The sequence below is a fragment of the Trachurus japonicus genome, chromosome 19, assembly GCF_045865225.1.
Source record: "Trachurus japonicus isolate A0001 chromosome 19, Traja_1.0".
Lineage (NCBI taxonomy): Eukaryota > Metazoa > Chordata > Actinopteri > Carangiformes > Carangidae > Trachurus > Trachurus japonicus.
The window spans coordinates 8699155-9275870 of NC_140925.1; the positions used below are offsets into that span (position 1 = coordinate 8699155).

General features: G+C 42.5%; 16 protein-coding genes and 2 long non-coding RNA genes across 27 annotated transcripts; 7 read left to right on the plus strand and 11 right to left on the minus strand.

The window, feature by feature from the left end:
* Nucleotides 1-84380: 84380 nt before the first annotated feature.
* mmp21 (matrix metallopeptidase 21) lies at nt 84381-90460 on the minus strand. Of its 2 annotated transcripts, XR_015034428.1 has the most exons (8): nt 90150-90460; nt 89149-90052; nt 88731-88870; nt 88496-88637; nt 88126-88383; nt 87852-88024; nt 86634-86998; nt 84381-84565 (listed from the first exon to the last, which is right to left on the minus strand). XR_015034428.1 is itself a non-coding variant. In XM_085762117.1 (7 exons), exons 1-7 carry the CDS (start codon nt 90300-90302, stop codon nt 86693-86695), a joined length of 2076 nt encoding a protein of 691 aa, XP_085618243.1. In that variant the 5' UTR covers nt 90303-90460; the 3' UTR covers nt 86528-86692. The 2 variants fall into 2 exon arrangements, 1 of the variants encoding a protein (XP_085618243.1); XM_085762117.1 differs by lacking the exon at nt 84381-84565 and having other exon boundaries at nt 86528-86998.
* A 250-nt stretch (nt 90461-90710) lies between these two features.
* Nucleotides 90711-93486, minus strand: uros (uroporphyrinogen III synthase). Of its 2 annotated transcripts, XM_085762119.1 has the most exons (10): nt 93422-93486; nt 92870-92953; nt 92660-92743; nt 92480-92576; nt 92238-92312; nt 91792-91866; nt 91603-91686; nt 91375-91460; nt 91192-91290; nt 90711-91091 (listed from the first exon to the last, which is right to left on the minus strand). In XM_085762119.1, exons 2-10 carry the CDS (start codon nt 92930-92932, stop codon nt 90969-90971), a joined length of 786 nt encoding a protein of 261 aa, XP_085618245.1. In that variant the 5' UTR covers nt 92933-92953; nt 93422-93486; the 3' UTR covers nt 90711-90968. The 2 variants fall into 2 exon arrangements, with proteins under 2 accessions (XP_085618245.1, XP_085618246.1); XM_085762120.1 differs by lacking the exon at nt 93422-93486 and having other exon boundaries at nt 92870-93029.
* A 335-nt stretch (nt 93487-93821) lies between these two features.
* On the plus strand, nt 93822-96096 carry bccip (BRCA2 and CDKN1A interacting protein). Its single transcript, XM_085762118.1, has 7 exons — nt 93822-93993; nt 94286-94360; nt 94655-94735; nt 94837-94923; nt 95021-95208; nt 95611-95779; nt 95887-96096. The coding sequence occupies exons 1-7, from the start codon at nt 93850-93852 to the stop codon at nt 96055-96057; spliced, it is 915 nt and encodes a 304-aa protein (XP_085618244.1). The 5' UTR covers nt 93822-93849; the 3' UTR covers nt 96058-96096.
* A 507-nt stretch (nt 96097-96603) lies between these two features.
* dhx32a (DEAH (Asp-Glu-Ala-His) box polypeptide 32a) lies at nt 96604-102635 on the minus strand. The gene is made up of 11 exons (XM_085762116.1): nt 102145-102635; nt 101264-101457; nt 100760-101132; nt 100421-100660; nt 100235-100328; nt 99888-100037; nt 98890-99081; nt 98443-98583; nt 97875-98065; nt 97593-97783; nt 96604-97467 (listed from the first exon to the last, which is right to left on the minus strand). Exons 1-11 carry the CDS (start codon nt 102403-102405, stop codon nt 97269-97271), a joined length of 2226 nt encoding a protein of 741 aa, XP_085618242.1. The 5' UTR covers nt 102406-102635; the 3' UTR covers nt 96604-97268.
* Nucleotides 102636-103923: 1288 nt separating this feature from the next.
* Nucleotides 103924-174505, minus strand: adam12a (ADAM metallopeptidase domain 12a). The gene is made up of 23 exons (XM_085760643.1): nt 173946-174505; nt 163465-163586; nt 161146-161219; nt 139536-139614; nt 135654-135730; nt 133821-134007; nt 129727-129792; nt 129035-129106; nt 128470-128639; nt 127493-127577; nt 125345-125493; nt 118204-118381; nt 115571-115660; nt 115175-115370; nt 114970-115078; nt 114147-114345; nt 112596-112673; nt 110829-110937; nt 110418-110553; nt 110059-110176; nt 108621-108881; nt 105874-106040; nt 103924-105780 (listed from the first exon to the last, which is right to left on the minus strand). The coding sequence occupies exons 1-23, from the start codon at nt 174049-174051 to the stop codon at nt 105711-105713; spliced, it is 2898 nt and encodes a 965-aa protein (XP_085616769.1). The 5' UTR covers nt 174052-174505; the 3' UTR covers nt 103924-105710.
* A 3998-nt stretch (nt 174506-178503) lies between these two features.
* c19h10orf90 (chromosome 19 C10orf90 homolog) lies at nt 178504-195598 on the minus strand. The gene is made up of 11 exons (XM_085760738.1): nt 194534-195598; nt 193660-194437; nt 192473-192536; nt 190063-190154; nt 185440-186784; nt 183721-183873; nt 183277-183401; nt 182798-182972; nt 181623-181686; nt 181095-181194; nt 178504-179032 (listed from the first exon to the last, which is right to left on the minus strand). Exons 2-11 carry the CDS (start codon nt 194251-194253, stop codon nt 178994-178996), a joined length of 2751 nt encoding a protein of 916 aa, XP_085616864.1. The 5' UTR covers nt 194254-194437; nt 194534-195598; the 3' UTR covers nt 178504-178993.
* Nucleotides 195599-196890: 1292 nt separating this feature from the next.
* dock1 (dedicator of cytokinesis 1) lies at nt 196891-378427 on the plus strand. 2 transcript variants are annotated; one of them, XM_085760739.1, is made up of 52 exons: nt 196891-197093; nt 216801-216884; nt 217160-217200; nt 217333-217388; nt 218044-218140; nt 218858-219006; nt 219573-219708; nt 220084-220241; nt 221058-221139; nt 221621-221756; nt 223050-223122; nt 225233-225372; nt 227440-227565; nt 227871-227995; nt 231600-231698; nt 232082-232154; nt 236356-236459; nt 237012-237195; nt 244093-244190; nt 246821-246910; nt 248412-248512; nt 248613-248741; nt 250645-250753; nt 253949-254019; nt 258611-258717; nt 264374-264501; nt 266610-266705; nt 318327-318428; nt 320478-320572; nt 335096-335174; nt 336268-336368; nt 342011-342069; nt 342655-342803; nt 344006-344091; nt 344480-344636; nt 345279-345319; nt 345683-345773; nt 348385-348504; nt 349772-349861; nt 350565-350669; nt 355564-355705; nt 356168-356249; nt 358390-358474; nt 360067-360153; nt 361785-361961; nt 363309-363392; nt 369670-369807; nt 371870-372012; nt 372418-372616; nt 374967-375147; nt 376239-376390; nt 377494-378427. In XM_085760739.1, the coding sequence occupies exons 1-52, from the start codon at nt 197051-197053 to the stop codon at nt 377587-377589; spliced, it is 5676 nt and encodes a 1891-aa protein (XP_085616865.1). In that variant the 5' UTR covers nt 196891-197050; the 3' UTR covers nt 377590-378427. The 2 variants fall into 2 exon arrangements, with proteins under 2 accessions (XP_085616865.1, XP_085616866.1); XM_085760740.1 differs by having other exon boundaries at nt 225293-225372.
* On the minus strand, nt 274380-305778 carry insyn2a (inhibitory synaptic factor 2A). The gene is made up of 4 exons (XM_085760741.1): nt 305525-305778; nt 294377-295613; nt 286623-286694; nt 274380-274761 (listed from the first exon to the last, which is right to left on the minus strand). The coding sequence occupies exons 2-4, from the start codon at nt 295606-295608 to the stop codon at nt 274578-274580; spliced, it is 1488 nt and encodes a 495-aa protein (XP_085616867.1). The 5' UTR covers nt 295609-295613; nt 305525-305778; the 3' UTR covers nt 274380-274577.
* A 12873-nt stretch (nt 378428-391300) lies between the features above and the next one.
* On the plus strand, nt 391301-393325 carry foxi1 (forkhead box i1). The gene is made up of 2 exons (XM_085761680.1): nt 391301-391993; nt 392244-393325. The coding sequence occupies exons 1-2, from the start codon at nt 391396-391398 to the stop codon at nt 392795-392797; spliced, it is 1152 nt and encodes a 383-aa protein (XP_085617806.1). The 5' UTR covers nt 391301-391395; the 3' UTR covers nt 392798-393325.
* Nucleotides 393326-411328: 18003 nt separating this feature from the next.
* Nucleotides 411329-412254, plus strand: LOC146967366 (uncharacterized). The gene is made up of 3 exons (XR_015034419.1): nt 411329-411459; nt 411722-411992; nt 412099-412254. It is a non-coding gene; the product is annotated as an uncharacterized LOC146967366 (long non-coding RNA).
* A 1196-nt stretch (nt 412255-413450) lies between these two features.
* clrn3 (clarin 3) lies at nt 413451-415098 on the minus strand. Its single transcript, XM_085761768.1, has 3 exons — nt 414743-415098; nt 414351-414536; nt 413451-414182 (listed from the first exon to the last, which is right to left on the minus strand). The coding sequence occupies exons 1-3, from the start codon at nt 414972-414974 to the stop codon at nt 413911-413913; spliced, it is 690 nt and encodes a 229-aa protein (XP_085617894.1). The 5' UTR covers nt 414975-415098; the 3' UTR covers nt 413451-413910.
* Nucleotides 415099-416157: 1059 nt separating this feature from the next.
* On the plus strand, nt 416158-469554 carry ptprea (protein tyrosine phosphatase receptor type Ea). 6 transcript variants are annotated; one of them, XM_085761762.1, is made up of 22 exons: nt 416295-416376; nt 442403-442703; nt 456011-456088; nt 456702-456798; nt 457350-457423; nt 458354-458398; nt 459104-459240; nt 460238-460328; nt 461464-461540; nt 461855-461891; nt 461991-462088; nt 462784-462903; nt 463095-463258; nt 463544-463679; nt 463852-464001; nt 464934-465027; nt 465180-465256; nt 465393-465527; nt 465765-465890; nt 466794-466945; nt 467065-467200; nt 467715-469554. In XM_085761762.1, exons 3-22 carry the CDS (start codon nt 456016-456018, stop codon nt 467787-467789), a joined length of 2094 nt encoding a protein of 697 aa, XP_085617888.1. In that variant the 5' UTR covers nt 416295-416376; nt 442403-442703; nt 456011-456015; the 3' UTR covers nt 467790-469554. The 6 variants fall into 6 exon arrangements, with proteins under 6 accessions (XP_085617890.1, XP_085617891.1, XP_085617888.1 ...); XM_085761764.1 differs by lacking the exon at nt 458354-458398 and having other exon boundaries at nt 416158-416376; XM_085761765.1 differs by lacking the exon at nt 458354-458398 and having other exon boundaries at nt 416167-416376; nt 456705-456798.
* A 9317-nt stretch (nt 469555-478871) lies between these two features.
* entpd1 (ectonucleoside triphosphate diphosphohydrolase 1) lies at nt 478872-497479 on the plus strand. 2 transcript variants are annotated; one of them, XM_085760725.1, is made up of 10 exons: nt 478872-479099; nt 489058-489185; nt 489775-489892; nt 492140-492290; nt 492596-492755; nt 492864-493067; nt 493208-493465; nt 493954-494067; nt 494183-494320; nt 496794-497479. In XM_085760725.1, the coding sequence occupies exons 1-10, from the start codon at nt 479084-479086 to the stop codon at nt 497007-497009; spliced, it is 1503 nt and encodes a 500-aa protein (XP_085616851.1). In that variant the 5' UTR covers nt 478872-479083; the 3' UTR covers nt 497010-497479. The 2 variants fall into 2 exon arrangements, with proteins under 2 accessions (XP_085616851.1, XP_085616849.1); XM_085760723.1 differs by lacking the exon at nt 478872-479099 and adding an exon at nt 487445-487710.
* Nucleotides 497473-502395, minus strand: LOC146967370 (potassium channel subfamily K member 1-like). Its single transcript, XM_085760726.1, has 3 exons — nt 501783-502395; nt 499714-500118; nt 497473-498869 (listed from the first exon to the last, which is right to left on the minus strand). The coding sequence occupies exons 1-3, from the start codon at nt 502132-502134 to the stop codon at nt 498577-498579; spliced, it is 1050 nt and encodes a 349-aa protein (XP_085616852.1). The 5' UTR covers nt 502135-502395; the 3' UTR covers nt 497473-498576.
* Nucleotides 502396-503639: 1244 nt separating this feature from the next.
* LOC146967371 (thrombospondin-2-like) lies at nt 503640-514386 on the minus strand. The gene is made up of 18 exons (XM_085761953.1): nt 514176-514386; nt 512541-512634; nt 512284-512445; nt 511805-511981; nt 511538-511711; nt 511124-511254; nt 510414-510548; nt 510082-510300; nt 509870-509977; nt 509620-509779; nt 509141-509259; nt 508579-508813; nt 507927-508154; nt 507696-507826; nt 507023-507163; nt 506763-506860; nt 504524-504663; nt 503640-504015 (listed from the first exon to the last, which is right to left on the minus strand). Exons 1-18 carry the CDS (start codon nt 514245-514247, stop codon nt 504008-504010), a joined length of 2532 nt encoding a protein of 843 aa, XP_085618079.1. The 5' UTR covers nt 514248-514386; the 3' UTR covers nt 503640-504007.
* Nucleotides 514387-517203: 2817 nt separating this feature from the next.
* Nucleotides 517204-520090, minus strand: LOC146967372 (uncharacterized). Its single transcript, XR_015034418.1, has 3 exons — nt 519953-520090; nt 517659-517714; nt 517204-517249 (listed from the first exon to the last, which is right to left on the minus strand). It is a non-coding gene; the product is annotated as an uncharacterized LOC146967372 (long non-coding RNA).
* On the plus strand, nt 518738-560298 carry LOC146967373 (proteasome activator complex subunit 4B-like). The gene is made up of 47 exons (XM_085761951.1): nt 518738-519248; nt 519960-520100; nt 523430-523546; nt 525461-525505; nt 525733-525882; nt 526676-526739; nt 527228-527302; nt 527413-527535; nt 527641-527733; nt 528023-528201; nt 530364-530450; nt 531136-531322; nt 531705-531794; nt 532131-532195; nt 532417-532567; nt 533941-534039; nt 534449-534518; nt 535303-535370; nt 535852-536055; nt 538065-538222; nt 538559-538654; nt 538790-538845; nt 539007-539063; nt 539179-539234; nt 539348-539446; nt 539555-539617; nt 539727-539822; nt 540069-540200; nt 541492-541701; nt 541806-541942; nt 542156-542209; nt 542510-542639; nt 543965-544046; nt 544311-544464; nt 544902-544968; nt 545068-545193; nt 545472-545624; nt 545777-545881; nt 546879-546970; nt 547193-547324; nt 547596-547798; nt 549235-549320; nt 549504-549632; nt 552598-552753; nt 553660-553798; nt 554041-554174; nt 557911-560298. The coding sequence occupies exons 1-47, from the start codon at nt 519055-519057 to the stop codon at nt 558043-558045; spliced, it is 5439 nt and encodes a 1812-aa protein (XP_085618077.1). The 5' UTR covers nt 518738-519054; the 3' UTR covers nt 558046-560298.
* chac2 (ChaC, cation transport regulator homolog 2 (E. coli)) lies at nt 560230-563178 on the minus strand. Its single transcript, XM_085761954.1, has 3 exons — nt 562782-563178; nt 561938-561973; nt 560230-560844 (listed from the first exon to the last, which is right to left on the minus strand). Exons 1-3 carry the CDS (start codon nt 562914-562916, stop codon nt 560449-560451), a joined length of 567 nt encoding a protein of 188 aa, XP_085618080.1. The 5' UTR covers nt 562917-563178; the 3' UTR covers nt 560230-560448.
* Between the last annotated feature and the right edge of the window lie 13538 nt (nt 563179-576716).

Below are 576716 nucleotides of genomic sequence, written 5' to 3' on the forward strand. Positions count from 1 at the left end.
AGGTTTCATGCTTGTGCTGAGCAGCAGCACGCTTATTCCCAACCAAGACCGAGAGAGTAAAGAAATTGGGCCGAAAACTCATGCTGGACAATGACAACAGAATGGAGGAGGGGACGAGACGCACTAATCCAATGGGGTTGATGCACGCCATTGGCAGGGACCGTCCCCTCGTCCACAGCGTTTGCCACAAGGGGATTAGCGTCAAACTAAAACCTGCTTAAATCCACTGCCCCCTGTGACATCACTTGAACCAGATAGTGTACATAGGCAGCACGCTGCTGAGGCCCCTGGATGTGTTCACACAGTGCAGAGCTACACAGTGTTTATGGTGCTCAGTGGTTACTACTAACCCCTCCACTGGCCTGCAGCCGGCATCCCTCTGGGCATGAATGGATATTCCCAGAGGGATCGGGTGGAGGTTGGGGACCGACATGCTCGCTCTAGTCTGTCCCGTGAGAGAAGGGGGGTGGGGAGGGGGGATGGGGGGTCGGTTGCAAAGGCCAGACGCGTATAAGTACCAGTGGGGGTCAGATGCAATCCAGTCTCCAATAGAAGGCAAGCCAGGAGATGCTCCGCTTTAACCATGAAGACTGCACAGCCTCCTCTACTGGGCAGTCACAGTCACATAATGTGAATACACACAAACTGATACCCAGTGATATGAAGCACACAGAGAGGACAGCAATCAGTCATCATGTTATATACTGTCTGAGTCATTCAGAATCACAGAGTTCATTGTATACTAGACCTAAAGCACATAAAAAATGTTTAAAATCAAACAGTTTCATACAGAAAGCATCAAAAATTAGAGAAAAAAAAAAATCCCAAATGATGAGATCTCAAATTGCTTGACCTACAGTCCGGAAATGTTTGGTTTATTTTGAGAAAGACAGGACAATATAATATTTGAGATGTCATGTCACTATCATGATGAGTCCATGCTTCAAATGCTTCCAAAAATATCCATTCACAAAATGAATCAGCATCAATGGAGTCTTACTTCCCCTTTTGCACTTTGCACCTACACACACACACACACACACACACACACACACACACAACAGATGAACAAGAGAGCAGATGTGGCCTTATCTGAGATGGTGCCATGAGAGATAACTGCCGGTGTTTACCTGCCATGACAAGAGCAATGTAAACAAAAAGAAAAAGAAAGAAAAAAACGGTGGCAGGAGGAGAAGAGAGAAAGGAGCTTTGATAAGAGTGTGATGGTGGAGAGAGAAAAAAGAGCCGATAAGACAGGAGACTGCCAGCTTCAACTTCACCTCCAAGACGAGACAGGGTGGGATAGGACGAGGCATGAGGGGAAGGGGGGATATGATTGGACTGCACTGGACCGTAACAACTAGATGGCTGCAAGCCTGTTTCTATTCTGTGCTTTATTTCTGTTTGAAATAGGCAACAGGGGTTTTAAAGGAAGAGTTTTCTCGGTGTTCTCCTGAAGCTGAGACACAGAGACAGCGTGACTGAGATGGGCTAAATTTATTACAGTTTAGGAGTGACAGGGAACTGCTATAGTACTGGGTCTCTTTATGGTGTCCCACTACCTGTCAAGCCGCCGAGGGAAACGCTATAACCAGCTTGTTTTTCATTTTAGAGCTTAAGTGATGCAATAATGATTTAAGAGCGAAGAGGAAAAAAAAAACAAAAAAAACAGATTGTTTCATTATGGAACATCCAAATTGGAGAACATTAAGTAGGTCAAAACAAAAAAAGAAATCAGAACAGTTTCTTTTTTCCCCTGTGGCCCTGAACAGTCCAGGATGATGCACATCTGAAGGATGGATTCTTTCATCGGAGGTAAAGCATACCTAGCAATTTCCTCGCAGTGATTTCTGAGCGCTGTCCTCCCAGGTCTGAGTCTCCCCGTGCTTTTTTGTCAGCTGTAAAACACACCATTAATCACTGTGTTGTATCTCTCTACGGCAATCGCCGACAATAACTTCTTTTAATAAGCCCCTTCCAGGGCCGTGTGTCACTCAGATCCCCGCTTCCCGACAAAATATTAATAACAATAATAAACATCTCAAGTAGAGCCGGGCTAGCGTTGCTAAAACTGAAACAAGGATATGGCATATCATATCTCCTGCCATGCAAATTGCTGCATTTCCCACAATTCATAAGCAACAGAGGCTGGGGTACCATATTCATCTTGTCTACATCCTCTGATATGCCTCTCATGAGAGCTGCTCCATAATTAAGTGAGCATGCTATATTACACTCATCAAGCAACAGGGATCTGTACTTGCTTGCATGAATAATATAATAGAGGAAAAGACAACCCTCAAAACTTACACAGTGGATGTTTGCAACAGAATCGATGCCAACGCTCGGCTGGGCTCGCTCACAGCCAATCCTACAGCTCTGTGAAAGACCTCTAGGTACAATGTGTTGAACAGACGTCCAGCAACAGTCATGCCTTTGGAGCAATCTGGCCATCTTTCTAGGGCACAGGACGCTAACGGCAGGACTTGGCAGGCAGGGTAGGGAGAGATAGCTGCAGAATGATTTACATAGCTGCGACTCTACAACTGCTGATCCATTAAACTTTCATAGGGACTTCATAAATTAAAACCATGACTGGAAGAACTTGAAAATTCTACTCAATTACTGTGATTGTACAGTATATTAAAGTTTTAACGAGCCTCTGGGCCTTTTTCTTGCTCTAACACAAGCGCGGGGAAGGAGGGGAGGGGCGACGAGGAAAGAAAAACACATGGTACCAATTCTGGTCCGATGGCTTTCGTAGGATTCACATCTGCTGTGTTATCAAGACACTGTCCTCCGCCTCTTTACCACCTCACAGCTCTGTGGTGCGTGACACAGCATGTCACACATTTGTACGGGTGGGAGGACTGTGGGACAGAGCGAGAGCCGCTACTCCCAGCCCCGTGTCGCCAGGGCGAGACCTGTGGTAGACTTGGTGAGGAGGAGACTAATTTGAGTTGTTTGTTGTTGGGTTTTTTTTTTCTTCCTTTTTCTTCCATTTTAAAAAACGGTGTTTGATTTGTTCCCTTCTTCGCCTCGTGCGCAGCCCCGCGCTCCGCCTGCCTATCATTATCAAGCCAGTGGCCCATACTGCATCACAGATGGGGCAGACAGAAGGGAGAGACGACAGCCCGCTTGCTTTTTGGAGAGACGAGGAGTGTGCAGCTGAGTGAGAGAAGAGGGAGGGAAGGAGAGCGAGAGAGAGAAAGACAGAGGAGAAAGGATGGAACAGAAATTGCATCCACGTCAGTGATGAAGAAAGACTTTGAAATAACACTTTTCACAACATGTTCAGCCAAGCAGAAGTAAAGTAGCAGAGGGTAAACACACTAAGAAAAGACCGATATGCATTACCGACGCTGGTGTCAAAAGAATGAAAATTAAAATAACCAAAGAGTCTCATCAGAGTTTAATGTCATCTCTTCACCCAAGCAGCAGTTACAGACCCTAACACCACCCTCAGAAAACTCTGAGTTTTGGCACTAAGCCTTTACGCTCCGAGCATGGACGCTCGCACTTGGCACCAAAATAAACAAACTGGGATAAGAAGACAAAGGCATCTGCACAATAATGGACACCTGACTATAGGTGAAAGGACCTATATCATATAACCACCTTAGCATGTAGCCATCAGACCATATGTTATTTTACACGACAACGCTAATTACATTAATATATATGTGGTTGTAAAGACGTATGATCAACACTGGAAAGAACAATTGTCTGCTGAGCCACTTTTGTGTTTTTGTTCAGCAGCTAATATGGATAAATTATATTCTAATTCTAATTACGCAACCGTAAAGCGCCATCATGTAACCCGACATTAATAAAATGCAGATGTTGATTAAAACATTATCTGACTAGATTAGAGCAGCTCTAATCTAACCCAGAGGGGAAACACTATTGCAGCCGACAAGCAAAAAAAAAAAAAAAGACAACAGTCTTAGCAAAAAGGGAGTGGGGGGAAAAAATGTAAATAAAAAAATAAAAGCAGATCAGGAGCAGAACTGTCCTCCCTCCCAGCCACACAGCCCAGTTGCTGCAGAATGATAAACATTGGTTCAGCTCAAATTAAGCTGAGAACATGAAAGGACCTGAGGCTGGGAGGAACATGGGCCATGGCAGATCACTCCTCATCTCTTCAGATGACAGAAATGAATCTCTTCACCCCTGAGAGAGAAAGAGAGGGGGAGAGAGAGAGAGAGAGAGAGAGAACGGGAGAAAGAGAAAGAGAGAGAAGGCTCCTCTCTCTATTCCTCATAACCCTGAATTAAAGCTGATGCTTCCCAGCAGTTGCTTTGATTGAGCTAACTAGCAGCTTTTGATAAAAACAGTTGCAACCAGCTCCCTGCCTCCTTATTTGCAGACAGGCCAGATTATGCTAAATACATATCAAGGACTTAAATGGCTTAATCAGCCTTGTCATCTCGCCACCGGGTTTCCTTAGATACCGCAGTTCTGATCCCTCTGCCATAGATGCAGATGTAAATATGTGAGAATAAACCATTTCAGATGTGGTATAATATACATTAAAAAAAACAAGTTACACCTTGCATTGGAAACCGTCTTGGATAATGAGAGTTGTTGTTCTTTTTTTTTCCCATTAGTGTCGGGGAAAATCAGTATAGAAACAAAGGCGGGGGGCTCTGTTGGACAGTGCAGAGAAAGTGTGGTCTCAGCAGACGTTTTTCAAAAAGAACGCTCCAGATTTCCGCTTGAAAGAGATTGAGGAGAGACAGCACGAATCACGGCTTCAGCTGCTCTGTATCTGTTTGCCAACTGCGGGCCTGGCTGCAGCGTGAACCTGGACTAAGATGAGTTACTCCCCGGCAGTAGCCAAAAGAAGCCCTGTGAGGATTTTTTTTTTTACCTGCGTTTGCGAAAAACAAAAAAGCGAAAAGAGCCCTCGCTTCATGTGTGTTCTCTCCTTAACGCGGAGACAATCACCATGGCAGCCTTATCACGCCGCTACACGCAATCAGTGGGACAACTTTGCCTGGTCATTGGCTCATGAACAAATCACAAGCTGTTTTTTTTCTCCCTTTCTTTCTTTTTTTTTTTTTTAAAGCCCTCACAATGGCCGCCAGAGGACTGATTCACTGATCCTGTATGATGGCCATCTGGAGAGCTCTTGTGTGTGTGTGTGTATGTACATCGAGTGTGTGAGCGAGAGAGAAAGAACATCGACAGGTATGCTCACCATGAAGTAACTCCGCATGCATCACAGCAACACCTGTTACCGTCTCTCTGAGCGTCTCTGCTGGGCTTTGAGCACATGCCCAGCAGAGCAGACTAACTGTTGTTCCCTCAGGAACCACTAACTACCTCAGATGTCTGATTCGCATGGACGCAACAGCTGGACGGCCGGCCGACCGACCGACCGACCGACGCCCCAAATCAGGAAGGATTTCCACCAATGAAGGATCCACCTGTGCTGTGAAATATTATATGACTCTTTGTGGCCGAGCCCATTTCTCAACAGCGGCGGTGGAGTCATATCGCTAACTGATAACATGAATCTCACAAAAGCAGCAGTTCCCAACCTTTTCCGTAAGTTGAATATCTCCAAAAAAATGTTGGCAGCCCACATCTAAACCAAACTAAAAACAGTACGGAGGCTAAATGATGTGTTCTCATGGTACTTTTAGATGATAAGGATGAAACAGGATTGAACCAAGCAGGAGGAACATGTAGGAAGCTCAGTTTTTTCCTTTTTGTATGTTGGGGCAGATCACGCCTTGATTCACCATCTGTCTCCTGACTCTCTCTCCTTTTAACTCTTCCTGTTGCTAACCAGCAATTCATTTGGATTCTGGATGCAGTTTTTCATCTTAGATGTGCTTCCTAATGAGCAATCAGACTGAGATGGCAGTGAAGTAAATAATGTGATCCAGCTGAGCAACAAGACAGTTAACACAAAGAGGATAAGCAAATCAATTTTCCTCTGTTTTTCCTTTTACTAATTCGACACCTGATTTTGCATACATCTGCCAAAGCCTGATATAATATAATTATAATAATTCTATACATATGTATATCTATGAGACATTAGATTACATAATTCTTCATACACATGTATAACTATGCTAATTTCAGGGGGTCTAATAAGAGGATGAGTTGTGTAATTCAACAAATACACAACAGGGTGGACTCCCACTTAACTCTGATTATTCTTTGGCCAAATTGGCCGGAGAAAGTACAAGAAAAAATAAAACTGCTTTCAAGAAGGAAATATTATCTTTATAAAATGTAATTACATGAATAATGTGATGTCACGTCCTCTCCTCCTCATGTGGGTTAACAGGCTAATAACTCTGGGTTCATCAGTGTTTGGGATCTATAATACTAGGATTGGGTTTCTTGGACGCAACTATATGGGCTCATGCAGGATGCGCAACATATGTCCCTCATTTCAAGCGCACGACGCCGAGGTGCTTACATCATGCTGCAAAACAAATACGCTGGCAGTGGGGGTAATGGTGCGTCTAGCTTCATTTTCCAGCACTGCAGTCATGTCTGCCTCTCCCCGCGCTGGCTCCAGGAGGGCCCAGCGGCTTAACAAGCCTCTCGGGGACCCAGACAGCAGAGAGGAGATGATTTTACCTCAGGACACAGTCTGACAGCCACACACACACACAAATATACACACACACACACACACACTGGGTAAAGTCAAACAAGTGGGTTTAAAAATGCGCATCCACAAGGCTTCAGACACAGTTTATACACCCACACAAAGACTCATATTCCTTGTTGCCTAGGCTGACTTTGTAGCTATGTGCACAGCAGGGGGCTCCTATTCTGCGCTCAGGCCCCTTCAATGCAACACCACCGGCTCTCTAATCCACAACCTTAAGCCTAATAATCACCACAGTTCATGGTGTAAAATTGGCTACTTCCAAACAGCCGTGACAGGATAGCAACCGCTCAATCCCCTGCGGTAATCTAACTTGAGTTCAGATGTTTAGAGATTCTCCATAACCACAAGTCACATAACAGACACTCCTACACAAACAAACAGCCGCTCGGATAGAGAGAGAGACAGAAAGAGACAGAGAGAGGCTAGAGTAAAGCGGTAATCTCATTTACATCCACCAGATGACTGTTGGCTGCTGAGGTCAACATTTATACACTGGTTACTGTAGAATCTGACATGTGCTGTGTGCCAGGAGAAAATTACAGCAATCAATGGGTATTGATCACCGATATGTCTTGGGTTGTGCTAATAACAATAAGGATGGTTGGCTCGGGGATGTACAGCTCTGTCAGTGAGGGAACAAAGCTCTTTCTTCAGCTACAGGTGGATTTTTTTCCCTTATGTATAAATCTGTTGTAGCTTTCCTTGTGCAAATGAGCAAATTAACGCTTATTAAATTATAGCTAAAATGATAATCAGAATTATTCTGCTCGACACTGAGCAGAATTATTTTGCAGATTCCTGGGCATTTGCAAACCTTAGCATCCGTCTTCACAGCAACAATACAGATTACTGCTTCGATTCATAATAATCCTACAGTTTAGTATCAGATAATTTAGCACTTGACTTGATGCACTGGAGCTGCAAAGTACAAAAGAGTCAATATCACACTCAGATTAGGTTTAATTAACTGTGAAATGTAAAAATCGTGATTGTAAATCAGAGGAATGAGACAGAATAAGTGTACAAGTGTGTAAAGAGAAGGTATAAAAAAGTTGTAAAGGAAGACACATACTCTTGACTTTACCTTCACAGATCCGGTCCAGCCGCTGTCTCTTCACTTTGTGTTTGTCAGTCAGGGACATGGCGTCAAACACAGCTCGGCACAGGACGGCACGGCTCGGCACGGCTCGGCACGGCACAGCACGGCACAGGGAACGACCCCCCTCCTCCTCCTCAGCCGCAAATACTGACAAAAAGGTTCAGACTCCTAGTGCACTGTCAGCACTATTCCCCGGGGCATACCGCCTCGGCACATACACCTGGAACGGGGGAAAAAAAGAAGAGACACAGAAAAAATTGGTTAAACACAACACCGATCCACATAAATACACATACACACAATATAGTATACTGTATATACACACACACAATATTGATGTACAAGTGTGTGGGGAAAAAAACAACTCTGTGACACAGGGAGGCATTAAAGAGTCCTTGACTACAAAGTCACACAGCCTCTTGCACACAAAGAGCAGAGGAAGCTGCAGGCAATAAATATACAGAAAATCAGTGAATCACACACCTTCTCACACACACACACACACACACACACACTTAGATACTGTTGGTGACAAAGTGCCCCATTTGCTCTAAAAATGACAAAGCTTCCAGGCTCTAAAAGCTCCACTTTTCTGCTGTTTGAGGTGTGTTTTCTTTTACTGACAAACACTCATCTGAAGATCCATCCACAGCGACACTGTGTCACTCGTCACATTCCTTATTGATTGCGGTGACATTTGAGGTATCTCAACTTAAGACACATAACAATCTACTTTCTCTCTCTCCCTTTTTTTTTACCCTCAAAGCCATTCCAAACAAAAGTGAGCACACAGATACTTATTCATCTGACAAATGTTGATCTAAGGGAAGTGTGAGCGAAGCCGTTAGAACTTGTGAAGGCAGATTTATCATCTGACAAAAAAAATAAAAAGCAGCTCTCGAGCCGAGGTGCTGCTCCTGAAGGTTGACAGACTGTCGTGTAATGACACATTCAGGCCAACAGAGGGTAGTTAAAATCTACTCAGAGAGGAGAACACTGTCTCAGTTACATCTCGACACTATATAGTGTCAATGCATCATATCTTTATTTCGCTCAGACTTTAAGAATTTATTTCAAATACAAAAAGGAACTGCTCCGCTTCAAATCCTCGTACTCATCTTACTCCTTCTCTAAACTTCAATACACCTCTTTTTGACCAAAACCTAGACTGGAAATCATGTCATCAATCATCTTATTCCAGAGTAAGTCAGTTTTTAGGGAAGTTAAGATAATTAAAAAGTGACTCAACAAAGGGCTTTCAGTTCAGTGCCACGGGCAGACATGAGGGCAATCATTTATTCGCACAAATGAGTCTTTGTAAGAGACAAAACAGACGAGTGTGCATTTCTTCGCTGGCAGTTACAGAAAGAGTGCAGCCAGCATCAGCATCTTGGCAAATAAGAGGAAAATGAGTGCAGCACAGGAGGGATTATATGTTGCAAACGCCACATCATGCTTGTCCGTGGGCCGGGAGCCAGGAGCACCTCTGCTCTTTTAGAAAAGTGCTGAGAGCCCCCGAAAACAGCTCGGCGTGCCAGAAAGCATCGGGGCAAAGTCATTACTTAAAGTCTTCATCGGTGCTTTGTAGTCAGGATTTTAGAATGAGGAGAAAGGGAAAGGAGGTGAGACGGAGGTAAAGAGTTCAAATGGAAAACAGCACACTCTGTCTATAGCAGTGAGAAGCCGTGTTAGTCTCAGTCATCAGTGTAATTTGTCAGAATTGGCTGGTCAGGACTGGAGCTCAGGGTGATGGTGGTGGTGGGTGGGTGGTGGTTGTGAAATGTGACATTATCAGGACGTGTCCACACATATGGGACCCGTGCACACTGGGAAAATACATGGAGCAGTTCGCAACACCTCGTAAATATGTCAGCAGACACTTCTAAATATGTCTGAGGGGGATGAAGACATCATCAGGTCAGATTTCTCTCATTTGCTCTTCAGTAAAGGATTTCAATACATTTCCCAGGATGCTTTTTTGACAACAACAAAGAAAGGACAGACGCATTACAGCTTTTCAGTGACAGGTGGGTGTATATATACACATGCACTCAGCTTTTGAGTAAAGCAGAGTGTGCACTATTCAACCTGAGAACAAATGTATTTGTCCAGACAAGCAGAGATTTCAAAGAGACAAAATGTTACAGCATCTGACGCTAAAATCCTGAGATTTAACCATCTCAGTTTTTATGTCTCTACCCCAATTAGCAACAGCACTAAGATAATTCATTTACCAAGCTGAAAAAGCTTCATGAGACTGCTAATTTATTTACTTAAGACTTTAAAAGGCACCCTGCAGAGAAATTGCACAACTTTAGAGCTTTGAGAGAGAAATGAATAATCTAATCAAATCAGAGTCAATTGATGGAAAAATTAACCTGCCAACTGTTTTGATAACTGATTGATTCTCCTCAAGCAAAAAAATTTTGTTTTGCAGATTATGGAAATGGAGTATTGGTTCAACAAAACGAGATGGGAGAGATTTTCCAGCGGCACATTTCAGTTTTTTCGACGGCCAAAAGAAAAAAAAACGGAGCTGTCGATCAAAAAACCTATCAGCCAGTCAACCGATCGAATGTATGAAATGTCTCTGGGGAGAAACACAAGATGTGAAGAAAACGCCAGAGAGCTGAAGCGCTCTTTCACCAGAGAGATCTCGCTCCGCCTGCATTTTCTCGGCGGTCAGAGAAGAGAAAGTGTGACCACACAGAGCGGGTCACTCTCCAACCAGGCAGCAGTCTGGCACCAGTGTGTTAACGGGCTGCTGGAAGGCCTCACCCTGTTACTTGATTCATTTCACTTCTCCTCTCGGTCCGTCCTCTTTTCTTTTCATCTGTCCATCTCTCTGTAGTGCTGCTGCCTCTGAGGTCTCTCACACAGAGTCATCAATCCCTGGGCTCTCTTCCAGGGCCAGTGTGAGTGTGTGTGTGACAGAAAGAGTGAGAGTGACAGAAAGGGAGGGAAGCAGAGGAAAAGAGAGCCCACAGAGGCTAACGAGACCTACACAGTGGCCAAACGATTCCTATCCCCTCTTTCTCTTCCTCCTCTTTGCTGCTGTACTCATTTCCTGTGGCCTCAAAACTCCCCTCAATGACTTTCTTCAAATACAGCCAAGCATGACCTCCATGCTCACATAAAAACTGATGAAATTGGGCAAAAAGAAAAACTGAAACAAAGCCAGCGGGGCGTAAAAGGGTATTTAGGCAGGGATTCTGTACTCGCAATCCAAACACAAAAAGGTCATATACATGAATCTTAATATTTAAGAGGCATTAAAAAGTCAGATGATCGATAAAAACTCCCAGCCCGTGGGGGCCGCAGCTCATTGAAAGAGAAACATTTGTGCGTGAGAGGCTGAGACGTTAGATGTATGAATCCATATCTGTGTCGGGCTCCCAAGGACGGCTCGGCTGTGAGCGCGATCACACACTCCACAAACTCGCCTCAATGTCGGCGGCACACAGAGGCCACTGTCCGTCGACTGTCCACAGAGGTGGGGGGAAGGGCGGTCAGTCAGTGAGGGGGGGGGCTGAATACGGCACAACAGACAGACATAAACACACACAAAGGAGGGGTTTCACTTGAAAAAAGACACCACTGTAAATCCTTTTTTTTTTTTCCCAGTTTTACATGGCTCCATGTTGAATTCTTATGGGTTTTGAAATGTTTAAGTTCCACAAATACTTGAGTGAAACTGTTGAATGTGACTCTACCTGTGACCTAGAATTAACTGACTCTTCAATCAACATAAAATCAATTGATGAAGTTACCTTAAATTGACACATTTCAGTGATTACACCTCATTAATCATGAGGAGTTGCTGTTTTTCTGTTTCCTATTGAATTGAAGAACTGAATCATTGGTTATAAAAGCTTGGTGCTAACAGTGTTAAAGAATTCATCGATGCGATTATTAATAAATAATAAAAAAAATGAATAAAAAAAACAATCAGGAGCAGTCCTAGTTTCAGTCTCAATCACAACTTTAACCACGAGAGAATATGAAAAGTGAAAGAGTCAAACCAAATTAATTTGTGACAGCATCGGCTTCTAATGTGATGAAATTTAATGATGACACCGCTGTCGTTGCAATCCATCTTCCTATTGAGAGGCAAACACTAACAGAATTGTCTCTGTTGTGATTAATTGACTTTGCCAAAATGAGGAATTAATTTGGTTTGGTAAACAGATACAAGCACTGCCCCTGACAGACTGTCATTAAAAAGCAGTGAATACGTACTTTATTATTAGACTCTTTTTTTGAGGGGGGATGGGTGTGTGTGTAGTGTATGTGTGTTGACACAGAGGAGTGTGAGCCTTAAGAAGAGGAGAGAAGACGTTTCCTTTTTGTTCGAGACGGACAGAATCGTTTGGACCGAAGTGAGTGCGTTCAGTGGGAGAGAGAAAGAGAACGAGTGTCTGTGGTTGAGTTTGAGAGATTGAATAATTAAAAAGGTCAGGCTACCTGCCTGCTGTGTGTCGCCTCACACATGCTGCCACACACTCACACACTCACACACACATACAGATAGTTCTGAGAGAGGCACAATGCACACTGAGGCAAAGAGTGAACAGACAAGTCATTTGGGGGAATGATCATTTTCCCTTGAACACAGTGTAGTTTGTGAACTAATTGGGTGAATCCATAATTAATTTACTGACATTAAGCCTTGGGGTCTGCTCCACTAAGACTCCACTACTTTCTAAGGATGTTAAGTAGTACTAGTGAAGCCTCGGGCTCACTGCTGAAGGGGGAGATTCTTGTTCTGATGCTTCACGCCACACTCTCTGACATTTAGGGGGGAGAGATCTCTAACATGTGCCAGTTAAACTCCCCGATACTGAAGGGATTAGTTTAACGCAGGCCTCGATTTCCTCAATGAAACATCTGAGTGATGGATAAATCTAGAAAATCCATACTCCGACATGTATAGGTGATATTTCTTACCCGCCTCTCCTGTCCTCGGGGAGGGAGAAACATTGATGCCGAGGCATATTAAGAGAGAATTTCCTGGCCTTATTAAAAGCAGAGTGACCCCACAGTATCTGCAGACGTTTGCAGCCGAGACACACATGGGTCACGACTGGATTCCACTTTAATTTCAACAACAGCTCTTTCTTTTTTTTGAGGTTAGGTGTGACTGGAAGCTAGAACACAACACAGACGACAAAAAGTGGGACACTAAGTGAGTTTTCTTCTGCTGCAGACTGTTTTTAGCAACAATGCATGTACAATATTTGCTATATTGCTTCTGTTTATTGATAATAATCTCAACCCAAGATGATGAGCTGGAGTTTTCTTCGTCTGTCCGTTTCTTACTTTGCATTTTTTTGTCAAAATGTAACAGACTTCAGTGAAAATTCTGGCACAAGTTTTGGCCGATGACCAAACAAATAGTGATTATGTTTTGATGAATCTCCATGATTCATTTTATCCAAGAAACAATTGTTATTTTTTCATCAGCTGCAGCGCTTACTTAAGTGAAAGAATAAATGATCTTGGCGCATGTATTTTCCCAGTTTATCGCTGTTTATTCTGATGCAGATCCAGATTACAAGATTGTGAGCATTTGTAACATAAACACAAATGCATGGGGATTGTGGAGGCTCAGCAGAGGCATGTGCACTTTCTAGTTTCAGAATTAATTTGAAGATTTGTTCGATAATTATGATGAAAAGTCTCCTACAGCTGCTGCGCTTCTTTTTTTCTCTCTCTTTCTCTCTCTCTGTTATAATATGATTCATAGTTTAAAAAAAAGTTCAGCAGATTAAAATGAGGTAGGATTAGATTAGATGGGAATGGAGTTTTGATTTAGATTTGTTTGAATTGTATTACATAACCATAAATCCTAATACTGTACTACAATCTTTTACAGCCAATCTGACCGCATTTTCAGTATGTGGCAAAAACACCGAAACCACAGGGATTTTATCAATCATCAGATGGAATGAACTCCAAAAAAATATTTGGACAGTGTTGCATCTTTTTTTTTTTTTTTTTGGAGATGATACAGTGCTTTGACTTGTTGATGAAATGCTGTTGTTGTTTTATTCTTTGTTCAAGTCCAGGCAGGTGGAGAGAGAGTATTTTTTATCTGTAATAGATGGACAGTTAGAAAGATTAAGATTATCTAACTAGTTATTTTTAGTAAACTGCCAAATTATTTTTCATTCGAGGGGGGGGGGGGGCTTTAGATGAAATCTTTCAATGAGTTGTCAAACGCACTGCAGCTCTGGAGTCTGTATTTATCTTTCCCAGCTGATGCTACAACCTCTTTGAATTTCAATGTAACGTCTCAATGTGAGTTCTGTGGTAATCCTTGCCAAGGCTGTAAAAACACGAAGCACTTGCTTTAAGATAGAGTTGGATAACTTCAGCGGTTACTTCTCCTGACTTAATTTCCCGGCGGAGGTTTGACAGGAAAATTGTGAGGAGAGACAACTGTTAAAGCTATCTGACAGTGTGCAGCAGGAAGGAGAAGGGGGAAAAAAGCACAGCAATATCCATCCCTCTTACAGCTGATTCCTATCAAAAGCCGAAGCTAAGCAAGCCTCTTCAGAGACTCAGAGATGAGAACCTCCTCAAAGCAAGTAAAACTTCTCACTAAGACTTAACTGCTTTCACCCAAAGAGGCACGCTGGAAAAAAAACACCTCTATCCTCTCAATTTCCTTTAGAAATAACAAACACGCGTCTCAGTGATGAGGTTGTTTATACTATTGATATTACAATCCATTATTACCCGCTTGTTATTTTCTTCCAAAAAAGAAAAAAAAGGCTCTGTTTTCTTTCCACTAGAGCCCCATTTGAACAATGGAGGCCATTTTTCCCTTTCAGATTCTGGAGTTCCTCCAGAGGTAAATCTGTCAGCGCTGGGCCAAAACAAAGAAAGAGAAAACAGGAAGGTGCGGACACCCTGCAGCACCAGCCTGACTCTACTATTAATATCAACTTACATGCCTATATCCTCAGCACCTCAGGCAGGGGAGAGTGTGATTTCCATGAACTAAACGAGGCCTGTGACAGCGTAGGCAGGTGACAGCTTGACACAATTATATTTAGCTTGGCAAGCATGCCAAACTGAATGTCTTCAAACTGCTAGAAGTGTTGAACCAGAAGCATCAGTAATGAAAATTTAGTCTTGAAATATACAAACAAGGCAGCGCTTGAAATGCGAGCTGCTGTAGCCCACCTTGTGCTATTTACATCCGATCAATAAAATCTTGTTTCTCAAAAGTTCCACGGGCTGAGGTTATCAGTGCAGGCCACAGCCGCAGCCAAAGCTGAAAACACTTCCCAGCACAGGAAAACGCCTGCGGCGTGCCAACCTGGTGAGCAGAGGGAAGGCGTGGCCTGACTTTTGTGAAGGGGTGAGGTAAGAACTCGCCCAACGCCACCAGCTTGGTGTCAGCGAGAGGCCAAGCTCCAGCTCAGACAGCCTGCCTGAGTCCAGCAGGCTCGGCCCGGTTCCCTCTGGGTCCTTCCAGGAAGAGCCAGCGTGATTCACAGCTTCCTGGTCCAGGAGAATGAGGTGCCCACAAACACACACATGTACACACACACACACACACATTACACACACATACATCACTCAGCCTTCTCCCTGTGGACGGTGAGACAGCCAACTCCGTGCTGTACTTGGGCTTACATTGGGAGAAGGCCAAGTCAAACAATGTGTTGATAAAGTCCAGAGCAGAGTGGTGAGAGGAACATAGAGAGAGAGCATGAGGGCTGAGCTGCAGCACACGAGGACGGGGGGATTCACACAGCCAGGAACACTTAGAATATAATTCCACTTTGTCTAATTTTCGTAGTTTTGGCTATCAGTCCTGGTGGAGTAATAACACTGTGCTCACCGAGTTAATCGCTACGGTCTGGGAACACGGCTCACTAATTTGGGAGAACAAATGGAGGTGAATGGTAAAATTATTCCCCGACATTACAACTGCTGGTGGTAAACATCCATCACACTTTTACAGCATCATCATCACGCTTCAACTCTGACCCATTACTAAACAACATTTTAGATGTCACACACTTTAAAGTGGCTCATCGTTGGCTTGTTGTGCTTGTTTGGTTTCTTGTCCAGGAGCAACGTTAGGTAATTACATGCAAAATCATAAGTGATACAAATGATGGACCAGACTACAAAAAAAAAAGAGAAAGAAAAAAAGAGAGATCTGCATTGATACGACACAGAGTTTTACTTTAAATGCAGCATCAGCTGTGTGGTTTGTCTGCTCCCTAAGCACAGTTTAACTGGACACATTTTGGAGAGCCGGAGCCAATAACTGACTTTACAGGAGCTTTTTATTCAAGCTCCCTCAGATGGGCTCACAACACAAGGTTGCCCCTCTCTCCCTCTCTCTCTCTCTCTCCCCCGCTCTTTACCACATCCTATCATCTCAGGCTCTACTAATGCACCATGCTTCAAGGGACCAGGGATGACAAACGTACGTACGCGCAGACACACACACACGCACGCACACAAAACGCACGCACAGCTCAGTCAATTAGTCCTGGCCCAACCTTGCAGCTGAGAGATAAATGGTGTAGAGTCTCAGCAGGCTTTTGCGCGAAGCTGTGCTCCTTGTCCGCCGTATGTAGAACAGGTCTCTGGAGGGACGGCTAGCCCCTCCACCGCGAGGAGACGTGGTGAGCGCGGCGCGGGTGCTGAGGAGGGGCTCAAAGTGCTCAGGCATGTATTAAAATATGACCACGAGGACCTCGAACTCCCTAATCAGAGCCGTTTCTGAGAGGCGAGGAGGAGGAGGAGGAGAAGGAAGAGAGAAAGAGAGGCAGGGAGGGTCTGCTGGGGTGTAAAGCTGCGTACAAGATTTCAGGTCATTCCACTTACACCTCGTTAACCATTTGTTTGTGCAGTGGAGCTGTAACCTGTCTGCTGCAAGAGATCTCATGCAGGCTGCCCAGTGCATCCTGGGAAGCAAAACTCAATGTTGTCACTCACACACTGCTTCTACACTCACCCGGCTGCAGTGTTTCCCATGCATTGATTTATTTGTGGTCCTCTACAATATCAACATTGACCACCACATGTATTGATTTTCTATATATAATTTTTTTTATCATTTCAAACAGCTCTCTGTCTCTCTGTCTCAAACGTACGCGCCAAAGATGGACATGTCTGTCATAGTGGAAATCAGGAGTATTGTCCATTTGTCTCATTACCATTACCACTTTATATGTGTGCCTGTCATCCACACTAAAAACACCCGCAGTGCATTCACTACTTTAGTCACGACACTATTATTGCAATTTTAAACATTTTGCAATATCCTGACTACAGCAATAATAACAATTTATTGCCTTTTCACAACTGCAAATTATGTCCTGAAAGGAATTTTTTTTTGCCAACATCTGTTTCACCTAATATTTTTTCTCTAGTCCATCTCATTAATTCATTTTTTATTCTTGAAAAATGGGATTGTCAAGCAAAAAGAATGACCTACACAGTCATAAAAAGTGCTCTTGTGCCAAAAACGTCAATTTATATTTGCAATTGACATAATAAAAGATACTTGTTGTCAGTGCTAGGCTTTAGCCCGACTCTAAGTTATAGCCAACATCTGGTAAGAAGTGGGACCTCAGCAGGTTTAGTTATGTTTCTCATTTACACGTTTTTTTTTCACCCTTCTGTAGTGAGACAACTTAATGACTGTGATGCGATTGTGCAAGAGTTACCAAACCCCTGCTCAGCTTGGGACATGTCAATCAGACAGGCTATTTTATGAATGAACAGCCACAGTGTGCGTTATTGTTTTCCAAAAGCTCACCCTTTCCCAACCTCGCTGAAACATGAGGCCACAAATTTCAAGATGATCCCCTCTGCTGCGCGTGTGGAAAAAACACCACTAGTTTAATGTGGCCAGAAGGGAAACGGAGGCAAAGATGCATTGGAGGTGGTCCCAGCAGAGAGCCTCACCTCCGCTCCGCCGTCGTAGTAAATCACGTAGCTAAGCTGCATTATCTGCAACAACATGACAATCCTTTTAACACCTGACACAACCTGGTAACAAGCAACCCCCCCCCTCTCCCTCCTCTTCCTGTTCTATGTTATATATGACCCCCTCTCCTCGCTAACTTTTCACGACATGTCAATCCTATCAGCACCACACCTTTAAATCAGCCTCCGAAGCCAGCAGGGGGGCGGGGGCGGGGCAGATGCAGGTGTTTGTGTTTGTATGAGCGAGAGAGCCTTCTCCATTGACAGCAAGAGACGTAAACACACACACACAGAATCGCAAACACACAACTACAATCACACAGCAAGGTGAAAAATGACAGTGGGGGAAGTGTGCGTGGCCTGGCGGATTAACTGCGGAATAAAAAGTGCTGATGGGCAACAAAAGAGAAAAAACAGCTATTCATCACCCTGGCACAGGATCAAACTCACACACTTCTCAAATGCCCTCCTTGAGTTATTGTGCAGTGCGGTTCTGCTGGCAGCTCCGCAGATAATGCCGCCCTACCTGAATTGATTAGAGCGGGGATGTATCCTCTCTTCCCCAAAGATGGAGAGCATCCCCTGCAAGCAGCGCAAGTGGAAGGAATCTATCTGTTAATATGTTTTTTTTTTCCAGCAACTACACTGAGTTTTTTTCCTTTTTTACTCTGCGTGAGTGGGTTTGGGAGAGCATCAAGCATGCAGGCGTGGTGTATAGTGTGGTCATTTTCTCAAACAAATGCAATCCCCTGCACCATCGCTGTGTTTCTGCTGTTCCAGCATTTCTCCGAAGCCTGGTGGGGGGGGGGAAACAAACTGGGGGGCATCCGCGTGAAACTTAAATCACTTTATACTGTATTAGCTCAACACTGTGCTGTTGTACTTTATATTCTGGCACACACACATTAGGTTTTTGGATGTTATTGAGTCAGATGGGTGATGAGTGCATTTCCCACCTTGACATCACGGTATAAAATAAAGCTAAAAGGGCACGCACTGCATTTTTAATAGGCATAAACTGCTTTATTATATCATGCGGTATTCCTGCACTATAGGCATTTCTCTCTACACTCATTTATTCAAGCTTTTAATTCATAACTTTGATGAGTCACCTGTCTGTAGGTCAAAAGCTCCCGCCATCTGCTTCCTTCTTCATGATTGACATGGACTACAGCTGCAACTAAAGCAGTTTTTCATTAGTGGTTAATCTATCAATTATTTTCATGCTAATCAAATAATCATAATCCAAGGTGACGTCCTCAAATGGTTCGCTCCGTTTCACCAACCATAAACTCTAAAATCTAGCAGCATATTAAGACGCCAGGACCAGAGAGAACACTTTTTTTTTTTTTTTTTTGCTCGGCCACTGATTAATTGATCATCAGTCTGGTTAATCAACTTATCTTTGGAAGCACCAACGTGCACTGAACAGGGTAAGCGCTGCAATCTTTGCTTGACAAGCTGCCATCTGTTAGAGTTTAGTGTCTCCTCTCAAAGACCGTTTTTATCAGCGATCTGAACATCAAAAGGAGGCTAATAAAAACCATTAATATGAATATAATGTCATCGGCTTTATCGACAAACTGCTGTGAGTGCTGCATAATATCTGTGCTCCACTAGATAGGCCGTTTAAATGCATCAAGTCCATGGTCATGTGTGAAAAGGGGGTGAATTAAAACTATCTCCTCCCAGGCCCTGACACTACACACTACACAGCCTGACACAATAGAAAGGGGGGGAAATGCCATGAAAAAGGATGGATCATGGGATTGTATCCACACCGAAGACAAACTGACCACCTCAGGGTTTAGGTCTGAGTGGCAGCGACCAACGCCAAACATTTTAACACTTTCCATAAATCCGATTTTTTTTCCTTCTTTCCTTTTTTAAACTGTTGTTGTTGTTTTCAATCATGACATAGTTGCTGTGACTGTCAGAGGTTTTTTTTTTATTATTATTCACCCTCAATCAGGGCATGAGAGTCGGCAGTGGCCTCCATTTCAACTCGGCGGGTCACGGGGGTCGCCACGCCTTTTTAAAAAGAGAAAAGCCCTTGTCACAGCGCTAGGTCTCTCTCCTGCCTGCCACAAAATGTCTCCTGACACAAAGCCCTCGCGCTCCTATCAGCGCACTCCCACAGCACTGCCAACAAATCTGACCTCGTGTTTTCCTCCCACTGCTAAAATAAAAGAGAGAGAAAAAAAAAAACTTTACTCACCTCTACCTTGCCAACTGAAATAAAATAAATAAATGAAAACAATGTGCTCTGCAACTCTGCCAGACCACGAACAGAAGTAATATTTTCTCTCTCTCTCTCTCTCTCTCTCTCTCTCACTCTGTACCAACTTCTGCTTGAGAAAGTTTCCGTGTTGCAGTTAAGGTGACGGCTTCAACTTTATACTGAGTTGTGTTCAAGGCCTGGGGGGGAAAATGCTTTTCACTGTTTATCTTTGGCTGGATGGTCTGAGCCAAGGCCTCTGAAACTCTGCAGAAAGCCGGCGCTGCCACCGCTCGCTCGCACACACACACACGAGGAAGAGGAAAAACAGCAGAGCTTGCAAAGTGATGCCGTGTCTTTGAACACTTTTAAGTTGCAAAATGTGCAAAAATGGGAGCATTTTTGTAGCAGATTGAGGTTAATTAGACCTTTCAGCCTCAGCTGCACTTGTAATTCCAAAAAGACTTGATTAAATGGTAAAGAGCCAAATGGCTGTAACTAACTAACTAACTAACTCACACTTCCAAACACAAATTGGTCCCAGTTTCTCAAATTTGTTTTGATCACCTTGAGCTCTGCAAACATGTTGGATATATTTGACTTTCAATAGACCGAACGATCAATCAGGACAGAAACCGGGCAGACTAATCAATAATGTAAATAATTGTTGGTTGCGGCCCCTTGATTTCAGCCGCCTCTGTGTACACTGTGTGGTAATATCCTAACAGAACTCATAATGTCTTCTGAGGTGTGACCCCCATCCATCTGCTCCCGCAAGCAAACACACACACACACACACACACACACACACACATATATACACCACCCCCACTCACCACACACAGAGGTCTGCCCGGATTAAATCAAGTGCATGGAGAGCAGAGCCCCATTACCCTGCAGAAGCTACTTCACTGGTTGCTTTACTAGCCAGCGTCCCCCTCCCTCCCCAATTATAAAGCCACAAGGCTTAGGTCAGCGGGGGAGGCTGAGGGAGGGGTGGAGGGAGGGGTGGAGGACTCCTCATGGGGGTGACCTTACTGAACTTGGGAATGGGGGTGAGGGCAGGACATCACCCCAGGGCCAGAAGGTGAGAGTCCGGTTTAGAGTTGGGAGACAGAGGAGGATTTTACCGGCGTTGAGCGTTTTGTTTGGTTTTCCTCTTTTTGAAGAAAAGCTGAAACTTGATGCTGCAGTAAAAAAAAAGAAAAAGAAGGGAGTGGACACCACTTTTAGGCAAATTAACTTCCAGGGGGAATGGAAAAAAAAATACAAGCGGGTGGTGAAGGAGGAGGGAGGAGGGAGGAGGAGGATGGGGGGTGGGGACCAGTGTAGAGTGTGTGGTAGGTGACGGGCGGGAAAGAGGTGTGGGTATACGTAAAGTGTGCGTGCGGGAGGGAGGGAGGGAGGTTGCAATCTCTGCATAGAAAATTAACAATTCCACCCCGGCGCTGCGTCTGCACGACATTAAACGCATGAAACGCCTGAATTATAGCACAGAGAGCGCTGAATTAACTCTATATATCAAGCCCAGTCCAAATAGTTCAGGGGTGAGGGGGCTGTGTGTGTGTGTGCCTCAGCTGACTGAGGGGGGGAAGGGGGGTGGGGTGGGATGGGATGGGATGAGTGTGTGTGTGGGGGCCGAAGATGGGAAAAATAAAGTAACTCAACATTTCTATCTCCTCCCATTAAAGTTAACCACTTCTCTCTCTCCACAGCCATAAAGCTGTCAAACAGACCTCTGATTTATTCTGCCCTTGCCCAGGCTGCTGTCCTAACTATCGCATGCCTCCAATTAATTTTTTTTGTTGCTCTCCATCACTTCCCTGTAAATGTAATGAGATTGCAGCACCGAAAACTGCTGACTCCCGTTAATGCACAATTCCTTAATAATGCCGAAAAGCTGGCCGCAAAAAGCAGAGGAGGGGAGGAGAGGAGAGGAGGGGGGAAAAAAGAAAAGAAAGAAAAGCATGCTCGCCCCAATAATGGCATTTTAAAGGTGCAGAGTTTTGTCAGAGATGTAATTAGCATGATTCATTGCAACATTTTTCACATTTGCACATCGCACACACTGACCAAAAAAAGCCCCAAAACCCGGCTTAGGCAAAAACACTAGGACCAGCAGTCTATGAGACACCGCTTTGTGACGAACACAATCCTCAGATGCGATCGACGCTGCATCCATTTGTCCACCTACTCTTCACCCACTCAGCCGGTCCTTTTCAACAGCGACAGAAGTTCTTTTGACAAAAGATGTGTGTTGCCGCTGTGAAGAGGAGAGGAAGTCGAGGAAAAGCACTTTTTTTTTTCCCCCTCCTGTATTTACAACGGCGTGAGGCGCGAGCCAGCAGCTGAAGCGAGCAAGATGAGGAGATCAGATATGAAGAAAATGGCTGCGGTAATTGCGTTTTGGCCTAAGATACAGCATCCTAACCTGCAAACAAGGTCAACAATGCAGGGGCTAATTGAGTCAGGATTTTAATTACCCCAATCATAACTTCCAGGAGCCTCCAGGAGACGGAGAGAGATAGTGTCTATTGGCTGATAGTGGGATTGAGTTGTGCGCTGACCGTTACGGGTGGGCTGCAGGTGCACAGCGGGAGGTATTAAATAGACGGTTTTGGTCAAAGCTGAACGCAGCTGGCAGGTGTTGGTGTGAAGGGACTTTATTACCCTATAAACTATCAGAGACAATTCACTCACAGCGTCTTCTGCGGGCAGAGAAAAAGCCCGCCCCCGATTCAATTACTGCTCAAACTCCACACGGAGGGAACCCGTAGCAGAGCGGCGGGGTTCGACTTATTGTTCTTCATGTCACCTTCCTAATCAGAGAAAGAGAGAGAGAGAGAGTGGCGGTGAATGTTCTCTCACAGCGCTAGAAGCAAAAATGAAAAACCCCTAGCTCTGCCCATTATAGATGTAACCCAATACACCAGTGTAATCCCAAGATTGATATGTTCACATGGGCGACTAATAACTCTTTTGTCTGTAGGAAGAAGTGGATTCACGCAAGCCGCAGTGATTGATTGACATGTTTGGGACAATTAGAAGCGCAAAGAAGCAAGTGTTTCCTGCTTGTTTTGTTTTGTCCTTTGTTTGTGTACATGGAGAAGATTCATTAGGCCTCTGCATGGAGGATTTGAGGTCTGCGGAGCGAGAGGGACCCAGCCCAAGTGAAGCATGTCAAATTAGGAGTGGGAAAAAAAAAAATCAAACCGCTGCTACTGGGACTCATTAGAACCTCAACAAACACAACATTTTGTTGCGTTGTTACGTGTGCGTCTGCCTCGGCGTGCGCGCGTGTGCGTGCGTGCGCTAATAAAACAAGGGGAGCAGCGTCGGCTCGTGTGGTTTTTAAGTTATTTTCATCATGGCAGTTTGTTTTATGAGGCACCGAAGCCGAGACACTCTCCAAACAACTTTAATGAAACTGAGGATCCAGTGGCCTCATGGGAACTGAAGTGCTAAGCCGACGCTCCAACGGAATAACCGACATGCTGCAAAATTAAAAGTATCAGGTGACTTCAGTAAAATACCCAAGTTTCCCAGCTGGAAAAAAAAAAACAGCAGCAACAACAACAACAAGGACAAACACTGTCATTGATGCAAAGCAGCTCTCTAAGGATCTGATGAGCGGGACTTTTTGGAGAAACGTTACTCACTGAGTAATAAAGGTTCGTGTAGATGAGATAATAAAAGCCAATCCGTGTTTAAACGTGATACCTGTTATCCTTGTTTTTAATACCACTGCTGTCCTGGATGTGGCTGCCGGCCATTTAGCACAGCTATAATTAGATAAATCACAAATTTGTTAAAAATTTCTGCATAATACCATGATATTATCACAGCAAGTTACAATACTTCATTTCTCTCTCTCACACACACAGCTAAACAGAGTGTCTTTATCTCTGTAATGTGATGCATCTCAGGCAAACAGAAACAAAACACATGGGCAGGTACACTTCAGAGGCGGATTTAAATCAAATCTTTCACATTTGAATGGATTGCTCAAAAGTGAGGATGGATTTATTTAAGTTATGGAGAAGCAGAGGACTGTGGGCTATTCCCTCATTCATTAAGTTGAAAGTAGGAAATGAATAAATAAGACTGCAAGATCTAAACAACCACAGAGACACACTACTGTGCTATCATTCTGCTGTAGCTATTACAAGCCGGGGGCTAACTGGTGAGCGCTGTTTTAAACGGACTATTAGGCCAGTTGTCTCAAATCATATACGATTGAACAGGAACACCATCGGCTTCGCTGCTGTGGTGCATTCCTACATTATCGGTGGACACTGTTGCACAGTGCGCACACAATCGATGGCAGCGAATGAACATCACGCATCTGTGCAATTGTCTCAACAGGAATGTCCTTGCTGATGGTGAATGCCAGTACATTTTTGAGAAGGTGTGTAGAAGTCACATGGCCTAGCGAGTTTCTGGATCTGAAGTGAATTACGCTGGGGTTTAAAACAAACAAAAGCTCGCCTGTGTAAGCCTACCAAATTTACCACATAATGCCACTGTGACTAGTCATTGAACACAGCTGTGGAAATAAAGACAACCAAAATCGCTGTAAGGAGGGGAGGAGGGGAGGAGGGGGGGCAACGACACTGAAATATCCAAGAGAAAGAGCTTTCTCGCCTCAGCCAGCAACATGCTCTTTACATGGGCCACCGAGCATGGCAGAGCCAGTAAGATACGGGATTTACATCCAGCAGTAGTTCATCCACCCTGCAATGAGAAGAGGGGAAGCCCAATTTGCTATTGTAGCGGCGGGCAGGCGACATCTGCCGCCCCATTGATCTCCGGGGGGTTAAGGGGAAGCTAATCTATCCCCAGACATCCCCACAGCCAGGCCTTCACCTCACAGCCGCCGCTGCACCTCCGATTTCATACATAAGCTTAACTCGGCACGCAACCGCCCCACCCCAGCCCTCGTCTCTGCATGTGTACCTGTGATGTATCCCCTCAACAGGCAGGCAGGCAGGAGTGGGTAGATGGGGGTTGGTGGGTGGGGGGGCGTGGCATTTCCTGTCCCTGTCTTTCTTACTTCCCCATGCCCCTCCCTCACATCCCTCTTTCTCTCATTCCTCAGATCATTTCAAAGGGCCCCAGAGATCAAAGCTGACCCTTCTTTCAAAATGGACAGGAATGGTGGTGGTGGTGGTTGGGTGTGTGTGTGTGGGGGGGTGTATTTAGTTAATCATTTATTTGAAAGAAAAAAAAAAAAAAAAGACCCCACCCCTCCTCTCGACTCCACTCCACTCCAGTTTCTATCTCACCACTTGTCTTTTTTCCCCAGCTATTCCCGTCCTCCTGAGGCCCTGCCTGTCACCTCTTAAGGCAATTTTTAATATGCAGAGAAAATAAGCTGGTCGTCCACTTCAGGCAATGGATGGATGGGAAAGGCCTGGGGAATACGGCTCAGCTACACAGGAACGCTTGCTTTTTTTTTTTTTTCTGATGGATTAACCCCTCGTGTACCGGCGGGCGTGGAGTGGAGTGGCGCCTGAACAGATAGCTCCACTAGACTTGATTTAGGTTGTTTGGCGAGATATGCCTGGGAAGCTTTACTTCCTGTTTTTTACTGCTCGGCGGCAGAGCAAACAATGAATCCATCTTCTTGATCTGTGCATTCTCTATGAAAGATACTGCAACTACAGACAATGGAGCAGTGCAAATCATGTATATGGAGCGATTACACTATACGCAACATCTCGTATCCTACGCTACATCATGATTAGTGTCAAATACATTTTCCGAGTGTGAGGTGAATACTCCCTCTCTCTCTCTTTCATCTCACTCACACACACACACCTCTCAGCTGACCGGCCTGCAGCAGGAGGGGTGACCCTGTGAAAAGGCTCCGTCACACTCCCTGCCCAGCAAATGGACTGAGGCCTGAGAGAGCTAATGGCATAATGAGCCCACGGCCGCCTGGACTGACATTTGTGGTCAGGGAGGGTGTGAGGAAGGCCCAAGATGGAGACAACACATCATGAACACATACACACACACACACAAAGCACGATGATGATGATGATGATGTGTCCGCGCTGTCCATCATCCTGACACCGTCTCCTAGTTACCCATCGATGTGTGCGAGCTCAGTCTGAGCTGCCTGCTAATGCCAGGTCCAGGCGCTGAGTTTTAGAGATGAAAGCAGAATGTTAACCTTTAATCCAAATACTCAAGTTTAAAAATATTTTTAATGAAACCTTTCTTCTAAAGAAAAAATCCAAACCCCTAAATACATCACTGTTTTGCCTTAGAATGGATAGTTCAACATTTTGGCAAACTCCCCCTTTGCTATAATCCCTATTAGGGGTGTAACGGTATTTGTATTCGTCCCGTGGCCGTCATGGTACGGGCGTCACGGTTCAGTGCACACAGACATACTGTACGACGAATACGTTTGAGTGAGTATTAAAAAAAAAAATGTTGAGTCTTCACTCCAATCCAGGTGGCGGTAATGAGCCTAAAAGCTGCCAGCAACCGTCATTACAGACGAACAAGAAAGGTGATGGGAGTGTACAGTTAGAGGAGCCTCATTTATGCCTCATTTGCTTTCTCTGTGAAACACGACGGCGACGGTGGTCGACCGTACAAAGGCCGTCAGCGATGTTTCACGGATGTTGTTGGAAACGCATCAAACATGTTAATGTATATAAAACGGCAGCATCCCCGCTGCTTTTAAGCAGCCACTTGACATGAACACAGACAGGACCAAAAACATCACCAAAGCAGTTGGCATACAGCCTACATATACATTAACTGTGTAAAACAACATTGATCTTAGTTTCTTATTTTTTATAATAGTTGCCAGTTGGCAAGTGCTGCAGGGTGTTTTTTCCCCTCTAGAATGAATGAATGGTATCAACACTCCTAATGCACTTGTTTTTTTGTTTTATTTTTTAATTTTTATAACAGAAGATGGTTTTTAGTTTTACATTCAATTGGCATCTGTTCAAAATAAATCAAAAAAGCTATATATAATGTCTAATTATGTAACATTATGACACATGAAGCAAATACTATTGAAATCACTCTGCCCAGCAGCCATGTCTGAATGTACAGTAGTTCCAGCTATGCATTTGCCTTGAAAAACAACTCTGTCTCATGTTACATTATTATTTCACAGTGTGGTGAATGTGCAGGTCACAACTTGTCCACCAGAGCATTTTGGAGTAGTTTGATTGTGCATTGATGAGTTTGATGAGGGACAGGGGACCTGTACCATTCACCTCCATTGTGTTCGCTGAGCAGCTCGCGTCTCTGCCCCGCGGATCTCAAAACAACATGCACCGATAATTAAAGGTAATGAACCTCCATCTATGACTATAGGGATTATGGCAATAGGTGAATTTGCCAAAATGCTGAACTATCCCTTTTAAGGAATATTTCTACAGTCTTGATATTCAGATGAGATGGTCGTCACATGGCTCGTGTGTGTAGGATGAGTAGAGAACATACAGCCAGGACGCTGTCGAACTGCAACTGTGCACAAAAAACAATCACAATGTTCATTAGAGAGCCTCAGTGGTGCAGGTAGGTGGATTCTGGACAGCCAGTCTCATTCTGCTACGCTACGCTTACCAACAGCTATAGCCATATATTTAATGGACAGTTCGTAAGAGTGGTGTTGCTCCTCTATTGCTTGCCAGGAAAGTAAATGAGCCTTTTTTCCTCAAATGTCGAACTGCTCCTTTAACACGCGCAGAACTGCCAAAGATCTATTCATACATTAGATTGAAGCTGAACTGACTCATAAATAAAATGATGGGAGCATGCGTAAACATGATGATATCCAGTCTGATTAAATCACTTCCAACATTCAGGAAGCCAGAGCCGGTCTCGCACAACAAATTTTCGCTCTGCTCAGTCTCCAGCAACCACCAGCTTCCCTCCCTCTCAGCTCCTCCGCTCCACAGCAAATGATTGACAAGAGTTCTCCCTCGCTCAGACGCCGACATGAACCCTTCCTACACCTGATCGGATGAACACGCCTCTCGCTGAGCGCCGGCGTCGGTGCAGCCTTCAAACTGTCAAACTGGAAAACCAAAAGGAGGTTTTCTCAATAAATGTGAGGCAAGAAATGCAGCGGATAACGCAATCCTACATACAGTGTTTGTTTGACCTTTTTTTTTTTTAAAAAAAGAGATGTCTTCAGTATTTTTAGAGTAACAGCAATGATGTGAAAAATGTGACGGTTAAGTGAGCGTTGTCAACTTTACATATTTTGTCGTTTGGCGTGATACTTCTCTGTTTTTCGTTCACTTATTTTCTCATTTTCTGCTGCAAAAGCTCAGCAGCAAACGGCATATAGACACAGCTAGTGACTCGCTGGTAAAACAACCACACATTTCAAGAGTTCAAGAGCCATATCTTTCCATTAGGAGCTGGTAGGAACCAAAAAGCAAGAAAAATGCAACAACTTTTGAGGGGGAAAGTCTCTGCACTGCTGCCAGACTCTTCAATGAGTTCAGATCACAGGCACCTTTGACAGCACCTCTCCACATTAACATATGCTTTGGAGCATATTCCAAGTAAAAAAAAAGTTACATACTGTAGCTTTAAAAAGGTGATAATGTGTCAACGCCGCCGACATTGGACGACGGTGTGTATTTTCTCAAGTGCTCTTGAAGCTGTTGCAGTTTTCATCTGTGGCAGTAACTACAAGCTTCAACATCAGTCAGCGATCTGATGCGTCTTCTCTGATGCTCGTTTGAAGCCTAAAGGTGGTCCTGCTTCTTCCATGGCCAGGGTTCAAATTGATAATGGCCTCCATGTTCAAGTCAGCGCCTATACCATCGAGTGTTATAAATCCTGTTTCTCATCCCGCTTGTATTCTCTGGCTAGAATTCTAGTATATGCGCTGTCTCTCCTTGGCTTTGCATTTTATTTTTTCTTTATGCAACAGACCTTGTTGTAAAACGGCGCTACATAAATAACCCGATGATGATGATAGGTAAGTGTGAACGCAGCCAAAAACAAAAGGCTGAAAGGGCGGACCACCTCCCTCCATGTCAACCTTAATGTATCATCTGTGTCTGTGTTTTAGTTATGGATGAGGTGGGGAGACCATATCATCCAGCACAGGTCTCAGAGCCCCTGCAGCCTGTGGAAACAGAGCTGCCATGATGTAGACTAAAGGTTCCCCCTTCTTCCCTTTTTCGCTCTCTGACCTAGATGTATGTGTGTGTGTGTGTGTGTGTGTGTGAATGTGCACTGGGGTGGTCCTGTCTGATTCGTCGTGTAAGCGCTGGCTGCGAGCCAACACCTTCTGCCCGATCCACCTGGGACGTTCTACATCTTTGCAAAGCTTTTGGTCGTTCTGTTCTATATGTCAAGGAGAGACTTGAGAACTGGACCCCACACGGGGAAGAGAAGAGAGAGAAAGAGAAAGAGAGAGAGAGAGTGCAAATTAAACACAAAGGGACAAGAGGGAAGAGCACAGATGAGCTGTGGAGTCTAGTCGGTCAGGCAGAAGTGGGCCAAGCTGGTGTTGCACTCAGGAGATGACACACATACAGGATACTCCAACTGACTGGAGACGAGCCTCGCAGCCTCTCCCTTTCTCTCTCCCTCCCTTTCCCACTCTCCCACACACACACACACACACACATAGAGAATCCAAGTCCCCTGGGTGCTGCATGCTGATGTTGTGAAAAACACAGCTCAAACAACGCGCTGACTAAACAAGAAGGAGATGGCTTCATTTCCACGAGATGAGTGGAGGTGGGTCATGAGAGTGGTGCCATGAAATGACAATGTCCTTACCTGACAAATCTAACCTGGCTTTGGTTGCAACTCAAGTTCAACATGATGAAGTCAACCCTCGTGTGTAAAGATGCCGCACGGCTCTTCTCCATCAGTTAAGCCATGTAGTGATTAGAGCTCATGAATTTTCATTATCAATTAGTTTTTGATTAAATGTTGCAACATTTTGAAAACTCTTCATTATAACTACGCAGTGACTATTTCAAACACTGGGGTTAGGGTCTATGATCTATAATGCATTTGGGGCTGGAAAAATGCAAGCAAAAAGACGATTAACAAAAAAAAAAATGAAGTAAATAACTGACAAATAATTTTGTGTCAATGGAGAAGTCAATTAATTATTTAATCCCTGGTGGTAATTGAAAAAGAAATGGCCTTGATGTCACCAACAGTTATTATCTAGTATCATCGAAAGAAGGAAACCAGGTGGGTGTGTTTCACCTGTCAGCCATTGCAGCTCCTGGTAAGAAAATAAAATATACATGAGGGGCATTTCGACTATAAGAACTTCGGGGTCATTTTACAAAGGACTATGTCACAGAACTTTTGCGGGGCCAATGAGTCCTTGAGGGCTCGAAGTTTACTCAGTGCTGATTTGGCATCCTCAAAGCGGGATGTGACGCCAAGAGAAAGCCCCAAAATAAGCGTCATTTTTAAAACCCAGCATTATTTTTATTTTCTAAGTATATTTTGGGGGCTTTTCTCCTTTATTTTATAGTACAGTGGAGATCGGGCCACCCGATGCGGGATCCGAACCGGGTCGGTCTGCAGCGAGGGCTGTAGCCTCTGCATATGGGGCGCCTGCTCAACACACCGAGTTATATGGCCCCAAAACCCAGCAGTATTTTAAAAATCGCCTACACGGCTGGAAAAAGAGAAAAGACGGTAAAAAACAAGATGTAGCCTATGATAAATGGACAGACAATTATGCAATCATGCAATTACGCAACAATCAAAACATCTTTTTTAAAACCAAGTCTTTTTGGAAAGCGTCTATTTTTAGTGCCACACGGTGGAAATGCAGCTATGGAGGTATTTTGGTCACTTAGCACAGGTCACAGGAGCCAGAGGTCCAGGCTAATGAAGTCTTTCAGGGGTCTCCCATTTTGGGCCTCACCAGGTTAATTACAGAGCAACATACTGACAGGTGGCAGAGCTGATTTTATGCAAAGCAGACAGGTAAGAAAACTTGCACCATGTTGGTAGTAACCTCCACATCTCCACTGAAGGAGCTGCATCCATCCTCCACCCTGGCTCGTAACCTTTGACAGCAGATTTCATCTGTGCATTTCTGCCTCTGGCGTCGACTGCGTTGAGGTTGACGGCTGCTATCTCTACGGGTCGTCTCGTCTCACTCTGATAAACAGAATGCCAATTTGGCCCGGGCGACACTAACTGCACCCTTTGTATTTGTCCTTATCGTTACAGGAGCTGACATTTATCCATTTTTTTTGTCAACAGGGTCTTGCTTGTATATTCGACAAAGGGTGAAAAAAAATCTATTTCCCAGCGGTAAATTGCTGAGGAGAAACAATAACAGCCTGAAAAATACAGACTTGAAGGATGAGAGGATTAATTACAGATGCACTGGGAAGCTGAAGAGGAATGACTCACTTAGCATGTCCATGTCAGACACTCACAACTGGTCCCCACGTGACTAATGGCAAAAAAGTCGGACCATAAACTGAACAAACACAAACACACACACACAAACTCACAAACTAATCCCTTTTAATATCATTGTCAGAGTTACAAAATCTTTCTCGAACATAAGAATTGTTTCAGACAACATCAGAACTTGGATTGTGTTTCTGGAGCAGTCAGATAAACTCTATCTCCCTCATCTAAAGTCCACTTCACAGTCCTTCAAAGCTGCTGGATTTGGCTGCAGTGGCATGTAAGGGAAAGGGGGGGGGGGGGTCACATGATGGCTTAAAGTGATATTTTACTAAAAATAAATCTTTTGCAGAAATCTTACACGCACCCCGGGTGGACATGAAAGGTGGCTTGGAGAGAGAGAGAGAAAAAAGCCGGTTTCTCAGAGCGGTTACAATGGACTCCAACAGCGTACCAGTCTCTGGCCAAAAAAAACCCCCATCAAATCCTCCACATATATTTCCTGAATCACTTCTACACAATCCACTTCCCCTACATCCACCCATAGGCTCCACATATACCTAACACTCACACTGTCTGCCTTAATATGTTTTAATTCTCAACATATAATCCTCCACAAGCAATCAGGTGCATTGTACATTAGAGTGCCTGCCTCCAGCTCTTCCAAAGATGTCTCATCATGACTCACATAATGACTCAGTGAACAATGGACATTTATTAAGAGTCTTAGTTTGAAAGTAAAAGACAAGTCCAAATGTGAATGTGAAATATTCCCCTCATACTCCTAATAACGCTGCACTGAGGCGATTACACTATCCACCGTTATCTAATCCATGAAGTGTGTTCCATGTACATTGTAAGCTTGACCAAGAGCCTGGTAAACACGGCTGTGACACTACAACAACAAAGCAGCGTGGCCACATTCCCAGCAGTTGTACAACAGGTCAATCAGATGCTGCTTGCTCTGACCAATCCCTGGAGATCGACTCCTGGGTGGCACACGGCTCGGGGATTGGTCTCCGACGGGCACCACGGTCCATGCAGGCCCAAATGGGGCTGACTGATCACATTTCACAACGGGGCCAGCGCAGCCAGCAGAGCAGAACAAGACAGAGCTGGTGGCCCAGGGCCCAGAGGCCCACCATAGAGACCAAAGCACGCTGTGATGTCGGCAGCGAGGAGAGCGAGGAGGAGGAGGGGGGGCTGGGGAGGCGTTGCTGCACATAAACCTCTTTCAGACACAGAGGGTAGTAGCTTCAAGTACCTGTTAAAGTAATAGCTCCTGGGCTTTCAAACACAAGTCTCTGTCAGAGAAATGCTCCGTAATAACTCTGCTTTAAACACAACATGACTGACATGCAACACTTTGGATCAGGGGCAGAGGAAGAAGAGGTAAAGTCTCTTTTCCTCTTCACCACAGCGGAAGAACTAGTGTAGAATCTGTACCGTAAGAAGCCTGTGTGAGGGAAAGTTACACATTTAAAGGGATAGTTCAACATTTTGGCAAATAGGCCCATTGCCATAATCGCTATAGCCATAGCAGTAGGTTCGTTACCTTTAATTGTCGGTGCAAGCTATTTTTAGAACGGCGGAGCAGAGCCGCAAGCTGCTCAGAGCTACGCTACGGAGGCTCATGGGATTTCTTGGTTTCCCTCATCAAACTCATCAAATACACAATCCAACAACTCCACAACGCTCTGGTGGACAAGTTGTGACCTGCACATTCACCACACTATGAGATGATAACAGAATGTTACGAGATGGAGTTGTTTTCGAGGCAACTTCATGCAAAACCGTTGATGCACGTTCGCTGTCGGGGGCAGTTTTTCGGCAAGCAGTCTCTGCATTTGCCTTGAAAAACTCCGTCTTGTCACGTTCCATTATTATCACATAGCGTGGTGAATGTGTCACAACTTGTCCTCAAAAGCGTTTTGGAGTTGTTGGATTGTGTATTTGATGACCGAGAAATCCCATGAGCCTCTGTAGCGTAGCTCTGAGCAGCTCGCAGCTCTGCTCCGCTGTTCTAAAAATAGCTTGCACCGACAATTAAAGGTAACGAAGCTACTGCTATGACTATAGGGATTATGGCAATGGGCCAATTTGCCAAAATGTTGAACTATCCCTTTAAGGACAGAGAGTGAAAGCCTTATTATCAATGGGATATTAATGTTTTGTTTTTTTCATCTTTGTTCAACCTGCACTGTCAGGAGGAAAGCAGAAATCAATGAAAACAGGTTTTTATAGACTGTTCTGACATGAGAAGAATCTCTAGGACAACTTATATGGATAATAATCACAATATTTTGTGCTCCTGAGGAGACAGAATAAGATGCCCATTTAATATCTCCCTGACTGCATGTTCAACCTTGTGCGTGCTGTACTTTCTTATTTAATGTGATGCCATTCAATTTAGACTTTGTCAGACGAGCATTGTGACTTTTTTTCTTTTTTTTTTAAACAGAAAAACGGCTCTGGGACTCAAATGAAAATGAAGCCCAAATGTAGATTTTGTAATAAAAGTGCATATTTGAAAGGGGCTGCTGCACACAGGAACACACACAAAGAAAATAAGAAAATAGCCAGCAGATGCTTGGATGGACTCCTGTACAGTACATACACATTCGCACACACACACACACACACAGCAACACATCTCATCATAAAAACAGTTTTTTCCTCTTTGCAATTCTCACCAAGGTAATAAACAGAGCATGCAGGCACAACCTGGAGAGGAGTCATGCTTTTCCACCACTTGTAAACTTTCACTGCTTTATTTGAAACTAAATCTTGTTGTTGTTTTTTTTTGCTTTTCACTGGTAGAAACTGTTTCCCGTAAAATGCACTAACAAAATTAATTTACACGCTTTAAATGCTGAAATGATTTCCACCCTCCTCCTCCTCCTCCTCCTCCCTTCATTCACCAGGTAGCAAACACCACTCTTCCTCTCTGACAAAAGCAGACAACCACTGTTACCTTGAGAAAGCACAGAGAGAGACTTCACACTACAGGCACAAGACAATTTTCTATCAGAGATAAGCAGATAAGTGTCCTCAGCTGGAAGTTTGGATTCTAGCTGGTTTGTTTACCTAAGAAAATGGTCTCACATGCTGAACTTCAAATGAACCAGATCTAATGCGGACACATCTGCAGCGGCGGCGGCGGCGGCGGGCTTAGAACAGACACTCTGTGCGGGAAAATAATGGACGTCAATCATCCTGGCCAAGGAGGTGCAGCGCAAATTACGAATTTAAAGACATTATTGTTGCATGCAGCTGAGCTAAGGGGAGGAAAAAAAACACAGATTCCTATATGTAACGCCACGTAAATCCTCCTGAGAAACACATTTATTCTTGTTCGTGGAACTAGGGCATGAAGACATCATTTTGTAAACACAAGCCCAATTAAAACTTGTTTTTGCAATTAACTCCTGTTCTCCAGAGATACCGTATAAACATTCATGAATTCACACAATGTACAGCGGAGTCCTGTTTTCATCAGTTATTTCTCATCAAACAAGATAAACTCTGATGGTGCCTGTGACAGGTGGTAATAAAGTCTGAGGTGTTAGGTGACAACAGCAACCGCCATCTGTCTCGGTGCATAAAGAAACGAAAGGGACACTATATGATCTACATATAATACTAGGTAAAGCTAATGCTCGCTCTTTAATCTTCCACGTCACTGCTTGTACATACATATAAAAAGGGTCGAAAGGCCGTAAAACCAATGAGAACTTTTAATATCCCTCCACAACTCCGGACCACGTCAACCTGTGGCAGCAAATGACAATATAATAGGAGGATACTGCAGCTGCCTGCTAATGTCTTTTGCCGATATTTTTTCCTGAGGTCAGCTCGGCGCGTCAGGCCCGAGGTGTAAGGGGAACAGAGGAAAACTCAACTAATCAACAGATCTCTGAGCTACTCGGGTCTGATTTGGAACAAAGGGAATCTGCAGCGTATGGAAAAATAAAAAAGATGGAGCCTGAGGGACCCCCGAGCCCCCGAGACGGGTTTAAACTATGTCAGATATCCTTGTTTTAGTGTTTCTCACACACAAGCAATGACCGTTCTACAACATCTGACATGAAGTAGCAGCACACTGACTCTTACTCATGTGCAGGAATTTCAAGGAAAAATATCTTGGCTTGGGGTGAATGTGATGATACTGTAACATACTTGACTGGCAGTAACCGCCGGTGGTGCCAGAATTATCACAACTGTCACATACACATGTCAGACAGAAGCATTTAATTTAATATTTAATGAATAAAAACATCGACCGTGACACCCTCTTATATCAGCACCTGCAGCGAGCTGCATCTTGTTTATTGTGTAACCTGAGATTATTTGAAATCATGTGGGACAATATACACTGACACCTACAGGTTACTGTGTTTTAGGTATCTGCTATTTACACAGCTCCACAGCATATTCCACTTCTCCATCCATCCACATAGGCTATACTTTACTATATTTTCTGCAAACAATGGCTAAATATGTTGTTTCAGTCTTTATGTGAAGCTTTTACACTGTTGTATCATCAGTCATTTAAGTAACTAAGTAACAATGCAGTACATTCAGGCATGCAGGGGGTCTAATGTGAAATGAGAATGTGGTTTCACTCGTACTATTATTATCATGCTTGTGTAACGGCTTCTGATTTTCAGTTGAACAGTTTAAGTTAGTGACATATCCATTTACACAGGTGAGAAAATTACTTTTCTTCCGCTCACTTTCTATTCAACAACATGAGGTGGGAGCAGTGCAGTGAAGTTTTTTTTTTTCTTTTTTCTTTTTTAGATACAGCATCAATTTCACTCCAGCAAGAATATGGTTATGGTCTGTTATGGCCTTGTTTGAAGTGAGATTACGCAACTTCTAGAAAAGAGAAATAACACGTTCTTCCTCTCTTTACAGAAGTTGAATTCATAACCAATAAACAGGCTATTATTAGCGTTTACTGGTTTCCTGCATTTGCCATTCGTGGCCACTGTTGAGTGAAAGTTGGTGCGAACGTGTCAGTGCGAGCCCTCAGGACTTCTGAGGAACATTTCTCACAAAGATTATTCACCGACTGGAAAATTAATTAATGGATCAATCATTGATCAAATGAATCATTAGTTGCAACCTTGATGTTTACTCCAAAACAAACGATTTGCATTCTCAGACTGCTCCGAGGCTATTTCTAGACATGTGCTTCACAACATCATCTTAGCAAACAGACACCAATGTAAACAAGGAATTATTGCTTTACCGCTAGTCACGATTTTGGCCGAGGAGATTATTACAGAGCTCAGACGCCAACTGTCACCCCTTTATGTTGTGTTTTACCTTCTTAGTCGCATACTTTATGTTCCCATCAGAAAATTACACAAAACACCAAGCCAGATTTGCTGTGCCTTTAGCGTTTCATTGCAGGAGACCCTCAAATCAACGGCATCCAGTCGCCGTGAGAACAGTGGGGGACGTTTCTTTCTACAACAGGAAGCAATGACCCGTGATGGTGGAACTGCAGCTCTCTCCGTAGGAAGTCACACGTTTCTTTTTCCTGCTTAGCCTCACCTCCCTGTGATTAGAGGAACATCTGCAAACACCGACAAGTCCCCTCCACTTCGCTTTTCATATTTTACACAAGCAAACTCCAGGAATCATTACCCAACATGAGCTCATCATTAGCACATTCATAATTCAGTGTAATGGATTATGTAATTGCTCCATTAATCAGGGGAGCCACCCCAGCATACTCTCCTATGCATTAGTTTAATTATGGGAAAATGCCTCTGTTAAAATAGATGCACTGTTTGCAGTAGCAGAGTTTAAACATCTCCATTTGGCACTGTGGGAACTTGTGCGGGTTGCAAGTTTTAGAGGCAGCTTGGCATTGTATAGCCCCCGGTCCTTGTGGTACGATCGCAGACAGCTCTTCAATAAAATGTGTCACAGCAGTAGGGAAAAAAATGAAAAAGTAGGCAAAAGGGCAAATGCCTTTCAGGGAAGCAGTTGTCAAGCTCAGGCCTCACTTAAGTCACATTATTTATTGACATTCGCAGGCAACGTCTGCGTGATGAATATTCCAGTTATATATATGAAACTGGAAGCGTCTGAAACAGATTAAGACACGTCGACATGGAGGTACTTGTCATCCGATTCCAGCAGCTGGCATGACTTGTGAGAAACTAATCCAACAGTGTCATCAGCTATTTGTCAAGGAAAAGAGATGGAGGGCTCTACACCGCCGCCGCCTCCTCCTTACTATTGTTGGAAGCCGAGCATGAGAGTCTGACTGCAGTCCTTTAGTTTGACTGACATTTGACTATCACCACCGAGGGACACGTAGTGTATTTTGGTCTTCTCGTCATTGTTAAAAAGGTCAGTGACAGACGGAGCCCTTCGTGCGCTCCTAAGTGCGCGGAGAGTGCCGACGAGAAATACCAGCTCTTTGTAAGAAAGAAAAAACTGTTACTGTTATTCCATAAGAGAAATCACTCAGGCTATACAGAAATTGCAGCACACTTATCAGTCATTTTCCTTGTCTGCTTTCCTCCCCCAGATTGTACCTAAAGCGATTTTTTCCCTTTACTTTTGCCTTGTTTCTGCACTTGGAGGGAGAGTGGGAGAGCCTGAAAATTAATATGTATTTTATACCGCAGCATACATAGTTCAGCATAAACCACAAATCCAAATAGGACCCGAGTGATTGGTCCTTCAGTCACTACCTACACAAAACAAACAACTAAATGGTTTGTGGTTACTGTCAAGATGCTGGCAAAGCTTCACAAGGCTTAAAGCCTGCTGCCAATAACACAGGCTGAGCCAAACAGAGAGACAGGCACAGACACACACAGAATAAAAGATGGCAAAAAAAAAAAACGTTTTTTTTTTTTCCCCATTGTGAGAAATGCACATGTAATGCTTGGGAAAGAAAAAAAAAGACAAGGAGGAAGAAGAAGAAGACGATGGAGAGCTTATGCATTCACCTCGTTGAAGTGACATTTAAATAAGCAGGAGCCATTTTCTTCTACAATCCCTCCGTCCCTCCCCTTTCTCCCGTTCCCTCTGTGCCACTGTAATTTGAAGCTGTCACAAACAAATCCTCCTCGCAGACCTTTCCAAATGTCAGGTTTCGTCAAGTGGGGATGACTGCCTCCCAAAAAAAGAAAAAAATCAGGCCCTTGGAAACTTTTGTCAAGCGCACATACCGTTGTTTATGGGCGTTCGCCATTCTCCTCCTCGCGCCACCGTGGATGGAGGAGATGAGAGATGCGAAATTTACTAACTGTTCCTCAAGAGTCACGACACGCGTTTGTTTTTTCCACTGAATAATTCACTTCAATTAGTTCCGTTCTCACGAGGCAGGTGGGGACAGCGATGAGTCCACACCTGGTTCATCTCTTATCTCCTCTGCCCAATACTGTCTGAACATGCAGTGCCATCAGTCAAACCTGTTCTGCCACCGTTTGTCTCCTAATCCTGCGGGGAGAAATTCCGTTCAACAAAGTGTAAAAGACACAAACTGATTGCTACATGCCATGACGGCTTCCTGAGAAAGAAACAACAACAACAACAACAACCCCAAGATGACACTATTGATTTCTACAACATTATCTTAACAATTTTGAATAATTGCAATCATGGACTCAAAAAGGTCAGATGTACTACCAGCGATTTGACTCTAAAGCTCAATAAACGAAAAGTCTTCATGGCAAAAAGGGTAAAAAGCCAAAAAATGGACACACTAAAAGTCATAAATAAGAATAAAACATCATATTTATAACATTGATGCCACATTCTGGCCTTTTAGACTGAAAGCAGCTTGTTCAGGGTCAAAAACATTTAGTGGACAGAAAAAAAAAAATAGTCTTAATGCATATTTCATCCATGAGCTGAAGAGAAAGCCCGGCACAGGTCAGAGACAACAATTCAGAGAGTATACGTTCAAATTTTACATAATCTTAATAACCTCTGGCACAAAGAAAGTTATTGAGAAACTGTTAGCAGAGTGTGCAATCTCAAGAGTCATTTTACTGCCCCGAGAGCGCGGGAATGAGATGAGGGGAGAGCAAGAGAGAGCTAATCAACTCTTACTCATCAGTGGCATTTCATGCACTGTCTGCCATGTGCACAAAGGGCACCGAGCATCAATAAGTCAACACACCACTGTAGCAGGAGTGGATCTAGACTCCTCAGCCATGAAAAACCACAGACATGTCTCTATAGCGAGTGCAAAAATTAAATTAATGTTGTAGAGAGGAACTGCTTGAGGGATGTGTCTAAAATTAACATGGTAAGTGTAAAGAAAAGTTTAATGTGAAAAAGGGGGAAAATCTGGTATAGACAGAGATGCTAAAATTGCATTTTCTTAAGCCGCAGCTCATGAGGACAAAAAAAAAAGGAAAGAAAAAAGCTGTCCGCTCGCTGCACCTTGTATAAGATGCTGATCCAATAGAGGTGGTGGGCGGGGAGAGGGAGGAAGAGAGGTTAGAGAAAAAAGAGACAGAGAGAGAAAGAGATAAAGCTTCTTTTCTGCCTTTTTCATTTTGAAGAAGTTTGTAGTGCCATCTTCTAATCTGTGCAATCACAGCTGCACATTGTGTCACCATGTCCAGAAGGCCAGAATGGGCTATTTTTTTTTTTAGTTGTTGGTTTTTTTTTTTCTTTTTTCCTTTTTTTTTCTATGTGTGTATGTCCCCTCTCCTCTCGTCCTCGATGCCTTGCATCAGGCACAGGATCTGAGACTTTAATATGGCTGCCAATGGCAACAGCCATTTAATAACAATGCAATAGTTCCTCACAGCGGTAGTTCAGTGTCGCTCATACACCCCGCCGTGTGCAGATGGTACATTGTGGTTTCCGAAAACATTCTTCTCTCCGAGATGTTTTTCCTTTCTCCCTGAAAAACACACACACGCACGCACACACACACACACACACACACACTCTGCCGTTTTTAGTCAGCAATATTTAACTCTATTCCCGCGTACAATTGCTCGACAGCCGATATAGTCTTATTTCGTAACAGGTCAGCTGAGGTGCCCCTCCCCTCTTCTCCCTGCTCCCCCTCCCGAGAGGTGATCCGGGTGTGTGTGTGTGTGTGTATGTTTGTGTGTTTGTGTCAGTGCGGTTGGCGGTAAGCCTCTCGCATGTGCCTCACAGCCTCCTGCAGTGGGGGACATCTGGAGGAGGCGTTACCGTGTACACAGAGAAAAGAAAGAAGAGTTCAGGCCTGAAATATCATCCTCCAAGGACATAACTGGCTTTCATTAACATACAAAGGGGGGAAATGGCGCTGGAGATTTATTCAAATCAACACGGCTAATGTTGCCATAAGCCAGTCACCTTGCCAAGTTACCCTAAAACTCATTCTCCCTCTCTACGAGTGGCCCTTCCCCCGACTTGCCGCTGAGAGCAATTAAGGCGCGTTTTGATGAAAATGACCGGTAATTCAGTGTAAGGAAAAAGCTTCAGAACAACCATTTCGCAAGGTAGATGTTCATTATGTGCCAGCAGGGAAGAGCCTCCTCTTAATAGAGTGCCAGCCATAAACATCCCTCATCATCACCGGGCCTGCCATTTGATCTCACCTCTGGGGTTTCTGCGCCCGGGCATCTTCATTCATTTCTTCAGCGTTTCACTGTCTGTTTACTCAGTAATGGACTCTGCCCAGAGAGTTGTTAAAGGGGGGGGGGACAAAGTGAAAGTGCCCGGCTCTCTGTTGTGGCGGTGATTAACGACTGAATTAGAAAACAACTCCAGGTCACCTTCCTTAACATCGTGATGGATGATCTAACGCTAGAATCTGATAGCCTTTGTTATAGGTGAGCTACAAGCTGGATCACAGGTGGGGCGACATTTACTGCACGTATTAACTTCTCTATGAATAAACACTGTTCTAAACAACCCATAGATAAATAAATAACAATATGAAAAAGAACCAAACTGAGATGCGCTACGGCTTTGATAATAAGCACCTCACTGATGAGTGTGCATGCAACTGTGTCCACCACTGTGTGTAAAGCCTTAGTTAGAGTTGCCCCGGTTCAACTGTGTATGTGCCATCTCTCCTGTCACAGGCAGTTTACAAGACTGGGAACGAGGGTTGCCATCTGTCTCACCTCAATGGGGCGCACAGAGGGACGTTTTGCACAGTTTTGGCATGCCTGACTTCCCCTAATGCTGCACAAATGTTTAGAGACATTACATAAGCAATGAGACCTTCACTAAGGCGGAGGGGGGAATGGAGACGAGTACGTGCAGAAGAGGAGGAGAAAGAGAGATCAGGAGGCGTATGAGAGAAAGCTGGGGCCTTTTAATTTTCCAGACTGACTGCACGTTCAGGGCTGACAATAGCGCTATAGGGCTGCATCACTGCTGCTATAGGGTACAGGTGGTTTTCATACCTTCAGGGCAGGATTGTTGAATCTGGAAACTTTTCACAGCATAAGCAATTTTTATCTTATATCTAAATCTGAAAGGTGTTGGGTTTTGATAGAGGATGCTGTTGCAAAAAAGCAGCCAGGAAAAAAAACTTTTCTTTTCCATAGTATCCTATCTTGTAGATAATTGCATCAAAACTTTAACGTTTAGAAATATTACATTGCAACAAAGAGACCATTTCATAATGGTTTTGATGATACCAACGCAGCTGTCTCACTGAGCCTCAAGCTATATATATATATATTTTTTTAAAACAGCCACAGTGGGAAGTCAGTAAGAGGTGGATCAAACCTAACTTCTGCTCTGCACTCAACTGCAGCAGCACAAGGAGAGAAGGCAATCCAAAAACAAAACAAAAAAGAGAGTTCACTCTCTTACAAAGACAGGGTAGTACTGGGATCAATGAAATATAGCCTCTGCTGGAGGAAGAGGAATATCAGCTTGATGCACAGAGCACCAGTGCAGCACAGCCAAACTAAAGACATGTATTGTGCACAGTGAATGTCCAGAGAGAGTTTTTTTTTTTCTTAAAGCAAAAGTGCTAACTTCCAAGGACACTTTAACGTCTTTTCATACAATAGAGAGAGAGTTTAATGACAAAGCTTTTTCAGAAAACTCTGAAACACTTCTCATCTGAAATACACCCAGTGAGAGCTTCAGTACATCCTCTGCACTTCAGACAAGTCTAATTTCGGTGAAAGATAACTGAAGGCTGCATCTAAGTCTGAACTCGTCACCTCATTGTCCTTCCCCCCACATGACCACCTTGTTCCTCCGGGTCTCTTAAAATAAATGACTACAGGTAGTGTCTTTGTTCTTTAACTGACTGACACACATCTCTGCATAAGACACTTTCTCTTTGAAGTCATTGCCACTGTTGTTTTTGGTGTATGAATTATGACTGCAGGTCAGTTAATGCAAGATTTTTACCTTAATCAAACAGCTTCAGAGTAATTGTGATACTTAAATGAGAATGGAGGCGCTCTAGACTGAAAACCAACCTTGCAAGATTGGCTTCGGACCCGGTGTCCCAGATCTTATCTTGGAGAAACATGGACTGCTTTATGGCACTACGACACAAACATGGCCAGTAATCCACCACCTCGGTATACAATCGCTCCACGGATCGCCTTCTCATTGGCTACATTGAAAATAAATGCACATGGCCGAGCGGGCGGGAGCAGGGAGTTTTTACGACAGTGAAAATATGCACTCCGAAACTCTAGAGAGAGAAAAAAAAACGGCAAAAAAGTGACCGACCCTGCATAGTTCCCCTTTAATTCTGCCCAGATGTACAGGTAGGCTTATTGTCACAAATACAAAGACCAGGTATGCAGCTACAACTAATAGCAGTCGGTTGTACGCTCTTACAGGCATATTTTCATAGGCAGAAAAATGAGGAGGAATCACGTCTCTGCTCCCACAGGTCAGGTCAGGCTGCATGCACAGCAGTTGCTTGCATCCTGCAGGATTGCATGTGCCTCAGTGTGACTCCCCTTCTCCATCAGGTGAAAAGACATGGCTGTCACATGGTCGTCTACACAGGGAGCAGGAACAACAGTGGCTGTAATGGGGGAACTAGCCATACCAAATTGAAGACAAAAAAGGAGGGGGCTTGGGGGGATAAAGGGAAAACGACTTGGACAGGATTAGCTACGGTTTAAGTCACAAGACCATATAGTAATGGTAAGACATAAAACAGGCCTGGGCAAGAAGGCCACTTCACTGACATGTCACTGTGTCGGTGTTACCTCACCTGGGATCAAACTGGAACAGCAACATGTGAAAGTAGCTGCAAATTATCTCTTTCTCTGTCTTTTTTTTTCTTAATTTGCACTTTCACTTGAGTTTACAGCTGTTTTAAACTGCAGGTCAGACTGAGAAAATGTGTGGTTGGAATTTACTGTGAGCAGCGTAACTAAACTGTATCAATGCCACATGATGTTGTCAAATGTTCTGAGAAATTCGGTCCTCAAATGTAACACATCCACGGAAATGTATCCGTCTCCGTGTGCTACATATTCAGTCAAATGAAATTATTGTTTAATTCTTGATCGTTAAAATGCCTGTTCCATTCAGGAGTTTGCAAGTTTCCTATTAAATGATGATCTCAGTACATATATAGCCTATGTATCTCAAGTCATAATGTAGTTGCTTGATCTCAGCAGTGCTGGTGGACATCTAATTGGTTTCCATCAGTGTTGATACACAGTATGTCAGAAGAGGTTACCTGAATGTGGCGATTTAAAATGACAGTGAGGAAATGCTTAAAGTGCCCCCTCCCTGCACAAACAGCCAAAGCCCACCTACCTATTCTGACCTCAATCACCGATCTTATCACTTCCGCACATCGCACACACATACTGTGCGGTTTCCTCGTGCTTGTTCAAATTTATCTATGTTAATGGAGCTGTATACAAAAAAACACACGCTTATCTAGAAAGACATTTGTGTTGCCTAGAATTTGCCGAGAAAACGAGACACAACGCAACAGCTTCATTGGCCGGGGCTGATATGCAGATACGCGAGGATAAGCTGCAGATGCTGTGTGATAAAGGAGTTGAAGTACAGCGGGGGCTTCTCAGGGCCGAGCGTGCAGCGAGGGGATCTTACTGCTGCTGCTAACGCGGTGGTCCCCTCTCTCCCCCTCTCTTTCAAAAGCCTGCCCTGTAATTAATGACACACAGTGATCTTCCTGGAACCACCCCAACCCCATCCCCTCGACTTGTGTTGGTGCGTTTGTATGTATTTATGTATGTGAGTGCGTTTTCAGCGTATGTATGAGAGACAGCTAATTTTCTCCACTGCGCGCCAGAAGGATAACCACTGAATTTGTATTCAGTAATGAGACCGGGGTCTGGGAATGATGGTGAATTTGTAAGCATGCACCATCTCTCCCATAATTCCATTTAGTGGTCCTGTACACACTTATACATGCAGGTGGTAGTTACGGCGGCCCCCCCCCCCACCCTCCTCTTGTGCCCTCAGCTCTCATCAGGCTCACACATCTCCAAAGAAACCAAGGGCAGGAGAGGAGGAGATATTGCAAATCACATTATAGGACATGAAATTAATCCACCCTCCCCAAACATTTGGCCTTCACACAGTTTAACCTTGAAACTGCTTTTTACTCCCTTGCATGAGTACTTCATAAAAACCACCCCACCCTCCCTCCATCACATCCAAAAGAACGAGTCTGACATTACAACAATGGCTCCGCCGAGGTAATTATTCAATAGGATCCTTCACCGTGCCGATGATACGTTGTAATTTCATTTCACTTACGTCTGTTTCATAATGTAATACACAATTGAGCAGGGGCACTTTACGTCCCAAAAGACCACTTCCTCCTTAAGATAATAAAAGCCTTTTGTGCTTGCCTTTGAGAAATCCTTGGTGGATTATGTGAGTGCGGATTCAGGAGCACATCAATTAATATGCATTAAATGAAAGAGTATTAAGTTGTAAGAAAATAATTAATAACTCTAATTGCTGTGCTGCTGCTTTGCCCGACGACATCATACCTTAATGCTAACAGGACTGTCTGACATCGTCTACCGGGGCCAAAAGTACAAGCGTCACTTGACCTTTTACATGGCTGAAAGACACCGCACTTCCACTTTACTACATGGCCACCTCACTTTCCCCCTGATACTAATGTAGAGTGAGTACAAGATAAAAGCCCAGAGTGACTGTTAACATCCAAACCAATAGCAGCAGAAAACTTCCTATCTGCTAGCCGGCACGGAAACCCACGAGGGGGTTCGGCTTTTACGAGTTTCGTGCAGCATAAAATACATCTGTTTGTGTTAGAGAATACTGTAGATCTCTTATGCTAGCCCTATCGCTGGATCTCGTCCCTTTTGTGCGACGCAGAGAATGGCTCTGGCACAGGGTTCCACTCTCCCCCAACGTTACCATGAAAAAGACATCCACGGCTCCAATTATCCTTTACCCCTGTGTAGCTCCACAAAACACAATCGCTGCCACTGTCAATGAAATTACAGCGATGGGAGAGTAAGAGATGACAGAGAGGGGGAAAGGGAAAAAAAAAAAAAAAACATACCAGCCCTCCCCTCCAACCCTCACAAGTACACACATACACACTGACTCTATCTACCATGAGTGGAGGAAAAACAAAGATGCAGAACGCCTCAGGTGAAAAGAAAGCAAAGAAATGGGAATGACAAGCAAAATGTTTCTTTGAGATATCTCTCCAATATACCATTTCTAAAGGTTAGGGGAGTTTTGAAGCCATGAGAGAGCAGCTCCGGCTGACTGATGACGCCCTCAGTTGCTGTGAGTGGTGAGGATACTGAGTAGTTTCCACTGCGGCGCTCTGTTTTAAACTTATCCGCTTTGACCGAGAGCGATCCGCGTCAGGAATTACTGTCTTGATCAGTTTACAGTTCTACCTCCGTGGTTTTTTTTTTTTTTCTCTCTTTTCAAAAAAAAAAATTACCCTGGCTTTCAGCTAAATCAATCTTGCCTTTGGTTGGAGATAATGAGCATGTTCACCAGGCTTCAAATGAACACCGTTGCTCCGGGGCTCCTCAGCTCAACACAGTCACATCATGCAGACACTTTTGAGGAAGGCAGAAAAGAGAAGAGAAGTCTCAGCCTTCAGAGACCAATTAAAAGCACATATTCAAATTGACCTAAAAGAAGCACAGCGAGGCATTCATTTACAGCGCTGCCCCACGTCCCCGCAGCTTCACTCGCTATACCAGGTTCATCCCAATTGTTTTCAACTCTGACAAACAAACAATCTCAACAGAGTGGAAAGACTTGGAAAGAAATATATAATCTGTCTCATCTCTGCAGGATCAAAGACTATATCAAGAGGTAGTGAGCACACAGAGATATACTAATTTTCACACACAACATGCACTCACTTTCATTCAAAGGACGTGAGGCAGGATTTACCAGCGCTGTAGCACGGTACGCATACATTAAAATGATCCTTATTAAAGACGGTGGTTGAATATTAGATCATTATCTTTACTACCTCTTCCACTAGAAAAGACTTGCTTCAAGGGAAATAACTGCACACAAAACACATACTGTAGAGATATTTGCTTTCATGATGCTGTCAATATTGGAACTGACCAAAAGTATCCAATTTGCAACAATATAAAAAAAATACAAAATCCTCAAATTTGAGCAAGTTGGAACAGGCAAATGTTTGGCATTTTAGTTTGGTAAATAGTCAATTACCAAAGTGGTGGATCCGCTCTCAGCCAGTTGACTAATTTGAGCAACAATAAAATAAATAAATAAATAAAAAAAGACAAAAGTTGCAAATGAAAAGAGACGTTCAGGCAGCGCTCCACCAGCACAGCACCAGTCAGAATTTCATCCATGACATATCTGGTACCACAGGCCAGCGGGGAAGGGTATATACGCGGTGACTCTCTCTCGCTTCCGCAGCACTTCCAGGGAAGCTGCTCCCATAAATCCCCCTCTAATGGTCGGCTGGCGAGGGGAACTTTTTAACACAGAACTTAGCAGCCACTGTTATTCACCCGTAGAGCGAGAGGCTCGGGATGATGGATGGTAATAAATATTGCACGGGGCTAACAGAGGTCCCCTCAGAGACGTTCAATTGCCTTGAGTGATAGGGTGCTGCTCGGCAACACGGGAGAGGATGGCAGAGGGCAGGCTCTTCACGGGGTCGACTAACTGAGTCTGTTCAATTTCCTCTCTGGAAACAGTGACAGTCCCCATTCTAAATTATAACTGTCTCACAATGGGGGGAAGGTAAGTGGGGGAAAAAAGGGAGTGTTTCCTCGAAAAAGAAAAAAAAACTATCACTATCTTAACTTATGTATAGCAAGTTTGTTGGTTATGAATGAAGAATTGATTGTCTGCAGGAGAAAGAGGAGAAAAAAACACACAGTGCTGTGACCAGTAATGATTGTGAATGTACCTGGCATGTGAGGAGAAAGAACACTGCTCAGTGTTGTGACCACTTCCCTGCTGCACTTGTGACTGGAGCAGTTTAATGGAGCTTTCTGACAAGGGAGCTCTGTTGTCGCCGAGCTGCCCACCATCTTAACTGCTTCCTTGACAATGGCCGACAACAGAGCAGATGTACAAGCTGCACACATCTGTAGTGGCCTTATATTCCTTCAGGCACACACACATGCACACACACACACACACACCCCTCTCAGCCCTTTCACCCCTCCCTCAGCCAATACATACAAATGGGCACCCATAAGACAGACAAAGAGCTGCTTTACCAAGGTCATCACCTATTCAGCTCGCTGGAATCAAATTAAATATCTCGCTGTTGACTTTGCTGTGTTGTGACTAAAAGTGACATAAAACAATTCAACTTCTTAGATAAGATTGTGTTTTTATTCGGCTGCACTGGGAGGACAGAAATCATCTGAGTTAACGAGTGCAAATGAGTGACACTGACAGCGATGTTTTTAATAAGAAATTAAGATAACTCCGGTTCTTCATTAATCCAACAAGTGTGCTGTTGTCATATTTTCACAGTAATCAGTGAATTAATTAGCCCAATAATGTATAAGAATACTTTAGAGTGTGTAATTAACAAGTTAACACAAGGCAATTAGCAGCTCATTCATACACTGTCGGCACCTACCACTGGCTGTAAACATAAGATGCACTTTCCTGACTCATTTTTTAAGTTAACACAGCTGAGCATGTGGTGCTAAATACACCGCTGTAAATATCAGCTCTGTGACGATAAACAAGATAAATCCACTGGGGTAAGAAAATGCTGCAAAGTGTCCAGGGGTGAGAACTATACAGAAAGTAGTCCATTATTTCCCCTCCAGTGGTTTCCCATAAAAAGTCACTTCCTGGAGCCTCCAGAGGGATCACAGTAGGGAGGAGGGAGGAGGGGGGAGGGTGGGGGTATCCCCAGAAACACATGAGGACTGGGTCTGTTTTAAACTTGCATTTTCGCTCACAATTACAACCAGAGGAGTGTATAGGAGGATCGACTACTTCTCCAACTCCACACTGTACTGTAGCAGTGTTTGCCCCCCCCCACCACCACCTGCAGATCTGCATCTCCACACTACGCCACAAAATCCTTTGAGGTGGGATTCCTCGGGGGGCAAAATGTCATCACATGCACACGGTGTTTGATCCACTGGCTTTTATCATTTATGTCCAATGTGATGACAGAAAGTTTAAGGAGCCTCTTGAAAAAAAAAACTCCTCTAGAGGAGTCTAGAAATTGTGCTACAGGATATAAATGTCAAAAAAAAAAAAAAAGGTCAGTGACTTTGTGATGCAGCTAGGACAGCAGATGTGCTCCATTGTAATGACTTGTGTTTTGGAAAGGGAGGGAGGGGGGGGGGCACTGATGCACACACAGGCTAAGCAGCGAGCAGCGCTTAAGATTACACGGGATGACGTCTTTCACAACACTATTTTGTCTCCAAAAAAACTCTGTCAGCCGGGTCAAGTGTGAGGTATTAGAGGATTTCTGCGCAAATAGCCTGACTGGAAAGCACAACACACACATACACACACACACACACAGCGCCTACAGGGGCTACAACTCCACGACCACACAACACACACTCTAATAATGCACTTCCTATTTTCTTTTAACCGACACAGACACTCTGTCTCTCCGTGCGGGGGTCTCGCTGCCTGCGTGCAAAAAAACAATATAGTCCCCCGTCTTCTTCAACCGAATACCCTTGCAAACAGAAAGGTGAGGGACACTAATGGCAGCACTGGAGGGAAACGCGGGCTTATTCGTGCCCCACATTTGACAGTTAGACCAGGGTTTAACGTGGTCACAAATAACGTCCCTGTGTGTTAGGCTACTGTGTGTGTATGTGCATGTGTGTGTTGTGTGTAGGCTACAGCCCACCACGACCATTCCCCCCATCTTCATGGCGCAGTAAGGTGGACACACATGGTCAGAGCCGTGTATGCGGACCTGAAACCCGACGGTGAGCCAGTCCCTGCTAACTCCCGTTCGAAGCCCACAAACTGGATAGAAACGCGGAAAAAAAAAGCGGCGTTGTTGCTGCTGTGCTCGCTTCTGTAATACAAAAAAAATTGCAGTCTTACCTGGATGAATGATGTCAAATCGCAAGTTGAGAAGCCGACTTTTTTCTTTTTCTTTTTCTTTTCTTTTTTTAGGCGCAAGTCGGCGGCGGCGGCAGCATCATCCGCTTCGGCGAGAAATGTTTCATGGGAAGATTTGGAGTAAATTCTGATTCCACCTTATTAATCCTCCGCGCGCGCGCGCGCTACAAAAGCGGCTTCTTCTCTTGCTTTTCTTTCTTTCCTTCTCTCTTTTTTTCTTTGAAGAACCGACTGGATACAGAGGAGTGATAGGCGACCAAGGGGTAGAGGCTACAATGTGTTGATACGCGTCCTTGTTTATTTAAAATACGGCCGAGTGTAAACGCCGAGTAGGTGTCTGTCTAACTGTTTCACTGCTTTATTTTTTTCCCTCCCTCCCTCTCTCTCTCTCTCTCTCTCTCTCTTTGGCTGTAGTCACACTGTCTAACTCTCCTTTTTTATCAAGGCGGGGTCTTGGGTCGTTTAAACCAATGACATAAACCAAGAAGACGAAGGAGCCCGCCCCCCTCCGCACCTCCTCCTCCTCCTCCTCCTCCACCACACACACACACACACACACACACACACACACACACACACACACATGCACTCACACACTCATATACACACACCTTCTGCTCACATGTTTTGCAAAAAGATATGCTCAAATTGGTTTTATACTTTATGCAGGAAAATCATCTTAAAGGGTCAGTTCACCCAAATCACCTCCTATTTTTTTTCTGACCTAACCCCATTTCATGTTTCAAAGCTTTTTGCTGGCAACACAAGAAAATAGAGGTGAATGGATTTTCATTTACAGTATTCACAACACTGAAGGACAGGAGTTTTTTTTTTTTTTTCAATAACATGGTCCCAATAGAAACTGTTGGCAATGATCTCTTTAGATTAGTTAGAGATGTCAGGGCACTAAAAGACATGTCGATGTTGAGTTTTTTCAAATGTGACCTCTCAGCACCAATCAGTTTAAAAAATTTTTTTTTTTTTTAAATAGCCAGATGACAATGTGTAATGTGTTTTTTTTTGTGGTGGGAGAATTTTAGTGTCTTTGAGCTCATTGTTTTGGTTTTAGCCCGCTGTTTTGTCTCTTTTAAAATACCATTTTTTATGCTTTTTGTCCTTGTCAGCCCAGGAATGTTGTAGTCACAGTATATGTTATGTTTCTGAATCTCTTGACCTTTTTTTTTTGTTTTTTTTTTCTTCATTCTCACAGCTCTTATCAGCAACTTTTTTCAGCTCAAAACCTCTGATAAAACCACTGCAGGCCTTAAAAACTGGGCCAAGGCCAAGCCAAGGTAGCATCTGGCTTGCAAACGCACACAAAAAAACATTTAATGCAGATTTAATTGGTATAAACACATCATTTCTTTCACATCCATTGTATTGGGATGTCATTGGAAACCTGAAATGGCTTTTAAAACTTTGGCCACATAAAACTAAAATTGTCATAGCCTACTATACCTCTAAGGCAACTGGGAAATATGCCATTTGGTAATATGCAAGAATAAAAACTTACCTCAATCCATATCACAAAAACTCACAAGTCTGACAAACTGAACAAAAAAAAACTGTTTACACAAGCAGATAAGTGTATGGGGTTAAGTGTGTGTGATCGGTTTAAACAGACACTTTAATAGGCTTATAATGTCCCCACATGGAATTATGCCCATGTCATTGGCACTCAGGTCCACAGTGAATCTATAATTTATGGTATAGTTTTAATGTAACACTCAGATGTTATAGGACTTCATATAAGCCGGTGATATTTGCATTTCAGTCCTTTAAATCGCACATGTAATTAATGGTCCTCCTCTGACTGGATCACAGCAGGATGCTGCTGAATGGAAGCTCGTAAAAAATAACACAGCCAAGTGAGTAAAAGGTGAGTGGGAGCCGTGTTGCTGTAAGGAGATATGTATACTCACATTTTCCTTTCATTTGGCAACTTCATGTACAGGGAGCCGTCTTCTCAGAACATGGTTGGTACGAGCCTGATATCGATTATGTCAGGAGTTCCTTTGATTTCCCCATGGTGATTATTCTGTGAGTAGAGCTGTAGCTTCTGTAAGGGCAGATAGTTAAATTTAGTAGTACTGAATACAGTTGTTTGTATAAGTTTGGGAACAGAACTTCATGCACACATTAGATCGGAATTAACCCATCAAGGCTTGTAAGGCGGGTCAAGGATCGTCATTAAGACTCTGTTAGTGTCAGATGACACTAACAGTTCACGGCTTTTAAATGGTCTGACTCTTCAAACCTTGTGGTAACACTCAACAACCACGGGCTGCTCTAACTGACTAAGTGACCTGAAGGATCTGAAAATGAAGCTAATCGATGCCTTCAAGGCAATGCAGGCTATAAATAGACATCAAAGCACCTAGAGGTCCACTATCCAAACTATCATTTAAAATATGGGGTTAGAGTTCAAATCAAAACAAGATCTTGGGGACTACAGAAACTTTTGGATTGAAACTGCACATCCATTGAGCAGACGGGCAAAGCGGCTAGACTGCAAAGGATTGGATAGAAGGTTTAGCGGACAAAGGAGCCGTGTTGGCATCACTGTACTGTACATAAACAGTGAATACATGGAGGACTCATCAGAGGTTTAAGGGTCACCTTACCTGCCTGGGACTGCATCACATCACCACTGAGTTGTTCTGGAAACAAACTGGAGCTCTAAGCTTCAAATTGAGCTCTCTGGACGCCATCATGAAAGGTGTGCATGGAGGGAAAAAATGAGCAGTATTTAATGAAAAGATCAACTTACCAACTGGGGTGGAGATATTCCGCTGTTGCATGGGAAACACTGCAAGGACAGAGGGAAGAATGGCTTCTATTAAATCTAAGCAAATACAGTGTGACACTTTGATGTTTTTACTGCAGGAATCTGCCCAGGGGTGCCCAGATGTTTGCATACAACTGTGTAGTGTTACTGTGCTGCATATGCCAGACTCACCCATGTACCATTGATTTGACAGGACAAAGCATGTGACTCCCCCCCTCTAAGTGTTTTGTGAATGCATGGGGTCATGGATGACATCACATGCCTGGTTTTACTGTCTCTTTTAGAAACTTGTTGCACAAAGAACAAGCATTGATCTTTATCATTACATTAATCCATGAAGGATTTGCCGCTTATATACATTTGGAAGAAACCCCCACCCACCCACCAACCTCACGTCCGACCCCTCCCCTCTCCACTGCTTCAGTTTCAAGCAGCCACAGCGGCTCTCTACATTTCATTTTCAATCTCATTTTTGCACTTTGCGTGGCGACTCCGTGAGGTCTCGTAAATGGCAGAAGATTGTGTGAAGTGGCGGTCAGGGTGCTCAGTGAGCTCAATTATCTATATCCCATTTTCCACTTTTCATTTCTGTATTCTGCCTGGCCTCCATATGCTCCATTTATTGATCTGCCCATCAGCTATTGTCCACCTCTGGTCAGAGCACTGCTTAGATGTGGGGGGTGTCCTGCCTACAGAACAAAAAGACAAACCAGCCCCTCAGTGGGGTAATTATGCAGAAAATGGACGTGGTGAAAATTGTGCTCTTGAATCTCACCACCATGATTTTATTGATGTTTGGGACTGATTGTATATTGTTTACAAAGGTTGGTGATTTGAGACACTCTGCCTTCACATAAGAAGCCCTGATCAAGTGAGTAAAGATAGCTCTTATGTGAGGGCAACAACATTTAGATGACATTTAAAGCGCCCTCTTCTTATGCATTGTAAAAACTGCGCACGTGTTCAGAAACACAAAAGCAGCTAATGCAATCCATGTGAAGAAAAAAGAGGGCATCACTTTCATTCCCACTGCTCATAATGCTCTCTGAGAATATTCTGTTTTCTCAGGGTCTGGAGTTAAATCAAAGCTGGGAATAATACTTTATTCTCTTATAATTTTTAACTAAAGAGTCAACCTTTTCACCTGTTTTACTTAAGTCCCTATATCACAGAATTGATAAACGCAAAGAAGTCTTTTTAAACAACTCTGTCAGCAAACTAGAAAGTGCTTTATTTTCATTATTAACATGCAAAACCATAGTTGGATGTGCCCCGCAGTCCACATTCAATCCACTGCTGCATCAACATAAAACATCTCAGTGGAGACGGGGAGGACTCTTGAGTGTCGGAGGGATTTGTGCCATCCTATTAGAAGAGGAGGTATGGGTTCAATGTAACGCCGTATCAGACCTTCTCATTTTGAACTCTGACCCTGATCTCCATACTCACAAATTCACAGGCAGGAGATAGAGCAAGTCTCTGCGGAGAGCTGAGCAACATACTCTCCATGCTATAGTCTCTGAAGACACACATCTATCAATCTCCAGATGAATTATTGAAGCCACACCACCTCCTCCATGTTTGTTACATGGGCTGGAATTAGTGGCTGCTCCGGAGTACAAGGACCGAGTTGCATTAGAATTCGAGGGGCGAGTTTGTTCAGATTTTGATGTTTTGCTCATGCTGTGCAGCCAAGTCGTTTTTCTATTTGTCAGTTCCCCTCTCATACCTCAGCTGTGTTCCCTTGGCACCACACTCCCACCCTGCAGAATCTTATCAAAACCATTTCCCCCCACATGCAGTCTGCTCAGACACAGTTTTTTTTTTGAAATATGTTTATTGATTCTCAATATAGAAAAATGACATATGTAGAACACAGCACATCGAGCATTACAACTACATTTCATGGTCATTGTAAGATGAGTATCTAGAAAACATATAAGAGCAGAGAAAATAAATTAAGTTGGTAGACATACACTTGTTTGCACTGAGGTTTTGTACAATAGCCAGTGTGGGCTCACAGTACTGGGTCCCATGTTTTATCAAACTTATCTTCATTGTAGAATCTCAGTTTCTCCAGATGTAAAGTGTTTGACAATTCTCCCAACCATGAATCAGGCTATATGTACAGTAGGCACAGAGTCCGTTTTCCACACTCGTAAAATCGCAGTCACCATCCCAAATTGAATTGTTCTTCTTTCAAATTTATTAACAGAAGAAAGGACACTTGTGGCCCCTAGAATGGCAACCAGGGGGTTGGGCGCCAGATTCTTACCAAAAGCCTCAGAAAAACACTGAAAATACACTTCCAATATGAATTAAGTTAACCACATGCCCAGAATAAATGTGCTATAGGGTACCTATCGTGAATTTACATCGGTTACATGTTGGTGGGACATCAGGATTACATTTGTGTAGCTTTACCTGCAAGTAATGGAGTCTGTGGAGCGCTTTAAACTGTATTAGGTTGTGCCTTTAACACTTTTGTACCTTTCATAGAAATTCTTCCCAAATGTCATCAATTATTTCTATATTCAACTCCTCTGCCAATGCTATTTTATATACGGTATCTCTGAATGGAGCTCTATCATGAAGCATTTGATAGAAAACGGAGATTGCCTCACGACTATTAATAGTCTCGAGAGTAGTATGTTTATTCAAAACTTCAAAGTTTGGTACATTTTTCTCTAATCTGTAAATACCTGAGAAAACTTCCCCCGTACACACATCATTTATGTTATTAATGGCTTTCTGTTTCCAAGCAGAGAAAGTAAGGTATGAAAGCCAGGTATGAAAGCGTGATTTTCACAGATTGGAGTATCAATATATACACTTGGGGCCTTAATATGAAGTTTTATCTGCTCCCATGTGTGTATATACTGTGACTTCCTGATTTTGGTGGGGCTGTTGAGCAATGCAAGGACGTCTTGTTACATAATAATTGTTCTAAGCATAGCCAGGCAGGGCAGGAATATGAAGAGGAGGGGGGGCTCAGACACTATTTTCATGTGTCAGCTTATAGCTACACTTTTGCATTTCTTGGTAACAATAATACTTGCCTTTCTGGTTGTATTAGTGAAAAATAAAAAATAAACACAACATTATAGGGCACAGAAACATGTTTCTCCTGAACCACTCCTCTTCATCGATGTCACAGCATGCCCCAGTAATGCCCCCCCGCCTTTGCCCCTCCTACCCGCCACCCCCCACTATGGTGCAGCATTCGAGGTTGTTGCAGAGGTCAGTGTGCCACAATGACTTCATCTCCCCTGCTCGGAGACTGAAACATGCCCAGCATGCATGAAGGCTACACACACACACATACACACAGTGTCTACTCTTTTTTGCTAATGAGGAGGCTGGGCCTCACGGTGCAGGGATAAAGAGGGGGCGAACGGCTCAGACCCCCAATGGGTCCGCTTGAACTTGTGAAATAGGATTGACACCACACTCAAAATGAGCTCCCACCATGTCGGAACAGCAGACTGAAGCCCCCCAGGAGGCTAAGTTGAATCAATTCTCCTAATGATGTTTGTAATTTAGGAGGCTAATGACATGCACTATGAACTGGAAGATTATGTCGTGGAGATGCCTCTCAGAGTCAAGTGTAAGAATAAATGCCTCAGAGGATCACAAACATACACAGAAGGTGGAGTATTCAAATATTCAAATCCTGCATGTAAGGACATTGATTTAATATGCAAGACATTTCTGAATGTATCATAATGCAAAATGTAAGCAGAGTCACTGGGTTAAAAGCGCTCAAAGCAAGATGCAAGTCTGCAGGTCACTTCATGCATTTTCTTTTGAAAGCTGTTGGTGTCGGCTTTGTATGTTGCTGAAATCTATTCATTACAGTTCATAGATTTGTCTAAGGGTTTCTTTGGGGTCCTGTCTTGAGTGCTTTCAAGTGTCAAATCAATTACACTCTTTAACAGGTCCTGGTTTCTCTGACTTGAAATAGTAATCATTCAGCGCTTTACTTTTTATAGTGTTGGAGCAATTGTGAGAGGTAGTTTTGAAAAAGAGTGATCAAACTTGATATAGCAGTGGCTGGAACAGGACAACTTTTAGACTTTAAAATTGGTCATGCTCCAAAAAAATCGCTGTTCTCTGACACTTGCCATCCTGCAACTAAAAAGCTTTCTCCCTGGATCTCACTCAGGTTATTTTCCTCAGAGTTCCCTCTGTGACCCTCCAGTAAACTATACATTACACATCTGTTTTCACAAGTCTCCATGACAAGTAAATCAACTGACTATTGGTACAGCTTCCATTTATGTGTGACTCTCCAGTCCATAATTGTTGCATTGCAGCGATTTAGCTGGCAGGTTAGGGTAGCAGCACTGTGTTTTTTTAAAGGTTATGAGGAAGTAAATACTGTGGGATTTCACAGATGTTTTGTATCCCCTCTAGATTTGGCCCAGAGTACTCTTGAGCTGCTAATTTTGTTTCTACCCTTTGGGCGTACTGAAGCCTGCTTCCTGTGGGATGAGGATGTCTCTCATTGTACACGATGTTAAGTGCTGTGTGTATGTGGTTTTCATGGATGAGCAAGTGTACATGGGCACACACGTGTCCCTGCATGTATGTGTGCAAATCGGACTTGTGTGTGTGTATGGCAACAATGCCAAATATTTACGCAAGAGCAGCCACATAGGAGGCATGGCGACAGTACACAGCATGATATGCATACGCAACATGTTGATATGATTACTCCGCGGGCTGCTCCCTGTGTTTTAGGCTGGTCATTAACAACCTATTTGAAGACTTTGTCAATAGGTGCCAAGACAACAAGAAGCAACATCGCCCCCTCCGTGCTCGACACCCCCCCTCCTCCTCCCTCCCATCCACTTGCCTTTCTTTCTCTCATTAATATGGAAATGAGTCGCTCATTGTTGTTAGTAGGGAAGAAAGCTGTCATGTCTTTGGTGACAGGCTCAATGGATGTGTTTGGATTGCAGGGCTTGCTGTTTTCCGAGAGCATGTCTTATCTTTGTTTAGGCAGCAAATCAAAAATGTAAACATCACTTCATTAGCATCTGTCAGGAAGCTTAACGCTATGATTTTTAATACATGGCTAAACCCTCTGAATAGGCAAACAGGCCTCGTTATTCTGTCTCTTCTTTTATCTCCACTTTGTGTAGTAGTTAATTTCTCAAAGGGAAACTTACTTAATCCTCTGCATTTGCTGGTGAAAGCCGTGTTGCGGAGCTCTGCTTCCCCCTCTGCTAGAAAACTATTTACCAGTTACTTTATTGTACTTTTCCTGATGGTAGGTGGTTACTTAAATACGTTTTCTGATTGCAATCCAAAAAAATGTTTCTTTAGTCAGATGAAAAGCAGCGCAAAAAGAAGATTTTGCTTTGGAAAAAGTCAGAAAATGAATAAAACATGAATTTTTGCACTATCCTTAACCTTTAAGAGGGATCAAAGAGGCTTGTGTTCTCCCCAATCACTGGTGTTATCAGAATTACACTTCAATGACTTCATCAACGCTTTCTCCTCACCCAGCATTTACTTCAAGTGTACCTGCACATTGTGGAGTGATATTATAATTACCGTGACATGACCAAAAGCAGCTAAGATTAGGTAAATGCAGCTACTTTTCTCAATTAAGTGTTTTGTTTATACCCAGGTATTGCCTGTTGCAGGGGTACATAAGCATCAGACCTCAATGGAGTCATATTCCCTGCTTCTCAGAAGGGATTTCAGCTCCTCGTGGGCTCTGTAGGCGTCATCAGTGGGCTGTTTTTGCAGCTGCGATCTCCTGGAGTTCACCACCAAGCTGGAGCACCCTTCATACTGGGTCATATTTGAAGATAAATATAAGCTACAGGCCAAAGTTTTCCCAAAAAAAAACAACAAAAAAACAGAGACAGAGACAGAGACAGAGACAGAGACAGAGACAGAGATGCAGTGACAGCTAGACACACCGCGGATTACTGAGAGGATGTCATTGACTTAAATGTCAGCAGCTCCTCAGGGAGATGTGTGGGATAATAGGCTGTGATTTGAGCTATATACTCTTGTGTCAAAGCATTAGGTCAGTCTGTGAGTTTATCTTGAGCAAAGGTGTAAAAGATGAATGATTACATGCTTTTTGGGTGAGTGATAAAATGAAGTTTCAGTGCTGTCATTGTTGAGAGAAGTTTGGATCATAAAGATACACGAAAAAGACAGGTAAACAGAAATATGTTGACATCACTGAACAATTCACTTGTGGTGACCACAGTAGTTATGAAATCTCTTATGGTCAGGCACTCAGAGAGCTCGGTTAAGGTTAGAGAAAGATTGTGCTTTAGCACTGAAAAGGTTCAGAGTAATTTCAGACACAACATGTTTATGTGTTACTAAAACCACAGTCTTTCCTTAACTTTAGCCAAAGTGCTTTCATTGCCTCAAAATAACCACAGACAGGACGTGCCTTGTACGCCCACCGCCCACCATAACTGCCGTTAAAGGGGCTATTTCTAGGTTTTCTCTGCTGCTGAATGTGGTTTCTTCCTGGGAGCAGGTGGGGGCGATTGCTGCTTGACAATAGCTGCAGCCATCGTCAAATTTACAAGACAACAGAGTTATAAGACACACTATGATACACAACGCATTGCTTCAAGATTGGATAGGTACTGGCCTGAGTTAGTACCAGAAAATGACAGTGGCGGTTAGGGTGCTAATTTCAGTCAAAGGAAATACTTTATAGAGACAACAGTTAAATGAAACATAGGTTAGGGTGCTAATTTCAGTCAAAGGAAATACTTTATAGAGACAACAGTTAAATGAGACAAATTATGCCTCATTTCCACAAATTAAAATAGTTCCCAAGACATGTCTGTGACATATTTCGGTCAAAATACCCCAAGGATCAAACATCACAGCTCTTTTCATCCTCTCAAAACAGCCCTGTTCAGAACGGAAGAAAAACACTAGAATAAAGAAGGGAAAATTGATGCTGAACTCACAACATTTTGTCTAGGCTGGCACGTACAACTGCTAATGCTAACGTTAGCTATGTAGCAATAGCAGAACTTACAAATAACCCATTAAGTTATTCATTTAAAGTGAAAAATAATCTTACCTCTGAACATCTGGTGAGCAGTTGCCTCCTAATTGGAAAGAAAAATAGAATATTTACATAATGTTTTTGTAAGAGGTGGAGGTGATGGATGTCACAATTTTCATAACAGGAGTGTTTTCCTGATATCAGGGTTACTTACCGCAGGCAACTGTATTCGATTGGACAGCCATTTCTCTTTAAGTTTCACTCTTGATCATCCATTTCAACACGGAGAGTAATGCCGTGTTCCAGGCAAGGTTTTGAACTTGTAAGTTACGACTTCAAGTCACAACTTACGAGTTTGTAGCGTTCCAGGCAGCAAAATTTTCTTTCCAACTATGGCCACGCCAAGACCTGCCTTACTAGGCCTCTGATTGGCTTATCACGATGCCCTCTACTCTGCCGGTTGGGTTTAGGTATGAAGAAGGGAGTGGTTAAGGTTAGGGTAACATGCAGGTACAGGCATAGCCTTGCAGAGCTCAGCCAATCAGAGGCGGAGTAAGGCGGGTCTTGGCGTGGCCATACTGGGAAAAAAAATATGGCTTCCAGGCAACCCGTAACTTGCTTTTTTTCGACCTGTTAAGGCCCCCACATACTCAGGCATACTTGACTCCGCGAGTGTGAGTGTGACCAACCAACTGGTCGGGAGGAATACAACTTGTAGCTAACCCCTTTAACCTTTGGCAATATAACAACTTTAACAAGCACTGTTGCTATTATGGATAGCCTACCCCAACCTTATAACTTTCAAAGAACTTTTTCAGATTTTCAGATAAAATTCACAGCACAGACCAACATATTCTCCACAGAACAAAGGTGAAGGATTATGGACATTGCTGTATTTAGCACCATTTAGCCTTGTGGAAATAACTGGGGAGAAATAATTTCTGACATGAAGATGAAATCCTTAAAACTGTCAGATGCAACAGGAACATAGGATGATGATCCATAACACTCCCATGGTTCCTGATACACATTAATAACCTCTGTAACTATAGCACCATACCTCTATGTCTCTCTGACTGCCTGTTTGTTGGTGACTTGTACAAATTTAACTGACAGCTGCTATAGTCAGTCAGAAACAAATATTCCGCATGGCCAGCACGTTTGCACAAAACCAGGTGATAAATATATTGTCACAGTAATCAGAAATCTATGGCTTTGTCACACATTAACAGAGAATCGACAACCTGGTCCACATTGATTAGCTGGAGCTGCCATCCTGTGAAAAGAATACAACACAGATGTAATTATGTACAAGAGTCCTCTCAGATAGATTTTGTTCCCCTTTTAAAATCACTACAGATTTTGTTTCATTCCTAATTGTCTATTCAGAAGTTGTTCCAGTTGCTGAAGTGCCTTTATGTGAAACAGAGGAGAGGAGGGGATGGGGTGAATGCGAGCGTAAGGTTTTTGCATTTGTATTCCTCTATCTATTTCCCTTTTTGTCAGAACAGTTTCATTTCCATGTCAGTGATTTATGTAGGGAGATAGAAAGAGGCTGTTAATGAGATATTTCTTTTGCACTCCTCATGAACAACAACATGTCAAAATAAAGATAAAAAACAAACCCAAATGCTTGCCAGAGGAACAAATTAGGTCTTGTGGCAATATTGCAAAAAAGAAAAGAAAAAAAGAAAAGAAAAAGAAAACCTTTTCCATCACGCCACTCTAAACTCATAAACATCCCCGCATCTTGGATTTGATGTACATCTTCTCATTTAAAAACACTAGGCTGTAATTGAAACTTATGCCTTTTCAAACCAGAATATTTTACCTTGAAGACACGCTGAACCATTTCTGCTGAAGATGAAACAACAAACCATAATAGAAAACAGAGTTATTTTGGGATATTGCCAATAAGCAATATTGCTGCATGAAATGCAATACACATCTTATGTTGTCAAATTTTCATCTTAGAGAAAACAAGTTACCGGTAGCCTACTTGCAAAGGTCAATTTTCTTTAAGGTCCTAAATTATACAACTCTTATTTCCTTCTTTGGCTAAAATGACATATGTCTTAAAATAGGTCAAAACATATTTTAAAATAGTTTAACATCTGTTTTGTGATATTTTTCCTTCAATGTTTTTCTTTATGTGCATGTTTTTTTGTTTTTTTTATCTTTGTGGAAATAGTCATAAATCATTAAGTCACAAGTTTTCACCACCATTCACATTATATTTCATGTCGGGTTTTTTTTTCCTTTGTATTTTTGGAATATTGGAAAACAGAGGCTAAAGTTCTCTCAGGCAGTGATATATCTTTTTTGGGTAGTGTGTGTTTATTTTGGATGAAGAGAGAGAAACCAGCCACTGCTTCCCCCAGTCTGATTGACTGTGAAGCTGCCATCTTTTTTTTCTGCAGTTTTCCTGGAGGTGGAGTGAAGTGCCTCGGATGCTTGCGGGTGGCGCTGACAGAATCTGAAGTGGGTCGTCCACTAACCTCAGCCCCCTGGAGTACGGTGGGTCTGGGCCAGAGCGGAAGGGAGCGGTGTCCTGCTGAGACGCCGAGTCTGGTCTGGAGGTAATGGGCAGAAGGGAAAAAGAGCCTTGCCTGTGGCGTGGCACAAAATGAATTACTGCCATCTTTCTGCTCCTCTGCCTCACAGTGAGAGTAGAGTCTGGAGGGGCAGATAACAAGGGCACAGAACCACAAACTAAAGCAAAATGGAGAACTGCCCAAGAAAAAAAAAAAGCTGTCTGGCAGAGTTAATATCATGTCATTTATGATGATTTGGCTGAACGTATGATGAGGTCATTCTCATTTCTGTGTTAATGTCAGCCCAGACAGTGGCGCAGGGTGGTAGCAATGACTGGAACATTTTATTGTATTTCTTAGCTCCCCCTCTTCTCATTTAGGGTAACAAAACATGGTATGAGTCTTTTTTTCCACGGGTGTGTTACAACACTTTTGGACCACAGTGATAAGACTGTCATAGGCTAAAATTGCTCTATAAAGCAGACAGAGCTGAATGCAGGCTGATAGAATATCATACAAATTTCAAATCTAGATTGCATGCGTGTAACAAAAGGTAAATGAATAAATAAAAAACCCTGTGTTAACCTCTATTTATGTATCCAAGGTTTGGAAAAACAGACATTGACACACACTTTGTTATCCTTTTACTGCAGAAGTGTAGAGAATAAATCAGTGACCTCTAGTACAACATGTCACCTGCATATTATAGAACAGATCCAATATTTCACATTCATTGCCGTGCATATTCAACTATGCTTGTGCACATGTTCATCTCGGTAGTTCAGCGCCTATGGGGTGATCGAAGTAATTTCCCATAAACATGATTTAAATTTCCTCAGGGATCAATACACCACCATCATGAATCTTGTGCTCTTTGATGCTCATTTGGTCTAAACCGGTGTGGTCTCCCGCCCACCGGGTTTGCATGTTGTGGTGGTTACCGTGGTCAGGATGAGGATGTAAGGCGATATGTCCAACCCCTAAAAGCATCCTGATGAGGAAGTGCTCACTAATCCTGCAGATCAATAGAAGAAAAGGTTCATCTCGTCTTCGCTCGACTTATGGTTCAGTGTTTGATCTTCTTTTTTTTTTCTTTTTACCACCCATTGAATCTTCCAGTAAATTCAATTGAAGTCAGCAAAACTACAGTGAATCAGCAGAGATTTTTTTTTTTCATCAAAACCAATCCTGAATATGCTTGAATGGGATATGAGTAGCCGACAAGGAAAAAAAAGGAGGCAGGAAAATGGGTGCATAATTAGGTCAATGCATTAGGAAACTGTTGAGTTGCATTTTGATTCATCTCGCCTTGCCCCGTTTGAACATGTCACCTGCATGCAAATGATTCTCTTTCTTGTCTACCCGAGAGGAAGGGGAAAAAAAACTACTTGAATTCATTGATGCCATTGTCTGGTATTAGATACAATCAATCTGGTGAGTGGGTGGGGAAGCGGTATGAGGGGTCCGCGGAGATTAAACAGAAGCCTCACCATGGTTGTTCCAAAAACAAAATAAATCCATTCATCCAATTAGGAGCTGAGGAATATTCCAAAAAAAAAAAAAGAGTTGGATGTTGGCTTCACTGCTAATTTACACTCTGCTTCCATCTGAATATCCTAATAGACTGGACAAGATTACAGGCCACATCAAAGTCTGCAGGACTTAAAAACAAATAAGCCAGAGTGACTGGGTGGCACAGCGTTCTTACAGCGAGGCTGAAAATATGCTAAACTGGGTACACAGAATCAGCTCCGCTTGCATAATGAATTCTCACAACTTGAACCAGAGTTCATTTAAGAAAACTGGCAGAATTTTCCCACATTTTTGCTTGCGATTATTCATTTTTTTTCTCTCCACATCTTTAGACTTGTATGTTACATTACCTAACCACCTACACCATTTTGTTAACCAAAACATTTCAAGATAGAATACATGGTCAGCTCTATTCCTCCCCTTCACTCCTTTGGTCTCCTACTCAAATAAAATGAGTTTAGCTCTACAGCTTTGATTAACACCCAACGTTCCACATCCTGCTGAGCAACTCCGTCTGTTTGATGAATCTGGCCCTGTTTGTTTCCATGCTGCTCCTGGTGTGTGATGCATGACAGCACTGCCCTCTTCAAAATGCAGTTTTATTCCACACAGGGGGAAAAGGAAGAAGAAAAAGAAGAAAGAAAAAAAAAGTGAGGCAAAGAAGACAGCATCGTCTCAACCTCCTTTTCACAGAGCACCTCAAAACCTTGTGGAAGAGAAAAGAAGGTGCAGAGACAAGTGTTTTTTTTTTTTTTTTGCAGAGGGAAGAAAGTGGTTCGAAGCGGCTATCAAGCACCAAAGTGATGCATGTAGGAAAGTAAACAAGAGAGGCATGTGTGTTGTGTCTTGGTGCTCTGGGTAATCTCTTAACCCTGCAGGTGAATTGCATTTGGTGGCCTCACGGGCACACGGTGTCACACAATATTACACTCCCCACTTTGTTTTCATGTGAGCCATTTGATTTTTTTTTCACCCACGGTCGACATATCCACTGTTTACCAGCCTGTCAAGGTGGTAACAGAGAGCGCCTTTGGATAAGCATTTGTTTAGGCAGGAGAAACCTACCGAGACCTTTGTTTAATTTACAGCAGTTTTATGTTCATTGATGTTTTAAATTAACTGATGAAAGTGCACAACGATGAGATGAATTAATACTTTGATGGGTGATAAGGTTAGTTGTACTTAGGGGATCTAGAATTGATGAAAAATGGAGACTGAGAAGAGGCCAGTCACAGCTGATGTAGATGTGTCAAGCAAGACTAGACTGTATTTGGAAGTTGTTTCAGGTATCATAGAGAGAAGCAATGAAATTCATACAGTGTATAACAATGAGACTGGCCTTCTACCCAGAGAGCTGACTGGAGGGGGTTAGTGGTGTGTGTGTGTGTGTGTGTGTGTGTGAGGATGGGGGGTCTGGGTGAGCCCTCTGATGTCATGCTGCTGGTAATTTGTTCTGAAACAAGAGGAGAAATATTGCTGCGCTGTCACTGCAGTGTCAAGCCTCACACTGCGGGACAGATTTCGCTGACACTTCGTATCCTTTGGAAAAACTCGCAACTCAGTGCTATTCCCAACGGGACTCAGACATGGCCGGGGAAACAGGGAGAACACACTTACTGTACGTTGGAGTAACAGCCATTAACTTTTAACTCTCTGACACGGGCGCTTGCTGCATAAGCTGCCACAGAGAATACAATAAGGCAATAAGGCAATGAGAATAAGCTGCGCTGTGCGTCTCTCCAATGAGTAACCTCCCCTTCTCCCCTGTAAAGGAGCCAAACAGAGCCACCATCCAGAAATCAATGAAGCACTCCTCATAAAGGGATTGTCAAATTCAAGTCTGTGCAATTTGTTTTGTGATAACTCTGCAGGCTCATGCATAGAATCAATAGGAGAGCCTGTGGCAAAAAAAAAAAAAAAAAAACAGAGGAGAGGGGCTTGAATGTGTATTGATTCGTACTCACTAGCATTAAAAGTACAAAATTTGGAAGTCCTATAACCTTTGATTGTGTTGTGTGTCTATGGTTTAGATCAGTTGTTAAGTATATTTCACACTGAAGTGGAGGGTAAATGCCCTCACATTTCCTGATTCACCATCAATATCCCTATAGCATCTCATGCATGACGGCAAAGGTGTTGTTTTTTTTCCCATTGCTATCACATTTTTATATTTTTGTTGCTGTGCTAATGTTGAAGTCTGATATAGGAAGTGTTGCTTCATACCACCTGTCATAACAAATCATCTTTTTCATGTGCACATGGAATGCCAGTTGTGAAATATACTATAAGTCAATTAACCCATCGAGCAGCAGTTTTGCCCCCTCCTCCTCTTGTCACTCCATTAAAAAAAAAAAAAAAAACGCGGCAGTGAGGAATAGCTTGCAGCCCCTCCCTATGGTAGAAAATCATTACACAATCTGAGCGAGAATAGAATATTCTGTGCCCAGGCTTGCCTCCTGTTATTGCACCATTAATAACTTTTGCAGCTGCCAACTAAACAACACCAAGCTTGGTTGGAGAGGAGCTGACTAATGCAGTCAGTAAATTAAAACCATCGGTGTTCGTCTTCATAAGACAGACCGATCCCTGTTGTCAGAGGTTGGGCTTGCACCCCCCCCCCCCCCCCTCTCAAACCACCACCACCATTCCTCTCCTCCTCCTACCTAGCACATATCTATTTGTGTTGTACTTTTCGAGAGAATGGCTGCATTCCTCATTTCCCATTGAGTAAACAAACCCTTATAACTACCACACATCAAGCTATTGTATGTTCACTCTGCTGACTCTAAAACTGAATGCAGGAATAAGGCAAGTTTTCTGTGGAGAGGTAGGAGAGATTATAAAAAGGGGGGGACTATCTAACAACCCTCTTCTTTTTGAAATTTAATTACCATTAAGCAAACAATAATAAAAAAAAACAAATACACATTTACGTCAGGAATTACAATGAGATGGAAAACTAAAGCCTCAAGACAGTTAATCTTGCCAATCATCTCCACATACTCATTAATTGCTGTTCCGTGGATTGATCAAAGAACCTTTTTAAAAAGTTTTAACTTTGTAATTAAAAGCAAATGCCACATAAGGCCTATATCCCATTAGCTCAGTATGCACATTCGTGCAATTTAATTATGTAGAATCTCTAGCTTCATTATGATGTATGGTTGTTATAGAAACTAGACTTGCTGCAACAAGGTCTCCAGAATGAAATAAACCCGGCTTATACAAAATATAAGCAATATGAATGTGGCCTTCATGAAAATTAGGGCACTGATTCAAGGGAGGGAAGGTTAGGTTAAGAAAGTATGCATATAAATCATATTAAATACATCATATCTTACTTTAGTTATGTGCTTCCTCTGTGTTGGAGCAAAAAAATATATAAAGATAAAGAAACATCAGGAATATAACCAAGCTAAATTTTGCACAGACCACAACTCCTAATCTGTGAAATTGGATGAATTTAAGTTGCCTACCAAATGGGATTAAATTGTATTGGCTGCAGTTTGCTGAGAGGGGGGCATGTGTGAAAGGAATGGATACGGATGTTACAGTATTAAAGAGCCCCCCATATATTTCACCCAGGAAACACAGTGGAGAGCATCCAGTGGGAGTCAATGGGCTCAGGGAGGCTGAAGTGCCAGCTCAAGAGAGAAGGCTTAACAAAGGCTGTGTGGGAGGGCTTCTGTGCAGTGTGTGCTCATGAAGTGGAGCATTGTCTCAAGTTTTCCCCCAACTGCCAACCCACACGTGTAGTCACAAACCTACCACCCTAGATACACCTAATCACCATGAAATGGTCTGCCTCCCCTGCACGTCCGTAAACTGTGTAATTTTGCACATGCAGACAGTAAAACAATGTGAACTTAACCTCACTAGTGCAAGAGGGCCTGAACTGAAGCACTTAGAGGCACACTTTAAAGAGCACAAAGCAGTAGTAATGTCTACAGTACATTACCCTTGCCATTTGAGCTGCAGTACCTTGTGCGTTAGCGGAAGGAGAAGGACTGGGGGTGGGCAGAGGGGGTTGGGGGGTTGGTGGCTTCAGATCTTGATAAACATAACATTTATGATGTAAAAATGCTAAAGGCTATTGGTTAAGGCACAAACCTCACATATGGTTATATGTGAGGTTTGGTTTAAAATGATCAACATGCAGCTAAAGGAGCTAATTGTAAGTTTTGCTATTGCTACATAGCATTAACTGCAGTTCAGGCCTACTTAAGAAGCGTTGTGAAGATGTAACACTGCTCAGAGTTACGTATATGGCATGGCTTGATGTTTTTAAGTCCAATGTTTTGTCGATCCTACAGATTACGCAGGTTTACAACATGCACCTGAATTCCTCCTTTGTTCTCATCAGCACTCGCAGCTTTGTTGATTGAACAGTTGAATGCTTTGAGGCAATTAGCTGAAAACACTGATGGTTCACATGACCATTATGATAAAGTGCTTCAGATATACTCAATCAACCTGTGGGGTCTATTTTTATTTATTTTTTTCATATTTCATAACCCAACACTACAGGTGTAGGGCACTGTTGATCCAATTGGTTCAATGCAACTGCTTCGCGAGGTATCTGCCTCTGACATTCTTTTGCACATGACAGGTGAAGAGAATCCCATTTGTGCTGCTAAAATTACATTGTAGAAACTCAATAGCTGTGTGCATTTCCAGAAACAATATCACAGTTCGTTCGGATGTCAGCAGTTTTCACAGTGACTATTTATTTATTTATTATCAAAAGACATTGTACTGGAAACTATTTACTGTGATGTCCAGCACTATTTCTGTCAGCTCCCCCTCAAAAAACTAACCAAAATCAGACTACGGATGGGTAGAGATACAACAAGCTACATGGAATTGATTCATTTGGGTGAACTGGCTCTATAATCAATCCAAAACACACAATCTGAAATATCTGACAAGTGCATAAAAAAAATCTCATATTTGATGTGTTTTCCAAAAGCTCATTCACTTCCAAACACTGAAATGATTCAGGCTTTCATTCAGAGAGTAAGCAGCAGCTAATCCGAGCATCATAATTTGTAACACTCCATGCTTATTATGTGGTATCTCAGGCATTATGGGCTGAAGTAATTAACTCGAGCCACCCAAGGGTAAAGGTGTTCATGGTACATATGAGGGCTAAGCCAGTCAAACTGGGGCTAATAATGAAATCAGATACAGTCCCTGTGGTGGGTCACGTGCTGCTCAGCCTGGTCATGGCTTGCATGAAATGCCCTGCTGTCAATTAAAATGTCGCATCAAATATAAAATAACCCACCAGTAATTACTCTGTAGTCTTTAATGACACATACTGCATCGGATCATGAAAAGGATCATTCTGTGTAGTTAATTCTTGGAGCTGAAAAGTGAAAATATATAAATCATATTTTCATCAGTGTAATTTTAAGATGATTATTCTCACAATTAGCTAATGGTATTAAGAGATTCAAATCTCGACAAATGGACTTTGTCTGTTCCCCTCTTGTGTTGTGTCAAAAAGAACACCGGCATGGGCATTGACTTCCAAAAATAATGAGTTTCTCTCCTGACTTGATAATTGAAGATATAATGAGGGAGAGAGAAAAGACAGAGATGAAGAGAGAAAAGAAGTGCGTGTGTGTGTGTGTCTGCGTGTCAGTGAGTGAGTGTGTGTGAAAGAGTGCCCCATATTTTTTGTCATAGCCCTGGGGGCTGGGCACATACACCCCCAGCATTGCAACCTACTTTTTACACCCCTCCCTGGAAAAAAAAAAAGAGGCCCAAAGTGTCCTGAGCCCAAATCCAATCTGCTTCTTGTGACACCATTGTCATTTCCACGCTGTGCCAGCTCTGAAAACAGCTCTGCCACCTAAATGTGCTGTGCTGCGCTGTTTGTCTTCATGTACTAATGCTGACTGAGAGTACATAAATTACTGCTAAGTAAACATGTAGACATGAAGCAAATAGCAGATAAACAAATCATGAAACAAGGGAAGCGCGGTCGTACAGTAGATGCATTTGAAATTTCCTTATCTCCGAGCACTGTTAGAAATGATTATTTTATGCCTCCACATGTATTCTTTAATAATGTACTTGCTGATGCCGAATGGCTTTTTGTTTAATATGAATGTTTTATCAGCTCAATTCATATGAGGGACATATAAAAGTAAAATGATTTTGCTTATTTTTATTTTTTCCCCCTCCTTCTCCATCTTGGGATGAACCTCCGTCACACTTATCGCTTCTGCATCTGCATTGTAAATTAAACTGAACAAGGGCAAAACATTAGGATGCAAATTAAAGACCTTCAAAAAAGCATTCAAATAATGATAGGGGGTAGAAAACCAAGGGGGCGTTTAGAAAAGTATTGAAGTTTTGCTTGGCTGCCTTTACGAGGGCCTCATAACCATATTCTAGGACTTCTGTCAACATTGATAAAATGATAAAATGTATTAGTCTCATTTACAAATGTCGTCTTCTGAGAGAAGGTGTTTGTTCCAAGTAAATATTGACTCATTTGAAATAATTGTTTGCACCACAAATTGCTAAATTTAATCCACCGGTACACATCAACCGCTCCTGCCGCAAATGATTTTCTGCCATTTCCTTTTTTTCTTTCTTTCTCACAGAATGACACTTCCTACAGTCTTCATTTCAGAGACGATATAAAAACATATATATCACCTCGCATCTTGGGTGATGTTTCTCATTTGTCTAAACGACGGCGCATCTGCCTACCTCTCCATTTGCTTTCCACTCTGGCATTAACAAAGTGTTCCTCACGTGTAGACATCAAACTGTGAAGACATTTTCGTTCGCAGACGTAATGTTGTCATTCTCTTACTGTGTTTGCACCGTGAAAGTCACTGCATATCCTTTACCGCTCTGCACAAATATTGAGATACTACACCTTTAAATTTGAGCTTAGGCAGTGTTGAGATAATAGGTATGATGATGATGTAATCTTGATATATAATTAAAAATCCCCATGCAAATACGAATCCAGAGCTCATTAGAAACAATAAAGTGGTGTTGATGAACAGCTTCAAACAGTCCCAGGCAGAATACATTCCTTTAGTAACCTTATAATGTATTTCTAAATCGCTCTTTATGACAGAGCAGACATAGATTGCATCACGAGGGATCCAAAGTTAATCCAATTCAAATGAGGTTCAAGGCAGCATGCTTTTTTTTTTTTCGAATTGTGATTTATTGTTTTCAAAAACCCATTCCATGCTCATCTCTCTGTGTGCATGCAGCACCTTTTGTTTACCGCAGCTATCATGTCTCTGTCAATCACGCTAGAGCCATGTTACTTTGAGAAAACACAATAAGCTTGAAAGACGGAGAGAGAGTGAGAGAGAGAGCGGGAGAGTCAGCAAGAAAGAGACTGAAACCATTTTCTTCTTTCATCTGTTTTCTGTCTCCATCCATACCTCTCGGCATGATGGTAATTGCTGCCAGCAGGTAACACATTCAATTAAACACCTTATTCCCGGATACAAGCAAAACATGTTTATTTCTAGATAGCGCAGATAGAATGTGATGCATTTGAATACTCTGAAAGGCAGCATCCTGCATGGTTTAAAACCAGCATAAGAGCATTCAAACAACATTCAATCCAAGGTTTTTCTCGCCCTCCTCCCCCCTCCACATCCTCTTTTTTTTCTGCAGGATTCATGTACTGCTTTAACAGTCAAGAGAAGCAATTAAAAGCTGGCAGAGGGTTAACTAACACCCAGTGGAGCAAAATCGATGAGCGGCATCCTGCTCGAACTAATCACAGTACTGAGGGTGAAGCCAGCCAGCAGACATGAAAAGTACAGGAAGCAATGACAGGGCTAATGGTTTGGAAAATGCTGCTGATGAATGAGGAGAAAAGGTTGTGACTCTACTTTACCCTCTTTTATTTACCTTGCTTCTGGGCACTATTATGACTTGAATCTGATACCGAAGCATTTTTGGGGGGAATAACATAATAACATGGCTTGAAGGATGGTGAGATGGGTGGATAGATGGAGTTGAGATGCCCATATGAACGTTAGATACTTTCACTTTAGGCACGCATTCGTAGAAATACTTTGCCAGATAGTGAAGCAATCCGGCAGCAGCTTTCGTAGATATTAAGCCCAACTGTCATTTAGACAAAATGGCTCCATACCATTTTCTTTAATCTCCTCTGTGTAAATTACTGCTTAGAGCCTGTGAATCACTTTTATTTCTCACTCATCCCACAGAGCCAGCATCAGCTATCATTTTGCGAGCAACGAGCAGGCTAATGAAACCTCTCAGCATTTACAAATAGGAACGGTGAGGAATTTTCTATTTGCATCAGGTCATTGTTTGATCCGTGTAAGAAAGGGGAAAAAAAAGATGAAGGTGCGGGAAAAGAAAAAAGTCTTTCTTTCCCTATTGAAGACAGCAGTCTTGGCAAAAGAGTAAACAATGCAGCTCCGCATACAGCTTGGAGACTTAATGGAGCCATTGCCATGGCAACCCCATTTTCTAGTCATATCTTTAATGAAAAGGTAATGAGAGAAACATAACAGTCCCAACTTCATTACCGGAGTAAGATTCAGCAATAAAAACTAAATCAGAGTGTCTGTCATTTGAAGCAGCAGCAGCAGCAGCAGCAGCAGCAGCAGCAGCAACAGGTCTGTGGTAGCTATACAACAGTTATAAAAACAGATGTTAGTTATTGAGCACAAGAAGACATATGCCTGGTCAGCTGCTGTCTGTTTTATTAACCTCATGCTCCTAAATCTTAGCCTCTAAAAATTTCATATTTTGCTGTTTGCTCACAAATACACTGTCCATGATTTACAGCAACAGTCAATAGAGTCTGCAGTGCACTATTTGGTTTTTACATTTAGTTTTATTTTCTTAATTTCAAAGGGGAATATCATATGTCTTTATAAAGTTATGTTTCTCTGACAGCTATAGTTGCTTTTATATTTCCTACTCCACTACGCAGATGCTACACTTAAATGCATCAGTAATGACAACCCAGTAGTATTCTGTACACACCATGGTGGTAAACAAAACAGTGACATATTGTCACCTTTTAAGTCAAAGCTTATTTACACATTCAGCAGAGACAGGGCGACACCAGCAGACATTTGGTGTCATGTGTCTGGTTACCGGGTAGAGTCTGGTGATAAATGTCTAAATGTCTGTATTTGTCTATAAGTGAGCCTTTCGCATCATATGTGAATAGGCTAATCAAGGGTTTCATCATAAACTGCTTTTCATACAATTAAAAAAAAAGAAAAGAAGCGGTAAACACCATAGCAGCATGTTTCTACACAAATGATTTTCTCAACAAATGATTTTAGAGAGCTAGAGTTTCATATGTCACAAACCTAAGCAGCCAATCCTGTGGTGGGTGGAGCAAGAAGCCTTGTTAGTATAGAGAGCAAACGTTTTCGTAGTACAACCATTAACACAGCATCATAGCCGCTGCCAGTTACGAGCTAACAAGCAACAACAACAAAACACATAAAGATGCTAATTACACTAACTGATGCATCTGTTGCTGTCAACCAAGTGCAAGCATCGATAATGGGCGGGGCCAAAGGTTTGATCCAGAATTGCTCAGTGTGGTACGTGTAGAAGTGCTTCTGGCACATTTCTCTCTCTCTTTTTTACTTTTTATATGGGAAAATCATGTTAAACAAAATATTAATCACAGCAGACTATTTTTACATACTTTAAAAACGTATCTGGAGGGAAACATAAACACGTTGATTAATGCATCTTAAATTAAGAATCTGACTCGCTCTTACACCGCTGTATAATCTATGGTAATATAATTGTAAGTAGTGTGAGTTTGGAGCTTTGAATAAAATGTGTTGCTTAAACATTTCATGTTTAAGTCATACAGTCAGTGAACAAACACCCTTCATCATTAAACTATTAGTCGAGATCACACATATTTCAGTATTGAATGTTCACCAAATGCACGGCTGCTGTGTGCAACAGGAAGACATGCATTTTCACAGGGCAGCGTGCGTTTGCTCTCTTTACAGTCCCATTACATACATATTTGACAAAGATTATATTACATGCGTGTGGGGGGAGGGAGGGGGAGTGGAGGTGAATTTCAAATGATCAAATCCTCTCGGACGGTCTTTGCATTTTTACACAGGGCTGGGGATCACCTCTTTGCATTTTACACAACCGCGAGAATCCAACATTCATCTTGTTTTTTTTAATTGGATGTGAGCTCTGGAAAGGGTTGCCCTCCAGAAAATGAGATGTGGCCCCTTTACCAGGCCTGTAAGGTAAATATGCGTCACATTTGAATCCGCGTCTCGCTGCAGCAGTTTACCTTGTCGTCCTCTCCTCATTATCACAGTAACCTTGTGATCTGGCCAATTTTTCAGCCGTAATGATGCATGATTTTCTGAAAGTAATTTTAATATGGACTGGGGAGATCCAGCTGCCAGGTACCAAAGTAGTCTTTGGCTGCCTTCAGCCGCGCACTCAAGCCACACAAAGTCCACCACTAGCCAGCCTTCTCACCTCCTCCCCCTCCAGCCCTCAGACATCTTCCATGCATAATTAGGTAGAGTCCATTGAGAATAGTAGAGATGTATTTTTTTTTCACTACTAAGATGAGGGTTTAAAAAAAAAAAAAAAAAAAAAAAAAGCACAGATGAATGTTGTACTATTGTTTCAAGGAGAAGTGGGCTTTGTTTGTGCTGAGCATTAAGGGAGCCCTGACTGATCTCTGTCATAAGATCGCACAGATTTGGCAGTGTTGAAATGTATTCTTATACTCTGCTGCAATTTAATTTTAACAATCTCTCTCTTTGAGTGCAAGCAAACGGGGTGACAGACTCAATGTTGTGGTATCAGAGCCAGTCGAATGATAAGTAATGGCCAAAATAAGAAGAAAAAAAAGAATGGTAAGAATGATGCCCTGGGCTGCATCCCAGATCTGCTATGAATACATTGAAGGATAATTGTGTGGAGTGACTGGACTACTGTGTTTACAAAGGCGCATTAACGCCAAAGCCAAGACAGTCCGGGAAGGAAGAATGTACAGCAGAGCAGTGGAGGGGTCTGTCTGTTTTGAATACATTCTTTCCTCATTGTCCTCTCAGACAGGAGGATTATTACTGGCTGGACACACGCTCTGGCAGCACCAGCCTTCATTATTATGCAGCAGTCGACACAGGTTTAACAAAGAGAAATTTGTCTAGCATTTGTTTATCTGGAAGAGCAGGGTCTGGCACGGCAACGCTGGCAGCAACAGCGGCAGGCTAAGGTGGATAGACACTCAAGTAAGTTGGCGGTCGCTCATAAACCCCACCACCACTCCCCTCCCTCTCTTTCTCTCTCTCCCCTCCCCCTTCTCACTGTCCCCTCTCTACCACCATCACCCTCTCATGCTCCCCACAGGTGCACAGATTTTCTACCTCCCACATCAAAGAGACGGCGGTGGAGTGAGATACTGAAGTGCAGAGTGACACAGAGTTTCATCTTCAATTGTATCCTGTATTCAAAAGAAGAAGCTATATTATTAATTTCTTTTTTTATATTAGGATTTTTATTCATAGCTGAAGCTGTTGGATTTTGAAGGCCATGCGCTGTCTGCCTAAAACAAAATTCAGCCAGCGGAAGTCGAGATTAGAATTCTCTCAAGAAAAGATTCGACATAGTTACAGGGTCAATGCAAAGATCTTGAAAGTGAAGTGAGGGAAGTTTATGCCGACCCACAAAATCACCAAGGTAAAGCTAATTATCTGACTTTCCCCCCGCTGAGGAGTAGGTGTGGCAGCTCCAAGTTATTGACAGTTCTTTTTTTTTTCTTTCTCATAAGCTTTGTTGCGGGAAGAGGGTGGGGCATTTGTCTCCTCCTTGACCTTCCTCTGAACCGAATACATCAGGAGTCTGTTGCTGAGGAGATTAAAATCATGCAACAATGGGACGCCACAGGAGCAAGGAGGGCCCGGGCTTCCTAAATATATGCAACACAAATCTAAAGCTGCCTGACAGTTTTGTCTGCGCACAGTGGTGGTTTAATCTTTGCCTGCACCTAATAGGCAGAATACGCCTCTGTTGTGACACATTTCCTTGTTCGGATTCTTGCTAGGGCAACAAAGAGGGTCAGTGATGAGTCAGAGTTTTTTTTTTTTCTTCTCTTCTTTGGAGGATTTATAGACTCAGGAGGAGATAAGAGATGTGAGTGCACTGTATGTCTTTGAGGCATCATTGCAATCAGTGCCATCCCGTCAGACATCCAGGGAGTGCTGTGAGTGCCGCAACCTCGTCTTATTACAGACAGCAGGTGCAGATGGTTAAAGGCAGGTGTTTGGTGAGAAAAAAAAGGAAGGGAAGAAGAAGGAAGGCGAAAAAAAAGAGAACAAGCACCTGGTCCCTCTGTTGTAGCAGTCTGGGGCTGCTCTCACCATGATTAGCTTTGTTTCTCCAACAGAGCGCAGCAAGGAACAAGACCTACAACTTAATTAGGGCGGAGCACAGCAACCCCTTCTTTTGGCTTTGTCCTACACTTGACTGCTCTGAGTTAGAGGAAGACGGGGTGTCGTGTCTGTGAAGATCAGCTTTGTATTAAGAGCCACGGCACAAGAAGACAGCCGTAATCTGATGCATGTTAGTTCTAGCAAGTCGTGACGAGCATTCGCCTGATTTAAACGTAGACCTACGCTGAAAGAAAGACCCTCAGAGGTGACCTGACAAGCAGCAATAAGTTCACTCCTACAAGTGTTTGGCTTTGGATTGCAGTGCAGCTTTGTGCAGCCCTCCCCCCCTCCCTCCTAACTTTGTTTTTTAAAAGCTTGCATGTGCAGGTACTAGTGAATGCGAGAGCGCTGCTGCCCGGGCAAACCCGCATAATCACCAAACCCCTCCGCTCCATCTCCAGGATACTGTGGTGTATCTTCAAGGATGTGCAGAGGAAATGAGTGCTAATAGTGTGTTTGTATTGTCAGAGCTCATATGCCCACAGATTTGCTTTATTCATGGCCTCACTTCATCTGCCAGCCAACCATTGAATAATTGAAGGAATTATCAGGCCAGGAGATCCAAAGCCCCTCAGAAATGTGTCATGCCCCTGAGCAAAGCCTGCAGAAAAGGAAAAAGAGAGAGAGAGAGAGAAAGAAGGGCCTCCTAATTCAGTGCTGCGTGTGTGCAGCCTCACAACACAGCCCAGTAATGTTCCACCTACATACAAAGACAACACACATACAAAGTTAAAACACAGAGGTTGATGATGCCACAAATGGCAAGCTTTGACTGGCAGAATATCAATAGCTCATAACAGCAGGAGCCCATGCATGTCAGATAAATTTATGATTCCCTCCAAACGCTGCTCTCCTATTTTCCTCTACATCAGAATGGATGTTTTTGATGTAGCTAGATTTCACCATGCAGTTTGGCTAGTGTCCCTCATACAAAGAATGTGACTGACGCAACATTAATCTCCAAACAAAGAGACTGGCACAACTACTCCGCACAATTTCAGGGCTATGAGGTGGCAATGTCAGTCTCAATTTCTCACTGCTCCTTCACAAGCTGTTCCACTTTCTCCAAATTCTCATTTAGATCAAACAAAACACTCCAGAAAGGAGGTGAAACGGTACCGTTTAAATCCGTGACACACATGCACACAGGGGACCTCCTTCTCATTTTCTAAACAGAGAGTCATGGCAAGAACTTTTAAATTTGCCATAATAAGGTGTGACCTACATGGGAGGGAGCCAAAGCCCAGACTCCAGCTCCCAGCGAGATTCCTGCCTATAGAGTATTCCAAAATGTAATGCATGAACACTAAGGAGGAGAGAGCTTCTCGTCTAAAGAAGTAATTCTCTCATGGCTGACACACACTTCCTGGAGCATAGGTTAGAATAGAAACCACATCCTTCAAGGTGAAAAGCATGTAATATTTATTTTACTGATACACTGTTTGGTATATTAAAAAATGTTACCAACACCAGCCAGGGGTTGTAACATAATATAATCTCTCTGACGCTGACATATGAAATGCATTCCTTCGTTGACATTCATGAATAATGGCAGCTGTTTGGAGAAGAACAACTCTGAGATCTATTTTCAAATAGGTTTCAGCTGCAGTGCTGCAAAAACAACTATCCTGCTGTTTGTGTTGAATGGAAATGCATCTTGCATGAGGACAGGATACTGTAATATGTATCTTTAAGAAAAATATATGAACAACAGGAAGGAAGGGAGGAAGGAAGGCAAAGATTTTTTGATTATCATTACACAACACACCTCATGACAAATAAAGAAATGGACACTTGAGGGTTTTGTCGTGTGTTGCAGGATGAAAACGTGTTGCGTGATATTTTCATCGCCGCAGCCCAACAACGTGTCAAAATTTGCCTGAGAATAGAAACTCGGGGTGAGGGTGGCAGTCATTCACTGTATCCAGTGTGAGTGCGAAAGGGTGGCCTATTCTCTGTGTGGGCTGGGGGCCTTGTTAAGGGTGCATGCATGCAAGCATGGGGAGAGCTCCTGCAGGCTGTTCAGAGACAGCTGAAGCCCTCACAAGACCAAGTGAGGCCAACATACCAACCCTTTCCACGCTACCGTAAGGCATAGTTGTTGTTGCTGTTATTTTTCTTCTCTTTTCTTTTTGTTTAAACACTGTTTACACCAAGGTAACCGAAGGAACATGAACATAAAGGAGATGATCAGACAGGTTGTAAAAAGGGCCTTTTCCACCACCGACGTTTTGACTGGTCACAGTAAGAAAAGCACAGGTGTTACTAATAACATTAACAATGGCTCTGTTCTATTCAAGCATCCCAGTAAGACATGACAGCGTGACAGTGAGCCAGCGTGAACAATACCAGGTCTCTGGCAGGGAAGCAGCTAAATGGAATTCAGCCATCATTCATTTTGTTATTTACAACTGTGCCTTTCCTACTGTGACATGTCAAAATGTTGTTAGCAAAAAAAAGGAGGCCTTGCAAGTGCTGAGTTTAGCCCAATGAGATTTTCAAATGAAAAGACAAAATGCACTGTTTGTATCTGGAACAACAAATATGAACATTTTCTGATCTGACTCCCGACTTGTCGTTTGTCAGTTGCTTCATAAACTAGTACAAATCACAGCTGGAAAAATCACACAGTTTTGTGATGTGACACTGCTGTGGTATAAGTTTTGTAAAAAATTTAGGCTAAAACACAACTTTGGCAGGAAGAGTTGAAGATTTGATTGAAAAAAAAAAGGAGGGTTGGGAAAGTGTCTTGATTTGGTCTAAAATTACTATCTCATTGAAGTTTTATTGAAGATCTGTTCTTGTCACCAGACTTCCTCAATTGTTCCCTTTGGATAAGAGTCATTCTGATGTACCGATGAGGCTTTGTCACTTTAATTTTACCAAATAACATCTGGCCATTCTGGCTTAAATCACTGTAGGCTAGTTGGAGGTAAAACCAAAATTGAATGGCCTAGCAGAAATGCTTTCACTGTCTCCTCTATAAGCCGTAGAGTTTGTTTAAAGGGACATTATTGTAAGTTTTGTTGGGAATAGGTGGTCATCACTTTTGCATTAAGACAACAGGTAATAATCTGCCCTCTGAGCTGTGCTACGTCTTCAGGGCAGATTGGAAGCTACTACAGTGAGTCGCTATCGGAAAACGACGCACCTGGAGCTAGCTTGTTAACATGCTAACATCCATAGAGAAGACATGATAGAGACAAGAGTTAACATTGGTGTCGCTCCTGAAATCTAGTGAGTGAGTACTAAAGAAAACTTTGGTGCTGAACTGGCAACATTTCTAACAGAGGGTAGCGGGTGTTGCTGCAGGAACAAACATTGAGTCCAGAAACAAAAACTAATGAATATGCTGCAGTGACAGAAAGAGGTAAATTACGAAGAAAACATCTCAACAGCTCAAGAAAAAGAGGCCAGGAGGTGGAAGTTGCTTGATTTCTCAAATTTGCTCTGGGGTCTGGCTGCAGCATCCTGCATGACTGATAAAGCGAGCAGTTATCAGTTGTTCAGATCTAAAAAGAAATAATGCATGTCTTGGTCATGTGCTAAGCCAAATTTTTGGTGATTATTTTTCTTGACATATCGTATGTCCCTGCAGTCCAAAAAAAAGCCTCATAAAAAATGTCCTCCAGCACCGATTTAGGCTAAAAGTGAAACCTTGACACACACACACACACACACACACACACACACACACACACACACACACACACACACACACACACACACACACACACACACACACACACACACAGATTGGCATGTAGCACAAAGTGTGACACCCTTCCCCCCAGTTAAGTCAGGGACTGTTCAAACCCAACCATCACCCCCCTCCACCCTTTTAGATTCAACTCCATCTGTTCCTCTGGTCGAAAAAGCGAACAGAGAGGGAGGACGGAGGAGAGACAGAGGGAAGGGGAGGAGGGTGCTGAGGTGAGGATAAAATCGAGGTTGGATCTGGAGACAGTGGCAAGAGAGAGATGGAAGCGAGGGAGAGTCGATGATGGCGGTGGTGGGCTATAGAGGAGGAGGGAGGAGGGGAGACCAGCGCTGGGCCACTTGACAAATTCCTTGTTCGGTGTTCTTGAATGTTAAACTATAATCTTATAAGCAGGTGTGTGTCTGTGGCATCGAGGAGAATAAAAGCTCCGCTCAGATGTAGACAATTTTGTTGACAGGTGGTAACGGCTCCCTGCCGTACTGTGGGAGTGCATGATTTGGGGATTTTGTGATCACTGCAAAAGAAAACACGCAGAAAGAAAACATGCAGACACTCGAAGGTAAATAAAAAAAGAGTCTATTACTGTACAGCTGCTGAACGAGTTAATCAAAGGGCTTGTAGTGACAACGCTGGTCCACGACTTCTCTCAGACTAATTAAAAGGCTGGTTCACATAAATTACAAAACCAAAAACAGATTTTCTCACTTACTGGAAGTGTTAGTCAGCCTCGCACAGATTGGGAGTTTTGAGATTTCAGAGATTTTTGCCTACACTGCAAGACAATGGAGGTAAACTGGATTTCATTTGCTGTCTAACAGCAGGGAGTCTTTGAAGAAAAAAAAAAGTCCTCCTTGCTCTGACTAATCCACAGCATAACTCTGTCAACACTTTTCAGAGGAACTTCTTTCTGCCAAAGAAATAGGCCCTGTGAAACTGTCTGTGCACATTTTTTTGGTATGTGTGTGTGTGTGTGTGTGTAGGAGGGGGGATGTCTGACTAGTTTTAAGCGTTAGATGTTTTTATCTGCCAGTCCAAAGTCCTGACTTCTTCCTTCTCTCTGACAAAGCCACGTACGTTTCCTGTCACTTTCCCAGGCTTGAAATGAAATGGAGGTGGCGGGCCGGGCAGTCACTTCTGTGTGGCCATGCGTGGGACAGCCCCCCCCACCCCGCCCTGCTGCCTCCCCTCCCACCGTTGACCTGCAGCTGCCACTCAGACTGACATCACCAGAAAGACCCTTGTTTTGTCTCTAAAAAACTCCTCCTTAGCCACAGGTCAAGGTTCAGCCTGTGGCGGGTGGGAGAGATTCCTTTGCCGCATATGGAGGCGAATTAGGAGGCAGGCTGCGTTTACGGGGCGGATCGCTTGCGGTATGACAAACATATCCTCCTCCACACCCACACTATTTGTTTATCAGGTATTTAGTCAATACCTAAATGCTGCATTATGCATGAGGCTGCACAATGCTTAATTACACTTGCATGATTTGGATTCCTCATTCAAATTAGTCTGTTTGATGAATGGACTATTCTCAGGAGAAGATATGTAATTACTGTACTATTTCCATTTGGCATAGAGGCTCCTGCTTACATGTGTAACTGAGGAGGGATATAAAGTCAAAGATACTTGTTCTGTTGTCTAGAAAAAACTGCTTTTACTTCAGACTTACACAGTTTTCTGTCACACAAAGAGAGTTTCTTCTTCACGGTATAATGACTGCATGAAAGCTTGGGTTTGTGAATTCCAAATCCTATTTACCTCTCTCAACATTAAAGATCCTTAGTGAGGAGCTCTTTGCTTGAAACTATTTGATGATAAAGCTTTTGAAATATTGATTTGAATGTGAAATTGAGAGGCATCAGTCAGTGTGTTTTTTCTCTCTCTTTTAATCCCAACTTCTTTATCTGGGGGGCAAGACGAGAACGAGGAGGAGAGGTAGAGAGGCAGGGGGAAAATGTGCGGGGGAACATCTGTGTGTATGTGATTCCTAGTGAGGGCGCACATGTGTATGCATTTATGAGAGTGTGTGTTTGTGAGCGTGGTTGCAGTCTTGTGTGTATTCCTGTGTGTGTGTCTCTTGCTGAGTGAGGTGAGAGACGGCTTGATTTTTTTTTTTTTTTGAACCACTGTAAACAAGCAACAACAACAAGGCTTGTTAACGATGCCACTCAGAGTTAATACGCAAAACAACTTTCAACTCGAAATCCGCTTTTCAAGAAAAGTCTGAATTCCGCGCTTATTACTGCGGAATAAATGCTGATCCGTACTCTGCCTCGGTGTAGCTGTGGCAGCAGCAGCAGCAGCTACAAATTCCCTTTCAAATACAAGGAAACATAGTGGAACACATTCACACACATGGAGTGTATGAATGCATTTCTATGACCTGTCATTTCAAACAGAAAACACACACACATGTCAGCATTTCCACAGTAGGCCTTTTCAGTAGGGGGACATGCAGTTAAAAAAAAAATCCCCCTTTCTTATTCGCTCACCTGGCACACAAACAGACATCTCAGATAATAATAATGAAATAGAACTAACCCAATACACTTGAACTGCATTCATACCCCATTTCCAAATCTCAAAATTTAAAAATATGTCATATTCCTCATTGCACAATTCAAGAAATGAACACAGATTCATTTAGCGTTTCGTTTTCCTTCCTTCCTTTTAATCCTAATGCCTGACATGTTTCTATAGGTGAAATAAAAATGCAATTGTTTAACAGGGGAAACCTCTTTTGGGATCCATCACACACTAACTCAGCAGCATCACAATGCGCCCAGTACATAAATCACACACCAACCTTTACAAAACCTGCCTTGGATCACATGTTGAATGTGACGATACCAGTGTGAGATAAGAAGAGACTGACATAGCAGTCCTGAAGAGCAGCTGCAGCTACTGTGTGTTGAGATTGCCCCCTACTGGCACCTTTCCCTCCGAAGCATGAAAGATGAGCTAACCCACCTGAAGGCACAATATTATGCCCCTGGATTTACATTTTAATACAGCAGTTATACAAGACTTCACAGTGGGTATGGATGCTAATCTACGGCCTGTCAAAGATGTTGTTTTTGTTTGATGAAGATAAAGTGCAGATGTGTGTAAAATATGGATGGAAGTAATTACTTAGAAGAGTTCACAAAGGGGTATGAAGATGTAGAACTGTAATATGGTATTCAGCCTTTAGGATAGCGTGGGTTTCTTTTATTAATATTTGTTTGTTCTTCTATTAAGGATAACGTTTCTATATTATACACTGAAGACTTTCTGTGTTTACTTGTTGGGTATTGAATATAAATAATGTATGGAATATGGAAAGGAGCACTAGAACAGTTGTGTGTCCTTCATTGGTCAGAGAAAAAAAACCTGAGCCATGTCAGCAAGGTTATCTTATTTATAAAAAAATAAATCCTGCCTTAAAAAGAAGAGAGGCATTGAGTTTGACAGGAATGGTCTAATAAAAAGAAGCTTTTCAAGATGCATTATGGGAATTGTAGGATACAGTCAGGATATCTCCGAACCTTGTTGGAGAAAAACACAAAATTACTAAGAAAATGCTTAATCAATAACCTGTTTGTTGTGATAATGCACTGCCAACATGTTATAAGAGAATGTTGAATGGAGAGCTAATAAAGGATTTTGTCCATTTTGTTATTCTGTCTAAGAATTCATGATGTGATTCAAGGTCAAAACAGTCAAAATGCAAAAGTCAAGATGAGATTTAACCGTCTGATGCCATTTAACGCAGATTCATGAACTGTGCTATGTCCCACCAGAAAAAAAATGGATTTGAATTTCAGTTGGTTGGGTCATATTGAGTGATGGGCAAGGAAATATTTAGGTACACCAGAGCGGGGGTAAGGGAATAGGAAGCAGGAAGCTGTTCCATCCTCATGAGTCGTCTCCATGGTCACTGATCAATACTCTTCAAGAAATGAAATTTTTTTGTTTTTTTAACCACTTCACTTTGCTCTATTTCTGCAGATTTTCACAGTGCTGTGTGAATATTACGACATGTACAAAGGATAAAGTGTACAGTAAATTCACACCATTCAATATCTTTCCCACAAAGTGTGACTAACAAAACAGAATGCCACAGTTTCTATCACAGAGGAAAAACTGGAGGTGTTTATAAATCTAAATGAACAGACTGAAAATGATATTGTCCTTGAACCTCAACCCCACAGACGGACACAGAAGGAGACCACTCGCAGTCAAGAATATTGAGGATACATTTAGATGCAATGCACCATCTTCATGCAGCGGTTTGTTGAAATAATCCCACGGCACGCGCAAAGACACATTACAATATGACACTCATTGGAAATGATACTGGAAATGATTTATTCCTGTGTTTTTTCGACACCGCTTTAAGACAGAAAATGAGGCAACACCACTGCAAGTTATCTCCATGCCTTGGCAGAGTTTTAGGGGGGGATTTTTTTTTGTGATATGAATGTGCTGCAGGGTTTTTTGTCCCATTCTCCTGTTTCTGAAGTGCCTCCCATGTGGATTCCTGTGCCATGACACAGGTTTTTGTATCTCTCTGGGGCTGCTGCAGCTCGGGCTCTATCAGCATGACTGATCTCATTTATCCCAGTCGCATCCAAAGAGGCCCGCGGTGTGGGGAAGGGAGCTTCAATAGCAGCACTGTTACTGCACAAAAAAACAAAAAAAGAAAAGCACAGATCATTGAGCTGTGCAGTACGGCAGCCGGGGACTCGCATGTGTGAACAACAGTTTGTATTTAGGGTTTCTCTGTATGGGAAACTCCGGGGTGCGTGAGATGTATGGCGCCTCATAATGGGATAAACAAACAGATCACAAGCCCCCACAGCACTGCATTATCCTCTGTGCTGCATTCTGTATTAGTCTATCTGTACTTCTTGCTGAGATGTCAACCACACAGCAACAAGCATATGGCATATTAGATTCAAACAAATGTGACTTTAGTCTGATTTACAAAATGTTAATTAGCTGTTTTGAGGTGGTGACACGCCTGCAAATATTGTAAAAATCTTAAATATCTCATTTCTAAAGACCAATTTGCTGAACAGTGAGGTTAGTAATGATGCCAACACATATTTATTCACCGAAAGCCTCAGATATGATATTATAAAAATGACAAGGAATCACTGAATATTAGCTCAAGAAAACAAGCACACATCTTCAGCCGAGAAATATGAACAAGGACATTTATTTGTATGCTGTTAATGCCCTCACAGAGAGAGAAGCTCATTCTGTTAATGTGTGAGCAAACTCATCATCTCATAACATCCATCTCTGTAGCTCCACTTACCATGACATTTTGTTGCTTTGCTTGTAATTGATTTCTACTTCAATTTATTAATATAGCCTATGGAGTGCCTGGAGCACAACGCTAGTTATCTGGAGCCCACCAGGAGCTTAATCTCCTAAGATGAGCTGCATTAATAAGAGTGTTCAAGTAACATATTGATTACAGAATCAATGACTGTTTCTTTGCACCACGCTCAAATGATTGCTATAAAATGGAACAGCATTAAGTAATGAGACGAGTCCCCCTTTTCAATCATTTTGCTTCAATCTAAATTTCAATAGGCTCCTTTTTTTCGATTGATTGCATGTAAATCTTTAACCCAACCTTTCATAACTAGGAAAACTGGATCGCTGTATTTCTGTTTTTTTCCACCACCTCTAGGTTTTTATTGATAAAGCTCATATTGTTTTATTCCCAAGTGAACCCAGAACGTGCACTGTGAGGAATGAATCATAACTAAATACTAAAAGAGTCTCTGTATCGTGGTTTCCAGGTCACACAGTATTTCTTTCCTGCCTGCGGGGCAGCAAGTGAATCTCGGTTTCTGCAGGTGTTTCAGAGGGAAGTGGTAGTTTCATACATTTAGATTGGACAGGAAGGCCATGGGAACCACGAACCAGTATATCTACACTTCCATCATCATCATCATCATCATCACAGGGCAGCAAGTGGCTCTGGTAATTATTCTATATCCTTCACAGTTACATAGTGGGCAAACAGAAACAGTCCAGATGTTGTTAATCACACTGCGCAATATATCCGATGATATACATTATATATCATTACATGCCATTTCGTTCTCTGCACCACTGTTAAAAGACCACATCTCGAAGTTTACCCAGAGACCACTCTCAGTCTTCTGAATACATTTCCATTTTTATCCATGCATTATAACAGAAATACTTTTATGCATGTTTCTTCAAAAGATATAGGTCCTCCATATTTGCCATGAGAAGTCACTCCACAGTTCATAATATGCACATTGTGAGCTTTGACATTGCTTCATTAGTTTCTGCATAATCCACACACACACACGCACACACACACCATTTCTTTGTAAATGTGCTGTTTGAAAGCAGCACTGCACTGAAGCACGAGCTTGATAGGTCTCCACTACATTATATGTATCTGTAAGTAAAGCCATGTCTGTATAAAGACTGAGTAAACACTCTATAAATAAATGTCTTCGCGCTAATGTTCAAAGTATCTTAATCATACGAGGTCCCGCAGGATTGTTTTCATGCTAGATTGCATTTGGCGCCTCTATGTGAGAGACACAGCAGCTGTTAGATATATTAATAACACACCTCAGTGAAAATTAGCCAACAAGATACTTGTGTCTTGTTTTTGTCTTCAGTTGGAATATACAATAAGCATCAAGTATACAGTGGTCTTCTTTGCACATATGACAACATTCATACTTACAACAGGTAAATCTGGAAGACACACCACCGGTGGTTTATTACATCTCTGCTTCAACGCCCTCAGTGGGTTAGTTTGAGTGCGGTGGGATGAACGTTGCAGATGTCGAACCAGTGCTGATCCACCTCCTTGTGTGGCAGCAGGCCATTCCGTGGCAGAAAGAGCCAGCGCCAGCGATCACGGCTGCCCACCACCTGCCAGAAGCGCGTGCCCTTGAGTAGAAAGATGGCATTGTGGGTGTAGGAGAAGTAGGCAGCGTCTATGTTGCCATCTGGATGGTCTCCGCTCACCACTGGAGGGAAAACATCTCTGATGTTTTTGGGGAAGCCTCTTGCCAAGCTGTTGGCTTCCACGTCGAATGCATACACCTGTTTGAACACATAATTGTTTTCCCTCTTATATAGCAATCAATTCAATTACAGTTCGCAAACAAAATCACAGAGGAAGCGTGGCAGGTTTGTTTGCATGAATATATTCCTTCATAATGCTGAGGAACAATTAAATTAGCTTGGGCTTTAGACTCCTCAAGACTTACTATTGTATACACACTTGCTCTACAAACTAGTATTGTTAGATTACAAATCACATAAGGAAACTGTGGTTGTAATGACAAGTAAGTCAGGGAGGGATTAAAATTTTAGACAGCCCTGGGGCAAATATGAGCTGTTGGCCCCCTGTTGAGACACCCCCCACCAGGGTACATACATAATGCCCTCTGTGCTTTACATATGTACCCTGCTGCCTCCTCATTTCCTTTAAATACAGAGCAGATTATACATGGCAACATCATTATATGCCAAGTAACCAAACAGTAGTCCTGTACATTGATAATAGGCTCCAGGTTCCCTGTATGACAGTTATTTTGTGGTAATTTGATGGATTTATTTATACAAAATGATTAATGTTGAGGTAATAAGGCAGGACTTGCCTTAAGTTAATATTTCCTGACATTTATGCAGTTAATCAAATGACCAAAATTTGATAGACAGCTCCAGGGGGCTTTTCTAGTGCCTGAGCATCTTTGAAAAGTAGCTCCTCACTTCCCAGGGTTGGCAGTCAAGCCTTGATTGAACCCCGGCTGTGATGGCACTTGGCTTATCTTGCATGATCCCCAAATCTACTGTTGTTTCTAACGTAACTATTCTTACAATTCCAGTGTGTTCTCCTTTGTACCTCGGCATTTGTCATGGGTGAAAGAGAAGATAAGGGTGTTGTTCTTACCAGCCTGTTTTTGAAGAAGTAGATGTGGGAATCCCTCCTGTCATAAAAGGCTGTGTTGATAGGACCGGACACCCCGGGGAAACCTTCAGAGATTAACCTCGGATAGCGGTGACCTTCTGGGTCCTGTGTGAATACCTTGTCATTCTCGCTGTCATACCTCCAAAACTGAGTACCTGTACACACAAGCAACACTTTCTCAGCACCTCTGTCAGCTCTCCTCATCCTGCCGGCAAGTGTAACATCTGTATGTATTTACACATTTACTATTATGTACCTTTAAAGAAGTAAATAGCATCTCTTTTTCTGGACCACACATGCACATATGCATCAATTCCGTCCAAAGGAAGTCCACGCCAGCCGATCTGCAGGGCAACTGGATCACCGAAGCGCGTTCGGTTATTTCTGTTCTCATACAACCAATACCAGCCGTCTCTCATGAAATAGGTGTTAAATCGGATGACCACCTCTCCATAGGGTGTCTTCTCCTTTCTGATCCAATCGAACACTGTGTTGAAGCGACCCTTACAGCCCCCTGGGGAAGGAAAATAGGGTTTTATTGTGTCAGTCTGAGAAATGAGCCTTAATCATCTCTGAATCTTTATGTGGTTGTATCCACTAGATGGTGCTGTAGCCATGTACTGTACCATAGAGGTGCTGTATGGCTTTCCTGTCCATCCAGTCCATCTCAAAACCAGACTCCTGTGGAAGATAGCTGGGCTGCATGATGGACCCAGGTCTGTACATGTGGGGAAGACCCAAGACGTGACCGATCTCATGAACTGCCACCTAAAACAGAAAAAATTAAGATGTTGTAGAGTAAGCTTAAAATAATTACTAATGATTCTTACACACTTGCAGTGTGTGTCGTAGTATTCTTACTTTGAGAAGGCTGATCCCGCTGCCTGCATTGGGAGCAGTGAAATGTTCATCATCGTCAAAGTGAATATCTCCCAGGAACCAGGCGTGGGCAAACTCTTGACCAGTGCCATCAAACCTTTGATTGCATCCAAGATGTCTTCCTGAGTGGGACAAGGAAATAAGAGATATTAAAAGGATGCATTGTCCTGTTTATTCAACTAAAACATGATTTACATTCAGTTGCCCAGCTGTTAAAAGTGTATTTTCTGTGAATTTTTGAGACATTAAAAAACACAGTACTGCATATTGTGCCATGAAAATTTACTCAATGTGCCATAAGGGTAATTTAAGTAATTTGAGGTCAGTTAAGTTGTAATATTTCACACATTTCTTCAAAAAATATGATGTATTGAGTTTTACTTCATTAGGTGAGACTCACCTGTACCAAAGCCCAGCCTGATATCAATGTCCTCCAGTGGTGAGCGTGTGTCCTCCACAAACTCCAGCGGAGACACCTCACTCCACATCCTGAAGGCCAGTCTGAAGATGTACCTCTGCTCTTCAATAGTCAGCTGACTGCTGTAGCCTTCTCCTATAAGCCTCCATTTCAACACTTGCTTAGAAAAAGCCATGTAGCCAGTCTCACTCAGATCTCTCTTGTGCCTGCTTTTGGATACAAGAGTGGCAAGGTGACGTTTCCTGCGTCGCACTGCTTCGCTCTGATGTACATTCACACTGATATTTACCTTCTCACTGTCCACAATGACACCTTGTGAGCTGTTATGAGAAGTGTCATCAGAAACAAGGTGAAACTCTTCAGTGTAATTCATGCTGGTGTCATTGCCTGTGAGGACACTTTCTGTGTCATTAAAACTGAATAAATCATCACCGGAAGAGTTCATAGCACCAAAATAAGTGTCACTAATTGTATCAGTCACTGTGCTGTTATTATCAGTCTCATTAAAAGTGTCCTTGGGGCTACTTTCAATATCTGAGGAACTATTGTTCTCAGCTGCTGCTGAGGTGAGCAGGTCAATCTCCTTGTCAGGGACCCCGCACCTTGGTTTGTTCATTGCCAGCTTGGTGGCCTCATCAAACACACCTGTGACAGGAAGGCCAGATATCTTCTGAAACTCTTGAAGTGCTGAAATAAATGCTTTGTTCTCCGCTGGTGTCTTATAGTTGTCTTGAGGAGCATCCCTTGAATGAGACACAGAGGTCCCCTCCTGGATTGTGGTTTGAAGATCATCCAGGAAGTCATCACTGAAACTGGTGTGTGAATCTTCAAACTGGATCTCCTCCCAGTTCACTGGATTCATGAATCCATATCTAGAGAGGAATAACTACAACAAGACATGGGTTAAATCACGTTTCGGTAAATTGTATCGTTAAATGAGTGATCTAATAGATGTGAAAGCTTAAAAGACTGTATGCATTTACCTCTGCTGTGTACTTGTTTGTAATAACCTCAGCTTGGTGAGAGCTCAGAGGTTGCACATCAGAATGATCGCGATTGTGGAAAAGTTTCTCTGCATCAGCTGGGCTGATGTTGGTCCAAAAAAGCAAAACTATCAGCTGGATAGAAGTCAGCATCGTGGCGTTGGTTTACTCCTGGGATTATATACAAGTGAGATGATGGCTGAAGTCTGAAGCCACAGTGCTTTATAGGCAAATCCATGAGTTGCTCCACGCCCATCTAAAGGTGCGATCCTCAGGAGGCATCCCACTTTTCACACCCTTGTGTGGAAAGTAAACCTGTCTTTACTGTCAGCAACTGCTCACTTTGACCGGTTTGTGTGGATGTGTTATACACGCTCCACTGGTTTGAAATGGACTGTTGTTGACCTGTTGAATGAAGTGAAAACTTTTGCTTTCATGTGGACAATGACAGTGTTTTAGGGCAAGCGTGACCTCAACCAACACCTGTTCTCAAAAGGAGACACATACACACACACATCGAGTGTTTTACAGTGAATAACCACCATTGACCAACTTTCCATGTCAAAACACTTGACCAACATTTATTTTCAAAAATATACATAAACTTTCTTGTGCAAGCTCAACATAAATAGGATTATAATTATTTTCACTCACATTTTTGTGGCCTTTTCTCAGTGCAAAATAGTCTAAATATGCTGTATATATACATAATTGACAAGACGGGCAGTTAAAACAAGCAGACAAGTGATAATAAATTTAAATAAAACAGAATAGACATTGAAGCAGTAAAGTGGATGGATTTCCAGTGGTGTTTGCAGGTTACTTTAGAGCTTTGGCTATCGCTGCTGCCAGGTGTTCGGCTGTTGGCTTTTCTGCAGCACAGCTGACACACAGGCCTTCTGCTGTCATTGCGTCTTGTGTAGTAGGGCCTATGGCTGCAAACTGGAAACAAAGAAGTTTAAGAGACTGTCAGAGGCACCGAGGATCCAATACATGCTGCACACTCATGCATTTATTATGTGTGGATATGTGTCAGCTCTACCTTTATTTGAGGCAGTTGTTCACCTGACAACCTCCGCACGACTTCTAGACAAAACTTCACTCCCGATGGACTGAAGAAAGCTATGCTGGCCGGAGTGCCCTGTGATCGTAGACAAATAAGTACTGTCGACATGTAAGGTCTTCTCTAAAATGTAGAAGTGTGTGAGGAGGTGGGGGGATTTACCTGCTCTGTGAAGTAGTTCTTCAGATTTTTCTCCAGATCTGGATGTTCAGCTGTTTGATAGACAGTCAGCGTCTCCAGTGGCACTCCTAGAAACAAAGAAACAGATCCCCGCAGTGATAAAGGTAGTGCAATTACTATTTTATAATTAGTCTAACCCCAGTGGGGCTTTTCACTCTGACTTATCACCTTGAGCTTTAATCGTGAGGCACAGCGGGGGGAAATGCTTACCATTTTCCCTTAGAGCCGTGGGCAAGACTTCCCTTTTGATTGAGCCACAGGGGAAAAAAAGTGGTGGAATATTTGTGTCCTCTCCTATGATTAGAATTAAGTAAAAGGTCATATTAATTATAAGAACAGTCACAATTTTTCAATTAAAATGATCTGTGAAAAATGTGCAAGGATAAACTTGTATCTTACGTTCAATGATAACACGTGATAACACATCTGCTGTCCCTGTGTCTTCACCCAAAGGGTTTAGACCCAGATTTCGAACTGTGGATAAAACACAAAAAGGATCAACAAGATGTGTAATAGTATTATCATGTCATGGCAGAGAACTATAATATAGGCAAAAACTGACAACAGAAAGATCCTACAGTTGAAATTTGCTATGAACAAAGAAGGTTAAACACACATCAGGGAGTTGCTGCACCTGTATCACAGCAAACTGTCACTTGTGCACAGCCTATTTCCAAATGACTTAGGGTAGTATAACATCACTTGACACAACCCTGTGAGCACCAGGTGCATGTCACTCTCTGCTACACTTAGCAATAAGATAGCAAAGGTTTATAAAGTATAGTGCACAAAAATCGAAATATATATATATTTTTTAAGTCTTTTCAGATGTTACAACAACTCACCTAATGCAGCAGTTGCTTTCCCAACCACATAGATGGACTTGGCGTTCCATTTGTCTTTCACAGAGCTGTTCCACTCTGAATTAATAATCAGGAAATGAGGTCATTTGATCCATATGGGGTGAAATTGGTTCAAAACTCATTTAGCAATGCATGAACATAGTAAACAGAACCAAACGAATTCAGATCATTATATAAATGAAGCACAGGGCTTGTTGAAATATATATTCTCTGTACTCTCTCACCTTCCCTTCTTTCCTCCGCTTCTAAGCACATCTTCACAGCCTCCACTGCTCTTGGACTGGTAAATATAAGACCTCCATGTTTTTCTGGTTGGAAAAGCTGGGGAATAATAACATCTTTAACAACCGAGAATGCAAAGAGATTATTAAAAACAACTTGCAGATGTTCAAAATATAATTTACCTTATCTGACAAGGTGTTCAATGAGACAAATTTAAAAGACAGCACAGGAATTAAGGTGGCTTTGTGACCATATGATGCCAGCTCCTGGGGAATTGAAATGATAGATTCAAAATGTCAACAATTCAACAAATGTCAAACAAATGCACAAGACTGTATTGCACAATTTGACCACTGCCATGTCTGAATAAAATATGGAGAAGGTGTCCCTACCTTGATGTAAGGATCAGGTCCAGAGTCTCCATCTCTTGGCTCTTTTAGCAGCAGTATATGCATTGTGATGATGACCTTAAAACACTGGAGCAATGACAAAGGTACAACTCAGGGTGAAATAGGAACTCGTCTGACAAAAATGCAGCCAAAGTCGTTAGCTAAATTGCACAAACACCGAGGGCTCTGGGTGTGAATGCATAACAAGCTAAGCTACACCCTTAAACTGTCGCATGCAACCTGCTGATAACAAAGGTGTTGAGTCACGATTTTTGGATCGAACATGGGGTGCAATTAAAAAGGCAACAATGCCCCACTTTCAGGTTGTAACCATTGCATTCAGCTAAAACGTGGATTATGTCTTCTTCCGTGTTATTGTTTACATTAGCAAAACACACTGGGTGACAGTTTAGCTGCAGTAACCGTCCTTTTCATATAACCTGTCCGTGATGCCAAGTGATAATAGCTGATTTATGTACCTTGCCCTTGCTGTACGGTGATATATTATACAACAGATAGTCACAGAAGACGAAATATCACGGAAAATGAATATACCTTGAGTTATCCATACAGCTGGACGCACACCGACTACAGCAACATGAAGACGGGGGGACGTAACAGTGGATATTTAAACAACCTCTACAAAAAATAAAACGTATATATAGAAACAATGTCATTCATTACAATGGTTAAGTGTAAAGTATCATAATTAATGACCCAATCATCGGTTAATAATAGCAATGTAATAGTTGTTGCATAGTCTAAAGAACGACTCACCTCTTTTGTATAATGGTTTATTCCATTTTACCAACGAGAAACAAGGCGGCATTCCGGCTCCGAAGGTGGCAGCGGCTAACGTAACGTCCTTACGTTTAGAGCCGTAATGGCGGCTTCACTTATGTCACTTTCCTGGAGCGCTGTGGCGGAAGTGTAAACATTATCCCCGCCCACTCTGGTTGACACGCGTGTTACCTTTTCGCAGCATGGCTTCATCAGCTAAGAGGAGAGCAGTAGGTTTGGGTGAAAATCCCGGTGAAAATGACAGCAGCTCCGAGGAGAACCTGGAGGAGGAGGACGACGACTCCGGGGAAGAGGACAGCGAAGCATCGGAGGAAGAGATCAATGAGGTGAAATAACGCAACAGTTGTTTGGCCTTGATAGCTAGCTAGCTAGCTAGCTAGCTGCTTAGCCAGCTAACCCATGGATGTGCTAACCCAGCTGTCGGCATGAGCTGTTAGCCAGGTTTGAAATAAGTACATGAGATAATGTTCTTATGTGAGTGTTGTTTTGTAATAGGCTAACAGCTGCTCTATTATAGCAACAGAACTACTTGTAAATACCAGTACACACTTTCCACACCGACAGGGCTTCGCTGTGGGTAAAATAAATCACTGTGCTTTGTTGTTGTTTCTTATTCAGGAGGTGATTGTGGACTTCGAAGCCCACAGCATTTCACACAACGACTTCAATGGCATCAAAAAACTACTGCAACAGGTATGAAACAATATGCACACCAACTAAGCATTTAATTAGGAACACCGTAGAAATACTGGCTTTGCTGTCAAAGCAGATCACAGATATCATATTTTCCAAATACTCATGTTTGCTGTGAACATTAAATGAAATTATTTCTGCGCTGTATCTGCCAGATATTATAATTTGCAGTGCCACTACATGATTGGCTGATTGCATAAAAAGTATTTCGTATAAGGTGCTTGGCTATGGTATTATTGCTTGGAAACTGAAACGTGTCTTCACTGATGTCACTGCCGTTATGTTTGTATGCAGCTCTTCCTGAAGGCTCATGTAAACACATCAGAGATGACAGACATCATCATTCAACAGAATCACATTGGAAGTGTCATCAAGGTGAGTTTCTCAATAGTCTGATGTCATCTCACATTTTCCAGGTGACCTTTCTGCATCGTCAGCTCTAACATGTGTTCATCTGTCCCTTCCTTCTGCTCCAGCAAGCCGACGTGCCAGAGGACAGTGACGACGACGACCCAGATGAAGTGTTTGGATTCATCACCATGCTCAACCTAACGGAGAGGAAGGTAACACCAGACACGCACTTCACAGACTGTTTAGCTCTTGTTTGCTGCATGTGACCATTTATTTTAAGTTTACACTGTGTGTGTGTGATGCTGGCAGGGTGTGCAGTGTGTGGAGGAGGTGAAGGAGCTGATCCTGGAGCAGTGTGAGAAGAGCGCCACCCACAGCGTGACAGAGCAACTAGAGCAGATCCTCAGTGATACCAGCAAGCCTGTGGGGCTGATGGTGAGCGAGCGCTTCATCAACGTACCTCCACAGATCGCCCTGCCACTGCACAAACAGCTCCAGTGAGTTCCACTTAAAGTCATTTCAACCTTTTTTGCACTTTATTGCAGTTTTGCTTCATGCATCTTTTTTTGTGGTTTAAAAACCCGTTTGCTTTTATCACATCGTTGCATCCTGGATGTGACACTGTGGATGAACCTTTCTAATCAGGACAATTTGTGCCAACTGCTTTTACCTCTGTACTTTGTATGAACCTAGAATTATGGTTAAAGCTCTGTTGTTAAGATAGCTGATTGACTTTACGCTGCCTTGTGAAAGATAAATAAACTTTGAAGCTGCTTTTTTGAATACATTTAAATTATGATTCTGAGAGAGTATCTGTCATGTCTTTGCGCTTTGAATAAGTCAGCCCTTTGAAAGTGGAGTGCTCAGGAAAATAAATGGGATGTAACTTTGTCCCTCAGAGAAGAAATCACTGAAGCTCAGAGGACGAACAAGCCCAGTGGGAAGTGTCACTATTGTCTGATGATCAGCAAGACCTGCAAAGAGGCAACCAAGACTATCCCAGCCAGAGGGGGCGCCCCCAAAGAGGAATACATGTTTGTCAATGCAGAGGAGGAATTCTTCTATGAGGTAAAGTCAATCAAAGGTTGTAAAAGATTATAGGGAGTGCTTGTTTCTATCTTGTATGTGTAAAAGTAAAAGCAAGTGAATTAAAACATTTTATATTCTCATTACAGCAAGCCGTCATGAAGTTCCACTACTCGGTCCAGGAGGAGGCCGACTCCTGTTTGAGTGGCAGGTGGTCGTTTGACGATGTCCCCATGAAACCGTTCAGGACAGTGATGCTGATACCAGCGGACAGAATGCCTGCCATCATGGACAAACTCAAAGAATATCTAACCGTGTGAACCTCACAATAAACCCTGTACACCTGTTTGTGTGCTCCCCTGAGGACTTTCAGGCTCATGGAAATGGTTTACTACTTTCTTTAAGGGACTATAGTGGTTCGGTACCATCAGTGACAGTGGTGCCAGTGTTGTGAGCCTGACACTTCAGTCTTTTTTCAGCAATTGTAGATGCAAAGTTTTTTGTACAAACTCCTGGTTCAGTTAAGAAACAAAACAATGCAGAAAGAACTCCTCACATACCCTGCTTATACCGAAGAAATATTGAACTGTTATATCATGAAACTTTTTGTTTTGTTAATAAGAAGATTATATACCATGGTAAGTAAACATGAGAAAAGTTAATGACACTGAAGCTAAAATTGGTGAGTCTAGTTTCAGCAGATGGAGGAGGATGGGATGTGTCTTTTGCCACTAAGTTAAATTAGTGAATAGTAAAGCTGTATCAATTTATCAAATCGAGATAAGTACCAGAATTCCTTCAATGACAAATTAATAGAAAGTTGACAATAACCAGTTTGATTTGGTTGACTTTGGTGGCATTAAACCTTTTTTTTTCCTTTCCTACAAACGGTTTTGGAATTAAACATTTTGGTAGCTCTCTTGACAGTTAATAAATGTCTTATATCTGCTGTCTTGACAATCATTTTTTCTTAATTTGAAAGCATGTCAACTCAGACATGTTGAAAAACCACACCCCTACACACCATGTCAACCCTGAAGAGAAAAGGTGCACCAACACAGATGTGCTTTAGAAATAAGGGACAAATGACTCTTCCAGCATCTTAAATGTGCATCAACGTGCAGGACCATGCCTTTGAGTCTGCATCTTCCCTGGTTGTTTGTGCAGGATGTGGGATGGGATGATTTATCTGTTGAAAGAGCAGCAACAGATCTGCAGCCCCTCTGCTGCTCATTAACGCCCAAACATCTGAACAGCTCGGAATAACTGGTGTTTCTAGACTCAGTGCTGGTGAAGAGTGCAGGAAAACTTATTACTAAGTTCTCAAAGGAAAAAAAGGTTACACATTTCTTTACACTGCAACTGATAAAGGTTGCCATGATGTGTTTACTTTTTTTACACAATTGTTAGGCATTGAAACAGAGCAAAAAAAAATTACAGTTTGGATTGACGATAAATATTTAACATGTATATTTGCATTTGGTGATAAGATGATAATAAAAACCAAGACTGTTATATGTAGGATTTCAGGTCATTGAATCACACATCTGTCATAAGTCTGCGGCATCACAGCACATCCACCGCTGGCATCATCGGCAACAGCTGCAGCTTTTTGTTTCTCATCTTTACATTTTCGAGATGCATCAGGGTCCAACATGTCTTGCAGTATGTCTTTGCTTTCACTAGGGGGCAGATTGTAGAAGAAATACAATGGTGCCATTTGAATGTACCTAAAAAGAATGCAAGACAGAAATTCAGTTACTTGGTGATCAAATAGCAACTGAAACATTAGTCATGAGAGATGAGAGCTAAGCTGCTTGTGCACATGGGAGATCTGCTAAAGGGTTCGACTTACACTTGAGGGGAAATTTCTGAGACCGTCCTCATGCAGTTGTTCTCTGACAGAGTATACTCGTGGAAAACAACCCACTCTGGCAGTCCAAGCTTCTGCGACTGAGCCCCGTAGCTGGAGAGCGGGTGCATCTGCGCCATGTGCTTGTGTGTCAAAATGAAGTAGTTTCCTGATCCGTCCACATCACGAGCAATCTATGAAAAAGGAAAAAAGGTATTTAGACATGAATACAGATTCATTACTGGAGGCAGTTCGTCAGCATTGGCATTTATTTCCCATATATACCTGCATGAAGAAGCCAGCCAGCAGAGCTCTTTTGACGTTGAGTGTGTTGGTCTTGGTTCCAAAGGAGGGGTCCGAGATGGGAAGCTCGATCCTGTTCAAAGTGTCTGTCAACTCTGATCTGACGGCCTCGGCTGTCTTCAGGGCCGAGTGATCCAGGAAATAGTCCTGGCACCACTTTTCTGCAGTAAAATCTGGGGGGAAACATGCAATATATCACATTACATACAGTATAGTGAGGCAGAGATTCAACTTCAAAATGAGGTTGTAGACACAGAAATGTAGACTTAAGCCTTAATAATATCAACTGTTAGTGTCAAGTTTTCAATTCTTATAATTGTACATGTTCTAAGATTTATTCCAATAATTTCTTTCATATAAATATGTTAGGGCTTAAAATAGTTTCTCATGTAACAGTATCCTCTGTTCTTTCTCAATAAACAGGCCTTGATGTAACCTGACACTTTACTATAGTAAAGATGAATCTCGGTCGGTGTGTGTCATGTTATATTGCAGCATGTTAATGGTAATATTTTATTTGAGTTGACTGGTTCTGTTGTGTTCTTCTCACATTGTTCTCTCTGGATTTGTTTGAAGGCATTGTAGACGTTTATGAGGGTGAAGTGGTCGCCCTCAGGGTGCTGGAACTTTCTGTGACACTGGACGGCCTCGTGGGTCATGCCAGCAGGTGGCTGCAGGAAGCAGCTTGGCGCTAAGACACAAGGAAACAAAGAGGTCAACATCACTGAGACAAGCCACTCTAACCAAAGGCCATCTGGTTCAGTGTCTGGAAGGAGCTGCTGTGTGTATGTATGTCTGTATGTATCTGCACATATAGTAAGTAGTGGTAAACCTTTATTTAACCAGGCAAGAATTGCTAAGAATACATTCTTATTAGGGCAAACTACAATATTGTTCATATAGTGAATGAATGATGCAGACAGAGGATCTTGAACCTGAGACAAATGTTCTTGTGATTATAAACTGAAGTCAAAGATGAAGCGAATACGAAACGTACCTGACAGCATTGCCGAAATTGTCAGCATCTCACTCACACAGTCGAATTCGCAGGATGCTAGAAGAGCTTTGGCCATCTGAGGCTCCAGGGGGATTTCAGACATTATTATACCAATCTCAGACAAGTTGCCATCATCGTCTAAAGCGGCGAGGTAGTCCAGCTCCTCTAATGCCTGCATGAGACCCTCAGGATCTGCCAAAAAACAAATATACAAGCATGACTGTGCATGTTTTTGTAAACTAATCTCCATAATATCTTGTACATATTGTGGTGGGATATAACAAGTTTTGTCTCCCTCATACAAAAAACAGAGAATTTGTAAATTTCTGACTTTGGTGGCCTCAAGTGGAAGCACCAAAAAACACACTAATTGATGAGATACCTGGGCCAAAAACAACAAAAGACCGCAACTCTAGCTCTTATTTTTCTACAAACACTGACTTCTATCCTCTGAACAATTTGAAAGATACTGCAATCACACAGTTGGTGGCTTTGAGCTTTTAATTTCGCACATTACTTCTATTCAAGAAAACATAATTATATATGTACACGGGGGCAGATCACTTTCGTGCCAAATTCGGCAAGAATTTAGAGATATTACAGCACGTTTGGCCCGTGCTTCCACTTCATTGTACATGTCTGGCGCTGCCCTAATGAGACATGTTGTGTAATCGTTAATGAGCTGGCCTCTTTTAGCCTGTTCTGTTCATGTTAGGGTGGGTCAGAGCTCAGACAATAGTTAGCAGCAGGGCCTTGTCAGCTCAGCTAAATCATGGCTGACTGGGCCCAAACAGCTACACAGAGCAAATTCATCTGTACTTCCTTTTGCCAAAAAACTCTCTCACATACACTTGTGGTTGTGTTTTAGGGTGGGAGAGAGTAAGAGAGACATGTGGTCTGTGGGAACCAGTAACCCCCCCTCCAAAAAAAAAGAAAAAAGCTTTATGAACTGTGTTTCATTGTTAACTTGTCCACTTTCCCCTGAAAAGATGCTTCACCTGGTCTGTCGATGAAGTCGCACTGTCCCAGGCCGGCTATCTCCATCCTTTTTAGGAACAGGACTGTTGGTGTGATGTTGGACTCTAAGATCTGTGAGGAGTTTTCCACAGGAAGCTGGATCTCCTCTGGATACAGGCAGAAACATTTACCTATAGGAAATACATTCAACCTAAGTCAGTAAGGCAGAGAAAAAAAAGAAGGTTGCAGTTTTCCATGAACTCTGATTGGTGAAAGTTTTTCTCAGAGGATTAGTATTGTGGAGACTCCAAGTCTGACTTTCAAATAATCTGAAACAAACTTTTCAATAGGTTCATTTATTCTCTAGGTAGCAGGTTGTTGGACACACCTCTTGACCCAGACAACTGCTTCCGTACGTCTGCCTGACATTGACTTATGGGTTGGAGCATCTCAGAGTTCGCTCTTATTCTTGGATTGTACACCTACAACAGACAATAGAAACCAAAATACTAATTAAAATCAGCAGGATATTTGTCTATGTAGATAATGTGTCTCATTAAATGCAATAACTCACCATTTTTTTCTGGACTCCTGTGTCGATGACAAAGTTGACGGACTCTGTAGACCACCACAAATCCTCCCCCTGTTGTTTAGAGAGGAAAACCCTCCTGGACCTGTTGGATTCCGGCTGCTTGGTCAGGAAAGGCAGTAGCCCTCCCTGGCTCGGGTGCAGAACCACAGGCACCATCTCGCCCAAGTCGGCTCCCAACCTGGTGCCCTCTCTCTGGAGGATGCTTTGGGCACAATGGACCTCCTGCACAACAATTACAAGTAAAAGTAGGAGGAGTCACATTTGTTAAACCAGTCTCAGCTCTGAACACAATGAAACAATACCTGAAAAAAAGAGACCTACCTCAGCTGAGGCAAAAAACACAATGACATCTCCATCCTCTTTGGTTCGATGGATCTCCAGCACCAGTCTCAGTGCTGAGTAGAAGTAGTCTTTGTTGCCGCTGTTGCTGTGGACCACCTCAGCAGGACACGAGGTCTCCAGACTGATGTGAGGGATGCTGCCGTAGTGGCCCAGCAGCTTGTCGGTCATGGGTGGGACGGCGAGGACCACCACCCTGAGCTCCGGCCTCTGCAGCAGGATGTCCTTGAGGAGACCTAGAAGGATGTCTGTGCTTACTGTCCTCTCGTGGGCCTGGTCGATAATAATGGCCCCGTAGTGCTCCAGAAAAGGGTCTGACATCATCTCTCTCAGCAGCATATCATCAGTGCAATATCTGTGTGACCAAAGCAGAGGCAAGGAAAAAATTAAGAGTGAAAAGAGACGGTTTGTGGACGATATTAAAGTGCCATTCACGCGTGCCGCTGCTGGCTACGCAACAGACAGACAGAGAGCTCGTCAACAAACCTCAGAACGGTGTCGGAGGAGCAGCAGGTCTCCAGGGGGATGGTGTAACCAACTTCATGGCCTATGTTGACATCCATTTCATCAGCCACACGCAAGGCCAGATCGACAGCCTGCTGCCTGTTGGTCTGTGTGCACACGACCATGCCGTGCTGGTACTGGGCTGACAGGCAGAACTCAGCGCACCACTGAGGGATCTGAAAGAGAATAAACACCGAATGTTGTTCACCTTCCACACTTCACCGTGTCTTGACAGGGCTCTGTAGTTACTAATGCTCCACAAAACACAACATCTTTTATTCACATCAACTTGGGTTTTCCAGCAGTGGGCATCCTTTCAGGATTGTGGCAACAGCTTTTGTTTAAGCACACAGCAAAACAAACAGTGACAGGAGATATCCTATGGTATTATCGCTCATAATGCAAAATTGCTTTGGCAGCATGTGGCGGCTCCAGCGGATCAGGGCTTAGCAGCAGGAGGTCCCCTAACACCCCTGCTGGAGCCTTTGTGCTGGCTGACAGTCAGGCAGGCAGGCTGCAGCTTGGACAGCAGCACAGTGACACAACAGCATCTGCTGAGCTGGGCAGCCTGTTCATACAGACCCACACCATGGAAGCCTACACCTTCAGTCAAGTTTTTTATTTATTATTACTAAAAAAAAGTCACAAGTATCAAAACTATCTCTGAGAAAAGTTGTGCTGGATAGAAAACAGGTCATCTCAAATAAATGACAGTGACACTGACCATGTGACAACACATTCAGCACATGTGTTATGCTTTGGTATTTTGGTCTAAATATACAACAACAGAGAGGAATAAAAAGTACAATATCTTTATTCCATCCTGCTCCTCTTCCCTAAATGAGTATTATTGACAGTCTTACCTGAGTACTCCTCCCAGTCTTTGCTGTCCCACTCACAATAACCAGCTGGTTGTTTACCAGAGCATCTTCAAACTGGTGCCTGACCTTCCACACAGGCAAAGTCTTCCTCTCCTTCAGCAATTTGTAGTAACGAGAGGAAAAAGGCAATCCATCGAACTGGTTTAACTCCAGATCATCCCCAAAGCCAAGTGCATCCTCCCCGGGGCATTCTTCACTTTCAAGGTAAATGTCCGGCTCCGCTGGATTATTGTCCCCCGACATGACACATTTAGATTTGATAATCGGTATTTAAAGTAAAAGGATTAACGAGAACGTCTCCTCCCGACCTCGTTTTGATTAAAACTATTCTACCCAAAGTTTTTGGGGGTCGTCCACTTTGCGGCAGGCTGACGCGCGGTGCGCACCGGTGCGTAATTTCTCTCCCCCAGTGTGGCTTCACACGTGTTTTGATTTGCTCAGGGGCTTCACATTCACTACGGAGCGCAGCGTCCACGAGCCCGTCATAATCGCCTGAATGTTATTATTAATGATCACGTGGAAAGTAGCGAGGACGCTCAAGCTGTGGACGGATGTTTCCAGTTCCCACCAAGCGGTATCCTCAGAAATATCCATCTTTATTCATACAGGTTTATTATGTCAGTAGTGATTCTTTATATGGAAGCTCATATCTGCCACTTTAAATGGTAGAAGTTAAAGGACCCTAAGTCACAATTATTACACAGCATAAGATAACATGTTGAAAATGTATATGAAAAAAAAAGTATAATAGAAAGAGTTGGAAATGAAGTGAAAGGTGCTGCTCTTTTAAATATTGTCTTTTCATTATTTGAGAGGCACCTATGAGTTGGGGTAGGGTGGTCCATGGGGGGAGCCAAGTTGAAATTGCTTCAGTGCTTTTAGCAGCTGTCGATTGTCCACAGGGGGGAGCTGTTTGGTCATTATTCACTCCACTTTCATACACACACACATCTGCCTAAACAAGTGTACTTTAATCTTTCTTAAAACTGAGGCAGGTCTCAGCTGCTCAACCTGCTTGTCTGTTAGGAACCATGAACAAATGCATGTTAATGATTTCATTTATACCATAGTTCAAATATTCAACATTTAACACTTATTTCAGTGGATCCACAATCTCTTTCTCTTTTATTCTAACGAAAAAACTTGACAGTGTGTGGACTTTCTTCAGTTTCTCATTAGCATTAACAAGATTTTTCCCTCCCCATTCTATTTCTGTTGAACATCCCAGGAACACACAATCCCACACCTGTATTGATTGAAACTATTTTTTTAAATCCTCCACACAGAACTCAGTAAATGACTTTTAGACAAAAGCTCAGCGTGTTGTATTAAGCTCAGCTGCCACAAACGTCTGATCCAAATGGTTAAACCAGTTTGAAACCTAAAATCTCTGAAAATAAAGACTCTTGTAAAATGTTAATTCCATTTTCAGTATTATAGCATTCACTAGTCAATCTTCTGGCTGTATTTTATCTCTAGTGTAAAAGACAGCAGGGTTGGTTATTGTTGAGTCACAGCAATTGTGGTTTTGAAAATGGATAAGTATTAAATCTGCCTTTTATGCCGTTGTGTACAAAGTGGGACTGCTGGAGTAAAACTGCCATTGTTTTTGTGCATGCAGACTTGTTTTGGGTTTTAACACTGAAAAGGACTTTTTAATAGAGATAATAACTGTTTCTTTAATATGATTGATCTCTTTATTTTATGGCATTTTGCTGAAAACATGCATGCTGTGTGGAAAAAGAGAAGTGGGCACAGAAATCAATTGAAAAAACAGTTTTTACTAATACTGCTCAAGTGTTCAAGATACCATGACCAGACACTGACACTTGAAGTGTTTTCTTTACATATGATGTATCAAAGAGTCGCCATAAAAAAAAGCATTCTGCATGAAAATGCGTTCACCTGTAAAACAACATACAAGGAACATACGGACAATATTGTATAGTCAAGTGACTCAAAGACTATTAGTACATGGACACTTAGCATTGGAAAAAAGCAAAGTAAACAAAGCAATGAATGTAAAACTAAGTGCATTATTAAAAATACAACAGTATCAAAAGTAACAAAAGTCCAAAGTTGAGTCCATGTCACTTTTCAGCCTACGCATTTGTGAGGAGCTGTGCTTAAAGGAAATGTTGCTCAGTGTGAACATATTGTATATATGCTGCATTGCAAACCAGTAAAAGAAGAAATCTGAGAGAATGATAAAACACAGTTCGATTACCACGTCAGATTTATGCAGGAGTCTGTATCCAGAATGCAGATTGGCTTTAAAAACAATCTCAATAGCCAAAGTAAAAAGGTACAAAAAATAGAAAATGAATAACTGCACTGGATGATTTTGGACAATCGGTGGCTCAGTGTTCATCGAGGAAACACTGCACTTTGTTTCAAGCGGCAGAGAGATCTAAAAATGTGTCCTTGCAGAGTGAGTCTGTCCTCTCCCATCACAGTAGAGACATGATTTTAAAATGCACACATGAACACTGTAGCCAGACATTGGCTGTTTACAAGTGAGTGCCTCTGTGACGCCTGTACGGCCACAGCTTTGAGACAGTCCGTGGTTTAATCCGCACTGCAGACCGACACAGACAGAAATATTCAACACGCATGACCTTTAGCCGTGCAGTGCTTCTGAGAAGTTTACTCTCTCTGCGGGATGAACGCTTCCTTGATCTTGGCTCATTTTTAGATCCATGTTCGGTTCATACCTCAGTACCCAGATCCCTCGAGTGAGCTTCTCGGGTCTCGTTAATGCAACAAAAAAAATGGCAAATCAGTGACATTTCACAATCCAACTTGTTACCTTCCTGTAATATAAATGAAGAAGAAACAGGCCTGTGTTTCAGCTGCATTTTCAGCCCCTCATATTCCCCACATGGTGTTTCGGTTGTTTAATCATTTGACAGTCACATTGCAGAGCTGCTGTGGTGATACCATTCTTTTTTCAGTGGTTGTTTCAGACCTTTTCAGTCTGGCTCAAAGCTGCTACGGAGAACATTTCCCCTCCAGGAAAACCCCCACAGAATTGCAAATGAACTAGAAGTCTTCTCTGAAGTTTTCTCTGTTCTCATCCGTCATTGCACAATAACTCTTCCTGCTGTATACAGAACAAAACTATCATGTAAAGGGTTCCCTTCATTAAAACATGTTTCACAAAAACATTTCTGCAATCACAATTTCACAGATTGGCTTTTTTTTTTTTTTTAAAGTCTCCTATCACCTCAACAAAGATCAGTTGATATGGAAAAAACAATAATTGTGAAATTGATACAAACAACAAATTAAAAAGTTTTAAGTTGCTACCATGTGGTAAAAGTGTCTGGCACAGTGCACTGCGTGGCAATAAATACATAATATAAATACTTTACATGTACCTGAGCTCAGACTCGTAGCACCATTCAGAGACAGAGCACCAAAGGGACACGGCAGATCTCCTGATTCAAAACTCAGAGAAGCCACCATCTTTTTGTAAGGGTTTCAGAGCTTTCATAGTGCAATTTCTTTAGTGTCTTATCACAACAATGTCCCTTTTGGCCAAAGTCTCAGCTGCTGTATTTGACGTTGGCAATTATGCAAGGCTTTGGTAGTGTTGGAGGATGTTTGGGACTGGGTCTAAAAGAGAAGAAAAGGGTTTCAAATACGTACAAAAAAACGTACAAGCTTGAGTGCTGTTTTTCAGGATATCTGTTGGCAGTTGGAGCTCACCTGTTGGGGTGTGGCACAGGGCGTACAGGTCTAGGTAAAGGGCCACAAACAGCAGAGGGCCCTTGGATTACAGCGTGGCCCTGCACTGCAGAGGGACTTCTAACCAGGCGGGAGCTCCTTGGATCAGCGGGAAGGGGCTTCTGAGGAGGACTGGGCTTCTCCAACTCCTGACAAACAACAGACACATATAAACATTGACTGAGAATCTCCAGCAGGTGGCACTCACAGTCAGACAACTGCAGCTCAGGCCTTTGGCCTCGTCCTCCTCTCCCATGCATGAGGGCAGCAGTGCCCATGCAACCAAACCTGCAAGAAGAGGAGCAGTCATGTGGTTTTAATCTTTTCTAAAAGACTGGGGCCATGATAAAGACCTACTACCTAGTCCCCATCTGGACTCCATTCACTTCCTCCTCTTCTACTTGGCTCAAGAGGAACCTCCTCAAACATCACAGAAGGAAGGACCCACACAGTTTGACCCTCAGACCTCACTCACCCTTGGAATTGGGACTACTGATGCAAAACATCACTCCAACGTCAAAAGTAAATTTGATGCCCTGATTTAATGTTTTCAATGAAAACTTTAATGCCCTACACTGTGAGTGAAGTCTGTAATGGAGGTTACATGACGTCTCCCCTTTATATCCATGAGGCCAAGTGCTATGAATTCATCTCACTGACAGCCAGTGCTGTCATCCAATGGGGCCGGCTTGAGCTCCATCCAAAACTATCAGAACAATACCAAACAGCAGAGTGAAATGCAGCTAGATGAACAGAGCCTCTCTGATAAGGTGATTAATAGGCACAAAATTCTGCTGCAGTTTCAACTTAGAATAACTGAACCCATATCTCACAAATTCAAGTCTGTCTGAAACCCTGCTGGCTCCCTCAGGTGAAGTGATCCAAGTGGAAAATACTTCCCGTGCCCCCAGCAGAGAGCTTGCTTTCACTGCATGAGTGTATGTGTGTATGTGTGTGTGTGTGTGTGGGACTTTGTCAATGTCTCAGAGCTGCCAAACAGCTGCTAAAGATACTGCTGGTGAAGTCTGCTGCCAACAGGAATCCCTTTTCAGTTTCACACTTTGACATTAAATAGGAGCAGCTGAGAGGGAAAAGTCGACTTATTGAAGTCAAAACAACTGCCAAGAGCTGCTGCACCTCACCTGTTGTACAGGTGCATGAAAGCCAAGCACCTTTGTGGAACCGAGTGCTGCTTGTTTAAATGGCTCTGGAAGCTATACTGTATGTTCTAAAGCATTTCACATAACATACGTTTAAAAGGCATTTATTTTTATTTATGCTGCATTTTGCTTTATGTTCTTTAATGTTGTTGTCTTGCATTTTTGTTTGTTTGTACCTTAAAAGGTTCCATAGTTTACACTTCTCTGGTGCTTTCAGTTTCAGTTTCAGTTTTGTTTTTGTACCAAAAACCATCTCAGAGTAGTTCTGCATCTTCTCTCTCAGAATTCTCCTTAAAGCTCTAGCAACAAGAAGTCAGTGAACCAATCAGAAGAGAGGAGCCTGTGAGCATCTCCTCTGATTGGTTGATTGGTTGAGTGATCAAATACAAATAAAGCAGACTAAAAAAAAAGAAAAGAAACAGGTTTCTCCAGGTAAACACTTAAGAAATTAAATCCTTTAAAGTTGGATGGTGGGGGCAGAAGTGAGAGCCCTGACTTGTGACATCACAAAGATACAGAAGTCCTGATAGCTCATTTTTAAGCCACAGTTCTTGAACCGATTGTGAGTATTTCGCTGTGGACCAAGCACTTTGATACTTTCACAGTATTAATATAAAAGCTAGACCTGCTTTATAATTTAAAAAAAAGACAAGGGTATCTCTCTTTCTACATTGGGCGACCTTTAATACCAAACTTCCCAGGAGCTGCAGATAACAACTCAACCATAATATAACTATTTAATACCTGATTAAAATACAGTATGATGTAGTTGTAAGCAAATATAAAAGGCAATTTACTTTCAACACCCTGTATTTGCTGAGAATTATACCTCCTCATATTCTATATTATTTCATGCATATTATTATACTGTCATTCATTCTCTGATTAATCAAGTCTTTACTCATTATCTTGAGCCTCCCTTTGTCCCTTTTATCATCATGTCTTTCTGTCGCTTCGCTCATCTCTCCCTTTGCCTCTCTCTGTCTCTCTTGCCCACAGGGTATAAGTCAAACCGGATTAAAGGCAAATAAGAGTCTTTGAGAATCACTGAGTGAGAGGGATTTAACACCAGGAACCTCTGGCTTTCTCTTCCCCTCAACTCTGAGAGGCTGCAGATGCCACAACTAAACTCCATGGAATACCAGTGGCAGTGAGTTTACCACCCTGTGATATCTGGACATACTAGCTCACTGAAGTTGCCGTTTCATCTCTTCTCCAACTCCCCACCCTTCTGCAAGTCTGGCTCCATTTTCATTATTTATGTGGTGGTTTGTATTGTAGAATTGAAGTCTCGCTTGGATGACGCTAGCTCCCGGGTTAACCTCGTTATTTTATGAGACTGTGCATAACTGTCAACATGCATATACTTTTATGGGACACAAAAGCACCATGAAAACAGTCGACATCACAACACCCATCTGAAGGTGCAGTGAAACAACATCATTTCCCTGGTTAGGTATTATAGGCTGTAGTAGTGAGTAAAAGCTCCCCAGACCCAGCGGAGAAATTACAGCGAGTAACACCATCAAATAAAATGTTTCCAAGCGAGGGAACGGGGAACTCACTCACCATGACCATCCTGCAGGAGTTATGGCGTGACGCACTGCGAAACGATGCCCCTCTGGCTGCGATGTGGATGTGAGGCGGAGGAGCTCGGTGAGGTGGAGGCACCGGAGGTCTCAGCTGCCCGGGGACAGGGGACAGGGACACCGTGAGAGACAGGGGGACGGGGTGGCTGGGGTGAACTGGAGGGCACTGGGGCAGCCTGCGCAGGCTGTGGGAGGGGTAGGGTGCCGGTGGGAACGCTGCTTCCGACCCCCGGTGAGGAGGCTGCAGAGAGATGAAAGACAGAATCAGAAAAGTAAGTCAGAGAAGAAAACTGTTCCTGTTTCTGTTTCCTATCAGTAACACTCATGTTAACCTCCTCCCATCTTCTTGAGATGTATAAATCAAGCGCTCGCTATTACAGCCAGAAGTCCGCTCATTGTAACCTTTCAAAGGGAAAGACCGAATCTGTGCCATGAGCACCCGATTGGCCTCATACAAAGGTGTACAGAGCTAAGGAGCCCACACACACTCCCACTGAGACAGATCAGACATAGAATAGAGCCAAAATATGAGTCTGCCTGGTATTTAGCCGTGGCCAGATGTGGACACAATGTAACACATAAAAAAACCATGCGCACATGCAGTCTTGCGGCGGTTTAACACAAGCTCCCGACAACTGGAAAATGACCTCACCTGCACTGTGCTTACATCAAACAGCCTTTACATCCTTTCTCCTCTTACCGTTGACCTCCAATGAAAACCACATGCCACTAACTGGAAACACCGATTCTCTTGGTAATGCGCAACAGCTCGTCTCACTCATGTGCCACCCCTCGCAGCACAAATGCCAGTTCAGACACAGCTCCTCTTATTTCAGCGGCTCCTAAACTCAATCGATCACGGGTCACTTCCCATTACAAAGCATGTCAGGGCAGTAATGGAGTAGTTAAGGCATGCAGTGATGTAGGCACACAAGTCATTACAGCCAAAACTCTCGCTCCGTCTTCCTATTATCAGTGACAGGACGACTTCATATCTCAAATAAGCGGCCGCATCAACCTTGCTCATGTGGGAATCGTGCAGATATGACTATTTCTCTCTTAACAGGCAGTTGTTAATGACAAGAAATATATTGAAGTGTCTCGAAAACGCTGCTCACAACAGACTCCATTATCACCACCTCCTCCACATGTCCACATAGAGAGGGATGATTTAATTGGATTTGAATGAGCTGCCATTTGTGTGAAAACAACACGTCAATCCTGCTGAGGATGATTTGTGCTATTGAAACAGCTGCGGCATTCCGGCGAGGATATTACAGCTCTGATCGGCTGCTGGCGATGCTTTCCCTTTTGTTTGACTGACTCGCATGTTGTGCAAAAGGCGCTGCTCTGTTTGCACACTCTATCTCCGTGTGTTTGTAACGGGCCTGTCGAGCAAAGCCGTGGGATCTAGTGACCTTGAAGATGGTGGCACTGTGCGGCAGAGGCGGGGCCGGTCTTGATGGAGATGTAGTCGTGCTGGAAGATGGAGGCTGGTTAGGAGGGGACGGTCCGCTGATTGAAGCGCTCACTGATCTGGAACACAAAAGGAGGAATTATATACCGCTAATTATACACTTGATGATATTAATCAGTTACAAATGGCATATATTTCAAATTATGAAATCAAAACACATCACACACAGTAATTGACTTCACACAGTGTGACCAGTTTCCACCGAGCAGCTTCCATCAAAAACAAACACTACAAGAAGTTAAAAGAAAAAAAAAAAACTTTCACATTTGAAATAATTTAACTTTCATGTTCTGAGCTCACCTGAGCTTCTCGATTGGGTTCTTCTTACTGGTGAGGAGCAGGCCCAGCAGGGTTTTTCTCTTGATGCAGATGATCAGACCAGCTCCCAGCACCATGAGGAGAGCCACCAGGATGCCCACAGTCAGACTCCCATTGTCTGTTTAGGAACACACACACAGAAGAAATTGGAAAGTTTCAGCGACTGTGGTCCACATAATATATACAGTTAGTCAGATTGCAGATTTGTCTTATGATGTTCAATGTTTTGTCGTCTCTTCAAACTAAACGTTAGGCGGTGGACACAAATGTTTTTAGGCTTTTAAGATATGTTATTGTTGAAATCCTCAAGACCGATGACATAACACGATCCATTACTCATACAATAAATCCGCCTTTCCTTGCACTTGAGTTGCAGCTGTTGTGTTGACTCACCTGTTAATCTGATGGGGCCACTGTCCACACTGCCTCCAAATCCTGCTTTGTCACAGAACGGCGGCGCCCAGTGAGCCTCACAGTGACAGTTCTTGTTGTTGTTGCACACCTGCAGTAGATGAAAACGAGGACCTGTTAGATATTACAAACACGGTTCTTTAATATTTAATATGCAGCCTCCGCGCTCATCAAGCTACAGTGTATACACTTCATCAACACAGTCATGTTTATGGACCTGGGTATACATCTGACTTCACCAGGGATCCCCACCTTTGATTATCAATATTATTGTTAATTAATTATCTCCCTGTGTTGTCTCAGCATTACACACCACAGTAAACATAAATGTAAACATGTGAATACACAATAGGTTTTATAACCTGTTGGAAATTGGAAACATTTTCATCAGCTCATACTAATATGCATTTCTATCTTTATATGAATTGTACTGAACATGTGTTGTGTAAATGTATATAAATCTTATACAGTATATCCATAGAGTCATACAGTATGTCACTTGAATACAAATATATATTGTTAATATGCATGGTTCATCACTATTGATAAAGTGCCATGTATGTCATATTGCATTTCTAGAGGGTTCAGTTAAGTATTGTCTTAATATTGATGAATTACTAAGATTTTCAATTAATCCACTAACTATTTTCCAATTACCTTCAAAATTAAACAGGGAAATAGGCCTTTGATTATCAATATTACTGTTAATTAATTTTCTCTCTGTTGTTTCAGCAGCAGACACGGTAAACAAGTACTCGTGATGCAGATCGTCAGCGTTGCTGCATGTCACTGCAGAGTCAAACAGCAGCCAGCGCTGCCAGGTTAGAGATTGCAGAGATGTCTGGTATTAGAATCAGAACAGGCTCTTTGCCTGATACCACATTTTAATAATCTCTCCCTCGCTTGTCTTCCTGTCTTGCATGAGCGCAGGAATGGCAAAGTCTAAGAGGATTCCCCAGCAGGGTAATATGAAGCAGGTGAGGGCCTCTTTCCAAGGCAACATCTTGATCTAATCTGTGCATGAAGGAGTGCCCTGTCTCCTCGAGGAGCAACATCCTTTTATTTCTTTGTGTAAAACTGCCCTCAGAGCTTTATAGATATGTCTTAATTGGAACTAGACAAACAAATATGAGCGTATAATATAACTGGTGATGTTTCATTTTTCAACGCACAGTAAAATTTGTTTCTTCTGTTGCTTTGATGAGGGAAAAAAAAAAAAAAAAACTACCAGTTGCAGCCAAAGCCTCTGGGACCCACCAGTGAACTTAAGGGGTAACACCACAAAGCCACATATTTCATCTCAAAGGGGACCACCCATAGACGTTTGATGGTTGGCATTTAAGATACGTTCAATAGCCTTGCTCCCTCGGCTCAAAGTCAAACTGTGTCACTGCTCCTAGCGTTTGGCCAAATAGCACAGCCTTCAGATTTCAACACAGGTTTTTGGGACAAGGACGACTGCCTGCAAGCGTGATAAATGGCACTCAAGGCTGAACATAAATGAAGCCATTATGTCTAATTGATTGAACCTTTCAGCATCCAGAGTGATTGATTGCATGGCACTGTACCGGCTCGCTACCCATGGTACACTGGGCATTTCTAACACATTACAGCCAAAAACGGACCTCTGTGTGAAGGAGGAATGAGACATTAAGCAAACAAGCAAACAGGGTGGAGACTGGTGTGAGACAGACACATGTTTGACATGTTTGTTTTTGTCGACAGTAAAATGAAAGGTGCTGCACTCACCCCTCGATCGCTGCACTTGGCTGAGCAGTCGTGCACACCGAAAACGCTGACATTCTGGCACTGACGGTTCAGACACATCTGAAGCAGACAAAGACATTAAAAATTGACAGTCTGAGCTCAAAGAGCATTTCAGTAATATTCTCAATCCTTTAATCTTTCAAGAGAAAAGATTCAGCAGATCCAGTTCACTGTTTTATTAGATGGCCAATGACAAACCACAGCTATAAAACAGCATAGAATGAAGTACAATTCTTAATTAACAATGGGTTTTTTTGTTCCGAATTTAGTGAAGCTGATTTTTAAAGGTTATTACACAGCTCCTTAAACGCACCAAACCCAAATGCATCCAGGCTGTAAGCTATGTGAAGATGAGTTTGGCAGCAACGGGCACAGAGAGATGCCAGAGCCTTTGACAGATTAGGGCGGAGGCTGGATCTTTTTTTAAGGGTGGAGGCACATTAGTCTAAATGGAGGAACTGTATCACTGAAGTGACCAACGGCTGAGTGGATGGCCACTGGAAGATGCCAAATAGACTGAATAATGGTAAGTCAGTTAAGTGTCCAAGACTGTGAAGTCTGAAACGACGAAGAGGACACACCCTGAAGAACCTCCTGAAATGTCTTAGTCATGACCCGTCACTGCACATCAGTTTTTCCACTCTTAATTCCCAGCATCTGAGCAGCATGTTTATAATGTGTTTTTGCACAGTCTTACAGATCGCTGCCACCACAAGCCAAAAACCTTCACTTAAGTTAAAGAAGCAATACTTTAATGTAAAATATACAAAGTCCTGCATTCAGGAAGTTTAAATTACTTTTTTATCACAAGTAACTTTACTCTTTCTTTTCTTGCTCTATTCTTTATTCTTGCTTTACTCATGTTCTTGCATGAAAGCCCCAAGGACCAAGGACTTTTTTTTTGTTGAAATTCTTTTCTATGAGGTAGTTTCACAGATGAAACTTTTTTTCCTCTAATTTTTTGTCTTTTCTTTCCAGAGGAATAAAGATCACATATCCCCATGGGGGCTGATTATACAGATGAAAAAACACCAAAATTTAGAAAAATTATCCTGAGAAAAAATCTACCTCTTTGGTAGAATACTTGGAGCCTTTCATTTGTAACTGTTCACCAGCTACAACTGTAGGTGAAACAGCAGGTCAGCTATTCATCATAGGTTTTCTGCTTGATTAATGAGACAACAGTATTACATATTGAATTCATTTACAGTATGTATAGGATTACTGATACCTAAATGTGTAAGATGCTTCTAATATTGTAGCTGATTAAATTTTAATTAGTGTACACACGGCTGAGTAGTTATCTGTTAAATGTATTAAATGTCATCAGCTGGTTACATGAGTTCCATGTGAATCCTAATCTACAACATAATAGACGAATTAGTGAAGTGGAATTGATGTATTGACGAGCAAATGGTGGAAGTAAATCAGAAAAGCACTTCGCAGCCGACTAGTTACTGTCATCTGCTGCTCGCTGCACTGATCCGTGTGTGTGTGTGTGTGTGTTTAACCATTTCAGGCCTCAGCTCTCACCATTCCATCTGCACACTTGGTGCCGGTCAGGACGAGGCCGGGGTCGGGCATGTCATCGCCCAAGTAGACGTGTGTACCTCGGCAGAGTATCCTTCCCCCATCCTGCAGGGGTATGTTTGTCTCTATGGAAACAGCATTGGTGCCAATTACTGGGCGGTTAGCTCCTCCTTGACACTGGATTTTGCCACATTTAGCATCTCTGTAAACAGAACGAACAACAGGCAGAATAACAATGTGATAATTGAATAACATGTCACAGTTTTTTCCCCAAATGTGTATATATGCAATTATTCCTGCGCTCACTCTAGCTGGCCAATTAGAGAAACTGTAGAACAGGGAGCTTGTTTGTGCTCCTCTCCACACCACAACCTGGGAGGATTTTGTAATTTGCTCCTTTGCCCTGTATCCCACAATCATGTCTGCAACTAATGATCATTTCCATTGTTTAATGTGCCAGTTATTTTTTAATTAATAGCTTAGTCTGTAAAATGTCAAAAAAAAAAAAAACTGTGAAGAAAGCCCATCCTGAGTTCCCAGAGCCCAGTGTCAGGTCTTTAAATTACTCATTCTATCAGTTAGCTGAAAAACAATGATATAAAACAGAGAAACAGAGCAAATATTCACATTCTTGAAGCTGGAACCATTTTGGCATATTTTGCCTTTTTTTAATTACTTAAATAACCAGTCGATGAATCAGCTGATTGTTCCAGCTCTGGAGTCGGTAAGACACATTCCAGCCTCTACAGTAACCACAGATTTTACTGCTTACTGACACATACAATTAGATGCAATCACTGGTTTCTATGGCAACATCGGGTCTTACTTTGCTCCACATTTGGCAAAGGAGCCCTTGGAGTCCTTGCCACAGTTGCCATAAGGGTCTCCCGCTGAGTTCACCCTTTGAAAGCAGATGCCTGGAGCTGGCTTAGCCCCTGCGACACACAGTGAAACACATTAAAAAGCTGGTGGTGACCATTATTGGAAAATTCACACTGCGCATCAGGTGTGAAGGAGAACCTTAGATGTACCTTGGCCCCACAGTGTGATACACTGCTGCTCGTGAGTCTGGCAGATGCCGTTGTAACAGTAGCCGTCCACATTGTGGCAGGCGTGGCCGTCGTGCAGGTAGACGTTGGAGGGGCAGTGTGGGCTGGTGCCGGTGCAGAACTCGGGCAGATCACAGGCGTTACTGGATTCACGGCATGGAGTGCCTGCTCGCTTCAGCTATATACACAGAATCAGACATAAAGACAAAGACCCAGAGGGAAAGCTTAGATAAATATGCAGTGAGCTGAAAAGAGCTGTGGAAAAATATCCACCAAATTTCATTAGCAGTGCTGATTTAAGCTAATCAGAGAAAATATCTCCCTGTCAAGACACATTGTAGTAAACTGTCATGGCTGGCTACCCGGTAGATTTCTCACCTGACAGTCCTGGCAGCACTGTCCGTGTGCACAGACAGCATCTCCCTTCAGAGTGCAGGTAGTAGCGTTGCAGCAGGGATTCATACATTCCTTTAGATCCAGGAGACAATAAAAGGAAAGCAGACAGAGGGAATGTAAGCGAGGGGGAACAAAAGTAAAGAAAATTAAACTCAACACAAAGAGATTGTATTTCACCTCAGAGCAAATGCTCAGACTTTGTTATCAGAGCGAACGCAAGCCTTGCAGGACTCAAAAACCTGGCAGTGGAGAGGAAACAGCAGTTTCGAGTTCTCTAAAAACAACAATGCTTCCATCTGACAAGCTCATTCAGACCCCTGGAACCATGAGCGGGGACGGTGGAGGAAATAGAAAAATGAGAAGGAAAAGAAAAGAAAAGTAAAGAAAAGAAGGACATAGTGCAGAAAAAGATCCCCCTCCACAAACAAGCTAAATATTGTGTAATCATGTTGGGAAAACGGCTGGTATTGAACTGCAAGTGGAGTATGCAAAAGAACAAGTTAAGTCACTACTTCAATCTATACCTCACCATAAAACTAATGAAAAAATACTTGAAATAACTAATAAAACTTTGGAAATCCCAAGTGAAGTTTCCTAAAACTACACTATTTTTTTGCATTTTGCTAAATGCAGGAATTCATATTCTAAAACAGCAGGGCACAGAAGCATCTGAAAAGAAGAAACAAATTATCCTCACTATAAAAATTAGTGTAAGGAGCTTTCCCAGCAGGTTGTACACAGATTTAGTCAAACTCACCCAACTCAACATGCAACCCCCGTGGAGGTAGAAGAGAGGAGCAGTATCTATCGCAGTCAGGAAGTGAACCCATATCAAGGTCAAGTATCATTTTTCTTTATACTAGTGTAGCAGTCTGCAGAAGCATTTACATCTAGATATAAAAATGTATCCACTTACTTTATTTACTCACTTCATACATTGCTTTTGCAGTGAACGGTGAGCTCTTTAACAAAGCGAAAAGAAGAAAAACAGACATATGCAGAGTTTGTTTTATCTTAGGTTGTCTGGGATATTAGCGTGACAACCGTGCAACCAGCTTTTCAAACCTGCTTTTTGTTATCTTGACTCAAAACACAGATTGAACCTCTTACAAAGAAATATCAAGCGAGTTTAATAATCAAATGTGAAAGGTGCTTGATGGGATTGTTTCTGTTGGACAGCGACAACAAAGGCGGATAAAATCCTCCTAAAAGACGATATTAAGACGTTCTTGTCCTTTTTTGTGGTGCAGAGAGAGTCAAACAGAGTCTGCACCATCCCCGTAACATTTCTCCTCTCACCATGGAGGCCCATCTGTTTCACGTTAGCCTTTATCATGAGCCATGCCCTGCACCAATCAGCAGCTCTCCGCCTGCTGATACAGTTGGAAGCTAGCTCTCAATCGAGCCTCGGCGTATACGATGTGTATGTCTGCTGGTGCATGCATGATCTCACACAGAGGCAAGCGGGCCGGACCCCCGAGGGTCAGCTCTTTCTCTCTTTGCCATTAGGGTCTGAACATACTGTACAGCCGAGTGCAGTCAGACTCGGGAGGAAGTAGATGGATGGAGCTGGCAGGGGATGCAACTGACATGATGGGCCTTCCAGAACTTCTTTCAGCCTAAAAAACCATTAAGGGCCTTTCCCATGGTCCCCGGGGCCAAAGGAGGCGGAGGAGCCGCGCTGAAAAGAAGTAGCCTGTGATTGTGAGGAATTGGACCCGGGATTTTTTTAATGAGGCTTTTTAATGGTGGAGAGAGGTGCAGCCTGAGCACTCTGATCTGGCCTGGGTTGGCGTGACGCCGTTAAACTCTGTGGAGAGCTTTATTATCGCTGCTGGCTTGGGCCTGTGGGGCTTATGTCAGTTCTTTGTTTTGAAGGACAAGGCCACTTTCAGCCCGACCCTGGATGGAGCATGAACAGAAGAACAGAAGAAAAAAAAAAAAAGCTGTTCTGGCCTATGAAGGTGTAAACAAATAGCAGAAAAACAAGGCATTCTCTCACAGAGGCTATTATATAATTCAAAATATCCTCCCAAATTATAATAGATGTCTCCTTCATATTTCATAGCCCTGTTCTCGTCTCGTCTGCCTCGCTGAATGTCAGTTGCATCATGATTAACTGTTTCATCATCCTGCAGTCGGAGAAGTTAGCAACGCGTGCCACCATTACGTATGTGCACGCCATTGCGGATTCATTTAAATAATTGACAGGGTGAAGCTGTCAGTGATGTTTCCTCTCAGTGAACAGCATCGCGACCTGACAGCCCTCCTCCCCCCAAACACCTGTTCAGTGCACAGAATGAATACATTTACACTCATCTCTGAGGTCATTGTTTTCTGAAGAGCGTCTTTAGAGTTCCGAGTCGTCAGCATTTTAAAAAAAGAGGTTTTGTTTTCGCTTTGGGAAATGTTAGTTTGTGCCATGGCAACAGAAACCACCACGAGCATTTCTGCTTATTTCATTTCTCAAATGTGGGAAATATAATTAAAAATGATTTATGGGGAACAGTTAAGTCGAAGGGGGCATAAAACAAGAATGCTGAAGATTTGCAGGAGGTCTGAGGATAAGAAAATAAAGTCTGTTTCCCATGACCTATTCACTACACTTCTCTCACCTCCAGTTCTCCACAGTCACACTCCTCTCCCTCCTCCACGTAGCCGTTGCCACATTTCTGCCCGCCGTAGAGCACCTTGACCTCTGGCATGTTGAACAGACACATGCCGACGCCTTTTTCAAAACTGGCCGTCAAGTCCTTCTTGCTGCAGCTGCTGAACACTGTGGGGAACGGATACCTGCGAGAAGAGGGGAATATTTTTGTGAGTGACACAAACCGAGAGAGGAGGAAGACACAAGGGCCCTCTTCAGGTCTGATGTAATCAGCAGCTAATTGCCACTAATCACTAAATCAATTAATCGTCAGAGCTCAGCAATCGCTCCAAAGCTCCATTAGCATGCGAGTGGCGCAGGGCCCCCTTGTCTCCTCCCCTCCGCCGAGAGAGGGAGATCCGATAAGATATACTTTATGAGACGGGGAATCATAAAAACTCAAACCAAAAAGTGCTTCCTTTGCAAGACTTGCAACACCCATAAATTTGGGAGCAACAGGGGATGGTGTGTTTTTAATATTGTTTTTGGAGCGGACAGAGAGGGTGGTCTGCTCCGTGGGGAGAGCACACAGCCCAGGGTTCTGTCTGCCAAAAGCTTTGTTACAGACCTCATGTGGCTTTATTGAGCTTTTCTGTGATAATATAGTGCCTCGGATGACACTGTGTGCGTGCGTGTGTGTGTGTGTGAAGTGTGCATGAATACAAGCAGATTGTATCTTGTTCTCTGTGAGGCTCTTGATAAAAAAAGCACCATATGAGATTTTTAATACCTCCACCCACGCTGTAAAATTCTGCACAACAAGGCCAGAAAGGGTGAAGCCGTATATATCAAATATATTCACACTTATGTCTGTGCTTGTCCTTGTGCACTCAGATGAGTGTGTGTATATGGGACGACAAGTGGGAGATCCAGGTCAGGAAAGATGACCAAATGTTTTGTTCCAACAGGCTCTGTTAAAGTGTGAAGTATGCCCTCAATCCTACCTTTACACCTCTGCCACCCACTCCCCTATTGTGGCCCGTGGGCTAAAACGGTGGATTTTCTTTCCTTTGCATCGCGTTAGTGAAAATCTTTCCTGTCACAGCAGAGAGAGTGCTGACTCTAGAGTAGAAGTCAGGAAACAAAAACCAAGCGAGCATCCGGCATCCTTCCCAGCAGGTGGATGTCAGGAGAAAGGAAAGTCCAGATAAGCAGACTGTTAACGGACTAAAACACATTATATATATTCAGTGCATCATGTATTTTCCAAAATGACAGCACGGGAAATTGGGTGGCTTGATTGTGAAGTCTTAAGTGGTGTAGAAAATGACGGTGCTGAGAGGACAGCAAACACATCACGGTTGTAGCAGAGATGGTTTTATCTACAGATCTTTCAATAAGAGAATTTCCTGAGGAGCTTGTGGATAAGGACCGGTTCATTTTCAGCCTGAGCTGCTGTGCCATCAAGAAGTGGCTCTTGGCACTGTGAGAAGAGACACTCACTCATATTTTTACATGAGAAAAATACAACAACAATAAAACATTTAAATGTAGTGGAGCTGTCAATTTGTTTTCGGCTACCAGTCCAAGCCTTGAACTCAAACTTCGTTGGCTGATCTTGTTGATATAGAAGCTGTAAAATAACCAAAATCTCTAGGTGGAATTTCTCCTTCCCGAGAAGGAAGCATCTCTGTAACTCTTTCAAACTGTGTTTTTCTCTGATTGGGTTTCACATCTAATACGGCTCTAAATATGTCATGACACTCTGTGAATGTTTTGACATGACCTCATTCTCGGCTTGCCTTTGATTTCTGTCATGTGTGGGAGGCAGCTTACATCAGCTCCTGCTGCTGACCCCCCCTCCATCTCCTCCCCCAGCCCCTAAACACGCAGCCCGCTGCTCTCTAACGTCAACACTTTCCAGAGGTTGTGTTAGGTGAAAGTAGGGTGCCATGGAGCAGATCCGGAGCCACTCTGAATTAAGGCAAAAAAAGTCTCAGTGGATTTGTAGATGAAATGGCAAAAAAGGAAAGAGCAATGAGGAACGCTGTAGTAACAGCCATAATTGCACCATTTTTTTTCTGCCCCTCCTGTCTGAGCACCTCGGGGGATCCTGCACTGATGAACAGCTGTCAAGGCTGCTGTGCAACAGACAGGCCACTTCCTTAGCAACGGCTGTTGTTGATTTCCTCTTCACCCCCAAAGCCCAAGCCAAAATTGCTTGCTTAAGTTGTACCCACTCTTTTGCTGCATTCATTCAATTTCCATGAACTCAGCCCTGCTCTTCAGTTACCAGACCATGCAATGCATGACAAATACTCACATTCTTGTTTTTTTTTCCTGGTCAAGTCTGAGATACATGTGCTTCTCAGGATCCAGCTGTTCTTTATGAGAGGCAATACAGAAATAATTGGTCTTCTCTGCAACAGTCTGGGGGTGGGAGGAGGAATAATGGCTGTGAAAAGGCAGAGGCACAGATGAATTACAGTCGATGGCATTTAGCAGCTGCAGTCCCCAGGGCTAGTAAAGCAGCGCCAGGCCCAGTCACGGTGTGCACATCTGGGGCTCATGGCGAACCAAAGACACTCGAGACAACCGCTCATCCCCTTGAGAGTCTGGGCCACCACCTCAAAAGAAAAAAGACCCCGGGTGACTCTTTGACCTTCAGGCTCCCTCTCATCTTGTTCTGGTTTTTTTTACAAAGGATGAGCCGCGTTCACCTCTGCCTGCTCTCCGAGACCGCTCTTTGTTCCGTCTCACACTGCTGCATTGTTTTCCACCTGGTCATGCTCCAGTTCCATTACGGGATCAATCCCTCTCCCGTCTGTTTTCTTTTGTTCGTCTCTAACCTGCAGACAGTGTTTGACAGTTGGCTCCTAGAGGTATTGCAGTTGATGGTTGATAGAGTGTACAAAGCAATCACTGGGACTAAGCTGCAGCAATGGCTAAACAAGGCTTGACTGGATCAGTGGGAGGTCTGGTGATAAGGAATCATTCCCAGATCTATTACAGGCGCCTATGATTTCCTCCTCATCCTGATAACACTACAGTGCTGGAGTCTTCCAACCATCTCTGCTTCAATGTGAGGGTAGATGGACTGTGACAGGTAACCCAAATTTTTTGTGTGTAGAGATGAAGTCATCAGTAAAAGCTTAAATAATGGATTAAATTGAATCACAAACATAAAAACATACAATTGTTTTGGCTTCTTTTGTTTATTAGCTTTGTCTCTAGGTTCCTTTGTGCTGCTGTTTGGCTCACCGACCTTGTCAACCTATTATATTTTTTAAAGCATTCAAAGTAAAAATGAATTGGTCTGAGTTCCCCGGGGAAGCATCAACATTATTTTTCTCAATAACTTTTAGCAGTTTTATTTTCCACTTTCTTTCTTTGGGATTACTCATGCTCAATTATGTGGTTAATTAACCAAAAACTTCAACAAACTAAAATGATGTGACAGGTTTTTGTTAGATCAAAAGTTTGCTCCATTAAAAATGAAATTTATTGTGGGCTGTCAGTTCAGTCTACCTTCATTTCTTGTTGAAATGTTACATGATCAACACGTGAAGGTCAGACTGAAGTACGACTTTGCTGCAGACTACTGCCATAAATCCAAACTTTATGTCACCAGTGACCAGAATACTCTAAAGGCAAAGTATCACGTTAAAAGACACAGAGCCCTTCAGAGCATATAGAGCTGGGCAGGGCTCACTCCTCCTCGTCTGTCTGTCCTTGCGGTTCACATCACAGAGAGCACCGGGAAACCCATCCAGAATGTCCTACACGGCCAGTTTATGTCACATCTATTCAGCCATAAAACACTGATCAGGCTATTAATCAGGTCTGCTGAGTTTCCCAATGACGCATCTGCCAAAACATTTTCCACCATCCTTGAAACGGTGAGAACGTTTTCAAAGAAAATATCAAATGTGCAAATACTCACCGTTTTGTTATCACAGTTTTATTATATTTTGGAAGACCCTGATCTTTTGGCACGAATGTGAAGAAAAGCTAATTCAAACCTGATTGTGGCAACTGTGTCTACGACAAATATTTCATACTTGCTTGACTACACATTCAATATTAATTTTAGTGTCCTTTGTTGCAAATAGAGCCCGAGCTCTGAGGGATGATAGGTGATATGGTCGGCTGTGGCCCTTGGTGCCTGGCAGTCTGTCCTACATTGTAGATACTGAAAAGCATTTTCACATTGATTTCCCTATGGACCCAATTAGACAAGAGATACCAGAGAATTCCTGTTCTTCAGCGGGGCACAGGTCACATTTCCATGGCATGGCCTGGGCTCTGACTCACTTTCTGTGATGCCTGATTATTTCATGACACGGGACATACATAAGTCTCTGTGATATCGCGCCACAGTTACCATCTCACTCAGAACCTGACCCATGAGGGGAATGAACCCTGCCTGAATAAGGCATCCTGGATCTGTCCATCAACAGCTCAGTGTTTGTGACTGACAAACTGTGAATTATTGTACAAATAAATACAGTATACATGCAGTTAACAAATGATACTTCGAGGGATTGTTCGTGTTTCAACAAAACGTTTTGTGCAAATAGTTTCCTAGATACGTAGATAACACTATCATCTGCAAACAACTGGGGACCGGCTTCATCATCATCATTTCAAGGGGTTGCACACTTGTGTTTTGTCAGTTTTCAGGCACTAGTAATAGGTGATAAACAGCCAAACATGAGGATGAAACAAGGCTCAGGAAATAGAACGCAATGGAAATGAAAGTGAACCGAGCATAGAACCCTGTGGAGTTCCTGTGTCAGATTGCTAATGTGTATGTTTCTCCACATATGTTTTCCTGTGTCGATGGAATAGCCAGCAGCGGCTCACTTGCTGCACGTGTGTGTTCCTGTGTGTTTGTGTGTTTTCAAGAGATGATAATCTCAAAGGATGAGACACCAGGCTGTTCTCATTTAGTGCTAATGGAGGGATAGAGGCATGGATGGAAAGTGGGGTGAGGAGGGTGGGAGGGATGACACGACAATTGGCCATGACCAGTACGAGCAGGAAATAAGCAGCGCTCTATGCAGATGTGCAGCTGGCACTGAGACAGCTTACAGTTTTACTGCCCATTCCCTACCCCCTCCACCCTGCCCCTAACCCCCAGAACCCCAGTGTAATAATGATGAACTGGATCTCATTATCTCTTCTACTCAGTTTGTGCAGCCACGGCGAGTACATGACAGTTGGATGGGCATCAACTTCTGTTTGTGCACGGCAGTGACGATGAAAAAAATCATGTATTCTATTTGATGAAAGGAAAATATCAATAAAAACAAAACAGGTATTCTTCGCTGAGTGCAGGAGAGTGTTTTTTCCCCCCATGTACTTTCAATTACTGAATGCAGTGGGCCATTTGTATCAACCCATTCAAGTCTTGGCCTTGTGAGGAGCTATTCTGTATAATCACTTTGCGCTTTGAAAAGAACTGGTCGCCTGTCTAGCAAAACATGGCAGTCAGTGATGTAAACAAAGAGGCTAACTGCAGCTGCCGGGTGGCGAACAATGTTGAGGTGTTTGCCGCAGAGCCTGTGTGTGGCCTCATGGTGTTTTAAAGTATGGAGCAGCGAGGGGGCAGGACCTACGGGAGATGTAGCACCGCCTCAGGCAGAGAATAAGTTGCTGACCTGGAATTAACTGAGAAAGCAAAATGAGGGAATATAGAGTTCCTAAACATCCTTATTTAAATGTATTGCTTCCTTAATCCTGGATTAAATAGCAAAGCAGCAATATGGAGCAATAAATAGGTGTAGAGGGGATTATTTTGAAATCAACTAGAAGTAGATCATTTCTTTCTTTTGTCAGCCAGATTGAAAAAAAAAGCGCACAGTCTCAGCGGAGAGCAGAACAAGAAACTAAATATTCATGTCTTATTTTATTTCTCACTAGTCTATGTTTGGTACAAACATTCCTTCACATGGAGTGTTGTTCGTCGCAGCTGCAGATTCAGATATTTTAGGAGCAAGGTGATAAGTTTTCCCCACACATAAACTGTATAATGGACAATTTTCAGACGTGTTTAACTATTTATTTGCAGCTGCAGAGTGATTTTCCAACATTAAAGTTGCATGTATGTCAAAGAATAGCATCACTCTGACTGTGCACATGGAAGAAAGAAAAGAAGACAGGCTGAAAGAGACAGGAGAGAAGGGAAACGCTAGAAAGACAAAACTATTTTATTTCTGCTTCAACTATGTTTTTTCTCTCTCATTTGCACATTGATTATATTTCCATTTTTGGACAAAGTCCTTGACCAGGGATACCCTCAATCAGAGTTAAATATAAATCTACATCTTAGTGCTGTGTTGTTTTATAAGTCTATAATCAAGAATAGTGTTACCCTGTTTTTCATGAATCTGGTCCAAACCAAATACGGGGAGATGTTTCCAGCATAAACACCAGTCTGAGGCTCCCACACACCACTAGACCTTGGCTGGAACTGATACCCAGTGTTTCCACCCAGAACATCCTTTTCCCCTCTGCTCAGTCTACTACAAGTTGTCAGACATGAAACATTACAATCCATGCTGAGCAATTACTCAATAACTACACCTCAGACTTGATATGTTTTTAGATATGTCTCAAATGTGCAGTATACGCTCTCTACGCGCTGTTTTCTTAGGTCTACTGTAGATCAGCTACATTAAGTGTGCTGTTTGGGCCATGCACTGCCACTGAACCATTAGCTTCTTATTGAGAATGAGTCATATTGCTTCAGGACATTAGCACAGCTGTTCAATCCGCCATAAACCCAACGGCCCAACGCTTCAACTGCATCATTTGCTTACAGACGATACAAATGGATAGCATTTGGAATAATGTTTACATATGATCACAATCTGGGCTTTTTGAGCAATGGTTGCTATTTTTAATAAGAAATAAGACAAAATTAATATCCAAGATAATGATGGCTTGACATCATGATGATGCATTTCAGGTGGTGTTGGAGTTAGAAATCATTTTTGCAAAGCCCCCACTGGAGCGTAGTGAATTATAGCATACTATGTCCCGAGGCTGATGAAGGCCAACGAGCTGAAATAAAACTCCTGCAATTCTCAATATTGAGGATTAAGGAGTCAGCTATCTTGTTAATCTGTTGACAATTTACTGTCAAGATAGAGACCATGACTCACCCGGTGGAGGGAGTCATGATGCAGCCTCCACGATCCACAGTCACCCTGCAGCCACACCCCCTTTCTGGGGTGTCGTGGTTCATTCCAAAGTTGTGTCCGAGCTCATGGGCCAGAGTGACCGCAGCGCCCAGAGGGTTGTCTGAGTGGTCCTGCAAAAACAACAGATCAATTTTGGTGAAACTGAACTTGAACGTTCATCACAATATCTAATATAAAACCTCTTTACTTGATGAGTCTAATTTGTTGAGTATATTTCTAGCCTTAAAATGATGCTACAAGCAGAGCCTCATAATGAGATTTGCTCAGTTTACAGTTCTGTTGCAGCAAAGCAATAGCTAATTAAAACCAGACATTTCTGATTACATACTCTGAGGAAAATAACAAATAATAAAAAATGTTATGTTAGCCAAATTGTTGTTCCCCACAGGACCCACTGGAGAAACATTACTCAAAACAAGTGAGTGTAATTGCATATTGCCAAGATTACAAACAATGCCTTTGGATCTGTGCTTATCAGAGCGTTTCCACCGCTCGACATTGTGGCACTGAAATGAGAAATGAAACAGCAGACTGCAGGCTGTCACCTTCAGCTTGCTGTGCACACTTTGACAGAGCCAGATGTGCTGCTTCATCCTCACAAATAAAGACATGAACCTCCTCTGAGGGAAACAGACAAAATCGGCCCGAAAGACAGAGCAGACAGAGCCTCGAAGGACAGCTTGAAAATCACACAGCCAATCGGGTTAAAGAAGACAAATTAAAGAGTGGTGTGTGGAGATGAAGCCGGAGTGACGCATGGAGTGAAAGCTGCTGTTGGCTGATGTACTGAGATTTCCGGCAAGGTGTGTAAAACATGAACACATGAAGAGGATGGATAAATAATGTAGCGGTAGCAGCTATCAGCTCTTCATGGATGCAGAGCTGTGCGTCAGAGCACCTTGCCTCTGGAGTCTTCCGTCACTGTGCATTATTCAGTAGTGCTGTGCAAGTTGAGCTCAGACTGATGAACTGCTCTGCTGGGGGCTTTTGAAAGTAACGGTCATCAACTGTCAGTGCTCGCTGAGATCCGACTGCGCAGCCTGGATTCGTGCTAAAAAAAAAAAATTCAGTTTCCTGGAATAATTCAGACACCTTCACTAAGTGAGGAAGCTGCTCGAGAGGGCACCGCACACCACTGTCTCTGTTTTGTTCCACCTCAGCAATGAAATTAATGTAACATTTAGGGCTGGTAAATGGAGCTTCCAGATGGTCTGAAAATGGATGTTTAAGATTTAACCGCCTAGAAAAATAACAATTAGACCCAAAGGGGACGTCAACTAATGAGTTCAAAGGTACTCTGTAAACGAAGGGAGACAACTAAGACAACAGGATCGTGATTTGCCCAGCAGAAGAGTCTGCGGTCTGAGAGCGATCCTTTATGTCTGTGACCTGATGTATTTGTGTATGTAGAGTTTTATGATAATGACCAAGTCTCCACTTTACCATCTGGGAGGACAAGAGTGAAGAACCATCTGGGGACTAGCTGTAAACCTAACCATCAGCCTGCCAGACCCCAAGACAAACAGCCACTCAGAGGCAAAGAGTATAAAATAATAGCATGACATGCACTAATGCAACATGGCTTGTGCACATGGTATAGGGTTGCAGCTCTGTAATGGGTGATCATTTACAACATGCCCCTGCAATTTCATTCAGGCTGTGATACACTCTACCCTTAAATTCTCTCATTTGTTGCACCTCATTAAGAGGCAAAGGTTTCCATACGTGTAATCAATACACACTCTGATTTATCAGCACAATGTGGAAGGCACTATGTATACCCTCCCTGGAAAAAGAGTCAGTGATGCGTGTGCACTGTAGTTAATACTGGTTCCTATCAAATCTGGGATCCTTAGTTCAACTCTTACACAAGAGACTCAGGGGAGAAATTTGAGAGTATTATAACAAGTCAGGAGGGAGGTGGAGAACAAGGGTAAGAGAGGAGGGCAGGAGGAAGAGGAATGGAAGGATAAATGAGTCTATAGTTTCTCTTCTCTCTCAAGAAGTCGGCATCAACAAAGTAAATATTTATTTTGCTTTGCTTCCCTTCAAGATGGTGTAAAAGTGTATGAGCACGTAGAGGACAGATGCTGAGGCACATTCACGCACCATGACGATTCCTCCCGACTGCTCTGCTGTGCACATGCTCATGATAGGCGCCATCCCGATGGTGGTCCCCTGGAAATACACCCCACTGAAAAGAGAGAAACAGAGGTTATCACATTATCAGCATGTAGTGTGTCTCCATATTCCATATCTGTCGAGGTAAAGGCTAGCGTTAGGTGTTAGTTTCTTACATGATTATGTATTTCTATACATCTATTTCTGCACTATAGCCATGCTAACAGATCTGACTTGTGCATGGGGATTTGAATTGAAGGTTTAAAGCATCTTAATTAAGTGCTATAGCAAAGTGATTGAGTCATCATCCCTAAAAACGGCTTGTACTCCATGTTATCCCCTGTTCCACTCGTATTTATTTCAGTGTTTCTATTCAAAATTGGTTTGTAAAACTTCAGCACTTTGTTGTTTGATGATTATTTTTATCAGCTAAACTGTCAGCTTACAGCATTTAGCTGCAATATCTAGTTAGCCTTTTTTCATCTACATAATGAAAATGGTGATAACTGTGTTAGCACTAGCATGTCTAAATTAAATAAATGTTTGTTTGTTTTTTTAAAGTAAACCTTAATTGTCTGTCTTTTAACCAAGATAAAATGTTTTTGTTGGCAACTTCTCAAGCATGCAAGCATCTCATGAGGCTGTCGCGGCGTGCTAATGGCTAAGACTGATAGACAAAAGATATTACAAATGTTTTAAGAGGCAGGAAATTAAATTGTTTCTCAAACAAAACCATTTCTGTTGGTTATGAAAACTCTGCATTGTAGGGTAGATTTGCATGCGCCTCAAAACAACAGCAAAAAAACAGATTACAGAACATATTTAATTTTGCTTGAACCCAGAGACAATTCCAAAAAACCTGATAATGTGTTATAATTTTCTGTTTCTTTTTTAACAGTAGATACCTCTATTAGAAAGACTGCCATGAGGCTACACATGGGTGCTTCCATGGGTGCTCTACCAACCTGATTAGCTGGGCGTTGTCATGGGGTTTCTGGGGCAGCAGCTTGACCTTCCTCCAGTCTAGGAACTCATGCAATGTGGTGAAAGGATCTTGGGTGACTGGACACTTGTCCACGTCACTCCACACCTCCAAGCCCACCAGAGCCACTCGGATATTCAAAGCCCTGTAGAACTGAGGGTTGAGAGGTACAGTAGGTAAGAATAGAGATGTGGATTCAGGCCACAGGCTTAGAATCTGTTTCTCTTAACATTTCTGTTAGTCCCTTTACCTATTAAAACATGAATGCTATGAAATAATCGCTTACAAATGATCTGGGGCTCTGAATAAATCCTCCTTTCCATATGAATGAAACATTTCTTGCTGCTCTTTTACTAAACCATCAGCCACAGTGTGTTTTATTACAGCGGACTCTTCACAACATTTCTCATTCAAGTTATGGAATTGATCATCCATTCATAATCTAATCAGCCTCTGCTCACAGGTTGGTTAATTCTCAACAGGCTTGATGTGACCTCTAATAAATCACGTTCCAACACAACATTGCCTCCGTTGATTTGATTTTTTACCTTGTCCACATAATTGGCGATCTCAGCCAGCCGCTGCTTGACCTTCTCCATGTCCTTGCCTTGCTTCTGAAACTGTAACAATACAACCATACAGAATAAGGCAGATAGAGGAAGAGGCGATCCATGCGCTCTGAATGTTGATTATCACCAAAGACATTATTTGGAACATATTAACACTGTGTCAGCTCAAGAAAGTTCTCCACAAGGCGTCTTGGAGCTGCGCTACAGTCGATATCACGTTAATTCCACTGGCGCTTCTGCTATAGCTGCTATCATCAAAGGGTGCCTCAGAGGAGCTCAGGCTACAGAGATAACCTCGGCCACCTTGTCTCAAATCCCCCATTTATTCAGTCTCTGTGGCTCTAAAGCGTGTGACACCGACCTATGGGCCTCATGTAAATAAAGACCACTTTCTTCTCCACACCCTCTTTAAGATCTTAAGTCTGAGATTTAGTAAAATGGTCTCATTTGTGAGTCAAGTTGTCAAATGATATATGCAGAGGGACGTAGCTGGAGTTGGACAGTGAAATGGATGAGTAAGCAGACACATCAGGGGCCAGCAGCAAAGCAGGGCTAGAGCCATCCACCATATCAGCGTCTCCAGGGGGAGGAGAGGCAGCTAAGTGCGTGACCTCTGAGCCCATTTCCTGTGGGATTCGGGCAGTGGGTGAGACTGTGTGACCTTTGCTTACCTCTCTGTTGTCTGCCACGATGATCAGCTCCACGTATTTGGTTGTAGTCTGGGCATGACGTTTGTGCTGTGAAGAGGATTGGACGGGGATTAGGTGGGTGTGAAGGAGAAACAATACAACGCGAGAAAGAAAAGGGAGAGGGCAAAGTGACACGAAGGCCAGAAGAAGCCGTTAATGGGGAGAGGGAACAGAGGCTGGGAATGACAAAGTGATAAACCAAGAAAAGGAGAGAGGCAGAGGTTAAGAGAGTAGAGAGTCAGACGAAGAAGGGCATCAGGAGGGCGCACTTAACTGCAGCTTTTTTGGAAAGAGCAGCCTAAATTTAGCAGGTGGCTACTCAATATGGCTTTTTTTTTTACCTGAGCTGCACTTTACACAAAGGGCAGAAATAAGAATCAGCACAAAGCAATCAGCAACTCACAGAGCCTGACCCAATAAGCGCCGCTGAGGTCACACAAATGTCTGATAACACACTACAGGAACTGGCTTATTAACTAATAAATCACTGTTTTGGACAGTGGTGCCAGCACTGTTGGCAGTCAGCTTATTGCACCCTCTACAAAGAGCACAAGACTCTTACATCACACTTTAACAGTGGAGTGTGGACTAGTGAGTGTGGTTTACATAGAAACGAACACATTTCCATTTATTTATTTATTATTGCACATTAATCTACCTTGGTATGTAGGGTCAAAGACTGACTGAAGTCCAACCTCTATTGAACAAAAAGGAAAAAATCAATTGCGATCAATTATAAACTGTCACTGAAATAGAGAACTTGATGATTACAGAATCTAAGTTAAAGAGCATGGAGACAATAGGGATGTGCAGAAGGGCATATCTACACAAAGACAAATGCAGCCCACACATGGCTCTGCGCACACTCACACATATTGCACACGCAAGCTCGTTCTTTCCACTCACACACTCACAGATCCTATACTATCCTGCTGGCTAAGTGTTCTGCCTTCACACCATGGCCCTCTTTCAATCTGAGCCTCTTTATCCTTGCTGGCCTGGCAGCCTGGATCCTCTCTGCTCTTATCTGCTCCTCCATAGATAAGCCAGGATGGGCAAGTGTGCTCTAAATGCACCCTATGGTGATTACCAAGTCTCGAGGAGGCCACCGGAGAGGTGGTGCACACATAAACACCATGTTCAATCAACACTGTGAAATTTACAATCAACCTATCACAATAATCAAATTTACACATACACATAATTTACAGCACATATTCTGCTGTCTTTATACATAAAACTGAAAGTACCACTGGAAAATGTAGACAATTAAAATCCTGACATATATTTTAACAAACCCTGACACTTAAAACTACACCTTTACATAAACAGCGAACAAGAACAAAAACTCTTCCTCTTCTTTGTTTAGTTCTTGTTTTACATACCACTGCTGCTTAAATATCAAAGAACAGAGGCCAGTGTTTTTCCACAGTTTATATGGTGAAGAGAATTTTAGAACAAAGGCCAGCTTACTAGCCTCGGAGCTTTCAACCACATCTGAGCAAATGCGAGTAAAGGCTCAGGTGTGGACAAGGATGAAAACTGAATAATTAAGCTTTGAGATAAGATTCTCTTTACCATATACGGTACAGTACACACAGTAAACCCTCATGCCCAAATGCTACTCAGTTTAGGCTCACATCCAACTCCTCCGAGTGCTTTCAATCCGTATTACCCTCTGTCTCAACCACGGAAGACGAGTTGCTCTACAACTGCCGTTGCCCGCTGTGTTGAGGTTTGACATCTTTCACAGTCACATTTTCATCTTGCGACAATAGAGATTTCACAGGAACTGAAGTTGTTGATGTACAGTTCCTGTCAGCTTGCCATCATATCTCTGTACCCTTCTCTACCCCATCTAACTCACATCATCCAGGGGCGCTCTGCCAGCACCGCCTCTTTATCTTTAGGCCCTCAAGCAGGGCACATCGCTGCTTATCAAAGCAGCAGCACACCTCGGTGCCCCTGCGTACCAAGCTGTGGTGCACGCATGCCACGCACAAGTCCAGCAAATTTGGCTTTTTGGTTTTTACCTTGTCTTTTCTATGGCAGTTTTTTGCAAATATCCCTCACTATCTTCTCTGTTTTCACTTTTTAATCACCTATGGGATTTACCACGTTTGACCACCTCCCTTATAAACCACATCTGTCTTCACTTAGTAGAGATATTTCCCTTCTAACTCTGATATCTCTCATTGTGTTAGGAGGGGAAGACACGTAGTATTTTAAACAAATGAGAGGGGACATCGTGATCAGATAAAATATTTCAAAATACATAGAAAAAAAACTCTTAAGCAGGATAATTAAACTACTTATCTCACTGGTATAAATCATCAATATAAGCCTTTCCCGTGTCGTCTATTCTTATCTTATTCTCCCTCTGTTTCTGTCAGGCAGGAAACTTCTGCATTGTGCCGTTGTCAAGATTGGTTCGCATCTGCCGTGTTTTTGCAACCCTCTTAACACCAAAGACAATAGTTTCCATTGAAGCCAGCATTATAATCACCAACAGAAATCAAACAGTGCAATAAAAAAGACCAGGAAAATCCCTATTACTGCATGAATAAATAAGAATTAATAATGTGAAAAAGCCAGCACTGCCATATGTTCGGCCTGCTTCCCAAAAACACATTCAAACTCAATCTAACCTTAATAAAATGATTGAATAATTGCAAAATATAAAAATCAGCTTTTATAAAATGGAAAGTCCCTCACATTCATGCTGCATCAGTATTATGATGTGTGTACTTACCCTCCTTTTGAGCCCTGGGACATTTGTTTGTTCTTTTGCATCACCTATCTCTGTCTCTCTATAAATCACTCATATTCAACCTCTACTGCCATCGCTCACCACTCAGATAGAGAACAGTAGAGTCTCTTTTCCACTTATCAAGGCTCATCATCTGTACAGTCCCAATCCCTCTGAGGTTAGACTCCCAGGGACCATTGGGCCTTATGATTTATCCCTATGAGCAGAGGGGTAGTAAGAGGCCAAGTGCAGGGTGTGCGATAGGAGAGCAAAGAAGCAATCTGTTTAATTCTGGATGGACAGATCCAGCTTAAGACATGATCTACAAGCCTGCAGTCTGATCCAGCAAATGCTGCCACTTAACAGCCAATGTACTTTCCACGGGTGTTCATCAACTCCCGCTCTCCATAGACTCACGATCACTAATGGACACTGTCAGATCAGATGGAAGGACTGAGTGAATAATTCAACAAGTAGTAGCTTCTAAAAGATATACAGCCCACTTACCAATATCTACATTGCAAATGATCTTTTTAAAGGGGGTTGAGGTTAGCGATGTTTTAGATTTGGCGCTGTCAGAATATAAATACAAACTATACGTTAAGAGAGATCAACTACACGATGGCATCTTTCTACACTGACAGCCAAGTGGTAAGAGCATATTTATCACTGTGGCTGCTTTTTACATGATGATGGAGCAAGATGATGAGTTGTGAATATGATTAATCAATTTATCCTGAAAGCAACAGGAACACACGTTCCATACCAAAAGTCATGGAAATACTGAGCGATAATTATTGAGATACTTCATCTAAAACCTCATTGTGGCGCTAAAGAGAAAGCCAGGATATCACCAAGTTATTAGCCTAATCAAGTCATTAAGATTCATGCCCTGGGAACTATAAATGTCTCTGCAAAATCTCATGCCAAAGAAATCCATCCAAGAATTGATGATGAGATACAGCATTTCATTCAGGACCAAAGTGGTGGAAGTTTAATGCAGCCTCATCAATAAATACAGGTATGTTTATAAAAAGGATTGAGTTATAATACCCACCATTTAGAGGTTCAATGGACTGTTCATAATGAAAGTTTGATCAATTTGACCTGCTGAAGACCTGCTGAAGGGTTTTAATCACTAATCTGCTTGATTACATATGGTTGAAGATTTTAGAAAACATTTCTCTCTGCTCTACCTCCTTTCTCTACTCATTTCCTGTCATTTATCTACTGTCAACTCTGAGATGAAGGCATGCAAATGAAGTAAGAAACAATTGTCAGTACAGCCACAGTTTACAGGAGTTACATGTAGTTCAATACTCCTCACCCTTGTGCTGAAAGCCTTGAACGGGCTGCCGTCTGTCTGTTCCGTGGGATAAGATATGTTGAAATCATGGCCACAGGTGCCAGGAGAGAAATTGAGGTGTTCAGCTGTGTAGATCCAGTGAGTCCCATCAGAGTGATCAGCAGATGGTTCCAGTACATATGATTTGCCTTCAAGAGAGATGAAACCCCTGCAGAGAGAAGAGGAAATGCATGTAGGAATCTCTCAGGGCTTAGACGCAGCTCAGCATCATAGTCATTTATTTATTCTCTGCATAATTCAAATACTGGAGTATACTGTATCAGATATCCAGTAAAGAAAAGTAGATTATAAAAGTCATTGTGATATATGTGTGACATCAAAAAACATGATACATCATCAGTGATGAGTGCACTTCTCAGTCAGTATCATGCAGTGGAATAATAGTGGCTACCATGTGAATTAGCACTTGGCAGACATTCTGCTTAAAGAGCTGTAGTATCTCTTCGTTTTTTCCATTGTTCCGGCCATTGTTTCCTCTTTCCTAACTTTTCTCATGATTTAACAGTGGCCTCTGTGATTTAAAGTGACAGCCCCCTGTGCTGAGTCTGAATAAACTCTGAGATTCTCACAAAACTTGCACAATATTCACAACCACATGAGCTCATAGGCCTACTAAACTCCCCCAAAAGCCCAAGCACTGCCAACGCAAACCAAAAACAATTTGTCTTGGTGAGAAGTCCAAGCGATGTGTAGTTGTGTCAGAAAAGAATAAAAATCTGTACATCTGTCACTGTGCAGACAGGTTGCAGGAAAACTTAAGTAAATAAATAAAAACATAGAGCCCAAGGTCAACAGCAAAGGTTTTACAGTCAGGCAAATCACTCTGCAGAGGGTTTGGCTGGTTCATGAAAACATTCCTGATGGTGTCAAGTGATATTATTGAAATCATTTCTCCTGTCTGACATCTGCAATCTCTGTGTTTCCATCTCTGAAACTCCGACTCACGTCTAAAGCCTTACAGTATATCAAGTTTAGCCTGCTACAGTACCTCTCAGTAGCATATACAGGTTGTCATCTCAGCATATTGCTATGGGAAAAAGAACATTATTTACTGAGTCCTGTTGAAAATGTACTCCTCAAAGCTGCCAACCTGGGACTTAAGACTTAAGTCATTGCATTTACTAGACAAGCAGTTATAATACACCCTCTGAGCAGCACCACGTCTTCAGGGCAGACTGCAGGCTACGGTGACTCAGTAGCAGGGCTTGCTAGTTAGCATGGTAAATTCAGTAGATAGAAAGACGTGATAGAAATAGAAGCAAAGCAAGAGTGTTATTTTCTATCACTGAGTACAGGAATGAAGTTTTATACTGAACTCATAACATTTCTTTTTGACTTATAGGCAAGAAGTTAACGTTAATGTTATAGGCCTATAGCGATATCAGGATTTACAATTAGTTCACTCAAGACTAATTCCAGTTTATTAGCTTGGTTTTTAGTCTTTGTCATCATTTTCACTGGGTTTCATTACACTGTGCTCACCAAAGTACTCGCTCATTGTACAACTATGGCAGACAAGGAAGGTCAAAATTAGACATTGGTTTGAAAACTTTGCAAGACTTCTGTCCTCTGTCTGGCTTGAAAACATGACTTGATTTGGACGTGCCATAGACTAAATGATGAAACTGACTTGAACTCAACCTGAACTAGTCTCAAAGGATTTGGAAAAACTTCTGGTGTTGCTTGGAATTAATGCTTCTTCTTTACCACAGATTTAGTGAAATAAAGCTTTGGCTTTGGGCTTTCTGTCTTAATAGCACAACAAAAAATTCAAAATGAACATCTGACACTTACTTAATCCCAGCACAGGTACTGAGGCTGACGTCCGAGTTGACGTGACCCTCGACCACACCATGGTAGTAGCAGTTTGCCTGCGGAAATACAAACAAAAAACGCAGAGGATTTAAAACTCCAGACAAGAAGAATGTAGTTAATGTGGGGGGGAAAAAACCTGTTCAAGTTTAAGCACAGTTCAACAACACCAGTCCCAGCTGATAACTGTGAAATATGAGCAAATTAACTCTGGGGGAATAGCTTTTTGCAGGGTTAGCAGGAGCCATTCCCACTCATCACCACAGGCTAATGATGGCTGAAATCTGTGCGAGTTTCACATTTCCCTCCTCAATCTTTGCTTGCTGTTGCATTCCCAGGTACCCGCTTTCATGGACCACCTGTCAAACTGTAGCAGGGAGTAACGAAAGTGAATTAAACCCATGTTTATTGAACCAGCCTTGGCAGCAAGAGGGTGGGGAGGAAGTGTCTGGTTTAGAGTGAAAACAGTACTTCAGCTACAGCCAGACAACCTTGCTCAGGTGAGGTCTGCCTATAGCGGACCCTCTGCCACCCCGCTCTGCAGAATGAGGAAATGTGAGTTTTCCACCCGTCTTTGACTGCCTCTAAATATAGAGTGCAGGCGGGATATTTGGACGTCCAGCCTCTTTCAATGTGGCTAACCTCCAGAGACTGCTGATTTTGCACATTCATGGTCTGGATGTGTTTCTGGTATTAAAGGGAATCCTTGCTTAATCTTGCATCACAGTAATTCTGCAATAAAACTGCGATAATCCAATTAATATTTTTTCCATCCCTGACAAGAGCTAGTTAAAGCAGCATTAGTAATGTCTTACCACCCAAATGGTTGAGGTTTTAGTACTTAACAAATCCATTTTTAACAATAACAATAATCAGTAATGTAATGTACTATAATGTGAGAATGGTCACTCACACTGACAAGCACAGACAGGTTGAGTCCATGGATTCATGCTTTTGATGCCAATTTCTGACCCCACCATCTGCAGCCTCAGCAGAAATCTATGTTCATCTGACCAGGACATGTTTTCCGGTGTGTCACTGTCAAGCTTTTGGCTGAAGCTAGACATGGTCCTCTGCTGTTGTGGTCCATCAACTCCAAGTACCAGCATGTTGTCAACATTCAGAGATGCTTTATTGCTCACCACAGCTGTGCAGAGCGGTTATCTCAGTTATCGTAGCTATAATCTGGCCATTTCGCTTTGACCTCTCTTGTTAAATAGGTGTTTAATGTCTGCAGGACTGGATATGTTTTGCTTCTCACACCCCTCTGAGTCAACTCTAGGAACTGAGTTCAGAAATATTCAAATCAACCCATCTGGCATCAACAATCGTGCCACAGACTAAGTCACATTTTTTCCCCCCATACTAATGTTTATCTTACTCAAGATGTGAACCAAAAACCGCAAAAGTATTCACCCATTTGGTCATTTAGGTGTATAGACAGAGCACAGTCCATTACAGTATGGGAAAAAGGTGCAAAGACACGTCACCCTATTACATGAAATATGAAATTTTAGTACAGTGGGGAGAAGAGAAGCTGGTTTTATTACACTGAGTTAATGCTACCACCTCATGTTTCTTTGATGAGATCATGACTGTGATGCATCGATATAAGGGATAGGAATAGACTTTCTGTTTCTAAGGTTTTTGTAAAAAGAAATGAGAGAGGAGAGTTCTCGGATCTGAAATAAGGAAGATTAATAACTAATACCCAGGTTATTGAGGGGAGGCAACCCGGGCGTGAACATTGTTTATCATAACCATGCATTTATTATTCCAGGTTAACTCCTTAATATCCATGCTGCAGATTCATATTCCCTATAGATGGCTTTTGTTACAGCACATGGCACTAATTTATTGCATTATATATGGACGGATTTAGTGAGAAAGGGAGAGGATGTAAAGCAGACCGAGGGAACCGAGGGAGGAAGGGCTGACTCATGTTGAAGTCACTCCCAGCAGTACCTTGCCTTTGACACAGAACTGAACCCTCTAGCTCCCCTGCCCAGATCACTATATCAGTCTCCTCCCTGCCGGCAGGACAAATAAATTAACTACGGATCACTCTCTCAAGATCTGGTTGTTTCCAGTAAAAAGACCCTCCCATGAAGAGCTGGCTGTGGTCATGAGACAGGAATGAGAGGAGGTCAGTTAGTTCCCAGGTTGGTAAGACATTGCAGGTATATACACATGACTACTGACAGGGGGTCATTTGGTCCATACAACTTTTAATCTACCCCTCCGCACTGTGCAGAACTGTAGCTGATTAATCAACATGAAGCTGGGCGCATAATTACTGGTGTAAACATGAGGCATAATGCCACACAGTTGGTGGTTCGAGCTCGGTTGTGAGGGCTTTTGGTTAATCAGTTATTCCTGATGGTGAAATCGCCCATTTGTTTCGGTCCAGTATTTATGCATCCATGTAACCATCAATTCATGCCATGTGCTAACTATCCAAGCCATGGATTCTCCACCCATGAGTCGACCTGCCACAACCTCCTCATTGTCTTTTTGCTCTGGAATGGCAGCAATTCTGATGAGCTGGACAAGCCCAGCCAGCGATGGTCCAGCTCTGCTTTCACATAAGTCTCGAGTGGAAAAACATTGTTCATTTTTACTGTGTGGGTTGGCCATTATTGAATTACATTAATCTCCTCTTTTGTGGATTTCAGCCATAAGTAGGACGTGCATTTTGTGTACACAGACCTCACAGACTGTCTATTATTATGCTTTCTGGTTATCTGAACAAAAATTAGACATTTAATTGCTTTCCAAACTGCAGATAATCATACCCCTGAAATCAGGCAAGCAGGTGGAAGCTCTGAGGCGTAGAAACTGTTCCACATGATCCAACCACATCATTCATTACGGTGTGCTGCATATCTTGTTTCCTAACAGTCTGTTGTTTCTCAACCAAAATAAATATCCCTCAAGAGAAGACTATTCATAAATACCCTTAAAGAGAAGGATATTTATGGATCCATGGAGGATGTTTTCAAAGACCCATTGTTTTTAAGGGCAGAACATCTTCTGCAGAGCTTAATGAAGATTATAAATATTGATTCACAGTGACGCAAATCACAAGCAATCGGAAGAAGGCCACACACCAAACTTGACCAGTAAAAAAAATAAAAAAATACAACTTGGACATAATTAACTCATTGACAATAACAAAATAGAAAAAAAGATGACGCTACACTACATCCTGCTGGAGCTGTGGTCACCAGCTGTGCATGTCTCTGTATCTGGAGTCAAAGATTTAGGGCAAATGAGACATTTGACAGACTTAACAGATGTATTTTAAATAGTAAGTTTAATCTTAATATAACAAGGACAAGGCTCATGAAGTGCGATGAGGTGCTGAATATATTTTACTGTCAAAGAGACTTCTGGAGTGCACGTAGATGTTCACTAATTCATTTTTTTCTTGCAGACCTGCATTTTTTTAAGAGACAGTTTTAGGCTTATCCATTATAAAAGACCCACGCTGTTCCCTCAAACTGAGTCTGTTCTCTGACCTCTGTCCACCTTTTATTTCATCAAATATGAATCTGCTGGCAACCAACGAAAATGGGTCCGCTCACCTACATCAGCTCCTTTATGCGCAAGACTTTCCAATTCCATGAGGTTTAAAAAGTAGGTTTAACTGCAACATCATTTTTTCTTTACTTTCTCACTGACCCTAATAGGAGCACAATAAAGCACACCCCGACAAGAAGAGGAGCCCAGCAAACGGTCAATATTCACAAGAGCTGCTGGATCGTTGATAAAGAAGGAAACATTACAGATTTAAGATCACAATTTTATTGTGTCTGCTTTGATAATAATAAAATAATTAAATATTGAAAAGTTCTTGCCTACCGTAAAGTTGTGAGAGCCTGTGACCAGACTGCCATCTTCCAGGTAATGGGTTTCAGTGTAGTTACTTGCAAACAGCCCCCTAGAAAGGATAAACAAAGACAACAAACACTCAGAAGTGACCCTAAGGGGCTTTATCTGAAAAAAAAAAAAAAATCAATCACTGTGTCTTAGGCCCTTCCACCACTTCCAGACCTGCGTGAAAGATAAACAGTCTGATGTGATTTAAAACTTAACCCTGCTCTGGGAGAGCATAAATTGAAGCGAGCAGCTGTAGGCACCGAGAAGGAAAACGGATAAAAAGGCTGCTGTGGCGTATTCCATTAAACCACTTTCACGCCACATGCATGCACCATGAAGAAGCATTCAATATCAATCCATAACTCATTGTGGTACGGCAGAACAGTAATTAGCTTAGACATTGCACACAATAATGAGCAAACGGACATTATCGTATGATCTGATAAAAATGCGAATGGGGGGGTAATGTTGACAGGAATATGGTGAAGAAATTATTTCTGTCCCAGGTGGGAATCAATAACACTATAACGTGACTCTTTGAGGTATGACACAGTTCATATCTAGAAAGCACAGTAATCAACACCACAAATCTCTGCTGTAGGAAAACAACTCCTTTCCAGTTTTATTTTATTGTAGTAGTGTAGCAGTAGCAGAAGTAGCCTAGTAGTTGTGGCTGCTATGTATGCCAATGTTAGCATAGATCTAGGGGCAACTTTGTCGGTGTCACTGGTTAAACTTTCATATAGCAACATAAGAAATATCATATGCTGGCATGTTGACATTAGCATTTATGCAATGCCAGCAGCATAGCATACTGTAGCGCTAGGGGCAGCTATGTCAGTCATGCTGGTTGAACTTCCAATACCAGTGCAAGAGATATCGTATGGTAGCATGATGACGTTAGTTCTATTTATTGCTGTGCGGCTTCAATGAGCGGCCAGGATGTTTGTGTACTCTTAGTCCTGTTAATTAATCTTATCAGTAACCTCATTTATTTTCAAACAAATATTAGTTCCTGTAATCACGGCTTTCAAACAGTCAACTGCTGTAAGGATTTATTTATTCATAAAGTAGAAACAGCTTCCTGCAGCTTTAACCAACGTGACCTTGGTGGGCACTAACACCTGTGTTACAGTGTGTGGAAAATATGTCTTATGAGTGGCAGAAGAACAAAAATAATGTGATTTCCAACTCCCCACCACAGCAATAACTTTCATTGTGCCATTTCTGTTTTAGGGAAAACAGATCATCAGGGAATTTGAGGACAGTTCCTTGCAGGCAGCTTTGGTGTGTAGCCACTTTTTGGACGGAAAACTGTTTTGGAGAGACTACAAGTGTTTGGGACATACTGAACATATGGATAAACAGTGGAAGAGTGGATTGTGTTACAATGTTTTGCTTTGGGACGTTTGTGTGGACTCTGATGTATTTCTTTGGTGCTGTGGCTCATTAAAATCCAGTGCAACTGTTGGTACAAAGTCCTTCAAACGGCAACCTTCAAACCTGTCAGAGCCTCGTGTACCTTTCAGGCCCATAGGAGGCAAGATGCTGTGCTGTCCTGGCACCTCAAAGTCAAAGTCAAAAAAAAAAAAAAGAAAAACTCTGCCACCAAAGCCATATTAAGATGATGGCTGACCTTCCTGCCACCTACGGAGGTTACTGAGCCCTGCTCCTTTCTCTGGAGGAGGCAGGGAAACTCAGCTGGTGGGACGACAGATCAACAGCAGAGAGCGATTAACAAACAAAGTGAGATCCAATAAAGCAATGTGGGTCGATTATCACAGCACGAGCATATGTATTTGTGTTCCTGATTACAAGTGAGGATGAGAGTGTTTATGTGTCCCTGTACTGTAGGCTACACAGCGAGTGCATGTACAGTATTGCACCGCAGGATACCAGCAGAAGGTTGGCTGGTGCTAATCCACAGCAGAGGAGCAAACCTCAGCAGGCAGCTGGATTCTCTTACTGACCTCACCGCTGACAACCCAGCTGGGAGTGTCAGCTGTAACAACCCGGGGAGGGGGGTTATTTTGTTTGGGAGCTGTCAGCATGAGACACAATGCTTCCCCGCCCTCTCCTCCTCTATAGAGCCAAAGAGCTGGTAATAATCATTGGATCAAAGTGAGGCCCAAGAGTAGAGAGCGCCAAATAAAATGATGTGTTTCTTCAGTCTTAATTAGGTCTGCTCTCTCAGTCGGACACAGAACCTCAACATCTGCCCACAACAGACAATCCATTGTGGTGAGTGTGTAGGCTATGTGTGTGTGTGTGTGTGTGTGTGTGTGTGTGTGTGTGTGTGTGTGTGTGTGCCTCACTGCTTGTCTGTAACACTCTGGGAGAGAGTGGGTATACAAGAACATGCTGCAGACACCCATGTGTCACCCATATGTTACTTTTTCAATGAATGAACGTGGGAGGGATGTTAGTGTCTTGCTGAAGCAGAGGAAACACAGTCATTGCAGGAACTAAACCAATGTCACTCCAGGGTATCTGATCACATCTCAGTGAGTTAGAAAAAACAAAAAAACATTAGTTAACGTCATCAGTTTGCTTTACAGGGAGAGCACATTTCCCTCTTTTTTTTGTGTGTGCTCATTTCAGCTGACACTCTGAAATGTCAGAGCAGCCTTGAGTGCACCAGCAAGTTCTCAAAACAGACCCTGCACAACTACACTTAGTCATTTCATTTCCACTTAATGCACAATTCTGTCACATTACTTTCACACTTGCACTGTAGCTCGAATCCAAGATGTTTTACCTTCAAACATGGCAATGGGGACTTTTCTTTCCAGTAAAAAGCACGAAACCATCCAAAAGCCAAGCAGCACAGGCTGCCTCTGTGTATATCATGATAGTTACCGCCAATTTTGCATTGTTTCCTGCATCGTTAGGAATGGTAGCACAACAGAACCTTAAAGTTGTTTGATCTCAGCTTTCTACACATTACAAAGGAAGAAAGGCAGAGATAAGACTGACAAGCAATAATTGCAATCACATCACATACCGTGGAACAGCAGCACGTAGGCTCATTGCACAAATCCTTGTAGGTGCATCTCATCCCTGCTGAGCGATGAACTCCCCCCAGCCAACTATATAATTTGTCTAATTCCGCAAACCGCCCGCCCCGCATGGCAGCAGCAGCTCACCGTTTATCAATCAGTGGGAAGTTAATGAGGCGTGGGGGAAGGAAGTGGACAGGGGGTTGCGCCCTCCATTTAAAATGCATTACCCACGGGATGGCGCCCCAGCAGGGCTCCGTTTGAGTGACGGGGGAGTCGGCACTGGGGGGAGGCAGCATGAGTCAATAGGAAGATGCCACATACCAGCTGTTAATGCCACCGGAACCTGGCAGAGTGGAAGCAGCCTTGACACCTACCACAACCAGAATAAGTGCAAGTGTGACACAATGAGGATAATATTACCCAGAGTTTCCCGCAGCTGCATAAACCTGTTCGAAAATCTCACAAAGAAATATTTGCAAATTTATCAGCAGCAGTTAGACAGGTGCAATACCCATAATTACAGTTGTTATGTTTACATCTTGTCATGCTGTCTCTGGGCTGAGAATAACTTTTTGAAAGAAAATATATTAGGTGGGGGAAAAGAGTCAGCTTTGCCTGTCAGTAGATTTGACAATACAGACAGAAAGACAATGAAGTCACTTCAAGCTAATCCGAGCGCCAGCTACTAAATGTCATTTCTGTTCTTCCTGCATCAAATTATCATATTCTTTCCTGTTGTATCTCTTCAACATTGTCAGTCTCATCCATCTGTCTTTGTATAAGGAAATAACACCATGATTTACGCATTGTCTTATCTAAATGGAATAGATTCACATACAGAAATAAATGTCATGATGAACAATGGCAACACATTCCCTGCTGCGTGCATTCTCATTGAGACAACATGACCATGTTAACACTGGGGAAATGAATCTCTTTGATGATTTATCAACATATTCAATCTTTCTGTTACATGTTCCTTCACTGTGAATGTTTGTTTTGCTTGTATGTGAGGGGAGTAGATAGAGATGTGAGTGTGAGATATATTAATTGCAGCAGGTTTGATGAATTGGAGTCAGAGCCTAATCAATCAAAGGCAAAAAGGAGGTCTCATTTGTAGGTTTGTGCTGCATATGACCTAGAAAGAAAAGGTCCTGACTGAATGTCAAACATTCCACTGCGCAGTCATGCTGAAGAAAAAAAAAGACTCCTCAGCTTTCATATGCTAATGTCACATAATGGTTTTTTTTCTATTTATTGACTATGACACAGGATTGTGCATGTAGTCTTGTCCTGAAAGCCTGTGGCACCGAAGCATACAGACATACCAAGAGCTGAGCCGCAGTCACGCACAGGCCATAAAAACACATTCTCCATGGGAGAGCGCAGAGTTCAAACTGCTTGGGACACTTTTGATCAAATCTTGGAAGAACAACAAAACACTGAATTGATTATGTGACTACAAGCCAAGACCAGGAAGAGAAACCTAACTGTGAGAAAGAAAGTATTCCCTGCAAAAACTGCCATCAGGTGCCTTGAATACAGACACAGAGAGACAAAACTGTGAGGAAAATTTCACAATAATAGAGTCAAGCTTGCAGATGGAGGGGGCATCAAAGATCTGTTCTATTTGGCAAAAATAAACAATAGACAATTTTTCAGTCAGTGGTTACTAATGGGTTTTGAACTGCCCTGCCTTTTCTCTTGATAAGGTATCCAACCAGGCTTAGCAAAGGAAAGGTTAGCGCTCGTGCTGCTCTCCATTTACCTCAGGCTGAGAATGGCAGCACAACTCAATTGACCGCATTCAAATACGGCAAAGTACTGTACTGTAGAAGCTTGTTTGTGTAGTTGGTGACATGACATCAGTTCATTATACTGGAGTTAGCTGATGTCCACCATTAAATAAGACAGAAACGCTAATAAACAGCATGTTTTCACTTCTGTTGATGTGCAGAGCAGCCAGCTTGGATTTTCTGTTGTGGGGTTGATGAAATTCCCTCAACTTTCCATATCGGCACTCTTGGTCTTCATGGGGTGTTCAAGTATAAATTTCCAACTGAGAACTTGGAAATTTCAACTTCCCAGTTCAAATGGAAAACTCCATTAAACATTCAGCGACAATGGTTTAAGTAATTTAGAAACTACAACAACGTCTAGTCTAATAATTGACTTGCTGCTGTGGTCAGTACATAGACACCACAGTGTTCTTTACCATTGCTGGAGCCTAAGCTGGATCAATGTCCAATGATTTCCCAGTCACAGGCTCCGATGTGTCTCATTTAACTCAGACAGCCTAATCAGAGACTTCTGCACAAATTCAAGAGTTAACTATGATAAATGAGAAGTTGGACAGTGGGCCTCAGGAGAGCTGGTAGCCCTCTAACACTTGTTAGCCCTGTTCTGTTACGGAGAGTTATTTAGAACAGATGTAAATATAAACATTTAGAGCAGATGAAATCATCATCAAAGAAATACGTTTCTCGTAAAACCTAATCTAGGAGCCCCAATTAGTACATTACATTTCAACATAGGGACTCATGGGGCAATGTGGTAGCAATAATGTCCCTCTGCTTTCATGTGGCAAATGGCAAGAGCCCAGCTTCACTTGGAAAAAGTGGGATCATGTGCATGAAAACCTACATTAGTGCAAACCTCCTCCCTCCCAAATCAAAAAAACCTTGTCTGAGTGTTAGAAACATTTTTTTCCAGGAGCGAGGGAAGAGGGCCAGTCTTCCTGGCTGTGATCTGTCTGACATCAGGCAGTGTTGCAGGCCAGTGCCAAGTAGAGCAGAGAAGCAGAATTCCCCCTGCTTACCCTGAGCTCAATGCAACTCCCAGTCTTCACGAAGCATGTCATGAACAGACCCGTTGGAGCATGCTAGCCAATGATTTCTGCCCAAGAAGGAGGGAGGAAGGGGAAATAAGTGCAACTAAAGTCAAGGCAGATGGTTTTGACTTCATTTATATAAGCTGCCATGTTCAGTAGCGATCTAACATGCAGCTCTGTGGCACCCCGGGCTCTCAGGGCAACATTTAGTCCAGCAGCAAAGGTGCTGAGGCAAAAACACGAAGGAAAAAGTGGATTTTTGTGGGTTTGGCTTGCGTTAAAAGCAGAAAAACAAACGGTTCTCATGCGTATTTCACATCAAAAAAGTTTTGTCCTGGTTTCAACCCATCATAACAGCCTCATTACGATTCCTTACACCTGTGTGGCATCCCTGGGCGGTTAATTGGTCAGCATGATGGTCAAACAGAATAGCCATTAGCAGTAGTGGCACGCAGTTATTGCAGTGACTGTCACCTAGAGATTGATGTGGTTAAGCCCAGGCATGCCCCGTGAAATCAATAAAGTGTCATCTCTGTGCAATGTCTGCGTGATGGATGACTCCACAGGATCCTAATTACAGAGACGAGATGATGAATACCACACCAACAATGGATTGGATAATTGGAATTAGGGCAGAAATGCAACACTGATCTTTGATAAAGTGTGAAGATGGAGACGTAGACTATGCTGAAACACACAACTCGGTGGGTTACTTTTAAAAAATAGGGTGTGTAGTTTCTGAAATGTTTTCCCATTATTTCATGTGTGCAGGTAAAAAGGTGGCATATGTACAGTACATCACGTAAGACGGTGTGATCAGAGGAAATGGATGCTGCCACAGTATCTTCACATTTCGAGGAATCACCTGTGGATGTGGACATCAGAGCGCTGTCCCTGAAGCTACATCCACACTTCTACATTTTCATTTCAAAACCAATGATCCACACATCACATGACCATTGACATACATTGGGTGAAGTATTACTGTAGCTCTCTATGACATTGTTTCCAGAGGCCTCATTTAAATGTCTGCTCAGACTACAACACGCCCACTGAAGTTTTCAATTTTGAAAGGATCCAGCAGTGCTTCCAAAAGTCTGTTTTCATGAAGCTGCGAACAAAGAGAGATGCCACTCAAAACTAAAGGGTACTGATGTGAATATAGCCTTACAAAGACCTGTGGTTATTGTTTTTTATTAAGCTCTTACCATTCAAGACTAATAACTATGCAGAAAATGTGGAGGGGGCTGGCATGATACTGTTACACAACCACAGAAGCTCTTAGGCAGAAGCTTATTGTGGATGGTGGCTGATAACCATGACCACGATCTTCCCCAAGCAGCAGCTTCAGTTGCTTTCACTTAATGAGTTTCCAGCCATAGTGGAGGGGGAAGACCAGGAAATGTTCATGAGTTGTTTTGGGAGCGTTTACATGGGTAATGGGCTTGGAAGGCACGGACAAACATGTCATTTAGATATGAGGTTTTGTTTTCTAGGAGCTGTCCCTCACATTCAGCACACATGCTGCTTCTTCACCATATTATGGGAACATTTTGTGTATCACTGCGCCGCAGCTGAATTTGGAGTGACACAGTCTAATCATTCCAGTCTGACAAGAACAATGAAAATGGAATTAAATGCTTTAAAAAATCATGTTTATTCAACTTCTCGCTGGTTGTCTGGTTGTAGGACTTATCTCAGGCATGTAGTAAAAGTCATAGAAGCATAACCAGGCACAGTCTCAAACAGAATAGCTGTGAGAAAAGTGCAACTTTGACTCAGATGGAGTCTGCTGTGTTTACACAGATCCATCCCATCCCTCTTTTGTTCCTCTGCCTGTTGTCGACGTATGACATCATGTCACATCTGGCTCTGGCTTACACACACGGCGTCTGTCACCCGGAGGTATGCCTGCATACGCCAAATGGGACAAATGGTGTCTATGACAACGATCAACCCTGCAAGTCATTATCTTCCGCTCACTGACAGTTTACAATGGGGCAAACCACTCTTTACGTCTTCAAAAAAAGAGACATCAATAGTCATTTTATTGCTCGTGATATCACCGATCCCCAAGGGAAAGGGAAAAGCAATCAGATGTGACTAATCAAAGGCAGTTGATCTGCACAGTGTGAACTCAAAATGTTCCACTTCAGCTGGAGTAAAATATGACGCTAAAATATTCCTTGTGCTTGCAATTACACAAATGATAACAATTAAAGTTAATTGGTAGGAAAACAAATAAAATATAAAAAAAAAAAATCCTGGCAGTTTGTCCCAGGTGGAGTTTTCTTTTTCCTTCTTTTATTTTTTTATTTTTTTGTGGCATGGGATAGTGACATCTTTATCTGAAACTAATTATACCGGGTGCCAAAGCAGCAGTCTCTCAAATCGCCTTTGTTGCTGTGGATCACTGGAGGGGAGATCCTTCATCCTGCTTTCTACTCCTATCTGCCCCCGGGGCTTCTGTTCCTCTGTGGCAGAGAGTGTGCCTCTGTCTCTGTCTCTTCAACTCCCCCGGGACCAGCTCCGTTTGTGTGTCTGCGTGAGAGGAGGAGGGGTGTGGGAGTGATGGAGGGAGGGAGGGAGGGAGAGAGAGTGTGTTTCCTGCTTGTGTGCATGTGCTGGTAGCTCAGTTTGATTTATGTGCGTCCGTGTGGGAGCGTCTGCGTGCGCTTGTACACATGCACGCATCACTGCATGCGCCGTCTCCACAGTGCGGATTGTGTTTTGTGTGCTCCGCATAGGCTACAACAGGCTCACGGCTTATAGATCATGCAACACATTCTTCTCTTTCAACACCATCAGCAAACCACAACACCCTCCCACCCATCCCCTCAACCACCACCCCCCACGCACACCCTCACGCCTGATTTTTTTAAAAACTACTTCAACTCTCAGTGCATTCTGCATTTGAAAATCAAAAAGGAAATATAGAAGTGTGCAACTTTTGTCAGGTAGTTTGCAAACTTTATGTTCTACTATAGAAACACTCCCAGTAATCTGGGTTATAACAGACACTACTCCTGCCAGCTCTTTCTTTTCATAGTATTTTTGGCATCACAAACACAATTTCATTCAGCTCAATTACATTAAGGTAAAGACACAAATCTGGGCTAATGGGTTTGATACCACTACAGGTATTTTGGGTGAAGCGACCTTTTAGGCACTTTTTGATATCCATGTCTTCCAGCCTGTAGCAGAATCAGGAAATACTGAAAGCCCACACAGATGGAAATTTACTAGATGTAATTTATAATCCCCTCTGTGACTACAATCCAAGATGAGAGAATAAGCTCCATGTGTAGCTTCAAAACAATTAATTGCATCACACATTTCTCTCTCATTTTTTTTCTATGTGTGTGTTTTTTTAAGACCATTATGTGGGCTAAGGCTGAGAACGGGGGGGAGGTACCGAGACGGGGTGAATGCAAAGTCATTTCCAGGACGGGTCATGCTAATACAACAGCTTGGAGCTTTCTCTATTAATTCAAATGCGTTGCAAAGAACTGGCCCAAGGCCCGCAGCTCACGCATCTATATTCGTTGCAAGCTTGTGCTTGAACTAATGAGCGACAAGGGAACTTCAAACAATCAAGACTATCATTCTCCTCACAAGGTAAACGCACATACAAAAAAAAAGAGAGAGCAGTATTTCAATTAATTAAACCTGTCTGTACTTGTGTGCCCTCCTCCTGTTCTTCTCCGGCCCCGCCTCGCACATCCTCGGGGAAATCAGACAATTAAGGACTGCATACAAATTCACTCTCCCCTCCCTTCATGTCTTTCACCCCTCTGATTGTGTCAGTAAGAGAGATGTCCTCCCTCTGTTGAGTAAAACACTGGGTTTGATGTATTAGCTGGGCTTGCGTTCACACCGTGACCCCGTGCTCTTTTAGGAGATGACTGACGGCCGAGGGTCACAAGATCAGTGTTTAGGAGATGAAACAAAAACAACTGAATGATTTAAAGAGAAGTTAATCTTAAGTGTAATGCACAAGGTCAGGATCCTCATGCATTTGCAATAGGTGTGGTCCAATTCATTTACAGACACAAACCATTTCATACAATGACCAGTTTTCATTTGGACTGATTGCTGCAGTGACTAAAGACTTAGTTACTGTATGTGACACGCTTCCTTGATATCAGCTCTCGACACCACTTCACCCTGCATGTTGCTAAAAGTTGAGAATTGATTTCCCAAAAAATACACTGCAAACTCACTGATCCCCTCCGCGCTCCTCTGATCCCTTAAAGCGATGCAGGTTCAGCCGACCCACCGCAGAAGCAGAGAGTTATGGGTCGTCTCTGGGAGATTGTTGGTAAATATCACATCAGACGGTAGCGCATGCAGATGGAGCAGCACACACACAGCTGGGGCATGTTCATGTACATCGTTGACCAATTGATTAGAAATGAAAGGTGAGCTTGTGTTGATTTGCATCCACACACAGAAGATCCATTTATTCATTTTCACTGGCATTTTGAACCAAATCAATTTCCAGACCGGGTCAATAACCAAGATGATAGAAATTCTGAGGTGGGAGTCACGCACAAGCTCCACTAGACTCTGATATTATGTAGCTTCAGAGTTTTCACATCTATTTTCTGTAGATCTGATAAACAATCGTCACGCTGCTGCCCTGGGGTAACACTGAATCTCTTGAATTGTTTATTTATTCAATGGCTAATTTATCATTATTATAGATATATTGAGTTGGAAATCCAAAGATGTATCTATTTAAATAAGATATTTTGAGCTTGTGCAATATAATAGAAAGAATTTGGCATTTTGGTCAATGTGTTTATTTGGTTTCTTACCCATAGGTTGGATGTGTATGTGAAGCCTGATCCTGCAGCTGGTAGACTTAGCTTAGCATATAGACTGGAAATGAAGGGAAACGGCTCTGTCTGAAGATAACTAATTAAGACAACTCACATTCTTTAAATCAAAGAATGGGATCTAATATTATCAGTTTGTGACTGCATGGTGATTTAGATGTAGGAGTATTTCTTGGCTGGGCGTAGTGACTTCCTGGAGTCTCCACCTCTTGCCTGGAAACCTCACACCGATGACAAGTCTCCACTCTACTGGCTCCAGCTTCATATTGAACTGACAGATATGAGGAGTAACGATGTTCTTGTGTAACTTTTGACAGAAATGCGAATAAATGTTCCTCCCAAAAACTATTAGTGCACCTCTAACTCCTTTAACACTGCTAAAATGTGCAGAAAAAACACACAGACACACCTTCAGTGTCCTCTGCAGCAGCAGCTGAATTCTTATATCGGACAACTGGGTCTACTCCTGCCAAGTAAATATATGCCTCGTTGTTTTTCAGGAAGGACAACCTATAGCTCTTCCTTCAGCTCATGTGTCAACACATGTAGTTTCCTGCTTAACCCTCTGTGAATTTACAACCTGCCCGTGACCCCTGCGCCTCAGAAACCAAACTCTGTTGATGATTTTAAGGCAACCGTGTCACAGAGCTGGGGCTCGATTCCACAGGGTCTCTGCACCCCAAGGCACTCCACAGCCTCTTTATCAAACCCTGGCAGCTCCTATTGTTGTTGGCAGCTCAGTGCTGTCCCCGGTGCTGGAGGGATTAGGTGAGAGTGAGTGAGGAGGAGTGCAGGGGCCAACCAGTGGAGACCCTGCCGTGTCCCATATCCCAGCAGGGAGTTGCTGACGGCGAGGAAATAAGTGAGGAGGGGATAGACACAGAGGCAGGTAGACGGAGGAGAAGGCTGACTGCCTTCACACCTCATCTGACAAAGCAAAAACAGCCCAATCCAGTCATCACACATCCTTCCTCTGCCTCCGTCGACTCCCTGTGTGTCCATCTCTCAGCACCGTGGGGCCACAGAGTCGTAACCTTAATGACGAGTGGGATGGGAAACGAAAAGCATCTGCTTTCTGCATGACAAGGAGTCAGGGGAAGACTTCGTGCTCCAGGTCTCTGACTTTCTCTGCACCATTTCCTTTTATCACTAAGCTAAATTTAGCGATGAAAGAGGCATCTGAACTCTAACTCCTACACAGGTTTCCCATTGAGTCTTGCACGAATTTGAAGTTCTAAATGAGTCAAAAGCAGGAACACAGAAGGAAAGAATGAAGATGAATTCGCCATTTTTGGAAAGGTTCATCAGCAGAGATATTTTTTTTAGGGCAAGAAGGGGAAACTGCTGCTGGTGTTTTTTTTGTTGTTTTTTTTTTTGCTGTGCTAGTCAACTGGAGCGGATGCTGTTTTTGCTTTCCATCCAGCATTCATTTTTCACAAGGACACTGCTCTGCGTGAGCATGTGTAGGGCAACAGATGGAAGGGGGGAGATTTTTTTTTTGCAAGATCAGCTGAAAGAGACAGGCTTCCTTCAGCCCAAATCTGACCGTCTGACTGATGACCACGCGTGGCTTCTTCGTTCAGTCAGTGACCCAACACGCAGGGAGAGCTGGTCATAGGAAGGTCAGTCGACTGTGAGAATGGAGAGAACAGGATGGAGGTCAAGCAGAGCGAGCGTTCCCTCCCGGCTGACTTTAACTCACACTGTAACTACGGCAAATGTATTTGTCTGTATGTCAGAGGGAGGATGGAAGCCAGGACTGTGAAGCCGGACTGATTATCTTTATGGTCAGCAGCCACAGAGGTCAAAAACTTTGGCTGCTTTTGTTTATTCCATTTGGCACCCCAGAGCCTTGAGAAAATTAGATTTCACTTGAATTTATGGAGAGTGTTTGCTTAAATAGGTGAAAGGGAGCGATTGTGAGCCAGAGGAAAACACAGAAAGACAGACAATCTGAGGCAAAGATCACATAAAAAAAATGATGAGGGTAGAGGGGCCTCAGCTCACAGACGCAAAAACTATCTTTAGTTCTACAAAATCCTCCTATTTTATAGTGTTTTTTTTAGTCATTCATGGCACATGAATGCGCATTCAAATTGTGGTTCACTAAAAAGTTGGGTAATTGCTGTTCACAGTGAATAATCTAATGCATGATACATTTTCAGTGATTTGTTTTTCTAATTCTAAAACCAACCAAATAAAGTGATTGACATGAGGAAGCACATCAGAAAATGTCATTTGCTCATTTGTTTGAGATGAGAGTTTTATGATTAAGTGTGTAAAGAAATATTACATTTGAAGGCCCCATGTTGTGGAAAGTGAGAAGTTTATGTCTGTTGTTATTCTAAAGTAGGTCTCTTTATTAATCCTGTAAAGTCTAAGAGCTTAGTCCACAGAGAAACACACCAGGCTAGTTTTAAGAAAGTGAGCCTCAAAAGGACTGTAACTTTTTGATGTCACACAAAGGTTAAGCCCACCCACCTGGACACACTGTCCAACACGATTTGGTATTTTCCTAAAGTCTGCTCTATCTTCACTCAGAAAACAGTAAAACAATCAGAAGAGGGCATCAGAGACTCCTCTCTTCTGATTGGCTCACCAACCTAGAGCCTCCGAGAAAAGCCTACAAGATGAGCTATAAAACAAATCTGAGACAGTTTTGGTGCTTAAAACCACAATTAACAGGTACTCTCTATTGTCTGACTGAGTTAATATCAAGTTGCAACAATATCATAAGTGACCGCACTACTGACAGCTTTGGACACCTTATTCTGTATTCATATTCAAAAAGAGTGATGCAAAACAAAATGTGGAGCCATTAATGAAATAAAGTGCCATCTGATGGAGCTGTACTGGAGTGCAGAGCACAAGAAGGTTGGAGGGTTGAAAATACAGAAAATAACACATGCATGCTTTTTATCAGCCGTCTGGAATATGTTGAAAAGTCTTGCAATAAATGTTTCTTGTGGATAACGCCTCACATTATGCTCTATTAAATGTTAGACAGGAGTTACATAAAGGTATGAAAATGAAACACGGCCTCGTCTACCCTCAAAATCCCCTCCGTTCATAACTTTTAATGCAACCTTATCCTAAAAGACGCATAGGCGCCTGTTTAAAATAACAGACTGGAATTTACTGTTAAAATAAAAACAGGTTATTGTTCAGCCTTGGAGCTCTTACTTTAACACCAACATCTTTCTTGCACACCAGGTTCATAATAATGCAAGATAGGACTCCCATAAGATGAGTCATACAACAAATGGAAAACAACAGGGTGAGGGCTGTCGAGTTGTTTCTCTGTTTAGGGTTATGACACAAAATCAGTCCTCCTGTCTCTAGACAGCCGTACCCAGTAAGTCCCAGCTCATGTTTAAAGAAGTAAGTTTTCATTTTGTTGTAGTTTTTAAATGCATTACTATGTTAAACTGCTTAAACAAGCCTAAATTACAAGTCCTATCACAAACAGAGGGCATCTCCATCTGTAGGGCCCTAGTGATGGCTCATCCTCCAGTGAGAAACTTACAGCAGGTTTCAGTTGGACTTTGTGGTAAAGGGAGCGAGGATGAGGAATAAATCTACCAGCTGGAGTCCTGAGACCCCTGTAGTCTGTCTGGAAAAAGGCTCAGAGTAAAGAGAGGAAGACCCTTCTTAGTCACAAAAAGTCTTTTCTAACAAGAAACTGAACCCAAGTCATTATTTTCTCACATTTTACTTTACTACTTCTCTCTGTCAAAAATGTTTCTACTTGTTGTGACGCTTAGATGTTTGACTTTATGTAGCGTGACAGAAACTTAATCTGAGTTACATGTGAGATGTGTTGTGATGTCATGACTAGTTTGGAGTCAGTCGTGCAAACAGACGTGAGTGGTGGAAACTTGAGGCCTTTGGGGGCCATTCACACTGACAATGGAATTTCTGGTGAAGGAGGTGATGCATTTTTTTAGTGGAATATCTACAGCAGAGAGAAATTATTGCGCAAAATTTAGTATTTTTAGAGGTGTTTTAATAAGGAAATGGGATTTCTAATTGGTGACAAAACAGATAAAGTGATGGTATTTGAAAAAAAAGGCATAATAAAATACTATTTCATTTATAATATACAAATTAATTTTATTGAGATGCTTGAGATTGACCAAAGAAAGAAGGAATTTAAGAAGATGCCCTCCATTTGCATGTCACTCTTCTTCCATCCTACGGGAAGGGACAAGCCATTCCTGGAGCTCTCCAGTGTTACTGGGTGACTCCTAATTAGTTAGGAACATGGAGTGGCGAGTCCACCTTATTAATCACTGCTCTAAGCTGGGAAATAATTGGAGCTTCTGAGAAGGTAATTCAAAAGAGGAAAGCTCCTTCCAAAAAAAAAAAAAAAATTCACACAAGCCCAATTCCTAGGCTTGTCTTTGAAACTAATGAATCACAGTATATCATGGCCTTGCAGCCACAAGGGTAACAAGGAAGGTACAAAGGCCTCAGCGCATCCTTCGCTGGGAAATAAGGTTTGATGCCTCTGAATTTTACAGCATGCACCCTGTGTGTGAGAATGCTTAAATCTTGCTGATGAAAGCAGGTTTATGTGTAGCTATGTTTGTCTGAAGAAAAACAAATGAGCATTGGTAGAAGCATGCAGGGAGAGGGACTAGGCCATGCAGTGCGCAACTTCCTCACCCACTGTCTACCTGTCTATACATTTATACAAGAGATGGGAACGCTTTGCTAACGATTGCTGATTATTGTCCTGACCTATGGCTACATAGCAGAAAATCAGGAGCAAGGCTGTCAGCGGATGTCGTCTATATTTAGAGCTTCGGTGAATGGAGACTTCAAATCACCACCTCCATCATTACTCACATTGTGCTATTCTTCATCCACATGTTCTCTCTCCATCCTCTCCATAATGAGAGGATGTAAGGATGCTGGGCTTGCAGGTAACTATGGGAACAAAGTACTTAATGGGATCTTAGCATGAGTGTGCTTCTATTTTTACGAATCACTTATAAATCAGAGAAGTTCAGACTCGAGAAGAATGACAGCTACTGCATATTGATCATGAGGTATCGCATTCAAAGAAGTGTTGAAAAGTTTAATACTATAAGATTTGAACATAAAAATATTAGTCAACTATCCTATCGATCAATCAAAGAATTGACAATGGAGGAAGAAGAGCTGTGGCTGCACTGACTGTCTGAAAGACATGCATGATAGATGCAGTTATTACAGATATAAATCTGTAATAAACACATTTTAAACCGTTCACCTTGAGTAAGCCCTGAAGCCCAAATGAGAAAAGGACTTTCCATCTTGTTTTATTTCTGACTTAATGACTTGGGGAAGGATTTGATACACTCCTTGTCTCAATCCTGGCTTAATGACAAGAGGAAGGATTTGATACACATGGGTGTCTTTGGGGTTTGACGTTCCTCAAGCAAATCTGCGTGTGGCTCAGCAGTCGTAGACAGTAACTCTACAAAGAAGGTCATGGGGATGTCTTTTTTTTTTCCAGAAAGGGATGGTTATTTGTGCGTCGTCTTTCGCCTTCTTGTTTATGCAGGTCCCCAGGAGAGGCCATTTCCTGTGCACGTTTTCACTGAGACACAAGGATGTCTTCATTGAGAGAAGCAACAGGTCACAGGCCAGAAGCAAATCCCGTCTGAGATACGGAGTTAAACAACATCCCAAAAACCAAATACGCAAACTGGAACAAATTGTGTCTGGACACTGTCCAGGGCTGAATTGCACCGTTCTTCCAAACACCAGAGAGATAGGAAACATATCCACTGCCCGCCCTCTGTCCAGAGGACAGGGCCAGATTACAGTATGCATATGTGAATCCTCCTCTCTGTCTGTTCGGCTTGGAACACAAAAGACTCCAAAAGATGGATAACCGACCTTCTAGGCTCCTTATGCTTAAGGCTAAACAACACGATGAGGAGAAACCCCAAGTGCAGGCAACCAAGAACATCGTCCACCCAGCTGACAAGCCCCAGGCCTCCTTTCAATGATCCTGCAGTCCATTAGAAAGGGAAACATGGATGGAGAGCATGCTGCCTGCTCAGCTTGGGACTGATCTTGATATGGCTGGAGGCTTCCCATTCAAAGGCACAGAGCAGCAAAAACTGCAAGAACAGCTTGGTCAGGAGTTGTTCCATATACCCACGGGTCAAAGCTCAACAATTCTTCCCACTGGTAGATGTGCACAGGCTGCGACTAAAATAAATGAATACCCACTCTTACATGAAAAAAAGACATGAATACACCTATATGGATGTAAAGTACACATAAAGCCTACCACATTTCCCTTTGAAGAGGACAAAGTGCTTCATAAAGCCACTCATTCACCCACACACATACACTTAGAAACCCACACAAGCTCAGTGGGAGCAGTCGGGTTCAGAGACTCACCGCGACAGGTAATGAAAGACCTTAAGCTACAAGTAATAAAGAGCAGAAGTCCTAGACCATCTGAAGTTTCTGTTTAAACAGTTTCTAGTGACTTAACTTTTCCAAGAAGATTCAGATGCAGCAGAAGACAGCGACAAAGTTCACCTAGAATGTTGAGAACATCAAGGGAAGCAGAACTGTTGGGCTTCAAGGTTTGATAGTCACTTGATGGGTGTGAATTTTACATTAAACAGATGAAATTACATTGACTTTCATTTCCACGATTTTGTCATCAGTCCCTTCATCTAATAAAAAAAACTGAAAATTCGAGATGAGGATGATCAGAACTTATTGCCACTGCTGATAAATGACATGAAAGCCTGAACCTGCTAGATCTTTTAAAAGCCACATGGGGTTCAATCAAATGGTTTTATACCCGACATTTTTATTGTGTGGTTGGGAAAAGCACGGCATTTGTGACTGACAGTTATTCTCAAAAGTGGAGTCTGATCTCTAGCGGGGGGTCCCCAGCAAAAATGGAATTCATATATTTTCACTATTGCATCCAGAAGTAGCAAAGAGGCAGAAATGTGTGACTGTTTTGGTCATGAGTTTCAAACAGTTTCTGTAATAAAACATCTTAAAAGCAAAAAATCTTGGACCCTGGAACTAAATCTTGTCAGATGGGGGTCTGTGGTCTAATATGTTTCAGTTTAGACACCCTTGATGTTAAAGAGAGCCACTCCTCTAAAACGCCAGTGATATATGTTTTGGGCAGTGAAATCAGACTCTTCATTAAGGAAGTGCTGTCATATCCACATGCATTCAAAGTTTCTTTCTCCCTGTTGGTTTTTTCCATTTCTAACCACAGAGAAATTAACAGACATGCTAATATTTTGGACTATTTCCCATGAGGTCCCAACTGGAAGTGATCATAATTACGGGAATGGCCTTCATGCTGTGAGTCTGCCTTTCTGTTGAGGCCATCTTATATATCCTACAAATGTAAATGTAAGAAGTTGATTTGGTTTTCATAGTCAAAAGCTGTCAACTAAAGTGTCTGTCTCAGACTAAGCAATTTTTTTTACTGCTGTTTTTAAATCGGAATAAACAGCAGTACATGGGTGTATGAAATTGGCAGCATTTTCCCCCATGGAGAGAACCTTGATCTTTCAGGCAGCCATGTTTTTGAACCATAATTTGGAGCGCCACTTCACACGGTTGACATGTTGTTCCAGGCAGCAGGAGGCCGTTCCATCCCATCAGCAGGCTGCGTTTAAAGTGGGTGTTGTAGGAATATCTGAAGCCTGCATCTCCTGCTTCTGCAGTCCTTCACGCCAAAGACCAGACACACCGAAGAAGTGTCTCACACACACTTCGTAGTGTGAAGAATAGTTTCCATCGTGTTGCAGGCTCTTCAGATATCACTGTTCACCATCACAGCCATTTAAATCCAACCAAAACAGCCTACATATTAATAGATATTGATCATTTCAAAAGGCAAGGTAAGATATATTATAAAAGAGTTAAAGAGACTGTCAAAAAGCTGCTTAGAACTATATATCTGAACGCGCCATATTGACTAAATATTTGCTGTGTGCTTCTTTCTCTCTATCTTTCTTCGCAGATGTGAATTAGCTTCAAGCTATAATCTGCTGCACTGCATCAAATGCTGACATTTATGTTGAAAGCTGCACATGGTCCCTTTTGAGTAAGGCAAACAGATAAAATATGAATAAAATAAACTGTTGCAATGATACTTTCACATTACTATTGCTATTTTTTGTGACCAAGACAACGCCAAAAAGGAATATGATAAATTTTATTGATTATTAATATATTTAAAAAATTGCTGAACGTCTGGTTTTGCTGGGGTCTGTGTCCAACAGTTGTGTCCCTTTACATGGAGAACATGATATGTAGGCTGAGGCACCTCTGTAGCACCACAATGCAACATATAAGGTGTTTTGTAATACATATTTTACCTTGATACAAGAAGTGATATTCCTCAATGATATTCCAATCTGTTGTTCAGCCCTAGCTGTCGGCTTCTTGATTTTGGTAATACTAGAAATCACCAATGTCAATGTTGTTACACGAACATTGTCATTTTTTGTCATTGAAAGGATGCCATTGAGAAATATGATACATTCTAACTTACACAGATATTATCAGGATAACTTTCTCTTGACAGTGTTTGTCTCTGTTGAAGCTTCTGATTTACCATAAACAGACTGATGATGTGTGACAGTCTGAATTCTTCCTCAGCACATACTGCCACAGTGTGTGGTTGATTCTTGAGGATTTTCATCAGCCTGAAGCTGTTGACTGGCCTTTTTCTGATAAGAAGTCTGATTTATTGGGTCAATACTGTTAGAACAGGGATCAAACTGAAGGTTAAACATGGCAGCAAATATCAAAGTTCTACAACAGGTCAGTCACTGAGCCAAAAGGGCTTAATACAGTGACTCGAGAGACGCGTTTCTATTATTTTTGGCCTTTTGGTTGAGCTGTTTAATGCACCGGGGATGATTCGGGTTTTGCAACAAATAGCTAATGATCCTTCCTAGAAAACAGAAACAAAAACTATAATGATTTCAAGCTGCTTGCGATAAAATTTTCATGTACCCCCAGCCTCCTTAGGTAACCTCTGCTACCCTCTGCTAGACTGGAGGGGTGATGTGAGTTCAGACACACTCGCGGAGTGCCTTCACCTCATGGTGCAGCACTAATGGTGGTGCTCAGCTGTGCAGCACACCTCGCTTGTGTTGTGTTGCCAGCGATATTTACTGATGAAGACCTGAGAAAACAAAAATAAATCTGGGGGTTGAGAGGATTTCACTCAAATCATTTCTGGAACACATTTTCCCCCCTCCTCCTCCTCCTCTTCCTCCTCCTCTACAGATGCCGGCTGTGTTTGAACAACTGGATTTTATCAGCAGCACGCAGCCAGTCTGCCAGAAACCTCAGACAAGAACCTTCAACTTCATGTCAGCGCAGCAGGTTCAGGTCTGGCTTCACCACAGCAAACTCAATCAGCAACATGCATCCTCCTGAAGTGCTGCTGGTGCTTCACTGTATCACACCCACATGCTGCAACGAGGCTCCTATTTAGCGGATTCTGACTCACCACAGATGGACCTGCCCATGGAGAGACAGTGAAAATTTAACCTTTGCACCTTTTTAACCTCTGAATCTTGTTTTCTAGACAAGTGTAAGAGAGTAAATTCCGACAGACTGGTATTTGGGACGCACAAGGGGGGGTTTGTTTGAGTAAAGTCTTTTCCATCATTCTCAAGCTCATTAGTAAGATCTAGATTGCACTTCTCCATCGTCTCTGTTTGTTCCTCTTGGCTCGGAGGTTCGAGCCTGACTGTGGACTTCACATTTAACGCTGCTGGACAACGATGACAGCCACACTGGATGAAGCTCATGTTGGTGATGCATGGGAATGTAAGGTGTTTTTCCACTTCCACTGCAGCTTGGGGGGGGGGGGGGGTGAAATGTTTTTCCCTGCAACAGAACGTAATTCCCTGCTATAAATGGGGCTGGTGAAAATTTGACAATCTGCAAGTCAGCTTTGCAAAATCCCCACCTGTGCAAAGCAGGAATGTTATTCGACAGAAAGACTGAGTATGATTTCCCATCAAAATATTTTCAAAGTAGGTAAGCCATAAAATTGCGGTCGCTGGTGTTGAAAGCTTTGTCCCACAGTCTGCAGGTGGAATTTACATATATTAAGTCTGGAAAACAAGTGAGATTCATGGCTGACTCTGGCATAAAAAAAAAAAAAAACCCATCCGCTTTTTTCTCTTTGCTTCCCTTTCCCTTCTTTCTCTCTATCGTACAGAAAGCTCTGCTTGTTCCTGGTTGCTCATGTGTGGCAGCAGAGCTGGATGGAAAACATATTGCTCCATCAATCACGTCCCATTCTTCTCAGCAATACACTCGACTCGGAGGTTGTCTGAGACCGAGGCCACGCTCAGTCTGAGCCCTCGTGTAAAAAAAACGCAAGGATGACAAATATTCCTCTGAACAGATCCAGAGCTACGTCTCTGTCAAAGTGTACCTATTCCGATAACCTGATCTCTTTCAAATGATGTTCCCCCTCCTTGACAGTCCCTTGACTAACACTGTTTTGATAGTATCTTACTACACAGAGAGCCGAGTGTGTGCTGTGTTCAAACAAAGCTTCCTTCTCCCCTGTGTTATACCAATAGATCAAATGAAAAGATAGAGGGAGAAGAAGGAGGAAGATGTCGGTTTTCATCAGTATCTTGCTGATGTATTCAGGAATTTCTGTCTTTCAAGTCTTTGTTTCGGCGAACAAAAAAAAAAGAAAAATAAAGCAGGCTGCATGCTAGCAAGAGCAAGAGAGAAATGCTTCCACCCTCCCCTTCCCTGGCTGTTATGTGTGACACACAGCTTGGCTACAGCCCCAGTTGTAGCCCCTGGGCAGCGCATATGTCACCCATTTGTACTCCAAAAAGCACTCAGTTTTCGAGCTAAGGCAGATTATGAATGGAGGGAACACTTACTCGTTTTTCTCCAGAGCCAAGAGCAGCTGCTCACCTTCCACTTCAATCAGGAGCTTCAGTGATGCAGGGTGACTCTGAAGAGACAACAGACAGGAGAGGAGATGAGACAAAATGACTCGTGGAGACAGGCAGGCAGCTTTTTTTTTTGATTGAGGAAAGATGGCTCGGGTGAATCGGGCGCAACTTTGACGGAGCCACCCCAGCAACCGTGAGAAAACATGCAGGACCATTGTTTTCAATTGATGGGAGCGGTTGGAAATCCTCATGACGCTACTTTGTATATTAGAACAAGAGCAGAGGGGATTATCTAATGTTCCTATTCCATTTGACATTAATCCTGCTGAGAGCCACGAGTCCTAGCACCCCTCCAGTTACTACACCGAGGGAGACGATGTGTCTCGGTTAGACTCGGATGAAGTGGCACCGAGTCATACATCACTGCTGTCAGTCGTGCTGCGCGACCGAACGTGGCTGCACGTGGCCAAACGCCCACACACACACACACACACACACACTCACCCACATGTCAACATACAGTCTCTCCTGTCCTGTGCTCTCAGTCAAGCACAGAAACACACATCCTTCCACACACATAAACACAGCTCACACACGTAGTTCAATCTGGGTCAACTGTGGCAAAAAGCGCAGCTCTGGGTTAAGTCATCCATCACCCCATGTGGAGAAGAATGTCTAGTGGATCATAAGAGGATATGGAAGCAGAACACTTACAGTTTTAGGCGGTATCATTGCACAAACCAAGTGGGACTAAACTTCCTGCTATTTCCTGTTCAAGCAGCTTTCTATATGCATTCTCTGACCTCCCTCACACTGCATAATGTTTATGACAACTGCCATTTATAACCGCAGGGAAAATATGCACAGCACACTGCATGTATGGGGATATTATTAGAGGGGTAATATATTCAAATTAGCACTTTGTAGGTATTCGATGTGCTGACGTGAGGTTTTGTTTAGTTTTTCAGGTAATAAGATCCCAGAGAAACCTTGTGGCACCTCGTCTGTTTGGTTAAGCCAGAACAAATTAATCCACAAATGAATTCACTTAATAGCACAACCTGGAAACTCAAGCTGTGTTCCTAAATCTGCCTGGCAGCCATGTATTTTGTTTTTTATAAAGTCTGGGATTATAACAGCAAACAGATCCAAGGATCCCAGATTTCAAAATTTTATGTTCCAGTGAGTTGTGAAGTGTTTTTCTTCTGCTGTTGAGACACTGTGCAGCTGCCTGTGTTTGAAATGTACTGATCTGAACGCAAAGAGGCAATGACCGCTAATCTCTGCCTCGCTGTATGTGGTCCACACGCCTGGACTTAACTGACTCTCGGTGCTGACACATGAGCACGATTCAATACATCGAGGCTGAGATGCACCATGAAGCTTAAAAATAATGTATAAACTGTTCATTTCACTGCAATGTACATTACAGTTAATCAGCAATTACCAAACTGGGATTACTCATTAAATCAGTGAGCAATGTTTATTTTAGGATGTACTGAGTTGGAGAACATCAGAACATGCAAGCGTATCTAAAATGTATGGTCTATTACATGTTGCACTGTTAATTGGATTTACAACGGTGCAGGAAAATCATCAATGTGACGAATTTTGTATTTCATTTAATGTTTAAAATGTTTGTGGAACAGGTTTAAGGGTAAACCTCAATTTTGGAAGATTCACTACATACTTTTCAAACAGCGGTTCCCAACCTGTGGTCGGAGAGAGAAGACATTGGGCCGACAAAACAGTTCACTTTTGAGGAAAGAAAATACCATCATATAAAATGTATATGTATAAAACGTGTGTCTTTGAATAATGCATAATGACATGGAACCATGGGATAGAAAAGGTTAGAAACGTCTGTTCTCGAGGCAGCTCAACATGTAACACAACAACAGTTAAACGCCGTTCCAGTAGTGGGGCTATACGTTTAAATTTGAGTTGCTGCTGTTTAGACAAATGGCCACAGGGTTGGTTGAAATCAAAGTGGTTCACTCCCTAAGAGAAGTTTTGTGTCTGATGGTGGTGCAAGAAGAAAAACTCCAGAGTGTCGAAATAAGAACCTTTCATCTCCTGGGAAGCAGCGTGGATGCTACAGTAACTGTCACAAAAATGCATTTCAAACTGATCAAGACGAGATCAAAAGTGAAGAGATCATCAGAATAGTGTGCAAAAGGCTGCTAGATTTTATGAAACTATGCTCGATGATGATATCTGGATCAGTGGAGGACAAAAAAATGGACAATTTAAGATAAGGAGAAGAGGAGGAGCTGAAATTTGCAGAAATGTTCTGTTCTTCACCTGGGATTTGAGCTGGCTGATTGGTTTCCAGTCTTGTCCGACGAGCTGAAGAGGTACTGTAGTCCCATAGTGTTTCTGCTTTGCTGTTGGTCTATGTTGAAGAGTCGGGCTCAATAGATTCCCTGTAACAAAAAAAGAAGAAAGAAAAAATATAAATACCGTGTGAGAATACAGAGGAAACTTCAAAGTGTTCCTCCTTTACTCTAAATTCTCTCAGCATCTGGAAAAGCAGAGCATGTCCATCGCTGTGTGGACACAAACAACAGGAACATTTTCTAAACTGATTTCTTACAAACAACACCGATAATGAATTCCTTCCCATTATTAAAGGCCAGAGTCTGGTGTTCATTAGCGGCATCAGGACACAACCTGCCACGAAATATAAAGCGTCACTTAAACAAAATCGCGAGTGTTTGTATTTGATGGATTTTTCAATGTCACAACACAAATAATGATCTCTGAATGTTTCTGCTTTTCATAACTAACAATTATCCAATCTGACAAAATGCCATCTCCGATACATCCTCGCCCCTTCCTGAACATATGTTCACCTCCTCTTCACAGGCTGTCAGTGGAATGGAGCCCGTCTCCCCTGCCATAAAGACATGAACACAACAAGCACTAATCAGCACTCTCGCACATCAAGAGACGAGAGCTGTTTGCCTGTAGCGAAGCAGCACACCACCACCACCACCACCACCACCTCCACCCTCCACCACTCTAGCTGCATAAATCTTCAGGAACGTAGAGTTTGGAGCGAAGAGGAGCTCGGGTTGCTGCTGCTGCTGTGATAACTCCTAACACACAGGGCTAGTGTCCAGGATGCAGTGCAAGGGATTAGACGCAGCTTCGGGGCATTGTTCCCAGCATGCTTTTATCTCCTCTCGCTCTCTGTTCTGACAGGGTGTTAGAACTGAGCCTCCGAACGGCTACAGTTCTTCAAACTTGACTGCCAGTCATTTAAGAACACATTCGTCCCTAAATCCAATATTGATGTCTCTGAGCATGCCGTCGAGAGCCAAAGCAACGAGGGGGAGAAAAAGAAAAAACACAACCAGCCTCCATCCTAAATGAACCTTCCACTTGTAACTGAGACAGAAGCTAGAAATCTCTCTAAGAAGTAGACGATGAGCACTCGCAGAGGGAGGATGCGGTGGCGAGCCAGAAGAGGACAGTGCTAACAGGACTCCTGCAGTAATCAGTTCCCCGCAGCAGGGAAGCTATTTCAGAGTTTGGGTCTCTTACTAAAACAGCAGGGGTTGTTAGCGCCATTTGTTTGAGTGCAAACATCCTAAATCAAATGTTTGCTTGGTTTCTTTTTGTTTTTTGTTTTTTTTTCTTCCACTGATGCTTCATCAGGCATTTTCCAAACAGCAGGGAAACACATTTAGTCGAGGGGGTGATGTCAGTTCCTTCTGAGAACTTTTCGCGTGTGGTTTCGAACATAATTTATATGTTTTGAAACTGAAACTTTGTTCCCAATTAGTTTTGAATCACATTTCAAAACACACACAAACACACTCTTGGGGACGCGCTCGTCACTGATTATTATCGGCACCAGCAGATTCGAGGCTCTTCTTTCGAGGGTTCAACATTCGGAGATTCTCTCACATGACTCATCCAGCTAAAACAGCTGAGTCTGCTTATTATCCTGCCTTAATAACCCGGGTCAGACACAGCGCTCCCCAGCTGAGCTTTGTTCTGCTTCTCCTCTGAGGAAACCACCACTCTGGAGTTCATCACAGAGCTGCTCCAGCTGATAGCGGCGTTGCCAGAGGTGACCAGCTCAGCAGTCTTCATCCAGCTCCAGCCTGATGATGAGAAGCAGGCTCCGACAAGGACGGGACGACATCATACACACACACACACACACATAACAGCCAGAGAAGCATCCTGCCTTCATTAGTCTTAGAAAACCACACCGTCTGGGGGAGGTGGGCATGCTGAGTAAGGGAACGCATGACAACTTCGGAGAAAAGCGCAGATGGATAAACACAACAGATGAGGGGAAAACAGAGAGGAGGTTTGACAGAGAAAGGTCAAGTCCACACTAACACACACACACACACATATGGAACAGCCATCGCCTTTTCTGTGGCATCAGCTCTGAAGGCGAGGTTCACAACCGTACGACATTTGGTTCCTTGACTTCAAAGTCCGCAAGTGAATAACCATTTTGTTAATGTGGTGTGCTATGAGGTTTAATTCCCCACTTATAAATGGCATTATATTAGTGGAAATAGTCTGCAGGCTCATTTCTTTTCCACATGCTTGGGAGAGACATTTAGCAAAGTTGGAGCGTGGCAAGGCCGGGGTGTGTGCACCGTGTAAGTGGCTTTTGTTAGATAGAATGTTATAAGAGCTACCAGAAGCATTAAGGGAGCGATAAAAGTGGGACCAGAACCTGAAGCGTTTTTTATACGTTCAATAAAGGAGAGTGTAAACAGAGGTCTTAATAAAAGAGTGTTCTGGCCACGATCAGCTCCCTTTATGCTTGGGTGTACACAAGGAGAGCTTGTGCCATTTATATTGCCTCAATAAAGTCAGTGCTAGGTGGGAGGATTGTATGTCTGCGTGCGTTGGGACGTGACTGAGTGCGCGTTTGTTCACGTGTGCGTGACTGAAATGTGATACAGACTGATGGCTGAATAAAAGTTATACATTTGGGTGTCCCCACTCAGTAGTGTTGTTAAGAAAAAACAACAAATCCATCATAAATGCTACATGTTGAAGCATTTCAACACAGTTTGGCTAATTGCATCTTAACAGTGGTATAGCTTATTCATACTGAATGATTTAATGACGTTTCAGGTCAAAAAAAAGTGTCTGTGCAGGCTGAATTTGATAGAAAGGAGTTTGGGCGTCTGAGTCAGAGCTTCCTCCTCCTGAGATGAATGTGCAGCTTCACAAGATGATTACCACAATAGAAAAATAAGAGAAAATGTTTATTTTTTTAAAGAGTTTTCTCAAATGTTTCTTTTCCTGAAGAATTATTGCTGAATTTAACCTCCAGCTGTACAACTTGTGATAGGGAGTGGGTGTTTCCTGTCCATAAAGGGGTCACAGGACTAAACATCAGTAAACCTGTGGTCGGCTTTGACGTTTGTGATCCTTTAAAACAAAGCTGTCTCTTGTCACCCCTCATCATCATCACCACCACCACCATCACTAGCTGCACATTTCCGATCAGTAATTTTCCAAAGATTTGAATGAGTCATTTCTTAGAGACACAAAGGAAAAACTATACTGAGTCACTCATACGAGAAAAATGATTTAGTTTGCTCTCATAATTGTCTCCGTTCCCGTCATCTCCACCAGCAGGTTGGCATTTTGTGTCGTGTTCACAGGAAGCACTGATTTGGTGATACGGGGGTGAAGAGACGACTAAATCAATCGTAGGGTTTTTACAGTTTCATCGTTGTTTCAACAGAATTTCAACATGTTTCATTCGATCTTTCATTCAAAGTTTTGGCCTCTTTCAACCTCAACACCTTGCCATGTTTCGCCGTGAAACTCGCCAAATCCGTGCATTCTGGGGCAGCGAACGCTTCCTGATGGTATTTCACAGTGAATCATTCCCTGGTTTTATCAAAGTTCCCAAATGAATGCATTTTCCACAGGCTATGTGCTGTTGGTCCCAGGGAACAGATGAACTTTCTCACTTCTTTGCAGACCTCAAGACGTCCTTTCTTACTGCCCTCTCACAGCTCCGGCCCTCACCAAAACAAATCAACAACTGTTGGGCTTTATTAAACCCCAGAGCCTGCTTTCTCGCAACCAACCGCAACTCACTCCTTGACAGGCAACCATGAAGTAATGTATTCATAACAGTCTATGCTTTTCCAACACAAATGGCATGCTGTTCTTTTCATCTGCACACTTGATGAGGCCGTGCCCCCTACGTGTTCAGGTCCTCACTGAGATGGGATACAGGCTATACACGTGTGCACACATCAATAAAGAACGCTCCTAATCTTCGGCAACCTTGTCCAACGGCTGGCACAAGAACACACAAGGACACACCCCAAAGTCACTCTGACAGCAGTTCTTTTCGATCTTGAAAACACGTTACATTGGAAATGGAAAACAACGCCTCTGACAGCTTGAAGGAGACTCTTTGACATGCAAAAATCCCTCGAATAGCACAAAAACAAACACAGAGGAAACAGCCTTGTTTGACATGTGTGGACACTGTTTAGTTGCAAGTCAAACCTCGAGGCGGGAATGGGCTTGTAATAAGGGCATGTGGAATTAATTAAGGCAAAGAGACAAAGAGAAAAAAAAGACATATTACAAGAAAATGCAGGTTTCCTCATGTTCCATGAGGAAGTGTGTTCTGGATCAAGTAAATCTAATAAAAAAAATGCATCAAGTGCCTGTCTCAGATATTTTTACCCAGATGCATTGTATGGCTTTAATCAGGGCACTGACTGAGTTAAGGACGTGAGCCAGCAAAGACTCTGAGCCAAAAGTTGCTTCTGACATCAGACCATGAGGGAAAGTTTATGGCTATTGTTCATTTAATAATGGCTGATTGACAGGCATTTCACAAGCTCAATTTATCCACGATCCCAGTGTGCAGGTTATGCTAATTCAAACAGAATGGTGATTGGGGATAGACTGATGAATGATACATCGGGTGGAAGACCCATCACGTTGACACGCTTTCATAAATGACCTTGAGGACGAAAGCAATGAACTCCACTCCCTCTCCTTATCTCTTTCTCCCTTTCATCAGATCTAAGCCCGTGACTAATCATTATTGTCTTTATTGATTTTCTTTTTCTTACGCAATCAATGAAACCCTTATTTTATATCATAGGATGCCAAAACATATCAAGTTCCAAAAGCCCAGGGGGAGGTTGTCAACCTGCCTATTTGATCAACCAACAGTCCAAATTAAGGGGAAAAGGCTGCACCATTTCTTGTTTAATGTTTCATTGATTCTGTTGGTCGGGCAAAACAGGCTATTTTATGGTGTCCCTAGGGATGCTGAGAACTCATGATGAGCATTTATAACCATTCCCTTTATGGGGAATATAAAAATAATCCAAAAGGTTTATCGGTCATGAGGGTGGTTGCTAAATTATAGCCTCAAATGACCTAAACCAGAAAAGAAAAGCAGCAAATTCTCACGTTTGAGAAGCAGGCCCTTAATGTTCTGTTGATCACCTAAATGACTAATGTTCACTCGCTCCCTGTAATTTGTTACTTGAGAATTCGGTGCAGGGTTCATGGGGATTACAGAGCAAAGGTGAAAAGTGCCTGGTAATCTTGGCTCGACTCCACAGTCAACATCTGACCCATTTGGGGTGCATTATGTCAACACCTTGAGGGTTGTACAAGGAAACAGAGAAACCTGACGGGTGACGTCATGGTAATAGGAATCTGCACAAACTGGAAAGGGGGTCTACTTAAATTAAATCTAATAAGGTAGCAGTGTGTCAAACGTCACAGCAATGAGAGTTGTTAATGGTTGGATTTATTGGTGGATGATTTTTTTGGGTCATAATCAAGCCGTTTAACACTCGACTCCCTCTGCTGGTAAATAGCTCTTTTGTGTGCACTCTCTCTCTTTCTTTGTGTCTCCATCTCTCTACCCCCACCTTGTCTACTGAGCTCATTTACTGTCACACCAGCCTGATGTCAGGACATAATTACTCTATGGGAAATAGATGGTCCTGCAGCTAAATAATCCTCCTTGGCTCAGCAGGAGGTTAATGTTGTCCTGAGAAACCAGCGCCATTGCGCCCCCGTTGGGTAACGCCATTACGCCCCCCAGCTGCAGAGACTGTGGTCGTTGCCTGGCACGGTGCCCGTGTGCCTCGGCAACAAAGGTCAGAGTCGGAGGGGAGCTTCTGGAGCAGAGCTGTGTGAAAGCTTGTAACTCCTTGGAACCCCTCTCTGTCATGGGAAGCACATGTCTGGCGCACATTCAAAGCACAAAAACCTCAAGCCTTCTTAGAAAGACAGAGAAAAGGAAAGGGAGGGAAGCTGCTATATCAGGACATCAGAAGATCTCCATGTAGTGTAAACCATGTCCTTACCTCAGTGGATAGAGCCATATCAGTGTCTGATGATACACTTAATAAGTAGACTGAACAAATTACGCCATGAAGTTTGATATTTAAATTGAACGTATTCAAGTTAATTATCAAGCAACAAAGCAAAGCATGAGCTTTTCCTGGCTGTGCAAACTCTCAAATTAGTGATCCATGCTCTGACTTTATTGCTTTATCTTCACCAAAGTGGTAAATTGTGTGTGCAAATCTGTTATTTTTTCTTATAACACCTCTCTGTTCAACTCTGTGCAAACACTAAGATTTTACCAATGTTCTTTATATCCTTTTAAAGTGAAAATGTTTGGTTTCTGGACTGTGGATCAGAGAAACCAAGCCATTTTAAAGACTTCAGCTTGAGCACTCTGGTGTTTTATGATTCAAAAAAGAAAAAAAAAAAGAAAGAAAAAGTAAAGAAGTCTAGAAATGCACCTTTCACTAGGTGTTTGACAACATTAAAAAAAACACCCAGCCCAAACTTTTAACAATCTTGGATTGGTCAATGTTCTTACTTGAAACTTTCGTCCATGTGTAGCTGTTTGATGTGCTGCTTGCTCTGTTTCACTTAAAAATACATCACAGGTCCGCCAGAGAAACACAACTCAGACGGACTCAGAGAGAAAACAACTGGCAGCAGCTCAACCTCCTCTGGGCCAGGTTGTTAGAAACTCACTCAGGTAGGAGGTGACCTGTCTTGTTCCTTTTAACACGTCTTAGTATTAGGAATCATAGAGCCCTCGAGTTGCTTTGTCCCTTCTCATTGCAGGATAGTGAGGTGAAATGTGGGTGGATGGTGTATGCGAGGCTGGAGGATAGATTATCTGGAGCTGAGACGTAAAATTATGTGTTTCAAATCTCAATGGAAGACAATGACTGTATGTACACATGGAATCCAGTCAAAACTGGGTAATGTTTCCCATAGGATCTACAGGAGTGTTAATCTGGAATTGCAATTAGTTCCTATTTTCTTCAAATCCTTAATACTTAACGCCACCTACATGTCACTGTGTTTCAAAAGCTGCCAGACTTAAGATCTTGGAGACACATGAATAGGTAGATGTTGATATGATTTTCAAAACACAACAACATATGAATAATTAACATGGACCGTGTGAAAACTGCTGTTTCGCCTTCCTGTAAATTAAAAATGTGTGACTCAAGATATCTGCTAAAGCTGCTTATATAAATATTTATGACACTCAGTCTCAGTCAAAGAGGTGATTAGGGGTAAATATTCAAAATAGACACATCAAATGTTAACATGTGTTAAGCTAAGTGAATCAGGTGGCATGAAACATGATTTCCAAGACGTACACAACAATAACTCCATGTGGGAATAATTCAACTTTCAATGTTGTGTTTACAGCCTCGAAGAGTGGTCGAAAAAGTAAGTTATTGCTGTGGTTCTCATTTTGGCCAACAGATGTAGCAGTTTGCAGCTAAAACAATAGATGATGAGCCTGCTGGATGTTAATTGCTTTGCAGTTAACAACTAGAGTTTCAGCTAACACAACCTGAAAAAACAGCCATCTTTAAGCTAATTGTCAGGACTCAGTGGAGACCAAAGCAGAGCTAAAAGTTCAATGTTGTTGAATTAACATTTGTCAGAAACATGTGTTTGAATTAATGCTAATGTTGCTAGAGCATGTGAAATGTGTGCTAAAATGTTACTTATAATGGACCTTTTTGACAGCAGGAGAAGCCCAGGTGAAACTAATAACATTAGCTCACTACCATTAAGTGCTCCAGTGGGCCATTACAGTGAACCAGCATGCAGCAAATAGCCAAGCCCGGGAGTGCTAATATTAATGTTATTGATTGCACCTTGGCTTTTCCTGCTGTGACAGGTCAAAGGGTCTGTGACAGAAAGGTCTATTATGGATGTGTTTTTCATGTTGTTGTGTAGTTCTTTTTGTGCTCTGAAAAAAAACTGCTACCTGACATTTTCAATGTATAACCACCACCATGCAAAACACTGTAACCTTTTTTAAGCATTAACTACACTACACCTTAGAGTACCACAAAACGAAACATAAGAACTGACCAGAACAGGTTTATAGACTGTCAATGATTTTTTTTTTTTTTTTGTGAAACACTGATGGAGTGGAACATGAACTACCCCAGATAGACAGACAAGAGCCAACTGGGCTCTGACCAGACAAGAGAAGACGCTCAGGAGAGAGGCATGCTGAGCTCAACTATGACCTGTCTGGGTGTGATAGTCTCCGATGAGTGAGTCCAGAGGCAGCATCAGGTTTCAGCTTGCATGTTCAACTTTTGTTTAGGGAGGTCAAATGAGTCCAAAGCATCTTCGAAGAAATTAATGCAACACATGTAGGGTCGGGCCAGAAAGTCAAGATATCCTCTCCCTCCTATATAAATATCCCCAGTGTGGAGCAGCAACTGGTTGATCAATCTGTCTTAACACACAACCAAACACCGGTCGACTCTTCTTACCAGCCTCCTGGGTCTTAAATATCCTGAGCCACTCATCTGGAAGATCCAAATCCATTCATACTGAAAAGATACTAAATGCCTCTGACTTGAGATGGGTCACATCATTGTGATAATGTCTCTCTGGGGGAGGACACTGTTTGCTGAAGGAATGTTTTACTATAGTCCAAAAATATATTCTCAGCTCAACTTTCATTAGACTAAGCGTGCAGCACGCAAGCTGCATGCAGCGCTCGAGGCAGAGGCAGTCATGTTGGCTGAAGCGGTGCAGCTGGCTAGTAAATGCTGGCTGACACTGAGTGTGTCAACCATTGGAGGAAATCATTCAACAAACGATCCCCAGCTACGACAGAAACATGCACAAGACAAACAGGGAGAGGAAAACCGACAAGAAAGCTCAGGGAGCGGTGTCATGAAATATGAATGCAAACATGACATTGCATGGAGGTCTTTTCTTAGCACACTTGTTTTCTGATGGCAAAGACAAAAAAAAGTGCACAGAGCGGAGACAAGGTAGAATTTCATAAGACATGAGCACAAGCAAGGCTGCCAATTATTTTTCATTAATCGCACAATCATTTTGTCCAAAAGAAAAAGAAAAGAAAAATATTCTTCTCTTAAGTTTTGACATTTGCATATTTTGAAGTCAGCCGTCACCCGGCATTTCACAAGGTTTGATTATCTTTCTCTTTTAACTTCAGCTCCATCTCCTGTGGGTATTAACAAGCACTTGTTCACCATGCATCCATTTATCTCAATCAGCCTGAATCACCCCCAAGCAGGTAAATACGCTGCCAATACAGATCTGCACAGACTTTCTGTGGCCACAAACGAACCAGCGATGATAGTTTTCAACGGGAGTGAACTCATGGGAAAGAAGCATCAAGGCCAACTTCTGACGAAGATGAACGGTTGATGAATAAATGAACAACTTCCGCATGCTTCAATCCCAGTTTTACACATTTGCCCTTGCTGGTAATTAATTCCCAGGATTCCACGCTGACTGTCGTGACTGGCAGTGTATTTGGATGTAAAAAAGTTTCTGGTAGAAGTGCACCTCCTCCTCTTGCCACTGTTTCTAAAAACTGTGTGTAGCATCCTTGTTGAATCTCACCTGGGGCACGGAAACACTGGTGACTGAGGTGTCATGAGCCACAGCCCCAAAGGGTTGCAAACACAGTCTGAGACACAAACACGAGCACAGACATCACATCTCAACATTGACCCACAGCTCACAAGCAGCTCTTTCTCATTTGCTGCTGGGTCATCATAAACACAATACACACAATCCAGAGGCTTCAATATACTAACAAGAGAAAAAAAAGACTTCCTTTCTTCTGATCAAACCAAACTATTGATTTCACACATGCTTCTGAACCGACCCTGAAATTCATCTGCAATTGAAAAACTGAAGCAGCTTGTGTCTGAAGTATCTTGAAAAAAAACTGAAGTGTGCTTCCACTGCTACCACTGATTACCAAAGAGAGTTTCAGCATCATCAATTATACAGCATCTCCTCTCCTCTGAGGTGTAGGCTATACACAGGGTGGACTGTGAAGTAAAAAAAACTAAAAAGATGCTCTGCCATTCACATCCAGCTCGGCTCTATTTGAGATAATAGATTTAGAAAGCTTGTTTACACTGGAGATGTTTCATTCTGCAGAACATATGTTACAGATCTGTATTAATAAAGGCTTTCATAAAACATGATGTATCCAGAACAGCCAAAGGGGAGACATGAATGAATAGAATAGAATGCATATTGCATGCAGGTTAATTCAAATATCAAAGGAAATAAGCAAATAAAATCTTTTTCTTTGGTGAAAAGAGCTTTTTTAAAAAAAGGGGGGAAAAAATGTTTAAACAATCTGGAAAACAATACATTCACTACTTTTGCACATGGATCTTTGGTTTTTGCATGAAATGCAAAGTAAAATTGACACCCTCATCATCTTCTTCACCTCTTACCTTCAGCAGACTTGGAGAGCACACCGTCACACACCGATAGAGAGACCCATAAAGCCTGAAGTGCTGTCAAAATAACAAACTTCAGGCTCCGGCTCCCGGGGTTCATGATGCCCGGCTGAAGCGTGGACGGGACTGGCTTTCTACTGTTTGACTGCAGCTCCAACCATCATACAATCACAGCCCCGACAACAGCTGATGAGCAGCAAAGAGCAAACCCCCCCTCCACTCCCTCCTCCTTAAAATAAAACGACTTCCTGAAATATGATCAAGTATGTCAGCGGTGCTTTCGGAAATCCCGAGGACAGCTGATTCAACTCGCGCACTTTCCCCATTCAAAGGTGTCCAAGTCACGGGCTGCGAGCGCGCGCGCACAGGAAGGAAAAAAAGGAAAAAAAGTGAGGAGCTGAGTGAAATGAGCGATGAAAACATTGACAAACACACAAACCGCTGCTGTGTCAGTCGCCCACTGGAATGACATCAATTCCAGGGCAATTACTGGCGAGAAGTGTTGTCTTATGAGTGGGGACCATGTGCTTCAATGAGACACTCCGCCAGGTCCTAACGCCACCTCGTCCTCCCACAGCCATCAACCGAGCGGCGACAAGCTACCGGAAACAACTAACACTTCACTTCCGGTGAGAGCTTTCCAAATAAAACTACAGTAATTACTGTATGTTTGCACAACAATATCAAAATAAAGAACATATTGAATGTGTATATAGTATATGTCCAAATGTGTCCAAATAAGAGCAGTGTTAAGCTTTATTTAACATGAAATAAGACGTAAACATATTTACATTGGAAATACAGGACATCCTCAACTCAGTGTACTTTTTCTTTCAGTTTGCTTAACCTGAACTTTGAGGATGTCCTTTCTTCAGTTGGAAAATTTTGACAAAATATGTTTTGCTTCGCTGACTAAGCAAACACTGGTGCATGCACCATGAGTGCACGTCACAAAAAGGCTAGTAAGTCATGATTATTTTTGTCAAGTAGGCTAACAAATTGTTTTGCATCTGTTTAACCAATATTTCATTTCCAAACAGCTTAGCAGGCATAGGACCTTTTTATATAGTCCATGTGTAGGACACAGCCATAACCTTTTATTTTGAAGGCAAAGCAAATCATTTCTGGTCTGTGGCTTGAATCCGTTGCTCAGCTTGATCCATGCACCGAGCTTGATTGGCTTACACACACTGTAGCAGCCCACACTAGTGTAAATTTGAATAATAAAGCCTACACAGCCCTCTCTCTCTCACACACACACACACACACACACACACACACACACATACACACAGATGTTCTTATGAATGCATGCGTGGAAAAAAAAAATGCAGATTTACAAAGCCTGCTGAATCTGATCCAAGCTCTGTTCTCTATGTACAGAGAACACACATCAGACAGTGGTTTTACTTTGAACACATCAGTTGTATTTGCAAGACTTGAAAACAGCTAAAGACTCTGAGCTGCCATTGCTTTGATGTAAAAAGAAAAAAATGATTACATAGGGTAGTTCAAATGGACATGTGCACATGATGTGTTCAAACACTGCTCAGTTATGCTCTTCAGCATTTGCATTCTGCATTGCAACACATGGCAGAAAACAGTCTCTTGTCCACATACGGGCAGGGTTCCTGAAAGCTTTTTCTTCCCCACAGGAGAAAATGAGAGTAAAATAGATATAAAGGTATTATATGTATTCAAGTATACTATTTCAGAAACAATGCGCTCCCATCTCAAAGGTTAAAGCAGCACATATTGTTGCCTCACTCCATTTGAAAAGAGAGCTATAGGTTGCACTCGAGTGTCATGATGCTCAAAAACCTCTGTTGCGCACATCTGTCATTTCAGGTTCAAATATGAATGTAAATAATAGAATAGAAAAGAGGAAAATCTCTGCATGTTGATTTCACTCGAACTCAACATTCAGCCAAAGGATGTTACAAAGAGCTGATCTTTTGCTCATTTTAAGAACCAAGGGGTGTTTGGAGGAGGATGATAAGGTGCAGGGAGTAACAGGCAGTGAAACAGGACTCTCTGTTGGTGTGCTAGAACAGATAGTACTCAATAATAAATCTCAACTGTTGGGAAGTTATTCCAGCTCTCTCCTGTCATTTTGACAATGGAGTTTGGGCAAAAATATGACTTTTGGATGCAGATTGCACGGTTTCTGCACATAAATTCAACAAAAGACAATAAAAACAAGCCACATATAAAACACATATAATTAGATTAAAATGTAAAATACAAAGTTTAAGTATAAAGTCTTTTATAGGTTTCACATTGCACAATAAATCCATCTTGGCGGATAGACATAGATACTTGAATCAAGAGTATTCTTTAAACAGAGAAAACACGCGCAGTAAATTATGTTCTTTAACCAGCATCCATGGTTTATAATAGTCTTATTCTAATTCCTAGTTTGAATTTGCTCATTTTAGAAAGAAGGGAACAATTATAAACCATGCTGTTATTAATACTCCCACTGTCCAAATACACCCACACTGAATATGCGCCGACATGAAATAAGGTTCTCAGAAACAGTCAGTAGTAATCATCTGTCTTCTCCAAGACACCAGCGTAAATTTAGATGGATGAAACAGCTGGACTATGAACGAAATCACACAACTTAAAGGCTAATGAGTAAAATAACAATTAAGGCTAATGAAAAGGGCATCTGCTGTGTTGTCTATTAGTCTGAAAATAAATATCCACACATCTCACTTTTGATTTATCCCCAGCTCCATCATGTTGTTGAGCAGCACATTCACTACGGATCAAAACACACAAATCTAAATGTGCACTGGCAAGCCCCAGTCCATCATGAAAGAAAGAAGACAGAAGCTCCATTCAAATCGGCACTGTCCATTAACAGGGCATTTCCAGTGAGAAGGGGTCACATTCCTCCATCTTACGGCTAATAGCTGGCCCTGAATAATAGCAGAGCCCATTCCAGGCTTCTGTCTGCTTATTGGTTGTATAATGAGGACAGCTGAAAACTCTCCTGGATGGGACCGACTGTGGAGCATAATGAATTATTTTGTCTTATATCACTGCTTCACATCACATGAGATCATGTGAACGTGGCTGCGTGAGGACATCGGCGCTTTTGTCGTGCTGCAAGAGGTTACTCTGCATCAGATTACATGGAGTACTCTGCAGAGGAAGGCAATTTGCAATCAAGTAAAGACAAGATAACACTGATAAACAAAATACTTCACTGGTTTAGATGTTCCATCAAGAGGATATCAGGCATTGTGATGTCTGATTACAACCAGAAACAGAGCGCTGAGACATGATTTTACATATTCACTTAGACCATCTTCATTTGTTATTGTGCACCACACGAGCGACAGCTGGGACTCAGAGGTAAACATCTGCTTTTTCTTCCAATAGGAAAAATCAATGCCAGTATTTCAAAAACACTCAACACTGTTTTGAAAGACTTTTTTTTTTTTTGCCTGAATATTTTAAGACACTTCTGCCCATCTGGATTTTAAAATCCAAAAATCCTGCTCCAGCTGTGACAGGGCAGAGGAAAGCCCTCTGTCCCAGTTGGCCTGAGATGAGTCTTCTTACCCTGCATCACTTACTGTAGTGCCTTAATGGACATTTGATTTTCTAAACTAAACAAATGAAGGGAGATTTTATTCTGTGTCAGTGATTTAAAATTCTTTTTATTTCGTATTTGTCATTTTGCTTCTTTTGCCCAGCCGCAAGTGAAATTTTGACCTCTGCCCTGCTTGTTTTTTGTTTTTCAGTATCTGCAAATGTAATCAGTCTTCAATATGATGTCCAAACGCAACCTCCATGACCTTACGACTTTACTTTGTACCTTTAAATATTTAAAGTTGCAGTTTCTAGGCATTGTTTTTCTATGGCAATTCCTTCTCTTGACATGAAAGAGACATGGATTCTGGACACCCATTAGGAGTTTTCAGATGAATTGTGGGTAAAAGGCGTTAGATGTGATCAAAACATGTTCTACCAATGGTAAACTTCAACTTATTCTGCTTAAAGTCATCCATCAGCTGCACTTTTCTGAGACCAAACTGAAGTTTCCCCCCGTCTCTGCCAGCTGTCATCAGTGTCAAGTGATGGGGCCCTTGGTCATCAGTTTTGGCCATTTCCTAAAGTCAAAAGTTTCTAGGATGACATTTTTCATTTGCACTGTGACATAGAGCAGACAGTGAATCCCTGACTGTCTCTGTGTGTCTATACAAGGTTGCTCAACTTTTTTTTTCCTTCAACTTTTCTCCCTGTATTAAACCAAGCCCCCAGGCTTAGCAAGAAGGGTCATCCAGCAAGAGTGGAAATCAGTTTCCTGTCCTTTCCTATACCTTGAAAAAATTATATATTCTGACCAATACCCACTCCAAGTTAGTTTCTTAAGATTTATGGAGCCTTTATAGGAGGGGAGAGGTTTAATTGGTAACTAAGCATAGTGGACTTCATTTGGTTTTAGTTAACCCACTATTTGATGGCTAAACAAGAAAAAAAATCATACATAAGCATCTTTTGAAATATTTCCATTGCTTAATACATATATCTAAAACCCATTTCATCTATTTAAAGTTTTATCAAGAGGTATTTATTTATTTAAATGAATATGGAGAGAGGGAAGTTTTACCTACCATCTTTTGCAGGATTGGGAGATAGACTAGAATTGCAACTAGGACAGTTTAAAAGTCTTTTTTGTGTGTGTATCTACCAGAACATTTCTTTTTGAACAGAAGAGTCTTTTGGGATTGTAAAACCCCTTCAAAACATCAGAAAGTGATGTCAGACGACCTTCCAGCTTTTTGAAAGATTGGCATGTTCTTATATTTCAGAAAACCAGATGTTGAGCCCTGTAACACGAATGCAGTGGTTCATGACAGAAACAAACAGATGCTGAAGTTGAGGTAAGACTTGAGTTATAACATGACCCACACTGATACTTTAACTCATATTCAGCCCAGCCAAGAGGCAGAGTTCACCTCTCCTGTCTGTTATGCAATGATACAGGCTTTGTCATGTCATCATCTTCGTCCGTTGCCAATCTTTCAATTGTTGTTCCTTTGCAGGAGCTGATCCAACAACTTCTGAAAAAAAAGAGAAAATACTGAGATCACTGAAACAATTAGGACGGCTACAGATCACCAGTTCAGTACACACAAAAGCTCTGGGAGTGTTCTCCAGTCCTGGCAAACACACAAACACACACACATGCTCTTCAAGTCTCAGATGTGAACCACAGCCCTGTACAAAAAAAACAAAACAAAACAAAACAAAGGTGAAGCCCGGTCCCTGTTGTCATCTCAACAAACCCACCCACCCACACTCCAGCTCCTCTCTCAGGACCTGCTGGATCCTCTGGCAGGGCCCATCTTCCCTCTGTTATCTGCCACAGCAGCAGTGTGGGTGGAGCAGCTGTGTGTGGGCAACCGCTCCGTCTGCAGCTCCACTGAATGGTGGCACTGCACTGTAGCTGTCTCATGCCACTGAAGGGCCTTTTGTTCCTTGAGGGACACAGGCCTCATACTCGGAGCACAATGAGTCTGTTCACAGTTTTTTTTGTTTTTTTTTCTCCATAATGAGAGAGAGAGGGTGTTGGGTGCAGAGTGAACGCAAGCAACTACAATTACTCTAGCAGAAATAAAAAATGTTCCTTAGAGGACGATCATTATTGACCATAGTATTTAAAAAAAAAACACCCACACCCACTTCAAATGATGAGTTGCTTCTGAAATGTATTTTTAAGCTCAGCCTTTCTCATCCAAGCTGGTGCATTAAAAAAAAAAAGCAAACGTTTGGTAGCAGCGACCTCTAGTGGAAGAATGAACTCATTGCTCTAACAAAATTAATTTAATGTGGCTCCTTTTAGAAAGAAGCATAAATTACATTTGCATCATTACAACTTTACTGTCTATGAGTTTTCCCTCCAAAGTCACATGCAATCAGTCAAACATAACTTATATAACATGTTACTTGAAAAAAAGTAATGAAAAGATACTCCTGCACTCAGGGCCATTGCTAGGAATTCTGGGCCCCCTGAAAGAACACTAAAGTGGGCCCCTGCCCCCTGACTTTTCCACTTTTTTTCTTAGACTACGCACGTATTATCATTTTTTATTTAGCCTACTTTGTTTTGATGCTAATGCAGCATTACTATGAGTATTAGTCAGGGTCTTATGCAGAATAATTCAGTCATACAAAGATTAGACTACTGGGGTTTTTTGTGGGCCCTACTGGTCGCTGGGTCCCTAGAATTATCATCACCTTTCTCCCCTATACAACGGCCCTGCCTGCACTTCCAATGTTTTTGTTATTAATTTGTTGATAATTTGGTATAAGAAATATGTGATTGTGGCATTGATGTTGAACATCAGCTATACACCTGGACTACGTATATACTTCTGCTTCAGAGCGCCATAATAGCAGAATAAACACGAAGCTCTGGTGGATAAAAGAATGGATACTCCATGCCTCCCATCCACCCCCAGGTTTTTTTTTGTATGAACGTCCTTTAAATTCAACCTCGTGTGTCCCACTCAGTGCAAGTCTTTTCAATTAACCATAACAGAGTTGGTGGGCAATTTAAAGCCATTATTACTTTCAACAGCTGCACTGCTGCAAAGAGAGGAAAAGCTGCATTATTACGAAAGCCCTTTAGTGTTGGTCATTATTGCAAAATGTTTCACCCTTTGCAAGGTTTAATTGAGCTTGTAGGAGAAAGGTGTGTTATTAGTTGCTCAATTGCCTGTGGGTCATACACACAATTAATGTTCTGCGCAGTGTCTCAGGCAAATACTTGTTAACCGTGTGGAGAGCTGTTTCGCGGTTTGCCGTAGTCCTTATTTTCCATGTGTTTTGTGATTCAGTGCGTCACTTCTCTTTACATATTTATTCATACCAACGTCAAGGAAAGTACACTTGGCAGGAGCAAGGTCTCAATTTCAAAAGACGACAATGATGGAGCATAGGAATCGGTCTACATGAATATGATGTATACTTTCATGTACCGTCTGATATTTATACAGTTAACAGAAATATTCTAGATGTCTTTTGTATCATTCTGTATCCAGCAAATTCAGCCTGAAATATCTAGGCTTCACTTGTGTTATTCAATATTCTTCGCTATGCAAGAAAGACGTATAGAATCACCTTTTTGAAAAGTTCAACCCGTTGTCTGTTGGTTAAAGACACCTCCTTCTTCTCCTCCTTCTTCTCCTCCTCCTTTTTCCTCTTCACCTCTGCAGGTGGACTGTGATAGAATGAACATTCAGTGTTTTTTATAATTATTGGTAATGTTTGCTGATAAAGACAATGGCAGTTAAGGGATGATATTTCTTTAAAAATGACCATGCTGATTTATCTAACTCCTATCTTACACTCTATCAACTATATACAATAGTATATTCTGTATAAAGCTTAGTCAAACACATCTTCCTAATCATTGGGAGGATCTGCCAGGAAGGGAAAGCAAACAAGTGAGGCATGGAAAGAGGAAGAGATACAATTATAGAGCAAAAGAGTTGGCAGAGAAACAAGAGCAGCATATTTTGTAAGCAGATGTCATCAATGCAGGCTCTGCCTTCACATGAGAAAGTGATGCAAGAGATAAGAATGAATCGGCCCAGAGAGGAGAAGCATCTGACAACATGCCAAGGTGGAGAATGAGATGGAACTCACCGCTTGGATCTAAGACGCATCTCTTTCCCTGTAATGACTCTATCTCTGGGTTTGAAAAGGTTATCTGGACACATGAGCACATTCACACACACACAAACACACATCTGATTGAGTTGACAGCTCAAAAATCATTGCAGTATATCACTTTAGTTTTTTCTGCTCTTTGAAGAAACTGAATGTTTCCTCTCTCACAGAGAAGAAAGGGATCATATCTTCAGAAAGAATACACAAGATTATTTTTCAGTAAGTACATGAATTCTACCTCCACTATGTTCTTTTATGCAGTGTAATTTTATAGCAGCATTATGCAAGAACTGCAAGGGGCATTTATAGCAGAAAAAAAAAAATTGTGTCATCAGATTTATAAACACTGATGAAATCCTCAGTGAAATGATGTGACCTAGTCTAAATCTGTCACTTCCCCAGCTGTCCCTGGCCAACGGCTGGAGCTTCCTGTTGCGGCCAGTAGAGGGCAGAGAGAGCTGCAGAATCCCTGTCGCAAATCTTTACATTCTTTATCATCTGCTATGAAGCTTGGCACTCTGAGCGGAAATCTCATCAGACTGAACACTGCATCGAGAGCTTAATGACATCTGAAGGTCACACAAGTATCTCCACTGCTGGCAATCATCCTGAAAGCTTGTTATTCAATTGAGGAGCACTTGCATTTATATATATGCAATAAAGCCATTTGTTTCATGTCTTATCTCAAGTCCCTTTTATTTTATTTAGTTTTATCTTAAGCCAGCGTGCCATTTCACTCACCATACTGAATTTGTCTGTATATTCCTTGTTATTTTACATCTTTGTTTAGTTTTTCTTAGGAATTTTTGTAAAGTTTTTCCCATTCTTAATATGAAAAATAATAAAGTACAGACTCCTAATGTGATGTGTGCCTGTCATGGAGTTAGTTACCCTGTCTAAAACCCCTGATCAGTCCAATGTTGGGTGTCAGTGGGGAGTTTTGGTGGATTTGGCACCTCTTCATGGAAATGTGCTGCATAATTAGGCAAAATGTTACCTATCAGCAGCTTGAATCTAATTTAAAAAGAACACATATTGGCTGACAGCTAATTCCTGCTTCTTTATTCTGCATCTATGTGACAATAGCTACTGCAGCTGCACGGGCATGCTACAATGGATGAGACAGGTGAGCGTGGCTGCAGGTACAGTACCGTTCACAGCGGTAGGGCGGGCGCTGTGGTGAAGCCTCCTCTGCCTGGGGGCAGTACGTGACTGTGGGTCTGCTGACTGTGCCAGCTGCCTCCTTTCCTGTGCCCTTCGCTCCAGCTTTTGCACTCTGCCTTGGGAACGGCTGATGAAGTCTGGTCTGGACCTCTGCAGTGCCTCCTGACAAAACCAGAAACATGCTGAGCTTTCTCACCTCCAACTCCCACTCCCCCCCGCCCACAGGGTGTAGCCCTAGGGCAACCCCATGAAAAACTCCAATGCTGGTGGAAATGCGTCACTCCCTTTTTAAAAGGCATTGAAGTCTATTTCAGAGTTAAACCCAAGGAATCTGATAATAACAACATAAGAATTCCATCCAATCTAATATTAATGTATTTGCTCGACATTCGTATTTGAAGAATTCAATCCCCAACCTTTACTTTTTCGTTGTTTTATTAGCTGAAAAAATTGCTTCTGAACTCACCTGTAGAGAAACTGTTACAGGTGACCTTTCAGGGTCAGGACTCAGCGAGACGAATGCAGCACGGGGCAAGTTGCGATGCTGGACCAGGCTTTGATCACGGCGTGGCTTCACAGACGTATCTGTCACTACCAAGGCAGAGAAAATCAAATTGTTTGTGTTTCATTTACACCCGGCTTGGCTTCACATGCCTGACTGCAAAATGTCTGGTTGCTCAACAGCCCTCTGGGCCTGCCATGACATATTACTTCACAGCATGAATCAAACAGGCAGAGTATGTAAGAGCCAAGGTATTTCACTGTATCAGTATTGATCCACTCAAAGATGTGGCTCTAGAAACAAAGTGTCGAGCTTGCAACATTCTCAGGTGCTTGTAACAAAGATCAATGTTTTATGTAACTTGGGAAATAATGATTATGTATGAGGGGAGGACAGGGGTAATAATACCAGTGTTTCCCTGAGTTGGTGCGGCAGATTCTTTCTCAGGATTGTCCTTTGGTGTTTTCTTCTTGCTGAGTTGTCTTTGAAGTTTGATATTTGCAATGATCGCAGCTGCATTGAGCTTAAGCACCTCCTCTGGAGTCTGATCTGAGTGAGGATCTGGAAAGCAGGAGGGATTTGAAGCAGCTGAAGAGAAAGCAAAACAGTGAAACTTGGCATTTGGCTGCTGAAAACCACCAGCAGATTTTTTTTTTTTACATTATTTCATAATGGCCTGCCTCATCTGGAGGCTGACTGTATCAAACATTGAATTTAAATTATGTTGCCCCAGGCCTCGGTAATTAATTGATGACACTCTTAATGAATGTGATTAAAGAATAATTAATAATTTCACAGAGAGAAAAGGCATCATGAATGAAGAAACACAGCTCAGCAGAAAGTCTCCTTGGATTACTGATTCACCTGAATATGCAACAATCCCAACAGTCACTGTAGATGGACAACTGATTCAAACACTTTAAAAATCAAAGTTTCGGTCGCTTGTGAGGACGTCGTTCTAAAATGCACCCATTCAGAGCTGTAGATGTCAACCTGGACTTGATTCAGTTTAGACGACTGATGATTTGAGATTTGATGGTCGACAGTTTGGCTTCAAACTTAAAGCAAAAACATTTAAGTCCTAATTTTTTTAAATGCAGCAGCAATAAAAGAAAAATAACAGAGCAACAGTGAAGCCTTGAATGCCCCCACAACTTGCATATTTGATTATTTAGCTACTGAAATAACTTGTTCTCTGTTCTGTGAACAAAACACAGAAAGAAAGTCAAATGTTGCATCATTTTACTGGTAAACAATCCTGAAACCTGAAATCCTTTAACAATGAATAGGCGCTCTACTCATGAAGACATGTCGAGTGACTTGGACCAAAACTATTGAAAACAGCTCTTGATTCATGGAAACATAAGATTTGAAATCTTGGACGATGTGATTATTTACTTTTTGCCAATTGTTAAATGGTTGTAAATACATAGATTTAACAAGTCAAAGTGAACAAACCAGTCTCTAAGTTAATAGATGAGATTGCGAGACTGGAATTCCCACAATATACTGTAACTGTGTGAACAGATTTTAGTCTCCACAACATAATCACTGGAAAGAATCACACACATACACACAAATGTAAGAGCTGCATTGCAGGATCTGGATGCTAAAATTGATTCTAACACATCCTAATACTTTATTTTCACCATGTTTAGCAGCTTGTGATTCCTTCTGCCTCCCTTGTGCTGCTGGTGAAAAGGGGGGGACCAGAATAGATTATGCATGCAAAGAGATGCGTGGGAAAATGAAAGAAGGTGAAAATGAAAAAGTGTCAGCAAGGCGCCAGTGGGGGGGGGGCACCTCTGTGTCTCGCCGATGTTTTTAGACATCAGCGAAGATATCCGACCGGCACGAATGTCAATTGTGTTCACGGCTGGCAGATAAAGGAATCACCCCCAATACAATCTAATAAGACATCAAAGGTGAAAGACAATATGAAACCTGGGAGTTCAGCTCCAGAATGCTGGAGTGTGTGTATAATAACTTCCAAGCTAGAACACACACAAATGGCACAGAGGAAGTGTATATTTAGACATCGCCAATCCTTTGAAAAATGGAGATCAGAGACAAAGAGAGGCTGTGTGCAGACAAGAGGGCTGTCAGAGTGGGACAGAGAAACCTTACCCGGGGCCTTGATGAGAGTGAGACAGGGGGACGCTCTCCTGGCTGCATCCTCTGGCGGCTGGGAGATTTCTTTTTCGCCTCTGTTTGGCTTAGGGGTGTCTGCCACTAGCTGACCTGCTTTTTTCACCGCTGTTCCAGGGCTGATGAAACTACTGTCGGAGTTCACAGGGTTGATATTGGTCTCTTGTGGAAGCCCAAAGCTCCATTTCCTGGCAGCTGGTTGTGTCACATTCTCCTTGCTTGGCTCAGTGTGTCCAAACACATTGCCATAGCAGCTCAGTGGTCTGCGCGCCCTCTCCGATCTCTGTCCAACAGCTCGCGGAGAAACCTCAGAGGGAGCCGGGGGTGCCGCTATGGCAGGGGTGTTGCTCACGAAAAGGTTCAGAGTGGATCTGTGTAGAGCTCCGCCATTTCTCTCTGGATTTGAGGTGGATTGATGTGGCGTTACAGCAGTGTTTGGCCTCTTTGTGGAATCTGAATTGTGATATGAAGGTGCTGCAATGTGCTGTGAATGGTTTCCCTGGCTCCATGTGTTCCTCCTGTCCTTGAGCACTCCCTCTGTGTAGCTGTGTCTGTACTCTGGGTGCCTCGTGCCGGATGCTGCCTTGGCTGGGCTGTAGCTCTCCCTGCGTTCTGTCACTTTGATGATGGTAGCCTTTCTTCTGCGAACCACTGTGTCCAAACTGTGGCTAGCTGGCGGCGCACCTGTGCTCTCTGACATCACTCTTTGCTCTGTCACTTTGACAATAGTGGCCTTCCTCTGCACCATGACATGCCTGGAGTGTGGGTCCATGGGTAGGTGTGTTTGGGGCGGAGAGGCGGACTCGCTGGACTGGGAAGAGTGACTGCAGGTGTGGGAGCCTGGCAGACTGGCTGATCTGCTCACTTTCTTTGAGGAGATGGTGATGGAGGAAAAGCCGGCTTTGTTCTGCGGGATGAGCGTAGTCACGGCAGAGTTGGTCTGTATGTGTGACAGCTGTGAGCTGCTGTATGTTGCGTGCAGTGGAGCTGTTGCCCTTACAGGCTGGACACTGCCGGTCCTACGCAAAGGAGCGTGGGACTTGTATGTCTCTGTGCTGTTTGCCCCCTGCAGCAGAGTGTGTGGTCTGCAGGGCTCTGTCGAAGTCGCACGGCACAGAGGAGTATGCTTGAGGGGCTCTGTGCTGTTTGTTTTCAGCAGAGGGGACTTCCTGTTGGGGTCTGATTTGGTCCCTGGGGGGAGCTCGGTGGACTGACTACATCCAGGGGAAGCTGACACCCTGACATTATTCCAGCCTCTCCTCAGAGACTGCCAGCTCACAGGTCTGTCCCCTTCGTTAGCAGGAAAGCTTTGTTTTTCTGGCACCTACGGCATGAGAACAACAGAGATTTTATGTGATAACGATCCATAATTATGCATGGAAACCCCATCCCACCATGCTCTTGTCTCATGGTAAATGCTTTGTCATTAATCAACACAATAAAACACATGTATATTCATCTTGCCAATTTAGGCTGCTGTTTTCAAGCAGCAAATACAGAAAACAGAGCAAAATCTCATTTCATACAGCATGAGATATTGACAAAATGACACCTCTCCGATGTTACATTTCAGCAGCAGGTCAGCTGTCTTTCTTCGGGGCTTTGCTGTTTGTTCTTTAGTCAGATGACTCTCCCCATGGTTGACACAGTGAATGCCCCGGTAGCAATGGAAGTAGCAGCAGGCAAAGCCAGCACACAGCGTGACTTATCCCTCACAGAATAACAATGAGACTCTATCCCCAATAGAAAGTGAGAAGTGAAAAAGCAAAGATTCTGGTCCTTGAGCTAGAGGATTCTGATGGTGTTTATGGAGCATGGAGAAACACTGATGTGTCCCTGCTGTAATCGCCAGCAGGTTTACGATATGACCTCCCGGATACCTCATTTATCAATGTTGCACAAACCATTCCAGCAACCATTTCTAACCAAAGTGTGAGATCAGGCTATTTGTATTTGTGAGTTGTGAATGTGTTTACTGTATGTGTCATCACAGCACTGACTATGCTTTTGCAGAACACCTTCTGGTCTAAGTGCATAGCTGCTATTCACCAAGAAGAAAAATATTTACTATATACTGTAGATACATACTGCAGTAGTCCACTGACAGCTTTCCTTTCTCATACTATGGTCACATACAGTACATGCACAAATCCACACAGAATAATTAAAAATCAGACGAACTTTTGTCAATTGGAACAAAATTACCACAATTATTGGAATTTATGCCTATATGCAATTGTCAAGTCAAAGCTAACATACATCGTTTGTGATCTGAATTTTTATTTCATGGGCACATGCTGCATTAGGCAGGTGACATTATTCTTAAAGAGCACACTGGCATTTGTGATAATCCGGAAAGCATCAACCATATGTCTTCCTGTTGATGAAATCATTTCTTCTTCTTCTTCTTCTTCTTTTTTTCTTTTCTTTTTTCTTTTTTTTAAATTTCAGTGACGTTTGTCATTCCAGTTGGGCACAATTTATACTGTAAGTTTTGACCAATGAGGTCAGTTGTGTATCTTTTATATTGTTTCCTTAAGGGGTATTTGTGGGTTTTCTATAGCACCAGTAGTGATTGACAAGAGCTCTGACCATCTAGAAAATACAAGAGGTTATATTTCACCCTCTCAGCAGCACTACATCTTCAGGGCAGATTTGACGCTGCAATGAGTCACTAGCCTACTGGCGAGTGATGATGAAGGGCTGAGTTAGCAAGCCGGTTAGCGTGCTAACTTCAGTAGAACAAGAGATAAGCAAAATTTGATGCTGAACTTGCAATATTTCTCCTAGACTGGTAAGTTAACAACTGCTAATGTTAGCTATGCAGCATTGTAGCAAAACTTACAAATAGATCATTTAACTATTAGCAGAAGTAAGCAGAATTTTGTGTTAATATAAGTCTTAAATAGTTATATCATCCCACAGCAATCACTTACATAGAGTGTTTGGTCTGAAACACGGGTCTGTCAGTCACTCTGCTCTGCTGTAAACCGAGGAGAAAACTTTCCTTGTATCCTACAACCTTTATCCAATGAGGAGAGAGAACGGCATAAAGGGCTGTGTGTGCAGCCAAGGGATGCGCGTGAATGTGGTGACGTAGGGACGAGGACCAATAGATCCATGACGAGGGCGGGGACTGCTAACTCCATCGGCTGACAAGAAGTTAGCCGAACAGCCGGATCGCTTACTTCTGCTTTAAGATAAAACTCTTACAATCTAAAAAGTTTTTCATCTTTGATTCATTGTCACTAATTTACTCTCATAGATAAGTATCTTTTTATAAAATATATGAATATCTATTGGCATAAATGTGACTCTTGTCTTCACATAAATGTGAAAGGGCCCAGGTGTCCAGGAAGCCCACAAAATAAAACTAAATTATTAGTGTTGATAAATGAGGCCCTTGTTTTGTGAGTGTCCTACCAAGCCAACACTCTAACGCTCTAAATCAGGGGTACTCAAATACATTTTTCGAAGGGCCAGAATTTTTCTTAACAGACACCTTGGGGGCCGCACATTCAAATAGGCCTAGATTGAAATTAAATTCACCTTTTTCGTCTAATAATTTAAATATTTTTTATTTTACTTGTAAGCACATAATTTTTATTTATACACTTCATGGTGTTTTGTATGATATAAAATGAAAAATCTTGACATTGTCATATCATCATTTACATATCATGCTGGAGCTTTACACTGCTGACTTGTATCCTCAGACATGCCCTGTGATTTTCAGCTTAAATATGAAAGGAGGCTGACCATCACAGGACATCTCTGACTCTGTTCTGAGGATACAAGTCATTGGTCCTGAAATGTGTTTCTCTTCTATAACACACATTCTACATCTCGGAGGCGACGTCTTTCCACACACGGACTTCCTTCACCTTTCAAACGAGGCAGAGCTCAGTGGGAAACAGTAGGAGACACAGGCCGATGGAACCGGGACACAACACCGGGGGAGAAGCAGGTCGTGCAGCTGTGCACCGCTGACGTGCACGAAAAAACAATTGCGTCTCATCAAATGCGCGCGGCTACGGCTTTTGAGTTGTGAGCGTGCATGAGTCGCGGCTACATTGAATGGGTTTGAGCGCGCGCAAAAGACGCTTCATCTGAACGGCCCCCCATGCACGATGCACACACAGTTGAACCAAGACGGCGGTGAAAATCACCCACGGTCTCTGCAGACAGGCAGGGAAAACCCTGCAGTCCAGCCCGCTCCCCAAACACTCGCGCATGGTGATTTGGGTTCGTCAGCGTTTCTGTATCCCAGTGCAGCGCCTCACAGGCACACACAAACGCTCCGCACGTGTTTCTATGTCCCAGCGCATTGACTTACAGGCGCACGGAGCCCGAAAATACAGTATACAGTAATATGTAAACTAGTAGAACTCAGTCGCGGGCCTGATTGGAAGGTTCGGCGGGCCGGATGCGGCCCGCGGGCCGCCTATTGAGTACCGCTGCTCTAAATCTATCACGGTTAGAAACCAGACACACAGGCCCACGGTAAGGTAATGCAAGCATAATACAATTATTAGAAGACATAATTTGAACTCAGTGTCAAGGCATAAAACAATCATAGGTTATCAGAAATATATGAGTTACCTGTTTAAAACTGCGGGAGCCTTGGTCAGCTGTCTGCCATGTCTTCACACCCAAAGCACTGGAGCTGGTGTGACGTCCCCCCAGCTCTCCATCTATGTATCAAGGCAAAACAAACCATCCAGTGTCACATTCCTCATAAGACATGCTCTTTCTCTCTGTCTTCTGACACACACCCACCCACACACACCCACACACACTCTAACACAAACAAGGCAGACATCCCTTTGACTGTATGACAATGTTGACACTGTCAATAATTGACGTTGGCACTGTAAAGTGAATCTAGGAGCCACTTCTTTGCCGTCTCTGGGGACACAGCAACTTGGCTGGTCTGCCTCTCAGCCCTGACTGATACTCTTATTGCCACCCTGACTGCCTGCCTGGCTGCATTTCCACCTGCTGCTGTTACCATGGTGACAGGCTCTCACTTTGGGATAACCCTTCAATGCTGTGCGGATAATCCATGGTGTTTTTCCGTTTTAAGGGAGAAAACAAGAGACGAGGCGAAAATTGCACCACTCTGCAAATGTGATTACAGCTGAAAAACAAGAGAGAAATGTGTCTTTAGAGGTGTATTTAGAGACTCCTGACACATTGTTTCACCTGCTGTCACCTTGTCCATGAACCAACTTGTTGGCCCCCTGAAAGACCTTCTCTCATTACCTCTGCTGGCTGTGCTCAAATTATCTTTTTCTTACCCCCTGAATCAACAGCTGACCTTAATCCCAGAGGAAAATAAAGAACCAAGGCCATATGGCAAATACTCTCTCACGTCCCCACCCTCCCAATTTATTCCTCATCCTCATGAGTTTTATCTAAATAGTAAGTGTGAGCAGAGTGAAAATTGGTCCGCCTGTCCAAACATGAAGGCCCTTGGAGCACAAGATCCAATTTTATTATCATTTGCTCATTAACATCAGACCATTTTAAGTTTGTTAAATGTGACTTTTATGGAGGGAGAGGGCACTAAGTGTCTGCAATGAAAACTCAAGTCTGATTAAAACTTATTTTACAAGGGTTGTCAGCAACAACCAGCAAGAGAGGGGAGAAAAAAAGTCAGGAAAAGAATGACAAAGAGCGGGGATAATTTGCTAGCTGGGGTGTAACTGAGTCAATTCTTGTTGGAATAAAACTTCTGATCGTTTCATTTGGTTGCAGACAGGGAAATGTGGATGTAAATGTACTGACGGCTGAGCGAAAAGCAACTGGCATCAAAACAAAACATATTTGGAAGCGGCACTGCATAGAGATTTTTGTTTTTTTGTAGATTATTTTTCTCCAGCTTGTTGCAGGGATCCAGCCACAGCCAATTTGTGCCCAGACACCTGCATTGTTGTATAACTGTGAAGTAACTGAAAATATGAGTATTTATGGCCCCATTTGATTGACTAGCAAGAGATTTATAATTGATGTCACAGCATGACTGGAAATATTGTGTGTCAAATTTAAAAACAAAGTCATTTTCCTTCAATTATTCTTTTATATGTCGATCAGAGGTCATTGAGTTTATAATGTGTATGCTTGATAAGGATTGGTTAAGAAAAACAATCCTATTTATATTATAAACCACATGATAGTGGTAAATAATAATATGCTTCTTAAGACACCTACTCTTTCTGTCAGAGTTCCAAGCTGCCATGGATGAATTGCTTTGATATCTGCAAGCAGCCGCAGCCTTGCCAAGATAATCTATGTATAAACAAGGAGAAGGCTGAAAGATCAAACCTCTGATCAAACCCAGAGAGTGTGGGGCTGCAATGTTCAAACATTAACAGGGCACCTTCTCCAGCCAATCTGCATCTCTTCCAACCTTTCTGCCTCCCATTTCCCGCCCCTTGCATTATCTTATTTGCCAGCATTACAGACCTAATAGCACTCATTTCCTTTATGTGCAGTCTTGCCAGAATAGCACGGCACAACCGTCAAGATCACTTGTACTTGAAATTGACTTTGCTTATGTGGGGGTTGTTTAAAGTGATCATCCAGTCAGTCATTCTGGAACGTCTGAAAAAGGACAGGGGCAACACTGCTGCAAGAAGCTGATTAGAGGCAGGTAAACTGTGTGGCAACTCAGCCCTGAAATAAGCTCTTGTTCTCCCTCTAGCTCACCCGGCCCCCGCAGTTACCTCGTGGCCAAATTTGTTCTCGCACTGATCAGGCACTAAACATCAATTGAAATGGAACCTTTGTGTATGTCTGTGACTTTTTGTGTTGTGCAAGAGAGTCACTTTATGTTTTTAACTTCGGTTTGATGTATTGCTTTAAGGTAAAACTCCTACATAATGATCACACTTGCAAAATGTGTGCATTTCTTGGGCGGTATGAAGGTATTTTCTTACTAAACTCTGCTGTAAACTGTAAGACAAGTAACATTAAAGTGATAGACCAAAACACCACTGTCAATACATACCCTGTATCTTGGGAGTGACTTGATTCTTCTGAAATGTTGGAGTGATGGGTTGTCTTAGTTTTACCTATCCAAAAAAACAAACAAACACAAAGGTCAGAGTATGATTTTACAAAAACTGGTTCACCTTTTTGCCCAGAATTAGATGAGAAGATTGATTACCCTCTCATTTTTGTAAGAAAAAGCTCTTCTGATATTAGCTTAGCTCTTACACAGACTGAAAATGGGAGAGAAAAAAACAAAGTGTAGCCCTATAAAAAAAGATTAGCTTAGCTGTTTATGCTAGTTTCCGCTCTTTAGGATATTTTATGGACATGAAAGTGGTATTCCCAATGTTTTCTATCACTACTTCAAATCTGTAGGTCATAAATATATAAATATAAAACAATTTACCTAACTGAATGTGAAAATCCCCCCCAAAAAAATCTCAACACTGACTTGACTTTTTCTTTCAGTGTCATAAGGGAAGGGATGCACTTAATGCATCAGTTCAGTGAAATCTCTCATAGGCCCACAACACAGCAACTTATTGATTCCGAAGTCATATTATCAGTTCACTGGATAATACTCTCATTGAATTTTCTCTGTACATTGACTTGTATCCTCTCAGGGCACAAGGCTCAATCTCTGCCACCACAGCTCCAAATGAGTTGTAAACCTTTCGAGAATGTGTGGAGTTCCTGCAGAGTAAGCTGTTTCAAAGGATGCCAGAGCTCTGCCTGTTCTCCCCAGGTGACTGGGACTTGACTACAAATGGCTCTCTGTGGCTCTGTGTGTGTTTTAGTCTGCCTTACCTAGCACTATGCACCATCACCTCCATTACGCAGCACTTTAATTTCAGACTTGCAGAGCTTACACTGTCTCACTAACAAGTAAGAATCACAGTCACACAGCCTGAGAGGATGCCAGGGCCAAATCCAAGTTAAATTGGTCTGCAGTCTTTGCAAAGGCGTATTTTAAAAGGGTGATGCCCTAAAGAACAGACACAAAAGTTGTTCTACAAGGTTTATCTGAAAGGGAAATTCTCAGAGCTCCAAAAGAAATCTTCCATAAGACAAGCGAGACCTAAGACTGCAATTTTTGTAACATAAAAAAGAACATAACTTTGCAGGAATTATTGTATCATAGAATGTTTTGTTAGAAAACTTTATGAAATATGCTTAGGCTTTGTAAGATGTCATGTGTTTTACCTGGGCAGCAGAGTGGTCCAAAGACTGATTTTTGTTGCAAGCATCAGCCACCATCATCACTCTTCTTTGGACTGGCAGCCACCCAATTTTAACTGGAGAAAGATAACTGAGTTGAGGCTGCTCCTTCCTTGGGGCCTGCATGATATGAGCTCTCTCCCAGCTTCCTTTGCACTCTAAAGGAGAAAAACATCCAGTTTGGAGGGACTCCTGGCTGCCCAGTGAACTCTCATCATAGAAGCTGGGGCTCCCACATGTAGACGAACCCCCGCTGAAGGATGGAACTTGATGTCTCCAGGTACGTCCAGTTTGCTCTCTGTTAAGGGCTGGCATGGATGTGGTACGATCATTAAAAACCGGAGCATGATCCTGAACCGGGGCTCTGAGAAGGTCACTCTGCATCCTCTGTAGGTGTTCCAACCAACTGTCCAGCTGGCCTCCTTCAATGGCGCTCTGAGGCCGAGGTGCACGCGGGGGGCGAGAAACACGGGGCTCAAACTCCCCCTCAGACATTAAGCTCTCCCAGTAGGACTCATCTCCTGATCTCCTCCAGCCCGGAGCTCTTCGTAGGTGGGCAGCTGGCCTGCGGAGAGTCATCTCTCTGGATCTCAGGTAACCACTCACAGCTCTCGAGTTTCTGCTCACAATAACAGCTCTTTACAGGGGAGGTATTAATGAGAATCCCCTGGCTCAACTGGACGTCTTACAATGAAGCATGCCAGAAATGCACTGCGCAGAATTAGCAGCCACAAGAATGCTGGAGGTCATCTTTGTTTCAGATCTGTTATGACAGGGTATGAGAGTACAGTTACACATAAGAAATAGGTGCCAATTATTATTATTTCATTCCACTGGTGGTGCTCATACTATTACTTACCAGTTGTTGACAAACCATCCTTTTTCACTTGCTTCCACTGCTCCTTGGCTGAAGTAAACACTCTCTGTCTTGATATAAACTAGGTGCTAGTGGGTACTGTCTCCAGTCAGGCATGTAGCAATGTGAGGGATGCTTTGGCGAACAAAAGAGTTACTGAGAGCACAAGGGCTGAACATCCAATGCAGGGAGGGAGATGGGAAGAGACAGAGGGCTGAGCGGGTTACAGGAAAAAAAAAAAAAAAACACTTGTGGATGCAGAGCTTGACGTAACAGCATCTCCATCTAAACAAAGACCATCATTAAGATTCACCATTTTAAGTACGAAACCGTCTAATTTTGGGTTTATTTATCAGACGTACCCTGCAATGTTTGAAAGAACAGTTCCAACTTGGTGACACTCAGGCGTCCTTAGAAAAGATAGAGCATCACTAATGAGCAGATTATCCATGTTATTCCATGACTCACTTGCTGCTTCAGAAATGGTCTTTGTTGAATTCCCCGTGTTTCTGCTCTTCCCTGTGATCTCGTGGTTGGTGGCTGATGATGAGGCGTTACTATCCTCAAGCCTCTAACCAAGCCATGTGACTTTAGCAAGGCTGTCTTAAAAAATGGGCCAGTGTCCTCTTGGATAAGTAACTGTGACCCACATGATGTCTCACAATGCATGAGTGAAGGGTATTTACACGACGGGAGAATTTGCTTAAAGCTGGAGACAAGATCCTGCTTCAGATTTTATTTATAGGCAGTTAAACACAGATCTACAAAGATACAACGTCTTTCAAAAAAGAACTGGCATTTGCTTTGATGTTTAATGAATTTCAGTGTTTCTCAGTGGATTAACAGTCCCCAGATGTCTTTCAAAGTAACTTCAGTCTCACTTGGTGGAATAACATTTTGTGAATGTCTTTCAAAGACAGAGATAAGACAGAGCTATCTTAAATATCAATTGCTGTGACCTGCTTTACGACACCTTATCAAGCTGAGAAGCTACATGCAAAAGGAATATGCAATGATGTAAAGCAATTTGCATCTTTTTGCCTGCTCGCCTGAGAGATAACATGAAATCCAATCAAAAACTCAACTGAGCGAGGATAGAGGTTCAAAAGAGGTATAGGTTCTTGTGAGAAAAAGTTTTAAAGGGGCGGCACCCTCTGCTGGCAGTACTCCAACACGACAAGGAGTGAACCCAGAGGAGGACAGGGCATGGAGGTCACTGAGGGACTTTTCTGAATGCCATATAGGAGGATACAACATTTGATGAATAGAGATGAGCAAATTGAGACATGTGCACCAGGTGCATCCTTGTAATGTATTTTATTTACCACCTGCAGCTCTGAGAAACAATTCTCATCAGCTCAGTACATCACTGCTCAATGAAACTGGCTAGCTAGTGCTCCTATAATCACTCAGCAGAAAGGAAGTGGACATAGACCACAAACAATGTTCAGCAGACCCCTCTCAGTCAGCTGTGTGTCTTTTTAGCGTGTTGCAAAACCACAAGGTCAAAAAAACACATACTTCATGTTTATTTACAGCAATACATCTATGATACTAAAATAAGTTAAAACTGTCTTTGTGTAATTTGTATGGTCGTATAGTAATTCAAAGTGGTCAAGGAAGAAATGTGTAGTTTTTTCCCCTTACATAAAAGAAAGTTGTATTCAAAATATAACACATTTATTAGTATTTTGCACTAGTCTCTTCCTTATCTGTATGTTTACTATTGAAATCACACTTCTATTTTATTTTTTATCATGACCTTCAGTATATCAGTCCTTGGCTCTGTGTTTTGGATATCTGTGTTTATGTGAAGGTTTCTGTGCAAGTATTTTATAAAACCAAACCAAATCATTTCATTTGCCATTTATTAAGATTCATATTTGTGTGAAGTGTTGGTAAAGTTTATAAGAGTTGTAAAATATGAGGGGGAAAAAATGCCATTAAGTCTTCCCTGTATCTTTGTGTATTGTCTGTTGGGAACAAACGACTCACCATGTGGATTAGTTCCTTATAACAATAGAGATACTTTATTGATCCTAAAGGTAATTCAAGTAGGGTAGCAGGCACACATAATAATAATAATATCAGATAATGGTAGAGCAAAAATAAAACAGAAATAAGAAAAATATACACACTAATCAATATGTTGTGATAAAATAATCCAATTAGAATAAATAGAAGAAACAGTAAGATAATAAAAACACAATATATAACTTTTTCTGAATTTACAGTCAACTTTTCGCCATTATAAAACTTTTCATCAGTGCTGTAGTCTCCGCCTCAGTGGAAGCAGCAGTGGACGTTCAGCTGTATGAACGCCTACAGGGTGAAAAGGTTGTGGTCCCTTCCTCCCCCTTGCGGAGCGTCCTGTCACCGGTGGAAAATGGCTGCTCGGAGTAGCTCCCCAAAGCTCAGAGAAAAGTGAAGAAAAAGTCCACACATTAACAAGCGGAGGTCACGGCGGGACCTTATTTAACAGGCGAAGCGACGACTCCGGGGGAAGCCTCGACACTGAGAATGTCTCGCTGGGTCCCCACCAAAAAGGAAAAGTATGGTGTTGGTACGTAAGAAAACTCGCATGCTCCATCGCTAGCTCGTCCTAGCTCTGTGCTCTCAGATTGCACAAGTTTGGGAAGGATTGTTTTGAGAAAGCGACCGGCTGTTTTTGCCTCCCCGCGTATTGCTGTGTAGCGGACTCTGGGGGTTAATTTCCCTTTTAAAGCGGGTGTGCAAATGTAAAGTACGGGCAGTTTTGCAGGCAGTTTGCATGAAACGCAAAACAAGGAATGTGTGTCTTTTGTGAGGAAGAGGGCTGTGTGTGTGTGTGTGTGTGTGTGTGTGTGTGAAAGGATTGGGAATTGTTAGAGGCGCGCCTAGTTGTAGCGCTGTTTCCTGTGTTATGGGGCCTTCGCTACAAACTAACCAGCTACTAACAGGCTACGCATGACTTGTAACTGTTTAGTTTGTTAGTTGTTCGCGTTTATTGTCGCGTCTTTGACACATGGACACGCTTCACTGTCGCTTTATTTATTGACACTTCTCCCCTCCAAAAAGTCTTTGAAAGCAAGCGGTCTTACCTGGAAACACAGTCCTGTTTTAGCCTCCACTCTCTCCCCCTCTTTCTCTCCTTCAGGGGGGTTTTTAACAACACAGAACGTAGACCCTCACAAAAAGTGCCCGGAGCCCAGTGTTACTGACTTTATACTGAGAGATTTAATTAAAAATACATTCTCATTTCAATGTATACTTTATAGAAGTGACATGAATATTGATGAAAACACGTCTCAACTTAATATCCTACTCTCAGCTTTACTGCATACATTTGTATGTTTTCCTATTATGACTTAAGACTTTTATTTGGCTGCTAATAAACCATTTGATTTTAAGAGCCTCTAAAAATTTGCATTAAACCACATTTGCTGATGTATGGGCCCACAATCTGTGACTACCTATGGCACTAGGTGTAATATTTGAATACATTTCCATAGCTGTTTACAAGTGCAGATAATACACTTGATTCAGGACTACTTTTTGTAGTATCACTTGAATGATTGATGGGTTGTATAGATAAAAAGGGGAAACCTCATAAACCACCATGAGGAAGGCAAGATATCCAGGAACCTTTAAAGTGTGCTATATTAGAGAAGAGTTGGGTGATGGGTATTGGGCAGTGTGAAATATGAGAGTAACAGTCTGGCTTAAAGACCATTTTGCTACACTTGAATGACTTAAATAATAGCATAATGGATCTAATCCTGAATTTTCTGGGGATCCCCCAGAACATCCTGGTTCTGCTCTGTCAGTAATGTAGCAAATGCAGTTTCCAGAAGAATCTGGTTTCACGACAGCGCATTGTTATTTTTAATGTGTGTAATGTGCCCTGCAACATGAATACTGATTCCCGCCCCTGTTTTTTTAACATATGTCCATTAGAGGGTCTGAGGGCTCACAGCTGAGTGAGAAAGACTAATGCTGACTGATGGACAAGTTCAGTGGGTTATACCAAAGCTTTGATTGGCATCTCACACTACAGCTCCCAAATGAGCTCTGTTGTTTTCACTCCAATCCAGCCGATATGAGCCTGTGGTTTGTGCATGTGTGTGCGTGAAAAGTTTACTATTGAGATGGTAATGATTGCTCCAACATATTCTCAAAGCATCCATGAGATGTTGAAAGTCAAGGTTCTTCAAAAATCTTGGAGAAAAGTCTCATGGGCCTCGCCGGATCCTGGAGTGAATGAGTCATTAGTAGAAAGAGAGGCAGCTGCCACATCACTGTTGCAGAGGATTGGTGGGGTGCACAGCCATTGCACTTTTAATACTTCATGTGTTGACCAAGTAGCACTAATGAGCGCTCTGTGAGACCTCTTACGCTGGCAGCTTTCACTGTGAACCTATTTCTATTTCAGCAAAACTTTTGTCATACCAGCATTAACTGCTCTGGTAATGGCCCCGTGGCTTTATTAACGAATATAGGAAAACCGTCTCCTTCAGTCTTTTCACAGCAGCATTAATAATAAATGCCACTGTCTTCCTACATATTGCATAGCAGTGATTTAAAAAAAAAAAAAAAAAAGGAAAAAAAAAAGGATTTAGTTACCATGCAGGGTGGTTCACATCACAGCATTTGGATAATTGTTTTGATAAGGCTGTAGGTAGTTATTATAGTTTGCGGTTTTGGTCTTAGTTTCGGTTTCAGAAACGTCACACTGCTAACCTGTACTGCTCTTATTTTGGAAACGTGTTTTTAATGCGTTTGGAATCCTTCAACAACACTAATAGTTTATACACAGTTGTTAGAGATATTTGACTAGCCTGTGTTATTAGCTTGACTTTCTCCTCTAAAAAACTTCTTCAGTCCCATTGGCATTGTCAGAGGGCCGGCCATCAGGCTGGATTTAACCTGGATCGTCTGTTTAATTGACAGAATACATTGACATTTACATGGCAGTCACATACAAATCAAACTATTGACAAACTGTAAATGGAAGTTCAGCTTTCGGGCTCATTCCTGGACTTCACTCTTTGACCCATGTTCATATCATAAAGATGGAGTAAGGTGATAGATTTGTCATATCTCTCCTGACCTGAAGCTAATTACATTACATAGTTCTTTTCTTGTCAAATACCAACCAGCCTGGCATAAATCAAAGGGATCAGGGGTTTGAAAGCCTGGTTATTCTTATGGCATCTCACAAGTGATTTAACAAGGCCTCAGGGAAATGTTTTTTTTTTTTTTAGCTGTCTCCCAGTTCTGTGATGAATTAACCAGAAATACTTTTTGATGCTAATATCAAGTGTTGTCTCATTAATTCTGTTTCATCGTCTGTTCCTTGAGAGGAAACTTCACAGAGCCGTGGTCGTAGAAGGTAAACCAGGGAACTCTAAGCAACAGGATTATTTTCTAGATCCACACATATCTATTGAGTCTTAAGCATAAATTGCCCACGGGAGCATGTGCTGTCATGAGAAATGTTTCCACCCACCCCTTGTTGGTCCTCTTTTTGTAATTTTGCTAACACAGAAAATGCTATGATTGTTCAGAAATGCATTTGGACAACTTTTCTTTCTTTTTTTTTTCTCCCGCATCCCTGTAGTTGCAGGTTTGGGTGGTGAGAGGAAACGTTGCTTCCTGTAGGTCAGATCACAGACTGGCAGCTTATCTAAAGGGACAATTGAACACACACACACACACAGTCACACACATGGAGCGAACTCTAAACTTTAGCTCTTCTGTGGCTATGAAATCATATTTTTAAACCGTTGTGTGGCAGACTGCAGGGCCATCAGGACTGACAACCCTGAGACGGCTCTCATTTGGAACAGGTTAGCGGTGAGTGACACATTGGGAGCAGAAAATAGAGACGCAGCCGCTTCGTTTCTTCACTGAGGCCGTAAGTAATTTGTGAAGCCCCCGCCCTGCACCCTAGAAAACCATCTCCCACCCACAAGTGCAGTAAGCTAACAAATATGGTTGCAATTAAAACACAGTCTTGGTTACTACATAAATTCCAACCATGTGTTTTAAATTCCCTGCCTCGTATTTTACCCTCCTCTTACATTTGGTGTGAAATATGGCAGAGTGAAAATTTGAGTCATCCCTCTTTTTTTTTCCTCCTTTTTTTTTTATCAGTTTACATCTCGGTTTTATATGTTTGGAGTCATTGGATTTCATTCAGAAAATGCCTTCTCTCAAGTCTATTTGAGGAACAGTAACTATGAAAAAGAAAAAGTATGGCTCTTGTCATCGCTGCACTCCCCGCCAGACGTGGCCGCTATTAATTCTGACATAACAAAGCGTTCAACAATATTTACAATGCGGTTGAGTTTTGGAACAAGGCACCTGATTTCTCTCTGCTTATGTAAAAGTTTGTCCAAGGGAAGGGGAAAAAAAAAAAAAGCTGAGCCGACAAAACCGGAGACGGCGGGCTTTTACAAGAGTGAAATAAAGTGGCTGATTAATAGGAAGGAACCAGGAGGAGAAAGGAGATGCTGTAGCGACAAGACAGAGAGGCGAGAGAGGCTGTTTTTATTTTTTTTTATCTTAGTTTGTGGGCTCTGTGCTTTCTGTCTGTGATCAACCCAGCACTCTCCTTCACTTAGAAACAATCTGCAGTAACAGAAACCGACATGATCATATTAAAACACGCACATGTTTCTGTAGTGCGCATCTTTCCTTACGTGACCGGCATGTGCGTGGTTATGGAAAGTGAGAGTGTTTTTATTTAGCAGCACCTGTGACGAGCGTGCAACTCGAGTTGATGCCATTATTTCAGATATGGTTGGATAGTGGCTGCCTATAACAAGTCTTTTTTTTCTCCCTATGTAATACAACTGTGCTGCATTCATGGTTCACAGTGTGTTCTCTACCTAGTTCCTCTCATCGGTTTCTTTTTCTATGATACAGTGTCAATGACCAACACAAACTATATTTAGAGACTCAAATGCATTCATTATTTACCCTTCATTGTCTTATTTATTAGACGCTGTCATTTAGTCTTAACCAAAAGTTTGGCCATCCTCCTCCTCGCCTCTGTTTGGAGGTCAGCATGACTTTGCTATTATTCATTCTGAAAGGGAATTATATATTAACTATGGGCTGCGCTGCTTGGTGAGGCAATTCTAATAGTACAGCTCCCAGTGGCTTGCTGTGAGATGGTGGCTAAGACAAATGACAGCTGGCCTATTTAATCAGTGCATAGCTAAGTGGTTCCACACTACTCCTTCTTGGCTCACCACTGAGACAAAGCTGGAACACTTTTACATCTTGTTTTAAGAGTCGCTGTCATCCGAAAGGTCGAGGTGAGAGGGTGGGGTGGGCTGGGCGTGGGGGCGATGGGAGGGAACGGAGCAAGTTGCGAGCGAGTTGACCTTGGATTTACACCGCTGAAGATTTGATTAATCTCTTAACCACTAATTACAGCGCAGTATTTTTTGACGACAGTAACCTTTTTACAGCGAGACGCGGGGTCGCTTTGGAACAAGCAAAAATCAGCGAGTGCTGAAATTGAATGTGATGAATCAGAATGAAATGAGTCAACATCCTGTGAAGTCATTATTCTGTACCCTTTTGTCAGGACTTTGTGTCCTCTTTCATGGTCTCAGCTGTTTATGTTTATACTGTAACCTCTGGAGAGACTGCTCGCTGCTGTTATCATCAGTATGAAGCCGACATGTTTGTGCAACATGGTTCTTTTCTGTCATAGGAAACGGAAAAATGTTGCTTAGACCTGTAAGAGCAAACCTTTTACTCACCTCCAGCAAATATCAGCGAGATAACAACAACAAACAAAAAAAAAAGATTTCACTTTCCTTAGATAAACTATTAAAAGACGCTTTGTAACTCTAACTGTGATTGGTTGGCTGGGCTGAGGGTGTCAGACTGTAACTTTAACGAGAATCTTTAGTGAAAGTTGACACATGCAAGCATGGGCGTGCTGGGACCTCCATGACAAATACAATGAGCTGTGACGGTCCTTGGCACCCTGTCAAAGACACAGTCGGACGTGGAGTAGAGAGGACACACGAATACCTGGTGTTGTTCACATATGATGAGGCTGAGATGTGTGAGTGACTGATGGTGGGACGCCGGCAGGCCGTCCTCAGGAGCCTCGGTATTGATTGTGGACGTGCCAAGCAGCTTGCGCTTTGTCTGGGAAGACTCCTGCTGTGCTGCCTAGGCTAGCTTGACAGATGGCTAATGGTGTGTAACACACCAAGGTGAAACAAAGGGCACTGATGTGGACAAATCTTATTACATAATTTAGATTCAGCTATGAAATCAGTGCATGAGAACCTGTCAGCTGTCATATATCATCATGTTGGACGTTAATGTGCTGGTGTAAAGTGATTGCTCCATAAACTTCAGCTCAGTTTAATATGTAAAGAGTTTAATCTAAAATGATAGTCACTTATACTACATAATGACCACTGGCACCAATATGGATTTTTATATGGATTTTTCAGACAAAGCATTTCCAAAGTAAAGTTTTTTAGTTAAAGCAAATTCAGTATGTTATGTCAAAATCCAATCCAAAGGACTGTCGTGTCAATCAGGTTTTCCAGCAGGTGTGATAGACGTTACCAAGAAAAGAAAAGAAATGACTTTGGAAACTGTGAATCTTATCTGATTGAACTAAACGTACATTTAGACAGAGTTTCCCTCAGGAAATTGTGCAGCCAAGTTGTTAAAGCGCTTTTGATTTGATGTTAAGTTTATCTCATCTTCAGTTTGAATATTAGATTACGGCCGGACCAAAAGTCACACTGTAAAGAATTACTTGTATATGCGGAATAACTAACTGTGCCCTTCTTCACTGACAGCTGATAATAGGTTTCATAAAGCGCCAAAGTGAATTTATTAGGAGGATGTTTGCAGAAGTTCTGTTTGTTTAAGGCGACGCGATTCACCTGCACTATGAAACACTGTGGGAATACCTGGTGAAATGACCAACGTCTGCAGCTGAGGCACTCATCAAAACATATTTTATCCTCCTGAGGGATCATTATCGATCCTGTGTCTTGTGTGTTTACTTTCTCACGGTATCAATATCTATTATTTTTCAATGAGAGTTGTATTCTGTTAAGACAGAGTAAGCAGCATTATTACTTGGGGACAAAGTTTAATGTGTGGGAAATAAAGACTAGGGGGAAATATTGAGTGAATATCAGACTGTGAACTCAGTCTTTATGGAGCGTTCTTAACAACTGAGCCCAGCGCTTTAGTGGAGGCTTTTATTCTTATTCTGGAGTGATGAGCTTGCAGCTGAGCCGAGGCTGTGCCAGGCTGCCGGTGGGTGAGCTGACACTGGACGACCTGTCTGTCTCTTGTGGGTCAAGCGTTGGGCTGAAAGCACCGGTTGCCTGGGAAAACCCACTTCCCCATGTACCCCAGAAGACAAGAGTCTCGCTGTAAGCTGTTGGCAGGTACGACTTTGGGTGCATGCATAACTTAAAGATGAGCGCCAACGGCGTCAACATGCAAGCTATTATTAAAGCTAGAGAACATTCTCCACTGAACATATTTATTTTGCCTAAGTAAACTCCCCCAGAGGTATGTTTTCCCAGTCATTACACTGTGTTGGTTTGGAGCCTTTAAATCCCAGATGCTGAGATTCATGGGTAGCAGAAAACATCAGGCTCTAAGACTCTTCAGGTTATAAATGTGTCACAATTAATATCAGCTGCAGTCCATATTAACGTTGGATTTGTCACCTTTAGAATGTCTCGTGGGTTGTTTTGGGGACGTGTAATGGAGGTGTCAGTCATTGATTGTGGTTGCAGATGGGCTCGGGATTGCCACATGCAGCAAGAGACAGCCTTTCAGTACGGCTGGCATTTGATGAAATGGCCTTTTGTGTGTTTGCGCGCGCGTGTGTGTGTGTGTGAGTCTGTCTGGCTAAATACTTGATAAAGTCAGAGCCCTGCAGCTCAGATGCTGGTGGGCCCTGGAGGCAGTTTTAGATTTCAGTGAGTGGCAGCTCCACTCTGTGATCGACCTTTGGGGGATTTAGATGAAGTTGTCTCACTGCTGTAGCTGACACCTCTGTCTCCTTTTGTTTAAAAGAAAGGAAGACAGAGATTGTGGAGACATGAAATGAATTTTCATCTGGCCATCATATTCTCTACCTGAACTTCAGCTCTTCTTTTAGAAGCCATTTAAATTGATACACACACACACAGAGACAGCAAATACTGAGAACAGACCTGCAAAAAAACTCGGCTATACTTGTGAGATCATCACTTAATTTAGAAATAATTAGAAAAAGATTATATATACTTTCACATTCATTATGCAGTGTTGCACGGGGTCTTTATTTTAATGCATTTCTGTTTTCCATACCGTGCATGCATCGCGATTAGCAGAACAGCTCAGCTACACTTTAGTAAGTTTCAGAAGTGATGGTTAAAATACCTCCCCTGCTCTTGAAATCAAACACTCACAACAGTCATTTGTGAAACCACAAGTGCAACCTTGTAACCTATTGAGATTATGAAAGCACACTGGTGAACAAGACTCTGCAAACACACATGCGGCTATTGTATAAATAAGAATGGACCGTGAATGTACTACTCCAATAATGTTTTTATTCTTTTTTTTTGTCTCGTGTGCAGATGTCGAGGAGATGAAATGAGAATTCAGACGGTTTCTTTTGTCAGAAAAAGCAACGGGATCCAGGCCCATTTGAAATAGTTAGGAGACGTCCAGCCTGCAAATCTATTTTAACAGTCATTAATTTGGAGGTCAGGCTCATACCACTCTGCACCGAGCCCAAGGTTCACTTATTAAACGTAGTATTTCAAAAAGGCCAAATAACGACGCTGTCAGCAGCCGGTACACTGCGTCCCATGCTGTGTCAAAAAGTACTTCTGCTTCTTTCACCGTCTCGGGGAGAAGAGAGGAGGACTGGTAGTCGATTTCAACCGTTTTCTCCACTGTGAAGGCCAAATGAGCGGTTAGGTCTTTCTTTGTTTTCTCTGGGCGACTAAACCAGTTGCTCCACGCGGGCTGAGAGGTTCAGTGGGGTTACACTGGAAGTTAATTGCCTTCATCTGTTTCCAGCGATCCAACGCAAGAACATTTCAGACGGTGTGTGTGTGTGCGACGCGAAGTAGAGCAGGTACATGCGACGGCGGCGGCGGCTGATATTAAGAAACTTTCTCGTCAGCTAAATTGGAGCTAAGTGTTGCCGTGGCACCCTCTGTTTTATCTCCTCGGTTGTCAGTTGTCTCAAGATTGTCAGCCTGGCTTTTAAGACTGTTTGGCGGTTTGATATCAGCAGCGGCTGACCCCAGGCATCTTTTCTCCCTGCATCTTTTATTACTCATCTACCCAGCCTTCTTCTTTTCTACGGGACATTGCGCAGTATTGATGTCACACTGCTCTCTCATCACTGACAGTGTGGTGTCTGCTTCAGCAGAACGCAACCTCAGCTCAGAGATTATAAATAACAGCATGTCAGACAGGTCCTGGGTGTTTTTGTCTTCTTTTTTTTGTTGTTGTTGTTGTTGTTGCATATGTCTGATGCAACAACTCGGTGTGGCGGTGTGTTAGGTGTGGCAGATGCCTCCCGATCAAGGTCAAGCGTTGCATCAAATGCTGGTCGGTGAAGTCACATTGTTGGCAAAAGAACCACCGCTGAGGTTTCAAAGTAAACTTGCTGAGTCAATTACAGAGTTTCCTCAAATATTTGAAGGTAATTATGTACTCATTAGCATTCATATCACAAGAGATGTAACACAGGGCAGGAAATAATTAGCTACTTCTCGCTGTGCAAAAGGCTAATCTGTGTGGATTCTGCCAATTTAGCTCCCCATGCTGTGTACTGGTGTGTAGATGGAAGATGTGTTTCTGTTGTCTGACAAAAGTTGCTCAAGTGCAATCATTGTGAAAACATAGGAAAAGGTCAATCTGGCCTAATCCCATCATCAAGTCTTGAATATTATTTTCGAGATTATTCACAATGATCTGCCCACTGAGCCGGCGGCGAGTCATCGAGAAAGTGTCTCACAAAGCCCCGATTCATTGTTACAGCTCATGAGATGTGTGTGCAGAGTGCAGACGGGGGGTTTGCTTTGCAGAGCCAGTGGAGATACTGGTGTACCACCACAAATAACACCAGAGATCACTGTGTGAGAAAACTCTCTGTGTGAGAGGAGAGAGCTGAGCTGTGCTCGCTCGGCGCTCTGTAATAAGCTAGGTGCTGCTCTCTGTCCCTGTTGTATTGCGAAGATGATTTTCAATTAAAGGAATAACTTGGCTCCGCCGAAGCAATGGAAGCAGAATTATCGGCTCGCGCTCAGATTGTACCCCGAGGCCCCCGCGTTGGAGCCGGGCACACGGTTAGGAACTTCTGCCAAAAGGTATTACTGCTGCTGGCGTGTTGTAGATCTCCACCTGCTCCTCCTGTTCATTTTACTTCTCTCTCCCACGCTTCCCCTGCTGTAAACTGTGAAGACTTTACAGTGTTGTGTTTCTCCATTTACCTTATCTCTTTTTTTTTTTCTTTTTTTTAAATGAGGTATTGTTAATCTTCCTGCCGTCATAAAAAGCATCAGCGTTTCCTTCTGGCTGCCTTTGCGGGCCTCCTCTATTGTGATACAGTAATGTCTCAAGTGGCATTTCCTGCTCGCTTCCAGTCAGAGGGAGGAGGAGGAGGAGAAATCTGGTCCTGCAAGTGTGAGTGAGAGTCCCGGGGCTTTCCTCTCTCGCAGCTCAGCCGCTGTCGTATTAATTTCAGGTTAATTACAATAGCATTATCTCCTCCCTCTAACTGCAGATAAAGGTAAAGGGCTGTTGTATATAATTGGTTTAAGAGGAAACAGGGTGATTTTGTTGGTATTTCACAATCCTGGGTTCACTGTCTGCATTCGCCTCTAAATAAGAACCATCAGGCTTCTGTCTGAACGCCTAAACCTCTTATTAATTAGGGAGGGACTTTAAATTAATTATCATGTTTTCCCAGCCTGTTACATCACTGACAAAGCTCTTTCTCCGTCTGAATGTTACCAACACGCTGTGTAGTCGATTGTATTTTACCGTGAGCGACGCTGACTTTTAAATATATGTGACAGGATGTATCGCCATCTGTCAGTCTGACCCCAGCGGACGACATCGCTGTGTATTTCAATAACACACTCAACTTAGAGGCTTTAATTTCTCTTACAGTGTTTGAAATGATCTTCATTACCGAGGAGTGGAAAATAAATAATTGAAGAATGTAATTTGGCAGTCCTTGAAATTTCCTTAGATTCCCTTTAGCCAAGCCTAGTCAAGTGTTCGCAGCGTTATTAGTGTTTTGCTGACACCTTTGTATTCACCTTTAGTCTTGCCAGCGATTGTGCTACAGGGATACCTGAGTGTTATTGTGAACTGTGGGAGTTTATTCATACAATTATCCCCTGCTAATGGGCTTTGTTCACACTCAGTTTGAGACGAGGATTCGGCAGCCTTGACACCTCCAGAAACGCATGCAAGGCAAGCCTGTGTGTGTGTGTGGATCACACATATACACAGGCTGCAATCATTGCTGACATGATAATTAATTGGTTAGTTAATAGTTCTGATCATCAATCAGTCCTTTTCTCAGAGGGAAAATGTCTTCAACACCTTTGTTAAAGGGACAATATGTGACATTTACCCCCATCTAGCGGTGCGGTTGCATGTCGGCACGTATTCTTGCTGTTGCGTTTACGTAAACTCGGGCAGAAGTCAGAAAAACAACACACGCTGCATGTATCAGGATAAACAAGCCTCTATGTAAACAAACGGTCCGCCAGCACGAGGCAAAACAATACAGGCGTGACAATATGTTGTCATGGCGATGTCGTATTGTTTACCTGACCACGTTTTACCGGCTTTCTCTCGTCGAGTAAAATAACATCCAGTCGGTTTGCCGACGGCGTCACTCACGGCGTCATTCAGGTGTCTGACTGCACCTGAAGGCAACACCAGTGCCTCCGTCCTTCCTCACACTAGCTACACGGTGGTGACAGTTTTAACAGGCGCTGTCTGGAAAACTTTCTCCCCGAGCCGAGAAGCTCCGGCGGCCCGAGTTTGTGGTTACTGACGGCCACGGTGACACTGAACGTAAAACATGGCGATTCAACATGGCAGAGAAGGTTCGGTGAACCCCCCCTGTATGTTTGTAACGACTTGTAACATCTCATTCTAAGGTACGAGAAAGCGCTCGTTTGTATGCGGGCGCGATTCCACTTCAGTGAAATACGTATTTATGAAAGCGATATTTGATTTTTGTCAATAAAAAGCCAATAAAGTCCCATACTGTCCCTTTAAACCTCACAGATGCACAAAATGAGCTGTGGTGAGTGACAGTAAATGTAAACACAATGTTAGCGTGTTTACAGAACTCCACTGCAGCAAGCGTTTGTCATTTTAAAAATGAATATTATGATTGGATTAATAAGGATTCAAAATGCAGAATTGATCCTGGTTTTAGGAAGATTCATTGAAAAATGATTTTTGAACCCCGCTTCAGACTCTGTGCTCTGTTCAGCGTGCAGGATCGTCAGCGTTGAGGGTTTGTGACAGAGGAGTTAGTTAGAGTCCACAGACAGTGCAGAGATGCAGTAGAGAGGCTGCACCACCACCACCCCCCTCCACTTCCCGGGCCGATATTCCTCCCATTATCCTAACAGCACTTGGCAGCTCCCTGAAGAATACCTGTCAGCTCTGCAGCCGGGCCTGCTGCAGCCGGCTTGGTCTTACCACCAGCAGAGCTCATCAGGAAAACATAGTAAAGCACCTGCAACAGCAGCTCACATTTGTCCCATACTAATGACTTCAGCAGGTTGATGTCAGGCAAGGACCTGTGTGTTTAGTAGTCGTGTCCTCTAAGGCATTGAAAGACCTGTCTCTAAAACATTTAGTTTGTTGGACTTGTAACTTATATAAGAATGAATAGAATTTCAAAACCTTGAATTCATTGATATAAAAGTGACATAACAAACTGTAGTTTCTTCACCACTGCAGCATCAGTCTCTAAAGTCATGATGCGATGTGATGTGTTTTTAAATGAAGGAGCATTTAAAAAAGAAAAAAGAAAAAACCTGAGCCCTAGATGAGATGTAGTTTATTATCTTCCCTTTAGAAAAGTTGAATTGAACACGTTATGCTCTACAGTGTGGAGGCTCTTCAAAATGAAAGTGCTTGAGATGCATTAGGTGTCTGCGCTCAGATCTATAATATAGTCATGTAGTATGGAGCTCTTAAGTAGTAAGAGGTATATAATTTTACAAGCCGAGCTCTCTCCAGCCAGTCTGGGATAGTCATTTACAATCATGTATATCCTTTATACAATATACAGTATCTACTCTGTGTGTATGTGTGTGCGTGTACATATGTGTGTGTGTGTGTGTGTGTGGAGCGTCTCTCTGCAGACTCCATCGTCTTGCTTCAGACACCCATAGTGCAGCTGGAGTGTAATAATCATCCTCTATTCAGTCCTGCTGCCTGGGAAAGGATGCTGTGTGTGCTTATTGAGCTCCTCCCCATTCCAGTTAAGCGCTGTATTAAATTCATATTCTTTCCCTCAGCATTACTGTATACTAGTATTTTCCCATAGACCACAGTTCTATCTGTTTCTGTTTACGTGATTGCCCCCCCACCCCCCATTTCTGTGGCACTCAGGTCTGCTCAGGCTGGTTTGTCCACACTCTTTCACACAAACAAGGTCATGGGCATGATTTGGATGGTAATGAATTGTGTAACACATGTAATTATCCTTCTCAGTTTTCATTTCAAGTGTTGTGTTCGCCTCCATGAGTGTGCCATGGACTTGACAATTGAATGTCACAGATTCATCTCAGCTGTTCTCGGTTTTTCAACAAGACGGCGAAATTTAAAACAACAACAACAACAAAAAACAGAAGGTAGTCAAACAAATGGTTCTTTCAGCAGCCGAGTAGAGCTGTAACAACCAACAAGTTGTTGTTTTTCAGATCTATTTGCTATAAATCCAAGGATATTCACCAATGAACATTGAAAAGACAACAACTTGTTAATTGAAAAACCAAGGACTTGCATTTATACAGTGCTTTTTTAGATTCAATGACAACGCTTAGCACTTAAGACTACAAGTTCCATTCATACAGCACTTTTACCTCCTAATTGCACACTTCCATCTATCAATTACTTATCATACACACACATTTACACACATTGTGCTTTCAGTTTCTTGTCTCAGGTGGACATGTGGACTGAAGGAACTGGGAGCTGAACCACCACCACCCTCCTGATTGGTGGACAATCCACCTACCACTACCAGTTTGTCCCCTGAGCCACAAAGAATTGCATGGCACTGCACAAAGTCTTCAAACTGCCTGTATTTATAAAAACTCTGTAATCCTCCTTTTTATGAAGGGAGTCTGCAGAGAATCCACAGGAGGCAGTGAAAGTTGGGGGGATATTGGGGAACATAAATAGGTAATAAAAATCCATCTAACTTAATATTAGCTTGTTAACCGCCCCTTTATCTCTCTTCTGTTCCTTTTTCTCTCTTCTCTGTCTCTCTCCATCTCTCTCGCCTTGGCTGGGTGTCGCCCCTTGTCTCTCTGCTTTATCTATCGCTTCAAATTAAAAGCCCTCTGCAGAGTCATGTAATTGCGACTTCATCAAATTGCAGCGGCGGCAATTATTTTAATGTATATAAGAGACTGGGGTCACAATTCAATTAGAAAAAAAAAACCCAAAACGTTTCTTGATTCAAAACTCATCCTCAATTAAATCCAGTTTGCCAAAGATTGTTCTCAAAGGGTCATTTTTCTGACTAAAAATGTTGCCTGGGAGAGACGCTTTTGAAATCGCTGTTCTTTTGTCACAGAGCTCAAAGTGAACTCTGCTGAAAACGATTTGAGAGTCTGAAGACGGCACCGATCCTCTGCCAGACTTACAGCAGGCGAACAGTGAATGACAGCAGCTTCTGGATATCAGTCAGTGCTCCTGTCTTCTTTCTCTCATCCGTCTCTCCTCTCTTCTGCTGATAGTCGGAGGATCTTCATTAAGTGCACCTTGTATTTCTGTTTGATGACGCTTTAATCCCTCATTATGATGAGTGTGGACTATTAATTGTAAATTATTTGAATCCTGCCTGAGGCCTCGTTTACTCAAAGAGGGATATAAATCACCAAAGAGCTTTGAAGGCAACATGTGACACTACTCTACACTACTTTTATATCCAGGGTTTATCATTAGTCTGACTTTTATTCCCTGTGCCATATAAGGCCTACCACACACTGGTAGACTTTGAAAAGACTTTTAAAAAGACTGAAGTCTCATACCCTCACACATTTAAAGACAACGTGTCGTGAGTCACAGAGATTGTGGTCAGGCTTTAAAAAGACTGGGAATCTTGCAGGGTCAGTATTTGCAAGACTTAAACAAAGTTTTTCCAGCATTATTTCCCATCATGCTCTCTGTGGATGTTTACTGAAAAACTGTCTTTTCAGACTTTTTTGCTCTTTTGAAATTATTATTATTATTATGAGTCAGAACTATCATTGTTATGATTTCCCCTAAAATTGACAGTGCTCAGGCTCTATATTTATGATTTCCTGTTTTATTTTGAAATTATTTCCCTTGCATCCAATCATCCTCACCTCCCTTTGTTTATTTAATGCCGGCCTGACACTAAATGACTCACATTCCTGTGCCGCCTCAGACTTGCCTCAGTGTTCACTATCAACTCAGTTTGTAATTTCCTGTTTAGTGCTGGAGACGCTGACGGAGTTCACGTGATTGGACGTCACTTTTTCCATGAGTCGAGACTAAAAACCCACAACGATATTTAACAAATACAACGAGCACTTCACATTATCAACTTAAGCAAAAAACTTTCATGTTTTTATTCAGACACTGGGAATTTGTCTGTGACACTGAAATCACTTAAAGGGATAGTTCACCCAAAATTCAAATTTCACCCTCATGTCGACTAAGGGCTGGGAGAAGTTTCAGAGTCCAGGGGGAGTTACAGGGGGGCTCAGCGCAGCCACAATATGACGGTTGCGAATGGGCCTCACTTTTCTTCGTCCAAAAAGACGCACCAAAAAAATATCCAAATACCTCCATAGTGCTCGTCTGTAATGTCCCTCTTGTATTGAAGCCCCAACATGAGAAATTGTTCCGAAAAAAATTAAATAAGTCTATATTTCAAGCTTGTTTGTAGCAGAAGCTCCCAGTGTCTCAGTTCACTGCTTTGCCTGTGTCTGTGCAAATCTCGCGCGATTTGCATTGACACCCAGTAGATAATGAGTGAAATTTGAATTTTGGGTGAACTATCCCTTTAAAGTCCTGTCATTCCTGTTAGACTTTGTTTCTGCAGAGATGTGAAGTCATGGATGGACAGGGCTCTTTGACGTCATCTACCTGCTCTGAGATCTTGCAGGATTTTCTATCTGTGTGGTTCGGCAAAAAAGCTGAGTCCAGGCGGTGGAGAGCTTCCTCATGCCCCCGCTCTGCTTCTGTCCCCTTCCTGGAGAATCCTCTCATCTGGGATTTCCTGGCGGGCTCTCTGTGCAAGGCTTACAGCCCACGGAGACTTTACACAGAACATCAAGAGGCTCTCGCTCTCTTTCCCAATGAGCACTTTCGACGCACTTCTCTTTCCTCCCTTTTTTTCTTCCCGCCCACTCCTTCATCAGTGTACTGTATTCTCATCTCGGCGTAATGATATGTTATACTCCGTGTGGATTAGTGCAGGTTATTAGCGAGCCCAAAGTGTAGAATTACAATCAGTCCGATGTTTAGATGAGGCTGCTTATAATTGTGGAGAGGGCGTAGATGTGCGCTTGCTAAGTGAATGGGTCTGTAATCTGATTCCTCGCTCGTTTCCTACTGATGATAATGTTCTCCGAGTTTGCTCAGCCTTATGCGAGAGGTTGTGTATGGTAATGAGCCCCCAGAAGATAATGCTGCTGTTTATCCTGTTTCCAGAAAATCATTTGCATGCCACACTCCGGGGGGGAGAATGTAGTCCACTTCCTCATCTTCTCTACCTTCTTCTTCCTCTGATAGATTTGTATCTCCCTCACTGCTTCCTAATTGACGTCGGTTTACTCTTGTGGATGCTAATCCAGGTTTATGAGCAATCAGAGCTGTCACTCAACCCCCACCATGTGACCCAAACCGCTCGCATCACCTCACACGTCAAGGTCGTGTTTGATGGTCGCGATTTTAGTCGGTGATGTCTCCCCGTGTTGTCGTCATGTTTTCATTTCAGAATTGCACCTCGTTGCCCGGTGAGAGTAGCTATACACCAACTCTCTGGGCTCCCATTTGTTTGATATGAGGCCTCGTCTTATTGGAAGTAATCACACGGGCGGTTTTTCATTTTACGATGAATTATTAAGCTTTATGCCTCCATAAGAGCTTTTGTTTGGGCTGCTCCCCCCCTTCAGCATCTGCCATTTAGATAACATGCCGAATCAGCTGGACCTGCCGACCCAGTTCCAAACAAAAACACACAGATGCAGCAGTTGATGGCTTTATATGCTTTCCTGGCTACTCTTAATGATAGTTTAATTGAGCGCACCCTGCTGTACAGTGACCGGGCCGCTCTCTAATGGCTGCACACAGATTAATCCCACCTCCCTTCCCATTGTTTTGTTGCTTTCTCCCCCCCTGTAGGTACCTTTTGTGTCTCAGTGTGGTACCGCTGAATTCATTTCCTGGGGTCTTTGTTCAATTGTCAACCCGGGGCTCGTGTTCTGGTGGATTCGCCGGGCACGTCGGATTGTTCTGGGGGATCACAAAATGCATTGTGGACACGCACGTGTATATGCACATACACTTTGATAACAAAACGGCTCAGGGTTGAATGAAACAGGCTGCATGGGGGCATTTTAGGCCCTCCACTCAAAAGTGGCTGGCTAAAACATAGTGTCATTTTAGCATTTGCATGAAGCAAACACCTCTCAGTGCTGGTGAGGGTTGGCTCTACCACTTTATTTTTGTGACATTTTCTCTTGAAATTACTTTTTCTTTTTTTCTTTTTTACATCGTTTGCAGCTGAGGGAGCAGACATTCGCCTCACAACTCTGTGACCTTTTCGTACCTTTATAAAGTTGCCTTATGTTGCATTGATTGTTCAATTATACAGTGTTACAAGATTGTCCAACCTCTTCTATAGCAGACACATACTGTACTGTTAATTGGTTTTCTCTGTGATTGGAGCAGCCTTTGTAAGTGTGGTATAATTCAGTGCCTCATTCTTTTAGTGTTTTTGTCCTGTGCAGAACCAGAAATCTAAATAATTTGGTCGTCATTATTCATGTAAAAGAGGAATTTTGCAGGATTTTAACCTTAACTTTGCTACATTTTTACCTCAATTAAACAGCTTCCAAATAATTGTGGTGGCCTGGGACTTATTATGAGGGAGAATGGAGGCTCTCTGCCTTCCACAGAGCGTCTCTTGGCCAAAAACCAACTTTGCAACACAAACTTCTCTTGTTTATGACAGATAAGACTACACAAATATACACGTCGTAACATTATATATGTTATATAACAAATGCACATGGCCTGGAGGAGGGTTAGCAAAACAGCGGAATAACACCCAAACTTGCATAGTTCCCCTTTAATGATGAATTACAACATCTTTAAAAGAATTGTAAATGATAAACACTTTTTTCACTTTGTCTGATGAGATGAAAAAAAGTAGAAATGTAGGAAAAAAAACGAGTTGCCCTCAGTGACTCTCTGATAATTTGTCACAGGAAAAGACCTGCTGTAATCTACTGCGTGGGAGTAAAATACATAAAAAGATTTCACCTCTTTTGCAAAAGTGCCAGAAACAGAAATGCTTTGTTCTCGATAATTGTCCACCATTATAGCTTAAGAGCTAAATGGCAACCAAAAAAAAAAGAAGAGAAAAACATTGTGTGCCAGCTGATATGTTAATGAAATAGAATGGGATCCTCAGATGGCAGGTGACTGTGGGAGAAAAAAACACACACACAAAAAAAAAGCTCGATTCATCTGATGCACCATCAGCATGCTGGGAAAAGCGCCAGCCGCTGCCCTGCAGGCGAGGGTCCTCTTTTTTTTTTTTTCTTTTTTTTTTTTTTAATTAAGTCGTCATTCACCTCTGGAAACCTCTGCTGAAGTGGCCCCCGTGTACACTCCCTCTGCAGGACGTGCACACACACACACACACACACACACACACTTGTACCATTTCCCCTCACAACACCTCCACAGCCACCTGTCATGCTGTCAGTGTATAGATTGTGTTTGTGTGTGGCCGCCCTCGTATAGCCTCTCTCTCAAAGACAGGTGTCGGTCATGGCTGGTTTGACAGCGGCGACACCTTGTTCACCTTTCCACTAAATGAGAGAACATGTGTCACCAGTCAGGATTTTTTTTTATTGTCGCTCTGACACGACCTTGACATCTTGACGTACCTCTGATGAAAGGACAGGGGACGCCGTGCGTGTCGGCTCTTGAATCAGTGACATCAGAGGGAACAGTCTGCTAATTAGAGATTCATGATTTCTGCCATGCTTAGCTGTTTGTTTGCAGGATATCTCATTTATGCAGAGTTTTTGAGAAATTTGGTGGAAAGTTAGAAATCCTAAAAGAAGTACTGATTTGGATTTGGACTGATTCCAGTTATGTTTTCCAACTCTGTAAGGGGAGAGAGATTTTAGCATTTCTCTTATGTAGTGCTGTAAAGATGTGTCAGATCCATCCACACACAGCTGACAGCTTTGTGGTTGCTTTGTAGTTTGATTGAACCTGTCAGAGCATGTTGGTGGTTTCCTCTTTGCATTGTTCTGTAGACTAGACTCATGTTCAGTCATTTAGCATACAAACCCTGTCGACAAAAAAATATGCTTTTGTAGTGCTGACTAACAGAAAAAAAGAAAAAAAAAACCAGAGAAGCATCCTCATGTCACCTGTTTTGTTTTTTCCTCCATCTAAGGACTGTAGTGTAATTCTGAGGAAATCTCTCTTTTTCATTTAGCATCATTGTTGTTTTGGCTTTCTCCCTCATTACTGGTTTCTCTTCAGTGGGCGGTGGGGAAGTGTTGATGTTACAGCATCAATAGTGCCAGGCCCACTGACTGGTGTCAGACAGCGTGGGTGGGCGTCCCGTGGATGCGCGGTGCCTCCACTACACAACATTGCTGTGGCGCACAATTAGCGCCACGAGGGAGCCAGATCCTTTTATTGCCTTCTCCCCCCCTCCTCCTTCTCCTGTAATATCTCTCCCCCCCCCCCACTTATATTGTCCCCCGTCATCTCTCTGCAGCAATCTATAACTACGATGCCCGGGGAGAGGAGGAGCTGTCGCTGCAGATTGGAGACACAGTGCACATACTTGAGACATATGAAGGTGAGAGCGCGCTTACTGATGACACGCGAGATCGGAGCTGACACCCCAGCGCCGGACGTTATTTCGCTGTCATCAGTCTTTGTTCCGTCAAATTTTCATTCATGTGTTCAATAAGCAATTACAATGGTGTGTGTTCCTTCCTGTATTAGCCGGCCCACACACTTCAGCTTTCATGATGCAATTTGTGTTACATGCACAGCTCATACGATGTTATGATTTATAATAGAATAATAAAACAGATAAGCTGCATTTAACTTAATTCTGTTCTCCATCAGACTGGTACAGAGGGCATAGGCTGAGGAGAAAATCCAAAAAGGTGAGTGAGCAGTTAACATTGTTTTCATATCTGTTACTTTATCTTTTATAGCTTCAGTTTTTCAGCTGTCCAACTTCTGTCCCAGTTACATCACATACTGTTGTCTGTAATGTTATCTCTTCCCCCCTCCAGGGCATATTTCCTGCTTGCTATATTCACCTGAAAGAGGCCACAGTCGAGGGCAGTGGGTTAGTATTTTTCTTACTTCCCCTTCTGAATGACTTTATTTTTTTCACAAGCCAGAATGTTGCTTCTGCTTTTGTGGCAGGTTTGAGTTATGTTGCCGGCAACAACAGTGAAAGACAAATATGAAAAAAATTTAATTGAGAAGTTTGACCCAGCAACGTATTTTCTGACCCACTTTGAGGCTGGATGGTTAAGTCACGTGTTGTTGACAGCCTCAGAGGGTGTTTCAGCCGAGAGGGCCTGCTGTTGATATGATGTGACACGTTCGTTTGTTGTTTCACAACTCGTGGCACTCACGGTTTGATCTGTCCTCTTTGATTTCCCTGTCTCAACACAAAAACAGTAAACCCTACACTTCAAAGTGAGAACCTTGAGGATTTATTCATCTATTTATTTATTTGTTTATTTATTACATGGAATTATTAGTGAAGGATTTGAACAAAGCTGAGAAATTTATCTTAATATTCCTCGTGTAACAGCAAACATGTTTACTCTCTAATAGTGGAAGGAACACATGTGTGATGAGAGACTGTTTTCCCTGCTGTCTCTCCTCACACTGTGACTGTGATCGGACACGTTTGTCTCGGCGTGGAGAGGAAAGGAAAGGGCATGAACGACACATAATCACCAGGTCACATTTGTTTACTGTCACTACAGGCAAAAGGAGACTGTCATTCCCACTGAGCTGCCCCTGGTTCAGGAAGTTACCACCACGCTGCGGGAATGGGCCACAATATGGAGGGACTTGTATGTGGTAAGTCAGTGCGTCCTCTCCCTGTGGAAACACACATACACTCACACTCCACACAGTGTGTATGGAAGAGCATATGACATTTAAGTTCCATCCTATATGTTAGTCACATCTGTTATTCTGTATCGTCTTATGTTTTTTTGTTCTGTTTTGTTTTGTTTGTCTTTTCAAAATGGAAAACAACGAAATGTCAGCACTCACAAATCACTATTAATACAGTCTTTTATTGACACACAGCAGCGTCAAAACGGACGTGTTTCAGCTTGTGGCTTTCTTCAGCGTTTGCTGAAAACGGACACGTTTCAGCTATAGCTTTTTCAGCGTTTGCTGAAGAAAGCCAAGAGCTGTTTCTCTTTTGAAAAAACATAGAAACAGATGGATGTATTACTGTATACCTTGGCCCATATAATGCATGATCAATAATATATTCCCAATCACTTTATTCATGAAGTTCATAATGAACTATAAAAATTAATCAGCTGAACTGTTTTGCTGTTTTTGAATATTGTCATCTGTGTTTGATTTGACCTCACAAGATGAATTAATGATTGGGATATTTATGTCGACATAATTCAAAGTATTTCCACCTGGTCATCAGTTCATCCATTTTGTTCACCTGCTCTGTCCTGTACTGCTATTAATGACTTAACGGCTGACCTGAGACCAGCCTTCTTGACAAAACAACACTTCTGATATTCCTCCATCCGTCTCCATCGACAGGGGGACAAACGCGAGATGTTCAACTCGGTCCGCGACATGATCTACGACCTCATCGAATGGCGTTCCCAGATCCTGTCCGGCACCCTCCCGCAGGACGAGCTCACAGAGCTCAAGCAGAGAGTCACCTCCAAGATAGACTACGGCAACAAGTGAGGATCCAGTCTTAAGAGGCTCTTAGTGGTGTCCTTCCCTCCCCACAGCTTATGTCCCTTTATCCTCATATCTATTCGGGAAAATGACTCCTGTTGGAATAGGTCAGCAGTGTCAGTCAATAGAGAATGACAGGTCATCACTTAGCTTGAAGAAAACTGGAGGGATTCAGCTTCAGCAAACCGTAGTGTATTCCATCATGAAAAGACAGCTCTTGCTGTGTCTGCACTGGGCCTAGAAAATCGGTCGAAAATTAAAACTGTGAAGCTCCATTCTGCTCTGGTGATGAAACTTTAAACCTTTGGCCAGGTAGAGAAAAGGCTTTTGCTTCTGCAGAAAACAGCGATGAGGTGATGAACTACACTGAGTGCATGTTGGCAGCATGCTGGCTCCGTAGAAAAAAGAGCTGGAAAAAAGAGAGGAGCTTTGAAAAATAACAATTGGGCTGAGGGAGTATTATATGAGGAGAAAATGTGCTTTGTGCTGAAACCATGCCTTGACAATATTTACCACAGTATGCTCTGGCACTTGTTAATTCTCTTGCATTGTTTTTTTTTTACACCAGGTACTTGGATCTTGATCTGGTTGTCAGAGACAAAGATGGAAACATATTGGACCCAGAGCTCACCAGCACCATCAACCTGTTCAGAGCACACGAGGCTGCCTCAAAACAAATCGAGGACCGTATCCAAGAGGAGAAGGTAAAGATAGAGGGGGACCCGACACCCTACTTAAACATCATTTTTACACCTGCAGCTAAACTCTGGTTGTTATCCAGATGGTACATCAAAGATAAGTAAAAGCACATTAGTGCACACCGTGAATGGACATGTAGGCTCCACAGTGTGATCTGACTGTAGTTACATCTCGATCTTGTTCTTTCTGGGTCATTGAATCTCAGCCTGAGTCAAACAGGTGCAGTTAAGGAAAGAGAAAAAAAACAGCAGGGTGGAAGAGATGTATAACGGCTCTTCGTGCGAGATAATTGTTGAAGATGGTTCGTGGACCTATACCCGCATGAAAGCCATGGAAGAATAGCCGGTATTGAATGTGATACCTCTGTTTCTCCCCGACAGTCTCAGAAGCAGAATATCGATCTGACCAGGCAAGCGAAGTTTGCTTCCACTCCAGCGTTCGCCCTCTTCGTGACTCTGAAGAACGTGGTGTGTAAGATCGGCGAGGATGCAGAGGTCCTCATGTCACTGTACGACCCAGTGGAGTCCAAGTTTATCAGGTAAACCCACGGGAGCGTGTTCACTCTTCTTTCTTTGACTTGTAAGCACCTTCTGCCAGTGGAGGAATGTTAAAGACGATGCAGTCTAAACTGGAGAACAACCAACCCACACACCTATTTATCCTCTATTTGGCTCTAGCTTACATTATGTAGATGCTTTTCAAATCAAAGTTAAACTCAAGGTCACACACTTAGTAACTACATCCCAAGTTTTTACATTTTGGTCTGAAATAGTTTAATTTGCTTTCAATAGTTTGAATGTTTGAGCCTTTGGTATTACAAGCCATCACTTTTGACCTCATTTGACTTCAAGGCAACATCATCAAATGAAGTGAATATGCGATGAAGTTAAACTGAGTCATTCGATGATGACTTTAGATTTGCCCTTGACTAACAGAAGATTAAATCCACAGCCTTTTATGAACCAGGTAATGTGTCCAGAAAGTACAAACGAGCACACACACACACACACACACACACACACACCGTGCAAGAACATGACCATAACAAGCGCAGCCTACTGCCCAGGGATTTTCTATTGTTTTAGGATTGTGACAGCAAATTATCACAAGTAGAGCGGCTCAGCTGTGGAATGTTTTTTTCGTTTTTTCATCCAACATCAGTTGTGCATTTTCGTTTCCCAAAGCGGATCGGTGTCTGGATTAACGCTCAGGCTTCTGCAGCGTTTTGAGAAAACTCTAGTTCATGCATCTGGTTGCTTTGTTTCACTGTATCACGGATGGTTCAAGGCAAAGTATGAGAATTTGACATTTTATAATAATGAGTCACGTTTTCTCTGTCCTTTCTCCTCCACAGTGAAAACTACTTGGTGAAATGGTCAAGTTCAGGTCTCGTGAAAGACATCGACCAGCTTCATAATCTGCGGGCGGTCTTCACAGTGAGTGTGTTTGCTTATGTGTGGGCACGCGCGCTTTGCTCGCGGTAGCGCACTGTTTATTCAGCCATGTTATGAGGCATGTGGGAGCCTGTTTGCAGAGCCTGTATTTGTTAAGCTCTCTCCGAAAGAGCCCGGCTCGCTGTATATATTTACCAAGGCAGTCACCTCTATCTAATGGAAGCCCAAGGGCAGAAGGGTCAGCATGCACCCGCTGGGAGCACTTTGCTAGTTTTGGAAGGTATTGCCCACAGGAAATGAATCTGTGGACACAATCACAGATTTTTTTTTTTGCTGAAGCAGTTTGTGGCGGAAAAGTTTGCTCCCAACACAAACTCATCCTCACTTACGGAGGTGCTATTAATCCATCAGTTGTTGTGTGTGACGTTTCTGCAGCCTGACATGACTTATGGATTTCGATGTGATAATAACTTATTGTCAAGCATCTCCAAACTTTTTCTTTTCTTTTCTTTTCTTTTCTTAGGATTTGGGTAGTGAAGATCTTAAAAGAGAGAAGATCAGCTTTGTGTGTCAGATTGTCAGAGTGGGACGCATGGAGCTACGAGACAACAACACCAAGAAGCTGACGTCAGGACTGAGGCGGCCCTTTGGAGTGGCAGGTAACGCAGACTACACAGAGACTCTGTGATGAACCCGCTGTAGCCCGAGGTTACACGGATTACCTCAGAACTTTATGTGACTTTGAATACAATGTGTAAACCACAAGAACGGACGCCTCGCTTGGTGTTACAGTTCAGAGTTAAGTCTTGTGCCAAATTTCTTGTGCATAGATGAATATATGTATTGGCCAACAGCCAGAGATATTCTGCTAAAGTAGAAAGAAGAATTAGAGTTAGATTTATCTCCCGTTGGCGAGCTGCCAGGCGTATTGTAAACTAATTAGATTGGAGTTGTGCCCACTGTTGTCCAACAGAGAAAATTATACCCTTCTTTCGGTGTCTCTTTCCCAGTGCCACTTGAATGGGAAGGTAAATGACAGCTTCATTTGCGAGGGGCTTGTATTAAGACATCATCATTGCTGCTGTGCACAGCGTGATGGAGGGAGAGGGCTTGATTTTTTTTGCTCTTTTGGGAACTTGGTTGCGAAAGGCTTTTACCCGGTCGACCTCTGGCCTGTAGAATAAAAAAGGTGCATTCACACACACTGGAGCCCATCACTGCAGACGGCCCCGGCCCCGGCCCTGTCTGTCAGTCTGTCAGTCTGTCTGTCTGTCACTTCACTTGAAGCCTGCAGGACTGACAAATGCAAAGAATCTGTTTTGGCTCCAGCTCCTCACCTTTGTTCACTCTGCACAGTCAGCCAATAAAAAAAAAAACCCTGCCTCAGTGAATCATGTGTTTGGAAGTGGTGGAGCCGTTATTCCAGCGCCGTGACACCACCCAGTTCTGTATAATTTTACTACGTACTGCAGCATCACTCTCGTAAACAGTTTTAGTGCATGATCTAATATTTATAGATTGTACAATAGTTTTCAGTGCAGCTTTGTGGGTGGCATATTAGACCGCACATCAAGACCCCGTTGTGTTTAGACCACTAGAAATGTAAAGAAAGCTGATGTTATTTGATTGGTTTTATCGTTACATATGTATGTGTAGTCAGATGTGCATTCTGTTTTTCTCTCCTGTTCAGCCATGACAGTCACAGATGTCGCAGTCATTCGAAATGGACATAAACCAGACCTCTTTGTCTGCAAACCCCCCCCCCCGCCCCCCCCCCACACACACACACCTTAATTTGCTTTCAACGAAGAAGAGCCGTGGTCAGGTGGAACTGCTCTTACCTCTAATGTGGCCTTACCATGCGGTTATCCGTCTCCCTCCCTCTCACAGCTGTCCTGCACTCTCCGGGCCTCCAGACTGTTTTAACATCCCTCTCTTTTGTTTTCCCTCAGTAATGGATGTCACCGACATCATAACGGGCAAAATGGACGATGAGGACAAGCAGCACTTTATCCCATTTCAGCCGTAAGTGCATTGTTCGGCATCAACAGAATAAACGACATGTACACATAAAGGGGCGCAGAGTTTCTTAAAGCTGGGATGATGATGTTGCACAAAACAGCGAGGGTGACGCCGCTCTGCTCTCACACTTCTATCCATTATTCTGGGGATTTAAAATACGTCAGAGGTGCAGTGACTGTATTATTTAAAAATGATTTCTTTTCAAGCCTTGAATACTTGACACCTGATTAGCAGGGGTTTTAAGACAGTAGTGCTCTCCTATTCCCTGCTGACTCAATTAAGGCAATCTCATTAACTGCTGCCTTTCTCGTAGGACGGCGTTCAGAGCCAAAGTAACCTTTTCCTTAACGTGATTTCCTGCATAATTGGAAATGCTTCAGATTCAGCCAGTTTAGCTGGCAGATCACCTCACTTAACAGTTTTATCTGTGAACATAAATCATGGAAATTAGAGCCTCGCAGTGTGAAGAAAAGAACGGGATCTACAAGGGGTTATTTATGTCCTAAGTGTGAATATTTGCCACCGAGTTTTCACAGATGAAATTCAGAAATAGCGGCTCCATAACCCATCGCCGCATGTTGTTTTTCAAGACCACCAAATGACAGGAAGTGAGGGAGCTATTTAGGGAAGGTTTGACGTAGCGATGTAATTTGGATAGAGTCCTGGCATCCGAGCAGAAATGGAAATGGCTTTCAGAAAACGGATGAGATGGATCAAAATCCTGTTGAAATAAGTTTTTGTTCTTGTTATTTTTTCCGTCTTCTTCCTGCAGGCACTCCATTATAAGTCTGAGACACTGTTGACCTCATCTCTGGCACGTTGTATAGACACAAATCAGCCTGCATTTAGATGATGGATTATTTAATGTTGTGCTGAGATCATCAATTAGCCGGAGACGGAAAATTAACTGACAGCGATTTTTACAAAGTGATGCAGCTTTGAAGTGATTTATTGAGCAAATGGGCCAAATGTTCTTGATTACAGCCTCTCAGATGTGAGGATTTTGTTTTTCTCTGTATCATTGTAACTTGAATATTGGGCAACAACCAAAAAACCAAAATTGGTTGAAATGAAACTGCCACCTTGGGGTTATGGAAGTTTTGATTGACAGTTATAAAAACTCATTATGAAACAAGGTTTCAGGTTTTTATTATCTAGTATTAGTTATTTTGGTTTCAGATTTTCTTCCCATCATGCCCTGGCCTCTGTCTCAAACCCCCACAGTGTCCATCTCAGCATTTCTGTAAACATCAAATCTAGTGAAAACCCTGTGTCTTGTTTTCCTACATTGTTTTTTCCCCATATGAATGTACAAACCTTTGCCTTTCCCCTTATTCTACTTTTGTTGCTTGTATTGGTTTTGATTTGTCGGACGCGTTCTGGAGACAGAAATCCTTTACTGTCTCCTCCATGCTGACATCATCACTGTCTTCACCTCCATGCTTTTTTTCTCCCCTTCCCTGTGTTTACACAGAGCCCTCTACACTGCAGATGCTGTCCCTGCACACATCAGACTCTCACAGCTGCCACACATGTGGCGCTTCCCAGAACACATCTGCTGCTTTCTTATGCTCCGTGTGTCACTTGTTTCGATCAGTTCGTAGCTCTCGACGCCTGAAGCCCCATGGAGAACAAAATGTTATATTTTAGTTTAGTTAGCTTTTTCCATGACAGCAGAGCGACAGTGAGGGATCGGATATATTTATACAGGCTTTTACAAAGTGTGATTTTAAGTTTCCCGCTTTTAAACCATTCCTAGGCCGACTGCGGGAAGGTCAAGCTCCTCACTGCTGCAGTGGCTCTATAAATGCTGACTGGGCATAATTTCCTAAACAATGATTTCTTTGTGTGTTTCTTTCATTACCCATCCTGCCTCACTGTTAACTGCTAACAAGTGGCTTTGTGTCTGTCACGGTATTCGCATCACTCTTCGGTGTGTCTCTCTCTCTTTCTCTCTGTCTCTCTCCTCTCATCCCACTCCCCTCCTCACAAACCGTCACTTTGTGGCTCTTCTTGCCCCGCACCTCCTCCACCTCCTCCTCCTCCTCCTTCTCCTTCTCTCTCCGCCATCTCTCCTTCTCTGTGGTGTTCGCCTGTTGTGTGCATACTGCAGGCTAGCGTTGGATGACGCCATTCGCCACAAGCAGCTGAACATCTCCCGTTTCTCACCCAGGGTGGCAGGAGAGAACGACTTCCTCCAGACAGTCATCAACAAAGTTATCACCGCCAAAGAGGTCAATCACAAGGGTCAAGGTACGGTGCAAAGAACTAGGGCCAAGGAGGAAACTCTGCTCCTCTACTGTCCAACATTTATCATTCATCAACACAATGTAAAGCAACCTGATGAAAATTCAACACAGATCAAAAACTGGTCCAAATCAATAGGTTACGCTGCATGATGCATGATTTTTCTTTCAAACTGACATTGGAGTTGGTTGACATCCAGATACAGAGGGGGAAACCCACACTAAAACTCCCATGTAGATAATAAAAAAAAAGTAATCCTGTGAATCAGTGTTTTGGCTCATATTATCCTCTTCAGAAAGCTGATGAGTGCAGTGCGTGCCAAAACTGTAATAGAATTAAAAACAAAAGACACACGTAGATGTTTTTATTTAGCATATTTGAGTGTGTGTTGTTATCCATGTAGAAAAAGTTCTGTCTTCATCCTCCATCTCTTCTAAATATCATAACATTGTAGCTAAGGTCGGAGGGTAACGTAGCCTCAGCTCCATCTCATTGTGCTGCTCAGATACGACACCGCTACACCCACTGCACTGGCAGGGTGTTGAAACTGTTCATCTTGCTAATAAGAACATAATTCTTTGTCAAGTGCTCACATTATAAATCACCGCTCATACTATAAATAGTTGGGACTCATCACCATGACTACAGGATCTAAGTAATCCAGCTGTTAATTAAGCTGGTGAGTCTTGTGCGGAGACTGGATCTTATCAGTGACTTGACATCTGTGGTTAGAAGAACAACATTAGCCGTCGGAGGGATTTGCTCTGGGAGGGCAGAAGCAACATGACAGCCTCCATGGCATTGTCATGCCCTATGAAGATGTACTTGGATAAATGTCAGGTCTGCTCCGGCCCACACTGGGATGAACAGCAGCGTACTGAGAGCAGCTGTTTCGGTCACGCTCGCATAACAAAAGGCTTCCAGCTAGACTAGCGAGAGATGTGTCACTCATAACAATATGGGGCCTGCAACGTGGAAGTGAATGAAGCTTCAGGGTTCACAAACATTGCTCGTTTTGGTGGCCTGTGAAGGGGCGCGCAACAGGGCGACTGCTTAATTGGGTGTTTGTTTTTTTTTTGTTTTTTTTAGTCATTTCCAGTTTTGTTAAGGGGGCATGTATCTGTGCTGCTTTGTTTTTCTTAAGGGAATATTACAGTAAGAGTGAGTGTGGTTGCGGAGCTGTGGCTGGCACACCACGCTGGGTCTGCAAGAAAAAGAGGCTCTTCCAACCAGGAGAGAAGCTGAGCAGCCACCGGTGCTAAGTTGATAGAAAATATGACCCATGAATGCCCCCTGAGGGCCTTTTTGTTTCAGACTTATTCAGAACCGTGGAGTTTCCTCAGAAGTGTCACACTCTCAGATTTTCCAAGCCCAATAATTGAAGTCTGGGAATTACTGCATAATTTAAATATTCTACAATAAATGTCACATATTCTCATATGAAGACGAAGAGGGCCTAAAGAAAAAGTCTGGAGCATTATGAAATTTGCAGTAAGTTGGAAAACAGGATTTTTCCCCCTCCCATTTTGTTTTGTTGTAGAAAAAACATATTATTTTTGTCCCACTGCCAGTGCTCAGAAAGACGTCACACTTCTGTTTAAGCCAAAGCCTGTGTGAATTTCTTTTTTTTAATTGGAGTAACAGGGTGTACTGTCCAGGTCAGGGAGAACATCCTGCATAGAGGAAATAATGTATGCGTCTATATCAGGTAGCATGATGCTGCATCAAATAAGAGATCAACTGTGTTTGTTTTTTTATGTCACCACCACCAGCATGATTTTGTAGTATGTTACACACACCTTCCTACATGTCACTTGCAACCAGGCAGAAGGTAAACATGCACTTGTTTCCCCCTGTTATTCTCCCCTAATCACATCCCTGAGGGGAGCCTCTATTTAGCGTCTTGCCCTGAAGCTGTTGCATGTCACTTTTGACAAGTGACTGTTTAAAAAAAGCAAAAAACAAGAAATCTCTTTTTAGTATTTTCCTGAGGCACTTTGCCTTTTCCCGCCGCTGTCTTTTCCTGATTATCTTGGTCCCGCCCTCATTTTACCTCCAATGCGTCACCACCAGGCCTGTGGGTGACTCTGAAGCTGCTTCCTGGAGACATCCATCAGATAAGGAAGGACTTCCCTCACCTGGTGGACCGATCGACAGCTGTGGCTCGCAAGATGGGCTTCCCTGAGATCATCATGCCAGGTGGAGTCTTTTTTTTTTTTCTAAAAAAGCATCACCTCACCTACTTGTCTCCAGACTGACTCAACACTGCATTTATCCAGTCAGTGATTTAGCAGTAAGGTCTGCCATTTCACAAAATGTGGGCGAGAAAAAGAACATATTATAGCTCATTGATGTCTGATTAAGACATAAGTTATGTAATAGACTGAAATCAGCCATTAAGTCGGTATATTATTATTGTGAAATATGCATATATTAAGTAGGGTGAACTTTAAATCTATGAAGCCAGTCTGTGAAAAGTGAAGGTTTGTTTCTGCTTTCTAAAGGCGACGTGCGAAACGACATCTACGTGACTCTGGTTCAAGGCGACTTTGACAAGGGAAGCAAGACCACGCCCAAAAACGTGGAGGTCACCATGTCTGTATATGACGAGGACGGCAAGAAACTGGAGGTAGGACTGAGAAACACGAACTCACTTCTTTAGTATTTTTCTCCCAGGGTCAGCTCATTCTCAGCATTCAGGACACAAGAGCTGTTACCAATCGCTCTCTCAGACAGTCTGTGATTTACCAGGCTTTCTTTAATCCAGCACAGCTCAGCACGCCGCTTAACTGACCAGGAGTCCTATAAAACAGTGCACTACACAGGCCGGGCGGTATGCCTTCGCCACTTGTCAAAATATGACAGACTGCAATATTGGTGTTTTGTGGTTGATTGACTAGCTTAAAATTTGGCTCACCACTGTGGGGCATCAGCCTTTATCATTGTCAGGGTCGGTTACAGACTTGAGCTTGCAACAAGGCAACGTGGGCAGCAGAGTTTGACAGCTGCAAGTGATGGAAGATGTGAAATCAGCATTTACCTTCTGGGATAATTATCTTTGCTAATAAAGTTCAAAGGATAATTTCCTCCCCTGTCTATTTGTCTGCCAACAAGTTGTCTCAAAAGGGCGCAAGTTTATTTGGGTACAATTTACACCCCTTGATGCAGAGCTGGGTTGATTATATTTTGGTGGTGGACACCAGATACACAAGTACACAACTAAAGATCCAACCTGTCAGTGTGTAATGTCCCAGTAAAGCCCTTGTTTCATCCAGAGTTTCCAACCAGTGCACCATCCTCTCTCTGATGTGTAATCATTGTCACCCCCTGCTTGACTTTACCTCTCGTTCTGCAGAGGCCAATCAGTTAATGGGGCATATGAGAGGTTTAGAGGAGCTGGACATGAGGAGTCTGTGGGAGGAAGTGTGTGTCTGTGGGGGTGTGTGCTCATGTGTCAGTTTATATTCAGTTTGCTGGGGTTTTGTTTAGGCTTTTGATTTGAACTCTGTTGCAGTTTCTGTGTTAGGTTTCAGTAAATTGAGGCATATCTAATATTAAGCTGCAGTGCTATTGTTAATTTGCTCACGTTCTACAGATGTAAGACTATTACATCCACATTAAGTATAGTATGGAGGGGAAGTTAGAGTGGCTGATGAAGTGAGTTGAGTGATCCGAGATGTCAGGCCTCCTGCAACCAGCTCTTCCAATTATACATATTAGTCTTAGATTGAAAGACCTCGTCAATGATTTGGCCCAGCAGGCCGAGGAAGTGTAAGTATCGGTGTTGATTACACTGTAAACAAAGCCAGTGATTGGTTGTCTGAGCCTGCACTTGGTAAGTAGTCGCATTGTGATTATTTGATTATTTTTGGATTTTGCATAAATAATTTGTAGTATGGTTTCAGCTAGATGTTTTACAAATACAGATGAAAAGCTTAAAGGGACTACGAGGAGTTTTGGAAAGCGAAATGTTTTCACACAAGATGGCGGACGAAAGCGAAAGCATCAATCAAGAATGAAAGTCGGATGTTTAAAGACAATCAGATACCGTCGTAGTTCTGACCATAAACGATGCCAACTAGCGATCAGGCATCCTATGACCCGCCGGGCAGCGTCTGGGAAACCGAAACTAGAAAATGCTGGGCGACTCGACCACTAAATAATAATATCAAAAACTATAAAGACAATATATTTATCAAAAATTGGCCCAATATGAGACTCTTTTATAACCAAAAGCAAACTCCTCTGGGTCTCTTTAAGTTAGAAAAGTATTTTACAAATTAAGTTTATTTATTTTACAATGTGTTAATTGAGTCATACCATTCACCAGATTTTAATTCTCGAACCAGCATAACATACAGTATCAACACTTAAAGCATCCACTAGTTTAAATTGCAGCTATATTGCACTTAAAGTAGACATGTTGTGAATAATTTAGCACTTACAGTAAAATTCACACTGATGATATGTTTGCAAAGTCTTTAATATCTCAACACAAACTATAAAAAACCAGACTAATATCCATGATGAAATTAACATTTATAAACAAGACTGGCTAAGTGTTAACATTATATATAAAACAGGTTGTGATAGTCAGCAGTTCAATTCAGCAGGTTCACTGTCCGACTGTATTCAGACGGGCCGGCATCAGTGGAACAGCACACTGTGTCTGTATGTGTGATTGGAGGAGCGGGGCAGAACGAATTTGAATCAATGACAGTGGTCAACAGTGATTAAGACTCTGATCAGATCGATGAATGTCACGGTCAGGTTGTCGCTGCGGCGCCGGAGCTCCGTTCAACATCTCGTCTCTCTCGCAGCACCTCACAGAAACGCTCGGTCTCATCTCCTCGGTTGCAGAGATCAGGGCTAATTGGTGAAATTCTCTCTCTTCCTTCCTGCATTTTAATTGGCCGAAAGGAAATTCTGTCCGACAGTGGGAGGCGACTGCCGCTTCCTGTCCGTCACTTAAACGTCTGAAGCTTGATATGATCTGAGATGAAAGAAACTTTCTCTGTTATCCACCTGAACTCTGGCTTGGAATAACAGTTATCACAATACAGAGAGCGCCCCATGCAAAGCACTGGAATTTAGTTCAATGGAAAGTAGAGTAAAATTACTCAACGTTAGGGAAGTTTTATAATAGGGGAACTTTGTGAGTATTATTTTATTTTCTCTGGCTTTCTTTGTGGATGTTTCTCTTTTTGCCCATTATCCCCACCATTCTTCTCCGTCCTTTTATCTCACTGTCTCTCTGGTCTCGTTTTTTTGTCTCTGGATTTTGTCATCCTCCATCACTGTCAAAAAGGATTTGCGATGTTGTGTAGTGAATCTGGACAGCGACTTCTTGTCACCTTGGCAACCCCCGCCGCGAAACCCTTTTCACCTGCAGCTAGACCTCATCCACTTCGCCCCATTTCTTCTCCTCAAAATCTGAAGCCGCCACGAATCCCGGCCGTTTAGTGAAAGGGGCAAGAGTTGCAGGAGCTCGCACCTGCCCCCCTCCCCTAGATCTGCTCTGGGGGGAGATGAAGCCTGTTATTCCTCATAATTGCTGGTTGTCAGAAGCCATTAGTGTTGGAGTATTTCAGCAGCGGTGCACTAGCAGGCCAGGGAGTCAGCTGCAGCAGTGGGAGGAAAGAAGTACGCTGGCTGAGCACAGATTGATAGAAAACAAGGCATGCGTGCCATCCCCCTGTCGCTGCGTCCTTCGTGCCAGATCCCCCCCCGGGAGGTCGGACAGTATTTTACATACGCACCCTGACCCTTTGTAGAAACTCGGGGGAACCCACTGCGCAGACCAATTTACATAGCTGGACCCATCAGCACCAGCTGGTCCTCCCCATGCCTGGCTTCCCTCCACTTCTCCCTGCATGGGAGCCACTGCCCCTCCTTCTTAAATAATTAATTTCTAATTTATTTCTTATTTCCACAATGCTGTCACGAGATTGGCAACCAACAGGCAGGTGCTCATGCATAAACTGCGTCCACACTTTTAAAGGCCATTCTGCTAGATGAAGACTTTCTGCCCCAGGGACTACATTTCACAAAAAAAAAAAAAAAAAAAAAGCCCTAGTCAATTTTCCACATGCTGTGAGTGTGCTAATGTTTTGACAGGGTGATAATAGCCCGGCCGTCATGATTGTAGCTTCTTACAGCTAAGCCAGCACAACCAGATAACCAGCTGTGTTGTCTGATAACTTGTTTCATGTGTCTCCATCCTCTCTGACTAGAATGTGATCTTCCCCGGAGCTGGAGATGAGGGGATCAATGAGTACAAGTCTGTCATCTATTACCAAGTAAAGCAGCCACGCTGGTTTGAAACAATAAAGGTGTGTGTCTCTCTCTCTGTCTCACTTTTTTTTTCTCTTTGGTGTTCTTCTCTGTAACATTTTAGTCGTTGTTTTCCCAACTGAAGTTTCCATCATCAGAACTTTTTAGCATTTGACATTTTCATCCCGTAGAAATGTAAAGTCATTGTTCCATAACAGGACAGTATCAGTAGGCTTGCACTTTTATTTAAAATATGTAAAATTTTTACATTCCAATTAGCCATTTTGCAAACCATACAACCATGCATTTAATATTTTACTCTTCCAGGCAGACACAGTTTTAATTAATTCCTGTACTACAAATAGATATATTTGAGGGTCACTCTGCTCCAGTCCTGTGAATAAAAAGCATTTTTTCATTGTCCCTGTACAATTTTCCACAGGTTGCCATCCCGATTGAAGATGTAAACCGGAGCCACTTGCGGTTCACCTTTCGCCACCGCTCATCACAGGACTGTGAGTACAAATGTCAGCATGTGAATAATCGTTTTTTGCCGATGACCAGCTGCACAATTGCCTTCTAATCTGTCCAGGGCAAAAAGGAAAATAAATGAAACAAATAATGGAAGATATCCAGTCCAAGCAGATGTGGCGCACGGTGATAAATACTTTGAAGCTCACCCTTTGTCACATTAATCAGAGGTATTAGTCTGCCCCCTGCACAAAGCAGTGTCATGGAGTGGCTTGTCAGAGTCTACAGCTGGGATGTGAAAAACGCCTCGGGGATCTCATTTGTTTATTGGGACCAGTGTCTCGCTGAATGCAGCCAGTGTTGTATGTCCTTCTGTTTTTTAACATCCTTTTTAATTTTGGGGGTGTAGAGGGCAGGGAAGCCTGGTACTGGCAGCCTTTGCCATCCCATCTGCCTGCCACATGGTGAGGGAGTCCGTTCAGCAGGAGGAGTGGTGCAGGGAAATGTATTTTAGAGAGGTAGCGGGAGCGGCAACAGGTGTACATCAATATGTACAGGTGCGTGTCAATAAATAAGAATATCATGGAAAAGTCCATTTCCAGTAGGTCAAGTCAATTAGCCCCAACCTAGTATTGAGTGCATATAGATGGACATACTTTACAGAAGGCCAGCATTTTCATTTGAAAAATGCTTCAAATGCTTTTGTAATGTTCGGATTCATTAAATGTAAACCATAATCATTACAATTAAAAGGAATTAAATAAGTAAAGACATAAAATGTTTCATTCTGTGTGTAATGGATCTATAAAGTATTAATTTCACTTTTTGATTTAAACTACTGACATAAATATACTTTTCCATGACATATTACTTTATTGAGATGCACCTGTGTGTGTGTATATACTGTATGTGTCTCACATATGGCACAAGCAGAAGGAAGTCTTCTTTGTTTTTTTACCCTAGTAAAGCTATCTGTCGTCCTCCAGCTCTGGAATCCTCCAGCTCAGTTTGCATCTCACCTGCATGCAGGTGGTTTGGAGGAAATGGTCAGGTCTCAGGGCTCAGCGCTGGTTTATAATCCACTTGGAGAGCCTTCTTGTCATGCTTGGCACCTTGCTTCTCCGTGGGACTAATGCTGTTACGAGGCATGCCTTTGAAACTCTGTGACTTGCTGTTATCTTGCTGCAACGGTTGCTTTAGAAACCGGCTCACCTCGAGTGACTCCGGGACTGCAGGGGCATGCTGATGCTGCCAACTCGTCACTGACAATTGACAATACAGACATGCATTGGAAAAGGTGTAATGGCAGGATTATATGAATGTGTTCTCGGTGTATGTCTCGTATTTCCCTGTCTGGGAGTGTGTTTGTACCACTATACTTCTCTCCTTATAGAGACATGTGGTTATTCAAATCCCTCTACACATGAATCTAACTTCATCCAAGTTCCTGACTGTCTGCATCTGTGCAGGCATGTCTCTTTGGCATCCAGCCACTTTCTGGCATTTGAGTTACCTCAGTGGTTGTCAATGATCCCACTTTGATTGTTGGCTACCTGTAAACACTGTAGAAGCTGTTGCATTCAGCGCTTGGCTGGATTTAACATCTCCATTTGATAGACAACAGAGTGCAAGCTGATTCTTCCTATCACTATGCGTCAGACTTAAAGGGATAGTTCAACATTTTGGCAAATTTGCCCATTGCCATAATCCCTATAGTTTTAGGAGTAGGTTTGTTACCTTTAATTGTCGGTGCAAGCTATTTTCAGAATGGCCGAGCCGAGCCGCGAGCTGCTCAGAGCTATGCTACCGAGGCTAATGGGATTTCTTGGTTTCCCTCATCAAACTCATCAAATACACAATCCAAAAACTCGAAAATGCTCTCATGGACAAGTTGTGACCTGCACATTCTCCACGCTATGAGATGATAACGTAACGTAACGTAACGTAACGTAACGTTACGAGACAGAGTTGTTTGGAGTTGTTGGATTGTGTATTTGATGAGTTTGATGAGGGAAAACAAGAAATCCCATTAACCTCCGTGGTGTAGCGCTGAGCAGCTCACGGCTCTGCTCCGCCGTTCTAAAAACCGCTTGCACTGACAATTAAAGGTAACGAACTTACTCCGAAGACTAAAGGGATTATGGCAATGGGCCAATTTGCCAAAATGTTGAGCTATCCCTTTAAAGTTTTATTTCACTGTGTAGAACCAGAGTGAAGGTTAATGTAAGTTTCTTAAAATATGAAATGTAAGGAAAGGCCTGACCTCTCTATATATGAAGTCATTTGAGTCAAGTCGCTGTCATCGGCCCGTGTCCTTCAAACTTCCCCCGCTGCTCTTAGCTAGTGCTGAACTTTCACTGGAAACACAGAGTGACAGAGCCGCTCATCAAGGCCACCGCTGAAGCTCATGTGCTCCGTAATCTCAGCTTTCTCCCCTCGGTTGGAGAATCGGGCCGCCTCTAACACAGTGCATCAAATTACCACCCTAACATTGTCAGGCCTCATCAGACTGATGGTGACTAGAAGAGATCCCCGCCATCTTTTCACTGTTTCATCTGTCATTACGCCACTACCTGGTGGGAAGGCTTTAAAATGTGGCACAGTACACTCAGCATATGTCTCAAGTGACAGCTCACCTCAGAGGTGGAAAAGTGCAGATATTCTACACAAACTTGACTTTGATTAGCTCCAAAAAAAAAGTAGTTCTGTCCTGAAAGTGACCTTTCCCCCCTCCCCCCCTCCCCCCCTCCCGGCTGCAGAGTTTTAAGCTCTCTGCTCTCCGCACAATGTCACTAATACATTTTTCTCAACTGGGTGGCATGCGTACAGTGTTTTCCCTCCACTGGTTCCTCTCATGCCAGCCCAGCAATTATTCACAGGCGAGGCTGCAGGCAGCAAACCAATGAGGGGATTTATGCAGATAGAATGCGTGAGATACTTCGATGAATCAGGTTCCCTCCCGCACATAAATTCGAGCTTGTTGATCCACAATGATGATATATGTGGCCCTTTCCAAACGCTTGGTTACAGGACAAAGTCATAACTCTCCTGCTTGTTTATGCAGCAACCCCCACCCCCTCCACCCACCCAACCCCCACCCCACAAACACAGTCATATACATGTGTATACACATCGCGGTACCCCTAGAGGGATTATACAAACTGTTCACAGCTGCAGCTCTGAGATCAAGCGGAAGTATTAATTCATATGCTAACAGAATGCAGACAGACCTTGTTCCTTGAATATGAATATAATAAACAGTTTTAAAGGGGAACTATTATGCTTTACCCTTTTCCATAGCGTGTGTGTGTGTGATGTTTTTTGTGTGGATGTAATTGCTCCACACAATTGCAAGGCTCAAAGTTTACAGCAAAGGGAGTAACTCTTGTCAGGGTAAAACAAAAATCTCCTCCTCTGCGTTAAAACCAAGACATGTTGACGTCAGTGCCTCTGTTAGCGCTGGGCACAGCCCCACACAAATCACAGCACATAAGTACTTATAATGAACAGTCTCCTTTTGTAGCCCTTCATTCACATCTATGTGTAATTGCTCTGAATAGATTTGGAGCAAAGAATCTCTTTTCCTTATGCACAGATTCAGCCACAGTGTTTATAAAGTGATCAGAAGGGAGACAGTGAACTCTTGTGTCAACTCAGGAGCTGACTCCAGGTCTGTAGTGCAGTGCAGAGATTTATATTTTGGATTATCGCTTTTATTATTCTGCTGATTAGATAATGACTTGTTGTAAAGTTAGCCATGCTGTGTGGTTTACTCTAGCGCAGCCACGTGGAGTTGCCTTTTGAATGCCTGAAGATGCACAGTTGAGTTAGCGCATGCCGTGTGTTTGTGTGCAAGATTTGGGGTCTTTCAGATTGCAAACATACGTGAAAACAATAAAATATGTTTTTGTTATCCCACCTTCTGTCTGTCTTTAGTTAGTTTTTTTTTTTTTCTTAAAAATATAAACATATGCAGGTTATGTTTCTTTTAACATTACACAATTACAATAAGGTAACAGCTATGTTTTGATATGCTGATGTTTTCCTTTCTTCTTGACAATAATTATGAATCAAGAAATCAATACCAGCTGTGTAATGTATTATAAGGATAACAATAATAAAGAAAAAAAAGAAAATAAGTAGAAAACAGTAAAATATGCATCTCAAAGGATAAACAGTCATGTCCTCCCCCTCTGGCTATTTTCTGTCCATCTGCTCACGTATCCCTGTCCCTCCTCCCAACAGCGAAAGACAAATCGGAGAAGATATTTGCCTTGTCGTTTGTGAAGCTGATGAGATACGACGGGACGACCCTGAGGGACGGCGAGCATGATCTCATTGTGTACAAGGTAATTGTCCCGTCACATGGTTAAAAGTCTCCGCTTATCTTTTGTAACTGTACCTGCCCACGCCCAGCAGAGATGAGTTGCGGGTGAAAAGCCGGCCGGTTTTTATTAGTGGCTGCAGTAATAATGGCCTTGCTGCTTTCTATGGGGGATTGTGCAGTAGGTGCACATCAACCCCCACAGTGAGATGAAATTACCTTCCAATTAAAATCCCTTGCACAATGACACCTTTGCGTCGCGGTGCCCATTTGTGTTAATTAAAAAGTTAATCTGGGAAAATTTACCCCAATTAGATTTTTTCTTTCTCTTATTCTTTGGTCGTCAGCCACGGTTACTGTGTGGCGGAGAGTTGTGTTATTAGTAGCAGAAAAAGTGATGCGAAAATGCATCTCAACAAAAACTCAGTCCTAACAGAACACAACACTTCATCACAAACATAAATGGCAGATATGGATTTCAATTATGCTGCGAAAATGAATGAGCTCCCTCGACCACCTCGGTTGTAAATTGTACATTTTGCTCATAAATTGACTGAATCTTATCCCGACAAACCAGGCGGAAGCGAAGAAGATGGAAGACTCGTCTCTGTACCTGAACCTACCTGCCACCAAGCTGGAGCTGGAGGAGAAGGGCTACGCCACCACGGGGAAGAGCACCCAGAACCTGGGCAACTGCACCATCAGCAAGGACTCCTTCCAGATCGCCACCCTGGTCTGCTCCACCAAGCTCACACAGAACGGTAAGAACCCTCGTCCTTCTGCAGGTTCATCTTTTCTTCTCCTCTGTTTGTTGCCATGGAGCTGCCACTCTCACATCGTTGTTTAAAGAGCTCTCTGCTGAAGAAAGGATATTTTTTGGAGTATATATTTTAGTCCAGGTAGACCCTGAATTTCAAAACCAGCTCGGGGCCACAGCTGCCGACACGAGAGGTGATCCATGCACGGTAACCATATATCACTTAGAGTAGGACTCTGGGACCTGTGCCGTCTTTTGGCTGCTTCCATCTGGTCATATTGGACACTCGCCCTCACTCAGAGGTTTTCCCTTCATCCCTCTCTCCCTCTAAGCTACTTTATCTTCCTCAGCTCTTTCAGCCAGTCTCAGTCAGTAGATTTGAGTCCATCCATTTCCCAGAATGCTAAGAAGATCTACACTTATTAAACTAAGGAAATCCCCATCTCTGCTCTCTGGCTTATTGATTAAGGATTTTGGCCTCTTGTGTTCCCCCTCCCGCCTTTTATTATGAGCCTCAGCAGCGAGGCTGGTATTGTTTTCAGCTTGTGTGTGTGTGTTAAAGCAGACCTGGATACACCAACTGTAGCAGAGAACTATGAGGCAGTTTTGAGTACTTTGGCAGGTGTTAATACGACTGCGAACAGATTTAGTTTGAAACGTCTGCACGACGCTGCAGCTGGTGTGATCCCATCACAATATGTTGTCTAGTACATGTTTATAAATCACAACAGACATTACTGGAAACCCCTTTTCTGGATGCGTCTGTGTTTCCAGACCGTGTTGATTGTGTTTGTCTCAGAGTGGATTGTGTGAAAAGTTGGACGCTTGTGTGCGAGTGGTCAAACGCTTCCAGCTCTGATTTCACAGTTACTCTGAACAGAAGCATCCTAAATTTCAGTTTTTTTTTCCCTTTTGCCCTCGCTTGATGCTTGATTCTCTGCTTCGTGCTTCTGTTTTTTCTTTTTTTTTTCTTTCGGTGTGCAATGACTGAGTCACCATTTTAATTAGAGTCAAAATGAAAGCTGCCTCTCACAGCCTGAAAGAGAGTGAGAGTGAAGAAGGGGCATCTTCACCTGGGAGTGAAATTAACATCTTTCTCCCCCAGAGGAACATCCTGGTTTGAATGAGAAGCCCATTGTGATGTAATGTTTTTTTGTTTTTAATTGTCTGTAACACTAAGACAATTTTGAATAGTCAACCAAAAGCAGGGTGCATAGAAACATGTTGGAGTGAACTGTTGAAGTGAATGTGTTGTATATGTTGTGTGTGGTCTGGCGCTTTGTACTCAGTTTGCAGCATCAGAGCTGTCACTCAGTAATCCCTGTGTAAGCCCGGAAAAAGAAGCTACAAGAAACCTGTTTTTACCTCCTTCAGGTGCTAAACACAACATCATCCTTTAAATCCCTGCCTCAGGAATGCCTGGGCAGAGAAGATCAGCAGCTACTGACCAATTAAATCAACCCACGGCTCCTCCAAATTTGTCATTTTTATTGAAGGATAACTTTATTCGTTAACTTCACTTCGCTGCAACTCGGATCCTATGCGTCCGTGATCTATATCAGTGAGGCAGTTTGATCTGGAGACATGCCGATATCATCTTACAAACTCAATGGGGCAGGTTATAAACAAAACAGATGCCAAACCGCATTGTTTTGGAGGTAAAATTTAAAGCAAGATAAAGAAAGTACAGTAGGTTAAAGTTGAACCAGGAGTTAAGCCTGAAAACGGTGATGAATTTTTACAATGGGGACTTTGAGTAATACTTCTTCTTCTTCCTCTTCTTAAACTTTCTTTTCTTTTCCCAAAAAAACTTTGGCCAACCTGAAGGTTTTATTTAAAACGTGTTTGATAGTCTTGACTGCTTTTTTTGCCCTGTCTATCTTTGCTTTGGCAGCGTCCCCACATTCCTAAATCTCAGCAATTAACTTAATGAGTACTGTCTCATTATGACTGAGAGGGAGCATATCGACAACTGTTAAAAAATAAGACCCGAGTCTTGGATTTATCCTTCATTGGATTTCATCCACGCCGTCACATAAATGGACCTCAATCCTCCATCCGTCAAGAGGCGCTGCTTTGTTGATTTGCTTTTAAGAGGATAAACTGGGATGCTGTGACTTTTGTGTCTTGTCTCACATTACAGTGCCGTAGGAGCTTTTGCCTCTCCCAGATAAGGAACCACCTCTGCACCTTTTAGTATGATTTAAGAGCAGCACATGGTTGTTGAACTTGATATGCTGACATTTTGGAAACAGGATTTTCAGTTGGCGGCGGCTGTGAGAACGAACAACAAGCTCCCTGTTTACACTCGTCTACCAGCTGCCATACAAAGGTCTTACATGACCTTGTGGTACTTTTTCTCTCTCTCTCTGTCTACCAAAGACCTGCGTCAGGAGGAAAAAAGTGGATTTTTCATTGATCCCATCATATATACACGGCCCCGTTAACATGCACAACAGATGCTCATAAAGCCGCTTTAACAAGGTCTACACGGACCCCAGGACGGGCCACGGTCAGATCTCTGGTATGAGGAGGAGGAGAGTTTTGTCGCTGCAAATATTATGTGAACGAATGGAGCGTTGTGTGTTGTTGCAGTAATGTTCCCTTTGAGGGTTATTAAGTTTAGTCTGCGGCCGGAGTTGTCGTTTAAATAAAGGCATAAGTGCCTCTGCTCAGTGGGTGGTGATGTCAGCAGAGGAACGGTGTCATGAGCTGAACCTGCCCACACTGATCACACCACACAGGGAAGTTATATGTGTGCGTGTGTGTGATCTCACACCAGAGCGATGTGAAGATGAACACACACAGGAAGGCATCAGCCAGAAGAACCCTCTCTGTTTATCAGTCCACATCCTTTCTTTCTTTTCTTTTCTTTTTTATTTATATCACACATGCACATACACAAAACATACCCTCTCATGTGTACATATACTGATTAATACTACAATATTCACAAGAATAATAATAATAATAGTAATGATGATGTTACTAATGATAAAATTAATAATAACAGTAATAGTGGCATGACACAAATATCAAGAGAGTAATGGAACAGAAATAAAAAAAAAGTAAAAAAAACAAAAATAAATAAGTAATATTAATTAGAAAATTATTAAAAGGGAAAAAAAAAAGGAAAAATACAGTCCACATCCTTTCTTACCTGTGCTTTCTCTTGTTGCCTTTTCCCCTGTGTGAGAGGGATGGGCAACGGTGTGTGTGTGTGTGTGTGTGTGCCCGCGCCGGCGCCGGTTCCTCGGAGCAGCTTCGCCTCGTTGATATTTACCTGCCACCTTTGTGGTGGTAATTTGCGAGGCACCAAAAGTTGCTCGGGGATCAGACTGCCTCGTCACTGCACACCCAAGTTTGATTAAACAGAGAGGCCTGTGTGTGTGTGTGTGTGTGTGTGTGTGCAGGCATGCGTGTGCGTGTGTCCCCTCCCTCAGGATATGTCATCCCACGCAAAAGCTCCAGGAAAAAGGTTTGAGTTCTTTTAATAAAGCAACGTAGAGCCAATCTATCTCCAGCTATGCAGGAGCACTGCCAGCTTTATTAAAACCTAGAAGCTCTTTAAGAAACTCCCACCCAAACAGACCGGCCCACTCACCCACCCACTCCCTCATTCATTCTCTCACTGCATGATGTTTTCATGCACATTTTCATCCTCCAACATTGTTTGTGTTTGGCAAACAGTGAAATTGTTTGACACAAATTCTAAACCACATCTGTGAATTAATAAACCGTTGAAATAATCATGACGCCAAAAAAAAAAAGGCAAACATTTATCTACTAGTTCAATTTTTCAGATGTGATTTTTTTTCTCTGGTATATGAATTAATCTGATTAACTTTAGTTTGTTGGTTTTTATGGTAATGCTTCAGTATATACAGTAAGACTTCGATGTAAAGATGAGAGCCACAGTTGTTGTTTTTTCTTAATAAACCAATTAATGCACCAATTAGTTGTAGAAATAACCCATGTGTGAATTGATAATGAAAATAATCTTCTAGTCGCAGCCCCTGGGCGTTTCTAAACTCCATCATCGCGTCGGCTCATATTTATATTCGCTTAACTGGCTGGTCTCGAGAGGTTTTCTCTCAAGACTTAACTCTGGCAAAGGGAAGAAAAGGCCCTTGAATGCCCCTTGCAACAGACTGCTTGCTTCATACACATGACACCTCATCCCTGATCCCCACGTCTGAGATGAAACACTCTTTTTAATTAAGCTAGATTTATGCAGGCGGTCTCCCAGCGCTGGGGAGCCGATGTGAAGTGGCTGCTGGTTCTTCCCTGGGTATTTGCAGTGTGCTTCACTCAGTGGAGGCTGGAGGAGACGCAGAGATCTGATGACAGCAGAGATAGGAGCAGACCTGGCCTGGTGGAAGATGTATTAACATCCTGTTCCCACCTTGGCTGAAAGGGGGAAAAAAGTGTTTTTTAAAGAAGGGAGTTCGTGTGTGAAAGTGCTCTTACGTCATTCAAAATGCCAGCATTTCAAAACACAAGGCTATTACTATTAAGAAGAAAGAATAAGCTATTTAGAGTACTTTCTTGTGAAAAATTAACAAAAAATAGTTTTGTGAGGCAAGATGTACTGTAAACAACCACAGAAATGGTTATGTGAAGGTTTTTTCCGTTTCAGTTGCGCAGAGATGATATAACCTGTTTTCCCAGAATTAATTACTCCACCTCTCTCCATTTGCCATGTTTGTAGCATTGTTTAAGTTCAGCTCTCTGCAAAGGCATCCATTCTCTGGCACATCATTTGCCTGAAGCATTTTTTGTCTTGTAACTCCGAGGCAAACATGATCTCTCACACACACACACACACACACACACACATCACCCTGCATCACTGTTCCATGTGCTAGAAGTCGCTGTGGCCCCACTGGGACCAAGCAGCCTGATGATTTATCCCCATTTCAATCCATTTGTCTCTCTGAGATGCTAAAGCGTCAATTTTCGAAATTTATATCTCCTCGGGGAGGAGGGGATCCCCGGTAGTTTCGACAGGGTCTTTGTGACAGAACCCTGATAGGTTGTCAGGTTTGCAGATGATAGGCATCCATCAGATGTCGCTGCGCTTGATTGGCTTTTTTATACTCAATCAAGCATGGCAAACAGAGAGGGAGCAGCAAAAAACCAGAGCTGGGAGTCAGGTGAGCCAGGCACCTTGTTTCCTCCAATTTTGCTTCTCTTTCTGCCAAGGCTTCGACCAATAATCCATCAGAAATATGCTCTAAAAAAGTTTCCACTGCTGCCTTACATCTGGACAGGACTATTACTGAGAAGATTCATGGATTAAACAGACATTTGATGGACAGATGTATTGGAAATCTAACAGCAGCAGTTTGCTACCGCTGAGTGGATATAGGGGAAATGCTGGAAAGGAAAGAAACCAAGAATCAATGTGCAAGAGCTTTATGATGGGAGAAGTAAAGATGGCCTCGCTTTGGCCAATGTAGGAGAACTTTAAAATGTTGTAATTGAAATGTCAAACACAGTTGCACATACAGTTCCCATGGATGGACACAAATAGAAAAGGAAATCACGGCCCTGTTGAAACCAGTCGAGCCCCTGTCACAGACTGTTGTGGGTAGTCTAGCAGAGTAATCCAATCTTGGAGCACTCCAGACGAGTGTGTGGGCGAAGTTACATAAGACACTTGGGATATCCCAATAGAGACAAGAGCACTCAAATGCCTCTATTTGGAATAATTCATGTATTACAATTGGAGAGAAACCCTGGCTTTTGAATACGACTGGAGACCTGTACAAGGGCGAGGTGTTTCCTGTCGTTGCAAGAAGGCAGTGAAGGTTTCTTGGACTGAAAGATGAGGGGGAGTTTTGGAGGCTGCTCAAGTTAAAGTCATAGAATTGGAGCAACAAGCAGTAAAACCAGGCGAGATGACAAATGTGCTAAAGGGTGTGGAAAGTAAAGTATGAATATGAATATATGATGTTTGACTAACCCAACATTTAAATGAAAACAAAACAGTCATAATTCAACTTAATAGCACATTTTGTCAGGTCTTACCAACCTGACCTTGACTCCAACGCGTAAGGTTACTAAATATAAAGATTAAAGATTGAATAAAGATTCAGGAAATCCTTCATTCCTGCTGCCATCAAAATGCACAATGCCATTTGTAAGGCTATATACGTTCACTTGGCATTTATATCATATCATTGTAGGTTACGTAAGCTGCTGGACAATTTGAATTTCCCTCCAGGGAATGAATAAAGTATTTTTGTTCTTGTTCTTCTTTTTCTGAATAAAAAAGTGTAAATGATCACTCAGGTGATGCTTCTTTTCAGGCCTGTCGTCTTGTTTTCTCAGGCTAAATTGTAAACCTTTACTGACGGCGGCCTCTTCACGGACTGAAGTCTCATAACACTCTTCACTGCCACCTTTTAAAAGACAGGTGTTTTTTGTCTTTTGAACAAGTCTGACTCGTGTTCACAGAGCCGACGTACACACTGCCTTAACAAACTGACACAAGTGCGTTTTTTAAGCTCCCTGTTTGATAACCTGCCAAAGGTGGTCTGAATGAGCTCTCCCTTGAGCGTGATTAATCACATAATGACTCATCCTCTTGTGCCTGAATTCATTTTCCGTGATTAAAGGGAGAGAACTCATAGAATGACTAATGCTGTATTTGTGAAATTTACAAACTGACTTCTATGTGCCTGTGTGTGTGTGTGTGTGTGTGTGTGTGTGTTTGCGGGGGGGGGGGGACACCTTTAACAAATGTCTGACTCCGGCACTCATTATATTCAAATGTTGAATGTTAATTGTCATCTCTCGCAGCCTCTTTGTATCTCTTCATACTGGCATGATTAACTTAATGCTGTGTTTGTGGTAATGACTTTTCTTTCTGTTTGTGTTTTCTTTTCGTTTCCAGTCGACCTGCTCGGCCTCCTGAAGTGGCGCTCCAACACCAGCCTCCTGCAGCAGAACCTCCGCCAGCTGATGAAGGTGGAAGGTGGCGAGGTCGTCAAGGTCAGAGGCCGACACCGCTCCACTGCGCCGACTGCAGTTCGCTTATTGTCTTTGTTTTGATGCCGACACAAAAATCCTGTGCAAACAAAAACTAATGAGCCTGAACTCACTTTCTTTATTTATCCTTCAAAATAGTCTTTTCAGCAAAAATGTTCCATCTCAATAGCTGATGACTTAAACAATCCCTAGGTCCTGCTCATACCATTAGCATGCATCACAAGTGAACACCTCTGACATTATAATGCTCCTTTACATACATCTCAAGTAACCACAAGTGATCAGATCTCACTTCCCTGCTTTATATGCAAAGACACTCTCAGCTCACAGTGGAATAAAATTTTATCCATTTAAAAAAGTACAATATTCTCGGTTCATTATGAAACTGTCGATGTCAGTTGAGTAGGCGGTCCTTCAGTGTGGCCCGAGATGCATTTTGTGTTCACACTGTTGAAATAATGTGGACCAGACCTGTTACAAATGTGGCAGCGGTAGTAGTAGACGACTAGTGGAGAATACAACGAGGAAAATGTGTGACTCACATAGTTGTCTCAAGTAGCAGCTGTTGTTCAGTAGAGTCCTGCATTTTAACACTGCAATTATCTTTGCTGCCCCTCGTTTATATTCTGTTCTTCTGCAACTACCAAACTGGAGATTAGACAACCTGCTTCCTGTTTACACTCAAACACACATGTCCAGTGTAAGTGAATGGTCATGTGGTGCATTTTGCAGGTACAATGATCATCTGGATCAAGGTCATTAGTGTCTTACAATGAAAACGCTTCACTTCCTTTAAAGGGATAGTTCAACATGTTGGCAAATTCGCCTTTTGCCATAATCCCTATAGGGGTAAGCTCATTACCTTTAATTATCGGTGCATGTTGTTTTGAAATCCGCAGGGCAGAGACGCGAGCTGCTTAGCCAACACAATGGAGGTGAACGGTACAGGTCCCCTGTCCCTCATCAAACTCATCAATACACAATCCAACAACTCCAAAACACTCTTGCGGACAAGTTGTGAGAGTTGTTTTCGAAGCAAATGCATTCCTGCTGGGCGGAGTAATTTCAAAAGTAGTTCAGAGTATTTGCTTCATGTGTCATAATGTAACATTATTTTACATGATTATTTCATTGCGTGGCAAATGTGGCGTCACATCTTGTCTGAGAGAGCATTTTGCAGTTGTTGGATTGTGTATTTGATTAGTTTTGATGGACAGGGGACCTGTACCGTTCACCTCCATTGTGTTCGCTGAGCAGCTCGCGTCTCTGCCCCGCGGACCTCAAAACAACATGCACCGATAGGTAATGAACCTACTGCTATGACTATAGGGATTATGGCAATAGGCTGTTGAACTATCCCATGGGGACAGGTTGACATTTGTTGTTGTTTGTGACTTGTAAATGTGTAGAGTGAGGAAGAGAGCACATAGCAGCACACACAGCATCCAGATAAGGAGGAGAAGACCTGCTGTCAGACTTTCAGTGCTCAGGATGGGGCAGAGATCACTCCAAGGAGAAAGTCTGACATGGGCCGGTTGGGGGCCAGAGAGTCTGAGGAAGTCCTTCACCAGGCAGTTTTGATCAGGCCAAATGGATGCGTCAAACCACACAGCTGGACTAGTTCATTAAACCACGGGGGTGTGATTATTATCACCACCACATTAGCACTCAATCTCTTCCAAAGTGCTCCGAGGCTGTCGGTGTGCAATTAGGTAACATTTTCAGTTTGGCACTTAAAAACAATTCATCCACAGAGTATGCTTACTGTATGCTGTGATTTAAATACAGAGACTAGATCATAAATAAATCCTGGAAGGAAGTTGTTTCCAATTGAGTTTTTCTACTTGTTTTTTTCCTCATTTCCCTAATGTGATACTGTTTGCGAGCGAACTGGTCGCCCCCGTCGCCTCATCTCTGTCATGCAGTCTGGTCCCTCGCGAGATTGAATTGTGCTTTAAAACTCGACACCGTGCAAGTTATGTTTGTTTCTCGTGCGAGGACGTGATGAATCCCATCCATCCTGGGATGACAGAGCGAGCACAGTGGAGAGCGATAGATCTGTTTGCGACACTTTTACATCTGTTTCCACGTTGCCTCAGTAAATGGCTGAATAAATGGAGCATGTTTCTCCAGAGAGGGGAGGGTGGTGTGTATAGTTAGCGTTTCTGGAGGTGCTGCTGACAGAGAAGTTATTACTGTCTTCACAGAACTACTGTATATTGGCTCATGTTAACAGCTGTAAAGGGAGCGTAATGGGCAACACGGAGCCTTGGCAGAACACTTGGCATTTGGTTTCACCAAATAGAAGCACATAGGTTCATGTTTGCATTCATAATTTTAGGGATTATTATTTGACAGCAATTACATTTTTATATTTTATCAGCTTTTAGTGGCTCTGTATCCTTGTGGGCACCTACCATTAGGATGGAAGTAAAAAAAAATATGATTTGAACTCCGATCAAAAGCGCTTCCATATATTTTGTGCATCTCTTACATCTTATCATGTGGTTGTAATTTACACGTCCCCTTCCTCTTTCATTCACATTCATTTCTCTCTTTACTGTCAGAGCGACATGAGCCCTGATCATCAGTGCCTTCTTTCATTGTTGTGCCCTCTGCTTCTGTCATTCCAGTTTCTACAAGACACTCTGGACGCTCTCTTCAACATCATGATGGAGAACTCTGACAGCGACACCTTTGATACTCTGGTGTTCGATGCCCTGGTAAGTGAAGAAGCAGACAGGGGCAGTACAGCAGATAACCCTGCCAGCAGAGACAGTCTGGTCTGTGGGAATATACATTTTGACACATTTCATGCTCAGATGCAAGTGTAAATCATGTGTTTTAGGGGGGAATAAAACACATCTACCTCTTTTCTGTCCTAAGTTGTAGATCTAAACTACAAAGGTAAACATTTTTGATTATGGTGCAAGCTATAAGATTGTAGAGTCAAGACTCACGAGTGTTATTTGTCAGACTTAGACAATAATACAAAGTCATTGCAGTGAAATGATGTGTGCATACACTCCAGTGACTGTGCACGTTAAAAACATGACAGAACAACAACATTAGCCTGACTGAAGAAAAAAAAAAGCTGAAATGCTAAGACACACTGATATATGCTAAACACACACTTAACAACAGGCAACAACAAACAAAGAAACCACACATCACAGTTATTCCACAGTCTTTTCTTACAGTATGAACTGTAACTGCTTAAAATGATTCATTTGTCCCATGGAGAATCATCTTTGACCTTGAAATGTATCTGTAACACTGGGGATAACCTGCTTTATGACAGGATGTGCTCAGTCTTATGCAGAGCACACACACACCTTAACTCCCCACAAGGTTGTTAAGTGTGTGCCAGGGGTATGCCTCAGAGGAAAAAGCCTTGACTGGAACACCTACCTGCATCTCTGGAAACACAACACTGCAGTGTTGCTCAGAAATGTTTCTACATTAACATATTTTTTGTGTGTGTGTTTTTTTTTTAAACCAAGCAATGACTAAGGGGTTAAATTGTGAATAATACAATTCCTCAATAGGACAGTATGGACATCTTATTGCAAGTGAATTTTCTTATTTACATTTTATGTGCTGGAGCAGAGAGCTACAACACAGAAAACTCTTCAACTCAGCTGCACTGTATGTTGTAACTCACAAACTGTTCCCTGTTGTTCCTAAATAAAAGCTGGTTAATCATTTACTGAGAGAATTGCAGACATGTGAAATCACTGCTGCATTGAAATGGATGAATTTGCAATGCCAGGGTAGCATTTTCATTACAGTTGTTTGTCTAACATTAAAAAAAAAGTCTAATTTTCCTGCAAAATAGAGCACGAAGATGATCTGGTAAAAAGGAAAAAGAAAAATGAATTTCTGATTACATAAGTTCATCATGTATTAAATTTAGTATTTGTAGCCAATGAGTTGACAAAGTATCTGGCAGGATCCTATCTACCATACCATAGCCTAACATGAGGTAACATCTGAAAAGAACGGTTTTCTGTTCCAGAGAAAGGAGGGAGAAATTGTGTTGTCGGGTGTCCTAGATTATCTGCAGGCCAGAGAATTGAGAGAAAATGGCTTTCTGCTCAAATGCAATCTTGTTTAATTTCCCAATCTATTTCAGCATATTGGGTAAGACAGGCGCTTTTTCCTGCTCTCCATTATGAGCCATGTGGTTTACATTTTAATGAACATGTCTTTGTTCTTTGACAGGTGTTCATAATTGGCCTTATAGCCGACAGGAAGTTCCAGCACTTTAACCCAGTCCTGGAGACCTACATTCGAAAGCATTTCAGCGCCACGTTGGCGTACATGTGAGTTAATTACCTACCATACAAACAGATCGATGACATTTTACCGTCAAGTTTGTGTGATTATCGATTTATCATACTTCATGTGTGATCCTGTTTGTAGGAAGCTGACCAAAGTTCTGAAGAACTACGTGGACAATGCGGAAAAGCTGACAGAGCAGCTGCTGAAGGCCATGAAAGCTCTGGAGTACATCTTCAAGTTCATTGTCCGCTCCAGAGTCCTCTTCAACCAGTATGTCCTGATTCACCCACAATACGCACACAGATCACTCTGCATTGTTGGCAACACAAAGAGCACTGCAGCATTGAACTCATAGGCAGAAGAGTCTTTCACTTACAACAACAACAGATATTTCTGTCCTCTAAGCAGCAGCAAAGTTGTTCCTTAAATAAATCAGTGGTTTTAGCATTATTACATAATAAAAGTCAATATTGTTGGTGGTATTGATTGTGTTATCCGCATTAGGTACTGCTGCTGCTGCTGAATAAAGTTGAATTGGGTAAAAGTGAGCGGTCTTTAGGTGATGTAATATCTATGGGCATATTTGTAATTGGCCGCGATGTTAAATGAATGATCGTGTTGTCGAGCCACCGAGTGAAGCCGTTGGTGGCTGAGGAACTGATGTACGATCCCGGTCTAATTGGGTGCGCAGGGTTTGATTGGTTTTCTGCCCAACGTCTGGAGGACGCGGCGTCCTTTAGCTCACACATCGGACCACTGCGCCGTCGCTCTATGCTAGAGACCTCCGTCTCCACGGTGCCGGTGCCAACTGGCCACTTTTTGTAGGATTATCCGTAACGACCTGAAAGCAGACCTGTGTTTTGTAGTCGTTAAGGCACTTCCTTTGGTTGGTTGCCAGGCTCGGCTCCAATGGGCCGTTGTTGCTGAGTCACACTCAAGAGTTTTGGACTTGGTCTAAACGGCGAAGTTGCAGCTGTTGGTGCCTTTCATGCAGTTTTGAACCAGAAGGTGCCAAGGTTACATCAGCAGGCCTGTTTCATCGCGGGCCAGTGGAACATTTCTATGAAATGGTAGAGGAGACACTCTAATCACACAATTTCACCCCCGTGACTTAAGACTGGTGCGGCCGTCCAGAGCTCCCTCGGCTCTGCGGCGCTGCAGGTGAGAAACGGCTGTAAGTAATTGTTGTTGTGGGAGCCGGGGAGACGGATGCCTCTAATCCCGTGATTTCTGTAAGCTGTCAACGGTGACTATCCTGGACCGTGTAATACCTGCAGCCCCGTGAGAGATTGTGGCACCACAGAACCCAACTCTATGGAAGAAAGCCAGTCAAATCTGATGCACTGGGACCAATCTCACCACTTCACCCCGGTTTGACCTGCCTCCCACTGCTTCAGTGGGGTTTTTTTTTTGTGGAAACAATATTAATTTCTCACAGAAATCCTAATTTTGATGTTTTATTTATTTATTTTTTCCCCCGTCTGAGCAGTTGACACAGTTAATTACTTTGCAGAGAGCACAATGTGTCTCATTTACAGTTAATACCCAGTTTGTGGAGATTTATGGGCTCTGCAAGCGGGATAAAATACATTTTCATTTTTTGGTGGGGGGGATTAACAGAGGAAGCCCTGCTTTGTGTTCCCATGCACTTAGAAATTCGGGGAAGTGTTTTTCTTCAATTGTTCTGCGATCACTGGCTTTTAGATGCAATAATCACTGGGCAGCTTTCACGCCACATGAACCAAAGCAGCAGCAGAGAGACGTTAGAAATACTACACGCTGGAAAGAATCCGAAAGTGGAGTCGGTGAACCCCTCGCATGGCATTTGCTTTCTGTACCACATATAGTATTCCAGGAGAGTCATTAACATAGATCATTAATTTTTCTGATTTTTGTTTCCACATGAAAGCAGGCAGGTGCTTCTGGGTCTTGTCATGTTGTTTTAAATGCTAATCTGGCTGGCAGCAAGAGTGATGTCTGTGGTTGGGATCCAAGTATATTTGCATTGATAACACACACACGGGCCATTCTGCTGGCTGCTTTTAATGATTTAACAGGGAATCATCAAACTCTTGTCATTTCCACTGCGGGCGGGGCTGTTTACACTGGGATGAAACAAACAACAGCCTTGTGATCATCTGCCAATGTAATTCTCTACTTCATCTCCTCCCAGGCTCTACGAGAACAAAGGAGAGGCCGAGTTCATGGAGTCCTTGAGGAACCTTTTCACATCCTTTAATGATATGATGAACAGTAATTCAGAGAACACTGGCATGGTGAAGGTAGGCTGAGTATCACACACAGTCCGACTGCATGCTATCACTCAGACTCGCTGCCAAGAAATATCTGCTGCCGTGTGAATAGTAAATAACTGCTGCTGCTTGAATAGTAAATAACTGCTGCTGTGCGAACGGTAAATAAATCTGCCATGATTTGCTTTGGATGACGTGCTCTGTAATTGGAGATGCGTGTGTCTTGTTAGATCTAAATGAATACAACAGCTAATTAGACAGTAATGTTAAAGATCCCTCTGCTCATTGATGGTCTCCATGTCCTGAAATATTTGTTTTCTTTCACCTTTGCCACTTCTCTGTGCAGATTTTCCTGATCTTTATTCTCATTTTCTCCCCACATGCCGGGCTGCACATAAAATAAAATATATATCCGACATTTTTTACTAAATAGATGATTAAAGGAATTTGTCAACATATTGGGCAATATGGTTATTTGCTCTCTAGCTGAGAAGATCAGACCCACCCTCATAACCCTCTGGTAAATATGAAGCTGCTGTAGCACCTCTGCAGCTCGCTAATTAACACACTTCATCTTGTTTATTTAATCTGTACAAAAGTGTTACTGTTAGACTGAGGTATAAAAACCAAAAAACTTAGTTTGATAGGAGATAATAAGATGCAAACTGTTTGTATGGATTAAACTATGGGAGCTTCAGGGATGCTTATAGGCCTTTGGACAGAGGCAAGCTGCAGATTTCTCTCCAGGCTTGACACTAAGCTGCTGACTTCAGCTTCATATTGTATTTACTGGTCGATCTTCTCCTCTGAAAGTGTAATGTATGTTCCAACATGTCAAAGATTTAAGACTTAAGCTCAGTCTGGAACCAAAAACATGAACATTGTGCCAAAATTAATCATGTATGTCCTAAATTAAATACAAATTTAAACCATTTTATACAGGTGAAGATAATCTTGCATCATGATTAATGCATGTATCAAAATATGCAGAGTTTTATAAATTGTGGAATATATTTTACCATGTCTGTACTGTAAAATATGAATGTATTCTATATAGAAACCTTAACTTCTCAATAGACGTACGTTAGTTGAGGGATTTTTAGTCTCAGGCGCTGCAGATTGAATTTTAAATTTTGCTCGACATATTTTGTGATTCCTTGTGCAACTCGATAATGTTTTGTGCAGCCCCAGCCTTTCAGATTTCTCTTCCATCCTCACACTGTGTATGTTTGTTGTCTGTTGGTCTCTCTTGTCTGTCCGTGCTTGTATATATGTGTTTGTGTTTTTCCTCTCTTCCTTTCTCTCTGACCTTGACTGTCCTGTGGTCTGGGGTGCCCCCTCTGGCCTTCTGCTCTTTAGCTGCTCCTTAAGGTACTTATTTCACCGCCTCGCTCCTTCTGCCTTTAATCTCCCTCCATTATTATGTCTACATTTCATTGTCCTTGACCCCAAACTTCAGATGTGAAACAAACAAGTGCACTTTTTTTTTAATGTGATTCTGTGGAGATACACTCAGACCACACATGCTTCTGTGCAGACACCTATGCTTTTAGAGATAACATAATCACAGGGTACATGCACCTTGGCGCACCTACAGTAGATCCATGTGCACGCTCAACCATAGGAGAAGCTCAGGAGTCAATTAGGAGTCAGTTGCTGTGTAATTGGGTGAGATATTAGCTTTACTGTCAGTAAATTAAAAACTGATCTTGAGGAACGGGCATGAAAGCGAGGAGTCCCGGTTTCTTCCCGAGTCCGCCCTCGTGAAAGCACTGTGACAGGTGGAAGCTAATGAGCAGTCCCATCATACCTCCAGTCTGAATCCTGATGAACATCTGGACAGAGCAGCGCACGATGCAGAGGAAAATTTTGATTAACACACATACACACGCACGCACTGAGGCGCACACAGAAGCAGGACACAAAGCACAACAACGCAACTCCACTGAGATTTCTCTCTTTGACTCTTCACACAACACAGCCCTGCACAACAGGTGGGTGTTTGGTTGTTGCTGAGAACAAAGCAAAGACCAAAAAAAAAAGAGACATTCTGCTGCTAAAATGTCCTCTTCAGTGGATAAACAGAGGCTGTTGGGTTTTTTTTATCAGAAAGAGCCAGGGCTGCTCTTTCAAACAGCATCTTTGAAATCCATGTTTCAGGCTCCAACTCTTTCTGACTGCAGAATGGGGTGGTGAAGTGCCATGTCGAGGTATACATATTAAAGGGGGAAAAATTTCTAAGAAGATGAGAGTAGATTAAAGCGGCCCGCATCCCTGTTTCAAAAGTCAAGGTTAAGATACAGTTTTACTCCGCTGGTGCCTGCAGAGATGTTTTTAAAAGTATGCTCTTTAGACGGGAATAAAAACAGAAATTGTGCCAACACCTCCTTATTTCCTGAAGTCAGTGACCAAGAATTTTCTCTCATGTAAACATCGCCAAATCACCTGTCACACATCCTCCAAAATAAAGCATGCACAATCGGGCGCGCGTGTGGTTTGCAGCAGGTGACGTCCAGTGCGCGCTCCATTGGCGTGGCTAATCAACCTCTATGAGAGCGACTGGCACCGTCGCTAATTCGCACAGATGCTGTATAAACACCCCCCAACCCACCTTGGCCGGCGTTTAGCAGCAGTCACTCAGAGAGGGAAGTGTCAGCTCGGTTAATCATTCCCATTATTAATGGATGGCTCTGTAATCAGCCACTGGGTGCACGCACTTGATGACTTTATTATAGTATCGATGGATAAATTAAGATCCTATCTGGCTGTGTCTATCAAGGTATCATTAGAAGAGATCTTCCTCTGGTCCCAGGTTATTTACGAGGAGCCTGAACACCACAACCACCACTCTGTCCTCAAGTACACTGAATTAAAATGGCCACATTACAGGAGCTCAGCGTGATATCGATAGGTTATTATGCCCACTCATAGTCTCGAGGTGCATATTGCTCAGCAGCAAATATTTAGTCTTCATCAGCATCGGTTAAAACGTTTTTCCTGAGTGAAACAGAAAAGTAGGACACAGTCATCTTAATGAAGCCGAAGACACATTTACACTTCACTACACACACAATGCAACAGCATGCAATTCCCACCTTACCTGTGGAAAATATTGTATTACATAATGCGGGGTTGAGTGTCTCACTAAATATCAATCAATGACTAAACTAATTAACTCGCAGATGAACATAATCATGTCATGTTTCCTTTGTTCCTCTGGTAAAGGGTGCTGCGCTCAAGTACGTCCCCACCATCGTCAATGATGTCAAGTTGGTCTTTGATCCCAAGGAGCTCAGGTAATTTTATATGAAACGTTACATATTCCCACACTTGATTATAGAGGTAGATTGGTCTTATTATTATTTGTGTGAACACACCGACAATCTGTGTGTAAATGTGTAAACTGCAAATATAAAACAGCTTCCGCAAATGAAATTATTATTTCTAAATGAATTGATGTGTTTTTTTATGTGTTTTTATTCATGGGATTTGTGTATCTGCAGACCCGTTTCCTATTTACAAGAAATCTTTGTGAGTTTTCAAATTAATCTTTTTGTATTTGTGGAAGGTTTTTTATATTTGCAGGTTGCCCATTTACACACAGATTGTCAATGTGTTCACACAGATAATACTACTGAGACAGATTTACCTCCGTATTTGACTGTGACTGCAGATGACAAGTTGTTGCCACAGCAGATCACACACAAACACTCACACATCTGCGAGTTACTCTGAAACAAGGGGGCGTCACTTAAACTCATTAAAGCAAATGTATAGAAGATGCTCAGATTAGCCTTAAATGGCCTTTTAGGCCTATGCTCGGGGAATTAAAGAAAGAATCTCAATTGTTTTGTTTTTTGAAGTGACAGCTTGATACTATGAGTAGATCTACTATCACTAACAAACTGATGGGATTATGAGCCACTGCAAAGACTTGGAGGCTTTATTTATGTACTAGTCTGGTTGTTTTTATTCAACAGCTCAGCATTCACTCACTGCATTGGTTAAAGGGATAGTTCAACATTTTGGCAAATTGGCCCATTGCCATAATCGCTATAGTCATAGCAGTAGGTTCATTACCTTTAATTGTAGGTGTAAGCTATTTTCAGTACGGCGGAGCGCAGCAGCTGGCTGCTCAGAGCTACGCTATGGAGGCTAAGGGAATTTCTTGGTTTCCCTCATTAAACTCATCAAATTCAACATCCCAAAACTCCACAGCGCTTTTGTAGACAAGTTGTGACCTGCACAACCACCACGCTATGAGATAATGACGGAATGATACGAAACGGAGCCGTTTTCGAGGTAAATACAGGGTAAATACGGAGACTGCTTGCTGAAAAACTGTCCCTGAACGCAACGCGCATCAGCGGTTTTGTATGAATTTACCTCGAAAACGGCTCCGTTTCGTATCGTTCCGTCATTATCTCATAGCGTGGTGGTTGTGCAGCTCACAACTTGTCTACAAAAGCGCTGTGGAGTTTTGGGATTTTGTATTTGATGAGTTTAATGAGGGAAACCAAGAAATTCCCTTAGCCTCCATAGCGTAGCTCTGAGCAGCCAGCTGCTGCGCTCCGCTGTACTAAAAATAGCTTACACCTACAATTAAAGGTAACGAACCTACTGCTATGACTATAGCAATTATGGCAATGGGCCAATTTGCCAAAATGTTGAACTATCCCTTTAAACATGCTCAGGTTGCCTTGGAAACCCACGACTGCTCCACTCAAGTGTCCATTACAGTTAATGTTGTCCACCGCAAATGTCATCTGCTATAGCTTAATGTCTGTCTTGATAACAAACAACCTCTTAAGCGTCACATGCTGATGTCACCATGAGACTCAACAATAAAAATGTAAAAATGTTGAACAACAACAAAAACCTCTTATCTGATCTGAGTTTTTCTTCTATGTTCGAATGAATGGGCTGTTGAGCTCAAGTGACCTTTTGTAACCATTGACCAGAAATTTCAGATTCATGTATTTTTTTTCCAAAGCCGTTTCTGAAACCAGGGAGAATATTGCATTTGTGACAAAATGCCTCATGGGTCTGCCCTTGATTTTCTGTCCCATTTTTCTGTCTTTAATCTGTTATGCTAAAAGGACACAGCACAAACAAAATAGAATGGCCTTATTTACGGAGCATTATACTTACAAATATGTGAGGAAGTGTTGAGTGAAACACTTTCTCACTGTAAACGAGTCTTTAAAAAACACATTTTGTTTACGTTTCGCTCCGACCTTTTCATCATGAGTAAATTGCTTAGTTCAGATGAATATAGTCACACATGAGTCACACTGATTGCATCGTAATTTTCTTATTATAATATATGCATCCTGCACACAGGCAGTTACACCAATAGAAAGCATCTAATTTCTGACCACGCTGTGCTTAATGTTTGTCAGTAAAAAATGAAACCACTCTTTTTCTTAATGATCTAATTTTCCCTCCATTGAAGGTCAGGAGAGGCGGAATAATAAGGAAGTCTGTGAAAAATGGTGGCGCTCTGTCTCGGCCCCTTAGATGATCTCAGAACTAATCTCATCACAAACTCAATATGCTGGATGGGTGTGTCTTTTTGTCGCAAGATCCTTGCTTATATCATCCCAACTCATTTTAATCAAAAGCAGTCAAACACGGCGCTGACAGCAGCCGTCCACCTCTGCTTAATCTAATTTACAAAAGGGGAAACCCTGTATGTGCTGCAAAGAAATATTTTACCACCAGATGAAACGCTCTTGACACCGCGGGATCTATTTTTACCACGCAGCTCGGGGACTGGCAACAAACTGTGCTAATACATGTAGGTATTTTCCAGGCCCTGAAATGTGCTTTGCCTGCTCATCATCACGCAGGCACTCGGGAAGGGGCCCCCCTTCCATTTGCCCATGTCCAGCACCTGGGCAGCTGCCATCCCCACAGCAGTTTCTGGGCCACACAAGGCTCGCTAAGCCCCGGCTCTGGCCGCTGCTCCACCACTGTCACAGCCACACAGATGAGGGGGGGACGGGGGGAGGGAGGGTCTTTGGTTTTCAGCCTCTCTGTTCTGTCTGTTCAGCTCTCGCAGCTCCCTTCTCTCACCTCTGCTCTCGTTTAGATTTAAAGGGACAATGAGGAGTTTTGGAAAAGCGAAGCGTTTTCACACTACATTTATGAGCCTCCGCGCGCACCGTAAAATTCTTTGACCGGCGCAAGACAGACTCATGTTTTCATTCATCAAGAATTAAAGTCGGAGGTTCGAAGACGATCACATACCGTCGTAGTTCCGACCATAAACAGCGATTCGGCGGCGTTATTCTCATGACTCGCCACAAAACCGAAAGTAAAAAAAGCTGGTCGGCTCGACCAGCATCTCCGCCACCACTAATAATGACAAAATAACGATAGAGACAAAACGATATATTTATCGAAAATGGGCCCATTAACAAGTTTGGGTAGCTTAGATTCATCCACATTAACGTGATACTTTTTTTATAACCAAATAAAAACTCCTTGTTGTACCTTTAATATAAATTCTTCACGGTGTATGAAACTAGATGGAGATGTTTGGTCTTATTTGGGTTGTTCATGATGGAGCATGCAAAAATGTTTAAACCAGGGCTGTAAAAAACAAACACATCATGAGGCATTAATTAAATCATGAAGTCTTATCTGTCCTACCTGTTTCAGTTGAATTTCCTGTAACAATGCAGTGCTCACCGTGCTGCCGTCCTCTCTGTAGTTCGAGGGGAAACATGAGAGGAGCTTTTGATTTTAGCTTTAATTCTGAAAGCTGGAGTCCTTTATGGAGCTTTCAGTTAGTCATAAATCACAGGGCTGTCTCAGATGAGGTGGTATCAGCTGTTCCTGTTGTTAGTGCAAACCTGGCTGAGCAGCTGAGCTGGAGGCGACTAAATTGAAGCCTTGGGGGTGCCGGCATAATGAAGACCTGGTCCCTTTTACTGAGGAAAAAATATCTGATTTATTGTATGCACATGGATATGGGTATTTCTCTCAGGCTCTGAAGTTTTAATCATTCAGTTACGTGTTAGTTCTCTTAACAACAATGAAAAGAAGACAAGAAAATTCATCATCTATTTGAATACTGTGTCCTGGCGCTCAAGGTTGAATAGAATAGAATAGAAATCCTACTGGTCAATAGCTTTGTGCGACTCAAAAGCAACATTAACACACTGGGGATGAAGGTTGCACACACCCACACAGGTGTTTTCATGTGTCTGGGCTGATTCGACTCTCGCCAGGACTGTGGACGTGTGCAGTGTCTGCTGGACTGACGGTTCTCTGACTCAACTGTCTGAAACTAACAAAATATGAAGTTTTATGAAGCTTTGTTATAGAGAATAAGTCTAAACAGCCAAGATTAGGAGTGGACCACAAGGGTTATATAACCATATCAGTACATATCTCAACATATAGAGTCATATTTTACAATTTTATGTGACATTTTATATCACAATAGTTGTATATTTTGTTATATTGCACCTTCAATGGAAGATAGAAAGAAAAAAAAACTTGATGAAAACTAGGTGCTTCATCACATAAATACAAATGTTTGTGAATCGATAACCATTTTTTGACATTAATTTGCAACAGTGACAAATGTCCTCTAATATAAACAGAGCTAGTAGAGTCAGTCTCTAATAGGAAGCTGCTCTCAGAGTTCATTCAAGTCCTCTGGGTTTTTGCTACAAGTTCTCAAATCCTCAAATCCTGGACAGAATATGTGAGAAGTACCTGCGTGGGCGTGCGGAGCCATTAATTGTGTTTTGGATGACCGCTTGCGGTGTGCACGCAGTCAACCAATCCAAAGGCGCGTGATGAAGTTTGACCTTTTTGTCTTTATCGCCCCCCCCCCTCCCCACCTGTCCCCACCCCTCTCTGTCTCTGCAGCAAGCTCTTCACTGAGTTCATCCTCAAGGTTCCTCTGGGTCGCCTGGTGAAGCAGAAGCTGGACTGTCTGATTGACATTGTCCACAGTGATCTCTTTACCCATCACGGTGAGAATACACACACACACACACACACACTGTACTCGCTGTTCACCGCGTGCTCCTTCACTCTCGGGTCCAGTAATCACACACACCACCTGCCTCCCCAAAGGTAGCCCAGTGTGAGCCACAGTAAAGGTCACTGGTGAGGTGTAGTGGAAATCCCTCTTGTTATCTAAGAGGAACGAGCATCCCCATTGCTAAAATCACCTGGACACTGGTACCTCCTTTTTCTCAGTCTTCAAGTCTCTGCTCTTTCTTTCTTTCTTTGATTTACTATTTAATCCCTTTTCCTGAAATCTCATTTTCCTCTCCTCACCTCACCCCGGCTGCACTCCACTTTCATAGACTTTTATGAAACGCTTGGACACAGCGCTGTTGTATATTTTGGCCGTGTTGTAGCAATGCCAGACATGAAGGGCAGGGATGTAGAGGTGGTTAATGAGAACCTGTACCTCTCTGCTCTCTGCAGCCAGGCTCGCCCGCGGCGACCTGCCGACGAGGCCCCGCCACAATGACGGTCCAGGGCCAAGCATTTTGCCGGAGGCAGCGGTTCCTCTGAGGCCGTGTTAGCTTCGATTTAGAGCCCGTCCTGCGGTGGTAAATGAAATGCAAAGTGCCAGGCAACAGTGATTTAATGTGGCTGGAAGGGGACAACACATGCCTCAGAGCAGCGGACTTAAATATAGGAAGTGGACGACAGTTTTCCGCACGCCACACTTGCTCTCTGCTTCTGTCATCAACCGATCTGTTCAGCATGAATACACCGGAAAGATGATGAGATGGGATTTGAAAAAGGTGTAAAACAAATTTATCCTGTTGAATAATCTCAGATATTGAACAAAACACAATATAAATGTCTCTGCCTTTAATTTAATGATCCGGTCTTTTCATACTAAAAGCAACATAAAATTGTAAGTGTTGAAGAGAATTGCTCAGTGCACAGCCCTTTGGCCATCGCCACTGATCTGTTGGTGTAATTGTGGAGAAGCAGACCTCCCACATGCTTGTGAATAGCTTTGCAGATCAGCAGGGGGACTTGTTGCTGCGACGAAGACAAGAATTTTCCCGCTGCTCGGGCCCTTGCTACATCTATGCTTTGAACACATTCAGCCATCTTTCAGGTCCATGTTTGTTTTCAAGTTGTGCGAAAAGCAGCGATGGAGAAGGCTTCAAAGTTAACTTATCTTTTCCTGCAGTAGCATCAAGCTGAGCTCTATTGTGGAGATTTACTGTATCATGGTAGCCTGGTTGGCACGACTTTCCAATGTTGATACTCAGCATTGGGTCTGGCCAAGACGTTAAGAGAATCCATTTCTCAAAGCGCGTCCTTCAAACCTGGTTTACCCGCCCCCCTCAAATGCCTCAGTCTGCTATTGGTCGAAGCCAGAATAGGCGGTGTCGAAGCTTAAACCAATCACACCGCTGTTTACAATGAGGTTCCGGTCGCTGCTCTACTGCGTCACTTACTTGAACACGCCTCTACCCAGAGCCGTTGGAGAGGCTCGACGTTGATTGGCTCTCGAAAAAGAGGGTGGAGTTCCCGAAAATTCGGGAGACAGAAATCCAGTTAATAGCACGGTTGGCCAGACTAGCAGTCAGCAGCGCTTTTGCGAGGCGTGACGTCACTAGTGTGGGCGCGACCAGGCTAGTATCATGGAGAGTGACCAGTAAAAAATAGCTCGGTGTTTTTTTTAAAGGGATAGTTCAACATTTTGGCAAATTGGTCCATTGCCATAATCGCTATAGTCATAGCAGTAGGTTTGTTACCTTTATTTGTCGGTGCAAGCTATTTTTAGAACGGCGGGGCAGAGCCGTGAGCTGCTCAGAGCCATGCTTTGGAGGCTCATGGGATTTCTTGGTTTCCCACATCAAACTCATCAAATACACAATCCAACCACTCCAAATTCCGTATTCTGTTATTATTTCATAATGTGGTGAATGTGCAGGTCACAACTTGTCCACCAGAGCGTTTTGGAGTTGTTGGATTGTGAGTTTGATGAGGGAAACCAAGAAATCCCATTAGCCTTCGTAGCGTAGCTCTGAGCAGCTCACCGCTTGGCTCGGCCTTTCTAAAAATAGCTTGCTCCGACAAATAAAGGTAACAAACCTACTGCTATGACTATAGCAATTATGGTACAGTAATGGGCCAATTTGCCAAAATGTTGAACTAACCCTTTAAGGCGGTCGCATCTTGATCTTCAGGTGATGCCTGAAACGTTTCCTCGCCAAAACCAGCACCAAAGTGAAATCCTCTGGACTTCTCGGAGCTAACGAACGCCCAGCAAAGAGGCATTAACCCAGATAACTCTAACCTCAATATGGAGTTTCTGCACGTGCTCATCAATATGCATTGGACGTGCTCACTGATGACAGCGTTCTCCTTCCTGTAGGCTGCACAGTGATTAACATATTTAATGGTTTCTGTGCAGAAAACATGTCCTGAAAGAGCACTTTCCAGCCCCCGGTGGGCTCGTTTCTGTTCAGAATCCCAACTTCAGATGATAAGATGACATCCTTTCCTCCACTGGTTTATCTTTTATTCTTTACATTTGAATTCAAAGTGCTGTGCGTTTCCTTTGGTGTGCATGCGCAATTCCCTGTTGCATATGAAAACTTAATGAACTCAGAAAAGAGGGGCATGTTTTGTTTCTTTTGTTTCTTTATTAATATTATTACTATCATTATTATTACTGCTTTGGAGGCACAACAACGCTGTGTCACCTTCATTGCTGATGATGTAAAAGGAAGGAGCCGGGCAGGGGCGCATGAATCGCTTGCAAATGGGCTCATTGGACGAGAACAAATATGTCAGCTGCTCTCCTGGTCTGTGTTAAAAGGGAAAATCAGTGTAGCGTATAAAATCTGTTTGGGCTGCAAGTTTGAGGAGAGCACCCGTGGTCTGGCTTGATAGTTCCAGTCTGCTTGTACCGTACCCACCCAGCAACTAGTGTGTGTGTGTGTGTGTGTGTGTGCGTGAGTGTGGATGTATGTATATATGTGCTCACATGACTGTGTGTGTGTTACTGCTGGTGTGTACTGTGTGTTTTTGAGGAGGCGCAAAGGGATTGAGGATTGAAGCCCTGTAAAAACAAGGTATTAAACACTCCACACAATGTTAGACGCCCTCAGATAGGAGATTTACTTTTGTGTTCAATCCCTGAAAGATTGCTAAGCACACACACAAACACACACACATACATATATATATATATATATATATATATATATATATATATATATATATATATATATGTATGTGTGTGTGTTTGTGTATATATATATATATAAACACAATTTTTTCCCTTTAAGCTGCATCAGGCGGGTAGTTTGGTCCTCTGTTCCACAGCACCAAAAATATTTCAGCGCAGACATGGTTGTCACTTTGTGTCAGAGCCTTGTTATCATGTGACAAGACTCTTAACATCCATAACGTTTCTTTTTTAGGTGTTTAGCAGTGGAAGATTTAGGTGAAGAATAGCTGCATTGTTGAGCAGCCTTCCCACAATGCTGCAGTCAAACACAGGAAGCTGCTGGGATAATGCTTGGCGGAGCTTGCTCAGATGTTCAGTCGGAGCCGTTTCTCCATGCTCCCAACTGGTGTCGAAGTTTTTGCGTCGGCAAAGTGACACAAAACTGACACTGCTAAGCTGACGTTAGGGGGAAAGCCACCATGTGGGGAGGGCGAGGCTTGTTCTTTATATCCGCTGGAGTTATGCAAGGCTTGCTAAATTGCTAGAAGATAGTTTATTGTGAAGGTGTTGAAGATGCTCTCACCGATTTAAAATGAGATTTCAATAGTTTTATTTGTCAAAATGTTAATTATGCTTTTTTTTGCCTTTTTATTACAGAGCCTAATCTGGGTCTCTGTGTGGAACTCAGGGTTATGGCGTTAATAGTAGCAGTAACGATGATGTGGAAACAGAAACGGCTTCTTGAAGACTCTCTGTCTTATTTACGAACATGGAGATGAAATGCAGCAATGTCTCCTTTCTTCGTTGCTCTCTATGGAATCGCTTCATACGACTCGGTCTCATATGTAGGGAGGAGGAGAGGGATTGGAGAAGAGAGAGCACAGATTCATACTCAATACCCCTGGGTATTGTTTATGAAGGGGTCACCATAGTTCATGCTATTCATTACGCTTTACATCCTGCTGTTTATCATTCGGCCTTGAGCGCTACTGCCAAAGCTCTGTGTGTGTGTGTGTTTCTCAGTATGTGTGTGTCAGTTGTGATGTGTAATGAAGTTACAATTTTATTTTTTTCCCCCACACTTGATTAGCTTATTAAAGCGGTAACATTATCTGTGGAGCAGAGAGATTGTATTGATTTTGCGTTGCAGTCGGTGGCTGTTTAGAGCATCCATGTCTCCACACCTTGTCATTATAACAATTTGTTATTTGAGTACTGTTGTCCCTGTGGTCCGCAGCGGTATCGGTGATGCCTCCTCTCACCGCACTGCTCTTTCGCTGCTGTTATTATCTCTTAAGATGACATTAATATCAGTGCTCAGACTTCCTCTGTGTGAGAAACACAGTTGGTGTGCTGCACTGAGAGGAGCTTCTTTTTTTAAATTTATTTTCATTCGCTTTATTTCATTTATTGCAGAGGGGAGTTAAGTTTCTACGGTAAAACTTCTATGGATGGAAAACTTTTACATGATTCCCATCCCTTTCCATAAATCTATAAAATATTCACTTAACCCCCTAACAGATACTCCCACCTTCTAATTGAACCAGCCCTAACCCCAGTATTTGTCCCTGGGCTTTAAATATGACCCACACACACACACACACACACACAAATGCCACTGAGATTGGAATCAGAAGGTTTAATAAAAAATATGATAATTTTGTGGCAGGCTGCCTTAGGTTTACCTTCCATGAGAATACTTCCTGGCTTATCACTGCTGTCCTCCATGTCCAATTGCCAGCCAAACTCTGTGCCCTCTGCGTATGGAAATCCACTTTTTGATGTCGCCGTCAACATCAGACAAACTCCTCGGGTTTGGTTTGGTTGCGTGTTTTTGTAGAAATAATCAAATCTTAACTGTTCTGCTTGTATTTGCTGTTTAAGGTTCAAAGGTACGGTGGCCCTGAGAACCCAATACACTCACTGCAGCTCAAGAAAACACGCACACAAATATGCAAATGTGCCGCAAAATCATTCATAAAATATCTCCATCGATTTGCTCCTCTTTTCAAAATGACATGGTTTGATTCTCACACCAGTACGACTGTAGATGTAACCGGGCCACTAATGGGTTGAGTGCTTTGATTTAATAGGAGAGGAGGGACCAGTTTAATCAGCTTGTAATTAGTAATGGTATCAGGTCACTAGGTAGTTGGCTAATTATTTTTTACTACCTGATATTTCTGAGAAGTTGATGACCTTGTTTGACTATTGTTCTGCTGTTGCACTGTCACCGTTTCTAAGGATTTGGGGAGCTTTTTTTTTTTTTGCCACAGTCATTTTTAATAAATATATTCACCGTGCACATAGTTTTAATTTAATCCTTGGAGCTGTGAGGGAGCCATTAACAAGCTGCGTGCCTCTGCATCCACAGTGTGTCGACAGCATATGCCGCAGTGGCTGTCATCTGTTCCTCGTGTCGAGCCGGCGTCGTGAATGTTTATATATCCGCTGATGTGTCCCCCCCGCAGATTGCCGCGAGATCCTCCTGCCGCTGATGACGGACCAGCTGAAGTTCCACCTGGAGAAGCGGGAGGAGCCAAAGGCGTGCTGCCAGCTGCTCAGCGACATCCTGGAGGTGCTCTACAGGAAGGATGTGGTGAGGATGGAACACACCTCTGCAGCTCCATGTGCTTTTATTCCCCCCCTCTTGGATAAGCAGTGAAATAACAAGCCCTGCCCCCCCCCCCCCCGTGAAGGAGAAAGAAGCACTTTTTTGCCGTGGTTATTTTCCTAAGTAGTTCCTAATCACTGCGCTGCTAATTTATTTAATTGTGAAGGAGCAGATTCTACAGCAGTGTTAATTTACCAACCCCTAAACTTGGCTGTGCTCAATAAATCCTTGCTGAGGGTGGCTGGAGGCCACCTTCACCACCATGAACATGCTGCTAGAGCAGGATGATGAGCTCTGCCTAATCCCTCGGTGTTTTAGACCCAGAGAAGCTTATAATAATGTGGTCTGTATAATGAGGTTGAGGAGTTGTTGAAGTCAGTCACAAAGTCAGTTATAGAGCCTGTCAAGTCGAATACATTTCTCATCATGAATTTTGTTGTTTTTTTAATCCAATTAATCAATTTACACAAATCTGAGAAGATGAAAACAATGAATGTTGGCGTTGGTTGATTGGAATGAAATGATTACAACTACTGTACTGTATTGCCAGTTTAGTGATGATCTACCACTTGCTCACTGGAGTTTACATCTCTCACACTGAGATTTCACACAAACACGCATGCACATGATGGCACACACACACTCTCTCTCTTCACAAAATGTGTTTCATCCTCTTCCATGCCCTGACTCCTGATGTCCTCCCTCAGGCCCTCTCAGACTCCCCTCGCCATTGATCACCACGGCCTCGCCTCCCACTCTCCTCTCTGCGAGGGATTATCCACCTCTCCCACTTGCTCTGACTTTAACACTCCTTGTCTCTCTGTCTCGTGTTGCCGCTTCCTCTCACTGCCTTGCTCTCTCTTTCTTATCTGGCCCACACCGCACACTTCCTTAGACTTAAATGTGCATGTCGATAAGGGAAAGGAAAATGATGTAAGGGAAACCACTGCGGATACTTCTGTCTACGGGCGTTACTAAGTTATCAAGCAGCTTATATCTCGTTAGGAGTGAGGATCATTGTGTGTCCCCCTTTTAAAATAGCTGGATTCAAACTAAATCAGGAGTTTTTCTTTGTCCAAGAGGTTTGTGTAGATACTTAACACAAACCGGTATTTTTCTGTGAAAAAAACAGGTCTGTCTGTCTGAAATAGTTTATACCCCCCAGCACCTCCCGATTGCGATTGTGGGAACTTTGTGTCTGTATGTGCACAAACTCGGGTGTATGAGCTTTTCAACTGCGGAAAGAGCCATGTAAATTATTGAAAGTTTAGGTTCATGCCGTTAAGAGCTCAGACGTGCAGACAGGTAGAGACAGACCTCTCCTCACTCAAACTAATAACCAGCTCCAAGGAAAATCGTCCCACTTCCGACAACGGTGCTGCTGCCCCATGGGTGTTTCCCCCTTTTAAAAGCCAGGATTTGTCAAGTATAAATCATTTTGGCTGCACCAGTCGTATTCATCCTGTCTCTTAGCACAAAATGTTCCCTCTGTATATTTCAAGTTCGTGAGGAGGCAGAATGAATGTTTTCATATCTGTTGATAAAGACTTCTCTTTCTGTTTTCAGTTTGAGGATATCTGAAAAAACCTGAGAACAGAAACTCACCAGGAAGCCCCTTCTCCCCTAATGTTGAAATATGTCTACGATGACGCAACTTACATTTTTGGATTTTGCCCTTTTTCTCACCTCATGTGTTTTCTTAACTCGAGCTGATAATCAGTCAAATGTTCATGAAGGGCCTGCTATCTATCTGGATCACTGACAGTCCAGCTTTTAATCTTCTTTCTGGAGTTGTCAGTTACTAATTTTTGACAATGATTCATTGTAAATCTGTTGTAAAACAGATTAACCTCACTTATTTTTTTATTAGTGCTGTTTTATAGCCGACTGTAAAATCTCACTCTCTGCTTTCTCTTCTTCTGCAGTATGACTCACATAAATAATGCCTGCACTGATATATTTATTAATAGATACATTTAGAGATATACAGTACGTGCACCAAAAATAACTGTTAAGAACAAATTTTCACAGGTGGATTTCCGTTTGACATGCTTGTCCCTTTGCCTATGTGTTAATTTCTGTGTATTTTGCAGGGTCCAACTCAGTGGCACGTGCAGATCATCATGGAGAAGCTGCTGAGGACAGTGAACAGAACAGTCATCTCCATGAGCCGTGATTCCCCTCACATCGTAAGTCAGACTGATTTTCTGTAGTTGTTCAAAGAACGATAGCGTACACCACAACTGACTTTTTCCATTTTCTGCACACACTCGCACACACACACGTGTGCACACTCCAGTTATTTGGAGGTCTATACAGCCGAGTGAGCCAAACTCCCACAGGCCCACTGCAACCCCACTTCTATTCCATAGCTCTCATAAAAGGTAAAGTCCACCTTGACCAAAAAAAAAAAAAAAAGAAGCTTTCACAGAATCTCAATCTCACAGTGGCTTTGATCTGCTCATACCTCTCTCCAGCCAGTTGTTCATGTGCCAGCCTGTGTGGGTTTCACTTTTGCCGTTTCATGTTTTATTTTCTTAAGTTTGTGTGTTAACTTCACTGCATCTCCCCTCCACCGCTGTTGGCATCCTTCTCCCAATCACACTCTCCGCTAGAGCTCGATAGCAATTAATGCACTTATCAGTCATGGTGTAAGTACGCTGTCTGCCTGACCGTAGCCTTCATCCATTTTACATGAGTGCCATCGATGTCAACTTTGACTTTTCTATTGCGTCCTGCGTTCAGCAGAGCCGCGTGTAGTTTGTGATGTGACTTTGAAAGTGCGACTTGAGCGATGAACGTTCAGCGGCGTCCAAAAGTCTCAGACCACTCTCCCAAAGTGGTATGTAGATTTTACATAAGGTTTTTATGATGAAGGAGATTCCTCTGAGGGCACTTAAAGCTACTTTTACAGCCCACTTAAATTCAGATAAGTGATGAGAGAGACGTTTCCTCAGAATTTTAAGTACATGTAAGGAAAATGGAGAGCTGTATATGATACCGACTGATGATATTGACACTGTGGCTGGCTGGCATTGCACCCGTTCTCCCGTCTCAGGTTATTTATTGTATTTTATGCGCGTGAATGAGAGAGACTGAAGTTGTTAACATTTTTTATATCCTGGGGACTCGCTATGGGGGCAAATGTAGGTGTAAGGGTTGGGGTTAGGCCAGAGGTCGGCAACCTTTAGCGTTAAAACAGCCGTCTGGGTCCATTCCCACTGAATTTAACCCCACATGAAGCCACAAAACCTATTTGACCACTAAATTGACGTGCACGCCGCATGCACACCGCTACGGCGTCGCTTTGGGGTGAGCGCACATGACGCGCATCTAGATTGAAGGCAATGGGTCTGTGCGCGTAAAAGAACGCCATGCACACACATGCTTCAAAATCACACAGGCCACCTCAGAAAGGAAGAGAAAACCCTGCACTCAACTGCAGCATATTCTTTCATTAATAAGGGCAACCCCCCAAAAATGCCAGTTTGTATAATGTCTATTTCAGTGTGCCGTCATTCCTTAATTTCCTCACGTGGCGTAGCCTACAGCAGCCAACCGGCAACCTGAATATCAAATACATCAGTTCAGGGTCTGATATAAAAATATGTATATTTTCAAAATAATAGCTCATTATTTCTCTCACGTGATTTCTGCCCCTGAACTTCACTGCATGTATCCATATCCAGGGTTGTAACACATCACTTTTCACGATTTTCATGATGATGGCGCGAGTGATGTTTATTTTTGATGTAGTACATGGTGGGAAAAAATATTTTTAAAAAACCTAAAAAATAAAATAAAATCAATTTAAATTAAATGTCCATTGTTCATTCACTTATTTTAATCAAAAAATGAGCTGGCCCTCTCTAAACCACGGGAGCCACAGCAGAGGGATGAAAGAGCCGCGTGCAGCTCCGGAGCCGCGGGTTGCCAACCTCTGGGTTAGGCATTCAGTTGTGATGGATGAGGTCAGGTAAGGGTGTAGAAAATGCTGTTGTGTCAATTAGTGTCCCCCACGGGGGTTAGTGAGACAAGTGTGTGTGAGCACCGCGCCCTCTCCATCTGGGGAGGCAGCGGGAAACGGCATCACCTGTTTAAATGGGAGCTTATCTGCTTTTATTACCAGTCACTGAGCCACGCTAGCAGAGGGAGATTTAATAAAGCCAACAGCACCCAGAGTTATCACACACTAATCATCTTTTGTTTGTGTTTGTGTTTGTGAATGTGTGTGTGTTATGTCATAGTGCCATAATACTTCCCCAGCTCTCATCCCATGTCCCCTGTGTCCTCTCCTCCTCTCCTCCTCTCCTCCTTGTACTCTCACATGCCTCCTCTCCTCCTCAGTTGCAGTAGAAGGATTTTTTGGATTGCAGAGATAGTGGAGCCGCTCTGTCTCTCTCTCTCTCTCTCTCTGTCTGGAGGTATCCCAGCATTGCACCAACTAGCCGGCCTAGTAGATGAGGGAAACCCTCTGTTTTGTGACTCTGTGCATCACTCTGCTGCATAATGTAAAACTAACGAAACTGGAAGTTAAGCTGCTGCTTTCCCCCTCGCAGTGATCTTCCTGGAGGGGATAGGACTCCAATCATTGTCATGGCAGTTAGACGAATACGGCGTCAGCTTCGGCGTCGGCCTGCCTGGCTCGGACTCACAGAGTTTTAAGAGACGGGGTTTGGAAAAAGAGGTTGTTTGCCAGAATAGATCCGTCGGGGCTGCAGCTCACCTTCCTCTCCTGCCGTCCACCTCCCCTGTTAGTTTTCACTGCAGCAGGGTTTGTTTCTCCTCATGTGTTCCTGATGTGGAACTTGCCTTGCACTTTGTCTGAAAGGCTATCAACACTCACGCAGGGCAGCACACACAGGTCTGCTCTCTGCTGTATTATACTAAGTGCATCCATTTCAACTCAGCCCCCCCCCGCGGTGTAGGTGAAACGACGTCGGCTGCTGAATGGTGGCACTAAAGCAGAGCAGCCACCTTCCTGGTAAATGAAAGTGCCCTACCTATAACCTCCTGTGGCCCTTATTGAAACTATCTACTTTGTATACATGTGCTGCTGCCCTCTGCCCCCCCCTCATCCATCCTCCTTTATATACAGCTGCCTTATATCGTCCCCACTGACCGCTGCCCTTTTGTCAGCTGCTGTCTCTATAGCCACTGTACTTGACCGCCTTGACATTTCTAAATACCTGCATAATATTTAGCATCAGTTGTGCAGCGTCCTCATTCACAGCAGGAGCTAGAGGTCACGTCAAAGCCTCGTGCTTTTCGAAAACGCTTGCTCTTTTCTTTTCTTTTTTTCCCCCCCTCAAACACTATACATATTATAGCGCTTGAGACAGAAGCTGCATTTGAAGCAGGTCCCCAATCATTATTTAATGATCAATAAGGTTGGTGTGAATTTTTAACAGCCACGAGACCCAGTTCGTGCGGCTGGAAGGAGCCGTACAGCTCTCTAATCAGCAGGGCTGTTGTTGCTGCCTCCGGGTGCTGCTGCTTACTCTGCAGGCAGATTGCGCCGCCGCTGCTCACACATCACCGCAGCCAACCACCGACCTTGTTCTTCTGAGTGGCAGCCTCTTACATTTAGATTTATGCATTAACGTTCTACTCTGCCTCCCGCCTCTCTCTCTCTCTCATGCTCTCTCTTTCCTCCCCCCCCCCTCTCTCTCTCTCTCCTGGTGGTGCCGGACACCGCATGTTGATGAGAGTGATCACAGTGACAGCTCGGGGGCGTCAGTTTTTTGTTGCGTGTTGTCACCGCGGCGCCACGGCTGTTAGCGACTTCGACACAGCGCCGCCACACAATTACATCGTTGGACATCCCAGCAGGCTGCGTATCTATATTCGTGTCCACCCTCGAGCAGGTTGAGACGAGTCCTTGTGAATACATTCACGTTGGCAGAAACATTTTGCCTGTCCCTGCTGAAATTTACCAACATCTACCTTTTTTTTTTTTTTTTTTTGTCCTTGAATTAGCCCCTGCAGATAAACATGGACAGGAAGCTGCAGCTGCAAAAATCGAACCAAAGCAATGAAACAAACCTTTAAGTCTGGTATATGTGCCACACTGATCCTTGCATAATCAGTTATACATCACCTGGAAACACCTAAATGTCAATATTAATATGCGGATATACCTTACAGACCCTGAAGAGAGTATTTCCATATTTTGAGACAGCTATGTTGACTGAATGATCTATTGAACTTTTCATGGCTGTGGTTTGGGGAGGTTTGTGGTGATGTGTGGCTTTAGTCCTTGACTGCCGTCCTGCTGATATTCCTGCAGAGTGCAGAAGGAATGGAGTGGAAAGCTGCAGTGGAAGGACTCTGTGCTATTGATTGACAGTATAAGGGCTGACCGGCTATAGCGGCTTGAGCGTTTTTCTTTTTTACTTCTTCGTCTTCTATGCTGCATGCACTCACTGACCCAATACAGTACATTGCAACACAGCCAACCTTAATGGCATGTAATCAGAGCAGCATCCTCTCCTATAGCCCTCTGCATCACTCCCCATCTTTACCTGTCTGTCTTTATATGTTTCTGTTCAAATAATTCTGTCAGTGTATCCTCGCCTCTCTCTTTCCCGTCTTTTCTTTTTCTCCCCCACTCTCTCTCTCTCTGTTTCTCTTCCTGCTGGCCAGACTGCTGCAGAGCTCTTACAGAAAAAGAAGCATAGTGAGATATGGCACTGCATCATAATGCCTCAAACGTGCACTTATCACTCAATTCATGCACCTCTCCTCCCTCCTCTCCTCTCCTCTCCTCTCCTCTCCTCCCTCCTCTCCTCTCGCGCACCCGAAACTTTAACCAAGTGTCCTCTCGGATTTACTGACCCTGCGACAACTGGTGTCAGACGTGCGCTCGCTGTCAACAACGGCCGTGATGAACAAGCGGGACTCGCATGTTGATGCTCATCACCTTCAAACCACAGCGGACTGCAGCAAGAAACGGGCGAGATGTGAAGCCGCACTGGGCATCGTGTTTGTAACCTCGGTGGTGTGCTGTAAACATCCACCAGCAGGAAGCCCTGTGGAGACGGCCCTGCTAGGGGTTAGAGGAGGGCGGAGAGGGGGAGTGGGGGGCAGCGTTGCCCTCGAGCAACACTGGTTCCTGGAGCTTCATGCGTCTGCGTGCCGGTGACTCTGCATCTCTGGGGCATTTACTCAGAGCTTTGTCCCCGGTTAACCTCATGGTGTCATCTCATCGCTAGTGTGCGCAAACATTAGTCAGGTGCATTTATGCACACCAACACACACAGACATGCCCACCAGTCCCTGGACGGCATTAAAGCGAGAATGGTATAAGGGCAAGAGCTGTGTTGTGAGTGTAAGCTTTGCATCAGAAGCAGGTTCTGAGGCAGGGCCGACTCTGACTGTGCACCACCAGTCCTTTTCGCTTCTTATCCCTCGGTTGTATTCTGCTCTCGTGCTCTGCCACTCTGCCACATCAAAGAGATGCAGGGCTGATTTTCTATGTATTTTCAACCTTATCTCTGACTTTTCATCACAGAAATTTGTAGAGTTGATTGTTTTGCATACAAAATTATCAAACCATGCACCCTAAGTGAAGAATTTAAGTTAGGGTGGTTCACCAAAATTACAAAGGAGATATTCCCTCGCCTGGTAGTTAGTTTTTCTTTTTTTCTTTCTGTCTCCAATTTGTCATTTGTGATTTGTAGTTGCAAAAGTACTAGGGTGGAGGTGGATGACTTTTTCACTTTAAGTTCTACAAAAGCAACGGCAATATCTCAGATAAATAAAGTGAGAATTCACAGACTGCACATACTGTACCTCTGTGAATAAAATCTAAATTATCTGCTAATTATTGTCCAACCATCAGAGGATGAGATACGATAATGGCATTTTTTGTATTCTGGGCGAACCAGCCCTTAAATTGGTCTTGGAAAAATAACTACTTTGCAAATAATAATACTCAGTCTGCATCATAGTTTGAGAGCTCTGTTGATGTCTTGTTTTTATTTCTCATATTTTGCATATTAAATATCTTTATTTTTTTTCTTCCTTTTTTAAAAAAACAGTATAAAATACACAGTATTGTACATAATAAATCAATTGCACTTCTTTTAAGGTACAGATAAACATCTAGTTCTCTCTTGATGCTACAGTATAACTACTGAAAGAAACCGACCTGGCATGTACAAGAGTGGAGGTGTTGAATCACATGTAGCCAACAGAAAGCAGCATGTTGGAGCTTGTGAAGGTCAAACCAGTGATATCTAGGTGTTTGCCAGGTATTGTTATGACAGTAGATAAAGATTTCTTTATGCTTTTATCCTTGAAACCACTTTGGCCACTTTTCCTGTCTTTTGGGGCAGTGCTTTTGGCTTTGAGAGTGACTTCGGTTTCATGCTCCTGCAGGCGCTGTTAACTTAATGTTGTTTTCTCTCGGATATTGGCTGCTCTCCCACTCATTAAAATGGTTTTTAGCCCTATTTAATGCTATTTGATATATAGTTATAGAAACGCAAATATTACTTCAGCTGTACATATTCTTTGAACCCTGTATGGATGAGCTTTTACTATACAGTCAAATAGATGGGAAGCAATGAGCAGGCGCTGGTGGTTTAAGAAACAAAAAAACAAAGGGGGGTCGTGGGGGAGAGAAAAAACTTTTTGTCATTCTCTTTAAAAAGTGTTTTTTCAAAAGCTAGAAAATATCCTGCAAAATCTGAAGGTTGTAAAAAGCATGCAAGGCTACACGCCTGCCACCCTGCACTGTAGAAGCCCTGGTTGTGATCAGAAGTGGCACATTCAGTCTCTCTGGCTTGGTTTCAGTAGCTATTGTAGTGGCTGATGCAGGATACTGAAGCAATACAATCACAGCTATCTTCTTTTACCCCTCTCATGTGCTAAGTACCAAACATTGTTTAATATGCTGACTGGTTTCATGACTGGAACAATGAAGGATCCTTTTTTTTTTTTGTATGTCTGCGAGTCGAGTCAGAACTCTCTATAGTTTCACACTGATGAGGCTCGACTGTATGTATTCCCTCTCATTAATAGGGTATTGGGTTTCATTAACCATATGCACTGTGAGGTTAGTAGGAACTAAGTTTGATGTATGAAAGGGAATTAAGAATCAGAACTTTCTTTATTTTTTTTATCTCCTATGCACTGTGGTTTTTGAAATGCACAGCCCCCTTCTCAAATAAATATATTCCACTAAACCTTAGAGTGAATGTATATAGATATATATTTATATAGAAAAAAGTACATTGACGTCTAACTTTGCAAACGTTATTAAGAAAATAAGTGTTATTTATTCATTCTTTACTTCAAAGTCAGTTGATTTGAGGAGACATTTTAGCGATGGATAGAAACTTGATCATAGAATTCCAATAAACACCTCTGACCTTTTTGTCCTTTAGGTCTCTTCTTTAGATATTATGAAAGTCTTCAATCTGTCATAGTTAGGAGGTGTTCTACATGTGTGAGTTAATTCTCAAAATAGTTCCTTTTTAATTATTCTGGAGAAAACGTATCCTGAACAGTGTTAATTGTGCTTATGCTGTTGATGTAGACCTCAGAACATTGTGGTTGAGCTGACAGCCTCTCCTGGAGGCTGCGAAGAAAGACAAAGTCCCAACTGGTGAATAGAAATGTGACGGTCACTGAACCGGTATCATAGAATAGGGACCCCGTGGACTTCAGCTAGAAAAATATATGCAAATAGACAGAGGGAAATCAAATTCGTCTTCTCACCTTGCTGATCTCCAAATATGTTGCCCTGGTGTAATTTCACACCCTGTTTGAAGAAAGTAGTTCAAAATAACTCTGAATCCATTTTTGGTAAGCATGACATTTTTGAATATTTCAATGGAATCCACACTTGTGTCCCGTTACACATCCCGTCGTCTCTGAGAAAGGGGGTTCAGTATCCAGTAGTGGAGCTCTCCATTAATACTGGTCACTAGGTTCACAAAAAAAAAGAAAAAAAGCCAAGGGGATGTGGTAAATCAGAAGACGATGGATAAAACCAAACGAACATGGACGACCGGGCGGAACGCATAAATCCTGTTTATCGGTAGCATCTGTGTTCACAGGAACCAAAGTTTCCAGCGGGCATGCTTCTTGGAGTCAGCTTTGGACTTGCGTTTGGGGGTGGAGGTGAAGGCCTCCTGGGGGTAAGGCAGGGGAGCGAAATGGACCTCATCCGTGGGGCAAAGCCTCTTCATCAGCGGCTGCAGCTTGTCCTCCTGCTGCTTGAAGTCCAGCTCCACACTACCTCAAAGAAACAGAGACATTCAATCAGTTCGAGCACCAGCTAACTGCTGCATGCATGTATTCAGACCACCTCATTCATAAGTTATGAGGACAGGATAAACATGTAACATATCACATATGGTCTAATTTATTTTATTGTTTGTAAATCCTACTTATCTTCATATGTATCCACTGCTTGTTGAGTTTACTGTTACTTCTTACTGTTCTTAATTGCATTTAAATCACCCACCAAGCTAATAATGTATGCATTTTTTGCAACCCTACCCCTATTTTTATTGTGAAAAAATGCAGGATTGATCAGAGTGAATGAATCGGTGAGTTATATCTCGATTTTTTTCGTAGACATAAACAGCATCTTGCAAATTTGCAAGATTTTTCTTTTTTCTGGCTTTTATTCTGAAAGAGCCTTTACTTTGAATGGGCTGCAAACCTGGCCATTATTTAAATACTGTCTTTAATTTAAAACATTTTACCATGTATTCACCTCCTCCATCCACACAGATTGCGCTCAGGTTTCTTTTCCCCTTAATGCCTTTTTAATCCCAACATGTTTTGACTGCCACATTTCCCCTCCAACCTTATTAAGGATCTACACTGTGGCCTCTGATCTCCTCCACAGGCATCGGTCACAGCACTGCTCAGTCTGGCAAAGCAGCCTAGATTTTCTGCCTACTTCATCCTTATTTCCCAGTACAAAAAAAAAAAAAAATCTCCAAATATAGACTCTTATTTGCATTATTACCGTGATTCATAAAACGAGAGGGAAGCCCACTAGTGTTTTCCCCCCAGCGAGGGGGGCCTGGTCACTGGAGGAGGTGTTGAACCAAACATCATTTGCTTTGCTTAAAATGAGATCAGAGCTTGGGTATTGATGTGCGCCGTTCAGGATTTTAGTTTCATGATGCTTTGATCCCTGCACAATATTACAACATGAGCAAAAGGTAACGGGGATGCAGAATGATTTCATCTGTGGGAATTCTGCACAGACACACACATACACGAGCTTTTCTCACTGCGCTCTTGAGAGATACTCATCATCGACATGATTCATACCCAAGCTTCTCAGCCTAACCCTTAACCATCACCAGTAAATACCTAACCTTCACCCAGTTGTAACCTGAACCCTGAAGCCAAGTCTTAACCCTCTAAAAGCAGCCTGTAACCGTGGGAACCTCAATTTTTGAAACCCGATGGGTCGGTATGCAGACAGGCACACACACACGCACTGCACACACGCATACACATAACCTGTCTTTTCCTTCTTGGCGTACTCCACGTTTCCCCAGGGTTCTGGGGGGATTTATCTGGACCAGCCATCGTTGTAATCCCACGCCCGCGCACATCTGACTACTAGGTACTGCTGAGAGAAACTCAGATTACAGCCTCAACTGTGGTTAAGTGTAGAGGGACTTTAATCTGCTAAAGCCTCCTCCAGCCATCAGCCTGAGATGGGGCGAGTGGGGAGGGGGGTTGGGGTGGCGGGAGGGGGCCACTCTGACAGATACACTTACATAATGGCAACTGGATCCACCTCATGAATACTGGTGTTTGTCTGGCTGCACGCTGCCATTCACCACGGTGAGAGATTATGCAGTGTCAAGGTGAGCGGAGCAGCCGGCTGCCTGCTCTGATTGAAACACCGGGCGCCTGTAATGATCACCCGGTGCAACACTAACACATCTTTTTTTTTGAGAGAGATTTATAAAGAGTGACTCCCTTTTGTAAAATCTACATTGAATAAAATCCCATTACAAACTACTGGATGTTCACAGTGATTAGTATGCCAGGTGAACCGCAGATGCAGATTATTCTGTCTGTTGCTTCTGAAAGCACACAGCCCACCAACAAAAAACTATTTTCAGAAGCAGGGACATTCTGAAATCAGGTGTCGCAGTAAAATTCGACAGGTTTTATTAGGTACGCTGATGGCATTGGCATTGATTGGAAGAGAACAGATGTAAAAGTGGGTGTCTGAAAGTGAGTCAAGTGAATGTTGGGTGCTGAACCAGACACTCAGCACTTTGCATTTGTTTGACTCAGGTCTTTAAATGGAGCCAAGAACACTGCAGCTATTACCAATAAATCACTGGCTGTTAATTACACTAGTTTAAATCTACCTCAATTTGTGCAATGTCAGTGAGAGGTTTTGCGTGTATGTGTGTATGTATACTGTACTGTACATGTGGAAACAGCTGTATGAAATGTAGCTCTGTAGCCGAGTCAAACGCACCAGTAAATATGATACTTCACACTCAGATCTTCATCTGAGAACAAGATTTGTCCAACTAAAAGGAAACAATGACATGTGTTTTGTTTGGTTTGCCCCAAGTCGGTGCCAAACTTGAGGAAAAACTCGATCCAAATGTTAAGCCCTGCACACAAAATGTCTTTAATGAGGTGTCTTGTTCAGCTCAGTGAATTCTCCAAAATGAAATATCTGCTGCAAAGACTGAGGAAAGGTACAATAATTCATGCCTTAATGTCATTTCACCTCGCCTGCTGCAGCTCTCTTTACTCAAACCACTCAAAGTCGTTCTGGCATAAATCTGGTCCAACATCCAGCAGCCAGAATTTTTAGCAGGTGCCAGGAAAAGAGACCATTCTACTCATTTTTTTCAGCCTGTACTGGCCTCCAATTGAATTTAGAACTGATTTTAAGATTGCATTTATTAGAAAAGAATCAGCTGCGGACTACAGTTGGAGCCTCTGTGGCCCCCCAAAGTGTGCTCGTAAACCCAGAAATAAATTATTTCCTGAAAGGCCGACTTATTTTGAAAGGGTGGGTGAGCTGCACCAGTCAGAGCTGGTCCGGTAACAGTCTGCCAAAATCGATTTAAAATTCCCTGGAGAAACCTGCTGCTTTTACCTGAACCCGTATAATTCAACCTTCCTGTTTCATCCAGTCTGTTTTGGATTCTATTCTTGTTTTATTCTTTCGTTTGCTGATGCTTCTGCTGTTGATTTTATTTGTCTTGCAGTGTTCTCTAAAAGCACTGCCATTTTCCTTTGGTCAGGCCTCAGGGGAGCTGACGTACAAGTGCGAACGCAGCCTCGCGATGTATAATAAGATCATGATGTCTTCTGAAGTCCAAGTCGAGCTCGCATATTAAACAAAATTCACGGGCTGCGAAATTAACAGGCACTCGCAGCTCTAATAAGTGTAGTAAGACAGCATCAAAGGATCCTGTGATCAATGACTGTGTTTGTCAGAGTGTAATGAATGTGCACTGGTGTCACTGGTGAAGCAGTATGCTGATTATTTCATTGTGTCTTTTTCATCTTTTTGTTAAAAAAAAAGAAAAAAGAATCTTCAATTAAAACTGTGCAGCAGCGGGACATGTCTCTTTTGGGAGGTAGTGTTGTTTAATGCTGTGTCATTTTGTGTCAGATACGATAGGCCTACATCTCTTTCTCTGCTTTTCTGCCCGCTTCTGCTTGAGGTCTATCTGTATATTGTCGTGGTAACTCCTCGAGTCGTTGCAACAACCTCTGAGCTGCAGGCCAGAGCCACAGCTGAGAGCAACTCATTAATTAATTAATTAGGGGCTCCTCTGATTGGCTATCTCTGTAGTTTATCAACCATTTCACTGACAATTCTGACCTCCATTTTCCCATACATTTATATGAAGTCTCTGTGAAACAAAACCACACACGCATACAGTACATAGACACTGATACACACACAGATCATCTCAACTGAATCTTTATCCTAAGGAGCATCAGCAAAATGTTAGCAGTTTTTGTTGTAAAAACTTTGTAACTTTCTTTTGAGAAGTGCTATATAAATTAAATAATCAATATTTCATGTTTTTATGTTACACTGGAAAGTTCCACTGAGGCCTATACTGTACTATAGTTGGTGTGTAGGGTATGGGTCTGTTCACCCATAGGTCATATACTGTACCATACTCTACACACCAACACTCATAGATGTCCTCACTCACATCATCTGTTCTGTCGAGATGAGCACTTTACAGTTGAGAAACAAACACAACTAACACACACACACACACACACACACACACACACACACACACACACACACACACAGATTGACAGCTCCTTAATGTCAGTGTTCAGAGATAGATGATCATGTGTCTGTTCTATATGTGACTCTTGATCTTAAGGCCGTGGATTTGATTACGATGTTGACACAGATCACATCCCAGCAGCTGCCCCCCTATAGCACTCTCAACATTTCTGCAAGAAAAGTTTTTATTGCCTCCCTCATTAGACCTATTTTCAACTGATGCTCTGAGAGAATAATAAATATCAGTGCAGTTGAGGTGACAGAACTTGTGCCGCAGTCTTTTCTTTATTCAGCTCTTGTCTTTGGGCTGGGTTTACCATACACTTAGTTTTATTATTTTACAATCGTCTCTCTCTCTTATTACTTGCTGATCTAGCCTGCAGTAGGTGTACAGTATATGTGCACTTGTATATAGTGTGCGATTTGTGAAAAAAAAGGGGGGATAGATAGAGATCTGTATCTGGTCACGGGGGTGCTCTTACAGCATTTGTCAACTGGTGTGACATGAATTTCCTAGACCTTAACGTGTCTAAAACAAAGGAAATTATCATTAATTTTGGAAAAAATTGTACTAAGCCCCCTGCAAATCTTATTCATGGTAAGGAGGTAGAAATGGTGGCTTCATACAAATACTTAGGAACTGTTTTTGACTCACAGCTAAGATTTGATGTCAATACAGATGCCATTGTTAAGAAAGGCCAACAGAGGACTTACCTACTCAGGAAGTTAAATTCATTCAATGTCAGTAAGAGGATTCAGTCCTTGTTTTACAAGTCTTTTATTGAAAGTATTCTGACATTTTCTTTTATCTGTTGGCACAACAGCTTGGGTGTTAAAGACAAAAATTGTCTGAATAAGATTGTAAAGGTGTGCTCCAAAATAATAGGGGTGCAGCAGGATGACTTGAGTTCCCTTTGGGATAAACGTGTGGCTAAAAAAGCAAAAGCAATTATTAATCAGCATGACCATATCTTGTCATCTGAATTTGTACTGATGCCCTCAGGGCGCCGTCTTAAAGCGCCACTACGGAAAACTAACCGTTACTCCAGATCATTCATCCCGTCTGCTATCAGACTCTTAAATCTAGACCCAAGCTTGTGGAAATAATAATTTTTTATCTTTACTTTTGATTATTCATTTATTGATCTATTTTTGATTCTGATTTTTAATTTTTGATTTATTTATTTTATTTTTTACACGCTGGAAGGCCAAACGGGAGACAAAGGTCATGTTTTGCTTCCACTGACATTGTAAATACAAACTAGCACCTGTGCATATGTATGAATGTGGATGAGTCTGTATTGTTGAGTTTGTATTGATGTGCTGTTGTGGATGAGCTTGTATTATTATTATTATTGTTCTTGGTGGACTGCCGAACAGAATTGCCCTCTGGGATTAATAAAGTTGATCAAATCAAATCAAATCAAAATCGCACCCTGCTTGTATCCCTCTTAATCTAAAAATCAGGTTCTCTAGATGTCAAAGATACTTCAAAGTACTGAAGTATCATGTCAGCTTTGTTTATTTCCACTATGTTCAATCTATAGTGTAAATATAGGAACGGCAGTCGGTGCTGTCTAAAATGACCCATATGGCCACTTGTCCTGCCGATTTAGCATTGCACCATATAACATTGTTGCACTCACAATAGGCAGTAGAAAAATCAATGCAGCCAAATCAGCAGGGATCAGTCAAGCAGGGACGAGGAGCCGGCTACAGAGGTCTGGTCAGCTCACTTCTTTCTAACCCTGCACCATCGTTTTCAAGCTCATGGTCTCCAGTCCCAACTGTGGCTTCCTCAACTGGCATCACTGGTGGAGAGTTGTATCCTATTTTGCACAGATCCCTCTGGAGCCACAGAAAAAAGCTTTGTACAGTCTTTTTCCACAAGTGCAGAAGTAGTGCTCCACAGGACTAAACGAAATATCAAGAGAAACCAACAGAGCCGCTTCAGTAACAAACTCTGTCTTTTTGGGGGGATCAACCTTCTTCCACCTCTGCTTAGTGAGGGAGGACAGACATTAGCTGAACAACGGCTGGAGGTTTCTTTATTTTGCTCGTCACAAAACATGATCATGTTGTATTTCAAGTGTTTTCCAATGAGGACATGATGTGTCTGGTGCAATTCTGTAGCTGCGATGTTTTTGCAACTTCAGCTTTAGATCTAGATCTTGAGTTGATCTCGGGAGGGATTAACCTGTGAGAGCAGTGAGTGAGGAATTCCTGCATCAAACAGCACGGTGAACATTTGGAGTTTGACTCCGTGGCCACCCGACTTTTTCCCTGCATGTCAGTCCCTCTCTTTCTCTCTCTGTCTGCCACGCTTCTGTCAGATTTCATGCTTCACTGTCCAGTCAAACCTAAATGTCAGAAGATTTTCAAAAGATAAAAGTTCACTCTTACATCTGAGCTCACACACAGAAACCTCTGTTAATATTATACCCACAATCTGTGTGAAACAAAACCCTTTAATTAAATGTGTTCACATTATTCACATGACACGCTTCTGAACAGCCTACACCGCTTGATATCAGAGCCCTCTCAGGTTCGGATGCTACCTGTATCAGTGCTTTATCACTGTTATGTTTCCTTTATCTGTATTGTAATCAGACTAAATCCTTACACACACACACACACACACACACACACACACACACACACACACACTCGCTCTCTCCAGATTTCCAGCATGCATAATTGAACAACCTATAGATTCATGATGCTCAGAACAAAACACGCTGTTGGCTGGTGATCTCAGCCCCGTTTTCCTTTGAAACCGAAGCGGCTCCTGAATGTAATTTACTACCCAGGAGAGTGAGACAGTGTAGAGATAAACTGCCCTGTGGCTTTGGAAACAGCAAAGAAAGAGAAACTTAAATGTCACTGAAATAGAAAAAAGAAATCTGCATAACTTCATTTGGAAAAAAGGCAGAGTGAAATGATAATCATCTCATCTTTGAAACGTACTCAAAAGGCCTTTTAATGAAAGATTTATTAGTCTCTACCCGGCCCAGTTATCAGCATCTCCTTATGAAACTGTCACGAGCCCTGCTGCGTCACTCCACATTTTGATTTTTCTTTTTTTGCTGAAAGCGAGAAAGTGAAGCGTTGTTGGCATTTCCCTGTCCCCTCGCTGCCACTCCCCTGAGTGGGTTGTTGGATCAGAACAAATTGAAGAAGGCACTTTGGACCTTGTCAGTCTTTAACCTCCTCTTCCCCCACTTGTTCTCAGTCCCGCTATGTCTCTCTCTCACTCACTCCCACTCCTCTTCCTGTCATGTTCCCTGCTTTCTAAAAAAAAAAGACAAAAAACAATGTGTATACAAGAAAAGGAACCTGTCTGTTCCCCCGAACCGCACCTGACCTCACTTACTTTGAAGTATTCATCGCATTACACCTCTCACCTACCGCACTGTAAACATCTGTAAGTCTTTATCAGAGCTTGTCTCCTTCTTCCTCTCTCTGTCTCTCTCCTCCTCCTCTCTGTCTTTGTCTTTGTCTGTCTTTCACATCCTCACCCTCCCTCTCTCTTTGTGTCCTTATCTTCCTCGGGTGTGAGCGTGGTATTCCTGCCTGTCCTCCACTGTCCCTTCACAATGTCTGTCCTATAGCCCACCTTACCTGAGGAGGATCACTCCGGTAGCTATGGTAACCAGCTCGCCACCATGTTGGAAAACATCATTAAGCTCGCACAAAAAAAAAAAAAAAAAAAAGAGATATCATCCCCCAGCAGAGTCGTGCAGCAGGACAGCCTTGCTGCTCGGTAATTTCCATATGTTATAATGTAATCAGCTCTTCAGCCTTTAGCAACGCTTAATTGATTTTCATAGCCTTGCACAATAGATTGGAGGTTTTTCCTCTTAAATACCCATTCCCTTGTTGATTTTTTTTCATTATCTACTTGCACTGCAGAGTGTTATTCAAAATATATTTTACCATCTGATAGGTAGGTCTAATGATCAGCTGCTGGTCTTCATTTTTCAATTAATCACAAGCCAGTGACAAAACGTAACCAATGGGGAAATAACTGTAGGCCTAGTCCATAGCGAACAATAGTACCCAGTGGTGGGCTGGTGGGTGTCCACAATCGACTTCCTTAATCACAACTACTTAAATTTATCTCCCTGTTTGATCAGCACATTAGCCCGCATAAATGAAGTGTGAGGAAAATGAGATTACAGGCTTTTTCTGCGTCAAGACACATCACGGATCAATGTCTGTGGTCTCAAAAGAAGTGGAATGCTTTTTTTTTTTCAAATCCACGGCTTTTCTGCGTCATCCTCCTGTCTCTCCCCCTGTTTTTTTTCCCCCATCCAGCCTCCTTTCTGTGTTTGTCTCTCCTGCTGCATCCTCCGACCGTCCCTCCCCCTCCGTCCACCTTTCTCAGTAACAGATATCACATCACCTGGCAAGATGGAATGAATTGCAATAATCTTTTCATCCCTTTTCTCTCCTGTTCTGTTTCAATGTCACGCGCGTCGTATTAAGCATTGAATCCCCAAGTTCATTTGAACACACACACACACACTGCTCGCTGTTAGGAAGAGATAACGTATTCCGGGGGAAACGGCGGCGAGATGGACAGAGAAAGTTGAGGGAGGATGAAAGAACGAAGAGACGGAGTTCAAGATGGTTCAGGATGAGGGAAGTGGGACCAGACAAGGACGAGAGACTACAACAGCTTGTGTATTCTGTTTGAAGTCCAGGCCCGTGGACTACAGCACCATATTGATCTGGTGCTGTTGTTATGCTAAGGATGAGCTCTGCGATGATGCCATATACTCTTGGACAAATTGATTATGCTGAAGAGTGCATGGCTGGCTCCTTACCGGCCCGCGTTAAAATGATTTATGGACCCATATGTCCACTCCGGCCACGAGACCGGCTTCATCATAAACACAAGAGTTAGAGGTTTGGCCCTGGCACCGAGACACCAACCCGGCTCAGAGAAGAAAAAAAATCCTAATAGGCATCATAGACAGCTATTCTCCCCACGTACACTGTGTGTTCCTCCATGGCTCTGCTTCCTATCCTGTGTTCCTCCACCTCCAGAGAGGTTGTTTTCATGGAGATCTAAGTAATTAGATTGCCATTTAATCCTCCTGCCTGTGTGAATACAACTGCTATATTTGATTCTGTGTCCAATCAACACAATTTACCATGCCAAGCGAGTCTCTTAAAGGAGAACTCGGGTCAATTTAACAGATTTCAAACATCTCACTTAGAGAATTTCTGCCCTTTATCAAGCTGAAACGCTGCCAGGTGCCGGTAAGGTTTGACAAAAATTAGCGTTTCATTTTGTATTGAGTTTCTGTTTTTCCACTCTTCCTCCTGCAGATGAAGTGTTTCAATCGATTGTGGCAGATCTAGGAAGCCGAATCTGGAGTTTTGATGTCAATGTAACAGCTTTTTGAAGGCGGCTGCCGTTGTTGTGTGTGTGCGTGTGCACGATCAGCACAGACCATAGTCACGGGGACAAAGCTGAAATGACTTTGTCGGTGACTTTGTCAGTTTCTCCGTGGGGATTTTCAGGTTAGAAAAATTGAGATAAGACAGATATGTTGGACCACTTGCTGACACGTCCTTATAATTGGCTCATATTCAAATGGGCACACTTAATCACAGCCTTTATTGCAGCCTGCATTTTGCATATTTTAAACCCCTCATTGGGATTTCAGGTCATGGAGCTATATAAATGAAACACCTTTCCCTACACACGAGTGATCAGTATAGATACACTCTGAGCTGCCAAGAATATCATGAGAGAAAATGAGAGAATGGGAATTGCTCATATTTTACTATTTTAAATGTGTTATCACGTTGTTGCTGCTGCTCGCAGATCCAGAGGGATGGTTAGTGGATGTCTCCAGAGTCTCTAGAGTCTGCAGAGGCTTGCACAGCAGGGTAAGCACGGTTGGTCTTTACTCAGGCAGGCAGAGTGTAGATGGAGGATAGGTAGGCCAGAGGGAGTAGGGCCCTCTCTTCCCTGAGTCCAAATCACGCAGAGTTAGCATTAAACATGCTGCTGACTAATTTATAATACTGGACCAGCTCCCATCTCTGCAGTCTGACCTATTTCATCCATCCTTTTCCTCTGTCTCTCTAACCTAGTGCCTCTGAGCCGTCCCGCGCCCTTCCACTGTCCTTCACAGAACACGCAATGATTCAGCTCCCCCCTCACTTCATCACGCCAACATTGAATTGTTGTAAAATCGCACCGTTCTTGTTGTGCAGCCTGCGGCTATGCGGGGCCGACCTAGAGCCGTGCCCCTCTCTCCCTCGCTCAGGAGCCTATTGAAGTTTGTCCAAAGCCCTATCAGTTATTGAGAGCAGCAGATAGAAAATGATTCAAATGGCTCTTCAGAGGCGAAATGCAGACTGAGTGGAACAGCAGTGTCCACTAAAAACAGTTTTATTGATTGCCTCTCACCCTCCTACTCTTTAAATCTCTGTTCTTTCTCATCCCCCCCCCTCTTGTTCTTTTTTTTGACTGTTGGAATCAAACCTTTTTTTTTTTTTCTTCTGAGCACCACATAGAAAAAAAACAGCAACGACACACCAACACATGCACATTCAGGCATGCAATTCTAACAGTGAGCTGAGAGCCCCCATGGGGCCTCCATACTGTCAGTCTCACTGTGTATCACAGAGGGAAGTCTCAAAGAGGTGTCAGGACCTGCGAGGCTCAGTCATAGGTCTGGGCTGTGACTGAACTTTAAACTGATCCCACATAGTTTCACATTAAGCCTGTAACAGATGAGTGATCTCTTAAAAATAATGAGTGTATCAATCTATATTTTTATATCCTGTCATTTAGTCATTCACCATTTAAGCCCAGACATCCATGGTTACCAGACGATGCATGCAACGACTTTCTTCCATTAACTCTGTGAGTATTCAGAGTGTATGACAACTATTGGATGGATCGCTGTAAAATCTGCTTCAGCTGTTCAAGGAGAAATTTTAATGACTTTAATGATCGTCTGACTTTTATCTAGGACTGTCATCGGGACAATTTTTTAATTTGTCCAGAACTCACCCAATAGATGCCAAATGAAAAAGATTTCCATCAAAACATGCTAAACTAAAAATGGCCACCGGCGCCTCACACAGGCACGGGCTTAACTGATCTGTCATTTTTGTCACTTTAGCTTGATAAGCTAATGAAACCAAACAATTATCAGAATTGATGCCAGCTAATTTTCTGTTGAGCTGCTAATCCACGACTTGTCGCTGCATCATTTCACACACTTTCACACATTAATAGGCTACCTGCATGGACCAGGTAGTGGAATATTTACACACATGCCTTCATAATGAGATAACTATGTACCGTGGTGGACTAATGACTCTGGGCTCAAGTCTGTGCAGGTTGTCAAATAAATTGAACTGAATTTGAAAGTATAGTAGAGGCCCAGTCGGCTTGGCAACAGCACACAGTGATGATATTTCATGATGTCTGGATGGTAATTAATTTCACCTTTCTGCTGCCCTGCTCTCACTCACTCCACAGTTATGTATCTCCCCCCTTTTCTTTTCAACCATGTGGCCTTTTGTCTCTGTGTCTGGCTCACGTTACTCCTGCTCAGCAGCTCGCACTGAAGAAAGGGGCGTGAGGTGACAATGGGAGAGTCGGACAAAGATGCATAGATTCACAGAGAGTATGATGTGTAAATGTCACCCGTCCCCAAGTGCTCATTAACAGCATCCACATTAGTCTTGCATCCCCTGCCCACCTTTCCCCACCTCTCCTTTTTTTCCCCACCTCAAGGAGAAAGAATAGGCCACATTTGGATCATGGTATCTTTGAAGAGTAATGGCCACTAACCTGTAAATAATGCATGCGCTGTTCCGGCATGTGTCACAGTTGGCCGTGTCCTGTCCAGTTCGATAGGAGAGTCTGCAGGGGAGATAAGAGTCGTGAATGAGTAATTACAGGACTTGTTAAGCTGCTCCCTCACACCTTCCTTTCTCATCTTGTTTGTCATCCCTCGTTAGCACGACAGAGGTAAATGAGGGTGATGAGGGGGTCGCGCCGCCCCTCCTGAGTGGCCTGTGTCCGGCAGTCAGGGCAGAAAGGGCATCGTGTCGGCCATTAGCTCTGGTTGACTGATTGGAGGTCAGATGAGGCAAAGTGCTACCGGGCCGCAGTGTAAGCTAGTTTTCATCAAGGACCTGATTCGGGATCGTTAGCTTTCTTTCCAGTTACATTACAGCCGTTCAAATGAAATGGAAGAAAATGGAGCCAATTCATATTTTCATTATTGAATATAAAGAAAAATGCTGATTGTACAACTATGTGATCTCAAAACTCAGAGGTGCTCATCTTACAATAATCACAGAACTAGAGATTTGGCTTTTTTTCCCTAGACAATGTATTCATTGATGTATTATCAAAACATTTACGGTATTCATTCATTTTTTCAACCACTAAATTAATTTGTAGTTCCAATACCAGCAATAGATTTGTGCCTGTTGCTGGTCTTAAAGAATGTATTCCTGTGTTGGTATGAGAGCAGTACAGCAGAAGCCTAGCTGTTGATGAATCCATTCTGTAGAGGACAACGCTGTAAAGCATGCACTAATGTTCAGTAAGAACATTTTTTCTAACCATTTATTGCCTATGGGGAAAAAAGCGAATCATTTGGAGATTAAACGGGTCCTCTGAGCAGATAAAACTTGACAGTTTTGTTTAGGAGAGCAGCCACTTGGCTTTACACAGTCAGCCCGTCTTAATTTCATTGTGATATCGATTCACTGAATTCACATTCAGACCCATCAATATCCTTTTATATTGCATTGTGTGTGCCCTTATATTGTTCAATCATTGGTTGTCTCTGAGGTAAAATATTGGCACCAAGTTCCCATTATGGATCCCTATTCCTTAAGGGCCAACTAAAGACCAGGTGATGGCCATGAATGGAACCATAATGTTACATGCTTCAGAGGCTCAATGGCTTTCTTATTGGATTAGCATGTGGGAATGTGCATATTGATTGACACTAAAGTGTTTCTCCTTGTAATTTATGACATATTACAGTGGCCACACTGTGGACTCACTTAACCGATGACACAGACAAGATGGAAAATCCTCTGTTGCTCGGGTTTTATGGTTATGACCCGCGCTGCTGCATCAACAGAAAACAGTCTTGTAAAACCCAGTGCATGTGTCAGGCCTTTTTTTGTAGCTGTTACTTATCCAGGTAGCATCTTTCATCAGCCTCTCTCCTTCACAGTCAGTTGGTTATATGGAGTCACACTTAGTAGCTACCAAATACACCCGTCCTCCTCCTACGGATGAAGTTTTTAATCTGATGAAGCTTTTCCAAAGTATTTGCTGATTGACTTTGTTGTAATATGATCAATTTACCAGTGTCTCAGGTGTTGTTGGTAGTCGCTCGGGTTTTGAGATATGTATCTTCACCTCTTTATAATGGGGGTCAATGCAATTTCGTTTACGGCGCCCCCAGCAATGAAACACAACATTAAAAACAATGAACAGCAAAACCGTCCTTCCAGGAACGTTAATCACAGACCTCAATGTCTTCAACAGCAATGGGGGCACTGTTTTGGGAGTTTAATTTTACTTTTCATATTCAGTTTACTTGTCATTTAGGCCACTAGAAACCTCTATAGCTAAGTGAAATTTCTTTTTATGGTTTATTCGTTTGCTTTTGTAAAATCTGGATGAACCGACGCTGTCACTACAAACTGTTATGGTCATAAATGAAGCATGGTGATGAAAGCCACCTTGATTCTCCTCTTTGAGGTTAATGTGCAAACTTTTACATTTACAGCAACAGCAGACACATTTTTTAAACCTCTCTCCCCTGGGACTCTTGTCACGTTGCCCATAAGGTGCAGCAGCGCCAATAAAAATTAAACCGCCATCATAAATTTCCTCTCCTTATCTGCTCCTTTCTGTGCTATATGCTCCGACAGGTATATCAGAGGTGTTAATATCAATATTGTTATTTAAGGGCTGCAGCAGAGTGAGGTAATGGGGGGGGAATCTAAGGTGGAAATAAGTGCAGTGATATGAGGAGGAGCTTTGGTTGAGGATTTGAGCTGGGGTTAATTGTAATTAAGGGGGCGGTGCGGCGGAGAAGGTCAGAGCGGCCTTCACTTTCCACCTGGATGAGCCGATCGATAAGCGGCGTCCACACCACGGGCAACTGGATCTCATCCTTTGAATAGTTCACCCTCATTCTCTCTCTATATACTATATATATATCTCACCCCCATGCTGTCCAGATCTTCCTCCCCCTCATCTCTGAGCCCTCCCCACCTGCCTTGTCACACCGGGTTGATAAGAGAAAACAAGAGAGCACAGCTAATTTCGACAAAGGCTTCCCCTGGGGAGAGCGAAGCCAAAAGTGCCATTAACAGTATATTTTTACACCCTCCCACCTCGCTGCTACTAAGGTGAGCTCTCCCAAAAGGTCACCGAGTGGGTGGGAATCCAAAGGCATAAAAACATACACACACACACACACACACACACACACATACACGGTGTTAAATAGACGGACTTAGCAACAAGTCCCCATGAGTGTGATTAATTGGATCTGGCCTGCCAACAGCGGCTGATGATGCAGCAAAATTACAACGGTGTGTTCAAGAGCTGCAGTGCCCTCTTCACACTGTGTTATGTGTCCAGGCCAGGGCTCTTGTTGAAGGATGTGTTGTGTGTGTGTTTGTGTGTGTTTTTTTTATGCAAAAGTTTAGAAAACAGCGCTTATGGCTTCTCATTTGATCTAGAAAGTTCTAATAACAAAAAGGAAGTGAGGTATGACCCTAACCTTCTCGATGCATTCACTTATTTCCTTTCATACGCTTGATTTTTTGCTGCTTCAACCCTCTCTTTTACCTTTGAACAGGTTTTTTGGTCTGGATGCCCCTTTACTTCCTGCTTAGACTGTGTCCTCCCTTATATTTTTGGTATCTCCAGTTTTAGAGGGACAGAAAACAGTTGTTCAAAAAAAAAACTGACAAACTGTGTTAGAAAATGTCTTAATATTTGATTTAAAAAAAGTCAAGTCTTTGTACATAAGGAGGTAAAAGGTGCTGTTTAAGTTTCCTCTGCTGCTGTACATGGTGACCGTTGCGTGACGAGAGTTTCAGTCATCGTAGAATTTACAAGACAAGAGGTTGTAATTCATCCTCTAAGCGGCGCGAGGTCGTCAAAGCTGATTGGAGGTTACAGTGAGTCTGTATGAGAGGGTGATGAGACGGGCAGGGGCTATCTGGTTAGCATGCTAATGTCAGTAGGAGACAGGACGTGAGAGACAGGGAGTTAATATTGGTGCTGATTTGCACCTCCGGGTCAGACAAGGACAGGAGTCCGAGGCTGAACTCTCCACATTCCCTCCAGACTGATAAAGCTAAAGCCGGCTGCGTCGTCCTGCAGTAGAATATGAGACATTTTCAGTGATAATAAACCAACTGCAAAAAGTAGAAACCTCTGATTTAACAGTTCACATTAGTTCATTGTTGGATTTTGTTTTGGACTTTGAGCAACTACAGTGTGATGGTCGGTTCCTCAGCTGCAATAAAGTTTTCAAAAGCTTTGATCAGGAAATCTAACTCATTTCATCACCCTAAAAACTTTGACTGAGGTTTTATTTTGAAATATTAATTTTCACTGGTAAATATAAATTCATGGACCATCTCCATCCTCCTCTTCCTGCTGATGTCATCCAAACAGTGGGGAAATGAAAGTAAGATAAAAAAGGATGATAACTATGGCCAGTCTCTAGTTTAGAGGAGTTTTTGATCTTGAGGGATTTTAATTTCATTTCAGCCGAGATAAATGGAATATCACACTCTTTTATTTTTATATATTTCTTTATTTTTTTTCTTTCGGCGACAGGATTATGTTTTTTTCTTAGTCTCAGCACATTAGTCAGGGAATTTCAATTTGTGTCTGAGAAGCATGTCATGAACACATGCGTGGTGATAAATGCACACAGCGTTGCATTTCCTCCCATGAAAAATGAATGTCATAGAACATAAGCAGTTATATATCAGATGTAATTGCACTCACAATTCACCTATAGCCCGTGGGCACTCCTATTTGTTGTGTCAGTGACATTTATGTAAGGGGAGTATGAAGCTAATGTACTGTGACTAAAGCAGCATTAGAATTTCTGCTTGGCTCACTAGAAAATCCAACTTTGGGAATTGGAAATTTGTAGAGAAGACGGCGCCTGTGTAGAGGAGTGGAGGTTCAGCTGTGCTCAGATGGATTACAAGGGGCTTACACTGCTCACTGACTTTTAACTAAACGTAGGCTGCTGTAATTAATGTACACTGTTAGACTTTTCACTGTAAATTTACAGTATTATACTGGCAGCAGCTTCACCAGCATAATACTGTAAAATTACAGCAATTTGCTGTATCTTATAATTACAGCAAAATACTGTAATTCAAATACTGTAAATTTACAGTATTATACTGGCGAAGCTGCTGCCAGTATAATACTGTAAATTTACAGTATTTGAATATACAGTGATATCCTGTATTTAATGATGATTACAGAATATTACTGTAATAGGCTGCTACTACTACTACTACTACTACTACTACTACTACTACTAATGATAATAATAATAATAATAATAATAATAATAATAATAATAATAATAATAATAATAATAAAGAAATGACAGCAAGACAGTATTCATTTTTCAATTCAAATATTTATTGCAATAAAAATGTATTTCAGTTACAGTGCATAATGACATTTGGTAACTCACTGACAATTTGTATTTGTGAGGCAGGAACATCAAATTGTTTTAATAATCCCGTAATATAGGAAATGCAGAAAACAGCCAGGACAAATGCCTGGACTAAACGTACATTTTTCTGGCCACTCGAACTCACGGACACGGCGAGGAGATGACGAGGAACTGCTTGAAAGCGGACGTCTGCCTTGCAGAATGGACACAGGCTCTAGAATGAGAAAAATGTTGCATCAGTACATGGATTATCCGTTACTCTTAACAACGTTTTTTCTCATCACGGCGATTTCACCAACATAAACAGATATATTTTTAAACAGCTAAAAAAGTGGAGTAATAATAATACCGTAATAATTAAAAAGAAAAATCCTGTTCAGTGTAGCACCGTTCTATTGTTAGGTCAGCTGCAACTTGTGGCAGAAGCCAGAGGACCCACGTGCAGAAACCGGTGGAGAAAAAAAAAAGTCAAAGTCAAGGACTAAATAAAAAAAATGTCACTGTCTCTCTCACGAGCAGTGCTGTCATTCAAATTTCAGCACTGACACAGCGGACAGCGCGCCTGCATGAAATGCATGCTCCGGAGGCGATCTTTTTTCAGTTAGTTTTGCCTCTTCACAGAGATTTTTCTGTGGAGATTTTTTCTATTTTTTAAACGAGTACGAAAAATACCTGCAGGCTATTCGTGCTAACGTTAGCTACTCCAGGCATAAGTTAGACCAGTTCTGCCAGTAAAATCGTGTTGTTTAAACAGGGTTACACAATGCTATGCTCTATAATTTCAGCTAAGCTTGAATGAAAATTGAGCTAGCTAACTGAAAATGAAAAGATTCAACAACTTTGTCCAAACACGGTTCTAAATGACAGAAAATTCAACTGGAAAAAAAATCCAAACCTTCTCCTAAGTCCGGAAAAAAAGATAAATTTATGTGAACTTACTCAGTGGACAGCTCCAGACATCAGAGGTGAGCAGGTAGCCTTCCTGTGACTGCTCACACACAAGCTGCAAAAAAACTGTCAACTGTTGATTTTCAAATTTATTTTTCCCACACTTTTCACCTTCCCACAATGCTCTGCTGTTTACAGTAATCCTGTAAAAAAAAGGGCCTTCTCTTAAAGTGCTGTAATCACATTTTTTTCTCCCAGATTGCATTGCAGTTTACAGTATGATACTGTATAACAGTTTTACAGTAAAATACTGCTCAGATTTTACTGTAAATTTACAGAAAAGGGTTACAGTGTATGGAAACACAATGTGATTGTTTCTTTATGTATGTGACCAGATGGCACCATTAAACAACAGCCACTAATTTCCTCCTCTCCTCTCCTCTCCTCTCCTCTCCTCTCCTCTCCTCTCCTCTCCTCTCCTCTCCTCTCCTCTCCTTCACCCCCGCCTGCCACTTAAGACACATCTGATAAGCCAGATGTGCTTTGCAACACATGGCGAGACGGCTCCACATCCCGCACCACATGTCCTTTTTTTTTTTTTTTGCTTTTTCACTCCCAGCACTTTTATGAGTTTGGTGATAAGGAGAATAAGTCTGCTCTGTGCAAGATTGAAAGAGGATAGCCTAATTGGCTTCTTTTTCTTTTTTGGTGTAAACTCAAACAGTTGTAAGATTTATTCCTCGTTGAATGTGAGTTTCAACCTGTCGTTCCATCTGGCTGCTATGGAGAGCTGTTGAAGAATTTGTTCTTGTGTGCGCTTCGGTCCTAAGTTTGGCAACTATTTGAGTGTTTGTGTGAGTGTGAGTGTGTGTGTGTGTAATGCTCACAGGTTTTGAACTAGGTGGCCATGATGCTGATTATTAGGATTTTCTCACTACCTCCGTACCACAGCGCCGGTCAGAACAGATAGGGATCTGAGTGGCGAGGCCCGGCAATTGACTCAACAAATTGGCCATTTTGTTTGCCTCGTCCCTTTGGAAAGACAATCCTCTATTTCAGCTGGCTCGATGCTATCTGCAGCGCTTTTGTATATACTCAGTATCCACTGGACAGTAAATGGCTTTTTCACAGGCCATGGCTTTTTCACAGACCTTGGACTCACTAGATAAACATCATGGCGTACAGTCGGATAAGAACGATTGTGTGTATTTTGTTTAGTATTTGCCATAATCAGTAAAAGAACTTGAGAAATTAATTTCCCATACTGAGACATTATCAAAATGTTAATATTAGTGTTAATTGTGCATGATCTTATACATTGCTGATGCTTGCAGTGGCTGGATTAGTGTCATTCCAAATTAGGGAGACGTCTGATGCACCCCAGCCTTTGAGATTACCGTCACCGTGGCGTCAGGTCTTCCAACCACTCGGGCTAAATTGACTGAAGTGATTTGTCTAAATTCGCTCTCGGCGGCAGCTCTGCCATATCTGGAGGGAAATCATCATAAAAGGACATTGTGCTGTAATAGCACTGCGGGGCACATCCAGGTGAAAGACACATCATCCCCGGCTACACAGCACTGTGATCTCTCTCTCCCTCGCTTTCTCTCTCTTTCTTTTTTTTTCTTTTTTTTTGAGGCTCTTTGGGTGGTTCAGTCAAGGCTCTGCTGAGCAGCTGTCACACTTACAAGCCTGTCCCCAAGATCTAGAAATAATGTGTCACATCAAGAAGGTGCGTTTCCTGTTCGTGCTGAATCGTGAATGTGCTCTGTGTCTCTGATGTTTCCTCGGTTTAACCCTATCAACACCAGGCTCCTTCACCTCGGCACGGGTTGATGACACCAGTGTCAAGTTGGGAGGCAGCCAAGTGTACGGATTTAAAATTTGGGGAAAAGGTTAAGTAGTGGAATATTTAGAAGAGAAAAGGGCGATAACATGAGTTGAGATGTCTTACCCTTCTCTGTGGGCTTCTCCCTTCTCCAGTTCCTGGATGACCCCCAGCAGCACCTTGATGGTCTCCTGGCTGGAGCTGATGAGATTTTCCATGGCCTGGAGCTGTGCTTTAACATCCTTGTCCTGGTTGATAGGCACTATTTGCTTACAGGCCTCCTGTGTTTGGTCGGACGGCGCCCCGCCAGCCTCGCCATCTCTGCAGGGCGACAGCGGCTCCTCCATGCCCCTTAGAGGCCGAGCAGATAACTGTCCCGTGTGGCACTGCGCCTGCGTCGTACAGCCTCGGCCGGCGCGTGGCAGCGTCTCGCTCTGCAGCCCGTTGAGCTGCAGGCCTTTCTTCCGCTTGCTCCGCACAGACGGACTATCCAGGCACTCCACCTGTGTGAGGGAGTTCCAGGCGATGGGGCCCGTAACCTTGGAGGCCCTGTCCGGCAGGGTCCGGGACGAGCCCTCCTCCAGATTGAGCAGCTGCCTCTTGGCCGAGCGGTCTGTATCGGCCTCCCTGTGTTGTAATCCTGTCCGGGCTTTGGACGGGACGCTGCAGAGCTGGTACTCCGCCTGTGCTCCGGCTCCACTTCCCCTCGATGTGTCTGCAAGGCAGTCTGTGTCTGCAGAGCAACTGAGCAGCAGAGCGTCAGAGCACAGGCCATCAGGTGCAGTGTGCTGCTCCACTGTGGCAATGCACTCATTAGTATGGAGCAGAGCCCTGGTCCTCCGGACTCCACTCCCCCCGCAGGCTCCCTCCTCCTCCTCCTCATCTAAACCCTGCTCAGCAGGCTTGGACTGCTTCACCTCCATGACAAAACCGTTATTCTGACCTTTATAAGTTTCCACGGCCGCCGCGTCTTTAAAAGTGTGGCCTTTTTTGCGGTCAAAGGGAAAGGTCTGATAGCGTTTCTTCAGGTCGGGGGACGTCTGCACGCCCGTGCTCCTCGTCACGTTGGGGATGGATCTGCGGGCAGGTACAGTCATGTACTTGCGATACGCCACTTTGTATGAGATGGGCTTGCCACCTTTCCCCGCCGCCTGCAACTCTGCCTCCCTCTGCTCGTTCTGCGCCTCGCAGATATCCTTGAAACGTACTTGCAGGGCCTTGTTTCTCTTCCTCACCTGTCGACTGGCTTCCAGGGAATACTTCACCTCCAGTGCCAGCGAGGTGGAGGGCACGGGCGCTGCCTCCGAGTCAGACTCTGAGTTGGTGAGCATGCATTTGCCACCCTCCTTGCTCACCATGTTTCCTGAGAGGCATGGAGGAAAAACGCAGTGTTAATCATCGGTAATGAATGCTTAGACAAAAACCCACTCAACAAAACACACATGCTCTCTTGGCTTGGAGGAACTTGAGCAATTATTTAATGAAATTATTTTAAAAAGTGCTTTTATCAGACACCTGTCATTATGCACGCTGAACAAAAGAAAATACATTTTTAATTTTTTTTAAATATTTGAAGTCACTTCCCTTGCTAATTGAGCATAACAGGAATAGTTGAGTTTGACAATGAATTCATTAATGTCTTGCAAGTCTAGGTTTTCACATGAGCAGTATATTTACTCTGTGTATTTCCATTTTTATCACATTTTGCTCGAGCCTTTTTTTTTCTTGCCAATCCGTTCTGTTTGTTTACTGAAAAACCGCAAGGGTTACGGTTTTAGCATGCCCTAAAAATAATCCCAGCAGATTTCCATGATGCATCTAATCATCTTCTCTGTGACACCAATAAGTCCCAATTTCAGCATCACTTTTCTTTTTTATCAGTGCCAGTTGAAACATCCTTCACCATCCGTTCCTCCGCCTCCTCCTCCTCATCTCCCACTTTCTACGTCGACAAGTGTTTGTTTCTCATTTGAAATAAGGGCTCTTGTCGTGGCGATCAGTCATTATACTTACAGTCGTACACATTCATACACACTTAAATACACCCAGTTATACTGGAGACATCTTAGCTCTGCAGTTTATATTCTTGGTTCATTAGGTTTAGCATTTCTCCTCACTGTCTGACCTTTCCCTCTCACGGTCAGTAATTAAGCAAAAATAAGACTTTTTGCCTATCTGGGGCTGATTTGCTCTCCCTCAGCATATGTGAGTGCGCCGTCTGTGCTTTTGCCATTTTCCAAAATGAACGCAGAGGAGAGAAAATGCAGGGTGGAGGCGGGGTATGGGCGTGATAGTTGCAAACTGACAAACTTTTGTCAGAGAACTGTAAAACAACCCCCTGAGGAGAAATATCCTAAGCTGAGATAATGAATTATCTTTCCCAACCACCACCACAGGTATGGCAGTGGCGGCTGCGGTGGCATCACGACGCTGCAGTTTTGCCTCTGAGGCCTTGACAGAAATATAATTCTCTCTTTTTCCTGCTAATTTACAATAAGCGAACACTCCACACGCTCACATAGATGCGGAACCAGATAGGACAATTATCCGTCTCTGCTTATCTGCCATGACGGCTTCTCTGTCAACAGGGACTGACTTCCTATTTCAAACCTGTCTGTTTACTTACCTGGGAGCTATACAATGGACATTTTGTCTCACTGTCTTCTCAATCACATTATCGCCCCGGCTCTGGATTATTAAACTGTAGCGTGCTGAGTCTCTGGCTGTGATAGGATGGAGACAGCCATCTGTCTTTGTCCATCTCAGCATAGATCTAACTTACAGTAACAGTCTGTAAACACACATTAATAACCCCTCTTTAGAAGTACAGTGTCATTTGTAAATATTGCAACTTTAACTTTTGGCATAATTATTCAGTCATTTTTTGGCTCTAGCAATCTGCCTATTAAGGAGGACTAACATTTTCTTTATGAATATATGAATAAAAGACCGTATATTGCCAGTAAAAGCCTTCCCAAGATTAAACCATTCTTGTGTACACAGTTCCTGTAAGTTCTCGAGAACTGGGTGAGCTGCTGTTCCCCACACCGAGCATGAGAAATCAAGACCGTTTTGCCGTGAATAATATCTTTACTCGTTGCAAGATAGCAAATATCTCATGGGCATCGTGACTGTATCTGTAAAAGATCCTGTCGTCTTTGAACAGAGTCAGCAGAAGTTTTTTTTTTTCTTTTTTAGAAGTTTTTTTTTTTCCACTAAAGGAACCGGTGTCTGAAACTTAAAAAGCCACTAAAGACAAAGGACTGACAGACCGACAGTCCTCCCCTGAAAGCGTCCAGTCATTTTCGAGTAATGTCACTGAAAAGACGGTCTGAGAGCGGCGCAGCATGGCCATGCAGACAGGTTAGAGATGAGAGGTTTCTGCAGTGCAGGCAGATATTTGTGTGATTGAATAGACAGGTAAATACTGCTGCGACCAGATGACCAGGGGAGAAACTGTCTGAATGCTCAACTCAAGAGGACATCAGGGCAGATACTCTTCTATCAGAGCACCAATGATCCTACAACAACTGCACAGGGATTAGTTCTCTCAGTACTATATTATACTAGTACTATAATTCTACTATGAGACTACTATGAGACGTGGACAGATTACAACATGCTGCCAAATGCTCAAGAATGAATTGGTGCAGTCAGTGCAGCACAGAAAAGACAATAGAGATGGAAATAAGGCAGTCAGTTAGTTATCAGTGGAAACACAAAGGGACAGTGTTACTATGAAGATCTCCACCTTGTACTGCATGCATGTACATGTACTGTAATAATAACTAAATGACCTGTCCTGAACCCCGTTGGCATTTGGTTGATTGAGCTGTGAAAGCGGAGGGATGTACAGCTATGTAAAGAGAAGATGAATCAGGGCTGCACGTAGCACAATCCAACACATTAATTTTCCAATTATTACCCTGACTTTGCAGCAGCTGAAGCATTTCAGTTGATGAAAGTCTGTTTTTTCCCCCTCCTCCTCCTCTTTCTTCTCCTTCTTCTGTCTGACTGTGCGATGTTCAGTCCCAGACTATTATCTATTCACCAGCGTGGCTGTGCTCTCGTGGTCCATCACTGTCAGTGTCCCCCTCCATGTTTGTTCAAAGGATGACATTTTGAACAAGACATCACCCTCCATCGCTCGTAGTAGAGGGGAACCGAAATTAAACATTATATTCAATTTGTGCAAAATTATATCTGATTACGATTCAAGATGCCACCTTGTTCCAAAGCCTCAGATCCCGAGACATAAATGCAGTTTGTCAGCACAAACAAGAGCAGTGTTTTCTCATTACTTTATAACTCTGACTTCTCCGCGCGCAGGCCTCCACACAGTTTTCATGGTTTTGTATCATATCCCGGTTTAAATTTGATCCCTTTTGACATGGCAGCGCTGCAGGCTGAATGGTGTGTCCCTGGCTCCACATATCTGATTTGTTACCCATTGGGTTCAGGCCCGGGCAAACTGTAGCAGCACTCGTATCTCAACCTCTGGCTGGAACACCACCCCCTGGCCTCTTGCATAAACAGCATGACTCATCACGGCAGGCTGTGACAACTGCCCCTTTTTAGGGTGGCCCTGATCCTTTATTTTTTCAATTCAGGGCAAGTAATTGAAGTGAACTGACCCATTATTTTCTACCCAGTAGGACAGACCAAAAACAGACCTCACAGGGCCATGTTCGCATGGTGAAACACATCAGACATGTTCACATCTGACCTTGTTTTAGCAGCACAGCTCACACAGCTGTCACGCTGGCACCAAGGGTCATTACCGGGGTTATTTCTAGGGACACAAGCGCACCCTCGTCCGCGATGGGAACGGGTTAAGCACGGCCGGTTCTTGGGAAGAGTTTCCCAGCTAATTCGTCCATCTCTGAAACGCTCCGAGCGCTCACAAGGACGAGTCCCGATTACCGCAGTAATGTAATTCATTATTCTTTAATGGAAATGGTCTTTATTCTCCGCACATGCTCATTTAATGTAACACAGCTTGAATTTAAAACCTGGGTCTTGCAATATTTTTTAAACTGCTTATGACTCAGCAGTTTTGTGAATGGCAGTTGCCTAATTGAACTTTTGGTTGCCGGGGGTAAAAATCTTTTTAAAGGTGGAAATTTCAGTGTCCTGATTCAACGGGGGGATTGGATGTTTACCGTAACTTTGAGCCTGACTAATTTTTGTTTTATCGCTTCTGCTCCACCGAAGGGAAAATTCATTAATATAGCATGCATCACAAAACAGGTGAATTGATTAAACCCGGGAAATATGGCTATACATGTCAATTAGCAGCAACAGCCTAAACAGCCTTTCTTGTTCAAGCGTTTAACAGGGTGTTTTACTGAGCTTTTTTCCCATTATCCCCTTATTTTTCTTCTACATTGCTTAAACATTTCCTCCAAGTTATGCTCAGTCTATGTTGGAGCTGTTGGACTGGCAGCTCAGAACAAACAGTCTGCCTCCTGCTCAGTTCCTGTGGAGGGAAGTCTTAATGCTGCGGCGTATCACAATATTTTAGTGTTTGCCTACAGCTTTATTGCAGCGGTTTGAGGACGGACAGGCAGACGGCCGGCCTCTTCCTCTTCCTCTTTCAGCAGGATAACGCCCTGATAACAATGCCCTCTGCACAGATAGAGTTTGGTGTGTGACCTCAACCCCGTCTGACACCTTTTTGGGGGAGGAACTGGCACACCCACTGCGAGGCCAGGACTCATCACCAAAACATCAGTCACCGACCTCACTAATGCTCTCGGGGCTGAATTGGAGGCAAATCCCTGCAGCCAGGTTCCAACCTATTGTGCAAAGCCTTCCCAGAAAAAGTGGAGGGGGGGGGTGGAGGGGTGGAGGGGAGGGTCATAGGAGCAGATTAATGGCCACAGTTTCGTAATGAGATGTTCAACAATGGCATATGGAAGTGATTTCTGGCAGTACTTTTGGTCATGTGTCCTCCACTGTGGCACACCTGCTGAATAGGAAAAAAAAACAAAAAACATAGCGGAAGTGTGATGCAGCCAGCACCGAATTCCTTCATTTGAGATAAAGTGGGCTTCCAGTCTACCTGAATCTGATCAACAAGAAATCTCCTGCTTTGCTCTCACCGCAGTTTTACATCATTACAGCTCAGCGTGGTCTCAGATGAGCTTTGAACAAACAAAGTGGTGGCAGTGTCACCATCGCAGTCACGGAACTTCCAAACTACTATAATCCAGCTTTATCTATTTGTGTTTGGCTCTCCTCTTTTCTCTCCTCCGTCAGCTCCTGCTCATAATTACACGGAGCTTAGTAGTGTTTTGAAAAGTCTTTGATGTGTCTCTTAAGCGCACACTGATTATGCAGTAAAAAAAAAAGAAAAAAAAAAAGATATGCACGGTCGTAGTTTACTTTAGATGGCGTCGGTGAGGTCATCTGACAGCGAGAGGGGTTTTTATTTTCCTGTCTGTGCTGCAGTGCGTGAGTGAGCCTGGGTGTGATGAAGAGGGTATATATAGCCGAGTGATTGACTGTACAGGTCAGTGTTGAGGGATAACAGCAGTACAGTGCATTAGTCCGACACCAAACGCAGCAAATCCTTTGTCAGTTAATGGTAGCTTAGCGCCGTAAGATGGACTGGCGCTGGAAATCGCAGGATTTTAAAGGATTGTCTTTCTAGTAATTGTTGCTCAGTCATCATGGATCACTGCTCTGTTGCCAAGCACCATTTTGAAGATTTTTACCGGAGAATTATCACATTGCATTGCAGTAATGGCTAAACAACACCGGGCATGTATTATTTGTCAAGAAAACAGCTGAAATTTACAAAGTCTAAACAGCGGAGAGGCTAATTTGTTTTACCCGGTTGCATTTTAATCCACATTACAATCCCTTTTAATGCTGCTGTGATTCTATAGCTACCTGTTGAAATGCTATAGACATTTGTCAATATGTTCTGCATCTGCATCGTGGAGAGTAATGATTATTTAGATAAACTCTGTTGCTGCGACTGGGATCAGTCTAGATCTGCTGTTAATCCACAGCACTCAGAACATCCTTATGGGCTAGGTTTCTGCCATATGCAGCACATTTATCGAAAAGCCATGTGTGCGTTTTTTTTTTACACATTCATTGCCTCCAGTTACGCACTTGAAGCTGATGTAAAGCAGAGCGTGCATGTGAGAGGGAGGCTGCATGAGATGTTGCAGTTCTAGGACTTAATTCAGGCTAACAGCTTCTCATTGAGCTTTGAATACACGCCGCCGGTGTCATTAGTGATTTCTCTTCCATCCCTACTGTGTGTATAAAGCTTGGAACTGCTATCATGGAATAATGCTGTGTACCGTATGTCAGTCTGAGGCTGTTTTCATGGAGAGCATCTTCATCATGGAGTCGTAGCCTACGGATGGTGAAGTCTTATTATATTTTACTCACTTTGTCCCTGATGAATAATACTAGTTTTCTTTGTTGGCGTCTACTGGATTTGCTTGGTCTGGGTTCTTGAGAGGTTGATGAATTCACAGGAAGCCTGTAATCCATACATCAGTTAACATATCGGCTAGATGTAGATCAGACCTCAGGAAAGGATGTGTGCTGCAGAGGCTGCCTGCTCTAATCAGAATGCATCAGATCACTCTCTCCTTTCCTCTGCTCTTTGTCTCTCTACACAACATAATATCGCTCCTCTTTCTGTTCCTCATTTTTCTTTCTCATCCTCTTTTGCCTTTGTTGCTTTCTGTCTCCCTCTCTCCCTCTCTCTTTGCCTTCCAGACACTGGTTTCAAAGCTGATGGGTAACTTGAGAACTCCCCCTGCTGCTCTCAGATTCCTCCTAGTCATCCCGTAGCTAAGAAAATCACACACGCTCTCACACAGACAGAGACACACACACACACACACACAAAAGTGCACGTGGAAAGGATGGGAAAGTGGAGGAAAAGACTAGAATAAACAGGTGCACGGCGAAAGAATGCCGAGTTCTCACTGGAGCAGAATTGAAAGTGAACGAAATAGACAGAGATAGAAGTGAATGAGGAAGATGAAGACATGGAGAAGGAGCCATGAACAAGAACAGGCAGGGATCAGGCCCTGTGGGGGGGGGGGGCAACATGGGCTAAAGCCATCCTATCTTGTTGGTAAGATGTATTATTTTGCCAGCTCAGCTGAATCTCATGAAGGTTATATAGTGGAGGGAAATGTTTCAGAGAGCCACTTTACAAGGGGACAAGGAGCCCTGTAATTCTACCAACCTCCATTTTTAACTGTTCTGTAAAATCCCTCCTCAGTTTCCAGGACTCGCCATGAATCACAAACATGTCGGGAGCCAATTAGCCTTAAGTCGTACGTGATATCAAAAATGCATTCATTCGAGGCCGTCTTGACAAGAACGATGACATTTTAGTCCATGCTCATTTTCCTGAACACGGCCGAGCGCACAGTTAATGGTCCACACCTTGCCTGACCGCTGCCCCTGCCCTCTGACCCCTGCCTGCTGAGATCAATAATCTGTATCAAGAAATAGTCCCAACCTAAGTAATTAGTGGTTCAATGATTAGTTGAGCAGGAGAAACTTGTGAAACTAATAGATTGATGGAAAAAATGTGAAATTTTTATTCAAATGGCTCCGATGTAAGAATTTAATACTTTATTTTATTGAAATGTATCTGGAATTTGGGCGGCATTTAGCTCCCTCAGCCCCATGTTGAGGCTACAGTCCTCACTGCAGGCGGTCCCGGTTCGAATCCCACATCTCTCCACTGTTCTGTCCAATGTAGGCAATAAAAAGCCCAAAAAATATACGTAAAAAAAAAGAAAAGAAATGTATCTGGAATTTGAATAGATAGCAAAACAAGTCATCTTAGATTTTGGGATTTGTCTCAGCATCTCTAACTGCTTAATCAAGAAACAATAAATAACTCATTTTTAATGCAAAGACGTTTTCATTGCAGCCCTGAAAGTTATAAAACACACAAGATGCTCAGCCTCCACTTTTTCCTCTTTTACCACGGTAAACTCTCATCTTCTGCTCTTCTGCCTCTGGGCCTGTTGGAACCTCAGATGACTGGGCCCCTACCGCGAAGCAGAGGGGAACACACGCTTTACACACACACAGACAAGCACGCACTGACACCAACACCGACACCCCTGTGGGATCAGGTGCAACGCGCCTCCTTCTGTGTACAAATGCACAACACTGTGTTCTTCCCCGGAAAAAAAATAAAAAAACAGACGCACGAGATTCACCTCAGCTGTGTGGCGATGTCGCGTTGCTCTCAGGGTAAAAAGAAACGAGACTCTTAATGAATAATCCTATCAACACATGAAAGGTAACATCTGGTTTGCTCCAAAAGCATATACAGTAGGAGAGCAGTTTGTAATGTGGATGAATGAGTACCTCCCACCCCTCCACCCCCCAGTGAGAGAGGCCACGGGGAGGCAAGTGCACACTTCACCACTCGTTTGGAAACCCTGCGCTCTCCCTCGTCCCTGCCCACCCTCACAGCGTCTGCCATATTTGCCCAAACGTTGAGGCAGGTGAAAGAAAAGAAAAAAGTTCCCCAACAGAAAAAGGCAATTTGTGCAGGCCAACTCTCTTCCTCCTCTGACATCTCTCTGCCTAAAGGTTTATGTTGTAGCTTTTTTTTTTCTTTCTTTTTCCTATTTCCCTTTCCCTCTTCACCTTCTTCACCCTCTTCTTCTTCTGCCTGCTTATCTGGTAAAAGAGTCCTGGCTTCCTCTTCTCCTACTCTCTGGAGCATTACTGGGTAAAGTCCAGACTGGTGTCAGCGATTCCTAAAAAAAAAAAAGAAGATTAGCTTTGAAGTGTCGGGGGCCATCGCACCCGTCGCTCCTGGACCTGCTGTGCCTGGTTCTCACAGATGCAGCATGAAGGTTAAAGGAAGATGTGATGAACAAAGAGAGAAACATCCTACTTTCCCCCTGCCTTTATAAATAGTTTATATAACATATAATAATTATATGATAAGACCGTGACGGCAGGGTTGTACTGTTCGTGTCACTGTTGAATGTCTTCACATAAAACCCCCTTTTTTAACTGTAAGAATAAAAGGAAAATTCAATATCCTCTCCCGTCTTGCTCTCTATTATTTCTCGCAGACAATCTCTTTTCCCTTTGCTCTGTATCTCTTCCTCTGTCTGTATCTATCTTCATCTCTTTCCATCAGTCCTCTCCTCAGTGTCTGCAGAAAGTGAAATGGAGCAGAGGGGAGATTGTATCGGAGCGTTGATATGTGATAGGGTTGAAGGGGGAGACAGAGAGTGATGGCAGCGGGGGGTGGGGGAGTGGGGTGGGAGTGACGTGCGTTTTGTGTGGCGACTGAAGGACAGTCAAGATGTGAGGGGTCTGTGCTGCTCATGCTCAGCAGCTCTCCCTCTCTCTCTCCAACACACACATGCACATACACATCTACACACACACACACACACACACATAGTCTATGAGAAGATGGTGAGTTCACCCAATCCATTAATCTAGATTAGCCCTTAGTTAAGGTCCTTTATCAGATGCAGCCAACTGTCTGATGCCCAGCTCTTTTCCTCAGTGCTGCAAGATACCTGCCCTCATATATGGGACGACAGCTCCGTGCAACAATTCTTCACAATTCTTCTAGTTCAGGTATCTGTGAGTGTGTGTGTGTGTGTGTGTGTGTGTGTTTTTTATATAACGCTCACTCAGCTGCAAAACTGAGAGGAAATGCAGCATCATGCAAGCCCTCGTACGGAAGCACTGTTTGAGCAATGTATGCCGAGCCAGTCGGGTTAAATTTGAATCAAAAGCCTCCAGAATGTAGAAAAACTGACCTGTCGGAGCTGATAAATGTCACCCGGCTGTGGCACGGACTTTTTTTTTCTCTTCTCTATTATATTCACCTTGCGATGGGATTTTTTTTGTTACCATTTTAAAGTTTTTTCCCGAGCCGAATCGTGTCTCCAACTCAAACCACCAGCACATTCCACAGCTACAGCTACTGCCCTGAAATCTCCCTCCTCAACCACTTCACCCAGGCAGAGGAAACTAAGCATAAAATCAATCTGAGATTTACCTCCTTTCATCTGCCACACGTATTTGATATCTGATCGGCCGACTAAAAGGGAAAAATCTTCAGTGAAAACATTCCCCCCCTCTCCGTGGCTTATCCCAGGCTCAGTCCCACAGAGCGAGCAGATCCCTCGGATTTCCCCCGGCAGAGGTTATTTGAACAGACTCTCTCTCTCTCTTTCTCTCGCAGTTGCAGACTACGAGGTGACATAGAGGAGAGCACAGATAGGAGCGACTCACCTCAGTCTGTGAATTACTGATGTAAAGGATGCGATAGCCTAGATCCCTGGTTGTGCCCATGCATGCCCGTTTCCTCGGCGGATTGGAGGCGAGCTGGAAGAGGAAGAGGCTATGCCATGGCAGAAGTTAGGAGGACGGGCAGGCAGTGGCACGCAGGAGAGAGCGGGAGCAGGAGCAGGAGCAGGAGCAGGAGCAGCGGTAGTTGGAGTAGTTGTTGCACATCTGCGTCCTCTGATCCAGTGGCGTGAGGTTCCTCTAAGCCCCAGTCAGAGTCAACACTCCCCCTCTCTTCTCCTCCTCTCCACCACCGCCGCTCTCCTCCGTTCCCCTTTCTCCGCACGGCGTCGGCAGGGGCTCTCAGTCACTCACTCACTCACTCACACACGCACGCACACGCACTCTCTCTCTCTGTCTTTCTCTCTCTCTGTCTTTCTCTCACACGCACACACATACACATGCATACATACACGCACGCGCGCGCACACGCACTTCTGTGGCTGAACTCCGGACGCCTCACTCAGCGACAGAGCCCACGCAGGCAGAATATCCCCATCGCGCCACCGCCACCGCCGCCGTGGTTCTCCTCTCCTGGCTTTCTCCTCTTTTCTGCGTGAGTGAGTGTATGTGAGTGTGTGTGTGCGTGTGTGTGTGCAGAGAGAGAAGGAGAGAGAGTGAGACAGACAGAGAGAGAGAGAGAGAAGAGAGAGCGATTAAGTGAGAGGGGGAGGGAGCATTGAAGAGGAGAGGGAAGGAGAGAGAGAGAGAGAGCCAAAGGGAGGCGGGAAGGTTGCAGTGGAGAAAGTAGAGTTCTAGTTTTGGGCTACATCTGGCAGGTTCATGCATCATCCCTTTATCTCGTCATCAGTCAGAGCAGGTTTGTCAGGGACCTGGGCTCCATGGAGACGAGCCGCTCATCACAACTTGGCTTTACTCGCTTCATTTTGCCAGGAGCCAGGAGAAGCAAATCCAAAAAACTCTCCAGAGTGCACTTTACCCCCACAGCTCCTGAGACGGCAACGGGTGTTTCTGAGACGTGCACGCACACCTGTGTCCAGAATCCTCTCTCTCTCTCTCTCCTGTGTGTGTATGTGTGTGTATGTGGGTGTGTGTCGCTCGGCATCTCCACAGACTGATGCTCATCGTGCATTATCAAACTTGAGACTTTCATTACAAGTCCATTCACCTTCTGTCGTCTCAATTTCCCAGAGTCCTCACAGCTCTTTTCTTTGTGCAGGAGAAGGAGATTCCATCTGCTTGCCCCCCATCCACCCCAACCTCACCCCCCACCTCTAGAAGCTTGTTTGCGTGATCTCCTCTCTGCTTCTTTTTATCCATCTGTCATAGGCTACTTCAGAGTTAACACTGTTCATGCTGGAGAAGGACCTGTTTGGTTTTTTTTGCAGCAGGGATCGTGCACTCTCCTCGTAGACTTAATTGGATCTGTAATGTAGCATTGAAGTGTTTAATGATGAAAATTAGGAGCAAGTATAAAAAAAAGAAAAGCACAGTTTTTTGTGAAACCTTGATGATGTTAAAAAAAAGTAAGGCTGTGTTGGATGTTTTCGCAAAACCATAGCTTGCCCTCATTCTCTCACAGGGAAACCCCTAGTTCTGCTTTAAGCCTCAGGTACCATGGTAATGAGCTGCAGCTCTCCAGACAGCAGCTGCTGCTACTGTGTGTGCTTATACATTTGTGTATGACTCTGTGTGTGTATGTGTGTGTGGTCGTATATGGGAATTCATTTTTCATATATCTTTACATGTGCCAGTGAACCAGCAGATGTACGGGACACATACAGCACAGTGCATCACTCAGAACCTAGTGAATCAATATGTAATTTGGTTATTGAAGATTCATGTAAACCAGTAAACCAGAATTCAATAACTTGGAGTTGAGGTGCGGGTGGGGATGGAGGTTAACTGGCAATAAAAATCCATTAATCAAATTGAAGCTGATGTAAAAATTTTAGTTTTGTCTCGAAAAAAAAGACGTTTATTTGATAAATAACCTTTACCTGTTATAATTCCTGTCTCGTCTTAAGCTGTCTTCCTCTAATATGACACATCTCATTATATCTTGTTTATGACACTTTTTTTTATCATTATTTCTTTCTCATTAGGTTTATTTCCCTGTAGGTACATTTTATTATTTTTGATTCAGTATTGGATAATTACTTCACATTAGATATTTTCATTGGAATCTCGTCTCATCAGTAAATCCTGTTTACCCTGTTATTAATTTTCTAATTCAATTTAGAAATTTCTCTCAAGTGTTAAAACAACAGTCATACAGGAAATCTTAAAGCACTGAACCTTGAATATGAAGTTAAATGTTTCTCAGCAACGCATGACAGTTTGATTAAACCAGTAACATCTCTTCAGCCATCTATATATTTAAATTACTCTGTATCTATTATAATATTCACACCAGTTGGTGAGTTTTTAATTCATTTTATTATTAATTGGACATCTTTCTTATCTAAAACCTCTATAGATAAACAAAATATGTGCGGAAAATATCAGATATTCAACTCGCTGAAATATTTGTCTATCTAAATATTATCTTATAAAATTTGTCAGCGTTTAGTAGCTTCATTAAAAAAGCAGCTCCAACTTGGATATTGTAGTTTTGTTGAAGATTTGGTCCTAATTGTTCATGTGCAGGTAATTCTGACAAATATTAAAGCAGACTCAAGCTCCACATTTACAGAGTTGAGAAGTAGATGTACTTTTAAAATTGACTGAAAAAGTAAAACAATAACATCAGATGTATTGGCCGTCTTAATGTAGTGGTTAAAACTGAAACCACAAAAAAGGGTTGATGTGTTACTTTAACAGCTCTTTTCTGCTACGCCCACAATTTAGTAGTGGCCAGCAGGACGGCTGCTCCAGCTGTGGGGGAAAGAAAAGTGCCAAAAGATTTTTAGAGAATGAAACAGGAGAGGTGAGTGAATAACAGGCAGCACTCAGGTTCACTTCACTCTTAAATCCATTAAACCTACTTCCCTTGTTTATCACTTTGTCCCTGCAGCACTGCTCTCTCTCTCTATTTCTCCCCTTTCTCTTTCTCTCTGTCTTTTGTGGCACGTGAATAACAGAAAGTTGTGTTATTCCTCATTTATCCTCTCTACAAGATGACATAACCCCCTCCTCCCTCTGACAAACTGATCGACTGACAGACTGACTGCTCACAACACGGCTTTATGAGCCTGACTTCTTGTGTTTTTTTTGGTTTGACAGTAATACATCTGCTCCACAGCCCTTGTTATTGCTCCGCCAGGCAATGACACACTGCAGCTTTTGACACAGGAGAAAGCTGAATAATGTTTGTAAGGCTCTGACCTTGGAGCGTCTCGGTGCTTGGCAAATGTTTCCGATTTGAACCCGGGGTTAATGGCATTTATTTAATGGATAAATGGATCTCCTCTGAGAGGTGACGTCTACTGTATGTGAGGTTGAAATAGGCTTTGCCGTTTTTTCGTTTATTGGAATCTGCTGGGCGATCTGCTTGTGTAAGCAAACTGTTTCTCAGATGGATAAACCGGTGGCAGTGGACAAGTCACTGGAGTGACTCTCCTCTCCTATTGATTTCATTACCTTGAAGCCAAGCTCTCCGGGGACTCCTGTTTGATGTCCTTGTACCCTGCTTGTACCGTATACACAGTGCTGCGGTCAAAGGAAGATCCAGACCCAGTTTGTTCTCGTTTTTTTTTGCCGCCGGGCGTGTTGGGATTGTAAATAGATTTATGGATTGTGTGGCTTGCTACTTTATAAGACCACATTGTTGTCTTCATTAGGTGTTATATTTACCCTTTTACCTATGCATTATAAAAATCTGTCAACACTATTTGCCCTTGGAGAAAGCATGTCAAACCTTGGCAGTTGGCACTGAACTGCTAAGTCAAAACCTGGCCAGCTCATGGTTAAATCCTGGTTTTATAAAAATCACCAATTACCACTCAGACAGAAGCTCAGATTCAAAATTTATTTTTTTGTATATAAGAGACTTTTATCAGAGGCTGGGTACAGAGCCTTGTTACCGACTAACTCTCCCCACTCAGTGTGTTTTATGTTTAGTTATTCCTCTGCCTCCTTTAGTAATAATGATACATGTAATGAAGGTAGTTTATTTGCCGTAATGGAGGCGAGGCTCGCTGTGTTTAAAGTGCTGCTCAGCTCCTCTGCTCCCACAGCTGGGTAGACGACAGCTGAGCACTCTGGAGCAGTGATAGAAGAACCATCAGTCAGTCAGTCAGTCAGTCAGTCAGGGACATTGATGGTTACATAACTCTGCTGTTGTGGTCAAGCTAAAACCACCAAACAAGGGGCAAATTATCACATTAAATAAAAAAAACAGGTAAACATTGATTACGACTGGAAATTCCCTTTAAGTATTTCATGCTTACCTAAAACTAGTTATTATGAAGTGTTTCCTAATAATCTCAAATCAAGTGTTGCATTTATAGTTCTGTTATGATTTTTATACTTCTGTATCAGCATTTATATATGAACAACAACTTATTTAAAGGGATAGTTCAATTCAATTTTCACTCATTATCTACTCACCCTCATGTCGACTAAGGCCTGGGAGAATTGTCAGAGTCCTCCGTGCCTTCTCGGAGTTACGGGGGGGTCCGTGCAGCAGTATTTGTCCATATAATGGTTGTGAACGGAGCTCACTTTTCTTCGTCCAAAAAGACACACCAAAAAACATCCAAATACCTCCATACTGCTCGTCTGTAATGTCCCTCTTGTATTGAAGCCTCGACATGAGAAATTGTTCTGAAAAAAGTCTATATTTTAAGCTTGTTTGTAGCGGAAGCTCCCAGTGTCTCAGTTCACTGCTCTTCCTGTGTCAGTGCAAATCCGGCGGAACAATTTCTCATTTCGGGGCTTCAATACAAGAGGGACATTACAGACGAGCAGTATGGAGGTATTTGGATGTTTTTTGGTGTGTCTTTTTGGACGAAGAAAAGTGAGCTCCATTCACAACCATTACAGTATATGGACAAATACTGCTGCACGGACCCCCCCGTAACTCCGAGAAGGCGCGGAGGACTCTGGAAATTCTCCCAGCCCTTAGTCGACATGAGGGTGAGTAGATAATGAGTGAAATTTGAATTTTGGGTGAACTATCCCTTTAACAAAATTCTGTTGTCCATATGAATTAAAATGACTTATAAAGATTTAGTTTAGTGATACATACTGTATGTCAAATGCAGTGATGTATTAGAATTACAGTACATTGACTGTCACATCCGCTCAAACATATTGTGATGAAGGTGTTTTATTTATTTATTTATTTATTCTGTTGCACAAACTTCCTTTGATTGGAGCGCAGAGCTGCCACTGGTTTGACAGGACAGGAGTTTTCTCTCTCGTTGTCACTCTGCTCTTTCCCAGCTCATCCTGCTGTCACACTCATGTCACACTGCTAATTGGCGCTGAAGTGGGATAGAGTCTCCCTGTTTGCTGTATTCTTTCCCCTCTTTCATCTAAACTTCCCTGGTTTTCTCATTGGTTTTGTCTCACTGCGCAAAAACAAAAAAAATGAGAAAAACCGACACTACTTCCTCTGCCCTAAATTAACAAATGAGTCTAAACTGTTTTAAACTGCTGATTCCCATGTTAGATATGGTGAAACTTTCATTTTAGTGGCCTCGCTGTCACCACTCAGCTTCATATCCAGTCAGTCCGCAGAGATCCTGAGTGCATTCATCCACACACACACACACACACACACACACACACAGTACATTAGAGAGCTGACTGTCATGTCTGTATGGAGGCAAATTACTCGATGTAGAAGAGAGCTGTCAATTTATTGTAGCTTAGATCTGTTGCCAATAGTCAAAGAGAAAGGGAAACTTGTGTATGTGTATGTGTGTGTGTATGTGTGTGTGTGTGTGTTGCAGCTGACGGACTGACATGATGTGTGTGCTGTGCAGCAGCACTGCCCCAGCAAGTCTTAAGAGTGAGAAGCAAAGCTGAAAATGTGCCAAGCCGATACGTCAGCGAGAGTCTGTCCCATCTGCTGCAGTCTTTTGGTCTTTTCATCAAACGTGCGTTACAAAGCTCACTCTCAGTCTGTCCACAAAAAAAAGCATGCATCAAGCCTATAAATTGGGATAAAACCACATATTATTGACAATCATTCAAGTCATGATGGGTGAATGCTGTGTCAACATTAGAAAAGTATTATATTAAGGGCTGAAATGTTGGAATATAACATCAGAGCACCTGCAGTTTATTTTGAGCAGGTTTTCCTTCTGCCAACTTTAGTCATTTTTCCAGAAATGTCAAAAAGTGTCTAGTGCCTGGGGCCCAGCGACCAGCAGGAGCTAATATCAAAGTGTGAACCACCTCAAAACGTCAAATGTAAAGCTGGGTTTGACCTTTAGTAGCAAATAGTCTTGGCTGTCTGGACAGCGTGTTGTGGTTTCAATACATGACAACGTATTATTGACTCGCTCTCTCCTCCACCCTGACACTCTGACAGTCCAACCAGACAATAATCAGCAACATCTATTTCCCTCCCAGTCAATGATGTTCGGTTGGCATCGGACACACGGGGTGTTCTGGTGAAAGACAGTGGTTCTTGGCTCGATGGAGTTTTCCTGTGTAAATCCATGTGTCTGTTCAGGGGAAGTGTAATACTTTGATGTGTAAAAGTGCTACCTGGAGTAGGATGCTGTCTGAATGAGTGGCATAACGGGTCACTTTCATGGCTGGCTGCCCTGGTTTGCTGTGGTTGTTATTTATCATGATGTATTCTGAAGTGTTTACCTGGACATCACAGTCCGTTACGGCCAGCACCGCTAAAGAAGGAGAAGATGTGAACGGTCGGAGTGGGGCCTCTAATAAGTGCTGGGCTCCGTGTCCGTTGGCTGACCTGCCTGCGTGCCACCTTGTTGGCCTGATGTTAGAGCCAAGTGGGCTCGCTGTTTGAATCCTGCAGCAGTGGCCAAGTACCTCGCATGTGTCAGCTCTGCCTCCCTTTGACAGGCCGGCGTGAGAGGTGCTTTAGTGCTGCTGCCTGTCTCCGTTCCCCTGTCTGCACTGTTTACATGTGTGTGATAGTGATACGTGTAGAAGAGAGTGGTGATGGACAGATGCATGGAGCCGCCTGCTCTATAAGACACTATACAGTGACTCTAGAGCAGCTGCATGAAGAACAATAAGACATACTTACTACACATTGTTAAGCATTATTAGATTAATAAGATCATCTACAGTACAATGTGCTTAACCATTGTATTTTCACACTTTCATACAAATTAATGATTATATAATCAACAAACTATGTTATTAAGGAGATGTCAGTGCTTAATAAGATTGATTGATGTTTATAAAGTGTAAGTCAATTATTAGAGAGTTAAGCATTTAGAGTTGTGGTTATATTTTAAATACTGATTAGAGTCAGTCCAGGAAGAATTCTTTATAGATGACCACTGAAGTATTTCATGCTTACCTAAAACTAGTGTGTAGTTATTATGTGTTTCCTAATTATCTCTTTTTTTGTTGTTGTTGTTGTTGTTGTTCTACTCTTCAATATGCTGTTTTATATATATATTTATCGTGTGCTAATAAATAAAAATTAAATTAAATAAATTAAAAAATAATAATAAATTAATAAAGTGTTGCATATACGTAGTTCTATTATAATTTTTTTTAACTTCTGTATCAGCATTTATATGTGTACAACAACAAATTTAACAAAATTCTGTTGTCCATCTGAATTAAAATGACTTATAAAGATTTAGTTTAGTGATACATGTCGTATCACAATGTTACGTACATAAATAAAGTGACAACTAAGTAGTTTTACGAATGAGTTCAGTTTAAGGGAATGATAAAAAAAAAAGTAGTGTGTCTGTCTGTACTTTCTTATACAGCAGCAGAAGATACTTGTCCTTGGATGTTTTTTTAAAAAAAAGAGGCTGATGCACAGTTCGTTTATGCATTTTTTCTCTTTCAGGGACTGTTGATGCCATTTCATCTTTTCATTCGAGCTCTCCTCAGAAAAAAATTACCTCAATAGCTTTTTTTTCCAACTCTCAGCTCCAACAACTGCCTCATGCTCTCTCCAAGCAGCAACACAAATCGCAGAGAATATAAATTTAGATCTTACTGTCTGCAGTTGGTCACCTCACCCAGTAAAAAACCTGCCGTCCTGTACTCGATGTCTTCTCTCTTTCTCGTGAGATCTTTCTTTGCAGCTGCAGCCTCCATGATTTAACAGGGCTGGTCGCTTCTGTTTGCATAGTAGTATTGTTCTCGTTCCTCTCCGATTAAATGGTGAAGTGCCAGTGTGAGGTTTTTCTGTGTGCCTGTGTAATTGCTGTAGTAATGAGCCAGCAAATTCATATTGCAACAGGCCTGAACCTAATATAGAGAGAAAGAGGGAGTCGTTTTGTTCCCTGTTGGTCATCATACAGTACAGTACATCCCCCTCCCCGTCTTCATCTCTTTTTTTTTCTCTGAGCTCCTGTGTCAGTTTTCTCTCTTCACAGACAGGATGAGTCTGTATCTCTCCTGGGGGCCGGCGTACCATTTCCCCACCGGCTTAATTAAAGCCTTAAAACAATGCTGTGTTTATGGGGCAACCCTTCACTACTAGAACAAACATCAATTTTTACTTCTCTCCTGTCAGACGCTAAAGTAAGATGAATTATCAAAGAGATGCGGGCTAGAGAGCGGTGTATGATGGATCTGGTCCTACCCTCTAATCACCACTTTTTCATTTCCACTAAGATTCTGCCTCATTAGCCCTCAAGTATAAGATGGATATGGAGGCAGGGTTTCGGAAATCTGCAGCTTCTGGACACTGTGATGGATATCAATTGTTAAGTTTCCGTTTATTGTTATTTAAGCTTGAGAAATTGTCTCAGTAGATAAATACTTTACATTAATAACAGCACAGCCGGTGGTTTCATGATTGACTTCTATACGTTTTCAGGTGTTTTATCATCTTCAGAGGAAGCTCAGTCAGTGAGCTCATTATTACTGTTTTTTTTTTTTTGTGCTCGTAGCCTTCTATTGGAGGTCATGATCTTTGCCTGAAATTGCTCGTTTGTTTTTTGTCGTTTTTTCATCTAATTTTTCTTCTTTCATCTCTTTTGGTAAAAGACAAGAATTCAATAGCGTGCTCTGTTGGTTTTAGAAAATTGCTGTTTTGGCTTCTTATTAATCTCAATCATTTTACATCATCACTGACAAGTGTTGTATGTTGTAACTATAATTTTTATGTCCGTCACCTGCAGAGCAAAGCAGCATGGGAATATTTGACTTTGAGCAAAACTAACATTTGTAATGGACACATGGCCTTGCTTTAGGCTTTTAAAGTAGCTGATTTCATTCAGGTGATATCACGATTTCTTTGCAACAAATTAAGAATAAATGTTGTTTTTTTCCATTTTTCATCCACTCACAATTTTGGTTTCTACTGTGGCTCACAGTAACAAACATTAAAGCAGCACAGAGCTGTTGTTCATTTCTTTATTTTATTGGTATAAAATGTCTTGTGTCTAAGAGATCACGTCACTGATGAGGAAGCTCCTTTCATGTGTTTTATATTACTAGTCTTATATTACTCAGATTTGTGATTCAGTTTTATAAATTCAGCCTTCAAGTGGGTAAACAAACAAGTGACAACAGGCAGGAGGCAACGCAGAGTCAAGCTCAAAGTAACCTTGTTCACTCAAAGCAATAAAAGGAGTCATGTTAGGACTTCTTAACTTTTCCTTTTCTGCCTCTGTCTCTTTTTTCTTTTATTTATGTCTTTGTTTTTGTTTTGTAGCTGTTTTTGTCAGGCAGACAGCTGAAGGACTATTCTCTGGCCCTCCCTCCTCCACTACAGCTCCTCAGTGAGCCGTACACAGCCGGTGTTACAGTGGAAACCTTAACACCGCTGGTTCCCACTGCGCCTCCCATCACTCACACCGCACCCGCACATCCTTAACCTGCTTCCTTTGATTTCCATTCATCCTTTCTCTTTCCTTTAAGAACTAACGAAATAAATAAATAAATATAAGAGTTGTCACGGCAACGGTGCCTGGTGTTCATCCCAGTAATAAAAGTTGAGAGATGAGCCCCGGGAGGACAGGCTGGCCTTTTGAGTTCTTCTTGGTTCACTCCCGAGCGCCGCTGGTCATCCTGCCAGACCTGTGGAGTCAGCTGTGTGACTGAGGCGGCTTTCACACCGCTGCTGCCTTGCACCTCTTCAAATTAGAGCCAGAGACCTGACATGAGCATTCCTGAACTTTCCCATTTGCAGTTGCAGCCCACATACTGTATCTATTTCTCAGGTACAGTACAGTAGATGCATCTAGATCTCTCATGTCACTTACTGCCTCTAGCAGCAAGAACATTTGGTTGTAAGCTTCACAACAAGTGAAGGCAGTAATAAAATCAAGAGTAACATATGCCAGCGCTGTCGGCAGTCTTCACTGAACATTGGGAGTAAGCTTGGGGGGGGCTTTATGCTACTGTACATAGCTCTGGGAGCCTTATGGCAAAGTCCCACACTGAGGCTTACAGCATGGGAAGTTTGTTCTGACGGCTCTTTATCTTGGGGATTCATTCACAGCTGAGGAGACAGACAGAATGAATGAGCGCGGGATCCCCTCCAGCTGATCTCGATGCTCTAGTCTTAGTGGTGAGGGGAGCTGCTGCTGCTGCTGCTGCTGCTGCTGCTGCTGCTGCAACAGGTGCTTTGAAGCTCTATCTCCTTACTATTAATGAAGCGACTGCCCCGTGTCAAAAGGATTGCAGCAGCCACTTTCTGTCGCCCATGCATGATTTTTCAAAGAAGGATCGGCTCGATATCCTTGAAAAACAAAAGTCTTTAAATAATGCTGCTTTTTTTCATCTCACCAGGACTAAAACTCACTAAGCTACCTTTAATTCACTACCAGAGGTTATCCATGTCCTTGCGCAGCCTTTGTTCCACCGTTTCGGACGTCGAACCACCTCCCTCTTGCACTTTACAAACTTAATACACACTAGACTCTTTGGCACCGTCTAATCTCTGCCTAAATTTCTTTCTCCATCTATAATGCCGAAGAACTGGGGTTAACTGAGGCGTACATGCCCTCACAGATGAAAGAGTCCTGCCCTCTGTGCTTTAGAAAAACATTTCCATATTAATATAACATGAGTCATACTGGTTTCTGTGAAGCATTACAGAGAGGGAAGTGATGCAGTCGTCAGCTCCGTGTGGCGAAAAAGAGAAAGTGAAGGGAACATGAATAATAGATGTTTGCATTAGTGATTGTTTTGGCGTATTTTGCATGATTAAGCAGTAGTTTGAGAATGTCAGAGGTGTTGTTCTCATACTTATAATAATAATAATGACATCATTATTATTATTAAAATAATAAAGCGATAACTACAAGCTCATCAGAGTAAAAACAGAAAAACAATGTAGACTAAGAGAGGGGTCAGTCGAGGTAAGCGTGTGCTCGTGAGTGTGTTGAGCATCGTTTCTGCTCTGTTTCGGTGGGTCAGGCCTAATTACAGCTCAAGGAGAGGTTCTCTAGAAACAGAAGCGCCTTGTGAGGATTAACCACCACCAAGCAGCTGAGTTATGTTTGTCGCATGAAGACCGCACTCACTTCTCCAAGGTGGTTTCACATGAGCGTCCCGGCCCGGGGTTCGTTCTCGTGATTAGTCACTTTTTGTAACTAGACCTCCAAATACAGAGTCACTCTGGTACAGATGTCTGTATTTAAGTGTATTTAAGCTATTAGCACATCTGTCTTCAGTGTAAAACAGAAGTTCTCAGTCAGATGTTGGACTAAATGGGTTAAAATGTGTTTTTAAAGAGCTTTTGGTGTTGAAAATCCTCCTGTGCTTCTCTTCAATGCACCAGTTTTATGAGTTTTTGCTTTATAGCTCCTGATCCATCTCAGTCCAGCCATGTGCTGCTTACTCCAGTGGTTTTAGGTCTTGGAGATAGACACACACCTGTGTCTTAACGCTTATCAGACCTTTGGCTCGCAGTGTTAATCTGGATTTGCTTTAAATGCATTTTGCGACAAAGCAGTTAATTGGCTTCTCTTATCTTTAGTGCTTTTTTTTTTTTGATCAGCTGGTTCAGGTAAAACCATCTGGGAGCAGCTAAGTATTCTTATAATAATGACAATAACAATACTGTATGCTGGTGTTGTTTAGTTAATAATGAAAACACTTTTCTCATCTACTTTTCTTCAGATTTTCTTTTCTTTTTTTTTGCAGACGATCATGATCGTACATATACATTTCTTGTTTAATTTTCTCAGTTCACGTGGATTTCTATTCAACACAAAGTATTGAGTCACTGTAATGGTCAGCGAGGACCTCTTCGAAATATGTTAATGCGTTTCCCAGCAATATCTCAACCTTTGTCCACTCGCATCACTGGTGCGACACTGGACCGGCAGCGCCCGGCCTCTCCCCACCCAGACCGCTGCACATTTTGCCATCTCTTATCTGCCGCCCGCAGCTCATGTACAGAGTGCTAACCAGAGCCAGGAGAGGGGACTGCGAAGTAAAGACAGCACTTTAGGGGCCTCACAGGCATTATAATCAGTGGAGACAAAGAGCTGGAGAGTGGAGGGCAGTAGGTTAATGAGATCAGCCACTGAGTGAGGGCGCCTCTTTTTCCCTTTCAAACCTGGGAGGCCGTGCCTGCTTTTAGCACTCAGACCCAATCAGCTTGGCCAGTCGGTATCCATCAGAATCACGGCCACAGAGTCATTCCGTCCTCAGCCTTCAATTTGAACTTGATTGTGTATTGAATGCATTTCTTTCTCTTCTCCAGGGGAGCTTTGTGGCCAGCATGACTGCCACACTGAGGCAGATGGACGACTATCATTACGCTCATCTGATCAGCACCTTTGGCAAGATAAGGAGTGATGTGGTGGTGAGTACACCTTATCAGTGTGTCTGTGTCTACCAGATGAAACACTTTAGGGTACGTTGTCATGAAATAACTTTTTTTTTCTTTTTTAAGAAAGAAAAAGACCCATAGTTCAGTGTTATTTTGCTCTGTCTTTTCTAGAAATCAGAAGTAAGATTAGATCTGTTAGAAAAATGTTTTTCCTCCACACTGAAGTATGAAATTGAATTTCTGCTGGTCCTTGCTCTTGGGCTGCTATATGTACACCATGCTCTTGATGATAGTAACTCCTAAGGGAAGCAGATCACTCGCTGCAGCCAACAAGTTGTGGAGGAGGGATAAATCTCATTGATGTTATGGATTTCAGCTCTGAATAATTCCTCCCTCAAAGCGGTATTTCTCTCCTATCTGCTGCCAGATTAGCATTATATTACTCAGCTCTGACAAGTGGGGAAATCCCACTGTTTGCTTTCACCCCAACAAACGGTTTTGAGCCTTATAGGAAGGACAAGAATCTAATTTTTATTACAGGTGAAGTGGTATGAAACCCAAGTTGGCAGAGATTTTAATGTTACTTGCAGCACACACTGTTTTTATGTGGTATTCAATAAACAGATACATTAACAAAACCCTGTGAGCATTCATAGAATTAGTAAGATTATGTATTTGTATTTGTGTCAGCTGACATTCTGTTCAGGCTGTGGTTATTTACTCACATGTTTTTGTTGAGGAGATAAAGACAGTGTCTCAGGTGACTGTAAAAAGAATTCAACATGAATTCTGACCTTCTTGTTTAAAGCTGCATGTCTGCTTCCTATATTGGGATAAAACAATCTCTGTGGTGAAGCTGGATTTTTCCACAGATTTATTGTCCCTGAAGCTGGCGTGGGCCACATCACACTTTTCAGAGCTGCTCGCAGAACAAAGGGCTTTGTTGTTTTTGCAGTTTGCCCCCCCCTCCCTCTAAACAAGCCACCACAAAACGCAGGGATTCATCCAGGAGTGAACGTCGACAGCCAGAAATAGATGTACATGAATATTTATGTTTTAGATATTTAGCTGGCACTGTTATCCAGTGAGAGCTGGTGTGGGTGTGACAGTAGACAAAGATTACATTTCTGAATGGGAAAGGTCAAGCAATCAAGAACTTTGAGGGTTAAAGGAATAGTTCAGCAAAAAATGAAATACTCTGGAGTAGTTTTTTATTCCTCAAAGTGCATCTGGTGACCCGGGAGGCCGGTTCGTAGTCCAATGAAATCTTTACATGAGAGTAAATAGGCCCCGACACAAAAAGTCCATAAAACTACACAAAAACCCTGTAATATTCCTCCTTACTGCTTTACTGTATTGCGCTCTGACGTTCACGCGCAATACAGGACTGTTTAGGCTGTAAAAATGTCCTAAATGACGTTGTTTCGAGTAAACTCTGGACTCTACGCCCCTCCCGGGTCTCCAGATGCACTTTGAGGAATAAAAAACTACTCCGGAGTATTCATCAGCATGAGGGTGAGTCTATAATGACTGAATTTCATTTTTTGGTGAACTATTCCTTTAAACAAGACTGCAGAAAAGAATGAAAAATTTACTTTTATGCGCCTTGAATGTTTATCATTGACTGAGTAATAAAAAAAAAGACAATAGAAATTTCACATTAGAAAAAAGTTGACTTTGTAATCCTGAAGTTTAACGAGTGAGAATTTGAAGTTGGTTGGCTGCATCTATCTATTTGTAGTAGAACTGAAACTAGTTATCAAGTTGTCACGTTCATCTTTAATAGCTGGTAATTATAAGCCCAGTTAATGTTATCCTAATATCACATTTTCCTGTGAGAAGTAAGACTTTATGTAATCTCATTGTTCTTCTGTATGTAAGACTTGAGGGCATGCAGGATTATTGCACTGAAGTGCCACTTGCAAAAGGGAAAATACAGGAGTCACCTTGACCTTAAAAACTCATCTAAAAGCGGTTTCTGCCTCAAAGCCAGAAACTGAAACTGTTCTTTTCAAATTGCTCTTATCTCGGTGTTGGGAAGAATAACAGTTTTCATTTTGAAAAACTTTATCTCTCTTGCAGGATTTCCTAATGGAAACATTTATCATGTTTAAAGATCTCATTGGGAAAAACGTCTACCCCTCCGACTGGGTCATAATGAACATGATGCAAAATAAGTAAGTACAACCCTACTGGACACACATGCACAGAAACACACACACACACACATGCATAGATGGTGCCGCTCTAAACTCCCTGCACTGTTGTTGCTAAGGAACAGCAGTCAGAAGTGGGTAAGGATATTTTCTAATGTTTTTCTCTCCATGCAAATATCGGCACAAGGCCTCAGCGGTGTAGCAATCAGATGAGCAGTCGGCGCAGACGCAAACAATCACATGAATTATAGATGCTCGGCTGTATGCTGCCTGCTAATCTCCAAACTTAGTCTCAGCATCTCTTTACTTTCTTGCTTGTTGTGCTGCCGTGGTCTTCTGTTTTATTAATGTGAACCTTGCCTGATTCCATTTTTGTTGAAAATATAAAAAGAGATGAAATGTGCTTTGCAGTTTAGGAGTTTAGTCAAGAGCTGTGTTTTTGTGCACTCTTCAGAAGAAGTTTGAGCGAGAGTATTTAAAGCCTTTTTTGTGCATTTTTTTTTTCTTTCATTTGTGCCTTCTCAGAGGAGACATGCACCAGAAAGTGTTGTAGTACTCTTTTATGCATTGGCAAGGCAACAGCTGTCAGATGAAAACCTTAAGTCAGTTTTTTGACAACCAAGAGAGAGAGAGAGAGAGCGTACTGCACAGATTCTGCATTGCACATCGTTGCACTCACGATGCAGTGTTTGAAAGAAAAAAGAAAGAATCAGAAGATGTATCCAGTTATTGTGTTTTTTTTTATTCCACTTGCTTTGAAATCTAGTGCCTACATTACCCACATTGCAACGCTGCTGAGTCTTCAGGGTGTGCTGGTTTAATAACCTGTTTGCATTGTCAGCACAGCTGGGTATCCCACTCCAAGGCTAACCCAAGACTGTTTTATTTGTTGGCTAAGTAGCCAATCAACCACTAAGCTAACAAGCCAGGTGTGGTGAGAGCTGTCATTGATACCTGCTAATTAGCGCTAACATATAAATATAAAAATAATACTAGAATTCCACACACCTGAAAAAGCAGTAGTAAAGACTTCCTAATGTTTTATTAGCCAATTAAACGCCTCAGAGGACGCTGCTCCATCCTCGAAGCTGCTGGCTTCAAGCAGAGACAGACGGGATACACAGGTGTGGCTAACTCCCTTTTTTCTAACCCCTGGATGTTTTTTAACCTGACACTGTCTCAAATGACATCACTTCAGGCAATTTATCAGATTTTGTGCAGCTCCCTCCGGAGCCACGAAAGCCTTTATACAACTTCTTTCACATTTGCAGCACTATTTCCCAAGACTTGTACACAGACTTTGATGTGTAAAATCAACTTTAATGGAAGGTGCATCGGACTAAAAACAATGAAGAACACGGGGAGTCGAAAATAACAAGGCTTTTAACATAACGTAATAAGTACCTGGAGCTCTATCTGTTCAAGCGCGGCTTCAAAGTGGCCATTTACAGCGTGTGCAGAGCTGAGAAAGGCAGCCGGTAGTTGACTCTAAGCAGCCCGACTCCCTCACCACTCTTTCCGAAACCACTCCAACATCATCACCAGCCGGCGTATTGACTGGATTGAGACTGCGTCGCCGCTCAGTTTTGGTTCTATTGCTCTCATCAGTCCGTTTGATTGCTACAAGCCAGATTTCATTTTGGCTTTCGCTCCCAAAAATCACCGTCATCCACACGGGTCACGATGCAGAAGTGTGCAAATCACATCTGTTCTGCTGCAGACTGGGCTGCAGTGTCAGAAACATACAGTACAGTCTTGACCCTCCTAAGCCACACACAGACACAGACGCACACACATACTGTACACACTTATCAACAACGCAAAACCCACATGTGCATGAACTGGACTAACAAGCTTGTTCAAACAATCCATACCCACTGTGATCCTGTACTCTCTGGAGCATCTTTATGGATGTGATGGAGTGTCACTGAGCTCCCAGCAGTCCATCCTCACATCACGCTTTGTAGCGTGTGAAATGTTTTGTTTTTGACTCGCAGACTAGAGGCCAATGTGTCATCTCCCATGCCTCAGCAGAATCCTCCCCAATTGAACCTTTTGTCTACTTGCACTTGTTTGTGACAGCGGGGAGATTAATTCTGCATTCTGGTCCACGCATTCAGCGACTCGCTAGAGTTAAATCATTATTCAACTCAATGAAAAATAAGCCTGTCAAAGTCTGACTCATCTCACAGTCTTTATACTTGAGCCCGATTGAATACTGCAGGTGGCGGCTTCGCAACAAATTAGCGAAACGCTTCCATTTGTCGCCATCCGTCAAAGTGCGTTTGATCGGTTGTTTCCTCCTCGCCACAGTGAGAACCCAAGGTGACACGTTCATTCATCCCATGAGAGAGCTATAAATGTGTTGCATTAACAATCTAAGAGCAGAGGAGTGTGTTGTGTGCGCACCGGGCTCTCCTGCTTCACACTCTCGGGTTGCCGTAGAACTGAAGACTGATTGAATCCACCGCAGCTTCACACAGCCTCAGATTTCTGAGAGTCAGACCGCCACTTTATCCCAAAGTTTTCTTATGTAACTTTAAAGCTGTGTTGACTCCTGGTTTTGGTTGCCTGTGGGCAGAAGGAATTGATAAATACAAACATAGTTGCCTCGTAACATTAATTTGTTGCCTACTTCCACATCCAGAAGATACAGAGCAACATTTGCATCCAACACGAAGCCCAGGTTTGGTAAATCTTGGTTAGCAGAAATATATAATAATCAATTCTCCTGTGCATTTAAAAGTTTTCTTCGCCACCAAACGTGACGTCTTACCAGGAAGCAGGGCCGTTGTATGATAGTTCTAGGTGATGATAATTCTAGGGGCCCAGCACCCAGTGGGGCCCACAAAAAACCCAGTAGTGTAATCTTTGTATGACTGAATTATTCTGCTTAGACCCTGACTAATACTCATAGTAATGCTGCATTAGCATCAAAACAAAGTTGGCTAAATAAAAAATTATAATACATATGTAGTCTAAGAAAAAAAGTGGAAAAGTCAGGGGCCCACTTTAGTATTCTTTCAGGGGGCCCAGAATTCCTAGCAACGGCCCTGCCAGGAAGTGGTGATAGTCGCTTGAAAAAAAGCTTCGGCCATTGTTACTGTTGGTGAAAAAGAGTCATCACGCTCAGGATCTTGAAGTAAGTGTCTCCTCATCCAAGTTGTACACAGGATCTCCCACAACAGAGTCATGAGAAGAGCGTCATGTAGCTCAGTGAGTAGAGCAGCCGCAGCGGCCCTGGTTCAACTCCACTGGTGGCACTTTGCTGTATGTCATCCCCCTGTCTCTGTCTCCCCATTTCCTGTCTCTCTACTGTTCTATCCACAAAAGGCCTGAGACACCCCAAAAATATATACTAAAAAAAAAAAAAGAGTCATGAGAGAGGGGTTCCCTGAAGAGAGAAATTCATCAGCACTTGCAGAGGACGCCTGACACGTCTTATTGCCTAGCAACATCCATGTCATGTCTTATATTGCAAGGAAGATGTTTTTGAAACTTTCTCTCTCAGAGCCGTCTGCATATCTCCACTGCTTTGCAAACTGAAACTGGACGGCTTCTCACTGAACTTTCCTGCCAGACAGGACATAATCAACATGGATAAATGAACACATAACTATTTTTCCATCAGTTACATTTACAAGACAAGAGGTCGTAATTCAACCTCTAATCAGTGCTACATCTTCAGGGCAGATTGGAGGTGATACAATGAGCTGCTCTGATAAGATGCTAAGGTGCTGGTAAGTTAATGTGCAAACTTCAATGCAGGAAAAGATGTGAGAGAGACTGAAGAGTTAACGTTGGTGTTTTTTCCACCTCTGGAGACGGCTCCTATTGAGGTTGATGCTGACCTCACAATGTTTCTTATAGACTGGAAAAGTAAACAGCTCTTAGTGTTAATGTTTCTTATGCAGTAAAACGTACACACAGCTCCTTTTTAAAATCTACATTTCTTTTAGTGATGTCAAAGCACATTTTTAAAATATATGTCGGGAAGCCTCGTCGTGAAGCAGATGCTAATGCCACTCAGCCCTTTTCCTTTGCCGCGTCTTGTTTCTGGAGCAATCCACACATGCCCACATCCAGCACACAGATTGCCACCCACGGCCCCGGCAGACACTTCTTTCATGTCCACACATTATGATAGCAGCGCTAATGAGATGGGCATCAGCAGTAGCAGCGGTCGTGTCCTCCCACTCCTTCTTCACCCAGCGCCTCTTACTTCCTCCAGGTTGTAAACTGATTTATGGGCTCTAATTGCCCTGGGGACAGCAGCATCGGGCTGGTTAGCCACTGACTGCCATTTCCCCCAATGCCAACTGGCCATGGCTTAATGGTGACAGCTAATTGGCAGCAGAGACGGACTGACACTTGTTCTCCAAAGTGACAGGGAACAAGTTTTCTCGCCAAGGTCATGGTTGGCTGAGAGTTTGATTACATGGCCTCTGACACACTTTTCTTATGTAATTTAGTATATCATCTGGTGAACAAATAGAGGTTCTTAGTCAGAAGAGACAAGAAGGTTTGAATTGATTCACCTTGTCGAAATGGGAAACTAAATGTAAGTATCATACAATTTAAGCTTCTCCTTGAAATTTCAATGATGCAGAAGCTTCAGGACTGTAGATGTACAGTAGCACTCAATGTGAATGTGTTCTTGCCTTTTTAGAGGTAGGCTACAGCATAAATGCCCCTGTCATTTCTGTTAAAGAGCGCTTACTGAATTAGCTCAAGTTGGCATTTGCTTAAATGCTATAGTCATTGTGGGTTTTCTCCCGGGGATGAAAAACCTTGCATCACAGTTTTACAAGACAACAGCTGCTGGCTGCATTGTGCTGTACAGTCAGCTAAATGAGCTGCCTCACAGACTTGCATGGTAAACTTCTCAAAAGCTCAACGCTCTTCAACCGTGTTGTAGTCCGAGATGTGCTGAATCGCTGCATACTAAGAGCAGTCATCATCATCAATCTGAGCAGCATGTTCCCGGTTGTAAGGCAAATCACTTAAATGACTGAGGTTGCAGCAACCAAAGACTTAATTAACAGATTGAATAAAAAATGATGTTATTAGATGTTTGACTGTAATCAGTGATATTTAACAAACTGATAAAGTGTTTTTTCTCCCAGTGTGAACTTCTCCATTTAGTGCAGTGACAAAGAGACACTTAATAGATCAAATAAAATGTGACTTAATGAACACAGATGAATTAATACAATACTCCCTGTAATAAATACAGCATAAAGAGATGAAACACAGATGAGGTCAGTATTATTACCTTCTTTTTCCAATGTGCTGCAGAACAGAGAACATACTAGGACACATGATCAAACTTTTAATGTATCGGATTTGAGTTAACATCAGACGGCCTTCTGAAAATCAGTCCATTTCCCCAAATAACACCCAAAGTTTCTCACAGAGCTGTTAATTATGTGTAAGAATAGTAGATGGCGAGACGAACGGGGAGTTCTCCCAGAGCCTTGCGTGTCAGATGAAAAGATAAAAGCCGAAGAAACAGCTCTTTAACACGGTAACCCGCGCCATCGGTCCCTCACAGACTCATTAGGGTTTCTGAAGCTGGATGGCTGCCGCTAGGAGTTTTCTCCATGACTAATCCAGGACCTGGAGGGCAGGTCTGGGAGGCAGTAAAGGAAGGAGGACTCACAGAGAGTGCAGAGACTACCAATGATGATGTGAACCTGTTTTGTCCTCATTTAACCCACCAGCCACCAAGCTAAAAGTACATATATAAATATACGTATATACAAAGCCAGCAGACTTAGGGGTATGTGATTTGACATACTCTTCTTTTGAGGAGAATATTGCTGTTTGAAAACCTCACAACTCAATTTAGTTACTTTCAGACAAGTAACGCAGTCCTACGGGTCTAAGGGAAAAATTCTTCAAAGCTCTGTTAGGTTATTCCGACGAGGCGCCACGGTTGACCTAAAAATAAAGATATCTTTTACACATTTCTGAGTAGCTGACACTTTGGAGATCTAAGCTCGGTTGTTTTGTGTTTTTCTCATCTATCTGGTGCTACAATCATGATGAAACCTAAACAAAAGACAAAACTTGACTCAAAAACTTCACATTAGCTGATGGTATTCATATTTATTAAGACAATTATTAGCATTTTCTACAAAATATTACCATTGTATGTTATTAGTGTCATGTCTGTTCATGAAAAGCTCTTACTGTATGAACTTGCAGCAGAAATGAAAGAAGAAATGTGGTATGAACTCGTGGCGACTCGATGAATCCCAAACGAGCCGTGCACACTCACAGCGCTTCTCGAGCCTCGGCTTTTTGTTACTGTGAGCTGAAAAAGAAAAGGCTGACCTTTCCACAGCTTTCTAACCATGTTGCTTTGTTAATATGGTGACAGTTGTCTACTCTCTCTCTCTCTTGTGTGCGCTTTTTGTGTCTGCGTGTCGGAGCCCTGATTGGCGATTGTGCAGTAGTGAGATTAAGACACGGCTCCACAGAGGAACCATGGGGAGAGGCATTAACATGGTTTGTGACACGGCGCTACATCCTGCACAGCATCACCAGGCGCCGCCGCGTGTACGAGTGTGTGTGTTTGCCAACATGCCAGCGTAGGTTAGAGGCTTTAAGTTAATCTCCCATCACCACAGGGTGTCAGAGAGCTCTATGACAGACCAACGCACCTCTTTCTTTTTTCTTCTCCAGAGTGCAGTACTCAGAGCTCGGGTTAATATCTGTCTTTATGTGTGAATCAGCCTGACGACGAGCCTTTGCCCCGATACGTAACATTATTTCACCCGTGGAGTGCGGGGCATTTGAGTGGCTGTGATCGCACCGTGTCAGTTGGCCTTTAAATAGTGCCCCCTGAAGAGCGATAACATCAGATGTGATTTTTCTCAACATGGTTTTTATCAAAGTCATTATCAAGAAGCAGCGGGGCGGCTCACTGTGTTAGAAAACTATCCCTCAGCTGGACCCACAGCACTCACCGAGAGCCGGAGTGCTAGAATTCACATTGTGTACATTAGTGAAAGTATCAATACAGCAAATAAAAATACTTACTTACTTACACAGGGACCTGTTAATAGGAAATTGTGTTATTCATTTTTACATAATATCCCCCTGTCAGAGTTATTGTTATACAGTAGTATTGATTATTATTGCCAGTGCAATGTTTTGTGTATTTCCCAAGTATAAAGGAGCATAAAATGGAATTTAACTAAGTCAAACTTCTGCACCACTTTACTTCTCACCTCTGTTTTGTGGATGAGCATGACTTTATATTTTATTGTGCTGACAGACAAATGAAACAGCTTTTTTTTTTCTCCTGTCGGGTATAAAATAAGGATCAGTTACCACATTGTGGCAGATGCTTCATTGGAGACTCAGTGAATATGCTGCAGCTAATTTCTGTCTCTCCTATCTGAACATAACTGACATGTTTGCTGTACACTTCAGTGAGTGTTCCTTTCACTTTGATAACCCAATTACTTCTGTCTTTAGATCAGCAGTGTGTCAAAGCGCATGGCCCCATTTTACCACTTCATGCCTGACATGTATTTAATTTGGCATTCGAACCAGCAGTGGCGCGCACAACAATCAACACCGACTGAAAGGCCATGGCGTGGATGTCAGTCAGCTAATATGCAGAGGGCCTATGTAATCATCTGTCGTCTGATCTTAAGTGCTATTGAGAGGATGAATCCACATAAACAGATTTGCTAACATGACTGTTGTCAGACAGAGAGTGAGAATAACTTCAAAATGCTTTATTTGCAGAAAAACACAAAACGCTTTTGTTCTTATCTCTGTGGTTTTCTACTGACATAATTTGAATTTTAAAGAAATTGTGAGGGGAAAAAAGATAAAATGTTAAAGACTTTGACTATTTAGACTGTTAGAATCTCTTTTAATTGCTTCGGGATTCATCTGATAACTTTGAATGCTCCTCATTATCTCACCCTTTGCTCAACATGAGCTTTGCCAGCCTTCTGACTCCAGTGAGGAAAGTGGGAGTTTTCCTTCTCGCTTGTATTTAGAGCTCTGTCTTAACATCAGCCTGTGTTGCCTCATTAGTAATCCGTTCACCTCTTCACAAACTTTTGGCTCGGATGAAAAGCAGCCTTTGCTGTCATTGTTACGGCTCAGATCTCTCCGTGTTTATGGGCTGGCGTAGGCTAGCGATGCTTGAGCTCTTAACACTGGCACCACGCTGCCTGGTGCTGCCAAGTCAGAAAAGACTGCAAGTATTCACATGGCAGACGGAGCCTCGTCGGCCCCCCGGGGTCAGGCAGCAATCACATCTCTTCCACTGTCAATCTCACAGATGCGTAACATGTGTCCCAGCTCACCAGCACACAAATCTACAGTTATCTTTGACTTTCCTCCACTATCAGTTGAGTTTTAGCCGTTTCTATCAGACCTTCATAGTATTTGTATATAAATAAACTAAACTATGACAACATAGTAAACATTACACCTGCTTAAAATCAGCATGTTAGCATTGTAGCTATGAGCAGTGCTAGCTTTAATTTTCATTAAAAGTCTCAAGAAAAACATCTGTATTAGTTTGTATCACTGACTTTCAAAGAAATAATAATGGCCCATTATTAACAAGTCATTTTCATTAACAGCTTTTTTGTTGATGCTCAAATTTCTTCAAATCTAGCCAAATTTGTTTGACATTTCACCTCTTTATTGTCTTATACATTGAAAAAAACATCTCTAGAAACCTATATCTTAAATTGAAAATAATAATCTAGTGATATTATGGCACATTCAATTGAAAATATTATGGCACATTCAATTGAAAATATTAAAGACCATGCTGTATTTTCATTTTTTTCAGCTCACTGCACTTTGCCACTTAATTAAAAGGGCATAATGGATTTCAAAAAGATTTAAGCCTTGTTTTGTATTCAGTGCAAAATTTCTATTTTGGCACCATCAACCCAGCTACGTTTAAGAGCTCTTTACTGCTGAAAGTGGTTTAAATACTGAAATGGAGAGAGAGCGAGCGGGAGAAGTTTATTTTCCCCAGAGAATATGGAGCAGCTCTAACAGATGAGAGAAGTTCTTTGACTCACCCCAGTGATATTTGCGAGTCATTAGAGCTTCCTTTAGCCTCCCTGGGGTGTGCCTCTCAGTATAAATTCTAAAAGCCCAGTTTATCTGAAAAGCCACGACAAGAGAGCAGGATAGCGACGCTGTGTTTAAGATTCACCGGGGGAAAGTTGTCTCACTGAAGTGAGATTTGGTGTTAGAAACATGTTGACAGATAAATTGATCTAATATTAGATCAGGAGTCTGAAGTAAAGGTAATCTTATTTAATAAATTGGTCTGATAATGAAGGTTTTTGACCTTGGCTTATCTCTGAGCGCAGGCAGATACGGCAGCTATTCAGCAACAGTATGCAAATGGATCGCGATCATTATCGAGGATGCTCTCTGAACTCAATTAGCAAGTATGATCTGCTGATAACTTACCATTAGCATACCTGTGTCTGTGCTGCAGATCACCCAGCAGAGCTCAAGACTGTCGAACATTTAATATAAGAATAAAAGAAAATATCAACAAGGGTATGAAAAGAAAATTCTCCGTTGCCAGGGCTGAAACTTCAACGTGCAGCACAGCCATCAATCCACTATAATGGGGTGATTTTTCTGACATTGACACTTTGATGGAGCATATTTATCATAATGATGCCATATGTGTACTGTACTGTAATGTGTAGAAGGTGCTTTGCAGCTGTGGCACCGCCTAATTAAGAAAAAGTTAAAGAATCTCTGAGTTGTGTTTTTGTCTCTCTAAGCAGAAAACAGGGAAGCCCCGTGATTTGTGCAGATGATTAGAGCTACCTTGATTTCCCTGCTGAACAGAGAGCAGCGAGAGGCCGGGGCTGTTTTTAGGGATGACACATTTCCTGGGTGTCCCCAGAAATTCATGATATCTTTGCTGAAGGCGCAGAGCAAACACTGACTCCGCTGGATGAGTCTTTGATTACATTTATAGTAGCAGATTAAATTTCCCACTCATTATCATTTTTGCTTGTAGTTGTAATGAAGTTATACAGAACTGGTTTGTCTTTGTGTCTCTCTCTCTGCATCTGAGGATCTTCTTTCTCCCTCTGCAGCGTGACGACTGGCCGACACAGATGTTGCGAGGCAGCCAAGTTTCTTCCTTCTGCCATTTGGCGCTGTTAATAATGCAAGCCTAAAAGAGCAGTGGCACTACACTCTTTATAATCTCCTCTTAATTCTCTCTATGCAGGCACTTTTTTATATTGTTGTTTCTGTGCAAAGAATATTCCCTGAAATTGGCATGGTGATTAATCAGAGAATATACTCAAATACAGACATAGTGGAGCTTTTGTTAGTATATCACATTTATTTAACGCCTGCAGTTTAAAAAATTCATACTTTTTTAAAGCCGACTTTTGAAAATATATATTCCAGAGTTCAAGAAATTAGCTCTGAATGCCTTTAATCTTATTTGAAATTGCCTTTTCAGAGTGTCTCAGTCAGAGCCCACTGTGAGGGAGAGTATATTCTATTTTCATCCGCCTCATTAAGTTTTTCACTTTAATTAATGGCAGGATGTGCTCACAGAGGAACTATCCTGTCTGTTCGTCAGAGCCCATTATATGTCTGTGCTCCAGCAGACGGCCGGCGTCAAACAGCCTCTCACATCCTGGAGTTTACATTATCGTGTGACCTGCAAAACAGGAGAGCGCGGCGCTCATAAAACATGTTTATGTAAACCATCCCACATTAATGTAGAGATGCTGCAGATCAGTGATGTACTGTACTGTAGAGCTGGCAGGAGGTTTCATCTTCCTGGATCATCAGCCAGCTCTAGTGGAACCGTGATGGGGAGGCTCCACTGGAAAAGTGGGGGGGGGGTGATGAAGAAATGGTTGATTACAGCTGCTTTTGGCCTGTTGAGTCATATTTAACCAGAAGCTGTGAAGAGTATTGATCTCACTCCTTTCCACACGGTGTGACCCAGCAGTGGGAGCTCTGTGCTTTACCTTGGTAATGCCTGTAGAAATGACAAGCTGTTGGTAATAAGAAATAAGTTCAACTGGACCCGTCACATCCTTCATTATACTGTATAAGCCGGCCGTTGTTCTGCAAGTGAATGGAGCCAAATAAGTTTCATCACCATGTTTGATGAGAGTTGGGATAGTTGTATAGTTACTTTATCTTCTTTGTCTCTCTTTGTTTTTTTAAGGGAGAGGACTGGTTTAAATTCCCCTCCCCCCATACACTTATATATATATATATTTATTATTGTTGTGTTTACTGCTGCAAGAATCAATACTTTACAATACAAAATTCACAGCAAAACACTCTTTGATGGTGCTGCTAGCAAACTTGTTTTCAGATAGGTTTATTTTTTACTTTTTTCTTTTCTAAAGAAGAAATCAAATGTAGTTTATGTATTTCATCATACTTTATTGTTATATTGTTGTTTGGGACAATACACAGTTCATCGGGACAATATGTGCCTTTGATAACGAAAAATCATTCCAGGTCATGAACTTTTTTAATAAGATTTAAAATACTGGAGCTCAACTGGATTCCCAGTAATTGGGACTTACTGGTAGCTCGAGACTTCTGATCAGTGTGAAGCTGATGAACTGAATAAATTCCCTTGTATGAGTCCTCTTTTTTGAATTATCGAGCTCTTGTTGTTGTAATTAAAAAATATATTCCAAGAAATTCCTAGTGTCAGAGATAGTCATAGGATCAAACAGAAACCAGGCTGTTCCAATTTACTTTTAAGAGCCGGTGATCCCATACATACATATACATTCCCACTCTGAATATAATATTTATATTTCTATATGTTTCCCTTGATGTTTGTTCGGATCTTGTTCATCCGGTGTCACTGACTCCACAACAAATCACACAAACCTGTGTGTGTCTTCATGAAAGGTGCACTGGTGCTGTAACTCAGTGACAGCTCCTCTGAGTATCCTTCAACAGTTTTTAAATATTAACTTGTATATTCGAAATAAACAAACCCCCCCATTGAACTTCTCATTAAAAACTGAAAAATAATGAGCCTCACATATTGAGCAGTAATATTTCTCAGCCGCTGGGTGCAGTGGATGGAAACACATTTCAGCATTAGTCCAGTGTTAAGCGTATCAACTATATTGGCATGTTCACAGCTGCAGAAAATTGAGTGAGGTGTACAGAGGGGGAGCCTGTGCTTGTGCAGACAGGGTGGTGGTAATAGGCTGTCTGAGTGCTTAGCAGATGGGAGGGGGTGGTGGTGGCTGGGGTGATGGGAGTGGGGAGTGGGGGGTGGGGGGGTGCTCCCACTCTGAGGCCAGAGAGCCAGAGAAATGGACTTCTAATGGCTTATCCAAAGGTGTTCAATGACAGTTAACCTTTCAGGCTAATGATTAAGGTGACTCTTAATATGTATCACGCATAGGCCCCAGATAGCATTTAGTCAGCAATGGAGATAAATGCAGGTCATGAATATTGCATAGCTTTAAAATAGCCTGGATCCCACAGTGTTGTCGTCTCAACAGCGGTGGTTATTCCTGCTCAAGGTGAGTTGGAGCGGGCGGTGGGTGAGGAAAGCCCCAGCCCTGTGCCGGCGTTAATGAAATTTACATTTTGCAGTTAGCTCAGCTGAGAGAGGGATCCTCAGCGCTGCACCGCCAAGTAAAGTAAGAGAGAGCGGCAGGTGATGGGAGAGCAACGCCCCACAGGAAAGCGGTTTCCCCGACGATGGGTTAGCTTATAACAGGACAGAGGTGGATGTCTGGATGTCTGCTCACCTGCCAGCGTCGGTTACCTGAGCGTTACATCTTAATGCCCCTCTATTGTCTGCTCATGATGCAATCCACTCAAGTGGCATAACAGTTGTCCTTGTTTCACCTTGCCACCCTTTCATTGCTCATCCAGCGATGTGAAGCGTCTTCATGCGAAGCCTTGGGAAAATGATTTGTTGCGGGTTGTTTACTGATCAGTAATTAGGTGGAAAATGCTTACGCCAAGAAACCGGGACCAAGCCTGAGACGCCACCACAAGAAGACAGGGTGATTGTTCCCTGAAATAAAAATAAGCCAGGTTATTGAAAATGCTGTGCTGGGCTTTTTTTTTTCTCCCACACTCATGATAAGGGCTTTCTTTTCCTCAGTGGGTAATTCCTAGAGATTAGCACGCACATTGTAGTATGGCAGGGTCTGCCAGGGAATGAAGTTAAATAGAGGATGGGCCTCTGACTCTGTAAGTAGCAATCATAATTCCCCTCTAAAAGCTTCATGCCACTTAAGTTATTAACATTTAATTCTGCAACATCAGAGTGGATTAACCCATCAGACAGTGTTCTCATTAAGATCTACTCATTGCATCTTTTTTTGGGAGTGCCTCGAGCCCTTCTATACCTCAGCCTGCCAGAGAAAGAGAGAGAGAGAGACTGAACCTGTGTTTCACCTCTGCTGAAACACACAAGGACAAACACTCAGTCTTCGTGTTAGTGCAAACTACTACATATTTTCTTCTGGCTGAACTACAGCTCTGTTTGCAAGTTAATCGTCATAGTATGTTGTGCGTAGCATCTTTATTGCATCTCGTAGCGTTTGCTTTTAGCCTACCCAGAGAAGTTGATGGGAACATGGCTGTCGGCGAGAAGTTGCAGAGTTTCTCTTTTCCTTTTGATTGAGGTTAATGTTTTTTTTGTTTTTTTTGTTTTGAACAGGTCCTTAAAGCAGAAGTAAGCGATCCGGTCGTTTTGGGTAATGCTGCGTTCTTTTGAAACCGTAAATTACAGCTTCAAGTCACGACTTACGACTTTGTAGCGTTCCAGACAACCCACTCGTGTTTTTCCGACCTGTTTTACCTGTGAAAGTAACTACAACGGCCACTCGTAACTTCCGACCTGTGAACTCGTACCAGATCGAACTGGTACGACTTCACAGGTTGGAAAAACACGAGTTACGAGTTGCCTTGAACGCACCATAACAGTCCTCGTCCCTACGTCACCACATTCAGGCGCATCCCTTGGCTGCACACACAGCCCTGCATGCCGTTCTCTCTCCTCATTGGATAAAAATTGTAGGATACGAGAAATGTTTTCTCCTCGGCTCAGAGCAGAGCAGAGGGACTGACAGACCCGTGTTTCGGTCCAAACACTCTATGTAAGTGATTGCTGTCGGAAGATAGAACTATTTAAGACTTATATTAACACAAAAATATCACTTACTTCTGCTTTAAGAAAAATCTAAATATTTTGATTAAATAAGATAAAATGAATATTAAAAAAACAAGACTTGGAAAAAAACTAAACTTTAACTGACTCTTTGTACAGCAACAACACGTTGGATTTTGTTCTGAGATGAAATATAAAATGTTGTGTGCAGCGGTGTTTTGAATATGAATACTTTAAGCAAAGTGGTTCCACTGTGGCGGGGGTGCGGAGGTGGAACTTATAGAGTGTAAATACCTTTTATGTTAAGGAGGAGAAATGTTTCTTTCATCAGTAAAAAAAAAAAAAAAAAAGACTAGATCCAAACATTTTTCCTCTTGTCTTTCCAGAGTGTTCCTGCGGGCCATTAATCAGTACGCTGTCGTGCTGAACAAGAAATTTCTGGATCAAACCAACTTTGAGCTACAGGTAAGACCTGAATCAATGAAAGTCTCACCAACCCCTCCTCCCCTCTCCCCCCAAAGACAATGTTCTTTTACTCAAGGTAGCACTGGGTTACCATTTTAAGTAGTTTTAGAAAAGATGTCAGTTGTTTTTTTGTTTTTTTAAAGAAAGCACTTCATGTAGTTTTTACATTGGGGCTGTTTTTAGTGTTCCAGATGCAGCATTGTTGAACCCTTTTTGAGTGGAGGAAGAAAAGAAAAAAAAAGATGGGTGAAAGCAGTAGACATTAAAATTGCGGAGCGGGAACATCAGTTACTCTGTAATGGTTGGCAATTTGATGTGCATTTCTGAATATTTTTAAACTGACCCCCTACCCCCGTAGAGAGAGAGAGGCACTTTTTTCCTACCTTTTTTTATTCCTTCCAAATGTCTGACATGTGGAAAAAATGTTAATGTTGTCAACAGCTAAACTGCTCTGAGCTTTTAGAGCCTTTATAGATAGTATTATTGTGTTTTAGTGTGACTTATACTCTCTTTATGGTGTGTGAATAAAAGCTGTTGGGTTTTTCTTTTCCTCATTTCAAACTACAGCACCGCGGTGTAAAGATCATTTATCTGGATACATCCATAAAGTCCCATGCAGCCATTTTACTGTCGTAGCTTTAACAGCCCCGTGCTCTGGCTTATGGGGATTCTCATAAGGAGTTGTGTGCTATAATATATTCTTTATATTGTACTCTTTGAAAACACATCACAAAGAGACTTATTTCATAATGTATGCATGCATGGAGCTATGGAGGTTGGAGCAGCTTGCTACAGGCTTACAGCACAGTAGCTCTGATTTTAGCTACTGTCATGTTTGATTGAGAGTGCGCTCTGGAGGCAACTGGCCTAAATCAACAACCTCTCCCTGCGTTGGGACAGCTCCCCGCCACACAAGTGTATGTGTGTGTGCATGTGTGTGTGTGGCCATCTCATCTGAACCCTTTGATTTAATGACACTGTAATTCTTTCCCTCAGAAGAGAGGTGTTGTATTGAATGATATTGTCGTGGAGTGTGAGTTTCCCCCTCCTCCACGCACTTCATATCTGTCTCTTTGTCTTTGTCCCCTGTCAGCTGTGGAACAACTACTTCCACCTGGCTGTGGCCTTCCTTACCCAGGAGTCTTTGCAGCTGGAGAACTTCTCCAGTGACAAACGAGCCAAGATCTTCCACAAGTGAGTACGAGCTCGCTCTCTCAGTCCACAGGACAGCCTCATCACACACCCAGACAGCCCCAGCTCCCTTCCCAGCATGAGTGAGTTTTATATAATTCATGACATGGAAGCTCAGGGATACCCAACTCCGCATGGGTCCAATGGAGGCTGCACTAGTTTTTCGCCCTTCTGAACAAAGCAGAACAGCCTCACACTAACTCCGGGGGGTTATGGAGAGCACATCTTGCACTCAAATCTTGGGTATCACACAATGTTGGAAATCCCCTCTTGGAATTAAGACACGGGTCTTTTGGTTTTTTTCCTGAAAGCATCTCCCTCTTCCCATACTCTCCCCCCGGCAGATAAAAAAAAAAAGATGAAGATGAAGTTTTCAATCCACAACGTTTGGATATTTATTGCCTCTGAAACCTCATCCTCATTTCAGCAGCGAGTTCAAAGAGCGGTTTCATTTCCCGTCCATCCACTGCCTGTAACTACAAAGAGCCATTCATCTGCATTAGTATTTCTCATACAGCCTGGTAATGCAGCCAAATGTGTAAATGCTTTCTGGGCACACTCGCATCATATTGGCTCACATCTTCATCGGAGGAGCTTTTTTTTTCACCTCCGTGTTTTGACAGGGAGACCTCTCATTGGTCAGTGCTTTATTATCAGCCCTTATAAACTCCTACACAAACAGCCAAACACAGTAAACAATGCGTCCTCCGCCTCTTTCTTCCACCTGTCAGCCCTCCCTGAAGGAAAACAGCTGTTTGATTGACAAACACAAGAACCGCCATTCCTGTTGTGAGTCCAGGAAAAGGCTGATCGCCGCCTTCCTATTTCTAGACTGTTTAGTTAACATTCCCACGTGTATAGCATAGCAAATACAACCAGGTCGCTTCCCAGAGAATCAGATCATATACTGTACATACAGGGCTTTGTCAGTTTGTCTTTCACCCAGTCTTTCTACCTCCACCCAGCCACCCACTCTCCTTCTCCGTCTCTCTCCACCTACCTCTCACCTCCTCTCCCTCTGTGCATCCCCCTTTTCCCTGTGTGCTGGCGCATGAACTGTCAGTCCTGCCTGCAATACCAATTATTGTGCCTTGCTCGGGAGCAGAGAACAGAGGGGGTGAAATCAGAGGTGTGTGTGTGTGTGTGTGCGGCTCTTTAGCGGCTTTTGCGTCGGCTCCTCTCCTGCGTCACCCACGTCTCCCTCTGAGCTGGTTGTTGAAGTTCTGCTCTATTACTGGCGGCGTCTGTGGGATCCTCATTTCCTTCTCACACTTAATCAACCAGGACACTGATGACACAGTAATACGTCTTCATAGATATGTACCGCGTGGCCTGTAAGGGTGTGTGTGTGTGTGTGTGTGTGTGTGTGTGTGAAAGGACAGTTCCAATTTATCACAATCTGCCTCTTAATTTAAAAGTTTTTCATGTCATTCACATCATTTAGAACAACACTGCACGCAACAAGTTAAATACTTAGATCTGGGAATACTGGAAAATGCAGATGGATAAAGAAACATAAGCAGCTCAGTGTAACATTTTAAAGGGCATTTCCAGCTATAATCAATGTTTACCTCATTCACCTATGATCAGTTCATTTCATACCATCCATACTCCCAACTGCAGCGTGTGGACGTTTATATTCGTTTTTGTTCTGTGGTCGCAAGTAACGTCCTTTTGACCATCATTTAAATTTTAAAATTCGCTTTACAATTAAATTAAATCTAAATTCGGACCTACCGTGTCGAATTTTGATTTAATTTAATTGTAAAGCAAATTAAAAAATGTAAATGATGGTCAAAAGGACATTACTTGCGACCACAGAACAATTTTAAAATTAGTCCGGAGCCCATTAATGAACATTGAAAAAACGATAGATTCTTGAACAAAGACGAATATAAACGTCCACACGCTGCGGTTGGGAGTATGGATGGTATGAAATGAACTGATCATAGATGACCTGATATCTGAGGTAAACATTGATTACGACTGGAAATGCCCTTTAAACAAACAACCACTTTTCTTTCTTCGACTTAAATCTGGTTGAATTTTTTGTTTTATGCAATAAAGGGTTATGACAAGTCAGCTGTTCATTTTTAGCAGTTTAGATAATTCGACCAAACCGTGACACTCCCATGTTTTCATCATGTTATCATCAACAAAATCCTAAAAATAGGATTAAAGTTGGAAAAAAAAAACACATGCAGAGGTGCTACATAGAGACTGAGGCTGTAGAAATGCAGCCTCACATCCACATCCACATCCACAGCTTGGAAATGAGCATGCAGCGATGTCATTGTCATGGTACGCACGTACAGTATGAGTGATGAAGAGAGGGAGTGTCATATTGTCAGGTTTTGTGAATATCTCACACTTCTTTCGCTTTTGGCTTTGATCACATCTCATCTGTTCTTTCAGGCCACTACCTGTCAATCACTCGTGTGTGTACGTGTGTGTGCATGTGTGTGTGTGTGTGTTTTCTTTTCTCTCTTGCTGTATCTACCACTGTGCCTCTGTTTTTTTCCCTGTTTCCATCACCTCATGCCTCCACATCCATCTCCTCCTTTTGCCTCTCAATCTCGCTCTTTGCCCTGTGTGACCCGGTATCATTACACAGCACACGCCATCCCAGACCCCCCCACCCCCGGCTCGCTGCTGTCCCTCTGTATACGCGTTATTCTTAGTTAACCTCGACGAGGGCTTTCCACCTCTCAGCTGACAGGTACGCGGTTGTACGTCCTGACAGCCAGCAGTCATCGCTGCCTGTCGCTGCCTATAGGACTGTCACAGGCCAACATCCTGTATCTGTCTCAGCTCAGATGAGGATGTGACGCTCGCTGCGTCTGCCCACGAGTGGAGACACAAACCCACGAGCCTCAACTGGAGCACTTACATCCTATGAGCATAATCACACACACAGATGTGTGCAGGACTAAATACATAGTTGTATATTAAAGTGTGGGTGACAGGCCAGAACAGTAGAAGATGTAATACATAATGCATTACCCCTTCTCTTTTTTTTTTGCATACAGCTTTACAGTAATTTGTAGAGGCAGGCATCTATTTATATTTTATCATCTTGCCAATACACCGCCTAAAGATCAATCCTTGGGCTTTGCAACACTCCTCCCTCTGACAGCTAAATATGGTAAAGTGTTTTGACCTGGCCGGGCTGCAAAGAGGTGACGCAGCGTCTCTGGTCGGGATTCTTTCAATTCACCTCTCATCCCTGACAAAATACATCAGCGTGTCTTTGTACAGTATTGGCAAAGCAATCGATTCAGATTCAGAATTCCATCAGGGTTATAGGACGCTCTCAAATGTCCTAACATGTGAAAGTAAAGGGGGGACAGGATATTAATTAGAGGTCAGTGTAGGTGTCAGACTGTGGCCTCTCACTCTCATCCCTCTTCTACAATGTCATACAAGGTGCCATGTCACCAGCTTGCCATGAAGAGGAGACAGAGGTGTCACCCTGCCTCCATTAGTCACCCAGTGTGATAGTCTGCTATCAGCCCAGCCTGATTCTTGGCGTTGGCAAAGGGCACAGTTACCTGCAGCGCCACCATCTGGGGAGAGGGCGTGAGGCTCCAGAGAGGAGAACATGATTGATGACTCTGACACCACATTTAATTTCAAAAGAACAGTTTGCAAAACTGCATGTATGAGGACCCTTATTGTGCTGATGACTGTGCCCCACATTGCAGCGAGTGAAGTTTCCAGGTCTTTTTTTTTTGTAATTATAAAATAGGTCTAGTTTCTATATTTATAATGTGAAAGTATCAAAAGTGCTCAGTCCACAGAAAACTGCACACGGCCCGTGTCCAGAAATAGTGCTGTAAAATGAGTTGTCAGGACTTCTGTAACTTTGTGACAACACAATGCCCCAAGCCCCGCCCACCTGCACCCACCATCCAGCCTTGTACACTTTAGTTTCTGTGAAAAGCTGCTATATTTACACGTCATTTGAGATAGTTTGTGGTACTTACTTAAAATAAAACAGCATAAAAATGGAAAATATGGGAGCTTTAAAATAGAGCTAACATACTGCAAAGCCTTTAATATTTATTACAATGAAAAAGGAGCATTGTGTTCCTGAAGCACGCTTTGGATTTACCAAATTGTGCTACTATAACTAGACATTTTCACAAATTTGCTATAATTCATTTTCAAGAAGCAGCATGCCTCAGAACAGCAGCAATAGAGGCGGTTCACATTTGCCAGTTCACAGTTTTTGCACAAGGTTGTGTGGCGTCGGCAGCTAAATAAACAGACTTGATTAAAGCTTAAACACAATATAAAACAGAGGGATATTTATGAGATTTGTCCAGTGTGTATGCGCGCAGCCTTATTTTTGCTTTGCTCTACAACAGAGCCACAATATTGCGGTTCAGTGCAGTTATTCCCCTCGGTGAACCACCAGTGAAAATACATCTGATTACTTCTCAGCAGGCAATGGTGCAGCTAAAGTGTGCCATACCAGGCCGGTGGTGAGAGTGTGAAGGCGGTCTGAATGAAATAGCTCCCCGGGGATCGCTGTCTTCGTTGTGTCCACTGTATTCTTGATCTTAAAACAGCTCCAGGCTTGAAACTCGCTCTCTTTTCTTATTCGTCTGTTTCAAGAGAACTGAAGCCATTAGTTTTGTTTCATGCGATCGCTTTTTACAGAAACTCGCTCTCTGCCTCTTTGCCCACTATTTTCCATCCACTCCTGTTAGCCTCTCCATCATTCACTGCCTGTCTCTCCCTCTCTGTCCTTTCCACTTCGCTGTTTGTCCTCTGCGTGACCGGGGGGACAGTGTGGCGTGGCGTGTAGAGAGAGACAGGTCCCAAGCTGCCACGGAGATCGGTTCATGACCGAGACGTGGCAGAGCTTGGACCAATGCAGCTTATACGCCTTCATTTACAAAAGAGTTTCAGCCTCTTTTGAAAATCTTTGTTTCATGTAAGAGCTCCTAACACGTCAAGCTGACCTCAGAGAGCTAGTACCAACAAAGACTGTCTGATCAAACACTTTGCTGCATGTCAACTGTCCTTTTGTCTTCTCTGTGTTCAAGTCCACAAAGAGATGAGAAGATATAGGCTGTAGCTGACAGCCTGCTGGCTGCATGTGTGCACAATGTGTTGTGAACTTGCATCAGTGGGAAAAAAAAACACATCTATGTGCATTTTCTTTCCAAAAAAATACAACAAACTAACCTCTTACTAGCATATTCTCATTGTCATTGAATTAGCGTTACCTCAGACACAGGAACTGTTTTCCACCATTTACAGGGAAAGGAAATGATATATGTTATATATGATCTTGAGTTTGGACCTCTATCAGAGCAGAGCAGCGCTCAGAAAGGCTACAGCAGCTGTCTTTTTTTTTCCTATTAGTTTTTTGGATTCACTCACTTTCTCTTTGTTCCTCTCATTTCTCTGACATTGACTTTGTTTCTGGTGTCTGCGGCAGAGCCAAAACACAACAAAGCCATGTTTGTTCAACATCAGGACTTCCAGGCCTCATGCATACGGCTTTATCTGTTGTCAGCAATCACTGTTTTGTGTTGGTATAGAGTAGTATACTGAGTTTACCATTGAATCCAAGCCACGGTTTTAACTTAAGCTGCTTTATTTTAACCGTTGTCTGTGTTTTTGTGTTTCAGGTACCAGGACATGAGGAGACAGATTGGCTTCGAAATCAGGGACATGTGGTACAATCTCGGTAATTTCTCCTTTTGTCTCCTTTGTCAATATTTTCACTTTCTCAATTTGTGTTTGTGATTATCTGCCAGCTAAGTCAAGCTAGCAGCTAAATATAGACAATCATGTGTTAATTAGCTTTATGTTGTGTGATGAGAGAGAGAGACTCAGGAGCAGTCAAGCCTCAGTGGAGTGGGATTGTAGTACAGGGATCGGGGCGTTAGATTTGGGCACCTGTGCCTCCTTTACAGTCCTCTCACTGTAACCTACACCATCTGATCCCTTAATTAGAGCTTTCCACCAGATTAGATTGACTCATTCACTGGGTTTTAATGAGCCCCTTGCTGGCTTTTTTTTCATGAGGTTGTTTGGTTTAAAGTTATTTACCGCATGATTGTTACGGAAAAATCTGACGAGAGGAGACTTAATAAACACGGAGAGCCGGATTTCTGTTGCACTCGCTGCAAACAGCTACTTTAAAACCAGTGAGGATTATTCATGCCCTGTTAGGATTAACTTATTTCACCCAAACTGAAGTCTGCAAATGAGCTGTGTAGTATAACTCTGCATTTATATGTATATGTATTTTTCTTTTCCCTCCTCCAAGGGCCCCACAAGATCAAATTCATCCCAGAGATGGTGGGTCCCATCCTGGAGATGACGCTGGTCCCTGAGATCGAGCTGCGAAAGGCCACCATCCCCATCTTCTTCGACATGATGCAGTGCGAGTTCCACTTCACATGCAGCTTCCAGCGGGTGCGTGTTCAGAAACGGGGGGGAAATAACTGTGGCGCCACGACGACACAGGATAGAAAATTAGAGTTGTTTCTAAGGAATAACGGGAGGGAGAAAAAAATGACTTTATGAAAAGCAGTGGGTGTTGGTTTGGGAGTCAACAGTGCAGAGGGATAGCCCATGTGTGGAAAAAAAAAGTTTCATAGCCACGAGCTAATTCTGCAAATCTCATTTTGTTGTGCTGTGATTATCAACAGCTACGGTAAAGTGGAACTTAATGTTATGCCTCGTTACGGAGCAAAATTAAGCCTTTCTGCATGAGGAAATCCGTTTGGCTACAGCTGTTCCGCCATAAGACGTCTCAGGCGCTCTCCAGCTTTGTGACATTCATGTGGGCCCCCAAAGTATGTGATGCTTATTGTAGTAGTATCAAATTATACAGCAATACAGTGACTTCCACTGTCCCCTAATAGTCCTCTGAAGACAGTGGTAGTTAAAGCTGCATCCCTTTCAGATCGTCATCTTCAGTAGTGCAGTCAGTTTGCAGGCGGGAGGGGGGAGGAAGCGCCACTAATTAAGTCAGTGTGTCAGTCAGGATCTGGCTCATTGGAGGTGACTGCCACTTTCTTATTCTTTCCTTTTAGTGAAAAGTGATGAATTTCCCTGTGGCCTGACCTCTTTTTGTGCTGTAAGCCAGTAATACTCCCCTTTACTGGGTCTCTCCCTTTCTAAGTGTGTGTTGTAAACCCTCGGTTTAACAGAGAGCAGCAGTTATATCTTTTCTTTCTCAACCACACTCTCAGTTCTTGTTCGAATTTTCTGCCCTGCACACGAAAAAGTCGGTGTTATGGGGCAATAAAAGCAGGGTTTTTTTACACAGTGATCGCCTGCTAACATGGGCGCGCATCACTCCCAGAAGCTACAGCAACAACAGGGCAAAAAAAGTAAGAGGGGAGGGAGGGGGAAAGATGTGTCTCATGATGTAGCCATGTTCAGTAATCCAAGCAAATTTCCCGAGATAAAGAAGAGCTTTAATGATGAACAGAAAACACCAGCTCGCAGCCAGCTGGGCCGCGAGAGCGCGATGATAAAAGTGGAAGCACACAGATCCCCTCAGCCGAGCCTTGATGCAGAGAGCGAGCAGGAGTGAGACAGGGAGATGGCGTTAATGAATTGAAAAATTAGCTACACTGATTATTTACGCCTGCTCTGTCTAATTGCAGTTTGAGAACGAGATCATCACCAAGCTGGATCACGAGGTGGAGGGGGGCCGCGGAGACGAGCAGTACAAAGTTCTCTTTCAGAAAATGTAAGTGCTGATTAATGGGCAGGATTACGCCCGAGCTCCTCACAAGTTAGATAATGCTAATTGCAACATAGCACTCCTCAAAATAATCACAGTATGCTGATGATCACACGACTTCTCATTGCAGTTTGTGGTATTTGCTCTCAGTACATGAGGATGCAAACTCTGCTTTCATGGGCAGGGATGGAAAAAAAAAGAAAAAAAAAGAAATCCACAAATCCTCAGAGGAGAAAGTTTGACATTTTAAACAGTTGAAAAACCTCTTATACATGCTTCACATTTGTTTTCCTCTCTGCCCCTGGCTTCTTTCCCTTCATACTCACAACCGCATGTCACACACAAAACATCACCACACCACCACCACTCCAACACAAACACACACACACACCAGTTTACTGGAACACTGCAGGAAGCACAAGTACTTGGCCAAGACGGGCGAGAACTTCGTCACCCTGGTGGTTCGTCTGCTGGAGAGGCTGCTGGACTACAGGACCATCATGCACGACGAGAACAAGGAGAACCGCATGAGCTGCACCGTCAACGTGCTCGTAAGATGCTCCTGTTCTGAGTGAACACGGAAACGACATGTAGAAAGCACTTGACATGTGTATATATCATCAGCACAAAGCTATAGTTTTCAATGAAGCGACCACAATGACATGCAATTACGCCCAGACAGAAACAATAACAGCCGCCTCCATGTGTCATAATGCGTTAAGATGTTATCGCAGGAGCTCACCTGAAAACACCGCACCTCTGTGAAGTGACATTTCACCAGGGAGCAACCCAAAATGTCAGTTCTGTTCCACGTGACTGCTGCCGCTGGGGGAAAAAAACAGAAAAGAAACAGCCACAGCCCTGTGCCCTATATTCAACATTTACCTGAGTCATGTTCTCCCAGCGCCGAGTCATGTTGTGTAAAATAGAAGTTGTCAGGAGAGCAGTGTGACAGCCTATCGTTATGTTTACCCGCTGAAAAACCAGCACTCTTGTCGTTTGTCCACAGTTTTGTCACACAGCTGAAATATTGTTTAAAACACATGATAACAATCTGTAAGCCGGCAATTTCTAGTCATACATTTCAAGCATGACACACTGAACCTTTGCAGACAGTATTGTGTTATTGTCTATGGAAATCTATGAACTCTTTAAACATGTTTTTAATGTCTTTTCTTGTTCCCATCCTGCAGAACTTTTACAAGGAGATAGACAGAGAAGAAATGTACATCAGGTAAGAACCAACCCCGTGTCATTCTTGTGTCAGGTGCTTTACATACAGTACATAAGAAGAACTGAGCTAATTTTTTTACCTGTCAGAAGACGGATATTGTACATTTTAGCTCGCCCCGCTGCACACCCCCAAGAGATCCAGCAAAAAAAAAAAAAGAGTGTGCTGGAATACGTTTTTCCATTTTCACAATCTCACCAGTCAAGAGTTTTTTCCATCTGTCTGTCAAGTGTTACGTGAGCTAAAAAAAAAAAAAAAAAGGTTGTCAGGACGCATCAGTCCAGGCGAGTTAACTTTCTGTCTGTTGTTAAGTGTGAGAAGCCCGACCCAGAAATGACCCAGAAATCACTGCTGTTTCCCGCCCAGGTACCTGTACAAGCTGTGTGACCTCCACAAAGAGTGCGACAACTACACCGAGGCTGCCTACACTCTGCTGCTGCACGCCAAATTGCTCAAGGTACACAGACACAATACCAACAACAAATAAACATGCAAGCACGCTCTCCCAAAAAAACAAAATCCCTCAAACAGCATAGATCACTGAACCCAAAGCCACTCCAGCTATTGTCAAACAGATGACATTTAACCTCGGGTGTTGCACAAGTTGTTTGAATTTGAATGTGTACAGGGCTCGGAGCGATAGGTCGGCATCGCCTTAATCCCACCGCGGCATGAGATGGTTACCAAGAGGACTGATTTGCTGAGCAGCGTCTTTTTCACCTTGGGGTAGTCGGCGCAAAATCAGGGGCCAGTATCTGATCTTTTCCTGGAAATAGTGAAGAGATTTTTCAAAGCAGAAGGAAAAAAGCAGATGCAGCTATCCGAGGTGCCTCCAGATAAAGGTGCTTTGACTTAACTGTCCTCTTTGTCAGCTGGAAAAGAAGAATCCTCGACCGTAAATCACATGGTTCAAGGCCCCTCGGGGTGTAATGTGTAAAAAAAAGAAAAAAAAAAAACAGGGGGGAAAGTTTCAACCACTCATAGCACAACGATACCTTAAATTAGATACATAAATATTTATAAGCTATCATGAAGCATTTCTCTTCAGGTTTCACCCTCTTGTAAATGTAGACCTGCTCTCAGCCTCAACAGTTTCCGTCTCTCGCCAAAAATATTCCAGACTCTGGCACAAAAGAGTGCCGTGTCTATTCCTAGTCAGTGTTTGGCGTAGGTTGAATTTGTAGTTGTTCCTCTCTTCCTCTTTAACCACAATGGTTGCACCCGATATCTCGCCGGTATTCGCATAAATAGCTGCGTGTTTCAGCCTTTGCACAGGTCCCGGCAGCGGAGAGCAGGCTGTGACTGACTTCAATTTTCCTCGCCGAACAGTCACAGCAAGCGCTTTGCAGGACTTGTTTCTGTTATTATTATTATTTTAATTCCGATCATCTCGCAGCAGCCGCGGCATTCGCCATCACAGCACACCTTTTAGAGAAGAGCTCATAAGTGGAAATTGGTAAATTTTGTTCCACCGGAGTTCGGACGAACCCTTTCTTTTGGCAATAAGCTCTTCTAGGTAATCTTTGTCCTCCTTTTGTGTCCACACACACAGGCCAAGTGTAAACAGGATGACAGGTAGATGATAGATCCATTGTTCTGCATCCAACACCACTTACAGATAGAAACTGGCTCCTGTTGTATTAAGCAGAGCACCTGGTGCAGTATAATAACAGCTGATGAATTTACATCACTGTGTGTATTGTCAGAGATGTATCGGCTCGCGAGTTTTTGTCGATGCAGGGTCACTGGCCATCCATGAATAAAAATAAGATCCTTTTACCATATAAATGCCGCAGCCCAGCTGTAACAAAATCAATACCCTAATCCAAAGCGTCCCAACACCCCTCGTTAATACGCAGCAACAATGTGCAGAGCTATTACTTTTTTTTCTTTTTTTTTAAACCCATCTCCAGCGCAGGATATGCAAATGTCCTGGCTTTTCTATTCTAAAGCCCTCAGATGAAACTTGGTCAGATTTTTCTCAGAGATCTTAACTTCCTCAGGTTACTCCCAACACCACAGAATCCCAATTAAACCCGACTGCTAATGAGTCGGTCCTGGCAGGATGCATAGGATTATGCCTCCTCGACACACCGGCCAATCAGATTTGTCCATCTACCCCCATAAGCCAGGCTTCTGCAGCCTCTCAGAAACCTCATTATCCTTCATGCTAGGGTAGAAAGGAAAAGGTATGATGGAGTGCACAGTCAGCACAAAAGGCTGCCCCTGCACTCTTGCTTTGTTTCGTTTGTTTGTTTGTTTTACATCATTCTTCCTTGTCTGACACTGTGCACAAAATCAAGCAGAATTCGTAACTTAGATTACTTGCATGAGTCGGATGTGTCTGATGTTTAGTGTTCCCGGAAGCTTAAAGGGGAACTATGCAAGTCCGGTGTTTTGCTAACCCTCCTCCTGGCCATGTGCGTTTGTTTTCAACGAAGCCAGCGAGAAGTCAATCCATGGAGCGGTGGATAACGTTATATATCATATACGCGTTCCGATGTGTATATTTGTGTAGTCTTATCTGTCATAAACTAGAGATTACGGGTTACGCAATGCGTTTGTGTCATGATGCGGCAGACTAGAGAGGTGGGACACCGGGTTGGAGGTTTTCGGCCAAGAGACACTAGATGAAAGGCAGAGAGCCTCCATTCTCAAGTCATTTATTTATCCATCACAATTACTCCAAAGCTGTTTAATTAAGGTAAAAATGTAGCATAGTTAAGGTGGAAATTCTGCATAGTTCCTCTTTAAGTGGTTTTCCAGTGGTGTAACATACGTAAGCACTGGTGGAATAGTGTGAAATCTCTCAGATAGGCAGCTAACAGTATAGCAGCAAGTGTCAGCTATGAATAACATCAATGCTCTGTCTGTAGCATTCAATATGTATTGACGGCTGTTTCATCCACGAGTCTCAAGTTCTCATCTGCTGTAAAAAGAATTACTCATCAGTCTCGCCCATTTGCATTGGCTATAACTCAGTGATCGATTTCTTGTCACCTGTTTCCCCTTCTGCTCTGTATTGTATTGCACAGCGTTGACCCCAATGCTAACTTGTCCTCCCGCAGTGGTCGGACGAGCAGTGCGCGGCCCACCTGACCCAGAGAGACGGCTACCAGGCCAGCACTCAAGGACAGCTCAAGGACCAGCTCTACCAGCAGATTATCAATTACTTTGACAAGGGCAAGGTAAGACACATACATATACACACACACACGTAATAGTTGGCATAATCATGATAAATCCTGGACTCTTGAGGATGCTATTTTTAGATGCTGCCATCTCTGTTAAACGTCGCCTCTGGCCTGAGAAGGCAGGTTTTAAAGAAGAGAGTGAATATAAGTTTTATATTCCCTCTCTATAGAACAGGGATTGTAAATAATCCTCCTCTTTCAGCTGATGCTCTTATGGGGCGAAGCCACATATCAGATGGCACAAGTGGTAATGTGTCTCTTTTGTGTTGTCTTAAAACCTTTTATTCCTGCTCCTCTCTCCCACTGTCTTTCTCTCTCTTTCAACCAGTTCAGAGCCATTTTTGTACTCCAACTCTGGATTGTGATGTGAGGAGCAGGTCATTCAAATGGGCCTCAGATGTGGTTTCTGTTCTATTCTTCTACACTCTTCATGTTTTATTCCAGAGGAGGGAAATGTTTATTTTTTTCAGCCTGTAAGCTGAGCTTGGAAAGGGTCTGCAGAACTGCAGCCAGAGCTTCTCAGAGATGATGTCCCAGGGCTTTTGCATGTGTCATCAGTGATGGGGTGCAGCCGCCACTCTCGGTTCTCTAGCCAACTGTCACTCAGCGGGATGTGGCGAGGGAGACGCGACAAATTGAGCGAGTCTTGGATAAACCGGCACAAACAAACACAGCAGAGCGATCAGGAGGCGTTACAGAGGCTGCAAGAATACACCAACACCCCCAGAGAGGGCGGTATCAACTGAGGACACTTTCTAAGAGTGTCATCCGAGTCGTCCAGAACACAGTCCCAGATGGCGCTGCCATCACTGCTCTCGCTGATGGCAGGCTGATCTGAGTAGCAGTCTGGATTCAGTCCACCTCCAGCCTGACCCAGATCAGCTCAGCCCAATCTAGTCTGTCAGGGAGCCTCTTAGAAGCCTTTCAACATGTTCGAGTGGCTCGCACATATCTGTCACACCACTCCACTTCACTGGATGAGTCTCAAGGGGAAACACACCGCCATGATAGAATTTTCCTCTCCCAAGAGTCTCAGAGGCATCTGAGTTTCTGTATTTTAGATCAAAGGAGGAAAAGAAACAAAATAATATTGACATAATAAGAAGAATTCAGATTTATTTGTTTTGAAAAAAGGTTGACGCCATTGCCTGGGAGAAATCATTTGTGTTATCCGGCTGGCAGGAAAGGAAATGCTTTATCTCAGCTTGAATCTCGATAATTGATCCATTTACTAACTTGTCTCTGTTTATGTGCCCAATAGATGTGGGAGGAGGCAATCATTTTGGGAAAGGAACTGGCTGAGCAGTATGAGAATGAAATGTTTGACTTTGAGCAGCTCAGTGCGTCCTTGGTAAGTAATATATGGGTGGTTGAACTACTCCATCATGATATAAACAGAGTCAGAAGACATGAACTCACTACTCAGTGATATCAGAGGTTGCTTAGGGTTTTTTAAGAGAGAAGGAAATGTCTGTGTTTATTTTATTTGCTTCCACTTAATTTAAGCAGCAAATGATCATTGAGATGAACCAAGGCCAAGGAAAGATAAAGCAGATGATTCAAAACAAGAAGAAAATGCATTAAGTGTATAAGTTCAACTAGGCACAGTGGCAATCTTCATTAACCCTTCTGTTAAGCATGTGGTCATCAATTTAATATCACATTTAGAGGTCAAAAACTCTGGAATGACTTGGACGTGTCTCTGAGGTCAATATTATCTTCCACATCCTTCAGAAAGTTATTGAAGAAACATCTTATCATGTCTTAACCTTTAATGTCATTATATTTAATGTAATCCACATTATGTATCCATATTTTCTTTTATGTTAATTAAGTTTATAGTTTTCTGATGTTTGTACATTTTTATTATTTATCTTGTGTCTTACGTATTATTATCACTACAGTAGATGATAGGAGGGGAACTCTGTACAAGCCCTTTGGGCTTCGTTCCCTCCTTGCACAGTTTTTTTTTTACTTGTGCTAGATAACTAAAACTAAAGTTCATTCAAAAAACGTTCACTGTGCCTCTGACACACTCTTTTACCCCCCAACAGAGGAAGCAGGCCCAGTTCTATGAGAACATAGTGAAGGTCATCCGGCCCAAACCAGACTACTTTGCCGTCGGCTACTACGGAATGGGCTTCCCCTCCTTCCTACGAGTGAGTACGCTCATCAGCCTACGTCTCCCACAGCTCTCAGCACCGCCACGCTTTGGCTGATAGCACGGCGTGGGTGGGCGAGCCCACTTGTCAAAAAGGATAATAGGTTTACCGGTGCTTTCTTATACGCCAGCCAGCCCTCAGACATCAATACATACATATGTGTTTCACACGTTGCAGCTCCCACGGGTTTCAGTTGCTTTGGCAGGTCGGACTTGTTCAACATCCCGCCTGGTCTGGTTTCCTGCTTTACTCACTTCCACAGCAAAACAAACAGAAAACAAAGTGTGAATCATTACTGTGAAACACTGTAGAGCAAATCCAGGATAATGTGCTGGACGGGTGCCCTTCACTGAGGGAAAAGTAGGTCTGTCTCTCTCCCTCCCAGCCTCCTCCTCCTCCTCCTCCTCTCTCATTCATTCATGGTCTATTTGTTTGATATGTATCCGATACCTGTCTGTTTTTAGCTCTGCTGTAGGCGAGTCTCTCTGTCTGCCGTTCACTCGGTTATTCCTAAAGAAATCCCCCCTCAACCCTCCGTTGCGGGACATGGCTATAGAGCTGTGGCACCGAAGAGAATGGCAGCAGGAGCTGGCGCGGCCCAGTTCGTCCAATCAAAAGGCAGATCACGCCGCAAACGCTGGCTTTAATTCCATTACCTGAACTTCAGCTGAACACCCTTTTCTCCACGCCGCGAGCGTGGTCTGCATCACAAGGTGTCCTATCCCCACCTGCGCGGCAAAAAACCATGCACCCAGGACAAAGTGAGAGGAAGCGATGTGGTCACATTGTAAATTGCTTTTGGTGGCTGCTGAATCAAGGGGTTGTAGTCCCAAAAAACATTCAGGTCTTAAGACTTGTCTGTAAAGTCGGAGCTTTATTCCAAATGTTGAATCATCATCTTAAAAGTCTATTTATAATCCCCTACCGAGTAGACTTGGCTGGTAAACCTGAACTGATCTGTGTTTTCCTTCCAAATGTCCTGTTCTGGCCTGGTGCCAATCTGGTCCCAGCTTATCACAAATGAAGTACGTGTTAAACATGAGTTTGATATCTCCTCCCAGGCCTAATTCGGTGTCTGAGCTGCTGCTGTGTGCATATCAGACCTCTATCGCTCTTGTCTGTGAAGGCTGTCCCGCTCTGTCCACATATCAGATTATATTTAAACAGAAACATTTCACTGATGCAGGAATTTCTGTGTGATGCCGCGCCACAGAGGGTTTAACGTCAGCTCGCGGCATTTTGACGAAGGACGATTTGTTTGCTTTTAATTTATTCACCGTTCCAGCTGTTTTCCGACCGTCGTCTGGCACGCCGCTGTGGCCTCGCTCTGAGAAATCCAAGCCATTTTTATCACACCAGCAACACGCTAAATGGCCCCGAAGGTCTGTACGGAATGAGATAATGTGAAAGTCCGGTTTCAAGTGCGATGATCCCCTGATCATATCCTTTTCCCTCTATTATAAGGAACAGCCATCTCACGAGGGTCTTTTGCTCCGTTCCGATCTCTACGCGCCCCTCCTAACCTCTTTCATCTGGCAGGGCAGAAACTCCATTACAGACGGGGCAAGCTGCACCTGCCTAATCTAACTGGCTATTTAAACAGCCTCAGAGAACAGCTGTGATTTCTCCTTTTTTCTTTCATTTAAGTCTTTTCTGCAGCAGTTTGACCTCTCCTGGAAGAACCAGATCAAGAGCACACAAGGTTGTCTTTTCCCAGAGGAAACTCCTCTTGATTTACGTGTTGATTGATTTTTGCCTTTATGGTTTTTCCTCATGTCATATTACAAGGCAGTGTTGTTTTCCAGTATTAATTGTTATTGAATGAAAAAAACAAAAGAGAGACAAGTCATGTTTTGCACTTCTTGTGCAAAAATTGATAATAAAAAAAAAAGTTTATACTGTTGAATTTGAAAAAAAAACTTCTACTTCCACTAACCCTGTATGGATGTGATATGATAATGGCACATACATAATTTTAAAAAAAAGATAAATATAGAAATTAATAACAATTTGTACACCAGCTGTCCCAACACTAGCACCACCCCTCCAGGTTAAAGGAAACATTTTCACATTAGCTTTGTACTTATAGGACTTACCACAGCGAAATTTTGCCAAATTGCTGATGTTGCATTATCCTCCAGAAATCCATTCTTCTTCGCTGCTCTAAAAAAGTAGTCACTAGAGGCTACACAACACAACATGTGTTGGCTAGCGCTACAAAGAAGAACTGGTTTCTAGGAAAACATCTGATTTATCTTACGTTTATTAACAAATTATGTCTTATCTAATCAGAGCATAGACTCACCAGTATTGTAAAATTTTCTGCAGCACCATGGGAATTTCCAGAACTTGTATTTGTATCAGAGCAAAACTACCAGTAACGAGCGCTAAGGATTTGTACACTCTCTATATTTCATAATTATGTAGAAAAAATCCTGTGAGCACATATGGAAATGTTCATATATGAGTTCCTAATTAAGATGAATATAGAGTGGTGGGTATTTGTCTCCAACCCCATTGTGCTGTTTGTGTTGCAGCATGGCAGTGTCCTCAGGGGAAAGTAAGTTATGTGAGAAAAATCAATACTCTTGATAAAGGTATTTTGTTTCCGCCCCCCATGGGAATTGATTTTATGTGAGAGTGCTTAATGCAGCTGCTTATGATTTATTAGTCCTTAATGTGGTTAAACACTAGGGTACGTGCTAATTGTAAAATGCTCTAGATCATATCATTTATTTAGCTTCGCAATCACAACTAACCCCGGTCCTCATCTTTCTTGTGTAGTTCTTGTGTGTGAAAGCCAGGTGTCTTTGCTTCTCTTCCATCAGCCGGGACTTTTTTAGAGGTGGTTAAGTTCCTCTGTTTTTCGAGCAAAACACTCATTATAAAGACAGGCGCAGAATATTCATCTGAAGTCATGATTTCAACCTTGAAAGTCACAATAGCTTGTCAACAAGCTTTGAGGACTGACTGAAAGCTTCTGTTGTATTCGTCGGCTCTATAAAGAATCCTGAGTTGCTTTCAGCTTTTAGACACATTAAAGGTGTTCTCAGCATTTCAAAGACAAAACCTCAACATTTGTTCACCTCACCTTACATCCAGTTGGCATATTCCTCTCCCTTCCTCTCCCCCCTCTTCGTCCTAAACTTTACTCAATCGCCGTATTGCGTTTCCTGTGGGAGCTCGGCTTAAAGAGCTGAGCTGAGGGTTTGTGAAAGTTGGTTTGAAATATGTATCTTAACGCGCAACATTAGGAGGCGCTCAGATACAAGCTGCCATGTTCCATCATTGCAAATGTTCCTCAGACGGACCCCAGAGCACGCTGAAGGAGCCAGTCCCGGCTCATACATTTTTAGGCCTCTCTCTGTTCTCTGCTCTCGTCTAATTTATTTTTGTTTTGGAATAAAACCAGATGACCTTTCTATCAGAGTGTGTGTCAGTTGAACCATATCTGATTCTGCGGTACATTGAAGCGGAGCGTCCATAGATTTTACTCAGTCACTTCCAAAAGGCAGAAACATTGATATTGCAGTAGTTTTCCTGTAGATCTTTACTCCGTACATGACATTAGCCAGGAATACAACACCCGTACTTCCTCCAGTCGTGAAAGAAGCTTAAATCATCTCTTCATCTCTATAAACCACTGTCTCCTCTCCTGTATTCAGTTCCTGTTTTTAGACCATTACCTGAGAAAGATCAAAGCATTTTAGCATGAATTTTCTGAATGACAGTTTTTTTTTAGGTTAACAAAGTATACATGAACAAGCTGCTCAACAACAGCAGTCTTCTAATGAGTAAGCACACAGTCGTGCAGTGACAGGGGGAAAAAGATTCAGAGAGAGAGAAGAAAAAAAGCAGTAGTTGCTCACCAGCTAAAAAAAATTGCAGCATTGTGTTGTCATCCACACTGAGCGGAACCTCTTGCAGTTGAAAGAGATGGCAGTGGAAACCAACACACTTTAGTCAAACTTATCTGTCAAAGCAAATTTGAGAAAAGAAAAGGCCCTGGGCACATTTCATGGCTGCAGTTCCTTTAATTAATTGGAGAATTGAGATGTGTGGCGAGCATGAGCGCAGGGCTTGCTGTGTGGGAGCTATTGTGCGGTGACTGGTCTGTGAAAGAAAGAGAGAAACGTAGAAGGGAAAAAAAAGAAATGCCTCGGCTTTTCTCCCCAGATAAGATTCTTGACTTTCAAGCTGTGTAATATCCCTGTTAAGCTAATGAACGGAGCTAATAATTCATAGTAAGCCCTCCATGAGATGTACAACATGAAGGAGATCAAGCCGCTGAGATGTGAAGAGGACGTGAATAGAGTCCTGTCCTCATCCTCAGCTGCACTGATCTCACAACAGTGATCTGAAACCATCCCATAGTAGCTGTAAGTCAGCAGCAGAGCAGCCTGCAGCAGCACAAGTGGTAGTAGCCATTAGCAGTGTGTCAGTTTGCTTAGGCAGAAGTCCTCTCCCCGGGTGAGACGCTCTGAACTCAGCTGGGATGGACTAATCACTGAATCTGCGCCAAGAACTTTCTGTCAACCTCATTTCTCAGTATTTAATATGAATATTATGATAATGTATTGTAACCCAGCCACAGTAGCAGGCCAAGCTGCTGTCATCCATGTAACTTTCTTTTAATATTACAGTTTTGTCATTGTCCTGTGTTTGTCCTTACTACCACCATTGAGTGAATTTTAGCTACTGGATCTAATCTTCTTGTGAAATGGGCTATGAAATGGCACTGTACGCTGTCACCACTGCCATATTCATGAAAGAGGGACAATGTCCCTTATGTCCACATAATGTGCGCTAATTAGCACCAGCTTGCATGATTGTGTCCCTGCCTTTATGAGCATACCCGAGGTCTCACAGCGTTTTCTTTATTGTCCTTCAGAACAAAATGTTCATCTACCGCGGGAAGGACTACGAGCGCTGGGAGGATTTCGTAGCGCGGCTCCTCACGCAGTTTCCCAACGCAGAGAAGATGAAGACGACCACGCCGCCCAGCGAGGACACCAAGTGCTCCTCCGGACAGTGTATCCTCAACACAGCATAATTGCATTTTTATTTTTAGCATGTGTTTGTTAAGGATCACCAGAGTTTTGCCAGTGCACATAATGAACATAAATGTGTTTTTTAAACTCCACATAGATTATATAATGAAATTATGGGGCTTTACTGTAGTTTAAACAGTGGGTCCGGCCCCTCAAGTCTGAATTTCAATGTGTTCTTAGCAAAATATTGAAGCACTTATGTATCGTTTGTGTGTGAATGTGCATGTTTAGAAGAAAAGCCCTACATGTGTTGAGAAAAGCTGAACTGATTCTCATTATTATGGATTACATGCTTGGCAGAAATAATGGGAATAAGCTCATCTTTTACAGTTTGATGTCATTGAACACTGATTAACAGTAATGTTTCCAATCAGGTGTGGGGTAATTGTGTTCTTTCATCAGAGTGCAGCAGTTTCATTTTTCTCCTTGACGTTTCTGCTGAAGACATCCAGTGTTTCACGGTGAAAACCATCCTCGACCTGCCTGCCAAGTTCCAAAACAAACCGGTGTCTGAACAAATAGTGAGGTAGGCAGGATAACCCGTGCACAACACACACACACACATACACACTTGTTTCTTTACAATTATAGACTCTGTTACTCAAAGTCACACAGCGTGCCTTTCAATCCTGCGAAGCCCAATTTACTCTCCTCAGTCAAACTCACAAACAATTTAGAGAGCTTGTGATGACATGCGAAAGTGCATTTGTTTTTTTTTGTTGTTTTTTTATTATTATTTTTTATTTAATTCTGAGTGTGGAGTGTGTGAGGGACCACTGCAGTGAAGGTGATTACATCTTAATGTTACTGTGAATCTGTGTAGAACAAACGGCGTCTGACCTTCTTGTCGCTCTCGTGCGCTGTTAACTTGCTACAGCCATCTGCTATTAGTCACCGTGCCAAGTACAACATCGTTTCTCTGACATCATTAATACCTTTGTGCCGTGCTCCGGGGCCACAGCAAACACTGCCCCCCCCCCCCCCCCCTCCTCCTCCTCCTCCATCCATCCCTCCCTGCACTCCCGCTTGTTTGCCCAATCTGTACGCCGGCCATGCACCGCATCACTCAGCTGTGCAAATTCACTTTGATATGCCACCCAACGCATCAATGGACATAATTAAAATAAGACATTTACTTGGAAAAACCTTTAGGCAAATATACCTGGGCACCGATGTTATCACAAGCCTGCAGCATTGGTCACGTCCCCCTGCATTGATCCCTTCAGCAGCCTGTTGGCTTGTTTGCTGACTGTGTCTGATTGGAATATGTAACTCTGTTAATATCCCAGATTAGGCAGCCATGTTTAGAGAGTAATAGAGGACTGTTCCACATCAGCTGTCCATCCGTCCGTCCGTCCGTCCGTCTTCCTCTGCCAGCCCCTCTTTTCTCCAGCTCTCAGCACGTTTTTTTCCCGCCTGTCTCTCTCTCTCTCTCCCTGTCCCTATCTCTTTATTTTCTCTCATTTATTCTTTCATTCAGTGCAAAAAGATCAGCGGTGCATAGCAATGAGACTGAGCTGTTAGAGCCAAAGGGTCGCAGCAGCAGCAGGCACAGCAACACCCCCTTTTGACCTTGCTTTGTCCAGACCACGCCACCGCATCAGCTCTGGCCTGCCAGCTAATGGCATGTAAAAGGTTTAATTAGGGTACTACATCAGATTTTTAAGCTGCTTTATTAATCTGTTCGTCAGATCAGAGGTGTAGAGGCTCTGTTTTATTTTTTTATTTTTTTATTTATTTTGTGAGGTTAATACCACGCTCTCTCAGCTGGTTTGGGAATGGGTCTCATCATGTTCATTAAATAATGTGTTGCCCTTTGGGTCTGATCACAGAGGGGAACATCTGGTTGTCAGTACAATGTAGGAAGTGGCTCAAGTGTCACTAGGGCCAATTTATCTGTGTGTTCTGAATGTCACCAGAGCTATGTGTGGTCTGTTCATTCATAAAATAGTGCTAGAAAAGGTTGTTGCACCCCATCTGCACACACTTACTGCTGCTGCTAAAAAACCTTCTTTAAAAGAAAAAAAAAAAAAGCAGTGGCTTTGGAACGGCACTGGTTCATTTCATATTTTATTCATAATGGTTTGCTAATAAAGTTGTACTGTGCTCTTTGAACCATATGGCATGGCTTTAAGAATCGGAAAGGCAATATGCTGGATGAGAGTAATAGATCTGTACTTGTCTGCCCAGGAAAGTGTGAGTGTGTAATTCCAGTGGCAAGACACACTGTTACAAAGATGGACGAGGAGCCAGTCAGCTGCTCCCACAGCCACTCTGCTGCACCATCTTCTTCCTGGTGTGAGAAGTCTATTAACCTTGTTCGGCAAAGTTCGTCCCTGCTGGTCATGTGCCTCCGTCACACACGCTGCAGCTTCTCTACATGTCTGACATGTCGGGCAAACTTCAGCAGCTGTCACTGATGTGCGCCAGCCAAAAAAAATCATTTACACTCCATGTGGATGAGACCAAGTCTTTAGACGTCTTGTCAGTACCAACATGCTAAATGCCACAGCTCCTGGCACAGGCAGCCTGGAAGGGAAGGGAAGGGAAGGGAGGGGGGGCTGTCCTGTGTTTGACCTGGAGCAAAGCAATCAACCTCTGAATCAGGCTGTAGATTTCCCATAACAGTTTTAATTTACTCAGGTGCTGATTTTCTCTCTCCACAGCTTCTACACGGTAAATGAAGTCCATAAATTCCAGTATTCCAGGCCAGTGAGGAAGGGCGAGAAGGACCCCGATAATGAGTTTGCGGTAATTACTGTTTTGTTTTGTTTTGTTTTCCTGTCTCAACTTTGCTCCTGTCATTTCAAGTATTTCTTATGTATTCTGTTAACACCAGACGCACCTCAACACCAATTCCTCCTGTGAATGAAGTTTTGATTAAGCCAGTTTGAACTTCTAAAATTAACATAAAAGCTAATTAGTACTGAACTATAATACTGTATACACTGACTATATACTATAATATACAGCATTTTAGCAACTACAATGCATGTATACACAGCTTGCAATTTCAGGGCCCAAGAGTAAGATTTAGAAATTGATATCAGGCTGCAACTCCCCTCTTTTTCTATTTGTATCCCACATTTTGGAAGTGACAGTTTCTATCTAGAGGATGTAAACATAGTATTACACGGCATTTTTCTCTCTCCCCCTTAAAGATTTTTGTTGTCTCTTACTCGCACTCCACTAACAGGGGAAAACTTCTGAATAGAAAAGCTCAGAAAAGTGTCCTGAAAAAAGGGCTTTTCTTCATTTTTATCTGTCTTGATCAGGTCTCTGTTTGTTTGTCTCCATATCGCTACGCCCATCGCATCGTGTAATTTATTACAAAACCCCGCTGGATTATTGTTTGAGGTCTGTGCCTCGCACAGTCTTTTAGTTGTCTCCAGTAGAGTAAATCAATAGTGTAGCAGGGCTCTCATTTACATAGGAAGAGGATTTCATGCCAAGGAAAAGTAATACGGAGGATTTTATTTTGTTTTTAAAAACACAAGGAAAGCATTTGCCTGCAAAGTAGATCCAGACTAAATAAAATGGCTGGAAGGGATCCAAATCTGGTTGCCTAGTGCAACTGCCGAGCTCTGATTTTATACATGTAACGAATGATGTTTTTTTGCACATTCAGTATTCAGGTTGCAAATCTACTCATGCGTCCGTCTGTATGTTTACTTTGGCATCTTTTCAGCAGAGTAGGATGATGTATTTAACTTAGACTTGATGCTGTCAGTCGTGACAGAGAGGTGATGGATATCTCTTGCTAGACACATTGTGCCTGTCAAACTTATTAAACGTGTCAACACGCACACAGATCTGTGTCATTTACCATGTCTACGAGGTGACTCTCTTTACTTTAATCTTTCATGCTGGGGTATTGTTTTTTTTTTTCTTTTTTCCTCTGACGCCTTGATAAAGACGGTTTAGACACTGAAAACACCTTTCCAGGGAAATCATCATCTCCTGTGGTGTGTGTTTTGTTTTTTTCCTAAGATTTGGAGTCCTTATTTCAGCTCCATGATTAGAGCATCAGAGGAGATTCCATCTTGTTTGGGTTGTCTGTGAGCAGCTTTTAATGAGCTGCCATTCACACAGGGAGGTAGTGGACACCTCCTTCCCACCAGCCCACATTCAATCCCTTAATAAGCCTTCAGTGCACAACCATTACATCATCTTAATCTGATTCATGCAGGAGTCTTGCAGCTCCTTTCAACACGGTTTGGCACAAAAATAGCTGCTGATTGATCTGCGCTTCGTCACATTGAGTTGATTTCTGTGGAACAGTTTTTTTTTTCCCACTGCGTTATTTAATGTTTTTTTTCTTCTCCTTCTTCTTCCGTCTGCAGAACATGTGGATTGAGAGGACCACATACTCCACAGCATACAAACTTCCTGGCATCCTGCGCTGGTTTGAGGTGAAATCGGTCTCCACGGTGAGTACTGGCCATGTGTGCCAGGCGGGCCTCCTAATCAGATGAGGATCTGCAGCCTTGCTCTGAGGCAATCGATATGATTTCTCTGCTTAAGCGGTATAGACAGCTGCACGGACGCGGGCGTGCCGCTCCCCGGACTAACGACAGGGCACGTTCGCTCTCTGCCAGAGGGCCCGCATCGATTCACCCAGCTCTCCTTAAAGCCTGTTTCCACTGAAAATAGCTACACAGCACAAACGCAACTAGAGCAGAGTTCAGAACTCACTCTGTTGTAATTCCCCCTGTAATACAATTACCTGGATTTCCCAATTGAAAACCCATTGATAAGAAGGTGGCCCGCCGTGGTCGATTCTGCACTTGGATCGGGCAGAATTCCTGTGCACTCCAATGAAACTGCATTCATTTTTATTATCTTAGTTGTTTTGACTAATTAAAGCGCTACTCCCAATTTTGGGCGTCAGATGTTGTCTGTTGGAAGAGGCGCTGGGAAACGAGAATAATATAAGCCGGAGCACAAGAGCAGGTTACAGCATCAGTCTGTCTCAACCTTTTAATGTGTCGTTTGTTTGTTCCTAAAGCAAAGGCACTTAGTGTAATTATGCTAGTTAGGTATTTGACTATCATTTACTTTTTGTCAAAGTAATTTTCTGTGTCTGTGCTGGTGAAAAGGCCTAAGAAAAGGGAGCATCTCCTCTCCACTCTGCTTCCCCACAGCATCACGTGACACCCACATGGATATTTATCTCCCCACGACAGTCCTTCTGGTCCTTACATCCACAATCAATTCCTTTAAAAAAAGAGAAAAAAGACCTAATCCTTCCCCTTAACTCCTAATTCCATGTAGTGAAGTGTTATTCTCCATCGCCACACTAATTCAGAGCAGAAGCCTTCAGGCTGGGTTGGAACATACTGTCAGGAGCAGCTTGCCCTCCAGATGAGGCAGGGAGAGGCCAGGTCCCTGAGGTCAGACTCTCTATTTAAAGCTTAATGACTGGGCTGAGATTCGCCAAAGCTAAAGCCTTCCATCTGACAATGCTTTTTATCACGCTGGCCCGAGACATACCGGCACAGATTGGAGATTTGTCTCCCTGGCACAGCGTCTTATCTTTTTTTGGCCGGGGTCTGAATCTGACATTTTACTCAACAATCCACTCATGTTTCATGTAGATTCTTTGTCTCGAGCCGCAACAAGGTGATTGTTTTGTTTTGGTTTGTTTTGATTTTTTTTCATCCAAAGTAATGAGATTGCCCCCATGTGGAGTTGCACGGACAGAGTGGGAATTTCCTTGCACACAGTGGTGGAAGTAATGACAGCATTTCCAAGTATTTTATTCATCTTCTCTCAGAATTGCCAATCATATTTTGTTGACTTGGGAATTGAAATTCCTCTACACCAACACGCTATCCATCTTCATTTGACAGTCGCAGATTCGTGTATGGGCGCAGTGAAAAATGATTCATTGCCTCTCTATCCTACATGATTTATGTGTTTAGTTAAGGGTTCCTGTGCCCATCTTCTAATAACCTGCCGAAGACAGAACGCTTCCACTTTGTCGGTGGGATCGCAGCGACAGTCGTGATGTATGTGTAAATACAGTAAGTGCTGAGAATATCCGCTGACACCTTCGCAGGAGGAGATCAGCCCGCTAGAGAACGCCATAGAGACCATGCAGCTGACCAATGAGAAGATCGGCATCATGGTGCAGAGGCATCTCACCGACCCCAACCTTCCCATCAACCCCCTCTCCATGCTGCTCAACGGGATCGTGGACCCAGCAGTCATGGGAGGTTTTACCAACTATGAGAAGGTAGGCAGCATTAAAGTTTTTATTCTACCTGAACCTTTTCTTTTTTTTTCTTCTTTATGTTAATAATTTCATTTTATTGTAACAGGGGCTTTAGAGTCAAAGTGAGGGTGAAAAGATTGATGCCTTTCTCATAACCTGGCCGTAAAAAGCGAAGCCAGAGGCAGCAGGCAATTAGCTTAGCTTAGCATAAATGCTGGGGAAGAGGACGAGGAAGAGCAGGCAGCCTGGCTCTGTCTAATAAGTAATAAAAAGAAAATCGTACCATCAGCACCTTTTAGGCACATTGCACATTATACTCAGTTACTACCTCCATCCTATCTGCTCAGGTGCTGGAGCCAGACTAGCTCTTTCTCTTTATTCTCAGTCTCTTGTGCTAAGCTAAGTCTTCCTGTCTGTAGCTTATGACACATTCAGATATGACCACACCTGAACAATAAGCATCATTTCTCCTAAATAATTAAATATCATAATAATATTTGAGCTTGAAAGTTAACTCTTGACCTTGGGAACTGTTATTGTATCAAACTAAGTTCCTGAACAAGCAAGAGAGTAAGTTGAGTTTATGTTACATAGTTAAACTAATAAGGTAATTATACACTTCATCAATTTCTAAAATATGAAACTATATTTGAAACTTACTCAGAGGGACCGTATTTTCCCTGGGTTTGATTTCATGCTTTGAAAACAAATCATCATCTCATGCATATTTCAGTTCCCAGCCTCTCCTCCCGCCATCAGCCTTAATATTTTCATCACTGCACTTATGACTACTCACTCTCATATTGTTTGCCTCTCGACATTACAGGTCATCATAAATCCCTCTTTGTTTTTTATTGACCTAAGCCTCTTTTTTTTCCCCATTTGGAAAGCTCCAACCAGTTTTCACTGAGTCCAGTTGTTCAGTGCTCTCACTGGTTTATTGGCTGCACAGTCCATTCACCTTAACACCACAGCAACTCATGTAGAAAGGGGGAAACACTTCTTACCTTGTGTTAATAAAAAAAAGAAGTGCCTGTTAGTTTTCTGGGGTATATCAAAACCAGGTATAGATTAATTTTGGTCTTGTGAAGCGGCGCCGTATCAGTCAGGCGAAGTGCGACGGGAATTCTTTGCTCTTGGGTCACTCCTTCATCTCAGTGAAATAATACAGCTGGCGGAGGAGAGACGGATATTGACTGGATTTTTCTCATCTTAAAAGCCCCTCCCACTCGTTTCCCTATTGAATCATCACTCTCCCATTTCTCTTCTTTTTAATATCACAAACTCTTCCACATTTCTGAGTTTTACTCCACTTCCTCCTTTCCTGCAAACACGCTCACTCCATTATCTCCTCTCCCTCCTCTCCAGGCCTTCTTCAATGACAAGTACATGCAGGAACACCCAGAGGACCTTGAGAAGATAGAGAAACTGAAGGACCTTATCGCCTGGCAGGTGAGACTGCAGCCCAGAGTGGTCACACACATCTATGTGAAGTGCATATAATCATGATAAAGCATCGGATTGTAGTTTCTAAAGCGCCCATCTGTCTCGCCGAAGATGTCTCACCACAAAATGACCCACTTGTTTACTTTTAAAGATGACATTTTATCATATTTTCAATAACATATGGAAGTACTGAGCTTGAACTGGATGGTATGGAGAGGCATGTGAATTCATACCACTTGGCCTTTCAGTAAATTGAACTTAATTTGCGTGAATTCGCTTCGGCCTATTCACTCAATCTTTCAGGTGCTGAAAAATTTAGTGACCCTTTATGTAAGTTACCATGGTTTCAATTAATAGTTTATTAATGGAAACAGCACCGGAAAATTGGGAGTCATGAACCACACGCTGTGGGTCTGGCAGATGACACCAGGCAGTGTGGTTCATCCACGGAGACTCTAAAGTGCTGCAGGATGCTTGTTCACTATTCTGAACAGCGTTAGAGCATTTATGTCTGAAATGTTGTCGCCCTTCTAAAGCACTGCAGAGGCACTCGTAAAGGCCACAGCTGAAATATTATATCATCTGAAGAATTTGTGCGTGCACTGGTGAGAGTGTCCAGTGACTGTAACTGAAGTGAGCAGAGGAAAAGTGTGTTAAAGAGTTCAGTGGGAATAGGAGGGAGGGAGGGAGGGAGGGAGGGAGGGAGGGAGGGAGGGAAGAGTGCTGAAGCAAACATTCTGAAGTTAGGGAGGATGCTCTGCTGCGTGAGGAGACAGCGAGAGATCAGCACTGGCGGTTTTGCGAGCTTTGCACCCTCACTGAGCCTGAAGGAAGTGCACACGCAGCAGATAAGAAATGTACATACGCAGTACGCACACATTGTTGGAATACATCACAACATGTCCTGCATGACACTCAACACATCTTGGGCTCATTTGTAGTAGGCTAGTTTTGTTCTCCAGACAAATGACAGAGTCGTCCTCCCTTTGGGATTTTCCAGCTCGCTGCACTGTTTTGTTTTTGCCCTTTTTTTTTTTATTGCCTCTCTTAACTCTGGCTGTAAACTAAGGGTCAGTTTAATACTGGGGATGTCATGGTTTCCTTGCCTCATGGTTCACCCTGGAATTGAGCTCATATACAAGACGTTTTTCTGTCTGCTGCCTATTGCTACTTGTGAGGAAAAAAGAGAAAGTTAATTGAATTTTCAATAGTTGTTCCTGTCTGTGTTGTTGAAAAATAGGTCAACTTTTTGTTCTGTATCAGTGCTGGAACTCCTACGAATCTGATTCCCGGCTCTTTTGTGTTTGTGAAACCTTTTGTCTTTATATGATTCACAACAGAAATATACCGGCCTAATATTGCCTCTCTGCTTTTGTCATTGAAATCCTGATGTCATTTCTGCTGCTGCTCGCGTTCTTACTTTGCCTTACAAGTACGACTTCTTTTTATACATAATTATTGTTTCCATAGTCGGAGCGGTTGTTTTTCCCAGTTTATTTTTTAAGACGTTCTAATTGTGTGAAGATGTGAAAAGGTAGGAAATCACAGTCTGATGGAGCAGGTGAAGGGAACCCAAAAATAAACATCTCCGTGCCTCATCACTCCTGGAAAGAATGATATATATATATATAAAAAACTGAGACATATCCATTATTTTTATAACCATCTCGAAGGAAAATCTCACACAAAAAAGTCTTAGTTTCACATCATTGTCTTGGTTCCAAAGTGATGCTCAGGTTTGATGGAGCCAATTTTCCCTTTCGGCATCAATGCGAGATTTCAGTTGGACTAAAATAGTGTTAGAAATTACACTGCAATTTTGAAATCATCATCCACCCACAATCCACAGTGCTAATTAGCTGGAGCTCTGTTGTACGCACCAGTCGTACCAGTGAGAGACAAACACGCTGCTTTATACCGGCAGCTGCGTCAGGTTAAAAATGTCCTTCACATTCTCTTAACTAACTCTTTGAAATCATGGCGGCGTGCGTTTCCCTTAAGCAGAACGCGATACGATTGAAGTCCGTTTGGTGCGATGCATCATAAAGACGTGTCACAGAGACACGCAGAAATATGTTTTATCAGCCCACGCCTAACATACGCATGTGGGAAACTTAAAACAAAAAGAAAGAAAGATGGTTAAGGCAGAGTTGTTTTGTTGATTTGAAATTGTATCAGCTGTTTTCTCGCCAAAACCAGCGTTGCTTGTGTATCTTTTGTCTGGAATCGTCTAAATGAGACAAATGAAGACGAGCCTGCTCCAATGAACAAACTAAACACGGAGAAATGAGCCAAGGTGCCCTGTTATTCTGAATACCCACTGTCCTCAACCAGTAATTAGAGGGGAATGAGCTACTGGAAATTAGAAAATTAGGTCTAAGGAGGGGAAAAAACATGATCCCCTGCAAATACAATGTAGATGTTTCTGGTTATTATTAACAAATGTTTTGGACAGATGCTTAAATCCCTTAAACTTTGCACTTATGCGTGATCCACACTCAGAGTATCGGTGAGATCAGTAAACTGAATCACAGACCATCAACAACATTTTCACAGATCTTTTAGCGACAGTTCTGTCTCTACAGTGTCAGTTTGAGTTTTTTACTTGTGGCTTTGATCTGACTGTTTAATAGTCTGTCCAACTCGCCACCATGGACATCTCAAAGACATTTTGTGACCTTCAAAGGTCATGAAAGGTCTTAATATGTCATCATAGCCTTAATAACCAGGCTTCTCAAAGGCAGCGTGGCTGTCCCAGCTCCCTGGGGTGCTGCAGCAGCTCTGAAGGTACAGAGCAACGGGGTTCAACTAAGAACAGTGGCTTCCAACAGACACCAATGCCATTTCTTTCATACTTCTTGTTAACTCAGTTTATTGGCAGCTGGGCCTTCAACTGTAATGACTTCGTTCCGGTTGGATGATGGATGTTTAGTTTGAAAGTGATCTTCATGGAAACACGTCGAAGGAACGTGCAAACGTATTGAGCGACATCAGCCCCGCGTCTGTCTGGAAATACAGAAAATCTTTGCTTAAGCAGATCACATCACAGAGAGACATCAAGGCTAAGAACTAAACAGTAAGACTGAACATCTGTGGCTCACCATCACCCATATGATAGTGTTTGTATGTTCGTTGTTCAGCTGCTGAAAGGACACTATTACACAATCAGATTGTCTGACCTTGTTTGCTATGTGTATATAGAGTTTTATACAAAGTGGGTCTGGTTAGAGAGGTGATACCCACCCTCTGGTATTGGTTAATGATTCTCATTATCAGGAGAGAAAGCCTCAGGAGTCTCTGTGCCTCTTGACATTTTTATACCCACATACGGATGACAGCCAGAGGCTTTGTGTTTCCAGGTCGTCCCTCCTCCCATTTGTTCGTCTGTCCATTTTCATGAACGTAATATGTCAGAAACACCTTGAAGGCATCATTTGAAATTTGGCACAAACCGTCTCAACCGACTCAAGTACGATCTGATTAGATTTTGGTGAGAAAATGTCAAAGGTCACAGTCAGTGTTGGCCTCCTGAGTGCGATATCTCAAGACTTCTCACTTTGCATAAACATTTAGGCTATTTGGCCAAAGGTTAATATGACCATAAAACACACTTTTAGCCATAACTGGACAATTTATATACTAAATATGAAACCATTTGACACAGACACCTAATAGGATTAAATAACTGATCACATATCCGAATGGTCAGAGAAGGTCAACGTCAGTGTGACATCATAACGTCCAAGTGCAAAATCACTGTGGCACAGGAACAGAGGGGAATATTGTGACCATATTTCCTCCATCTTGACTGGTTAATGGAGGCGTACAACCACGAGCCAGCGATTCCAGTTTGCCTCATGCAAACTAGAATCACTCTTGTGGAAGTGGAGCTCTGGAGCAGTACCCATGCTGGATTTCATAATTGCAGCCCAAGGTCTCCACTGTTTAATTATGAGATATTAATATCAGCCAACATGAGATAATATCTCTTACTGATGTCCTAAATCAAAAACCTGCTGGAGAAGAACAAAAAAAAAATCTTTCCTAAGGAAAAAAAAAAAAAAAAGTTATTGTAGCCTATATAATTGAATTTCTGAATACATGCCTCTGTGTGTGTGAGAGTTTGCAACCTTGAGCCTAAGTGTCTACCACAATGAGCTTATCTCCATGCAGCCACCAAGCAGGATTCTGTTGCCATGCCGCCACTCAGCCGCACTCAATCATCCTAAGGTCTATAAAAAGATGTGGGTATCCTGGGAGACGTGAATCTTGCCTCAGCTTTCACTCTCACCGCTTTTTCTTCCCCTTTCTGTCTTTTTTTCATCTCGCAACACTTTGTCCTTCCGACTCCTCTCTCACTCCTAACCCCTCTCTCTCTCTCTCTCTCTTTCCCTCCCTTTCTTTCTTTCCTTCACCTTGTCTTTTTTAACTTTCTGCCTCATCCTCTCTGCACCGGCTCTCCTCCTAGAGGTCCCAATGGTGATGATGAAGGTGCTCAATATCAGGGGAAATCCTCACAAGGTGTCTGTAGCCTCCTCTCATTTATCTTTTTTTTGTGCTAAAGCTTTGGGTTTTTTTCTGAGGAGAAAAAGTACGGCACAGTAACTAACATTCAGTGAGTGAAATATCCAGGATCTCAGCTGCTACGATACATGTTCACCGTCTCTGCTGTTTAATGCATCAGCCTGAGAACCTGCAACCAGATGATTTTTCTCCCAGCGTCACATTACAGATGTGCCTTTCTGCATTTGTGAGTTTTTCTCCCAGTTAATGAGCCTCCCCACACACACACACACATGTTGAAACAGTGATTAAATAAAACATGTACCGTTTGAGATTATTACAAAAGGTTGCATCACAACACTGAGCTGGTGTTGTGTGCCAGCTGAGTGAAGTCAGTTCTCGCTGTAGCCTGCTGTGGAGGGGCAGTCTGCCCTCCAGGAAAAGGAAGAAAGGCGAGTATGCTCTAGGGAATCAGAGGTTAGCACACATACGTACAATACACACAAACACACACACACACAGTCTTCTCTCAACTGGACCAGCTATGGCAGATACTTCACACACTTTCCTTGTACTCTGAGCAGATTCTTTGTTCCACTTGCTCAGGGCTTAGGTGAATATGTTAGCTGTAAAAGCTGCTGTACTTAAAATGATGCACTCTGAAGTTCAGTGTTTTTTTTTAAGCACAAATGCACCAGGACAGATTTATATAAATGTTTGAATCAACCCCCCTCTATAATGATCTTTATATTTTTTGTCTTTACTTATTCATGAGCATAAAAGCATGAGCTGCTTTCTTTTCATGTTTAACAGTATTTCTTGCTTAGCAATGAAACAGTCAGCAGCGAGGCAATATATTTTACAGTTGCCATGGGAAAGAAAAGGTCTCCTACTAGTACACATGTACAAATGATCTGTAACATCTCTGCTGGTTTCTGGCCAGTGTCCGTGCCGTCCATCGCTGCCTTACCACAGCCACATAACGAAGAAACACCCGGTTCTGGGGGGGTGGGAAAAAAAATACATATAAAAGCCTGTGAGTTTTTCCTCCAAATACTGACTCCCCACAAGATGATGCTTCCTCCACTTGCCAGATTTAGTCAGCAGAGCTGCTGCTGACATTGACTGTGGCACCGGGGGTTTTCTAATTACTGGTTTTCACCAGTTCCAGGCTCTGTCTCGCTCTTTTCCTCTCCCATCTCCCTCCCTCTCTCCCTCCCTCTCTCTCGCTCCTTCTACCTGAGCTGCCCCTGTTATGTATTAAGATTTTGTTATTCACCAGCTGCCTACAGTGTGAGAGGCAGCAGCGTGCTTGAAAGGGTGCATTGCGTCTTTATTTGCGTCAGAGGTGGGGAGGAAAAAAGAAAAGATCCCTCACATGCGGTACATGCCTATGCATGTAATCTGTGTAAGTGTGTGTTTTTCTTACTGCCATGTTTAATTCACCTGTGTTATGATGATTTAACTTTGGTGGTGGGAAGGCGGGTGGGGGTGGAGGGGTATCATGGCAACAGCCTTCTCTTATATAGGCTACTTCCTCCTGGGCAATGATGCAGTGATATTCTCACTTTCAAACTGATGTACATCCACGGCCTATGCTGAGTAGGCACAGCCTCGGGGCCAAAGGTCATATGAACTAAATTGGATATATGTCGTGGAACAGTAGCTTATTTCTCTGATGAATGAAGAGCCATCATGTAACTAAGCTCTCATCTCTCTGGGGTATGTTGGATAAAGGTTTCTTATGCTGCTTTTTTTCCTTCTTTTTTTTCTTCGGCAGATCCCGCACTTAGCTGAGGGTGTCCGCATCCATGGAGAGAAGGTCACCGAGGCACTCAGGCCTTTCCACGACCGCTTGGAAGCCTGCTTCAAGCAATTGCGGGAGAAGGTGGAGAAACAGTATGGCGTAAAGACCCTGGTAAGAGCTTTTTACCTGTTTGTGACCTTTTCCCTCGCATCAAAAGTACTTTGTAGCTCAGCTGGCACTCGCGTCATTTTCACCATTTTCTCTTCCCCTCGCACAATTATCTGAAATGACTCGGAATGAATCAGGTTAGACGCTGGAAGAGGTTCGAGGGAGAACTAAAAATTACATCAAAAGGAAAGAAAACAGGAACAGCATGAGACTCAGTGTGGAGAGGATGGGAGCTAGGAGCGAAGGAGGAGCATTTAAACACAGCAAAAAGCTATATACCCCGACGCTGAGGAAACTGAATTCAAACAGGAACTAACAGACTTTTAAACACGTCACTGGGGATGTCCACAGCCGTGGCAGCAGAGGAACAGGTGGAGGATTTGAGGCGGCTAACACTGAACACACTGCTTTATTCACTGGGACAACTGAAAATCCTTCATGCTACTGCAGTGCTTCCCATCCTTTCTTGACTCCAGTCCCATTTTGACATCACAAATTTTTGGCGACCCCAAATTTTTCAGATATTTTCATATGCTGCATTTTATTTGAACTCGATTTATATTCGATAAAGTGAAAGTATAGAATACAGTTGTTTAACATTGTGTGTGGTGTTTTTAACATGATTTTAAAAAGAATAATAATTAGTTAAAAAATATTTTATCCATAATTTTTTTTATCAATTACTAGACATTTCAGGCGACCCCATTTGAATTTCAGGCGACCCCACGTGGGGTCCCCACCCCAAGGTTGAAAAAGACTGTGCTACTGCATGGGAAGTCATTTGTATATACGACATTGAACGAGACACATAGGGAAGCTCAATGCTAACATTCATTTGAGCTATGACAACAACAAGACTCAACACTCACATCAGTGTGGATTTGATGGGAAGGTGGTCACTTTTGGGGACACTGAGGTGAACAGTTAAAGAGAATATGTTCACACTGTTTTCCCATTTGTAAGTCATTCAGAATAAATCCCCTGCGTGAAAAAACAGACACACAAACACAACACATAAGGCTGATAGAGAAAGCTGCACATGTTCTGCTGTAAGTTTCCAGTAAGTCGTCCAGATACAGTGAGAACACGTGTGTCGTGGTGGGTGTAGTGATGCGCTGCCGGGGACTTCCTGCAATCTCTCTCCTCCGTTATAGATTTAATTTTTGCTAGGCCAAGCTTTTCCCTCGATCTCGCCTGAGGTAAAGAGGCCCGCACTCAATTTAAAGGGAGAGGGTGGTGACCTTTCCAACGAGAGAAAAGCCATCACTTCCCAGGGTGTGATAATAAGGTTATCCTATCAGATGTGTGATGGCCCCTCTCTCCGCTTCAAAAGACTCTTTTAAATGCAGAAGGATTCATTGTTAGCGCTCTTGTTACCAGATTTTCCTCCCAGCAGGTTTCAGCAGAAATGAGTAATACCAGCAAAAGTTTTTTTTTTCTAACTTTAGCTCTGTAATGTACATAATGTTAGCAAATTATACTCCTTGTGACCTTCAGAATTACTGCTTTTCTGTAAGTGCAAGGATTTCTCCTGTTGTCTCCCATAATAGACAGTGTAGTTATAGACTGAAGTGTTCAACTGCAGCAGAGACATTGTCATGCTAGCTAGCAAGGAGACCGTATATAAAATAAGGTCTTAGAGCCGTTTCGAAGGACAGAGACAGAGTCAGGAACTGTCCTTAACCCCACAACTCCATACACTGAAGAAAATGTCTTTCAATATTATTTTTTTTCTCTAAGCAAAGGTCTCAATAAACTTGAACTGTATGTTATGGCAGAAAGTACTTGAACAAACGCAGTGAAAAGTCTGTAGATACTCTATTTCAAAATATGAGTGTATTAATCCAAAGTAAATTCTTGATTCAAGTTTCATTTTGAGCTTGATGCTAATTTGGAGATGCTTGCATGCTAAACCCATCAAACAAGTCCCTTCCTCCAGTCAATAAATAAGGCAATTAAGAAAATGTATACTTTTGCGCACTACACACAATGTTTATGAAACAAAAAAATAAAAAGTGAAAACTTGAAAGTGACTTTTGTATTTTTTTCTTCTTCGCGGTGTCAGCCGGCAGCAGACGAGCGGCGAGGGTCTCGTCCACACTCCATGGTGCGCTCCTTCACCATGCCCTCCTCCCAGAGGCCGCTGTCCGTGGCTTCAGTCACCTCCATTTCCTCCGACAACTCCCCCTCCAGGCCTGGCTCAGACGGGTAACAGCAAGTTCAACCTCTCTGTGTCCTGTGGTCGTCCAGTTTGAGCAGTTTAAAACTTTCTGTCGTCTTAATGAATCAGTCTCAAGCCTCATATTTAATATTGCACAGAGAATTTTGTTTTAATTTCATACAAGAAGAGGATTTGTTTCTTGCAGACTGTCAAATACAGTATATGATTAAGAAAACAAACAGTAGAAGTGTTGTGTAGTTTTTTCATGTGCATCTTCTCTGACGTTAATCAATATATTTATGAAATTAAGCGTTCATTGAAGGCCGTATCAAAACTAAATAACTACACACAGAGAACAATCCAGTCCAGTCCAGGATTGATAAAGATACATCAGGTTCACAGACTAGGAAAGAAGGTTTGATCGTATAAATACGCTACTATCTTTTATTCAGTTTTGCCCTGGAGCCTCTCCTGCCAAAGAAGCTGCACACAAAGTCTCAGGACAAGCTGGACCGGGACGAACCTGAGAGGGAGCGCAAAGACAAGAAGAAGGAGAAGAGGAACAGCAAGCACCAGGAGATCTTTGATAAGGAGATGAAGACCACGGAGATCCTGCTGCAGCCCGCTGAAGCTGTCATACTCTCAGAGACGGTACTGTTTCTCATCTTTTTTCTTTTTTTTTTACTCCAGATGCTTTTTGGAGCCATCCTCTGCTCCCATGCTCTTCTTTTCTTTTCTCTCATCTGCTGTTCAGTTGAATCTGCTGTTGATACTAATGGTTGAAAAAGGAAGAGGGGAAGAATAATATAGAGTCAAAACCGGCACTTACTGCGGTTTGTGACATGTCATGGTATCTTTTATCTACTGTGGATTCATGGATTTTCACACTTTCTGATATTTTGGAGACCTTCAATCTTTCTTTCAGTTCCACCAAAACCACATTAATCAAAATCTAAAGGGTGGATGACCATGAAGTTTTCTAAGCACATTTGTGCTCCCAAAATCATTCAGAGTCATTTATCTTTTTTCTGAGTTTTTTTTTTCTATCAAATCAAATTAAGTTAATTTACAAAATAATTCATGGCAAGATTAATGTGAAAATTATATTGTGGGTTTTTTTTACATGATGGCTTTTTATTTCTACACTCTCCCCTCTCATGTTGCTGCCACACAACAGCTCCCCCTCGATTCTCTCTGCACTCTACATGTCTTTATCTTCCCCCTCTCTCCGCGGCGCTCATGTTCCTCTTCACCCCGCTGTGTCCATTAACGCAGAGGTATCACTGTGTTCTGCATGCCCAGTGGGAATGTTCCCTGGCTAACAGCGTTGAGATAAGCACAGGAATGGGATCCAAAGGGAGGCCCCTGGCAGCGGTGGAGCCGTCTGGCTTGCGATAGGAGCTTCCTGCCTCAGGGGTCAAGGCTAGAGCACCTCGGGGTCTCTGGAGGTTACCGAGCAGTCAGCAGTTGCATTTCAATGCGTCATCTGGAACGGAAACAGCTTCTTAACCCTCAGTGCAAATTACATTTTTGCATTTTTAACATCCCAGATAAAAAATAAAAAAAATTACATCCCTGAATGAAGTTTGCTCTTGTTTTCGGTGTCTCCCTGGTGGCTGGATGTTTGAGTCGGGCCAATTACAAAGTTGTTTGTTAATGTAGCCTACAGTGTGGAATAGCCCTGAGGACGTATCTTTTCATATTCAAATTCCAGACATGATAAAGCTGGAAGAACACAGTCTTGCGTGCAAACAATTATTTGTAACCGCAAATAAGATATTGCAACCCAACGAGCCCATTTATCCAAATGGTTTCTCCTCCAAGGATACAAACAGCCAGCTTAGTACGTGCGTGGATACACACCAAAACAGCCCCAAAGGAGATGTGAGACAAATTTTCTCATTTAAATTATCTTTTATTGATCTTCTGTTACATTTTATCATAGACTCAACTCATTTACCACGTAGTAAATTTTGTTCCGAGTTCTGTTTTATTGACTTGTTGTGTAATTTAGGGTGTTATGTCTCTCCACGTCAGCGACAGCCGTGGCCGGAGGCGTTAAGTTTCCGTCCGTCCCGCTCTCACTTATTCACATCTTTTTTGTTTTTACTGTCCCTCCTCCCTCTTCTCAGTCTACCGTGTTTTGTTCGATCTGTGGTTTTATTTTTTATTGCATTTTTTATGTCTCTTCACCGGCAACAGCTGGAGGCGTTCATTTTTCAGTCCGTCCCATTCTCAGGAGAGTGATATCTCAGGAACGTCCTGAGGGGAGCTCCTCAGATTTGGCGTTCACTTAGACACAAAGCTGAATACTAGATTTTAGTGGTCAAAGGTCACTATGACCTAAATCAAGAATTCACACAATAAGTATGATTAACGGTCACTCTTTTCATGCTCCGAAATGATTGAAAAACAGGATGACCATACCTCCATCCACAGGACACAAGGAGGAATGGTGTTTATGTCCCATTGGAGCTCAGAAACTTTTTATATTTATTTTATTTATCCTTTATTTAACCAGGTAAAACTCATTGAGATTTAAAAACTTCTTTTACAAGAGTGACCTGGCTAAGAAAGCAGTGCGCAAGACAACACCACATAGAATTATACTATCTATCTATCTATCTATCTATCTATCTATCTATCTATCTATCTATCTATCTATCTATCTATCTATCTATCTATCTATCTATCTATCTATCTATCTATCTATCTATCTATCTATCTATCTATCTATCAGCATAAACATTTACAAATTACATAAGGCAAACACAAGAGTCAATGGATCTTCGTTCTTGATCCTTTAAAACTGATCTGAACTTAGAGAACAGTGTAGATGTGGTGAACCAACACCTCACTAAGTCGCTGTATCTTGATTTCTCCTTTAATTCGTGTCTGTTTAGGATATGATTCTGGACAGACCAGATCAAACTGGCAGGTTGACCTGTCCTCCTCCTGTTTCTACTCTGTAATGACTCTGATCATGTCTACTTTCCTACAGATCAGCCCCCTGCGGCCTCAGAGACCAAGGAGTCAAGTTCTCAACCAGATAGGTGGAGATCGGCGCCTCTCCGTGTCCCCCGGGCCCCCGTCATCCTCCTCCAACTCCACCTCCTCTCCGGGGCCTCCACCCATCACACCCAGAAGCAAACTCTCCTTTAGCGCACTGCACGCTGTTTCCAGTAAGGGCGAGCTGATTTTTCCTGTCTCTTCCATTCAAACACACACGCACCAAATAAGATCTATTGTCTTTGGACCGGAGCTCGGCCCTCTCCGCCTCCCCCAGGCTGCGTTTTTACATCTTGCATCACTGTTACCACATGCTGCGCTCCACGTGATGATGCTCTTCTACTGTATGTGTGACGTTAGCTCCACTTCTTTAAATGGCCATGCAAATTACAGCTGTCAGCACCTCCAGATTTACCTCTAAATCTGTCTCTTTTGTCGCTGTGCTGGCTCCTAACACCAACATCACACATAATGACTCTATGTGTTAACTCTGTTTATAGAGGAGGCTCATTAACGCATGGAGAAAACCTGCTATTGCTGCTGTATCAAATAAATTCAACCTCGCTGCATTCAGATATAGACACGACTTCAAATTCACACATGATTCCTTGAGTGAACAATTTTCCACTGGTGCAGTTTTCTGACTCGGGTGAACCCCTCTCACCTCAGCATCTCTAAGTTTCAGGTTTCATGTTTAACAATTTAGTATTTCACTACTATAAAGCTGGAATGAATCAATACAACAGAAGCTGAGATGCCAGACTGTAGTGGAATTCATGGGTCAAGCTGGAAAAACAGTGAATGCAACACTTGCAACTCTAACAGCATCACAATTATCAGCATCTACTTGTTAGACTGTCTCCGCTGGCCTGGTCGTCAGCTTGTAACACAGGCTCCTCATTATACATCTGTGGTAACATTTAACGTTAACCCTCTGTCACTATTATAACTCATGTATTAAATATTTATATAGAGCGTATAAAAGCTTAATGGGGGTTAAAGTGAAGTGTTACCAAATCTCAAGGCTCCACAGCTGATGACATCAGCAGGGTTAGTTCGTATGTATTATTGAAAGAAATTTTTATCACTTATATTTTAATCTTCTATTTTTTTCCCCTTGTTTTTCAAAACATACCATTAGTCTTAAAGAGGAGAGATGTGATTTGTGCCGTGTGTGTTTTGTTCTCGGTCCCTCGCCTGCAGTTCTAACAACACTAAAGTGTTGTGGGGATGAATGTGATCTGATGTTCTTCCTCTCGCGCAGGTCTGGAGCTGAACGGGATGGGCTGCTCCGACAAGGGTGAGACCCCTCCTCCGCTGCCGGTGAAAGGCAGCACGGCTGATTATGGCAACCTGCTAGATAATCAAGACTTGACGAGTCCCTCGACGCCTCCGCCACCTCCGCCACATCAAAGGGTAGGTGTTTTAATTAGGCCTGAGAGGAGCTTCTTAATGATGCATGGCACTTATAATGAAACAAGAGGCCACTACACGCAATTGACATTTAGGTCAACCTCCTCCACCGTTTCCCCCCCCCGTCCCCCCGTCCCCCCGTCCCCCCGTCCCCGTCCATTCATGTCTTTGCATGTGCAGGCGTGTTTTACTCTCCCGTTTGCTCGTCAGTTTGATGATCTGTGTCACGGACGAGTGTGGGCATCGTTCAGTTAGCGGCGAGGGCCTACACCCGCCTGTCCACCCCGCTGTTATTTATACTCATCCCACCCTTTACCCCGCCGCCGCACCCCGATCCGGCGCTCAGACGTGATTGATTGGATGATTACTTTACCTCTCACATCCATCAGGAGCTCTCCCGCTGTTAATCAGCAGCTCGTCTCTCCACACTCACCGACGCTCTACGCCGGCCGTCCTCTCGCCTCGCCACTCTGTTAGCTAATCTTATTTATCCACTGTCACGGCCCATGGACAGGTAGTAAAACGTAGCCTGGGCAGGCCGACACACACACACACACACACACACACACGGTGGTGGTAGAGTGACAGCAACGTAGTGAGAGCAGATGTTGTGAGACTGAGTGACAGTCGCTCTTCAATTACAGTCCTTGATGCTGTCGGAGGTGAGGTGGTCGACAAGCACTCTCTTTGTCTCTCGTGAGCACAGACGTCTGAGGAGGAGGGTCACATAGGTGGAGAGAAAAGCACAATATTTCAAACTCTCTCTCAGTCTGGGCTGAATAACATCAAGATTTCAAGTTTTTTTTTAATTTAAAATAAACTCATAGTTTGACTCATGGATAGAAGGAATGAATGTGGCTGAAAATGGCTCAGCTTCTGACAATTACGCAGTCTGACAATTTAAGGCACAGTTAAGACACCTAATCTGACATCGTGACCGTCTTAAATGTTCTGTAAGCCGATCCTGGAATTAGTTCTTGTGTTAAAAGACCTGTCAGTCATTTTGAAGGTGACGGCAGCTTTTAATCCTGTATGCTGCTGTATGAGTTTGTCTTTATTTGAGAAAGTGTTGAGATTTCACGGTTGTTTGTTTTGTCTGTCCGCAGCCCGGTCCACCTCCTCTGCCCAGCAAGACCCCTCCTCCACCTCCTCCCAAGACCACCAGGAAACAGGCCTCCATCGATTCAGGAATTGTACAGTGAACAAAGACGCTGACAGTTAGGACCAAACAACACACTGACAACACAACAAAAAAACACCATCAACAGTAACCGCCTCACCCCTCCCCGAAAAAAAAAAAAAGCGGTTGTTTTTTACCCACACATTCCTCGCTCCCTGTCCCAGCTTGACAAGATGAATACCTCACTGCAGCCCACCCCCTCTTATCATCATCTGTTTTCTTTTTTTTTATCATTATTTTTCATTTGCCTTCAGTTTGACGATGATGCAGTCCGCAGCAGGGAGCATGATGCACACATGAGTAGTCACTGAATTTGTAGATGTCGTCTACAACTGACACCACGCCACTTCAAGACTTTTACCATGACATGAGATTGTGTTCAGATAGATAAGCTTGGACCAACAGCTTCCCAATACTGACCCACTCTCGAGTATATGAGAGCACATAGCTCATTAAAGTATAATTCCTATCGCTTTTTATTCATATTCCCACTATGTACAGAGGTTTGTATATATGATTTGATTTTATTTCAGGTTTTTTTGTATGTGATTTGATCATGACTCTTTTTGTATTAACGTATCATTAGATTAAGTGGCATTTATATGAAACAAAAAAGGGCCTGTAGGTTTTGAATTGACAGGGACTTGACAGAGTTGGTATGTGAGAGCCTATCATGGATTTTATTGGTTAAAAAATTTTTGGAGTGCACATACAACTAACTCCTATCACATTATCATTGTTCAGACCTTGTCCTAGATTGCTGTAACCATGGATTTCAATAATATTGACTGTTCCCAATTCACTACTGACATGACTTCTGAATAAACTTTAAAATGTATGTATTTTTAAAAAAAAGAAAAGATCTTTGCCTCATTATTTTGTCTCCAGCAAGAGATGCTGAAAATAGACAGGAGTGTTTGTACGTTTCAGAAATCCAAAACAAACCGTCAATCTGTACGTTGTTTCCTCTCTTCCACTGAACACAGAGTAACGAAGCTTTCTGCCGGCTTGATTGACAGCCTTCACAACAGCCACTTCATTATCAACACACAGGCGCTTTTTGCCGGGGCGTGTTACGCCACAGAATGACTTCTATATAGGCTAATGCAATCTCATTTACATAATGCATCCGCTCACCAAGCGATCATTTCTCATTTTCAAAGCTGCAAGTGTGAATTTGGAATGTGGCCCATATTCGAAGAATAGTTGAGCAGCGTAGATGAGCCAACAAAACACAGGTGCCAACTCCGTCCTGCCTCATGCAGCCTCAAATTCAGCTTTCATACAAGCTGCTCGAAGGTCATGCTTCAAATTTCTCTATTAAAAATTGGAGTTTCTTCACATTGCTGCAGTGTAATAACACATCAGGCGAATAACTTAATCATTTTTTTATGGTTTTGTTTCATTTTGTTTTAAAATTATAGATTGGGTGTCATGGGACTCCCATCCAAGACTCACATACTGACAAGGTTTTTGCTCGGCTTTCTATGCTTGACGGGTTTAATGTATTTTGACTCTAAATTAATGATTGGAGTTGAACCATTAAGTCAGTGTATAATTATCTGTTGTGGAGCAGCTTTAATGAATTACTCTTTAATTAGTTTAGTAATATGTGCATTACTTTGGCTGCCTGTGGAATAACTTGACTAATATAAAGTTTGGAGACGGTAATCATTTTGGCATAGACGGCACTTGAGGCGTACAAATACAGTCTTTAATCATGAAGCCTTTCTATACTGTGTGTTGAGGTGTGGTGTTCTAGATACTTCAAACTATCAGCACAGTCAGTTTTACTAACTTGAAGAAAATATTGGAACTTTCACCACATTGCTATTTTGGTCCTCTTCCTTCCTCTCATATTAAGACAATCTGTTTTGTTCCATTCAATCTTGTAACAGCAGTTGAACAAATATTTTTGCTTTTTTTCCAGCTGTTATTTTGTGCTCTAGTGGCTCAAAGCTGCTATAAAACTGGATTGTTTAACCTCAGTTTTCCAAACCATATCTAATTGTAGCCTGTACACTTGGTAAACGTATTTACAGGCCCTGTTGTCTTTGCCATAAAACCAGCTTTTGGGACCCTTTTCTTTAGTGTTTACCCCGGGTGGCTCATATTCCTCTGTTCTCCCATCCTGCTGACACTTTGTGAGTGGGTGTGTGCCTGAGGAGAAATGCTCACACTGTAGCATCTGTTGTGTGAAGGTGTCTTTTTAAAACATCTCAAGGAAGTCGGGGCTCTCTCATCCTAATTAGAAACACTCAGTGACATCTTGTTTCTTGGAGTTTTATTTAGGAACGGCAGTCATTGGAGACCACTTCCAATGCCGTATAGCTCATGGGTTGTTTTCATATATTTTGTCAAACAATTACAACTGGCCCAGTAATGTGTGGTCAACCTGCAGAAATAAACATTGTTTCTTCATTTTCCATCAGTAAGCTGTTAAAAAATGCAGAAACAATTTGATTTCAGTGAATAATTATTCACAGAACCAGTGTTTGTGTGGATTAAAAATAATCACAAAGGTGCTACAGCTTTGAAAAATCATTATTGTGTAGATTAAAAATTGACACTCATCTGCAGCCTGTTCCATTTCCTTCTATCCTTCCTGCACCACCCCCTCTTTCCTCACAGTTCAACAATCCAAACATCCATTTAATCCTAAGAAGAACCAATCATTGTTCATGTTAACACTGCTGAATTCAAGGTACAGTATTTGCGGTTACGAACCTTCCTCTGACTATGTATGAACCATCTGTCCGGATGATAAATTGCTCTCCAAACAGAGAGAAATTGAGTAAGTAATGCTCAATAAAAATGCAAGCTTTACTATCACACCAATAATATTTTCTCTTGTGGTTTCTCCTCTTTCCTCTTCCACAGTTCCTCTAAAAGCTTGGCTACCTGACTCTCTCTAAGGACCATTACCCTTGCTACAGTGAAGTACCAACACCTGACTTGTCGAAATTTATGTTTTCAGTTGACTCGATGTAAAACCCTTGAGCCAGTGCATAAGGTGTCACAAGAGAAAAATGGAGCACCGTTATTGGCCAATACCTTAATGACCAGTCCTATTTGCCAGAGCGATTGATATCTCTGCTATTTGCCAATCAATGAATACAAGCCAAAATATAGTGCCACAGTTAACTGCATGAGGGAAGTTCCACATTGTTGATTTAAAGCGTACATTATAACACAAATGATTCATTTTAAAATATTACAAATCTATACAAACTGAGTAACAAATGGAAAGAACAAATTTACAACTCGGAATAAGTGATTTAAAAAAAGCACAGGTGTTGGGTTTATAACATTAAGGATGGCTTGGTGCTATTCCAAGTAAGCCAGTCAGCCAGTAATACCAGGGGGTCAAAACCACAGCAGCTAAATGGAATTCAGCCACCATTCATTTAAATATCTCCACCTGTGTTTTTCCTCTTGTGACACTCAACGCGATGCACCTGCGCTCACCACTGGAGCGGCCAGTTGTTTTCACAATCACATAATGAGTTGGATTAAAATCACCTGCATGGAATTAAGGTGTGAGTAAGTGATTTTAACACCCAACAGCTGCTTGGTCAAACGTCCAGGCCAGAAACTTAAATCATGAATACAAAGTGACAGACGAATCTGTGCCAGGGTTACTGGGGGAGTAATAATCAGAGGAGGGAAGGGTCCAAGGAAATTTTCCAAGGCACTGAATATCAGTCAGAATACAGTGACGGTCATTCATGAAAAACGGCACAGCTGTAAATCTGCCTGGAGCAGCTTCTGTGGGAGATACAAGGATCTGTGGGTGAGGCTGGAGACTGCATGCAGCAAATGTTGGTCCTGTGATTCAACCACAAGCAGCTTTATGGAACAGCAGCAAAGAGAAAACTACTGCTAAAAAAAAAAAGGCAAACTGTGACGCTGTGATGTTTCACTGCAACCTGGAAGGTTTGTGAAAGCACAGGAAACATAAATGCAGCAAAATACATAAAGGTTTTGAAGGAAAGGCTGCTGCTACCTGCAACAGAGGTGTGTGGGATTTAGAAGATTTATTCTTCAGCGAGAGAACAACAACCTCCAAACACAATGCCACAGCTGCCCAGGAATGGCCTGTGAAAAACAATGTCCCCACCTCAGTGCAATATATTTGTGGTAATAATAAAAGTTTATAGGAAACTGCTGCCTATTAATTCAGCTCCTTTCAGTCAAGCAGTGAAGTATGCAACAGTAACTCTGCAGAAAAACAAACAACTGACAAGATAACATTCGAAATAATAAGGTGCAATGTGTAAAGAGTTGAACTGCTGCTTATTCTTTGTCTTTGGAAAAAGTTTGACTAGTTTTACAAGAATAATGGAGGAGGATTTCACAGTTCAGGTGAATAAAGCTGATACAGTTCTACATCTATATAGACCCAGAAACTCTACAAAATATGGATTAAGGGAGGATGAATACTGCCACCATCAATTACTTGGTTAGTTATATTTGTACTTAATGTATGCCAATTTATAGATTTGTATTCACTCTGACATTTAAAAGTCTCAGAGCGGTGGATATAAACGCTACATTGCATCCACAGTTCTTTAAAGTTGGTGAACAATAAAACTCTGTGGTCCAATACAGGAGAGGATATGAGGGGTCCACTGCTGTTTTTATAGTCACTGTGTAACCTGCTTATTGCATTGCAATGATAAGTTCTCTCCCAACTAAGGGATGGGAATAAAAAAGTTTCATCAGTGGCATAATTCACTTATCAAGAATACCCAGTGCACACTCAATATCTAGCCTTGCAATTGAAAAGGGATAAAGGGTGAAGCATTTCAGCAGTAGTAATATTACATAGTTAACTGGCAGCTATTTCAATAGGCTCTCAGTGATTTGTGCTCAGGCATTATGCTTTGCCCTCTCTCCTCAAAGCACAGGGAAATGCATCGCTTAATTGAGAGGATTTCCAGGGGCTTTGTGGGGGGAAAGCTGTGAGCTAGCTCCTTTACTCCAGGAGAAATGTATTTACAACGCACTCTATCCCCATCACATTTGTCATTTCAGCCTGGAATAATGTGTATATTTTCCTTCCCTCTTGACACACTTTCATTTGCTGGGAGGCTGCAAATGTCCATGCTTCTCTTAAATGTCTCCTTGGCATAATGAAAGAGGACAACATTTCCATAAATCAACAGCTAGGCATATATCCAATCACAATTGTCTATGGGGTTTTCATGGCTTTCCAAATGGAGACTCTGTAATAGACATGGGTAAGTTGCTATTGCTATTATACTGTTAATATGCAGACACTCAAAGAATGCATAATGTCTCTGGAGGTAAAGTGAGCTGTTACAGTGATACAGTTTAGAGACATTTTTGTTTTGGCAGAGATAAGAACATGACTAGTAAAAGTTGAAATATGTTGTTTTGTATGATGCAAAGTCTAAAACACCAGAATCTATAGCCATGCAAGAGGCATTTTGCAAGTAGACCATATCCATAAACCAAAAGTAAGGTCCAATTACTTGGCAATCCTGCCAATAGTTCAGATATTTCACTTAAAACCGTAAACTGGAGGTTAGGGTTATAGTTAGGGAATTAGGGGAGCGAGTTTAAGTAATTTGACATATTTGAGCATTTATTTAAAAAAAAGAAAAAAAAAGTAATGCAATAGTTACTTTTCCTGGTGATTAGTTACTTTTACAATGTAGTAATTCAGTTACTTTGTTGGAGAAAGTAGCTAAATATAACTTATTACCTTTTAAAAGTAACGTGCCCAACCTCAAGGGCTGTAAACACCGAAGTGTCAAAAGCTGCAGTTCCACGAGTGGCCACTTGTGGAAACGAGAAAATTCCCACAGATTCCTAATAAAAACAAAAACAACAGCCACAATGTTAGAGCTTGACACCGTAGCTGCCGGGGTACAAAAACTTAGGCTTGGCTGATTCATTCCTTCATGACACCCCACAGGAGGTGATATTTTTTTAATTAAACCCATGCGTTTATGCCAATAATTAGTGGCAGACAGGTGTGGGTAGTAGATTTCGCTAATTCGGGACACTGAACGTGACCGTGGTCTTTTTTTTATGTCGTCAATGCCCGCTGGAAGATTTTTTTTTTTTTTTCAAACCAGAATTGACATAACAACATAACACGAAAAAGTCTGTATATTTTGAGGTGAGTGAAACCTTAGTGGTATTTTTATGTATGTGCTAGGGCTAGCCTAATTAGCTGGTGTCCTACATCGGCCCAAACAAGTAACTTACTCGGCTCGTTAGCCTAGCCGGTAACTAGCTAATTAGCCTAGCCTAGCCCCCAAGCACAATGCTAATGAAAGCGTTTAATTTTCATAAACGCCCCTTTTAAATGCTGACTTCATGTGAGTTTCACCTATTGTACAGAAACCTGTTGGTTTGTGTCTATGTATGTAAAACACTGTCCCCTGCTGACAGACTGACGTTTTAGTACATGGAGCAATTTAGCTAGCATGGCTAAGGTAGCAATCTGTAAAGTAAGTTAACTTAGTAGTTTGATGCAGATGTAATGATGCCTTGTGTTTACCTTACATGTAAATACAACTTAAAGTACGCCAGCCTGCTAAAAAAGAAAAATCATAATAACTTTATCATATGCCACCAATCTATTCTTATTTTGACAGCTGCCATTGTAGTCAACCATATAACGTTAATGGAGGAGAAAATGACATAAATGTAGTTAATATTAAAAATAATGGTGATTGTCATCCTAAATGTCAGTCTGGCTGATAATAATAAAGACTTGCATTTGCATCACCTGTTGCCATCTAAATGTAGTGCTTCTCGTTGTAGCTCCTTGTTTACAAATATGTAGCTTAGCTTCACCATCAGTCAATGGGTGTCATCATGACAGAGCACTGTTATGTTGGCTGTCTCAGCAGAGTTGTCACTGAGTGGTTCAGTAAACCCTTGAGTGATTTGTGTTCAATGACAGAGCAAACATCACTTGTGTGGAGAGAACAAGGCTGTCGTGATTTTACACTTTTCATGTGAGAGGATCTGCTTCTGGTCTCCGGAAATATGAAAACAAAAAATTTGTCATTGAGTCAATTCAAGAAATTGTCTCAGTACCAGCCCCTGCTGTTTGCTGAACATGCTTTGTTCAATTTCTTTGAAAGCATAAATAGGCGCTGAATCATTGAAGGCACGAGACGACAGAAATATTATTTCAATTGTGCTCCCTACCCAAAAGCAAGATGAGGTTTGCAGCACTCCGTTTTAGTTGCATGAGTCTAAATGAGATTTGTAGCCATTATTTCATTAAGGAAATTAATTAACTGAATGTTAATGATTTCATAATGTGATAAGTATTTTCTATTTTCTGATAAACTTTGAATGATTATCTGATCAATTAAGTAATTGTCAAGTTGCAGCCCTACCTTACTCATGTGCTTGAATAACACTACAATGCCCCATGGAAGGTACTTTGAAACACTCAGTTGTAATGGTAGATGACGGATTTTCCCCAGATGCATTTGTTAACATGAGGGTGAGCTTCAGGAGATCTTAAAGGAATAGTCAACATTTTGGTAAACTGGCCCATTGCCATAATCCCTATAGTTTTAGGAGTAGATTCGTTACCTTTAATTGTCGGTGCAAGTTATTTTTAGAATGGCGGAGCAGAGCCGCGAGCTGCTCAGAGCTACGCTACGGAGGCTCATGGGATTTCTTGGTTTCCCTCATCAAACTCATCAAACACACAATCCAACAACTCCAAAACGCTCTGGTGGACAAGTTGTGACCTGCACATCTGAATGTTACGAGACAGAGTTGTTTTCAAGGTAAATTCATGCAAAACCACTGATGCACGTTCCCGTCGGGGGCAGTTTTTCGGCAAGCAGTCTCTGCGTTTGCCTTGAAAACAACTCTGTCTCGTAACGTTACATTATTATCTCATAGCGTGGTGAATGTGCAGGTCACAACTTGTCCACCAGAGCGTTTTGTATTTGATGAGTTTGATGAGGGAAACCAAGAAATCCCATGAGCCTCCGTAGCGTAGCTCTGAGCAGCTCACGGCTCTGCTCCACCGTTCTAAAAATAGCTTGCATCGACAAGCCAATTTGCCAAAATGTTGAACTATCCCCTTAAGGGACATTTTACATTGTTCTCTTATGTCTATAGAAAATTGCCAGATGAGTTGATAGTCAAAATAATCATTAGTAATAGCCCTGCTCTTTACGGACTCCAGCAATTAATGATAGAAACTTTTGAGTCGCAGTTGGTGAAGTTTCAAAAGACTTTGTTGATGAATTGTGAGATTTTGCTGATAGCAAACTGCTCTTTGAGCTTGTGCTGATCTGTGGACAGACTTTATAGTAAACACCTGCACCGGTAGCTGTGAGCCAAACCTTTGATTGAACACTTTAATGCTGTTTTTCTGTGCTGCCTCCAACTTTACACACTCCAGACAGACACTCCATCACCCTCTTATCACGAGCAACTGTCACAGGCGGCTCTCGCGTACAGAGACTAGTCAACACCGGACTGTAAAGCTCAGGAGGACTGCTGGCATCTCACATCTGAGCCTTTTAGTGTGTTTGTTATTTTGTGCTATATTCAGCACTAAATACAAAATGTGCATTCTGTACACAGGCCTATTATCTTGGTTTTAGAGAGAGAGCCAAGTGGTGGTGATCTATATTAGCTGAGGCTATTATGAAGCACTGGGTTTTCCCAGGCAGTCAGTGAGACGTGTTGCTAGGAAACATACCTAGAGATCGGGGGTGGAGAACCGGTGTGATGAGGAAGCAGAGTTCCCAGCTACTTTCAGCCTCACATGGAAATAACTAAAAAGTGCCTATGCCATGCTGTCCAAACAGCAGAATATCGAGTTAATTATGGTTAATTAAATCTTCATTGTTTGCTCTTTTGATGTCATCTCCATATTTTGAGCTCCCTCAGAAACATTTCTCATGCAAGGATAAGACAGATGGATATTCCTCACTGATTCCTGCTAATGTGATGATGTGATTTCATGACTAAGACTGAGGACTACAGACTGTTTTGATTACAATGTTCACTCTTAAATGGCAAAATATGACTAATCATCATGCACACAGATGCTTACATTTGACATTATAGTACACAGGAAATATGTTGACCTTTTATTAAAGCAGAATATGTTTATTATTATCATTGTAATATTATATCTAATTGTAAAGTATGAGCATGATTATTGCTGGAGAACTGTAAAGCCTGTACAGGGAAAGATTCTGTGTATTCAGACAGTCAACTTGCAGACTGTGGGACATTTTTCATCACTTTCAGTCCAAATTCTGAAGCCTCCAAATTTATTAAATTCTCTGTGATTAAAATCAATACACTGATCAGATTCTGGATTTTGATACATTTTGCCTCCCAGAAAGCTGCACAGTGCTGTTGATGGATGGATGGCTGGTCTGGTGAGGAACGCTGAAGTCATCATGTCTAAAGCAATGCTGCCCTCATCTGGATGCTGCTGATAGCGCACGTCTCCTCCTGCCACATCACACTGGCCAGATGAGTAACCACCACCATGGTGACATAAACCTTCGGCTTGTGTATATATAATTTTAAGGTCATATTAATAGTCTTGACACCAGTGGCCGCTCTCCTACATCAACTCGCGTCCACGGCGCTTTTGCACCAGTGAAATCAAGCTGCGGTTATTTATTGTCGGAATTTTAGAGTTGAAATATCTCTGCTTACAAAATCTAATTTCACGACTCGCCTGTATGCCAAGTTTCTGTATTTAAAGACCACTCTGGAAAACAGCGGTTACAGTATATTTAACCTCTCCGCCCGCCAGCACAGTGTGATTTTGGCTCAAACAGGCCAGTAACTTCTGATCTCTCAGAGGATGTAATCAGGAGCTGAGGTGTAAATCTGTCCGGCCGAGGAGAGAATTAAGCTAATGCATCGAGCAGCAGCGGCGAGGCACAAGACATGGCTCGCTGTATTTCTCTCTTGGTCAGCAGGCTTCCTCTCCTGCCTCAGCTCTGGGAGACAGACACATTGCCAAACAGTAATTGGTCAGAGGGGACTACACAGAGAGGAACATGTAATTACTAACAAACAGTGTTTCCCTTTTGAGCCTTGCACCTGCACAAATAACATGAAATATTTACAGTATGTGGCAACATTTATTTGGGTTTTGAATTGAGGTCTGCTGACCCAAATATAAACCTCACACAAATAATGCCCCCCTCCACAAATATGTTGTTTTTTTCTTTAGCTTTTGACTTCACAATGCAGAATGCATGCATGTGCTCAGTTTGACTCTTTTGACTCTTTTTGTGTGTCAGCTGAAGGGGAAAGTTTCTTCTTTCTTGTTGTTTATTTATAGGTAGCCTATAGTCTATCCTTTTAAAATGAGTTCCTTATGCGTGGGTCTTGCATCATACAGCAGTTAAACTTGGATTTGAACTGCTGCATAGTATTTTCCAAACATCGATATAAGATGTCAAAATGACACAATATGAGATTTATAATGTGTAAGAAGAAAAAGCAAGAAGGTGACTCTTCCAAAAATACCCATTGTTCAGCCCTCAGAACTCCTGAAGTAGGTTAGGAATAAATGTAAAGCTCAGCCAGAGATCCTATTATAAATGTTTCTCGTCGTGAATATGTCTTTGTCATCGTTGAAGAATAAAGACCACTGAGTGTGGAGATGAAGGATGCTCTGAGGGCCAGACAGCGGCGGTGCCTGCCAAGTCTCAGATCACATCGCTTCACTTTAAGTGCCTTTAATCTCCTGAGCTGCCAAAGAATTAACCTTGTGCGAAGCGTTGAGCAAGACCAGCTTTCATTTCCATGTCACTCTGCATCCACGCTCTACATTAATTAGCAACTCAAGCTGTGTTGTCTGTTTGGTTTTTGTTTTCTCCACTAGAGGGAGACTGTGAGAAGGACAAGCCCCTGGCTACACAAAGGGACCATTTTATTTACACAGTCAAAATTAATGACTTTATCCAGGCCTCTCATGATTTTATTGGCTTTAAATGCATCTAATAGTCTGGTAATTACTTCAAAGCAATAAACACTCAGCAGTCGTGTAACTCATAAGACCACACGGCGAAAGCCAAGGCTGTTTGCAGAAAACAAGCCTTATTAACCCTGAGGGTCTGTTGATTCCAGCGGGTGTTTGAGTCTAATCCCAGCAGTAAAAAGTGCTGATGCACGCTGAATGCAGCAGGGAAGGTATAGATGATTCCCCAATCACCTGCAGCAGTGTGTTTTTTTTCCCCCTCCCTCCGCTCTCAGTCTGAAGGGGCCTGCGGTGGCTGTGGCCTGCCTCTGTGACCTCGCCATGATTGACTTGATCTCCCAAAGAAAAGCTCCCATGACCTCAAAAAGCTTGAGGAAACAGGGGATGAAGACAGACATGTCAGAGTAACAATAGATACCCCCCTCTCCTACCCCTCCCACCCACACACACACATACAGACACAGTATGTTTGAATTATTGCCTCATAATGACATGAAGGCTTGAGGTTGTCACGTCGAACCCCCTTTGACATTTTTAAAGTTAATCTGAGAGAATAAACAGATCAGAAGAAATGTGATTGATGCCTGCTCCTCCACCTGATTTGTGATGGTTATTTTTAATAAAACCCAATGCAACCTGAGTTAGAGGGTTGTGGCTGATATTAAAATATTGATTTTTGCAAATATAAAATATTTCAAAATGTAAAAGCAACCCAAGCTTCCTCCGTGAATATCCAAGTGTGAGGCAGAGGAGGGTCTTTGTGGCTGTGCTGTTTGCTCGGACTGTGTCAGACTCAGATGTCCAGTCAGCAGTCAGCAGTAATTAGCTGTACTGTGTGTTAGACACCTAACAGGTTGTGTTGTTTTCATCTGGGGGGTTAAATGCCACTCCCCTCCCATGGAGCCCACTGCCCGCCGCCGCTGTACAGCCTGTGGTCGGGACAACACCTTGGAGCCAAACAATTACATCAAGGTCGTGGAGAGGAGGAATGTGCTGCCGATTAGTGCAGGAGTGCAGCAGCAACCTGCGGAGCCGAGCCGCACTCCTCCTCTCCGGGATGACAGCGGAGCAGAGCGCGGAGGCGACTTGAGTCCTCTCATTCAAAGCGCACTGGCTTGTAAACACACAGCAGAGCGAGTCTCCGGCCTGTTAACGTCTCGCCCTTATAACAGCAGCATATTTCAAAGTGATTTATCCCGAGCAGTAGTTCTCAGCCGCACTGTAATAACTTCCAGACGTGTTATTATAACATCATATTGCAGGAGAGAAAATGTCAAAGGTTTGCAAAGGAAACAAGAGTCTGTGCAGATTATTATTATTCAGTGTTTTATTGTGCTTTTATGTCTTTACCAGTTAAAGTAGCAAAAGATTTAAACAAACTTCACACAAGTCGTCCAAAGTATCGATGGGTTAATTAACGTGTTTCACGTTTTACTCTCAGCCGAAACTCTGCTGCCAGAGGCCGGATGCAGCTCCAGCTCCAGCCCTGCTGCTTGGCAAGGTCCCTCTGGCCTGGTGGATAAAATAAAATTAAAATAGTGCAGGTCTATTGAAGCAGAATATTTTTATGTGTTAAACTCCCTTAGTAGCCTTTTAGGGCCTCTATATTGTAAATTTAACACTGGAGTGAATTCCAGTCTAAAGTTGAGAGACGCGGGTATAACACTCACTGTGATTTATTTTCCATCTTTTTTTTTCTTGTCTTGTAACATTCAGGCTTCTGGGTCGGTCTAATTTCAATGTAGCAATTAAAATCACGACTTACTTAAATAATTAAAAAGTTAAAGTAGGAGAAAATCCACAGGTCCTGAATGTTTGTTGACAGAGTTAATAAAGGTTAATGAAACAATGACATGATTAGCCCACAGCCTTTTATTTTTGCAGGGCACATACAGTGTGCAGGCCTGTTTTCGTCGGCAGCCTGCTGGGGGGTAATTTTTCCACGAGTCACTTGTTGACACTAAACTCGCGGCACTTGTGAAGTGTTTATTGCAAACGAATATCTTTTAAGACAAGGTGGCTCCTTACAAACACACCGGGTCCTCGCTGTTTGGGTTTGATACTGACGCGCTGATAGCTCAGCAAGTTCAGGCACGATCACAATCAGTGCTGAGCGGCACGTGAATCATTAGTGATGGTTTTATATTAATCTGTCAACCCTAATTTATTGGTCATCTGAGTGCTGATAAAAGGCAGATGTTTCAGACATAATGGTGACAGATGGTTAAGCTTGCATGGAGAAAAAAAAAAGATTTGTTCATGCTTGTAAATACTTGTAACCGCTCAAAGTTAGACCTTGTAGTTTCGATCCCTGCGTTTTACAAAGATTAAGCAAAAGATGAATATCATAGAAATACCAAGAAAGATACCGAAATATATTTGGAAACAACACGCCACCAAGACCAATATTCAAAAGTGGCATCCAAAAGTTAATCAAATAAAAAAAATAAAAAAAACATGCTCCACTTATAAATATTGCCCCTTTTCGCTCGTGAATATAAAATCTTTACCCTGGTAATAATAAACACCGGTGCGTAATTACGCACGGGTATAATGACATAGATTTAAACCAATGTGTCTCTGTGGGAAACTTTCTGATAAGTAACGTAGAGCTCAGCATTGCAGATAGGATCAGTATCGATGCTCATTGATCGGGAGGTTGGGCCAATCCGAATGGGCTGTTGCCGGACAGAAAAGAGAGGTGTGACCCTCCCCAAAACTTTTCTTCAATGGGCTACCTGCGGAGGCTCCGGGGCGCCGCGCATAAATACTCCTCCCTCCGAGGATGAGCTCAGTCCTGAGGGAGACGCTCACAGACGAAATTAGATTTGGGGAATCTCGTTAGGGCGGATTATGAACGCTTTTGGACACCAACCATCCAACCAGCAGACCAGCCCTATTCAGCACCACAGCGCTCAGGAGCTCCTGGACATGGCCGTGTACTGCGACAACTACGGTGTGTACCAGCAGAACCTCCACCACCATCACCCTCAGAGGCCGCCCACACACCCCTCCAGCTACGGCCTCGGAGAGTACACCACCCCGTCCGCGAACCCGTACTTGTGGCTGAACGGACCCGGGATCAACTCCTCTCCCTACCTCCCCGGGAACAACGGCACGTCCTACATTCAGTCTGGATACGGCTCGAACCAGAGGCAGTTCTTGCCGCCGCCCACCGGGTTTGGCGGAGCAGACCTGGGCTGGCTGTCCATATCCAGCCAGCAGGAACTCTTCAAGATGGTCAGACCACCTTACTCGTACTCGGCGCTGATAGCGATGGCCATCCAGAACGCCCAAGACAAAAAGTTGACTCTGAGTCAGATCTATCAGTATGTGGCCGACAACTTTCCTTTCTACAAGAAGAGCAAAGCTGGATGGCAGAATTCAATCCGCCACAATTTATCACTCAACGACTGTTTCAAAAAAGTGGCACGCGACGAGGATGACCCCGGTGAGTCTTTGGATTATTTTTGCCAAAATTGTGTTAAGATGTTGCTTTGTTGACTCTGCTACTATCGCGATAAAACTTTTAAATGAAATCTGAAATCTCGTCAGTGCAGGTGATAATTTGTTTACAACTACTTCAAACGGGAGTTTAGATTTCAGAATGAAAAAAAATACATCTAAAAAGATTTAAAATTAAAAAAAAAAACCGTTGCTGTCACTCATATATCTAACTCTTCGCTTTCTCTCTCGTCCAGGTAAAGGAAACTACTGGACGCTGGATCCCAACTGTGAGAAGATGTTCGACAACGGCAACTTCAGGCGGAAGAGAAAAAGGAGAGCTGACCTGAGCGGGGCTGACAGCTCCCCTCTCCCCGTCAAGTCCGAGGACGGCCCACACAAGCTCTCCGACACCGCCAGCCTGTTGAGCTCCTCGCCGCCCAGCCTGCACGGATCCCCGGCCTCCACGGAGCCCAAGTCGTCGCCGTCTCCCTCCGCGGAGCACAGCCCGTGTTTCAGCAGCTTCGTGTCCAGCGTCAACTCGCTGCTGGCGGGCAGCGGCGGCGGCAGTGGCGGCGGCGGCGGCAGCGAGGGGTCCCGGGGCGCGGAGCGGGACTACGGCTCCGGACACCTCGGGGGATTGTCTCAGACCAGAGAGGGCATGTCTGGACTGGGCTCCTACTCGCCCACGTTAATCTCTCCTCTGAACTCTGACAACAACAGAATCAACTATTACTCATCAGTACAGAGCCTCTCCAATCATTTTAGTGTTAATAACCTCATATACAGCCGGGAAGGAACAGAAGTGTAGACTGTGTGGCTGTGTCAGAGCTGGGCTGCTTCCTGAAAAAAGATTAATTTATCACTAATTGTTAGCCTTTACGTTTCTTATGTAGCCTGCTGTTATCACTTATTACTCATCTACTGGTTTGGTAGGCTTCATTGTAAAACCATCACTGGGATTCAACAGGTGTTTCTCACAATAAACTCTCTAAACTGGTTAAAACACTTGCCAGTGTATTAGAAAAGCAATATAAACCGCCACACATCCACTGGTTTGTTCGTACTTGTGCAACAAACATTTTATTTTTGTAGAAACTCACACATTTTCCCTTGGAGGCGTATAGGCTGTGCTTAAACTGATGGACTGAATTATTCTTCATACCTGTCCTAGCTGCTCAGTTGGGCCAACTCTGTCTTAAAACGAAGAAGACGACGAATGTGTACAGAAATTATTTTCATAAGAGAAACGTGACTTGTATTTTAGACTGAATTGTGTTTTGTGTTTTATTTAAACTCATGTTGATGTTTGAATAAAAGTCATTTATTTTAACTCCAATCTTTCAGACTTATGTGTCATTTTCAAATTGAAGTGTTATGTTTTGAATGCTACAAATCAGGGAGCTATCCCTTTAGACTTTAAATCATAACTTAAAAACTTTATTCATCACCCACTTGGCTCTTGGTATGTCAGGTCTTTTCTTAATTTTTGCAGTTTTATATGATATTCCCATTGAGACTTACTCAAACACTCAGTAGTTTCCTCAGCTGCATTCTGCTGTGTGATACTTTTAAAACCACTTGAACAGGGCATTGTTTCCAGCTGTACACTTTTGGATTGAGAAAACACAAAGGGCTCTTCTAAACCCCCCTTTTCTCTCTAGATTTTCAAGTTAAATCAGCCGTCTAAAATATTTTGGAGACCCCACTGTTTTCGGTCTCTCTTCACAGCCCCTGTCAGGCCAGTTAAAAAAAAAAAGGGCCTTACACATTTTCTGATTAAGTTCTCAAACGTTTTGGTATCGCAAGAAAGTGGGAAACAAACCCAAAAGAAATGCCTTAGAACCTGTCAGGAAATCTGAAGTCAAGTGGCTGTAAGCAGTAAAGTGTGTAAGACAGAGACATTTTCCGCTTGTCACTTCCAATAGCCCCATTTCAACAAGCAATCAGACCTTTAACTTATTTCCACGAGGTTCAGGAGTTCAGCTTTTTGTCTGGGGCTGGATTTGGACTCAGATTGCGCCCTGTTTGATGTTAACCTGTTTGCAGAATATTCCACCTGTCTCCATCTATTCCCAAAGTCTTGTCACGCAAAACGCTGGCTGTTCCGTGTGTGTCAGTGTGAATCCCGCTAATGGGATTTGTTTTTTCTCTTTTTTTTTTCTTCCCTGTATTGGGAAAGACTGTGGAAGAGCATCTGCGGAACAATTGTTGAGAGAGTTCAGCGGCATGTAGTGTGCCTCTGTTGTGGTTTGCGACCCATGGGACACAACAGAGAGCATGCTATTGGGGAGAAAATTTTAATGTTCAAGTGATTTAACGCCCGGCTCCTGTCTTATTTTCAAATAATAAGGATACGCACGGAATCAAAGCCTGTAAATAGAAGGAAACACCTCTTAATTGGTTGATAATTGAATTCACTCAGGCGCTCTATGGTCTGGAATAAAAGAAAAATTAATTGACAAGACATTCGTGCCCCTTGTTGGAACACAATGGAAGCTGGCAATTCAAGAGATCCCCTCCTGGGCTCAAATGAAAATATTGCGATCTGAAGATCTGGGAACAAATTATCTCCCTCAGGCCACATTTCGCTCTATTATCTGTGGAGCAGGGCCACGGATCAGACAAAGAGGATTTTTGTCATACAGGAGCAGGTTCTCACAGTAACAAGTTTTCTGTTGAAATCCTCATCACGTCCAGTGAATAGAGGAGAAAGCACATTCAGTGGCCTTTTATGTCTTATTACTGTCATTTCTATACAACCTCAGTCCGTAACTTTGTCATTCAGTGTGGAATTGTCAGGACACATTAGTTCAGTATTTTATAAAGAAAAAGAAAAAAAAGAACTTACATCATGCAGTTGTTGAAGGAACTTGGTTAATTTACTGTGTAGTATAAGTTGTATTTTTTTTCCACTCCATTACATTTATTTATAGCTTTACTCACTTGTTACTTTGCAGGATCTGATATATAATTAACTTGATTAACTTATAGATTATGATTTATTATAATAAACTTCTGCTGTATACTAAAATTCACCTTTACTAGCTGCAACACATTAATGCATTAATAATTGTAATGTATCAATTATGTTATTGTGAAATGGCCCACCTTGGATGATTTTTTTTCCACAAATATTTTTTTATTTTAATGTCTAGATAGATTTACGACTTGTTTATATCTTTTTCACTGTGGTTATTGATGCTTCATAGAAATCCTTTGTTTGCAACTTGTAACTGAAGCCTGCATGCAAGCAAACACATCCAGTACATCTCACTGCTTCCAAGTTTCCCCTCCATGTTCTCAGAAATGTAACGCTCCAGTGCCTGCTGTGCCTGAAGGGCACATTTACCTAGTCCACATGAATATCAGTCAGGCCACCATGTCTCTGCGCTACCTGCTTGAGGGCCCCTGCCTTGAGGGCTAAAGGCCCGAGCCCAGCAGAATACCTCAGTATAAGGGTGGCCCCGGTCCCCATACATACCTAGTGGGCTAAACCCATAATGATGGGTTTCAGTCTCAAAGGGTCATCCCTCCAAAGGCGAGGTTGGCTCATAATTGAAGGAGCCGGTGTTTCAGAACTGGATTATTTTAATCCTCTTTCTCTTTATGGGAGAAGATACCAACAAGTCATCCAGTGCCAACTATGGAGAGCAGCAGGGATGGGTACTTCCTTCATCCGAAGTGAATTATAACAAGAGAACAAACCTGACTGCTCTGAGAGAATAAACAACTGCACAAAGACAGATGTTGCTCTTTTTAGATTTAGGTTTACTTTGCATTGAAGACAGCACAGATAGAGCAACCAGAAAGGTATGAAGAAGTTGCAGTCAGCAGTTTGAGACCTGGAGGCTTGTCGATGTAAGTCAGTGACTGACATGAGCTGGAGTGATGTATCACTGCTGGATGGAGTTTATTGCGTTGCACTCGGCAAAGTGAGAAACTGAACTCCCATTAGCTGTTAAGCAAGACCTCTACTGATAAATAAGCAACTGCAATAAGACTTACAATCGTCCCTCACCTCCCACTACCCTGCTTTCAGAATGAGCAGCGGAGGCATTTGCTGTGTCATGCCTTGTAGACTTATTCCTGATGACCTAGAGATGTATAAGTGACTGTATGGCAATATGTTGGTTTGCACAGAATTCAGGATTTCAAACAAAAAGATATGTCCAGAGCCTAATAATTCTCCACAGCCCATATAACACTACCTTACAGACAAATCTGAGGGGTAATATCAAAAGGGAGACTGTGTGTCTGACCCCAGTGAAGAACATGATAGCTTGGCCATAGGGGGGCTGATTACAGTCTGGGTCTACCCTGAAATTTCACATCTGTTTGTAGCAGTCAGCGGGCATTATAGGGATAATTTCTTATATTACAGCTCAATCTCTTGAGGAAGTTAAATATTTAAGAGAACAATATGATGACAGCTTCTGGGGAAGCCACGATGAGGACATGAGGAGGGGGGTGGCACCTCCCTTCGCTGCACTTTAAAAGGATGGTGTGTGCAAACGATAGCTGAGGCGAATGTCTATCAATTGGCATGACCTGATTCGGTTTCATCATTCCCCCTCCGAGGCCCATAAAAAGCCTAACGTATGGGCCGGTAACGGCATGGGATCCTCGATCCGGATGAGCAGCCATATGGATGATTTTATACAGAATGAGAGGCGGCTCAGTGCAAACTGCCTGGCTGTTGAGAGCGAGTGAAAAATGTGCAGACACATGTCATACTCTGCACTTTGTTTTTCTTCATTCTTTATCTCATGTCTGTTTTATTGAGGCAAAAACTCAAGTGTGGGAAAATGATGTCTGCTATGCTAACTTCTGAATGGTAAAACAAGACCATTGGATACTCAAGTGTGCCACTATGCAATTTGTTTTTTTTGTTGTTGTTGTATACATCATTTTCTTTAGCTTGATTATCTCTGAAAACAGATTGGCTTGGAGACTTAAAAAAATGACTGGTGAGCACAGGAAGCGCAGCCACTTCAGAGGCCATGGGGCTTGCCAGCAGAGGAACCTGTGGAAAGAGTCAAAGAGATACAAGGATTAACGGACTAGAACGAGTCCCAGTAAATCCACAGCCAGGGCCTGTCTTCACATCGCTCTGTCTGGAAAACCTATCCCCAAAACAATGTAACTTATCCCCCGCTCACTCTATTGCTGGAATATATTTTGACAAAGTCTTTGTTCTCACATTAGGGAACTGTAGGCAGATCATCCGTTATCCGTGACCTTTGTCATAACAAACCATGGCAGTGGTTTTTACTCACTGCTGAGAAGCCGGGAAAGAAAGTTCACATCAGCCAGGCTGATGTTTCTAACAAGTTATGGGTCATTCTGACTCACTTGAAGCCAAGGCTGTGTGAAACAAAAACAAAGCAGATATTTAAAGAAAAAACTCAGTTATGAAAACCTTTTACCAGATTTTATTATCACTATGGATTTTTTCTTTCTAATAATATTCTTTGATAAAGTCAATACAGTGGAAGCCTTACTCATAAAAACCTCGGTAAATCTGCGGCCATTCATCACCTATGAAATTCCAAACCATGACCTTATGAGAACAATATCCAGGGTTCATGGAACATCAATTTCTATGTGCAGTGCAGCAGAACAAATATCTGAGTAACGGCCAATAAGTAATCATTTTAGCTCGGTTCAGGGACCACTTTAACTCTTTCACATGATAATAGTGCATTTGACCTAATGGTGCATGCTTAAAACTCACTATTGGTGATGACTGCAGTGTGTGAATAAGTTTGAGAGTGAGACATTTAAATAAAATGAAAAATCCTCGTGAATTTTAAAATAAAAGCAACTAAACACATCATTATTGGGGATGAAAAGCATGCCTTGTTTTGCTGAAGGCTTGCCGTGATACCACCCGGCTAGCAACACCTGCGTGCTGTCATTACCTGCTCTTCACAGACAGGAAGCGGTGACAGATGACAGAGGAAGTTGCTACCCAGAGGGAATCCATTTTACCCGCCGCAGCCTGGACTTTTTAGTGGCGAGACGGGAAGTAGAGAGATCATTCAGTACTCGGGGTATCCTTAAAATAGCTACCTCTGCACGGCTTGTCAGTCGTTGCCAGCACTTCTGAAGGAAGCTATCTCTCAGTGTGAGCATTACATCACATGAGGTTCCTGTTGTCAAAGACGCAGTCCACCTGGACCTGGACTCTTGACACAGATCCTGATGCACGCTTGTTTTGCAGCACAGAGGTTGTAGTTGCAAATTGGCCTTTATGTGTTGTTTATGTTATTTCACCTGCTCCCATGATACATTATGCAGCTTCAGTCCTACGTGATGGTGCATCTGCCCCCAGGAATTCATTGACTGCCCCCCTCCCCTCTTACCAAAACAACACTCCCCGGCCCCTAATGAGACCCCCTACCTCTTGCCTCTATTATGAGGGATGCATACCAATATAGAGACAGGAGAGGGGAGACAGACTGAGGCTCAGAGACCTCTAGAGTCCTCCCTGGCCTAAACCATCAAACGCACCCCTCACCGAGAGTCAAATAATGGGCCTGATCAACATTTACCCAAGTTTTCCCCCATGTAAGCCGCAGATGATCTATGGCTGAAGGCTCTAAATGATAGCCTTTCAAAAGGGACAGGCATGCCCCCCTCCCAAACACTCCTTTTGTGTTCGCCACTAATCCCAGTCTGCACTTCAAGGCCCTGGCTCACCTCTGAGGCAGCGGCTATCATCTTGAAGAGGAGGGAAAGAATGGTAGCACTTTTAAACTGCTTTAATCAAGAAGATGTAATACTATGATAAGCTGATCACCCCCTTAAGCATGTAATTATACCTCAATCAGTTATTAATATTATTACCATACATGGCTGTTATGCTTTTATTGCAGGGAATAGTTAATCTGCTGCAATTTTCGTCATGGTATAAAAATACAGGCTAGGCATTGTTATACTTTATTGAATATCTTTTTTTTAGATGAATCTCTTTGTGGGACTCTGGGGCTGTTTTAGAAATAGAGACACGACCACATACATGGAAATCAGTCCAGCTTGTGCAGCAGCAGCAGCAGCAGCAGTCCAGGAAATAGAAAGGAGATGCTTATTTGCCAGACAAGTGTTCAAACAAACATCAGCGCGCAGCAAGTGCTTTGTGTTGACTCTGGTATTGGAGTCTATCAACCCCAAACAGCTTGTGTGTCAACCATAAACACAAGACATGCACCCTGTCTGGGGAAACAGGCTTCCAGGCTCAGTGCTGCTGCTGCTGCTGCTGCTGCTGCTGCTGCTGCTGCTGCTGCTGCTGCTGCTGCTGCTGCTGCTGCTGCTGCTGCTGCTGCTGCTGCTGCTGCTGTGGGGGCTCTCTGCTCCCAGCTCAGTCCGCTCTGCTGCTGGAACCTTGCGCCGTGTTTTCGTGATGAAAACAAGCAACCGCTGTGTCGCTCTAACTCATTTAACGCAGCCCGTTCCCCTTCGTCATGTGATGGCATTCCAGCCCTGTGATATAATCCAGGATGCGCACACACACGTGCACCCATGCATGTTTTCATGTGCGTGTGTGTGTGTGTGTGTGCATCCATTCCACCCTGATGCTGACAGCACCGCTCATCCACAGAAGTGTGTTGACATGCCCCCACTTGGCAAAGAGGCCTTTTTTTTTATTCACCGTGAGGGAAAATACGTTTTTACAAGTCTCAGATATTCTGAGACACACAAAGGCATCATTTAAACCGAGAAGGCAGGACTGTATTTAGAAATGGAGATGGTGCTCTGATTACTGTGTATCACTGGTTCACTGTATAAAACAAGCTGCATGCTTTGTTAACTGGATGGAGTCAAGACTCATAGTGTCTATCTTATTAAGGATGTGACCTATTAAAAGCTCTTGCGTGGGAGAGACAGGGCTTCACCAGTGATGAAATCCTGATGTCAGTTTAGTAAAATAATATATGAAAATCCAATATGGAGTCTGGTTGTATATTACAGTGTCCCTTTCAGGCTGTGTCTGTGAAGATCCTTGTTTTTTTTAACCCCTACTGTTCTCAGCGTGGAGCAGCTTTTTAAACCCTTGTCACTACAACAAGACAAGACAGTGGCGAACTGCTTCTGAATAAAGGCCTGAGGAGGACAAGTCATGTTTTCTTTAAGTTTTTTTAACAACATTTTATTAAGTTTTTACATATAAAAACATACAAATAACAATGACCAAAGCCAATAGCAAATCATGTATAAGTGTACTAAACAACAAAACAAAAGAAAAGTTATTGTTACATTGTCATCCTCCAAAAATTCCAAAAAAGGTTTCCATACTTTAACAAATAGTTTTATCTTCCCTCTAACAATATAAGTCTTTACATGTTTTCTTTAAGTTTTTCTTTCGCTCCATATTCATCTACTCCATGAGCTTTAATGGGCCGTTAAATGAATTGTGGGGAGACACACTTTTCTATTTACCTTAAACTGCCAGGGAACAACTCACTGACAGGGGCATCAAGACTGATGGGACTCCGTCTTAATTGGGGGGGTCAGGCCTCGACCAGATAGCTTTGTGCTACTGTCAGTGCCCCTCCCGATATAAGTTGCATAATTATCCCTTTCATTACACTGAGCTTTCAGGCTACCTGATAGAATTCAAAGGGAGGTGTCGCTATCTCTTATCATTATGCTAATGGGGCTTGTGACCAGCAGTTAAATCACAATAGAGAGAGAGGGGTGTAGGAGGGAGGGAGGGGGGGTCTGCAGCTATCAAGCTAGTCTGCCAGTCTAGCGGACGACCCCAGTCAGGGACTTGTCTGTCTGCAGGGTGATGGGCCGTGACATGTCCACAGGCCCACGGGGGATTGAGACCAGCAGAGGAGAGCCGCCTTGGGACAAGTCCTGGAGGGCAAACCCCCCTGACCTTCATCTGCATAGTGGTCAGTGGGCAGCTCAGAAGCCCCCTTTAAGGGACATTTCAATATGATTAGACATTAATGACCTTCACAAATGAGCAGACAGACCTCAGGACTGTCTGTGAATCTGTGGTTGCATCATGTAAATCTCTCCCTCGTTGTCTCGTACCTGTCCCTCGGAGACGGCAGGTTTCACACTCAGCGTCCAACGGTGTCAAATCTGGACCCAGGGTACTGTAGAGGGAGTTTGATGAAGAGGGGAGGAGTGACAAATGGTTAATTTCCATTCTGTTAAATAAGCCAGGCACACTGCCCTCTGCGTACATGTCAACACTGAGAGCTTGTATGGGTCAAACACTAATGACTGAGTTTACAGCTTGTTGCTCTTGTCTCAATGAATGAACAGAAGAGATACTTTATGTTACATCATCCACTATGAGTTTATTTACTTACAAAAAGATCCTAATCGCTAGTGTCTCTATATCAAACATTCAGAAAGTATCAGCCCCTCAGTTTTTATTATTCAAAAAAGGGTTGAGCCTACAGAGTGGTATACGAAATGATGACACATGTTGAGCCTTGCAGGGGTTGGACAGCTTCCACAATTAGATCAAACCATCTTTCCAATAAATATAATGAGGATGAATCAGAGAGTTGTGCTGTTTTTAATGGTGTGTAATGGTACGAGCGCTGACAGAGTAATAGCCCCGTCTCTATTGACTTTTCTCATTACACAGTGGCAGAGGCCTTGTTCAACCACTATATTTAACCGCCGCTTGGGCAATCATCTCAGGCCCATATTACTGGACAGCCTTTAATGAAGAGCACAATCATCAGGCATTTAGGTTTAATGAAAAGAGCCACCTGCTATAGCGCACAATCAGACCTCAGAGACAAGCCACCGTTTGAAAACCATCCTCAGATGAATCATGCTACTCATGGACGTAATGGTTGCAATAACCAAATGTGCTTTTAACTGCAGACGCGTGAAAGTGCCATGTGTGTGTGTGTCCCAGATTTAAGCTGTGATGATAAATCAGTTTGGTTGTTTACAGAGTTTGGAATAAATCAATCAAATATTCACAGACAAGAAACAGAAAGTGGTGATATGGTGTTTGATGTAAGAGGTTTCAGAGATAATGGTGTCAGTGTGCTGGTGCTCCGGCTCTTGGCGTAAAGGGACCGATCAAGTGTTGTTTCTGATTAAAAGCCAAGCTCATGCCAGAGCCGGGGAAGCTGTCAAGCGTTTGTTCAGTACAAAAGAAAGCCTGCTCTCCCAGACAATGCATCCTTATATGTGTCATATGATCTGGACTCTGACAAAGTCTAGATCATATAACCCAACATTTCTCAACAAAGCCCAATCTACTCAGTGATTCTGAGGTGAAAGGCTGTGTAATGAGGAAATAAATTCCTCATCTAAGTGGATGAGAGGACTCTCGGGGGATAAATGGAAGTGTTGGCACTGGCTTCACAAAATGTTCATTAGCTGATGTTTTACACCGGCCAATCTGCTTCTCAGGTGAAGATGAAAACTGTCCTTTTTTTGTCTTTCAGGTTCTCCGTGTCTCACTTTTCCTCAGCAACAGTTGGAGGGAAGCACACCTGCAGGTCAGGTCTCAATCTTATTTACAGTCAACAGCGATGATCCATCCTACATGTGGGATGGATTTTAAATAGTGATCACCTGTCTGCCCGATGGTCACCTTTGCTGTACTCTACTAGATGTTCAAAATAGTTTTTCTACCAAGTCCTAGAGCTTTTTACTTCTTGATACTGAAGAGAGATTTAGATTGTGTGACCAAAAACAACGAGAACTGTTGCCGGCTTCATGAAAACAGTGAGTTCCCTCGTATTATCAATGTCATCGAGGATTGTTTTGGAATATGTGTAGCCAAGTAGGGCAACACTGACAGTCAGTGGGACAATGAGATACAAGTCTCTCAAGTTCAGACTTTGACTCTAGCCCACAAAAAATATTACATGATGTATTTTTATGAACTATAAATGGTCCTTTCAAATATATGAGAAATTAATCATAAAATGTAGGAAATTAGATTTAAAAATATCCCATCCAATCTAATATAAGTTGTCTGTTTTGTCAGTTTATTGTCAAACAAGATAATGGAAATAAGTAAAACATTGGAAAATATCTACATTTTTAGTTGACTAAGCATTACACAATCAAGATTTCAGATCTTTTTTCTGCCAATGGACCAATCAATTTATGTTAATCAGGTTAATGTTTCAGCTCTAAACATAATGATGAAAGCAGACTCAAGAGTTTATTTGATGTCTCAGCCTTCATCAGCTTTGCTTCCTCTGTGTTATTTAACAGAGTCCACATACTGTAGATGAAGAGGAGAATAAACCCAGTGTGAGTCTAATTTTTTTACAGCTTTTTAACTGCCCCACTTTAAGTGACAGACTCACTAACCTTTATATTTAAAGCTGCTTTATATGGGTGTTTGTTTTGAAGCTGTTGGTCCACCGCTCTCTCAGACATGGTCTTGTTTTCCTCTCTGTCCTGGTTGCGGACTTGACTCAGGCTTTTGTCATACATGATGTCCAGCTCTTTGAGGCCGTGCCAGCTCCTGAACTCTCTGAGCTGATTATTTTGACATCTTATGGCAAGGAGAACTCTCCCCTCAGCGGGCCGTGCTTAAGCACACCGAAGAAGCATTCCTTTGTTAAGTGTTTGTGTCATACTTAAAGGATTAGAAAGCATTTGAAAAGCACAAGGAATAATGTTTGGAATCACCTACTGAATAGTTCCTCCACTCAGGTCAATGAAACACACATTTATTTAAGGGCTAGAATTAGCAACTTTGCCAGCGAGCGAGCGGTGAGCGAGCAGACCCAGTGAGCAGGTTTGGGCTCAGTTCCAGGAGCTGGCAGGGGTTCGCTGTATGAGACTATGGAGTATGGAGTATGTGTTACCCATATGATATTTTACCCATTTGACAGAATGTACATTTATGTTCCCATATTTCAAAGTTTCTGTCAGGGTCATTTTAAATCCCCTCACCTGTATCTTACATTTAAATCTTCACATGTAGGCATGTCTGAGTCTGAAGTGGGAAAGGCATGCTGGGATAAATCACCGCAGACATTTCTACCTCGATGGTTCCCATACATCTCCGATTTTATTGTGTCTCAGGATCCTCTGACTTGATATGGTTCTGGTGAGCGAGGTTTTTGGTTTCTGGTTGGAGGGAGGAGGGAGGCCTCTGCTGGGCAGGTTGTGGCACTGATTGCTACATTACAAATAAATATGATAATTAATGTAGAGTCAACTAGTTGAATCCTGCATATTTCTACACCGAGGCTTTTTGTTTCTCTTTTACTTCTTTCACTCTTTAGTCACCAATGGCCCTATAGATACTTCAATAGGAGAATAAAACTATGTCATGTGCTGAATTTCAAAGATCAGTTCATCCAAATAACAAAACTGCACATTTTGTCACTTAATCCCAGAGATGTCTTTCTTTAAAGAAAGATAAAGTTTTATTGAGGTTTATTAAGTTACGTATATGTCTTTGAGATTTCTGCTTCAACAAATAGCTAGGTTATAATGTAATTCATGTTTTTGTTGCTTGAAGCAATAAAAAGTTGGATTTGAACCAGGTTTCAGTGGCAAAACTCCCAACTAAAGTAGTAAGAAGTTATTTTTCTGCACATTTTTATTTATTTATATGGGATATAATATTAAACATTTGCAGGTCACAGTTAACTGTTATCTTGTACTTTCTAGATATAAGAAAAAAAGCAAAATGGTGTAAAAGCAAATGTCCTTTGAATCTTTTTTAGAGTTATATTTTCAATTTCTCAGAGGTGGAAATCTCAGCGCCTGAGTAAATAAAACCAGAATTATCTGTGTGGAGAAATAAGTGACTTGTTTGAAGTAACTTTTATAAATAGATAGTTTGAAACGATTCCAAGTGAGCGAACTCAAAGTGTCAGTCATGTTCTCCAGTTTCAGCTCTCTGAATGACTGAGGGGAGATGGACATCACTTAGGGATCCCCAGGGGAAGAAATTCCTCCAAGACTTAGTGTTTTTCTCGCTGTTCCTCACAAACGAATTCCCAAGCCGTTTCCATTAGGAGAATTGCGACGGGCTTTTCAGTGAGCTGCACAAAATGTATAAAAAGCCAAAGGGCAGGGTTTTGTCTGACAAACCTCTGAAGGTGTAATCCATAGTGTTAAAAACAGAGCGGCTGACCTTTGGTTCGAGCTATTTGATGTCTATCTTCTTCACTGTGAACTATGAATTTATCCCTGGTGGAGCTTTGAGTCTGATTTTCTCACATCGGCGATGTCGGGGCTGCATCCAGGTTTGTTGTAAATCACCGGAGGAAGAATGAGTGACACGTCTCAAATGTTTACATGCGGCCCCTATTCTTCTGCTCAGGATCTGAGAGGCAGGTTGGCAGCGCAGCAATTTCCCCCCCTATGCCTTCACAGAGGTTGTGTTACTGCGTCCATACATCACCCTGACATGGGTGCACTCATTGAAACGGGCCCGGCTAGACCGCGTCTCGGGATGATGACATATTTGCCATTCCACTCAGTGAGGTGTGCAAGCATCTTATCGACTGTCACAGATGAAGTTGCTCAAACTATAACGAGTCCGCTGCCCTAATTCACGCAAAGGATACACGCAGGGTTTCCCCATCTTGCTGGCTTATAGTAGTGCCCGATAGATGATCTAATTAGAGGAAGACCCCACGATTCGGCTCCGACATCGATACCCCCCTGACCCGGCCTGGGAGCCCCCTTTGGCGCAGCTTCCCCTGCTCCTCCTGGGGGTAATGGAGGGAGGAAGAATGTGGAGGGAGGAAGTGAGTTTCCTCCAGGCAGATTGCTGGATGGAGAGGGCTGAGAGACGGACAGATGACAATGGCAGGGAGGCCGAGGCCTGAGTGTCGCCTCAGGGAGACCTACACCCCGCACTCCACTACATGTTGGCTCCAGCCACTATACGCTAAGTGCACCGAGCGGAGGCCTTCACAGCGGATTTGGCAAGGTGATCCCTTCACCCACCCCCCATCCATCTCCTGCCAGCCGCTCCCCTTCTCCCTCCTTGCCTCCACCTCACCCCTCACTCCTCTTCCTCTCCGCGTTGACACCCAACCAGGAGGTGATGAGTTGACACAGAGGGTGAAGACAAGTCTGGGAGTTTTATCTCCACCATTACCGCTTTCATATCTTTTTTTAGTGCTGATTTAATGATGTGTGCAGTTTATTTTAGACGACGCCAACACGACAGGAAGTCAACTTTTTTACAATGTTTGTTTCTTGAATGCATGTGTATTCATGCTTACCCATCTTATACAGAATTGTTGAGGCTGATAGTGATATTTGTTTGGTTTTCTTAGATAATCACGACCTAGATACACACAAAGTGACATTTTGTCATCGAGAACTGTCTTCAGTCTTTTTCACAGACAAACTATGTAATGCTGATGCTTATACACATATTTACATGTATTTGTAAAAAATAAAAATTAAAAAAAAGCTACTATGGCTGCTTGTTCTAGCTCTAGTAGTGAGTCAACAGTATGTGATTGGATATTTGTGTAGATGTATTTATAGCTTAATATATATACAAACCAGGTTGACTAATCCTGCTCTGTTATAACAAGCACTATATAGAATTCTATTTTTGAAAATAAGACTTCACATTACTTTTAACAAGAATGCACTGATAGATGCTACAGCTTCACCAAAAGCAATTCAAACAGGGCAAAAGCTAAAAGACGTCACATAAATTGTAAATGACACCCCACTTTATCCAAATACATCTTAACAAGGAAAACCCCTCACTGTTTCAGTCACTTTCTGGCTCAACTTTGTCATAACATACATGCTGTACTATAAAGCCTCAACATTGTCCTGCATAAGGGAACAGTTTTTTTGTATGTATTTAGTTTATTGATCTTGTTTTTTATCATCTGGCTGTTGATAGTCTGGTTGGTTGATTGTGACATCACAGTGACTCGCAAATCTCGAAAACTAGTGAGCATAATGTGTGTAATATTATGTCCAAAGATGCAAAACCAGACAACTGATAAATTAGGCTGATAAGTCAGGCCTGTGGTGAGTTCAGGGTCATCTGGTTATATGGACAAATTGTTTCATACACATGCAAAGCAGCCCTGAAGCACTTGTAAACCCTGCAGTAGTCAGACACCATGTCTCCAGCTCTGTGCTGAATGACACTGAACATTGCCTCCTGTAGAGGGGCTGCATTGTCTCTTATGCAGGATTTAGAAAGCTGATATCAAATTCTGCCCCATTCAAAGAACCTCTGTTTTATTAGAGAGGCAGACAGGTGATTGCAGCCTTCAAGACTCTGGGCTGAAGTGCCACAGCGACACAGCTCCGGAGAGAGGTGGAAAACCTGATGATGAATGGAGCAGAGGCGTACAAGTATTGAATTGCAGCAACATTCCTAAAGGTAAATTTCAGGTACTGCGCTGCTGTGGTAATTTGTAGAGTCTCGTGTCGCGGTCCCAATCTCTGCTTCGCGTTCTCATCGCTCGAGGTGTTGATGTTTGAGGCGAACATCCTGACAGATGAAATAATACTCTTTATGACAGCAGCCTCGAGGCTTCTTCTGCGGTCAGTGCCGTAAATTTCAGGCGGGTGTGACAATGATTGACGGCCTTGTGACAGAGCTTTGCAAATCCTTTAATCCGTTCATAAAGCTCAATAGGGGGCACTTGATGCACTTTATTCTGGCACCTCTCCCCATCTGGCTCCTGTAAAAGACACTCAGTGCTGTCAGATGCCCCGAGAGCCTTGACAGGAGCTGATGACATGCAACTCTGAGAGCTTTTCATGAGACAATCACACAACAGCTCAGTGTACAGTATCACAGTAACACACAGACACAAGGGAGCATCTTGTAATCTTCACACTAACACCATTCCTTATTTCTTATCCTCAAAATTAAACTCCTCTTCCAGAAAACTCTTGATTTTCTTCTCAATCAAGGGTAAGGAAGCAGTGTACAAAGCAGACTAGAATTTATATGTGCTGTCCGTGGCTTGCAGACTGCAGGAATCTCTGTGGGTTTTACGGCCATATGGATTTGGAAAACAGCTTGCAGCCTGTGACTGAGTATCTCAGTTACAGTCCAGTGTCTGTGATCTATGGATTTGTGTCCCGCTCCAGTGACACTCTGCGCTCCTCCTTCACACCAAAGCCTTTCATCTTGTGGAGACACAGATGAACCTTGAAACCGCTAAGAGACACAAACCCGCGTGAAAAAATAAGATAGTAAAGTTAGCAGAGTCTCAGTTCAGCCGGAGAGTATTCATGCTGGTGTAAATTTCTGTGATGCGACAACCTCGTATGACACAGACACAATGCTTTATACTTAAATCTAATTTCTGGTTACTGACTAATGAGTAGCAACCCTGTACTCTACTACTCTCTCAGATAGAGATTTGTTTGATAGAGTTGATTCAGTTGTTGAATGCTGCCCCCTGGTGCACGGCTCGGGCAACCGACTCTCTCAGAAGAACGATTAAGGCCTGAAGATTCATATGAAACTGTGATTTAACTTCATTTATATGAATTTTAAAAAAAGAAAGAGAAGTTGTGAGTCACTCTCAGATGATTAAAAAAAGGTTTAAAACAAGTTCCCAACACAATGACTCACTGAATGGAGTTTAAACAGGTGGTTTCTACACATTACTCCTGTACAGTCAGACAGGCTCTGATGCCCTCCTGCTGTGCAGAAGATCTGCCCCGGCCTCAGTCCATAAACACTGTGGAGTCCGTGTCTAAACTATTCTCTACAACTCATTTTAGTGCAGTGAAGCATCTCTTGCTTGGAGATTCATACTGTATTATAGTTCTCCTTGTTATAGAAAATTGCAAGTGTACAGGGAAATAAGCAGTTTCTGCATGTGCAGATTTGAAATGAGAGGATGAGTGTTTTTGCTCTATGCGAAACAGAAAGAAATGATGTCAGCATGTGAGTTTCTGCAAAGTCAGTGTTCACTGCCACAAAAACCCTATGCATATGCTTTTTATTAGGTATGTATCTTCATCATTTCATCTTTTTTTTCAACCTATTTTTATCATTTTCTGTATAGACAGTCTGTCTGCACTGTAGTGGCTGTATTAATCAAGTTTTTTCTATTAAATTCTCATGTTTTCCTTTTTTTTCTCTTTCTTTTACTTCCCTCTAAGATTTATTGTTGTTGACGTTAACTGTCTTTTTTGTTTCCAGGTCAAATGGCGCCAATTCACTTCAACCATGTGCTGTGTCAGTAGGTCAACTGTGTGTCCCTACGTGTTGCACCCGCTGATATCTATCACAGCTGCCAATCACAGTCACATTAATCAACAATGGTGTCAAGCGGCATGGGGCAGAGAAAGTGCTCCGTCCTCCTTCCATCCATCACTTCGGCTGTAAACCGTCATCTGACATCGGTCGTCGATTTTTTTTCTTTTCTTTTTTTTTGTTAACAACTCAGACAGATGGAAAATTCTGCACAGATTGATTAGTTCGGTTTGTCTTCATTGTGCCTGTGAGATCTGGTTGATCACTCTCTATCTCTTTCTCTCTGTTGCTCTGTCCAAACCAGGTAAAGTGGAGAATTGGCTTCAGGTGATTTGCAGAAGATCTTATCTTCTGTTAACAGAGGAATGACACCATAATGGAGCAGCAGGGGTGCAATTACCTTTTAGCCCTCCTCCTCCTCCTCCCCCTCCTCCTCTCCTTCCCTCCACCTTCACCTCAGCCTTCACTGACAAATTAAGATTAATGACAGAGATAAATAAGGAACCTGCCCACCTTCCAATATCACATGGTCAGATGGAGTGTGAGAGCACAGTGAAGAGGTGACGCTCATGTTATCCACTTGTAATACTTGTTCTGTTATCTTTATTGAACAGAAATTCAAATTTTAAATCTAAATTAATAACTATGTCATGATAACATAATAATAACTTATATATAATAAGTGTTATGATAATACTAATCACTATTATTATTAAATTACCAATCTGTCTGTTCCTATTCATCCTTATAGGTTATTTGATTATTATCTTAAGGCAGCTGCACCTGAGTAACATATTTAATTCCTTCATGTGTGAACTGAAACTCTTAAGTCAAATGTAGGACTGGACTGCCCTCTGATTGGCAAATGAATAAAGCAAAATATAAAGAATAAATGCAATAATATATATCAACAATATGTTTATACTTCATTTTATACTTCTTTCCTGTGTTTAAGTTTGAGCAGTTATGTGTGAATGATCCACTAAACAGCTACCACAGACAGACAGATATACAGTATAAACAATTAAAAATAGCAGTCAACAGTGATACATTGTTATCATCATAACTGTTGCTAAGGCGTGTTGTGACAACAGATCAGCGGCAGTGCCATAAATGTTCATGACCTCATAGGAAGATAGAACATGGACACACGTCATGAGACAAACACCTATTTTTACTGCAGCTGTGCAGGGAGAAGGTCGTTCAGCCTGAAATGATAAGGATGAATATTTTAGATAAGGATGAGTATTTGTGTTGGTGGATTGGTGTTTGTGTGTGTTTTGATTTTTGTATTGTTTTTATTTATAGTAGTGGATAAATGAATTTGTAGGTAAGAGATGTTCCAGGTGTTTGTGAGTGTTAAAACAAGTGTTGTACACCCCCTCCCCACACCCACCCTTCCCTCTCAGTTGTCAACGTGAAATGAGCTTCCAAAGGTGGAAGGAGACCAGACCCCCTTCCCCCCCAATCCGCCGTGCCCCACCAGAGTGGACTCTTGCACGGCTGAATGTGTGCCCCCCCTGCCCTGCAGCTGGAGGTGTCTGTTTCACAGGCCTCTGTAATGCGGGACCTGGGTGGATAGGGTTTCACAGGTACAAAAGTTTCCGCTTTAATCCTATCACACAGAGTGAGTGGTCAGGGCTCAAGGCCTCTGCATAATCCTGGGTTTATTCAGAGAGGTGAGCCCAGAGACAGAGAGTATGCAGAGGGAAGAGATTACAGGCCAGTTCTGATTTGATTCAATCAATGTTTGCACAGCAAACGGCGAGGAGGGGGTCTCGCAGTAGCAATTCAGCCTCTCCACACCTCAGTGCACGCAGGAGGAGATAAGTGAAAGATACAGTTAAATGTGTCCTCTGGCAGCTGTTAAACAGGTTGATGCTCAGAACCAAGGGATGCGGCAACCATTTAAAAAACATTTATTCCCGCTGTTATTTCTCATCATGACAAAAAAAAAGCTGTTTTCATGCACCAGCTCACTTAAAAGAATCATTTTAGAGATCAGGTGAAACTTAGGTGTTTTCCCTTTTACTTTATTTAGTGGCTGCAGTGTGTCTAAGGTCGGGCTGGGTCACTGATGAATTTCAATGGGAAAAAGAATTAAAATAAGAGGGTCTCTAATGGCCGATAGATCTATGCTGTTTTGTGAAGTTCTTATCAATGTCACAGCAGGCAGGGCTGTGCTGAAACCGGCTGTGACGCGGCCTCCTCCAGAGAATACAACCTGCCCCGGCCTCACACCGACTCCTGGTCACAGCTGCATCATGAATGTTTTCACTGGAGTTTGACACAAGGTGAGACAATAAATGTTCAAATTAAAATAGCCTGTTTAAACCCAGTGCCTCTGATAGACTTAATGAGCAGATGAATAAAACATGATTCTGACTGGCATCACATTAAACTTTGATGCTTCAAAAGCTTGATTTTGGACTCCACTAACAGAATTTTTGTCTGGTCTGAAATGCTTTAGAGGCATTGAAGAAAGCATGCATTCTGAGAAACTTAATACATATTCACTCTGACGACCACAAAGCAAATTGCTGCATCCTTCCGCAGGTCCCTTGAAGTGCAGGACTTGAAGAAAGAGTGGTTCTTTTGAAGGCAAGTAGAAGGCGTTGCGGGGCTGAGAGGTGCTGGAAAGGGCATGTCCAAACAGACTTTGGGCCCTGAGTGATGGGACACGGGAAACGGTAACAGGACACCTTTCCCCCCACTCACATGTCAACACAGTCATGTGAATCACAACTGTGAGACCGTCTGAAGATCCAGGAAACAATAGACGCCGACTCTTCTGCAAGATCTTTCTCAGTTTCTCCAGAATCAGCAGGTTTGTTTGGATCACTGTATTTGTCAGCATTAACCATTCCTTGTTTCCTTGAAATCCTTTGAAATGGATTAAACAGGTCTCTAATAAATCTTTATCTCTCATCAAGGCTTTTCCAGGTTGATCCCACATGGAAGTGGATACAGTTAAGATGCAATGCATCACTGAAGTTTAAAGAGCTCAGCTTAATCCCTGCTTTTGTCATGAGCCATGAAATGATGAAGGTAAAGTAATCCAAACGACCTCTGTCTGTGAGTCTTGAGGAACAGTTGCCAAAAGGGGAAGTATATGGAAATATTGTAGAGTAGGTCAACTAGCCTAATAAGATGGAAAAAAAAAAGAAAGAACATATTGAACAACACAGTATACAGTATAGTCAGCTAGCAGAGGTTAGCTTAAAACAACTGAACAGACAAAAGTGTAAAAGTAAGGAGTTAGACTGGAAAAGTAGCATAAACATTGATGGAAATAGAATTGGTTAATGGTCCTGGTAAGGATTAAAATATTAGATACTCAAAAGACTAAAAGACTGTCTAAAAGTAATGGATAGACCTACTTAAATGGAGAGAAGGATGAATAGTTATATACAATTTCTATGGCTAGCTAAGCAGCTAAAATAGATAAAACTGATGGTAAATAGTTGTAATAGCTTAAGTTAATAATAATAATAATAATAATTTTAATAATAAATTGTATTTATAGAGCGCATTTTCACCCGAAGAACAAGTCTCAAAGGGCTTACAATAAAGATTAGAAAATAAAAATAGAATAGAAATTTTTTTTAAAAAAAGTTAAGATATTTAAAACACATTTGATTTAAAATTGGTAAAATTTATACAGTGGCTTGGCTTCAACTACTGTAGTGGATAACCAGCAAAGAGTGGTGGAAAATGCAAATGTTGGCACTGATGATTGAACTGTATGAAAACTTTATATTAACAATATCAACTATGATATAGTTAATAATTTATCATTTGAACTCATGTTATGTCACAGTCACTGTTTGTGTGTGTGTGTGTGTGTGAGAGAGAGAGAGAGAGAGAGAGATATTGAGAGATTTTAAAGATAAATGACAGTCATATTTATAGTTTGCTTTTCTCTTGTCAGAAGTATCCCATGACAGAAAAGACAATTAAAAACTCTCAGTTATTCATTTAATTATTCAAAATGACTGAAAAAAGAAGAAGACAAAACATTTTTTTCTGTGTTACACCTGATGAAGTTTGGTTTGGCTGTCTCTTTGCATTTACATCCTGTCAGCAATAGAGGGCAGCAGACATCAGTGAATTGTCTCTTACCCTTTTCTCCCCTGTCACCTTTTTTTAATGTAAATATTAGGTGGGAAAAAAAACATTTTCCCATCAACTACTAAAAAAAAGAGCTAAATTTGCAGTATCGAATGACATACAGGTAAATTTGTTGTAAACCCATTCTTTAATGAAAAGGAGAACCAACCTAATTTCATTTGTTTATTTACATTCACTCATTTTGTGCAAAGCATTGTTTCAGACACATTTCAAACAAAAAAGTGTTATTTGGTTTATGTATATCTGATTTCTTAGACATTTGGACGTGTCGAAGATTTCATTTCACTATGAAAAATAAACTTTTCATCACATTAAACCAACCAACACTGAATTGTTAATACAAAGAATAAATACATCTCTAAGGAATTTATAAATGATATAAACCTGAATAGATTTATATTAATAAACACAGATTTAAAAATCTCAAACAATAAAACTTTTTCTCATATTTTAAAGTGATATATTGATAGCGATAATCCTTGCAGCAGTACTTCCATATTTTACTGTACATACCTACAATCTTTGTAATTTTTCATGACAGTGAGTTACAGTCCAGAAAGTCTTGATGTGCAGCAGCTCATCAATGCCACAGAAAATTCAAGACTCTGTTGCCATTAATACATCATGATCTCCTTGGGCGCGTCCTCCGTGGGCCTCTGCTGCTCCCTCCTGTGTTTGTAGGCTGCGTGGTCGTACATGTATATCACAACAATGGATAGGAACGAGAGCACCATGCAGGGGATGATCAAGTAGTATCCCAGTTGCAGCTCTGTGGTCTTGTTCTCCAGGATGACTTCCCCAGCATAGACCTTTACCAAAACCTCAGCCATGCTGGTCACGTTAACGTTCACCACAAATATGATGAGGACCATAAGTGACAGGAAGGCTGCAGGGGAGAAAAAAATGAGATCTGTGCTGTCAGCAAATGAAACAATGAAACAGAACTGTACCACAATGTCTTCATCAGTGATTTTTTACGCTTATATCTTTCCAACAATACCATTTCTGTCGTCCTATAGGTCAGGTGCTTTGTGTTGTGACGTGTTTCACCTACCACTCATGGAGCTGCAGGCGTAGACTCCAATGGGCCCCATGTAGGTTTCATAAGGGTTACTGACGCTGTTGTAGAGGGAGATAAGGATGGTGCCAGCAGAGAACAGCAGACACAGGGCCAACAGGCACACCACCAGGGCGTACAGGACACCGGAGGTAATTTCTTTTTCTATCAACGTAGAAATCACTACACACACACACACCACAAGAACATTATGATGGCTTAAAGGCACTACACAACTATGTTTTCTGGCTGGTGATTTGAAGATGGGATCCAGTCAGGTCTGATATGTTATAGGCTACTGGTCCTGTCATCTATTTTTAACAAAATACATGGTGTGTGACAAAAAGATGTTATATGTGTCTGAGAGTGTAGTGTGTAGTTTGTGTTACCATTAAATCCGTTACTGCCTCCAAACAAGGGGCAAAAGGATCTTGCCAAAGTCCCATTAAAGAGATTCAGAGTGATTACGGCACTTCCATTAAAGTGGTCCGTTCCTTCTCTTGCACAGTCCATGGTCGTCCTGACCCACTCCGTCGACATGCTGAACCCCATCAGCCCGACAGATATCGCTGTGAGCTTGGCACTGATGAAGAAATGGAGAATCTTGGTGCGGGAAGGCATTATCGCTGAATCCCAGAGGCACAAATTTGATCAAAAAATCCCAGTGTAGTCTTCTCAAAAGCTCACATGAAGCCTCAGAAGCAGATTAGGACCCTCTTATCCTCTAAAGATGCAGTGTATGACTGTGGCTACCTGGGTGGAGTGAAATGTGGACTGGCGGTCATAAAACCTCTTGATTATGACGTTGACCTTTGGTTCCAAAGGAGCGGACAGAGCTGGTTGTCATGGTAGGGACCAGATTTCACCAGCAGGATAAACATGACACCTGAGCCACGTCTGGTGTGTCTGGATCATGAAGGACCAGAACAGTGGATCCTGGTTTATACTGATTAAAACGACCTCAGAACCTGTAACAACCACTTTTAATAACTCTAGTTCCTGTGGTTCAGGATCTGCACACATTTTTAACAACTTTCTGGAGTCAAAGTCCTCCTCTTGAAGTTATAGGGTCATAAAACGTCATGCAGATTAATTATTTACCCATCTCAGACCAAAAAGAGTTACGAGAAGAGGGATGATATGATCTGATCACATGTATCAATGAAGCACTAAAGTAATGATATAGGTGGTTGGTATCACTTCAGAGAACATGATGACATATGATATTGGTTTATGATACAAAGTGAAGCCACCTTACGTGGCAAAAGAGGAAGAGTGCACTGTTTTCCCAGCAACCAGTGACACTTCAGGAGTTCCTAGTTATCAGTAGTGATCATGAGAGTCAGTTTATGATCAATAATTTATTAATTTAGTTATTAGAAAAAGACAAGAAAAAAACATGATTTGAGAAGCTGTGATTTCATTTCTCTCATAAACTAATAATATTATTTTTGATTATCAACCTGACAGTGTAGAGATAAATTTACACATACAGTGGTCATAAAACTCTTACAGAACAATTTTAAATAGGAATTTAAATTGTATTTCTAATATTTGGTTTTGTATCTCATGAATATAGTTTTTATATAACTTGGTAGAGGTAATAAAAAAAAGCAAAAGGCCCTTTTCTCTCATCTTTTCTCATTATAATATATACATACTCCACAGATCATTTGAATAATAATCTTGTTTCTGATCAGTAATATTCAGTGTTTTGTTTAACAAAAAAAAACAACAACCAAAAAACAGACCATTTCTGAAGTGGCTGGAACACAGTGGATGTTTCCAGGGCTCATAAAGAGGCACACGTGTTGTAATAAAGCTTGTGGCCAGACTGTGGCTCCCTCTCTTCGCCAAACAGGAAGAGGATCCGCGAGTGAGTGAATGTGTGTGTGAGTGTGTGTTCTGTTATGTTGGAGTAAACACAAACTCCTCCTTCCCGGTGACAGGCGGCAGCGCTGAAGCATCGCCTCGCCTTTTCCAAGACAATCTGCGCTCTGGACTTCACGTCGAGGCCACGGAGGTGAGTGATCCGATGACTTCCCCCCCCCTCCCCGTCACGGCGTCTTGTTCCTCGCTGCTGACACTCTGACATCTGTCGAGCCGGGAAAACGCCACATTTCTCTGTCATTTTCCCTTTTCCCCCTCCACCTCCACGGCGCCGCGTTATTTACCTGTGCGTTACGCAGAGCAGAGCAGAGCAGCGCAGAGCAGCGCACGGTTTATTTGTCTCCTATACTGAAACGTCCATTTCAGGTGCGCGTTTAGCTCGGATGTGTCAGTGATTATAATAATAATCTCTGCGATCTTACACCGTGGGCTCAGATCGTGGGATCCCTTCGTTTGACAACCTGCCTCGACTTGAGCCAGCGGTGCGTCAATGTGGGTTAATGGAACAAGCGTTTTGGAGTTTTTGTCCTCATCTCCCCTCTCTGTGTTTTTATTGTCCATCGTTTGTGTGTTTGTTGTTTTGCATTTTTCTCAGTGCGATCATGGTTATGTTCTTTTTTTTAAATATATATTCGAGTCCTGCATGTCTGTGTCGGCTGAGCCAGTTTCAACATGTCGGTGAGCAGAGGGCTTTTGGCTTGAGATATCATGGATGGATCTGCTGAGACTGGTCGTAGGCTGCAGGAGGGCTGCTCTCCAGGGGGATGAGTTATGGCTTGAGATCTGACACTTGTCTGATATTTGCTTGATAGCTGCAGAATCAATTTTGCTGCGGTTTGCTTAGTGAGTAATCACTGGATGCAGCAGTAATCCCCATGAGGAAGGTCTTCCTCCCCCAGGGAGAGAGAGGTCAGGGTCAGGGTCGGGGTCAGGGACACCAGCGTCCCTGGAGCTGATTGTCTTCGGCAGGACAGAGAGGACGAGGAGATGAAACGCTGCACGGAGCCTGTGACATTTTGTCTAATCAGACCGTGGAAATGAAAAGTTAAATGAACCAAGACACGGCAGAGATTATGCTTCGTTGACCATTTACAAAAGAATGGACTTTGACAACCTGTACCCCTGATAAGATTTTAATTTAGACATCATTCTCACAGAGTTTCACAGAGAGAATCAGTCTGCTTCCTCTCCCGCTTTATCACTTGGTCTCTATAGAAGCTGTGCTGACACATTCAGAGGCTTGAACTCTGTTATTTCTGTACTTTAGGTCAAGACACACATGGCAGCATGGCTGGATAATGAGCTGAGGTGATTGCTGTCAGAGACATAACACTAAACTACTGCAAATAAATCTTATATTCAACCTGACACGAGACAAGTATTGCAAGCTGAGCCTCTAGAATAAACAAATAAGAAAAGGAGGCTGATCTTTAATTTGTTTAACTTGTGTCTCTCCAGCAAATAATAAACGACTGTTAGCTCATCCTCAGTGATTCTGCCACACAGACACACGACTTGTTTTCAGCTCAACTTGAGCATTCACGTCCGACCTGCCAAGCGAGCGAGGGTCAGCTGCCTTTTCCCGGCCGAGCCTGAGACTGACCCCCTTAAAAAACACAGAGCTTTAATTGAGTGGAATCGGCTCCATTTCAGCTCCACTGTGTGGATCCCAGGGAGAATGGGCAAGCGCCTTGGCACAGGCTAATGAGGATGCAATGAAATAAACAGTCAGGGGCTCGCCAAGACAAATGGCAGGAAGCAGTAACATTTGACTGATGCCTGATGAGTCGTGTTGGCAGATTGATTTGGATTTTACTTCCCTGCTATTGATGTCCCAGACTCCAGTTAAATTCTGCTCCTGTACCTGCACTGGAGTGAGTTTAATCTCTCCTCTCAAGTCTCAGCCGTGACAGAATCAACTAACTATATAGATCATGTGCAATCTGAATTATTGAAGAACTAAGTGTGAGCAGGCTGTTTGTACCAGTGTGCAAATACTCAACAGGTTTACAATCGCAGTCAGTCGCTATTTTCAACCTCCACTGAATTGCTGCTGAACACACTGCCAAGATGTTCCTATCTATTTTTTTTTTCTCCCCAGCTCTAGTTAGAACGGTAAAATGCCATATTGGGATGGCTTGTGAAGTGCATGTTATTTGAGCGTGGGTGTGCTGCTGTGCTGAAATGAACAGATGTGGTGATTAATGAAATCCACAGCGAGGTGGAGAGGAGCGAGTTGCGCATACCTGGAGCTGCACAGCTTGCTGGGGTATAAACCTCCAAATTTCCAGCCCTGGAGTTAATCCCTGCAGCTCGCCCACCATCTATCTCTTTTCCACCTCTTGCTAAGTCTTGGAAACTCTCTGATTCTAACTTTGAGCTGCACGCTGCACCGTACTCTCTCTGAGGCGGCAGCCACATTAACACAACTTTGCTTGAAGGTATGTTTTTTTTTTGTCTTCTTTTTTTTTATTTCCTCAAATAGGCGGAGAAGGAACTAATTGGTATAAAGTTACAAGGATCAGGGATGAGCCCAGTCTGACCCACAACTTGTCAGATACTTGCCGGGAGAAACGGCTGCAGCCAGCCTCGGAGAAATGCTCATGAATTACGCATGGGGAATTGTTGTAGTAAGATCTTCCTTTTTGATACAAACAGCATTTGTATCCAACCTGTTATTTTTCTGCTTGCCTTAGTGGAAGCTTGCTAAAGCACATTACTCTAAGCTGCAGTATGTTGCAACCATGGGCTTGTTTGCGCTTGCGGCTTGTGCTACAGAATGCAAACCCTGCAGTCTTCATTTGGATTTTGGCATCATGCTTAAATGATTTAGTGATGATAAAACACTCAAGAACTCATGTAGTGAGGGGATGAAAATGTAACCAGGCAATGAGTAAAAAATCAAAAACGGGGGGAGGTTGTGCAGCTTATATTAGGTGTGACAAGTATTTAAAGGACTCTACTGTATAAAGATGTTCATGTCTATTTGATTATAAAGCACGTCTTGGAACTATATTAGCACTGTGAAAGTATCAACACAGAAATGTGCACAGTCTTTATTCAGAAACCTGAGCTTGCAAATGAACTGTGAGGACTTCCTGAACTTTGTGATGTAACAACAAAGCAGTCACCATTCTCAGCTATTTCTCAAGTCCCGCCCACCTGAACTCACCCTCCAACCCTGCACGATTTGGTTTCTCTTGGTGTTTTCTCTGAAATCTGTTATATGTTTTATTCAATCTCACAGAAAACATCCAGCCAATCAGTAGAGAGGATCAAAGCCTGATATCTTCTGACTGGCTCACTAACCTGTTGATATTATTTTTGATACTTAAAACCACAAATATGTCTTCAAATGGATCAACACTTCAAATAAAACACAGAAAAATGTAAAATATGGAGCCAAATCTTTTAAGAACAGAAATTCCTTAACAGAAAGAGAGCACGTGGACAAGGCATTGCTTCCTGCCCACAGGACTTAAGTAGGATCGCCTCACCAGAGATGGGACATTGGTGATACAGAGTGGGCGCGGCTCCATCAGAGGACGGCTGTATTAAATATCTGTGTCAACATCCTTGGCCAGCGCGCCTATTTCCGCTCGCTGCTCAGGGCAAGTGAGTCACTGCCACTCTGGCCTGCGATTGAGAAGTGCACAAACTGGAGCTGCGCAGATTTGTGTTTGTTTACTATCATCTGTGTTTAAGACCCAGCTGGATCACTGCGACGTTGAAACAGCTGGACAGAGATCAAGGTTCTCCCTTTTCAGATGCGTCAGAGCTCACCCACCATCTGTTCAATGGAGGCATTGTGAGCTCCTCTGAGACGCCTGTGAGGCCGAGCACATGAGACACAAGACAGAAAGTGGGAATCTTTTAAGGACTTTTAAGTTAAATTAAATCAATCTGTCACTTCAAAATTGTGCTACAACCCCCAAAGTCCCACAGGTAGCACCTGTCTGTCCTGATAATTATTGTCGTGATGAGCAATCAGCTACGTCTGCAGTGATTAGTCATTTGATGGTTGTTTTATTAGAATTAGCTGCTTTTCTTTGTCTCACATGACAGACAGTTTAATATGTGGGGGGGTTATAACTTCATTTGGAGTGTAAGGAGTATATTTCACTCTTTTCCTGATTAATGAAGGAATTCATAATGAAAATAATCACTCTTCATCTGGTGTAATTGTATATTTGGGGGGGGGACAAAGAAAGGAAAGACTTGTGACCCCTTTAAATGAAGCAATGTGAACTTGTGACCCCTCATCATGGACTTGCAGCCTCAGCGTGGCCCCAGATCGAAAGCATTTCAGCCAGAGAGTTATTTATTTTCCTATCTCTGGAGGCCTGAAGAGGTGAAAGTGCCTAGACAAGAGCAGAATAACAGACAAGTCGGAAAAATTAAACATGATTTCATGTAATAGTGGTATTTTTGTATCTTGTGACCCCCTCAGATTCATCTCAGGACTCTTAGGAGTTCCCAACCTCGAGGTTGGGAAACATAAGGTTGAGCTCTTCTGGTTTGAATAAGAGAGCATAGCCCAGGGGAAATACTGCATGATGTCACACCACAGTGACTGTCTAGTAGTAATATGGGTGTATTCCCACCCTCCAGGCAACACATAGTTTCTCTATTGTATTTCTGTCAGTCGCTACATGAGCACATTACAAAGCAGACCGCAAAGCTCTTGGAGGACAAGATTTGGGACATTGAGCGGGTGACCTTGCAGCTGGTTTATGAGCCTCAAAGGGGGAAAAGTACATTGTTTAAACCATGTGAGATGTGTATGTTTTTGTCTGCGTTTCATATTGGAAAAATCTGAGGAAAAAGGCAACAGACTGCCAAAGCTTGTATGTCGTAATCCCTCACTGTACGACTTAACATCAGCTGCTGGTAAGGGGGAGTGTGTTGACAGATGTGATTTTAACATAAATTCTTCTTATTGAATTGAGCTTTTATTTTTTTTTTATCAGAGCCGAAATATGGCAACCTAATTTGGTGACCCGCTCGGGGAAAGCAGGGTGGAGCCCAGAAGAGCTTATAGCTCCCTTTGCTTCACGTGGCCTCAATTTAACTGAAGTGAAAGCAAACATCTCCAGCTCTGGCTCAAAACAGGAATCAGCCCACTTTCATATTTTATCTGAATTAGCGACTGATAAAAAACAAATATTAGGTTTTCAGCTGGAAACAAAAGAACAACTCAGTGGCTGGGAATGTGATTAATATCACTTTGACAGCCAGGAAGAAAAACAAACAAAACGATTCTGCTGTTGTTGATTTCTTTGAGTGCGGGTGCGGGGTGTTTGATGCGAGTGTGAGATGCAGTCCATTTTATATGCACATTAGACAGTGCACCCACACATTCCTAGATAGCAGGATATTTATGAAAATGTATAATGTCTCCAGAGATGAAAGACAGTGTGAAACTGAGATGTATGTGTGTTGGAATTATTGATGTTTCCTAACACTCTTAGGCATTCATTTAGTTGTTTAATGCATCCTAAAATAAGCCCCTAAAACAGTATTGAACTATTGAAATGTTCCCTCTTGCACACAGACGTGTAAAGTGGCTTTTAATTGACTCCAAAAGCAGCAGGCGTGGCTGTGTCTCTCATGGCGACGGTGCATATAGAAAGAGTGATTACCCCCTCTCGTTTCTCCAACGCCACAAACTGTGACGCCTGCTTGCAGATGCATCGAGGTCTCCTGCAGTCTTGTGACTTTTCTTATCAGCCTCTGCATGTGAAGCCAGATCATTTTATTTTCTCCACCTAATATGTCAGCACATGCACTGATTTTTATTTTTCCATACGCTCCTGTCTTCACCGGGACATTAATGTCGGATCAAAGTCTGACATCAAACACAGCTGGATTGTAGGAGTGGAGGTTTAGTGTTGGCCGATGATCATGAAGTGATGGGCTGAAAGCTACAAGAGAGAAAGTGAAAGAGGAAATAACATTTGGCTGTGTCACCACTGAGGTTGTTGACATGGATGAGTACTGTACTTAATGAATAATGGATGCTTACTAAAGCAGCCCATTTCCTATTCATTCTTTCAAGGCTGCTACACAGGGAGTTGTTTGTGATCATGGTGTCAGCCCTTCAATATATACATAATGTATTTTCAGTTATACGATGCAGTTTGAAGGCACAGGGAAGGAGTCGATATGTGTTTTCACACAAGTACAATTGGGCGATTCAAAGGAATGCTCCTTTTTATTTGATCATAATGTCAAATAAATGCAGAACAACACTGTTAACACACCATCTGTTATTTGTAAATTCACTGAATACAGAAGGAGTCTCGTTTTGTTAGTTCATTCATTCATTCATTCATTCACTCACTCTCTGCTCCAAGGTTCCTTTTATCATTGGTATTCCTGGGACTTTGGTAATTACAAGTGGGCTGATCACATCACAAAGGCCTGCAGTGACAGCGACAAGCGTTACTTCGCTGCCTGGCTTGTCACTTTTTGTGTAAAGCTGAAAAGGATGTGACGTGACCTGAGAGGTCAGATATTTCATTAAAGGCACCTTTTAACTTGGGGGAAGCTTTATAGTGTGGAGGCTCTTATTTCTCATTGCTTTTTTTCCCCTTCCTTCGACTGTGATGAATGTGTCTGAATGACTGCAGTTAGATGCGGCAGTGAGCCCACAGTCAGGGGTTAGCTGACATGCCCTGCATGCTAATTGGTATGTATGGCTGAGGCAAGCGCCAGAAAGCACTAATGTATGGGCTGATAATCAGAGCTGAGCTGGATGATATAAATGACCAAGGTTAAAGGAGGCATGTAGGAACTAAGATGAGGGGCGGAACCTTGAACAAGCTTCATGTTATTGAATTCTCATCGGTGTTTAAGGATGTAATTTCAGCGGTTCTTCTGTGATGGTATCAGACCATCATGCTGTGATTAAAAGGAGATTGGATGTGGGGTAGATAGGAAAAAAGTGCAAACACTAATTGAGATGCAGGAAAAACAAGTGATGCAAGACTTCTCAGTTTTTACGTTATGATACTGGGCTCTCTCAGATTCCTGTCTGGCTGCTGCTTTGGAAAGAACCAGTGGTGAAAGCCAACAGAAATAAACTGGTTGAATTGGAGCCCAACAGATACGTAGACACATTGTGACTGTGAAGGGCTCTTGTAGTCTATGATATTAATATTGATTTTTGAGAGGAAATCTGATGATCATAAATTGGCTGATATTGGTTTTTGCCACATGGCTCTAGCGTTGGTACTGTCAGTCTGTTGTTTGTTGTTGTGACTAAAATATTTCAGCAAATATTGGATTAAATTTTGGCCACTCATGGTCCACAGAGAATGTCAGTATTCAGTCACATTTTCCATCAAAAAATAAATGACAAATTTGCGAGAAGTCACCTGTAATGAGTTTGAGTGGAGAATATAATCTGTCACGGTGACCTTCTGATGAGGAGATCTAATCTGAAGGGTTGTGAACCATTTCTGCATATCTCATAATTTCATACATCTACTTCATGCTTAACAGAATCATACTGCACTGCACTGCACTGTATGTTGCTAATCATCGTAGCATTTGGTCATACAATATGTTTTCCCAATGGGAAAGCACACTGATGACAATAACACTCGTGTAAACACTGCCAAAACCCTTTTTTTTGTGCTCAGGCAGATACGACGCCAGATCCACACCATTCACTTACGATAATGCGCCATGTGTTTATCTTAATTAGAGTCTGCTTTGATGCCACTACTGATTCAGCTCTTTGGTGTTTCATACAGAAGTGAGAACAAGCAATTGGATAACAATGCCATACATAGAGAGATCATTATCTTTCATTTTTATTATCATTTATATGTCCCTTTTACTTTTTTGTGCTGTTCTGACAGGGAAACATTGTTTACACTGTAAGTGACCAATCAAAGGCCATTTCCACTGAGCCTTCTGATTGGCTGACTATTTTGGGAGTAATCAAATCACAGAAGACCTGACGGCTAATTTTAAGGAATAGTTTCTGAATATAACACCTTGAAAATATGGGATCTTTAATCTGTTGATTAATGCTTTCCCAAATTAATCATTTTTTCTTTGAAATATTAGAAAATACCAAAAGACAACAATTGTTGATTGATTTTCTATTATCGTACAAATTAGTAATTGAATCATAATCAGTGTGCTCTACTAAAAAGATTTATAACCTATTGATGTGAGACATACCGGAAGTCATGGTAGTAACTGATTTTAGTTTCATGTGTAATAGAGGTCGACCGATTAATCGTTTTGGCCGATTAATCGGCGCCGATAGGACGTTTTACAAACTATCGGAATCAGCTGAACTTGGCTCCGATAGTGGCCGATGGCTGCAGTTTTTTCCACAGCGCCATAAACTGCTTCTTCCCTGCCGCTGTCTGTCTCTCTGATCACTGAGGGGCGGGGCTGCTCTTCACACACACACACAGAGCAGGGGAGAGAGAGAGAGAGAGACAGCGTGCAGCAGCAGCAGCAGCAGAGAAGTGACCCAGGTGAGGGTACTGTAGGTGCGGTGCGACCGCAGTAAGAGAGAGGCGGCAGGTGGAGGGGCTGACTGGAACCAAACTCTCTTGTTATTTAATGAGAAACACTGTAGTATTTTCTCTTAATCATATAAGGGTTCCTGCATAGATAATGTGGTGGCGGCTGCCACGCTAAATATCTCACCGCCACCAGCTCACGAGTCAGTGTTTTTTTTTTTTTTTTTCCCCTCCGGCTTTTTGTGCTTTTATTTTGAAAGGACAGCTAGAGAGAGACGGGAAGGAGGAAGAGAGAGCGCCGCAGAGTTGGGGCAGACGCACAATAATGGCTCTTTACACTACAAAGTTGGGCTCTATGGGCTCTACTCGACTTGGTTTAGGTCCTGTTCCATAACAGCAGAGTTCCTCCTCAGCGGGGACGGGGACCGGGGTCGTCATATCACGGCCGCTACGTGCGTCTCGCTCTCTTTTTTCTCTCCTCCCGTCAGCTCCAAACACACTCGTTCAACTCGATCACGATCATTACAGCGTCAGCGTGGTTTTTCTTTTCACAGTCTATGGGTTTTCCACACAGTAGCCTAGGCTGATTGTAGTGAAACAGTCACCTGTTAATGTACGGCGTAACCACACCACGAGCTAACGTCCTGTTTAGTTACAGTCTCCTCACCTGCAGCGTCACGTCACTACAGCTGTTCTGATGTAAACAAACTCACGTGTGGAGTTTGGCTGTTCGTCACTCACAGGGTCCAGGGATGATTCAGTGTCCCACATCATTTAGTTTTACAGTAGCTAATAGCTATATATTATTATTAAAAAAAAAAAAAAATTAAAAAAAATTAATTAATATATATTTTTTTTTTTCGGTGGGGGGGGGAGTATCGGCCAATTAATCGGCTATCGGCTTTTTCCTGCTCCAAACTATCGTTATTATATCGGAATTTAAAAATCCACTATCGGTCGACCTCTAATGTGTAACATATGGAAGTAAAACAAAGGCATCGTCCCACTCAAAAGAGCATCACGGTGTTGAAGAAAAGCAGAACCAAGTCCAAATGTAGTTGTGATTTCTCTTGGAGCTTGGAGAACTAATGCACCACAAGTGTTGAGGATATAGCGCTATTTGCAATGAACGAGCAACATGTGTTAACAGCCTAATTTGCTCTGCATCCGCCCACTCGTCCTCTGGGCCCTCCCCGTTTCAGAGCACCTCGTACGCTGAGACAGATGTGTGATGGATAACGAGGAGCAGGGATCACAGGCAGCGGTCGCTAAAAAAAAAACCCTGAGTGTTTTCTCCACTGCTCCTAGAGAGACAAGACATGGAGGCAAATGAGGTTAGAGATCAGGGTAATCATAATAATGGTGTGTCCCGTGGCTGAATATCACACAGTTTCTCTTTGTAGGCCCGGCCCAGTGCTGTGGGTGGCTCTTCACACAAAAACCTCTATTTTACGGTTGGTGAACTATGAATTGTTCGAAACTCTCTTCCTCTCTTCCCCCGCCGCTTTCACTCTCTCTGCATCTGAAGCCCAAACAGAAAACAAATATACATTATATATATATATGTATATGTATTTTTAACGCTGCGAGTCTCCGTCCCCTGTGGGCCTTCTTCCTGTGATGTCTTTCGCACAATGACTAATTTGTTATCCTGCTTGGAATTACACTGTTGCTTTTAGAAAACCGTCACACCGCATGGCCTCATTTGCGTACCCATGTTGGTCTTATTTAGATATCACACCACTTCCTGCTCTGTTAATGCATTTTTTGTGGTTTATAAAACACAGTCATACCACTGTATCAACCGATTGGCCTTGCTGCATAAAACATGGTTTCCTGCAACATAGGCTTACATATGGAACTTGTCAGTGATCAGCTCCACATTTCCTTGTTTACCTTTGCAACTGTAATCTCCCAGGGCTGCAGATATTTAGGCCGTTTTAAAACATTTTTTTTTATCAAAGCTGTTGGGCAGCAGAGTGTGACACATGGCTGACATGCCAGACTGAAAAACCAGCCTCTGTTTGCTGCAGAGAGGGAGACAGGAAAGGATTTGATCATCAGATCTGTCCTCCCTGGAGGGGGAAAACGCCTTGCTCTCTGAACACACTAAGACACTCCCTCATTTGCAGTCTTTTATGACTGTTTGGGATGAACTAGTTTAAGATGTGGAGGCAGGCAGTGGATGGCATGGCTGCTGGCTCTGTTAAGACGCACAGCATGGTGGGATTTTGACTCCACACAGGGACCTGCTTTGTGTTGCTGTGTTGTATTTGATTTGAGGCGAATGTTCAGTCTGTTGTGCACCAGGCAGCGTTTTTTAAAATAAATCCGACACGTGGACGCAGCGCTCTGAGCCATCAGTGATGCCTGTCCAACTAGGCACAAGTACAACAGGAAATAAATATAAGGCTGTGTGCTGGTACCAATTCATTACAGTGGTATCACATCCAGCAGCTGGGCCTCAGCAGGGGACTAGTTAGCCGCTTAGTTTGCCAGAAAGATGCCTTGAGTCTCATGGCAAAAACTCATTAGTGTAGACTAGTTGGAGTCCATTTTCATCCTATTCAGCCAGAGCTACTCGCCTGAGCTGCTCCTCCTGTGTGGCTGCCTGCAACAGGGAGCAGTGGGTCCTTCAACGCTGTGCACTCTTGTCCCATAAACAGGCACAGCTCCCGCGGCTCTGCTTGATTGTTTTCATTAGTCTGTCGGCGGTAGCTTGATACCACTAGCCGCCACCGTGGCTGTCATTTTCCATGAGCTCCAAAAATATGGTAGAGGTGAAACAGGGGGTTGTTTTCATAGCTATACCCCACCCATGTTGTTACTATCATATCAGTGTGAAGTGTGATATAAAATCCTACATGCTCCGGGGCTATGTATGCATTTCACCCTGCATTCCTGTGCCTGCAAATCGTTATTGTGGAAATACATAGGAGGGATGGGGGGGCGGGGGTTGGGTGTAAGCTGTGGAGGGGAAATGATGAGAATGAGGGAAGAGGGAGAGATATAAGAAAGGGGGGTGGGTGTATAATTCAGTTCAGACTACAACCACTAGCACAACTGGGAGACTTTAAACACAGGGAGCTCTGGTTGCTGGTGCCAAAATACATCCCCCCATCATGAAGAGGAATTTTTAACACATCTTTCATTTGCATGTGTCCAATTAGGTTTTCCTCAGATCCTGCTGGGGTGTTGGTGGCAGGGGGTTCCTGCTTCTGGGATCTCTTCTCTTAAAGCACACAGTGTTTGTGCCAGACATGATGACAAGTGACGGGTGTGCCAGCATGATGGCGTTTGAGTTTTCAACTAATTTGTTTGGGTTTAATTTTTTGGGGGGTGAGTGATGAAGGCTGCATTAGATCAGCATATAACCCCACATAAGCTACGTTCACAGCCTCTTTATTTTGCAGCATTCATCCTTGAATTGGTAATAATAATAATAATAATAATCAGTTCATTTTTCCACTTCATTTTCAATCAAGAGTGAAAAACTAATTCTTGATTGTTTTGTTCCTTTAATTTTACAGCCCTGCGTGTTGAATCTTTGTGTTTTGGACCGTTGACGTCACAATGGACTCTGGGTCATTTCTCTGACATGGACCAGACCCATAATTGATTAGCTCGGAAAATAAAAATCGGACAAAGGGAAACAGTTGTTACCATCAGAGTGATGTTTAAGTGGAAGAAAACACTTGTCTCATGATGAATCCAAACCAGTTTTGCTCTGACGGGCGCTTATTTCAGCTCTTTTTATCTGGCTGCCCCCCAGACAGACCTGCAGTTATCCAAAGTGATCCAGTGCATCATAATGTCCCACTTCTTCATGCCTTTTTCCTGGTTAACATGCAGCTCAGCGTCTTACTGTGTGGGCCCTCATTACAAAACTTGAGGTATTTTGTCTGATACAGATCACCATAGAACAAGCTCATGTATGTCAAACACCCTGGGGAGAACAGTGTGCAAAGGCGCTCACTCACCGTCACTGCCTAATCTTATCTCTTACAAAAGCGGCTGGTTGAAACGTTTTCTCTGCAATCAGCAGGAAAAAGTTGCATTGGTTTGCACTGAATTAACATGCAGTAAATCAGGTAGTGTATTGTATATTTTACTTCTGGTGCAGTAGTGGCGATTCAAAGAGAGGCACCTTCTTCAGTAGCACTCTATATTTGATCATTAAAATTGGCTTGTGTCTACTTTGTGACAGAAATGGATGAGTAAACAAGGAGTTCAGATTGTTATTCTGTAACAGTAGGTGGGTTTATTAGCAGCAGTGCTCTTTGCTTTTGACCTTTAGATGCTCAGCAGATTTGAAATGATTTTCTGTCAACATCCTCCAGTGTATGACGCCCTGAGAGGAAGAAGTGCATCTCCTGATTTCAAAGAAACAACTACAATAATGTTAAACGTTTCTCCACATAGACAAACTGAGATGTATAACGTTCAGTACACAAAATATATACTGATCCTTGGTACCTATGCAAATATTGAATGAGCTCAGAATGAAACTTAGCTGTCAGGTGATGTTATCTTAACACAGCACAAATGCAGTGTGTCTCCTTTTCTTCATTGGTAAGAAGAGGTTTAAAAAAAAAAAACCTCTGTTGCCTGTCAAGCTCTTTCCGTTCTCCCACAGCAGATAATACAGTTTACAATAACAGTTGTAGAACTAAGTGAAACTTGTGGTGAGTTAAAAAAAGAAAAAGAAAAATCAGACTAAAACCTACAGCAACATTCAGCTTCTCATAACTAGTCTGTAGCAGTGCTTTTGTTACCTGAAGTGACAGCTTTCACTGGCAGTTTGTTATGACCTATGTTGTAGGTCTAACTTGAAAAGTTTTACACTGCACTTGCATAATTGTATGTTAAAAGAAGCTATAAGTCTATAGATTCATAACATGCTTTGCTCAAATGACAGACAATGATTCCAGCTAATAAGGCCACAGTGCGATTGTTGGCCGGTGGAAACGCCTGTAGCTCTGCTGTTTGTGATGGTTTATGTCTTTTCACCCATGCGGCATCTAATTACGTTTATTAGAGCCACTCGTACCAGCCACTGTAATTGCTTTTAAACTTTTCCCTCTAAATTGATTCTCTTTTAATATGACTGGAGTTGAATTAGACCGAGGTGTTTTGTATAATCACTTTACTGAGGGCTGATTTATAAAAGGCTGGGCTCGTGCGCTCGTTCAAACAAACAGACACCACTGTAGGCCGCCGCGGCGCAGGACGTGATTTCTGTGTTAAAATTAAAACACGATGCGAGTTAATGTGAGATTTGACTAATCCATGGTGTGATTGCAGTGAGTGGTTTTTTCTAACAGCCCCTCTCTGAGTCACGTCAGCTGATTGGCAGTTACTCTGATGTCATTTGTTTTTGTGGGGCAATGACAGGTCACACTAGCTGATCTGTACACCCTCTCTCTCTTTCTCTCTCCCTCTTCCCTCCTCCTCCTCCTCCCTCGGTCTTCAGATTTTCCTGTCTTCACTTTTTGTTTATGGTAACTCCCACTGATCCTCTCTCTCTCTCTCTCTCTCTGCTTTGTGTCTTTCCTTTGAATTTCTTCCTTTGAAATAACAATAACCTGTTTTATTGTAAGAACATTAATGAAACCCAAGACATTAGACTGTTACTTTAATCCCATAAGAAAAGGAAACAGGTAGGCTATACTGCACTGTTAAAACAAAAGAACAGTAAAACATTGCGTTAATTATCCATAGAAACTAGCAGAGATAGCTGGAAACACTGTGCAATTTAGTACTTTCCAGAATTTGGGCTTTTAGCTGTAGAGGAATAAGTTGTACTGAGGTGTTTGAATTTATACATTCGGTACAGATTCAGTAGTCTCGGTCTCAAATCTTAGACCTTTTTGTGGGGGGCCCAATAAATTATTCATCAAAAGCACCACAGCGCTCACAACGGCCGTAATGGATAGGCTGCCATCACAAGATATGTGAGGATGTCTAGACAGCCGGGTGCCACTTGTAACTGGTGAACCTTGAAAAGATATATGCTGTTAATAGTGACTGTTTTTACTACAGGCCCCGTTTTTATAATGAAATATCTTCAAAAGTCATAGTCTGGAAACTTTATTGCCAGTTTTACAGCAGCTAACTCCACTAATAGGCTAATTGGAGTTGGTGAGGTTGTAATCTGACAAATCCAGTCTGATTCTGGGGGATTCTGGGGGATCTCGGGCCCCTCTATGGGCTGCCAGGGCTGCCGCTTGTCTAATCACTCCTGACCCTATTAGAAATGAGTCCTTCCTTTGTTACTGTGCGGTACTGTCAGTTCTAGGGGAACAAAAAGTGCCATTGTCTTTCAATGCTGGGGCTGGGATAGAAGTAATCTGTCGCCGTAGAGCTGCCTCAGGATTGCTATAATCCAGATTCAGTATTAATGACAGTCTAATCCCCACATTTTTGACCCTCTGGAGAGGCTGACATGGCATCTCTGTTGTTATTTGCTTGTGTAATGTCACTGATGCTAAAAATGAAGGGGGGCTGCTTACGGCTTATGTCACGAGGGATGCAATATCCTGTTCAGTTTTTGTGCGCAGCGTAGCCAAGATGCTGCACTTGTGTGATACCGGCACAGACAATTCAGAGCTGTCATGTTGCTGCATTTGTCTGATATATCCATGGATTCACTCTGAATTCAACCAGCTTCCCTAATGGCAAATGAGAACTGTTATTTTCTCTCTCTCTTTTCATTCCTGGATATATTCTTGCCTGAGACCAGTGTATCTGACAGACTATAATTGCATGCCTGCCTGTGTTGAGCATGCCAAAGGACCATGGGGGTGTGTTTGCTCACCCATGCATGCTATGCAGCGGGGGCAAATGACACGAATGGTAAAATGGTGATCTTCCATACTACATGCACTCAGAATATGCTCTTTTGCTCTTTGTCGGACACAAAGGGATTCGGAGACAGACGAGAAGACGTGTGTGAAATCCATCACACAGCTGCTAGCTTGAAACAATGATCAGTCACCCCCCCCCACCCCCCACCACAACCTCTCCATCAAAACCCCTCCTACATCTTCTTATCTCCTCTCCTCAGAGCTGCGCACGTGGGCCTTTTGTTTACAGCTCTTTCCAGTGATCCACACCAGTAATCCCCGTGACAGGTAGCAGGACTCTCTGACAAGCCCCCAACCTTTTCATCCCCTCAGCGATAGCCAAGACTGATACTAGCTGGACTGGAGCTAGCACCAGGACTACATCCATCCATCCATGCTGAACTAAATTATTGTAAAAGACACTGGCACGCCCGTCTCCGTCCATGCTGAACATCCTAGATAATGGCACACAACAACCAAACAGCGCATCACAGTGAATGGCTGCTGAGGAGTGGGGCAGGAAGTCTCAGATGGTTAAACCTTCACTCTGTTCCTTCCTGCTCTCCATGGTCGTACTCACACTCTGCTTTTCAGCTAATGACTAAGCTGTAATCTACATTATGATGTCAGACACTTGAACAATCAGGAAGTATTTATTTTTATAGTTGCTGATGAACGGTTAAGACATACTAGAGCATGTGGTCACTTCTCTCTGTCCATGTTTCCTGTTTGCACATTCACCAATAAGGTACAAATGTTAAAAAGGTGACAAAGCTAATACTGTTAGCCAGGCTATGTTAAAATATTGATCAGATTAATGTTTCATAATCAAATTGGCCTAAGCCACCGGCACCTTCAGAAGACTTCTTGAAAAATATTTTACTGGAAGAGGAAAGATATTGATGTAGAAATATTCCAAATGACTTTTGACTTATTTAGAAATGTCTTCAAATGCACCAAAAGAAACGCTTTTGAAATCCCTGAACAGCAGCTACAACCCTTCCTAACCTCTTCAACACTGGCGCTGGGAACCTCATAACATTTCCATGCAGATTGTTTGGCTGCATGTGCGTAGGTAGGAAAGAGATTTTGAACTTCTCTCTCAGGTTTTCGCCTTTCTTCTTCATTCAACTTCTCCTCACTTATCGTGTACACATATTGCACAAAGCAAGCTGGGATGTTTCAAGCGTATTGCCACACAGCTTCCAATCATGTCTGAGCAGATGTACATGTTGTTTTTTTCCCCCTGTCTGCACTAGTACAAGTGCGATTTCAGATTTTAGTCAAGGTTTGAAAAAAAGAAAAACAAGTCAGTCTTTGAAGGTAAAACGCTGTGGAAAGCCAAAACAGAGAGAAAGTTATGACATTTATTGAGTATTTACTGTAGCTCAGACAAAATTAAGAAGAGCGCTGTCGTTTTGGATCAACGGAGGCTAATAACACAATCACGGTTTGTACTGTCACGACAAACTGTGATGTGGTAAATACTGTGAAATGTCATTAAATGACACAGACGTTCACTGGCTGCACAGCGTCTCACAGCTCTGGACAACATTTCACAGAACACACGAAAAACAAGTCTCGTCTCGCACAATACTTTGAGGTTTTCGCCGCCTTCTCAATAATTTATTTAAAAGCCTGATACTGCTCCATAAATGAATGGACACGTTTAACGATAAGTAATAAATAAAGTACCATCATGACCAGACAAATAAATCTGTGCCCTTGAAATAAATCTCACCTGCCAATGCTGCCTGAACTCATTTATCAGTTTCATGGGCTGAATGTATCACCACAATATCACAGTGAAGCCTTTAAAAAATGCGACATTATCTTGAATCAGCAGTCTTGGGTTGTATGAGAAGAAAATCAATGGCGTCGCCGCTCGAGTGTGACTTGCCATCCATCAGTCCGTGGCTGACTGGAGCAGCTACTGTAGATGATATGCTGAATGGCCAATTTCCTGTTACCTGTTAAAGATGGAGCACCGGAGCAGGGCTCGTCTCTCGGCTCCTCAGATCACGAGTTCCCTCTGGGTTCACTGTAACACTGCTAGGAAATGGACTGAAATAACACACCGTTGCTATTTTGCATCTGTAATCTCAGCCCCTGGATAATTTTATGATCCAAGTAGAAATCCCATGTTTGATATTGTTTGAAGTGCAGGCAGACACTAATGCTGTGCCCTCAAAGAACAAGACTCACTTCTCTCGGGTCTGTTCATGAAACGTGCAGCAGCTTCTGTGGCGAGAGATGAAATTCCATCTTCGCTTTCATTTTTGGAAAATATCGAAAATTGCGGTCACTGCATCGGCAAATCTGATCCCTTTGCCCTCCGAGCTGCAGCCCTGCAGAAGCCTATGTTTCACATTACATGTCAGATGAACATACTGAATATTTACATCCCTGTTTCCTGGAAAGAGGGCAGGGTGTGGGGTGCAAGTTCCCTTCTGTCTGATGACCAGATTACAGTATTTACTCATGCACGCAGCCCCCTCTTGTAGATTAGCTGAAGTGATGCCTTTGAAGAAAAGGTCTGAGAGCTTGATTTCAGGCGTGGTTGGTCACTACTCCTGAGAGCAGTGGATGTTACCCTGTAAATCATCCATATCCTGTTGATTCAAGTTCACAGGGCGTCTTTCCTATGAGCTTTTACTTCCTGTCTTGGGCATATTTTCTTCTGGGCAGCAGAACTGGGTTATTGAGCTGTAGCAGTGAGATCACAGCTTACTTCACTTTATTAACTTAGATGATTACACCATCCTGACCATCTTGCTGTCCAACTTTTATGTGGGTTTGTGTGTTGTTAGTCATATATACAGTACATTTACTTGCATTACAGTAGATTGTGATCAGCACACTCCCAGTTAGGTAAGCCGACTTAATACTGAAACGTAAAAATGGCTGCCAAAACAATCCAATATCCGTTTAAATGTGTGTTTCATTGTGTAGTTTTTCTTCCCATGAAAACAGTAGATTCTCTTGGTACTGCTTTTTTTTTTTCAATTGCTGAACTTTTATATTCCCAGGCATTACACACACAGCTCTGCAGGCGTACTTGTGTGTAGAAAGACAGTCATTTTCTGCATGAAGTGCACATTTAAACAGATATGGGATAGTTTGGGTTCATACTACCAAAATGAACGGCTACATTCAACATGTTTAACAGCCACAAACCCACCACATCACACTCAGTGTCTGACCCACAAATTTTTAACATCTGACTGTGCACTTCCTGTTTTCCATGTTTTGAGTCACTGTCAGTGCTCTCATAACATCATTTTCAACTGTTTTTCCGCAAAGGAAGTGGTGTTATACCCCCTATCCATCATCAAACAGCTCAGAGACAAAGTTTGCAATTAGCTGGTGAACACATTTGGAGCATTTGGCAGATAAAGATCCACACATTTCCCCCAGGAGATGCTTTAGAGTGGATACTGGATGCACAAACACATCTCCAAATGAATACTAATGGCAGTTACATTTTTGCTACCCAGTTAGCCATGACAACCTGGAAGATGATAGGCTGACATGTCAAGGTTTTGCTTACAAATCATTTTTGGATAGGATAGAAGATATTTCTCATCATCTGGGGTGTTACAGTTCAAAACAATATCTTGGTTCATATTGGATCCAGAAGTCATTTGTGCAGTGTAACTGTCGGGTCAGCAGTGTTAGTGATCCGTCTGTCTGTCTTGTTGAAACACTGGGTCTGAGAAAAATATCTGAACAACAGTGTGATGGATCACTACAAGATTCTGTGGCTACACCCAGACTATGAATTATAGATAATCTGAGCCTTGAGATTTACAGCCCTGTCCAGCTCTTCATGACAGGTGATCTCTAAAGCTCACAACAAGCTCTATATTCCCTTCTTGTAATATTTTAACCTATTTGTTGTGTCTGTGTAACGGCTTTAGAGTTTTTTCTTCATTTTCTTGTCACTGAGCCACTTGTCTTCGTCAGCTGTGGGCTGGTATTTTTCAGTGTTTATTACAGTGATTTTAATTTTAGAAAACTAATATTTGGATTATGGGTGTGAGACACTCCCACAATAAATGTTCTAAGCTGTAGCTTGCACATAGGCAGCTTTAGTGTGCCATTTCCTTCTCTGTTCTGGTTTAATCGGGCCTTGCAACAGAGCCAGTGCTGATGAAACGATGGCATGTGCGTTAGTATAGTCAGTTGTCACACGTCTGACAGAAAGATGGTGCTGTTCCAGTTACTGTACGGCTCCGACTCCCTCCCTCTCCTGCAACCTTTTGTGTTTCTGTTTTTTTATGCGTTAGGGGGTTGGAGAGGCCCCCTCGCTCCATATCTCTTTCTAGTTCTCACAGTCCAGCTAATTTTATACCCCTCATGTTTGGCTGTGAACTACAGCTCACACACAGGATGTGACCTAAACTGTTTCTCTTCCTGCTTGCGGACAGCGAGTCTTCTGAGTCAGCTCTGTACAATGACAGAGACGTGAGGCAGAGAGAGAGAGAGAGAGAGACTGTTTCCCTGACCAGTAGCTGAAGGTGTCAGATTTATGGTTTGCAGAGGGATAGTTTTGATTTGGCCCGCCACAGTACAGACATAATCAAAACTAGTCTAATTCATGTTTTTGTTATGATTGTTGTTGTTGATGTGTGTGCTAAATCATCCAAAAGACAGCCTGACCTTTCAGTAGCAATGATATGAAGTGCATAATTATACCCATTTCTGAGAAAGAGCATCATTACGTATTATTTCACAGCTTGATTTGGGTTTGATTTCTCACTCTGCTTCCTACTTTTGGCAGTTCCCTGTGAAAGAAGTGGGGGCGTTCATGGCTTTCTCTCTCTCTCTCTGACGTGTGAAACATCTCCATTCCCAGACAAGGTTGTGCAGACAGACAAGACATGTAGCCTTGGGCTGTTGCCAGATATACACACAGATAGCTTGAGAAATCCACTGAGCTTTTTCCTCCCCTTTGTGTGGGTGTGCATGTTTCTTACATGCCCATTAATGTCGGTCTCTATGTGTAGGTTTGGGCCTTTTGTGTGCATGTGTGTGTGTGTCTATTACAGGCTGGTTTTGTAACTGGCAACGTGTGAAGATGTGCTTGTTTCTCGCCACTTGTCTTGGAATACCACTGTTTCGCTGTCATGAATATTTACCAGGTGGGGTTCATGGAGTTTAAGTGTTGCAGGGAATCCTCGACTGGGGACTTGTTTAATCCTAACCCCATTCTGTCTGAGCTGCTCCCAGGCGCCTGGGAGAATAAGCTCTGGGAAAGGACGTGAGAGTAGGAAGGGAAGAGAGACACCACCGCTCGTTGAGGGGACGTGTATCGGATTGTTGGATGGAAGTCTGAATAATGTCTGTTTTTACACGCTGCGGCTATGAGCAACTGAGGATTTCTTAAGGCTTCTGGCCAGCTGTAAGTCATGTCTGGATCTTGGGACTGAGACTTAAGACTTGGCTTGATGAGCTGTCCAGCTCCACCGTCCTTCTTATTGCTGCTCAACTGAAGGAGTTTATAATCCACAGCGAATTCCTAAGGAAGGTCTAAGGATGAAAAGCAGTGGACTCCCACACACTGTCGGCGCAGTATCGACTAAACAAACCACCTTTCAGACCTTCATCAGACATTAAACAAACAATGCAATAAACAACAGCTTTATACTGTCGCCCCAGGCTGCAACACAAAAGGGCTAAAATCACAAAATCCTCAGAGACGAGACGACTATAAAAAAGTCAATCAAATGCATATGAACAGTGAGGCTGAAAAACAATGAATACATATGGCATCGTTTCTAATGTTTATCATCTTGGTTTAGCATCTGGGTATTGATTCTTTTTAAATTATCACCAACCAAGTACAGTATTCCCCAACTGGACTGTCATTATCTTGGCAGAAATGTGGTTATAGATAAAAAAAAATTTGAGTGGATGACGATGTGATATGAAATATTAATGGATCACCAGGGTTATTACAGTTCATTCTGAGGGGGAATGGGCATAGCAACCCATCCAATAGTTGTTGAGATACTTGAGTCAGGACCGAAGTGGTTGACGGACTCGTACTGCTGTATGTGTGCGATCATAAAGAAAAGAAAATCTCACATTAAGTCTTATGATGTTAACACATATGAAATATGAAGCTCCGGGGAGTTTATGGATAGACATATATTTTTAAAACCATCTGGAAGTCTTTGCACTTTGCCTCAGCAGCTGTTTTTCACACATATCGTTGATGGATTTTGGACGTTTCTCACATCGCACAGGCGTTTTTCCATCACTCTATTGGTTATTGATCCGAAAGAGCCACAGGTAAGTATTAAACCTGGGTTTTCATTTAGCTGCCCACTAAACAAATAACACTATTGATGTAGGCTGTCACATACGCAGTCTGTCTGTAAATGATCTAGTCCCGCCCGGGCCCTTTAGGAAATTTCCAGATATTTGATTATAGCAGAGATTGCCAAGTTTAGAAGAGCTGCTATATGATATTATCACATTCACATCCTGCTTGCTTTGGCTAAGGGCCACTCACTCAATCCTGGATGCCAAGATACACCGGTGTGCTTGGAAGAGAGGCGAGCATCACATAGCACAAATCTCACTCCTTGCTGCCGCCTGTCCTCCTTGCTCTGCAACATTAAGCCCACAACGTGTGGACAGCTCATCAGGGACGTGGCTCCGTTCACACGTCTGATCACGGAGGCATAAAGTCCACACACACGTCGTGCATTTGTTACCCTGCATTGCCATTTATTATCATTTCTGCTGCTGCAGGTTTTTCATCCAGCGGCTGATTTTGTCCCTTTCAGCTTTGCCTGTAAACACCATAAATCACAATGAGCCTCGCTTCTCTCACCTCTCTCACTAACACACGTACTCGGTAAAGGAGGTGCCAGACTGTTGCTGCAGCTCTTTTCTAATTAAAGCCTTATTATTATTAAATATTTAACACCGCCTTATTGCTGTGTTTTCTATTATTTTCCATTATACAGCATTTAGGAAATAGACAAGGAGGAAAATGTGAGAACATGACTGAGTATGAATCTCTCAGCGCCTTGTTAAAAACAGAAATGTTAGGAAAATAGTATTTTTTTATATATAATCAGGAGAAACTTAATTTAACCCACTGATTGATTTTCATGAGGGGCGGCGGAAAAAAGCAAAGCATGACCCCAGTGCTTTATCTTGTAACGCCCCCGGGGGTGGTCGCTGGTCCTGAACTTGTTTTTGGAGTCATTGTGTTTTTGGAAGCGACACACAGCTGCAGGTCAGGGAGGATTTCTGTAAACACAGTGTTGTGCTGATGCTGGGACCCGATTGTAGCTCAGTGAAGCGACTTCCCTGTCTCTGTGTGTGTGTGTGTCTGTGTGTGTGTGTTTCTGTGTGTATACTAACAGTTGCCCTGTAAGCTTATCTCTATAAATGGATTTGTGTTGGTGCACTTGGAGATCTCCGTATGATGCTCTAATCTGATTGACCACAACCCTGGAGAGGTGGATGAGTCAAAGAGCCAAGTCTGTGTATCTTTCTGTGTGTATATATGCAGAGATGTGTGAGTGTGTGTGTGTGTGTGTGTGTGTGAAGTGTCCATCTGTCTTTGAGCTGCTATTTGTCACCTTGGTACTATATATTTCCAGCTGAGCTTAGAGGCTTGTCCGGGAAATAACAACTCTGTGAGAGTTTTGGTGAAAGTGTGTTTTTGACTCTGCTGCTGTAAATCTTACACCTGCAGAAGTCCACATGTTGACATTTGGACAGTGTTCACCCTAAATGCAACATCACCTTTATGAAGCTCTAACAGCACGCATACACACAAATTCACACACATGCATGCACACGAAGCCCCAGTGTGCAGAGATCAGATAGTGCCAGAGATGATGTGTCATTTTTGTGCACTGCCGGTGTGTGTGTGTGTGTGTTAAGTTCCTGTGATAAGGTTTGTTTATTTCCAACGTACGGAGAATTTTCACTTCATTTTATTGGTGTTGAATTGAAAGCAGCCACAACAGATTTTAAGACGGTTACTATTACAAACTTCATGCATTTAAAGAAAACACATCCTCTTTTCTCTGTGTGTGTTGGTGGAGTTTCTTTTCCACCTGTCTATATATGACATAAAATACCACGTAACTCACTGTCCACTTGAGTAAACATTAAACATTCTGATAAAACTCTCAGTTACAGCTCATAAACCCTTTACAAAGAGCATCCTCCTATCACAGTGTGGTGTCTCTCTTTTTATGTACTGTACCTGAGAACAGTTTGGCTGCCAAGTCAGACACAGTCATGTGCGTTGTGGTGTTTTTCGCGGTGCCTCACATGCGCCAGTGTAATGTGCCTGTGAGGAAGTGATATGTAGCTGAAGACGGTGATGAAAGGCTGTCATCTTCACCACACACTGTCACTGACGGTGCTCCCACTCTGAAATAAACACGATAATGGTCGTGCTATTGTAGGTTAGGGCTATAGAAGATAAGGAAATACATTTCAGAGTGCAACCAAGAAGCTGCACTTGACAGGTAAAAACCCTGTCACACTTTATTTCTTCTCACTTCCTCCCACAGTTTTTTATTTTCTTATAGCCTACCTTAAAGCGTCCAGTAGGCTATACCTGCTGGCTGGCTGGCTGGCTGGGTGGGACTGTCGCCGTGGCAACGCTCTGCAGTTTACTGCCCAGTCGGTGCGATGAGAGGCCGCGTCGCATGGTGACCTCTTTTTATTTAGATGGACTTGAGCTTGTTCCAGAGACATACGGGATTACACACAATGATTATACAGGACGTAGCCTACAGATCACGGTCCGTATTCAGCAGCTTTCATCTGCTGCTGCTGTTTTCTCCCTCGCCGTCGGCTCCGTTACAGGAAGCTTCTTCTATTATTCAATAGTTTGCTTGATCTGATTCCACGCCGTCAGACCTCGTATCATTTATTTATGAACATGAGATGATATATGATTTGAAACACTCCCTCGCAGAGCTTTCCAGGAACTTGGGTGTAAATCTGAGAATATTCACAGGATTAACAAAGTGGTCGCTTTCTTTCTTTCTTTCTTTCTTTCTTTCTTTCTTTCTTTCTTTCTTTCTTTCTTTCTTTCTTTCTTTCTTTCTGTCTTTCTTTCTGTCTTTCTTTCTTTTTTTGTGGATATAGTCTCCTTCATTCCTCTCTATTTTGCTTTCTGACACTGTAGCTTGAGCCATTATTTGGCTGTCATGGAAATCCTCAAGCATGACACCTCATTTTCCAGGATGTCACAAAGCAAATGTTGACTGCCTGTTTTTCATTGAGCTCCAGTTGGAGGAGGAGGAGGAGGAGGAGGGTGGAGGAGGAGGAGGAGGAGGAGGAGGAGGGTGGAGGAGGAGGAGGAGGAGGAGGAGGAGGGTGGAGGAGCAGGGTGGAGGAGGAGGAGGAGGAGGAGGGTAGAGATGTGGGAAACGTGTCCATTCATTTATTGCTACAGCCTAATGGAGAAACAGGGGGAGGAAGGGAGAGAAAGAGAGGACCCCCGCCCCCCAACCACTGCCACCACCACCGACTCCCTTCCCCACCTCCCTCCAGCTCGGCTAGACGAGCGCGTCGCCATAGCAACCGGTCGGTGTGCTCCCTTCCCTGCCGCTGTCAGGTGAAAACCTTGTGTCTCCAAAAATGTCAAAGTTGTGAGGGCAGCAGGGTGGGGGGTGGGGGGTGGGGGGAGTGGCTGGTGGCGGAGACTTATGTGCTTCCTCAATTTTTTTGGAAGCAGTTTCACGTTTTGAAGGATCAAAATAATCTGCCTGTGAGTTTTTCGCCCACTCTCCTTCAGCCGAAAGTAAAACCGTACTTACAAGGTTTCCATATTGAAACTCTTCCTCCAGCTCCTGTGGCTGCTCACTGCTCCCAGGTAGATAAATTGTGCTCCATGTCCTGTTTTTTTTTCCCACACTCCACTCCTCCTCTCATAAACCTCCTTCAGACCTCCCCCTGGGTGATAGCGGGGATTATATATGAGATGCCACCAACCTGCAATTTCTGCTACAGCTTAGGCACAGCACATGAACTCACTAGCACTATTTATTCATGCAAACACACTGAAATAGTGAAATAATTATTCTAAGAAATCACTCACTCTGTCAGGAATCAAAATACATTTGTTGATAGTGAGACAAAGGGAGGTTTTTATGTAAAACTATGCTCTAAATCTGAGCGGATGTGCATATTTATTCCACCAGTAGATCCAGGATTCAGGGGAAACTAAATTTTTTAAGTTGGTAAATGAGGTTAGCCGCGATGCACAGGGACGTGCACCGAGTCTGCTGGATTTGGAAGACTGATTTGCATTGCAGAAGTCTTTATGAAATTTTACTTCCTAAAAATATGTACTCATTGAACTCCTCTGACTAATTTAAAAGTCTTTTCTTCGCCATGGTTACATTTTGTGACCATCTGCATATCACCCTCGGGCGCCTTCTTAGCCACCGTTTCCACCGTTCCTCCAGCGAGGAGCAAAGTCGCCATCCTTTCTTCTGAATTTGCCTGAAAGCTAAATCGTGTCATCGTGTTTGAAGGGCAACACTGAAGGGCAACTAAAGCAGCACTATACTATATATACTATATATACGTGCTGCTTCACAATGCTCTAGGGGCTTCGTATTGTTTCACAGTGTTCCTCTTTGGGGAAGCTGTTTTCTATCTCTTTCTCTTCTTCTTGCTTCACATTGTTCCGGCTCAAGACAGGAAACTGTCTCACACCTTCCTCATCCCCCTGCCTCTCCTCCTCATGTGTCACCACCACGTCGTCTATGTTGTGTTATTAATTGTCTAACATGCTGTCTGCCTTTCTCACTCTTGTGTTTAAATAAAGGTGGTGAGCTGCTTCCCGTTTAAGACTCGCGGCGCTGACTCTACTCGAGCTGCTGGAGGTGAAGCTCTGACACCCAGACCTCACCGCCACCGCCTGGATCCAGGGAGCAGCTCTCCTCTCTGGGCCGTGTGAGCAGACCTCAGACCCCTCGCTGCTGCTGCTGCCCCCCCCCCCCCTCCCCCCCACCTCCACCGGATGTCCAACCTCTGACTGAACAATGTGACCACTGGATCCGTCAGCACCATGTGACCTGCTGTTATGGATCTGAGAGTCAGCATACATTGAATCAACACTCATCCAGGTGATTGTCCACACATGCACACATTTTTAGTGTAATGTAATGTAATGGATCTTTGTCTCAAGCTCTCAGTTGAACTTACAGTTTTATCACAAGTTTGTTGCACACCCTTACAGTTTGACGCCCCTCAGTCGCTTCCTCAATTTTTTTTAAAAGTCATGATTCCAGTTACAACTCCCCAGTTGTATCTGTTTTCTGCTTAGAACAAGTACCAAGAAACAGGAATTGTAACACTGATGTAAAACTGAAGTGTGCACAGTAAAACTGTACAGTAGTAAAAACGCCATTAACTAGACTGCGCATGCTGCAGCTGATTCAAACCAGCCATACAGTGTGACTGTGATTAGGCGTCTGCGTTTTAGGCTGCACTGATATTCAGATCCCATGTTGATCAGATTGTTAAATTTTATTGTCTCACACTATAAAAAAGCTTTTTATACTTCGCCTCTTGGGACTTTGAGCCTCAACTTGAGACCTGAGTGCCTTTGCCATTCCCCTGATGCCACACTTCCTTCTTTTGTTGACATTACAGAGGCAGATTTCTGCTTTTAAAAGGATACTGTGGCATTAAATTATGAATAATGAAGGGCACAGACTTAGATGTGTCACTGAATTAGCTATATTTTGAAAACAAAAGCACACAAATGGGAGTGACTGCAGACAGTAGCCTGTCATTACAAACTATGCATGGTGACTTATGGGAATTTCTCTGCGCTGATGTCACTTTTAGTGGTTTTGGAGCTGGAAAAGCCTCTCAGCTCCAGTGCTTTTGACTTCTGCTGTGCTTAACAATCCCCCGCATTGTTGTGCAATTCAAATATTTTAGTCCCCACCAAGCTGTTTAATGATTTGTGGAGGTGTGTGACCATGATAAAGTAAGGACAAAGGCAACATACAGTCGATGGAGGAATGGAAAACAAAGCCCAAAGTCTGAGACGGGAAGGAAAGAGAAAGGAGAGGAGACCGCTCATGAGTGTGTTTGTGTTGAAAATGTGTGGCTAAGTCGTTGTCTGTCCAGCTGTGTCTGTGTCTGCGTATGTGTGCGTATCTTATCCAGGTTTTTTTTTGTCAGGATTGTGTGTGTGTGTGTGTGTGTGTGTATGTGTGTGTGTGTGGCAGTCTCGCTCCCATTTCCCCTCTGGAGCAGAGCGGTACAGGAAGGCTGGCTGGTTGGCTGCCTGCACAGGAAAGGAAACAATCTCTATCTAACAGCAGATGGAGGACAGCATGTGCTTACACTGCAGAAACACACACACACACAGGCATGCACACATGCAGTCACACACACACACAGAAGAAGCTATGCGCAAGTACAGTAGCTTTTCTGGGTGCGTGAGTTCGACCCCGAGGGTACATGACTGATGTCAGCTGTGCAGAACACAAACTGTCTATGAATGAACCCGATAGACGACACCTCGGTGTTTCCATTGAACTTTTGAAATGTTGCCATAATAGCGAGGACATTTCTTATCTTGCAGGGCAGTTGTTTTGCCCTCTCTCTCTTTTTCTTTTCAAACCTTATTATTTCTCCTCTGTCCTTGTATTTACACTTTACATATTGCTGCAGTCTGCTGTATCTCCCCAACCTTCACATTTCTATTTAGCACTGAAAACCAGACCTGGGTCAAAACGTATTTGCGTACCGGATTTAGTTTGTGTTGGCAGGATTTTGTTCGCTCTACTTAAAAAAAAAAAAGTCTTGATTATGTATGAAAATGACTTTCAAACATTGAAAAGTTTTTTTTTCTCAATGACCCCAATCTGTCAGGTCTTTAGGAAAACAGTCACGTATTATAGATTTAGCTCTACAGTTTAGTTTGGAGCTCAGATTTTGACCCCTGTGTTACCTCTGTGCCTCGCAGGTCAAACACATTTTTCTGTTGTTGAGATGTAGTGATGTGACACACTGCCTGGTGGTTGTGCATATCCATGGTTCCTGATGCCCTGTCATGCCTCCATGCCTCTGTCAAGAGCTATTAGGGACGGGACAGGCCTTCCCCCAGCATGTGGGCTTGTCTCGCAGCAGTGTGTGAAGACTGGATGTTGTGCTTCCTTTTTCCAAGAGGGCAGCGAGTTCTCCGAGAGGCCTTCAACTTAAGCTCGTCGTTTGCTCTCCGTATGGTCTGTGTGTGTGTGTGTATGCGTGCGTGTGCGTCCTTTCTCGTTCTTGTTATAAGCCCAGAAGAGAGGACAATGAGACTCACTATGGTGCCCAAGGCCTCAGCGAATGACTCATATTCCTATAGAATTCAGGCAGAGAGAGAGAGAGAGCAAACATCAAGGTTACACAAGCTTAATCAACAAAGTGCTGCTCATAATGTTGCTCTGCAGGGGCCGTGATCCTGCGAAAGGATTGTGAAAATGTGTCAGGTTGGGGTTTTGGGTTTTGGTAACATAATTACTGGGCTTCCACTTCCACAGTCTCTCAGAGAAGACAGGCTGCTGTTTAAATCAGCAATCACTGCGCCCGCCTCTCTCAATCTGGACTATGCAGTGGAAATAGCAGTTGTTTTTGTTTTCCTACACTTGTTTGTCAAAGCTGTTGTTGCCGGATGTGTGATAAAAGCGGCATAAAGACGCAGCAACGGTGGAAAATCAAGTGTGATAGAGCGAGGGGTTTTTCGCTATGGCAACCGGAGCTGCGTGACAGTTTAAAATCTCGCTTCCCATGCAGGCGAGCTGCGGACATTTCAAGAGCCAGAAGACACAGTGCTCATATACCTTAAAAAAAAAAGACAGAAGGTTTTATAGTGCGTGTCTGCAGCGTGCAGACAGGTCTGCTCTATCTCTGCAGAGCAGCAGAGGCAGCGTGGGCCGCTCACTCATCCCTTCTGGTCCCACGTCTCCTCTCCTCTCCTCTCTTCTTCCTTCTCTTTTCCTCCCCCAGAGTCAAGTGGCTTTTTGTTCTCCCGCAGCAGTGCTTATCACTTGTTTCTCCACCGCTGCCCCCCTTCATCCTCCTCCTCCTCCTCCTTCTCCTCCCCATCTTTCACTCAGGGAATGAAGGGATATTTTAGGGGATAGATCTTGTCTGTCCTGTGCAGACCCCAAAGGAGTGTGGTTATCGTTGTGTCCTTCTCCTTGTCTGAAAATGGAGGGGTTTCTATTCTTTCTGTCTCCCCGCTCTTTCTCTCTGAGGGGTTGGTTGTCTGTGAGAGCCAGGTCTGTTTAGCTCCTCTTCCTGCATCAGATTCAGCGCTGATGTTAAATAAATCTAACACCAGTAGGAAAACTTTGTGGATTGTCATTATTACAGGCACTGACACTACGATTTATTCTCATCCGTCTGAGTGAAGTGGGTTCCTTTGTCCCACAGGATTTCTCAATTGCCTGTTATTTCTCCGCTTGAATGAGATGACATAAAAATGAGCCACACACTCTCGGGGGAGACAGTCTGGTTGGTTGTAATGCTCTCAAAAAAAATCAGGCTTCCAAACGGCTTCTGAGTCAGCTGTTATGATTCTGCATAGAACCACATTTTAATCTGTTTAATCCTTTTTATTGACCATAAAACTTAAAAAAAAAAAAAAAAGCCTTCTGACAAATTTATGGTCAGTTTTAAGAGGTGATTTTGCCATAATGTGAGGGCCAGTCATCGTTTCATTTATTGTTTCAGATTTTATTCTGTTGCGTAAGCTGAATTTAGGTAACACCACCAGAAGCTTTTAATCAGGAGGAATGACTAACACATTGATTCCTGGATTTAAAAAATGCACTAAAACTGCAAAATAAAGTGTAACCACACAGTCTAAACACACATCCACAGTACTGGTATGTTACAAACTATAAAACATAAAAATAAAATAAAAACTGAGAAGTTCAAAGGAAAATTGTGTATTGAGTCTGCATCTCATTTTTGTCCATAATGACTTCTGGTGATGATAACAAGGTACTTGGTAGGAATTGCTTTCATTTGGTTTCATGTCAAGATGAGACTCTTGTGTTTGTGAGCTATAAACAAAGCTACAACCAGGAAGTGATTAGCGGAGCATTGCATCAGTACTGGGGAGTAGTAGGAAATGGCTGGTACTGCCCAGTCACTACAGAGTCTCACAAAGCCCAGCAGTGAGAGGAGCAGCAAACACACATATTTCCCTGTAAAGAGGCCACAACTTCTTGTTTCTCACTCTGCAGCTATTGTAAACAAACAAGATATAATCTTTAAATTACTGTGCTTGAGAGGTTGGTGGTTTGTAGTATTGCAGCAGTGAACACAACAACGTTTTTGTCAACAAACTCAAAGATACAGAAGAGAAAAGACTCAGTTTTTTTTTTTTTAATTACTGTCAGTATTCAGTAAAGGAAGACTCCAGTTGTGGCTGATTGTGGCTCATTTCCAGTGGCGTGCACGGGAGGGGGGGTTTCAGGGGGCCATCCTCTCGTGGCCCAATTGTTTAAAAATATGCACTAAAGCCAATAAGCGTGCTAAAGTGCCCTCTAAGGGGCCTAAATGTGTGCTAAAGTGCTCTCTTCAGTGGCGAGGACGCGCTGTATGGTGCCCTTTTTTTCTTTTTGCCCCTGCCCTTCAAAAAGTCTATGCACGCCACTGCTCATTTCACTATGTTTTGCTACAGGGTTTGTTGTGTTGTTGTTTGTTTGTTAGACTCAGATAACTATGTGAGATTGGAGAGGAAAACAACTACCGGTAATTATAACTAATAGTCATAACGGACAAAACATGAGAAACACTGAGGTCGACAAAGATGTCAGTTGTCGTTTAATGTAAAGGCTGCAGGTGAATCATCCACTTAAACCTGACATACTGTACATCTCGAAGTCTAAGAGCTTGTTATTTTGCCTCCGTGTGTAAAGCTTTTTGTCCTCCTACAAGTTGAGCCACATTTTTCCCATATGTCACCGCGCTGACAGGTTCACACTGTTATACACAGTTGTTTCTTCGTCTTCTCTCTCTCTCTCCCTCTTCCAACATGTCTCTCGTGGTGCTACCTGTTCATCGCAGTGCGCCGGTGATCACAGAGTGCTGGGTGATAATGAGAAGTGTCACAATGCCAGTTTTGTCACTTTCTGGCCCAGCTGCTGCTCATTACTCCGGCCATCGACGGCTCTGATCCCAGGCCACATAATTGCTCTGTCCCTGAATAATTGAAAGAGAGGACGAGGTAAATCCCAGAGGTGTCAGGGTGGGAGAAAGATGGATGCTTCTGTGTTCACCACTGTCAGGTTGGGAGGTGTAAAGGGGCTGGGAGGACATGATGAGGCCTTCACTGGGAGACTGTCTCCCCCTCCTCCCCACACACACACATGTGTTGGTGGATGATGGACCACTAACAGAATGATTTCTGGCAGGGTGGTCCTCAAACAGGCCCTGGCACATGAATTTCCCATGGATCCCTGCTGTAGCGTTTGTCAATTTGTGGGTATGCACTAGTCCTCATGTGTGGGTTCTTCATGCCAAGCAGTCAGGCAGCGTAGCTCTGCATGCCAATAGTTAGCAGATTTGGTGCAGAAACGTATGCATGTAGTGTGTCTGTGCAGGCGTGTAAATCTGCAGATCAGGAGTGATTAAAAGACCTACCGGCTCCTTGGAAAAATATTAACTGTGACTGCGTATGTGTTTTGTGTGTGAGAGACACACACTTGCACATTCACACGGCCGTGTGAACACACAGACTAAGTGACACTCAAACAAGCCAACCAAGTGTAAGATCAGATGTGATGTTTGCTCGTGCAAACCAGACTGGTGTAAATATTTACTGCCAATTATACTCTTGGTTTCCACGCCTCGCTAGAATGTGACGGCAGCTCCCGACTGCTATGAAAGACATAAAGTCCTAAACGAGAGCTGCTCTCAAATGTTACAGTTATGGCTGGAATGTTTTTAAGAGGATTATCAATAATCGCCTCTCATGTAGCACCATGTTATTTTTAACTAATATGCACCACCTAAAAGCTCTCATTTCCAAAGAGGACCTCTCCTAATGGCAGCGCTTTTAGGGTCAGACACAGCGGCCGCCATATCTCAGTCAACAGGATGTTATGGCCTGAACCTGGCAACCGACTTCAGCCTTTTTTTTTTTCTTCTCCTTGGCAGTGGCTAATGTGAGTTTCTCTTTGTTAAAGTAAACGTATCTCTGCTGCATGCAAACCCAACACCAGCACACGTACAGTGAGCACATATGCATTTTCTCACACATTCAGCCGAGCTCTCTCTGCGGGAGATGCTATACATTTGTTCCCATGGAGGTGGAGGGCTGACGCTGCAGAGCGGAGCCAGCGGGTCTCCAAGGTCATTACCACTGCCACAGCGTCTGGGCGCCCTGGGAAGGAGGCAGGAATTGATTAATGACAATGCTAGGAGCGCAGGAGGGGAGGAAGAAAGTCGTGCTGCAGAGGTAGAGTTGTTACTGTAGCAAGACAATGCTGGCGCGAGATACTGCAGAGTCTGACACACTACTACAAATGCTCCTGATGATTATGATAATCATAATAAAGCTGCTGGGGGTGCAGGGCAGTTCAGTGATATTACTCATTACAATAGTTATTTTTACTCTGACCTGCTCCGATAAAGTTGCCAAGAGCTCAGAAGCATCGACGCCCACATGTCGCATCAAGTGTTGAACAGGAAACCAGACAGATTAGACAGTGATTATGGGCAGCTTTTCACGCCATCATGTACATCATGTGTCATGTAAAGGTACTGAAAAAAAAGAATTATTGCCTTAATCTCTCTCACGTTAAAAGTAGTTACACTGATCTCAGAGCAGATAGACAGCCATCGAGCCATGGAATAAGCCATGTTCCTCCTGTTTATCCCACTCTGCAAACACCGCATGAATACAATAAGATTTATAATTTATTGCAATAAATAACACAGGTGCAAAAAGAAAAGAAAAGTTCATTACCAACTTCATTTTGCATTCCTTATAATGTATTTCTAATAAAGCTTTGCTTGCTACTGCACATTAAAACTGTAAAACTGTTCTGGGTATAAATTTAACTTGACCCAGAATTATTTCCAATATTTAATATTCAGCTTGTGTTTCTTTTAACTGGCTCCAGGTTTGTAACACTCGTTTTCCAAACACTTTTCGTCCCACACTTTTTAACTCAGGAGCTGTTTAGTCACACAAAAGGTTGGACTGAGCCCTCAACCCCCCTTTTTTTTTTTTTTTTTTTAAAGTATATTTTTCGGCTTTTTGCCTTTATTTGATAGTGATGACAGTAGAGATAGACAGGAAATGGGGAGGCAGAGAGAGGGGGAATGACACGCAGGAAAGGTCTGCCCGACGCGGGATTCGAACCGGGGACGCCTGCGGCGAGGACTGTAGCCTCTACATGGGGCGGCCGCTCTACCCACTGCGCCACGCACCGCCCCCAACCCCCCTTTTTTAAGTGACTTGTTCAATATCTCACAGGTGCCAGGTTGAGGGCCAGGTTACCATGGGAACACATTGGGAACAGCAGAGTAAATCTAGAAAATAAATAAATAAATAAATAAATAAAAAAGTGAATTATCCACAGTGCAATCTTTAAAATCTTAGAAACCTGGCTCCTGGGATTGCATTTTAAATCTTTAAACTATATGCACGGACTGCACTGTGATGCAGTGTGAGTGTAGTTTATTGATGGTATCTGCAGAGCAGAATCAGCAGGAATAGAGTGGAGTTAAGTTAAGAAAGAGCAACACCAACACCTTGTCCAACTAGGTTACATATGGCACAGGAAACGGTCGCACATCTGTGTGAGCAGATGGACACCCCGGCCTCGTCTCCACGGTCCAGGCTGTGAATGTAGCGCACTGTCCTTTAAATAGCTAACCCGACCCAGGTTTACACACTGCAGCTCCCCAAAGGCAGAGGCAGAGGCAGAGACGCGGTGACTCGAGGACGACCTCCTCAAATAGAAAGTGTGAACTTTCACTATACATCGTGCAGAGTTCGTTCTGCTCAAGCATAACTGACGTAAACCTTAACCCTGTGATTACTGTTGTCTCTTAGAAACTCATTATTTACATCAGAGACTTGAAACGGTCCAACTGGGCGATTTGTTGTGGTCTTATGTCCAAACCACAAAAAATAACCTGCAGCTTCACCACCTCACACATCCTCCTCTTTTTGTTTCACCTTTCCATTACCAAACATTACAACCAAAACTTCACACCTGTTACCATAGTTGCAGAAACAAACACTATGATGCCATCCACCCAACACTTACTGTATTATCGCACAGATCAGACCTCTCATAGTTTTCCTCTATTATAAGGCGTCTTTATTTTAGTTACAAGTCATTCTGTGGTTGCACCACAATGAGACAGCACAGCAGCGAACAACACTGGGGAGGTAAGATCATGTTTTTAATCCAGGAAATTCAGAAGTAAAATACGGTATAACAAACTTGATATACAGTATAAGACGTTATATTTGGCAGAGACAGTTACTGTAACCTACAACAGTATGTGACATTTTACAGTATTTCAGGTTGACACTAAAGAATTTATACCAAGATAAATAATGAGAGGGACATTTCACTCAAAATAAACTAATACTCTCTGCTGTGCTGTTTTAATGCTAAACTAAGCTAAGCTAACTCTCCCCAGGCTGAAGATTAATTTAACGGACATGAGAGTGGTGTTGAGCTTTTTATCTAATTATCTGAAACAGAGCTATCAGCTACTTCATAAAATATCAATTTATACCTTTTTTTAATTAAAAACACATAATTTAATTTGCATCTGATTGTGAATTATGAACGCTTAATTAAGTCGATCAGTTTCAGGCAAAAGGTGGCGAACATGTCTCGAACACAGCAGTGAGAAAACGCACAGAGGGCTTCAGGCGACGGGTTGTTTTTTCTCCTAATAAGCCATCTCTCGCAGGTTTCAGTTTAAAAAAGAAATAACGTTGTGGCCCTAAAGGGTAAACAGTCTGGCAGCTTTTTCGCTCAGAGGACACAATGTACCTACTGCCCGCTCACCCTGTCACATCGCCCCCTACACCCACCGCCCATTTTCCAAATTCCCCAGCTGATGTATTTGAAGAGACAGAGAGACTCTGTGCCCAGAGAAACCACGTTCAGTGGAACTGACAGTGCTCTGTCTGTGGGCTGGCCAACACAGCCAATTTCTTTATCTTATCTTCTATTGGTAACAAGCTCGTCCTCTCTCAGGGTTAGGTGTCTGGGGCTAATTAGCCAGACAATAGCAGAGAACTGCAGGGGTATCATCATGTCTCCTCAGGGTTTGTTTTTTTTGTTTTTTTTAAAACTCAAGACTGACAGAGCAGGAAAGCACGCCACAAGGAAAACACAAATCCACAGAGAGGGATAGCTCATCCTCCTAAACAAAACGTCACAGACAAGAAAAAAAAAAGGTCAGCCTTTTGGTTTGGGAACATAAACGACGTAGTCCGCCATGAATCACAGTTCCCACACTCATAGTTATTATGATCAGAGCGAGGATGGAGAAGCAAAAGAGAGGCCTTGCAGTGGACTGGCTCGTCTGCAGCGTATTGTGACAGGACCATGTCCGTGCATGTGTTTTTGTTTGTGCGCTGTGAGGTATGCAGGTTTTCAGAGGTGGCAGGTCGTAATCAGCGCAGACAGATCTGTGAGTCATACAGCACATACCAGGTGCTGGAGGTCTCAGTGAACACAACACAGCGGCTGCAGCGTTGTCACTTCCAGTACTGTACAGTATATGTAGGCAGAAACAGCTTGATTGGTTTCATAACGTTATTTATAACGAATGGAGATGCAAAAGCGACATATTAAATAATCACATTAGTGTTTAAAGTTTAAGTTACTATGTTTAGATATGTTTTAAACTTTCTTGGAGAAAACTGCGATATTCTATTTCCTGCTTTATTCTGCAAATTGCAATGCAACAATATAGCGGGAAAGCTAATGTGGTTATTGAAAGTCTTCTTGTTTGTTGTGGTTTATTGTGTCTTCACTCACTCAAGCGCTCATTTTTAATTATAGTTCGCTTGCTTTCAATCTTGTTTTTTGATGACACAAGTTCATAAAAGATTACAGGTTATAATCATGAATAATGTGACTCACTAAAAGTAGATTCAATAATTAGTTTTCTTTTCTTCTGCGTACAGTTTCAAATTCTTTCTAGCTTTACCTTTAAAACAACAATCTCATATGGTTAATAGACACATTAAAACCACTTTATGTTGAAATGCCTAGAGGTAGGGCCACAGCTGCCAGACATGGGCTGCAACAGCGTCCCCTGCTCACGTTTATCCACGGTCCATCATTCATTCATTGCATGTCATGTCTCCACCCATATGTACTGTATAAATGGCTGCGAACAGTTCAGTGAAAAAATGGTAAAGTCAATCTGAAGTTAAAATAAGGCTCCGGCATTTAAAGTTACACAAAGTTGCTGCTTTTTTTTGCTCCAAATTTCCTGTTTTGTTACAATCTCTCTTGTGCAGCTCAGCGTGGAAACACAATGAGAGAATTCAGGGATAAAAACAGTGGATATCCACTTAATGTTGGCTCTTTTGCATTGGAATCACACTGAGTGCTGCAGATTGATTCACAGCCAACTGATTCAATGTAAATATAGACATGAGAATATTGTGTTAAAACTGACTCATAATTATCCTATTGGATCCTGATGGATAAAAACGTGAGAGTGACTCTCACTCCCTGCAGTATTAATAGTGTTAGAGCAGCAGGATACTGAGGACACATACATACCACTGAAATAACTGGCTGCCCAGGACAATACCCTTCTCCAAGGCTACTTGTAAATGTCTCCTATTGGAAAATAAGGACGCCCCGGAACTTCCCCCGAGCTGACATCTCCCATGACCTATTTTCATTAAGGCTGATGGTCGGTGACTAGCTGCAGAGTGCTAAATGGAGGAAGGACAATAAACACACGAGAGTGCACACAATGCAGTGATAGCAGTTTGCCCAGAGTCTGACCCTAGCGCTAAACGATGACTAACACTAATAGTCTAAAATTGAGACTTGTGGTCTTGGCTGGTTTGTGCCGAGTGAGGAGAAATAGCAAGAGAGAGATAAGATACCCCGGAGGACTAGGGGAGAAGTGTTATTTATAGTTGTAGAGTTATACAAGGGACATTTCCACATGAAAACAGAAGAAAGGAAGTCGGTGACGTCCTCTGAGACGCGGAAGAGGTCAGGACCGGAGAGCACGGCAGTGACAAGATGGGAAAAGCTGGAGAGAGAGAGAGTAAGGGGGACAAACAGGCTGGTGTGGTCCCCAGAGGAGCAGAGGAGCTGGAGGTTGGAGGCTAAACCGTGACAGGGTGACATCTCCACTGGTGATGAGGAGCCAGGAGCTGAGAGACGTTTCCAGGAAGCAGCAAACGCTTTACCACAAGGTGCAGCCGTGGGGAAGGCTCTGGGCCCTCTGCTGGGTGTCCCTGTTATGCCGTCTCGCACACAGACACACACAAACAAACAAACAAACAAAGCATACATAAAATTCAATGCAGTGGAAAGTCCCAAAAGGCACCAAGAGTGTATTTCCACATCACAAAACCCCTCAAGTCTTGTAGACACACACACAGACACAGTCCTACTCTTCATACATACAACAGTAACTCAGCTCGATATCCGCCCCCTCACCACCGAGCTTGTGACATTTGCAGAGGGAGCCTTAAAGAGGGGGAGCTGGAGTAATAGAGAGAGGAGGGGGGGCTGTTCTTCCTTTCCTCTCTTCTCTCATTAGAATTCTCTCATCAGTCTTCCCCCACGGAGCGGTGGCTTGACATGTCAGGGTTTATTAATCGCTCCAGGAAATATTATTGACCTGGACCTTCTGCTCTCGCTCTCCCTCCCTCTCTCTGTCTCCCTCTCTCTCTCTCCGTGCTGCAGTCGGTGTCTCTGCTCTGCTGCCTCCACATTCCTCCGGTGTCCTGCCTGGACACATTACAGGACACTGCGGCACAGCGTGGAGGCTTCAACGCACAGTGTCTTCATTGACTATGCACTTGGCCTGGGCTTTTCTTTTCACTGCAGCTGCAAAGCACCACACACACACACACACACACACACACACACCTGCAGCCTTGGGGAGACAAAGCACACTCTGCTCTGCTTCATTATGGGGTGAGAGCAGCTCTCTTTCAGATGCACTTTGCTGAGATTCCAACTTTTTTTCTTTTTAGAGAGCTTCGATGTGAGAGAAAAAAAACACACACCTTTAAACCTGCACACATCCCAAGGCTTATTGGTTTTCACATCTTACCAGTGGCTTGAAAAAGAATAGAGATGCTTAAATCAGAGATGATGTGAGACCCTGCTCTGAATGCTCAAGCGCCAGAATCGATCGGAGAGACTCCCCTCCCCTGCATTCCTCTGCAAGGAGAAAATGAGGGGATGATCAGAGTCAATCAGCTGAGACTCCTGGACGCTGTTGTGCACACAGGAGGGAGGGATGGGGGGTGGGCTCGGCTCATACTGGTGTGGGTGTTGACGTGCATGTGCATCGGGGTGATGTTATCAAAGAGAGGTGGGGGAGAAGGCAAAGAGCAGAGCGTGAGGGTGGAGGTGTTAAGCCTCTCTCTGCCTGAGTGTAGATTTGAACTCTCCCCGATCTGATACGTCCACTTTAACGTGGCTTAAGCTCTCATTTGTAGATCAGTGTCAGCTGACACCCAGGCCTTCAGTTTAACATACAGATTGTATGCATGCGTGACTGTGTGCGTTGTTATTTCTAACATATAGCACATTAAGACCCTTCTCATGCCATATCCTGGAAGTCACACACACGTTTCACTGTGGCACTGCCACGGAAATGGCTCAAGGAAAACAGCTGTTATCGGCTCTAAGTGGCATTTACTCAAGTTCTTTTCCTCCATCTGATAAAACACAGATTAAAACATGAGAATAAAGCTTCACAAAGCCAGTTAGGAATCATGCATTGAGTTTATAGACATGCATTCATACCTTTTTTTTTTATTTTGATACAAATTTCAATTCGAATTTTCTTTTAAAGAAACACATTCTTCCTTCGACCCTCTCTCTGTGCAATTTTTTTCTCAATGGGTTTGTTGAGGAAGTGGACTTGTTTTTCAAAGATTGGAGGATTGCGCCTCCATGTGGACGCTTCAGGCATTACACTATGACTAACGGATGACCAGGATATGAGTGTATTGCTCCATTGTGTCTCTGTGAACTTTGCACCGATGAGCACATTCCTGCGAGCAGCAGTCATGAATAAAGTAATATGCCTCAGATCTGACAATAGCATTTGTATTGCCTGAATGGCGATATTATCCAGCAGCCATGTTCTCATGCATCTTGACTTTGGGAACATGTCTGGCACTAAATTTAATATCCGTCTTCATTTTGTTTTTCTGCAGTCACAATGGTCCTGCTTCTGTTCCTTGTGGCAACCACGACAACATCCAATTCCACCGGCAATGGCAACCATACAAAAGGTAAGAGGCGAGCAATAACAAGAGTGATGCACCTCGACATGTGAGGCTGAATAACGCTGAACAATTTGCGACGGCAAACAAAATGCCATTGCTCCTCACTGCAGTCATCACTTTTCCCTAAGATATGATGATTATGTATGTTCTGCAGCGCATGCATCTGCTTGATAATAGCCGTTACTACAGCCCTTGTTATTACCGGATCACAATGAGCTTGTGCAGGCCTGGACAGTCATTTAAAGCTTATTGTCAGCCTTTATAAACACAGCTAATAGCCGGTTGTGTGGCTGTGACTCTTGGCTGAGTCTCCATTCTTAGAGCCTCTCATTTTCTGTTCGACATGCCGACAGGACAAAATGGGCTGATACTTATCTCTGTAGACAAAATACAGCCCGAGCCAGTTATTAAATCAGCCCCGTGGACAGAGGAGAACATGGAAGGTGTGTTGCCGTGCCAAGTATTGATTTAGTTTTTTTATCACTTCATGCAAGAGACAACTTATGAATGCAGCCAAGCACATTTGTACACAGAAGCACATTCCCCCCCCCTCCTTTCCTGCTTCTTTGTTGATGTTTGCTCCCTGACCCCCCTGGCTCTGCTTCTCCTTCTTCCTCAGAAGACGTTACATCCTCCAATCAACACATCGTCCCCATCGTGCTGGTCCTGTCCCTGCTGCTGATCATCATCGCACTGCTAGCCTGGTACTTCCTCAGGTAAAAAAAAAAAGAAAGAAAAGAAAAGAAAAAAAGAAAAACTCCCATCCTGCAAAGACTCGCCCGCCTCACCTCACCCCCACCCCTCCCTTTTGCCCTCACCAAATGGCCCTGAGCCAGACTCGGAGGCAGAGCTCAGGGTGACAAACACTTCCTCCTTTAGTCATTGAGGCGGAGCCCTGTCAGGAAGTACTGCGAGCTGACTCCCTTTCATGCTTAGTGAGAAGAGAACAGGCTGTGACAGTGGACGTACACAGGCAGCAGAGCAGAGTCCAGAAGAAATCCTCAACTACATTTGGACTAGAGTGCTGTCTTTCCAAGACATCAGCTAATGAGAAAGAGTAGCTTCTCAAGCTTCAGATGGTAGGATGGGTGACAGATTTTTTGCTCCTTTCCGGTGAGATTATTCAACAGATGTAGAGATTGTGGCGCTGGAAAGAAAAGTTATTCAGGAGGACATCATCATTATTATTGTCTTATATCATGATCTTGATGACTTTGTGCCATTGTGTTTCTTCTTATTTAATTGTATTTTTTTTTTTTCCTGGCAGGTTAAAAAACCAGAAGAAACCAGTTGTCACAACAGTTGACAAGAAGATACCAAATGGCATCCTGGAGGAACAAGGTAACATTGTTGTAAATTGAACATTATGAGAGACAGATTGTAGATTGAGAGAAACGACTGGCTGGCAGTCAAAAGGCGTAGTCGGATTGTGAAGGAGATGTATAAAAACACGAGGCAACTGAAAAGAAAGTCAGACAGGGGGAGGTGTAAGAGAGGCAACTGTTCATGAGAGGTACTAGGTTGTCCCGTCATTGTTGTGTGGTTGTCTCTGACTTCCTGTGGTTACGGTGAAAAACAAAACCATTTTATAGACTTTTTGACGCTGCATATAAAGTAGGTATGCAGTGTTGGAAGTGCAGAGATCAGAGGGCTTGTTACAGTGTGTGTGTGAAGCATGGTAGCAGCTGAAGGACTTACAGGAAACAACACGTCTTGAGGACTTATGCATGTTCTTTAGGAAGTGTTTTCTTATCAGACATTACAAAGGAATTTGCACAGGGCAGGTTGGATAATATAGGAAATATAACTGGAAACAAACACAGCACACCCATGGGTAGCTGCAACAAACACTGCATGGACTGTAAGATAATGGCCGAGCTGCTGATTGTGATTGTAAATATCACACATTTTCATATGAGACTGATTTTATATTAGAGTTTCACTGTATTGATTTACTAGACTGGAGGACAGGATGTAGATGTAGAAGATTTACTTTGAAATCAGTTGAGGAAGTAGACTTTTCAGCTAAATCTAAGAGATTTCTTTCCTGCCTCAAGAAGACACCTTTTAACTATTATTAAACTGTAAATTACAAAAGATAGACACTGATGTACTTGCTATTTATGGTTCTAGAGACATTTTTATTTGATAAAACCAAGTTGTACAGTGTCAAAATGGGTCAGATGCTATGTTTGATAATGACATTATTATTGTGTTCTCTGACTACATGTGTATGTGTGTGATTTGGTGTGTGTGTGTTGTGTGTTTTAGAGTTTGGATACAGTACAGAGTCGTTATACACCATTGTACCCCCAGGTCAGGTATACAGGGTGGCGGTCTCAGGTCTCACCACACGTTACTAACTCGGTGTAATTGTGAAAACTAACAGAATGCTTAGTCGGGTGCTGGAGAGAGGTTTTCATTGATAAACCTGCTCTAAGTGGCCTTTTCCCTGGGCTCCTCTGGTCCTCTAACACCTGTTGATGTTTGGTGATCATTGAATTCTCATACTTCTTTTTTTTTTTTAAATGTACATGCCATAAGAGTTGAAATCAGTTTGGTGATCAATTTTGTCTTTGCTAATCGTAGCTAAAAGCAAGGGATACATTAATGAAATAAATAAAAACCACTGCGGAAATATCTATCCATAGTTATAGATAAATTGTAATTAAGAGTAATGGATTAACTATCAAAATAGTTGACTAACAGTTGCATACAAACCAGTTTTCATATATTTTTTAATTTAGTTTTTAATCAACTCGAATGGCTGTTATCTGGAGTGAGAGGGGCGGTGTGAAGGTGGAGCTACAGGTCTAATTAAACCCAATCCCATTTTATAAACATCACTATGACATTAACTTGATTTATTAGTCAAACTGTAACATACTGAGCTGATTTGCAAAGTTTAATCTGTAGCTGTAGTTTTTCCTTGGACACAATGAAATGATTCAAAATCAGCACATTGAACCCCGGTCGGTCCTGCAGAGATGATAATAAACCCTCTGACTGTTTTCCTCACAGAGCAACAGACGGTCGTCCTTCTGCCCAGATCCCCGTCGGCGTCGAAGACCTTCTTCCCCATCCTAGTGGATCAGCTCGAGGAGGAGTACAGGCTCCGCTCTGCTGATGATGGCAAGCTCTTCAGGGAAGAGTACAATGTAAGCACCCCCCCCACACACACACACACACACACACACCCTCCTCTCTCTTCTCTCCTCCTGGCGATCAGAGCAACAGGTGGCCTTAAGTCTTCTGCTGAGTAGTCTTTACATCAGGCGACTGCAGTTAAACTACTAGTTCACTGTGGTGCAGCCACACAACGATTCATAGGACTAACTGAGTTCTGTTTAGCAATTTATTTTTATGAAGTGCAGTGAAAAACGTAATTACAGTATTTGGAGCGAATCACTTGAGACTCTCTGCAGTGGCCCAGTTATGTTGTGTGTAGTAGTAGTAGTACTTTTTTATCATAAAAGTTAAAGCTAATGCTAAAATTATGATGATGATGATTATTATTATGAGTTGTCTCCAAATTGAAAAGCAGTTGTGTCTGGCTGATGAAAATATTTTAAATTGTCTTATATAGGTCAGAGTTTTGGGGTTTTTTTGCCTTTTGCCTTCAGTGGTTGTAAGCGAAACAGCCCATGTCAAAAATACCTTAAGTAGGTGTAAAAGGGTTTTTACCACTCTCACCATAACATGGTATGTGTTCATGACAGGAAGGTGCATTTAAACCGTGACTTATAGATGTATGTTTTATTAAGGAAAACTACTAATAGCTAATGTGTCACGTTGGAAATGACGCACACTGTACACATACACACCCACATCCATGAAAAATACCCTTGCGCCTATTTGTGACCATGATTAAGGATCTGGGTCGAAGTAAAGTGTGTGACTCACTTTTCATGAAGCACGTAAAAAAAACTACAAAAAATTTAAAAAAAACCTATGATTTTTATTGAGTGTCAGCAGCAGCACAGACAGAGGAAGTTGAAATTCTCAGCGTTTAATGGAGGGCTGTTTGCTGTAGGTAGCAGAGGAAGTGCCTGCATCACGGCTGAACAAAGCCCCACATGCAGCAGTTCAACACAATGCACTGAGGGAGTGTGTGAGGTTATGTAAAAAAAAACTGACAGTGGTTTTGCTCTGCAGTCGTTGCCGGGGGGTAATGCCCAGGGAACGTACGAGGAGGCCAACAAGGAGGACAACAAGGAGAAGAACCGATACCCCAACATCCTTCCCTGTGAGTGTAGGCTACTCTCTGTTCTGCTGGGAACTGAGGGTGTTTTTTTGACTCAAACTGAGAGATCACAGTTTCCTGTATGTGTGCACACGTGTGTTTGTGTGTCTGTGTGAGTCTCTCTCTCTCTTTTGACTGTTCAGATATAGTGCCTGTGTTTGACTGGTGCTTCATGTGTCACCTCCTCACTCGGTTTCGTCCCACTCCTTCCTTTTTTACAGTTGTCGTTCCTTTTTTACAGTTGTCGTTCCTATATTTCTGTCTCTTTCTCAATTTAGTGGGTACACTGTTTTGATCTTCTTCTATATTTATGTCATTTGAACTTTTTGGGAGATACACTACTCACAAAAAGTTAGGGATATTTGACAATAATATCCCTATAAAAAGTTCATGCTACAGTGATATTCTTTCATGAAAGCCTTTTCAGTGGAAGGATGCAATGGTTATTTCTTTATCTCAAACAAAAACAACAGTGGTGGCTACAGCACAACAAAAATTTCAATGTCTCAATAACTTGATCAGTTTGATCAAAGTGTTGTCTTGGTCTCATGATGTCAACATTTAGTCAGATGGTGCTTGTTAGAGAACAGCATGTTATTCAATAAGTACTGAAACACTGAACAATTGGACATGTGCATTCAAGACAATTACATTTTAAATTCACCTGTAAAGGTTATAGTGCATTTTAGGTTCGTTCTGAAATTTAATCCAAAAGCCAAACATCCCTAACTTTTTGTGAGTAGTGTATGTGTATTGTATTCACTGTCTTGCCTAGAAATAGATATAATCAACCTTGCATCGCCTGCACGTCTGTAAAATATGAAGCCTGCAAACAGCTGGGCTGCCTCGATTCAAAAGGTGACAAAATGTGCTTATCAGTATCTCTGAAGCGCTCTTTATCTTTACAAAAACACAAGCATAAAATTAAAGTAAGCCGTTTACAGTGCTGATTTCATCGGTTTACTAACCTTATTCCCGGCAAGAAAGCAAATGAGCGGTCTTTCCTCAAAAATGTGAAACTATTCCTGGAATGTTTTTGTGTTTACCTGCACAATATCAGTGTTAACTCATGTAGCAGTGGCCGACTTTGTGTGTTATTTTTCCGCCGTAACCCCTGTAAACTTTCCAACTCCAACAGATGATCATTCCAGAGTGGTGTTGACTCAGCTGGATGGAAATCCCTGTTCAGACTATGTGAATGCCTCTTACATTGATGTGAGTTATGCTTTGAGTCTTTATTTTCACCAGTCCCATGACCGTTGTTCATAACTCTGTGAATTGGAAACACTAACTGTAGCAAAATTGCAATTATTCCTTACGAACGCTCTGCTCCTCTGTGACATGAGTCCGGATACGACTGTTCAACTTGGCATCTTTCTGGACAGTTTAAAGACCTGACATTTATGATTCAAAGTCTATTTCTGATCTTGTTAACAGCTGCAGACGCAACAAACTCACCACCAAGTCCATCAGTAGCTGTCTGGAGATTTGTGTTCATGTTCTCAACTGAATTCATGTTTTTCTTACAGGGTTACACGGAAAAGAATAAATTCATAGCAGCACAAGGTAGGAAATCACACAGGGCATACATTAAGCACATTATTTTTCATTTTATATTTGGATACATGTTTATATCTTAATATTTCTTTACTATTTCTCTCTCAGGGCCCAAAGAAGACACTGTAGCAGAGTTCTGGAGGATGATATGGGAGCAGAAAGTAGCGACCGTTGTCATGTTGACAAATCTGAAAGAAAGGAAAGAAGTGAGTGATTTTCAGCTTTGTTTATTTCCCAAATGTGTCTCAGCTCCCCAACTTAAGTGTCCAAGAACAAGATATAATGCATTCCTACAAGCCCCAGGGTTCCTCCTCCTGCCAAGTGTCTGCTGCTCTAACTTTCCTCTAAGGGGGAGGGGGGTGCGAGTGAGAAGGAGGATTTCTCTGTGGGGGTTAATAAAGCATCACAAAAAGAATTTGAGAAAGAAATGTGCCTCAAATAGATTTCATCAGTCGCGGTCAAAGGTGAGAACAAGGGCGTTAAATTTAAATTGTTCATTTCACACCTTAATCTCCCCCCTTTGACATCTGTTTCTTCGCTGCTGCTTCATCGTGAACTCGAGCTACTTCACTGAACGAGGAGAGAGGGAGAAAGGCTAAAAAAGATCAATAAGAAGAGAACTGGTGAAGATTTAAATCAGGGTTGAAATCAATGGCTACATAATGTGTAATAAAGTCCTCGGAGGCAGGATCATAATCACCCAGCTACGTCCTCTATTGAGTTGTCTCACCCCCTCACACTTGTATTAATCCGGACCGACTGGCTGTGAAATTGAAGCGCGGGTGTCATGCATGTGAATCACTTTGTCTCTCCAAAAAGAAAAGTCCTTGAATATGTTTCCAGAGGAGCCGCTTTTTAAGTGTTTAATTTATTGAATCCGGGCTTTTTATCACTCCCACAGGACAAGTGTTGCCAGTACTGGCCGGATCAGGGCTGCTGGACCTACGGGAACGTGAGAGTGGCGGTGGAAGACTTCACCGTCCTGGTGGACTACACCATACGCAAGTTCTGTGTACAATATGTACGTGTTAAGATTCACAGATATTTGATGCTGGAGTTTCCTGTGTAGTTCCTTTTTCATAGTGAAGCATTTATTGTTGAAACTGGTTCACACTCAGGTCTGTTGTGTCTTCACCACAAAGCCACGTACGATGGCGTTGTTAACACTGTAAACTTACACAACAAACTGTGTGTGTGTGTGTGTCCGTGCAGCAGGCCAGCGATGCCGCTAAGACTCCCCGCCTGGTCACCCAGCTCCACTTCACCAGCTGGCCTGATTTTGGAGTTCCCTTCTCCCCCATCGGCATGCTCAAGTTCCTCAAGAAGGTCAAGGCCGTGAACTCACCCGTGTGTGGGCCCATTGTGGTTCACTGCAGGTACAGGAAAGCTGAGCCAACGGGACCTGTTGTCTATTATTTTGTTGTTTACTTGTAATGGCTTTAATCATCCAATCTGTTTCTATGGAGATGAAAATATTTGGTCTTGGATATCCTGTGCGTGTCTGCAGGGCAAGTGTCAGCAAACATTTCGAGTGACTATAGAGATACGTGTGTTTACAAGCACAGATGTCGCTTTGTTTCCCTCCTGTTGTTCATTAACATGCAAGTGTCAGCTGAGGATTGTGTTGCAGTCAGTCTGAGCTCTGCTTTGTGTCTCTGCAGCGCTGGCGTTGGGAGGACGGGAACCTTCATCGTAATAGACGCCATGATTGACATGATGCACGCCGAGCAGAAAGTCGACGTGTTTGGCTTCGTCTCCAAGATACGAGAGCAGCGCTCGCAGCTCATCCAGACAGATGTGAGTTTAGAGATCACTTTGAATAAACTCTACAAGTCACATTTGTCTTGTGACAGTTATTATTGTGAAGGGGAAGTTCCATTTCCCCCCATATACAAATGTGCCAAATGCATAAGTTAGCGGATGTGTTTGTGCTAATGTGTTTGTTTGTTCGTTTGTATTGTCACCACAGATGCAGTACTCATTCATCTACCAGGCCCTGCTTGAATACTACCTCTACGGAGACACAGAGCTGGACGTGTCCTCTCTGGAAGGACATCTGCACAAACTGCACAACACCTTCACAACCGGTGATCGGGTCGGCCTGGAGGAGGAGTTTAAAGTACGACATCCCAGTTCACATCCAGTAAAACACAAAGCCTGGTACACTGCTGTTACTGTAACAGTTTAGTTTAGCTTTAAGATGCAATTTATTTACAGAGGAACACCTTCTTATTGAATGCAAAATGAAATAACAAATAAGTGTTTTTATTATCTGCATATGTAGGACTGGGAGAAAAAAATCCATATGAGCAAGAATCTACTTTGCTATATCCAAATAAGATGATAAAGAACCAATATCTGAGAGACAAACATTATAGGACTGAAATCAGATGAAATACTAATTCAAGTCACTTTGGCCCTTTTTCTCCAAAACTGAGCACATTTTAAATCTTCATATTGTGAAGCCACTCCAGTGAAAATCATCATCATGCAAAAGACAACAGAAAAGAGGACTCGCATTCCACTGCTCCCAAAACACACACACACACACACACACCATCTGTTTTCCTCCTGAATATTTGAATCCTCAGTCGCCCAGGGAAGAAAAGCAGCCGCAAGATCTGTGGCTTCTAGATAATCTTTTTTTCACACGGTACTAATTTAATTATTGGATTCCACAAACAGATTATTTCACATTTTCTTGGTACATGTACATGTACATGTTAACCTACATTTAAATAGCTGCTGATGAACCCTGTTAAATGCAAATAATTCTCACGATTGTCTCTAATAACTGGACAAAAGTGAACCACATGAGCTGCAGAGGTATTTTAGAACCAAACCACTCAGGGCTAATATAAATAATTTGTTTCTTGTTCTCTTTTACGGTTAATAATACAGACTCGTCCATCTATCTATGAATAATAAATGTGATCTATAATCGACAGTGAGACTTTTTAAATTTCCCCCTTTGAATTTGTGAGACCACACACAGCAAACATTTTAAAGTTTGATAACATTTCAACTGAACTTTCTTGTCTCTCTGCCCAGAAATTGACCAACATGCGAATAATGAAGGAGAACATGAGAACGGGGAACCTTCCTGCAAACATGAAGAAGAACAGAGTCCTGCAAATTATTCCATGTAAGGAAGAAGGAAAACAAAAGTCCAGAATAACCTTTTTCTGCTGTTTTCACTCTTGAGTTGTTTTTTATAAACCTGACAGTGTGTGAACATGTTGAAGGGCGATGTGTTAATGATGAGCTCTATTCTAAACAGCTCTATTCCTGTTTCAGACGACTTCAACAGAGTTATTCTCTCCATGAGGAGAGGTCAAGAGTTCACCGACTACATCAACGCATCTTTCATAGACGTGAGCAGATTTTATCACCTAATGTCTTCCTTCCTGCGCATGTTATCTACGACACAAGAGCTCCTGTTAGTGCACATTAATCAACCTGTGCAGAGAAAGCTGAAGAGTGTGTGTTATGTTTCCTGCTGCGATACAGGGATACAGACAGAAGGACTACTTCATTGCCACCCAGGGGCCTGTGCCACACACAGTGGAGGATTTCTGGAGGATGGTGTGGGAGTGGAAGTGTCACTCCATTGTCATGCTCACTGAGCTCCAGGAGAGGGAGCAGGTGAGCCGCAGCAGTAGCTGATGACCTCAAGCCAAACTATGATTGAGAGCTTCAATAACCAGCAGTGCAGTGCTTCATAAACCATGTCTGCTCTGATTTCTTGCCTCTGTCACTAAACTGCACCTGTATGGTGGTTAATATTTGTGCAGTATTTCATACTTTGACTTTAGTGTATCTATATTTCACATATTAAACTGCAGTTTTTGTTTTACTTAACTGTTTTTTTTTTCCTCCCAGGACAAGTGTTGCCAGTACTGGCCCACAGAGGACTCAGTCACCTACGGAGATTACACAGTAGAGCTGAAGGGAGACACTTTGTGTGACACCTTCAGTCTACGAGACTTGGTACTCACCTTTCTCCCGGTAAGTCACCTTGTACCAGAACACAGCTGTCACACAGGGCACTAACACCACATTATACTTGCCTGTCAAAATGAAATGCCTTGCATTGGCCCTCTACTGTGCATTTCACATCTGCAATAAAAGATAAATCACCTGCGTAATTGCAAAAAAAATGTTAAACTGTGACAGTAAAACTGGTTACCTTAAGTCATAATAGTGTCCTATTCATTTTTTTAAATTTCTATCACAATTGATTAATTATATGAAGTACTGACATCATTTTCTTAAGTAAAACCACACTATTAAACTTCACAATAACTTCAAGCTCAGCATTCAAAATCATAGTAAAACTACTATTATTCATTTGTCATAAAATTGTCATTAATATTTGCTGCTTTTGTTCAGAGATGAACACTTATGACTTCAACCATCTCAATAGTTTAATAGAATGTGTCTTTGACTGAAATGCTGATTTTCCATTCATTTATGTATAAATATCTGAAAATAGAATAGAAAGAAAATAGTAAAAAGCTAATTTAGAAGTGTTTAGGAATTTTTAAGAGCATTTTTTTTGTATCTTACTTTGAAAAGCTGCAAGATCAAACACAATTGCCTTAAAACGGAACAACAACTCCAGTGAGTGCATAAGTGTGTTGGCTGCCAGAGGAAATGTGGTGGGCAGGATGTGTTTAGGATTTTCTAGCGGGAGCCTCCCATCTGATATATTTCATTAAATTCGACCCACCTCACCTCTCAGAGGCACATTCCTACCTCCCTGAGCAACAGTCATCAGACCACCACTCATCTGCTGCACACTTAACCTACACTGACATTGCACCTGCCATTATCCGTTCATATACTGCTAATAAATCACATTTGAAAGGTGCTATGATCTTGTGTCTGCCTGTGCATTTCCTCTCAAAGGAGAAGCAGACGAGGGTGATCAGGCACTTCCACTTCCACGGCTGGCCGGAGATCGGCATCCCAGCCGAGGGGAAAGGCATGATCGACATCATCGCCTCGGTGCAGAGACAGCAGCAGCAGTCTGGGAACCATCCCATCGTCGTACACTGCAGGTAGCGCCCAATTGCTCTCACGTTCAGTCACACATTTCACTTTTCCTTATTCGTTTTCTATTTGGGAACAATGTTCACGCTTAAAGTGACTTCTAAGAGTTTGTGTGTTTGTGTTGCAGTGCTGGTGCAGGGAGAACAGGTACGTTCATTGCACTGAGCAATATCCTGGAGCGAGTCAAGGCAGAGTGTCTGCTGGACGTGTTCCAAACTGTGAAGAGTTTACGCATGCAGAGGCCTCACATGGTCCAAACTGTGGTAAGTATCAGAGGAAGTGCTTAAGTTAAACATATATCTGATTTCTCCCAGTTTTGTTTTTACTTTATCCTGATTAGAGTTGTTCAAATTCCAGTATTAGTATCACATATTGCCTAAAATACTGGATTGGGTATTGACAAGTACCCAAGTCTACGTACCATTCTGATGCCATGTACAGTAGATATAATTTGTCAAGTTTATAGTTTCAAACTATAAGATCAAACAGCAGTTTTCCTGGGACACATTTCTTCATTGCTCTAAAACAGTATCCTACACAGGAGGTTGTGCAGCCAGTGACAGCTTCTGTAATAGAGCAGAGAAGAATGTTTTCTGATTTAACTGGTGCAGCTTTTCACTGAGACACTGTATCATATTCATACAGAGTTAGAAGTATTTTTTGGATCCTTACTTGGTATCTGAAAGGAAAAAATGGGATTGGAACAGCTCTAATCTTGACTGAAACCAATTTTAGACTCCATCACCGCCTAACTCATCTTTTCTCTGTTCTCCACAGGAACAGTATGACTTCTGCTACAGGGTGGTACAAGACTTTGTCGACATTTTCTCAGACTATGCCAATTTTAAATGACGAGATTTGCCTTAAACATGGTTTTTAATGTTGTTTTCTAAAGCTGGTTTGTCAGTTTTATGTGTTTCTTTAACTTGGTCAAATGATCTTCTATTTTGCTATGCACTTGTCCCACCATTAACTCCGAAAACTCCATCCTCGCTGTAATATAGTGTATGTCAGTGAATGAAAATTGTAAATGAAAAAATGTTAGATTAATAATGTATATTTCACATCATGTATGATAATTATTTTGTCATGAAGTGTTTCAGACATGGTCTCTTATTTCAGTTTTGTTGTATAATATTGTACTTTAAATGTTTATCTTGACAACGTAATATTTTTAAGAGGTTGTTGTTATTGTAAATGTATTTATGTATTGGCAATGACATTCCAGTCTTGCATTTGGAGAACACAACAGGAATGTTAAGATTTGGGTTTGTTTTTGGTTCTTTTTTTTTTGTTGTTGTCGATGTTTTCAAATACATACATTATTTCATTTATGGATGACTTCTATTTGAGATTAGAGGCATTACTGAAATTATTTTTCATCGTCCTTAAAGCTACATGCCCATCACGAATGTGATACTTTTCTAATGGAAACATCGTCAGAAAAAAAAAAGAAGAAAAAACGAATGAATCACTTCAGCCATAATGCAGAAAACAAAGTTATGCAACACAGGCTGAGAAGTGATGATATTGGGGTCGATTTCCAATATAGATTCAGGCAGAAGTTTCACAGTTTGACGTATCACATGGTCACAGGAGACCATTAAACCGGTTTTGTACCTCAAAATGTGGTATGCAACTGCATTTAACATGGATGTAATGTTACTACGATCTGCCTTTTATCTGTAGACAACGAGAAATATTTTGCTAAAAATGACTGCACATACAAAAAAAAGCACATATAACTAAGCCTTTTGCCAAGAACCTGCAATATTTATTGCTTTATTTGTATTATAGATTAGAGATTTTTCACAAATCAGTGCCAATGTACCTTTTTTTAAAGACATGGAAAAGTAGAACAAACCCAAAATTGAAGGCCCGAGCATTGACAGGTGATCCTAAAGAAAAGGTAAGTGTGGTCGAGTCAGTACGATTTCACGGCGACCTGTGTGAGATGTACAGTGAACACACAGTGAACGTCTTCAACAGTAACATCAGACGAGTCTTGTTTTTGCAAAAACCACAGTACACATATGTGGTGCTTCAGTGCCTGCTTAATAAAGAAGACATCCCTAACTAACAACGTTTTCAGTTCCTTTACGTTTTAGATTAAATGGGTTCAGGAAAGTGTGAAATCTTAACGTGAAACGACTTTTCTGTGCATTTACTCTGAGGCAGTAACTCCCATCCATCTGGTACTCTGACATTAAACCGAGCACTTGGAATAATCTGACCCAGCTCTGCTTTAATCCTCAATGAAGTGTGTAATTTTGTTGATGCTGTATGTAAATACTACATGACAAAGTGCTAACATTGTGAAAGTCGCCGAGCAGCAAGGAACTGTCAAAGTGATTGGTCATATATTCTGTGCTGTCTCTGTAAGTGTGTGTGTGTGTGGGGGGGGGGGGATTGTGAGACGCCAGCACAAGAAGAAACTGAGACTTAACAAAACAGCCCCAAGCCTATTTTCCCCGTCTCTTAAGATGATTGAGGAGGGTCTGTTCAGACTGCAGCTCTTTGCCTTTGCTCTCTCTCGCTCTCTGTGGGTGATCTATCCCTTTTTGGATTCTCAATGTCTTTGAAATGCAAGTTGCAATATTAAATTCTTCTGAAAATGCTTTGTGGGTCAGTGAATCTTTTTTTTTTTTTCCAGGAATTTGTCATGTTTCATGTCAACACACATGGGGACACAAGTTACTGCAGCTAAAGTCTTAACAACAACAGCAACAACAGGATTTTCTCAATAGCATGAGACTGATGTGAATGACACGATGCATACACTAATACTTAATATGTGATATGATCTAAGCCTCTAGGGTAAGGGTCAGGGTTTGTCGACCCTAACCTTGTACATGTCATTCAAGGAACTAGAGCAAAAATGCTATTAGACTATGTTGATGGACTAATGAATGAATAGACTAATAGTCTCAGCTCAAACTATTTATGAGGGATTTCAACACACCTTCTGCTTCCATATCTGCTTTTGAACTGGCTGATCTGCAGGAGCTCCTACACAATCAATATCCAGATCCAGCAGGTCAGTTGAGACCATCAGCTGGATCCAAGTGTTCAACAGAATTACAATTTATCGGACACATTATTTTAATATTTTTTAAATAATAAAATACAGAATAAACCATCAAACTTAAGTACAAAATGATGTCATCAAATTATCTGATCCTCAGTTAAGCCACAACTAGAATTACAAAAGATGACACAATTATCAAGCTAGTTTAGTCTTTTCTGTCCATCGACTGTAATGGATGAAAATGATGTCTTATGTTTCCATCTGTATATATTTTGCTGTGTCTGTTCACCACAGCTGGAGAAGAACATCACAGAAGAACACAGACAGAACATAAAAACATGGGATTATATAAGGACAGAGGAAATGAAATGACAGTTTAACAACCTTGCTGCTAACGGAGAAAACCTCACACTAATCCAAAACATGCTCAGTAACAATGAGGCTCAGTTTTTATTGTCCCACAAATATTTCTATTCCACACATGGTGGAGTAAAGTGATGTCGCACACTCGTAGCCCAATAAATGTAAACAATCATGAATGATGTTTCGACAATAGTCTTCATCAGGGTACAAACATGAGTATTCCGGAAAGTATTCGGAAAATAAAAAGCTGGAAATAAGTCGTCACTGAAGATGCATTCATCATCATCATCTTGTGTCTGTACAACCATAAAAACTGCACCTGGAATCAGCAAACAGCAAACTTCTTGAGCTGTGTAAGTAACAGTCTAAACCAACAGGGGGCGATGTACCTCAATCTATATGTACATTACAGACTCTTAATTAAAGGAAAAATCCACCTGAGAAGAAACTGTCAATTTCTCATTTATACTTCACTCATTTTAGTCTTTAAACTGATCATCAGAGTGAGAGAGCTGCTATGATGACGTGACAGTGAACAGCATAATGAAACTATGATTTACTGTATAGATGAGGAAGTATAGAAGGTCATCATGCATTTGACCTTCAATGATTGGTATTTGAGTCAGCAGAGGGATTATTCCTGCGTGTTTGAAGAATTATCTCATGAAAAAAGTTTTTTTTTATACGAAAAACAGAAAGAAAAAACAATCAGTCACAATTTATTTTTCATTGTGTGATGCATAAAGAGGAAATAAAACAATTTGATCTTGTGATTCGAAGCATAAATATGTTGTGTCTATATATAAAGCCTTCGTCCTAGTCCATAACTCTGATGGGTAAATCTGAGCTATTTTTGCCAAACAATCATGTTTTTTATCTTGCAGAAAAAAGCCAAGTAACAAAAAGCCTCTTTGTTGACGATTTCCACTTCCTCATGGACCCGGTGCCATGGTAACGCTCCACAGCGGGAGGGGCCGTAGCCCAAAAAAAGGTCAGCGTGTGTGAAGAGGTCATATGAATTATGTATTAACCCTCACCGACTCCCCTATTTTGAATGACCCTTAACTAATTCTATTTAGTCATTTACAATGCTTCCCATTTTCTTGCCAATATATTATAGACCATCAGGCCTTTATGAGCATGGGGGGCCCTGGCTGTGACCCCTCTGATGAAATGCTTTTATGTGTGGCTTGGAAACTAATTTCTGATTACACACTGAATGTCAAACAAAGTCCTCTCACTTCTTTGCTCCGTTCGTTACTTTATCTCACTCACATTCCTTCCGCTGTTTCTGGTCTGGAGTAAGAATTCAAAACCACAAATGTACAAACATGAAATAACATATTAGATGTATTAAATGTTTTGAAAGTACTGAGATGTAAATAGAAAGTTCTAAACAACTATATTTCTAATATCTAGTATGTATTGTTAGACTATATACTATTATTTTTTTCTGTTAAGACATTCCTTATGCAGTAATTACTGTACAAAGGTGCATTGGGGCCGTAATTGTAGGTTTAAAAATGCACTAGTGGAGGTAAATTTGCGAATTTGAAAACTCAAAAGGATTATTCTCTGACATGAAAAATAAAGTCAAAGATTTGTGTGTGTGTGTGTGCGTTGTTTGTTTTCTTTAAATCAAGGAAGGAAATGATGCTTTATGTCGCAAGGTATAAGAAGATTGGGTGCTTGGAGCTAAATGCTAAGACTACCATGCTAACATGTGCAGAACAACAATGGTAAGAAGGCAAGTTTGAGTAGGTTATATGTCACTAGCATGGTAGTTAGCCTGCAAATACACTGTAGTGTATCAATAAAGCAATATCAGTTTTGAAAAAATGTGTATTGGACAACTCGAAATTTGGGAAATACAGGGTTTGGGTTAATGTACATCTGTATCAATCTTCGTAGCAATCGAGTCAAGACTTACTGAGTCTGAAGCAAAATGTTAGCAGTGCTATTGCTAAGAAAATCATAAAGAAAAAGTAAGGAAATCACAAGATCCAAGTGTCTGAATGTTTCAAAGTGTTTTCTACAATGTCAGCCCAACCATGAGAGCACGTTCTCTCCTCCTGCCTCAGTGTGGGTTGGTTGGCTGATAAAAAGAGACAGGCACGATGTAGGACATGGAGAGCACCATTAATATCCTGAGAATGAACCGGAGATCCCGTCTGTCCTTCTGCCTCTGTCTGTTTGTCCGTCTCTCCACGTCTGCCTCACATCTGCAAGTCCTCGCCGGCTTGATAATGACTCCTTGTTAAGATTTGTTCTCTTCCTCTTGCTGTCTCTCTTTCACCGCACCGCATCTCGCTACTCTACTAAACATCCTCAACAGACGCTTTAAGACTCACCATAATTCAATCACACAGCTCTTACTGGAATGTTAATGTGGCACCATAACCCCCAAAATGCATTACAAGTGTTATCCTATTCCTCCCCTTGTTCCATCAGGCTAATATGTTTTTCAAGCTTCTTTCTCGGGAAATCCAGTGGCTGCTCTGATGAAGCAAACGCTCGCTTCGGATCAAAATGTTTAGAAATTAAAAGGGAACAGCAACAAAATCATAGCGACTGCCTATTTTCATAGTGAATCAGGATAAGTCTGGTGATATTCTCTATTTTCTGTTGTTGTCGCCAACCGATTTAATGAAATGAACTAAACCAGCAATGCATTAGTCCATCTCTAAATGCTTTCAGCTCCTCTGCCCTGTTTATAGCTTGAAGCCACAACCCTATCGATTACTGCAGAGGACATTAATCTTTAAAATGTGTCAAAAGGTATTTCATACATCAGTGTAACCTGATTTCCTGAAACAGATGAGCATCATTTTCCTCCAGAGGGAGATATAAATGGCGCCAAGTTATTTAAAAAATCCATCCAATAGTTGACGTTACACTTACAGTAGCACAAGAGGACAATCCATCGACTGGATGTTGACATGTGGCCCCAGATTAAAAGTCAGAAGATTGTCAATAGGATTCAACTTCTAGCCGAGAGCGTATCTCTACCAAATTTCATGGAAATACATAATAATAGGTGTAAGTGCAGATCAAAGTGATGGACCAGCAGATAGATGTTGCCCTCCCTTTGCATGTCTATGTATTTATGGATATTTGAGCAAACTCTCTAGCAGCAGCATATTCATTTATCTGTGTATGTTTTTGGTGTGTTCATAAACAGCTCAATTAATGTATACTTCTCAGAAGCAAAGGATAAATGTCAAATTGTAGAGGGCCAAAACACCGACCCTGTGGGACACCAACGCATATTTTTTTGTGAATTTACAAAGAAAGTAAATAAAAAAAGGTTCAGGTTTAGCATGAATATAAGCAAAACAACAGTTTGCACAAATCTGACTGGAAAACATCCAATTATATCTGTCTGACAGCATCTTCCCCCAGAAAAGGGAGGTTTGTTGCAGGTCTATAATTACAGCGTTAACACTGTTAACATTTTCAACGAGATGGCTCTTTAATGAAACACAAACAAAGTGAACACAAACACACAGTAAGACGCAAGAACAAAACTATTACAAACTGAGACGACGGAATCAAATTACACAAAAACTAATTAACACCACGGCTCTAGACTTCATCTGAAATTATCTCACACTGAAGTGAGACACACAGTTGCGTTACGTAATGGAGTGAAGCTGCTTTTAATCTGACTCTACACAATGAGCATGTTTAGACATTCAGCAGTGTGAGACGTGTTGTGATGTGCACTGCTCGTTTGTTTCAGTATTAAAGTCTAATTTTTATTGTGTTTTTCTAAGGTTATTGTCTCTTTTTTGGCTGCTACCAACCCTTAAAAACCCAACCAAATGTGTATACTATTGTCATTGTTTCCTGCTGATTGCATCCATGTGTTATTCTCACTGTTTATACATTGAGGACCACACTGGAATTGAACTGAAATAACCTAAACCACTGAGTGAATTTCCCCCAGGACTGTACATTATCTGAGGTCTTCCTGGCAGCTCCAAAGGGTTCCTTGTACATCTGGGTTAAAATAGCCACATACTGTAGCATCAGGATACAGACTGTGAGGCTGGGGTCTGACACCACAGAGTCAGAGGTCACTCACCAGAGAGGAAGATTATTGAAAAGAAAAGAAAACAACAGGACCGGTATGTCATCAAAGAGAGGAAACCGACCATATCTGCTTTACAAATGGCCCTGTCTTGCCTTTTACTTGCTGAGGCGTCGTTAGCCTTCCTGACTCCCATGAAGAGCAGCAGCATGTGTAGTAAAAGTGAGTGAAAACTCCTCAACCCACCCATCTAACCTTTCAAACCACCACAGCAGCAAATTAGCCTTGATGTACTCTCTCTCTCTGTCTCTCTCTGAAATATCCGTGTTCTGGTTTGCCTTCCAGGACAAACAGCGGTGCCAAGAAACAACAGTCTCCATTAACTGCTCTCCAATAAACAGTCGGGGTCTATTATCCCTCAGTTTATGACAACCTACGACCATTTTATTGCAGTTGTTTTTTTGAATATTAAATACAAAGTGCTTGATGATGGCTGCATTTGACCAAAACCAGCAAAGTTAACCATTACTGCTTCATTTCCAAAAGACTGTTTTGTAATACATACAGTTGACTAAATGAAAGGCATCAACAAAACCACAATTAGTGGATCAAATTAAACAGGAAATAGATCATTCCCTGACCAATGCAGCTTGCTGACGTCTATCATTATAAGAGTGTCAATATATATGAGCTGAATAATGTACAGGGTTCCTTTCAAAGAGGTCAGCGTAGATGGACATACACTAAACATGAAATACTGTTGTTGTGGTTGCATTTCATTAAAACAACCACTCTCTAACTAAAAGCCTTTCCGGGCGCCAGTCAGGGAGAGAGGTCAGGGAGTTAAGAGTCTGATTTATGATTGTCATGTATCAGTAATCTGCCGGCGGAGAAACGTCAACTTCTTGAATCTTGCCTGGCGACCCTGTCCCCTTTCCTCCCCATTTGTCTGTCTGGTTGTCTGTTTGTCTGTCAGCTTCAGGAACTGTTAGTCGTTGCATCAGTTCTCAAATAAAATGAGGAAACAATGCGAAATTGTGAAAGGCCTTACAAAACAGACACAATGGCTCCGACACGTTTGTAACATTTCGGCCAACGCTCATCTTTTTCTACTGTGTCACAATCACAAATACATTTCAAGCAGATGGTACGACCTCGGACTATGATCTCTTAACGTGCCCAGTAGGCTGCTGCTATTTGCATATAAGAACCTATAAAGGGCGAGTCCTGCAAGGTAAATATCTCAGTAAACACCAGTGATGATTCATTGCCAATTTAATTTATCTTGAGCTCAGCCATCCAAACAGACAAAACCCCCTCAAGAGATATCCAGCCCTACAGTACAATAACTCCATATGCTAAAGCCTGATTAAATATTCCACAATATTTTTTGCTTGTTTAAGGATGAAAGGTTGAAGCTCATAATAAAAGAGTATCAGCAGCTAAAGGACATTGTACTTATGTTATGAATCATGTGCAGATGAGGTGATCACTTTGTGTTGAGCAGGTAAATGTCAAGTGGTTTAAACTGTTGAAAGCATCGTAGCTTCAGACGTTTTCATTGGAGCTTCTGCGTTTTCCAATAAGAACAATTGTGGCTTATTTAGACAACATATTCTATGTTGTATCAGTATTGGCTAAAATATGGATCCTTTCCTCGCTGTGCTCTGTGTTTTGTCGACATCAGCCTGATGGTGCTGCAGCACTGCTCTCCCTAGTGCCACCAGCGCTCTACACTCTGCAAACATTTCCCTCTATATGTAAAAGTGAAAATGCACGAGGGTGAAAAATGATTTCGCTGCACACGTGATTGATTCTCTTTTCAGAGGCTGGTTGTAATTCACTAAGCTGCCTTCTCTCTAATTAGCAAAAAAAAAAAAACACTGTACAAAATATTCGTTCTTCATCCTGGACTCAATCCAAAATAGTTTAGGAGGTTTATGAGTTAATGAGAAACGCCCACCCCTTAAGCCCAGTGTACTGTACAGTGGAAATTGGAATATTTTTCTACTTCCAACTAATCCAACAGAGTGATACACCTACGAGTCTGTGCACACCACCGCCTGACGACTGAATGTTTTTGTCAACAATGACAGAAGAAGGGGTCGTTGGCCAAACCAATGGGTTTTTTTTTTACTGACAAGAACTTGTTCAAAGATTCACTTCAAAAGGGAAAAGTTTGATATTGCGAGAGGTATGCTGATTTGTTTTCCTGTTAGAGTTGGACTCCTCCAGCAGCTGGTTATCTTGGCTAAGTGTAAAGACAGCAAACACAGGAAACAGTTTAAATAGGCAATATAAAAATAAATTAACAAATACATTTTAAAGAACAGGCTACGGTAGCAACACCTCCGAGGTTCACAAATGAACATGTTATATCTTGTATTGTTATTCAGCGCAACAAATGAGTAAAACCGAGTTTTTCTTTCATGGGTGGCCAAGACAAAGTAGGGTGCGTAAGCACAGTCATAAATTACGAGTCATATAAAGGTGTTAAGTGATTATTGATTCGGAAATAATTGATTGATTGATGTAGCTTGGGGCTATCTGAGGAAAAGAAGAAATATTCAAATGCGGATGACCTTTTCAAACTCTAAAGCTTTAAAGGTAACAATAATTATAAAGTGGTCTTATTTGCTATGTTGCCCAGCAAAGGGCATGCATAAAATTCAACCAGTTTGACCTTTTACTTGCCCTCTTGACCTGTGAGTAAATTAAACAAAGCTCCTGCTGATTGGATAACCAGGGCACCCAACCTTTTCACAATCAAATCAGAGAGATTAGATCCTGAAAACACCACAGTTGTCTGCCAAAAAAAAACGTATTTAATAATTAGTAATAAGCTGTTGTCTTGTTTCATTCAATAAATCTGACGACTCACCTGCAATACTCAAAGCCAGGGGGCAAAAATCTGTCAGGACTTGAACAGCTTCATATTTTCTGTATGAGAGTCTTCACGGTCTATAATGAGTAAGAAGGTGAAACGATGAGTGCACAGGAGCCACTTGTGAAGTGAAGAGAGGAGGCAATTGTGCAGAGCAGATGGACTCTTGAGTTGATCGGTTGCCTTTGGACCAACCAGAGCAGCACTTCAGGAGCTACTTGCACTAACTGGAAATGTGCTTGTACCCAGCAAGAGGGACACTACAACCAACTAGAGGGGTGTGTGGGGCACTTAGACTGTAGAGCATAAGTAGCAGAGGCAGTGTAAAGCCCCCCGTGCCCACTCACAGTACATGCCACTGGATAGATGGATATTTACCCTAACTAATGATGATTTTCATATTTAGTGACAGACTGATGGAGCGTTTACAGATTCAAGCAGAGCATTAGGACACTGCCGCCATCTTGAAGGAGATATTCTGCGTGTCATATAGAATATCAATCAGCGAGGATTATCGTTGTCATTATCACGTGTGGTTTTTGTCCGTTGCTGCACAAAACACTGGGAGAGCTACAGGGAAAATAAAATCCTGACCCAACACCACTTGTACTGATTGTGCTATATACACACACACACACACACACACACACCATTTGCATGCATACTGATCACAGCCATATATTAACTGTGCTCTGCTGACGGTGGCAGATTTTTCTCATACAAGAAGCAGCGCTGGGGGAGCGGAGGTTTTATTGTCATGGTTTTCCAAGTGCACCCTGGAGTGTGTGAATTTGGACTGGTTTCCCTCTGTGACCATGACTTAAAAACAGACAGGGCATTGTTTTCCAGCCTTGATAAATGAGTGTAACAAGCACAAACACACACACAGTCACACACAAACACACAGGTGGCAGTGTCCATGTCAGGGCCCCGGGCTCAAGGTTTCTTTATCATCCGAACTGAGAGCTTCCTGTTCCTGCGGCTCTGAACGTTACATAATGCCTCTCAGAGTTAACTTTATAGCCTTCCACTCCAAGTTAAAGACTTCACAAGACGCCATTAAGAAGCCAGTGTTTTTTTCCACAGAGTGAAGATTACATCTATAAAACCTGGGTGCCGGGTATCGAGGATTGTAAGCTCCTTCTCCTGCTGCGTGCGTTCTCTATAATATCCTTCCAGCTTCAGCTCCTGCTCCAGCACCAGCACCAGCTCCAATGCAGATCTAACACAGCTTTCATGTTTGACCCACTTTACAAGACAGAGACAATGACAAAGAGAAAGAGAGGCAGAAGAAAGAAAAATGATAAAGAAAAACACTGGTGGAGCTGGAGAGTGGGAGCGTTACGGCAGAGAGAAAAGGGGAGAGAGATTAAGAGAGAGATGCACAAAGTGGAGAACATGCTAGAGGAGTGAGTAGAGGGGTGACACTGGAAGAGAGAGTGTGTGACAAAGGTGTAGAGGGAGGAGAGAGAGAGAGAGAGAGAGAGAGAGAGGAAGAGAGAAGGGGGGGGGGTAAATAGAAGGCACAGCTGAAAAGGCGCCTGAGAAGGAGGGGAGTGGGCTGAGCAGGAGGGAGGAGGGAAGCAGCTTCTCCTAATAAAGCGAGTGTATGTGAAAGGAGGTGCTGACAAACCTTACACTAGGCAGAGAGGCAGAGCTACCAGAGAGAGAGAGAGAGAGAGAGAGAGAGGAAGGGAAAGAGAGAGAGAGAGAGAGAGAGAGAGAGAGAGAGAGAGAGAGAGAGAGTGTGTGTGTGTGTGTGTGTGTGAGAGAGAGGGGGAGACAGAGAGAGGGGCAAAGAATAGAAAGAGCATTGTGTTGCTGCTGAGAACGAACCCATGTCTGCACAAAGAGGTAGGTGTACTGCTATGACTGGCACACACACACACACTCACACACACACACACACACACACACACACACACACACACACACACGTGCACGCACATGGACACAGGAGAGTAGGAAATCCTCAGCGGACAGTGTGTGTAGGATGTACCAGCGCTGTGTTCAGTCTATCAGGTGAGTGTGTGACTCGCTCTGCTGTGTGTATGTGTAGCAGTGTGGGGCAGGTGTGTGACTTTTCCATAGTGTGTGTGTACGGCTGGTGTAAGCAGGTGCCTGTGTATGCGTCTGTGTGCGCGTGTGGGTTGGTTTTACTGAGGAAGTTGAGTGTTTATTTCACTGTGACACACTTACCGTATAAGACGACATCATGTGCTGTTTATGGTGGGTAATCAGGCAAAGTGCACGTCACTGTGGTTAATTGCACAACATTATCTGAATAATGATGCAGGTCGTATAACGTTTACTTGTCAATAAATCATCTGACAGAATGACCCAATATTAGTGTTGATGGCGTCAACTACAGTTAACTAGCAATTACTGTTTCAACTATCACATTTCATGCAGGCTGGGCATTGTATTTGTTATCTTATAGGTGCAATATCAGCTGAGCTTTCAACTGGGCCAAATATAATTAGCATATTATCTCAGTTTAGCGTGTTAGTCGACTGAGATGCCTGTCAATCAAAATGTCTGAATGCTTGATGCTTTGTGAAACTTAACTTAACTTAACTGAACACTAGTTGTTCCCTGATGTTTGTTTTATGCTGTTTAGGCATTTTGAATCATTATAAAAGTGTAAGCAAAAGTCAAATTTGGTTTCACTTGTCACTGAATTATCTAAACTGTCAAGATCAGGCAGCTGTGTGTAGACGAGTCCATCCAAATTACAAGACTTGGTCAAATAGGCCTACCTAATGCGCGACAGGACCCATTTGTAGGTTATTTGCATTCTGCCTGCTGTCAGCCCTGCATCTGTTTGCTTTTCTCTATACTCTCCGTGCTCATACAGTATGTGGTATTTTAAGGCGAGACACGGCAGGCAAAAACATCGTTTTTTCATGCACTTATCAATTTTGAGATTTTGGGCTATTTTGCTTCCATAACATGTCTTCTTTCAGACTAATACAAAAAAATAGTCTAAAATACACATTATGGGTGTTTATTTTACTTCACTTTGACTGGTGTCGCCTGTAGATTTCTCCTAAATTCACCAGAACTGAGCGTTCTATCGCGGAGCGAGCCGCGTCTGTTCAGACTCCTGTCATATCAGGTATCGCTGTGAAGCTCTCTCTCTATCTCTCTCTATCTCTCCCTCTCTCTCTCCTGCACTAATGTGTCGGTTCCAAAAATGGTCATTTCCTTTGTACCAGCGACGAATCGTAAAAGTACGAGGGAGGGTCTCATTGGCTGGTGTCGTTTTCCGACAGCGTGATTCGTTTAGAAGCATCACGTGACGCGCTCTGAACAGCGGAGGGACTTTTAAAAACGGGGAAAGGAAATCGATTTAAATCCTCACGTAAAATAAAACAGCAACTCTCACTTGCTAGACAACAAAAGACACAGCACAGAAACTCACCGAGCCATAAGATCCCTTTACAAAGTGCGTCATCGCGGAAGCTGTCACCCGTAAAAAAAAACGAGTGTTTGCCGCCGGAGACCAGCGCGATACACAGCGGTGGCTTTTTTTTTTTTTTTTTTACACATCAGACGTCTGAATGAACTGATCGGAGATTTAATATGTCCCTGCGCTGGTACAGGGCTTAAAATGAGCATCGATCCTCAGAATCACGTGTTGTGCAGTAGTTTACTTCTCAGTGACAGAGGTGAAACGGATGTGACACTGACATGGGCCAGATATGATTTTTAGCCAGACAGAGAGAAACTGAAAACATTGGTTGTCATATTACAGATGAGCCCAACTAGGCTACACCTAAAGTGTTTCTTTTTTTTATTTTTTTTTTTATTTTTTTTTCTCTGACCTACTGGCCCACACACCTTAAAATTCACAGTGGCCAGACACTCTTGTTTCCAGTAACAATGGGCTCTATGCACATCTCCACTGCTTTCTAAATTCAAGGCAGTTCTTTTATTTACTGACAAACTGATTAATCCAGGTGTGTCTGAGTAGTCACATTGGTCAGACACACCTGGATTAATCAGTTTGTCCAATAATGTAATACAGGAAACAAAGGAGCTGCCTTAAGTTCAGGAAGTAGAGCTGTGCATAGAGCCAATTTGTGGAATTTTTGCAATAGAATCTTTAAAGGCCGTTTTCTCAAAATGAGCTTTTTCTTATACTCTGGACCCGAAATCTCCAGTTCAGCAGCACTTACAGACACCAAACCTTCCAGTTGTATTCCCGCCTATATTCTGAAGGTTTTTACAGAGGGGATTGTTGATATATCATTCACAGCCTCATTTATACAACAATTTATACCTAAAAACAGGGCGAAATTTGATTTTTTAGGGCTGGTGACAGTATTTTCTCATTTACAAAGTGATAAAAAGAGATATCCAAAATCCCCTCTGTAAAAACTTTTGACTTTAAAATGTCAACAAAATAAAACAAGAATTTTGAAAGTGGCTTTATCCAATCTTCAGATTTCGGGTCTGGAAATGTACACAAATTCACGCATATTTAATTATATAATGTCTAATTTCCATATGTAAGCATAATATTTAAGAAAACATGTAATACAAAAAATAATTGTCTCAATCTAAGTAATAAACATAGAAAGTTTCATGGCAATAGCTGTTAGTTAAATTTTTTACCCTATTCACCTGGGGTGTCTCGCCTTAATGCAGCTGGATTGCCAATAAAAAGCTGTTCTCATTTACATGTTGATCTGTTTCTGTTGTCATACGGCAAACAAGTATGTATGAGACAGTGCCTGGAACATGAAGCCTGTTCAGATCAGATGTTTAACCGGCAGTCGCTGCCAAGCTGCTGCTCTGAACTGCTAAACAATCACCATTCACCTCGGTTAAAGGCGACGGCTGTGCTGCGTTTACTTGTAAAATCGTCACTCAAAGAGAGAGTTACAGTACACGCTCATTCGCATTAGTAACAGAGAGACGCTGGGGACTCTGCATGCGATACTCCCCCGTGTGTTTTGGTGAAGAGGTCTGAAGTCGGGAACTGCAGTGACAAAGATGATAAATTCTCAACCCCGCCGGTTTTTAAAAGAGGAACAACCAATGAAACCAATAGTGCCGTTTCATCACAGTCACAGATGTTTGTGTTTTAAGGGCTACCCCCGTAAAAAATGTGCATGTGAATTCAATCTTGTCTGACATAATTGGGGAGAAGGTGGATCTGATAGATATCTTAAACCTGGATAAAGTAAGCCTGACTTGACACTTTAATATCAGCTGAGCCCAATATTGTTTGAGCCTAAAAAGGTTTGTTTGAAACTATTTGGTTTCCGCAGAGTTGTTGAATATTTGGACAACCTTCAAAAGGTTTACCAAAAAGCCCCGCAGTTTGCTTATGTGAAGTGATTGATACCTTATCTTAAACGACTGGAGATGAAGCGGCTGGCTCTCCATGTAAATGACAGCAAAGGCCCCAGTCACCATTGTTGTAATTAAATCAGATCTGTGGCTGTTAGTTCATCCCAGCTACGTAGGGATGTTCTGCAGCACACTTCCGCACTGAAACAGCAAAGGCTATTTTTATTCCCGGCTGGAGGTCGGGACAGACTCCGGGTTAGCGCCAGCCTGGTTCTGTGGGCGAGGTCAGGACTCAGGACGGACCACTTCCCTGTGGCAGCCCAAGACGGTTCCTCTTTCATCATATGACGCCACGAGAGGATCCCTATTTTGGAGGAAGTAGCCTGTGCTGTGCTGTTTCACAAGCGCACGAATAAGATGTATTTATAAATCTGCTAGGACACCACCGTGAAGGTTGAAGCAAAACAGTTCAACAGTTCATGTGGGTGTTGATGACTGTGTGGAGCTAAGAGGGAAAATAGCATGATCCATTTACTCCCAAGTGTGTAATTCAGAGCAGGGAATCCCTTAATATCTATCTGTGTAAACGTGCTGCTTTTTATCCCAATTGCTGTTACTGTACATCCTCTTGGATATTTTGGAAAAACAAGGTCTCAGATTTTAAATGCTGGTTCTTTACTGCACTACATCCGTATTGTATAATTAATATTGTATCATATTGCACTTTTTTCCACTCCACTAGTTATTTGACAGCTGTAATTTGTAATTCCTAGATTACATTTTATACAGTAGCTCATAAAATATGACATAATATTCATAAACGTCCACCCATAAATGATGTTCTTATTTTTTTCCCACTATTTTTCTCTCATTGCTCCTCGTTCTTTTTGAAACTGCACATGAAGCATGATTGTGCTTGTTTCAGCTTGGTGTGAGGCGAGTTGTGGTGACTAAGCCTGTGTCTGGACACATGTGTTACGTACATCTGTCTACGCACTTATTGGCTCGTGATCTGTTGGTGCTCCACCACCAAAGCCGCACAGCAGATTTCAAGACATGCCTTATGGGGATGTTGTTGTCGTCTCGTTCCTTCCATCATTATGAAACCACACAGCTGATCCCTGACTGTGTCACCCTTTGACTCATCACTTGATGCATAGAAATTACCCTTCCTATCTGCTGATTCAATATGCCCTCCTTATTCTTTGTCTTCTTCTTTCTTCCTTTTCCTCTCTTTTCTGTTTTGCATCTCTTTTCTCTCCGATTTATGAGCCCCTGGTTCCAGATCAGATCAGCAGGGTCGGAAACTCCTTCATGTCAAAGGTCAGAAGGACCGGGCTTCAACATACTTTTAGAATAAAGTCCACATTGTGTTCCTCTTTGGGTGAGGATGGACTGTTAGAACCCGTGTATAGCTTTAAAAGAACAGCACATGCCTGGTTATACACATGTTAAACTCTTCAGACTTTGTTTTTGTAGAGTCATGTGCTACTTTTATGGTTTGGTTTAGGTACACATGACAATCAGTGAGGATTTAGTCTAAATTTAAGGATTACACAATGAATCGTCTCAATGGTCCTGATGCAAAGAGGAAAAGAAAATGGCTCTGTGCCCGTAAATGTTATTCTATTCGTCAGAGTTGTTGAACAGTGTTTTTATAGGTAAATGCTGTAAATGCTGTTCATCTAAACAGAACTTGTTTCTGCTTCAGGCATCAGAGGTTTATGTTGAGTCTCTAGTCTCTGATTCATCGCCGTTGTAGCTTTACTGACTGATAACTAAAAGTTAGCTGAAGCACGTACCAATATTTACTTTGCTTACCAAAAAGATCTTTAAAAATATTTGCATTACTCTAAAAAAAAAAAAAAAAAGGTTGCAGAGCGACAATACAACAGCAGATGTTAGATTTTCCACCTGTGTGCTCTCTTTCTCTCTCTCTCTCTCTCTTTTCCCACCACTTTGACTTCCCTCCTGTCCCGGCCTCACCTGAACAATACAGTTGTGTTTACAGAAAGGTCAGACATGGAAAGAGAGGAATTGTGTGTCCGTGTCGCCAAATGTTTGTGTGTATACAGTATGTGCCTGTCAACAAAAGATTGTATTCGTGTGTGTGCACGTGTGCAGCCAGATGTCTTGATTGAGTAGTCCTTCCCTTGTCAGGTGCTCGATGAGTACACCTTTGTTTCAAGGTTTGGGTTTGACGAGGTGTGGGAAAGGCCGAGGGCTGGGTTTGGGCATGTACAGTACGGTAGTTGTGATCATAATGGATTGCATTATGTCAATAAAATGCCTCACGGGAATAGATATACACCCGAGTGATTGCGTGGCGTTCCCGTCTGTTCCAAGAGAGTTTCCTCGATCAGGTAAGCCCCGCTTCCCGTCTCAACGTGTGTTCATGGTTACGTTTCTGTTTAGTCGGCTGCCAACGGCATCGTCATCACTAAGTAATCACACATGATGAAGCGTTGCCGTCTGTCGGAGAGCAAATCAGAGCTCGTTGACTGGAAACCCGGTGATCCAGCTGTTGGTAAAGTCCGCTCTCAGACTCGACAGCACCAGGAAGGAAGGCCAGTGCTCCAATGTAACCGCTTCCCTTTGATTCCTCCTTTTAAAAACAGCAGGTGTCTGTTCTAATTGGAGTCAGCTGCCATTAATGGACATTCATTAATTGTTAAGTTTGTTTACGTCGAGCGCCAGAGACGGAGCAGATGTTCTCATACATTTTACATGTGACGATGTTGTGCACACACAGTTTGGGGGAAAAATCATGTGGTTTTATTCTTGCTGCATGTTCTTTCGAAGAACTGTTTGAACTAGACTCCCATTGAAACAAGATGTTGGTCTGGTGTGGTGCAGCCCAGAGGCAGAAAGACGTTATAGATATTGACACTCAACTCAAAGTAATGCTTTCTGCTAATCTGTTGAAAAATGTGCTTTGAGTAAACCTTAAACACAGAGGCCAACTAATAATCTTTTGTTTACCTTCGTACTTGAAAGTTTGAGTTTCACCAGTACATCGATTTAGTCCATTTTAAAAACAATTCAACATGTGTTTATGTTACATTTATGATACTCACTTTCTGCATTTCTGCAACTCAGACTTGGAAAAGTACATTATCAAAGCAAAAGATTATTAGCTAGAAAAACTTTAACATGTGAGACAAAATGATCCACTCACTGTCCTTTCAACCATGTGTCCCACAGTCTTGAGTGTGCAATTAGCACTTCTGTGGCTTTACTGAAATGTAAAGCCACAGAAGTGCAGCTGCTTTTCAAAATGAATTTCCATCAGAAAATGTTTGTGGAGGAAAAAAAAACTTCTGGAACATATTTAGTGTAGATAATTCAAACAATGCAAATATCGCAAACAATGCAAACAAGTTTCAAGAGGTACAAAACTCTGAATCCAACACAGACATCCATTCGCTGTCCTTTCAGAAACAACAAACCATTTGTGCTCACATTCACACCTATCGGCAATTTTAGTCACCCATTAACTTCCCCGACCCTGGACTGTGGGAAAAACAGGCAAACACACACACAGATCATGTTGACCACTGAACCACCACAAGATACTGAGACTTAAACAACACAGATATTAGGTGTCTGTGTCTGACACCGGCTCGGCTTGTCCTCACTCAGTCACACCCTGGTTTCCTCTGCTCACCCCGCATTTAATTCAATTATGTTGCAACACTGGAGACGATCAGTGAACCTTAATCCAATCATGAAACATCCAATAACAAAGCCGAAGAGTGACAGCACAAAACTGAAAAGAGCCAAACGTCAGTGGTTTGGTCACATGGAGGCTCCTTTGTGCCTTAAGCAGCCAGAGACCTGTCGCATGCATGTGGGCATGTCTCCTCCTCCAATAGGTACATTTGTACAGGCCAGATTGTGTTTTAAAAAAATATATTCTTAGCATCTTTGCCTTAGAATCAGATTCTGTGTAATTTAATCGAAAACGGATGCGACACTGCTATTATGGAAAAGACAGAGGGTTTCAGATGGGAGAGGAAACACTGTGAGTAAATAAACAACCAGGTCTCATCGGGTTTAGATCGTTCCTGGATAATGTTTTAAAATGGAACCAAAGTGAACTATGAACTTTTGTTTTCTTTCGCTTGAAAATAAGCCAAACAATTACAGACAGTGTGAGAGAGAGAGAGAGAAAGAGAGAGAGAGAGCATTTCCTTAATGTGGGAGGTTTTGAGTAATAGTAGAGTTACAGCTCGAGCCAAGAGGGAAGCTTAAGGGATTTAAGTGATATCATTTAAACGATTAAGTTAAGAGCAACAGTCTAGTTCATGTTCAAACATAAGTAATTGTGTATTTTTTGTGAGTTCAGCTAGAGAGGGAAACAGAGAATGAATCAGTGAATGGATTCACATATTTGCAGGCAGGTCATGTTTTGGGCTTGCTGCACACACACACACATAGCTCTCCAGCAACCCCTATTCTTCTTCACACACATACACACACACAGACACATACACAATCACCACACACAGACACACACACAGAGAAAAGCAGGGGATCCCGATCCGTCACAGAGATGACATCACAGCCTGCCAGTAATAAAAAACAGCTCAAGAAGGGAGTCCCCACTTCCCCTCGCTGCTACACATCCCACAGAACCAACAGAGAGAGAGGAGCGCTGGACGGGCGACACATGAGTTCACAGAGAGGGAGAGAGAGAGAGAGAGAGAGAGAGAGAGAGAGAGAGAGAGAGAGAGAGACCCTTTTAAGGGATTCACATGCACACGCACACATGCACAAACACAGTTTAATTGCATCTCCATAGTGACCGGCTTTGCTACCCCAGCTTGGGGAGGAAATGCCAAACTCAGTGCTACAGAGCAGTTCAGCAGAAATGTGCACACACACACACACACACACACGCACGGACACATGCACGGACACACACACACATACACAGAGCTCTACTCTACTTTCTACACAGCCACGACGGAAAAAACTTCTCTTCTGTCACTCTTGATACCTCCCTTCTGTTCACTCTCTCTCTTCCTCTTCCACTCTCTATCCCTCACCCCCTCCTCCACCTCCCCCCCCCCCTTCTCTCTCTCTCTCCCTCTCTCTCTCTCATCCCTCTGTCGCTCTCCCTCCCCTGTCAGTGATAAGTTCATTGAAGTGGACGACAGAGGTAAGTGCTCTCTCTTCCGCTCCGTTCACCGTTGGTTAGCAGCGTTAATGTGCTTCAACTTTCAGGTTTTCTCTGTTTTTTTTTTCCCACAGTGGACAAAAGGTCAGGGTTACTATTACTGCTGCACGTCCCGCTGGTGCAGGGCAGCAGACACACACACACACACACACACACACACACACACACACTGAGCTGTGTGTCTGCGTGTGTGTCATGAATTGTGTACTGTACTCCTCCACGGTCAGGTCAGTTTCAAAGGCCTGTGTATTTACTTTAGCAGCTGTCATGTGCACCTAGGTACTGTCTGTTAATTTACCTAGGTTGGCAATAAAACATGTGTGCAGCTGTGTGTGTGTGTGTGTGCGTCAGCTACATAGAGTGTGTGCGCGTTGAATTTATTGTTCACTGGTATCTTGTAATCTGCCCGTTCCTATCCAATAGTCCTGTGAACACAGACGGTCTGTTACACCCTTTTTTGTCCCTTTATAAAAGTGTGCGTCTGTGTGTCTGTGTATGTGTGTGTGTGTGTAATCCCATCAGTAAACAGTGGAAACTAAATGAGCACTAAGGAAGGAATGAGAACCGAACACAGTAGTGGCCGAGGCAGCAGCCTTGTAAAATAATCATCATACCTTTAGCAGGATGTTGAGTTTACTTTACCAACACGATTGCTGCACTTGTTTACTTGATCTCCCTGGACTTATTGATGAGATGTTGCATCTAGAACTGACACAAAGATTCAGAGTTGTCTTGGACTCGTAGGTCGCTTTGGTTCAAAAGCATCGGAGTAAATGTAATTGTAATGTAAAGTTATTAATCAGCGTTTGCCGGCGATGACGTGTTGCTACAGCTTTAATCATCAAAGGTCAATTGAAGCCAAGTGCTGCACTGTATTGTTGTAAAGGCCTGGTTTCCTTTTCATCTTTCATTTTCAAAGCTTGTTGATATTCCTGCATTAGCCACAGTAAAGCACTCGGGTGTTGTTGGACGAAAGACGTTTCCTAACGTGCCGTGGCTGAAACAACAACATCCACTCAAGAATCAATGAACAGCCTGGCTCCGGTTCAGACGTCCAGATTGAGAAAATCCATCTGTAGTCCTTGGTTACAAAATAATAACGGTCAAAGAGTCTGTGACAACATCCCAGCAGCAGACTCTAACTCTCTCTCTCCCTCTCATACGTACAAGCACACATGCTGTGACATCACACCACACATCTGGACGCAAGACTTCTTCTCTAACCCCCCCTTCCTTTTCTCTCTCTTTCCAATGTGTCCCCATTTTCCACCCTCTACCCCCCCTCGCCTCTCCTTCCTGTCTCTCTGTCTTTCCCGCCCCCGCTCTCAGAGATGAAAGAGAAGAACCCCTGGCACACGCCTGTGACCATCATCATCACTGTGATTGGTGTCATAGCGATTGTTGCCTTGGTGACGGTAGCAGTTTTGCAGAACCAGCCTCTCGCCCAAAAGTACAAGGTACGGTAAGAGAGAGGGGGGAACACACACACACACACTCAAATACCACAGTGTGTGCTGTGCTCTGTGTGTGGGAAGTCCAGTGAAATACAGTGGGATCTGAATCCAAAGTCCACAGGCCAAATACGGTCTCTTGTCAATATGACCTCAACCTGTACTACTAGTTTTAAAAAGCCTTCACCATATAAGGCCAGTGACTGCTGATAGCGAGAGTAAATGACTATTGCTTGTTGTTACAGATGCAGGCCCACTCCAGTCTCCAGTCTCTAGGGCGCTGCTTTAATGAATAGCTGGACTAATATTTTCCTATTAGCTCCAATAAGTAGATCTGATATACAGTAGCTGTGGTCAGTTTCTCAATGGACTATTTGGCCATTACTGTAGTCATTATTCTTTATCCCAGAGTGTGTGTGTGTGTGTCATGGTTAGTGTAGGGCACGGTGAATCCTCCCGCATTGCACCGGCACAAACATTTAACAGCATGACATAGACCATGAGAGGGAGGACGGAGGATAATCTCCATCACATTTAAACAGGATGTTTAAAGTGTACTGTATGTCAGGATTGAAGTCTCTTCTCTCCATCACAGTATGGGATCGTGCTGGACGCCGGATCCTCCCACACAGCTCTGTATATCTACGAGTGGCCGGCGGAGAAAGATAACAACACTGGAAGAGTCGAGCAGAAGCATTCCTGCAAAGTCGAAGGTAGAGCACGCTGCACCGCCGCACGCACACACACACACACACACACACACACACACACAGGTGTAAAACTTCTAATGCACGCTAATGCAAATATTTAAGTGAAACATGCATTTTACTTGACCTTCTTTGGCAAATACGATCAATCTGTAACACTAACTAATAAATACTGACATACTTCATTCACACCAGGGTTAATGTGTTGTAAATAGTGGATTTAGTGATGATCAATGGCACTTTAATGCTCTATAGAGAACTAATTAGGCATAATATAAACAACTTTTGAGTTCACACAGTCAAATGCAATTGAGCATCTTTGCTTTATCTTATGATCTAATGGACAATGCAACATTTTTTTCTGGATAAAGAGTATCATTCTTTGATCTGTGAAAATGGCAGGAAATGACCGCAACTCCACAACGCCCCGGGTGACGTCTTTAAAAACTTTTTTAGTTTAATCTGACTAAAACAAACACTCAGTTCACAATAGCAGTAAATCCTGAGGCTGGAGGAGCTGGAGCCAGAGAATAGTTGGCTTGGTTCAGCTTGAAAAATGACAAAAGAATATGCAGCTATTCTTTAAATCTTATAAAACTCATTAATGTTTATAACTCTGACGAAAGGAGACCTGATGGATTTTTGTTATTGATTTAACTGTTTCCATTAATCTTGGTCCAGGTGACTTGATTCATTAGACAGTTTTTAATTGATGAATTAAGCGATAGCTAATGACACAAAGGAAACTCTGCTGTGGATCAATTCAACAAATTGATTTTCATAATATATCAACACAAAATGTTCCTATAGCCTGCTGTTACATCGCTTACTTTACACGACTGCAGGTAACGACTGCGCCCAGCAAACAAGATAGTCCCAGCATCCTGAAATCCACATGTCATATAGTTGATTTCCTTTCTCTTTTGGTGTGAATTTAGCAAACGAGAGAAGACAGGTTAACAGTAACAATAGAGGTGATGAGAGTTGGATCTTATCTGTCCTTCAGCGGAGCCAAGCTGCTAATTTGCTCCAGTTTCCTGACACTATTCTCCTCTCAGACCTGTTATTTTACCTGATACATTATGTATCTAATGGGCCTTCTTATGCAAACAAACGTGTTTGTTGTTTTATGAATGTGCCCTACTGCAAATGACGATAGGCTTGTCCAACTGTCTCCAGTGTGTTAAAGGGATAGTTCAACATTTTGGCAAATTGCCATAATGCCTATGGTCATACCAGTAGGATCGTTACCTTTAATTGTCGGTGCAAGCTATTTTGAGAACGGCAGAGCAGAGCTGCTCAGAGCTACGCTACGGAGGCTCATGGTATTTCTTGGTTTCCCTCATCAAATACACAACCCAACAACTCCAAAATGCTCTGGTGGACAAGTTGTGACCTGCACATTCACCACGCTATGAGATAATAACGTAACGTTACGAGACAGAGTTGTTTTCGAGGCAAATGCAGAGATTGCTTGCCGAAAAACTGCCCCTGACAGAAATGTGCATCAGCAGTTTTGCATGAATTTACCTTGAAAACAACTCTGTCTCATAACGTTACTTTATTATCTCATAGCGTGGTGAATGTGCAGGTCACATCTTGTCCATAAGAATGTTTTGGAGTTGTTGGATTGTGTATTTGATGAGTTTAATGAGGGAAACCAAGAAATCCCATGAGCCTCTGTAGCGTAGCTCTGAGCAGCTCGCCGCTCTGCTCCACCGTTCTAAAAATAGCTTGCACCGACAATCAAAGGTAACGAACCTATTGCTATGACTATAGGGATTATGGCAATGGGTCAATTTGCCAACATGTTGAACTATCCCTTTAAGGCCTTCATTATGCAGGCACTAGTCCACAGACAAGAGAATCAACAGCGGTCACTAAGGTTTGCTTTAAACTACGTTGCCCAGCTGTGACGCTGAGCCGAGTTTTTCTCTTCAGTATGTTAAAAGATGTCATCAGCAGCACCTGGTCTCGAGGGTGAGTGCCATAGAGAGGAGATACTGTGTTTTCATTTCAAAATACATCAGTAATCCAAAGCACCAGTAGAGCAGGATAAAGCCCTTGCTCAAGGGAAGGCACATCACATCACGGACGTTACAGGAAAATCTCTTTTCTTGCCAGTTCATGATTTTCAGCAGATGATCTTCAATTCCCAAGCATCTCCAAACACAAGGGTCCCATTATGATTTATTACATCTCAACACTGCATGACTTCACCCTCCCACTGACATTTCGTCGTTCTTCCCGCAGGTCCAGGTATATCCAGCTATGCGTCTGATCCTCTGGGGGCGGGGGAGTCTCTGAGAGCATGCATGCAGCAGGCCAAGGACCGAGTCCCTGGGAAAAGACACCACGAGACCCCTCTTTATCTGGGGGCTACAGCCGGAATGAGACTGCTCAAGTACGGCAACACACGCCCAAGCGTTATCAAAGATTAAACATGCATCCGAAAAAACAAAAAAACATTTTCCATGCTTGAGCTGTGCATTGTTTACCAGACAATGCGCTGCTGCCCGAAGGCTTTTCCATCCTCCTATTTTATGATTTATCTCTACATGAAGTTTACTGCCAGAGCAGCAAATATGTTACTGTCAGATCCATTATATGCTACACAGTCTATTCATTATTTATGTGCTGCTGTATAGATGTGAATTATGGATGGGGAATCAATCTAATGAATTTGTGCCGTTGTGTGTGTGCATGCAGCATTGAGAACAGCTCGGCATCAGACAGGGTCTTTCGGGCCGTGGAGGACGCCCTGCAAAAGTCCCCCTTCTCCTTTCAGGGAGCAAGAATCCTCAGTGGCCAGGAAGAGGGCGCATTTGGCTGGGTCACAGTCAACTACCTGGATGATCGCCTCAAACAGGTTTGTGCACATACCACATACATGTTCGTGCACGTTTGTCCAACTTTGCATATGGCAACCGGCGAGCTCTCCCCTGGCGTGTTACCGCCCTCTCTGTCTCTGCTGCAGGGCCTGAAAACCACCGGCGCCCTTGACCTTGGCGGGGCATCCACTCAAATCAGCTTCGTATCCGATAATTATGACGGCTCGGAATCGCCCGACAACTCCGTGACTTTCCGACTCTACGGAAATGACTATAACTTGTATACTCACAGCTTCCTGTGTTACGGGAAAGACCAAGCGCTGCGGATGACGCTGGCACAGCAGACTCAGGTAAACGTCCGGCTAAAGTTTCCTTATCACTCAGTAGGCTACTTCTGTTTGAGGCTAAAAAAGCAAAAAAATATTGACATTCAGTTCAATTAACTTCCTATTTCTGTCCATCACACCTCTTATCTCAATTTCTCTCCTAGTCAGGTCCAGGAACAATATCAGATCCCTGTTTCCATCCTGGCTACAATGAGACAAAGCTCTACTCAGTCCTCTATGACAGCCCCTGCGTGTCAAACAGGAAACCCCAAGGAGCTCCTGAAATTTTTACTCACAAGGGGTCGGGAAACTTTGCACAATGCCAGGATGCTGTCAAAAGTATCTTCAACTTTACGCACTGCGGTTACAGCCGATGCTCTTTCAATGGGGTCTTCCAGCCATTTTTGCAAGGGCAATATGGGGTAAGGGAACACAACTGTCAGCATTTATTAATCAGCATGAAAACAGTGACCGGATGATTCTCTGTGCTGTGTTGTTCTGAGTACTGAAGGGTTGCACAAGATACATATTTATCTGTGGTAATCTGTGACTTCTCTTCCTGGTATGACTTGTCTTTTTAATCAGTAATGGCTAAGATAGTGACAAAAATTAGTTCCCCCTTATCTCTAGTGTGTATTTTTCTGCCTCCACCCCAGTGTAATGTAGATGAGTATCAGTTTGTGGTACACACAACGAGCATGTGAAAACATCTCAGAGACGCTAACACCGAATAACTCATCACTCTGCTATCAAAAGACAAATGACATGAGTCAAAAAGACCGGGAAAAACACAAGCAAAAGAATGAGAAGTGTTTATATAAACTGATAACTCAGTTTGCTCAAGACACCACAAAAAGTTCATTTCCTTTTGCCTCATCTCTTCCTTCCCCCTCCCTTCCCTTCTTTGTAGGCTTTCTCTGCGTACTACTTTGTGATGAACTTCCTCAATCTGACTGATACATCCATCCCTCTAGAAGATGTCAGGAAAAAGCTAACAAGCTACTGTGAAACCCCCTGGGACGAGGTTGGGAAATATCTATGCATCATTTACGCACATAAAAATGTCCTACAGTATCATGTTTATCAGACAGCATGTCCAGCCTATATGAAAAGATGATCATATCGCTGCATTTCAACAGATAAAGCAGCGGCATCCAAGTGTAAAATTAAAGTATCTGGCTGAGTACTGCTTCTCTGGCACGTACATCCTCACCCTGCTGACAGAAGGATACAACTTCACCTCAGAGAGCTACCGAAATATAACATTCATCAAGAAGGTCAGTGGATCACAGTCCAACCCTTTCCTATCTCATGCAACCTGTGTATGTGTGGATGGATGTAGGTTTTGTGAGGACACTGGAAAAAATGACTGATTCCAACTGATCCTCACTTACTTAAGGGGATTTTCAAGACTTTAAGGGTTTTAGGATTAAGGTTGCCAGGTTGGTATATAACTAACTAATAACTATTCATAAGATCAACTGAACAGCATCCTGATTGTTGTTCATATGTTATGCTGAATCCTGTTGCAATTTACCATGAATGGTAAAACTGGACAATCTTAATAGATAAAACAGCAAACATGCATGCAGCATGGCCTAACCATCACCAGGGTTTAGTAAGAGGAGCCAGGGACTGGACCATCATCCATGTGACAAACGAAAGCATCAAACCATCAGTTGTGAAGCTCTTAGAGTAGCCTAACTTCATAAATATGTGGTGATTAATTGTATGAATATAAACTATTTATTAATTGATGCAACTCTACTGTGGGAAAAAAAATCACCATGCACTACTGCAGCAACAAACTACAGCAAGACAACAGGACATTAGCTCATTTGCTAAAATTGTCACCAATGCAAATGCACCTGAGGAATCATTATTATTTTCAAGCTAATAACACGCAGCACTTGTGAGCAAGCAGAAGTAAAACATACATTTAATTCAAGCTAAATGTAGCTAGGTCATTGGACAAGTGGGGCAGAGCCATGGGCAGAGCTGGTCGCCTACTTACCTCGAGTTAATGGCGGCGGTGAGCGACGAAGAGACTGAAACAAGTTAAAAAGGCGGTAAGGGGGAAAAAAGCTGCACTGATACAGTAGCCTACCTCCATGGCAACAAAATACCGACCAGCATATAGTGAGAGATGTTGTAAAAAGTCGCGCCGTGCACCTGCATGAATATGATTGGCTGGTACTGGTCAGGTGGTAGTTGAGTGCTGACCAATCCAGAGGCTGTATCCAGTCTTTACAACAATAACTTGGGAGGTTTGAATGATGGTATGTCACTCTGGGTCATGATGAATCCCTGTTGGACCCATACGTTGGACCTCTCATTGCCCAGGAAGATATAGGAAGCATAGGTCCCTTTGAAGTTGGACAGTGCCTCTTTGGGGAACAACACATAGAGTTGTTGTTTAAAAATGTATTCAAATCACTTCTATGCTTAACTCTGGTGGATATGTGAACACAGTAAGTCTTTAAAGGGATAGTTTAACATTTTGGCAAATTGGCCAATGCATAATGTAGTTTTAGGAGTAGGTTTGTTACCGTTGATTGTCGGTGCAAGATTTTTTTAGAATGGAGCCAAGCCACGAGCTACTCAGAGCTACGCTACGGAGGCTCATGGGATTTCTTGGTTTCCCTCATCAAACTCATCAAATACACAATCCAACAACTCCAAAACGCTCTGGTGGACAAGTTGTGACCTGCACATTCAATCAATCAATCAATCAATTTGTTTATTTCGGGCATGTCAATTTAAATCATCATCATCACACTTTATCTTAGTTCAAATAATACAATACACATGGCCGAAAGGGAAAGCGGGAGAAGCAAAAGCTTATCTAGTCCCGCCCCCATTACCCACAGAATAAAAATCTCATATCATAATCTTTTCTTTTCTTTTTGCTTTTTTACATTTTGATATATTCTTTTACTTATGACATTTTGACATAACATGTTAGCAGTAGGTAGTATACAGAGCTGAAGTTTAGCTCTAGACAGTATATAGCCTACAGATTACGTGTGTGTTTGCACATGTGTCCATATTTGTCCGTCATGAGTGAACAACAGTCTCATCTTGTAGCTTGGCATGTCACAAAGTCACAGAATGGTCCAATCGACAGAGAGCAAAGTCCAGTGTAGTTATTATTTGTTGGGATGGTGTGAGGGCCCTTTTTTGCCATTTTCTTTTATTCATCCATCTCCTCTGCAGCCTTCGCCGCGTTTAACTTCGCCATATCCTCCCGAGTTTTCACCACGTTATGAGATAAGAGTTTTGCCAAAATGTTGAACTATCCCTTTAATGTGCCTTCATTTGGTGTTTTGGTGGTTGGTAAGTTGGTAAGGTACAATGATAAGGCAGTGCATGCTCTGGGTTCGATTCCCAGGGCCTGGGTGGGTTCCCCATCTTCCTCCCACAGTCCAACCACTTGCTTTAATATCAGCTCTACATTGCCTGTAGTGAGTGTTTGAGTCTTTATGGATAAGCGGTGTAGTCAATGGACCAATAAGCGGTTGGTTTCCAGCTGGTGACTCTAACGTTGTAATAGCATTTGATTTACCGTATTTAATTTCAAGGCCACCAGTGTGAATGGAAGTAGGCCTATGTGTGTTATTTACAGTATATCCAACCACTTATTCACTCATTTTTACTTAATTTCTGTCACTTTTCTCTGTCCTCCAGTCTGGCCTGGTCTGTAGTACATGACAGTGATGACAGTTTTCCTACTTCCTGTCTTGTGTCCAGATAAAAGGCAGCGATGCAGGCTGGACGCTGGGCTACATGTTGAATCTGACCAACATGATCCCTGCTGAGGCTCCGGACACCCCGCCTCTGCCCTACGCCGGCTTCGTCTCCATCGTCACTGTCATCTCAGTATTGCTCTTCATCCTCGTCATCCTCTTGTTCGTCAGCTGGCGCTCTCTCTGGCCCCGTTGCTCCAAGCAGCCACAGATCATATAATCACACATACACACACACACACACACACATACACACACATATACTGTATATTGTATGTATGAGCGACAGTGATTGAAGGGAATGTGTGTGAGGGTTTGTGTGTGTGCTTCTGTGGGAGATTTTACCAATATGTGAATAAGACATGTCAACTTTACGCCTTCCAGCCTTTGCGAGGATGTCAAAGGTCAACGTCTGCTGCATAACAACGGTCCTGAAGCTCATACGGACTCAAGGACATTTTAGAAGGACAAATGCTTTCTATCACTGGAGAGAGAGTTCTTTCTTCCCTGCTTGAAGGACATTTGCTGCGTTTGTATGTGTGTGAATGTGAATGTGTATGTTTGAGGTCGAATGTGTGCGTTTGAGTGCGTGCTTGAATGTGTGCACCCACATCAGTCTGCATGTATGTGTCTTGAATTACGATGTGGATATGACACTGTATAAATAAAATAATCCAAGTTTATATAAAATGTTTGTTTTGCTTGTAATTTATACATTAAAAAAAACATTAATAATATAAATGTTTAATTTTTCAATATTTATTTACACTTAATGCATGTTCTGCTCTTGATTAAAGCAGGGAAATAACCCAAAAAACAGCAGCTAAATTATCTTAGGAGGACAGGTAATACATTCTTACTTCTTGTTGTGATTTTAAACAGTTTCAAGCTCTATTGCAAGTAAAAAAAAATGACATAAGGCATCCACCTCCATATACTCTACATTCATTTTCGCACTCCCAGAAACAGGGATGGCCTTAACAAAATATATGGATATGAAAAACTACTTTTTGTTCAATACCACTCTCTCTTGCACCTTGATTATATTTTTAAGTAACACTCCAGTAAGCAGCATCAGAGACAAGCTCCCAGTAACATATGATTATATATTAGTATATAAAAAAAGAAGGTGCTGCCATCTAGTGGTGAAAGGTCTCACATTGCAGTATAATTATCACAATGAACTAAGAATGTACTGTAAACATGCCGACAGGAGCTGAAGGCCAGTCATCACCAGTGAGTAACCAGGGAGAGAAAAATGTGCATTTGTTGTCGTCCTTTGATCTTTTGCTTCCATATCTTTCACATTATGTAGAGTAGGCAAAGTGATGATACGCCTCATTCTCCTGGGTTCGGTTTTATGACTTCCAAGAAGGCAAATTTCCTATGTAAATACCGGCAAAGATTACCTAATGTGTTAAAGGGGAGTGTGAAACCCTGTTGGGCACACTGTGCTTCAAGACCTTGACAGGAAGTGGAAACTCATGGGGTTTCCCTCCGTTTGGGGGCCCAGCCCTTCCTCTGTGTTATAGATCTAATTCTTATCTGCAGGGAGCGGAGTTAACAGAGAACAAAAACACAACGCCATCCTGATTATCTGTGGGTGGTTCCCGCTTTTACACCATATATGTGTGTGTTGATGTTGGCAAAGCAACTACTTTTTAAGTAACAGAGTGACTCTAGATGTATGTATACACATAGGCACGGTCAGACTGCCTGTATGCTGTACTTAGAGGGCAAAAGTTCATAGACCAATCCCTTAAAAACAATATGTGGCAGACAATCTGTCATCTCAGCTTTCTGTTAGCAGCTGATCCTGTTGCCGGGGTGTAAGGCGTTGACTTGCTATCTTGCCGTAAGGATTCAGCCTGCTCCGACACAGAGGGGATGGCCGGTGCGCTATCGGAGAAGTCGGGCAGCTGGTCGTTATTGTGATCCCGGTCGATGATGTTGGTGGTCTCAGAGTCCAGCTCCCGGATGTCTTCCTCGTAGAACCTCTGTCTGAGGCGCCTCAGGTGGGGGAGCTCGCAGCACGTCTCCAGCACCACCAGGACACACACCAAGCCAACCAGCAAGTAAACTAGGAGAGCAAACACACAGACAATGGTAGCATGAAGGAACAAAGTCCAATACAGTGTGACTAATAATAAGATCATACCAAGGTTTGGTCTGTGAATTATGGGTGTTGTATACAGTACAACACAGACATGGCTTTGTTTGACATTGTTAATCAGGAATAAAGCGATATGAATGAACTTGTGTAATGTCATTTTACGGTTTTTATGCTCATAACATCACATCACGGCTCTCTGCTGCGGCCATCTTTCTTTTTCTTCATCTGGCTCAACATCCCCTTTAAATTTTTTGGTAATTTCAACTTTTTTTCAAAACTAGTGACGTATTTTTCAGGATGTTAGGTAGTCAGTCCACCTCTTCTCTCCTTACTGAGCTATCTCAACATACAGCATACGTATGAAAGGTCGTGCAGCATGTTGAAGTTAGCATTTAGCTCTAAGGTCCACTGAATAGTCACACAAAAGGGGCTAGAATGACTGTAGACCCTTAGATTTATTGCTTTTTGCAGTGGATTACTGGATAATTTTCACCTCTCCAGCACTTTAAAACCATTCAGTTGAAGCATGTCAAGGAAAAATCCCTCTTGGGTTGAATGGCTCACAACTCATACTTATGTTATGTGAGACAATGAGAGACACAAGTGAACAATGCTCTGCTTTGAGGAGTGACAATCCAAACAGGATTGAAAACCACTGTTCTACTGAATGAGTCAGTTCAACAGTGCTTGGCGTCATGAAACCTTTTCAGATCCAGTGGGTAGAACCAAAAATGCCTCTTGTCCTTCATTTGAAATAAAAGGCCTCCACCTGACAGCGGTGGCCTTGTACACTACTCAGCCACCTACTCACTTGTAATGGCCAGCCTGTAGAGCTGCGGGTGCGGGTTGTCCTCTTTGCTGTGGGTCTCTCCTGGGACGTAATCCCCGAGGCCGATGGTGGTCAGAGAGATGAAGCAGAAATACAGCGACTCCAGAAAGTTCCAGTCTTTCTCCAGGTTGACAAAGATCGCCGCGGGGATGATGAGCAGCACCAGGATCGCCACGACGGTGAGGCAGGAGACGTGGATGGCGGCGAGCTTCGACCTGGACATGGCCCATCGTCGGTGGAAGTAGGACACCGGACGTCGACTCACCAGGACCACGAGCCTCTGCACCACGGCGGAGAGGAAGAAGAGGGTAACGGGTATGCCAAAGAGGGAGTAGAAGATGCAGAAGGCCTTTCCTTCGTCTGAGAGAGGAACGGTGTGGCCATAACCTGAAAATACAAACAAATATGCAGCAGAGCCTTAATTATAGCGCAATAATTAGAGGTGGGATTCCTGAAGGAGCCACTTAGGCTCCGTGAAGCTTCACACACATAACAATAATTAGAGAGAAGGCAGCAAAGAGTGACAGAGGTTCATCAAACAGCTGCTCGTCTTCTTGTGAAAGCTCGACCCAGGACTGACTTACTGTACACGAAGAACAGGCTGGCTAAATAATTGAATTATTCATTGAGTTTTAATGTTAAAATGTCTCTTTCAAGTTACTAACATGTATGTATGTTTACACTGCAGGGGGCTGGAGGGCTGGTGGGTTCTCTGTGGATTATAATTTGTTCCTTTTAGCAGAACTAACAAATAAACAACCGCATGTGTTAATGGAGCTTCAGGGGTGTGGATTCTCATTAAATATATCCATAATAATTCCCCAGCAACATTTCCTAACCTGTTTCTGTTTACTGAGTAAGAGGTGGTGCAACAGCTAAATCCTGGCAAGATATTCCCCCCTGATGACTCCCAAATTAATGTATTCTCATCGACTGTTTGTACAGTATAATAATAATAACCCTAACCCACTTCCTAATAGGTCATAGTGCGCAGGGTGTGTAGGCTGTAAGTATAACTTTACAAAGTCTTAAAAAAACAACTAAGGGTTGTTAATAAGACAGTGTTTAGCTCTCTAGAGGATGCTTATATCCAAAAGATGCAAATACAGTCTGGTGCTTCAGCAGTCTGTTCGACAAATAAAAGATGTCCCCTTCAAAGTTACAAACATTTTAGCACAAAGATCCTTTTTGTTTGTCTTTTCACTGCAGCTCAACAGGAAAACGCCGGTTACGGAAACACAAAGACGGATTTTCACAGTCTGACGGAAAGATAGGCATCCGCCTCATTTGACTAACTCATTAGATCAAGTCTATGATACAGACCCGAATACATATTTGCACAAAACGAGAACTGTGAATTTAGTTCCACATCAGCTCCATTTAAAACACCTGAGGCAGGAAGAGCGATTACAGTAAACAAAAAAACTGCCTCAGTGTTCTTATGGGAGCCTGACTATTGCTTTTACTTACTATAGACTTTTAAAGCAGCTGTCCTTTAATTCACCAGGAGGACCCTCCAATGTACCATATAAGGGGGGGAAAATGTGATTTATTAACTTATTAACATATAACTGCAGATGTAATGATGCCCTAGACACCTCGAATCCCTCAAGTGTCTATAAATGGATTAATGTTTAAGTAGTATTAATTCACCAGTTCACATGTATATGTTTTACATCTTGTGACTTGACTTGAATGTTTGACCTTCACATTCACCTGCTCAGGAGCAACGTTAAAGTCACAGTTCATGGTCATACAAGGACAATATGAGTGAGACCTGACATCACAACTATGTAGAGATAAAATATGCAAATTACAGCAGCTCCAGGTGAAGCTTCAGTGACGTATCAGAGTCACCTTTAAACCAGAGCAGATCTAACCCAGCCCAGGCCTCATTTCTAAGAATTTGAAACAACTTTATTAAATGGAGACAAAAATGATGACTTATATGCCTATAGCTGTAAAGCTTGGTTTATCATAAATGAATGGATGTTTATTATAGACTACTATCTTTAGTGTCTGAGCACCTGTGTCCCGGGGGTCTCACTCACCTGTCGTGGTCAGCACGGTGCTGGTGAAGAACAGGGAAGACACGAAGTCCCAGTTGTGGCTGGTGTCGTTACCGAGCACCGAGACGCCATAGTTGCTGGCCTCTAGCGCGCGGGCCAGGAGCAGCTCCAGTTGCGCGTCGGACACACAGGTGTTGTTGTCCAGGAAGTCCTGCCGCACCGCCCGCAGCTCTTCCCGGAGCTCTCGCTCGTAAGGCAGCTCGATGGCGGAGAAGATCCCGGCGCCGACGATCAGGTAGAGGATGTAAGCGGTGATCAACAGCGCGAAGTTCAGCGCCGACTGGTGTCGGTCTATGAACCGGACGCAGCAGCCGTCGGTACAGGCGCGCACCATCCCGCCTGCCCTGTCTCCACCTGATTACACTGTAAATGACACTTTAACACCTATAGATGTGTTCAGACAGGCGCTTGTTTAGGGGGAGCTACCTCCTTCCTCTCTGCCCGGAGGAAGCCACTGCTCTTCCTCATTCTTCACATCTCATTGGACCGGGTAGTGACGTCGCTCATTCACCTCTACAGGTAGAGAGAGAGAGGGCGTTTCTGTGTGTGCGAGGATGTATCAGTGTGTATTGGGCTTTGCTACACTTCCCTCTTCAACCGGTTTAACAGGTTTTTGTGTTTAGAGTCATTACAAAGGATTTATTTTCCATGAACCACAAGTTCAGGTTTATTTGGAAAGACAGATTTATTACAGTAAAAACCTTTTTTTTTAAAAACAAAAAACAAAAAGTAAATACTAAACAAAATATAAAAGACTTAAAGATACAGAAATATAATTCCACTCTTGATAACAATAATAATAATTTAAAAAATCATGGCTGTCCTTGTTCTTAAAGGGATAGTAGCATTTTTTTAAAGTGGGGTTGTATGATCTACAAATAGCCCCTAAGTACTTTAATTGCAATAGAAGACTCTCTACACTCCTTCCGTTAGCAACGCCAGCCCATAGCCCTGCCCAGAGATTTACAACATACATTGTTGTGAATGGACCCAAAGAAACAGCCTATTTTCACGGCCTAAAAGAGGTTTCTTCCTGCACTTTGAAGGGCTGGAAAAAATTATATTATAGCGAACAATGGAACAGTGTATTTTCTTTCACGTAAAACCTCTTTTAGGCCGCGAAAATAGGCTGTTTCTTTGGGTCCATTCACAGCAATGTATGTTGTAAATCTCTGAGCAGGGCTATGGGCTGGCGTTGCTAATGGGAGGAGTGCAGAGAGTCTTCTACTGCAATTAAAGTACTTAGGGGCTATTTGTAGATCATACAACCCCACTTTAAAAAAAATGATACTATCCCTTTAAAGAATGTTGGCTACACATTTCTCTCTAGTTTTTGTTTATATTTGTTTGTTTTATATTTCAGGAAGTTTAATCATTAATCTTGTATTCTCTCAAGAAAGATGACTGCATTCTTATTAATCAGCTGTATTTATTCAAGTAGGCTGTTGCCCTTGTGTTTGTGGTCGTCTACTTAGACCTTAATTGGATGCTATAAAATATGATGTACTGTTATAGATTAAACATCCTAACCAAATTAAAGACTTCAAATATGCTCCACATCTTCCAGCTACTAACATGGATTATTCTGTATAATGAGTTAGTGCTTTTTATTCAATATTTTGAATTCAGGGTTTTGAATTGTAATGTATTTTTGTATTTTTAAATAAATGATTTGAAGACTTTTTCCACCACTGGCTTTAGCAACCTCATATAACCTTAGTCTTAAGGTATTTGTAATTGTTACTTTCACCACTAGAAGGCGCTGGAGACCACATTTCCTCAGTCCCCCTGTGCTGTGCTGGCGTCATCAGAGAAGAAAAGAAAAAAAAAAAGAAACAATAGGGGGAAAAAAGGGTCTTTTATTGATAAGTTACCACCAGAAATCTTCTCCACAGACTCCATCTGTTCATATTCATATCTCTGCCTTTTTATAATTGGTAGCTGGCAATAAATAATTATTTACAACCATTAGGAAAGCACAAATGAAAAGCAATAAGAGGTTACTGTCAGCTGCTGTCAGAGTCCTGCAGTCACATACAGCAAATGAGATCAATACTGTTGCATGGAAAGCTGATAGATAGACCATGGTCACTAATTGATAGCCTGGCTGGATAAATGCCTGGATCTGGTGCATCCTCCTCTCTCTCTCTCTGAAACGAATGTGCATCTCTGGTGGGTAGTTGATGTAGGGTTTCCTGAATATGCTGTTAGTTATCTGCAGGGAAAAAAAACAAGAAAACAGATTAAAGACACAGTCCATCAGAAATACTTGACCTTATACTGTAATAACAGAACAGATTTGCAAATGCTGAAGAGTTACTTGCATTTTACTTTGTGAATTTCCAATTTATTCTCCTTTATATTGCTACACCACTTCAGTTCAGAGGTACATATTGTACTAGTTATTCTGCAGATTAAGATTTTAAATGAAACATGACATAAAAACATCAATTATGCTGAGACAATACAATTCAGTGTTAGAAAAATAAATCAATGCTCTCAGCTTTATTGGCTTTGACTTCCCTCATTTGCATCAGAATTAACTAATATCCACTTCGTGTATACATGAGGCACAGGGCAATTTCCTGCATAATAAATACTTTCACTGATGATACTTTTGCTTCTAAGTGCTAAAAAATGTTTTTACAGACAAAAAAGTATTTAAGTAAAGGATCTGAATGCTGATGGGTGGTCAGGACAAATGATGAGACAGCGAGTCTCACCTCTGCACTCATATCTGAGGTCTGAGAAGAGGACGTGTTCCTGAGAGAAGACAAACAGTCCCAGTCTGCCTCCAGCCAGGGTGTGGTCGTACACCGCCCCCGAGTCAGACAAAATGTCCCTGCCCTCGTACACCACCACCCTGCCAGGGAAAAACACAGCGATACAATACTAATCAATAGAAGCCATTTGTTATTAAACGAGAGGTACAATCCTGCTTTAGCTCCATTCATTCACCCAATACTGCAGCTCCGAGTTACTTCTACTCCACTACATTTGCAGAGAAAACAGCTGAATCACTGTCACCTGAGGCAGCTGCAACATTAAAATGCATCGTGGGTACATGTGTTGTTGCTCTTTAAGTCGAATTTGATTTGCTGGTAACACTTCTTTTTTCAGAAGTAACACTTATAATGCTGAATAGCATATATTTTACACAATGCGTTTGTTACTTTGACTGACACTGGGAGTCTTAATCCATATTTCCTCACTGATGACAATGTGCACCACATTTCTGGGTCATGCTTGTTGTTTGGTTGTGTATGTTCCTTCTGGTTCCTGTTCTTGTTAGTGCGTATTCTAGGGGGTGATATTGAGAGCATGACGTCAAATGGAGAGATATTTAAAGCCGTTACAATGGAACTTGGTAGCAGCTATCAAAAAATATCAATGTGTGTCTGTCCTTCACATTCAAAGAGCTGCAGCTTCTTTTCAGACCCACATTCAATAAGCATGCGGCCGTACAGTCATCATACAGTACAATCGTTCTGTTCCCACAATGCAGCAGAGCCAAAGCCTTCTTTAAGAGTATTTGAACAAGTGGGCTTGGCTCATAACTCATAACAGCCTTGTTCTCATTCCCCTCTCTTTTCCTGGGCATGAAAACATCTCGATGGCAATGTGATTTCTGTGCATCTATACATGAACAGCACAAAGCACAGAAAACTATAGCCTGGAGGGGTTTTTTGTTTGTTTTTTCTTTTTTTAAAAGTCCATTAGTAAGAAGTACAACTAAGTAGAAGAAGATGTGGCAGGTTGAGGGGAGCTGGGTATAACAAAGAAAGTGAATTACGCTGTTATCATAAAATAACTCTTGGAGATTGATGATGTCCTCGAGTGTAAGAACATCTGAGAGTGAATTATTCCTTCAAGGGCGACACTGAATGTGATTTTCACAGATTTAAGAAGTTATTCAGCAGATTGTTGTTCCACTAAAACCTACATAACCTGAACTGCTGCTGATTGAGCCCAAAAATATGTGATTTAAAGGAACATGTCACCGTTTTTTTTTTTGGCCAATTTTTCTTTTACTAATTTGATCTGTTTTACAGTGATGTAGTGGTTTTTAGGTTTGCTTTATTATTTCAGAGTTTTGAGTTCTCTGCTATTTGTTTCCATTCCCTTCATTAGATTATGAAAATCCATTTACAGCTGAACCTGCTTGATGCCCTCAAAGTATAGTTGTATCATTATCGAAGTAATATAATTTTAGGTTAGTGGTTGCAAATGCAGATTAATCTGAACGGTCTGCACTTCATTTCTATGCGCCAGCGGTGTTCGACTATGTTGTTTCACAGAAATAAATACAGACACGATGATCTCTAATCTCAAATTAATCTGAAATTCCTAAAAGTTGATTTTAATAGAAGACAGAAACGGATGGGAAACAGTTTCTGCTTGAGAATTATGGAGAAAGTCACATTAAAAACACTACGTATATATCTGATATGTAGTAATTTAGCTTAAACATTGGCTTTGTCCTTTAAAGGCCAGGCCAATAACATCAAATGCTTTAACTGTAAATTAAAAGTTAAAAGGTTACTGCTAATGTAGAGGTATTTCCACTAGGAAAGATCTGTTGCTCCCATGAGGGAGCCCACAAAAGTTCAACAGCTCAAAAGTTGGTTGATTTCCACGGTCGTAATCCAGCTGTGGTTTATGACAATCTCAGGCTCCAAGGAGAAAAACTAGTCGAGCAACGAAAGCTTCATACGTGCACAGATTCACATATCAGCTGCCTTGTTTATGACCATCCCTGCCTGTAGCAATAACTGTAAGTATATTTAACAGAACAATATTTCCAGACAAATGTGAAGAAACACAGATGGAAATGGAGTCATTTCCTTCACATACGCTGGATATTTGGGGTTTATACTCATTCAGGACTCCTGCTGATGAGCCAGTGATAAAAGTGACACCAGATATGATGAATCTACTTTATAAGGTGACTGTGTTTTGTACCTGATGAACCCAGTCCTGGGTCTGTGGATAAGGTGGATGCGATAGGCGGTGAAGTCCCTCCAGCCAATATTATTGGGGTCATGCCACAAAGTTCTGACCTGAAAAATGACACGTGAAGATGTCAGTATCTGATCTTTACTGTGTCAGTCGAGCACATTGTCAAAGACCATTCTAGTTGAAAAGAAAACTTCAGCGTGTTTCACTACAAGCAGAGTAAACTGTGAAAAAAAAAAAACACAAAAAAAAACAGTGATTCGTGCCTGGTGTCTGGTATTTCCAGTGTGCCAGAGGGCGTTACGTAGATACTCCCCTGGTCCTGTGGTGGAGTTGACCAGTTTGATGGACACTCCTGCTGTGCCGAAGGCTTTGGATGGCCTTTTCTCCCAGTAAGCCTGAGACACCTGAGAGAAAGAAAGAAAGAACAGGGAGGATGGATATGTGCGTGCTTGAAAAGTCAAGTCTCTGAAAAGTCTGATATAACGAAATACAAAGAAAGTTATGGTCATGGGGATTTTAAAGATTTGACAACATGATTAATGTGACAAACTGGGACTAGTAGAGTACAATTCAGCATATTTAGGTGAAGACTGGTAACTTAAACCATTGCTGTTTTGTTTTTTTAATTAATTTATTTTATTTTATTTATTTATTATTATATTATCATTTAGTTATTTTACCTTGTTCTATTTCTTCTTTGTCAGAATATTTCTCTTTATAATACTCTTTTTATTTATTTTCCTTTAGAGGATCTGGGAACATGGGGGGGTGGGTGAGGGCGGGAATGGGGGGATTTTTTGTGTATATTTACTGAATTTGTGATTTGGATATGTGTTTAACTAAAAAAATAATAATAAACAGATTTTTCAAAAAGAAAAAAACAAGATAATGAAGATCTTAATGAGTGCTTTATCGATCATCATAATTGTATCTAACCTGTTTCCACATGACAACATAGAAGCGTTGACTGGACTGGTAAGCGAACACGATTCCCGCGTAGTCGTCATCTCGGTCGGTGTTGACATAAAACGTCACACTGAAGTCGACAGCGCTGAACTTGTCGTATCCTGTTCAAACCATTTGGACATTTTGGTTTAGTTTTCAGTATACATACTTGTGTAGAGCAGGGCTTTGATTTCTCTCATGAAAAGTCATGAACCTTCTGACCTAAAGCGATGCCGGGGTCCGAGTTGGCCGTCTGCAGCAGCTCTCTGCCCTGGCTGCGGATCACCCACAGGGGGTCAGACTGTGTTGTGCCTTTCGGGTCCAGCAGAACAACCTGAAACTTCCTGAAGTCTGTCGACCCGATATCCTGGTTCAGCGGACAGGGATCCAGCGCATCTGGAACGCTGTCGTTGTCAAAGTCGTCAAAACATGCTTCCCCGCTGCCATCACCTGACAGACACACAGAGAGAAACACATGGATTGAGTAAAAAGATGCGAATCTCTTTGATTTTCTGCCAACAAGGGAACAAAGAAACTGGATGGGAAACGTGCAAATGTGGTAAGAAGGTCTTGTATGATGATGGTGGATAGATTAAACCATGTTTTAAGTATGATTAATATCACTACAGAGAGTTATAAACTGTTTATGTCGATGTCCAACATTAACATGACCTGGATCATTGGACTTGTGGTCATAGGATTTCCCTGCACCACTGCAGAATCCATTTATCATAAAATATTTTCCCTGTGCGACAGCAAATTAATCAGCATTTGTTCACATCTGTACGATGATATCACATCTGTTGAGGGAGGTTTAGTTTTTTTTTTCAGATTAGGTTTTGTTTTTCGATAAAGGTTTTGAAGAAGCACTGACCGTCAGAGTCCAGCTGGTCCCTGTTGGGCACCAGTCTGCAGTTGTCCCTGTCGTCGGGGATACCGTCGTTGTCATCGTCATGGTCGCAGGCGTCTCCCTTCCCGTCGTTGTCATGGTCGGCCTGGTTGCTGTTGGGGATGTAGGGGCAGTTGTCAAGAGAGTTTTGGTGGCCGTCCTCGTCGATGTCGTCGTTGTCGTCGCACATGTCCCCGACCAGGTCACTGTCAGAGTCCACCTGCAAACACACACACACACACATACAAACAAAGCAATGTTTACATAGTGTTAAATCACATGTCTATGCTTCGTTTAGCATCCACTCCCCGTAGAGACATCCAAGATTAATTGCCACCGATAAATTGTTCGAACAGCTTTCTTGGATCCTTGTGTTTATTAAATGTGCATCCCAGACCAGATGTTTTGTGAGGCAGCACAACCGCAACAACTGTATCTGTGTCAGTACATACATACAGAGTTACATGTGCGCTTCTATTTAGCGATACATGTATGTGTGTTTTTATTTGTGTGTGTCTGTGTGTGTGTGTGTGTTTTTTTCAGGAACCTGCAGTGGGTTGTGTAGAAGGGGACAGTTGTCACACTGGTCTCCGACGCCATCCATGTCTGTGTCCCTCTGGTCGGTGTTGTAGATTAAAGGACAGTTGTCACGTTCATTCAGCACCTCTGGAGGGAGAGCGACACACACACACACACACACATATATTGGATAAAATGCTTTTCTTGTAGCTTTTACTTAGAAACAAGATGCAGAAACTAATCAATACTGTGTTTGGGTAAATGTAATTAAATCCATTTGACACACACTTTTTCTGAGTTTGTATATTATAGTAACATTTTATAAAACACTCCCTAATTTACAACATTGGCTTGGTTTTGTAGTGTGAATCAGGTGCCAATACAACTCTGACCAGCACCAATTGATCCTTAAATGTAGATACCACTGGAAGAAAACAACACTACAGGGAACGAGGGAGAAACAATAAATAACTGGGCACTAAGTATTGATGAGGAAGTAGCTCCTACCGTCTCCATCCATGTCGATGCTGCAGGCGTCTCCCTCTCCGTTGTCATCAGTGTCCGTCTGCAGCGGGTTGCTCTCAAACGGACAGTTGTCACACCGGTCGCCGACCCCGTCTCTGTCCGAGTCGTACTGCCGAGGGTTGTACACCAGCGGGCAATTGTCCTGCGTCGAAACAGAGGATGTGAATAAACATACGCCCCATTTGTCAGACATGGTCATTTCAAAACTTAATCTCAATCACGACCCCCCCACCCTCTCGTCTAAGATGTCATCATTGTCGTCGTCAGGATCGCAGGCGTCTCCCAGTCCGTCCATGTCCAGGTCCTCCTGTCCAGAGTTTGGTATCGTGGGGCAATTATCCTGCAGCCAATCACAGCCCAGTTTAGAGGAATCACATCCAAGCACCAGATAATCCGATGTGAATAATTTAACATCTCAGTGCTGGTGTTTGTTTGTTTTTTTACCTTCTGACAGTGATAGGTCGCATTTTGCTTGCAGGGCAGTTTGTAGTTGGGCCAGCCGTCCAGATCAGAGTCGTCACCGCACAGAAAGCCGTCGCCCGCGAAGCCAACGGCACACACGCACTTAAACAAGACCTCAGATGCCAGGCCCAGGTATATACATTCAGCCCACTTGTGGCAGTTGTGTGTGTTGTCTTTACAGGGATTGTATGGTTCGCACACCTGAAACAAAAAAAAAAAAAAGGATTTAAAAACACAAAAGTGGCCTGTGATGAAAGCAACTGATGTAAAAAAAAAAAAAAGATTTATAAAGGCTCAAAGAGTGAAACACGTGCCTGCTTGCTTTTCATCGCTGCCTGCAGTCCAAGGCCATATGGCTGTGTGCCTTTGTAGCGAGGAGGACAGGGCAGACAGTAGTACCCAGGGTCTGTGTTTACACACTCTGTAAAACACACACCCTCCACTTCACACTGAGGAGAGAGGGATTAACCGTGTTCAGCATATCAAACGTGAACTGTTTGTACAACTGTGTTATGTCTTGCCAGGATCAGGAGACAGAATATTTATGTCAGATCAGCAGATCACAGTGACTTGAGTAATAGGTTTGAGGTAAAGGTGACCAATCATATGTTATCTAGGTCTTTTGTAATCATGGAGTAGTGAGCTCTGAGGATCAAAGACATTAGGATTCATCCTCCTGCGACCATGAATAGCAGTATTTACATGCATGAAATAATTTGTTAGAAAGTAGAAATGGTGGCCTTAAAGGAGAAGTCATGAGATCTCCAAGTTATTATAGTAAGAAGAAGAGCAGAAGGACTTTATTTGTCCCCATAGAGAAATTGGTTGTATACTGTACTTCATCCTCTGGCCACCATGACTGAAAGATGTTGACATGTTTCAGTCTGACACTGATTCTGATCAATTAAAAACAAACAAATCATTGTTTTCCAGTGGCCCACATCTGTAACTGATCGTGAGCCTGCCCTCATGATAAGATTGTCACTTCCCACTGTTAACCAGCACATCAATATGTGGTTATTACCTCATTCTCATCTTCACAGTGAGTGCCGTTGCCGTAAAACCCCGACGGACAGTCTCCACATTCCCATGATCCATCGCTATGCGTTGTGCACTGCACCCCGGGGAAACAAGGATGTAACAGCAAACACGTGTCTGAAAAAAAACACACAGAGTCACAAAGCAAATAATCCAAGATTGGGTCAATGTGAAATTCATATTTGAATCACTCACTCTGTCCTAAGCCTCAATAATTGAATAAAGGGAGAATAAACACTGTAGGATGTTGGTTTTAATCCTCTTTTGTTTGGAAATATGTTACCTCTAGTACAAAAAAGGATTAGGTTTATCCATGGATGTAAAGCTTAGCCTCCTTATAGAACAATATCTGCAAAATAAATTAAGATATACCTATACCCTTAGGTTTAGTTAACTTTACCTAATGGACATGCTTGTCTATTACAAGATTCATAGTCCACCGCGTCTCCAGCACAATTCTTCCCTCCGTGCTGAGGGGCCGGGTTCACACACTCTCTCTGGCGACTTGAGAGGCCTCCTCCACAAGACTCCGAGCACATTGACCATTCAGACCATGTCGTCCAGCCTCCAGCAACTGCAGCACACAAACATACGCTGTCATTTGCCTGTAAGGCAGATTAGTGCACACTGTGCAGTTGGAAATGTGTATTTGTGATCCTGAACTCACTGGGGCAGAGTGTGTTGTTGCAAGGCTGCGTCTCCCTGCCGCTGCCCGTGCACCCTTTGCCCCCCTTCTGTGGCGGAGGGTTGTTGCACAGACGCACTCGTGTGATGTGTCCCTCTCCACACGTGGTTGTGCACGCGGACCAGGGCGACCAAAGGCCCCATTTCCCGTCGGCACGCGCTGCACATGAAACATGCACATAAATATTGTTTTTCTGTGAGTAGCAGTCTGGAAATGTGTCTGAGCAGAATTCAACACAGACCGTCACTAGTAGGGCTCCAAACTGCGTGCACATTTACAGGACTAAAGACAACATGTTTCCAATTATGACAACGACTAAAAATCCACCCGCCTGATGTTCCATATGTTTGCTCTTTGAGGACTATTCACTTGTTTCCTTTGGATTGGCTGCGCTCAATCGATCACAGACAGATAATTGAAGTCAAGACATGCGAGGTATCAGATGTGCAGAGTAGACCTACCCTTGCGCTCGCACTTTGTTAACATGCAGCTGCGGGTCTGAAGTGACGGACCGGAGCAGGCTGGCGTGATGCTGTTACACGATCGGCCCCTTTGCTGCCCGCCACGCCCACAGGTGACAGAACAGTGGGTCCACTCAGACCACGGGGACCAGCCTTCTTTATCTTTGAAAAAAAAAACACAAAGACTCTGTAGGTATTACTTCTATAACACTGTAGGTATGAACACTATCTCATAGCTGCCAGCAATTCAACCTTACTGAGACAAACAGGGCAGCACTCTCCGTCGATAAAGGATGGATTGATGCAGGACACAGGAGGGCAAGACACCTGCTGACACACCACCTTTCCATCCTTAACAAGGTAATAGAGAGACATACCAGGATAATATTAGTCATACCGTGTTATCTGAGCCAGATGCTTCTGCTTGATGCCAGTCTTTGCATAGGAATGGTGTGCTGTCATGACTCAAAACTAATGATATTTTATAAAGAGAACCAGACTCGGAGAGGTCGACGAAGCGACCATAAAATATAGATAGATGCTAACAAAGGGAGCTCTGGAAATAAATGAAAACCACATTGGAAACAAGAGAAACTTCCCCAACTGGTAAATGCATTTTGAAGCAACAGTGGACATTTGGGGGAAATATGTTTATTCACTTTCTCGTCGGGAGTTACAGAAGATTGATACCGCTCTCGTGTCTCTGTCAAACGTGAAGCTAAAGCCAAGACACCATTAGCTTAGCATGAAAGCTTGAAACGGCCTTGTCCCAGGGAAGTCGCTGCTGTCAGCCAAGAAATTGTTTGGCTCATAACATCCCATAAAACCACAAGTTGTTTTTCAAGACTTTTATATGAATGAAAACAAACAAGGTAGAATAGGAGTTTAGCTTAACACTTTTTTTTCTTTTTTTTTGGACAAACTAGAAGTTTCCAAGTGATCTTGGTTTTTGAGGTAAGTTAAGCTAGCCATCTCCTGACCACCTCCAAAGCTCATGCACATTAAAGAAGGTGTGCCAGACTATTTCTTGGCCAGTGGCAGTGAATTCTTGGATTTGGTGGATTGTTTTTACTTAAGAACTGAGCCAAAGCAGCTGTTTCACGCTGTTTCCAGGCTTTATGCTAAGAACTGGAAGGACTCAAAGGCCCGACTTGGAGACACCACTGAAAAGTTGAAAATAGGTCACCTTTATCACCGGGTAGCTGAGGCTGGGAAGCTACTGTGCGGCACAATGGACAATAGACACTGTGCGAGAATGTAAGTGAGAGTGGACGGGTATATAGTAGGCTACACTGAGAAGTAAAGATGAGAAAAAGCTGGGGGTTACTGCAGGGCATGTGTGAGTGGCAGGATCTGAAATGACAAGTGAGCTAGTGATTCTTGGCAAAGGCAGGCACAAAATGAATGAATAACTGAATGAAGTGTGACACTTATCTTCATATTCAACAGGCAGATATATGACTGGTACCAATCTTCTCGGCAAAAAAAAGGTCAAATAAGCACATTTCCCCAAATTTATTTAATAAATTTCTTTAAGGTTCAATTCAGTCCAGGTTTTTTTGTCAAGTCTTTAGAAAATCAAATATCAAGTTACTTAAGTATTAAGCCAATCATATCAGAGTGAAGACACTTTGTGTATTTGAATAATTAAAATACAAGTTGCAAAAATGAAGACAACTTTGACACTTCTGAAGTACAAAATAAAAATGTAAAACGACTTCAGACTCGACTGAAGACTTGGACTTCCCATGAAAGCTCGAGGCGCCACATAAAGTTAAATGAGGTTAAGGCCTGCTGTCTATCTGTGACAGGTCTTCCATTCAATCATGACGCTCTCCCTGGGAACACCTCACTGCTAAGTCGTAGTTACATAAGATTAGTTCAACACAAACCTGGCAAGTACAGGAGGTGCAGCTGTCAACCTCCCAGTCCTCCCCCTGCTCGTATATCCGTCCGTCCTGCATGCACCAGATCTCTCCGTCTCTGTCTCTATCCAGGTAATTGTCATCGTCGCCAAAGCCGAAGCCGTCGCCCCAGCCGCCGTTGCCCCAGCCGGCGTTGCCACCACCACCACCACCTCCTCCACCACTTCCACCACCAACACCACCATCACCATCACCTCCACCACCATATCCACCGCCACCACCACCATCAGCTCTGCCTCCAAATCCACCTCCACCTCTACCATCAGCCCCGCCACCAAATCCACCGCCACCTCGGCCATCAGCCCCGCCACCAAATCCACCGCCACCTCCGCCATCAGCCCCGCCACCATATCCATCGCCACCACCACCATCAGCTCTGCCTCCAAATCCACCACCACCTCCACCATCAGCTCCACCACCATATCCACCGCCACTTCTGCCATCAGCTCCGCCTCCAAATCCACCGCCACCATCACCATCAGCTCCGCCACCATATCCACCGCCACCTCCACCATCAGCTCCGCCACCATATCCACCACCACCATCACCATCAGCTCCGCCACCATATCCACCGCCACCTCCACCATCAGCTCCGCCACCATATCCACCGCCACCATCACCATCAGCTCCGCCACCATATCCACCGCCACCTCCACCATCAGCTCCGCCTCCAAATCCAACACCTCCACCTCCACCGCCAAATCCACTGCCACCGCCGCCACCTCCGCCATCAGCTCCGCCTCCAAATCCACCGCCACCTCCACCATCAGCTCCGCCTCCATATCCACCGCCACTTCTGCCATCAGCTCCGCCTCCATATCCACCGCCGCCTCTGCCATCAGCTCCGCCACCAAAACCAACACCTCCACCTCCACCGCCACCGCCACCGCCGCCACCTCTGCTTCTGCTCCTGAGGCTGCTGCGGCTGCTGTTGCTCATCTCAGCCAGCGTTAGCCGCATCTCTTCATTTTCTTTTGACTGAAAACACAAAAAAACATACATGCAGCATTTTTAAAATATTAAAAAATAACAGATTCTTCACTATTTCTATCTATTGTATTTAGATAATACCCTTCATTTATACACTCGGACTTGCTGAATTAGTCTTTAATGGCTAGATGAATGACGACCAATATTTTACCACTGATGATATGTTTTCTTTTTCCAAAACTACCAGGACATTCACCACAAACCGCAGAGCTTCCTGCCAAAAAAAGGGTTGTTGCTGCTTATTCCATTTGCACTGGCACTCTCAATTGGATTTGTCACATAAATTTCCCACAAATCTTAACCCTGTCACACACAATGTAAAGTGCACTGTTACTGTTCTCAAAAATGACCTCATATAGTTTAGAATATATATGAAATTGTACAACGTTTCAAAAGTGTTAAAAAAAAAAAAGCTTAAAATAAATGTTAAAGCTAAAAATAAAATAGTTTTTTGTTCCAATTTCTGCAAATCCTCACATGTAGCTTTAACAAACTCCAACATCCAGATGTATCTGTGTATCTGCAGATATAGAGATATGTATTTGTGTGTCTTACAACTCTATCCAGATCTTCAAGCAGACTGCCGGTCACAATACGCAGGCCCTGGATCTCAGTGAGCAAAATCATCAGTTCCTCACACGGATGACGACAGACCTCCGAGGACACATTGTCGACCTTTGCGCCACCCACGCCTGCAGAAGGGGGGGCACAAGTGTCAAGTGTGTGTGTGGTCTGTGCTAGATTTTAAACCTGAGTCTGCATTAATGAGTATAGACGGAGAGATGGAGAAGGTGTGCATAAATGTGAATCAAGGTAGAAAACGTGTGACTCTGAGCAAAATGCACATGTGAGAGCAGAGTGTGGTACCTGCACACACAGCTGCTGCATAGAGGCATATGAGAAGCCAGGGGAAACCTCTCAGCGGACTCATTCCTGTTCACACATAAATCACATAAGCAGTCATCGTGAAATATAACAACCATACTGCTACACTAGCGCGCAATACAAGCAGTGCTGCTGCTGCTGCTGCTGCTGCTGCTGCTGCTGCTGCTGCTGCTGCTGCCGGGGAGATAGAAGAAGTAGGAGATAAAGAGGGAATTAACCTTGCATACCTGGGTACTCCTCGCAGCTCTGCCTTTCTTCACGATTAGAAACCACAGCTGGTAGGCTCTCCCCCTGCCGCAGATCCACAGGGGCAGTGATGGAATGTGTGTCTCCTTCCCCCCTTTCCTATTTCCTTGTCTCCTTGCTTCCTTCTCGCCTTGGCATCCGCATCACCAGCGTAGCTTCCTCGGGCGAAATTTGTCGTTGACGCGTCCAAAAGAAACAGGGGGAGAGGTTTTGGTGAGAGAAGAATCTGAGTGGAGAACATGCGGACAGCTCTGTTAGTTCTGTAGAAACTTTCTAATGTGGTTGTGTATTTGTTTGAGAGTGTGTGTCGGTATGTGTGTGCATGTGTGTGTGTGTGTGAGAGAGAGAGAGAGGCAGGAGCGGGGGTCATATATTACCCGCCTGTCTGGCGATGAACTGGGCTGCATATCTCCCAGCGAGAAACCCAGCTGGATGGAAGGAACTCTGTGCGTGTGCGTGTGTGCGTGCGCGTGTGAGAGTGTGTGTGTGTGTTGACGTCTCGATGCAGGTTTCCCAGACACATCATTTACACTCTTCACCCTCCAAACTTAGACACACACACAAAAACATGCACTCACACGTTGAAACACACACATTGCACTTATTGGCTGCCAGAATTTTCCAGTATTTTTGGAGCGAGAAAACTGGCATCACCATAAATCCCTGGTGGAAATTAGAAGCTTAAAGTGTGTGTGTGTGTGTGTGTGTGTGTGTTCTTTGGGACTGGACTTTCTTGACTTCTGCAGAGGATTGTGAGCTCAGAGATGAGCAAGCTGATGGAATACAAAAACATCTACCTCCAGTGGGATCATCATCTCTCTTTCCTGTCCATCTCTCGTCTTCCTCCATCACTTTCCTCTCTCTCTCTTTCTCTCTCTCTCCCTCTCGCTCTTCTTTCCTCTCTCCATTTGGTCTCCCTGCTGAGTCAAAGAGGCATCATCATCGTCCTGAATCATATTTTCCATCTGTAGAAGACTCCGCTTGTGGAATAATGAATCTCACAGATGTGCGCACACACATTCGTGCACACACGCAAGCGCCTGTGCCCATACAAACACACACACTCGTGCAAACACACACACACATGCACACAATTCCCACAAATTTAGTTTCCAGGTCCCCCAAAACATTACAAGGAAGAACAAATAAGAACAGACACCATGTTTCTTCCTGGATGCGGTTCAACATTGGAGACAGTGAAAACAGGTGCTGTCACTGCTCTGAGTCAGAGAAAGCCCAAAAGTAATGAGATCTGAGGGGATATAAAAGGTAAAGACTTGGGTGAGATTACTTGGCGAAGTCCAGCACGATTCCCTGGGGTTGATATACCTTGTGGAAGGCACACTCTGTTCTGGGATCTCTCTCAAAAGACTGTCCGTCTTCCTCTGTGTACATATAGAGAAAATAGTTTTAAAGGGGGCTCTCCGCTGCTCGCTGTCTCCTATAAAGGTGAGTTTGATTGAAGGCTATGGGGCTATCAGGGGCTGTAGTCAAAACCTGCAAAAGCATCCAGGAGACCTCTAGTGAGATTGAGGAAACAGGGCACTTTGTTACAATCAGGCAGCAGCTTAGCACAAGTCTGGGGTGGAGTGGCAGCAATTGCCCCATTTCTCTGAAAAGAACCAGAGCAAAGAACTCATAGGGCTTCTGCATTATGCTCTAAGCTCTGGCCGGGAGCAGAAAACGTCAGCGCTGGGCAGGCTAGACAATATCCTGCCGATCGACGCCGCACCACTCTAAGCATGAAGTGGTCAGAGAATTACATGGGCTTAAAGTAAAAGGATTTACATGGGGAGGGCGCACGGTAACGCAAGAATGGAGAGACCTGGGGATGTAGGTGTCATAAGACGGCAAAAGTAGACATGGATGACATGGGCAGGAGCTGTTGATGGGGACTGTAGTTTATTTATGTCAGTGCATGGACAGACAGATAAACAAACAGACAGACAGACAGAGAGTTGGATAAACCCAGCCCTCTGTTTATCTGAGTAGCAGGGCTGTGGGTCAGTAGAACAGGAGTGGGGCATTAATCCAGTTATCAGATCATCCTAATATTCTGCAGATTATCTCGCTGCACACGCACTCATCCAGCGCCTCTGGGATTTGTAGTCCAAAAAGAAAAGCCTTCCAGGCTTCCTCCTCCTCCCAGCCCACTTAGCCTACCCGATGCCCTCACATGAAAGCCTTCACATATCAAAGCCTTCACTTCTTATTAAACTCAGTGGTGCTGAAATCAAAGCCTGACCTTAAAGTATTGCAGCCTTTTCTTGCAACCTGTGGGCTACTCATTTTCACTGGACCTCCTGTCGTGCGTCACCTGCCGATGCACCACCAAACCTCCAGGCCTCTCACCCCTCTCACCCTCCTTCCCCTTTCACTCCCCTCCCCTCCCTCCGTCCCTCGCCACTCTCGCGCGTAATGCCGCCTGTGGATACCTGCGGTGTGCAGCGCGAGGTGACGCAGCGCCTTTACATCGCAGGTCAGAGCGGAACCGGCCCTCTGCGGCTCGCGGGGCTTTACGCAGCTCAATTAGCGTGACATACTTTCCCCTGTGATCACCGTCCTTCCGCCCGGGTTGCTGGACACAGCGGATTATGCTGCACTAACTTCGGCAGCGCGCCTCCCAAGAGCAACAACGTCCATTAAATAAATACGTTTTCTTTTCTTTTTTTAATTATTCTTTTTTTAATTTATTCAATACACTGCAGAAAAAGTGGGATACGCTATGACTGTGGACGAGGACATGGGCGGGTTTATCCCCCAGAAGGAGATCGTGTATAACGGCCTGCTGCCTTACTCGGACCGGTTGGACCGGGAGGCCACGGAGCTTTTGGCCGAGATCAAAGCCAACCTGTCCAGAGCTGTTGTCCTCAGAGAGCTGTGGCCCGGGGTCGCTTTCTGGTCCAGGAAACTCTTCTCGTAAGTGTCTGAGCAAGGCTGTTCTCCTCCGCATATACCACAAGTTAAACCCATAACTAGTCATTTGGGATTCATAATAACAGGCTATGTAGAACCTAGAAGCTCATTACAGGTAGTGGTACTTTAAGAGTCTGTTTTGGGTACTTTACACTGGATTAACTGTGCAGCCAGTGCAGCAAAACCAGGCACCACATCCTAACACATCATCACAGAGTTACATCAATAATACCTCTGTGTTGCCATCAGTGGCATCAAAACCGAAATCAATGAGCTTCACAAATAAGATATGATATTTGTTGCAGGGTAGTCATTAGATTACAGTGTGCAGTGTGTCTAGTTTCCCTTACAGGTGGCAAGAAGTTTAATAAAGAGGCTATTGATTTTTAGAAAGGCACAACCCAAGTATTCAGCACTAGATCTTTACAACACTTTAACAAATGGGAAATAAAGTGCCAAGAATATGTGTCATTAGGGTCTTTAAAGAAGAGACCACATGAGCCTGGGCTGCTGGGTCTGCCACAATAAAATATCAGGGCAACATGTTCTGCCCTTTAACTTTAAATAAAGGCTGTACTTTTAATTCACTTTGCCCACTTGGCCTCGATTCAGATTCAGAGAGGTTAATCAAGGCTTCATGTTTGGACAGTGGGGCCTGCGTATTTGCTGTGGTTTGAAACAGGAAATGATGCTCACCTTGCTCTCACCTTGCAGGTTTTTGAAGCTGTACGGCCGGAGGTTCAGCAAAGAGGACCACATCCTCTTCATCAAGCTGCTGTACGAGTTGGTCACGCTGCCGGACCTGGAGCCCTCCATGATGCAGAGCTACGCCAGGCTGCTCATACACCTCCTCAAGTGGGTGTGATATATATACCGACGACACGCACATAACCACATCCACACATGTCAGAAGGGGGTATCTGATTACCTTGCCCTTAGGGCACAAGACATCTGGATAGATACTGCATTGATAAAAGAAGCCAGTTGATGTGGCTCCGGCATCTGATCAGGATGCATCCGGGGTGCTTCCCTGTGGACCCCGGGGCAGGCCCAGAGCATGCTGGAGGGATTACATACACCGTCTGGCCTGGGAATGCCTTGGGATCCCCGAGGAGGAGCAGGAGGATGTGGATGGGGGAGAAGGAGGTCTGGGTAGCCTGCTGCTGGATGGATAAATAGACAGATGAGTTATAGTATACAGCACAGCAAAGCCCAGTAAAATCACTGTGTACCTATTAAAACATGACAGAAAAACTATTATCCCCCGATGAAAGCATTTTTGTTTTTTAAGACTCCAGGAAGCTTGGACACCCCTGCGTCAGCCTCTCCTGCCCTTTAGATATCCGCTATCCTTTAGTATAATGAGATCACCGGTGGTAAACATCGTTGTGCGACAACAAGCGGTATGCTGATGTCACGTCACATGATGTGTTAAAGTGGATTTTTCACTTACCCCTCTTTCCATTTGGAACGAAGCCACTTGGAAGTTTAAACAGCCTGCAGCGGCGAGAAAGCAAAATAAGAGTCATTGAGAAAGCATTCAGAGAGCGGATGTCTCCAACGAGCCCCTGTCAATCCACTAAATCTCTGGTTTTAATTACAGAAAATGTACACCTGCATCCAGATATGTGTCTGCGCCGAAATGAACAGTGATTGCTTTTTACCCAAGAGAGTGCAACACTATGGAAATAGCTAAGAAAACAAACAAAAACTAAAAAACTAAAACCCACGAAAAGTGGCTTGATCATTCTCCAAAGACCTTGATCTACACCTGAATCCAGATCTGCATCAAAAGACTAAACAACCTGCAATTTATTAATAAAAATAATATTAATTCCTAATTTCTGTTCTCTCGGGGGTTTTATGTTACAGTCACTTGGTCTGGTATCAACAGAAACTTATGGTTGCTAATGTTGGCTGACCTAATAATCTAAAATTACAGACATACTTTTCTGACTTCATCTTCATTGTAATACAATCACTCCACAGCATGTTTTTAGCATGTACCTCACTCTCTCTTTCTGTAATTGCCACTTGTGGATACAGTAACTGTTGCTTAGCAAAAGTTGCGTCATCTCCATTCTCTGGCTTTAAAGCAGCTGTGGCCGCATTGTGATTTCTCTGTTGCTGCATGAGTCATTTCCAAGAAAATGCATCTGGTAAGACCTTGGTTGTGTTAGATCTTCAGTTGCATGTAAACAATTTTAGCCTAGTTCCAAACCTCTCAGCCTGGCTGCAAAATGATGATTAGAACAACAGCGATACGGAGTCACACATAGTGGGCACAGAAAATAACAGTCATATGAGAGAGTCTTCAAAGTCTCGGTACATTAAAAGCATGAAAAGTAAATAGCACCATGTGCAGAAAACGACCCTGACATCATTAGATCGTTATTGGTGCATAGGCAGAGTTTTACTGTTACAGCAGGTCAGAAAAAGTAGGGACCAGTTCTAGCTACTTCAGATGCAGTTTTATGTTTTAATCCTGTGTTTTCCAGTTTGGGGGTCAGGCACCTTCCAGTGGGAGACAAAATAAATCACTTATTGGATGAATGATGAGGTAGGGAAGAAGAAAAAGCAATTCAGAGTTGTTGTTTTTTCACATTGGATGTTCAGTCTTTTGGGCTTTTATTTTTTCCCATTAAATTTAAAGCATCTGAGAAGTCTCTCTCTGGTGTACTGATAACAACTCATAACCATCTGAAACCCAGCTAGATGGCTTTGTGTAAAAGATAACAATCCAAGCAGATCGGGAACTGCTTTATTTTTTATGTGAAAACTCAATCTGAAATGAAGCTAGTAATTAAATCTGCTCAGGAATAAAAGGTAGCAGAGGCAGTGTGAAAAGAAGAGCAGACAATTTAAAAGCTTTGGTAACACAAGTCCTTCAAAGTTGTACAGGGCAAAAGGTACAATACTTGAGTAAACGTACTCTGTTACGTACCCATGCACTTATGCTCTCCAACAGAATCACTCAGAGTAAGTAAAAAAGACAGCATGTTGGCCTGACAGTACATTTATTACTTTTTTTGCTTTTGTCGTTCAAATCAGATCTGTCACTTTCTCCTGCGACTGCAAGATATTCTCCAAGACGGTCACATTCATCACTTCCTATTTGTCTCCACTTGTTTCCATGATTTCCACATCCATCACAAAACAACATCTTAATGTAGATGTCATTTGTCTGAGTGTTTTCCATTAGATGAAAAGAGAAAAATCTGGGCTAACCGTATATTAAGTGCCAGGTCTCACTGCTGAGAGATGAATTTGATACTCAACATCACGCATTAGGCTCTCAATAGGCTTTTTCTTTTTTTCATTCCTCATGGTGCACCGTCAGTTCGTCTTTTCCTTCATTTTTCAAATCTCCCCAATGAGAGTCTGTTCCATAGCTGTTAGATGAATGAGAGAAGAGGAGACAAGAGGAATCTGAGGCTGTGGAAATTGTGCATATTCTTTGGTGCAGAGTCTCTGAACCCTTCTGTGGGGTTTTATTCCTGTAAAAAATTGCCATTTAACAGAGAAGCACGCAGTAGAGTACAAGGAAAGCAATGTTAAAGTTTCTCAGGAGGATTAGACAGAAAACCTGCTTCGCTTTAAAGCTTATAAAGTACTCATCAGTGGTGCACCACTTACCATGCAGTTTAAAAGCTTAACAGGGTGTTTGAGAAAAAAAAAAATCAAGAGTTCTAGTAAAAGGTGACTTTACTTCATGGTTGCACAAAAAAACGGGGGAAAGAAACAGTTTTGTCAACTTCCAGATCTTAAATCTTCATTTTTCTCCACGGAGCTCCTTATAGGAGGTTCCCATTGTGAGTTTCTTACACCAGCTAAATCTACACATGTGAATTGCTAATGTCTGCTGCTGACAGTTCACTTACACTTTTCTGAAAACAAAGACTGACGGCGTTGTGTTTGCAGACATGTCTGAAAGTTGGCAGGATCGTGTCGAGCACAGCTTGCGAAGTAGTGACTCACTTTCCCGCAATTACAGACCTTTTCAGACACCCTGCAGTTTCTCACGTCAATATAATGTTATTACTGGGATTTGAGTTGACCAGAATTTTTTTTTTTCCCCCGCCTGAATGTTGTAATGCCAAGAAAAATCTGCCTGCAATAGCTTAATGGCTGCAACTCTTGTAAATAGGTTAAATGCATGATAATTGATTGTATTTCCCAAACAGGAAGAAGGAACTGCTGTCAAGGGATGACCTCGAGTTGCCATGGCGACCCCTATACGATCTGTATGACAGGGTGGTCTACTCCAAAACCGAGCACCTTGGACTCATCTGGTTTCCCAAGTATGTAGTTTTACCTTTACATTGGCTTCTATTCCTGAGAAAACCTGAAACACTGTATTGATTGGTGGTCAAATAGTTGGGGATCTGAGAATGGCAACTTCTCTGAATTAAAACACAATTAAAAATCTATCCTTTTTAAACTTGGCTTTAACTCAGGCTTACTTTCACTTGTATGATTGCTTTTGTTTTATTATCACTTATCACTCTGTTTTATTGCCTTTTGATCGTTCTTGATTAATATTGTTTTTAACTGTTTGATGTTGTTTTGTTCAGGCACCTTGAGATGCATTTTCTGTATAAGAGGTGCTATATAAACAAAGTTATTGGGCTATATAGCCTATTATTATTATTATTACCTGCTTTTATCTCCTAATATTTATTTAATGTAAATATGAGGCTGCTACCAGTGGCCGGCTAACTTAGCTTAGCATAAAGACTGGAAACAGGTGGAAACAGCTAACACAGGTGGCTAGGCTACTTCCTGAAGTAAAAATAAATAAATAAATAAAAAGCTACTTCCTGAAGTCATCCTTGGTTGACAGATTAAGATTAGATATTAGGGTATCACCAGAGCGATAAATCGATTCAGTTCGATTTGGGTTCAGTTAAAATATCAATAACTTTGCATTGAAATATGAAGGAGAATGTCAGAGAATTAATGCTGTAAATTGTTCCTGGGCCTGGTGGTACATTATTAAAAACATTAATTCTTACATTATGAATGCACGAAGCAGTTTTTTTTAATGCACTTTCTATTTCACATAAGCGTCGAGACATTATGCGACATATGCGTTGTTAACGTACCTCAGTTGTATGAATCGACAAGTACGGCCTCGCTTGCCATGTTGTTTGTTGCCCTATGGCGCAAGGTTAAGGTATGGCCGTGTAGATACTGTGCCTATGGCAGCAGGTTTGCAGTAATTTACTTACTTGTGTCGAGCTAATGGAGCCCATGATGGAGCCACATTGGAAACCACCCATGCGGAGGAAAAAGATGCATCGCAGCCGGCAGGGAAACTGGCTAACAGGCTATGCTAACGTAGCTAAGCTAGCTTTCTGTTGAAGCAGCACAAGCTGTCCATAAAGACAGTACTGTATGTGTGAACGTGTGAATCTGACAAAGAAACTGTCGGTTGAGTAAAAGATTATGAATTAAAGGTTGGTTTCTGTTTTATTTTTTTATTTAATGATTAAATTCACAGAAAATCTCAGAAGTCACCGGCAGCTATCGCAAACTTTTTTTTTTTTTTTTTTTTTTTTTAAGGTGGAGCGTTTAGTTGTGTTGTACTTAATACATTATTGACGTTTGGAACTCATACAGTGCACCTTAAATGTCAATTTGACAAACCCTTATAATTGTAAATGACGCATTTTAGGGATTAAAATGTTTACTATACATTTATTTATTTTTTTATTATCATATTTCATGATAATTTAAAAAAAAAAAAAAAAAAGGTGGGGCATCGTTCTGGTGATCGAATGTGTTTGACAGCTTCAGAACAGGAGAGTGATGATGATGATCTCGACACATGTGGATTTGAGTGGGCAGCTCCAGATGTGAATGTGTTGTTTCTTCAGTTTTTCCGTCTTTTGTGTTTACTCTAAATCAGTTGTCTTTCGGACCCATGGTTAGACACAGCGAGTCATTTTAAGATGTCACCTTGACCATAGGAATTGACACTGCTTCATGAAAATGTATGATTTGCCTGATTGAAAACAACCAATAGATTAAGTAGCAATGAAATTAATTGTTGGTTGCAGCCTGGATGCTGGAGGATTCTTTTTTTTTTTTTTAGCCTTAGTGAGGACATGTGGTTCTTGCAAGATAATTACAGCAGAAGTGCTACACACACACAAACACACACACACTCACACACACACACACTCACACCTCCTCTCTCTGCTTGTTTGCAGCTCAGTGGACCACATTTTGAAGGCTTTGATCAAAAGCTGCAGACTGTAAGTCTCATTCTGTGTGATCATGTAATTTGTGCACCGGATAATGTACCGCTTTGATCTCCAGTTGAGCTGTGTACTGTAGATCAATGTGTGTATTTGTGTCTCTCCAGCCTGTCTTTGCTTGTCTACATCTGTTTGTACTCATGTCTTCTCTTACCGTTGCTGTGTATATGTGTGTGTGTGTTTGTGTGTGTGTCTCTGTGTGTGTGTACTTGTGAATTTCCCAGGTATTTCCCAACACAGTCCACCCAGGAGATGCTGGATGAGTGGCGCCCCCTCCTGTGTGTGTTTGACGCGATCATGCAGAAGGCCATCAGCAACATGGAGCTGTTCCTGCCCACCATCATGCCCCCAGAGGAACACAGCCAGGGCTTTCAGTAAGTGGGCCAGTTTGAATGGCTCTGTTTAGAAAACCGGACTGGACGCCAAGTGCAGTTTGTCAGGGCCAGAGCAAACACAAAGGCTTTATAAAGTTTAAGCAAAAACACATTTTATAGAACAATCTCTGCCAAAGCAAAAGGTAAAAATGTCCCACCTTTATAATTTTGTTGTTAAATCTCACTATTTCACCCTCAAATGATTTGGTTGCATCTTGAGACTCTTGCATCAAACTGCATCGCCTTAAGTGCACATGGCATGCATGGCCACATTTACAGGCTCTGCAAGTGTTTATACTTTTGCACCTTTTCAATAAATAATGCTCCTCTCTTGCATTAGCAGTGCTTCCCCTCTCTTTGTTTTGCTTATGTTTTTCTTTCTTGGAAAACCTTCGCCGCCCCCACTTCTCTCTCTCTCTCTCACTCTCTCTATTGCACTCTCTCTCTACCTTCACTGTCGTGTTCCAGCGACCAAGCCTGTTCGCAGCGTTCAGTGAATTCTTTAGTGTATTCACTCTTTCACAAGCTATTTGTCTGGATTTACTCTTGGTTTCATCAGCGGTTTCTGCACAGTTTCCACAATACATCATCTTTAATACTCTATTTTTCCATTTCAGTTTTCTCTCTCTCTCTCTCTCCTCCAGTATCTACGGGGGAGGGAGAGAGTTCATAATATGGGGAATTAGAGATAGATGAGGGGGGATTCAGCCTCAGGTGTGTGTGTGTTTGTGTGTGTCAGCAGGTATAAAAATAATTGTTTTTTTTGTGTGTGTGTTTGTGTTTGTGTTTTCAGGTTGTGGTTTGATGAATTAATGAATCTTTGGATGTCAGTGCAAAATCAGCCAAGCTGGGAAGGGGTGAGAGATGCACGCACGCACACACACACAATACACACAATACACACACATCTTTGTTTTATCACATCTGTGGAGACCCGTCATTGACTTAACACATCTCAAACCTCAACCATCACAATTGAATGCCTCCCTCCAGCCTTTACCCTAACTCTTGCACTAACCTAAATCTCACCCGGGATAGATGGAGTAATTTGGAAACGGGACACTTCTCTATAAATATCCTGCTGATGATGATTGAAGTGTTGTGTTTAAGTATTGGTTTCCATTTAACTCGGAGATAAGATTTTCCATTTGTGTCTCCATTCTGCTTTCAGCCTGTTTGGCCCACTGTGGTCTGGCTGCACACACTTCCTCTCATCTCATCTCAAACATCCTCTCTCCTTTTTTCCTATGTGGATTTAATTCTTGGAATGACAGCCTTCACTTTCGGGAGACTTGTTTGCGCTCGCCGCGATTGTTTTTTCCAATTTTTTTCTTTTCTCTTGCAGCACCTAGTGAACCTGTTTGCTCGACTTGCCAACGACAACATCGGCTACGTGGATTGGACCCCCTACATTCCCACAGTGAGTCACAAGCAGAGTCTTTATTATGTGTCCAAGTGTGTCTGTCTGTTAATGTTTTTTTTTCTAATGCTCTCAATTGTCTGCATGTGTGTGTGTGTGTTTGTGTGTAGATATTCACCAGGATCCTGCGCAGTCTGAACCTTCCAGTCGGGGTCAGTCAGATGGTGGCACCGCGGTATCTCACCAACGCCTATGACATCGGACACCTGGTGTTGTGGATCACAGCCCTGCTGGTACACACACACACACACACACACAGTGCAGACTCTTTCTCATGAAAATCCATTAAATATATATTCCTGCTTCATTAGTTAACTACTTACCTTACATCCCTGCAGGGTGGCCCGGGAAACCCTGCGCAGAGAGAGCTGACCTGCCTCTTCAACAGCATCGCCTCCTTCTACCATCCCTCCAATCATGGCCGCTGGCAGGTAAGTTTCTCTTAATCACACACACACACACATGCACACACACCGAGTAAGTGGGGAATGCGTTTTCAGCTGCTTGCTGTCACACTCCTTTGATTTACACTCCTTCCTTCAGGACTTGGCTGGTTCTCTGTGCGCTAACAACACAATAATGAAATGCACAAGTGCTGGAGAAAAAAACAAAACAATATCACAGATCTGTTTATACGGCAGACTTCGGGAATGTGTCTCTAGACGATAACGGTAATGTTCAAAGAGCTGTTTGTGTGTTTGTGTATTTGTGTTTGTGCAGTCTCGACTGATGCGGCTGCTTCAGCGTCTTCCGGCCAGTGTCGTGCGCCGCGTGCACCGGGAACGTCACGCCGCGCCCAGCTGGATCACGGTGGTTCCTGAGTGTCAGAGGCTGACTGATGCAGACCTGCAGGAGTTCACTCGCAGCCTCAGCGGAGCCGCCCTGCTGGCCATGTTCAGGTACTGCACTTTTAGTAATGACAACTGCAATACAAACACACAACCTCACTTTTTCACACCAGCTAGAAAAGCCATGAAGTAACTGAAGTAAATGCAGGATATCTGTTACTACAATGACATACACAGCTGCATCCACATATCCACACGTATAGGCATACAGTACACATACCTATGTTAAAGGGATAGTTCAACATTTTGGCAAAATGGCCCATTGCCATAATCCTTATAGTCATAGCAGTAGGTTCATTACCTTTAATTGTAGGTGCAAGCTATTTTTAGAACTAAAACAACTCTGTCTGGTAACGTTGTGTTATTATCTCATAGCGTGGTGAATGTGCAGGTCACAACTTGTCCACCAGAGCGTTGTGGAGTTGTTGGATTGTGTATTTGATGAGTTTGATGCAAGAAATACCATGAGCCTCCGTAGCGTAGCTCTGAGCAGCTCACGGCTCTGCCCCGCTGTTCTAAAAATAGCTTGCACCGACAATCAAAGGTAACGAACCTACTGCTATGACTATAGGGATTATGGCAATGGGCCAATTTGCCAAAATCTTGAACTATCCCTTTAAAGACGTGTAAATAGAAATATCTGTATTCATACACATGTATAAGATTATATTGTGTATAATTTGATGACATAGTGAATTTGATTTAATGTCGGCATTGACAGACACTCTCCTAAGAGCTGGAGCACCACAATAACAGCACACTAACTCAGCATTGCTCAGCGAGGGATCTATTTATAGAGCACTTTTAAAGCAAGATATACAAAGTTTTAAGAAGATAAAGCACGATAACTCAACATAACAGACCTTAAAAACAAGAGAGTAGAACAAATTAAGCAGCGAATATTAATACAACAGTGTGGAAAATCATAACGATAGAGTGATAGAAGAATCAAAGAAAAGAGTGTAATTTAAGTCACACTGTGAAAACAGATTGTAAGACGATATATATATAAAAAAAAAAAAAAGACACAACACAAGTGGGAAAACCAAAGGAAATTATTTCTACTCAAGCAGAAATATAAAGTACTGTATGGGTGTCATGGGAGTAGTAGGTTTTGTTTAGATCCAAATCCATCAGTTAGAATATAGAGTAATGGTGAACAGGTTTCCTCATTGTAATTATAGTGAGGTTTTGCAGGGACAGTCTGGCGAAATAGTAGTGGCGGTGGGTTCACAGGAATCCACGGAGCTGAGCAGTCAAACAAAATCCAAGCTGGCAGGACGAGGCAGGAGCTGAGCACGGCAGGAGGCAGGAGGCAGGAGGCAGGAGGCAGGAGGCAGGGGTATGGATCTGAAGCACAGGAATAACAGGATTACAACAAAAAGACACAGAGAAAACAGGTAACAAACTGAGCTCGGACATCGTGTTACTACCAGAACAAAGAGCGGTGGGTCGATCTGGTCCGACGTACAGCAGCAGGTGTGTGTGGAGACTGAAGGGAGCGGGATCCAGGAGGCCACGCCCAGTTGACACACACACACACACACACACACAGATGCAGGCGCAGAGTACAAAGCGGGAACAAACAAACATATGACAGAGGAGAAAAAAGCGGAGAGAGAAAAAAAACCCCACAAGGTCTGAACACCAGCAGTGTGAGCATCCTGTTGCACCGTCAGAGCCAATCAGCGGTCTTGTTAACCCACATTTAATGACCAGACGTTTTTTTCATCTTTTTCAGCAAGAACTTTGCTTCACAAATAGATTCCTACTGCTCGTTTAGTTTTCCACCTCCAAGATTTCAGTTTAGTTTTCGACAATTATGTTGTTTTTTTCCACCAAATATCAAAGCCACCAGAGCCCTCCTGGTAAGCTGGTGATCAGCAGGGCAAAAAATCTGTCTGAAAGGGAACATTTTGGAGGCAATTAAGTCATATAACACCATTATCTCAACTGCATTTTATTATAGCTTGTATAACTTGAACTTTCAGTCAGATGTAGCCGAGTTGTTTTTCAGAGTTTCAAGCCATAAATGATTAAATCTGTGTTTACATAACGTAAACATGTCATTTGACCCACTGCAAGCCCGGCATTGCAGTCTCACAAGCCTAATCTGGACAAAGACAGGTCATCTGTGATTATCTACCTGACTGTGTGTGTGTGTCTGTGTGCGTGTGTTTTGTTTTCATGTGCCCTCCTCTGGTGACGTGCAGTAAAACCGGCAGCACGGACGCAGCCTACGCTCTGCAGAACCTGGCTCTCCTCACACCAGAACTCGCCATAGCACCTGTTCTTGAGAAGTAAGTGTTTGTAGTAGATATCTGCTATGAATCATGATTCAAATATCAGTGTTTATATCATTTAATTCCTATAAATTAATTCACAATCAAAGACATGTAAAACATAATTTGACATTTTTGGGGCGTAAACAGCAAATTAGGATGCCAAATTATTTATTATTAGCAGAAGCAGTGTGGTCATTGCTGTACAGACAACCGTCACTGAATGACTCTGATCATTGAAGAAAACTTGAAGTTGTGATATTTCTAAAGGAGTTGTAACTCAAGAAGAAGTTTTCTAGACATTTATTTTCATGGTGAATCAGAGATGATCATGTCCTTGGAAAGTGCATGTCAAAAAAAAAATGTGTATCATACCTGTGAGCTGAGATTCGACTGAGATATGACGCAGAGCAGGAGTATGAACGATGACAAATTGCTGCTATTGGGCGTCGAGGGTTTTTAAAGCACTTTAATTGCCTCCATGAGCTGTGTGTCACACAACTGCTGCGACTGCTGATCATGTTGATAAGCAGCCAAATCAGCAACCAAAATACAATAATTACCTTCCAACTGCTCTCAGAGCAGCGACATGCACCTGCTCCTTTCACTTCTTGCAGCAGCAGCCCCCTCTCCGCTCCCACCCACCACCACAACCAAATCATTTCACTTTCTAATCCACCTCCTTGTATCTTGCGCATAACAGGACCTACGCGGCGATGGAGACCCTGACGGAGCCGCACACCCTCACCGCCACCCTCAGCTGCATGATCGGCATGGCTCGCAGCCTGGTTTCCCCTAACAACCATTACCCAGAGGGTCGCGCGCACATGCTCCCGCTGCTCATGGGCTCTCTTCCAGGGGTGGACCCTAACGACTTCAGCAAGTGCATGGTGATTAATGGATGTGTTGATTAGTAATGAAGAAGAATTGTTAGACAAGTAGACAATACAGCTCTTGCTGATTAAATTCCTTTCTAGCGTGCTCTCCTCTCTCCTATTAATAATTCCTGAAAGTGGAATGAATATCTCAGTTTGAAGAACTCGCAATTAATGTGGCCCAATCTTCGGTTTCTGCTTGGATTGTAAAATGGATTGGATTTCTCTTTTGGTGTGCTCATTGTCTCTAGACTACATTAATCCATCACGGCGGAATAAATTAATACGTTAAAAAAAGGGGTATTTCTACTGACATCTGCTAGGTTATTTAACTTAGGGCTGTGATAACGTTGGATGATGTAAATTGATCTGTTTCCCGCTGTGTCGCTCTGTTCAGATAACGTTCCAGTTCATCGCCACCTTCACCACTCTGGTGCCTTTAGTGGATTGTTCGTCTGCTCCCTCTCGACACAGTGATCTCACAGAGGTACGCACAGGACACACATGAGCAGTTTAATCACAAAAGAGATTAAATAAACATAATATCTGTAAAATGATATGCAGCAGTCTGGAAGTACTCGGTGCTTTCATTTAAAAGCCCTCTAACTTTATCTTAAAGGGACAGTTTGACATTTTTGGAGAGTCAGATCAAAGGGTTGATACTAGTCTTATGTCTGTCGTGAAAAACTTAAGAGTGCATCAGAGCATTACCGGTCATCTCCTGTAATTTCATGCATGAACATAAATAACTGCCTTTAAAGAGACATTATTTTAATCATATTCCTACTAATACACCAACTAATCACCTGTTTGTCCCCCTCAGGTCGAGAAAGATCTGTGTTTTGCTTCGGCTGAGTTTGAAGACTTCGTCCTTCAGTTTCTGGACAGGTAGAGACAAATTAACAAGTCAGGCTGTCACTTAGTAAAGCCTCTCTGTCAGCGCCCGGCTGCAAACGTGTCTCTCTCTGTTTGAAATGCACTGGTCTGCATCAGTAGCCGTGCTAAAACAGACCTTTTTTGGCTTTTTCACCTTTGACATGTTCATCACTGACAGCTGTATAAAGCGTGTGCTCATGCATGTGCGTATGTGCGCGTCGGCGCTGTTGCAGGTGTTTCGCTCTGATAGACAGCAGTACCCTGGAACAGACCAGAGACGAGATGGAGACGGATACTCAGACTCAGCTGGAGAGCCTGGTGGAGCTGGGCCTGTCCTCCACTGTTAGCACCATCCTAACGCAGTGCTCCACGGAAATATACAAGGTAACACAAACACACACTCTTAGATACGTCTCTGTTTTAGCGGGCGGTTAATGGTCTAATCCAAATCTCTGACTTGAACGCTTCCTGTTTCTAATCCAGACCACAGCCTGAAAGGTCCTGATTTTCACATTCAGCTGTTTTACGATGGGAAATGTGCAAATGTGCTCCCACATGAACACAAAAGTTTTCTGCCAAAGTTGGAAAAGTTTTGGTTGTTTCACAAGAAACATTTCTGGTTTCAAGTAGACTCAGTTGGAAAAAGGTGATGTCACATATATCTGTGCACCAATCATGAATATTCTAATATTATAGGGAAAAACTCTGGGCTCAGTTTTCAGGTACATATCCATCCATGATACATAACATAAATATTACATTACACTTATGTGGCCAATGTATTTGGCCAAAGTTATTCACATTAAGTCCTTCAACCATCAGTAGAAAACCTCTACACCCTAAATCCCTCACAGATGTAAACCTCTTTTGAGTCCCACAGCTCCAGCTGAAGAAGAAGTATCAAGCCTAGGATGAATTAACCCTGATGACACCATCGATCATCAGGGCCAGTGTTGAAAATATTTGCACAGCGCCACAGAAACGGCTGCTTTCAGAGTCTGAGTAATATGTTTCATGACAAGCAAACTGACCTTCATGTGTTTAATCTGTGAAGAGTTTTTTTTTTTTAAATAATGGCGAGAAACTGCATCGCACTAACTGAGTAACATTAATGTAGATGGAAAATTCCAGCGCCAGGATTACATTTCAATGTCAACGAAAAAATTTATAAGCAAGCGAATTATTAAAACCCACTTAAAGCATGTGTAATGGAAAATGGTCGTATAGTTAATATAGTCACAGTAGCAAAAGCACAGTTGTAAATAAGTAAATTAATGATGGCTGAATTCCATTTTGCTGCTTTGGGTTTCAGGGCTCTGGTTTCTGTGCACGCTGGCTCACTGTCCTGACGCACTGGGACACTTGAATAGACCTGAGGCATCATTAACTTTATTAGTTATGCCTTTGCTTTTCCTACCGCAACAAGTCAAAATGTGCGCTGCTTAAAAGGCCTATTGGAATGAGGTTATAAATGGTTTATGGCTCAGAGGCAAGATGGCGACTTATGGTGAATGAGCAACAGAGACTGGATAAATGCAGTGCAATGCATGTCGTTATAGAATAAATACAGATTTATGAAGCAACCACAGCTGAGTACTTTGAATATAACTAGTATTAATATCTTTTTTTTTTCATATCATCCCCGATTTCTGCCCTTAGGTTGGTCAAAAATGTTCAAATTTTCATAAATACATGAGTTGCTACCATAGGTTGCTACATGCGTCGTCTGATCCTCCTGAACTTTGCCTTCATGTTAGGTGGCGTTGCAGAAGGTGTACAACTTTGCCACCTCCAACATCTTTGAGACGTGCGTGTCAGGCAGGATGGTGGCTGACATGTGTCGCGCTGCAGCAAAGGTAAGCGTGTGATCAGCAGTGATGCGTTTCACATCCGTCACACTTGTCAATTTGACTCAGGGTATCTCAAGATCAAGACAGAAATGCAACAAACAAGAGAGAGTGTATTTCATATGCTGGTGTAGAATTTGATCTCGTCGTATGAAAGTTCAAGTTTTTTAATCATAGCATGTTATGTTGTTTGAATAATATTTTCATTTAGCCCCCCTCACTTACGTGTCATGCTGTTGATATCTTCTAATTTACTGTTATGTCACTAATTTTCAATGTTCATGGTTATTTCCCAACATAATTTCCGATCATTCTTCACTGATGTGTTTTTCTGCATGCCTGTGTTTGTGTTTGTGCTTGTGCATCTAACTGTGTGTGTGTGTGTATGCATGCATTTTGTGTGTGTCTGTGTTTGCAGTGTCATCCCGCCGAGTCGCTCCGACTGTTCGTCCCTCACTGCTGCAGCGTCATTTTTCACATTACTGACAGTCAGTACCACATTGTGTCTGTGTCTGTGTGTGTGTTTTAACAGTGTGTGTGTTAGGAACAGACAATGTGTTTGCAGGAAGACTGTTCAAATCTAACGAGATCTGAATGAGTTCATTCACACGTTCATTCTCTGCTAAATGAAAACAGAAAAGTGACGATACAGTTCAGTTCAGAGACCTCATTGGTCACAGTGTGAAATAATAATGAGAGTGTTCAAAATAACAACAAACATAATGTGTTTTTCCAATCAGTGATCTTTATATGGTGCTAATTAAACAAAGCAAAATTAGCTGTTTAGCGAGTTGTTAGTTAACAAAGTAGTGGTTAAATAAAACGAACTTTAAGAATAATAAAATTTAGATTCATTGTGAAACAGGGAGTTGGCGATATTGTCCCTCTGAGATCCATACAAGCCATCAAGATAGCATGATAGCAGCTCTGCCAGGTGCTTTGGAGCTGCTTTATATGAAGTCCAATGCTCCAGTCTTTATCCCAACTGTCAAAATCATGGTGTGGTGTTAGAGGAAATGCAGTCAGCAGGATCCATCCTCTCGGGACCGTGAACATCTGTACAAAATTTAATGTCAATCCAGCCGAAACAGCTGTTGACACATTTCAGTCCGGATTGCAGCGGTGGATCAACCACCCGAAATCCCTTAAAAATACGCTGGTAGCACGGCTAAAAAAACTGAAATGACCTCAAAATTCAGCAAAAAGCATTTCAACCTCTCAGGAGAGCAATGTAGAATGTAACTTGTCTTCTTTATGTGTGTGTGTGTGTAGACGAGGAGCTGCAGAGTGAAGACGAGCTGGATAAGGAGCTGTTGTGGAATCTCCAGCTGCTCTCTGAGGTGAGACAAGGATCTATCACCTCCGAGGGCTTCGACACTCTAAAAAATATGAACCCCGCCAATTTACGTCACCTGGGTTACGTCTTAAGATCGTCTCGCACGATAATTTGAAAATCTGGTTTGGGTGTATTTGCTTAATTCCAATACAGACCAGTCTGTTTTCAGAACAAGTCTCATTCCCTCGCTACAGTGACACGTTTAGCTTTTAAAGGCCACAGTGGCGATATTGTACAAGAAAAAAATGATGACCCAGAGACAATTTTTTGCAGTGTGCACTCTGCACGGCCATAAATATCAAAGAGCATTGTTGTTAACCAGAACATATTGATACCCTTTCTGTTTTGTTTTATTACTCCTCCTGGGAGCTTAATGCGAGTGTGAGCGAGCCAGATGCTGTGATTTACAGGAGAACCTCAATATTTAAGACACAACTCTCCACTGAATTGCCTGTGTCTCGTGTGTGTGTGTGTGTTGTTTTTAGGTAACCCGTGTGGATGGTGAACAGCTGTTAAAATACCAGGGGGACCTGGAGCGGATCCTGTGCGTGTGCGTGCGACTGCGCTGCAAACGGGCGTACACACTCGCCTGCAATTTGCTGGAGCACACACTCCGGTCGCTGTCCCTCATCTATCCCACCGAGTACCGCAGCACCTCTGGAGGTTTCGATTCTGACCTCCCCATACGGGTAAACACACACATACAGTACACACACACACATCTGCAGCCACACAAAAGAACATTATTTTAAGGGTCCAACAAGATTTAATCTCACAAACTAATACTTAAATCCCCCTTCCTTGTTTCTGACTGCATGTTTTCAGCTGCACTTTATTTGCTAACCACCTCCTCGAGTGGTAATTGGTTGTCATCACAGCTATTACAGTATCTGTTCTGTGACAGGAAACAAGGAGGTTTTCTTGGAAATACAAAATGCCACAAGTAGAATCTTTAAAACCGTTCTCTTCCCCCCAATTAAATTAAATGGGATGTTACAGGTTTGGTAATTGCACACAGTCGCCTTCCCATTTCCATGAAGACAATTAGAAAGCATTTATCAAATTGAAATTAAATGGCTACACTGCTGGGACATTCACTGACTAATGCGGCTCTCGCACTTTGTTGTTGTTTCTTTTTTGTGTTTCTAATTTGATGTCAAGTTGCTTTTCTTTGCACAACAGCTACACACATTTTGTACACAGTGGCACACAAAGATGGAAAATAGCAGATAAGGGAAAAGCAATAAAGCGGTGATAATGAAGAAGAAATGAATTCAGAACTGTAAAGATGCCTTCATTCATCTAAGACAGTGGCTCCCAACCTGGAGATCAGGACCCTGAAAGGGTCAAAGAAAGATATTTATCTAGACTTAGACTGGTTTCTATATATATATATTTTTTTTTTTATTGAACGCCACCTGTAGAAATCCTTCAATACAGTCTCAGAGGGTCAAACACTGCTCATAATTTATGTCCTAAGCTACAATTAGAGGTTCAGAGAAGTAGAGATTCTTCATTCTAATAGGTCAGGGGTCGAAACTGTGGTTATTATGGATGTAAGTAACTCTTAGATTAAACAATACACATTTATGGAGTGATAAGGAGCTGCTGTCCTCATAATCAGGCTGTCTTTTCATTTATTCAGCCTCACACTGTGTCCTTATCCTCGTCCATACTACAGTAACTAGCCATGTGGGACGGCATCCTATTATCCAATCCTATAAATTCACTGCGACTGTTGACACATTGTTCCAAGGTGTCTAACCCCAGATAAACATCTAGAGCAGCAGTAGCTAGTAGCAGTTTGTCACTAAGTGAAACCATCATTGTTGGAGCTGGGTTTTATATTGCTGTAGCTGCATTTGCAGCCGTTCTGCCAACACTTTTGTTGCAGTTATTTTCAGACGTTCCCAATGTGTCAAACTTGGAGTAACAAGCTGCAGGCTAACGTGAAAATTTCTTTCCATTCAGCATTTCATACTCACAGTTGAATCGACGTGACCTGAACGCAGCATAACCTCTGCTTGTTGACAAGATGACGATAAATATTTGAATAAAATGTGTTGCACAAGTGGAGAAAAAAAAGGACTTGACCCAGCGCTGGTGCCGTAGCAACACACTGAAAATAAACGATGAATTTTCTTGCTTGTGAACTGGGCTGGTATGTTTTTTCAATTGACAAGAAATTACTAAATTCCTATTTTCCATAATTGTGCATCAAGGCTGCAAAATGCAAGCTGATGGATGAATTTGTTTCTGTTTTACTTGGTGACAGCTGGAAACCACCAAATATTTTTATCATTTTAAACGGCTGCATCTCGTCCAGGTGGCAGTAATTACAGATACGTTCCTCTTCTTCTTTCCACTTTGTCAAAAAATCAACACTCTTTTCATCTGAAGTTCACGGCCACGGAGCCTGCGCTCTGTTTGGACCCGATTTTCTTTGACTTTCGTGGTATTCTGCCTGTTGTTAGTCTGTCGTCAAACTGGATCAGTGTGTAGCGTAATTTGTTTTCTTCTCTCCATTGTTTAGTGGCCTTAACTCTTGAAATGTGTTTCAAATACTTTAACGCCAGAAGATGACACTGGTCTGCGGTTTTGTGGTGGATTGGCTGCTCTGGTTTGCCCGCCAGTTGTTCCAGTGGAAAAAATGGCAGCATCTCTCTGTCCAACTCTCTCTCTCTCTGTCTCCCTCCAGGACTGGGGCAGAGCTGGAGATGTGGCAGCCTTAGGTGTGTGTTGGCACGTGCCAAGTACGGAGGAGGAGAATTTTGTTTTCCAGCTGTTGTCCCGCCTCCTCCACCCCGAGCTGGAGCGAATCAAGAGCCACGTCTCTGGAGAACAGCCAATGAGCAGGTGTGCTGTCTTTTTCTCCGCTTTTCCATTTTTAGCCGTAATCAGGCTCGCGCACAAATAAAACAAAGAAAGCCTCAGCCTGTCAACTCTGATAAATGAGATCTGTCTGCGTCCAGAAAAAATCAAGCCCGAAGTCTAACATCTGTTTTTGATATCTGTCCTAACGCTTTAGCTAAAGTCTCATCAGGGGCACAGACAGGGGAGAGTTGAAATTAGCTGCTCGGGAGCATAGTGACACCATTATAGACTCGCTGGTTAATTCATAACACACACACAGACACACACACACACACACACACACACTCATAGGATTGTAATGTGTGGCGTCTTTCACAGGGAGGAGCTGTTGCAGAGTCTTGCTATTGTGCAGCACTGCCTCCTCGGAGCTGGAAGCATGCTGCCCCCTCTGGATGGACCACACGTCACCGACCTGTGAGACCCGCAGCGACACACACACACACACACACACACACACACTGTATACTGTATACACACACTCTCTGTATGAAAAAAAAAAACACACATCTTCATTAGAAGTCACATTTATTTTGCTCCTTTATATTTCAGGGTGCCCTCCATGGTGGATCTGGGCGAAATCAAGCTGCACATTGGTGTTGACTACAGTAAGCAAACACAAACATGCACGCACGCACACACTGAGAAACACACACACACACACACAAACAGCAGTTGCTTTCCCAGCAGTTTCCGAGGGCGATAAGGCCGCTCGCTCATCCTGTATTCTGTGTTCATACGGGACATCTGTGTGTTTCCTCCCCTCCAGATGATTCACGGGAGAACTACAGAGAGTCCATCTGCCAAACCATGAGACTGCTGCTACGTGAGTGAAGATTTCAACTCCAACCAGACTCAAGTTTTCAACCCGCTCCCTCCGATTGGAGTGCGATTGCGACGCACAATTAATCGTATTAATCTCCACTGTTTTCCCCATCCAGATCACATCTTGGAGCACTCTGAGGATGACACAAAGTCACTGTTTGTCATCATTAAGGTACCCAACTACCCACACTTAAATAAATACAAAAGATCCATCTACGAGATGTTATTATTCTACGCTGCGGCAAACGTCTCACTGCGCCCTCTCCATTACTGTCTCGACAACAGATCATCAGTGACCTCATGTTTTTCCGAGGCACTCACAAGAAGGAGTTTGACTCACGCTGGAAAAGCTTCACTCTCGTCAAGAAGTCCATGGAAAACAGGGTGAGCTGGGAGAAAAAAAAAGAAACCGCACAAGGCCGGTGATTGTTGTCAGTTGTCAATGAGTCGCTTGTAGGGAGATTTAAGTCTGTCGCCGCTTCCCTCCCGCAGCTTCATGGGAAAAAGCAGCACATTAGAGCCCTGCTCATTGACCGGGTGTTACTGCAGCACGAGGTTGGTTCAACCACACGGTCACACATGAAATATAATGTATCCTGTCAAGTCTCATGCAGTCCGTGGCGGCTGTTGCTTAAAAAAAAAACTGTGCGTCTGTGTTGCCCAGATGAGGAAGCTGGTGGTCGAGGGCAGTGAATATAAAGTGGTTCATCAGGAACTGCTCTGCGATCTGCTGCTGCTCTCCACCAGCACTTACAGCCAGGTAAAACTGACAAAACACACATTAATCAATTCACTCATTTATTTTAATGAGAAAAATACAATCACAACATCTGCCCGTCTTCATTTTCCTGATGTCCCCGACTGCATTTACATAAATATCTCATGTGGAATAGAAAATAATTGAGAATGTATGTATGTACATCTGTCCCTGTGTGCGTGCATGTGTGTGTGTGTGTGTGTGTGTGTGTTTGTATGTGTGTATGTGTGTGTGTGTGTGTCCTTGCAGGTACGTAGCAAGGCCCAGAATGTGCTGACAACCGCTCTGGGGACCTATAGCTTCTCCAACAGAGACTTAATTCCCCGAATCCTGCAACTACTCTCGCCACAGCACACCACCGGCACACAGCAGCAGTTCAAGGTACAGTACACACACAAACACACACACACACATATACACACACACGCATATATTCACCACAGCTCACATGGTAAGGAGCACAGCTGTCCGTGCTGGTCCCTGTCCATGGTGCTGAAATTTGAAGTCAGTCCAAAAGCGTGCGCCCTCCCTGCACTGTGGCCTTCGGTGCTGAAGGCAGAGTTTCAGGCCTTGCCCCGTCACCGCATCGCTGCCCTTTTTTCTCTCTTTACATTCCTGTTGGTAGCCTGAGGTCTGCACACCAGTCACTTTCCCCAAGGCTAGACCAGACACAGACAGTTGATAGGGTCAGGGAATTCATATTTACTCACATTTAATCTCTTGAAATCCTTGAGGGTACGACTAGCCAGGAGCAAAGTCTATAGGATCCACACAGAAGATCAGAACTAACACAACACACTCATGCAGGGAGGAAAAAAAAATCTGTGAGTTCTTTCCTGATGTGTTCTCGCTCATACATTATAGAGGAACTAAGCAGGATTTCTCCCGTGGCTATGCTACATTTGACCTTAATTAAAAAGCTCCGGACTAATTGTGATAGTTGTGATGGTTAACTACATGACTTATGACTTGTTACCAGTGAGAACGGAGGCTCTCTGCCTTCCACCTGGCGTCTCACGGCTGAAAACCAACCTTGCAACATCAGTGACCGGCGATCTTTTATTAATGATGGTTACAACTACACAAATACACACATCGCAACATCGTATATGTTATATAACGTTATCCGCCGCTCCATGTATTGATTTTTTGCTGGTTTCGTTGTAAACAAATGCACACGGACAAGAGAAGTGTTACCAAAACAGCAGAAAAGCGACCAGACTTGCATAGTTCCCCTTTAACTGTCCGAGCCAGACACACACACGAGAGTTAGGATTTATCGTTACTGACATTTTCATGTAACTTCCATTTATCTGTAACAACCTGCCACTGGATTGATATGACGCCGGAGCAGCTGCAGAAGAGAACAGTGAGGTTTCTGCCCGGTTTTGAAGTTTCTATTATTCACAACCTGCTGCTGTGGCATTTTAATTACTGTTGTTCAAGTGAAACAGTTCACTGATGAAGCCTCAGCACAAATACCAAATGCATTAATACAGTCTGGTCGTGACATTTCCTGATGTCGCCCCTGTGAATTGCACATTCAGGATCCACCTGAGTTGAGATTGTTAAATCCTTTAAGTCCTTTAAATCCAGACTTCACCTCAAAATAACTGTCATCTGGCTTTGTTATAATAATATTGTTTTTCTCATGTCTTTATTCTGTGCACAGGGCGCTCTGTACTGCCTGCTGGGTGTGCACACTGGTCTTTGTCTGGCCAGCCTGAGGGACTGGGACTGTGTCGGGGTTGTGTGGCCGGCCCTGGTCCGCTGTGGCCTGTCGCCCTCCATGACTCTGGAGAAACCCTCCATCGGCCGACTGCTCGATGACGTCGTCGACAGGATCCATCGCCAGCACGACACCATCGGGATCTATTTTACAGTGAGTAATGGCTCCATTAACGGCCCATAAACTCCCTTCATCTGATCCTTTTTTGTTTAATTGCACAATGCACACTGCTCCCCTCTGTCCACTTCCACCTCTAGGTGTCTGAGGGATGTGTAGAGATAGCCAATCAAATCTCACAGTCTGAAAATCCCGCGCCGTGCTTAGAGGTGCCGACCACAGAGGAGCTGAAAGAGGGGCTTCAGCGTCAGCGAATCAAAAACGTGGTTGCTGCAAGGTTGGAATACAAACTGGATTATTGATACAGTAGTTGTTATCATTCAGTTTCAATACCCACTCAGCTTTTTTTCAAGGCTTTATAAGAACAAGAGACCATGTTAGCATTTATTGATTTTTTTTACCATTTACTATTATTACTTTTTTCTTTTCTCTTTTTTTTTTACTGCTGGTAGTAGTCGTATTGACTAATGCTTGTTTTTCTTTTTTACAGGAAATATGAGAAACTGGTCAATGACCTCTTGGATTGCCTTGAAGACAGAGACCTGTGGGTATTCTATCTCTCTGCATATGTATCGTGTGTATATATACACAAATGGGTAGATATCGTGTGCACAAATGTGATGATGTTGGCCTGTAGAGTATAAATATATTTAAATGTTAATTAAATGTAAAAAACAAAAAAAAACAACAACAACAAAAAAAACTGTATATTGTTGCAAAGACTCACTACAAATCTTTATTTAAAAGACAACTGAAATGACATTTCTCTCAGCCACATGTTGTTTTCCTACCAACATTATTCTAATGTTCCTAACGTGCAGGTGTGTTTGCTTGTGTGTTTAAGGCCCTGGAAGTTCGAGCACATGGCCACAGACCTGCTGTCCCTCCTGCTGAGAGACGATCACCCGCTGCCCCCTGACGCCGTCCTCTTCTTCACCCAGAGCCTCATACACGACTCCATCAGCATTCGCAAGGTCTGCCGCTGTGTGTGTGTGTGTTTGTGTGTGTGTGTGTTTGTGTTTGATGTCACACAGACAGAGGCTGCCATGACTGGAAACATTATCTGGTTCATCACTTGTGACCTGTAATTAACTCCAACCCTTGTGTTTAATGCTTCCATGCCTTCAGCTTAAACGCTCTGTCCTACTGTAGGTTCATACTACATACTTATCTTCATATGAACTGTTTTTGCACACAAGAAGTCAACAAATCGGGAAAAGCAACAATATGTGCAGTTTTGGATGTCAGTCATAATGTGACTTTACCCTGTCATATGCATTTAACACCACAAAAAGGTTCAATACTCTATTTCTTATTCTTCCTATTTGAATAGAATATTATATGATGCATTCAGTCTTTTATTCCTAAGCTTGTATATTTAGGGTTCCTGGCACCAGACTCTGTTTTGCAGGTTTGTGCACTCAGCTCCAGACTTGCAGACTTACTGTCAACAAGCTGTGAGGCATAAAAAAAACTGCACACACAGACGTTTGGCAGGTTTCCTGCAAGTTTTGTAAGTAGAGCTTTGTAGAAGAGTCACGTGATCTGTAAGAAGAGACAGAGCCAATCAGCACCGGCATCAACAGGCAGCACAATTTGTGCATTGTGTTGCAGAACAATAGTATCCATCCACAGCACACTCAACAATCAAGCATTTTTTAGCACACATACCCGCTTTTGTACATCGTCCTTAATTTTTTTTTTTTTTTTTTTTTACTCTTTTCAAGGGTGAACACATTGTCACCACCTGCGTAGAATTAGTGTGTTATTTGGGACACAGCTGGGGTTTTAAAATGCCATTCATCCATTCATAAGTACAGAGCTGAGCAAAATGTAGTCCTCAAAAGCATAACATGGATAATACAACAATACAGACAAAAAAAAACTGACATCAAAGGAGCTTGTGAAAAGGCAAGTGTGGGTATCTAGAAAGCAACTTAGCAGCGTAATACAGCGAAAAGATCAGCAGCAAAAGCGGAGAATAAAGTACAGCTCAGACTTACCAGTGTATACACCAGCCCACTATCAGGATGAGGACAAAAGCACAGACAGCACTTTTAATACTTGCAGCACTTTTTGACTGGACCCAGAGCAGCCACTGTGTTTATGTGGGGCTCCAATTAAAGTGTTTCTACCTGTAGGTCTGGATTTAATTGTAGCTGGGGGTCACTCTGTGGCAGCAGCTCTGGGATCTGCACCGACAGTTAGGAAAATGGCCAACTATCCTCCTAATATGAGTCTTTACTTTACTATACTGTGTATATTATATATATATATACATCCTTTCCCTGTGTTGTAGGTGGCGATCTCAGCGATGGCCGGGATCCTGAAACAGCTCAAACGACCAGCTAAGAAAGTGACAGTGAAGCCGTCAGATATCAGTCAGTGTGACCACACGAACACACAATAAATCACACGTATCATCATATCTGCTACTATAAAATGTCATTCTCATTTATTGTGAGCGGACAAGCAGCTACTTAATGCACCATAAACAATATTTTAGTATTGAAATATGACATTTTCTGTTGTACCTGTAGAAAAGACTGTAAAAAAACCAACTCAAACTCTCACCCATTAATAAGACATAACATATTGATCTGTGAGAGTTGAGGAGTTTTCACGTATTGGTGGGGTGTTTTCAGGTGGTATCGAGGATCCAGAGGCTCTCTGTGTGGGGGATCAGGAGGGGAATCGCTGGCTGCAGTACGACAGCAACAACCTGCCTCTCAGCGAGGAGCAGTGGGAGACTCAGCACTATGTGGAGAAAACACACTGGGGCTACTACACATGGCCGAGGTGAAGACAGCGACTGAGTTAACTGTGGTGGATTAAGAAAAAGGGGGGAAGGCTGATTAACCGCCTGGTTGGTTGGAACTAAAGAGCTGATTGACTTAACTGCCCGCTTGATTTGATACTGGGCTTTGTGGCTAACTTTACGTCTCACTAGCTGCTGGATGTGGCAGGATAACTAGCAGGATGTGGAACCGACTTCCTGTCACGGCCTGGCCTAGATAAGGCGAAGTGAACAACTTACTGACTGGCCTAGATATACGCATTGATGTATAGGTAGAGGGGCTGTCTGCCTGTGCGCGGATGGCTTGCTGACTAACTGAGTTCTTAATCATTCATTTATCCTTGCTGCTTATTTGAAGACAGTCTGTGTCTATGCATATTTTCTCTGGGTGCTGTTATCTATAAATCACAGCAGCCTCTTTGTCTCCCGCTCCTTTCAGAGAAATGATGATCTATGCAGCTTCTGAACAGCCAAAAGATGACCTGCCGTACGAGGAGATGGGCGAGGTGCCTGCTCAAAACCACACACAAACCCCCTTTTTTTCTAGTGATGCCTCCGTGTTAACTGTCATTACATTTGCTGCGTGTCTGTGTGTCCTAACCCAGGGCGAAAAGATCATCTTTGAATATTTCTCGGACCCCGAGTTTATCGACCAGCTGATAGAGTTTCTCTCTCTGGAGGATCGTAAAGGAAAAGACAGTTTCAACCCACGTCGCTTCTGCCTCTTCAAGGTGCAATTTAAATTCTCAGCCTAAATCGATCTGACAAACCTCTTACAAAGAAGTGACACAGCATACCACCGCTACCCCAAGGCTGGATTGAACCTCGCCGAGCCGGAATTTGTGTCATCAACGGCTGTGATTCATTGTTTGCCGTCAGTCAGCTGACAGTTCACTTGTGTCAAACAAATGACTGTAATCTGTCTTTCTGTGGCTGGGTGGAAAAAAAAGAAAAAAGAAGAAAAGAAATCTTTGTTTTTCCAACATTCATGCTCACGTTTGATCGACAGGGGCTGTTTCGTAACTATGGCGACGTGTTCCTGCCGTTACTATGGCCTCACCTAGAGCAGCTCGCCAGCGACCCCCATGAGAGCTCGCAGCGCTGCGTATGTGAGATTACTGCAGGACTAATCAGAGGCAGCAAACTCTGGAGCTTCAGCAAGGTACTGGAGACACACACACACACACACACACACACACACACACACACACATACAAACACACACACACAACAAGCAGACACACTGCACTACTTTTTGATAAGAAAAGTCAATATTAATAAAAAACTTTCATTATTGTGTGTGTGTGTGCTCAGGTGGACAGGTTATGGCAGCTTCTGTGTCCTTTGATCAGAACGGCATTAACCAACATCACAGTGGAAACCTACACAGACTGGGGCACCTGCATCGCTACAGCCTGCGTGAGTCTCTCGCATGCATACAAATACTCCATATGCAACACAGCACAGAGCTCATTAAAGAAACCTGGGAATTGATCTGTTTATTTTTTTTTCCATACAAAAAGTGATGAAAATCAGATTAGGACGATTAAGAATCTATAAAACAAACGTTCAGGTGAGAATTGGATTTTGAAAACACCATTTGCGGCACAAACACTTTTTAATTTAACAATTTCTGTTATTTTTAGCCAAGTAATGACAAAACTCAAGGGATTGCAACGTTATCTATCTATCTATCTATCTATCTATCTATCTATCTATCTATCTATCTATCTATCTATCTATCTATCTATCTATCTATCTATCTATCTATCTATCTATCTATCTATCTATCTATCTATCTATCTATCTATCTGTCCATCCCACTCTGTCTTTCTTTCTCTCTTTCTTTATTTTTTCTATCTACCCTGTCTTTTTACTTCTTTCTTTCTTTCATTCTTCCCCCCCCTCTCTCTCTGTCTCTTTCTTTCTTTCTTTCTTTCTTTCTTTCTTTCTTTCTTTCTTTCTATCTATCTGTCCATCCCACTCTCTCTGTTTTTCTCTCTATCTACCCTGTGTCTTTTTACTTCTTTCTTTCTTCCCACCTCTCTGTCTGTCTTTTTCTTTCTTTCTTTTTACCTATCTATCTATCTATCTATCTATCTATCTATCTATCTATCTATCTATCTATCTATCTATCTATCTATCTATCTATCTATCTATCTATCTATCTGATTTATAGCCCCTGTTTTAAAAAAAATCATCTCCTCACTTACTGTAATTCGAGGAAGTAAATAAAAATTATTGTAATAATCTTAAAAACAAACTGCACTTTTGAACCAGGAACTACTTTCCCCGTTTCAAATGCAAGTACTGTAGAGGTACGGGACTCTGTGCATAAAGTACCTCACTGTGTGGATACAACCTGAAGTAATGGGTCCAAAAATAAGCCTATTGTGTACTGGCTGCCGTCCAATAGGAGGGCCGGGACCCCAGGAAGCTCCACTGGCTGTTTGAGCTGCTGATGGAGAGCCCCCTGAGTGGAGAGGGCGGATCATTCAGGGATGCCAGGTAGGCTATTTGTGTTTGTGTGTGTGTGTGTGTGTGTGTGTGTGTGTGCGTCCATGTGCACAGGTATACGAGCGGAGTCTGTGTTTGTGTCATCCACAGTATTTCAGAGGTTCCTGTTTGCAGGCAGCTGTAGTAACCCGAGCTGACGTATGTTGAGCTGAAGTGCCGCAATAACACAGCGACCCCCACCCCTCCGTCCTCCTCTCTCTTTCTCTCTGTCAGTTTGCTGTATGTGCTTCAGGGAGGTCTGGCCCAGCAGCAGTGGAGAGTCTCTGAGCTGCTGCACAGGCTGCTGACTTACCTGGAGCCCAAACTCACCCAGGTGTATAAGAATGTCAGGGAGCGCATTGGCAGGTACTAAATTAACTTGGCGTTATCTCCTCTGGATTATATAATCATGCTTAAATAGGTTAATCTAATTATCTTGTGTGCACTGTTTGGGCTGTTCAGTTCGGTTTTAAGCCTCTTTATACGTCTGCGTGTGTGTCTCAGCTGCTCTAATTGTTTATTTGTGACCCTTTTCTTTGCCTCTTTCCCTTTCTGCCTCTCCTCTATCATTCTTCTGCCTCTCCTCCTCTCTTTCCTTCCACCCTCTCCCTCTCTCTTTCTCTCTCTCTCTCTCCAGTGTCCTGACCTATATCTTCATGATAGACGTGGCCCTGCCCCACACCCAGCCCACCTCCTCCCCCCACGTGGCAGAGTTCGTCACTCGGGTCCTAGAGCGGCTCAAGCCCCTCACATCGGAGCCAGAGATCCACAACCACGTCCACGAGGAGAACACCCAGGAGACGGACGAGCGCACCCAGGCTGTCAAACTGCTCAAGACGGGTCAGAATGTGGATGCAAGCATGTAGACTGTGTGCTGGATGGACATGGTGTAGGCTGTAGGCAGTGAATATATATATATATACACACAAGGACAACTTGTTCTGTTGATGGAATAGGCAGACACACTGAAGCCAGATGAAACAAACTAAAAGTGGCTCCTTATTGATTCCACCCTTCAGATCTGTAGGTGCAGATTTAAGGCTATTTCAAGGCTGCGCGTTCAAGCTTTTCAAACAGAACCTATGGAAAAGGAGTTCAGTTCAATATGATGGAGGACGTCTCTAGTATTAACATTTGTACAGGTCACATTGGGCAGTCATTTGAACCAGATTTATATATTGATTTTGTTTTCCTCTTAGTTACAGACCAGTCTCCAATAGGAGTTTTTCAGAAAACTTTCTTTTCTTTACTCTCTTTTTAATTCAATTAAAGGGTCAGTTCTTCTAAATTGCAAAACTTTTTTTTATTTATATATCACTGGCCTGCAGTGGTATGTTGCCATGTGCATACTTTTTATTTTGTTTGACGGGGAACAATAGGGATTTGGAGGTGGATTTTCATTGTTGTTGCTCACAGCATTGAAAAATTTGATTTTTAAAATTCAGCAGCCGCGTCTCTTGGAAAGTGCTGGAGGAAATCTCAAACTTAGTATCCAAAAAACCATAAAACCAAAGCTATCTGCATGGCCAAATACCACTGGAGGTATGAAAGTACTGTAAGGTCACAGCTATTACTGAGGATAGAGCTTGGGGAATTTGGTGATTTTAGCGAACTGCTAGGACAAAAAACAACTCATCTGAAATTTAAATTCAAGTATTTTCAGCTTAATGAAAAATAAATAACAGTGTTTAATATTTTCCACCATTATATTCCTAGCAGCAAGGAGGAGGCTTTGAAACTGTTTAGACTGTTATGTAGGAGAGTCAAATTTACAAAAAAAAATCTAGCCAAAAGAGATCTGGAAAAAACCCAACAAAAAAACATTATTACATTGACCAAGCAGTCGGTGTGTCTCTGAAGGGCAGAGAATGAATTGAAATGAAAATTTGTTTTAGTTTTGAGGCAGAGAATTCATTTTACATCCAGACTCTCTTATTTGATGTTTATTCACACCTGTGCAGGTCGTCGGTTTCCCGCTCCTGCCAAAAGCTGGAATTTAGATCTCATCTCTTGTCTTAACATTTTGCGCATTGCCGCTCTTTCAGTTTCTGTTATTACTCTCGTCTCCTTGATACAGATTAATATCTGGTTATGAAATTATCCAAATCATTAGATACTAAATCATGATAGATTGTGTTTTATTACCGGAGCAACGCAGGAAGGTCACAGCACCAAGTCTGTTGTTTTTATTATCTGGCAGCAAGCCAAAATCTCCTCACCGTGTGTGTATGTAATGTGTGTATGTGTGTGTGTGTGTGTGTGTGTCCCATTTGCAGTGTTGAAATGGTTGATGGCGAGCGCAGGGCGAACTTTCACCACTCCTGTTCAGCAGCAACTACAGCTCCTGCCTCTACTCTTCAAGGTAACAACACACATATATATGCAGCATACACACACACACACACACAGGTCCCAGCACAGCATTATTACCCACTCAATCTTACTTGCCCATTAAACTCAATTTCTCTCTTCATTTACTCAAAGTGCGTAGCTGTGTGTCTTCCTACCTCTCTCCATCTCTCTCACTGTTTCTCTCTCCCTGCAGATTGCCCCGGTGGAGATTGATGAGAGCTATGATGAGATGAAGCAGGATGCGCGCACGTGTCTCTCTCTCATGTCCCAGGGCCTGCTGTATCCCGAGCACATCCCTCTGGTTCTGGCAGCGCTGGAAGAGGTAATATGCTCACACACACACACACACACACATGCAGTGGCCCACCTGCCTGCTGTCAGTGTTGCGAGCCTAATGCTGCCCAAGGTGTTGTTAGACTAAAAACAACCTGTGCTATTTTAATTTGCTTATTTTGAGATGCTTGCAGTGTTTCTGCTGTGAGGTTTCTATGCGAGTGCCAACCCTGTGGAGAAATGTCTGTTCTCAAATCTAATCATCTCGGCCTCGGTTTCATATTTGATGGTAGCCGGGATGAAAAAGCGTTGCAACATTTTCTTTTTGGTTTCACCTTGACACTCAAACCTACATTTTTTTCTCTTTTATTTTTTTTATTTTTAATCTCCGGAACAAGATACCATGTTGTGCACGAGTTATTTTAAGGAACAGATTGACGTTTGGGAAATGTGCTTGTTCGCTTTCTGCTGAGAGTTAAATAAGAATATCAATGCGGCTTTCAAATCTGTATGCTAAATATGAAGCTACAGCCAAAAGACAGGTAGTTCATCTTGGCACGAGGACCAGAAGCACAGGGAAGCGGCTAGCCTTGTCCTGAGGGTAAAAATAAAGGTCTGATATTGTGTGTTCACATGTTGACGACAGCTGACTACAGTAGCACTTCTAATGCCTCCATAGCCTCCACACTGAGTCTCTGGTGACTCCATGTTGGGCCAAAGGATTTTTTGTGAGAAGCCATCAATCCACTCATTAATACGCAACGAGTTGCCACATTAATTTGGTGCTTTTGAGAAATCCTGTCTTCTGTGAAGTCGGTGCCATCTGTGTGCTAGAGCACTCCAGGTCCCACACAGCTTAGCGAATACGCTTAGTGAATATGCGTCCTAATTTATCATTTTCATAGCCGTATATAAACATCCATCTACATGTGCAGCTTCCCCAGATGAGGCACTGGGACTGATCACCGGTGAAGTCAGTGATGAGGTCTATCTAAATCTGCAAAGCCCCTCATAAGTCAAGTGTGCGTTTAGCCCCCTAGTGGCGTGGCCCCACAGATGGTGCTGTCAGTCAGTACTCCCACCCCCCCACCCCCCCTCCACTTTGGTCCAGACCTAAACATCTCAACAGCTTTTGAACGGTTGTACAGGCATTTGTGTTCCTCAGAGGATGAAGCTTTTGGTTTGGGTAATCTCCGACCTCAAGCCAGTTTGTATTTTTAGGTTTTAGTAAAATGCCACCATAGTTTTGGGATGAATTGCAATGACATCAAAGATGATCTCGATGAACTGAAAAAACTTTAGTGATCCTCCAGACTCACTTTTTTTTTCACTGGGAGCATAGTGGCCCCTAACTTATAGTTTTAGGAGCACAAGCAGAAAATTTGGGGGAGCACACACACACAATCAACTTGCAAAGCAAATATTCGCATTTCCTTGTCATACTCGCACCCATTGGCACAGTTTTTTGTTTTTTTTAAAAAAGGGGCAAATTTACTGGTTTCACATGGGTTTCAAAATGTCTCAGATTTTAGGGGTAAAGTGCCCCCATTTAGGGACAATCTGGAGCCACGTTTAGACTTTCTATCTAGAGCCAGCTACCATGAGGTCAAAGACAGATCCCACGAGTGTCAACCATATTGTGTTTAGTGATAATTAGCTAATTGTATCATGCTATGCTAGAACATTGAACAATATAAACAGAATGTTACCATTGCCATGCTCACCGTATGAAAAAAATAATGATTGAACGAAAGTTTTCGAACACAGAATAAAAGAAGAACAAAAATAAAAACAACAGTAGAGACAACGCAAAATAAAGCAACAACGAAACTTAACAATTATTTATGTTAAAAAGGAGTGCGAAGAAGCCAAAGCTTATTAAAACCCACCCACTCTCCCTATGTTAATTCCAATATATACTATAATTTAATGTACAAGCAAGGGCAAGAAAAAGTATGTGAACCCTTTGGATTTTCCTAGTTTTCTGCATGAATTGCTTTGCTCTCCATTGCAAGCCTGAAGTTTTCCACTCCACAACACTAATGGGAAAATGTTTGTGGACAAATGAAACTAGATTCATTTTTTTGTATTTTTATTTATTTATTTGTATTTTTTGTACGTGTAAAAATGGCACTGCATACCAGCATGTAAACATCATCTCAGAGGTGAAGTACGGTGGAGGGAGCATCATGGTTCAGGGCTGCTTTGTTGCCTCAGGGCCTGGACAGTTTGCATCATCCAGGGCAAAATGACTTCCAGAGTTGATCCAGGTTTCCTACAGCCAGGATAATGTCAGGGTGGCTGTCCACTAGCTGAAACTCAGTAGAAGTTGCATGATGCAGCAGGACAATGACCTAAACATTGAAGTTAAATCTACTATCTAGATCATTTAGAGTAGCTTAAAAAAAAAGAAAAGGTGCCTTTTGGAGCGGCCCAGTCAGAGCCCAGACCTGAATCCAATAGGGATGCTATGGAATGACCTCAAGAGAGCGAACATGGCTGAGCTGAAGCAGTTCTGTCAGGACGAATGGTCCAAAACTCATCCTGAGTGTTGTGCAGCTCTGTTCAGCAGCTACAGGAAACATTTGGTTGAAGTTATTGCTGCCAAAGGAGGTTCAACCAGTTATTAAATCCAAGGGTGCACTTACTTTTTACACCAGCACTGTGATAGTTTCATGGATATGTTCAATAAAGACTTGAAATATTATAATTGTTTGTGTGGTATTAGGTTAAGCACATTGTGTTTGTTTATACTTGTGACCTAGATATAGCTTGGATCACATTAAATGGCCAATTAATGAAGAAAACTAAGAAATTCCAAAGGGTTCACATACTTTTTCTTGCCACTGTATGTATGTTAGCATGTTTACATTAGCATTTAGCACGCACCGTTGTGTATTGTACCCTACAGAGCTGCTAGCATTATTCCTGTCCACAATATATCTTTAGTTTGTGCAGGATAAAACCTCAGAGGTTCTGTCTAAAAACTCAAGTCCCATCTCTTCTCTCTGTAGATGGCAGGCAACAGATCATGGCACGCACGCTTCTCCGTCCTGACCTACCTCCAGATCATGGTTTTCTACAACTTGTTTACCCTGCTCAGTTTAGCCGCCCAGGTGTCCCGCATCCGAACGCTGGTGATGCAGCTGTTGCTGGACGAGCAGCTCGAGGTAATGTAATATATGCACACACACACACACACAAAAAAAAGGCGGTGCACACTGCTTTAATTCAGCCACAGCCACTCTCTAAGGTGTAATTGTCAGGGGGTTATAAATGGCCACTTATTGTCCCCTCGCCTCTCCTCACTAAATCTTAATCCCTCTTTTCTATTCACAGTTATTGCTTAAAAATACCCACATTACCTTAACGCTCATTTGTTTTGACTGTTAATATCGGCAAACTGTTGCCATGTTAATAAATAATTGACACTACTTGTGCACACACATCTCATGTGATATTGAGCTACGTCATCTTTTCGTCCGGTCCGTGTCTCACTCGTGTCTGTGCTTTTAAACCCTCCTTCAATCTGTCTCTTCCCCATTGATCTGGACGTACAGGTGAAAATCAATAAACACTATGCTTCAAGCCAGATGTCTAAATTACAAAAGCGGTTGCTGTGCTTAATATTTTGTAAACTGTCTAAGTGTACAGCTGGAGGGACGTGTTCTCTTTGTATCATTGTCTGCTCCAATGCATCAGCCGTCACTCAGCGCTTATTCATAATTTAAGCAAAGTGATGCAGGAAGGCTGTGATGTTCTGCAAGTGAATTTTTACCTCGGCTCAACTCAGTATCTCTCCCTCCTCCTCCTCCTCCTCAGCCTCTTCCTCCTCCTCTTTCTCCTCCTCCCCCTCGTCTGCTCATCTCTGTCCCATGTACCTCGCTTTCCCCCGATCTCCTTGCACTCACCTCTTTTAATAAATTGTGTACACATTTCTCGCCATAAAAACTGCCCTAAAACTGTCGGTTTTGATCTTTGCAGGTCTTTTTTTTTTAATTCCGACTCTTTCTCTTTCCTTGCTGTCCCTCCCTTCATCCTTCCCTCCATCCTTCCCTCCCTCCCTCTCCCTGTAGGTGAGGGACATGGCAGGCACCACCCTCAGTGGTTTACTGCAGTGCCAGTTCTTCCCTCTGGACTCCAGTCTGCAGACACAGCTCCAGACGCTGAGTCAGACTTGCCTCCCCAAGGCCAGAGGAGAGCTGGCCTCCACAGGTACACACACACAGACACACACACACACACACACACACACACACACACACACACACACACGCACGCACACACACACACAGAGTTAAAATGGCCCTAACCATTTCAAGGTTCACAATTCCCGCAGGATAAGAAAGGGTAATAGGGCAAGTATTACTGTGCCTCACTGTGTGATTGTGACGTGCACGTAAATGTGTTTATGTGTGTCTATGTGTGTTTGTGTGTGTGTGTGTGTGTGTGTGCAGACTTAGTGCGGCGCCATGCTGGAGTACTCGGCCTCAGCGCGTGCATCCTCTCGAGCCCCTACGATGTCCCAGACTGGATGCCTCAGATACTGATGGACCTGAGCGACCATCTCAACGACCCACAGCCTATAGAGGTATACAACACACACACACACACACACACACACACACAGCAGTACACACTCAGGCACACACACTCATATACAAACACCTAGCCTGACACAGTGTGAGCTGAAAGAATATAATTTCATTGTCCAATTGAGGGGAAAATTGTGTCTTTTTGCTTTACTTCAGGCATGAAGAAGACATACAATGTAATCCGTAGTGCAGAGTTTGAATAATACATTACAGTGATGGGAGCCAATGATGATGATAATTTAGAGCTTCTCCTGTTGCAAAGTGAAAGAGATGAGAGAAAGAATACAATTGAATACAGTTAAAAAAAAAAAAACATTTGAAACGGACGAATCACCTTCTGTTGTAAAGCCTCACTAAAGGAATACTTGTACAAATTCTCCATAAAAATGGCACAAAATAATAAAGGACACTGAATGAACTGTAGTTTTAATCGGTTTAGCTTGTCAGGCTTGAAGCGCCTCCTTGTTTCCCTCCTCAAAATCTGGTCTAAGGCTGTCTTTACACTGCACGGTTCAAGTGGCCCAATTCCGATTTTTTTCTCTCAAGTGGCTCAGATCGGATCTGTAACATGAATGTGTAAACGGGACAAATGCGCATGGAATCGGATATTGTCAGATCAGATTCAGGCCCCCGTTATATGTGGAAATAAATCAGATACAAATCGGATCTCTGCCAATACGTCTGCAGTCTAAACAGACAGATTGGATCTTCCCTGGCAATGCGTGTCATACGTCATCAATGATAATATTAATTCACATGCTCACGCGTCTCGCTGAACCTCTGTAGCCCGTGATTGACACGTGGGGCTGACCTGGACTACCGTGGCCAGCTGTGGCCAGCTGTAATCACTGTCACAGGCCTTACAGTGTTTAATAAACTCGTCGTCCCTGTAAATGAGGGAAACCTCAGTGACCAACGAGTTAAAATAACGGTTTAAATAAATAAAAAAATAATTTTTGTGGTGTCCGCGCGTCTGTTTTTTTCCCCCTCACTAGTTCTTGTTTTCATATAGCCACTACAGTAACATTCATTTCTATGCGGATCGATACGAGGGCAAGCGAGGGAGCACGAGATAAACACCAGATTTCAGGTTTTCCTACCGGCAAAAACTGAACCGAGCCGATAAGAAATCAAGAGAGGAAAAACAAACATTGTATAAATGTGTGAGGCTGTCCCGTCCTCACTACGTGACCGACGGAGGATCAAACGGTGGCACAACGTCACCGTCACTGTCTCATCTCACAGCAGCTCCGCTCCACGCATAGACTGTAAAAAAAAAGGCTCCAAGCAGCCACTTCACTAACGTTATTTTGTAACGTTCACTTTGTAAGTGACGTGTTGGATATAAACTCTGTACACCAGACTCACCTTTGTTTAAAAATATTATTATATTATAGGGGTGGGAGAAAAAATCGATTCACATAGATATCGCGATATCTTTTTTGACGATTTTTAAATCGATTTTTTTTTTTCAAAAATCGATTTTTTTTTTTTTTTTGAATTTTTGAATTTTTTTTTTTTGAATTTTTTTAAATATTGTGCAATGTGTATTTGTTAGCCTCTTTTACATACAGAGAGTACAGGCTTTGAAAAGGGTTTAAGTTCATTTTATAATGGAGTATGTTAATTTATAGGCTCCTACAGTGTTTGTGTGCAGATAAATGTTAAAAATGCGACTAAAAATCGAGAGAATCGGCAATATCGTAGAATCGCAATTTAAATCGAATCGGCATCCAAAAAATCGTAGAAGAATCGAATCGGGAGAAAAGCATATCGTCCCAGCCCTATTATATTATATATTATTATGTGACAATTTCCTGAAATCACTAGTTTATTTCCAGCGGGTTGTTTCATGCAAGCACAGCAGGTGTAAATGCAGATTATCAGATCTGGGTCACTTCTGATAGAACATGTAAATAGACCGTCAAAAAAATCGGATATAGGCAACAAATCGGAATTGGGCATCAAGACCTGCAGTGTAAAGACAGAATTGTTTTGTTTGAAGGCCACGATGTAAAATGAATGTCCTCCATGTTTAAGTCATGACGACATCCTTAGTTCTAGTGATCATCTGTTTAATTCCCCGTTTTTGTGTCCTTGTTGAACCAAGCTAAACTTTTCACTCCAAACTTGTTTCGCCTTAAATAATTTCTCTGCTGCGGATTTAAATTATTATATCTGGCATTTTAACATCAATAAATCATTATGACCTCATTAGTTTTTAATTCACGTAAACAATTGAGACCACGGCGAGGAGGGATTTGTCAGCTGCTGTTGGATTCTACACTGTGTTTTACATCAAGGGTCTCCAGATCAGCAAGTGGCAGTAATTTCTGTTGTACTGCTTCGAGCAGGAACCGATTACCTTGCAAGTCATATTCAGCTGTTTTCCAGTTCCACTATTAAACTTAAGGGAAGCTCCTACTAAAAGGAAAGATAGCGGTTGTTATCGAGCGCTGTTATGGGCTCCTAACGTCCTCTGTTTTTTCTTTTCTTCCGCTCTTCGAAACCAAATGAAGCAAGAGAAAGAACTATCAACGTCCTCCTCATTGCAGGAGTTTAATGCAGAATTTAATGGAAACGTCCTGATTCTGATAAACAAACAAGTCACTTGTAAATGCACTTCATTCCAAGAGGGAAATAAGAGTAATTTGTGTTAAAGCGTTCGAGCCATTCAAAAATGGTTAAAAATATATTTAAAACCACAGTGAATCACACAGGAGCCAGGATCGTGTGTTATATCTGGCTCATTCACAGAGTACAGAACTAATATTCGTCCTCCGGCTTTTCAGCTCATGAGGAAAACACGTCATGAGTTTTGTGACTTGTTTTTGTAAATTGCATTTAAGGACTCAACTTTGATTTATGACTCAATAAAAGCCAGGAATACAAAACCTGTACAGGTGAATGGTTTCTTAATTCAGATCTGTATGAGTTTGCTAACATTGTGAAAAAAGCCTGGAAGAGAAGGCAAGATGGATTATTTCATTAGTATTTATTTGAGGATTACTGAGTAAATGTTTTTGTCAGTAATTTATTAAATTCGTTCGACACAAAGAAACCACAGAGTAACTTGTTTGTGACAATTATTTGATTTGGTTTACTTTATTTTTGGACTGTTTTGCAATTCACTGACTTTATGGTGGATGAAATAATCAGTAAAAATGGACATTATAAAAAGTTGTGCCCATGTAGGAGTTTCATCAACTGCTGGATCATAAGTACTGATGACTTTTAGATGCTTGTTGTAGTTGCTCAAAGTAAAGTTTATCTTAACTACCAGTGGATATTCAGATTCAGTGTCAGACAACTTTATTAATCCCAAAACCAAAGACAACAGATCAACACAAGGAACAACAGGCAGCAATACAGGGAACACCTTATGTTGCAGTTTTATAATGAGTAAGTGATTAAATAGTCAATTTATATTTAAATGTAACAGTAATTTAAAAAGACAATGTTTAGTTGCCTGATAGGAGAGGGGATGAAGGACTTAGCGGCTTGCCTGTATCTTAATATACAATGTAATTAGTAACCAACATTTCCAATGGATGTATTGGACCAAAACACCGGCATTAAATTCTACTCAGGTACAGCGTTCGCTACGCTCTGGATCTGGATTATGTCATTACGTGATGTCTTGAACGGCCATGTAGTCTGGGCATGTTTTGTGTGAGCAATGTGTCAGTGATTCATGTCTAATGGATGATTATTGTGTTTGTTTGTCCTCAGATGACGGTGAAGAAGACCCTGTCGGAGTTCAGGCGCACTCACCACGACAACTGGCAGGAGCATCGGCAGTGCTTCACCGACGACCAGCTGCTGGTGCTCACGGACCTGCTGGTGTCACCCTGTTACTACGCCTAGAGAGAGAGACGGCCAGCTGCCTTCCCACGGCCTCTACAGACTGACTGGCCGAGTACCATGGGAAAATAACTCCACCTTTTTTTTTTTTTTCTCCGAACACCGTTGGGAACTCGAGTCCTCTGTGCAGCCTGTTAAAATAAAAGTCTGATAATGTCGCAGCGGCTCAGAGCCCTGCTCCTGGAAACCTCACGTGCCACTGTTGGCCTTTAGTAAACCCAGCAGGAAAGCAGTCCTGGACAAATCGGTTTTCAAGTAGCTAACTTCATTGGTGTGTTTAGTTCGTCTCACCAAGCAGCTCGACAGCCCCAAAGGTGGCCACTTTACTTTAGAGATTACCACCAGCTACTAGGTTCATTTATTTTTTTTGTTGTCGTTGTTGTAGCAAACTTTCAGCCAGATACCTCTATATATTTTCATATCAGTATTGCTGAGCATTTTATTCTACTTCCAAAGGCTTTTTAAATAATACTGAAGAAGTTGGGAGTTATTATTTTACTAAATATAAGAAAAACATGATATAAATATATAGGATGAATATAAAAAATGACATGAATAGTATTAAATACTGTCAACGCTAATGGTTTTCTCTTATAATATAATCCAGCACTTATGCAAAGTGATCATGCTTATAACTCTATATCATATATAACAATAATAATAATATAAATGAAGTAATTGCTATAAATGTATATATTTGCAAACATATATATAAGTATAATATGCAATAAATGACATAACAAGCTATAATAACATTACATCATGTACCTATATGTGTACAACCTGCTGTGTTGTATCATACAGTAGCTCAGCGCTGAGAATTTACTGTTGTTCCCAGTTAAATAAATTCACTGCATCATTTCTTAGGTGAGATGTATTTCATTTCAGAGAGGGAGAATGAGTGTGGCGTGCTGTATGTTTGCCAGGGTTGACTGATCACGTTAAACACCTGCACTTTATCTGCCTACATCTCATCTCACAACTCGCATACTGTACAATAGCTGCTCACAGACGATTGTGCTATACAAGCATTAGTACAGTATGTTATTATCTTTCTGCAGCGAGTTTTGATCCTTGTGCCAAATGTGTGATGCTGCACAGATGCTGCTGCTGCCGACACTGGTAACTGCTTACAGTACAGTACAACCGTGCATGTGCGAGTGTGTGTGTGTGTGTGTGTATGTGTGTGTTAAAGACGGACAGGATCACACAGATAGTCCTGTCACTATTCGTATTCTACATGTTGAATTTTTGTTTTTTTTTTCCTGATCCAGTGCTGTTGACTTTGATATGCTCACTGTGCTGAGACGCTGATATGTTCACTGTGCTGAGACGTGAGCTGGCAGAACGAGAAGTAGCTGATGGCTGATGCTGTAACACCAATAGGTACATACATACACACACACTGAGACAAGGTAAGTACAGTCTGGAATAAACAGGCTGCACTCAAGTACTTGACAACATGATTACAGTGGTGTGATGATGATACCTTCCTGGAAATTTGTTTTTCTTATCAGGAAGAGTGGGTATTTACCAGAGCTGTATTATCGGTAAATAGTAATCATGATGACCACTAGCCACCGCTAACGAAAACTAAAAAGACAGTTGAGATTTACATGTTGTGTTTCAGCCCTCACTAATAATAACTTTTTTTCTGTGGCTCAGTCAGAAAAAGGCGATGTGAAAATACGTACGTGCACCAATCAGGGTTTAGCAACACGTGAAAAAATGTGATAAGAGTTGTGCGTTTGTTTGCTTACGTTGGCAGCATACAATATCTGATCAAACAACGCCTACACCGCCAACAAGGAGCTATGTTTGTGAGTCTTAAAAACTCATTATGATGTTTTCTATACTGTAGCTTGTTTTGTCATAAATATCCAATCTTAAACAGAAAGAGAAAATATATGATATCGGTTTTTCAGTGGCTTTAAATGTGACAAAACAGCTCTAGAGTAACATTTTACATTTCACACCAATTGTAAGAGCAGTGCAAACCTAATTCAGCTTGTGTTATAAAAGCATAAAATCAGACCAAACATGCCTATGAATTGACATAATAATTCAGAGTGTAGTATTTATTCATTCAGAACATTCTTCCTTTGTGCTGTTGGATATTATACAATAAGCTTATTTAAATCACTGTGGCTTGGATGCTAGTTACAGTACCTTTTATGAATCACAACATTTGTCCTGTTTTGAAGCTTTTAATACATATAATTCTCAGTGTCATGTGCTGGGATGGGTAAAAGGTGACGGTGTAACACTAACGAGGACGAAAACGAGACTTTGTTAACACATTTTCTGAACCCCACAAGTATCCCTATTAGCTCCGTGTGTATCTTAAACCCTGAGATTATTTGCCAAGTATCTCTCATTGATCAAGACCTAAAAATGTAACCACAGTCAACCAGTTTGACTGTGTGAGTGTTTCTGCACACTTTGCAGTCTTTCTCTGACAAGAGTTTCTAGAGAAAACAGGTGAGCATCCAAATCTTCGGGCAGAATTGTTCTCACAGCATCGGCGAGCTGAAACAGGTACTCCGTGTTTTGACCGCTTGGACCGGTGGAGCTGACGATCTGGTTGGCTATCTCCTCCAGAGGGGCGGGGCCGAGGTAGTCTGGATTGTCCTGAGAGCCGATGTAGAGCAGCGTCTGGTTGGGAGGGGGGACGAGAGGTGGACGGGGGTGAAAGGTCACCGTGATGACCTGATAACCACCTTTTTCTCGGTAGTCGAGGTAGCTCTTCACTTCCTGCTCCCGGCCTGTCGGCAGCTTATAGGCAACGCCCCAAACACATCCCTGGAAACAAAGGGTAAGAGCGGAAAAACAGGTTTGACATGGACTGAGATGAATGTACAGCGATCAACTACACACACAGAGGTGTGGAAGAAAACATGCTTTCATATTTCATAACTATTTTAATCAATCTTAGTCATTATTTAAGCTTAAATGCCATAACATGTACCCTTATCTATTAATGTTATAGATATAAATAAATAGTATTAATGTAAGTCACACCCTGCTAACATACAGTATCGTCCTGTGGATGTGATCACAGATTGTGACTCGCTTTAGAAAGATGATGAATGGTTATTTCAAGCTCACCCATAACACTTTTCAGATACTCATCAGTCACCTCTAAATTCATGTTTTTCGGACGCTTACCATGTTGTCACTACATCACAGGACACTCTCTGTATCTCTCCTTATCTCCGCCATCAACTGCAACAAATGATCCCTCATCCAAGGTCACACTACACTGCATTGTCCTTTCCTCTGAGTCAGATGTATAAGGTTCCACCTTCCTTCTCTCTCAGTTTCTTGGCCTCCGCGCTGCAAGTTCTCTAATAATTGTTGGCACTAATACACTAATAAATGACAAGGTGAGTGAATAATGATCCTCAGGTGGTGATAATCTAATTATTACTGTAATAATAAAATGTGATTTTGTTTGCTTTGCCCCTTAACATGATCTGTCTTCCAATAACAGCATAACCTTCATGGCAACTGCATCAAATTTAATTAATACTATAAAGATTTGTGTCTTTTTAGTGGGAGGGAAGCCAGGTATTGCATCTTATTACACATCTATTTAATAACCTGATAAAACTACTAGCATACTGCTGAAATTATATATTGATTAGCTAGCTGACAGAAAATTAATCCACAACACTTCTCCAGCTGAATATTTCTCGGTTTCGGATTGTTGACCATACAAAACAATGGGGGCTTGGGCTAAAATGGGCATTTACGTACTATATTTTGCAGTTTAAGGGCAAAATTATTCACTCATTAACCAAATTACCCTCAAATTAATTAATGATGATTATGATAATAAGATGCAGTTTTATTGTGATGTAATATTTAGTGTGGGAGGGTTAGTATGTCTCACCTCTGGATCCTCCACCAGTGTCACAACCCGGCCAGGCTGTAAAAAACACAGAGGAATAGATACTTTAAAAAAAACAACAGAAAAACAACAGACTAAAGAAATTATAAGAGGGATTATGGGGATAATATAAAACCTGTGCTTTAATATCTAACCTGTAATGAGAAGTGTAAATCTCCATAATAGTAGTCATACATTAGCATCATAATGACCTCTTACTGACATGAACTTATCTTACAGTAACTTTATTTCTAATAATAGTAGCCTATGTCACATTAGTATATTCACCCAGTGCATTTTTATGGATAAAGTCCAAGTGTGTTGTGTTATTACAGGAAGTTAACAATGTGAACAGACTTCAATATCAACTTTGAGAGTTATTATTTTGTATTTATTCAACTTAACTTGAATCCTAAGGAAATTTAACTTAGCTTGTAATGAAGAGTGTAAATCTCCTCAATAATAGTCATACATTAGCATCATAATGACCTGGTATTGACATGTGCACATCCTTGAACTTAATCTCACTTGATTTCTAATAATAGTAACGTTAGGGTAAGTTAGTAGTAGTTAAATTGCTATTACATATTCACCTGGAGCTCAAGTGTGTTGTGTTAGTAAGTTACAGGAAGTTAACAATGTCAGCAGACTTCAATATCAACTTTTGTGTTTCTTCAACTTAACTTAAATCCTAACGACTTACCAGTAACTTACAACTGTAAATGACATGTTTAGAATAGCTCTTTCATTTAGCTTGTCGCTACTTTTTGCCCTTTGTGACAACATAAAGCTGTCTCAGTTACAGCAACGTTGCATGAGGTGCCAAAGCCAAGTATAGGACACTCACCTTGCCCGGTACTCCCCGGTGGTCGGTGCTGCCCTGCCAGAACCGACGACTGAAGCCTTTAATGTAGCCTATTCTCTTTTCTTCGTAAGGAAAGTCCACTTTCCATATCAGAGACCCGTAACCGAAAACCCACATGATAAGAAGACGTTGAGCTAACGGTCCCGGCGACGACAAAAGACGGTAAGAGCCGGACCAAGGGGGCGACGTTAAGTTACAGTCTGACAGCTAGCTAGCTAACAGCGAGAGTCATAATACTGTAAAAACAGACATGTAGTCAGTCGGCTGTACCTGTAGCGGCAGGTGTCCTTTCCTGGTTTTAAAACACGTTCATTACAGACAGTAACGTTACAGCAGCACTAGGTTGATAAGTCATCTGCATTGCGTAAGCACGTTGACTTCCGCGTAACGACTTTCAGAATAAACTTCAACTGTCGATTGTATGATTAAAAATTAACGATACAACCTACACAGAGGGGTATTCAGCAACCAATAAAATAAATATATAATTTTCATAGCACGTTGTGTCCATTGCCGTGTACTGTATCGCTTTGGTCGTGTCTTGAATCCGCTTTGTCTTTTATTTTGAAGGCAAAGCCACAATTCCGGATGTATTAGCTAATTTTACTATTTTAGTAGATTCCTATATTATATTAATCACATATTTACTTTATCTTAATCAAACAAAAATAGCTGAGCCAAAGCAAATTATGCTAAAAGGGTAGCTGTCTAATAACAACTGAAACTTTTTGCTCTACTCATTATAGGGGAATTTTTTTTTTAATATTTTTTTTATGGTTTTTATATTGTCATGGTCATAATTTCACAAATATGCATTCAAACATTGTATAATATCCTGCAACACAGGCAACACAAGAACAAAAGGACTGAGAAGCAAGTTCAAGGACAGGGAAACATAGCAATACAGGAAGAATAGGACAGAGAAACAAAGCATGCATTCATATCAGCAGAAAAAGTCCTTTACAAAATAGGCTACGTCAACATTTCTGAAAATGACAAACTATGAGGTAAAAGAAAGACAAGAATAAAGATATGTAGATTTGGCTTTATTGAATTATTTATTTCTTTAAATAACAATGGGTAGCCTATACAATATTTCACACACACAAAAGACACGTTTTACGTTTTAATTTACCAGTGACAACACAAACTGTCGACAAACATACAGTACTGTTTATGAGCTGTGAACAAAGATAGGTATTGCTTGTGAACATTTCACCTACTAAATAAATAAATAAATAAATAAATAAATAAATGTTCTTAAAACCAGACAAGCCAGCCCCTGAAGGCCTCATTTAAGTTCCTATATCCTGGTGTAGGTTTCCTCTGAGATGCAGCCACCATGTCTGATTGTGCATCTATGTTGCTTGCATGTATGTGTTAAAATGTGAAGTGGAACAGATTGCATAGGGAATATGAGCTTCCATCCTGACACCAGGGGGTGCTGGGTTTCTGTTTCCTACGGTATATCATTGTGTGTTCTCCCTTATAACATGCTTTTCATGTATGCTCTGTGAGCCATGATTCATACCCAAATAGAGTAGACAGCAACAGTCTGGCCTGTAATGTCAGCTCCATGAACAGAGAGATCTCAGTCAGCAAACCTTTTATGTAACTTCCCAGCCTCGAGTTTGCAGGGGCAGATCACTGGTTCAAATCCACAGCTGTGCTGTTGGGGAAACATCTGCCACAAAGCTAAAGACACCCAATTTTCACCTGCTGTAGTGAAGCTGGTCACTGTCCAACAGCAAAAAAAGCAGTGTGTGTATGTGTCTGTGTGTGTGAGAGAGATAAAATGGAATAAAACTCCACACTCTTCTTGATTTTTATCCTCGTATGTGTCACCTGAATTACTGTAATAACACTTGCTGAAATTTAAAGTAGGTTGTTGGGGTGATTTCAGGCAGCAGTTTCCAATAGTTTATGTTTCTTACTGTGAAACTAATGAGCTGATTATATTTACAATAACCCCTCCACAGTGATACGCAGAGTGTATCTATCTACTGATGTGGGCATACTGAGCCAAATCGTACTCCAAATATCTTAAACCTAATGTAAACATTATTGTTTTCTCATTCGTATGTGGATCGACAGAACAGAAATCTTACATGCAAGCTGTCACAGACACTAACATTACCTCTTAGCCTAATTGTTTCTATATAAAGACTCATTTTCTGGCATATATTTCATTGTAGACATTTAGGAAAATATAAATAATCTGCTGTGATTGCTCGGTGAATTTGGCAAATTTATTATCTCTTGTTTGGAAGATGGTAAATAAAGATGTTGCAGTAAATATGGAGATAACTCAAGAGGATTAAGTGTGAATACAAATACTGGAGAATGCTTGATTTGTTTATCTGCTGATATAGCCTAGCCCAACTACTTAGATAAACTTTTTAACACTAGGCTGAAGCTTTCAGACCATAAGTAATTAAGTGACTTCAAAAATACAACTTAATCCACTCTTTATTTCCGATATAATCAAAGGAGTCACTGTATCAGCGTTATAATCATACTAAATGAAATAAGTCATTACCGTTGCAAACAATTAATTAATACTAGTTTGTACTGTTTGTTCTTGTGTCCTTCATCAGTTTCTTTTTCCCATTTTCTATAGTATGTTCCATTAGCTTCACTTTATTCTCACAGGCCCCTCCCTGACAAGCACATCCTTTCAGGTTCAGTTTCTTTTCCCTGTGCTCCACCTCTCTTTGTGTTCTGTCTCCAACTCCAGAGCTGTTCCTACACCTTTTTCTTCTCCTCCTGCACAGTTTTCTGTTTATTCATTAGGGAAGTGACCAAGATAGAGCTTTACTCCACCATTTCCTCCTCCAGTTTGCTAATTTGTACTGGCTTTGTTTCATTTATAAAAGTCCACTTTTCACAGAACAACATCCCATTTCTTGCATTTAAATGGCCACTACACTGATTTCACACATTAAACTTTGTTTAGGGTTAGGGAAACATTGTATTTTAAGCAAATAATGTTAATTTAAGTAATGGTGTCTCATTATACACTGTCACCGTGGACTTTCTCTGGAATTAACTAGACCCCTATGTATAAAGTTCCTCTCCACACATTATTTAAACTAGCCTATAGTAAAATGTTCTGGTATGGTGCATAGGCTATTTTGTTTAACATGGTTTTCCAGACATATTATGTGAAATTTTTTTTTTTATATAAAAAAAACAAACAAACTTGGGTTTATGCACATCTAAGCATAAGCTATTTCCTCCAAAACAAAACAAAATCACCATCAACATTGATAGCAACAAAATTACAAATATCACTCCATAGTTTTTGCACAATAGGGCAAAAACTATGATGATGGTGATGGTGATTTTATTTTGTTTTGGAGGAATGTTCTGTTTGGGCTCCCTGACCTGAAAAAAACCAAGGAAAAAGCTAACATAACTTTTATTATCAACCTTATTATTATAATGGCAAAATTTCATATTCACAAATGTAAGTTCATTAAAAAAAAACCTTCCTTTACTGCTTTTAACGGTGAGCTCAAGCAATGCATAACCTCCATCAAATTTTCAAACAACCAGAAAGCGATTAAGACTATCAATATATGTGAAAACTTGAAAATTTTGTTGTAAACTTATAAATTCCCCCTGGCGTATCATATAAATGTGCTTTATTAACTGCATTTTACCATGAAAAACTGTTTGCAAAGGGGAAAAAAAGGAAAAAAAAAAGCTATTTCCTCATTGGAAGCCCCGCCCACCACCGCTGCGTGGAATAAGCCCCGCCCACCACAGGTGTCGCGTTCCCTATTAGTCCAGTAGCCTAATTTTAGGCCAAAAAAGGGATCAACGTTAAACAAATTGCAACAGAAGCAAACTCAACTGATTTTGTATCCTCAGCATGTCCTGAGTGAGGGAAAAAAAGCCCCGAAGAATCCCATTAGGGGAAAGTTTCGAAAAACACCCAAACATATCCCATTTATATGCATATAAAAAAAATTTTTCACGTGTATAGGGTAAAATTTTTAACCTTTAGATATCTCCATGAAAATTACTGAGTTGATTACTTACATTAAGACAAACAAAAAATGTATTACAAGTTTTTTGAAATTCATTGTTAACATGAGCAAATTTGCATAAATTCCACCGTTTTGACGGCACATGTATATATGAAGTTGCTGTGGTGGTACCGGCATGAAAATTGGAATGAGTTGACTCCATCGGTCAACCAACAAGTTGACCATTTTAAATTTCAAGATGACTGCAATTTTTCAAGACAGCCACATCCTTAGTAGAGCAGGTATGACATGCTCCGTCTCTATTAATGCTCATGGGTAGCCTTTGGTTCCATTCCTTAGGTTTTTTAACTGTAATATCATATTACAGTTAAAAAATGTCTTGTTCAATCTTGTTGACATATTATATGTTAACAAGATTGAACAAGACATTTTCACCTGCTCTACTCAATGTTTAGATCAGGTGTTGTATATATGCAAATTAGCCATACGTAATTGGATTATGCACTGTTTATGCACAAGGATGTGGCTGTCGTGAAAAATTGCAGTCATCTTGAAATTTAAAGTGGTCAACTTGTCGGTTGACCGATGGAGTCAACTCATTCCAATTTCCATGCCGGTACCACCACAGCAACTTCATATATACATGTGCCGTCAAAACGGTGGAATTTATGCAAATTTATGCAAATTTATGCAAATTTGCTCATGTTAACAAAGAATTTCAAAAAACTTGTAATACATTTTTTGTTTGTCTTAATGTAAGTAATCAACTCAGTAATTTTCATGGAGATATCTAAAGGTTAAAAATTTTACCCTATACACGTGAAATTTTTTTTTTATATGCATATAAATGGGATATGTTTGGGTGTTTTTCGAAACTTTCCCCTGGGATTCTTCTGGGCTTTTTTTCCCTCACTCAGGACATGCTGAGGATACAAAATCAGTTGAGTTTGCTTCTGTTGCAATTTGTTTAACCTTTTCTCATAAAATGACTGGACTATATGTTAACAGGTGAAAACTTGAGGTTGTCTAGGCTACAGATGTGATTCGCCGAGCAAATAGCAGAGATAAATGAACAACATGTTTGAGCTTCAGCTACAAACAAACTCTGGATTTTTTGGAGAGTTTATTGTGCGCAGAAAACACAGACTAAAGGACAGAAAGGTGAGTGTCGCTTATCGGTTATTATATCGCTTGTAAGCTTGAAATTTGCAGTGAGTTAGCAGCTGTGCTAATGCTTAGCCGCACTCTGTAGCTTATTGATATGATGGTGGTGTCAGGTGGAAGATGGTTTGTGTAAACATTGGAGACACAGCAGCAAATTCAAACTAGTTAAGTCATCTTTATTTCTATAGCACATATAAATATTGACCAAAGTGCTTCACATAGGCCTACATGATTCAAATTCAAACAAGACAGACACAATAGAGAAAAACTAGCCAAGATATTAACAGTAAAGTTAGCATAGCTGGTTTCTTTTATTTGGTTGTGCTGTTTGTTTGTTAGCTTGAAACTGGCAGTGTTGTATTTCAAAAGTCTTTTGCTCATGATGTGTCTTGGGTTATATAAAAACAGTTTGATAATCCTTCTACAATCAGATATTGTGCTGCAAATTTGGATTGTTAGAAATCATTACATTAACAACATAGGCTACCGGTATTGACCATATACTAGGCTACTGTACGTTTTACTGTTACACCATGTAGCAAGAGTTTTATGAATTTCCAGAAGGTTGATTTCCATTTATTGCAGATAAAGACTGCATCTCAGGTGACTTTACAGCAGGAAGCAGGAAAAATAATGAACATCAACAAAACTCTGGACTTGGTTTTGGTAATGCTGTTCGATTCAGTTTGAGATATTTACCAGTCATGTAGAGTCTAACAAAAGGTGTTTTTCATAGCATATAAAAGTTTTTAGCATTCTATTCATACTTAGGACAAAAAAAAAAAAAAGGATTTCTAAACCCCAGCAGCAACAATTTTGACCGTTCTCTTTTGAAAGTGAAGTGAAAGATCTGGCATTTTCAAGTATCTCAACTTTATGAAACTAGTCAGTGTCCCTTTGAGATATTACACTCCCCAGTGTCTGTTTTCTTGTTGCAAATGTCTGTCTTTGACAGTGGATTTTCTTGTTGAGACTAAAAATCTCTGAAAATGAGTCTTTTGTGTTTTGTGCCAGAGCCTTATTCTCTTTAACCCAGTTTCATTGTGCGTCACTGAATGGAGCTTTCAATTTCCAGGAATTTTTCAGAGTTTGTTTGTACCAATCAAGATTTGAAGGCTATGAGAGAAGTTTTGTTCCACGCTGGCCAAAGTCAAGTCAGTTCAGTCCTTGTTATTGCCAGTGACCAGCATGTACGCTGCTCTGTCTGCTGCCTTCAAAACATCCTTATAAAACGTTAACATGATCTTTAGCTCCTTGACCTGCGTTTTCCACTGTTGTTGAGGTTTAAAAAGACATTTCCTCAGTTACTAGATCTACTTTTTTTTCTGCAGTATCATCAACCTAACCTCAAGTTTTGAGCTGTTCTTTTGCAGAGATGGAGGTCTACGTATAAACCATTGAAATGTCTCCAACACATTGAGTCACTCCAGCAGCAGCGGTTGCTCACACATAAAAAAAACTCTTGAACCTGTGACTCAGTCTGCGCAGCCATGGAGAAGAACGGGAAAGCCGAGCCATAAAGGTCCGCTATATGTAGAAAAAGAGCCATTTAGGGCACCAGAGGCCTCAGACTGTTTGATCCTGAACTGCTCATATGACTCCTGAGATTTTTCTTAGCTGGCTCACATGCAGGCCTGTTGAAAGCAGCCGCATTTATCACCACTGTTGTACTTTTCCCAAAAAACGTGACTCTATTCTGGGTGTAACAACTAATGGTGATAATGTGAAGGGCTGTAAGATAAGAAAGCCATTAGTAGCGAGTCAGTATTATCTATTTTTACTCAGTTTTTACACTGTGACTGCAAAAACCTCATTTGTGTTTTGAAAAAAAAAAAAAAACTTAGACCAGCAAGAGCATTGACATATTAAAATAATAGAATCAGAGAGTCATGTTCACTTGGCCATGACTGATATTCTCCCCCTGGCTTCAAACACTGTAGATGTCATAATAGAAACGATGATAAGATAGAAAGTTTCGCAGATGATAAATGCTGTGTTCCCTTTTGTCTTATCAGCTACAAAAGCCAAACATTTGGAGTCCGTGTTACGACAGAGACTTCTGTTAATACATATATTCAGAGTGCTGACTTTTCTGCCAAAAGAAAAAGAAAGGGAGAAAGGTTTTTTTTTTTTGACTGGGATTCAGGCAATAAATTGAAAGAAGCAGAGGCGACACTGCCTCTTCTAAATTTGTTTTTCTGTACCAGTGAGAGGAGAGCTTGTATTCATGTCATTCATCTTCTTTCAAAAAAATTCGGCTTTTACACACCTAAATTACATTACTGCTGATTTTAATTTGTTTCATAATAATAAGCCACATGCTGCTTTCCCCCCGTTAGTTGATATCAAAATAGAAAAACTTTAGTCATTGCTCCCTTTTTCCCCCTCATTTAATTTTTCAGTTGGAAAATTAAATGTCTAAATTGGGGTCATTGTAACCTTTTGAAAAAAAATGTATTAAGCGTCCAATCATCCAACTTGTATTTTCTTTCCTTCTGCAGAGGGTGAGAAAGTGCAAAAGGGGAAAAAAAGATTCTCTTTTCAAATTGACATCACTGAATGGATTTGAGATATTTTCCCTGTAAAATTGGTATAAATACGGCTTAAGTCCAGTCACTCCAATGGAAACTAATACTCCAAAGCTTCCTCAAGCTTAACCAAAGTCTAACTTTAGTTAGAGTGAGAGCCATGCAGTATTATATACTGATCAGAAGGGACTCCCTTTGTTTTCTTTTTTTTTTGGCTGATGCAGGATTGTCCAGTGAAAAATTATCTGTCTTTGGAATAGCAGACTGTGTGTGAGACTCCTCTGCACAAATTGCAGTGACCCGTGGGACGTGAGGGATGTGAGAATGGAAATCCACTTTACAAAAACAAATGCAGAGAAGGAGCAGAGGCTATTATACAGATATGGGCTGATACAACTTTGCCATTAGTAAAACCACTGGATAAAAACCTTGGCTGTTTTTCTTTTTACAAAGGTTTTAAAGAACCTATTTTTTTCTTTTCTGCTAAAGAGTTTGAATTGCTGAGAAAATATATTTCTGCTCTCACTATGAAAACAAGGCATATGCCAAACCTCTGTCTTTCTATGTGCTCAATAGGTGTTGCGTCAGCTATGGTTAATGTTAATGCTACAGTGTGTGGAGTGATAGGACTCCTCAAGAAGCAATGAAAATGATTGCACAACACAAGGATGGAGTAAATAAAAAAGTGACCCTGAAGTCGGTTAAACTGCCGTCAACTATTCAAGCAGAATGTTAGAAAGAGCTCGACGAAGAGTTTGCAGCCAAGCTACACTTTGGATTAAGGTGGTTGGATGGTGCGGTGCGGTCCACATCATGCTTAATGTTCTCTCTTTGAATATGGTTTCCCTCGCATTAAAAATTAAAATGGAATTTCCTGGCGGGCCGCTGCCATGGTTGGACTTGCAGAAAAGGTATACGTAGCGCTATAGATAGAAGTAGAAGATTTCTGGGTTAAGCCTAAGCCTTCATTCAATTCAATTCAATTCAAAAAACTTTATTCATCCCCAAGGGGCAATTAAAAAGCACGCTGAGCAGTTCAAGTAAGATCACAATAAACAGCAAACACTCACACGTACCCACACACACACACACACACAAGTATGAGATAAATAAATAAATAAATAATGCAACTTTAAAGTGCAGTGCATTCATGTCCTTCAGGCCAATCAAGTCCACACAGTTCATATTGGGAGGTGAGTGGTGGGTGGTCATTGGAGTTATATCAAGAGGAAACGACATGATTTTAGTCACACTATTTGTTCTATCAGCATGAATGAATGCTGAACTTGGCAGTGTTGGCTAAAAATGGGCAGAGATTTGGTGCACATGGAGCTGTGACTTTGTTGCTTGCTGGTTCATGGCAAACACATGTTGACCCACCTGTAACTCAAAGCCCAATCATCTGATTTATACATAGTTTTAAGCCGAAATAAAACCTAAATGTGGGAGTCATAGAAATTAATTCACCCCTCTTCAGTTGCCATGTAGGTGGGATTTACCTATATGTTTTTAGTACCAAGCTGTAAACATGTTAATTTGTGATCTAGTTGGGCATTTAAGCACCGCAGTCTGCGGGGTTTGACTTGCTTTTGGATCCTGCCTAAGTGGCCAAATCGAGGAATTGCATGTTTATAGTAAATGAGCACCTATCAAAGGAAGAAGCTTGATGAGAAGCTGGTTTTAAATGTATTGGACATGTTGACATGTTTACCTGACGGCACCATCATCTAAGATGAAAAGTAATTCATCCACTCAGGAACCTTTGAAACAGGCAGTGTCACTGTTAATTATACACGCAGAACTCTGGGTAGAAAATAGTCTTAGCACTTCTTCTAAAAGCACAGCCTTTAGATTGGGAAGAGGACACGCTTGGGTCTGAGGCTTAAGAGCAAAGAGATGAGTCAAAGCTAAGAGTTGGTGGACAGCTGGCGTGGAGTCAGAAAGGATTCAGGGCCAAAGTGGAGTCATAGCCGTATCAGAGCAGAGCCGATGTCGATGCCAATCTGGCCAAAGGAAAAGGAGCCGAGACCGAGCCGATGCCAGGGAAACATTTTGAGCAAAGCTGGAGCTGGATGCCCGTTCTGGAGATGTGTAGGAGTTGATGTCAGAGAGGCCAGATTACAAAAGTAATCTGGCCTCGCTTTCACCGAGGAAGCAGGAGCTGATGACGAAGAAGATGATGAGTGGAGTCTGAGTTGCGTCAGAGTGGAACCAACCAGATAATTGCTGGAGAGGAGCCAGCGTTAAAGCTGCTGGAGTCTGTACTGAAGTCAGACACAGAAGTGGAGTGGGGGAGGAGAAGTGAGATGAGAGGTGTAAGAGACTGAGGATTCGTGAAAGTTTTCTTTCTCTTTCCATTTTAGTACTTTTCTGATCTTAACAATGTGTTGAATTTAGAAGCAGAGAACAGTGTGCGGCTGATGAAGAAAAAGCGTGCTGTCAGTGAATATGTTGAGCTTGGCAGGTGAAGAGGACTGATTTGATATGATGAAAGGGAGCCTGTCACTCCGGCTGGAGACGGAACATTTTGCTCTGGACATTTGACAGATTTGCTGCTCAGAAAATAACATTTTCTTTTCCTTTTCTTGCTCTAAACTGCCATTTACAGTTCTTGTGTTGACCTTAAACTGTAAACCCATTTCATATCACATCTGTGATCTTATTTTTACACACTGGTCTTAATATCATCTAGATAATATAAACCTGAGGCAACCTCTCTGAATTAAATGATTCAGAGGAGCAATTGTTGAAGGTGTCCCATAGGGACATCCACAACTCATAGCATCTTTCTTTCATACAATTGTCTTAGATGAAGGCTCATTCACTCATTCATATATCCACATTCACTCATTAATTCATATTTAAATCGAACTTGTTGTATGGATTCTTTTCATCTTTATATAGCCTACTGCTCTAGTATTTTTTTTACTAAAGCAATCAAGGTGTTAAGTCCGTCTCTCTGTGTCTCAGCCTTGTGTATGTCCTCATTCATAATTCTTTCTGTGTTCAATGTAAAGGTCTGATTCAGAGTGTACAGTATTCAAGGACTTAGTATGTTTGGTATGCACAGCATAAGCTTGTAAAACCCTGACTTGTGTGCTTCATTACAAGCTCCTTTGGTTGCACAGATACAAGTCCTTTAACTAAAAGCAGCCATATTGGTAGTTGCTGGCCCAGCGAGCTATTATAGCTTCTGTTTGTGCACTGTTTGTGCCCCAAATCCTGTGGCAACCTTTTTAAATGATTGTTAGTAATTGAAAAAAATAGTTTAGAGTTTTTCAATGGCATGTCAGTTTTATACATTCATTAATTCATGCACAAGTTGATTTTTGTGTTGGATTATTATCTTCAAGGTGTAAAACAGAAACATTTCCCCACTGAATACCGACCCAATGGTTTTAAAAGCGGATCATGTTCTCAGTGCTTAGCTGATTAATGACTTTTTATATCATTTACACATGGCTGCTGATTAATTATTGTGAGAAAGCAAGCTGTTTTCTTAGAAACAATCTCACGTGAAGGGAATAGGTTGATAGTTTGGGAGACGTGCTTATTTGCTTGAGAAGATGAGACGAGAAGAACAACACCATTCTCCTGTTTGTGTGTTAAATATCAAGCTACAGCCAGCAGCTGATTAGTTAGTGTGACTGCTGAAGCAGTCACACTATTGTTCTTCTGTTTGGCCATTTTCTTCCGCCTTTTTACGGTCTTCTTCTAGTCCTTCATACTTTGTGCTATTTCAACAATTCATATATCAAAATGTGCAGCTTTTTTTGAACTTTATCGGCATTACTTTTCTCTTTTTAACTATTTATACTTTTTAAAATATTTAACTTTTTCACAAAAAATCTCACATTCATCAAAGTCTCAACCTCTCTTCTTGACAACTCCTCTGTAGTGTAGGGGTTGGGGTAACTGCTTGCCAACCCTAAGGTCACTGGTTCAAATCCAAGGGAAGAATTCTTGTTATGTTATGTTGAATTCTGCTCTCCCGCCTTCAATTGGTTACAGGTGTTTGTTATCTCCTTGATTACTCATACCAGTTTGCAGCACATCATCACATTACAATGAATGACAACAGTTTTGAAAGCAGTGTGCTCTCTGTAGCCGAGTGGCAGAGTAAAGGTTTAGTGATCATATGGTCATGGGTTCGATTCCTGCCTCAGTCTTTTCACTTCATTGCTTGACTTTTGATTCCAATTATTCAGCTGTCATTGGACAGTCTTTGATTCCTCATAGTATAAAGCTCATTGTAACTCAGGTTCTCTGTGGCCATATGGTTAGTGCTCAGCCTGAAATTCACAGACATTTTCATTCTAAGTCATTCAAGCTTGACTCTCAAGCTTTCTTGATGTTGACAGTGTGCAGATTATTAACAGACAACAATCTCTGCAACTGTGTGTGCACTGTGGCCTAGAGGCAGAGTGGAAGTCTAATGACCATGAGGTTGTGGGTTCGATTCCAACCTTGGTCAAACATTTGTATGGTGATCACTGCTTGCACTATTTGCTAATTCTGCAACAGCGTTCAGTTGCTGTCAGCAGTCACACCATTTCCATTCTTGGAAATGCTTTTTCTAGTTTAGCTTAGAGTAAAGACTACGAGAGGGGAGAAATAGCTGTTTGGCTCTGCCTAGAGGTTAGAAAAACAGCCTACCAGCATCTAGACAGCTCATTAATTAACACATTATATCTTGTTTGTTTAATCCATAGAAAAAGGAAAGTGTAAAAATGACAGTTTCATGGTTTTACTGGAGAATAGCACATTACCCCTCCAAAAAAGGACAAGTGGTTGTTTCATCACTTTGGTTTATATACAGATAAAACAGATGTTAATTAGTGTGCTGTAGAGGTGCTTGTATGTGGATCGGTGTACTCTCTAACAGAGCCAGGTTAGCTGTTTCCCTTCTGTTGGTGGTTTTATGATAAGCTAAGCCAAGCAGCTGGTGGCTCTAGATTGATATTCAGCAAATAGACATGACAGCAGCATCAATCTTCCCATTCAAGTCTTCATCTAGCATATGAATTAGAAAAATCTGGGGAAATCAATCACGTTCTTGCATTTCTTTGAATGTTTTTACCAAACACCTATCTTAATGTTTTAAAATCCAAGCCACTGTTGTTTTTCAGTCCCTCTTGCTGTGAAGTGTCTTACACGATGACTAAACGCATCGCTAAACCTGACATCACTTATGTAATTTTTCACTCTAAAGTATTAATACAAATATTGACAATTGCATTATCTGTAAATGAAAAGCCATCCATTTCAGACCACAGCCTCAGACCTATTACAACTCACCCCCGCTGCCTCCCTCTCCTCTCCTCTCCTCTCCCCTCCTCTCCTCTCACCACCATCTCTTTTGTTTCATTTTATTGTGACAGTGCGTGTAATAAGTGCCGAAGCGGGGGCAGAAATGGAATGGAACCAGTTTGTTTCTTGCGATGATGAGGTGGCCGTGACTGTGTGATGGGTCAGATTGGAAATTCAGCCCGGCCACCATGGAAGGGTAATTGTTTTCCAGGGATGGCAAGGGTTACATGGGAAAAGCTAAAGGAAGAAACAGGGAATGAGAGCGGAGGAGAGGAAGGTGGGGGAGGGAGGGAGGGAGGGTTTGAGTAGGTAAGCAACACAGAGAGCCATTCTCTTCTCCTCCACCACCACCTCTTCTGTCATTTGTATCACTCTGTCCCTCCTCCTCCTCCTCTCCTCCCATCCCTTGTCCTTATCAGATAAGCGAGGACACCTTCATCCTAAAGATGCTACTAGACATCTCCGATAACTATGCGTGTGTTCATGTGCGCGCCTCTTCCTGCGTGCGCGCGTGTGTTTTCATGACAGTTATGGGAGCTTGTCATCGTGCTCCTCTAGATCAATGGAGCACAGTTGCCTAGCAACCTGCTGATCAGGAGGAAGGAGGCGGGAGAGAGAGAGAGAGAGAGAGAGAGAGAGGGAGGGAGAAGCGAGAAAGAGAGCAGCAGAGATTAGAAAAGAGAGAGATGGAGAGGTCTGGAGAGGGAGGGAAAGAAACAAGAGAAGTGGGTGAGATCAACAGTAAAGAATGCTGTGGTTGGATGACAGGAAATAAGAGCTAAGACAGTGGAGCTTAGCGTGTCTAATCGGCCTTTGTGTGTGCTGTGAGAGTGGGGCGAGGAGGTGGGAGGTGGTAGGTGGAGACGTGGGGTGTGAATGCATGAATTGTGGCATATGTGTGTGTTGTGTGTGTGTGTTGT

Excerpts from the sequence above, each read along its gene's own strand:
- chac2 (XM_085761954.1), bottom strand. The coding sequence starts at position 562,916 with ATGTGGGTTTTCGGTTACGGGTCTCTGATATGGAAAGTGGACTTTCCT. Across the intron at positions 561,974-562,781 it reads ACCGGGGAGTACCGGGCAAG|CCTGGCCGGGTTGTGACACT; the intron begins GTGAGTGTCCTA and ends TGTTTTTTACAG. Across the intron at positions 560,845-561,937 it reads CACTGGTGGAGGATCCAGAG|GGATGTGTTTGGGGCGTTGC; the intron begins GTGAGACATACT and ends CTTTGTTTCCAG.
- LOC146967370 (XM_085760726.1), bottom strand. The coding sequence starts at position 502,134 with ATGGTGCGCGCCTGTACCGACGGCTGCTGCGTCCGGTTCATAGACCGA. Across the intron at positions 500,119-501,782 it reads CACCGTGCTGACCACGACAG|GTTATGGCCACACCGTTCCT; the intron begins GTGAGTGAGACC and ends TTGTATTTTCAG. Across the intron at positions 498,870-499,713 it reads CTACAGGCTGGCCATTACAA|TTTACTTGCTGGTTGGCTTG; the intron begins GTGAGTAGGTGG and ends TTGCTCTCCTAG.
- foxi1 (XM_085761680.1), top strand. The coding sequence starts at position 391,396 with ATGAACGCTTTTGGACACCAACCATCCAACCAGCAGACCAGCCCTATT. Across the intron at positions 391,994-392,243 it reads ACGCGACGAGGATGACCCCG|GTAAAGGAAACTACTGGACG; the intron begins GTGAGTCTTTGG and ends TCTCTCGTCCAG.
- dhx32a (XM_085762116.1), bottom strand. The coding sequence starts at position 102,405 with ATGTCGGGGGACAATAATCCAGCGGAGCCGGACATTTACCTTGAAAGT. Across the intron at positions 100,329-100,420 it reads CAGGAGTCCAGAAAAAAATG|GTGTACAATCCAAGAATAAG; the intron begins GTGAGTTATTGC and ends TGTCTGTTGTAG. Across the intron at positions 100,038-100,234 it reads GCAGTTGTCTGGGTCAAGAG|GTAAATGTTTCTGCCTGTAT; the intron begins GTGTGTCCAACA and ends TATTTCCTATAG.
- entpd1 (XM_085760723.1), top strand. The coding sequence starts at position 487,458 with ATGCACGGACACACACACACATACACAGAGCTCTACTCTACTTTCTAC. Across the intron at positions 487,711-489,057 it reads CATTGAAGTGGACGACAGAG|AGATGAAAGAGAAGAACCCC; the intron begins GTAAGTGCTCTC and ends CCCCGCTCTCAG. Across the intron at positions 489,893-492,139 it reads GCATTCCTGCAAAGTCGAAG|GTCCAGGTATATCCAGCTAT; the intron begins GTAGAGCACGCT and ends TTCTTCCCGCAG.
- clrn3 (XM_085761768.1), bottom strand. The coding sequence starts at position 414,974 with ATGCCTTCCCGCACCAAGATTCTCCATTTCTTCATCAGTGCCAAGCTC. Across the intron at positions 414,537-414,742 it reads AGGCAGTAACGGATTTAATG|TGATTTCTACGTTGATAGAA; the intron begins GTAACACAAACT and ends GTGTGTGTGTAG. Across the intron at positions 414,183-414,350 it reads CGCCTGCAGCTCCATGAGTG|CCTTCCTGTCACTTATGGTC; the intron begins GTAGGTGAAACA and ends TCTCCCCTGCAG.
- c19h10orf90 (XM_085760738.1), bottom strand. The coding sequence starts at position 194,253 with ATGACTCTCCGCAGGCCAGCTGCCCACCTACGAAGAGCTCCGGGCTGG. Across the intron at positions 183,874-185,439 it reads CACTCTCATCAAGGCCCCGG|ATCCTCACTCAGATCAGACT; the intron begins GTAAGGTTTCTC and ends CCTGCTTTCCAG. Across the intron at positions 183,402-183,720 it reads ACCAACTCAGGGAAACACTG|TGACAGATACGTCTGTGAAG; the intron begins GTATTATTACCC and ends CTGCCTTGGTAG.
- bccip (XM_085762118.1), top strand. The coding sequence starts at position 93,850 with ATGGCTTCATCAGCTAAGAGGAGAGCAGTAGGTTTGGGTGAAAATCCC. Across the intron at positions 93,994-94,285 it reads CGGAGGAAGAGATCAATGAG|GAGGTGATTGTGGACTTCGA; the intron begins GTGAAATAACGC and ends TTTCTTATTCAG. Across the intron at positions 94,924-95,020 it reads TCAACCTAACGGAGAGGAAG|GGTGTGCAGTGTGTGGAGGA; the intron begins GTAACACCAGAC and ends TGATGCTGGCAG.
- adam12a (XM_085760643.1), bottom strand. The coding sequence starts at position 174,051 with ATGAACCCCGGGAGCCGGAGCCTGAAGTTTGTTATTTTGACAGCACTT. Across the intron at positions 129,793-133,820 it reads TCAAGGCTTTCAGCACAAGG|CACAAACGTCATGCCCAGAC; the intron begins GTGAGGAGTATT and ends TCCTCTTCACAG. Across the intron at positions 125,494-127,492 it reads AGTCGGGAGGAATCGTCATG|GACCACTCAGACAACCCTCT; the intron begins GTGCGTGAATGT and ends TTGTTTTTGCAG.
- mmp21 (XM_085762117.1), bottom strand. The coding sequence starts at position 90,302 with ATGCTGACTTCTATCCAGCTGATAGTTTTGCTTTTTTGGACCAACATC. Across the intron at positions 88,871-89,148 it reads CAGGCTGGGCTTTGGTACAG|GAAGACATCTTGGATGCAAT; the intron begins GTGAGTCTCACC and ends TGTCCCACTCAG. Across the intron at positions 88,384-88,495 it reads AGCCATACAGCACCTCTATG|GGGGCTGTAAGGGTCGCTTC; the intron begins GTACAGTACATG and ends TTCCTTCCCCAG.
- LOC146967371 (XM_085761953.1), bottom strand. The coding sequence starts at position 514,247 with ATGCAGGACGGACGGATATACGAGCAGGGGGAGGACTGGGAGGTTGAC. Across the intron at positions 512,635-514,175 it reads GCACCTCCTGTACTTGCCAG|GATGGAAAGGTGGTGTGTCA; the intron begins GTTTGTGTTGAA and ends TACCTTGTTAAG. Across the intron at positions 509,260-509,619 it reads CATCGACATGGATGGAGACG|AGGTGCTGAATGAACGTGAC; the intron begins GTAGGAGCTACT and ends CTCTCCCTCCAG.
- dock1 (XM_085760739.1), top strand. The coding sequence starts at position 197,051 with ATGTCTCGCTGGGTCCCCACCAAAAAGGAAAAGTATGGTGTTG. Across the intron at positions 244,191-246,820 it reads AAGGTGGCGAGGTCGTCAAG|TTTCTACAAGACACTCTGGA; the intron begins GTCAGAGGCCGA and ends CTGTCATTCCAG. Across the intron at positions 350,670-355,563 it reads GCTTCCCCTCCTTCCTACGA|AACAAAATGTTCATCTACCG; the intron begins GTGAGTACGCTC and ends ATTGTCCTTCAG.
- LOC146967373 (XM_085761951.1), top strand. The coding sequence starts at position 519,055 with ATGACTGTGGACGAGGACATGGGCGGGTTTATCCCCCAGAAGGAGATC. Across the intron at positions 541,943-542,155 it reads AAAAACGTGGTTGCTGCAAG|GAAATATGAGAAACTGGTCA; the intron begins GTTGGAATACAA and ends TCTTTTTTACAG. Across the intron at positions 542,640-543,964 it reads ACTCCATCAGCATTCGCAAG|GTGGCGATCTCAGCGATGGC; the intron begins GTCTGCCGCTGT and ends CCTGTGTTGTAG.
- ptprea (XM_085761762.1), top strand. The coding sequence starts at position 456,016 with ATGGTCCTGCTTCTGTTCCTTGTGGCAACCACGACAACATCCAATTCC. Across the intron at positions 456,799-457,349 it reads CTAGCCTGGTACTTCCTCAG|GTTAAAAAACCAGAAGAAAC; the intron begins GTAAAAAAAAAA and ends TTTTCCTGGCAG. Across the intron at positions 463,259-463,543 it reads CCCATTGTGGTTCACTGCAG|CGCTGGCGTTGGGAGGACGG; the intron begins GTACAGGAAAGC and ends GTGTCTCTGCAG.
- insyn2a (XM_085760741.1), bottom strand. The coding sequence starts at position 295,608 with ATGGTGAGCAAGGAGGGTGGCAAATGCATGCTCACCAACTCAGAGTCT. Across the intron at positions 286,695-294,376 it reads GGAGAAGCCCACAGAGAAGG|ACTCTCCTATCGAACTGGAC; the intron begins GTAAGACATCTC and ends TCTCCCCTGCAG. Across the intron at positions 274,762-286,622 it reads AGCGCATGCATTATTTACAG|TGTGGAGCTGGACTTCAAGC; the intron begins GTTAGTGGCCAT and ends TCTTTGAGGTAG.
- uros (XM_085762119.1), bottom strand. The coding sequence starts at position 92,932 with ATGCATATACTGCTGCTAAAAGAGCCAAGAGATGGAGACTCTGGACCT. Across the intron at positions 91,461-91,602 it reads CACGGCTCTAAGGGAAAATG|GAGTGCCACTGGAGACGCTG; the intron begins GTAAGCATTTCC and ends CTTTGTTTCTAG. Across the intron at positions 91,092-91,191 it reads AACAACTGCCTCAAATAAAG|TTTGCAGCCATAGGCCCTAC; the intron begins GTAGAGCTGACA and ends CTTTGTTTCCAG.